Below are 576,716 nucleotides of genomic sequence, written 5' to 3' on the forward strand. Positions count from 1 at the left end.
TCGAATATATTTCACGAGAAGTACCGTGGCTGCGCTCTTTTCAAAGATACCTTAGGCTTCCTCGGAGGCATCGATAGATTACTATCGGGTCGATCAGAACACCTGTAAACGATGCAAGCTAGCGTTCAGGGCTGTACGACAATGTAACAAACCGGGATTTATCAGTGTAATTAAGTAGATAGCGTTAACAATATTGGAAAAGTAGTAGAAGATAGTTAAAAGACTTGAACGTGTCATTTTAAATTTACAGTCAGATGTTTAGGACATGGACGAATATAGTAGATGGTATTAAGATGTATACTTTGAAACAAAGTAATGATCTTTCTTGGTTTTAAAGACTCATGGTTTAAAAACGTTTTTGTCGACATATCAATTGCACACACTGTATGTGAGAACTGCCTAGCTTTTATTGCTTAGCAATGTGTAGCCTGCGAAGTATTCAGACTATAATATTCAACTCATTACCCAAAGAGAAGTTAAGAATTTCCCAGCCTGTTGTATTACTTGCGAGAATGTGGCTGGGTAAATTCGCCAACAGCTCCAGTATTTCGACACGTAGATCCCTATCATTTTCATGGCACAAACTGGAGAATCACGTAAAATTAAAAGGTCAGAGATATCGGTGGTTTTCGACGTTATTGGTCAGCATTCCATTCGATTATTCACAGAAGATGGTTAATTGTTAGCTTGTTCAATGGATCATAAATGTGTTGTCCACTCTAATGTGGAACGAGTTAGTTTAAACTAATAATGCCTGTTGACACCGAAAAATATGATAACATACTGAGAGTTTTACTATAGTGTTTGCACTGGTGTTTGCTAGCAGTAATTCCTTTTTATACATGGTTGTTTACACTGAACACCAGTGAAACATACCTGCATATACCCATTATGCACATTTAAAAAATTATATGGAATAGAAGCAGATGTCAAACAAATATAATGATATCGGTTTGAGTTCGATGTTTATTTGGTTATGTATTACATTTTTACTTATAATACTGTAAAAATCGCAATCAATGGCAATTATTGCAACTATTTTCAATGATATTGTCATTATACAATCGTTGTTTTGAGAAAAATTGATTTGACATCTTCACAAAGCTGTACCAGCTGTTCTCTCCTGCCGACGTAACACAGACAAATGTTATGGAGCAGTGGGCACAATCTCATGACTCAAAAAAGTAAGATTTCTCTCATGTAGGCGAATGAGCGAAATTGGATTTAAAATGTGATATTCCGTCATACACTCCTGGAAATGGAAAAAAGAACACATTGACACCGGTGTGTCAGACCCACCATACTTGCTCCGGACACTGCGAGAGGGCTGTACAAGCAATGATCACACGCACGGCACAGCGGACACACCAGGAACAGCGGTGTTGGCCGTCGAATGGCGCTAGCTGCGCAGCATTTGTGCACCGCCGCCGTCAGTGTCAGCCAGTTTGCCGTGGCATACGGAGCTCTATCGCAGTCTTTAACACTGGTAGCATGCCGCGACAGCGTGGACGTGAACCGTATGTGCAGTTGACGGACTTTGAGCGGGGGCGTATAGTGGGCATGCGGGAGGCCGGGTGGACGTATTGCCGAATTGCTCAACACGTGGGGCGTGAGGTCTCCACAGTACATCGATGTTGTCGCCAGTGGTCGGCGGAAGGTGCACGTGCCCGTCGACCTGGGACCGGACCGCAGCGACGCACGGATGCACGCCAAGACCATAGGATCCTACGCAGTGCCGTAGGGGACCGCACCGCCACTTCCCAGCAAATTAGGGACACTGTTGCTCCTGGGGTATCGGCGAGGACCATTCGCAACCGTCTCCATGAAGCTGGGCTACGGTCCCGCACACCGTTAGGCCGTCTTCCGCTCACGCCCCAACATCGTGCAGCCCGCCTCCAGTGGTGTCGCGACAGGCGTGAATGGAGGGACGAATGGAGACGTGTCGTCTTCAGCGATGAGAGTCGCTTCTGCCTTGATGCCAATGATGGTCGTATGCGTGTTTGGCGCCGTGCAGGTGAGCGCCACAATCAGGACTGCATACGACCGAGGCACACAGGGCCAACACCCGGCATCATGGTGTGGGGAGCGATCTCCTACACTGGCCGTACACCACTGGTGATCGTCGAGGGGACACTGAATAGTGCACGGTACATCCAAACCGTCATCGAACCCATCGTTCTACCATTCCTAGACCGGCAAGGGAACTTGCTGTTCCAACAGGACAATGCACGTCCGCATGTATCCCGTGCCACCCATCGTGCTCTAGAAGGTGCAGCAGATCTCCGGATCTGTCCCCCATTGAGCATGTTTGGGACTGGATGAAGCGTCGTCTCACGCGGTCTGCACGTCCAGCACGAACGCTGGTCCAACTGAGGCGCCAGGTGGAAATGGCATGGCAAGCCGTTCCACAGGACTACATCCAGCATCTCTACGATCGTCTCCATGGGAGAATAGCAGCCTGCATTGCTGCGAAAGGTGGATATACACTGTACTAGTGCCGACATTGTGCATACTCTGTTGCCTGTGTCTATGTGCCTGTGGTTCTGTCAGTGTGATCATGTGATGTATCTGACCCCAGGAATGTGTCAATAAAGTTTCCCCTTCCTGGGACAATGAATTCACGGTGTTCTTATTTCAATTTCCAGGAGTGTAGATTTTAAGGTATAATACGATATACTGAAGGCAAATGAACATGATTGTTGACCACAGCAACACAGTTTGGCAACACAGACTTCGTTTTCCCGCTCTCTGCCGCCACACATAAGCAAACCTAATCCTCTTCACGCCTGCATATCGATCCACCCCTATGCGCGGAAGCGCCGTCTTACGTGAAGCAGGTTATGGTAAGACACACTCTGCAATGATCAGTTTATCTTTGTGAAACATCCTTCAGTTGCTTCTTGTGCCATAGTGAGGTTGAGAGAGGGGTGGACTCTGCTCGCTTTTCAGTTTGAAGACGTATGAAGGAGACTAGTTAACGAGGTTTATTGGACCAATCGATAACACATAACTCAATTAGGGTATGGGTTAATCGCTCTGATTCTAACTAAAAGAATCACCATAAAAATTCTAAGTTTGCACAGTATTCCCCATCTTGTGAATGATACGAAGTGTGTATCATCTTGAAACAGCAATGCATCAAACCTACAGAGCTCAGCTTGTAACCTCCCCCTCACTTATAGACCTTAATGACAGTGAAAAATTAAACCGTGTGTACCTAATGGAAATTTGGGAAAAGCAATCGTCACCGAAGTTAATCTGTCGGTAAAGAGAGAGGAAAGGATTACATCTAAATGAAAGGAAAAATGCTAATGGAACAGGTGGAAATAAATTTTGAAAAGGGGTAAAGTTAATAAAGAAAGTAAATGTGCGGCCGTTACGTTAACAATTAACTAGCGGTAATTAGATATTTGAGATTTGGGGAAAATTACGGTCGCCAGTCCTAAGGACAATTACTATAGAAACTGAAAAAGAAAGGTTATTACACATATAATTAGCACTAGAAGCGTGGCAACTGAAGGTTGACACGTGCAGTGTGAAAACTGAAAGTTTGTCAGTAGTAATAAATTTCGCTACACTCTGACTTAATTTAGCAAAAGAATTAATAAAACAGGAAAATCGAAAGTTAATTTAGTGACTGAAGTTAATAGTGAGCTTTCTTTCTTAAGCACATCGAAATTCAGTAAAATACGGTTAGTCTTGGACTACCTCAACAATCATTTCAAAAGCTACTTGAATCTAGGCAATTTAGAAATAAGGGATTTAACTTTGAACTTGAATTAAATGATTCTGAACAATTAACAGTAGTAAAATTTAGTATGTACCAAGCTGAGCTGCAGTCACAGATAAGCTAAAATACGGTAACAAAACTCGCACTCTTAATTTGTGCTTGTGTTATCTGAATATTGTAGCCAGCTATGAATACCTTAACTGAACTTTGAAATTAAAGCAGTGAAATCGAATGATGCTGGCGTTTGAATTTCAACAACACCCGGGTTCATTCCGGAAAAGGAAGGGACCCTGCTTGGTAATGCAATTGGGACAATGAACAACAAACGTTCATGCTAAGTTGCTGTAATTTTGTGATGCAATAATTTTAAAAGTTTGAAAAGCTGAGGTCTGCCATACAGTTCTAAAACTTTACGTGCTTCCAGTCTTTCTTGTTGGTTGATTGAAGGTTTGAAGCCATCGATCAAGGAGGTGGCGACAGTCACTCACTGTCGGCCGTCACTGTTGCTGAAGCTGGATGTTGGCGCGCCTTCTTCTCGACACGGTCACCAGACGAAACGGGCTCTTGATGTGCGCCAGCTAATGCTTCCCGTCCGCGACACCGTGTCAGAAACTATCATCACAAGTAGAGCGCAATTACATTCTGCCAAACCCTGAAAGCCCGGCATCTCGCGCTAGCTTCACACAACACACCTGCTCCACTGCACCACCCCACCCAGACGCCCTCCGCTCAGCCCGCACTCCATGCGGCAGAGTTAACACTACCAAAGATCCTAAACTTTGATTCTTCACACGACCTATCGATGTAATCGTTCGATAGCAGTTTTCCCAATATGTAAAGACACATATGTAAAGACACATATACTCAGGTAACAAAAATAAGGAAAACAAATTTATAGTACAATAGATGGAAGTAGGAGGATATGCATTTCCAGCGTTACACGTGCCCCACATCGTCTGAGGATGTTCGTATAACCTATACAGACTCAGAAAATGTCCCAAAAAAGAAACAGTGGAAATTCATGTGCTCGAAACATCAACAAAATTTAGTATTCGTCTAATTAAGCATAAATCAATTTTTAGACCATAATAATTGAGTGGAGACACTCTTATTCCACTCTCTCATCTTGCACAAAATAAAACAGGTTGACACCATATTAAAATTCGAAGAAAACATAGAAAATTGTTTAGCTATTCCAAAATCGTCAAAATTCGTAACACTATCAAGAAATGGAATACTATATACAAAATTAATCAGAGTACATGGTCATAAAAACAGGTAGATCAAAATACGCAAATTAATTATTCATTACATATTATACACATTTTTATATAACCTTTTCATAATTAATATTCTCGTCATGAGAGTCCAATTAACGCTAAACAAGAAAATAATACACAGCAGATCGAAAAAAAAAAACATAAATATTGGCAGCAGAATTCTTTCAGCTGTCCGGGAAGAAAAACAATTCCTCCTCCCGTACTCGCAAGTGCAAAGAATGTCGACAGCGGCACATAAGCCGACAGCGACTCCGCCTCGCCGGTATTGTTGCGCCCGCCTGTGCAGCATGCTTGATCTCACTCGCCTGTGTAATGGCATTTTCAGAACGTCCGTTTCACTGAATTCTTTCGGAAAAACTTACTCCCGAGTAATCTCAAGGAGTCCAATAACACTATCACAGTGAATAACTCAACACTGTCCATCACCACACATGTACAAGCCTGAAACTTAAAACATCGTCTAAGTATATCGGCAATGACTAGTAAAACACATATTCATGAAATCTTACAGCTTGTTACAAAATCATATTTCCATTCCTTAATCTACTGTGACTCAGCTGAAAACTTAAACTAGCGGCTTGGATTTTTCAGTAGATTAATAATCAGTTTCTCTTAAATCATTTAGTAAAAATTAATTACTTATTAATTACAACTTCTTTAATGTCCTCTTGGTCAGGCAAAAGCATGGCAATCTAGCAAATCGTTTAAATCTTACACTCTATATTTACATACTGTACAAATTACCCATTGTGTGGTATTAATCGATCCTAGGTTGGTACAATTTCAAGTCTACAATATTCCGTATACCTAATCGTTTTCCAGAGCTTGGATACTCTAAGCAATAAGCATTTGTGTGAGGTATACCAATGACTTTATATGGTCCATTATAAACAAACTTAAATTTAGAGATTTCACTGTCTATCTCGCTCGATTTCTCATGAGCTTTTACAAGTACTAAGTCTCTGATTGCAAACTTAGCAAAACGCGCTTTAGCGTCATGACGACTTATGCGAGCATCGGCTTTTAGCTTCATTACTTCTTGCAAACGATCTTTTTTCACACCAATACTAATGTCAATCCGTGGAGGGAATTTGATTATCTCTTCCAATTCACTTTCAACACTTTTTTCAATGCCGAAATTCCTCACGTTACGGCAGTTCAAATTCATTCCTACATCAATGTCATCCGGCCAGTTAACAATGTGTACAGGCTGGTATTGCCTATGCACACCGTCTCCTGCCTCGTCAAACCCAACTACCATTGTTTTATCTAGTGACATACATGTCAAAGTTTTGCTTTTGCAGTTAATCACTGCACGGTACTTTAATAGCCAATCTAACCCGATAATTACTTCCGTAGTTAAGTCTGGCACGATGACAAACTCTTGTTCAAATCGTGCCCCACATATCTCGAAGTGGACAAAAATCTGTTTTGTGACCGGTTCACTGACCTTCCCAGTAGCACCGATAATTTTCACTCCTGTTACTGGCATAACTACGATGCCAGGTCTGTCTTTCAGTAACTGAAATATTTTTCCAGATACAGCACTCAATTCTGCACCGGTGTCAATCAACACATTTAGTTGTAGGCTATGCATATTAACAGACACTGCTATCTGTCTACACTTGTCCTCGACTGTTTCTTTATTTTCCCACAGTAAATCCTCGTCTACATCCAGGTCACTCCAGAAAAACCCATCTGGCTTTGATCCTAAATCCGGCTTATCTGGCGGCTTTTTCAGCCTCTGTTCACATACAGTTTTAATTTCAACACGTTTGTCCTGAGGCTTAGTCCATAGCTTCGCCTCCAATACCGAAACCTTTTCCTGTAACTCGTCAACTAGTGAGTGTTGCTTTGCTATCAATTCACTAATTGTCACCTTCGTTGATTCCCCTTTGGTCAGATTGATCTCATCTGCCAATCTACCTGGAGAAATGTGCCCAGTAGTATCTGCAATTACTTCCTCTAGATCCGCGCAACCCACACTGCTATCATCTGACCATATAATGTCAGCTCTAACCGCATACACGCTGTAATCTATGTGCTTTTCTACCAATCGTGTCCGGCTATCACTAAAATTTTCGTAATCTTTCTCCTTAATACTCTCGCAATGTTTAAACTGGAGGTTTGCGTCGGACGGGTTGGCTACTTCTACCACTACGGCTTTCAGTAAGGTCTGCCGGTTAGGGCCAGAACTTTCTATCATTTCACAAACACTATCTTCCTGCGGGACGAGACGCAGAAAATCCTGCACGCGCTCCCCATAAACACTTCTCCCATACAGGCCCCTATAATCTCTTAGTTCGTCGTATAAGCGACCGAACTGCCTTAACCAGACCTCATCCCTCTCTGCATCCCCTCGCTCAATGACGAACGTGTTATCCGACATCTGATCTTCTCTCAACAACTGCGAATCATTCTTAAACTCAATCTCCAGTTCCGCTGTGGGTATTACAGCTGTCACTTTAAAATCGATTTCCGGAACACTACTTAAATTGTTCTCACTGACAGTGAATGTACTTCCTACTGCCATGTATACAGCTGATCTACTACTTGTTGGCGCACTCCTTTCTCCTAACACTGTCACACTCTCCCGCCGTTGATTATTCCACACGGAATTTTCATAACGACGACACCTGGGTTTTCTCCTGTTATTGGGCCGCCAAAATTTCTCCACGCCCGGTCGGCCCCTCACCAGCACGGCTAATGGTTTCCCTGTCTCGTCCCAGCAGATACGCTCCCCGGATGCTGCTGAGGCGGCTGATCACACCCTCTGGCGTTATTACTATTCTGTGAAGCCCGTATCACGTTAGTATGATACTGGTTTCCGTCATTCATGTTATTATTTGCATTGTACCGATTGTTATTACGGTCCGAACCATTATTGTTATTGCTGCCATGGTTGCGGTATGCATTATTCCCATGGTTATGGATGTTGTGGTTGCTGTGGTACCCGTTGTTGTTACCACGGCCTCTACCACTGTCGCGATTATTGCGCCAATTGTCCTCGTCCTCAACTCTTTCCAGGAAATCATTGATTGTCCTGTAATTGCTTCCTACTTAGCGTTTTGTATCATCTGGAAGCTTTTTGTAGAGTTCCCAGACTATTTCGGATTCCGTGCGGCGATGACGCAAATATTCCAACTTGCGGATCCAGCCCTCACAAAACTCCTTCATCGAACCACGTGAATTCGCATCGAAAGGCCTCGATACGACAAATTCGCGCCAGACACTTGGTTGTTTTTGCTCTGACCAATATTCAGCCAGAAACAAATTTTTAAACTCGTCAAAAGTCAGGTTCGTAATGTTGAGGCTTAAGCCTCAACGCTTGGCATCACCAGCCAACACGTCAATAACCGCATTAATTTTTCTCTCAATAGTCCATGATCTGGGTAAAACTCTTTCACAATTTTTAATGAAATCCGTCGCGTGTATACCGCCTTTTTTCAAGGGGTCGAACCGCTCCTCTTTCGTCAACAATTCCGAACTATGTGCACATATTGGCAGATAGCTCTGTCAAGTTTCTTTTCTAATTCTGAAACTCTCGTAATTACTAGGCAAGTGGTTGTCGCAAGCGTTTCCACTTCTCTCTTTTTCTCTTCGCAGGTATTAGCCTGCTCCCTTACTTTGGTATCTACTTCGGATACTAAAGCCTTTAAAGTTTCCACCTTCTTTTGATCCTCTTTTCTCACTAATTGAATTTGTTCCGTCACCTATTCTCGATGATCGGAGCAACTGCTTCTCCTATACTTTTCTCGATTCTGCTAATTTCGGAATTAAAACGAGTATTTATGCTCGCAATTTCCACCTGAACGCTTACCATTTCCTGTTTAAGATTATCGATTTCGGTATTAATTACAACAATATCTTCTTTCATTTTATCTTTTGTGTTAACAACTCCAATATTGTTGTTGACAACATTAATAGCTTTGTTCTGATTGTCTAGCTTCCGTTCAATTTTTTCAGTCTGAGCTTCTTGCTTGGCATATTTACGAAAAAAACCAATTATACATCGACATAAATGCATAAATATATATATACAAATAGTAAAACAATTACAATATATAAAGGCACAGAAATGTCATATCTTCAGGTAACAAAATAAGGAAAAAAATTTGCAGTGCAATAGATGGAAATAGGAGTATATGCATTTCCGGCGTTACAAGCTGATAGATAGGAATATTGACATATTCTGTACTAAATATGGCATAATGAAATGTTATTTAATTTTTGTCTATTGGTCTAAATACCTGATATAATAAATGATTTGCTACAGTCAGTGTGTAAAACGAATGTACATAATGTAAGTTTTGTAAGTAGGCTGTTTATGTTTTCTTTACGTAAGTAGGCTGTTTATGTTTTCTTATTGGCAACGTTACATAGCGCTCTATATGAAAACCACTGGCTGTGCTGTGTGCAGTCTGTGGCTAGTTTGCATTGTTGTCTGCCATTGTAGTGTTGGGCAGCGGCAGCTGAATGTGAACAGCGCGTAGCGTTGCGCAGTTGGAGGTGAGCCGCCAGCAGTGGTGGATGTGGGGAGAGAAATGGTGGAGGTTTGATATTTGTAAAAATGGATGTCATGAACTGCTGTATACATTATGATTGTTAAGGTAAATACATTGTTTGTTCTCTATTAAAATCTTCATTTGCTAAGTATGCCTACTAGTAGTTAGTGCCTTCCGTAGTTTGAATCTATTATTTAGCTGGCAGTAGTGGCGCTCGCTGTATTGCAGTAGTTTGAGTAACGAAGATTTTTGTGAGGTAAGTGATTTGTGAAAGGTATAGGTTAATGTTAGTCAGGGCCATTCTTTAGTAGAGATTTTTGAAAGTCAGACTGTGTTGCGCTAAAAATATTGTGTGTCAGTTTAAGCACAGTCGTGTATAATTGTTCTAAGGGGACGTTTCAGTTTTTAACTCTCAATATAACTACACTCGTTAAAAAATAATACAGCCTGAAAGACATAAACTAATTGATAAATGGAACCTCTGTGTAAAAGAACAGAACTACTGCACATACTAATAAAAATGTCTTATCATATCTGAGAAAAAACACGTTAGGAACATTGTGTAGACATTCGTCTTTATGCAGTTAAGAAACCTAGGAAACTGAATGTAAATCAGTGTAATGACATTTTGATGTGGCTAAATTATATGTTATAAAACAGAAAAGAGTACCGGAATTTGGAATAATAATGTTCATGAGTCATTTCATTTGTATGTAAATATTTTTTATTCTTATACCGAAAATCCTTTATAGCAATAATGAAAGCACTGTTTGGAATGACATATAACAGCTCGCTGGTAGGCACAGTTTGCTGCAGATCTTGTTATACACTGCCCATACCAGTGAGTGCGATAAGTCTCCGATGGGAAGTATAAAGTCATATTTGTCTCTGAGATTTCGTTTATCTACATATAAGAACCAAATTATCATTTATTAAAAAATTAAAATGTAACAAATTTAACTCTTTTTAAACAAGCTCTGTCAAATCTTATCTATCTATCTATCTATATCATCAATTGAAATTTAAATCAAAATACTCAAAGACACATTTCAGTCACAAGGGTTTCAATTTTTTTAAAACCAAAATCTTCTACACAAAACCAAAATGTGTTCCAAAGCAGAACTATTTCAAAACTTAGAATATTATTGTAAAGAAAAACATGATGCAAATTATAATAATTTAGAAAAATATTCTAAAGAAAATTGTTATTGAAACATAAATAGACAAGATTTGTTGAAAATGATTATTTTAATAAGAAACAAACGAAGGTGAGAGAATTAACATATAAAACTATAAAAGAACTATGATCAATTTATAAATGAAAAAGTTTAAAAAATTATTAAACTTAATAAAAAAGATCAACTAACATTCTTTTAAATCCTATCGACCATATAAGAACAATGATATGGATAATGAACTGAATAGAAGATCTTTAAAATATCTTTATAAAATCTCTAAAGTGAAAAAATTTAAAAAATTCTAAACTTTATAAAAGATAATTAATCGCACTTATCAAAAGATCTGAAGATAAAATCAATAATAACAAGTAAAAAATTAATAATCAACAGCAAAAAATCTTTAAATAATAGTCATAAAAACTGTAAACTGAAAAATTTTAAAAATTTTCTAATCTTAATAAACAACAATTAATCCATCTTGTGATTGGATCTGCAAACAAAATTAACAATAGTGATAATGAGAATTATTTTCAAAAGCTATAGTAGATAAATATCAAAGAATAAAAAGAATTTGAGAAAAATTCACCAGGTTTCAGTTATCTAGATGATGAGTTATTTAAATTTTTTAGAAAAGCTTCTGCTTTTAAGTCAAGAAAACAACTTATGAATCAATGATAATAATATTGTTGTGAAACACAAGCATTTCCTAAACAAATTAAAGAAGAAATAATCACCAAATTAAATAATATTTTAATACAAAGGAGAGTGATTAAAGTTGTCATGAAATTTTATTGCAATTTAAAAGATAAGATTAAATACAATATTTGAATTTTAAAACAACTAATTAAGGTTTAGAAACAAAAATTGATTTAGAAGATTATTTTCAAAAATCAAGGAATAAATTATTAATTGAAACGGAAGACATACAAAGGAAAAATTCTGGTTGGTCTTTATTTTATGTAATGATCTAAAATATTTCCTTTATTCAATAAAATCACATTTATGTTCAGCAAATGATCATGTAAAAAGAGTTAATAATTATGAAAATATTGGAAAAGAATTAGATGTAATTTTCGAAAAAGAGAAAATTAAAATTTACGTTCAATTAGCACATATTTGAAAATTTGAAAAGAAATAAAATATTAACGCTTGAATTAACGTTTATGCATATGATAACAACTATGAAACTGATAGATTCATCGTATATCCTCTTTATGATACAAAAACAAGAAAAATGTTAATATTCTTTCAATTAAAGTTCAAAATTATCACATTATTGTTGGATAGATCTATCTAGATTAATTAGTTCACAATCAATTAAAAATAGTCATCAGATTTATTGTTGTCATCGATGTTTAAGGTATTTTTATTCACAAGATAAATTAGACAATCATGAGAACGATTGCAAAGTATGTCGATATGTAGCAGGATTTTGAAACATATACTGTGTTTGAACATTATGAATTACCTCGAAGGAAATGATCTACTGGAACACAGTCAAAGACACAATCTGAGTATCCATCTTATGTTGTTTGCAGATGACACTGTCGTTTATTGACTACTAAAGTCATCAAAAAATCAAAGCAAATTCCAAAACCATTTAGAAATATTATCTGTATAGTGCGAAAATTGGCAATTGACCCTAAACAACGGAAAGTGTGAGGTCATCCACATCAGTGCTGAAAGGAATCCGTTAAACTTCGACTACACGATAAATCAGTGTGCGATTTGCTGGGGTCGATGGGGGGGGGATTTCCCCCCTCTGCATCAGACCATCCCCTCCTCTGGTTTTAGTTTATGCATCCCAACCTGGGATGTTTATTTCCCACGCACTGGAGTAAAACTTTACATATAATTTAAAATTTGTGGAGCCGAACACTGAAAGTTGTTAATACAGTTTTACTATTAATACTATTAATATGTTTGCTTATTAATTTTGAAAAAGTGTTATGTCGTAGGTAAGCATTTCAAACCGATTAACGTATTTTCTGATGAAATAAAAAAAACTCGTAAAACGTTAGTAAAACTGCATTGAAGTCCAGGGAGGTTATGTACAAAAATAAGTACAGCTTTTCACAAATGTGCCTCATATACCTGAATGTAGATGATTTTGTAAATAAGCTTTACCTATAATGTACTTTGAAAGATATAACAAGGGATGGCTTTTCTGATAGCGCTTACGCGTGAATAGTGAGTTTCGGCACTAACATCTATTTATAAATAACTGTTTAACCATGGGTAACGCCATGGTCCAAGCTAGTAACATATATAATTATACTAACCCCTAAGACATCCCCCCCCCCCACAAATCGAACACTGCGATAAATCATTCAAATCTAAAGGCCATAAATTTAACTAAATACATAGGAATTACAATTATTAACAACTTCAACTGGAAGGAACACACAGAAAATGTTGTGGGGAAGCCTAACCAAAGATTGTGTTTCACTGGCAGGACACTTAGAAAATGTAACAAATTTACTAAGAAGATTGCCCACAATGTTCTTGTTCATACACTTTTAGAATACTGCTACGTGGTGTGGAATCTTTGTCAGTTAGGATTGATGGAGTACATCAAAAAAGTTTAAAGAAGAGCCTCACGTCTTGTACTATCGTGAAATAGGGAAAGAGAGTCACTAAAATGATACAGGATTTGGGGTGGACATCATTAAAACAAAGGCTTTTTCGTTGCAGCGGAACATTGTCACAAAAATCCAATCACCAACTTATTCCTCCAAATGTGAAAATATTTTGTTGACACTGACCTACATAGAAAGAAGCAATCACCATGATAAATAACCGAAATCAGAGCTTGCATGGAAATATATAGGTGTTCATTTATTCTGTGCATTATATGAGATTGGAATAATAGAGAATTCTGAAGGTGGTTCGATGAACCCTCTTCCAGACACTTAAATGTGATTTGCAGAGTATCCATGTAATTGTAGAAAGCAGTAAACACAGATATGCACTTTAAATGTGAAAAAAATGAATTTGAAAATTATAATAATTTATTAAGGGTACCTTTTGTAATTTATGCCGATTTTGAATGTCTTTTGAAAGATGTTAACTCTCATCAACCAAATCCTGAAAAAACGTATATTAATAAATATCAAAAATATTAATCGATTTCATTAAATAACTATGTTAAGTACTCTAATGGTAATTATAAATGACTTGTTATGTTTACTAGTAAAGATTCAGCAAAAAAGTCGTTAAAATGTAGAAACAAGAATCTAGAGAAATTACTAAAACATATAGACGAAATGTTCCAGTGATGAAGTCTAAAGAAGATAAATTGAATTTTAAAAATGCAAAAACTTCTTCTATGTGTGGAAAAAATTTAATAATGGAAGATATAATGTAAGAGATAATTATCATTTAACGGAAAATATCGAGGAGCTGCTCATGAAGATTATTATCAAAATTCTGCTTTTATTCCAGTTTATATTCATAATTTAACAAATTACAATGTTCGTTTGTTTATCAAAGAACTAGCAATAGATAATAAAGACTTCAATGCTATTCCAAATAATGAACAAAAATATATTTCTTTTAGTAAATACATTGGTGGATAAACATCAAAATTTTTAGATATGTTTAGATTTATGTCTTCAGGTGCTGATAAATTATCTTCTAATTTTAAGAAAGAACAATTTAGAGAAATAGCGAAATACACTCCTGGAAATGGAAAAAAGAACACATTGACACCGGTGTGTCAGACCCACCATACTTGCACCGGACACTGCGAGAGGGCTGTACAAGCAATGATCACACGCACGGCACAGCGGACACACCAGGAACGGCGGTGTTGGCCGTCGAATGGCGCTAGCTGCGCAGCATTTGTGTACCGCCGCCGTCAGTGTCAGCCAGTTTGCCGTGGCATACGGAGCTCTATCGCAGTCTTTAACACTGGTAGCGTGCCACGACAGCGTGGACGTGAACCGTATGTGCAGTTGACGGACTTTGAGCGAGGGCGTATAGTGGGCATGCGGGAGGCCGGGTGGTCGTACCGCCGAATTGCTCAACACGTGGGGCGTGAGGTCTCCACAGTACATCGATGTTGTCGCCAGTGGTCGGCGGAAGGTGCACGTGCCCGTCGACCTGGGACCGGACCGCAGCGACGCACGGATGCACGCCAAGACCGTAGGATCCTACGCAGTGCCGTAGGGGACCGCACCGCCACTTCCCAGCAAATTAGGGACACTGTTGCTCCTGGGGTATCGGCGAGACCATTCGCAACCGTCTCCATGAAGCTGGGCTACGGTCCCACACACCGTTAGGCCGTCTTCCGCTCACGCCCCAACATCGTGCAGCCCGCCTCCAGTGGTGTCGCGACAGGCGTGAATGGAGGGACGAATGGAGACGTGTCGTCTTCAGCGATGACAGTCGCTTCTGCCTTGGTGCCAATGATGGTCGTATGCGTGTTTGGCGCCGTGCAGGTGAGCGCCACAATCAGGACTGCATACGACCGAGGCACACAGGGCCAACACCCGGCATCATGGTGTGGGGAGCGATCTCCTACACTGGCCGTACACCACTGGTGATCGTCGAGGGGACACTGAATAGTGCACGGTACATCGAAACCGTCATCGAACCCATCGTTCTACCATTCCTAGACCGGCAAGGGAACTTGCTGTTCCAACAGGACAATGCACGTCCGCATGTATCCCGTGCCACCCAACGTGCTCTAGAAGGTGTAAGTCAACTACCCTGGCCAGCAAGATCTCCGGATCTGTCCCCCATTGAGCATGTTTGAGACTGGATGAAGCGTCGTCTCACGCGGTCTGCACGTCCAGCACGAACGCTGGTCCAACTGAGGCGCCAGGTGGAAATGGCATGGCAAGCCGTTCCACAGGACTACATCCAGCATCTCTACGATCGTCTCCATGGGAGAATAGCAGCCTGCATTGCTGCGAAAGGTGGATATACACTGTACTAGTGCCGACATTGTGCATGCTCTGTTGCCTGTGTCTATGTGCCTGTGGGTCTGTCAGTGTGATCATGTGATGTATCTGACCCCAGGAATGTGTCAATAAAGTTTCCCCTTCCTGGGACAATGAATTCACGGTGTTCTTATTTCAATTTCCAGGAGTGTATTTTAAAGGGGAACAATTAGATTTAATAATTATAACACGAGTTTGTCCTTACAAATGTATGGATTCTAAAGAAAAATTACAAGAAACAAAAATACTTAAACAGGAATGTTTTTATTCGAGACTTAATAAAGAAAATATTTTATATCGATATTATAATTACGCAAAAACAGTTTGCAAAAAGTTTAGTATTAAAAATTTAGACGAATATACAAGATTATATAATACATCTTACTTTTTATTATTAGCAGATATTTTCGAAAATTTTAGAAATGCCTGTATTAAATATAATAAACTCGATCCATTGTGGGAATTTACACCAAACATTAGTTTCAAAATATTTTTGTGCAGTCAGATGTAGAGCTGTTTATATAATGTAAACTGATTTTCAACTGAAGTGGATTGTAAATTTCTGCAACACCCAGACAACACTGGAATTATCAAATACCGTGAGCAAGTGTCATCTGGAGAATTCTGTAGTATCACTACCGTTTGGGATAGGAAAAGTCAGTTTTAGTGCAATATTTTGGAGCGCGCAAGTAACAGGCAGGCACACTCCTATTGACAGTAAGTTATGCTACCAGCAGTTGTGAAGTAGAATGGAGGCCACAGGGCCATAGACCCGCCAAAAAGAATAAACGCAGTGGTTTGCGTGGCACAAGTTACAGGGAGAAGATAAATTGAATTTTAAAAGCGCAAAAACTTCTTCTATATGTGGAAACAATTTAATTATGGAAGAAATAAAGTAAGAGATAATTATGGAAAATGAGGCCAACGATGGGTCCGTAGTCAGCCAGTGATTGGTCACTCCACGGCTCACTACCACAGGCAGCCGTCGTGGCTCCAAACACTCGCTAGAGTCATCCAGGGCGAGGGCTGCAGAAGGGGCCCACTGGCCTACCTAGGTATGTGACTCGGAGGGCTGCTTTAGCAAAACAGAGATACACAGCCACGTTTTATAACAAGGCATTCAAGTGTGGCAGCTCTCCAGGACGGCAGGGTGTGTCACACCACCAGATACACACAGCAGCAGATGGGGTGCCAGCATTCCAGTCCCCGGCGGGTCTCTGATTCAACCCACTGAGGTCGACGTGGGGTCCGTAGTCAGCCAGTGATTGGTCACTCCACGGCTCACTACCACGGGCAGTCGTCTTGGCTCCCAACACTCGCTGGAGTCATCCAGGGCGAGGGCTGCAGATTCGGACGCCGGATCGCGGGCGCTCGTTGTCGCTGCATTCTTTGCCACGCCAGTGAGGGAGAGCGCCACGGGTCACCTTGCATCGGGAGGCGCTGAGGCAGCAGAGGTGGGGCCGCTGAGTCGGCTGCCAGCGTATCCTTATGACACCGCAACTCCGCTGCTGTACAAGGCCGACACACAGCAGTGCATGCACAGATCGCTGAGGCAGCCATTCCATGCCTAGCTATTTTGCAGACAGCGAAGTGGTGTACTCAGCACTGCAGGACCCGGTGATGCAGACCGACAGGATGGGGGCACTGTAGTTGGAAACAAGTCACTTGGAAAACTTGAACGAGTCTTAATACAATGCCTTCTACCTCTTCCCACTACTATTCTATTGCCACTCTTATACAGTAAATACACTGTTCTTTTTTGCCTTAAAAATGATGGGGAGCTGTGACGGGCTCCATTGAGCCTTTCTTTATGTAAATTTGCCTTCAAAGGATTTGTTTGAAATAAGAAAGATCTATAATCACTTCTTTTTCATTATCACTAATATTTCACTCTGGTTGTGTTCTCAAAATGTTATTAGACACTGTTACCTTAGTGCACCATCTCTGTACAATATGTGTCACTCTTTCAAAATAAAATTGTTCACGTACTTTTGTAATCACTTGTGAATTCTCCTTTACACTCTCCTGATCCTGTCCTTCCACTGACAATTAATGTAGTTGTTCTTCAAAAATCTTATCACTCCTTACAACCGCTCCCCAGTCTTCGATCCACCTCTGTCTATCCCTGGCTGCCTTTCACTACCTGTCTTCCTCTGTTGCGACGTCCTCATGGATGTGTATTTTTCGGCTTGTACTACTCAGGTAGCGTCCCGACGTCATCTCTTATGTTTCTGACTTGTGGCAACATATCTGTCCATATGATCTAACGATGTATTCATTATTCTTTGCACAGAATTGTTTTTCCTGTGCGGTTCTTTATTCTAATAAATGTTAGGGGTTTGAGTTCACGTTTACCTCAAGTCATAGTTTTCGTGCATAGTTCGATTGTTCTTCAATGAATTCGGTGCAACGTTACATTTTGTAGTAGATTCAAGATGTGTGTTTATAAGTTAAGTTATTACGCACACACTTTTGCATCGCCTTGGTTCTGAGAGTTCCAGTACCTGTACAGAAAATTGGAATAGAGATCAACATCAACATCGTTTCCGCCCTTTTTATTGCTCGTGAAAACCACACATTGCATGCTGTACCACCATACAGCGAGACCTTCAGAGATGGTGGTCCAGATTCCTGTACACACAAGTACCTCTAATACCCAGTAGCACGTCCTCTTGCATTGATGCATGCCTGTATTCGTCATGACATACTATCCACAAGTTCATCAAGGCACTGTTGGTCCAGATTGTCCCACTCTTCAATGGCGATTCAGCGTAGATCCGTCAGAGTGGTTGGTGGGTCTCGCCATGCATAAACAGCCCTTTTCAATTTATCCCAGACATGTTCGATAGGGTTCACGTCTGGAGAACATGCTGGCCACTTTAGTCGAGAGATGTCGTTATCCTGAAGGAAGTCATTCACAAGATATGCACGATGGGGGTGCGAATTGTCTTTCATAAAGACGAATGTCTCGAAAGTATGCTGCCGATATGGTTGCACTATCGATCGGAGGATGGCATTCACGCATTGTACACTCATTATGGTGCCTTCCATGACCATCTGTTGCATACGTCGGCCCCACATAATGCCACCCCAAAACAGCAGCGAACCTCCACCTTTCTGCACTCGCTGGACATTGTGTCTAATTCGCTCAGCTTGACCGGATTGCCTCCAGACACAAACGCAAATATGGACCTCACGGTAGACGTCGCGAGTGAAGTAGCGCATGATGCAGCCTATTGTGCACCGTTTGATTCGTAACACGATGTCCTGTGGCTGAACGAAAAGCATTATTCAACATGGTGGCGTTGCTGTCAAGGTTCCTCCGAGCCATAATCCGTAGGTGGCGGTCATCCACTGCAGTAGTAGCCTCTGGGCGGGCTGAGCGAGGCATGTCATCGTCAGTTCCTGTCTCTCTGTATCTCCTCCGTGTCCGAATAATATCTCTTTGGTTCATTCAGAGATGCCTGGACACTTCCCTTCTTGAGAGCCTTTCTGGCACAAAGTAACATTGCGGACGTCATCGAATCGCGGTATTGGTTGAATTACAGACAACACAAGCCGTCTATGTCTTTCCTGCTGAAATGACTGGAACTAATCTACTGTCAGACTCTTCTGTCTAATAGACACTGCTCATGCATGGTTGTTTACATCTTTGGGCGGGTTTAGTGACATCTCTGAACAGTCAAAGGGACTTTGTCTTTGATACAGTATCCACAGCCAACGTCTATCTTCAGGAGTTCTGGGAACTGGGGTAATGCAAAACTTTTTTTGATGTGTGTAGTAAAAAACGACAAGCCTAAGGGCGTTTAATTGTGCATGTTAATGTAAATTTTTAAAAACTTACAATGCAGATGTATACATAGTTGGATCTGATCAGTCTTGGTGTACCCTAAATCATAAAAAATAAAAATATATCATCAGTGGTCACAATTCTGGTCATTAGGCCTTCTCCTTCTGCATTGTAACGAAAAAGGAATTCCTGAGATGCTATCATTTATTGAGTTTTAGTATTCAGAAAGAAGTTATGAAACCCAACAAAGGCACAGCTTGCGGTAGTACACTTATTGTTCAATTCCTACTCAAGCAAAACAGTCCAGCAAAATTGGTATATCGCCCTGCACTGGTTGTCACAAATTTCCTTGTAAATCGTCTCTACTAGTTCGCAGTTGCCTACAGATGAATGACTACTTCCATCACCACCATGAACATTTGTCCTTCCTCTTTCAGACAACCACTAATCATGGTGCACATATTCACTGGTAACATACATCTATATACGGCACAATCTCCACCATGAATGTCTACAGGTTTGACATTTTTCGCTGTAAACACGTTATTACAAAACGAATTAAACAGATTTTACTTTTGGAACGATTTTCGATTTGCGTGTTCATTTAGCATGGCTGCTATAGGTGAACAGGAAAGGGACTATCGTTATGTCCAGCGTTGTTGCCACCATTTATGATAAATGGGTTCATGTCGTCAGCAGAGGCATCTTCTTCCTGCTTTGGAGAGGGTGCAGGGTGCCAATCCATAGCGTCCACATAGAACCAACAGCCTGTGCAATCCTTGCTGCTCCTGCTGAAGAGGAGGCAGTGGTAGAGATTAAGCCACTGAAGGCCAGGGTCGCAGGTGGTATGATGTAAAAGATACTGACAGAAGTGGCCTAGCTGCAGCTGATCCTGATGGCGCCACAACTTGTGGCCATTTGCCTCCATGTCGTAAAGGTACCATACCTGAGTGTTGATGGTAGAGGTGAACATCTGGCTGCTTGCAAAACATTTGCACCCACACTGTGTATGCTGTGTAAAGCTCCTGGTGAGCTGTCATTCACTAATGCTGTGGGAATGGAGGAGTTGGAGGAGGGCCTAAGGTCGCCTGCCATGCAGGAGCTTTGCAGGACTCATCTCAGCAACTGTTGTAGCCCTGTAAATACTCAAGAAAACTGTTAATTCATCTTCTGCTTGTGTTGCCTCAACTACTGCCTTTAATTTTTCTTTCAAGGTGTGAACCATCCATTCTGACACCCCATTGGACTGAGAGTAAAAACGAACTGTACAGAGCAATGTTATTCAGTTTTAGTCACAAAAATTCGTAAAGGCAGATGAAGTAAATTTGGAGCCATTGTCTTTTACTACTGTCAGTTGAAGACCCTCAATGACGAAAATATATTAACCCCTTGACTGTGGTTTCTGCCTTTTTTGTACACGTTCGCCTTCCACAGGGGAACTTAACAAAAGCGTCTACGACTGTGAGCCAGATAGTGTTCAAACAAGGTCCTGAGCTGATAAGTCAGTGTGTACCTGGTTCTGAGGGCTGGATGGCTGAGGCCACAGGGAAAAACCGTAAGAGGAGTGGCCTGGTGCCAAGAACATTCTGAATATGTGTGGGCCAAGTGCTCTATTTTCTTAGCTACTGCTGGCCAACAGACATGACTGCAGGGCATTGTCTTTATACAGATGCTACCCAAAGTCTTGCATGAAGTAGCAAAAGCATTTTGCTACATAATGGAGGTGGAACAACTGGCCAATAGGACTTATTTGCCATTTCAAGAAGTAGCCTTCCATCCTCAGATATTAGATACTACCTAATGGAAAAATAAGTTCTCAATTTTAGGTTAGCTCAGCTGGTAAGTGGTCAGGCCAACCTAGTCTCATTGTTGTGATAATTGATGCGATAATAGGAAATCTTCTACACTGTGGCATTTCTCATCATCTGTCTTGAAAGAAATGGCCTCCCGTTCACTGAACTCTGGGTGTGGGCCAGCTGGGAACCTGGATAATGCGTTCAATTTAGCATGAAGACTAGACAGTTAGTATACAATGTAATAATTGTATGCTGTCAGGAACAGGGCCCCCTTACCGCAAGTGTTGGGCTGTTTTATTTGGTAGTGATGACCAAGAATCAAACAAAGCTAGCAAGGGTTTATCATTGGCCACCAGATGTATGGAATTTGTAAACAGCTTAGATAACAGCCAAAGCTCCTGTTCTATCTTAATGTAATTTAGCTGACCTGGGTTCAAAGTCTTTGAGACAAATGCAATGGGTTGTATGGACTCATGCTGGAAGAGGAGAAGATTTGAGTTTAACAACAGCTAGGTCATTATAGATGGAGGAGAAACTTAGAGTATGGAAGGTTGGGGAAGGAAATCGGCAATGCCCTTTTCAAAGGAAGCATCCCAACATTTACCTGGAGTCATTTAGGGAAATCACAGAAAACCTAAATCTTGATGGCTGGATGGGGATTTGAACAGTCATCCTCCAAAATACAAGTCCAGTGTGGGACCTGTCCTGTTCACACTGGGAAAAAACTGCTCCCCTACCACACTACAAAGCATCTGTATCTAGTATCAATGGTTTCCTGTGGAGTATGGGTGTAGACAAGATGTCTTATTGCGCTCTGAATGCCAGATAGATTTAGCTGCCTTCTTTAACAGTGAATCTGGAGTCTGCAAAATTTGTGCCATGTAAGCGATAAACCCGTCATAGTAATTGCTCTTCCCCATGAACATCGATTGTTCTGTTCGCCTGATTAGCTGAGTGATAATGTGCTCGCTTCCAATGCAAGCATTCCCCGGTTCGATTCCTGCCCGGGTTGGAGATTTTCTCCACTCAGGGACTGAGTGTCTTGTTGTCCTCATCATCATTTCATCCTCATCACTGGCACGCAAGTCGCCGAATGTGGCGTCGAACGTAATGAGACTTGCACTTGACGGCCGAACTTCCCTGAATAGGGGCCTCCTGGCCAACGATGCCATATGCTCATTTCATTTTATCGATAGTTCTTTGACACTGAGATGATGGTGTACGCTGTCAATGGCTTGTATGTGGTGATGAGTAGGCAGAATGCCTTCCTTAGTGATCATAAACCCTGTATATTGTACCAACTGCTGAAAGAATTGGCACTTCTTAGTATTGCATTTTAGGCCTCTCTCCATCACTCTCGTAAACAGCATTTTAAGGTTCTGTAAACGTTCATGTCTATTCGCTACTGTAATAATTCTGTCATCCAGATAAATGCAATGAGCTGAAATTTTGGGGATCAATTGTTCGAAATAGAATTGAAAAAAAAGCAAGAGCATGGGAAATCCCAAAAGATAGTCTCCGATGTTGGTACAAGCCAACTGGCATGTTCATAACTAGAAGCTGTTTCGACTATTGTGGAGGGATATTTACAGATAAAAATTAGACAAATCAGTCTTAGTGAAGCATTCACTTCCTTTTAATCTAGAGAATAGATCATCTTGTTGAGTGATAGGTAAAGTATCCATGATAACTTGGGCATTCATTTCTTTGAAGTCCGCAAAACATCTAAATGAGCCATTTCCCTTTCTGAAAACCACTGATGGAGACGCCCAGGGTCTAGACGAAATGGACATGACGACATTTAGTTCCTGTGTGTCCAGTTCTGCCTCGACTCCAGTGCAGAGAACGTGAGGTATTGGTCGGACTCAGATAAAATGGACAGCTGCAGTTTCCTTGATGTGGAGCTGAGCTTCTGCGTCCTTTGCACAGCCTAGTCCCGCAGAAAAAAGATTGTGAAACTTTATGTACAGTTCATCGATGTCTTGAAATGGAATTTCAGCAGAAACTAAGTGAATTTCTTCATTACTGGTGAAACCGAATTTGTTAAAAGCGTCTAAGCCCAAGTCACTGTCAGTGTTTAGCGAACTGATAATCAAGAAATATATTCATCTGATTACTCACTTTAAAAAATGGTTCAAATGGCTCTAAGCACTATGGGACTTAACATCTAAGGTAATCAGTCCCCTAGACTTAGAACTACCCAAACCTAACTAACCTAAGGACGTCATGCACATCCATGCCCGAGGCAGGATTTGATCCTGCCACCGAAGCAGCTGTGTGGTTCCAAACTGAAGTGCCTAGAACTGCTCGGTCACAGCGGATGGCACACACTTAAAAAAAATCAGCCTAAGTTAATTATATTTTTGCTCATGAGCATGATATGTCATCACTCTCTTATCAAATGATTGTAATGCGTGTGCTGCAAGTATTTTATATGAATTCCAGTGAATAAGAGATCCCAAAGCTCGTATGTTCAGTTGATAAACTGCTGATTTAGGTAATATACGGAAGTCATTTAACAGTTTATCGGTCTTGGAACTGACATACGACCAGGAGAACGATGTGCTGACCATGTGCCCCCCCCCTCCACATCCGCATTCAGTGACGCCTATGGGCTCAGGGTGACACAGCAGCCGCCAGTACCGTTGGGCCCTCATGACTTGTTTGCGAGGTTTTTATCTAACAATTTATGTGGCTTGCCCAATTCAGGATTAACTAAGTTTTAATTTTATGAACTGCCACATTGTTACAGGGCAGGTATGTCTTCTGAGAACTATGAGTTATAAACACTGCTAATGTGGCCTTTTTTCTACTACAGAAACAAACATCGTACTGTCTAGAACACTGATGGGATGGGTGTCAAATAAAAGACCTCAGAAAGACTAGGTAAAGAATCTCCGAGATTCTGTGGCACTAAAGTGAAATTACAGTTGCTTGACGAAGATTCTGGATCCAAACTAAGTTGTGAGGAAGTTACGTGTCTCTTTTGCACAATTGCCGTTGACATCTATGAATGTGCTTCATTGACTGCTATGCTGATTGTTTATCTCTATCAGCCATACAGCGACTTCCAGCTAAGATTGTCAATGTTTTCCAGTTTCTTGCATGAATGACAAATCTGACGAATTTAATGCTTTTTTGTGAACTAGCTTGTGTGTAGCATTATCGAACAATCCAGTCATTAGTTACAGAATCTGCATACTGTTGTTTACACTGTTCATTTGTGGACACAAAAATGCATGGACGACTCCAAGCCTTTACGATCAGTAATCCAGTCTTGGTATGATTCAGTTTGCACTTTTCGATGACGATATAAATCTGGCATAGCAACACTGTATTCTATTTTTATTTGTTATATTTTGAGAGCAGCTCACAGATCCAAGCAGATTGCAAACTATCAATAGCCTTCTGAGAAGACGCACTTCTTCCTGAGAGGACTGAATTAGAGATAAGAATTTCTGCAGATCAGGATTGTTTGTCTTCAAAACAGTGAAATGATGATGCAGTCACCATTATCGTTAACATGGCAAATCAGTTGCGTTTGGAAAGGTGGGAATGGCGGCACTATCGGTTCTGTCGCAACAGCTGCACTCAAAGATCCTCTCTGTTGTTGCTACATGGCCATCTGCTGTGATGGCATTCCTCGCAAGCTGCAGTCTATTATTGCTGGGATTCCAAAGAGTTCTAATATTCCAGCGTCCATATTGTAGCGATGTGGGTTCATGCAGTCTCGTTGACGCTGCAGAGTCGTGGAACCCCACCTGTTTATTAAGGAAAGCGCATATATTACATGGAACGCAAGTACAATACTTCATTTCAAGTCCAGGTGTATTCGGATCTGAGCATGGTGAGAATACGGACATCACAGTAAACATCATAATGCCCAAGCCAATTGCAGTGGTCATTATATACAGAAAATCTGTTTACCATAGTCTAACATAACAGTCGCGACACTCACTGCTGAAAAAGTTGTTACCGTTTGACAGATGGAGCGACACTAGCGCTCCAAGCGGCGAGTAAGGTGAACGTCAGACTCGTCGTAAGCATGTTTGTTTTGCATCCATTTCATACGTAATTTACGAAATACTTGAGTTATTTTCTTGCCTCCAAGGATTTGTGTAGTATCAGAAGGCATATATGTTTCTAAAAATTATTCTAAAATAAGCTCAAGTATGGACAAAATCCGTGACTCGAGTGGCAAGCTACAACACGTTCGTGAAGGAACACTTGTGACGTTGGATAGAACTGCATCTTACCACATTGATATCAAAAGGATATAAACACTCAGATTCACACGTAAGAAGTACAAACATATACCTGTACATGCAAAAGCAATCGATAGCTCATTTATCGTTTTGTAGGCCTACTGTGTTTGTCATTGTCTTCGCCTGTTGCCACAGGTACGACCTTCATCTTTTTATAGTTCTAAGTGGGACAAGCAACTGCCAGATAGTGGGAGAAACATGTTGAAAACATTATAATGAGCTGATTACATTACATTTCACACAAAACCAAATATTTGAATAATTTTCAAACACTCTCTCAGTGAACAAGGTGCTAACAAAACAATGTCATCACACGAGGGAAACAAGGAAAATTAAGTGACTAACAACAGAGGTGAATGAAATACATACCAAACATTACGCTTCTGTAAGACACAAATAACTGCACTTAATCTAACCAATTCATCGTTAAAGCAGGTCTGTGTTGACGATTCATACGAATCTGGCACTGATACATGGAGAGTAGAAGTGACTGCTTCTGTGTCATAGGACTGTTTTAAAGCTTTAGATGAATTGTCGAATATTTGTGGCAGTTTCCTCTTCATCGTCAGTTGAGGTGGCTTATTTGGGATGTCAAAAAGTGTGGGTACTGCATTCCACACGAGTTTTGTTATTGTCTGCGTTCATGAACTGGTTTTGTTCGAAATGTAGCGAACAAAACCTAATATTATAATACAATTAAACTGGGTCTTTTTTCATAATGTCTTCTCGTCTGCCATTAACCAACCTTTTTCTGCTCCTAAAACGAAACTAATCATTAATACACATGTAGTTTGCAAGTGAAATCTCACGAACCAGTTTAGTAACATACCTCTCAGAATCCTTAGCAAATCTAAAAAAGAAAGCTGTGGTGCCTTCTTCCTGTTGTTGCTGCAATTTATTGCGCTATAAACGCGCCCGCTTGTAAAAACCATTGTAGAAATCAAAATAAACAACCACTATTCACTTTCACGATCGCGCCGAACTCACAGTTTAAGTTACTGGCCGCTTGGGGCGCTGCTTGCGCGGTAGGCAACAAAATCGAGGCGAAGTGTCGCGATTGATATGTTAGACTGTGCTGTTTACAGTGGCGGAGCATCATTGGAGAACAACACACAAGTGGTTCTTCTCTAGGCGTTTTGTTCAAAATCAGTAGAAGATGTTTGGCTCTACTTGTGCCTACTTCCACAGATACTGAGGTTAAGTTAGTTCATTATCTGATCAGAATTGAAATAAAATGTAATGATTTGTCAATTAGATTTCATAACTTTAATAAACTTGTGAACAGTCTTGTGATATAAAGCTTCTCATTTCAAACAATGCATACTATTATTTTCATTAAGTAAATACTAAACTTAACCCTTTTTGAAGAATCCTGTTGCAAAACATTTTCTCATTGTAGCACATATTGTCTCCTATATATGTTTTTTACTATTTCTATTGCTGCTAACACATCAAAATTAAGCAACTGTAACTACAAGATCATAAAAAGCATGATTAAAAAATTAATTCTACATTTGCATCTACATCCATAATCTGCAAAACATCACAAAGTGCATGACAGAGGGTACATCCCATTGTACCAGTTAGTAGGGTCTCATCCATAGACTTACGGAGTGCAGGAAGAATGATGGTTTCAATGCCTCTGTGCATATTATAATTATTCGAATCTTGTCCTCATGATCCTTATGTTAGTGATACATGGGGGGTTGCAGTTTATTCCTAGTCATTATTTAAAGCTAGTTCTTGAAGTTTTTTTAGCAGACTTCATCAGGATAGTCTACATCTATCTTCAGCAGTCTGCAAGTTCATTTTTTTTCAGCATCGCTGTAACACTCTCCCATGGGCCAAACAAATCTGTAACTATTCATACTGCCCTTCTCTATATATGTTCAGTATCCCCTATTGGTCCTATTTAGAATGGATCCCACACACTTGAGCAATATTCTAGGATTGATTGTATGAGTGATAGTAGTCTACCAATAAGACAAAGTCTACTACCTGCTTTACCCCCATCACTGAGTGTATCTGATCATTTCATTTCATATCTGTACAACATGTTATACCCAGATACTTGTATGAGCTGAACGTTCCAGCTGTGACTCATTGATATTATAGTCATAGGATACTACGGTTTTTTCGTTTTGTGAAGTGCACAATCTTATATTCCTGAACACTTAGAGCAAGTTGCCAATCTCTGAAACATGTTAAAATCTTATGAAGAGCTAATTGAAGATTTACACAGCTTGTCTCAGATAGTACTTCATTAACTGCAGCACCTGCAAAAAGTCTGATTTTACTATTAATATTGTCTACAAGGTTATTAATATACAACAGCAAGGGCCCCAACACACTTCCTTATGACACACACGAAGTTATTCCTATATCTGACAATGACTGTCCATCAAAAATAACATGCTATGTTCTCCGTATCAAAAAGTCCTCATTACAGTCACCAATGTCACTTAATTCCTCATGTGATCATACTTTTTACAAGAAGCCTATGTGCAGTACTGAGTCAAATGCTTTTCGTAAATCAGGATACAGGGTGCCTACCTGGCAGCCTTGATCGACAGCTTTCAGTATGTCATGTAAGAAAAGTGCGAGTTGGGTTTCACATGATCGTTGTTTTCTAAAACCATGCTGGTTCACACTGAGGAGGTCTTTTAGTTCAAGATACCTCCCTATGTTTGATCTCAGAATATGTTCTAAGATTATACAACAAATCGATGACAGGGATATTATGCGGTAGTTTTGCGGACCTCTTCTACTACTCTTCTTGTAGACCGGTGTGACCTGTGCCTTTTTGCAAGGACTGGGCAGGTTTTTGTGTTCGGGAGATCTACAAAAGGTTATGGTTAAGGGAGTGGCTAACTCAGCTGCAAATTAAATATAGAATCTGACAGGGATTCCATTAGGTCCCAGAGCTCTGTTCAGTTTTAATGATTTCAGCTGTTTCTCAACACCACAACACAGTACTTATTTCATTCATTGTTTCTATGGTACAAGGATTAAATTGGGGCAATTTTCCTGGGTTTTCCTTAGTAAAGGAACATTTGAAAACGGAGAAGCATTACAGCTTTTGTTTTGCTGGCCTCAATTTCAGTTCCTGTCTTCTGACTGGTTATTAACTTTGATGTCATTAACAGCCTTTATGTATAACCAGAATTTCTTTGGGTTCCGCAAAAGATCACTTGACAATATTCTGCTACAGTAGTCACTGAAATCTTCTCCCATTGCTCTCTTGACAGCCAGATACAGTAATCATTGACGTATTCACCTATTGCTCTCTTGACAGCCAAATGCGTTTCATTCAGCATCTCTCTATCTATAGTACTACACTTTGTTTTACACCTATTGTGCACTGATCTCTGTTTATGTTGAAGTTTCTTTACATTGACTGTGTACCATGGCGGTTCCATCCCATTATCTGCTGTTCTACTGGGACATATCAATCCAGAGTGTGGTCAACTATTCTTTTAAACTTGACCCAGAGTTCCTGTACATGCTCCTAAACTGTACTGAAAGTTTCAGGTTCCTCATTGAGATATGACATTACTGACTTTTTGTCTAGTTTACTGAACATATATATCCTTCTGCTTGTTTTAGCTGCCCTTTGTACTTTGATAATCATCGCTGTCACAACTGTGTCACGGTCACAGATACCAGCTTCAGTTTGGACATTCTCAAAGAGATCAGGTCTATTTGTTGCCATTAAATCTAATATATTCCCATCAAGAGTTGGGTTCCTAACTATCTGTTCTAGGTAGTTTTCAGAGAAAGCATTTAGTAAAGTTTCACGGGGTGTCTTAGCACACCCACCACTGACAAAACTGTAATTTTCCCTATTAATTGTTGGATGATTAAAGTCTCCACATATGATTATAGTGTAATTGGGGACCTTACAAAGAAATGAATTGACGCTTTCTCTAAAGTTTCCAGTTACATCAAGAGACGAGTCTGGTGGGTGATAGAAGACTCCAATTATCGTCTTATGCCCACACCTGATACTGAGTCTTGCCTAAACAATCTCACATGCAGCTTCAATTTCGATCTTGGTGGATTTGTGTTTTTTGTCTACTGTGATTAATAAACTATACTGGCAGAACTAAAGCGGTGAGTACCGGGCGTGAGTCGTGCTTCGGTAGCTCCGATGGTAGAGCACTTGCCCGCGAAAGGCACAGGTCCCGAGTTCGAGTCTCGGTTGGGCACACAGTTTTAATCTGCCAGGAAGTTTCATATCAGCGCACACTCCGCTGCAGAGTGAAAATCTCATTCTGGACATTATCCCCATTTCCCACTTGCCTATCCATTCGATATACACTTAAATTTTCTCCAAGGATCTCACTGTGGTCAGTTTCAAGTTTCAACCAGCTTTCTGTACGTAGCATTATGTGAGCTTCACTGCTTTTCATGAGCGCTTTAAAGTCTGGCACTTTGTTACGAATCTTTCGGCAGTTTACGATTAGGATTTTAATACTCTCACCTGTGGGAGACGTTTCTTTCGATCTTACAATGACAGTTCCGAGTTTCCTACTGCTGTCCTTATCTGGATTGGATGGAGAGTCGCATAATCTAAGAAACACTTGTGTGCACCCTACACACAGTCAGCTACCTGGTTGGCAGCCTCTGATGTGTAGCGCACACCTGACCTATTTAGGGGGACCCCACATTTCTCGACCCCATGACGCAAGTCCAGGAAGTTGCAGCCTAGTTTGTCACAGAACTTTCGAAGTATCTGGTTCAGTCTTTCCCTCGAGTCATAACCAAAGGGCCACGATCAATTCTGGGGACAGTGCCGCAAATTTTCACGGTTACGTGACTGTGACGTTCCGACAAGTGTAAATTCACCTTGCTTCGACCATCCAATATCAATGGTCGAAGTTCGTAGATCATTTTGTGTATCCTTGGAGTGTAGCAAGGATGTTATTTTGGTGTGTAGTTTACTTTGCAAAGACAATCATGAGTGTTTTGTTTTCACACGTGTTTACCCGGGAAGGAGTAGAACTTGTGTGAATATAGGAATGTATGAATTTAAGTAAATAGGAAATATGCTGCTGTAAATCGGTGAAAACTCCGAATGTGTATGTTAGAATATTTTTTACCGAACGCATTTGACATTCTGTATTTGTGAATTATTTGTTTTCGAAGTTACCGGTAAACTTGTCCGGGCAACAACCCGGCGAGAACCGTTATTCCGTGTGAGTTACAGTTCCTCGCTCGAGTTTCATCGAGTAGTTTTGTTATGGAGCCTTCGGCAGATGTTGCGCAGCTTGTAGGTAGTAATGGTTTCGACAGTGCAGACACAAGTAGCGGTGCAATTGGAAATGAGTGCGTGAAAGTGTTAAGTGAAGCACAGGCAGCTGTTGAAACAGAAAATCAGTGCCAAATGAAACCTGTTCCTCTTGAAATTGCAACTGACAACGAAGGAAAAGTGGAAGTGAGTGATGATATACGTGGAAACGACGGCGAAATTACCAGGTCAGTCAGCTGCTTGCGAAACCATTAAATTTGACGTATTATTATTAGGAGTAAAATGTTTATTATTGCAAACTTTTTAGAAAAGCTCAAAAGCAAAGTTATATGTTGTATTTATGACTTGGGTTTAGCAGCCGGACGGAAGGATAGAGGAATCACCTGTAGCGGCTTTAAAAACATAGAGTTGACTGGTGTATTTGGAGTTTTATTTCGTATAATGGATGGATTTTTATTGGCAACGTTAGAGTTAATTTATTAACAACAAAACTTGTTTTTAAGAAAATGCGTTTTAGTCTCCATCATGTTTATTACATTTGAGGAAATATTGATACAAAAGTATGCTGACTGTAATCCTTATAGTGCATGAAAGTGTACACAATAGTGAGAAGGGGTGATAATATCAGATGATACATCTTAGTCATCAGCCTGGATTGATTGATTCATTAGGTGTGTAAGCCTGGATTATACATAACGTTCCTTTCAAAAAGGGAGATATTGGGATGTTATGGCCCTGCATAGTGATTTACTCAAGTAATTTTTGGGGCTGCAGATGTTCATACTAATAAAGATTCAAGAGCATGACATACTGTGGTGGTAAATGAAAATAAAGAAGTTAATGTAATGTAGTAATTATCTTAATAGGTTTCTTGCCATTATGTTTTGCTTGGATTACCACAAACAGGAGTACAGATGTATAGAAGTTAGTTAGTTTCTTGTTCCATGTTAATTTGGACCATAAATCATAATGATGTGAAGTGAGTCATGTTACATGATTCACATGACAAATTAATCTGTAAAAATGGCTACATGCCTTTTTTTATAAGTTTTGTTGGATTAAAAAGAAAGATGCAGATGTGAGTTGGTATTTCCTCCCACCACCTCTTACATATTACAATAATGGTAATCTTCTACAGCATAGAAGAAGTTGCCAAAGAGAAACTTTTTCAGTTTGTTTTCAAATTTTCGTTGCTGTCTGTCAGACATTGTTTGTCACTGCCAAGTTACCAGAAATTTCAGCTGCAGCATTGTGCACCCCTTTCTTGACTAAAGACAGCGTTAATTTGGAGTAATGATGTAATTTCTTTCTTCTGGCATAGTAATTATTTACGTCATTGTTCCTTGTGAAGTGCAGTGGATTGTTCACAGCAAACTTCATGAGGGTTGTTTGGCAGTAGAGACATCCCAACAACCACCACCACCAAACAGTGAGGTCATCAGTATAGGGAAGGATGGGGAAGGAAGTCTGCCATGCCCTTTCGCAGGAACCATCCCAGCATTTGCCTCGAGTTATTTAGGGAAATCACGGAAAACCTAAATCAGGATGGCCAGATGTGGGTTTGAACCATCGTCCTTCCGAATGCGAGTCCAGTGTGTTGAACACTGCGCCACCTCGCTCAGTCAAACTTCATGAGGGCATAAATATACTGTGAAGCAGTAGTCAAAGTGCCCATTTGCTTAAACCAGTGTCTACAAAATAATTGTGGATGAGCACCAAATATTATACTTACAACATTTTTTGAGCAATGAGGACGTTCTTCTTTAAGGTTAGAAAATGTATCGACTTACTTATTTGTCCCTCCACAAGATTTACAACAATGCTAAGTGCAAACATGGCAGAACTAATATTATGAGAGTTCCAAAATGTGCTTTTACCAGTTTAAATTCACAGCAATACGGACATCCTTTTTTCTTTTCCATCCTATTTGTCATTTCCTCAGCATGTGTTACACACACTATTGGTATCATAGGTCTGTCTCTAGATGTGCAGACTTCAATATGTCATTTCTTTTAAAAACTGACATTGAGACCAGTCACAGAAAACCCATCAGACACTTTGGAGAGCATTATTAAATACCATTTTTTCTGTTACTGTATGTATACTTTGATTCATTGCGATTCTATTGTCATCTACAAAATGAACTGATTGTGATGGTTCTATATTAGACAGGATAATTGTTTACATATGTGAGGAACAGTGGATGACCCAAGGTTGAGGCCTGGGGACACCATACATGATTTCTCTCCAGCAAGAAGAATCTCCCAATTACCTTCCTTACATTATGATGTACAACAGTCTGCATTCTGTTGGTGAGACATAGCAATCACCAGTCAGTACACGACGAGGGAAATCAGACCATGTTCAGAGTGAAATTTTCACTCTCAAAATTTTGTCAGTAAATTGTCGAAGTGTTGGTTCCTGAATTTACTGCCGTCAAGGAAGTTCTCATGCTCAGATTATTCTTGGGACCGAGAGCTGACTGAAATCCGAAATGGAAAGCCGTGAGATATTTAGTAAGTCATGGAATGTGTATTGGAAAGACAGAGTGGAGGCTGTAGGTTGGCTATATCATCAGTTCCATAATACCTCAGTTTATCTAGGAGAATATCATGATTCACAAGGTCAAATGCCTTAGCTAGGTCACAGAAAATACTAACCAGTACTGCTTTGTTGTTTTAATGCATTTAGGATTGGCTATTGAATATGTAAATGGCATTCTCAGTAGAGCAACTCTTGAAAACCAAACTTTAATTTATTGAGGTTATTATTTTTGCTCAGGTGAGATACTGTTCTACACACATTTGCCTTTTCCTTTCACAAGATACTTGAAGCTGGGCAGTAGTTTGAGGTATTCTGATGAACACTTACCAGTCAATACACAGCACGGGACATCAGACCATGTTCAGAGTAAAGACACTTTGACTGTCAGAATCTTATCAGTAAATTGTCAAAATATTCGTAACAAAGTTCCTGAATTTACTGCTCTTGAGGAAGTTCTCATGCTCAAATTATTCTTGGGATCAAAAGCTGGCTGAAATCCAAAGTGGAAAGCCCTGAGATCTTTAGCGAGTCATGGAATGTATATTGGAAAGACAGATTAGAGGCCGTATGAGGGGGACTGTTTGTTGCAGTTGACAAAACCCTTCTCTCTATTGAGGTCAAAGTTGAGTGTGACAGTGAAGTTATCTAGTTGCCTATAACTGGTCTAATTGAAATCAAGTTAATTGTTGGATGTTTTTACCAGACAGTGTATTCTGCTGTGACAGTTCTAGAGTCATTCAAAGAATGGCTGTGATCAGTAGCATGTAAATAACTGATCATGCACTACTAGTTTGAGGTGGCTTTAATCTATGGTGTACAAACAGATAGTCATGTAAAGTACTTTTCAACACATTTTCTGAGAACTGTCATGAGCAACTAAATGGAAATGTCATATACCTTCTAACTACAAATAGGCAACTATGGCTATGAAAGTTAGTAAATCAATTAAGAAGGCTAGGAGAGTGTTTCTTCTAGATAGAGCAGATAAACATTTGTTAGCATCTCATCTCAACAGTGAATTGACATCACTTAGTTCTAGTAAGATGGGCATAGAGGAATTATGGGCTAAGTTTAAGCAGATTATAAATCACGGTCTGCAGAATGATGTGCCTAGTAAGTGGAATAAGAATGGAAAAGACCCACTATGGTTTAATAACAAGATAGGGGGGAAAAGCTGAGGAAGCAAAGACTGTTGCACTGTCAGTTCAAAAGAGAACACCCAAATGACGACAAGCAAAGGTTAGTAAAGATTCATGTGTCTGTGAAAAGATCTATGCACAAAATGTACAAATAATACCACCATCCTAGCTTAGCAAAAGATCTGGCAGAGAACCCGAGAAAATTCTGGTCCTCTGTATAATTGTTAGGTAGGTGGTCCTGTGTATAATTGCTAGGTAGGTCTAAGGCTTCCATCCAATCTCCTGTTGACCAGCCTGGTATGGCAATTGAAGATAGCAAAACGAAAGCTGAATTTCACATACAAGAAATCGTTCACACAAGAGAATCGTACAAACATATTATCGTTTGGCTATCGAACACGCTGCCATGTGAACAACATAGTAATAAGCATCCCTTGTGTAGAGAAACAACTGAAGGAGTTGAAAACAAATAAGTCACCAGGTGCAGGTGGAATCCCAATTTGGTTTTTCAAAAAGTACTATTTGGCATTGGCACCTTACTTAAAGCTTAAATTTATCATGAATCTCCTGCCCAGCGCCAAGTCCCAGGTGACTGGAGAAAAGTGCAGGTGACTCCTTTGTATAAGAAGGGCAAAAGATCAGACCCCCAAAATTACAAATCAATATTCTTAACATCGGTTTGCTGCAGAATCCTTGAACATATAGTCAGTTCGAATATAATAAATTTTCTTGAGACTGAGATGCTGATGTCCGTGAATCAGCATGGTTTTAGAAACCATTGCTCATGCAAAACTCAGCTTACTCTTTTCCCATATGATATATTGTGAACTGTGTTTAGAGGGCAATGGGTAGCTTCTATATTTCTGTGTTTGTGGAAAGCGTTTGACACGGTGCCCAACTGCAGGCTGTTAAAGGAAGTAGGCGTATGAGCTTATGGAATAGGTTCACAGGTATGTGAGTGGCTCGAAGACTTCTTAAGTTATAGAACAGTATATTGTCACCGATGGTGAGTGTTCATCAGAGACAAGGGTATCGTCAGGAGTGCACCAGGGAAGTGTGATAAAGTGTGATAGGGCCGCTATTGTTCTCTATATACATAAATGATTTGGCAAGCAGGGTTGGCAGCAATCTGCAGTTGTTTGCTGATGATGCTTTGGTGTATGGCAAGTTGAATGATTGTAGGAGGATACAAGATGACTTAGACAAAATTTCTAGTTGGTGTGATGAATGGCAGCTGTCACCAAATGTAAAAAAAAAGTAAGTTAATGCAGATGAGTAGTAAAAAGAAACCCGTAATGTTTGGATACAGCACTAGTATTAGTAGCATTATGATTGTGGTAGTAAAGGTGAATGATTGACTCCAGTTTATTGAAAGAATCTTAAGAAAATGTGGTTCATCTGTAAAGGAGAAAGCATATAGGACACTAGTACAACCTGTTCTTGAGTGATGCTCAAGTGTTTGGGATCCATACCAAGTTGGATTAAAGGGAGATATTGAAGCAATTCAGAGATGGGCTGCTGGATTTGTTACTGGTAGGTTCAGACAACATGCAAGTGTTATGGAGATGCTTCGAAAAATCAAAAGGGAATCACTGGAGGGATGGCGATGTTTGTTTTGAGGAACACTATTGAGAAAATCTAAAGAACTCCGACATTTGAAGCTGATTGCAGAATTATTCTGTTGCCTCCAGCAGACATTGAATTTACGGGCCATGAAGATAAGATACGAGAAATTAGGGCTTATACAGAGTCATATAGACAGTTGTTTATTCCAACTTCCTTTTTGCGAGTGGAACAGGAAAGGAAATTACTAGTAGCGGTAGGTGGATCGTGGAGCATTGATGTAGATGAAGATGCCCTCTAGTGACCTACGATTCTTAGTGTGGCTATTTAATGCTCTTTCTCATTAGCTTATGTGGAAACGTGTTTTCAAATAGTGATAGGCATAGTCAATATCAATTCAGGCAGGCTAGGAAAAAATCTTACCTTCATAGTCTGTCTCAGATGTTATTGAATTTAGCATACGTTAAAACGAAGGACTAAGTAAGGAATACATATTTTTTGTTTATCCAAAAAAATTTCTGCTCCGAGATACAGCCCTCCCAAGATGACACTGCGAATACCATTTTGAAGATGCAAATATGGAAAAAAATTTAAAATGCTTTATCTCTGGAAAAGTTCCAGATTTTTTTAAAGATAATTGATTTATGATTACAAAGAAATCCTCCATTTGGACTTATCTGTCAATGTTCTTTTACTATAGTGTTCTGGACTTTTTCTATAATTTATGGATTTTATTTCTTTTCTTTTTTTTTCTTTTTTTAAGTGCCAATCCAGAATTATTTTTTTTTCCTTCTTCCTCCCCTGTTGATTAGTACCATATAGTTCTACATTCACTGAAAAGGAGAGATTCTGCTTTTAGGTTGAACAGGTTTTATAAACAATTGAAATTTTTTCCATTCATAAAACCTGTTTTATTGCCACATTATCACATAACACGTTCATAAAAATCAAAACCTAGCCTTATTTAACATAATTTTAGTTTTGAAAGATGAATAAGAGACTCATTTTTCAAGCATTTTAAATGGTTCCAAAATATATGTGAAAGGTCCAAAACTTATAGGTTTTAATTTATACAATTTATGTGCACTCTGTTTCATACTGGAATTAGCCAGGTCAATGAACTAAACATGTGTTCCACTGCTTCAGTACCTTCCTTTGATATAGAGTAATACCTTCCTGTTGAACCAATATGAACTGGAGCACTTACTATCTTCAAAACATTGTGAACAGGAAGTGAGCACTGATGGAGTTGTTGCTGTCCTTCAGCTGGTCCATGTGGTCGCATAAAGTTCACTACAGTTTTGCTTAACTCATAACCAGTGTCTGTAATCTCTGCAATCCACCAGTCACAGTCATACACGCACGCCACAAACATCCCCCTTCTCAGGTTGTGAATCTGAATATTATCCTGCTGTTTATGAGGTGTTGGCTGAACGAACGGAATTTCTTCTTTCTTGCTCTTTAAAGTTCTTGCAATATGAGTTCGCCCATCACTGTGAGTCCAGAAATGTGTCTTCTGAATTCCCTTCACAGGAGTACTTTGTTGGATCATTCTTCTTTTTTCTGCTCATGGAATTCTTCGATTTCCTCTTTGGACAAAAGTATGAGAGCTGTGGGTGTGTAAGATTTCATGACTCTTGTAAAATCCTCAGCATTCTGAATTGCAGCTGTATTTAGTTTGGAAAGATTATATTTTGTAGCATGGGGCTTCAGCAGGCCGCCTACACCATCACAAGGCCCCTTCCCATGACCAGTAGCGCACTGTATCCTCAGTCAGTTGGCACAAGTCACACAAAGAGCTGGTAACGATTTTTAAAATGACCAGGAGCACCATCAGAAATAATAATGATCTTCTCTGCATGTGTATGCAGTTGAAGAATTTTGCGCATTGCTATGTCTTCCAGGCCAAGTGTCTGTAAAGACAGCCCTCCCTTTCTAGAGCAGTTACCACATTCTTGAAACAAACAAATCTCTCGCTTTACATCACAGACTACTAATTATTTCACATGCCCAGCCAAGGTGTCATATGTCATGTGCTCCAGTAAGTTCTTCAAAATTACCACACAAAGTTCAAAATTCGCCCAGTACACATATAAACAGACATCTCTAGATGGGTGTGGAACTACCCACTTAGGTCGTAGTGCATAAAATTTTGATCTTCCAATATGTGGAGTTGTATAATTGCTCTTATGAATTGCAAAATTTTCTTTAATGCTTTGTTGGCACTCTGGCAAGAACAGTCCCATTTGTCTTCCAGATGAAATGACTGCACTATTTGAACTTGACCTGCTTTTACAGGATGACCATAATAGGGATCTGGTCTTCCAAAGACTCCTTTTACTGACCTCACGTTTCTTGATTTGTCCACCACATACTTTCATACTGATGGAATGTGGTTCAAAATTGTTTTCTTTGAAAATATAGGACGCACAATATTCAACAGCTGAATTGATATTTGTGAGAAATTCCTGGCAAGAGGTACAAGAGTGCTTTGGTTCATTTTCTTCTGAAGATGGAATCTCTGGTTTGAAGAGTGTGGTCAGTTTTGTTGTAGTGTATTCATCCATAGCTTATTAATTTTTCTGTGCTTTCTTGATGCATAGAGCTTATGACTTGACTCCATCGACCACAGTTCCTTAACAGGACTAAAACCTACCTCTGTAGTTGACTGATTCAGGGTATTTAATTCTTCGTCTATTGATGCAAGATCTGCATCATCTACACCATGGGAGGCTTCACCTTGTTCAGATACTATCATTGTTGTTGTTCTGTCAAAACATTTAGAAGACAAAAAGTCATCCCTGGAAACATCTTCACTTTGAAACAAAGTCTTCAAATGAGAACAGTTACTCCCAACCTGAACAAAGTCTATTTTTTGTCTGTCTTATATGTCTCTCTTTTGTGGATATACAAGTAGCACGCTTGACTCTACTGTGGCCCCAGTCAGAAGACATTTCAAACAGTCCTTTTCACAAAACACACTGGAGCTGTGTCAACTGGCAAATTCCTTACAAAAACACAGAACTCACAGGATGGTCTCAGATTTCTTAGAAGCCTCTTCAGTAAACAAATTAGCACTGAACAACTACAATACAGAAACCTGCAATGAACAACCATGACAAAGAAACTGGCAGAAAGTACAACAAAGTGTTAAGAGATATCTGGAACAATCAAAGTGAAAAGAAATAACTGCAATAAAGAAAGTGATAAGACATAACTGCAACAAAAACAATAGAAATAAACATTGTAACAAAGAAATTAGTAAGAAAAAACTTCAGTGAAGACATACATTACCCTTGAAAGTTAAAAATAAAGTTATTATTATTATTAATAAACCCTGTCCAACGTAAAAGTGAGAGCTCTCCTTTACACAGAATATAGTGCTACAAGGTAATAATCAACAGAAAAAAATCTAACTTTTCTGGATTGTCATTTTTTAAAAAAAATATTTTTTTCTGTAAATTATAAAAAAGTTCAAAAGGCAACAGAAGAACTTTGACAGATATGTCCAAACGGAGGATACCATTTGTAATGATAAGGCAATCATCTTTCAAATAAAAAAAATTCGAATAAAATATCTAGAACCGTTACAGAGTCAAAAAAATTTCTGACATTCGCTTCTTCAAAATGGTGTTTACAGTGTCATCTTTGGAGACCTGTAGCTTGGGGCATGAATTTTGTTCCGAGAAAACAAAAAAATATGTGTTTCTTACTTACTCCTGAATTTTAACATACGCTAAATTCGATAACATCTGAGACTGTGAAGGTAACCCCCCTGCCTGAAATGATATGTATTACCATTACGTATGTTACCATTTGGTTCATTATAAATTTCATCCCCAGTCATATCTTGTAAACTGTTCTTATAAACGTTTGTTCTGGAGCGAATTATTTTGACTGATTTCCAGTTAGAAATATGAATACTGTAAGACCCTATGGTAGTTATCCTAACTCTGTATTATTATGAGATGGATTATTTCTTACTGTGTATATACAGTTATTTTCTTGCTTTTGAGTTTCATCAAAGAAAACATTATCCATTAGGGTCCTATTGCCTTTATCCACTGGTGTTGGTAAGTTAATTACTGCAATTAAATTGTAGGATCTAAATAGGGTTTCCAAATTATTTTTCCTATCAGGATCCTTTAGAAAACTTCAACAGATAAATTGTAATTGGATAGATAAAAAAATCTATGCACCAAGTGGTGACAACACCCACCTAAAAGAAGGGTTTTAATTATGCAAGCTTATGGAACCACTGGCTGCTTCTTCTGGCAGAATGGTTCAAGGTTAAGGAGGAGGTTTGAAGGAAAAGGACTGGAGAGCTCTAGGAAAAGGGTCAGATTTCAGAAAAGTCACCCAAAACTGCGGGTCAGGGGAGACTTACCAGTCAGAATGAGAAGGAAAGACTTGAGCACCTTTTCATCTTCACTATTTTGAAACACAGCTCTTCTAATGAACAAGTGGTCGTAACTTTTAAGGTATGCATTTTAGAGTACATGTTTACTGGACATTTTTTCTTGTTTTGGTCCATACTACCACTTACCAAAATATGGAAAGCAAAGAGCTTGCAGTAAAAGGTTTCACAGTATCTAAGATCGAGGGTTGCTCATAGCTCTTAAGAGGTGAGTTTTAGAGCACATTTTTACTTGACGTTTTTGTTTCAAATGGTCATTCCTGTCATATCCCTGAATATTGACCATCACTTCTGAAACACCCTGTAGAAGTAGGAAAATCTCTAGTGAGAGGGTAAATATTGGTGATGGGTGTTACGAACCTCTTATCAATGGAAACAGCTAATTACAGCATATAAAAGCAAAGATGAAGAAATTATTGCAATTGTTTTATGGGAGAGAGGAGAAGAACTGGCATGTCCACGTGGAGCTGCCTCAGTTTTCAAGTTGGACTGCTCAATTATTGGTATGCTACACAGAATACTTCCTGTCTTCTACACATAAGACACCACAAACTCACCTTGGGGCTAACAACTCTTTAGTGAGTACATGTTTGGCGAACATCAGCCCCCAAGCCATTGCAGTGCTTTTTCCTGTCTTTTGCTGAAATTCTACTCTCTGACTACATTTTTTCTCAGGCTTATTCTCTAGTACATGTTTGCTGCTGACAACCTAGCTTGCTTGCTTGCTTACTTTTTCCACTTTTGATCCATTTATTTTACACTACGGTAACTTATTATTGGTTCTCGTATCTGCGTTTGAGGGCCACATTTTCAAAGTTTAATTTAGTATGTGTGGGCCATGTGGGGAAGGTAGCCCAAATGAGCATGATAGCCATTCCATGTGGAGTGGGAGTGACGTACCAATAGGATCGTAGCCTCCCTGACTGCACAAGGATTGCACTATTGATCAAGGTTGAGAAAAATGTAGGTATTTTTAAGAAACCCAAACCAGTTGGTTAAATTGGGTTTTGTTGTTTTTTTAATTTATTTTACAAAATTTTTTGTTGGCAGTTGAATAGTTCAATTTAAATTCTTGTGAATAATTTATTCAAAACACTAACTCGTTCTTACAGATAAATGAAAATATTGAGAAACTAAACAGCAAGGTTTGGTATACGAGGGCTATTCAGAAAGTAGGGAATGTTTTTGTCTGACGTTGCTAGGTGCACGTCGATCGCATATATTTTGGTATTTGTGTGCTCGGCAGCTCAGTCGACATCCATCAATGACAGTGGGAACGTCTCTGTGTGTCTGGTTTTTTCAACATTTGAATTTGAAATGTGTGCTGCAATCAAAAATCCCGCCAGTTGTGAGGTGCGATCTGTGATAATTTTTATTGGCAAAAAACCTAAAACCTATAGAAATTTATCGTGAACTGGGCGAAGTGTACGGAAACAATGTAATGAGTGAATGTTCCATCCGGACATGGTGCATTCGGTTTCAAAATGGCCAAACCAGCGTTCATGATGAAGAGAAGAGTGGACGCCCGAGCATTGTGACTCTCGAACGTGGAGCAACCATAAATTCTGCCCGGTGCTGTCAAACTCTGCACAGCCTTAGAAGAGCAGTTCAAAACAAATGCTGACGTCCAAACGTTTGTTTTTGCTCGACAATGCCCGACCTCACACGACCAAACACCCTAAAGAACTTAATTCATTCAAATGGGAAATTTTCCCTCATCGGCTCTGCAGCCCCGATCTTGCACCAAGCGACTTCCTCTTGTTTCCGAAGATGAAGAACTGGCTTGTAATGTAGCACTTTGACGATGACGTGGAACTCCAGGCGGGTGTGACTCACATGCAAAAGGCAGGATTTTACGACGAAGGTCTTCAAAGCGTGTCCACTGCTATGATAAGTGCCTCAGTGTGTTTGGTGACTATGTGGCAAAGTAGTATGTCATTTGCCCTTTCAGATGTATATAATAAAATGTATTTATTGTAATCAGTTTTTTTTAATGTAAAAACATTCCCTACTTTCTGAATAGCCCTTGTATTAAATTTTCTTACATCAGCAGTCAAAGCCTTGCACCATCAACCACATGGCTGGTTAAAGGAAAAGAATGGTTTTATGCCGCAACTCCCAATTTCTGCTATGACGAGATTCTCAGCATCATTGCCTACGCACTTTTATCGGTAATTGTTCTAAATATGTAGAAATTGTAGCAGAGCACTCTGAGGAAGTTCCTACTACAATTAGCAAGATCTTAAGTACCATTATAATATAGAAAGATGCCACTCATCTTCTCCAGCAATTATCAGAGGTTTGTATTAAATTTTCTTACATCAGCAGTCAAAGCCTTCTTCAACCAGGCAGCACAAATACTGCACAAGCTGTCAAACCAAAGACCTTTTAGAAAATCTTCATATGGAACACTATAAGAATGTATTTAAGAAATGAAAGGAACAAGTATTAGTCTTTCATTATCTTGCTTATTTATTAGACCCATGATACGGAGGGACAAAATTGACTCCTGAGTAAGAAGAAAGTACAGAAAGCTGGCTCATGGAGACACATGTAGAGTAGATTGCAAGAGCCATATCATCCAAGATTATTCATTCTGATTCTTTTCCTGCAACCACAGTAGGTTTCTGATGTACTGTAACTGTAATAGTTCCATCCAAACAAATCGTGGAAGCCATGGAGCTGACAATAGCAAAATATAATTTTCAATGCGATAGGGTCTGCAGCTGAAATGAATTTTTTGAATGATTTCTTGAAGCCTTCAACTGCCATTTTCTTTATTTCCTGTATGATTGTACAATGTTGGCTTTAGGCCATTTTCAAGTAGTTTATGGATGATTTGTTTGGTAACAGATTATGTCATGTACATCGTTGCTCCTAAAATAGCATAAACACCTCGAACTAATTTATGAGCATAAGATGATGTCATAGGAGCCGATGTATATGATATAATCTGTCCAAAAAAAACAAAAAAAACCATAACATACTTGAAAATGGCCTAAAGCCAAAATTGTACTCCTTGCTAGCCTCCCGCAAGGACTCTGTTCTTCTCTGCCGGCTACACATTGGTCACATCTGGCTGACGCACGGTCATCTCTTGCACCGAGGACCCACCTCTCTGTTGCTGTGAATCAGTGTTGACAGTGGTCCACATCTTGTTGGCCTGTCCGCTTTTAACTGTGCTCCGGCAGACGTGTGCGCTGCGTGATACGCTCCCTGCACTTTTAATGGATGACGCTGCAATGGCAGGCCTAGTTTTGCATTTTATTTGTGCAGGGGGGCTTTTACCGCTTGATCTAAGGCCCCCCCCCCCTTTCCGTCTGGCGTTTGGCCTGCGGCTTTAGATTGGGGTTTTTAGTGTGGCTCTCGGTGGTTGGCTTTTCCTTTTTTTGTTTCCATGGTCGGCCAACCACTGTCACACACTGTGTGCTTTTAATTCCTTTTGTCTGTGTCTTTCGTGTTCTGTGTCATCCCTTGTCATCCTCGTTGCTTGTCTTTTATCCCTTGTGGGTGCTTCATGGTCGTGGAAAAAGGGACTTGATGACCTTTGCAGTCTGATCCCGTCAACCCCCACAAACCAACCAACGAACCAAAATTGTACAATCATACAGGAAATAAAGAAAATAGCAGCTCAAGGCTTCAAGAAATCATTCAAAATAAAAAGAAAGGCAAAATAAGAAAAGCTTAGCAACATGATTTATTACTTTTGTGAAAAACCTCATTTCTTGTCATCCTAGCACTGCATCCACTGGCAAATCTTCTCTGTCTGTTGGCTTGTTTGATTAAGATTAAAAAATAATGTAGGAGAGAAGAGAGTCAAGAAATTAGTGAAGATCTATAGAAATTTCTACATGTTTCCAAAAAGAACTAAATAGAGCTTTACAGTTATTATGATTCTACAAGTTGTAGGTGTTTCTTTTGGAGTGTGAATGTTATTCAACTGTGTTTCTTAAACTATAAGAAAAACTAAAGCATAAGATTAATAAAATAAATTCTTGTGTCCATAAATAGTTGCTTTCATTAAATATTATGGCTCAACATTTATTATGTTAATTAAATTTTCGTACTTAAATGTAGTTGCACTTTATTGGGCCATTGAAAGGCTTTTAAAAGATTTCTTCTTTTTTTAAATAACACTCTTTTTTTGGGGAGGGGGGGGGGAAGGGGGATCTATTGATGCTCGAGCAGTTAGGTGGCCTTCACTCTTGGTCGATGGCACCCATAGGGAGGGCTCGTGTTTCAAGTAGGTGGTATTATGATGGATACTCAGCATCTTGAAAGTATGAGTTACCAGCAGGTGGCCATTAGGCTCCAGTAGGCTGTTACAACCTTAGGAACTTCACCTCCTTGACCACAGAATAGTAGGAAAACTAAACCAAGTGTTGCGCAGACACTTACTCCCCACAGTTTCTAATTTTTATCCAAACGTGTGGAAGGTCCTTCCTCTCTACTAAGCCATTGTTGTTTTTGGATAATATTGAAAAAATATTTGACAAACTCTCTTCTCATAGTAAATTATGAAGTGGTTCCATCTAAATTAAGATGGCGAATCCTACCCAGTCCTGGGCGTTACTGTCTTGTAAACAACTTGGTGATGTATCTCTTGCCATAATATCTCAGAAAAATCCAAATATATTACAGGGATTAATATTCACTGGCTTCTAAGGCTGTCGATAGATGAAGAACTATATGAGCACTTGAAGAGGTGCAGTATCCACTGCATATATTGTGTACAGTTAGCCCCAGCAGACAACAAGGTTGACACTGATGCATTCACCCTCACTTTTTAGCGGGATTCGCTTCTGTAGAAGAATTGTGGTTTACCATTACATTGTGAAATGACGTTTCTCACCCCTGAGATGGCACTTAAAATACTAACGCTTTGTGCATATGTCTTTCCAGTGTTTGCATGATCCGATTTGAGAATGTAGCTAGCCACTTTACAAAAATTCACCTGTGTGCTACCAGTTGTCTATGTCATTTGTGAAAGTGTAGTAATCTGATCAAAGAATACAAAATCCAGGAACTAAGGGTCACATATGGCTTCCTGTATTGTGAAGCTTGGAAAAAATACTACATATCTCCAATCCAAGACAACCCCCATTGTTAAATAAGGGATTACAGAAAAACATATACACACATATTATATTTATTTTGGAAAGCTACACATGGTTACATTATTGCAGATAAAGGAGACAATAAAAGTACCGGTACACAGAAAATAAAATCGGATAAAAACCTCCCTTAGCAGGTACAGATGCCACTGTATCTTCCTCATTGAAATAGTCCACAGAATCTGCCAAGCCACTGTCACTGACATGATTATCATGCATTTCTTCCCGTAGTAGATCATCTTCACTCCCATATTACGCATTTGTTACACAACACTCCCTAAAGCCTTTCACATCTGATGCAGTCGATATGTGTGTTCAAGCAGTCTCGATCCATTCTGCAATTAGAGATACTGAAGGCTTTATGAGCTCCCCACTAGGGGTTGGGCTTGACAACCTTGAAGTAACCAATTGCTGTACAGCTGCTTATTCACCACAACATCTAACACTTATAGTTGCAAAGTCATGCCCTTTGGATTGACAACAAGATCCATGTTTAGTTTCAGGGTTTCTGCCTTCACTGCTGGTGCCAGATGCTGCTTGAAAGCAGCAAGGACAACATCCCTCGATTCTTTAGAAGAGCACTTGGCCTCATGCTCCAGACTCTACAAAGCCAGTCTTTAACAGGCTCATTGGGCATCCATCCTTTTCCATTGCAAATGCGCATGACAAGGTGCAGCAGCTTTTCCTATGGGGTAGTTTAACGATGGAGGATGACATAGGGTAGCATCTTTGTTCCATTGGCATGCACACACATCATGATGATGATTCACCATTTGTTATTGCCCGTAGTATGGAGCAATACATTTTTGGTGCCTTTCTTTACAACTGTTGTACTGGATGGTATGTCGAAATGAGCAGGAGCCTTGTCAGTGTTTCTGATTTGCCATTAGAGATAAGCATGTTACTTTCCCAGTGTTATAATGTGTCACTGATACTTGACCAACTTCACCACATATTATGCTGGAAAACACTGAGCAAGGGATGTTCGGTGTCCAGCACAAGTCCATCATGTCGCATCATCTTTCTGCCCCATCCAGAGCTGGCTTTAAGTTGCACGCTGTCTTCCTGTGCCTATTCATGTGCTGTTTCATATGACATTGCAGAAAATTGCCATTTCTTCTTTGCGTTTCTCACTCAGAAATGCAACTACTTCCATTTCAGTATTTTTGAAACATCCACTTTGTGGGTCACTGAAATTTTTCCTACTCAGCTTTGCATTTTTCAGACACCCATTGTCCTTTTGCCACCTCTGAACATTGGCTTCTGTGACATCCCACTTGCTCGAAGCTACAAAATTGATTGTTGTTTGTGCATGCTGAATAACCATGATTTGGAAATTTGCATCATATTAATGCCTGGACCCTTTTGAAAAATTTGATGTTAAATCACATTGTCCCACACTACGATCCATAATATGATTTACTATGCAGTTTTGAAGTGGGATCTCCAAAGTTAAACAACAACTGATAGAAAATATTTGCTGCAACAAACACTTTCTCTATCCTACAATAATGCTGGAAGTGCGTGCATACATTCAAGGTTAAAGTGGTGGGCATGGTGGAGTGTAGAGTAACAACTTAAGGGAAGCTTGAGGTTCTATTTGGTAAAGAAAAGGAGAACTCCACACCATGTTCTGCTAATGCAACGTGACCCCCTACATCTGGGCACAAAATTTCAGGTAAATACCTCATCTTGGATTCGAAGATGAATGGTATGAGCATTTATTTTAAGTCTCAGTGATATTGAGTTTTGCCACTAGCATGGCGAGATTGTCATCTGCACCTGGAATATTTACTCCCTCGATGTCTATCTCTGGTAATTGTGTAAATAAACTTGACTGTGGGAGTGATAGACCCTCCCCTCTTGTGGTTCCTGGGACACCATCTTCGAGAACTGCTCCCAAATCTGACCAGAAGCAGCATCTTCCTCTGTCATCTTTTGGTGGGTTTCTCCCCCGGAAATCTACATGTTGGTGATATGACACCAACTTTGAGGTTGAACTACATGACACTTCAAACTACAGCAAAAGTGTTGTGTAATGTAGACCAGATAAAAATTCCCAAGGTGAAACTGAAATCTCTGAGTTGGCGCAAGAAGCATTGTTGATGTGCAGAATCCACGTAATCATGTTATGTTCAGCAGCACAAAACTTCCAGAGCATGGTGAACCAGGTTTCCTTCGCCTAAACATATGGCGCTGTGTCCCCAACCCAGTGCACTGTTTCAAATGCCAGAACTTTGGGCTCACCACTTTAAGATGCAAAGGAGAAGCCACTTGTTGCAAATGTGGTGAGGCCCTCCACAAAGGAGTTCATTGTTCATCTCCTCCAAAGTGTGTAAATTGCCCTGAGGATCACTTTGTCTGGAGTAGGAACTATAGTCTCTTCTTTGAGGAAGGGAATATACAGGAGATTAAACCAATAAAGCACATCCTGTAAGATGAGGCCAAAAAATCTATACAGCTGTGCTAAACCCCATATTCATTACCTCCTTTGCTGCAGTTCTTAAACAGCCATTTCAGAAAACTGATGATGCTACACAAACTGAGGTTGCTCTTGTCAGCACTAGTACCAGCATTCGGCAATCCATTTGTGCTGCTGCAGTTTCTTTGCAGCCAATACCTCCCCCCAGAATATCAGAAAATGGTGTGGTTGCCGATAATGTGGCGTTCTCTTCCCTACCAAAGGTTCAGTCTGGTGCACCTTCCAGCACTGCCACTGTCACTGTAGTGGTTGTGACTCCAAAGCCTCCCCAGGCCAAAAAATTAGAGGCAAAGCATCAGTGACTGATGGCAATGGGTAGTAAGCAGTCTGACGATATCTCTCACATTCATCTTCAGACACGATGGACCTTGGTGCTGGCCTGGGGCATCATCTTGCCCCACAACTGAGCTTTCACCTATTGTTGGCTACTCTCCCTGGCAGTGAGACAGGTTGACAGTGCTACCCCCATGGTAAATGGCTCCCGTACTAAGTGGAACATTAATGAGTTCAGGACACATGTGGAGAAACTGAAACTCCGAACACAGGAGCAACTCTTGTGCTTTAGTTTGCAGGAAACACATTGTAAAGTATATGATGCCCCAGTATTATAGGGCTATAGCGTCCATCGCAAGGACTGAGGAAAGGGCCAAGGGAGGAGTAGTTCTGTTTGTCATCACTCCTCTGCTTTCTTCTTTGCTACTAACCTTCAAGCTGTTGCAGTTGAAATTCACGTGTGTCAGGGAATCACTGTTTGCTTGCTGTGTTTACCTGCACAAGATGCGATAGACTCTGAGGCTCTCAAATACCTTACAGAGCAACTCCCCCAACAATTTCTCCTACTTGAAGACTTCAATACCCACTATGTATTGGGGGGCTTGATCTCTACTTGCCCTTGCTGTCAGATTTTGGAGAGCCTCATGACGTCTTATGAGCTGTGCATCCACAACACAGGCACTCCCTCTCATTTCTGAGCTGCTACTGAGTCATCCTCAGCCAGTGATCTCTCTTCCTGCTCTCCAGACCTTACAGACTCTGTTCATTGGGAAAGCACTGATGATCTTCATTCCAGTGACCATTTCCCACTCCGGTTTCATCTACTGGGTGGAGCTCTCTTTGAAAGGACACAGCCATGAGAGTTGATTAGCAAAACTGTGTTTGAACACTGTGACAGCATCCAGAAATTGGTGACTGCATCACACGAGTAATACACTATGCTGCTGTATTTTCCATTCCAAAGTCCTCAGGTCATCTTAAGAGACAACCTGTCCCTGGCTCGACTGATAAGTGCTGTTCAGTAATCTAAGTCAGGTGTGCAGCTCTGTGACAGTTTTAAGTGCCACACATTGGAAAATTTCACTTTTTGAATGGCAAGGACCAAGGCTTGGTACACCATTAAGGAGAGCAAGAAAAGCTCGTGGCAAGTGTTCCTGGACTCTATCAACCATTCCACCTGCTCTACAACTATATGGGAAACCAACTGGAGAATTTCCAATTAAGGCAGTTGGTTACCTATACTGGCATTGTTGAAATAATACAACAGTAACAAGTCGTCAGTTTCAACTTACAGTGAAGAGGTTGGGGAAGTGGGCTGCATTTTCTGCAGGTGTGTGTGTGTGTGTGTGTTTTAATTCATTTTAATCATTCCCGTTGTGTATGTGAGACGCCATTCTCCTTTTTAAAGACACTGTGAGATGTTTTAATCCAAAAACCATTGTATTAAGGATCTGAAGGCAAGGGCCCAGAAGGTACTGAATATCTTGAAGTGTCTTGAGGAGTGGAGAGGGCACATCTGCTCCAGCTTTATAGGGCCTATGATCGATTAAACTGGATTGTGAATGCACCCTCTATTGCTCAGCGAGGCCTTCTTACCTGAAGATCATTGAGACTATACACTATGATGGGGTCAGGGTGGCCATGGACACTTGCAGAACCAGCCTCATACCTAGCCTCTTTCCAGAGGCTGGTAAACCGCGACTTGGCGTTTGGTGGCATCTCCTCATAGTGTGTCAGACATGTACATTCCTTGCAACTCCCACTTCCCCAGCATACCATACCGTTGCTCGTTCAGCTATGGAACACCTGTTTACCAATCGTCCACTGGCAATGAGGCCATTTGGGATCAATGCAAAATGTGCATTGGAATCACTTGGTGTAGGACACATACAGGTTCAAATTTGGGGATTTCCCTGACTGCCACATTGGTTACTGCAGAGGCCCAAAGTAATTTTAGATTTAGTTCAGTACAGGAAAGACTGCACTTTTGTTTATGCTTTTAACATGATATTTTTGGACATATTAAATGAGCATCATGACTGTGTAGCCTTATTCATGGGTGGTCAAAATTTGGATTTCGTTGGCTGCTCTGCTAGTTTCTCTGATTGTGTACTCAAGATTTGGTTGCCTCCAGACTTCACTGTATCCGATGTCAAATTATCTGCGATCTTGAGTGTGCTGAAACAGGTGAGTTGTGTCTTGTCTGCTCAATTCCCCGTCTGTTATGATTCTCTGAGTCCCCTTCAGTCTGTGCAACACTTGTATCCTGTTGATAAAGTATTCCAGGACACTCTACAAAGACATATGTCTTGATCCTCAATTACTTCAGTGTGCCATCCCCCTGCATATTATATCTCTGTTGTTGAGGTTGAGAGTCGTGCACTGATGGAAGAAGAGTGGCTGGAAGTGACATACATTAAGCTGCACATAGTCAAGTTATCAGTGTCACTGTGGTGTACCTCCTTTCAGCCATGCATACGGGATGTGGTTCTCCTTACTTGTCTTCATAGACCACAGACTTTTGAACCATGGTTTCTTGCTCTGGTGAGAGGACCCTCCAGTGTGTAGTACTTGTGGTGTACAGATCACTGTGCGCCACACTTTACTAGACTGCATTTTTTTTTTCAGACCAGAGGGCAGTGGCAGATTTACTGACAGACCTGCACTATGTTTTAAGAGACATACAAGTGAATGTGGTTAGAGTTTGAAGATTTTGTGATACGCCTGACTTGTTTCCCAAAATTTTAGGGATATGTTCTTAATGTGTTTTGTAAGTGGTCAGCCAGTCACATTTCCCTTTGCTGTTATTTTAGCTATTTTCTCATATTTCTTGTTTTTATTTCACTTTTAACGCCTATAAGATTTTTCACAGATTGGCCCACCCTGGTTTTTGTAACTGGTCAACTAGTCACATTTCTCTGTGCTGTTATTTTAGCTTCTTTGCAGTGTCTTTGTGTTTAAATCCCATGTATAGCACCTTCCACCCATTCTCCATTGTCTTATGGTGTCTGAGATGAAGTGATTTTGTGGGTCAGTGTGAGTAAGGTGGGAGTGAGTGTTGGAGCATCATTTTGTATACTTATTCCCCATGCTGTCAAAACGTTGTTAGTCCTTTTATCAACATTCATTTCTTTTCGTATTTAGGAGGGTGCTGATAAACTCGCTGTTGAATTTTTGACAAAAAGCAGATTTCAGAGTACCTGACAGCTCAACACAAAAGTTTTGTCTCAAGTACAGATAGTGTTGAGGATAAGTGGACAAAATTCAAAACCGTCGTACATTATGCGTTAGATGAGTATGTGCCAAGCAAGATCGTAAGAGATGGAAAAGAGCCACCGTGGTACAACAACAGAGTTAGAAAACTGCTGCGGAAGCAAAGGGAACTTCACAGCAAACATAAACATAGCCAAAGCCTTGCAGACAAACAAAAATTACGCGAAGCGAAATGTAGTGTGAGGGGGGCTATGCGAGAGGCGTTCAATGAATTCGAAAGTAAAGTTCTATGTACTGACTTGGCAGAAAATCCTAAGAAATTTTGGTCTTATGTCAAAGCGGTAGGTGGATCAAAACAAAATGTCCAGACACTCTGTGACCAAAATGGTACTGAAACAGAGGATGACAGACTAAAGGCCGAAATACTGAATGTCTTTTTCCGGGGTTGTTTCACAGAGGAAGATTGCACTGTAGTTCCTTCTCTAGATTGTCGCACAGATGACAAAATGGTAGATATCGAAGTAGACGACAGAGGGATAGAGAAACAATTAAAATCGCTCAAAAGAGGAAAGGCCTCTGGACCTGATGGGATACCAGTTCAATTTTACACAGAGTACGCGAAGGAACTTGCCCCCCTTCTTGCAGCGGTGTACTGTAGGTCTCTAGACGAGCGTAGGGTTCCAAAGGATTGGGAAAGGGCACAGGTCATCCCCTTTTTCAAGAAGGGACGTCGAACAGATGTGCAGAACTATAGACCTATATCTCTAACGTCGATCAGTTGTAGAATTTTGGAACACTTATTGTGTTCGAGTATAATGACTTTTCTGGAGACTAGGAATCTACTCTGTAGGAATCAGCATGGGTTTCGAAAAAGACGTTCATGTGAAACCCAGCTCGCGCTATTCGTCCACGAGACTCAGAGGGCCATAGACACGGGTTCACAGGTAGATGCCGTGTTTCTTGACTTCCGCAAGGCGTTCGATAGTCTCTACAGTCGTTTAATGAACAAAGTAAGAGCATATGGACTATCAGACCAATTGTGTGATTGGATTGAGGAGTTCCTAGATAACAGGACGCAGCATGTTATTCTCAATGGAGAGAAGTCTTCCGAAGTAAGTGATTTCAGGTGTGCCGCAGGGGAGTGTCATAGGACCGTTGCTATTCACAATATACATAAATGACCTGGTGGATGACATCGGAAGTTCACTGAGGCTTTTTGCAGATGATGCTGTGGTGTATCGAGAGGTTGTAACAATGGAAAATTGTACTGAAATGCAGGAGGATCTGCAGCGAATTGAAGCATGGTGCAGGGAATGGCAATTGAATCTCAATGTAGACAAGTGTAATGTGCTGCGAATACACAGAAAGATAGATCCTTTATCATTTAGCTACAAAATAGCAGGTCAGCAACTGGAAGCAGTTAATACCATAAATTATCTGGGAGTACGCATTAGCAGTGATTTAAAATGGAATGATCATATAATGTTGATCGTCGGTAAAGCAGATGCCAGACTGAGATTCATTGGAAGAATCCTAAGGAAATGCAATCCGAAAACAAAGGAAGTAGGTTACAGTACGCTTGTTCCCCCACTGCTTGAATACTGCTCAGCAGTGTGGGATCCGTACCAGATAGGGTTGAAACAAGACAGAGAGAAGATCCAACGGAGAGCAGCGCGCTTCGTTACAGGATCATTTAGTAATCGCGAAAGCGTTACGGAGATGATAAACTCCAGTGGAAGACTCTGCAGGAGAGGCGCTCAGTAGCTCGGTACGGGCTTTTGTCAAAGTTTCGAGAACATACCTTCACCGAAGAGTCAAGCAGTATATTGCTCCCTCCTACGTATATTTCGCGAAGAGACCATGAGGATAAAATCAGAGAGATTAGAGCCCACACAGAGGCATACCGACAATCCTTCTTTCCATGAACAATACAAGACTGGAATAGAAGGGAGAACCGATAGAGGTACTGAAGGTACCCTCCGCCACACACAGTCAGGTGGCTTGCGGAGTATGGATGTAGATGTAGATGTAGAATACCACTAAACACTTAAGCACACACAAACATGATCTTGGGGTGTCACCTATTCTCCTGGTCCCTTCATGCCTAACCAGGACACCCTCAATATGATGATCCAATGGAACTGCAATGTATATTACTGTCACTTGCCAGAACTACAACAATTAATTTCCCATTGTTCTGTGATTTGTATTGCTGCCCAAGAACCCCATTTCATTGATGACCATTCCACAACTCTTTGAGGTTCTGCGCATTTGTTGGAACTATACTATTCCTGAGACAGCAGATGCAGGTGTCTCTGTATTGGTTCACATAGAGGTCATCAGCGAGTGTATTTCCCTCTTTGCTGTGTTGGGAGCAATAGGGTGCAAATGCAAACTGCCCCAGTTATCACCATTTGTAATGTTTATTTGCCTTCTGGTGGGGCAGTTACTTAGCTTGAGATGAGCACCTTAAACTGAAATTGACATCTGTATTGTGGTTTGCATTTTTCATACGCATTCTCATACTTATTTTATAATTTGTATTTATTATCATGAATAATAATTAGATTTTGTTATTTGAGTTGTAACTATGCATACCTACACACAACCTGTTGGTTCTTCTGGCAATTTTTGATTGGCACTGAGAATTAAAGACAGTTGTTCGTGTACTGATGGCTTCAAATGGTGACAAACATTTTATTATGTTTTACATTTTTAATTCTGGCGAGTTACAATTCGTGATGAGGATGTGAAGCTTTGTGCTAAGGTACACTTCTTAATAAACATGTTCTCTTATATTTTACTTTTCTTGTGTCCAGTTGTTTTTAAATTAATTTATGTTTATAAATTTTCAACAAAAGAATATGTTTTGTTTGTCTCCATAGGTTCAGAATTGCACTCTGTAACTTCATTGGTATAATGAACAGTGTATTAAAGCCTGGCTTATTAGTTAGAGTGGTGTGTTTTTGTTACTTCTATTTGACTACTATAATGTTGTAAAATTGTTTATTGTTCACATTGACCTGATAGCTTTTTTCCACCTATTTACGTAGCTCCGAGATACACTATCAGATGATGACACGCTAGCGTGCAGTATATACAGAGACTGATTCTTTATAATGAATGGTATGTTATCACCATTCCATTTACAGATTTGAAGATGGCTATTTACCAACTGAAACTTGTAATCAGTTGTAATGTAATGTATTTCTGCACCCAAGACAGTTGAAAGATTTAATAAAAAAAATTTAAAACATTTTAGAACCTTTCGTTGACTGGGAACTCCTTCAGGCTCTTGTCATACGAAACAGCCTGAGGCACTGATTCAACTCACAATAAAATGATCTAACATCTGTATCTTACTCAAAAACTTCATTTACCCAGAGTCTCAAACATATCAAACATATTTGGCTAGAAGGTGTTATTCCTTCTCAGTGCTGTGGTAGTATTAGTGTCCCAATCCATAAACAAGGGAAAATCCCTGCTGCCAACCGATTAGCCTCACCAATGTATTCTGCAAACTGATTGAAAGTATGTAGCCTAATGATTATACTGGCTTCTTGAATCACAGAGCCTTTTGTCCTCTGCTGTCACAATGTGGTGTACGGGTGGGACGATCCACAACTGACCATCCAGTTAGTTTTACACAGCAATCTGGCAGGCTTTTTCTAAGCAAGAACTCCTCATTGCAGTCAAACTCCTCATTGCAGTCAAACTGCTCATTGCAGTTCATTTTGTCGTATATAGTCATACAATATTGCTTGGCACCATCACACTTCATTGGGGCATTCAAGACTCCTTACGGATTTTTATTCCACCAGTTGTTTTTGATTAGTGTTGGTACGTCACTCAGCTCCTCACAGGGCTTTGTGCTCAGTGCTACACCCTTCTTCATCTAGCGACCTCTGTGGGGCCAATGGTCACCTTCGCAATTCATGTTGACGACTTTTCCATTTGGTATATCTTCCACTCTGTAGCCTTTGCTGAATGCCAACTCAAAAGTGCCATTCAAAGTGCCTCCACTTAGTTCCAAGATGCCATCCAAAGGGCACCTTTTGTCATGGCCTCCAATTCTCTCCTGCGAAAACATGAATTGTGCGTTTCTATCATACTGTGGATCATCCAGACCCAGAATTCTACACTTGAGTGCCCATTGTTTGGACATTGTTGCACAGTTCTGAATTTTGGGCTGCTTCTTTGATAAGATGCTGACATGAATGCCATGTATTTGTCAACTAAAAACTAGCTGTGTGGGAAATCTTAATACTTCCTGCATAGTTGCCCACTAGGTCAGAAGAGGAGTTGGAGCAAATGACCAAAGCACTAAAGGAGCCTGCCAGCATAAACATAAACGAAGCCAAGACACAGTACCTTTTTATGGCACATGGCCATTGTCAGACTGCTGGTCATCTACAATCAGTGCAGATTGGGGACCAGTCCTACAAGAGAGTGCATGAATTAAAATACTTAGGGGCACTTTTCACTGAGAACTTGTCATGTGAAGCAGAGATCAATGCCAGAATACTAGCAGGAAACTGATATTACCACAGCCTCGCACAACTGCTTGGGTTTAGATTCTCTCCAGACAGTTCAAGATTCGACTGTACAAAACCCTGATCCAGCCTGTTGATCTATATGGCTGTGAGACGTATCCAGAAACAGGACTTCCATAAGCTCCTCGTTTTTGAGAGAAACGTGCTTCGAAAGATCTTCGTTCCGGTTCTGGATGCAGATACAGGGGAATGAAGGATCAGATACAACCAAGAGCCTGAGGAACTATACCAGCAGCCCAACATAGCAGGAAGTGTGAAAGCCAAATGAATGCAGTGGGCCAGCCATGTGGCCCGGATGGAGGGTCACAGATGGCCTTGAAAGCTCCTGGATTTCACACCTACAGGAAAGAGACCCCCAGGGAGACCCAAGAAGCATTGGAGGGATGGCCTCCATGAAGATTTAAACCGAGTGTCAATAGATGTGGATGGATGGCAGGTAGCAGCGATCGACAGGAGGAGAAAACTTGTAGAAGCGTGTGGACCACAGGGCTTGATCACGTAGTAGTAGTAGTAGCAGTAGCAGCAGTAGTAGCAGTAGTAGTAGTAGTAGTATACTTGCCCACACCTTTTGGGTTGTGTATCATGGTACTTTCCTTCATATTTACTCGGCCTTGGTCTTGTCGTGATTGGCTCTTAGTTCCCACATTTGTGATCCAGCGGCATCTTCAGCTAAGAAATTGGAGGGCCCAGTCCATCATCATGGAGAAAGACTGGCCTCTGGTGCCCTCTGGACTAGTCCTGTTGACAGCTTCCTTGCCGAAATGGGGTCCTTCCCTCTTCAGTTCTGATATTACCAATTCTTGCTCACTTATACAATCATCATCCACCATCTTATCAAGTTATTTTTGCATACTAGGGATGTTGCCGTTCTGACATATGCCCACCAGTTAGAATATGCCTCGAGCCCCCTTGCTGGGAATGTGCTTCCAGTGTTTTTTTGCACGGTCTCCCTTGGTTAGTACCCAGAGCCTGAATGAGATCTGTCTTGTTTCAAGGACCTAAAGTTTCCATTACCCAGGACTTTTCACCATCTGTTCATCATAGTTCTTTAGGAATATTTAAAATGATGTGGCTCTGAAACAATGTATAGTACGGGTTATGCTTTTACATCTGCCATTGGTCAGGAAGAACATTTATTGCCAAGAAAATGTAGTGTTTTTATGTTAGAGCTGATAGTTATTAACGTATTAAACAGACCTCTCTCGACTGAATTTTATTTTGTAGTGACTCAATGAGCGGTCTCCAGGCTATTGGTTAATGTTATACATGTCACCCTGTGATGTTTGCTATTCATCACTTAAGTCATACTGCCTGCTCAGTTGCCTTTCTCTGGATCTTAAGTTAAATGGATATACCAGGGAATGAACTGGCTGACCTTTTGGTTAGAGGAGTGATTACTTGCCCTCCATTTGCTTTGACAGTCCCAGGTGCAGATTGGCTGATGGAAATACGATCTCTCTTCACTCACAGATAGAACAACATTTGGTGGGCTACTGCACTGTCTAATAGAATCTGCACTGTTGAGGAGACTACTACTGCCTGGTGCTTCTACTTCCATTCCTCCTGGAAGAAATCCATACACACATTGTGGTTGTGGTACTTTAGAGACAATAGCTCACATGCTGGTGGAATACCCCTCCTCTTTGCTAAGTATGGTCTTCTGGATTCTTTGCCTCTATATTGGTGGATGACTCACGTACAATCAAACTGTTTCTCCCTTTTCTCTGTGAAAGTTGTTTTCATTCTCAGGTCTAACATTTTAGACTATTTTTGGGACAAGGACATGGTGGTTATGATTGGGGACATCTCCTGCCACATACTGGGCTAGGTGGGACCCTACATCGTACCTCCTTTGTGAGCTGTCTTGCTCTTCCCTCTTTTACTTGATGACTCTAGTCCAGTTAAAATTACTTGATAGTTGACACTTGAGAGCATTGAAGCTGGTTTCCTCCAATCTGAGCTCCCAACGTCACACGTGAACCGTTCACCACTGTCAAACTGCCACAAAAATTGGTCAGTTCGCTTCCAGTTCCTTGTCTGGCGTTCTTTCTTGATGTGTTTGGATATCAAATCATGGGTCAGGCACTTATGCATTTCATGCACAGCACTAACCAAATACTACTGGATACTTCTGTACAAGATGTAATTCAGCGTCACATGTACAAGTATCAAAATCGTAGAGCTCGGCTTACATAGATAATCTTCGCACGCTATTGTGTGAAACCAAATTTTTGATTGCTGTGATTCATTGTTACAACTGGAGCACAACAGTCATACTTATAACCACATACACTACAGTTCTGGTATAGCACAGTGGTTACCATATTAACGTGAATGCAGAAGGTCATGTGTTCGAATCTCGTCAAATGTGACGAATTTTTTATTTATGGATCTAATCAGAAGAGTTTAATTATTATTTTTACACAGTTAAATGGTTTAAATGTATTTTTTTTATTTCTAATTCCTTAACACATCATTTTCATCACCATATTGACTTTTTTATTGACTATTTTTCTTCCCATCATTCTTTTTTCGATTGGAATCTGCCTGTGCCACCTATCTGCAACCAAGTGCCATTGAGCACTGCTCACCGGTCGGTAATGTAGCAGCATGTGTAGCTAGTGTGGGAAGAGTTTCAGGAAACCAATGACAACGAGAAATTCAATTTACTTTTAGCTATGAAATTGAATTTTTTCTGTCTTGAGTTTGCTCATAGATGTTAGCTTTAATCACCATGAACACAACAATTGTGATTTTAGTTCTGTCACAGATTGTTGATTGCCTTTTTTTTTTTTATACATTACACAGTTTGTGGTTAGCTTAGGACATGAGTGTAAATTCGGGACTACAGAACGTGCCATCTGCCACAATTCTGTCATTGGTCACTAAAAATCAGCTGTCGACTGAACATCTCGCATTCTTTGGTGGGGCCACTTCCAACATTACTCTGCATTACATGTTTAACAGCATTTGTCAAGTGACCCACCAGTTTGTGTCATATAACCAGATGGTAGCTGGCAGCTCATGTTGCAACACTTTAGTGGCAAGTGACAGACTATCTAGTAATTTTAATCAGACCGGTTGCTGTTGCCCTCTTTACGACTTTGACTGGATTGGAAGAAGGATGACCTGTGGGAGGGTCGGCACCCGTCAAATGCAGAGTTCTGGGATACATTTGACTGGCCCCAACCACCCATCTATTGACCTGATTATTTATCTCATCTTAGTGTATTGTTATTGATCCAGTTGATATCCATTACGTTTTTAGCCTTTTCATGTGTACTATTACAAATCTACAGGCTAGAAGGCATACCTTACACTGCAGCTAACTCTTAATCAAATTATCAGGTGGAAGATGGTGTGGCGGCAGTAGAAGATAGTAAAAGTAAAGCTGAAGTTTTAAATTTCACATTTAAGAAAGTGTTCATGCAGGAGAATCGTACAAATATACTGGCTCCCATATGGAGGACATAGTAATAAGAATTGCTGATGTAGAGAAACATTTTAAAGAGTTGAAAGCAAATAAGTCATCAAGACCTGATGGAATTCCAATTCAGTTTTACAAAGAAAACTCTACATTATTGGCCCCTTACTTTAGCTTTCATTTATCATGAATCTCTTGCCCAGTGCAAAATGCCAGGCAGCCCAAAAAAAGTGCAAGCGACTCCTGTGTATTGTAAGAAGAGTAATAGAATATATCTGCAAAATTACAGTCCAAAATCTTTAAAATCGGTTTTCTGCAGAATCCTTGAACATATTCTCAGTTGGAATAAAATTTTCTTGATAAGGAAAAGCTTCTGTCCACTAGTCAGAATGGTTATAGAAAGCATTTCTCAGCTCGCCCTTTTTGCACACGAGATCCGGCAAACCATGGATGAATGGCAACTGGCGGATTCCACATTCCTAATTTCTGTAAAGTAATTGACATGGTGCCACAATGCCGAGTGTTAATGAAGGTACAAGCATAAGGAATAGGATCCCAGGTTAGTGAGTGGCATGAAGTCTTATTAAATAACAGAACCCAGGATGTTGTCCTGATGATAAGTGTTTATCAGAGACAAGGATATCATCAGGAGTGCCCCAGCGAAGTGTGATAAGCAGTGCTGACTGCTGTGTATGAGCACAAGAGCATGAAGGCAGTGGCGGCTCCTGTGTAAAAGCACATGAGATGTGAACACCCATACTTTTGGCACCTTGTGGATTTATTGGTTATTTTATCTTGAATGCTGTGAAACATAACAAAGTTATGATGATCTGAAATATATGGCAGTAAATCTGCAGTGCTGCGCCACATTGCTACTTCTGTAGACTCCATGAAACTTGCATTATGGCTGCAAGCACAGCTTCAGTTGTGCACATTTGAAGATGGTTTTTTGCATGCACAACTGCAGTGACATAACTGCCTTATGGATCAAATACATGCGGATTTGATGAACAGTGCGTACGGTTCACAGCGTGCACAGTTAGCCCCTACCACTCACCCATAAGTTTACGTCAGTGCCAACAGATGGGAGCACATTGCAGCAGACATCCCTGTTTGCTTGGCACAAATTCCACTAGGCAGTAGCACGTTCCATAGATACACCAATTCACTCGCCATATACTAAAATTAGATCTGATGTCAGAATATGTTACAGTTATACTGATAGCAAATCCTATTTTGTGAGTTTCTGAATGTGTTATAATACCAGGTGGTTATAATAAACTTCCCTACTTAACAGGTTGTAACGCTAAAACGAATTAGTGTACGAGTACCCAACTTGGGAGAATTAATGTCAAGGACATGGGGAAGAGAAATAATACAGAATCAATTCAGTTGAAACACATTTAATGTGCAGCTGTGGTACATCATTCCATTATTTACTGGTACCGTGACTGCTACAAAAGGGGCTCAGTGTGGTGCCTATCAGTGTCCAGAAGAGTCTGAAAGCACAGAATTGCATTCTGCACAGCAGAACGAAGCACATCCTTGGGTATGCTGGCTACCTCTCTTTATATGCTGCACTTCAGATCAGCACATGTGTGAATGTTCCCCTCGTAAACCCTGTCCTTCAGGTAGCTCCACAACTAGAAATCAGAGGGAGTGAGATTGAGTGTTAGTGCTGGCCAACCATTTGGAAATGATTCGCTGATAATTCGATCGTTTCCAGATGTGTATCATAGAAGCAGATGAACTTCACGAGTGATGTGCAATGGGGCCACATCTTGTATGAAAACTGTTGAGTTCAATGCGTCTCTCTCCTTTAGGGCGGATATGACATTCTGGTGAAGCATATTGCAGTAAGGTTGACCAGTCACACTGCACGTCTTAGGTCCTTGAGCTCCAACCTGTTCAAAAAAGAATGGGCCAATGAATGTAGCTGTGAAGCCGCACCATATGGTGACACGTTCACCATACAAAGGAACTTCATCCACTGTGACTGGAGGTGAAGGTACCCACACACGCCTATTCTGTGTGTACACTTCACCCGTCAGAAAAAATGAGCTTTGCCTGTCCAGAGGATGGCCTAGGGCCAGCTCTCGTCAAATTCAATCCTTGTGAGAAATTGGAGAGTGAAGTCAACAAGTCGTTATGCGTCCTGTGGTGCAAGTTGCTGTACGATATGGATCTTGTATGGATACCATTTGAGAATGGTTCGAAGCACCTTGCGTACAGTGGACCACGGGATGTTCAACGTTGTGACACAGCACGTGCACTGCTTGATAATCGGGAATTGCGCGCAGTGTTGTCTGCCGTGGCAACAGTGATTTCATCAACCACCTGTGGTGCAACTGGTCATCGGTCTTTTCCTGGAACAACGCCCAGTTCTCCAGTTGATTCGAATTTCATCATCATGCTTCGCATAGCAGGTGGAGAAAGAGGACCCTTTCGTAATCGTTTTAACTGGCGATAATCTCGAAGTGCTGCTGCAGCATTACTGTTGTTTAGATAATAGAGCGTCACCAATAATGCCCTGTTCCTTTCGTCCAAGTTCATGTCGACATGTCAATAGCCTTGCAACTAATTAGGCGTGAGAAACTATGAATCACGGTGACTGACACATGGTGGCCACATTTGGAACTGGTCGGTGGCGTTGTGACGCATGGAAATCATGCACCGCATGCTCTAGACATTAATGCTACCGTGTTTGGTACTCGTACGATAATTAGTTCCATGTTATAATGTGTTAAACAGGGAAAGTTTAATTATAACCACCCAATGTATTAAGTTTTGGATTTTATCATAGAGTAATACATTTGAGGCACTGAGAACCAGAAGGGCCGAAAGCATCACTGTCGATTGTGAGTTATAGCATTTATTCATGCTTCTGACATCTGTTGAGTCAGATTTATTTGTGCTTAGTCCCACATTGTATATACATGCATGACCATTCACGAAAAGCTGTCTCAGTTTCTCTGGGATCGATGACGACGGTTAACTTTGGGTCCTTATAGTTCCCAGAGCCTCATTTGCATTCTAGTCAAGTGACGATGTAGGTAGGCATCACTATTTGAATGTAATCATTATCACAAACTGCAGTTTGTGTTTGGAGTTGGTTGTGTACTGTACAGGAATCTGCTTTCATCTTTAGATTCATCATGAACTCCGTTAAATCTTTTAAGGCTAGTAGAATAGTAAATTACCTAGTAAAGTTAGCTGCAAAGGAACTAAGGCTTCACAGACCAGATGCGTTGATAGAGAATGTGGCAAAACCAAATAAACTTGGCTACAAGCGAACATTTAATTAAGAAATGTACATTAAGCGTAATTGTTGTGTGGACGCAACTAAGAATGTCCGATTTTCAGCGTGAAAGTTAATTCATGGTCCAATACAGCTGTTACGGACATTGTACATTTGCCCGAAAAAATAAAAGTTCGAAAACTCCCACATACACAAAAACTCGAAACGGAGAGTAGCCAAAGGCTAAACATTACTTCTTCCTTGCTCAAAGCTGTACTTATTTATGTACAAAACATCAAAATTCCACAGAAACAATTCCTTCTTTGTCAGATAAGTAATACTTATTATTATTATTATTATTATTATTATTATTATTTTGGCAGTGACTGTAGATGCATAAATTTGTTATACAGGAGATGCTATTAATTTCACATTCTCAGATTTATCGGACTCAAAAAATTTGTGATCACCCAAAATAGTTACTCGCGAGCCGCCACTGGTGATAGGACCGCTGTTATTTTCGGTACACACAAATGATGTAGCGGACAGTAGGACCCGGCAACCGCGTGGCGTGTCTGCGTGCCCCGCACGTGCCTGCAGTGTGCAAGTGAGAGCGCGAGTGGACTTCACGAACATTGGCTGAAGTAGGCGAAGATTACTGGTGTTAACAACAGCCACGTGAACTCATGTACACCGCCCGCGGGCCTTGAGCAGCCGTGTGAGGGCTTGTCCTCAGTTACGCGGATTTCCGGCACGAGCGCCCACTTGTACGATTATGAATTTGCGGTGTGCGCAAGCCTGATGCGCTTCGCTTAGCACTAGACTTGGGCGAAATTTATGCGAATGACTTACAACGAATACAGATATAAATTACTGTTCGTCATTCGTGAATAGAAAATATTATTTGAAACTTTCTTCGCTCATATGAATGATCTGTGCATTAAAAGTGTTAAGAATAATAGATAAATTTGGAACTTGGCTGCATTTATTGCTCCAGTTCTTTGTCATTTATTAAACGAATGTACTTTTCGTTTCTTTTAAATCGGTTTTCAGAACAACTCTTTGTTTGAAATGTATCATCAGAAACTTTATTTGATTTAGGGAGATTACTGTTATCACACTAAAGAAAATAAGTCCTACACATGCCATGCACTCCTGAATTTGTGTTTAAACATGACTTCAATGTATGACTTTCAGCTCGCAATCTTCTTCATCAAAAATTGAGAAAACATCAATTCCGCCCTTGTTTTTAGCAAATAATTCATTGTGATTCCACCTTGACTTCACTTATCAAACCACATTCCAAATCAAATCTTCTTTTTTATGTCATAATGTCATTCGAAACTCGTGAGCCAATTTCTTTGACATTTCTTTGGCTCTTGTATGTCTGAAATTTGTTATAAGCCTTCCTTGCTCAAGGACAGAAATAGAGGTGAACTACTTGTTTTTAATCATAAATAAGTCTTTGCTGCAATAATTACAGTTGGTACAGTAAGGCGAGAAAGTCTTTCACTCATCTTTTGACACATTCACGATTCACAGGTGGCATGTGTGCTGCAATGTTACAAACTCTTTTATATACTCTAACCCAGTGTCTCTTGCAAAATTTATGAATCTCAAAGCTGTACTTAAGCTTGATTGCATAGGCAGATGTTAGATTGAAAAACTATTCCATATTCTAATTGCAAGCTTACTCAGAGTTAACCCTAAAACATTTTGGATAACCCAGGACGTCCAGCAGCATTCCATAAATGTATTAGGAGACTTAAGATTAAAAGTCTGGTAATGTTAGTCACTAGGAAGCACAGAGTCCTTGCTTGGCTGGTTCACTCATTTTGTAGCACTACAAACACAAATGAATTGTGTAATTGTATCAAGGAGACACGCAAATTTGATAGTGTTAGCAATCAAAGGAAGGTGTTGAAGACTGAGAGTTTTTGTCAGTTGTATACTCATTGTAGATCGCTTACTTAGTGTTCTTGTACCATTTTAGCTATGGGAGCAGGAGATGTAGTGGCAGTGGAGAAACAAGTTGAAGGGGGCCGAGACGGTAGTGTAAGGGCTATAAATCGCTACAGTCCAATTAAAATTACTTGATAGATGGCTTCTGTCAGTTGCCATCACAGTGTTGCCACATCCGCTGCCGGCTGTAGCTCAGCTACAGGTGACACAAACACTATGGGTCACTTCACGAATGTTGTTAATGTGTAATGTGGAGCAATGTTGGAAGTGACTTCCACAAGGTACAACGGTAATGGGAAATGCTCTGTTGACAGCTGATTTTAAGAGACCAATGACTGAACTGTGGCAGATGACAGGTTTTGTAGTCCTGAATTTGACCTCATGCCGTAACCTAACCATGACCTCATGATGAGCATTTTATCCAAGAAAATGATGATCAGCAACCTGTGACAGGACTAAAATCACAATCTCTTTTGTTTGCTTAGCCAAGATCCGCAGCAAAATTTCGGCAAACTGTAAATTCTCGCCTTCACTGGTTACCTGAAATCATTCTCTCTCTGCATACACTGATTGACACTTGACCAACTGATGAGTAGGCCTTTCTGGCTCTTTGTTGCAGATTGTACTTGACACAAGCAGTTTCCAGACAAAAAAATTATGAATGGCATAAAAATAAGAGCAAAAGAGCAAATAACAAAGTCAATACGACAATGAAAATGATGTGGCAAAATATTACACACAAAAATTACATTTAAACCAAGTAAAAGTGTGTGTGTGTGTGTGTGTGTTTTGTTTTTGGTGTGGTTCTCATGTGTGATGAAAAAAAAAAAAAAAATAAAAGGGCCAGACCAAGGATTCAGAATCCAAATAATTCAAGACAGAAACCCGGACAGGGAATTGGAAATGAAGTAATTGTTGTGGCAGTGATCAGCAAAGGGTTCGGAAGTGACGTTGAGTGCTCTTATTGGAGGAAACCAGGTGCAATGCATGAAGTGTTGACTACCAAGTAATTTTAATCGTTCTACATGCATACCATCTGCGGCAGCCAGTAAAAAAAATAATGTACATTGTAGCCCGTGCGCTGAGCTGATGTGATTTTGTGGCTCTGCACTGCCAGTTATAAGCAGGCTGTCTCAAGAAGAATGTACGTGGTTGCATTCGGTCTCCATGCATTTCTTGAAGCAGCCAGACCTTGCGTGCATCTTAAAATAAATTTCATGATGAGTTTTGGCAGCTTGTAGGACCCGGAGGAATTTCCATTTCTGGAAGGGATGTACAATATGTCTTCAGATTATAGCCTTCCCTTTCTGGCACATAACTTTGTAAAACACAGCACATTTATTATGGCAATTCTAAATTCTTCTCAAACATCCATTGGGTGATGTGAAAAATTCTCTGTTCTCCATTTATTTGCCAAAGTGCCGGAAGTGCATTCTATTAAACCACCCAGTTGAAGACAGTTGATTTTTAACAGTTCTTTTATTGTTTGTTAAACTCCTTCTTCAATAAGTGCCGGAAGTGCATTCTATTAAACCACCTAGTTCAAGACAGTTGATTTTTAACAGTTCTTTTATTGTTTGTTAAACTCCTTCTTCAATAAGGACACATTAAATTTTCAGATATACCAATTGCCTCATCGCTGACAATGATGCACATCAGTACTCCCTTGTTTGGTATGGGTCTTTTCTCTGATATTCATAGATTTCTGCTAACGAGTTTTTCATGCAAAACTGATTGCATAAAAATAGATGAGTCACTATATTTTCTGTATGCTCCAACAACTATGTAAGTTATCTTATAATCTGCAGTGCATAAAGCAAGTAAAATGAGGGGAAAATATATTTTTTTATAATTGTAGTAAAGCATGTTTGTTATGAGGAAAAGGCATAAAATATTCCACATCTACCTTGCTCAGCTGATCGGTCACAACTGACCATCAGCTGTCTGACTAAACTGGCTGCTCAATATTGCAGCTGCCTGGTGTGTTAGAAGAAACTGCTGAGGCCATTCGTCTCTAAGTGTTTTTATGTTTCGTTTTTTACATTGTAAGTCAGGTAAAGCTGTGCTGAGCACTGAAGTGCTTTACTAGGCATGGTTGTATGCCCTTGACTTCCTCCCACTTCTTAATGGACTTACACAGCCATTGTCATTGTTGTAGATGAAAGAAGGTATAAGAACAGAGAAAATAATAGGACTAACCAGGAATCGAACTAGAGCCACAGAGCCACATTTCTGGACAAACCATTAATAAGTTATTTATCAAACCCAAACTGCATGGAGCAAAGAGAACAAATACTAATTCTGTACAAGAAGTAAACAAAGAAAATATGGTGTCATTGTATGTTGTTCGCTATTTAAATTACAGATAATATGTTGGCAAAGAAATTTATTTGAATGATATACTTATTGGAATAATTATCCAGATTTTTCACCACTAACTGTACACTTCCTTTCTCATTCTGTTGATATTATCAATGTAATGAGTCCTATTAGTTCATTTGCTTGATTTACTCACGAAAGCCTGTGGCATAGTTGGATTGAAGTTTTTTTTGTTAATTATAAGCAATGTTGACAATTATAGTCTGCTGTCACACTCCTCAACATGAATCTTTTTAATTTGTTCTGTTTGAAATATGTCCAAATGTGTTAATTTAGCAGCCAAATGAAAGTGAGCATTAATTCATCAGCTGTTATTTCATGGAAATACACAGTTCCACAACAGAAAAATGACTTTCAGTAACATTCAGTATTGCTGGGCCCATTAGTGCCTCTATGTTGTGTCTAAGTTGTATGGGTAGTGTGTGGGTTTCCTTATCTACATGGCAAGGCCACACGACTGTTGCCTGTTACTCCATGAGTGAGCGCTGTGTGATACCAAGTGAGTGAACTGCCGGCCATGTGCTTGTGCACAATGAGTACTGTAGACAAACATTACTCATGTGGATTCGCCACATGGATGTAGTGCTGTAGTGGACAGGGTAAGCAGCAGTTTGTGGCTGTTTGGTGATGGTGTTGTGGCATATGGGAAGGTGTCGTCGTTGAGTGACTGTAGGAGGGCACAAGATGACATGGAGAAAATTTCCCATTGGCATGATGAATGGCAGATAGCTCTAAATGTAGAAAAATTAAGTTAATGCAGATGAGTAGGGGAAGAACCATAATGTTCAAATATAGTATTAGTAACATGCTGCTTGACACAGCCAAGTCGATTTAATATCTAGGCGTAACGTTGCATAGCAATATGAAATGGAAGGAGCACATAAGCAATGTAGTAGGGAAGGTGAATGGGTGACTTCGGTTTGTTGGGAGAATTTTATGAAAGAATGGTTCATCTGTAAAGGAGAATGCATACAGGACACAATGTCACCCATTATTTAGTACTGTTCGAGTGTTTGGGACCCACACCAGGTTGGATTAAAGGAAGATATCAAAGCAATTCAGAGATGGGCTGCTAGATTTGTTACCGGTTGATTTGAACAACAAGCAAGTATTACCGACATGCTTTGGGAATGCAAGTAGGGATCACTGGATAAAAGACGATGTTCTTTTTGAGGAACACTGTTGAGATAATTTAGAGAACTGACATTTGAGGCTGACTGCAGAATGATTCTAGCGTCACTAATGTATATATTTTGCAACAGGTCCATGAAGATAAGATTAGGGCTCATATGGAGGCAAGTAGATAGTTGTTTTTCCCTTGCTCTATTTGTGAGTGGAACAGAAAAGGAAATGACTAGAAGTGGTACAAGGTACCCTCGGCCATGCACCATATGGTTGCTTGTGGAGTATGTATGTAGATGTAGGTAATAATTGTTATGCTCATTGTAGACGTCGTTATCAGTACAAATATAACCAGTTAATTCATAAACAGCCGGGGGCACAGGTTTTGAATTTGCTACTTCTTATAATTTGTATTGGTAATTAAGTTCTTCACTAATTACACTAGCTAACAAAATTTTACTTTTTTTTGTAAGTAGCATGTAAACAGCTAATCTTTATGTTATTGGGTGTGCTGATAATGAAAATGTGAATGAAAACGAAAGATTAGCTCTTGTTTTGAAGTCATGATAGTTTACTTTAATTACCTATATAAGTTTATGCATGTGTTTACCTTGGTGTTATCCCTCGGATGAGGACCACTGAAGGCACAACTGCCTTGCTTGATGTTTGTAGTTTTTTCACTGGTGATTCCCTGATTAGTGTCCAGCAGTAATCGGGTAACATTGATGCACTCCACTTTGCCTGGAGTCTCATTTCCATGTTCGAAATTTGTTGGTGGAAGCATCCTCCATTCTTGGGAATCTAGAAAATGTAACTTTAAAGACATGTTCCACCCCAGCCTGCAGTAGCAGTGCAGAAGTTTTGTTTTGTATTATCATATGTTTCTTTCTTGTAAGGTGTGTACCCAATCAGAATCAGTGGTGGTACATTACCATTGTGCATTAGCACACACTTGAGAATTACTTTGGAGGGGTTGACAAACGATTTCTACTGATCACTTTTATAGTCAGTGCCCATAGCTGTCATTAGTCCCTGCATATAACTAAACAACATCAATTTCTTTCCACTTTCGAAAAATGGAAGGCATGAGATATGGCGGTTACGGAGTGCAGTCACATTTACCATATTATCAACACAATTCTACTGTTTTAATCTTGACACCAACAGTTCAGCTTTACCTTTCAGCAATTACAGATCTCTCACTAGGTCATTAAGTTCATACTGTCATTTTTGGAACATCTGTACACTTTTTGTTACACATAAAATCGGGATCTTTTGAAAAACTGGGTTTTGAAGGTCACTGTTCAGCACTAGTTTCAGTACCGCCCATTGTGATCACAACGAGGTGGGACAGGAACAGGTAATCCGTCTCTATGAGGCTTTGATCACATAGCCGATGGCATGTTAGGATATGTCAAGGAAGACTTTTTCTTCTTGGAAATACCATGTGTTAATGGAGTTGTCATAGAAAAGTAAAAGTCATTTATGCGGTTTGACAGTTCTCACCAGATCATGGGTATAGCAAAGCCTACGGAAGAATTTTTTGTGATTCAGCCATGAACGAAGACCCAAGACACAAGATATGCTATATACATGAGAAGCCCAGGGCTTATCCTGGTCCCTGAATTTTCAGCCGAAGTACGGTCTGTTTGCCTCCTCCTTTGCAATTTCAGTATAGCCTGTCCCCAAATGCAGCAAAAATTGTCAGCACTGTTTACGCATTTGCGAGCTGTATTGAATCACGGGAATTACAATTACCACACACACTAACTACACTTCAGTAACATGTTCTTCCAACACATGAACAGAGCACAGCTTGTAACAGGCTGAAACTACACTTAAATGAAACATGCTCTGCTCTTCCCTTCCTCTTCCCTTTCCCCTTGTCGCTACAAGCCTGGGCTAAAAATAGTGACAAAATATACACAGCTACTGCTGACTAAAGCTCCACCACCCTGTCATCAGTGGGATTTCGAAGCCTGTCTGGGAAGGGACTGACAATGAGTGCTAATAAAATATAATTAAATGAACCCTTTTTAACTTGGAAACAAGAGCTAAATCGAGGTTTTCATCACCATTTTCGTTGTCGACATGCTCAAAATAGTTAACAGTCATTTATTTCCTTCCAGTTACATATTCACTGTTGACAGGTGTTATTTATTCCAAGTCAAACATTAATTAATGAGCGTGGTTCTTAACCCAGTGAATGCCCACCACCTTAGCAGAATATAAACACAATGTGCTTCTTACCAGAAACTGTTAGAATATTGAGATGCTCAAGTAATGAAAGGGAGACCAATAAAATGAGTAGGAATCCACTCTCATAGATTGTAAATAGAGTGAAAGGACCTTCAATGTAGTTATGGCATACAAAGGCCGAAAGAGAACTGAAATCCAAGCTATGTTAATGACACCTGATGCAGTCTGAACTTATGCTGATTTAAATGTCGTAACAAGTTAACCCAAGAAAGCGAGCAGGGTATTTCTGAACCATTTTGGCAAATGGGAGATCATAGCAGGCAGCCGAAATGTATCTGTCACTTTGTGAAAAATGTTAGCAGAAAACAGACCCAAAATGCGACTGAATCAAAAAGAAAAATTTAAAAACTGTATTCTCTAAAAGTTGATTGGGATAACATTAAGGTGCATCATAAAATGTTTCTGAGTACCATCTCTGTTACAGACATATGGGTACAGACTGCTATGAAAGACCTGGAAACACGTGTAATTTTGTCACCTGATGTAAGAGGAAACCATTCCAAAAGAGGGAATACAATACAACAGAAATAAACGAGTCAGTCCGAGAGCATTCAGACAGCTTTCTTTGTGTGGATTCGTATTACACAAGGAAAGAAGCAAGCAGAGAATACCTTGATACTGAATTGAGCGTTGCAAAGATTTACAGAATGTAATAGGAATAGATCAAGGAAAGTATGTCTCCTTGAATCCTGTCACATTAAGGCAACCAAGAATATAAGTTGTCATTCTTTCAGCCTAAAAAGGGTAAGTGTGAACTATGTGAACGTTATACTAGTTCCTCTGAAGGGGAGAAACAGAGATGGCAGATAAATATGTCTAATAAGTCAGTTATCAGTGCATGTTTCAAACTGCAGAAATGGTTGGCTAGTCCTCTGTCTGATGTGAGCCTTTATTACTACAAACATAAATATTCCACTTTCATTTTCACAGTATATATGGGAAACAAGGAAGGACAGTGCTATGCTTAGCGTAAGGCAATTTCCTGTCGTGGTCCTAATGAAGCAGCCAGTTCTCTTCGCCATTTCTACAGATGCTGGGGGGGGGGGGGCGGGGGGGGTTGTTGTTGTTGTGGTCTTCAGTCCTGAGACTGGTTTGATGCAGCTCTTCATGCTACTCTATCCTGTGCAATCTCCTTCATCTCCCAGTACCTACTGCAGCCTACATCCTTCTGAATCTGTAAGGGTGCCAAAACATTCAAACTCTACTTTGATAGCTGTGTGGGGGGCGGGGGGCCAAATAGGAACAAATTCATATTTTTCTGTGTTTGTCGTTTTTTCCATTAATTTTAATGTAATTGAATAGTTAAAAAGCTATTCTGTGAGCAATGGCAGGAGAAAACACATATAAAGGCATTGAAATATGCAAGCTTTTGGAGCCAGTGACACCATCTTATGGCAGAAAGGTTGAAGGGGGAGAAAGGAAGGGGTCAAAGGAAAGAACTGGTGATGTTTAGGAAATGGGGAGAGTTTGGAAAAGTCGCACAGAACCCTGCATCAGGAGAGACTTACCAGACTGGGTGAGAAGGAAAGACTGGTTATTGTGAGGCACTGCACTGGATGTGATTAAAAAATCTGAGAGCTTAGTGGAAGATTGGCTAATAAGCAAGATAGAGATTGCTGACAAAACATTGTGTATGAGTTAATAAGAACTGGAAAGCTACGTGCATTGTATATGGTAGCGATTAGGAGTGGGTGAAAAATAGACAGGTCAGAAAGTAAATGACATAGAAAACTAGAAGGAAGTGAAAAAAGGAATATTTACTGAGAAAAAATGTTGTTACTGAAGATATTCATGTAAATTACAGCCAGGTGGGTGGCGACAACCAAGGACATGTTGTAATGCCAATTTCCAACTGTGGAGTTTTGAGAAACTGGTGTCTGGGGGAAGAAACCACATGGCATGTGTGCTGAAATGAACAACGAGGCTGCAATTGTCTTGTTGTAGAGGATACTCTGTAGTATGGTATTGTGTATTGGCAGTATACACCCTCTTTCTATGCCCGTAACTGATAACTTGGTGGTAGTCATGCCAAGGTGAAAGGCTGAAAAGTGTTTACATAACAGCTGGTACATGATGTGTTGTTTCACAGATGACACTTCCTTTGATGTTATATGTTTTGCCAGCTACAGGGCTGATGTAGGTGGTGGAGGAAAGTCTTACATCAGGGATGGTCACAGGAGTAGGAGCCATACAGTAGGAAACATGGGTGCAGAAAGAGCATAGGGTCTGACAATAATATTTCAGATTTTGGGAGGGCCGTGAAAAGCTATTCTAGTTGTGGACAAAATTTCGGAGAGAGTGGACCTCATTTCAGGGCATGATTGTAGGAAGTCATAACCTTGTCAAAGTAGCTGATTAATACTCATACATTCAAGACTAGGATATTACTGAGTGACAAGAGGTTGTACTCCTAAATTGTTTTGTGGAGGAATCAGCAGGAGCAGAACTGTCACTGGTGCAGGGAATGGCAATTGAATCTCAATGTAGACAAGTGTAATGTGCTGCGAATACACAGAAAGATAGATCCTTTATCATTTAGCTACAAAATAGCAGGTCAGCAACTGGAAGCAGTTAATACCATAAATTATCTGGGAGTACGCATTAGCAGTGATTTAAAATGGAATGATCATATAATGTTGATCGTCGGTAAAGCAGATGCCAGACTGAGATTCATTGGAAGAATCCTAAGGAAATGCAATCCGAAAACAAAGGAAGTAGGTTACAGTACGCTTGTTCCCCCACTGCTTGAATACTGCTCAGCAGTGTGGGATCCGTACCAGATAGGGTTGATAGAAGATATAGAGAAGATCCAACGGAGAGCAGCGCGCTTCGTTACAGGATCATTTAGTAATCGCGAAAGCGTTACGGAGATGATAGATAAACTCCAGTGGAAGACTCTGCAGGAAAGACGCTCAGTAGCTCGGTACGGGCTTTTGTCAAAGTTTCGAGAACATACCTTCACTGAAGAGTCAAGCGGTATATTGCTCCCTCCTACGTATATCTCGCGAAGAGACCATGAGCATAAAATCAGAGAGATTAGAGCCCACACAGAGGCATACCGACAATCCTTCTTTCCACGAACAATACGAGACTGGAATAGAAGGGAGAACCGATAGAGGTACTCAAGGTACCCTCCGCCACACACTGTCAGGTGGCTTGCGGAGTATGGATGTAGATATAGATGTACGCAATGACCTGGGAAATCTGCTTTTGAACTTTGCTGGTTGGGTAATTACGTCCAGTGAAGGCTGAGGTGAGAACAGCAGAATATTGCTGTAAAGAGTCTGTGTGTGAACAAATACATTTGCCTTGAATGCCAAGGCTGTATGGAGGGGAGCATCTGATATGGAAAGGGGAAACTGTCAAAATATAAGTTCTGTTTGTTAAGAAGGTTTAATGTCGTGTGCCGCTCAAAGGGGACATTGATGCCATCTCCCTCTGTACCATCATCTCCCATGTACATGGTTTGTCTGCTGCTGAACATTCCCTGAGTCAGGACCCACCTGATTCCAAACCTGTGACGTCCTTTCTGCTCACCATAAACAACTTAATATTTACCAGCAACCACTTTACCTTTGAGGGACAGATATGCAAAGAAATAAAGGTCACAGCCATGAAAACGAGCCTATGCTAACCTTTACATGAGTGTGTTGGAGAGGGCTTCCCTAGGATCCATATCCCTTCATCCCTGGGTTTGATTTGGGTACGTTGATGACATCTTTGCCATATGGACACATGGTGAGGCTGACCTGTTAAATTTCTTGGAGTCTCTAAATACATTCTCCCAATTAAATTTCACATGGCCCTATTCCCAATCCTATGCCACTTTATGTGAGGTTGACATTCTCACAGAGGGTCAGCTACATGCTTCCACTCACAATAAACCTACTAACAAACAATAGTACTTATGTTTAATCAAACAATGGAAAATCCAGTATAAACTGTAATAATATTATTAAAATGATAGTTGCTACTCATCATATAGTGGAGATGCTCAGTCGCAGATAGGAACAACAAAAAGACTCTCAAAAAATAAGCTTTTGGTCAACAAGGACTTTGTCAAAAATAGACGACAAACACACACGTACAAGCATGCGTGCGCACACACACACACACACACACACACACACACACACACACACACACACACATGGCTGCAGTCTCTGCCAGCTGAAGCTACATTGCGAGCAGCAGAAGTGCATAATGGGAGAGGCAACTGAGTGGGGGTAATGAGGAGGTTGGGGCGGTGAGGGGGAGGGATAGCGGGGTGGGGTTGGAGAATGTTGAAGTGCTGCTGGGAAGCAAGCAGGGACGAGGTGGAGAGAGGGTAGGCTAGCTAGGTGCAGTCGGAAGGTTAGACGGAGGGCAGGGGAGAGGTGGGGATAGCAGAAAAGGAGAGAAGTTAGAAGACTGGGTGCATTGGTGGATTAGAAGGCTGTGTAGTGCTGGGATGGGAACAGAGAAGGGGCTGGATGATTGAGGACAATGACTAATGAAGGTTGAGGCCAGGAGGGTTATGGGAACGTAGGATATATTGCAGGGAGAGTTCCCACCTGTGCAATTCAGAAAAGCTGGTGTTGGTGGGAAGGATTCACATGGCACAGGCTGCAAAGCAGTCATTGAAATGAAGAATGTAGTGTTGGGCAGCGTGTTCAGCAACAGGATGGTCCAGTTGTTTTGTGACCACAGTTTGTCAGTCGCCATTCATGTGGACAGACAGCTTGTTGGTTGTCATGCCCACATAGAATGCAGCACAATGGTTGTAGCGTAGCTTGTAGATCACATGTCTGGTTTCACAGGTAGCTCTGCCTTTGATGGGATAGGTGACATTTGTGATCGGACTGGAGTAGGTGGTGATAGGAGGATGTACGGGACAGGTCTTACATTTGGGTCTATTACAGGGGTGTGAGACATGAGGTAAGGGGTTAGGAGTAGGGATTGTGTAGGGATGGACAAGTATATTAGGTAGGTTCGGTGGACCGCGGAATACCGCTGTGGGAGGGTTAGGAAGGATAGTAGGCAGGACATTTCTTATTTCAGAGCCCTACAAGAGGTAGTCAAAAACTTGGCGGAAAATGTAATTCAGTTGCTCCAGTCCTGGGTGGTACTGAGTTACGAGGGGAATGCTCATATGTGGCTGGATGGTGGAAAGAGACTGATATGGAAGAGGATCAGTAATGGTATGTGCAGGGATTATGTTGACCACTCGAACACCTCTTCATGAAATTGCGCAGGTGAATCAGCAAGATTTAACAGCTGTCAGGTACCGTGAGGAGATCATGGGATCTCATGCTGTGGACCCAAATTTTGTACCTTTGTTTGCTAATGATCGACCTCATATAGCAAAGGTAGTTGATGCCTTTTTGGAAATGGAAAATATTACAAGCATGGTGTGGTCTGCTCACACTCTCGATTTGAATCTCATAGAACATGTCTGGAATCCACTAGGGAGACGGGTTGCATCACATTGGCATCCACCACTCTCTCTCCAATACTTGTGAGCAGCTTTGCAGGAAGAATGGGCGTTATTGCCTCAACGTGACATTATGACATCATCCACAGCATTCCCATCGTTCTCCCACCTTAATGGGTGCCAGAGGTGGCCACACCCCATACTGAGCACATTAACCAGTTGTCGTAATGTGTGTGCAAATCCATTAAGTTGGAAAAAAAGGAAGAACATTTTTGTCTACCATTGTGCATGTTGCAGTTGATTACATTCTGTATTCTTTACATTGTTTCTGCTTTACTATCACCTGTTTATACTATGTTGTGGTGAAATAAATACAACTACACAAAACATTTTTGTCTACCATTGTGCATGTTGCAGTTGATTACATTCTGTATTCTTTACATTGTTTCTGCTTTACTGTCACCTGTTTATACTATGTTGTGGTGAAATAAATACAACTTCACAAAAATTTACATCTACATCTACATCCATACTCCGCAAGCCACCTGACGGTGTGTGGCGGAGGGTACCCTGAGTACCTCTATCGGTTCTCCCTTCTATTCCAGTCTCGTATTGTTCGTGGAAAGAAGAATTGTCGGTATGCTTCTGTGTGGGCTCTAATCTCTCTGATTTTATCCTCATGGTCTCTTCGCGAGATATACATAGGAGGGAGCAATATACTGCTTGACTCTTCGGTGAAGGTATGTTCTCGAAACTTTAACAAAAGCTCGTACCGAGCTACTGAGCGTCTTTCCTGCAGAGTCTTCCACTGGAGTTTATCTATCATCTCCGTAACACTTTCGCGATTACTAAATGATCCTGTAACGAAGTGCGCTGCTCTCCGTTGGATCTTCTCTATCTCTTCTATCAACCATATCTGGTACGGATCCCACACTGTTGAGCAGTATTCAAGCAGTGGGCGAACAAGCATACTGTAACCTACTTCCTTTGTTTTCGGATTGCATTTCCTTAGGATTCTTCCAATGAATCTGTCTGGCATCTGCTTTACCGACGATCGACTTTATATGATCATTCCATTTTAAATCACTCCTAACGTGAACTCCCAGATAATTTATGGAATTAACTGCTTCCAGTTGCTGACCTGCTATATTGTAGCTAAATGATAAGGGAACTATCTTTCTATGTATTCGCAGCACATTGCACTTGTCTACATTGAGATTCAATTGCCATTGCCTGCACCATGCGTCTATTCGCTGCAGATCCTCCTGCATTTCAGTACAATTTTCCATTGTTACAATCTCTCGATACACCACAGCATCATCTGCAAAAAGCCTCAGTGAACTTCCGATGTCATCCGCAAGGTCATTTATGTATATTGTGAATAACAACGGTCCTATGACACTCCCCTGCGGCACACCTGAAATCACTCTTACTTCGGAAGACTTCTCTCCATTGAGAATGACATGCTGCGTTCTGTTATCTAGGAACTCTTCAATCCAATCACACAATTGGTCTGAAAGTCCATATGCTCTTACTTTGTTCATTAAACGACTGTGGGGAACTGTATCGAACGCCTTGCGGAAGTCAAGAAACACGGCATCTACCTGTGAACCACGTGTCTATGGCTCTCTGAGTCTCTTGGACGAATAGCGCGAGCTGGGTTTCACACGACCGTCTTTTTCGAAACCCATGCTGATTCCTACAGAGTAGATTTCTAGTTTCCAGAAAAGTCATTATACTCGAACATAATACGTGTTCCAAAGTTCTACAACTGATCGACGTTAGAGATATAGGTCTATAGTTCTGCACATTTGTTCGACGTCCTTTCTTGAAAACGGGGATGACCTGTGCCCTTTTCCAATCCTTTGGAATGCTACACTCTTCTAGAGACCTACTGTACACCGCTGCAAGAAGGGGGGCAAGTTCCTTCGCTTACTCTGTGTAAAATCGAACTGGTATCCCATCAGGTCCAGCGACCTTTCCTCTTTTCAGTGATTTTAGTTGTTTCTCTATCCCTGTGTCGTCTATTTTGATATCTACCATTTTGTCATCTGTGCGACAATCTAGAGAAGGAACTACAGTGCAGTTTTCCTCTGTGAAACAGCTTCGGAAAAAGACATTTAGTATTTCGGCCTTTAGTCTGTCATCCTCTGTTTCAGTACCATTTTGGTCACAGAGTGTCTGGACATTTTGTTTTGAGCCACCTACTGCTTTGACATAAGACCAAAATTTCTTAGGATTTTCTGCCAAGTCAGTACATAGAACTTTACTTTCGAATTCATTGAACGCCTCTTGCATAGCCCTCCTCACACTACATTTCGCTTCGCGTAATTTTTGTTTGTCTGCAAGGATTTGGCTATGTTTATGTTTGCTGTGAAGTTCCCTTTGCTTCTGCAGCAGTTTCCTAACTTGGTTGTTGTACCACGGTGGCTCTTTTCCATCTCTTACGATCTTGCTTGGCACATACTCATCTAATGCATATTGTATGATGGTTTTGAACTTTGTTCACTGATCCTCAACACTATCTGTACTTGAGACAAAACTTTTGTGTTGAGCCATCAGGTACTCTGTAATCTGCCTTTTGTCACTTTTGCTAAACAGAAAAATCTTCCTACCTTTTTTAATATTTCTATTTACGGCTGAAATCATCGATGCAGTAACCGCCTTATGATCGCTGATTCTCTGTTCTGCGTTAACTGTTTCAAATAGTTCGGGTCTGTTTGTCACCAGAAGGTCTAATATGTTATCGCCATGAGTCAGTTCTCTGTTTAACTGCTCAAGGTAGTTTTCAGATAAAGCACTTAAAAAAATTTCACTGGATTCTTTGTCCCTGCCACTCGTTATGAACATTTGAGTCTCCCTGTCTATATCTGGCATATTAAAATCTCCACCCAGAACTATAACATGGTGGGGAAATCTACTTGAAATATTATCCAAATTATCCTTCAGGTGCTCAGCCACAACAGCTGCTGAGCCAGGGGGCTTATAGAGACATCCAGTTACCATGTCTGGGCCTGCTTTAACCGTGATCTTCCCCCAAATTATTTCACATTTCCGATCTCCGTCAATTTCCTTCGATACTATTGCATTTCTTATCACTATAAACATGCCTCCCCCTTCACTGTCCAGCCTTTCTCTGCGGTATACATTCTAATCTGAGTTAGGATTTCATTACTGTTTACGTTTGGTTTCAGCCAACTTTCTGTCCCTAGTACTATATGGGCGTTGTGACCGTTTATTAATGAGAGCAGTTCTGGGACCTTTCTATAGACACTCCTGCAGTTTACTATTAGCACATTAATATTGTTATTCCCTGTTGCATTTCGCCTACTCCTACCTTGCCGCGTCTTAGGAGGCGTCTTGTCGGGCCTAGGGAGGGAATTCTCTAACCTAAAAAACCCACATGTGCACTCCACACGTACTCCGCTACCCTTGTAGCCGCTTCCGGCGTGTAGTATGCGCCTGACCTATTCAGGGGGACCCTACATTTCTCCACCCGATAGCAGAGGTCGAGAAATTTGCACCCCAGATCTCCGCAGAATCGTCTGAGCCTCTGGTTTAAGCCTTCCACTCGACTCCAAACCAGAGGACCGCGATCAGTTCTGGGAACGATACTACAAATAGTTAGCTCTGGTTCCACCCCGCGACCGAGGCTTTCCGCCTTCACCAATTCCGCCAACCGCCTGTATGAACTGAGGATGACCTCTGAACCCAGACGGCAGGAATCATTGGTGCCGACATGAGCAACAATTTGCAGTCAGGTGCACCCAGTGCTCTCTATCGCTGCCGGCAGGGCCTCCTCCACATCTCGAATGAGACCCCCAGGCAAGCAGAAAGAGTGAACATTGGCCTTCTTCCCCGACCTTTCCGCTATTTCCCTAAGGGGCTCCATCACCCACCTAATGTTGGAACTCCCAATAACTAATAAACCTCTCCCCCCGTGTGCCTGCTCGGACCTTGCTGAAGGAGCGGCCACATGTCCACTCACAGGCAGAGCGGGCAATGCCACACGGCCAGCCTCCACATTGACCCTCCGCCTCGTGTGCCGTGAACACCGCTGAACCCGCCACTCCCCTTGGGAAGAGGGTGGCCCAACCCCGCCCGGTACCTGCGAAGATGTCTCGACAGCAGGGAACACCTGGGGTGCACCATGCGATGCACCAGACTCCCCACTGCCGCTACACTCCGAGGCAGCAGCCTGAAGACTGCTGACCGCGGCCATCAACACGTTCAGCTGTTCGCGAACAGTGGCCAGCTCCTCCTGCATCCGTACACAGCAGTCACACATCCCATCCATCCTAAGAAATCAATTTACTGTTTCTGTTTGGCTTTAATTTTGTATGCCAGTGTATATGCGGGGAGCAGAACTAACTGGCCCCTCTTGTGTGTTTTTCCAGTGTGCCGTTCACATCAGTATATTGTATCTTGTTAAGTGGGGATTCATGGGAGTTTGTTTTCCATTGTAGTTGAGTGCTTCATGAATAAAACCATGTTTGAGTTACTTTGAGCCAAGTCTCGTGTACTATGTAGTTACAACACAATTGGCATTGAGTTTGGAACCGTTTCCGCATGTGCAATCTTTATGTGTGGTTTCATCAGGTTTATTCATTATAGATGCCATGCTACCAGTCTTAAGTGAATAGCTTACTTCGGCTGTAACCACCTTGACGGCTTCCATTAACAGACAGGGTACCATTCCACCAGACCCTCCATCCACATTCCCTCCATATGACGATTCAGCCGAGGATTGGGACACTTATGGAAAAAGAGTTGGAGTTAAGGAGTATCACTTACTGTGTCAGCTTGCTCCTTTACAGGAACCGACAGCTCTACTTTTGATCATTTGCAGTTTATTGTTCAAATACTATCGCAAAATGAATGCATGTCATAGCAGCATGAGTTCAATTCTACCGATGTTGCAAACTAAACCAGCCTGAGCACCCGAACTCAGCGGCCTTAGCCATAAGTGTCAATTCATTACTGATGCCCATCATGATTCCTATGCATATTCTGTGGTGCATGATGCAATTGTCTGCTTAGCTCCAGACAAGGAAGTGCACCCATAAGGCCTTCCTCTGTGAAAACTCCCCGTTGACTGAAGTTTTGCAAATAGCGCAATCTTTTGAGGTTTCTCGGGTAGCGAGTGACCAAATTGAAGAGTGAGGTGATGTGGCAGTAGTGTCACACGATGTACCCACTAGAACGACAGATAACTTGCATGAGGAAGTGGTAGTGGTGGCAGTAAACATGCGAGCCGAGCGTGGAGCTGACCAAGGACAGATAAAGTAACCACAACCGCCACGGCACCAGCATCAACATTCTCTGTTTCTGTCTTGCCCTTTGTTTTGTCCAGCACGAATGTTCTGTGTGCCCTAAATGCTGAGCTACTTTTAATGGTTGCTGGAAGAAAGGCCACATCACCTTTATGTGTCATTCACTGACGGTTGCCTAGGATATGGATGTGGATGTAAAGTGTGTGATTCCAATGGTTGTGACTTCTTCAAGTTGTTTATTGAGTTAAGTGTTTTTCACCAAGCGACCCAGCTACAGATCAACACAGATGGTGCAGTGACAATATTCAGTTCTCAAACCTACGTGAATTTAGGCTCTCTGCCGTTTACACAAGTGATGCGGAAGCTGGTCAGTTATAACAAACATAACATTGTGCTATTGGGATAATTTATTGCATCTGTCTCTTACAAATCAGCAAATTGCCCGCTTACATATTTGAAGATTGCTGATGCCGGTGTTGAGAACTTGTTTGGGATGGGCAATATTTCAGATATTTGGATTTTCTGTCACCATTGCAGTTCACGTTGCGCCCGATCAGGTACTGTATTCTCAGCAGGAAACACTGTGTAAAGAGTTTTCGGACTTGTTTTTGGAACGTATTGGGTGTGCTAAGAATTTTTCTGCTCATATGTCTTTGAAATCCACGACTCGGCATCATTTTTGTAATGCACATCGTATTCCTGTCACCTTGAAAAATTAAGAGAAAGCATAATTTGACAGACTCCGATCTCTAGGGATGGTGCAACCTGTTATGGCTAGTCAGTGGTTGTCTTCGCTCGTTGTAGTTCAGAAACCATAAGAAAAACCTCACCTTAGTGCCAACTCCAGTACCACTGTCAATGTGCACTCGATTGTGGATATGTATCTACCACACCAGGAGGGACTGTTGACGAAATTATCAGGTGGCCAGTACTTTTCTAAAATTGATTTGTCTGAAGCACATCTGCAGGTTCCTGTGGATGAAGAAAGAGTCAGCAAGTTCTGATTTTGAATACTCGTTTTAGTCTTTATTAATATTTGTGCCTTTCTTTTGGTGTGGCTAGTGCCCCTGCTGTTTTCCAAAGATTTTTAGAGCAATTGACTATGCCTGTACTTTGCATTAATTATCTTGGTGATATTGTTGTCACGGGCTCTTCTGCTGGCGGTAACATGCAAAATTTGCGCACTTGGTTTTCTGTCTTACAGTCCACAGGCTTATGATGTAACCTTGTGTAATATCAGTCTTTTTCCACATTCTATTATGTGTCTGGGGTTTGAAGTCTCACAGGATAGGGTTCACCTTCTGCTGGAGCCTGAATTGCGTATATGCTTTTAAAATGTTAAACCCAAACTATTCTTGGCCACCTGTCTAGCTACGTTCCCTCTGCACCAGCATATAGTTTTGGCGATTGACGAATCACAATACCGCCTTGGCGTGCTCCTCAAGCAATTGCATGCCAATGGCTCTGAATGGCTTGTTGCTTTCACCTTTAAATCTCTCACTCCAGCCCAGCAGCGTTACTTTTGGGTTGAAAAAATGCTCTTGTCACCATCAGTGCTCTCAAGAAATTTTACATTTCTTTTGTATGGCTCCAAGTTTCATCTTATTACTGACCATAAACCTTTGGTTTTCTTGTGTAACTTCTTTGCCTGACAAGGCAGCACATCGCCTACAATTCTGCACACTGTTCTTGTCTCGCTACAATTACGTAATCCATTTTCGACCCACGTCTAAACATGTTAATGCCAATGTCTTGGCCCATCTTCCTGTAGGTCCTGATCCCAACTTTGTTCGTGAAGAATTGCTTTGCTTCCATTTTGATACTGAAATGCAGGCGACGGTCAAGGTTTACCCAGTTACGAACTTGCTCATAGCAGCTGCTCTTGCCACTGACTCAGTTCTTCGCCAGGTGATTTGATTTGTTCAATGTGCCTGGCCAGATAAATTGCCGGGTCCCGCTTTGGACCCTCTGCGCAACTATGTTTCCTTATGGTATTGCCTCTTTCTTTTTGATGGTGTTTTGCTTTAGTCCACAGAAGACCTCTCTCGCAGAGTAGTCATTCCTGCCGTGTTAAGGTGCAAGGTTCTATGCCCGGACCATTGGGGCATTTCACACACTGAACTGATACCTAGGAGACATGTTCGTGGTCCCGGGATTGATGGTGACATTGTCCATATTGTGGCAGTTCGTGCGCAGTGTGCCTCACATCAAGCAGCTCCCAGCTATCTCTGTCACCCTGGCCTGCGTCACACCAACCATGGGAACGCATTCATGTAGACTTCGGGTCTCCCTTCATGGATTCCTATTTGCTCTTGGTTGTCAATGCGTTTTATCAGTTTCCTTATATTCTCCGGTGTGTGTTGACATGAGCCGAGGTCACAATTCTGAGGCAGAACAACTAGTGCGTACGTTCAAGTCCCAAATGAAAAACAATATTAGAGACGGAAGGTTACTACTCACCATACAGCGGAGATGCTGAGTCGCAATAGGCACAACAAAACGATTCACCACTCCCATCATGCACTGGTGCTGCTGCTCGCAGTGTGGTTTCAGTTATATGAGACTGCAGACGTGAGTGCAAGCTGTGTTTGCGTGCGTGCGTGCGTGCGTGCGTGCGTGTGTGCGTGTGTGTGTGTGTGTGAATCATTTGTTGTGCCTATTGCGACTCAGCATCTCCGTTGTATGGTGAGTGCAACTTTCCTTCTCTAATATTGTTACATTCCTTCCTGGATTTTCATTGTCCCAAATGAAAAAGTTTTTTATGCATTTCTTTCCGGATGATGCCCTTCTCCATTTTCTGAGCAACTATCACTTTACGCCTATGGGGTAGCAGAGCCTGGCTGAGTTGCTTTTGGCCAGCAGCCACACATGTGCGTCCATTTTCTGTGGCCTGCTCTATGGCTGCCATAGTCTGATTCATCTGGCCATTTCACGCCGTGGTCACTGGTTTGGACACAAGGGTTTGGTTGCTGGCCCAAGTGGATACTGGCAATTGTCCGTTACTGGGGATGCCATCTGTGTAGCGTCCATATGGCTGATGGACTGGTGGCGTGCCACCTTGATTAGTGGTGCTAACGCTTCCTTCAGGAAGCTATTGGTTCACTGATGCAACCACCATCGCTGCAACCTGCCCTGCCTCCCTCCGCCTCAAGCCCCTCGTTGCCTGCTGTTGAGCTGCCCCCACCCTATTGGCTGCCTCTTTCATGTGTGGGACCATCGGGTTCCAGCTTCCTGATGCTGAGTGCTGGTCTGTCTTAGGCCTCGGGTCCATTGCCGCAGCCTGTTGCTCTGGTTGGGCCACCCCTACCAACCCCATCTTCATCATCAAATCAGTCATCGTCACCAGTGGGTCCAGTCCTGCTGCCCCGGCACTGGGACCTGTCTGCTGATGACGATATTGGGATGGTGATGGCCCTTCGACTCTGTTGCTGTCGTTGGGTGCCACCCTTGGGCAAGCCCACATCCGTGCGTGTCCTGGCCCTATGCTCTGGTGCCCGTCAGACTCATCATCCCGCCCCCTCTGTTGGCACTGGCTGCCGCCGCTCTGGTTTGAGTTGGCCACCAACTGTATCAGCACAAACTGGCCACTGGAGGGTGCATGTAGGAGGTGTGAGCACGGAAACATCGCCACTGTACCATCTACAGGCGACTCAAGCATATGTATGTGGAAAGTAGCACTGACTGGCCCTTCGTGCGTATATTTCCAGTGTGCTGTTCACATCAGTGTACTATATTTTATTATGTGGGTATTCACAGGACTCTGTTTTTTGTTGTAGTTTAGTGATTCATGATTAAAGCTATATTTGAGTTACTATGTATGGGATGAACTACACAGTTCACTTCTTCAATTTGTAATTAGTTGTTGTGATTTATGAATTTTTGCTGCCTTAAAAGAGCCCCTAGTCCATTGAAATAATCAAAGAAAGCTCCTTTGGCTCGTCTCACCCACCCTGTATAATTTCAGCTTGTGTTTCACAAGGCAAGCAATTTAATCACAATCCATGCAAGTTCCATGTCATCAATTGCTGGCATGTTAACTATAAAGGCAGTATTGTAAATGCTGCTTCAGGTGTAAATATTGAGCAGTAATATTGTGCCATTCTTGACTTCTCACTTTTGCAATATTATATTGTTGTGTCAGTAACAATGTGTACTTTAGAGCTGCTTTAATGGTTGTGCTCATATGCAATCAACTGCATTAATTACTTTAGTGGAAAACCTCCTCCCCCCATGAAGATGATATTTTCCACACCCTTCATCAAAATTTAAATTTTGTAATGAATGTAGTTCCTTGATCAAATTCAAAGGGGTTTTCTTTGCCCTGACAATATGCCATATCAGTGAATGTATGAAGACCTATAAGGAGTTTTGTTTAACATCCTGGACAATGACAGATCAGTTTTGTAAGATGACTTCTTTATCTTTGCAGTACAAAGCCGTTCTTTTGATTGTCAAATATAAAACAGCTTGTTTGCGAACTAACTCTATAAACACTGTTAACTGCTGGATTGTGTAATTATGCACATGAGATATACTAGAAATGATGTAATAATTAAGGCTTTGCATGGAGCTAAAGGTTGGGCTGATCATCATGTCATTAGTTCTAGAATGAAGTTGCCATGTAAACTTCTGCACAGAGCAGAAAACAGTTTTTCACTGGGCTTGTCAGTAAACAAAACTGTCAACTGTAAAAGAACAACAGCTGTCAGCTTGATGATGAGTTTGGTGCTATGAAACGTCATCCATAATGTATGTTAACTAATCTGCTGAATGAAATTCATAATGCCAAAAATACTCAGGTAGAAACGCTCTAGTAAAAAGAAGTCCCCTATAAGAGTTTTGAGGACAGGGTGCCTACTCTGTTATGAGCTGGCCTCTTTGTAAAGTGAAAGAACAATCAAATTCGTGCCGTTTATTGCATAGCAGTAAATTGGTGCTTGTTGTGCACTAATGTCTGTGCACTTAAATTTAATCAATCACATTACATATACTGGCGAGAGCATTTCAAAGGTTAAGGGGACCATATTTTCTATTTTAGGTGATGATTGTATCAACAAAAATAATCAGTTTCCAGTTTTTGGTAATATAACTGGTTACATAAGAAATATACTCACAAAGCGGCAGCAGGAGAACACACAATTTAAGGAATATTGCAAGCTTTCAGAGCCAGTGGTTCCTTCTTCTGGCAGAAATGTTGAAGGACAAGAAAGAGGGATGAAGAAAAAGGACTGGTGTGGCTCAGGAACTGGGGAGAATTTGGAAAAGTCACCGCGAACCCTTGGTCAGGGGAGAGTTGCCAGATGGGATAAGAAAGAAAGACTGATGATTTGGGATTGCACTGGACGAGATTGGTACACCTGAGAGCTTAGAGGTGGAAGATGGGTACTGAACAAAAATAGATTACTGACAAAACATTGTGGAAGAGTTTGTAATAGTGGAAATTCCTAAGTTTTTGCCAACCACATGGCTTTAATTTACATTAATTTCTTCAGTCTCAACTTTTGTTCTCAATAACTATACCTGTACCCATTCCATTTTAGTTTCCTGTATCTTTTTATTTTCTGACATCTCTATCCTCACCGCTACCATATACAGTTTACTTAGCTTTCTGCTGTTATTAACACTTGCACAGTTTTGTCTGTGGATTTCAACTCTTCTTCTGAGCAGTCCCCAACAATCAGTCTTTCCTTTTCATCATGTCTATTAAGTGTTCCCTGATTCGGAGTTCTGGGCGACCTTTCCAAACACTCCCTGTCACCTAAACCTTGACAGGCCTTTTTCTTCATCCGCCTTCCTTCAATACCTTTATGTGTGTGTGTGTGTGTGTGTGTGTGTACTGGACTCGCATTCAGGGGGACGATGGTTCAGACCCATGTCTGGCCATCCTGATTTTGGTTTTCTGTGGTTTCTTGCCTCAGGAAAATGCTGAGATGATGGTTCCTTTGAAAGGGCACAGCTGACTTCCTTCACCATCATTCCCTAATCCGATGGGACCAGTGACCTCGCTGTTTGGTCCCCTCCCTCAAATCAACCAACCAACCAACCATTCCAGAAGTAACTGGATTTCAGTGTATTTTGTAGTATCTGTATTTTTCATTTGAGATGCTGTACATGGTACTCCTCCATATTTTAGGCACATGTTTTGCTTGAGTGCATATGTATGTTTAACATTTTACTTTACCAAAGTTTAAGTAGCACACTAATCTGTGACTATTTTTTGCAAAGATGCTGAGGATCAGATTGTTGCATAGACGGAAACAATAACTCAATCAACCATTTACTTTGAATATCTTTTGTTTAGTTTGTGGAATGTTGTAAAATGGATATAATCTTGTTCATGGTTACCTTAGAAATGATTTGGTTGTTGAAAAATTATCTACAGTTGTAACAATGTACTGCTATCTGTATTTTCAGTTTTCCCGCCAAAGATACAAATGAGGTGAAAGCACAGAATGCAGAAAAGTCTACTGTCGAAGTTCTTATGAAGGAAGATGAAGTGTCCACTGTTAGAGAAGAGGCGGGGAAAAATGAGATGATAAGTGCTGTACTGAAAAAAGAGGAGACATCCACTGTTGAAGATGTAGCAGAAAAAAACGAGACATCCTATGTTGAAGATGTAGTGGAAAAAAATGAAGCATCCACAACTGGAGTTGTAGTGGAAGAAAACAAAGCACCCACTGTTGATGATGGGCTCAGTACAAATGAGACAGTGACTGCTAAAGATGTTGGTGGAAAAGAGGAGGCAGCAAATATTGAAGGTGTGCTGGGAAAGGATGAAGGAGAAGGTAAGCAACTGGTCCTGTTAAGTCTCATCCATATATTGATTGCATTTTCTCAGTATGCTATCAAGCAACAGAAGTTTACCACCTGCTTTTTGTGTGATTGACTCATTTTGAACATTCCATTTAACATCCAACCAAATTGTTACACACAGGTTATTGTACAAGGTGACTGATTCTAGTTGTGGATCATTGATGTTGTCATAGGGTACTATGGTGTTTTTTGCTGAGAACAGCTTCATCGCCATCACTTGAAACATATCTATAACTTGCTGAATGATCTGGACTCAGCCACTATTACATCACAGCTCCTCATTATCACTGCACCCAGAATATCACATCCACTCACAACCTCATCTGAGGATGCCAATGCTTCCATCTCACAGGCTGACCCCATGCTCTCCACTTTGCTATGGCTCAACTTGAAGACCTCAGTACATCTTCAGAACTATCAACTCTCTTTCCGATGACATGACAACTACTTCAATTTATGGACATTCCAGCCGGCATGCTGTTATCGTATGAGCATTAAGGGCCCTGTAGTCTGCACTTAAATTACGGTACTGTCTTTTAGGGGCATTAGCTTACTGGGTGAAGCCCACAAGCTGTCCAAAGGTCTCTCAACTCGGGCTTTTGAAAGGTCATCGACTGCTGCTTGTCCGTTGATACTCTGTGCAGTCTGTGACAGACAATAGTGCACTGTGTAAGTGACTGAGCAGTGTAACACAGTTAATACCATCACTAGTAACGTTAAGTTTGGTGAAGATTATTGTGAAGCAGACTGTGGGTTGGTCCAGGTGAAATGGTGGAATTTTGAATGTGCACGACAGCAGGTGGAGGTGATGTTGAAGGGTAGTCGTGCTGATTGCCATGGCGACATCCATAGAGTCACAATCGACGAATGTTCCATATATGTTCAAAGCAGTGGGGAATGCAATAGGAATGTTCAAAGACAGTGCAGCTGGCTGCACGAGCACCAGGTCAAACGATTCCACACACACTGCGAAAGACACATTGGCCTGAGCGAAGGATTGCAAATCTGGCCGTTTGTGGTTCAGTACGTGCCAATGGCAATAAAGTCGCAAAGTAAATTGATTGTGCCACTGTTCGACATTGTTGTCTGCTGTTGGAACAGTAAGCTGATGAGTGTACCTTTCATGTTTCATGAATGTGAGTTTCTGAAAAGTTGATTGCGAAGCACTGTATGCTCTGACACTGAAATCATTGTCTTGTCTTATGAATTGGGCCACACAACTGTTAAACAGTAAGCAGTCATTGTGTGGTCACCACTGTAATGTCCTGCCCCAGGATAGGATCAGGGTGACAGATAATGTGTCCCAATATGAGATAGCATCTCTTTATTACATAAATAACCACAATACAATACAATATCCAAGCAAGGAACAGCCATAGAATAACTGAAGCACACTTACAATTCCAAAGATCGCCTGTGCAAGACAGTAGTCGATAGTCATCGTTATTAATATGTTGCAGTGTTCCTAGACACAACTTACTTGTCATTTGTAAAAACATAAAAGATGGTCCTAATATTGTACTACATCAGTGGTTCCTGCCTGATGAATTAAGACGCGCGAGGAGATCTTAGTAAATTAAGTGCTGGGTGCAAAGCTTTATTTAAATCACAAGCTATGCCTTTATTGATGTGTCTTTATGTTTCTTGAGATCCTTATTCCAGTAGACTTCTTAATTATGTTACCCCATAAACAAGGAGTTTACAACACAGTCTTGATCTTTTTTTTATGTCTTGGTCTATACAAGTTTATAAGGACAGCACATAATGAAGTCAGTCCACAGTTTACAGTGAAAGAACACTTTTATTGGTAACTCAGGAATGAACAGTCCCGAGTTTGATGTGAAATAGAAAATAAAAGCTACTTCTGGTAGAATGGTAGAGTTCTCACTGTAGCCCAAATTGGTGCCCAAGGTCAGTGTTTGGTCATTGTCCAGTTGATGTCCTAGACCATGATCAGGGTAGTGTCTGGGTAGGTGTCCGGATTGATCAGCTGCAGGCAGCTCCGTGTGTGTTGGTCAAAGTCCTGGGCCACCCTTGGTCGATGTCTAGTTGGAGATCGGGACAGCAATGAATATTGCTGTTGAAGATGACTACTGATGGCTGGATTGCAAGGAGCAGCTGGTGTTGAGTCTAGGGTGAGAGTGAGTGCTGAGGCTAGTGGTGGAGCAGCATCCTAGGTACTCTCTACTCTAACAGAAGGATTTCTGTGGTGGTCACCTTCTTCATCTTGGACAGTTTCCAGCCTCTGTGGTGGTCATCTGAGATGTGGATTTTTCACGTGGTGCATGGGTGCAAATGTAATGCCACGTTTACAGCGCTGCAATTGGTTGTGCACACTGTTGGTGGGCTATGCAGATGCCTCTTGCGGAGCCTACTGGAGTCTGGAATGCACATGTTGTCCTTGGTCGTGTTTACAGCATGACTGGCTGTTGTTGCCTGGTGATATGCACAACCAGAATGGTGATTGCTGTGTGTGTGTGTCTGGCTTCCATGGAGGATGCCGAGGGGTATGGCAACCTGCCAGCCGCAGATATGTTCCGTGGTGGTATTTGGCCAAGCAAGTGGCCGGATACTACACTTTCACTGACTCATTTCAAAAAATGGGAACTATCTCTTAATAAATCAAAATCTTGCTGTCTTTCTCATTCATTGGAGCCATAAAATTGCAGAGGGTTTGCACTTAATGAAATAACAACAATGGTGGGAGAAAAGTATGTTAATGGGATGTCAGATGTAACCATAAATAGGGGGCTCAATACCGACAGAGCAATTGGATCCCAGGAGTAGGTATGCACCACTCACAATGCCATAAGAAGGCTGCCATGTCAGTTGTTAAGATACTGTGTACAAAAATAGAATTGTAATTTCTGTGAAAAATGTGCATCAATGAAAATTTGTACCCATCTGATAACATTTTCTCGAAAGAAGTCACCTTCAAGATTTTTATGTCAGGCCATAGTTCTTAACTACCTAGTGAATATATCTCACTGAATGTGTTAAGTACATTCATTGTTCACATCCAACATGCTGTGATTTAGTGATGTTTCTGTTTCAGAATAACTGCACTGATATTGTCAGGCATTTGTCAGAATACACTGACCTTAAGCTGCTTGTTCATTCTACGCGTTATCTCTTTCAGCTGCTTTGGGAAGGACTTGGGACATACACAACAGTGCATTAGCTATTTCCGACCTGAATTGTAGTTGAGAAATTTTTGGCATGCCGGATTTGTTATAGCTACATCAAGCGCCCTTGTCAACAGTGTTCAATATCATTTCTTGCTATGAATTCCAATTTGGTAGCATTCCAGATTTTGGTCCATTTGGTGTGTTCCTCCCATGTACATGTTATACTTCCCAATTACTTGAGGCCTCAGGAGTGTCACGTTCCTCTTTGTTTTCTGAGAAAACCTCATAACTGTGCAGGTTGGCTGCCACATGAGGAGGAGATCATTTTGACTACTTTCTCTTATAGTTCCAGTGGCTGAATACCTGGAGACTTTTAAAATGAGAAAAGTGCAGAACCAGAAAATAGATTATCCATGAAAAATGTATAATGTGACCTGCTATTCTCTGCTGGAATTTTGTCATGTAATGCCAGTAAGGAGCTTGCTGTCTTGCCAAATACTTTCCCATCTCTGTGTTTGGTTTTGGACCTTTTCCTGATAGAGTTCAAAATTGACTAAATAGACATTCTTAGTGTTGAGGCTACATATTTTGTGCCCAAATCATACTGGTTTACCCCCAATAAATTGCTTGCAACCATGGTGGACAAAATGTTTAACCATGTATTCATCATTTGACAGATGCTCTTCAGATACAAAATTATCTATACACTGCTTCTTTAGCATTTCCATAAATGTATTGATTTTCCAAGCCTTATTATTGTAGTCAATTTTGATGTTATTGGCACAGTGCAAAAATCGATAGATTTGTAGAAATCCATGCCACCTGAGCATGGAGCTACACACAGCTCCATCCTTCATGTCATCATCATTTTCCCAGTAATGTCTTTTAGATGGCAGAATATTGTACCCACTAACAAACAGAATCCTGATGAAACATTTGATCTTATCAGCTGGTATATTTGGATTTGGGCAGTTAATAAATAGTGCTTAATGCTTGTTTCATCAACTAAATGCTCCATTATCTCGTTGTTAGTAAACTTTTCAGAAATCTCCAAAGCAGACATACTTTTATATTTAGAATAATCAGTCTTGAGGCTCCACGAAAATACCTGCAGTCATATCCTTATCTAGTAATATGTTTAAGGCTTCAGCAAGCGAAAGACTTCCCAAAGATATAAAAGGAATATGAAAAATAATATAGGTTAGTTCAATATGGCAACAGCAATGTTCAAACTAAGATATACTGGTCATTATTTATTTAGATTACTAAATACTGTAATATCATATTCAGCAGTGTATCTTTAACACCACTACATAGTACGTTTTACTTTGATAATAGCACAACAGATAGACAAAAACCAACAATGACCATATTGTTGAGTTCCACATTCCTCTCTGCATTGAAGTCATTAATGTGTTAATGTCTTTACTGGTTGAATGCATAAAATCCAATTCCTGCTCTGCCTTTATTACAACCTCCTCAATGTGAAAGTAAAACATGTACACTGAAATTTATTGCCCGAATAGCAGTGTTTTCATAACAGCAGTCAGTTCAGAAATAACTGGTGTCATTATATAGCTGCACTGCCATGAAACTGATGACTTAATTATAAATGCTTCAGTAACAAACCAGTACTAAAAAAGGAAGAGTGGGAGATAGGAACTCATCACACCTCTCCCAGAAGTGCCTCACAGATTTCTGTGCTCTATATTGATGTCACTCTTATCAGAATGCACTACACCTTATCATCAGTCACTCTTGAACGATCATGGGGGTTCTGGGTTCGATTCCCAGCCAGGTTGGGAATTTTCTCCACCCAGAGACTGGATGTTTGTGTTGCCATCATCATAATCATCATCATCATCATTCGTGACAGTGACTAGATAAGACTGTGAAAAAAAATGGTCTGTGTAAAAATTGGGACTTTGTATGGGCACTGATGACCGCACAGTTGAGCGTCCCACAAACCAATCATCATCATCATCATCATCATCATCATAATCATCAATATCATCTTGAACGATGTTTTGTAGAAACTGCCGAAACTGTGCATAGGAAATCTGAGGTTACAGCTGTATAGCTATTTATCTGAGGTTACAGCTGCATAGCTATTTACTATGAGCACTACATTATATAAGGCAATTATAGATGGTTTGCAACCCTGCTCGACTATCTCACGCATTGGGTTGGTGCGCAGTGAGTGCATGGAGAATGGAAAAGCCCATGTGAATAAGAAATACACTACTTTGTGCAGATCTGACAGAGCATGATCCTCGCCCCTGCTAGGCTTAGAGGAATGTTTCTCTCTCTCTCTTTGGAGGGTAGGCCTATCAATGTGGGTGATGGTGCTACTATTTGGGATGTGCTTGTGGCAGGCATCTGTGGCTGAGGGATGAGTCTACCAACATCGCCAAGAGGTGACAGAGGAATGTACAAAGTAGCATTCCTAATGGAACTTAACCTATGATAAATGCAAGTGCCTGTGTGTGTGTGTGTGTGTGTGTGTGTGTGTGTGTGTGTGTGTGTGTGTGGGCGCGTATGCGCATGTGCTTGTGCATGCACAAATAGCTGTCTGATTATTAGTTGACCACAGTAATATTGCACCTGGGAGTAAGGGTGCTTCATGAGTCAGCACATAATCGGGGTTGTGGAGTGAAGGAAGGACTGTACAACTACAGTTATGCAATGAAAACTGCACTTACCTTGATGATTAGAGCTATGAAGTAGATGACCATCACACAAGAGGTAGACACCAAGTTCTTCTTCTGCTGTATCCATTTCACTGGAATCTGTTCCAGTTTTATGACTGTCATGTGCTGCATATTCACCTATACTCTCCAGATCAACTTTCATAATAATACTAATAATAATAATAATCTCTATTGCTTCTTCCATTACCACATCTCCATGCTTATCTTAATTTTCAATTCCTTTTATATGTTCGCGGTCTTTTAATCAATCATGTTGGGTAATCTTCTTTAAAGACTGTTTGGTTAATTGTTTTAGGGTAGTTAAATTAATGGAAGAAATGTTCTTTTTCTGCAGTTTTTTTTGTTTCATTATATTCCAGATTAGCTCTATAGGTTTCAAATCACAGTAGTATGGTGGAAGCCTGAGAACAATGTATCCCTTACACTTTAAAACTGTGTACACTTTGGCTTATTATAATGCACAGTTCGTGAAAGCTCATTTCTTGTTAACCTCTGTTCAAAACTTGTTTTGTCCTGAACAAGTCGTTCAGTTATGTTCTTTTTATGAGTTGTAAAGTGGGGGCTTTATTTATCTGAGCAGTATGATACGGTGCATTATCGAGAACAACAGTACTACCAGTGCAGAAGTTAGGAATCAGTTTCTTTCCTGACCATTTGTGGTAATTATCCCCATTCATATCATCATGATAATCTTGGGATTTAGATTTACAATCCTAAATTAACTGTACTCTGTCTATGAAACCCATCGCTCCTTCAGTGTGGACAACAATAGCTCTTTGGCCTACACTGATATTGGTCATTACACCTGGAACTTTTTCATGCTGCCAGTAGTTCTTCAAGGGTGGTATGTTGCATATGCACCCATGTTTCATCTATGAATACTAGTTTATTTGGCCCCTTTTCATTGTTTCTGATTGCTCTTCAGTATTGTGCACACTTTGCAACAATGTCAGGATCTTCTGTTATGCTGATACCTATTTTTATGTTCCTTAAAACTGAATCCCATCTCTTTCAGAATTTTCTGCCTTTGAAAATTTATCTCCATTTTTGAAACTATAAGTAGCTTTGCCAATGTTGGGATTCTGTTTTTCTGCTCATAATATTCCAATTTTGTTTTTCTTCAAGTAACTGCTTTAGCAAAGTTATCCAGAGGAAATATTTTTCTGGAATGCCTTTGTTTTCCAGGGGATTTAAGTTCTTTCCCTGTTTTTTCCTCTGTCTGAAAGTCTTTTGAAATGTACTTTACTGTACTTTCTGAGTTCCCTCCCATTTTTGCTGTCTGCAAGATTGCTTTCTGTTGAGGTATTATTGCCTGATTCTCCTTTTTTCTTCATGACAAAACTGTAAATCTTCGAATATAAGCTGTTTTTCATCAGAATGTTTCAACTTTCGTACCATCTTCCTCTGTTTTCCACTCTCATGCGTATCATAATTGTGGATAACATGGCACTGCTTTACTGATGATATTTCATGAGGAAATGCTGAACCACTTGATATTGTATGCACATGTGACATGAAAACCATGACAGTGCGATGTGTTTTCCTTAGTCATCACTGTACCTGCTTACTGTAAAATCACCACTTTTCCGATAATGGCTATGGAAGGTCAAGTGCAGTAACGCCATTGTTGGATAGTAATTTAGTTTTGCCCAGTAGAGCATTTCGATCCATCAGTGGTTCTCAATCTTTACCACCTCATGTGCCCTCGCTGCCTTCAGAAAGTGCCCAGTACGCTCCCTCCACCCCCCCTCCCACCCCCAACCCCCTCCTACACTGCTGCCACAATAGGCAAAGCTTAGCTTATATACAAATCAAATAAAACTTTTTAAAATTCATACATTTCACAACAAAAATCATGTTTTTATAAAATTTGGTATTTTAACAGGTTAGCATCGATTATGAAAATTACTTGAATGAAATGATTAAATTGTATCTACAGCAATTATTTATCTGTAATGGGGAGGACTGACTTAAAAAAAAACAAATAATTCAAAAATTAATTGCTATTTGATATACATGTGGAGGCATGACTGAAGTTCATATAAGCTTGTTGTTTGTAAGTTTGTTTCCATCTTTGCATGCTGTCTGTTGAAGATTTGGAAAGTGATGTTCGTGTCATGTTATTGGTATGATGACACAGTTTCTCAATGAATGAAGCTATTACACCTTTAGCCTTAGGTGAGGGGATGAATCTGTGTTATAAGTATCGATTCAAGACTATGCCCATGACTGTAAAAGTTATTATGGACAAATAAACCAATGTTATGTAGGTACACATATTTTTCTCAGCTATTTGTAGAAAATATGCTTCGATAATAGTTCATCAGCCTCAATACTGATGCCTCTTTGCTTCTAAAAGGCTGGTCAGTGCTGAGTCAGTTTGTGGAATTCCCTTGCTGAAGCTTTACCTGCGTCTGAGCTCATACACTTTGAGCACTCATACCTACTCAAAGAAGAACAAATACTGATATTACAGTGGCTTGTGAAAGTTAAAGTATTAATCGCTCATCATCAGTTTTCTGCTATATTAGCAGGGCCTTTGCGTCTCCGTTTCATGTGTTCCACTGCTCGTTTTTTAATGTTGCTATATGTGCTGCTGGCCATCACATCATCCAGGATTGAAATCTCTTCCTCCCTTGCCTCCTCTCTTCCTCCATGTACCCTTATAATACTTTTTATTAATACCCGTTCAATCGAGTTCGTTTCCATGTATTAATATATGTTCAATCCATTTGGTTTCCTTTTTATTACATTGCAGGCTTTCCAATAACTACGCACCCCCTGACTCAGCGTTGTAATATTAAGAGTTTTGGCTGGTTTCGTTGTCCAGGGCCTGGGATATGCAGTTGCCGCATTACAGGCCAAATACTGCTGAGTCTACAGTATACAATAAGAATACACACAAGAATCGAATGGATGAAGGTTTCTATCACTTGACAATTGCGAATTATGAAAGTAACATTTAAATTTATAAATGAAAGATTACAATTAAATAAAATCTGCAGGTGCTATCTTAAGGACTTGAAATGATGAGTACGGCGTAGAAGTACTTTTGAGAATGCAGTATATTTCTGCAAAACATTTATTGGTGTCGATGGTCCAGCAATTACATAAAATATAAGTTGAATAATGGGGAAACAATAGATTCCTACAGCATGTAATTAGTTATGAACAACAATACAGCTCGCGAGATATTCACTTCTAAACGCTAGAAGCCACACAAATCTCACAAGTGCACAAGTCGGCACTCCAAAGTATTTCTATCTGCCGCGACCACACACAAACTGCTCCACACTCTCCGAGTCTCTCACGTGACCGTGTGTCCGCCACACCATCCGGCACTTTTCGTGTCCTGTCCCGAACTGTCCAGAACTACCTGATGTCCTCTCTGGAAACCATGCTCTCCTCCCACTTCCATCCAGTCTCCCCATTCATGAGCGCTGTGATTGGCTAGAACGCCCCCATCATATCTTCAAGCGAACACAAATTCACAAACATAATCAAACACTTTCTAAATACTGGATTTACATTTAAATAACTTGAAATTAAATAAATATTCCTATGGCTGGACCATAAACACACTCTAACACACATTATTAGATTCATAAACAAATTAAATAAACATATATAAAAGGAATAGAACAGAAGGTAGGCCAGTAGCCTAATGTCTCTGTGCTTTCTAAAACACAGTAAATATTTAACCAATTTCTTCATGAATAGTATATATTGGATATAAACAAAGGCATAGATGAATAAATATATTTATAAGCATGCTGCTACCGTTTTTTCGTGTAACAGTTGAGTACTTATGGCCTGACGCGATCGATAGTAATCGGCCACTTTGACCTCCAATAACACATGTACTATTCAAGTTACATGCCTGTAATTCATACCAATTTTGATTTACACTAATAGCTTTCTAAAGACGTGTAGATCGATGAAATCGGAAGAACCGTTTAGATTTTGGAAATTCGTTGTTGGGTGTTACTTGTATAATTTAGCGTCAGATACTGAACTTTAAACTAATAAAGATATTGGAAACCTGGTTACACCATCAGAATTGTCATGCAAGTAATGGTAATATACATTTTTCTTTTTGAGGTATCATGATTCATCTGGCTACTATTAATTTCTATACAAACTGTGAAATGTGTGCCATTAAGGTTTCACAAAGATCCGCCATCTTTGGCACTCCCCGGCATAGACATCTCCTTCATCGACACAAAGCACCGTACTCATCACAGCGGAATTCTCAGCCACGCGCTGGACCATGTGCTGGGGCTACCCCTCTCATCCGACTAACATTTAGTACCACGTGTTTGCTGCTGGGCCCTGGCTAACTGGCACCCCATGCGGCCGCACCAACTCCGAACTTATATTTTCAGGGCGCGACAACTCGCCCGTTACCTCACAACATCATGTAATTTGTCTCTGCTCACCCTATTTTCTTACTACCTCTACCATCCAACTTATTTTTTTCATCATCTGCCATGTCCATATTTCAAAACCTCTAGCCTTACTGTATCTTTCTTCCTGTGTCCATGCTTTAGCACCTGTTGCTAGTTCTGTTCAGTTGGCACTTCCTCCTCTCATTTCCACTGATGATGCTTTTTATTTTATCAGCCTTTTCCTTGAATCTTTGTCCATATTGCTGCAGAGAATTCCCCCCCCCCCCCCCTCCCCTCCCCCCGTGCTTCTCTTCTAGTTGGTTTCTGTCCAGCTACTGAGGTACTTAAAGCTTTGCATGTGTTCTAGTACTTATCCATTCAGCATTATCTTTACTTTTTTATTTCCTCCCAGTGCCATTATTTTTGTTTTCTTTGTATTTATTTTCATTCCATAAATCTTTCCTTTAGCTTCAGTAGTATCCACTGTATCTTGTAATTCTTTCTGGTCTGTTGCTAGGAGGACGTGATCAAACATATTTTGCAAGTATAGATTGTAAAGGGTAGGAGACAGACAGCAGCCTTGTCTTACACCTGTTGCTAGTTCTGTTCAGTTGGTACTTCCTCCCCTCATTTCCACTGATGATGCTTTTTGATTTAATTATCGGTATATTGACTTTATAAGTTGTCTGGTTTTCCAGTTTATATTCATTTTCCCTAATTATTTTTTGCAAGCCACATTATCGTAGGTCGTTACCAGGTCTATAAACACATATATAGATCTCTTACCTTATCAATAAACCTCTCTCCCAAAATTCACGAGTCCTGTTGCATCTCTTGTATCTGTATTCCAACTAAAACCAAATTTCTCTTCAGCCAGATTCCTCTCCATTACCTTTTCCAGTCTTTTATTAATGATTCTTAACATAATTTTGGCTGCATATGAAACGAGACTAATTGTCCTATTGTTTCTTCGTTTCGTCTTTCTTTGGTACTGGAATAATTACAGTTGTCAGAAAGTCCTCTGGCCATTGAGCACTGTCATATACACTCCTGGAAATGGAAAAAAGAACACATTGACACCGGTGTGTCAGACCCACCATACTTGCTCCGGACACTGCGAGAGGGCTGTACAAGCAATGATCACACGCACGGCACAGCGGACACACCAGGAACCGCGGTGTTGGCCGTCGAATGGCGCTAGCTGCACAGCATTTGTGCACCGCCGCCGTCAGTGTCAGCCAGTTTGCCGTGGCATACGGAGCTCCATCGCAGTCTTTAACACTGGTAGCATGCCGCGACAGCGTGGACGTGAACCGTATGTGCAGTTGACGGACTTTGAGCGAGGGCGTATAGTGGGCATGCGGGAGGCCGGGTGGACGTACCGCCGAATTGCTCAACACGTGGGGCGTGAGGTCTCCACAGTACATCGATGTTGTCGCCAGTGGTCGGCGGAAGGTGCACGTGCCCGTCGACCTGGGACCGGACCGCAGCGACGCACGGATGCACGCCAAGACCGTAGGATCCTACGCAGTGCCGTAGGGGACCGCACCGCCACTTCCCAGCAAATTAGGGACACTGTTGCTCCTGGGGTATCGGCGAGGACCATTCACAACCGTCTCCATGAAGCTGGGCTACGGTCCCACACACCGTTAGGCCGTCTTCCGCTCACGCCCCGACATCGTGCAGCCCGCCTCCAGTGGTGTCGCGACAGGCGTGAATGGAGGGACGAATGGAGACGTGTCGTCTTCAGCGATGAGAGTCGCTTCTGCCTTGGTGCCAATGATGGTCGTATGCGTGTTTGGCGCCGTGCAGGTGAGCGCCACAATCAGGACTGCATACGACCGAGGCACACAGGGCCAACACCCGGCATCATGGTGTGGGGAGCGATCTCCTACACTGGCCGTACACCACTGGTGATCGTCGAGGGGACACTGAATAGTGCATGGTACATCCAAACCGTCATCGAACCCATCGTTCTACCATTCCTAGACCGGCAAGGGAACTTGCTGTTCCAACAGGACAATGCACGTCCGCATGTATCCTGTGCCACCCAACGTGCTCTAGAAGGTGTAAGTCAACTACCCTGGCCAGCAAGATCTCCGGATCTGTCCCCCATTGAGCATGTTTGGGACTGGATGAAGCGTCGTCTCACGCGGTCTGCACGTCCAGCACGAACGCTGGTCCAACTGAGGCGCCAGGTGGAAATGGTATGGCAAGCCGTTCCACAGGACTACATCCAGCATCTCTACGATCGTCACCATGGGAGAATAGCAGCCTGCATTGCTGCGAAAGGTGGATATACACTGTACTAGTGCCGAAATTGTGCATGCTCTGTTGCCTGTGTCTATGTGCCTGTGGTTCTGTCAGTGTGATCATGTGATGTATCTGACCCCAGGAATGTGTCAATAAAGTTTCCCCTTCCTGGGACAATGAATTCACGGTGTTCTTATTTCAATTTCCAGGAGTGTATTTTCTTCTTACATAACCTCAATTTTTCTCTTACAATTCCTTGGTTCAAATGCTTTAGTATTTCTCCTTGTATTGTATCTGTTAACTTCGGCTTTCACATTTTTCATTGCAGCTGCTGCACTCTTTACTTCTTCCATTATGATTGTTGGCCCTTTCTCATTGTCATTTACACTAATAACGGGTTCAGATAGTCTTCCCATCTTTGTAGGATGTCTTCATGATCTTTGTACACTACATTTTTGTTTTTATGGAGAATTTCCATTGTAGCACTTCCTGGTTGTTTTGATTCACTATTGTAGTCTTTACTCTGTTGTACAGTAAATCATACCTTCCCTTCCTCTCCAGTTCTTCAATTGAGTCTCAATTGAGACTCATATTTCAGCCATTTTTTTCATAGCCTACTCCACTACTCTACACAGTTCGTTATTCAGCCTGCTGTACATCTTTCTTGCATCTTTATTGTTTTTATTTTTGAATTTTCTTCACTCCTCCATCTTCGAAATCATTTCCTCTGTAAGACAGCCTTTTTTGCCCTTCCCCATTTGTATAACATGTACTTTCTGCCCTGTTTCTCTGATTCCTTCTTTCAACATGTTCCAGTATGCTCTGACATTTCAGGGGGTTCTTTGTGTCATAATGTTTTAGTATGTTCAAGTGATAGGATTTCTGTAATTCTTTCTCTTCCAGATTTTATATCTTCCCTAGGTCTCACCTCTTCACCATGATCGTCTTCTTCAGTTTCATTTCTATATATGCCATAAGTAAATTATGGTTGCTTTTAATGTCTGCACACAGTAATATGTGCACCTCCTTGATTCCATTTCTGTATCTTACTTCCACCAGTAAATGAGTTAGTTTCTCTATTTATGTACTCGTGATTTCCAAATGTAGTGCCTCCTGTCCTGCTGTGATTCTTGATTCGTGTGTGTGCCACTAACAGCCGTGTTTCCCTGCAGAACTCGTAAAACCATTCAGTCTCCTGTGGTTCTCTACTTCTCTTCTCCCACAATGGCATTTCAGTCATCTTTTACTGTTTTCCAGCATCATTGTTTATCATCCATTATTTCCTTTATGATGATGAATTTTTCCTTTGTGAGTTGGTTATCATGTTTTGAAGTTGGCGTATACACCTGGATAATCAGTATGTCTTTCTGTACTCCTTTCAGCCTTATACCTGTAATCCTATCACTTGCATACATTTTCCATATACTTAGCCAGTTCCTTTGTCGTGATCAACCCAATTCCATTCCTTCCTTTCATTTGCCCTCCTGAGTAGTTTATTATGTATTCGTCTAAATGTCCATCCCATCTTTCCTCGGCAACTCCTGTCAGGTTCATATTATTATTTTCTGTTTCTCTTTTAAGGTTCTCTAGTTTTCCTGCTTGTGAGAGTGTTCTGACATTCCATATACCTATCCTTGTTTTGCTATTGTGCCTCCCCCCCCCCCTCTCCTTTTGGATCTGAGTGGGAGACTATGTATGGAGACTGCTTTATACATGAAAAATAATCTATTCCCCTCTGCATTTCTTGAGGCCACTCCTGAAATGAGATTATGTTTTTTGCAGCCACTTATTACAAATTGCACTCTGAATTGCCTATTGTCAATGGGAGGTATTTTACTGTATTTCCCTCCCAACACTCAGATCTGAGCAGCATTCTCATATCGACCAACTGGGGACATGCTCTAGATGGGTTACAGGCTCCTCCGAGGGTGTTAATTTTTGGGTCAATCCATTTAAAATCACCCAATATGAATAAAATTTGTTGCTCAACAGTTTTGATTTTCTTGATTTTTTTATCGTGAGTTCCCTATAGGCAGGCACTCATGAAACACTGTTTTAAAAAGTTTTATAAGTCATAGTTTTTTTTCTGGCAGCAATTTTTACAATGGCGGTTGGGCAAATTTTAGTGGAAATTTATTTGCTTGAAGTTATATTGAATGATATTTTATATATTTTTTCTTGCTTCTTCAAACGAACCATTTAATCCTATTTTTGTTGCTACTTTTAGAATTTGGTTATTAAAAATACTCACACCTTGTGAATTATCAGGCACAACATTGTCATTCAGTTTGATTGTGATAGTAGGCTTACCTTGTGCACTGACTGGCTGTCCTGTCTCCGTTCTGACCACATCCTTTGCAGTTTTAATCTTCCAGAATTACTAGCTTTTTCGCTTTGAATGATTGCTCCCATCATACCCCTGAATATTGACCTTTCCTCCTGGGGCACTCTGTATGGATTTCCTCTTTCATCTTTCACAATATTTTAATTCCTTTAGTTAATCATGAATTACCTTTTTTTCAAACGAACTTCCTGGAGAACTTTTTAGAAAATCTTTCAAATATTGACACACATTTACTATGGAATATATCAAATTTTATGTCAGCACCTCTCCCCATACATATGCCATCTCATACCACCTCTTTCATAGTCAATTAAATGGTAGTTATTTCTCAAAGATTACTTCCATGATCTTCTGGCAAAGATGGTGCACCAAAACTCATCAACGTACACAAAACGTACGTAATGTCTATTGGCACTCGTCAATAAATTTTTGGAAAGTCTGTGCAATGCTGGACAATCCATGCGACATTCAGTAAATTCAAACAGTCCAAACGGTACTGTAATAACTGCTTGGTTTATATCCACAGAGGTCACTACTTTGTATTTGTAATTGTAGACAATGATGAGGTCGAGGTTGAGAAAATGTGCAAGGGAGTGCTGAAAAGTAATGCGTCTGAATTTTATATGTGAGAAGTTTTACAGCTTTTCAAATAAAATATATGTTATTAACATTCAATATCTGGGCTCCGAATAATAACGTGTAACACAGCAGACTGTGGAGTGCAGCTATGTCAGTGCATGAAAAAAAGCCTGTTGTAATTGAGTTTCAAATTTTAAGAGTTTGTCCACACAGGGAGCACCCTCTCCTACAGCATTATAACGCCGGACCGCACATGATCTTTACAACACCTGCAATAATCTGACTCCTTGAGTTTGCTGTCATCTATCATCCTCCATACAATCAACACTTGGTCCCATCCGATTTTCATATGTTTTCAAAACTGAAAGAACACTTTCAAATACATTGCTTTGATAGTGAATGAAGCACTGCAAGCAGAGGTGATGATGTGACTCTGTCAACAAAGTCAAACTTCTCAGTGACAGTATCAACAAATTGGTCTCTCATTGTGAGAAACATGTTCATTGCCAGGGTATGAATATGCAGACCTGAAGAATAAAGATTTAGAATGTTATTGACATTTGTCTTATTTAAAAAGCTGTAAGAGTATGTACATATAAAATTTGGTGGCAGTACTTTTCAGCACGTCCTCGTACAACTGGAAAAATAACACAGGATATCTCCAATATGTTACACTAAGTAGCTTCATCCAAGCTGTGAATGCTTTACAACCATTACACAGCTGCCAACCAGGTACAATGGTGATGACCATGTGCTTTCCAACAAATGTGCTGCCAGTGCCATAGTTTCAAAGTCTGTTTCCCCAATACAAAGTTGTTCATGGGAAATAAACCACAGTGGAAACAATACAAAAGTAGTCCTTATATGGTGCACTGTTACATGATACTGAGGGTCTGAAGCACCATCAGTATGTGTAACTGACGGAAATTCTCTTAAAAGGTCCACTAGTTGTGGCAGCCCTGTGGTGCAGGGGTTCTCAGTCTGGGCATTATCACTTCTTGCATGGGTAGCAGAACGAACAAGGGCACTAGAGAGGTGTTGTAATGAAAAGGGGACACAGGGCAGGAGATCTACATTTAATTTCTTAAAAAGACAGAAACGTATGTGAATTCAATCTCTCTTTAAGTATTGGTTCCATACTATATGACAGCTGAAACCAAAACCACAGTTTAAAATGAATTTCTATTACAACTTAGCTTTAAATGAAAGTAAAGTAACTTAAAATGAAATATAAATACAAAATTGCTTTTAAGTTCAATTTCCTAAATGGGTCAGTCCATTTCAAATCACCCAGGCAATGTTGCTCAACATTTTGGATTTTCTTGATTTTTTTTATCATGAGTTCCCTTAAGGCAGGCATTCACAAAACGCTGTTTAAAAATTTTTTATAAGTCGTAGTTTTTTTTCTGGCAGCAATTTTTACAATGGCGGTTGGGCAAATGTTAGTGGAAATCGACGTTTTCGGAAAGTTTAATTGCCAAGTTATTTTAAAAGATATCAGAATAATTCAAAAACCATTGTGCTCAGCATGAAATGAACTTCAGGCATAATTTTTTAAAAGTTTTCTATCATGCAAGAGAGTCACTCAAACTCTTTCTGTAAAGACTCTGAAAAAGTTTATCAATCTTCACTTTTTAAGGCCTTCAATTTTCATGAAGGAAGAGAGACTCACTAATAATATGTTATCTCTGTGTTGTGTTCTTACATAACTACCTGCAGTAAAAGTTGCAGTCCTGAGAATGCTCTCCTGTTTTTTCTAGAGCATTTCAAAAATGGCCAAAACCCTTCTAACGTCAATTTTCGCAGGTTAGAATGAAAACAAGTGAAAATTTTACAGAATGTTCTTTATTCTCATGGGAATATCTCACAAAAAAATATGACTGAGACTCAACTACATTGAGAGTAATAGAGCAGCAAATTTCAGTAAAAACGCTACCCCTCTACATGCTCGTGCAGTGCCAAGTTAGCAAACAAGGGCTTGAAATTATTACAGTTGACATTGGTCAAATGATGTTTAAATCATTACATACAGTAAATGATCAAATATTTCTACTTTTAAATAACAATGGGCAGAGATAACAATTGGTAGGAGTTCTAATTCTTAAAATTAACGGTAAATTTGCTGTACCACACTTGCGTACAGTATACACATAATAATGTTTCTCCATGTCTACAGATTTAAAACTTCAGTTGTAACTACTTGCCAGCTGCAATTTTCATTAGGGAGTTAAACAAACACGATATTTCATTGCATAGTTTATCAGTTATGTTGTGTGTTCTACCAGACACTGTGTGAATTCCATAGGAGTTACTTTTCATATTACTTTCTTTGCAGGACCCAAGACAATAAACAAGTGAGTAAGAGTTTTGTAAGTGTAGATCTGAAGTCTCCTATCTTTAACTGTTTCCAAGAATAGTAGATTTTTCAAGTATTGAAATGAGTTGTTTTGTGGGTGAACTAATAAGTGAACAGTGCCATAAACAACACTACAAGAAGAAAGTGCATCAAGAATTAATAAGAGTGAGTGACTTGCCAGCTGAAGAACAATGTTTGTTGCCCAACCTGTGCATCAAGAATATTTGTAAATAAACCAGCTGAAAAAGTGGCAATTAGTGTTGAGAATGATCCTGAATTTCTTCTTGAGGATGATCCTTTGCATCAAGTAGAATCAATCTGTGAAACTTTGGAATTATCTCCTTTACTTAAAATAACAAAGCTCAACAAAGACCAGTGACTATCAGCTTTACAAAGAAAAACTGATAAAATTACAAGTGCTGTCAAGCGAAAATTGAAAGAATCTTTCCATAATGACTTAGCTGCTCAGAATGGAAATAGTACAGAAAATGTATAAAGTGAGTATGATATACTTATTACCAAAATGAAAGAAAATTTCAAAGTTTTCAGTAAAGATGACAAAATTAAGATAATTAGCCTCTTGCCAAGATCATGGTCAAAGAAAAAAATAATCAAGGAATTTGGTGCATCTGAATACATGGTGAAGTTAACTAGGCAGCTAGTTATGGATCAAGGTATCTTAACACATCTTTCGAAAAGACAAGGTGCCAACAAAATAAGTGAAGTTGTTATTAATAGTGTTAAAGAATTTTACGAGGATGATGACAATAGTCGCATGTGTCCTGGTGAAAAGGAATGTGTTTCAACTGTGATTGACAATGTGAAGGAGCGGAAGAAGAAGCAGAAAAGGTTAATTCTTCTCTCGCTGTATGAGCTCTACAGCCTCTATAAACAAAAATACCCAGATAACAAAATTGGCCGCTCTATGTTTTGTGTTTTACGACCAAAGTGGTGTGTTCTTCTGGGTTCATCAGGAACTCATACTGTATGCGTTTGCAAGCATCATCAAAACACAAAGCTTATGATGGAAGGAGCAAAGCTTAATGCAAATTATAAAGGCCTGATAGCTTTCATGGTATGTGATATTGATAATGAAAAATGTATGCTTGACATATGTGCAGGATGTCCTGGACCAGATACCCTACTTGATATCTTAAAAAATGAACTTGACATCTTGCCTGATGAAGTAGTTTTCAAACAATGGGTACAAACTGATAGAGTTGAGCTTATTACACAGGTAATGCCCAGTGAGGAATTTTTACAGTCTCTTGTCAATAAGCTGGTGCTTTTAAAATCCCATCACTTTATCTCAAAAGCTCAAGCTCAATATTGTAAGGAAACGAAAGAAAACCTGAAAGAAACACACTGTTTAGTGATTGGTGATTTTTCAGAAAACTATACATTTACAGTACAGGATGAAATTCAAAGTTTTCACTGGACTAATGCACAAGCGACACTGCATCCGTTTGTCATCTACTTTAAAAAAAAAGACAACGTGTGTTGCAAATCTATTTGTGTAGTTAGTGACCACCTAGAACATAATACCATGACTGTGTATGCATTTCATTAATATCTGCCAACACAAAAATGATTTTGGTTTACCAGCAGAGTGGAATTTCTTTGCCTCATTACATGGAAAGAATTCTTGCGATGGGATAGGCTGAACAACAAAAAGAGAAGTTACACGAACTTCCCTTCAAAGACCTTACACAGAACAGATCCTGACTCCCACGATTTGTTCAAATACTGTCAACAGAATACTACTGGAATTAGATATATATTTTTTTTCTTCAACTGAAATTGAACAAATCAAAACAAAGCTGACAGAGATTTGATTGATGTTAACCATTGAAAGGAACAAGAAGCCATTACAGTTATGTTCCCATAAGTGACAATCAAACAAGATGTTTTGTTACTTCAAAAGGCTCCAACTTTGATGATCAAAATCTTCAATACTTTTTACAAACGTATCATATTTTACAAATAACGATTTTGTTGTTTGTATGTATGATGAGAAGTGGTGGCTTGGAAAAATTGAAGAGAAAAGTGAAGATAACAATGATGTTTAAGTGCATTTCTTTCACCCTTCTGGTCCAAGAACTGCCTTTCAACTTTCCAAAAATGACACTGATTGGGTGCCTGCAAATAAAATAGTACGAAAGCTGACTCCACTGGAACTCACAACAGTGTCTGGTAGAAAACACAACATAACTGATAAACTATGCAATGAAATATCGTGTTTAACTCCCGAATGAAATTAAATGAAACAACAAGCTCACTGTTAATGAAAATTTCAGCTGGCAAGTAGTTACAACTGAAGTTTTAAATCTGTATACATGGAGAAACATTATTATGTGTATACTGTACGCAAGTGTGGTACAGCAAATGTACCGTTAATTTTAAGAATTAGAACTCTTACCAATTGTTATCTCTGCCCATTGTTATTTAAAAGTAGAAATATTTGATCATTTATTGTATGTAATGATTTAAACATCATTTGACCAATGTCAACTGTAATAATTTCAAGCCCTTGTTTGCTAACTTGGCACTGCACGAGCATGTAGAGGGGTAGCGTTTTTACTGAAATTTGCTACTCTATTACTCTCGATGTAGTTGAGTCTCAGTCATAATTTTTTTGTGAGATATTCCCATGAGAATAAAGAACATTCTGTAAAATTTTCACTTGTTTTCATTCTGACCTGCGAAAATTGACGTTAGAAGGGTTTTGGCCATTTTTGAAACGCTCTAGAAAAAACAGGAGTGCATTCTCAGGACTGCAACTTTTACTGCAGGTAGTTATGTAAGAACACAACACAGAGATAACATATTATTAGTGAGTCTCTCTTCCTTCATGAAAATTGAAGGCCTTAAAAAGTGAAGATTGATAAACTTTTTCAGAGTCTTTACAGAAAGAGTTTGAGTGACTCTCTTGCATGATAGAAAAATTTAAAAAATTATGCCTGAAGTTCATTTCATGCTGAGCACAATGGTTTTTGAATTATTCTGATATCTTTTAAAATAACTTGGCAATTAAACTTTCCGAAAACGTCGATTTCCACTAAAATTTGCCCAACCGCCATTGTAAAAATTGCTGCCAGAAAAAAAAACTATGACTTATAAAAATTTTTAAAACAGTGTTTTGTGAATGCCTGCCTATAGGGAACTCATGATAAAAAAATCAAGAAAATCCAAAATGTTGAGCAACATCGCCTGGGTGATTTGAAATGGACTGACCCTTTTAGAAAATTGAACTTAAAAGCAATTTTGTATTTATATTTCATTTTAAGTTACTTTACTTTCATTTAAAGCTAAGTTGTAATAGAAATTCATTTTAAACTGTGGTTTTGGTTTCAGCTGTCGTATAGTATGGAACCAATACTTAAAGAGAGATTGAATTCACATACGTTTTTGTCTTTTTAAGAAATTAAATGTAGATCTCCTGCCTTGTGTCCCCTTTTCATTACAACACCTCTCTAGTGCCCTTGTTCGTTCTGCTACCCATGCAAGAAGTGATAATGCCCAGATTGAGAACCCCTGCACCACAGGGCTGCCACAACTAGTGGACCTTTTAAGAGAATTTCCGTCAGTTACACATACTGATGGTGCTTCAGACCCTCAGTATCATGTAACAGTGCACCATATAAGGACTACTTTTGTATTGTTTCCACTGTGGTTTATTTCCCATGAACAACTTTGTATTGGGGAAACAGACTTTGAAACTATGGCACTGGCAGCACATTTGTTGGAAAGCACATGGTCATCACCATTGTACCTGGTTGGCAGCTGTGTAATGGTTGTAAAGCATTCACAGCCTGGATGAAGCTACTTAGTGTAACAGATTGGAGATATCCTGTGTTATTTTTCCAGTTGTACGAGGACGTGCTGAAAAATATTGCCTCCAAATTTTATATGTACATACTCTTACAGCTTTTTAAATAAGACAAATGTCAATAACATTCTAAATCTTTATTCTTCAGGTCTGCATATTCATACCCTGGCAATGAACATGTTTCTCACAATGAGAGACCAATTTGTTGATACTGTCACTGAGAAGTTTGACTTTGTTGACAGAGTCACATCATCACCTCTGCTTGCAGTGCTTCATTCACTATCAAAGCAATGTATTTGAAAGTGTTCTTTCAGTTTTGAAAACATATGAAAATCGGATGGGACCAAGTGTTGATTGTATGGAGGATGATTGATGACAGCAAACTCAAGGCGTCAGATTATTGCAGGTGTTGTAAAGATCATGTGCGGTCCGGCGTTGTAATGCTGTAGGAGAGGGTGCTCCCTGTGTGGACAAACTCTTAAAATTTGAAACTCAATTACAACAGGCTGTTTTTCATGCACTGACATAGCTGCACTCCACAGTCTGCTGTGTTACACGTTATTATTCGGAGCCCAGATATAGAATGTTAATAACATGTATTTTATTTGAAAAGCTGTAAAACTTCTCACATATAGAATTCAGAGGCAGGAGGAAGGGTCAATATTGAAAGCAAAAAAGCTAGTCATTCTGGAAGATTAAAACTGCAAAGGATGTGGTCAGAACGGAGACAGGACAGCCAGTCAGTGCACAAGGTAAGCCTACTATCACAATCAAACTGAATGACAATGTTGTGCCTGATAATTCACAAGGTGTGAGTATTTTTAATAACCAATTTCTAAAAGTAGCAACAAAAATAGGATTAAATGGCTTGTTTGAAGAAGCAAGGAAATATATTTAAAATGTCATTCAATATAACTTCCAGCAATTCAATTAATTGCATTATAAAAGTTCTCAAAAATAAAAGCTCCTATTGTGTTGATGCAACATCAAGCAGAATTCTGAAGAGTTGTTATATCTTAACAAGTAATGCTCCTAGTTATCTATGTAAATTCTTCACTACCACAGGGAATGTTTCTGGACAGATTAAAATATTCCATTGTTAAACACCTTTATAAAAAAGGCAACAAGGACTAAAATAATTATTTTCCATTTTCCATACCATTGTCTTTTTCCAAAATATTCGTTAAAGTGATATACTTAAGAGTAGTCTCACATTTAAGCAGAAACAATTTACTGAGCACATCACTGCTTGAATTCCAAAAGGGGTGGGTCTGAGAATATTATTTATATGCTCACTTACCACATATTATGATCCTTCAATAATAACATAATGACAGTTGATATTTTTTGTGATGTTGTAAAATCTTCGCAGGTTTCTTGCCGCATAATGTAACAGTGTGAGCGCAATGATTTGGAAAGCCTACTTTCCCTTTTCTTCTTCTGGAAAGAGAGGGTAGCCTTTCTGAAGCATTGCACTCACTCCGCCACACACCGTCAGGTGGCTTGCGGAGTATGGATGTAGATGTAGATGTAGATGTAGTGTCATATTATGCGACAAGAAATCCATGGTGATTTTATTACACTGACATGCTGGGAAAACATTTATAGAAACCTTTTTTGTTATCTTTCCAAGGCATTTGATTGTGTAGATCATGGTACTCTTAATATTTATGTTTTATCGAATTGCGGCCTTACAAACAGCTGAGTGAATCGTGCTTGACAACCAGAATGTAAAAATCACATTCAGCTTTATAACAAGGGCAGCCACAACCATTTAAATTCTTGGTAAACTGAAAATGAATAAAACTTCAGACTGATGTTAACTGCTGATTTATTCATATGAACAGTTCTGCTGCATTAAAGCATCATTTCAGCTGATACTACATGGAAAGGAAAGGATCCTTGTAATCTATATAATTAAAAGTAGAGGACAGCCAATAATATTACATAGAAAGAAAAGCATCCTTGTAATCTACATAATGAAAAATAGCCAATAGAAAGAAACCTAAATAAAAAGTACTGATAGTAGTGTCACATAGATTAGTACACTGAGACACCCCCACCCTTCTTAGTCACAGAATCCAACCTCATGAAGTGGGAAGTAGTCAGTATATAATAATGCAGAGCATTGAGGCGACTAGGTAAAGCTGAACACCTGCACCTCATGACAGCCAACTACATGGTTGCCATTATGAATGTGTCTTTTAGTACCAGATATTTTCAATCTTGCTTTGGACTAGTTTGAATTGTGCCTCTCCTCCAGCACTATTTGCCCCAATGTTGTGCTGGTTGTTATTTGTTGTCTTCTTCCTTTCTACATGGGGCTGAATTCTGTGACTGTGAACTATGGGGCTGTCTTCATGTGCTGAGTAATGTGACATTAATGGAAATACTTTCCATTTAGGTTTATTGTTACTGGCTGTCCTTTATTTTTTAGTTATATGTATTATAAGGATGCTTTCTTTTCTATATACAAGGTGTACAACGTTTCTTCTGCTGTTTTTTCCCCAACATTTGAGGCTTTAATGAAACAAATTGGTTACACATGTATCATTCAAAGTATTTTCCATCGCTGGCCACTACTTTCTTGGGCAGTGTACAAATCATGCGTCGAAAAAATTGTTCATCTTTTGAAGCGATCCACGAATCTATCCAATTTGTGACTTCTTCATGAGATCGGAAGTGTTGGTCTGCCAGGCCATGCGCCATTGATCTAAACAGGTGATAGTCATAGGGAGCAATCTCTGGAGAATACGGCGGGTGGGGTAGGACCATTTTAATGTTTCCGTACGTTTTGACTTCTTTTGCAACGTGGGGTCGAGCTTTGTCGTGCTGCAAAATCACTATATCGTGCCTCTCGCTGTATTGCGGCTGTTTGTCTTTTAATGCTCTGCTCAGACACATTAATTGCACTCGATAATGAGCACCCGTGGTTGTTTCACTTGGTTTTGACACCTCATAGTACACGACGCCGAGCTGGTCCTACCAAATGCAGAGCATGATCTTGGAGCCGTGAATATTCGGTTTGGCCCTCGATGTGGAAGCATCGTCGGGGTAGCCCCATGATTTTTTGCATTTAGGGTTATTGTAATGAACCCATTTTTCGTCACCGGTCAGAATGTGATGCAGAAATCCCTTCCATTTTTGCCTCTGAAGCAACTGTTCACAAACACCATTCGACGTCTCTTGGTTTCTGCTCATACAGGACCCAAGTTCCTTCTTTCTGAATTATGCCCACAGCCTTGAGACATTTTGAAATGGCTTGCTGTGTCACTCCCACTAATCATGCCAATTCTTCTTGAGTGTGACGCGAGTTTTCACTCATCAATGTCTCCAATTCTGCATCTTCGAAAACATTCTCTCTTCCACCACTATGCTGGTCTACGACGTTAAAATCACCGTTATTGAAGCATCGAAACCATTCACGACACGTTCTTTCACTAACAGCATCCTTACCGTATGTACTTGAGAGCATTCTATGGGACTCGGCCACTGTTTTCTTCATATTAAAGCAAAACAGTAACACCTCCCACAAATGATGAGAATTAGGCTCGTAAACTGACACTTTCAATCAAGAACAACTTTATGATGTACACACAAATCAATCTGTTTCTTTCGACCACTACTTACCGTTGTGGCCACCTATTGACAAACAGCGGTAGGAAAGTTGTACACCTAGTAGCATCACCTGAAGGTGCTGCTTTAGTGCAGCAAAAGTGGTTGTGTGAATAAATCAGCAGTTAACAATACTTTGCAATTTTATTCAAGTTCAATTTACCAGAATGCAGAAAGCAGTACTGAATAATACAAAGTTGGAAGTTAGAGAAAATTTTAGCGACTTTGGAAAAATCATGGAGGCACGCAAGATTCCATTTTTTGTCTAGTCTATTCTTTAAATATATGAGTGCTTTTCGACTTCACATTCATCAAGCAGAATTGGTACTTTTTTCAGATGATACTTGTAATGTAACAAATATCATTAGACAGAAAGCAACATAAGAAATTGTTAATTATGATCATCAAAGAATTGTTTGTGGTTCTCTGAAAATGGACTCTCCCTAAATTTTGGAGAAACACACTAGATTCAGTTCTGTATAAAAAATAGTCATACTAATAATTGATGTAGGAGTCTGTAATTTTTGGGTGAACATATTGATGAAAACTTGAATAGTTGCTCAGACAGTTAAGTTCAACTACTTTGGCACCTCATATAATTGCTAGTCTTGGAAACAAACATAAAACCTCCTGGGATGGATATTGTACTTCCCCTTCAGAATGTCTTACGGAATAATTTGCTGGGATAAATCGTCACTTATGAGGAAAGTATTGAGTGCACAAAATCGGGCAGTAAGAATAAAATGTGGCACTCATCCACAGTCATCTTGTAGAGACGTCTTCATGGAGTTAAGCATTTAACTGCACCATCCCAATAGACATATTTGCTAATGAAATTCGTCATAAATAATCCATCACAGTTTGAGGGCGATGGCGTTGTCCAAGAGGAAAAAGTTAACTTCATTATCCGTTATTAAAGCTGTTAGTGGCTCAGAAAGGAGTTTAATATGTAGCAACAACATTGTTTGATAACATGCCTAATAATATAAAATGCATGACAGGCAGCAAAGCAAATTTTAAATTTAATCTAAAAATCATTTCTGTGGGATAAATTCATTTGTTCTCTAGACGAATTTTTGTATGAAAACTGGTAACATATAAAACTAATTTTTGCCCAAGTAGGACTGAAAAATATGTACTTTCATTAATGTTAAGACAACCATGTATAAAGACAGTGTAAATTGTCTTGTTCCATATCAGTTTGATTAAAAAAATTATGTAAATGATCTGTTGAACATGCAACTAATTAGTTATGGAATTACGGCAACTGCAGTAGCATTTCTACAGAAGTGACCTGTATTGTATTCATGTTATTACCTCTGGTGCATGCATCATCGCCTGCCCCCCCCCCCCCCCCCTTCCCCACCACTATCCCCAACTCCCACACAAAATGAAGGGAGGAGGAGTACATGTTGCATCCCTGAAGGTGTTATCAGTCCAGTATCAGTGTGAAAACTGCACTAATAACACACAGGTATTATAAACTTTTGTAACCACTTTATAACTCAGGTCGCTCGAGTTTTGCTGCCAGTCTGCAGAGTCCTCACTGGCTCCATAGGGTGTGGCATCACATGGAGTAGAGAATTACTTTATGCATTTGGAGTGTGCCAGGCCATCCTTGCGCAAGTTGCTCTGTCCACACATACTGTCTCTGGCACACTATTGGTGATCTTTGGAGACACACTGGGCTACTCTAGAATCAGAGCCTACTCCCAACCACCAGACTTTGACGAACTGGCAGTGGCACATGGCAGTAGTGGAAGAATTGATGTGCTGCAGGGAACAATTTCTCTTCATGTCAGGCACTGAGATAGCATTGCACAATGACAAAACCACAGGCTAGCGGCAGCTATTTGCTCAGACTAATTCATTCATGCAATCAGGTTGGTGGTAACGCAGAGCTTTGTGTGGCACATTGTGCAGAAAGATTGCCTAATTGTCAAATGTATACTTTCACGACCAAATGATAGCCCAGAACATTTTATTAATTGTGAGAAAGACTGCCACAGTTGGACCCAGAAATGTGCCCTCTACCAGATGATTAAAGAATCTTCATCGCCCATGTACTTTTGGATCTCTTTGGCTCACTACTGCCTCTTGCAACTTTAGCTGTTGTCTTATACTGTACCCAAATGTTTTACCATTGGGAGATCAGACAATGGAAAATGTGGATTAAGCTTTCACTTTTGTTTGGATGGTATGTTTCAGCTGCCTGCAACTGGTGGCTTCTGACAAAGACAACCAATGGAAGGTAGAACTATTCTGTACCCTGAAGCGACTCCAAAGCATGCTTCTTACGAGAAAGACACCAAATCATGCAGCTTTTAATGAAATGATAGAGTACCTTGAACTACGCCAGCTTTGTGCCGCTATGAACAAAACACATTTGTTTTCACAAACCTGGCATGGTAAAACAGTTCTTTCCACATATAGGCGCATTATGTGTAGCTCTTGAGCCACTATACCAAGAACTCAGTCTTAGAATGGTATGACAGTACAGTGTCTTTCAGGATAAAAGAAGGAAACAAAGTTGTGTCCCTTGGTATGTGTGTAGCAGGATACTGGAGTGTATCCCCACTCCCACCAAACCAGGTAGTGCCCACCCCACATCCAGACATGGACACCATACCAAACATTAAGAGGAAAGGGCACAATTGGGACAGTGTGATGTAAATAGTGAGTGTGGTTCCACTTGGATTCACCTGTGATTCCATAAATTAATTTTGTTCACTCCTGCTTGCGGGATTAGTAGTGTGGCCTCAGAATCCCACAGTTCCAAGTATCAGAATAGCCAAAGCTGTTTCGATACTTGTATATACTACAATGTAAAAGAGCACAACTCATCTGTATGCACTTCTATAAATAAGTCAATGCACCATTTCAATGAAAACGCATTTGTTCACTGTAGTGGTAAACAAGTAGTGTTGATAAATTGTATTTGTATTAGTCTTTGATCACAAGGATTTTTTGTTTGATTACTATCTTCAATCAGTTATGATCATCTTCAGATCAGTTTGTCTCAAGCAACTGTTATAAAAATGTTTTAGCTGAGAAAGACTACATTAAAAATATGAAGCATTATAACTACAAAAGACAAACAGTGTTGTTGTTGTTGTGGTTTTCAGTCCTGAGAGTGGTTTGATGCAGCTCTCCATGCTACTCTATCCTGTGCAAGCTGCTTCATCTCCCAGTACGTACTGCAGCCTACATCCTTCTGAACCTGCTTAGTGTATTCATCTCTTGGTCTCCCTCTACGATTTTTACTCTCCACGCTGCCCTCCAATACTAAATTGGTGATCCCTTGATGCCTCAGAACATCTCCTACCAACCGCTCCCTTCTTCTAGTCAAGTTGTGCCACAAACTACTCTTCTCCCCAGTTCTATTCAGTACCTCCTCATTAGTTAGGTTATCTACTCATCTAATCTTCAGCATTCTTCTGTAGCACCACATTTCGAAAGCTTCTATTCTCTTCTTGTCTAAACTATTTATCGTCCATGTTTCACTTCCATACATGGCTACACTCCATACAAATACTGCCAGAAACGACTTCCTGACACTTAAATCTATACTCGACGTTAACAAATTCTTCTTCTTCAGAAACGCTTTCCTTGCCATTGCCAGTCTACATTTTATATCCTCTCTACTTTGACCATCATCAGTTATTTTGATCCTCAAATAGCAAAACTCCTTTACTACTTTAAGTGTCTCATTTCCTAATCTAATTCCCTCACCATCACCCGACTTAATTCGACTACTTTCCATTATCCTCGTTTTGCTTTTTTTGGTGTTCATCTTATATCCTCCTTTCAAGACACTGTCCATTCCGTTCAACTGCTCTTCCAAGTCCTTTGCTGTCTCTGACAGAATTACAATGTCATTGGCGAACCTCAAAGTTTTTATTTCTTCTCCATGGATTTTAATACCTACTCCGAATTTTTCTTTTGTTTTCTTTACTGCTTGCTCAATATACAGATTGAATAACATTGCGGAGAGGCTACAACCCTGTCTCACTCCCTTCCCAACCACTGCTTCTCTTTCACGTCCCTCGACTCTTATAACTGCCATCTGGTTTCTGTACAAATTGTAAATAGCCTTTCGCTCCCTGTATTTTACCCCTGTCACCTTCAGAATTTGAAAGAGAGTATTCCAGTCAACATTGTCAAAAGCTTTCTCTAAGTCTACAAATGCGAGAAATGTAGGTTTGCCTTTTCTTAATCTAGCTTCTAAGATAAGCCGTAGGGTCAGTATTGCCTCACGTGTTCCAATATTTCTATGGAATCCAAACTGTTCTTCCCCGAGGTCGGCTTCTACCAGTTTTTCCATTCGTTTGTAAAGAGTTTGCGTTAAAAATTTTGCATCCATGCTTTATTAAACTGATTGTTCGGTAATTTTCACATCTGTCAACACCTACTTTCTTTGGGATTGGAATTATTATATTGTTCTTGAAGTCTGAGGGTATTTCACCTGTCTCATACATCTTGCTCACCAGATGGTAAAGTTTTGTCAGGACTGGCCATCAGTAGTTCTTATGGAATGTTGTCTATTCCCGGGGCCTTGTTTTGACTCAGGTCTTTCAGTGCTCTATCAAATTTTTCACGTAGTATCGTATCTCCCATTTCATCTTCATCTACATCCTCTTCTGTTTCCATAATATTGTCCTCAATTTTATATCGTACATACTCGGGGGCCGACATTGGCAGCTGTTGGCTACACCATACAAGGTCAGGTACAATTGTTTGTAATTGAGATTTATGATGTTTTATATTTTTTATTCTGGCAGTTTTGGTTAAAAGTCAAAACACTGGGAAGTTCTAAGTAATGCTACAGTAATCATTGTGTACTGAATGTACAGGTGAAGTTTCTCCATGCTCCCAGGAGGATATGTTTGCTTCAGAACCACCAAGCCCTGGCATCATTCCCTGCAGCATAGGGAATACTGTACCTACAGAAGTTACCGAAGAATGTACTAAAGATGAAAAGTGAGTATTCAGCAGATGCTTAGGAGCAGAAATGTTTGTATTGCTTTATTACGTTTCTAGGAATGCAGTTTTTTGATCACAGTTATAATAAATCAATATATAGTTACCGAATAACAAATTAGAACCTGAAAGAAAAATTACATACACACATTTATTCCATAATTTTGCATGCTTTCTTTTTGTGCTTGTGCTTGTAACTGTTGAGGTGATACATTTACCCTGGTTCACATTTTAGAGCTAATATTTTGTTGGTTAACATGTTTGTACCATTTATTTTTTATTTTTAACAGAATGGAAGTGGATAACACGGCAGATTTGGTAGGAGAGGGACGTGCATCTAAGCGACAGCATGTGGAGTCAGATGATGACTGCACAAAAATGAAGAAAAGTTCAGGTGAGATAATTCATGTTCTAATAAGTATGCAGTATATATATTTGGTATTGTTTTAACCTATCTCCATTAAAACATTATAACAACAGAAGATCTGGGATAGAGTAACAACTATATAAAATGGATGGATTGCTTCTTGTTTGAGGGTGTGTTATTTTTTCCTCCTTTTTTTCCCCCCTACATCTGACAAAAGACTTAGTCCGATAGCTGACAATAGACTTAGTCTGATAACTGATATTATCTAGCATTCTTTTTTTCATTGTGCCTGCCTGCCAATCAGTGCCTCCTAAGAAGCAGAATATTTATTTCATGTTGTTAAAACATTATAAAGTACTTAACCTGCCAGAGTATTGTAGTTATGAAACAATAAATTGTAACAAATCTTGAGATTCATGAGGCATAAGTCTAAGATGGGCCAACGGCCTTGCTGCTGTGGTAACACTGGTTCCCGTCAGATTACTGAAGTTAACCGCTGCTGGGCTGGGCCAGCACTTGGATGGGTGACCATCTGGTCTGATGAGTGCTATTGGCACGTGGGGTGCACTCAGCCCTTGTGAGGCAAATTGAGGAGCTACTTGATTGAGAAGTAGTGGCTCCGATCTCATAAACTGACATACAGCTGGGATAGCGGTGTGCTAACTACATACCCCTCGATATCCACATCCGGTGACACCTGTGAGCTGAGGATGACATGGCAGCCGGTCAGTACCATTGGGCCGTAATGGCCTGTTTTGGAGGATTTTTAGAAGGAAACATTCCACGTGTGAAAAAATATATCTAAAAACAAAGATGATTTGACTTACCAAACGAAAGCGCTGGCACGTCGATAGACACACAAACAAACACAAACATACACACAAAATTCTAGCTTTCGCAACCAACAGTTGCCTCGTCAGGAAAGAGGGAAGGAGAGGGAAAGACGAAAGGATTTGGGTTTTAAGGGAGAGGCTAAGGCGTCATTCCAATCCCAGGAGCGGAAAGACTTACCTTAGGGGGGAAAAAAGGACGGGTATACACTCGCACACACACACATATCCATCCACACATATACAGACACAAGCAGACATATACAGAGGCAAATATATAAAAAGAAAGAGAGGCATATATATAAAAACAAAGGTGATGATGAGACTTACCAAACAAAAGCGCTGGCAGGTCGATAGACACACAAACAAACACAAACATACACACAAAATTCTAGCTTTCGCAACCAACAGCTGCTTCGTCAGGAAAGAGGGAAGGAGAGGGAAAGACGAAAGGATGTGGGTTTTAAGGGAGAGGGTAAGGAGTCATTCCAATCTCGGGAGCGGAAAGACTTACCTTAGGGGGAAAAAAGAATGGGTATACACTCGCACACACACACATATCCATCCACACATATACAGACACAAGCAGATTGCCTTTTAATATGCCTGCTTGTGTCTGTATATGTGTGGATGGATATGTGTGTGTGTGCGAGTGTATACCTGTCCTTTTTTCCCCCTAAGGTAAGTCTTTCCGCTCCCGGGATTGGAATGACTCCTTACCCTCTCCCTTAAAACCCACATCCTTTCGTCTTTCCCTCTCCTTCCCTCTTTCCTGACGAAGCAGCCGTTGGTTGCGAAAGCTAGAATTTTGTGTGTATGTTTGTGTTTATAAGGTGGACCAAAACTTGACGCTGAGAAAGACAGTGGAATTGACATCAGTAGTGGCCTATACCAGGTTGCATCCACTAATTTAGAAACACCTAGGAAAACATAAATCAGATGATTGGACAGACATTTCAGCTCTGCCTTCTCCTCCCAAGTATGAGTTAATGTTCTTTAATCACTGCACCACTTCACATTGTTTGTTAACAGGGAAAAAGCCTTTGAGTGATGTGAGAAGTAGATCAAGATGTAGAAACTAAATAGATGGTGAGAAGTTGACATACTTACTGTTTGTCTGCTGAGGCGCAGACCCCAGGCTTGCAATGATAAAGTGTGACAATGAAATGAACTTTCAGATGAAACATGGATGTTAGGGATGTGCTGTATACAAATGTGGATTACCATACCTGTGAGTAGGATGTAATAGAGAATAGCGTTGTTTATGAAAGGTGAAGATTTTGGGCCAAAGTTCCTGTTTGCAAACAGCATTTCTCTGTCAAGATGATTCTTTAACATTCACAACATAGTATTAGTTTAATCATGTTTAACTTTTCTTTATATGCAAGCAATTACATGTATGAACTAAGCTGACATTTGTTTTACCTGAAGCCTCGTGATGTTAGTGCTAATATAGCTCCTAAACATAGAACATTATCATTTTGAAAGATCTCATCGAAATCTATAACTGTTAAAATTATTTATTTATAAAATCCTCAATTGCATTGGCAGCCTTTAACAGTTTCTGTGCCAGGCCTATTTTATGTACCTGTCCCTAGAAACAAGGCAATTTTGCCAATATTTAAAAAATCACTGCATCAGATCTACTTTTTGGATTGAGGCAAATTTGGTACCATTTTGAAGTTGCACATTTCTACTTTAATTCTGTGTAAAAGAAACAACATGTGTTTTTAAGAATTTAGAAAAGTCGTATGGATAAGAGAATGCAATTGTTGTTTATTTTTAACTAATATTATGGCACTACATAACATCTTTCTGTCAGTCTACAATAATTGCATACAAATTTCACACAGAATCACATTGTCTTTTAAGCAGAGTAAAACACCACACTGTTCACATTCGTACCATGTCTCTTTGCAAGAAGCTTTGCCATTCTCTTTCTTACTCTTGGCACTGCACACATGACACACACGAGCAGCATATTTCTTTGTAGCTGGAGGTATGTGCTGCAAAAACTGTCTCTTTGTTAGCCGACCTACAGTTCCTTCATTCCTTTGTATGACTTCAAGTGTATCATATTCAACAAGCTGAACTGCAAGCATTGTTATGAAGTCTGTTATTGTGAGTTTCTTGTTGTGCACTGTACTGTATAGCCAAAAAGCATTTGATACTCCCATCAGCAGCAGGTGGAAATAAAATTTTGCCACCATTTCACAGTTCTGTGCTGGAATGGCGTGTACTACAGGCACTGGTCGGCAATATCCACTCCAATTTTATTCAGATTTTAATCCAGTATCTGAAGTGGTTTCATTACTACAGACCCATTTTTCGTAGTATGCATACCAAATGTGGCCTGATGCCTTGTAGACTATGTATACACATCCGTTTTATCCTTTCACTTCATTGCTAATACATTATCTTTATGCTGAAAAGACATTTCGCCCTTTCTCAGCTTAGTAGATACTAAATCTTTAGGTAACCCTTTCCTACATTTGTTCACAGTACCAACAGCTCCAGTACCTTTGTCAGCCAGTCATTGAAAAAGCTCTGGACTGGAATAAAATTGGTCTAAATACACAATATGACCTTTACTCAGCAGGACAACAATGGCAATACAACAGCGGACGAAGAATTGTCAACAATATGCTTCCCAGCATAAACTTCATAGTTTACAACATAGCAACTAATGGCTTCAGCAACAGCGTAAACCTTCAGTCCATACTTATGAGGCTTATTTTGCATGTAAACACGGAAGCTCACACCACCTCGAAATGGGCATATTCCTTCATCAATTGTCAGTTTGTCTGAGGGACGATATGCCTGGATACATCGCTCCTTCAAATTCTTTACTTTATAAAGTGGGTGAAATCCATCTTCACCTGGTTTTTTCTGTTTAGAATTGTCAACAAGATGCAAGCACGATAGTATCTGAGTAAAACACATATGACTCATAACTTGGGGACAGAAGTTACAACTAAGAACAGGATTAGTGCTCCAATGGTCCACAATTTTTGGCTTTCTTGAAATACACATTTGGAAAGGCATACCCAAGAAACGCCTCATCTCACTTTTAGTCACTGGCTTCCAGTAACTAAAAACTGAATTAGGCTTCGTGTTATTTCCTCTTCCTTTCTTCTGGATTGTCTGTGATGCATACAAATTTGTTTGTTTCTTGAGTTCTTTTACTCACTGTCAGTAAGGAACACTTTACTGCAATCCAGTACAGAACTTGAATCATCATTATTCACTAGAATCTGCCTGGGTGTAGTGTTGACAGGCAGAAGTCAGTAGGTGTCAAATTCAGTCCAGTCAGCATCTTTTGAATATGGCACAGCCGCTGGATTTGAAGTAACACCTTCAACGTCATTTTCATCTTCATCTGAAGACAAGCTGTTGTCGATCTCGCTCTCTAAAAGGAATATCCCATTATATGTAACTACATATATCTCTTGCAGAATACATGTTCAGCAGAAACGTGTCTACTTCACAATTACGAGCAGTGATGTGCCGTTGAAAATTTGGGAATACGTAACTTCAAACATGCCATTGTATTCAGAACCGTCAGAATCACTCTCTACATTATCCAGAGTGCTGCTATCATTAATCAAATCCACGATTTCTGCATCTGATAAAAACTCTGCCGAGACGTGATTACAAACATGAAACAACACGACGACGTAAGGAAGACTGAGAACGCAAAAAATAAGTTTTAACATGAATTACGGTCTTGTAAACAACCCTGCTGTGCTATCTATGGACGCATTGTGTTACTAAACATCTGTAAAACGTATAATGCTGGCCAAACCTGTAAAAATAACGTTGCAGTGTTTTGCATTAAATTAAATGTAGTGGCCCGTAAATTTTATGGGTCTGGTGATTTTTGCGCAATCCTAGGCCCATAAATTTTGCAGGTTTGGCACTTAAGAGTGTTAACCATTTTCAGTTGGAACACAGCAGAAATGCAAAAACAGTTGCTAATGAAAGCGAATCAGAGCTTCTTGGTGGTTTTCAGCGAAGCCAAACTGTTACTGATAAATAGCTATGCAGAGTTGAAAGAAGTGTAATGACAGCTACTCAAAAAGCAGACATTGAATTTGAAAGTGATGTACGAGGGTCACAATTTTTTTTTAATCCCTCTTTTATTCTACATGTTTGAAAGTTTTACAGTGTGTAGATACATCCTTTAGGAACAATATTTTCATTTCTCCACATAATTTCCATTCCTCTCAACTGCCTTACGCCATCTTGGAACCAGCGCCTGTATACCCGCACGGTAAAATTCTGGACCAACCTGTAGGAGCCACTTTTTGGCAGCATGCACAAGGGAGTCATCATCTACAAACCTTGTTCCACGAAGAGACTCTTTCAGTTTCCCAAAGAGAAGAGAGTCACATGGAGCCAGGTCAGGACTATAAGGCGGGTGTTTCAGTGTTGTCCATCCGAGTTTTGTGATCGCTTCCATGGTTTTTTGACTGACATGTGGCCGTGCAACAGCAAAACATCCTGCTTTTGCTGATGTGGTCGAACACGACTCAGTCGAGCTTGAAGTTTCTTCAGTGTCGTCACAATTGCATCAGAATTTATGGTGGTTCCACTTGGCATGATGTCCACAAGCAAGAGTCCTTCGGAATTGAAAAACACCGTAGCCATAACTTTTCCAGCAGGTCTGGCTATGAATTTTTTTTTCTTGGGTGAATTTGCATGATGCCGCTCCATTGATTGCCTCTTCGTCTCTGGTGAAAAATGATGGAGCCATGTTTCATCACCTGTCACAATTCTTCCAAGAAATTCATCTCCACCATTCTCGTACTGTTCCAAAAGTTCGCTGCATACCGTTTTTCTTGTTTCTTTTTGAGCCACTGTCAATATCCTGGGAACCCATCTGGCACAAACCTTTTTTAATGCCAACACTTTCAGTATTCTGGAAACACTTCCTTCCCTTATCCCAACGTAGCGTGACAATTCGTTCACTGTGATGTGTCTGTCAGCAGTCACCAGTTCGTCAACTCTCTGCACATTGTCTGGAGTGTGTGCAGTACGAGGCCTGCTGCTGTGAGGACAATCCTCAATATTGCTGTGCCCGCTTTCATCACGTATCCTGCTTGCCCATCGACTAACTGCACTGCGATCGACAGCAGCATCTCCATACACCTTTCTCAACCTCTTGTGGATGTTTCCCAATGTCTCATTTTCACAGCACAGGAATTCTATGAAAGCATGTTGCTCCTGACGAACGTCAAGTGTAGCAGCCATCTTGAAGACATGCTGTGACAGCGCCACTCACAGGAGCAGGTTGAACTAAGTTTGAAAACAAGCTGGAAGGATGTATCTACACACTGTAAAACTTTCACATGTGCAGAATGAAAACTGTATTTTTACAAAAATAGTGTGCATTTCTTTTGGAGTGACCCTCGTATTACATTCTACATTGTCCAGAAACATTAAGGACTTGCGGCTATATATAAATTCAGTCTACATATCAAAGTTTTCAGATCAGGTACACGTCAGGTATTATGGCCATGGAGAGGGGGAAGAATCCTGACATATTTATTTATTGTGTTCAGTCTTTCAAAATTACTTTACTGATAAACATCACTGCATTGGTCCTGCTTCTGATCGTTGTGCAGATGCAGTGGTGGTAGATATAGAAACAACTGATTGCGTAATCAAAAAACAACAGAAATCAGTCGATAGCAGGCTAGGCCACTCAACATGATAGGTCATTCCTTGCATTCCAGGTCATATTTGTGGAAGAATTTGCACTAATTTTAGTTTTTATTGTTGGAACAATGGAGTATTCCTTATAATTTGGAAAAGGCCCTTCTGGTCCCTCTGAACTAAAGATCTTTCTTACTGATGTCAATTTCTTGTAAAATTAAGGAAGATTTTATTGAGACTGAAGAACATGTACTAGCATTCAGTATGGATTTCTCAAGCAGTAATTTTTGAAAACTCAACTTTCTGTATTCATCCATGATTGTTTACTGAGAAAAGTGATTGGCAGTGGTGAATATTTGCTTAAAATATTTGTAAGCTACTGCAGAAATTGGGCTATACTTTGGCATAAAAGATAGTCAGCTGATCTTGGACAAATAGTTCCAATATAATTTGGTTTGAGAAGTTACATGTTTACTGGTGCCTTCATTAAATTGCAGCTAAAGCTTGGTGCTGACAGTTCATTAAAAAAAAAAAAAAAAAAAAAAAAGAGGTGGTTATTGCAGCCCAAAACAAGTGAAATGTATCTCTAGGAATAGTGTCAACATTTATATTTTTAAATGTCATCTAAACAACGTTACATTAAATATTTCCGTGTTAGAGACTCCTTATATCAAAATTACTGATGTTGTGTAATGAATTTTTCCAGTCTATTTTGCTTGCTGAGTTTTATTTCTCTGTTTTTAACATTTTAGTGACATGTTAAATGACCCTTCCAAAGATATTAAATGGCAGTTTTAAAATGAGCCTTTTCAATATGTTGTAAGTGTGACAGTGAGCCAACATGTTTTTGTGCACATTACAAGTAGCAAAGATATTGTGAGATTCTGAAATAACAGCACAAGCGACAGATAGCATGTGATGCAGACTGTGTCACGTGATTCATTCTTGCCTTAGGTACAACATTGTAATGTAATATAATTTCTTACTGGAGAGTACAGATTCAAGGAATTCTTCAGATTAGAGGTAACAATCCTCTCTCCATTCTACAAATGAAATGCATATTGTAATAAATCATGCATACTTTTATAGAATAGTAATTTTCAATTGTAGTATTAGAAAGGCAAACATATTTGTGTGAAGTTATTTTTATTTTCTGTTGGGGCCATTACATTTACATACTTTTGTTTTCTACCAGTGTTATTTCATAGTTTGAAATGAATGATGCTGAAAGGATGCTTTTTCAGATGCTGAAGGAAATCTCCCAAAGAGGGCACGACACAGTGTAGAGATTGTATTTGAGTGCCCAAAATCACAGGAGGCACAAGATCTACCAGTGTCATCCTCTATGAACCGTTCAGAAGAACTTGATCTTACTGGGGGAACAGAAGAATCAATTCATTTACATTACTCACCATCTCCTGTAAGTCATGAAAAAATAAAAGTCTTCAGTTGATGTAGTACACGTTGATATAGAAATTTGTATCCATTGGCATGCTAAAATAAAGAAATGCTTGATTTGTTTTCTGTGTATACATATAGGGTGATAAATACAAATTCAAATAAGGGTAATGCAGAAGTAGGTTTAATAATGAATAAAAATATAGGAATGCAGATAAGCTACTACAAACAGCATAGTGAACACATTATTGTAGCCAAGATAGACACAAAGCTCACACCTACCACAGTTGTACTAGCTCCGCAGATGATGAAGAGATTGAAGAAATGTATGATGAGGTAAAAGAAATTATTCGAATAGTTATGGGAGACGAAAATTTAATAGGCGTGCGGGACTGGAATGTGATAGTAGAAGAAGGAAGAGAAGGAAAAGTAGAAGGTGAATATGGATTGGGGGTAAGGAATGGAAGAGGAAGCTGCCTGGTAGAGTTTTGCGCAGAGCATAACTTATCACTAAAACTTGCTTTAAGAATCATGAAAAAAGGTTGTATGCGTGGAAGAGACCTGAAGATACCTGAAGGATTCAGATTGATTATATAATGGTAAGACAGAAATTTAGGAACAACATTTTAAATTGTAAGATATTTCAATGGCCAGGTGTGGACTATGACCACAATTTATTGATTTTGAACTGTGGATTAAAATGGAAGAAACTGCAGAAAGGTAGGAATTTAAGGAGATGCCAGAAGAAGAGCGGGTAGCTTTGAGAGATGAAATAGTGAAGGCAGCAGAGGAAAAAATGAGAGTGAAAGGAAATGCAAAATGGCTAAACAGGAATGGCTAGAGGACAAAACTAAGGATTTAGAAGCATATTTCAGTAGGGGAAAGCTAAATACTGCCTACAGGAAAATTAAAGAGGCCTTTTTGGAAAAGAGAAGCAGCATTATGCATATCAAGAACTCAGATGGGAAACCAGTCCTAAACAAATAAGGAAAAGCTGGAAGTTCGAAGCAGTATAGAGAGGCTCTAAACAAGGGAGATAAACTTGATGGCAGTATTATAGAAAGGGAAGTGGACGTAGATGAAGACAAGATGGGAGATAAGATACTGCCAGAAGCATTTGACAGAGCTCTGATAGATGAAAGTCGAAACAAGGCTACAGGAGTAGATGCTATTCCGTCAGAACTGCTGATGACCCTGGAAGAGCCATTCATGACAAAACTCTTCCATCTGGTGTGTAAGATGTATGAGATAGGTGAAATGCCTTCAGAGTTTAAGAAGAATGTAATAATTCCAATTACAAAGAAAGCAGTTGCTGGCAGGTGTGAAAATTACTGAACTATCAGTTTAATAAGTCATGGTTGCAAAATACTAATAAAATTTGTCACAGAGGAATGGAAAAATTGGTAGAAACTGACCATGGGGTAGATCAATGTGGATTCTGGAGAAAGGTAGGAACACCCTAGCCAATGCTAACCCTACAAAATATTGTAGAAGATAGGTTAAGGAAAGACAAACCTATGTTTATAGCATATGTGGACTTAGAGAAAGCTTTTGCCAGTGTTGACTTGAATACTCTCTTTGAAATTATGAGATAGCGGGGGTAAAATACAGGAGTGAAAGGCTGTTTACAACTTGTACAGAAACCAGACAACAGTAATAAAGGTCAAGGGGCGTGAATGGGAAGTAGTGGTTGAGAAGGGAGTGAGATATGGCTGTAGCCTATCCCCAATATTATTCAATTGAAGAAGCAGTAAAGGAAACAAAAGAAAAATTTGGGGTATAATTTAAAGTTCAGGAAAAGAAATGAAAACTTTGAGATTTGCTGATGACATTGTACTTCTGTCAGAGACAATGAAGGACTGGGAAGAGCAGTTGAACGGAATTGACAGGTTCTTGAAAGGATGATATAAGATAAACATCAATGAAAGCAAAACAAGGATAATGGAGTGTAGTCAAATTAAGCCAGGCAATGCTAAGGTAGTTAGATTAGGAAACAAGACACTTGAAGTAGTAGATGAGTTTTGCTATTTGGGCAGCAAAATAATTGATGATGGGTGAAGTAAAGAGGACATAAAATGTAGACTGGCAGGGGCAAGAAAAGCATTTCTGAAGAAGAGAAATTTGTTACCACTGAGCATAGATTTAAAGTCAGAAAGTATTTTGTGGAAGTTTTTGAGTGTAGCCATGTATGGAAGTGAAACATAGATGATAAACAGTTTAGACAAAAAGGGACTGTAATCTTTTGAAGTGCAGCACAACTTGACCAAAAGAAGGGGTCTTTTGTTAAGACATATTCTGAGACATCAAGGGATCACCAATTTAGTATTGGAAGGAAATGCAGGGGGGGGGGGGGGGGGAGGTAAAATTGTAGATGGAGACCAAGGGGTGGACGCAGTAAGCAGATTCAGAATGGTGTAGGTGGCAGTAGTTACCCGAAGATGAAGAGATCACACAGGGTAGAGTAGCATGGAGAGCTGCCTCAAACCATTCTTGGGACTGAAGACCACAACAACAGCAACAACATAAAAATATAAATGGACATGCAGTTGATATACGTCTTTTACACATGCAACCCTTCTCCAAAATCTAATGTTTTCCCAAGACATCTGGTCTGATACTGACTCCCTAGATAAGCACATCTACATCAACACTTCACAATGCACATTACATTGGGTGGTGAAGAGTACTTCGTGTACTATCATTACTTCCTCTTCCTGATACATTTGCAAATGGTGCACGAGAAGTATTAGTGTCGATAATTGCCTATATGACATTAAATTACTTTGGTTTTATGGTCAGGGCCATTTTACAAGATATGTGCTTCACTCTGTATGGAATGTATGTGTTCAGTAAATCACAGTAAATCTTTCGGTGAAGCATGTTGCCTTGTATGCAAATTCTGCCACTACATGATGTAACATTATCTGTATTATTCTGTCACTGTTTATGGGATGCCATGTTTAATGTTCCTAGTACTTAGCAAATTTAAACACTGCTACTCTTATTCCTTAATACCTGTCCCTTGATGACACTGATTTACGTGTATCTGTTGACACTTTCCACTGAAGCTGCATTGCACTGTTTCTTGTCACCTACCATACAGTGTCTATCTTGTGATTCCTTGATCTGTTGTAACTTTCAAACTGTGTACAAGGATGACTTTTTTTTTGCGTATGTTGGTATTCTACCAAACTTAATGGAGTTCATTTTTCTGTGTACACCACACTTTAATTTAGCCTTGGTTCTAGTGCTGAAAACAGTTCAAAATTATTAAACAATCACAAACTGCACATCATTGGTATCATCAAATCACTAGGACAACATATATGTTTCTACACACGAAGTTACTCATACATATATTACAGACTGAACTGTCCAAAATTGAATAATTTAATTAATACTTTCACTGCTTGTGGAGATCCCAATGTGACTATGTTGCATCTTTGTCTGATACCTCTGAATGCCACCTCTCCACTGCCTTAAGATTGATACCATTGTAACTTTGAACAGAACTTCGTGCATCTACATAAACTCGTATTGGATGACTGGTTTCAGAATATGATTCCCTATCATTATTACTAAATTGTATTTATTATTGATTTATGTATCACAGTGGTGTATTTTTATGATTTCTAGGACATTCCCCGTACCCTCATTTTCTAAATTGTTGGCATTTTTAATATAATTATATTCATATTGTTAAATGTTGGAGGCTGAGGCTATGAATACATTACAGTCAGCTTTTTCCAATTTACATTACCACATGGTCCCATCTGTCACGATAGCCACTGCTGCCTACATCTACACTACCAGTGGTAGCTCATTATGTGTGAACCTTTTAAATGAGTAGCTATCTTGTCGTGCTGAAAGTACTTTGACCCAGTGCAATAATATTCAATAAAAGTGTTTGAAAAGGAATATGTTATTTTTGATGGAAGTATCGTGAAATTGAAGAAGACTTCCAGTAAACCATCATTAAAAAAAAAAAAAAAAAAAAAAAAAAAAAAGAAAGCATACAGAGCATGTATTACTTGGTAATTATCTGAGTAGGTTAAAATCTCTTAAAATGTCCATGATTTTTTCCAAGTTTAGCATTTTCTGACCAAATTATAGTTTTGACGTAAGTTGGAAATTACTGTTTCAGTTTGCATACCGTATTTACTCGAATCTAAGCCGCACTTTTTTTCTGGTTTTTGTAATCCAAAAAACCGCCTGCGGCTTAGAATCGAGTGCAAAGCAAGCGGAAGTTCTGAAAAATGTTGGTAGGTGCCGCCACAACTAACTTCTGCCGTCGAAAATATGTAGCGCTACACAGGCATGCTTTGTAGGCACAAAGATAAATACTGGCGCCAAAACCTCTGTGTCAGTAAATAAATTAAAAAAAGAAGGTGGAAGATGAGCTTTTTTTTCTCCGCCCCGAGTTTCGACCACTGCATTTTCGTACATTATCCACCGAAGTAAATACAAATTCCGTATTGTTCATCTTCGAATGTAGCGGAATTTCAATGTGCTACGAAAATCCGACTGGCGAGGCTGTTTGGGATGTTTGTCAATATGGCCAACTCTACGTTCTGAATTTTTTCCTACCTGTGAGAAGAGATGGTTGCTAATAGGAACCTGATGAAATGTGAATCACATGCAGTATTCTCTTCACCATAAGAATAATATGAATATAAACATTTTCTCATGTATTCTTTTGTGTTTGCTGCTATCTCATTTAAATCCTGTCAGCCTAATAAACTACGAAACTAGAGTGAGACAACAGCAAACGCGGAAGAATATATGTATCGTGTCAGAAACGAAGCACGGCAACTGACTAGATTTTTAAATCTAAGATGACTAATTTCTGTGCAGAATTTGATGTACTAAAGAAGCGGCCGCAAAGATTTTCAAACAGAGAAAAATTTTTGCTTAACTCTTGTTCAGACCATGTTCTATCATACACAGTCTATTATTTGGTTCTTGTTGATCATTATCAAAGAATGCACCAGTGTAAGTAACAGCAAATAGTAGTCTCTTGTCATTGTTTCGCTAATGAGAAGATTCCTCTCTTTTTTTTTTTTTTTTTTAATTCTAAGCGGCGGTAGCGCGCACAAAAGCAAGCCATGCCGCGAGCGGCAACAGGCTGTAAACACTCACTATCAGAATGCGACAAACAATGCATGACACCGTACAGTACTGCATTTTCAGCTTAGAGTGACGTAAACACCTATAACAAAGAAGACGGCACTTATCAGTTCAAAGCAAAATAAGCAATCAATTCAAACCAGACGTTAAGCACGTGAAAGAGGAAGGGTACCCGTATAAATACGGATGGAGTGCCTGACGCATAGCAATGGCTGCCTGGTAAAGCTTAACTGCTAAGCTTACGACTCGAACCAAACTACTGTAGCTGTATCGTCATTCATTCGACCTAAATTGTGTCTCATATTACAATGGTCCACCTTTGTTTTGATTTGGAGGTGCGGCCTAAAACTTTTCTCTCCCCTTGAATTTCGAGTCTCAAATTTCAGGTGTGACTTAGATTCGGGAAATTTTTTTTTCCTTTATTTCGAGTCTCATTTTTCAGGTGTGGCTTAGATTCGAGTGCGGTTTGAGTAAATACGGTAGTCTCTTGTGCACAAAGTTATTTATTGTTCATTGTACTGTTCGTATGTAAAAATATACACTAGTGTCCAAAATTAAAGCAGCAAACAGAAATTTTGCAAGGTTGTTTTTATTTTGTCACAAAACAGTGTAAACAGGTGATAGTAAAGTAGAAACTATGTAAAGAATACAGAGCGTGAACAACTGCAATAAGCATCATTGAAGACAAAATTGTTCTTCATTTTTTCTGAGGTAACGGATATACACACATTCTGAAAACTGGTTAATGTTCTCAGTACGTGGTGTGTCCACCTCTGGCAGAATACAGGCCTGACAACGATGGGGTATACTGTGAATGATGTCATCAATCTCATGTTAAGGCGATCATGCCCACTTTTCCTGCAGAGCTGCTTGTAAGTCTTGGAGAGTGGTTGATGGATGCTGACATGATACAACCTGAAACTTTCTGGCAGATTAAAACTGTGTGCCGGACCAAGACTCGAACTCGGGACCTTTGCCTTTCGTGAGCAAGTGCTCTACCAACTGAGCTACCCAAGCACGACTCATGCCCCGTCCTCACAGGTTTACTTCTGCCAGTACCTCGTCTCCTACCTTCCAAACTTAACAGAAGCTCTCCTGCGAACCTCGCAGAACTAGCACTCCTGAAAGAAAGGATATTGCAGAGATATGGCTTAGCCACAGCCTGGGGGATGTTTCCAGAATGAGACTTTCGCTGTGCAGCGGAGTGTGTGCTGATATGAAACTTCCTGGCAGATTAAAACTGTGCTGGACCGAGACTCAAACTCGGGACCTTTGCCTTTCGTGGGCAAGTGCTCTACCAACTGAGCTCTACCAACAAGCACGACTCACGCCCTGTCCTCACAGCTCTACTTCTGCCATTACCTTGTCTCCTACCTTCCAAACTTAACAGAAGCTCTCCTGCAAATCCTTGCAGAACTAGCACTCCTGAAAGAAAGGATATTGCGGAGACACGGCTTAGCCACAACCTGGGGGAAGTTTCCAGAATGAGACTTTCGTTCTGCAGTGGAGAGCTTCTGTTAAGTTTGGAAGGTAGGAGACGAGGTAATGGCAGAAGTAAAGCTGTGAGGACGGGGCATGAGTCGTGCTTGGGTAGCGCAGTTGGTAGAGCACTTGCCCGCGAAAGGCAAAGGTCCCGAGTTCGAGTCTCGGTCCGGCACACAGTTTTAATCTGCCAGGAAGTTTCATATCAGCACACACTCCGCTGCAGAGTGAAAGTCTCATTCATGATGCAACCTCTCTGCTTAGTGCACCTCAGACATGCTCCATGGGATTCAGATCGGGAGAACGAGCAGGCCACGCCATGCATTCAGTGCCCTCCATTTCGAAGAAACATCAAGTGCTCTTGCTGTATGAGGTTGATCATTATTGTCCATCAATAGGAAGTCTGGGCTACACCACCTCGCAACAACTGCACGAGGTCCCAAGATCTTGTCACAGTACCTGACAGCAACTAAACCTTGCTGATTCACCTATACAATTTCATTGAAGAGTGGTACTTGTGGTCAACATAATCCCTGCCCACAGTATTAGGAATCCTCCTTGATATCGGTCTCTTTCCATAAGGTTTGTGTCCCAAAATAGTGTTCCATGTTCCTCCAGATGTGAATTTATCGAGAATCGATACTCGTCTGTGGAAAGAACATGGACCCACTGTTTGACCGCCCATGTGGCCTGTTGACAATTCCACTTTAGATATTCCCTGCTGTGAAGATGCATCAGAAGTCCACGTACAGCATGTCTCCGACGGTAAAGCTCACTCTGCCGATGCCTTCTGGACACTGTTTGTCGTGATACAACTCGTCCAGTGGTTGCTGTGATGTCAGATGCCAGGTACTGTGCAGTATTAAGGTGGTACTATTGTGCCCTTATCCAAATAACGGACCTCTCTGATATCGCATGTGGTCGGACCTGCCCTGGTCTTTGGGGTACTGTTAGTCTCTACAAATTGTTGCCACGTCCGAGAAACAACATAACGATTTACATTAAGCCAACGGGCCTCATCAGTTTGCGACTGTCCTCCTTTCGTTCTTCCTACGGCCCTCCACCACAGAGTGTGTGGTAGGCATCTTCTTTGTGCCATACTGCATTGTCAGCAATTGTGGATGTGTGACTACCCGGCAAACACTACCCCATTTGATAGCTGCCCTGATGTTATCGTTGACGTGCTTGGCAGTTGACCGGAATGCCATTTTTCATGCAGAACATGATTTTCCGGACATCTGTTGACAGTTCCTATGATTATAGGGTGAATTAGACACAAGATGGGGAAATAGTGGTTGGTTATTTTAATTTTGGACACCAGTGTATCAGTTAAATCACGTTCCAACGTTGAGTAACATGAGCAAGTTGTGCAGTCTCTATACTGTGGATGTGACTGGGGAAGCTTCCAAAATAGAAAAAACATCCTTCTCATAGAGTTTAGATATTATCTGTTGCATGTGCAATCAATAAACCATGAGCGAGCTATCAGGATGCACATTATAATACTGACAGCCTCTTTGCTGTAATTTTTCTTCCCATAATTCTTTCCATGCAATGTATGCCTTTGCTTAAATCTCTGGTCATATGCGTTGAAATTGGGGAGTAGTAAATATCCATTAGGTGTTGCTTCTATTGTGGGGAGGTCCATGTACTTGTTTTGTAGGAGACCTCGGCATGAACAGTTATCTCCATATTTGTATTTCAATGACCATACGAAGAAAAGAGAGGAAACTGTGGCAAGGTTGCCCTCAGTGAATCAATTTTGGAAAATGGAATTCAATATTTCAGTCTTCTCTTTATCACACACTATTTCAGAACTAACATCATCACTGAGTGAATGGATAGATTGAAAGTGATTCATTTACAGACTTTAATTAAGATGATAAGTTCTTGGATGATTTATCACATAAGCAAATATAATTTTACATTTTAATTAATGGAACACTTTTCTCTCAAATTTAAGTCTTTCTCACTGATCTGAACTTCATTCAGCTTTTGCTTGTCAACAAGACTTTGGCTTTATTTAAATCTGTGATGTTATCATGGCAAATTTTCATCGTGGCTGCTGAGTGAAGTGGTGCTGTGCTTAGAACTCTGGACTCATTGATTTAAGTTTTTCCATGATATCCTTAAATCAGTTATGGCAAATGATGGGACAGTTGTTCTGGTAAGAAAACTGCTGGTTCCGTTCCCTATTTTTGTCGTATCCAAGCTTTTGCTCCAACTCTGATAACATTGTAATCACCAAAATGTTAAAGTCTACTTTGCCATCCTTGCCGTCTCCCTTTCTCCCTTCTTACATCCTTCCTTCAAACTCGGCTGTTGAACTATGTCGAGTCTTTCCCATCCAACACAACCTTGCTTAGCTACCATATGCCTGAAGCATATTGTACAATATTAATGAGATTATTCATTGATATTCCACATTTGGAGCCCAAAATCAGTGTTTGGAATAGAAAACCAGTAATCTTTTATCTGATTTTATTGCAAATCCTAAACAACTTAATCTGTAATTTGTACAATCATTTGTTCTACAACATCCTTACAGGTATTGTTTCCTCTTCTGTATTAAGCCCTTACCAGCAACTTTCTCCCTAAACTAACCACATTTGTTGCTATCAGCATCACCACCTCCACACCACTGTGGAAATATTTTGTTTCTCTCACAAAGTATATCATTGTCTTAATGCTACTGCCCCTGAGATCATCTCTTAATCCCCCCCCCCCTACTTTCAATAAAACTTGTCTTGCCAATGCCTATGACAGCTCAGTCCATCTCACCTCTATAGAGAGGGTTCCTCTTGAAATAACAAAAGATGTTTGCCAGTTGACACAGAATTAGTGTTAGGTCACTATGTCAACATGGAGGGCTCTTAAGTGCCACCCAAGATAATTGGGTGCTGATGGAGATTCTATACCGGTAAATTTTAATGGTCTACTACTGAGTGAGGTGGCACAGTGGTTAGCACGCTGGACACACATTCAGGAGGACAGCAGTTAAAATTTGTGTCCACCCACTGTGAATTAGGTTTTCCCCAGTTTCTGTAAATTGATCCAAACAAATGCCCAGATGGTTTCTTTGAAAAGGGCATGGCTGACTTTCTTAACTATCCCTCTGAAATCTGAGCTTCTGCTCTGTCTCTAATGACCTTGCTGTTAACAGGATGTTAAACTCGAATCTTCCTCCCTTCCTTTAATGGCCTACTGCAGAGAACATTCTTGGTGGGTTTTCCATCATGTAAGAGACTTAACGTTCTGTGTGTCATCATCAGTTTGTAGTATGTGGAAACTTGTTTCAGAGTGTCGTCTAGCTTGATGCCATCCTTATGACCGTAATAATATCTGTTCTGTTGTTAAGTATTTCTTTCCCATTTCCTCACCTCAAAACTTATGGATACCCCATCTGTCTGCATCTGCCATCTGCCGTGGGGTGTACATCTCTCTCCAGTACTTGTCTTCTTCCTCCCCCAGGTAATTTATTCTCACTTCATTTTTTGTGTCACAGTATTTTTTAATTTCTAGTGACCACATTGCTTTCCTTTGGTTGTGTTATTTACTCTAATACCAGCTTTCTCCCCTTTTTCTTCTTCTCTTTACATTTTTGTCTCTCTGTACCCAGTTGATATTGAACCTAATTTGCCATGCACCCTATTCCTCTTCAGCTGTGTCTCCCTTGACCAAATGTCCTCAGTGGTGAGCACTTTGCGTTCCAACACTTTCTTCTCTTTTGCTGAATGTTTGGCTCTGATAAATAATGCTGTGATGTCTGCTTCCTCCTAGTAATTTTTTTTTAATTTATTTCTTTTTCTTCAACACTTTGATATTCCAGAATGAATTTCTCGCTCTGTAGTGTGTACTGATATGAAACTTCCTGGTGGTTGGAAACTCTGTGCCAGACCTGGACTCAAAATGTCTTTCTAGGGCAGTTGCTTTACCAACTGGGCTACTTGAGATGACTCGTGGCCCTTTCCTCACAACTTTACTTTCATCATGTCCTGGGTTTGAGTGCCAGTCTGGCACACAGTTTTAATTTTCCAGGGAGTTTCACTTTGAAATAGTTTGTCACTGCCTTAATACATCATTCCATACTTTGAAGCAACTCCTCTTTTTTCTTTATCTTCATGTACTTACTACACTTTCTAATCAATTCATATGGCGTGCTAAATATAATGACGATAGTGACTTTTCATTAATCCTTTTACCTTCTTGTTTGTAGGAATATGATATTCCGGAAACTCAGTTCGAGCCAGATCTAAATCCACGAGCACCGTCTTTAACAACTGTTGTTATAGGATCCGATGATGAGGATGCAGAAACTACTGACAAACCAGTTGCCACTGCACCCGTTACAGAAGTAAGTTAAAGAAAGAATCAATATTTTCAAAGAAATATTTATGCTTGTATTTTGTTAATACTAACTTACGCAGTATTCTGTTTTGAGATTGACGTGTAAGTCCTCTACATAAGAACTGTAAAATGTTGATGGATAACTTGCCCTCTTCAAAAGCTTATGGACAAGCAGTTGTTAGTCTTGCCTGCATAAAAATATGTCTCTTCTTGTCCCTAGAATTTATCCCATCCAATATGGTGTCTGCTTTTTCAGTATTTGGCAAATGTATGGAAGTCCAGGTGGTAGGAAATATTTTAAATCCATGATTTGTATAGAGTCATTGATACTTAATAGATGATACATTTTTAACAAGCATTTTATTCTTGACTCGCTCTTAGTAATTGTTCCATTTTGATTAATGTGTTGAATATAAAGACTGTTTCGTAGTCATCTCAGTTTCAAATTATGCAGGTCACTGAATAGTGATGACCTGGGTCTAGAGGCTTATAGTACAGAAGGATGTGTTGGATGGAGAGTTCCCATCTATACAGTTTAAGCTCACTGGGTTTCAGGGGAAGGATTCAGATCACCACGACTGTGAAACAACTACAGAAGTGAATCACATTGTTGTAAGTAGTACTTAGCTGTCCCACTATGGGATTTCCCCTTGACCTTAGTTACAGGGCTACTTATGGACAATCATAAAAATGTGTCTCTTGTTTTCATCAGCATGATCCTATCTAGTGCAGGGCCACCTTTTCAGGATTTGACAAATTTTATTTTGTTATTTAACTTTATGGCCAAAAGCCCTTCCTGATACCACAGTTGTCAAGGTAACCTAAGGGAAGGAAGCAGTGTGCCACCTGTCTGTGAATTTTGTAAACTTTATTCAGTGTGTGGTTGTATTTTAACTTGGATAAAATAATTTTGGGTATTGGGCTGCATCATTGTAAACTACTAAAACAACTAAATTGTCAGGATTTCGCCTGCGTTGGACAGTTTGAAGAGGTTATCATGGAGGGTGTGGCTGTATGGAACGCTGTTGCCTGTGCTACCACCATGGTGGCTGATTGGAAGGCAACTCTTAGTGGGTGACTGGTAGAACGTAACATATCAGCTGGCCGTTGTCTGTGCCATTCTGGTTAATGATTGGTTGGTAATCTCTCCTTGGTGATTGGAAGGCAGTAGCAAATCAACAACTTGTGTCCAGGAGGTAGTGTTTTCCTGCAATGAGGCAGTAGGTTGCATGACTGTTCTCCCATTGCCACTGTTTATACCGTTAAACCTTGGCCAAGAGCTGCTGCTGGCTGATGAACACATGTGGCCCCTGGGCTGGAATGCTGGCAGCCAGGCTGTAGGTCTCTTGCAGCCATCCTACCTGTTCATGTTGTTAGGGAGTTTCATTACTTCAGTGGCTCTCTTGTGGTGGCTGATGTATCCGTGGCAGCCTTTGAACAAAGTGCACAGATTCTGTGCCATTGCACCCACACTGCTGGCTGAGGTATGTGGAAGACACATTCATCATATGGCTGTTTGGGCAAGCAGGACTACACAGATTTCACGAGTACCTCAACAGCTTACATAAGAACATACAGTTCATGCTAGAATTGGAAAAAAATGAGCGATTCCGTTTGTGGATGTGGGGGTCTACAGAACATTTAGGGGCAAAGTAGGGCATAAAGTCTATGGGAAACTAACCTACACAAACAGATACCCACACACAGATTTGCACCACCATCCAGCACAAAAGAATGCTGTGCTATGTATGCTGACAGCCCAAGCTTGCTAGATTAGTGATCCCAACAACATACAATATTAACTGAACAAACTAAAAACAGTATTCTGTATGAAGGGATACATCAGCAGAGACATACAATGGACTATGAGATACAGCAAAAGCAAAACAGACAAATGTACAGAAGATACCCCTCCTGTTGCTTGCATAGCTTATGTGAGAGGCGTTAGCGACTGTGTAGGCAAGACACTGCATCACACAGTAATCGAAGCTGTATTTCAGAGTGGCTGCAAGATCCAAGACTTGTTGAGGTCTACTAAGGGTCCCGTGAATGCTCTCTACACTGTAGGTGTCTATGAACTTTGGTGTGAATGCAGCAAGTCTTTGTTGGTGAAACCTGGAGACCCATTAGCACTGACATTTCGGAGCATGAACATTACATATGACTGTGACAGAACAACAAGTCAGTTGTAGCAGACAACCACCAGGAACTTAGCTGTCCTATAAATTTTCAAGGACCTCACAAGCTTGGTTGGCAGCTGTGAGTGATGCAACAGAAAATAAGAGAGGTTCTTGAAATAATTAAATGCTCTAACAACATGAACAAGAAGGATGGGTACCTACGGCCTGGCTGTCAGCGATTTGGGCCCGGTGGACCAGTGTTCACCATCCAGCAGCACCACTTGACCCAAGGTTTAACAGTATGAACAGTGGCTGTGGGGGAATTGCCATGCAGCCTAAACATCTCACAGCAGGAAAACATTATCCCCCTGGATGCAAGCTGATGATATGCTACTGCCTTCCACTCACTGACAAGAGATTGCCTACTAGTCACTTAATAAGTTGGCACAGGAAACAGCCTATCAATATGCTACCTTCTACCAATTACCCACTAGAAGTGCTTTCCAATCAGCCATCAGGCTAGCGCAGGCATTAGTGTACTGTAAGGCCGCTCCCTCCATAACAGCCTCTTCAAATTGTCCAGTGATATCTCAGATATATGACATTGGTAGTCACCAGATAATGAAATGACAGTATGTAAAGGAATGGGAACTCCAGGTAGGAATATCAACAATGTAGGAAAAGATAGACTGCTACTTACTGTAGAGATAACACACTTTGTCAGAAAAAGAGAAATGTACACCATTCATTCACCCAAGCAAGAACACCTCACACACACACACACACACACACACACACACACACACACACACACACACACAACCACCAACTCTGGCTTTCTGGCCCAAGCTGCCAGAGTTGGCAGTCTTGCGTGTGCGAGGTGTGCTTGCTTGTGTGAATGAATGGTGCATGTTTCTCTTTTTCCGCTGAGGCTGTATCCAAAAGCTTGTGTGTGTTATCTTTACAGTAAGTAGCAATCTATCTTTTCCTGCATTGTTAGTGTATGAAGTAAGACATTTACCAGTATACAGCAGTAAACCACCCTGAGGAGGGCTGCAGCAAGTTGGTTGAAATGTCAGCAATTTAGGTGTTTTAGTAGTTTACGATGACGCTGCCCAATACCCGAAATTATTTTATCCAAAATGACACCAGCTGTGGAAGCCTAAGAACTCATATCATATTTTGACTGGTTGTTATCTTAGTCTCTGAGGTGGAATTTGGAGTCCAGCCTGCATTTGCTGTTACAAGTGTGGGAAACTGCATGAAAACCTGCCAATCCCTGGTCGCTAATCTAGTGTGTAGATGTGATCTGAGTCTGGTTCAGCTCCCTGTCTCACGAGCTAGCTTGCTGCATGTTAGTCTATATGAGCAGGTGCCTGTATAAATTGGTGTATTGGATGAATATGAAGTACAGGACCAAACTTATGGAGATGACAAGAAAAAAACAAAAATGTTCATATCAACATGTCTGGAAACGGAGAATTAATGCAATAAAAAAATAGTGCTCACACATTGCTTTAGACATTAAATAGTATTAATTTCTAACATTTCACAAAAGATGTTCAAAGTAGCCAACATGGGATGCTGTGCAGGCATTTACACGTCACATTGGGGATTGCTTCACTCTTTCAAATGTTTCAGCCTGTAGTCAAATAGTGTCATAGGTGCTATTTGAGGGTCTGCACATCAACAACTGGTTCAGCAGACATCCTCACCAGTTAAAATCAAAGGGGTTTCAATCTGGTGATCAAGATGATTGGGATGATGTGAGGTGTTGATAAATGATGTGGAAGTGGATTGGTGCTTCATTACGCATCAATTACATTACTTGTCATATTCATAAAAGCACATCCTCCAGCAAAAGGGGCAGAGTATTCAGCAGGGATTCTGCTTATATGTGTTCATTAAGGCTTTGTGAATAAACAGATGGTTCATGTAGGTGGTCACCAATAATCCTTTCCCAAACATTTCTACTACATGTACATCTACATTTATATTCTGCAAGCCACTGTTTCACTTACTAATTGAATCTCTGATGAAATACACCATTCTTCTTTTGATCTTCTCTATATCCTCCATCAATCCTATCTCGTCCCGTTGAGCAATATTTAAGTATCAGTCTAACAAGGTTTTTGTAAGATACTTCGGCTGTGACGTGACTAAACTTCTTGAGGTTTCTTCCAATGAATCTGTCTACCATATGCCGTACATGTGATTAGTTTTATGTGGCTGTTCCACTTTAAATCACTCCGTTAAGATTACTCCTACATATTTGATCAAGATAGCAACCTTTAGTGATCATTCTGCAGTTATGTACATCACATAACAGTGGGTCTTTGCATGTATTTATGAACAATCAGTTACATTTTTATAATGTTTAGGGCCAACTAACAATCCCTGCACCAAGGGTTGATCGTCTGCAGATCTTTCTGCATTTCATTACAGCTTTCTAAAGTTACAGCTTTTCTGTGTATGGTTATAATTAAACTTTCGCTACTTGAGCCTGTGGAGAGGGAAAACTGTTTACCATATGGTTACCCAACGTAATAGGAGTGATGTTCAGACTGTATGCTGCAAGATTTGCATTGTTAGCAGTGTTAGTGTCATCACTTACTATTAGGCACCAGTACTTGTATGTTAATGTAGGGTTGAAACACAAGTAGTGCATTATAGTGCAAAGGTTGGTCTGGACAAAGTGAGCAGGGCTTTACTGGTAAAGCTGTTTTATCAAAACAACAGCAATAGTGCTGCTGCTGACTGTAAGTTTTGATGCATTAAAGAAATGAGGAGAGGTTGTCTTTCCACATCAGGGCTGAAGAACATGATTCAGAAGTTTGAATTAACTAGTGATTTGGAATTGCTCCTGGGAGAGGCCAATGGCCAGATGTGTCCCAAATTGTTGAAGAAATTACTGTTGCCATGGCGGAGAGTGCTGGAAGCAATATGCGATCTTCAAGCAGCGCATGAACTGCATCATGACAGCTGAACATTCCACAGTACACTGTTGTTTTGGGCAGCAGTAGAGCATTCTCCTGTGCTGTACCATGTTGTCATGGATGCAGATGATCATCACATTGAGCAATATTTATAACCTGGAACATGAACATGGTATGCCTCTCGTGGACATTCCATGTTGTCATGGATGCAGATGATCATGCAATTAATAAATGTTAGCCTCTCATGTGGACATTAAAATGTGTTTCTTTCAATGGTTTGTCCATTATTTCTTTTCCACATGTTCTTAAAAATGTTTCCATGAAATTTCAGTGTCATACAATCGATTGTTTTTCCTGGGACTCCTCTCAAGTAGAAAAATTTAAATTATAACCACTCTATGTTATGAAAATTATTAATTTAATAACATTTACTTGATATACATCCAATGTTACATATACAACTGAAGGTTTCTTTCCATTAAGAATGATGCTCTGTGTCTTGTTTGTCAGGAATTCTTCAGTTCAGTGACAGAGCTAGTCTGAATTACATATGCATGTATTTTGTTCATCGAGTGACAGTGTGGAACTGTTCTGAACACCATCTGGAAATCAAAGAACACGATATCAACAGGGGTGCTAGTACTACTTCCTTCTGTATCTCTTTGACAGAAAGAACAAGCTGGGTTTCACACAGTCATTGTTTGCAGAACCCATGCTGATTCTTTCATAGAAGATTTTTGATCTCCAGAGACCTCATAATACATGAGCGTAAAACGTGCATCAGATTTCTACAGTAGACTGGCATCAACAATATAAGCTTATAATTTTGTGTTCGACGACCCTTCTTGAGAACAAAAAATTATATTCACACATTTCCAGCGACTAGGAATGCTTTGCTCATCCAGTGACTGTTGGTAGGCTGCTGCTGGAAAGTGGCCAGTTCTTTTGTGTACTCTACATAGAACCATACAGGTATTCCAGCTTGCCTTTCCTCTGTTGAGCAGTTTCAGTTGATTTTCTATCCTGCAGACAATTATTTTGTTATCTGTCATTGTAACATGCATGTGACATTTTGGAGGAGGAACCACAGTACGATCTGCCTCAATTAAAAAAGTTACAAAATATGAATCTAGTACTTTGGCATCTCTGTGTCATCCACCATTTTTATGCCATTAAGGTCACAGTTTGGCTGGACATGTGGCTTTTATTAATTTACTAATTTAGAATAAGACTAAAGCTCTATAGGATTTTCTGTCAGATCAGTAGATAGAATTTCATTGAATGTTTTATGCATGACTATCCTTGCACTAATCAGCTATGTTTGAATCTGTGGTGAAGCAGTCTTTGGTGTTGGAACAACTTTGTTATGTGGCTGTTGAACCACAGCAGGTCTTTAGCATCCATCACAACTTTGCTTATTACGTACCTTGTAACATATCGAACTGTTCCGTATGCCGCTTAAGTCATGTCTTTTTTTTTCTTTTGCCTTACTTCTTGATGTTTAGGATTTTGAATCATAATAAAATGTTTGTACACGACTCATGTGATAACTTTCACTTTTTTCATATTTATTGTTCATAAGCACTTTAGATGACTAGTTTGCTTGTAGTATATTATTCTTGTTTCTTGACACAGATCGGCAAGCCATGTGGGCTAGAAATGGCCTAAACAAAATTCACAGGTGGCAATAATCAACATAGTAACTATAATCCGGGTGATTTATAAAAAGGTATTAGTGTATTAAAGGTGAGTCATGAGTGGCTGCCACTGAAAATTACATGATGATTATCAAACTTCATTTGAATGGTGACATAGTAACTGTATTGATTGAAAGCTTGTCCACAACTGACAGTGTCCTTGCACATGACGACTATGTATAGACGCATGTATTACAGAAATTACAAAATATGGAACTATTTTTCATTTATTTGCAGCAAAATACAGAAAAAGTAAAAAATACATTATATAGAAACATAGTTTAGTTTAACTGTGGTATGGATATCCTTAAACTGGAATAAATAATGGTTCAGTTTTATGTGGCACAAGTTTTTATGTGCATGGTGATATCCAAATCCCACCAAGAATTTTCTGGAAAGTTAAAAAGTTATAATTTGAATAATTAACAGACTAACATTTTATTTTAGTGGAAGTATAGGCCTATACTTTTGTAAATAGAAAAAAAATAGGCTACAAAATTATAACAGTGGATTTTGGAGAGAATAACATCTTAAGATTGGAAGATTCTAGGACATGATAATTCTGAATTGACATAACTTTTAAAATATTAGGTTTTGCTTGAAAGAGAAAAAGATGCTTTCAAATAAGGTATTTAAATTTTGAAATAACTAATTTTTAGCAGGGTTGAATTTTGATGTTAGGATATTTCTTTGAATTTCAGCATGAACATTTTTCACTGTTGTTATCAGCAGTTGGTAAACTACATTGTGAATAAGAAAATTCAGCAAGATACAGTGGGAATGAGGTACTCATTGTTTTATATGATGATGGTATATATGTTATGAATGAAAAGATGTCATAAAAAGTAAAAAAAGTAATATTGGCTTCAGGAGCGGTATAAAAGCAAGTAGGTAATCCCATATGTTACAACCTATATTGGTACTAAGTCTTTGCTGATGCAATGATTCAGTCATGCCCTGGGGATTTTTTGTAGCCCACAGGTAATGATTCTGTAGATTTATATTGCCGTCTCTACCAAATTATCATTTCATCGATGATGTACTGCTGACTGAACTCCCATAATGATGATGGCCTTAGCAACATCCAGTAACAAAACCTTTCTCTTGCAGAAGAATGTGCTACCAATAATTGCTGCACATGTGTGATAAGAGTAGTATCGGTTTAGTAATGCAGGGTACACAGTACATTTCTTTGGCTTGCTTCATTCAGTGGGCCATGTGCTTGGAGCTGGGATTGATCTCAAAATCGTGTAGAATGTGTTGTTCAAGAAGTGGTGTGTGGACATCCCAAGACCACCCAGGTTGTTTATCTCTGTGAAAGGACCCATATATATATATATATATATATTTAAAAAGAAAGATGATGAGACTTACCAAACAAAAGCGCTGGCAGGTCGATAGACACACAGACAAACACAAACATACACACAAAATCTAGCTTTCGCAACCAATGGTTGCCTCGTCAGGAAAGAGGGAAGGAGAGGGAAAGACAAAAGGATTTGGGTTTTAAGGGAGAGGGTAAGGAGTCATTCCAATCCCGGGAGCGGAAAGACTTACCTTAGGGGGAAAAAAGGAGGGAAAGAAGGACAGGTATACACTCACACACACACACATATCCATCCTCATATACACAGACACAAGCAGTCTGCTTGTGTCTGTGTATATGAGGATGGATATGTGTGTGTGTGCGAGTGTATACCTGTCCTTCTTTCCCTCCTTTTTTCCCCCTAAGGTAAGTCTTTCCGCTCCCGGGATTGGAATGACTCCTTACCCTCTCCCTTAAAACCCAAATCCTTTTGTCTTTCCCTCTCCTTCCCTCTTTCCTGACGAGGCAACCATTGGTTGCGAAAGCTAGATTTTGTGTGTATGTTTGTGTTTGTCTGTGTGTCTATCGACCTGCCAGCGCTTTTGTTTGGTAAGTCTCATCATCTTTCTTTTTAAATATATTTTTCCCACGTGGAACGTTTCCCTCTATTATATATATATATATATATATATATATATATATATATATATATATATATATATATATATATATATATATATATATATATATATATATGATATGAATATAATAGAGGGAAACATTCCACGTGGGAAAAATATATCTAAAAAGAAATGTCTGCTTGTGTCTGCGTATATGCGGAAGGATATGTGTGTGTGTGCGCGAGTGTATACCTGTCCTTTCTCCCCCTAAGGTAAGTCTTTCCGCTCCCGGGATTGGAATGACTCCTTACCCTCTCCCTTAAAACCCAAATCCTTTTGTCTTTCCCTCACCTTCCTTCTTTCCTGACGAGGCAACCGTTGGTTGCGAAAGCAGAATTTTGTGTGTATGTTTGTGTTTGTTTGTGTGTCTATCGACCTGCCAGCGCTTTTGTTTGGTAAGTCCCATCATCTTTCTTTATATATACCTAAAAACAAAGCTGATGTGACTTACCAAATGAAAGTGCTGGCAGGTCGACAGACAGACAAACGAACACAAACATACACACAAAATTCAAGCTTTCGCAACAAACTGTTGCCTCATCAGGAAAGAGGGAAGGAGAGGGAAAGACGAAAGGATGTGGGTTTTAAGGGAGAGGGAAAGGAGTCATTCCAGTCCCGGGAGTGGAAAGACTTACCTTAGGGGGAAAAAGGGACGGGTATACACTCGCGCACACACACACATATCCATCCACACATATACAGACACAAGCAGACATATATATATATATATATATATATATATATATATATATATATATATTTAAAAACAAAGATGATGTGACTTACCAAATGAAAGTGCTGGCAGGTCGACAGACACACAAACAAACACAAACATACACACAAAATCCAAGCTTTCGCAACCAACGGTTGCCTCGTCAGGAAAGAGGGAAGGAGAAGGAAAGACAAAAGGATATGGGTTTTAAGGGAGAGGGTAAGGAGTCATTCCAATCCCGGGAGCGGAAAGACTTACCTTAGGGGGAAAAAAGGACAGGTATACACTCGCACACACACACATATCCATCCACACATACACAGACACAAGCAGACATTTGTAAAGGCAAAGAGTTTGGGCAGAGATGTCAGTCGGGACGGAAGTACAGAGGCAAAGATGATGTTGAAGGACAGGTGAGGTATGAGCAGCGGCAGATTGAAATTAGAAATTAGCGGAGATTGAGGCCTGGCGGATAGCGAGAAGAGAGGATATGCTGAAGGGCAAGTTCCCATCTCCGGAGTTCTGACAGGTTGGTGTTAGTGGGAAGTATCCAGATAACCCGGACGGTGTAACACTGTGCCAAGATGTGCTGGCCGTGCACCAAGGCATGTTTAGCCACAGGGTGATCCTCATTACCTACAAACACTGTCTGCCTGTGTCCATTCATGCGAATGGACAGTTTGTTGCTGGTCATTCCCACATAGAATGCATCACAGTGTAGGCAGGTCAGTTGGTAGATCACGTGGGTGCTTTCACACGTGGCTCTGCCTTTGATTGTGTACACCTTCCGGGTTACAGGACTGGAGTAGGTGGTGGTGGGAGGGTGCATGGGACAGGTTTTACACCGGGGGCGGTTACAAGGGTAGGAGCCAGAGGGTAGGGAAGGTGGTTTGGGGATTTCATAGGGATGAACCAAGAGGTTACGAAGGTTAGGTGGACGGCGGAAAGACACTCTTGGTGGAGTGGGGAGGATTTCATGAAGGATGGATCTCATTTCAGGGCAGGATTTGAGGAAGTTGTATCCCTGCTGGAGAGCCACATTCAGAATCTGATCCAGTCCCGGAAAGTATCCTGTCACAAGTGGGGCACTTTTGTGGTTCTTCTGTGGGAGGTTCTGGGTTTGAGAGGATGAGGAAGTGGCTCTGGTTATTTGCTTCTGTACCAGGTCGGAAGGGTAGTTGCGGGATGCGAAAGCTGTTGTCAGGTTGTTGGTGTAATGCCTCAGGGATTCCGGACTGGAGCAGATTCGTTTGCCACGAAGACCTAGGCTGTAGGGAAGGGACCGTTTGATGTGGAATGGGTGGCAGCTGTCGTAATGGAGGTACTGTTGCTTGTTGGTGGGTTTGATGTGGACGGACGTGTGAAGCTGCCCATTGGACAGGTGAAGGTCAACATCAAGGAAAGTGGCATGGGATTTGGAGTAGGACCAGGTGAATCTGATGGAACCAAAGGAGTTGAGGTTGGAGAGGAAATTCTGGAGTTCTTCTTCACTGTGAGTCCAGATCATGAAAATGTCATCAATAAATCTGTACCAAACTTTGGGTTGGCAGGCCTGGGTAACCAAGAAGGCTTCCTCTAAGCGACCCATGAATAGGTTGGCGTACGAGGGGGCCATCCTGGTACCCATGGCTGTTCCCTTTAATTGTTGGTATGTCTGGTTTTCAAAAGTGAAGAAGTTGTGGGTCAGGATGAAGCTGGCTAAGGTAATGAGGAAAGAGGTTTTAGGTAGGGTGGCAGGTGATCGGCGTGAAAGGAAGTGCTCCATCGCAGCGAGGCCCTGGACGTGCGGGATATTTGTGTATAAGGAAGTGGCATCAATGGTTACAAGGATGGTTTCTGGGGGTAACGGACTGGGTAAGGATTCCAGGCGTTCGAGAAAGTGGTTGGTGTCTTTGATGAAGGATGGGAGACTGCATGTAATGGGTTGAAGGTGTTGATCCACGTAGGCAGAGATACGTTCTGTGGGGGCTTGGTAACCAGCTACAATGGGGCGGCCGGGATGATTGGGTTTGTGAATTTTAGGGAGAAGGTAGAACGTAGGGGTGCGGGGTGTCGGTGGGGTCAGGAGGTTGATGGAGTCAGGTGAAAGGTTTTGTAGGGGGCCTAAGGTTCTGAGGATTCCTTGAAGCTCTGCCTGGACATCAGGAATGGGATTACCTTGGCAAACTTTGTATGTGGTGTTGTCTGAAAGCTGACGCAGTCCCTCAGCCACATACTCCCGACGATCAAGTACCACGGTCGTGGAACCCTTGTCCGCCGGAAGAATGACGATGGACCGGTCAGCCTTCAGATCACGGATAGCCTGGGCTTCAGCAGTGGTGATGTTGGGAGTAGGATTAAGGTTTTTTAAGAAGGATTGAGAGGCAAGGCTGGAAGTCAGAAATTCCTGGAAGGTTTGGAGAGGGTGATTTTGAGGAAGAGGAGGTGGGTCCCGCTGTGACGGAGGACGGAACTGTTTCAGGCAGGGTTCAATTTGGATAGTGTCTCGGGGAGTTGGATCATTAGGGGTAGGATTAGGATCATTTTTCCTCGTGGCAAAGTGATACTTCCAGCAGAGAGTACGAGTGTAGGACAGTAAATCTTTGACGAGGGCTGTTTGGTTGAATCTGGGAGTGGGGCTGAAGGTGAGGCCTTTGGATAGGACAGAGGTTTCGGATTGGGAGAGAGGTTTGGAGGAAAGGTTAACTACTGAATTAGGGTGTTGTGGTGCCAGATTGTGTTGATCGGAATTTTGAGGTTTTGGAGGGAGTGGAGCTGGAAGTGGGAGATTGAGTAGATGGGAGAGACTGGGTTTGTGTGCAATGAGAGGTGGTTGAGGTTTGCTGGAAAGGTTGTGAAGGGTGAGTGAGTTGCCTTTCCGGAGGTGGGAAACCAGGAGATTGGATAGTTTTTTGAGGTGAAGGGTGACACTGTCTGCCTGTGTCCATTCGTGCGAATGGACAGTTTGTTGCTGGTCTTTCCCACATAGAACGCTTCACAGTGTAGGCAGGTCAGTTGGTAAATCACGTGGGTGCTTTCACACGTGGCTCTGCCTTTGATCGTGTACACCTTCCGGGTTACAGGACTGGAATAGGTGGTGGTGGGAGGGTGCATGGGACAGGTTTTACACCGGGGGCGGTTACAGGGGTAGGAGCCAGAGGGTAGGGAAGGTGGTCTGGGGATTTCATAGGGATGAACTAAGAGGTTGCGAAGGTTAGGTGGACGGCGGAAAGACACTCTTGGTGGAGTGGGGAGGATTTCATGAAGGATGGATCTCATTTCAGGGCAGGATTTGAGGAAGTCGTATCCCTGCTGGAGAGCCACATTCAGAATCTGATCCAGTCCCGGAAAGTATCCTGTCACAAGTGGGGCACTTTTGGGGTTCTTCTGTGGAAGGTTCCGGGTTTGAGGAGATGAGGAAGTGGCTCTGGTTATTTGCTTCTGTACCAGGTCGGGAGGGTAGTTACGGGATGCAAAAGCTGTTTTCAGGTTGTTGGTGTAATGGTTCAAGGATTCCGGACTGGAGCAGATTCGTTTGTTAGCTTCATTTCCATAATCTGTCACCACCAAACCACCCTTTTAATACATCCTCACGTAGTTTTTTCGAAATTCTCCCGTATTTCTCCACCCTTTAACGTGTTTTGGCGGCAACAGAACCACCTAACCTTTATGCACATCATTATCTACCTACACAAGTTCACCACAGGATCAACAGCCCATCTCTAACCAACCCTTTTTCGCCTTTTTTCACACCAAATCTCCATTTGCTTTCTAGTTTTACCTTTATCTCTCCCCATATATTTTTATATTTATTTTCATTTTCATTTCAGCCTCGTGTTCCACTTTCCACCTTCTAGTGCCATGTCACCCTCACAACACCTCCACAACGACCCCATTAAGTTTTATTTACATTCCCTCCGCAAACATGCCTTCGCCCTAGCCAGATTACACTCCCATATTTTATTTTCTCAGGCTTGTCTGACATTTGGCATCACCTCCAAAGGCCTCACACTTAAAGTTCCCATCTCTGGCTGCAACCCTTCTTTCCATCAGTCCCTATACCAGTTCCAAACCGAACAATCCATTGCCCTCACCCACCTAATCCTTCACCTACACATCCACTCAGCCAATCAACACACCCATCAACTCCTGTCCCTAATAAAAGTCCTCAATCTTTCCTCTCCCACATCCACACCGGTTGTTCAGAGCATCCTCCTACAGGCCAACCGCAAATTAGAAAAGCATGCCACCCTCCACCTTAAAAAACTATCCAATCTCCTGGTTTCCCACCTCCGGAAAGGCAACTCACTCACCCTTCACAACCTTTCCAGCAAACCTCAACCTCCTCTCATTGCACACAAACCCAGTCTCTCCCATCTACTCAATCTCCCACTTCCAGCTCCACTCCCTCCAAAACCTCAAAATTCCAATCAACGCAATCTGGAACCACAACACCCCAATTCAGTAGTTAACCTTTCCTCCAAACCTCTCTCCCAATCCGAAACCTCTGTCCTATCCAAAGGCCTCACCTTCAGCCCCACTCCCAGATTTAACCAAACAGCCCTCGTCAAAGATTTACTGTCCTACACCCGTACTCTCTGCTGGAAATATCACTTTGCCACGAAGAAAAATGATCCTAATCCTACTCCTAATGATCCAACTCCCCAAGACACTATCCAAATTGAACCATGCCTGGAACAGTTCCGTCCTCCGTCACAGCGGGACCCACCTCCTCTTCCTCAAAATCACCCTCTCCTAACCTTCCAGGAATTTCTGACTTCCAGCCTTGCCTCTCAATCCTTCTTAAAAAACCTTAATCCTACTCCCAACATCACCACTGCTGAAGCCCAGGCTATCCGTGATCTGAAGGCTGACCGATCCATCGTCATTCTTCCGGCTGACAAGGGTGCCACAACTGTGGTACTTGATCGTCGGGAGTATGTGACTGAGGGACTGCGTCAGCTTTCAGACAACACTACTTACAAAGTTTGCCAAGGCAATCCCGTTCCTGATGTCCAGGCGGAGCTTCAAGGAATCCTCAGAACCTTAGGCCCCCTACAAAACCTTTCACCCGACTCCATCAACCTCCTGACCCCACCAACACCCCGCACCCCTACCTTCTACCTTCTTCCCAAAATTCACAAACCCAATCATCCCGGCCGTCCCATTGTAGCTGGTTACCAAGCCCCCACCGAACGCATCTCTGCCTACGTAGATCAACACCTTCAACCCATTACATGCAGTCTCCCATCCTTCATCAAAGACACCAACCACTTTCTCGAACGCCTGGAATCCCTACCCAGTCTGTTACCCCCGGAAACCATCCTTGTAACCATTGATGCCACTTCCTTATACACAAATATTCCGCATGTCCAGGGCCTCGCTGCGATGGAGCACTTCCTTTCACGCCGATCACCTGCCGCCCTACCTAAAACCTCTTTCCTCATTACCTTAGCCAGCTTCATCCTGACCCACAACTTCTTCACTTTTGAAGGCCAGACATACCAACAATTAAAGGGAACAGCCATGGGTACCAGGATGGCCCCCTCGTACGCCAACCTATTCATGGGTCGCTTAGAGGAAGCCTTCTTGGTTACCCAGGCCTGCCAACCCGAAGTTTGGTACAGATTTATTGATGACATTTTCATGATCTGGACTCACAGTGAAGAAGAACTCCAGAATTTCCTCTCCAACCTCAACTCCTTTGGTTCCATCAGATTCACCTGGTCCTACTCCAAATCCCATGCCACTTTCCTTGATGTTGACCTCCACCTGTCCAATGGCCAGCTTCACACGTCCGTCCACATCAAACCCACCAACAAGCAACAGTACCTCCATTATGACAGCTGCCACCCATTCCACATCAAACGGTCCCTTCCCTACAGCCTAGGTCTTCGTGGCAAACGAATCTGCTCCAGTCCGGAATCCTTGAACCATTACACCAACAACCTGAAAACAGCTTTTGCATCCCGTAACTACCCTCCCGACCTGGTACAGAAGCAAATAACCAGAGCCACTTCCTCATCTCCTCAAACCCGGAACCTTCCACAGAAGAACCCCAAAAGTGCCCCACTTGTGACAGGATACTTTCCGGGACTGGATCAGATTCTGAATGTGGCTCTCCAGCAGGGATACGACTTCCTCAAATCCTGCCCTGAAATGAGATCCATCCTTCATGAAATCCTCCCCACTCCACCAAGAGTGTCTTTCCGCCGTCCACCTAACCTTCGCAACCTCTTAGTTCATCCCTATGAAATCCCCAGACCACCTTCCCTACCCTCTGGCTCCTACCCCTGTAACCGCCCCCGGTGTAAAACCTGTCCCATGCACCCTCCCACCACCACCTATTCCAGTCCTGTAACCCGGAAGGTGTACACGATCAAAGGCAGAGCCACGTGTGAAAGCACCCACGTGATTTACCAACTGACCTGCCTACACTATGAAGCGTTCTATGTGGGAATGACCAGCAACAAACTGTCCATTCGCATGAATGGACACAGGCAGACAGTGTTTGTTGGTAATGAGGATCACCCTGTGGCTAAACATGCCTTGGTGCACGGCCAGCACATCTTGGCACAGTGTTACACCGTCCGGGTTATCTGGATACTTCCCACTAACACCAACCTGTCAGAACTCCGGAGATGGGAACTTGCCCTTCAGCATATCCTCTCTTCTCGCTATCCGCCAGGCCTCAATCTCCGCTAATTTCTAATTTCAATTTGCCGCCGCTCGTACCTCACCTGTCTTTCAACATCATCTTTGCCTTTGTACATCCGCCCCGACTGACATCTCTGCCCAAACTCTTTGCCTTTACAAATGTCTGCTTGTGTCTGTGTATATGAGGATGGATATGTGTGTGTGTGCGAGTGTATACCTGTCCTTTTTTCCCCCTAAGGTAAGTCTTTCCGCTCCCGGGATTGGAATGACTCCTTACCCTCTCCCTTAAAATCCATATCCTTTTGTCTTCCCTTCTCCTTCCCTCTTTCCTGACGAGGCAACTGTTGGTTGCGAAAGCTAGATTTTTGTGTGTATGTTTGTGTTTGTTTGTGTGTCTATCGACCTGCCAGCGCTTTTGTTTGGTAAGTCTCATCATATATATATATATATATATATATATATATATATATATATATATACTTAAAAACAAAGATGATGTGACTTACCAAATGAAAGTGCTGGCAGGTCGACAGACACACAAACGAACACAAACATACACACAAAATTCAAGCTTTCGCAACAAACTGTTGCCTCATCAGGAAAGAGGGAAGGAGAGGGAAAGACGAAAGGATGTGGGTTTTAAGGGAGAGGGTAAGGAGTCATTCCAGTCCCGGGAGCGGAAAGACTTACCTTAGGGGGAAAAAAGGACGGGTATACACTCGCGCACACACACATATCCATCCACACATATACAGACACAAGCAGACATATTTAAAGACAAAGAGTGCTGGCAGGTCGATAGACGCACAAACACACACAAACATACACACAAAATTCTAGCTTTCGCAACCAACGGTTGCCTCGTCAGGAAAGAGGGAAGGAGAGGGAAAGACAAAAGGATATGGGTTTTAAGGGAGAGGGTAAGGAGTCATTCCAATCCCGGGAGCGGAAAGACTTACCTTAGGGGGAAAAAAGGACAGGTATACACTCGCACACACACACATATCCATCCGCATATACACAGACACAAGCAATGTCTGTATAATTGAATGCGTTATTGTAGGATTACTGTCTCTTTTTAGATATATGTAATGTGAACTTTTTGTTCCCTTTTCTGTCAGAAGTCATCTGGAGAAGTTTGTTCCTTTACTTAATATTCATCCTGTAGGTTGATTATGACTAAACTGATGTATAACATGGCTGCTTTCACAGCCTCTGATGTGATATGATCTACCTGTGACAAAACTGGCATAGTATGTGCTGCTTTGTGGATGTAAGAGTCATATAGTTATTTTTTCACCCAAGTACGTCCTATGTTGAAGGAGTTGTGAGCAAGTAGGACATGAGAACAGACCAGTATATTTTGTAGGTCATGCACAATGTATAATACTACTTTGGCAGGTAAGGGAAGGATTTTGTGGAGGATATTTTTCATTTCAGGGCTAATGGAAGTCCTGGCAGAGGATGTGATTTAGCTGTCCTGTTCCACAGTAGTAGTCTGTGATGAAGAGTTACTCCTTTGATTATCAAATGTGATTGGTGTATGCTAAGGTATGAAATAGGAGATCTGCTTGTGGATCAGCTATTTGTGATATTACTCATGAAGGTATTGGTAAACTTGTCAGTATTGGGTAGGAGGTAGCTGATCCTCATCATAGCAGATGTGACAACACCTGTGACAAGAATACATGTCAGGGAACTTTTGGAGTGAGAGGCGCTACAGCTATCAACATGTATGATGTTATTGAAGGCTGTGACAAGCATACATGTCAGGGAATTCTTGGAGTGAGATGGGCTACAGCTATCAAATATATATGATGTTATTGTAAGCTGGTGAACTTACTATAATCAGAGGTTTTTATGGGGTTCTCAGAGAGGTGGAAGCTGAAATGTGCACTGACCTGAAGGCAATCAAGGTAGAAGTGTTGAAGTTGTGAAGGAACTTGGCAGGTACGGGAAGGATTTTGTGGAGGATATTTTTCATTTCAGGGCATAATTGAAGTCCTGACAGAGGATGTGATTTAGCAGTCCCATTCCACAGTAGTAGTCTGTGATGAGGAGTTGTTCCTTTGTTTACCAAATGTGATTGGTTTATGCTAAGGTATGACATAGGAGATCTGCTTGTGGATCAGCTATTTGTTTTTAAGTGTTTTAATTGTGAAACAGCATTTCACCCCTTTTTGACTTTTGACAAGAGTGCAGAACTGCTGTTGGAAATTGTGTTGTAGTGTGTTATTTGTGCCCTGAAATATTTTCTTCTTTTTGTCAGGAACTGACGTACTCTATTTCTTATCGTATAAGATGCATTCACTATTCGTATAATTCCATGTACAAAGAGTTCTTCGTTTATTACCTTAAGTATTAAAAAATTTCTATTGGCATTTGTGCCTCACAGAATGTTCAGCTTCTCCTCCTATCATGCTTCATGTGCCCTTGTCTACTTTATTTGCTCCAGTGTGTAATACTCGAGGTAATTTGTTAAAATCTGTGAATGATTAACAAATATATTGCAGTCCATTGTTTTATGAGTTTTTTAAGCTTTTTTCTCTGCTATTTCATTGTAAAAATACAGCTTTTCATACTGATATTTCAATGGGAATTAAGTTGTGAAGCTAAGGAAAAGAAGAAAATGAAAATGGAAAAACTTGAAGTCAATGTGATTTTCAAGTAACTGACTTAATTAATTGCCCACTATAGATGAAATAGATGTCTGTATTTACATTATGTTGTTATAGCTTCAAAGTGTTAGTACTCAGTTTGAGACTGTTAGGTTAACAAAACAGAGAAATAAAATCCATAACAAGCAGCACTATTCATCAAGACTTTATTTAGTTAGTATGTGAACATAATAGAAATGTTCAGCAAACTCCACTGAGAGAAATGACAGGAAAGACATTTATTACGTAAAGATTAATCACAAAATATGGACAGTATATTTTCCATGACAAGTCAGTAGACCTATTAATTTCCCCCATGTACCTACTGTGTTGTGAATGTGGTAGTGAAATCAAAGAATAAAGTTTTACATTCAGGCAAACCCACACCGTTTGGTCTATAACTATAAGACCAAAGTATAGGCAACACACCAGAGGATGCTGGAGTACATTATCTTGACATACTTATTGTGGTATATCACATTGATCACAGAGCTAGAGTACCTGCAGATGAAGCTGTAGACACTTCAAAATTAAAAGCTAATAAACAAACAATATTGATGAATGGAAACAAAATACTGCGAGAATATTCTTTCTTGTCCATAATAAAAAAAAGCACATGTTAGTCAATGTTGCATGATATGGTAATTTATTCCTTAAACAATTGTTCCTACTGATGAGAAGTCTCCTTTTAAATCAAAGTACACTTAGGAACCCAATCCCGTTACATTATCTATAGAAAGTTTATTCTTACAGACAGAGATGAAATTTTCTTTAGGTATTAACATTGGTGGCATTTGGAGATGTGATAGTGATTTGTTAATATTCTTTCATATACCACAGTGTGCAACATCATGTTTGGCTGTGAACACTGGAAATGAGGACACCCTGGATGTATCAGTTCCCAAATCCGAAGGACCTGATAATAATGACAACTCTCTTACTGAAACATGCGCAGTTGTTGACTCTAAAGCATCTCCAGACGTAGAGGTAGGTGAGCAAAAGTGCTTGAATCCAACTTCAATTAGGGCTGACATATATAACTGACTAACAGATACCACAGCACATGAGTTTCACTATTTCATTGGCACACAAACTAATTGGTTTAGGGAAACACAAACATACAGAACAAAACAAAATTTTGTGAAATGTTAGGGCTACAAAGAGTAAAACTCGAGGTACTATAAATATGCGAACACACAACAAAAAACAAAATTTCAAAGCTAGGAACAGTTGGAGGATTAAAAATCGGTTTTAAGAAGTGTTATCTTCAAAATCTGAAAGGGGGAATTGCAAACACTGGGGGACAGGACAGTCAGTTCCCACCACCACCACCACCATTACCATAATCATAATTATCATCACCATTACTGTCATTACCATTATGACTGCTTCCAGTCTTCCACCACTTGTTCTCCATTTCTCCTTATCTTCCGCAAGTCTCCTTAGTTCTGAGTATGTCATCAGTGCCAAGTCAAAGCTGTCTAATGTACTGAAGTCTTGGTCCTTTCATTCCTTGATGGTCCTCCACGACACTCTTTTCTTTTTTGTGTGTTTGAAGACTTCTCATTGGTCATTCCCTCTGTTCATGAAATCTGTAAGATTATTCTTGAACAATATGCTTCAAAAACATATAGTCATTTCTGATCTGGTTCCCCTATTGTTCATGTCTCTCAGCTATATTGGGCAATACTCCATTGAAAGGGTTTTACATATTTTTTCCTGGTGTTTGAACTAAAATATTTTCATGTTAGTACCTTCTTCCTCTTGTTGAATTTTGTATTAGCTTCTGCAGTTCTACATTTAATCTCTTGACATGGTCTACCATCCTCTGTTATTCTGTTAGCGAGGTACTTATAACTGGTGACTAGCTTCATATGCTCTCCATCCAGATGGTGATTGTTGGAGCTTTACTACATACAAGGATTTCAGCTTTCTTCTTAGTTATTATTGTATTATATACTTCACAAAACTTCATGTTTGTGTCTTTATGCCCTTAGAAATTGTGTGTGTGTGTGTGTGTGTGTGTGTGTGTGTGTGTGCTGCCTTTTTTTCCATTATTTAACTGCCCTGTGACTGATATTCATGGCCATTATTCAACAACAAAGGGATATATTTGCTATTGAGTTCAGTTACAGTTGTCAGTGGCATAAAGGTACCTAGGAGAAGGGAATGACTGTCTTGTCCTCCATTGTGGTATATATTTAGTAACTACATAGATAATAAATCTTTGGAAAACCATGTGTTGTCATATCATTTATTTTCATGTGACTTACACAACTTATAAACTGGACCCTGTAGTGTATTTTACTTTGTTTATATACCATTCTCATCTTGATGTATCATTTCATTTCCTCCTCTGTGTCTTAGTTTCTAGAGAAACCAACTCTGATTTTTGTTTCTCAAGGCTTTTTTATTTTAAGTCGAGGTTCTTACAACCTAGTATTCATTCAGTCTGACCAGTTAAACTTGACTTTTATTTGTTCCTGTTATTCACTGGGTTGCATATATCAGCACCTAGTATTTTTATCTATTTTCATGTTCAACAGCATGTGTGTTCTGAATTCTATTTTATTCATTTTTATCATAAAGTGAGTTAACCATCTTTCATGCTGTTGAACAGCCTAAGCCAAATGTTACCCAGTAACTTTGTTGTGCTTTCTTGTAAAAGTTTTTGAGATTTATATTTTTAATATTTTTAAAGTACATTCTTGTTGGCCTTCTGTCTTCCTTGCATAAAAATAATTTTTAGATAATCTTAAGTTCATTTTTAACAGTGTTGTAATTTTACCTCATTGTGTGTCAGGCACCTGTACACAGATGTCCATCTCCATCAAAGGAGACAACCCTGCTGGCAAAAGATGATGGAAATAATTCTTTGCCTCACCGTAGTTCATCACCAAGCCAGCAGAAGTCAACACAGTGCTTTCGAGCACCTACACAAGAAATGTCATCTGTAAGTATTTTGGAGTTTTGAGTCCTCAGTTGGAGTGTTATACACTCAAATTGAACCTTCATTTCTAGCCATGATAAAGTGAAAAGGACAACTTTTCTGATATGACAATTTCTTTCAAGGAAGGTAAGTCATAAAATGTAATGACTTGTATTAACATTACGTAGCTTTATTGGAGATAAAAGAAGAATATTTACTTGCCAGTCATTGTATTTATTTATGTATTTATGGAATGTACCAATCACAAAGAACAAAACGGGCTACAAAGAGTAAAACTCGAGGTACTATAAATATGCGAACACACAACAAAAAACAAAATTTCGAAGCAGGAATTTTTTCGTCACTGAGAATTCATCAAACAGCAATGTTGAGAACCATACAATGTAATGAAATTTCATCAGAATGGTACATAGTGTGCAGACTGCTGGCACATTTTCTTGTTTGGCATTTGTCCACAATGAATTTGGTGATTTGATGGCGGCTGGAGTCTCACTGATTTAATGTCACCTTTACTAGTCCAGGGTATTTTCAGAAGCTATTCGCTGAGTCGTCAGCTTCCATAGTACAAAGATGTATCATCCATTGAGCTTCTAACAATTTCATTCTCCCCCCCCCCCACCCCCCACCCCCTCCCAAGCATAGTTAGTTGGATTTGTCAGCAGATACTGCAGACTATTCTATTTGATTCATTCCTGCCTCCTAGAAAAATGTATTCATGTTGTGGACGAAGTGTTTTCCTGCATTATTGTCTTGAAAGACAAGCCCATTGCTGAAATGTTGACTTTAGGGCTGGACTGTAAATTGGAGAATACTGTATTGATATTTCACAGTCCTCAAATCACCCTCAATAGCAATGAGCAGCATATCCAAAAATCAATACATGGTACCAGCTCAGAACATGACTGATCCAACTCCCTCATAAACTCATGGGACTAAATGCTTGAGACGTGCATTGGTATCTGTAAGCTCCCAGTTTTCTACAATGATCATCAGGGTCAGACAAACCCTGCTTCACCATTGAAGAGGTTCTGATGTGGGTTCCATTCCACATGTTTCCCTGCCCACCTTCTTCACACTTCATAGTGCTAGGAGGTCTGTCTGTTGCTTGCAATGAATGCCTGGAGTCCAAATTAAACATTATATTCTTTCTGGATCAGCACTGTGCTCTCAGTTGTCTCCAAAACGGTAGTGCTCAGTCCCGTTGCATTCTATGTGCCGTAATTTGTAGGTAGTGATCTTCAGCTGGTGTTGTTGACACTGAGAGACTGCTGTGAGACATATGTTCATTGTTTTGTGTCTTGCAATGACAGTTGAATGTCCAAATGACATCGCTGTGGTGTACACTGATTCAGCAGGGTGCTGTACATCTACATATACGTACAGACCTCACATGCCACAATGCATTGCACGTTGGATAGTACCATGTACACTGCTAGTTATTTCCTTTCCTGTTTCCACTCACAGATAGAGCAAGGGAAAAATGACTGTCTATAATTCTCCATATGTACATCTTATCGTTGTGGTCCATGTGTGATTTATATGTTGATGGCAATAGAATCATTCTGCAGTTGTCCTCAAAAGCCAGTTCCCTAAATTTCCGCAATAGTGCCTCGCAAAAACAGCATCATTTTCTCTCTAGGGATTCCCATTTGAGTTCACAAAGCATCTCCACGATACTTTGTGCTGATCAAACCTCCTGGTAACAAATCTCGCTGCACGCCTCTGAATTGCTTCAGTGTGTTCCTTTAATTTAAGAGAATTGGTGAGAATCCCAAACACTTGGCAGCAGTTGAGAATGAGTCACACTAGCATTATGTATGCTATCTCCTTTGTAAATAATCTACACTTTTCCAAAATTCTTCCAATAAAATGAAGTTGACCAATCACCTTCCTTGCTACTATCCTGATATGCTCACTCCATTTCATATTGCTTTGCCAAGTTATGCCTAGATATTTAATTGATGTGAAAGTGCCGAGCAGCAGACTACTGCACTGCACAAAACAACAATTTAACAATGTATGTAGTTTGGATGTCGGATATGTAACTGAAGGAAAAAAGAACGTAGCATTACCAACAATGCTGGTGTCGACATGTGTTTATTGTTGTTTGTGATGCTGGAAGAGGTGTACTAAGTATCGTTTGTTGAAGAGTGGTTTCGGTAATTTATTCAGTATTAATGCTGTGACAGGACTCCAGATGTGCTGGATGCACAAAAGATGCATAGAAAATTTTGAAAGGCCACACAGCATTGTAGCTAGTGAGGACAGTTACTCATAGAAAATTCTGCTGTGAGGACAGTTACTCTAACAACTTAAGGTTTTGGCTTTAAAACTCCTCTAGAAATGAATCACTGCATAGGCAAACACATATGGATGACAATATTGTTTTGCACGTGAGAACTACATCTTTCCTGGAGTTTTTAGTGGGATAGTAGAAGCCTATGATGAAAGCGAAGTGTCACTTTCGGTTCAGTTCAGTAACCTGTGTTCTTTCATAGTTACTCCTCCTTAAGTCTGCTGCCTACATATGTCCACAACTGTAATAAATCAAGGAAAGGACAAATCCATGTGTTATTGCTCTAATACAGCAGCAGTTGTTGGGAATCACAGTAATAACTTTTCCCCTCCAGATTTGTTCATTCCGTTCAAGAATTGTCAGCAAAGTGGTGGAGTGGACGTGGGGGCCACTTATGAAATACTTATCATCTGATTTTAAGAAAACTGTTTTGCAAAGAAGGAAAAAAAAAAAAATGTTTCTTTCATGTCTTGCAGCACGAGATTTTCATTCAATAAGTGATTGAATTTCCTTTCATTATTCATCTTAGTTACTATGCTGCATCCAATGAAATAAAGCATTGCACAATATTTTTAAGGTTTTTGCAGAGGTAAAAACACACTGCATAGATTTTTTTTTGTATGGCTCATTTTATGGAACTTATTGGAATGTAGCTAACATATCAAAATTTTATTTAAAGCTCGAGAGCAGAGCAATATGTGTCACCGTTTCAAAATATTGGTTCTTATATCCACGGGAGGGTTGCTCAAATTATGCCCAGTGTTCTTTCCATGCAAAACCTGAATCATATGGTTGTAACATCTGTCATATTCCATTAACGGTTAAGATACAGAAATGAGATGTTTTGCAATGTTAGCATGCAAAGGGGTACCATATGATTAATATTTGAAACATTTTTATCTCTCAAGATATACACGTAACTATAATTTTATTCAATGGAAAGGTATACTTCCTTCAACAGTATTTAATATTTAATCAAAAGAGAATATTGTGATATATTAATTTTTGCCATGTTGTATGTGAGATACTCAGCTACAACTGAAACCAGTTCGTTGTTATGTCACGGGATGTAACCGCTAAGTAACTAAATGTTTTAATTATTTCAGTTTCCATCAAAATCTTTTGTGTACTTACAATCTTTAGAATGCTTTATAGCTAGACATAATGATATAAGCTTGCCAATTAGTCTCTCTATCATCACTGTTGCAGTAGCTTTTATACATAGGCTTCTGATTTTCTGCTTCAGTTGCTTTTACCCTGTTTGCTAAGTACTTGGCGTACTTGCCTGTCAGTGTCTTCATGATTTCTTTCTCTCTACATCCACAACGGCATGCCATTTTCTCAGTCAAAAACAAAGATGAAAGTAACATCACAAACAAGATCACAGCAGCAAATGCACAAGCCAAATGATGAAAAGCTGCCGAGCGCTCTGGGCAGAAATGCAGCTACTAGGCCACTTTACCCGGCCTCTAAATGCCTCGCATGTTAATGCATTCAGAACACACAGAGACCCAAGTGGCTGGCTATGATAACTTGTTGGGAGCACAAAGGTGCCAGCTATTGTGCTAAACACAGTGTCTGAAAATTATTTCGATCTGTTAGTTCATAGCCCATGTGAATATTAAATGGTTGTGAAAACACACTTTACCTCTTAGCAACAAATAATCCTGAGTTAATAATGAGCATCAATGGAAAAAGGGATTAGTGAATGCAGGGCTGTCGTAGTGAGATTGAATATTGCAACCCCCAAATCCTACAAAAATAAATGAAAAATATACGTATTCAAAAAAACAGATAAAAGTTCATTTGATGCCTTCCTGAAAGACAATTTCCACACCTTCCAAATGAATAATGTAAGTGTAGAGCAGATGTTGCTTGAATTCAGAGAAATAATATCAGTAGCAATTGACAGATTTATACCAAATAAATTAACAAATGACGGAGATGATCCTCCTTGGTACACAAAACTGGTCGGAGTACATTGCAAGGAGGAGAGGGAGAAGAAAAAAGAAAAAAAGCCAAATTTAAACAGATGCAAAATCCCCAAGACTGGTGATCTTTTACAGAAGTTTGAAATTTAGCATGGACTTCAATATGAGACACTTATAATAGTTTCCACAATGAAACTTTGTCTTGAAACCTGGCAGAAAATCCAAAGAGATTCTGGTCATATGTGAAGAATCCTAGTGGCAAGACACAAGCAGTGCCTTTTCTGCGCAATAGCAATGGTGACACTATCGAAGACAGGCTGCCAAAGCAGAGTTACTAAACACAACCTTCCGAAATGCCTTCAAAAAAGAAGAGGAAGTAAATATTCCAGAATTTGAATTGAGAGCAGCTGCCAACATCAACCACATAGAAGTGAATATCCTCAGAGTAGTGAACCAGCTTAAATCACTTAATAAAAGCAAATCTTCTGGTCCAGACAGTATATCAATTAGGTTCCTTTCAGAGTATGCTGATGCAATAGCTCCATACTTAACAATCGTATACAACATTAGCTCGACGAAAGATCCGTACCCAAAGACTGGAAAGTTGCAGAGGTCACACCAATATTCAAGAAAGGTGGTAGGAGTAATCCACTAAATTACAGGCCCATATCATTAATGTCGATATGCAGCATATGAAACATATATTGTGTTTGAACATTATGAATTACCTCGAAGAAAATAGTCTATTGACACACAGTTAACATAGATTTAGAAAACATCATTCTTGTGAAACACAACTAACTCTTTACTCACACGAAGTGTTGAGTATTATTGACAAGGGATATCAAATTGATTATGTATTTCTGGATTTTCGGAAGGCGTTTGACGCTGTATCACACAAGTGGCTTGTAGTGAAATTGCGTGTGTATAGAGTATCGTCTCAGTTATGTGATTGGATTTGTGATTTCCTGTCAGAGAGGTCACAGTTCGTAGTAATTCACGGAAAGTCACCGAGAAAAACAGAAGTGATTTCTGGTGTTCCCCAATGTACTGTTATACGCCCTTTGATGTTCCGTATGTATATAAATGATTTGGGGGACAATCTGGGCAGCCATCTTAGGTTGTTTGCAGATGATGCTGTCATTTATCAAGTAGTAAAATCATCAGAAGATCAAAACAAATTGCAAAACAATTTAGAAAAGACATCTGTTTGGTATGAAAAATTGACCCTAAATAACGAAAAGTGTGAGGTCATCCACATGAGTGCTAAAAGGAATCAGTTGAAGTTTGGTTACACAATAAATCAGTCAAATCTAAAGGCCATAAATTCAACTAAATACGTAGGAGTTACAGTTATGAACAACTTAAATTTGAAGGAAGACACAGAAAATGTTGTGAGAAAGGCATTTTAGTGGCAGGACACTTGGAAAATGTAACAGGTCTACAAAGGTGACTGCATACACTGTGCTTGTCCATCCTCTTTTTAGAATACTGCTGTGCAGTGTGGGATCCTTACCAAATAGGATTGACAGAGTACATCAAAAAAGTTCAAAGAAGGGCAGCATGTTTTGTATTATCACAGAATAGGGGAGAAAGTGTCACTGAAATGATACAGGATTTGGAGTGGACATCATTAAAACAAGGGCGTTTTTCATTGTGGAGGAAACTTCTCGTGAAATTCCAATCACCAACGTTCTCCTCCGAATGCAAAAATATTTTGTTGATGCCGACCTATATAGGGAGAAATAATCACCATGATAAAATACGGAAAATCAGAGCTCATACACGGAGATATAGGTGTTCATTCTTTCCGCATGCTATACGAAATTGGATAATAGAGAATTGTGGAGGTAGTTTGATGAACCCTCTGCCAGGCACTTAAATGTGATTTGCAGAGTATCGCTGTAGATGTAGATATAGATGTAGAAGGGTGTTTGTGCATACACGTCTAGAGCACCTAATAGAAGAATCAAAGCAGTAAGAATCAAAGTTGTACGTAAATGTGTCCAGAACACCCAGGGACAGTGCAGCGGCACACATTAACATGTCCAGGCAGTCAAAAGGTTAACTACGCTGTCTCAAAACTTTGGTGTTTGCACCACAAAACTGTTCTCATATTTCATCTCATGAACATTCTTGAGGCAAGTGCTCAGCAACAGCTGATTTGCTTATTTGTTTTAGTTGAATGTGTTTTGATGTTCCTTCCGGCTCTCCACTACACTACTCCACTACAAGCTTTTGTGACAGTCTAATTAAGGGGTCTTTTGAAATAAATATGTCAATTAACCCAATAAACTGGAATGAAAGTGTCAATTTAAGGAAGGCTTGTGGTCTGTCACTCGATTAATCAGTATCTCACCAACTATCTCATCTGTCAGAAATGAAAATGACTGAGAGAATGTGTGTTTCAAAGAATAACAGTGCAGGTTTCTAAAAGCAAACGAGCATTAAGGGGTCTTGCAGGTGCGAGGAGTCAGATTTAGCTACAAATAGCTGTGAGACATCAACAATACTTCACAGTGTGTTTGGAGTCCAGCCAGTGAGCATGTATAACAACACATCATGCTGCACCTGAAGAAGCTGACTGTGTTGGTTGTCAAAATATTGTACAGAAAAATGTAATCAACAACTGGCATAACACTCAAAAGCATGTCATTGGCCCAGCAACTGTCTCTTTTTCCATGTGACAACTGGACAGAATCTGTAACTTGTGATGCAACAAGTGGTCATAACAGAAATTATTTACAACATGTCATTGCATGTCTGAGGAGAAGCTGAAGAAATCCCCTCGCACTAGTCAGCCATTTTTGAGACACGAGACATCACTATATCTATAAGGGATTCAGTCTTAATACCTCCTGATACCAATGAAGGAGTGTATGTTACTGAGTGGTTATTGTAGCTCCTCAATTGTTTCCGATATTGGGTCAGGAGACAACATTTCGTTATTAGTAACCTGACTTTGGAAGATACAGAGCTATACAGCAGATCTCCCCAGCTAACAGCTAGTACATTCATTCTCTTCTTTTGAAGACATACGATACCAATTTGAAGTGTAATATCATTGTGTGCTTTACGTGTCAGACTTTGGAAATGTGTTTACATCTTTGTATAGTTATTTCTGTCCCATTGATATCTCAGATATTGAGTCTCAGCTAAAGTGCTCCTTATTCGCTGATGATTAAGTTACGTTAACTGAATCTTCCATCAGTTCCCAGTAGAATAACATTATAATAAATGAAAAGCGCTAATTTGCTTTTGTTCTACAATATTACTCTTATTGTTTTCGGCTTTCAAGGCCATCTTCATACAAAAGATTAAGCTAAGGATACCACATAGTGACTTCACATGTTTGGCAGTGGAAACAGTGTCCATTCACTTTGTGCATTTGTCTTCCACCTATGTTGAAAATGAGCGATATTGGGAGAAGTTTGAGTGAGATTTCTGAGCCTTGATTTTGACACTAAGTGTTCCTGGTTCCTGCACCTGAAGAATATGAAAGCAAAGTTTCTCAAAACTCTTAACATTTTAAAGTGCTTTAACCATGTCTTGAGGAGTCAATATAGTGGATACATACATACTCTGCAAGCCACTGTACAGTGCATGACTGAAAGTAGCCTATATCACTGCTAGTCATTTCCTTTCCTGTTCCATTCACAAATAGAACAAGGGAAAAATGACTATCTATATGCTTCTGTATGAGCTCTAATTTCTCATATCTTATCTTCATGGTCCTTATGCAGAATGTATGTTGGCCGCTGTAGAATTGTTCAGCAGTTGGCTTCAGATGCCAGTTCTCTAAATTTTCTCAGTAGTGTTCCTCAAAAATAACATTGCCTTCCCTGTGGTGATCCACATTTGAGTTCTTGAAGTATCTCCATAGTAATATTCCATAATAATATTTCTTCAAATATTACAGTCTGCAGATGGCCTCCAATCGGAATGTCTGTAATATATCTCCATAATACTTGCGTATTGTTCGGACCTACCGGTAACAAATCTGGCAACCTGTCTCTGAAATAGTTTGATGTTTTCCTTTAATCTGACCTGTTTTGGATCGCAAACACTCCAGCAGTACTCAAGAATAGCTCACACTACTGTCATAAATGCAATCTCTTTTACAGATGAACCATACTTTTTCCAAAATTCTCCCAGTAAGCAAAAGTTGCACAGTCATAGTTCCTCCCAAAATCCTCACATGCTTGTTCCGTTTCATGTCACTTTGAAACATACTCCCAGATATATGAACGACATGGCTCTGTCAAGCATATTAACTAAAATTTTTCTGCATTTAGAGCTAACTGCCATTCATCACATCACCGAGACACATTCTCTAAGCCATCTTGTATCCTCCTACAATCACTCAACTTTGACACCATCCTGTACACCACGGCATAATCAGCAGACAACCACAGATTCCTGCCCACCCTGTCTTCCAGATCATGAACATATATAGAAAAAATGGTGGTCCTATGACACTTCCCTGGCACACTGCTACTGTTTTTAGGATTCTTGTGTGGCCCAGCCCGGTTATAGGGTTCCGGACTAGTTCATCAACTGTGCCTAGAGATTATATCAACAGTATACACCATTAAGGGCTTTGTCTGCTTTGTGTGGGTGGGTAGAATAGGGAGAGTGGGGGGAGTGGTGCTGCAGCGATAAAGTATTAGATTTGCATTCAGGAGGATAATGGTTCAAGTCCCCCTCAGACCATTGTAGTGATTCGAGAAGATCCATGTAAATTCTAGAACCACTCAGCCTTCCACTGTCTCGAACAGACGATATTCTACTTACGAGTGTGGGATGGTAAAATCCTACCTACTGCACATCACATGTTTGTGTGTGCAGGTTTAAAATCAGTCACAGGAAGGAAGTAGACAAGGCGGTCGAACGGCACCGACAAGTACCTGTCGGGCAATCCATATATGTGTTAGTGAGTTTGTTTGGAAGAACCATGGAATCTATATGCAGCTTTGTGCTTATTGTGTCACTGACTGTTGTTATGTGAAACAAGAACAGTTCAAAAAGTACTCATATAGACTCTTGACTCAGCCTTCTTAGAGGCAAGACATTTTTTCAATCTCCTTTTCTGAAAGTCATGGTGTCTAAGCAGACTTTCTTTTGAATGTAAATCAATTTGTTTCTAACATACGGCTGTATGAGAGACTTACTGAAGTTACATATTATGTAAGTGAGAATTTTTATTGTGCTTGAAAGTCGAACACATTGTTGATTGACAAAACATAAAGTTTTTATGGCTACTTATTTCACTAGTAGAAAGGGACTTTGAAAGTTCCTGTACCTAACGTTATTCGACGGAGAAGAAGTCAAGTTTCCAGCAGCCCGCTATCCAGTAAAGAAGAGTGGCTGCAAACCCCAAATATTCATCTCGTAAAGAAATGGAATGTGGTGCGGGGAAATAAATCAGTATAATCCAGACCCATACTCACACTTTTAAGTCATCAAAAAATTAGAACGTGGTGACCTGCATGAAAGGACAAAAAACATGAATTTTCAGTCAAAGAAGCTGTTGTCTGTTGCCATAGCAACCAAACATTATACAACAAGGGATTTACTCTTAGACATTCGATTATGTTCATGAATGGAGCAAAATTTCAACATATTTGCCTATGAAGAAATACGCATAGAACGCTTCAACCAAGAAGATCCAATACGGAGAGTATACAGCTCTCACACATGTCGCCGGGACGCAGACACGGAAACCAACGTACATCTGATGCCGCCGGCACCAGCTGCTGTTCACCAATGCTGACCTGCCTCCACATCCGCTCACCTCCGCAACGAGAATTCTACGCCGGGTGATTGTGAAACAAAACTACATTACTTTAGTACGAAGTGGTACAAGAGTATGGAGAATATACAACAGGTTGGGGAAACTCAAGACCGAGCTATGGCCATGAAAATTAGCAAAGAAGTGCCTGACTGGCCTGAACTGGCAAATTTAATCAAAGCTCAAAGTGCGGCTCTAAGTAAAGAACTAGGCTTAGTAAATTCTCAGTTAAATACCCAGAGTGAAGTGATAAATGCTCAGAGGGAAACTAAATATTCAAAAAAAAATGTAGGTTTGTTAAGTTGACTCTCAAAGCGAAGAATTTAGTAATCTGTGCGAAGGCATGGGCATTTTGAAGACTTGAGTTCGATGCTATAAGTACTAAAGTAGAGAATTTAAAAGTAGATCTAAAGAATGAGTTGACAAACTCTTTGACTACTCACATAAATAATCTGTTTACTGACCATAGTCAGGAACAGAATGATACCTTTCAGGATTTGTCAAAAAGGTTAGAACTTAACACTGAGAACAAATGTAATGGTGTAGAATCGGAACTTACTGAAAAGTTAAGATCCTTTGAAAAAGTGTATAGTATTAAGCATAATGATGTAATGCATGGGTTGTATACCTTGCAAGAGAGTGTAGATAAGCAGAATGAGTTAATGCCAGTCATTCAATTGCAAATTACAGGTGTCAATACATGGTTAGGTAATGTAGAAAGAAATTTTAAAGAGAAAATAGCTAACTCTGATATTATAAATGTAATTAGTTAGTAGGAACAATTTGGGGAAATCATAGATCGTAAAGTTACCAAGAGAATAACATCCGGGAATGTATCACCTATTGCTTCTTCCGCACTTATTGATACCAGGATGGGTAGGGACGACCTGTGGAAAGAGATTAAGCTTATCCAAGATAAAATAGAAAAAAGGGTATCTTCACCTAAAGTTGTATTAATTAGTGAAGCTGTGACTGATTTACAATGGGGAACTAATTCAGGGTTATGTAGACAATTTCCTAAATTTAAGAGGGACGGAGTTGTACATCCGACCCATTTATTACTAAGGTTTACTCGAGTATTATCCAAAAATTGGGAAGATTCTAAGAAGATCGAATTTGCTGTGGGGTACCTTCTAGGGGAAGCCTCAGAATGGAGTACAGTAAATATTGGGAATTTTTCCTCTTAGGAGGACTTTCAAAAGAAATTTAAAGATAAATAATGGTCTTCCAGTGCTCAAGAAGAGTTGATGTCAGATCTATGGGACCCAAAACATTACAAAAATACTTGGAGTACTGTGAGGAAATATTTAGATTGGCATTTAACACAAGTAAAGTATTTAGATAAGCCAATGGAATAAGAGGGATTGGTACGTATTTTAATTAGACGATTGCCCATCTATGCGAGAACAGACATTTTATGTAGTGGTTGGAAAACGGTAGAAGAGTTGTCTTTTGGTGATGCACTTGATGCAATAAATAAGGACCACAACAAAACTCTACGCCAAAGTGAAAGTTCCAACAATAAAAAGAATAGTGGGAATAATTTTAAAAGGCATGAGGCAAACTTAGCAAAAGTACACCAGTGCAGTAAGAAAAGTTGTCACAGTAATTATCAAAAGAAGTATTCACATTCAAATTTAGATCCAGTAACTTCTCAAGAATTTGTACTGAGTAACCAAAAAACACAATATAGGAATGTGGTACCTCGTTACGGTAACCAACCCATAATTAGTTGTAATGAGAAAAAGTTGTTCAACCTGGACCCAGAGCTGGGGCCCAGATCGTGGAAATACATTAGGAGGCCGTATTCCATATAAGTGTGTTAACTTTACGCACAAAATACCCACAAAGGAATGGTTGTTGCTTCAACAACTAAGGTCAGCTACTAATAACCCACGACCTATAATAGCAGGTTGTTGTTGTTGTGGTCTTCAGTCCTGCGACTGGTTTGATGCAGCTCTCCATGCTACCCTATCCTGTGCAAGCTTCTTCATCTCCCAGTACTTACTGCAACCCACATCCTTCTGAATCTGCTTAGTGTATTCATCTCTTGGTCTCCCTCTACGATTTTTACCCTCCACACAGCCCTCCAATGCTAAATTTGTGATGCCTTGATGCCTCAGAACATGTCCTACTAACCGGTCCCTTCTTTTTGTCAAGTTGTGCCATATACTCCTCTTCTCCCCAATTCTGTTCAATACTTCATCATTGGTTATGTGGTCTAATCTTCAGCATTCTTCTGTAGCACCACATTTCTAAAGCTTCTATTCTCTTCCTGTCCAAACTATTTATCGTCCACATTTCACTTCCATACATGGCTACACTCCATACAAATACTTTCAGAAACGACTTCCTGACACTTAAATCTATACTCGATGTTAACAAATTTCTCTTCTTCAGAAACGCTTTCCTCGCCATTGCCAGTCTACATTTTATATCCTCTCTACTTTGACCATCATCAGTTATTTTGATCCTCAAATAGCAAAACTACTTTACTACTTTAAGTGTCTCATTTCCTAATCTAATTCCCTCAGCATCTCCCGACTTAATTCGACTACATTCCATTATCCTCGTTTTGCTTTTGTTAATGTTCATCTTATATCCTCCTTTCAAGACACTGTCCATTCCGTTCAACTGCTCTTCCAAGTCCTTTGCTGTCTCTGATAGAATTACAATGTCATCGGCGAACCTCAAAGTTTTTATTTCTTCTCCATGGATTTTAATACCTACTCCGAATTTTTCTTTTGTTTCCCTTACTGCTCGCTCAATATACAGATTGAATAACATCGGGGAGAGGCTACAACCCTGTCTCACTCCCTTCCCAACCACTGCTTCCCTGTCATGCCCCTCGACTCCTAACTGCCATCTACTTTCTGTACAAATTGTAAATAGCCTTTCGCTTCCTGTATTTTACCACTGCCACCTTCAGAATTTGAGAGAGAGTATTCCAGTCAACATTGTCAAAAGCTTCCTCTAAGTCTACAAATGCTAGAAACGTAGGTTTGCCTTTCCTTAATCTTTCTTCTAAGATAAGTCGTAGGGTCAGTATTGCCTCACGTGTTCCAACATCTCTACAGAATCCAAACTGATCTTCCCCGAGGTCGGCTTCTACCTGTTTTTCCATTCGTCTGTAAAGAATTCGCATTAGTATTTTGCAACTATGACTTATTAAACTGATAGTTTGGTAATTTTCACATCTGTCAACACCTGCTATCTTTGGGATTGGAATTATATTCTTCTTGAAGTCTGAGGGATTTTCGCCTGTCTCATACATCTTGCTCACCAGATGGTAGAGTTTTGTCAGGACTGGCTGTCCCAAGGCTGTCAGTAGTTATAATGGAATGTTGTCTACTCTCGGGGCCTTGTTTAGGCTTAGTCTTCCAGTGCTCTGTCAAACTCTTCGCGCAGTATCATATCTCCCATTTCATATTCATCTACCACCTCTTCCATTTCCATAATATTGTGTCGATCTCATTTTTGAGACGTTTGTATTCCTTTTTGCCTGCTTCACTTACTGCATTATTGTATTTTCTCCTTTCATCAATTAAATTCAGTATCTGTTCTGTTACCCAACGATTTCTACTAGCCTTCGTCTTTCTACCTACTTGATCCTCTGCTGCCTTCACTATTTCATTCCTCAAAGCTCCCCATTCTTCTTCTACTGTATTTCTTACTCCCTATTCCTGTCAATTGTTACCTTACGCTCTCCCTGAAACTCTGTACAGCCTCTGGTTCTTTCAGTTTTATCCAGGTCCCATCTCCTTAAATTCCCACCTTTTTGCAGTTTCTTCAGTTTTAATCTACAGTTCATAACCAATAGATTGTGGTCAGAGTCCACATCTGCCCCTGGAAATGTCTTACAGTTTAAAATCTGGTTCCTAAATCTCTGTCTTACCATTATATAATCTATCTGGTATCTTCTAGTATCTCCAGGGTTCTTCCATGTATACAACCTTCTTTCATGATTCTTGAACCAAGTGTTAGCTATGATTAAGTTATGCTCTGTGCAAAATTCTAGCAGGCGGCTTCCTCTTTCATTTCTTAGCCCCAATCCATATTCACCTACTACGTTTCTTTCTCTTCCTTTTCCTACTGTCGAATTCCAGTCAGCCATGACTATTAAATTTTCATCTCCCTTCACTACCTGAATAATTTCTTTTATCTCATCATACGTTTCATCAATTTCTTCATCATCTGCAGAGCTAGTTGGCATATAAACTTGTACTACTGTGGTAGGCGTGGGCTTCGTGTCTATCTGGGCCACAATAATGCGTTCACTATGCTGTTTGTAGTAGCTTACCCACACTCCTATTTTTTATTCATTATTAAACCTACTCCTGCATTACCCCTATTTGATTTTGTATTTATAACCCTGTATTCACCTGACCAAAAGTCTTGTTCCTCCTGCCACCGAACTTCACTAATTCCTACTATATCTAACTAACTGTTCTAATGTTTTGATGACTTAAAAGTGTGAGTATGGGTCTGGATTATACTGATTTATTTCCCTGCACCACATTCCATTTCTTTACGAGATGAATATTTGGGGTTTGCAGCCACTCTTCTTTACTGGATAGCTGGCTGCTGGAAACTTGACTTCTTCTCCGTCGAATAACGTTAGGTACAGGAACTTTCAAAGTCCCTTTCTACTAGTGAAATAAGTAGCCATAAAAACTTTATATTTTGTCAATCAACAATGTGTTCGACTTTCAAGCACAATAAAAATTCTCACTTACATAATATGTAACTTCAGTAAGTCTCTCGTACAGTCGTATGTTAGAAACAAATTGATTTACATTCAAAAGAAAGTCTGCTTAGACACCATGACTTTCAGAAAAGGAGACTGAAAAAATGTTTTGCCTCTAAGAAGACTGAGTCAAGAGTATATATGAGTACTTTTTGAACTGTCCTTGTTTCACATAACAACAGTCAGTGACACAATCAGCACAAAGTTGCATATAGATTCCATGGTTCTTCTAAACCCACTCACTAACACATCTATGGATTGCTCGACAGGTACTTGTCGGTGCCATTCGACCGCCCCGTCTACTTTCTTCCCGCGACTGATTTTAAAGCTGCACACACAAGCATGTGATGCGCAGTACGTAGGATTTTACCATCCCACACTCATATGTAGAATATCGTGTGTTCGAGATGGTAGTAGGCTGAGTGGTTCTAGAATTTACATAGAAATTCTCAAATCACTACACCATCTAGTTGTAGGTTACTCACGGTTTCCCCAAATCGCTTAATGTAAATGCAGGGATGTTTTTGTTGAAAAGAACATTGCCAGTTTTCTTCTTGATCATTTCCCATACCAAACTTGTCCTCTGTCTTTGATAACCTTGTCATTGATGGCATGCTACTCTCTAATCTTTCTCCCTTTTTTCCCTCGGATATATTTATTACCAATGCCGTAATGATAAGTCTAGTGCATCATAACTAATGATGTGGCATCAGCTCCTGGTGGCACATTAGATAAATTTTTTCATGCCTCTTGACAATCACCAGTATCTGATATCCCCCCCTCCCCCCGTTATGGAAATGATATATCCATACCTTTCATGAGAGACAGTGTCATTTGTAATGCATGCAAAAGTGTGCCTTGTACCACCTGATGCAGACCAAATGTGAATCTTGTCTAGAACCAGAGTCATCTTCTGCACTGATTGCTAATAAGGTTCAAAATTGTATTTGATTTAATAGAGTATAGGAGGAATATTATTTCAGAATATATTTTTAAAATTTTGTTTTACAACACTTTAAATTGGCACTGCAATTAGCTAACTGTGGTGCTCATGGTGCTGAGGTACACACAGTATTAAGGGCACTGGAGCATGTCACCTTATTCAACCTTCAAAATCCCTGCTTTTCTTGTGGATGTACACAACAGAAAAACTAATCCATTACATCTAGGGTATCCCCCTTTGTCCACATCAACAGAAATTTGTCTGTAGAAATTTTAGCAGTTGTTACTCTACTATGCCTTCTCACAAACAAGTATTGCGTCCTTTAAATATCGTAGTTGCATCTGAGAGATTTTGTGATTATGGTAGATGCAAAATAGATATCATAGTGTACTGCATGTGGTTTTTGTGTGATTGTTTTTGCAACTTATCCTTAAAATTGTTATCAAGCATTAGAACTTTGTCTTTGATTTTATGGTGCATTTCATATGTCTAAGTACAGTAAGAGAAAGGTACTCTGTGATGAGCCCAAAGAGCCCTGCAATGGCTATGGGCTGTTGCTTATTCCTCTGTCATATGACATCATTTGGGTGTGGTATGGAGGGGTATGCAGTCGGCACACTGCTCTCCCAGGCAGTATCAGCTTTCCACAGCTTGGAGTCACTGTCTCTCATTCAAGTATCTCCTCTTGGCTTCAAGAGGCTGAGTGCACCTCATACCAGTCCTTTAACCAAGAAACAATTGCTGGCAGTACTTGGAATTGAACCTGGTTCTTCTGCTTGGGAAGCAGAGAATTAGACTGCTCAGCTTACAAGATAGATGTGCTTCTCAATTTTCGTTATTCTCAATGAGTTTTCCAGGATAAATTGTGTATAATATTGGCAAGGTACCAGAATTTTTACATATTATTCATTTTCTCTCTCATTTCCACTGTGGAAGCAAAAACCACCCTTTTTGTAAGACTTCACTTTGTCAACATCTTGACACTTTGTTTCTTTTACATTTTGACATCTTTAAATAACAAATTATATCCCTTTTCGTGATATTTCTGTAAGAGTTTAGTAAGCAAAGTTTATTTGGGAGCACTTCCATTGACTTTTTTGCTGGAAAACAACAAAGAGCACTTGTTCTTTTGTAATTACTTTCGTTTTTGTTTACCAACAAATAAAATTCTTATGTTATTTGAGCATTTAAAGCTAAAAGCAATGTTGCACAAAAAGGAACAATAGAGGCATAGATTTGTGTGTGGAATCCTGAGAGGTGCAAATAAATTTCCCCTCCAACATAATTCTGTTATGTAAGTGCTGTAGTAATGGGCTACGTGTCTGAGATAAGGGTATTGATGTCATTCACTTTCAAGTGTTGGCAGCCCACAAATATTTTAGAAGTACTTCACAACAAAATGAAGCTGGCCTATGACAAGAATTCTGGTGTTCCTGTAGGGATGCTTCTGTGAAAGAAATTTTGAAAACTTTTGTTTCTTAAGTTGTTGGTGAAACTTAATTTGTACTACTGTACATAGTTTGATGTTGTAGATGTTTAGCATTTGACTGCAAAATGTTGAGTGAAAAGTGATAAATATAGGCTACTCTGATCAAATTTTTATGTAGGCATATACAAATTTGGCAGATAAGGTAACATTTTCCAATTGAGCTTATCACAATTAGCTGTGATTATTCTGTTAGATTACATAATGATCCATCCATTGTTGATAGCAAAGGATGGATAGAATAATAAAAACAAATATGATATAATTATTAAAGTTTTTTGGTGGTCTAGGAAGAGGGAGAAATTTAAGAATGCCATTTTAGATGTCTAATTTTTATAGTTATTTAAGTGGGCTTTCTGGGAAGAGTTTCATATTTTTCAACAAAAAGTAGGTATGGTTGATAGCAAGTCTCATCGTCTCCTGTGTCTTCATTTGTGTTCTTTTCCATAAAAATTTTCTTAACACAGATCTTTGCAATCGTTCAGAATGTGGTTAAATATGAGACAGCGGGGCTGCAAATACTTTCTTCTGTGACATTGTTCATGGCTGCTAAGCAAGATTCTTTTAATGCTTTGCTGTATTTTCAGCAGCACTAACAATCATTTTTTCTTCACAATTTTGGATTTGGATCATGCCTTTTTTATTCAGTTATTATCAACACACTGGAGACCAAGCCATGATGGAGCACTTGACTTGCTTTGAAGCTATTTTCTGGTCACTTGTAAGTCCCAAATTCCCAATTACATATTGTGCAGTTTCTTAAAAATCAGTCTGGACAGGGTCTGGAATGTATTTGTTTGGGACATGCATACTTCACTATTCTTGTTGAGTTACATCATTTATATCATTATGTATGCATTGAAATTGGATAATGGCTCCTAAAGCATTGACAGTTAATGCAGACTTTCATGGTAGCAGTCATTGTTGTTCCAGAGCTTGAGGCTGGCCTGCAGTGCTAGTTCTCCATTAATCCTTAAAGATTAGCACACAGTTTGTTTTTGTGTAGTATTTAATGATAGTGAAAGTTGGTTTTATATTCTGCCGTTTCATATGTTTCATTCTGTTCCCTTGCTTTCTTCTTTGTCTTTCTCTGTCTCTGTTTTTTTTCATCTCTCTTCCACCATCTCACACTTAATATTCATACAGGCTCGGGTACTAGTTACCTCTTCACCATACGCAGATATTATACCAGTGCCTCATTATGAAAGCTTGTGCAGCTCAGTGGAACGCCAAACTCCATCTCCAACTTCTTGCAGCCAGCACAATACATCATCATCCAAGTGCCCCACTTCCAAAACTGAGGTAATGCTGATGAGTAATTGCTCATTTTAGTTGAACCTAACTGTAACCATAGAACTACTGTTTGAAGGATGAGAAGATTTCCCATTTTTGTATTTATTTATGTATTTTGTAAATTTGTGTTCATTCGTACATTACATTTGACAGTGATACAAAAAATTTTGAAATTAGTAGCTAAAAGAAGTGGAATTTAGTAAATAGGAAAGTTGTTCTCAGTAAAAAGTAGAAAAATTGTCTAAAGTAGTGGGTAGAAAAAGATGTTCGCAGCAGTGGATAGAAAACGCGTTCAAATTACTAGACAGAAAAACTTGGTGACATATAGTAGTTGGGAGTATTCATTGTAGACTAGCTCTTGAAAAGTCATCCTGAATAGGACCAATAACTCATTTATGAACGTGACCATGGACCTCTGAGCATCTGTGATATAAATTTCCATTCTGTGCTTCAACTCCCTGCATGGTCTTAGTCAGAAATGGCTGGGTATGGGCCCAGGCCTAATGATACTGAGCTTCCAGAGCTTGAGGCTGGTTTACAGTGCCGGGCCTCCATTGACATAATACCTGAACATGCTTTAGTAACTGTCATTTGGTGCTAAGGTAGAATGTTATATGTCACAGTGAGGGAAGGATCTTGGCTTAACTGCCTTGATTTTGAGAAAGGTACAAAGCTGTGCAAGAAACTATCAACCTCAAGATATGCTGTGTGCTGATGGGCTTGGTGGCTTTTGAGGCAAAACAGCCATTAGTAAACAATGTCTGGGGAACGTATTGCACCTAGCTTGTAATGGACTTACACAGGCAAGCTAGACTCTGGTTGGGTACTATGTAGATCCCTAGACATTTATGATAACATTATGGTCCTTGATCTCTTAACTGTAAACATTGTCAGTGAAATGAATGTATAAGGGTTAAAAGCACCCAAACAACCATTGCCCATATGACAAACTTTTCTTAGATATTGTAACAGAATGTGTCCCATAATTCAGAATGTGTTTATAATAATAAAATATGAAGAATGATTATTTCATAAAATTTCATGATTCTTGATATACAAAGGTTTAGAGGGTTTGGCCGGTACGCTACAGCTCAGAAATTAACAAATTTAATGAAAAGTAAGAACTTGGAAGGTAGTCACCCAGAGGGAGGAAAGCTGCAGTACAGTACTGCACTGAAGTAAAAGTGTTGTTACGTGGCAAGTTGTAAGTCACAGCAGAACTGCAGAAAGAATGGGAACCAAAAGGCATCACAGATGTATCTAAGATAATGAAAAAGGTTTACAGCATGCAGAGAAAGCTGCTATGTAGGTACTAATGTATTATTTTGTAAGATGGTTGGAAGTGCTCAAATATGATGAAAATCAGTACATGTTTCTTATTGCAGAAGACAGACTAGTTAGGATATTAAGGTGTAGTCATAACTGTAAGCATGAAAATAAAAAACAATATTACAGATATTGAAGTAATTACTAAACAGATTGCAAGACTTCTTTAAGAAATAAACAAAAGGTACTCACTGGAAGTATGATAGAATTCCTATAAGATGGTAGAAGACTTCCTTGAAGAGTAGCAGAAAGTAATAATTGACAACAAATCCCACAACTAGATGATACTGGGTGATTTTATTTAATATAACAGTATGACAAAAACCAAAGAATGTTTCTTCATTGGAGACTTATGATGTGATCCCAGAAATAATAGATAACATATTGTAATCTGTTTACATAGCAGTACCCACATTCCCAAAAGTGCTCATCTGTAAGCAGTGACTTGTGTAATTAATAATCCCACTATGTTTCACCTCACTCTTGAATGTTAACTCCTGTGTGATAATACAAGTCAGGTCAATCTGTGTTCCTAAATTTAAGCAGTATTATCGTTATGTTAATGACCAGATTAGGGCACTCTGTTACACCATGCCTACTAACCATAAAAATTCTCATTTTGTAGTACATGCAAAGTAAATGTGAATTCTGATTCAAAATATAAAAACGCAAAATTGCTTAGTAGCTGCTGTTTCATAGTGAATTGTTTTCACATGAACCATTTTATCAGAGATAGTTTGAAATAGCTTTAGCTTAAAAGACAGTGATAATGTGGACACTTTTAATATGGTGAATGTTTTGAACTGTAGTTGCATCGAATACTGCTAGCGGTCAGGTCTGAACTATGTCATTAACAATACTCTGCTGAAATGCTAACCTCAACAAGCAGTTGCGCGGTAGGTGCCTCCCAATGCTTTGTGTTCTGTGTTGCTTGTTGTTTTCTTTTCTTGTCTTGAAATAAGCAGAGCGACTAATACTGGTACATCACAGATTTTGATTACAATATAAGAAGAGATTGGTAATCCCTGTGATAATATGTCAGTTTTGCTGTGTGCTGCTGCCTTGTGAAAGGGAGGTGGGGCAGTCTTTGCTGCACCGCTCCTCTCCACCCTGGCAGCCAAAATTCTAAATTGTTCATGCTCACCGCCACCTGTCACTATAGCATACAGTGCCTGCACTCTGCACCGAGTGAGGTGGCGCAGTGGTCAGACACTGGACTCGCATTCGGGAGGACGACGGTTCAATCTCGCGTCCGGCCATCCTGATTTAGGTTTTCCGTGGTTTCCCTAAATCACTCCAGGCAAATGCCGGGATGGTTCCTCTGAAAGGGCACGGCCGACTTCCGTCCCTAATCCGATGAGACCGATGACCACGCTGTCTGGTCTCCTTCCCCAAACCAACCAACCAACCAACCTACCTGCACTCTGCGCTATAGCAATTTGAAAACAAAATCTGTAATGTTTTTCGACCATGGCTAAGTACTTTCCCTACTTTAAAATTGTGTTACCGTACATTGGGTTCTACTTCTGCGCTAAGTGCCTTGTTAGTTCTATCCAGAACATTGTCAGTTATGAGTCACATGGATATGAATGGCCACGAAAGGTCGAAATTAATAGTCTGCAGATTTTGTAATCATTAAATTTTGGGAGAAAAGACAAATAATGCCCAGAAACACCTTAAATTGGAGATGCATTCAGCTCACCAGTGGGATAATGCTGCTTCTTTTCAGTGAGACAGTCGTTTTTAAAACCTTAAATGCATCCAGATGAACAAAACAAAGGCCATTTCAAAAGAAAAAAGTGTTAAAGTTTTTGCAGAAGCAAACATTCCAATCAAAAAGCTGCCAATCAGCACTTCTTTAACAGTAAGTCCACCTGCTTAGCTGAGTAGTAATGTGCTTGTCTCCCATGCAGCAGGCCCTGGTTCAATTCCCAGCCAAGTTGGAGATTTTCTCCGCTCGTGGACTGTGTGTTGTGTTGTCATCATCATCATTTCATCCTAATCACTGACACGCAAGTCGCCCAATGTGGCGCCAACTGAAAGAAGACTTGTACTCGGCGGCTGAACTTCTCCGGATGGGGCCTCTCGGTCAACAGTGTCACTCACTCACTAAACAATCAGTTTCAAAGAACTAAGGCTTTGTTTGTTATCACACATGTATCATGACAACCTTTTAAACTTATGTCTCAAGTCATTTACAAGCAAAAAAATATGTATATGAATTTTGCAAAAAATAGATGCAAATTTTGCCAAAAGTAGACGCTACATTTTCTGGTCCCTAAGTCCATGCCAGTGAAATTTACTTGTAACGCCAGAGGAAAGGATGTGTAATTTTGCTGGTCAGTTTTATAGCGTGTTAATTCATTATAAATTGTATGTACTGTACTGAAGAAATGTTTCACTACATTTAATAGCACAAGGCGCTAAGCAAGGCAGTTAAGAATAGTGTGGTACAATGAAGTAAGCTCCTAGAATGCGGTTGTGGAGGGGCAGTTAAGAATAGTGTGGTACAATGAAGTAAGCTCCTAGAATGCGGTTGTGGAGGGATACTTCTTCTAACACAAAGGCTCCACATATAATGTTTTTTAGGGAACACTTCTCTTAGAAGAATGGACTCGACAAAAAGAGGCAGTTGAGGAGTGACAAGAAAATATGCATGATTTTAAAATTGATTTTAAATCATTTTTCCATTTGAAGCACTCCTAGAAATATTATATTGTTTTTCCCATCAACATAAATGGAAAAGAAAGCAGCAAATCAAAAAGTAAACAAGGAAAATCTATGTCTCTGAAAAAAGAACAAGGCAATCCTGAAGTAGGAGTACTATCCCAGCCGTATAGTGTGTCAGTGTTACACTATTGCTGTGCAGCAGAACTGTGCCAACTGTAGCAAGCATCTTTTGGTTGCTGTGTGCACATTCTTGGCTACTGTACTGGCTCAACCATGCATTTAGGTAAGTCACAGATATGCTATATTTCCAATTAGCAACTTGTGTCAATGAAAAAAGTTACCGAGGGTCAACCTGCTGTGATGAGTGAACCCAGTGCTTGTAATTAATAACTTAGAAAATGTTCAAGCCGCACACCAGTTTAATACTGCATCTGTGTAAGTCCAATGTGGCAACAGTAATAATACAAGTTGTTTATATTGTACTGAGAGAAACTGAGGTCATTGATGTCAGATTCACTGACGTGACATGTTCTGTGCCTGCAGTGACATTGAGAGGAGTGAATCAGAATGAAGCTATTATTCTGATGATGTCGCAGCAACACGATGTGGCATGGACTCGACAAGTCGTCGGAAGTCCCTGCAGACGCATTGAACCATGCTGCCTCCATAGCCGTCCATAACTGTGAAAGTGTTCAGGGTTGCCACAAGTTCTGGAAATCAGGGAATTTCAAACATGTCAGGAAAACCAGGGAAATTAAAAATTCCTGGAAAAAATCTTGTTTTTGCCTCAGTAGATGAAATGGTTTGTTTACTGAAATGTCATATGCTATCGCTGGCTGGGCACAACTGAGTGCGTGCGCCACTTCCTACTCCCGCATTCTTATTGCTTCTCCACTTCCTATCACTTCCCTCAGCTTGCAGTCAGTGCTGCAACAACTTCCTGCCGCTAGCCTAGCAGCTATCGATGAAAGGCAGGGAGGCAGGAGGAGTGGTTTGTTTGGATCTGATTCTCAGAGTTGTTGATGGAGTGGCCAGAGATGGTGGTAGTATGCATGAGTTGTGTCTGAGTGACTGCGTGAATATGTGTATGCTCTTGTTTTCTGACAAATGCTGTGACCGAAAATTTATTTATGAGAAGGTGATTGTCTCTTCTACATGCCTGTCTGTGGCTCAGTGATCATCTTTACGGAGAGTTGCCTCATTAGTATTTATTCTCAGACTATTTGTGCAAGTTACCTGTCACATGGACTGCTCAACGTGGTCTCATTTCATCAACATGGCATCTGTGACACGTGAATAACTGGCCACAGGAGTGGACTTTCACGATGGGGTAAAACCGCAGGCCATTTCTGTGAGTACCTGTAATGGATTGGGCCTGCCAATCTAAAGCCAATCACTTCCCACTAATGTACAAGCCCTGCCCATTGGATCTAATCTGACCGATCCGCCTGCAGCCTGGGGCTGTTTGTGTGTGGCATAATGCAGATGGTTTTCATGGTTTATCCAAGGACCCAGGACTGCGGTGCCACTCGCCAGGCCAGAGGCCATGGGCGATGGATTTCAGGAATTGCCACTGTCTCATCAGAAGTACATTGTACAATGCAGCATTTTATAGGCATTTTATTTATTCTAGTACTTCAAAAATAGGTTATATATTATACACTTTTTTCAAGAGGCCTACTTTTTTCTGAGGTTATTTCTGAAATGGGTGAAGGTATTTTAAATCCATCTTGTGACTCCAAGGAAATAAAAACAGGGTCTTAATGAAACACATATACCATTTGATTTGCTTCCTCTATCTAAAAACAATTCATTACAAAAGATGTTGTTGTTGTTGTTGTCTTCAGTCTTGAGACTGGTTTGATGCAGCTCTCCATGCTACTCTATCCTGTGCAAGAGTCTTCATCTCCCAGTACTTACTGCAACCTACGTCCTTCTGAATCTGCTTAGTGTATTCATCTCTTTGTCTCCCTCTACGATTTTTACCCTCCACGCTGCCCTCCAATGCTAAATTTGTGATCCCTTGATGCCTCAGAACATGTCCTACCAACCGGTCCCTTCTTCTTGTCAAGTTGTGCCACAAACTCCTCTTCTCGCCACAAACTCCTCTTCTCCCCAATTCTATACAATACTTCCTCATTAGTTATGTGATCCACCCATCCAATCTTCAGCATTCTTCTGTAGAACCACATTTCGAAAGCTTCTATTCTCTTCTTGTCCAAACTATTTATCATCCACGTTTCACTACCATACATGGCTACACTCCATACAAATACTTTCAGAAACGACTTCCTGACACTTAAATCTATACTCGATGTTAACAAATTTCTCTTCTTCAGAAACGCTTTCCTTGCCGTTGCCAGTCTACATTTTATATCCTCTCTACTTCGACCATCATCAGTTATTTTGCTCCCCAAATAGCAAAACTCCTTTACTACTTTAAGTGTCTCATTTCCTAATCTAATTCCCTCAGCATCACCCGACTTAACTCTACTACATTCCATTATCCTTGTTTTGCTTTTGTTGATGTTCATCTTATATCCTCCTTTCAAGACACTATCCATTCCACTCAACTGCTCTTCCAAGTCCTTTGCTGTCTCTGACAGAATTACAATGTCATCGGCAAACCTCAACGTTTTTATTTCTTCTCCATGGATTTTAATACCTACTCCGAATTTTTCTTTTGTTTCCCTTACTGCTCGCTCAATATACAGATTGAATAACATCGGGGACAGGCTACAACCCTGTCTCACCCCCTTCCCATTCGCTGCTTCCCTTTCATGCCCCTCAACTCTCATAACTGCCATCTGGTTTCTGTACAAATTGTAAATAGCCTTTCGCTCCCTGTATTTTACCCCTGACAACTTTAGAATTTGAAAGAGAGTATTCCAGTCAACATTGTCAAAAGCTTTCTCTAAGTCCACAAATGCTAGAAATTTAGGTTTGCCTTTCCTTCATCTATTTTCTAAGATCAGTCGTAGGGTCAGTATTGCCTCACGTGTTCCAATATTTCTGCGGAATCCAAACTGATCTTCCCCGAGGTCGGCTTCTACCAGTTTTTCCATTTGTCTGTAAAGAATTCATGTTAGTATTTTGCAGCTGTGACTTATTAAACTGATAGTTTGGTAAACTTCTCTAATTCCCACTATATCTAACTTCAACCTATCCATTTCCATTTTTAAATTTTCTAACCCACCTGCCCGATTAAGGGATCTGACATTCCACGCTCCGATCCGTAGAACGCCAGTTTTCTTTCTCCTGATAACGACGTTCTCTTGAGTAGTCCCCGCCCGGAGATCCGAATGGGGGACTATTTTACCTCCGGAATATTTTACCCAAGAGGACGCCATCATCATTTAACCATACAGTAAAGCTTCATGCCCTCGGAAAAAATTACGGCTGTAGTTTCCCCTTGCTTTCAGCCGTTCGCAGTACCTGCACAGCAAGGCCGTTTTGGTTAGTGTTGCAAAGCCAGATCAGTCAATCATCCAGACTGTTGCCCCTGAAACTACTGAAAAGGCTGCTGCCCCTCTTCAGGACCCACACATTTGTCTGGCCTCTCAACAGATACCCCTCCGTTGTGGTTGCACCTACGGTACAGCCATCTGTATTGCTGAGGCACGCAAGCCTCCCCACCAATGGCAAGCTCCATGGTTCATGGGGGTAGGTGATGTTAGTACTTAAAATTTTTGCTCACATGGGGGAGAAATCTACTAGGGCCCCCAGCCGTTGCAGCATCTTTTCCCTTCTGTGCTGCATGTCTATCCTCTTGCTATTCTTTTTCCCCTCGTTTGTGGAACACGTGGTGTGGGGTGTTTTTGAGGATGTTCCTCACTGTCCTTAGATGACATAAGAACAGTCTCATCAGTGTTTTTCATTCCTTTTTTTCTTTCTTTGTTCTCCTCTTCCTACCCTTCCTCCATTTTGGCATTTGAATCTCCTCTTTTGTCTTCTTCCTTCCTGTGTGCTCCTGAAGTCCGGCCCATGCATCTGACACATAACAGGTGACTGGGTAGCTCCAGGTCGACAGGCAGAGTTCACACATACCCCCTGGTACAGGCCAGGCCCAGGGAGGGCCTGAGCTGCTATCTTCCCAAATTGCTGATTGGTCCCTCTGTCAGACATTCAGGAGGTGTGACCTGACGTGTGAACAATCACCTAAGGCAGGTGCACCCACTTGTGAAGGGGACCCCCAGTTGGAAGGAGCATGCCATCGGAGACATTGGCAATCGTGGGGGATTTTTTCGCAATGAACCAATCATCTTCGCAACCAACATCTACAAAATGTAAACGGAATGAGGCTGATGATTCAAAGTCCCTCCCAGCTGCACCACGATTCCTCGTGGTTTCATGTAGGCCTACTGAAGTTGGTCAGTCCTTCACAAAGGTAAATCCATTTGTTATTCAGAAAGGTGTTAATGCAACTGCTGGCCCTGTGAAATCCTCCTCTGATTTATAGAATGGCACTTTGCTTTTGGAGACTACTTGTGATTCTCAAGCACAACTGCTTGCCACTTCACTCCTTCACAGCTATCCTGTTCATGTTGAGGTCCATAGAACTCTGAATACTACCTGTCGTGTTATTTACACTAGGCTCTCTACGGTTTGACCGTGGCCGAAAGCCAAACATACCTCTCCAATCAGGGTGTCATTGCTATCCATCAGGTGATGAAAAAGGTAGATGCCTCCATAGTGCCCACATGCACTCTTTTTCTCACCGTTGATAAAGTTGCGCTTCTGTCCAAGATCAAAGTAGGCTATGAGGTTCTCACAGTCTGACCATACATTCCGAACCCGATGTGCTGCTACCAGTGTCATCGTTGCAACCACACTCAAATGTCCTGTCAACACCTAGCCAAATGTGTTCCCTGTGGTGAAGATGCACTCAAGGGCAATTGTCTGTCTCCTTCTCCCTGCTGTATCAACTGCAGTCTCGATGAGCAGGCTGTCTGGGAGATCCGGATAAAGGAAAAAGTTCCTTGCCTGGTCACTCGCAGGTTATTGGCTAGCCGCAAATGTTGCATTCTACCATCTGGCACTATAGTACTGTTCTTGCTGCATCTCGCACCATGAAGGACATAGCCACGCAGACATAGAACCTCAGATTCAGTTCTGAGGTTGTAAAATTGCCTATTGTCATGGTAGCATCACAGTCTCCTCATCCAGCTGTGCAACAAGCCATCAGACTCTTGCCTCGTGGGGCAAAGTCACCAACTACACAACTGGCAGGCTGGAAAGGACAGAAGAAATCCAACCAACACCTGAGTTTTCCTGTGCTAACCGGAAAGGCTTGAAGAAGTCCAATGAAGCCAAATAGTCTTCTCCTTCACCAACTCAAAGATCCTCTTCTCCCGGCCGGCTTCTGTGTCGCCAGTGCACGCCACTAACCATGTTTCTGCATTGGACTCTGCAGGCCGACAGCAGAAGAAAGCCAATACCTCTGTGGACCTCATGAGGCAGGATCCTCCTGCCTCTGTGCCCTGTAGCAGCGAGTCTTCCCAGGCCGGCACTTGGCAGCCGCCAACATGACAACCCTTCATTTTTTCTTTATCGTGGCTCTCCTCCAGTGGAACGTTCGCAGCCTTCAGTCCAATAAAGAGGATTTACAGCTGCTTTTAGAATCACAGCGTTTACTTTTCCTCTGCCTTCAGGAAACAAAGTTGTGTCCTCACAACCGATTTGAGCTGTTGGCATTCCATCTCGTGGGGGAGTCTTGCTGCTCGTACGGGATGACATTCATAATCAACTCATTTCCCTGACTCCCATCTTCAAGCTGTTGCAGTTTGCCGTTTCCGTCCTTGCTTGACCTTTTCCCTTTGTATCATTTACATCCCTCCATCATTCAGTGTCATCAGGGCCGACTTCCTCCAGCTTATTGGGCAGCTACCTCACCCATTTCTGCCGCTTGGTGACTTTAATGTGCTCCGTCCCATATGTGGTTTTTCCCGAACCTGTCCGAGAGGTGCCCTCGTGGCTTACTTCTTAATCAACGTAACCTTTTCTGCCTTAACACAGGAGCACCAACGTTCCTCTCAGACTCCTCACACACACATTCCCATTTGGACCTATCCTTCTGCACTGCCCATCGCTTCAAGTGGTCCATCCTTTCTGACACCTAATCGAGTGACCATTTCCTGTGTGCTATTCATTTGCTGACTCGTGCCTACCTCCCATGCACACCCAAATGGCAGCTTACTGGTGACCTTTGACAAACACGATTTCACCAGTCGTGATGAGCAGGTGGAATAGCTTACGAATGTTATCTTTACTGCCGCAGAACGTTCCATTCCTCACACTTCCTCCTTACCATGCCATGTCCAGGTCCCTTGGTACACTGAGGCCTGCTGTGACTCAATTTGCACATGGAGATGGGCGCTCTGCATTTTTAACCATCATCCCATGATGGCAAACTGCATTCGTTATAAACAGATGCATGCACAGTGTCATTGCATTCATCAGGATAACCAAAAAGCTAGCTGGCTTTCATTCGCTATTTCTTTTTAACAGTTCCACCCCCTCTTCCATTACTCCGACCAACCTCTGAAGGCTCTCTGGGACCAAGATCCATTCCTCAATTTTTGGCCTGACGGTAGCAGACGATGTCATCATGGACCCTATTGGTATCTCCAACATCTTGGGCCACCATTTTGGGGAAATTTTAAGCTCCTCCCACTATCACCCTACCTTCCTCCATTGGAAACGAATGGAGGAGGCTCGGGCAATGGGCAATACCTTTCTCTTCTCAGAATCATGAGTGTTACAATGCCACCTTTACTACGAGGGAGCTAGATTATGCTCTCACTTCATCCCAACCCTCCGTCCCAGGGCCAGATGCTGTTCACATTCCGATGTTGTTGCACCTTTCTTTTGCAGGAAGCTCTTTCTGCTTAATACGTACAACCGCATGTGGGCAGAGGGCACGTTTCCCAGACGCTGGTGTAAAGCCACTGTCATACCCATACCTAAGCCCAGTAAGGACAAACACCTCAGTTCTAGCTACTGCTCCAATTCTCTCAGCAGCTGTGTAAGGTGATGGAATGTATGATTAATGCCCGGCTGGTATGGTGACCCGAGTCTCGCAATTTACTAACCACTGCACAGTGTGGATTTTGAGCAAGCCATTCTGCAGTTGACCATCTTATCACTTTGTCCATCTGTGCCATGAATGGTTTTCTGCAGAAATCACAGACTGCAGCTGTGTTTTTCTATTTGGAGAAAGCCTATGACACCTGCTGGAGGACTGGTATCATCTGTACTCTCTACACATTGTAACACACTTGAGGATACAAATGGTGAGGGGTGGTCCTTTAAACTGGTTGTCACTCACTTGCTGCTTCTTGACCATGTGCCCTGTCCACACCACGCACCTGATACTCCTGCGACAGTTGTATTGTTCTGACCATACTGCTGCTGGCTTACCTGAAATTATGTATCTAAATACACAAGTGGGTTTAGGGGAGCCACTCAACATTAAGCACAACACTGTCCTACGTCTGGTGTGAACATCTATATTCTGAGATGGTAAGAAAATAGCGGGTTGCACTGTTCACATTCTAAGCCATAAGTGTTTATGCCAATTAACATATTGATGATTATCTGTCCACAGTATCACTTAGATGAGCGTACGCGTAACTGACACGACGCGGGTGATTGTTGAAGATGCAGAGGCTGAATGATCGAACGAAAGTTCTTAGGCTCATCACGCATACACAGATATCTGGCACCAGTCCTCCTTGTCACTAATAATAATATAACACTGTTCAAAAAGTTAAAATTTCTGTTCTCAATTCTCACTTGTATGAGCATGCGCATAACTGTCACAGCGCGTCTGATTGATGATGGCGCGATGACCGAACACACATTCTCACACTCGCTACAAGACACTGGCACTTGATTGCACTCCTTTGTGGTAACTATTTTTACTGATTCACATTAGTTTATTCCAGGAGGCCGAACACAGCATGCTTGGTTGATGTACGGTACGACACACAACGAGCAGATACACAAAATAAGTTATTGGCAGCACTGCTGATTTTTAATTACATCTTTATACACATTCCTCTGAATCCACTTCCATATTTCGTCACTTCACTGTAATAGCACTTGTAGCAACACTTGAACTTCCATAATAATAATAATAATAATAATAATAATGCATCTCACCTGCAGACCTACCCACAACACAACATAACAGCTCGGTGTCCTGTGCTCGACTCTGCAGACGTGATGCCCACAAAGATACTCCGCATCCAAGCCAGCGATAAGACAATACGCTTGCAACATGAGGCTTCCATGGTCGCCTGCCCCATTTCCTTGAGGAATTTTTAAAAGATGGAATTTTTAAGGTACGTCTGGGTTCAACCATGTTGGACACCTTTAACTAGGGAAATGGTGTGTGTCAGGGTTCCAGTTTGATCGTCGTCCTCTTTGCTATTGCCATTAACCCTATAATGGTGTGTCTCCTGCCGGGCATCTCCGGCTGCCTTTTTGTTGACGCTTTTGCCATCTATTGCAGTTCTTCACAGACCTGTCTCATTGAGCGGCATTTTCAGCGATGTCTAGAAGGTCTTTACTCATAGAGCATCAACAATGGCTTTCCTTTTTCCACTGACAGAACCGTTTGTATGAAGTTAGTTTCTTCCACCATCTTTAGATCTTGGGCCTGTTGCTCTTCCATTAATTGAAACTATGAAATTTCTGAAGCTCCTGCTCAATAGGAAACGCTCTTGGTCCTCCCACATGCCTTACCTAGCAGCCGCTGTACAGGGTCCCCAATGTCCTACGTGTAGTCAGTGGTACTTCCTGGGGTGCAGATTGACCCACCCACCTCCGTTTGTACCAGTTCCTTGTCTGTTCGAAACTAGAGTGCTTTGCTTATGCATCTGCACATCTGTTCCTCTTACGTTGTCTCAGTACTATGTACCATTGTGGCCTGCATTTGGCCACTGGCGCCTTTTACACTGACCCAGTTGAGTGTCTGTATGCAGAAGCTGCTGAACTACTATTGTCCTACTGCCGTGACTTTCTCCTCAGCAGATGCACGTGCCTTTTGTCAGCCGTGCGTGGCCACCCATCCTATACCTCCTCCTTCGATGACTCCTTTCATTGCCAGTATGGGGCGCCTCCTTCTTCTTTGTTACCTGGTAGAATTTGCTTTCAGCTTTTGCTCCAGCAGATCAACTTTACACTCCCTGCAGCTTTCCCGGTGGGTGTGAACCCTTCACCACTGTAGCTTTGTGTGACGGCCTGTGTTCACCTTCGCCTTCATTTGCTTCCTAAGGACACTTACAACAGCCTTGAGTTTCACGACCTTTGCATGGAATTTCGTGATAGTGCCTTTAATGTACACTGGTGGCTCTTGGACTGACCATGGTGTCGGGTGTGCCTTCGTCGTCGGTGCCAACAGTTTTTGGTATTGGCTTCCAGCACACTGCTCAGTGTTTGCAGCAGCGCTCTTCGCCCTGTATCATGCCACGGACTACATGCGGCGACACAGTCTTTCAGTTGTGACATCTGCTCAGACTCCCTCTGTGCCTTTCAAAGTCTCTGTGCAGTGTACACTAACCATCCCTTAGTGCAATGGTCCAGGAAAACTTTCAATGGTTCACTCTTTGTGGAGCCACTGTGATGTTTATGTGGGTTCCTGATAATGTTGGTGTGACAGAAAATGAGGCTGCTGACACTGCTGCCATGGCTGCAATCGTCATGCCCCAGCCCACTAGTTCTTACATTCCCTCTGATAATCTCTGTGTTGCTGTCTGTCAGGAGGTGGTGTCATTTTGGCATCGCGACTGGTCCTCCATTCATGGGAATAAGCTCCAATTATTAAGCCTCTCCCAGCGTCTTGGATGACCTCCTCTCGGCCCTCCCACTGTGAGGAGGTCATTTTAAGTAGGTTGCGTATTGGGCACTGCCTTTTTTTGTCATTGCCATATGTTAAGTGCCACTCTCCAACACTTTGTGCACATTGTGCCCAACTTTTAACTGTCTGCCATTTCATGACGGATGCCCTTTTTTTGACTGTTTAAGTTCCCTTTTGGGTTTGCCGTCTTTTGCTATTTTAGGGAACGACATGCCGGCTGTTGACCGCATTTTACTTTTAATCTGTCATAGCAATATGGCGAAGGCTATTTAATTTTTAGTCCTGGACCTCGATTTCTCTGTTGCGAATTTCAAAGACTATTCTCCATGTCCCAGCTATTAGCTGTCTTTTCTTCTGTCATTGGGGATTGACATGTAGTCATTTTAACTTCTTTTTTTGTCTTTGTGTTTCACAGTTTCTACATGGGCTCGTATGACCCTAGTTGTTTTTATGCCCTAAAACAAAACAAAAAAAAAAAAAAAACAGGGAGAGAGATGGAAGTCCTTATATTTTTTTGTCGACTTATGTCTTTACTTACTCTTGAGATCTCAAAATTTGTCAGGGAAAAATGCTAAAACTTATCTGGAAATCAGGGAAATATCAGGGAATTTCTCGTGGGGAAACTTATGGCAGCCCAGTTAGTGATTGGTTCAGTCAGACCAGAGGAACCAGTCCATTCCGTGTAAACACCACCCACACCATTATGGAGCCACCACCAACCAACTTGCATAGTGCCTTGTTGACAATTTGGTTCCATGGCTATATGGGGTCTGCACCACTCTCAAACCCTATCATCAGCTCTTACGAACTGAAATCGGGGCTCACCTGACAAGGCCACAGTTTTCCAGTCATCTAGGGTCCAACTAATATAGTCATGAGTCCAGGAGAGGCATTGCAGACGATGTGGTACTGTTAGCAAAGACATTCACATTGGTTGTCTGCTGCCATCGCCCATTAATGCCAAATCTTGCCACACAGTCCTGACGGATACATTCGTTGTATGTCGTACATTGATTTCTATGTGTATTTCACACAGTGTTGCTTGACTGTTAGCACTGACAGTTCTACTCAAACACCACTGCTCCTAGTTGTTAAGAGAAGGCCTTTGGCCACTGCATTGTCTGTGGTGAGAGATAATGCCTGAAATTTGGTATTCTTCCCATACTCTTGTCACTTCCAAAATGGAATCTAGCTCTAACTATTGTTCCGTGTTCAGAGTATGTTAGTCCCTGTTGTGTGGTGATAATCATGTCAGAAACCTTTCCACACGAATTACTTGAGTAAAAATGACAGCTGTGTCAATGCACTGCTCTTTTATTTTTATGCGTGGTGTACATGATACTACCGCCATCTGTATATGTGCATATTGCTATCCCATGACTTTTGTGACCTCAGTACATAAAAGAATTGTCAGTTCATTGGGAATAAGAAAAAATAAATAAATAAGCTATTGCTGTAATTCTGGGCATGAAACATTACCATACTTTTTTGCTTAATACAGTTCTTTTGAATGTATTCTGATAAAAGTACAGGGTTGGTTTGATACAAGTCTGGTGAAAAAAAAAGCAAGGAAAAAATGTTTGTTTTGTGCGCAACTCCTCTTGCTTCCTGACATAGTCTCCTTTGAGGGATATACAATTGGTCCAGCTGTCCTCCAGATTTTTCATCCTATCAGAAAAATAGGTTCTGTCAGACTCTGCAAAATACTAATTGACTGTAACTATCATTTCCTAATTTGATGAAATGTTTTCCCAGCAAGCCAAAGTTTTAAGTTAGAGAACAGATTCAGCTGGGGCTATATCTGGTGAACAGGGTCTGTGAGGATCAATTCATGAACTTTCATCATTGTTATCACTGATGTGTGGGATGGTGCATTATCCCAGTGAAAGAGCACTTTTTTGTGTACCAACCTTGGTCTTTTTTCAGCCAACACAAGTTTCAAACAATCCAACAGTGAAGCATAAGGAAGTCTAGGTATGGTTCTCCCTTTTCCCAAGTAATCTATGAGGAATATTCCTTGACAACTCCCAAAAACAATGGCCATCACCTTATGTGACAAAATGGTCTTTGCCTTCTTCGGTGCACTTTCACCAGCCTTTGTCCAGTGTTTTCACTATTGTTTTCACTTGGGTGTGTAATGATGGATCCAGGTTTCATTAACAGTCACAAATCTGCCCAAAAAGTCCTATGGATTGTAATTAAACATTGTCATAAATTGTGCTGAAATGTTGTGCCAGATGCACTGTTGGTTGATTGTGAACTATCACGGCACGCACCTTGCACACAGTTTATTCATAGCCAGTTCTCAGTGCAGAGCAGTATACACATACTCAGTTGAGATGCCTACAGTCTCAGCAACCTCATTAATTTTTATTTGTTTGGCAGTCTTGTTTTATCATATCATGTATTATGTCAATGCTTTCCTTTGTGATGACTTTAGTTTGACGGCAAGAGTGCGCTTAGACATCAGTGCTTGTCCGAATACATTTAAATTCTTTGATCCAAAAGTAAATGGTCTTCAGTGATAGTGCAGAGTCCCTGTGAAGTTAATCCAATTCTGTTTTGATTTTGCGGCAGTTCAACCCTTCAAATGAATTTGTTTAATAACAGCACAAAACCCTTGTTTTCTCCATTTTCAGTGATGCTTGACACAGTGACCATTTTAGAAGCTGTATGTAGCTGAAATTCTTTATGCAATCGCTGGAGTAAACCGTTTTACCAACCTTGGATGTACAACAGAAATGTTACATTCTTTCATGGAAACTTGCCAGACTTTGCAAACCTCTCTTATAAGCACTTATCAAAGGTAGTGGAAAAGGTAGGTGAAATGGATCAGCTGTCAGCTGATCTTCAGGGAAGCACTGTAGGTCAGGGTAAGTGCCCATGTATGTCTGTATTTGGTGTGCTCTTCCCTGCTGTTTAGGCATCAGGAGTGTTGAATGGGTTTCCTTTTATATGGTGCACATGTTGATAGAATTTGCCAAAAACAACACCATGTTTGTTCATAAAACAGTCTTCCAGAAGAAAGTACATAGAAAATGGATTTAGCATGGACCAAACAGAATTAAAAATGAAATTGCTTTTATTTTATCAAAAGGATAATTCATTCAAGAAAACTGTGAAATTAAGAGGAAACAGAATGACTTCCGAGTCATTACCTTCAGGAGATTTTTCAGTATTGCCAGTAGAATCATTTAGAGGTAAAGGCAAGCTATTCATAGCTTCCAGAACTGTTAATTCCTTCCTCAGGGGGGAAAGGAGGATAGGTTTTGGATGGTCACTCAGAGCCCAGTTTGGGAGCCACTTACACTATGTGATCAAAAGTATCCGAACAGCCCCAAAAACATACGGTTTTCATATTAGGTGCATTGTGCTGCCACCTGCTGCCAGGTACTACATATCAGCGACCTCAGTAGTCATTAGACATCCTGAGAGAGCAGAATGGCGTGCTCCGCAAAACTCATGGTCTTCAAATGTGGTCAGGTGATTGGGTGTCACGTGTGTCACACGTCTGTACGCAAGATCTCCACTCTCCTAAACACCCGTAAGTCCACTGTTTCCGACGTGATAGTGAAGTGGAAACGTCAAGGGACACATACAGCACAAAAGCTTTCAGGCCAACCTCATCTGTTGACCGACTGATACCGCCAACAGTTGAAGAGGCAGACATCTATCCAGACCATCACACAGGAATTCCAAACTGCATCAAGATCCACTGCAAGTACTATGACAGTTAGGCGGGAAGTGAGAAAACCTTGATTTCATGATGAAGCGGCTGCTTATAAGCCACACATCACGCCAGACGACACCTCACTTGTTGTAAGGAGCGTAAATGTTGGATGATTGAACAATGGAAAAATGTTGTGTGGAGTGGTGAATCATGGTACACATTGTGGCGATCCGATGACAGGGTGTGGGTATGGCGAATGCCCAGTGAACGTGATCTGCCAGAGTGTGTAGTGCCAACAGTAAGTAAAATTCAGAGGTGGTGGTACGGTGTGGTCATGTTTTTCATGTAGGGGCTTGCACCCCGTGTTGTTTTGCGTGGCATTATCACAGCACAGGCCTACATTGATTTTTTATGCATCTCTTACTTTCCACTGTTGAAGGGCAATTCAGGGATGGCAATTGCATCTTTCAGCACGATCGAGCACCATTCATAATTCACGTCCTGTGGTGGAATGGTTACATGACAATAACATCCCTGTAATGGAGTGACCTGCACAGAGTCCTGACCTGAATCCTATAGAACACCTTTGGGATGTTTCGGAACACAGACTTTGTGCCAGGCCTCACCGACTGACATTGATACCTCAACTTAGTGCAGCACTCCATGAAGAATGGCCTGCGATTCCCCAAGAAACCTTCCAGCACCTGATTTAACGTATGCCTGTGAGAGCGGAAGCTGTCATCAAGGCTAAGGGTGGACCAACACCGTAATGAATTCCAGCATTACCGATGGAGTGCACCACAAACTTGTAAGTCATTTTCAGCCAGGTGTCCGGATACTTTTGAACACATAGTGTACCTGTGTGAGAGCAAGGAGGAACTGTGTCGCAAACTGTGGGTCCCTCTCAACTAGCGGTCTGGATGATCTGCCCCTCCACCCTTCTACTTAAAAATGTGTTGGCTGTACTGAAATTCACCTCTTTAAAGCAAGTACTAGCCAGCTATTCTGCTTCCTTGTAATTTTACTACCTGCATTTTATTGAACAATAAAGAAATTATAGAAAATATGTTCGTCTTGAACCACTTTCCAAATAATTGTAGACTCTAAAGACACAGATTGAGTATAGAAAATCCAGAATGGAATAATGACAATATTATGAAAAGGATAGTTGCCACTCACCATATGACAGAGGTGGCAGAGATGCTGAGTCACAGATAGGCACAACAAAAAGACTATCAAAAAAAGCTTTCGGCCAAACAGGCCTTCATCAGAAAAAACGACACACGCACACACAAAACCACAACTCAACAACTCAGAAACACATGACTATAGTCTCTGGCTGCCAAGGCTGCTGACGAAGCTATGTTTCACAGTCTTTTTGTTGTGCATATCTGTGAACCAGCATCTCCGCTTTATTGAGAGTGACAACTATCCTTTTCATAATACTGGCTGAATATATTGTAGATATGTAGCTAGAAAGAAGCAATCTGGCTGGACTTCTGTGAAGAAGTGAATGTGAAATGTCTGATGATAATGATTATTTATTTATGCATGGGTAATTTTAATTTAATTTTCACTGCACACTGTTAAAAGAATGTCCACCTACGGTTTCTGTACACTCTGCTGTTCTACTTTTTCTTTGATGAACTTAAGAAGGCAAGGTGATAGCAGCCACATGAGAGGAAAGAAACATAGGTACCCTGCTACAAGCTACCTAATAGACTTTCTGTACCTCACAGACTGTTTGCCTTGATTGTAAAAAAAAGTCTCAAGCACGTTAATTTAATGTTAATGTTGTTAGTACTTTTGGTCAGTTGGCTATAACCGAACAACATTTATGGCAGTGGAAATGTGGGTTCCAGGGTAATACTGAATGGTATCAGTCACATGCTGAGCAGAAGTCTTGTTGCCTGATGATGATCTGCTGAATGAAAGCACTAACATCATCAACATTAAATAAATGATATTGAGACTGGGTTTACAGTCAGGACATAGTCACTGTAGTTCCATAGACATTATACCTAAAATCATAGCAAATGAAACAAAAAGTGTACTGTTACCAGTCACTGTTTATTTACATCCACGGCACCTTTGAAGATTTAAACCTCCATCATCGAGTGGTTTTACATGCGTTAGAATGACCTCTGTGTTGTGTTATGATTTTGAGGTAAGTTGTGGCACTATCTCCAATGGTCACAAGTTCCTTTCTCTGTCTTAACACATCACATACAAACTGTCGTATTTTGTAAACAAACACTATTTTGACCTGATGACAGAGGTTTAAGCCTTCAAATAGCTTTGTGGATATAAGTAAACAGTGACTGGTAATACTAAAATTATTGTTTCATTAAATATCAATAACAGTCAAGGTAAAGCCTAACCTAAAATGTTTACATTTAAAGCTAAATCATAGTCGTTGTCCTTAGCTCAAACTGCTCCAGCCACTGGTCTAGAATGTCAACATTTTCCAGCCACTCCATCAAACCAGCCATATACAATGAATATAAATGTGAAATTTTGGTATCATTGGGAATAAAAAGTATCATAGACTGTTATATTTCATGCACTTTGGGTAAAGTGAGCCTTCAGACTCCATAACGATTAGAAGAATGAAACCCCTCATCTGTAGAGTGCCAAGATACAGAAGATATCGATGGAAGACCTCTCTATTCCCAGTATTCCAGGTCTGATATTTTTCGTCTCAAGTTTTGTTCTATCAGACGTTTGGAGATATTAAAGATCAAGCATAGGGGAACGGCAATCGCTTGACATATCAAGAAATTCATCAATGGAGTGACGAAGGACTAACTGTTACCTAAATTCAAGAACTACAAAATAGTCATAAAGTTTGACTATGACCCACTGGTGTGTGCTACTCTTTGCATCTCTGTTTCACACTTGTGACACTGCAATTCTGAAGAATGTAGTGGAACAATTTATAAAGCATGGAGTGTTGAAGAATTCAGCATTACTAATGCTTTAAGACATTCAAAATGATGGCAGTTTATTCCCAAAAAATATAATATATTTGGAATTTGAACACTGATTTCTTCTCACACAGTATCCCTTCCTCTAGCCATCTTGTTTCTTGTAATGCAGTAATGTCCATTTTATACTCTTCTAATTCTGAGACAGGGAGTAAAAATGTCCCCTGGCCACGTTACAAGTGCTGCTCAGGGTTAACCCAGTAGTGGGATTGCCACTGTTCTGCCCTGAGCGGGCAGGATTTCTTTTCAGGGTTTATGCCCATAGGAAAGCTGGCTTCACCACGCCTCTAGAGCCTTCCCTGCCCTCTTCATTGGAGATAGAAAAGAAAAATGAAAGACACCCTAGGGCTTCAAAACCTAATACCGTTGGGGTCAAAAAAGTAAGAGTTGGCCAAGAGAGGCCAATAGGAACGAAAACAGAAGCAGCCTGAAACAAATCAGTGGAAGTAATGTCAGATTTAGCTAAGGGCCCATTTGGTTGCCACCCACATAGTCCCTAGGTGGGAGCCCCCTTGGGGGACTACTCTTTGTCTGGAGTCTCACCAACTGACCTGTTTGGCATGGCTGACCCAACCAGGAGCACAGCTCCCACCAGCATAGCTCAGTGTATAACTGCGACATGCAAACCTCCCCACCAACATTAAGGTGGTAGTCCTTGAGGAGCTAGGAGACTAGACACCACTTGGGCAAAAGCCGTGCTTTTGGGAAGACCTCATGGTACCTGTTCAATCGGAAGACCCAGGAAGTGATGGAAGGATGAGCTATAGAAAGACCTCTAGCAACTAGGAGTCCGTGACAACTGGATCCAAAGTGTACAAGATCGCTGTCTATGGAGGAGCACTGTGAGGTCGGCTCATGATCTGCAGGGTCCTCAATTGCCGATTTGATTCATTGATTGGAATTTGATAGACTTAAGGAACTAAAGAAAAGTAAAAACTTTATGTTAACAGAAGTGCTTTGCATCAGTGAGAGTGTAAAACATGTCTTCTAAATTTTGGCAAAATTTCTTTTGACACCTTTATTTATTTTTTATTTTTGTTTTTAAATCATCAGTCTTCTGACTGGTTTGATTTGGTCCACCATGTGTTACTCATTTGTGCCAACCTCAGAATATCACTGGCATTCAGTATCCTTCCGTATCACATCGTCTCAAATGCTTTGATTCTATTCTGTCCTGCTTTTACCACAATTCATGATTTATCATCATAAAATGCTGTGCCACAAACATATGTTCTCAGAAATTTTTCCTTAAATGTTTGATATTAATAGATTTCTCATGGTCAGGAATGCTATCTTTAATTGAGCTAGTCTGCTGTGATTGTCCTACTTCCTTTGTCCATCATATGTTATTTTGCTTCCGAGGTAGCATAACTCATCCACTTTGTCTACATTGTAATCAACAATTTTGGTGTATTGAACTTCTGCTCCTCCTCATTACTTTTTTTTTTTTTTTTTTAGTTGACCATCGATCCATAGTATGTGCTCATTAGACTGATCATTCCATTCAACAGGTCTACATCTACATCTACACTCCACAAGCCACCTGACGGTATGTGGCGGAGGGTACCCTGAGTACCTCTATCTGTTCTCCCGTCTGTTCCAGTCTCGTATTGTTCGTGGAAAGAAGGATTGTCGGTATGCTTCTGTGTGGGCTCTAATCTCTCTGATTTTATCCTCATAGTCTCTTAGCGAAATATACATAGAAGGGAGCAATATACTGCTTGACTCTTCGGTGAAGGTATGTTCTCGAAACTGCAGTTCTTCCTCACATTTGTCAAGAATAGCAATGTCATCAGGAAATGTTACCATAGTCAACATATGCTGTGAATATATCTTGATTTTTCTTGAGTCTAACTTTCATTACCAAGCAGGATGTCAGAACTGCCTCCCACATGCCTCTACACTTCCTAAAGTGAACCTAATTGTCATTTATGAAATCCTTAGTTTACTATTCCATTCTTCTGTATATTATCTTGTATGCAACCTGAATGCATGAGCTTTTTAGCTTATTGGATAATAATTCTCATATTTATCTGCCTTTTGTTGTTTTGGGATTGTGTGCAAGATATTTTTCTGACAGTTTGTCTCCAGTCTCATAGGTTCTACACATCAAATTGAATAGTCATTTGGTTGCCTCTCCACCCAAAGATTTTAAAAATTGCAGATGAATATTATCTTCCTCTTTTGCCTTATTTGATCAGAAATCTTTCATTTCTTCTTGTGTCACATCATCAGACGAGTCCTCCACATTGTAGAGGCTTTCATTGTATCCTGCTCTCCACTTCCTCCTTTCTATTTAACACTAGAGGTCTCATTGCACTGTTAATGTTGTTGCTCCTGATTTTAATTTCGTTGAAGTTTGTTTTGACATTTCTGTACGTTGAATCAGTTTTTTCCAATGACCATTACTTTTTTGCTTTCTTCATATTTTTCCTGGAGCCATTTTCCTTTTGTTTCCATGCACTTCCTATTTCTTTCATTTCTAAGTGACCTACATTGCTGTGTTCCTGTCATTCCCAGAACATATTTTTACTTCCTTCTTTCATTAATCAGTTGAAGTATTCTTTCTGTTACCGTGTGTTTGTCTGTCCAGCTTCTGCAATTGCCCTTTTTAGAGATGTCCTTTGGTCTTTGGTTCTGAAGAGAACAATTCTATCACTGAATTGTTCACATTAACTCACTCTCTGCCCTACTTTCCTATTCCTCCATTGACTTATCTGTTGATAAAACCTACAAGTAGTCTAGTTCCCAGTCCCATAATCCTGATTTAAGCCAGAACAGTAAGGAAAGTGCCTTTTAATGCACAAGGAAAAGGTTCAATTCTGTGAGTCTGTAGTTGAGGCTGTAATGCCAAGTTGAATTCCATCAATTTGTGAGATCCTTATGATGGAAACTCCAGGTAGGAATATCAACACTGTAATAAAGACAGATTGCTACTTAATATAAAGAAGACCTGGACAGTCATTTCAGAGCAAACATTTTCAAGCTTTATTTATACAATTAAATTGATCTTTTGCCTCTCCAAGAGCAGTGCAAATGTATGACAGGGTTTCTCTATGAGCATAGTATAAGCATGTCACCAAGTGTATGACTCTGCCGTTCAACAGGATTGGGGAGAAAACTTAGCTCAACAAAATCGTCTCTGTTTTGTGTTTGAAATGCGCGTTATTTATACATTCAAGATATGGTGTGTCATAATCCAAAACAGGGTTCTCTAACAAACAAGGCATGTAAGAAGAGGAGAGTACATCTACATCTACATCTATACTCCGCGAGCCACCTTACGGTGTGTGGCGGAGGGTACTTATTGTACCACTATCTGATCCCCCCTTCGCTGTTCCATTCACGAATTGTGCGTGGGAAGAACGACTGCTTGTAAGTCTCCGTATTTGCTCTAATTTCTCGGATCTTTTCGTTGTGATCATTACGCGAGATATATGTGGGCGGTAGTAATATGTTGCCCATCTCTTCCCGGAATGTGCTCTCTCGTAATTTCGATAATAAACCTCTCCGTATTGCGTAACGCCTTTCTTGAAGTGTCCGCCACTGGAGCTTGTTCAGCATCTCCGTAACGCTCTCGCGCTGACTAAATGTCCCCATGACGAATCGCGCTGCTTTTCGCTGGATCATGTCTATCTCTTCTATTAATCCAACCTGGTAAGGGTCCCATACTGATGAGCAATACTCAAGAATCGGACGAACAAGCGTTTTGTAAGCTACTTCTTTCGTCGATGAGTCACATTTTCTTAGAATTCTTCCTATGAATCTCAACCTGGCGCCTGCTTTTCCCACTATTTGTTTTATGTGATCATTCCACTTCAGATCGCTCCGGATAGTAACTCCTAAGTATTTTACGGTCGTTACCGCTTCCAATGATTTACCACCTATGGCATAATCGTACTGGAATGGATTTCTGCCCCTATGTATGCGCATTATATTACATTTATCTACGTTTAGGGAAAGCTGCCAGCTGTCGCACCATGCATTAATCCTCTGCAGGTCTTCCTGGAGTACGTACGAGTCTTCTGATGTTGCTACTTTCTTGTAGACAACCGTGTCATCTGCAAATAGCCTCACGGAGCTACCGATGTTGTCAATTAAGTCATTTATGTATATTGTAAACAATAAAGGCCCTATCACGCTTCCTTGCGGTACTCCCGAAATTACCTCTACATCTGCAGATTTTGAACCGTTAAGAATGACATGTTGTGTTCTTTCTTCTAGGAAATCCTGAATCCAATCACAAACCTGGTCCGATATTCCGTAAGCTCGTATTTTTTTCATTAAACGTAAGTGCGGAACCGTATCAAATGCCTTCCTGAAGTCCAGGAATACGGCATCAATCTGCTCGCCAGTGTCTACGGCACTGTGAATTTCTTGGGCAAATAGGGCGAGCTGAGTTTCACATGATCTCTGTTTGCGGAATCCATGTTGGTTATGATGAAGGAGATTTGTATTATCTAAGAACGTCATAATACGAGAACACAAAACATGTTCCATTATTCTACAACAGATTGACGTAAGCGAAATAGGCCTATAATTATTCGCATCTGATTTATGACCCTTCTTGAAAATGGGAACGACCTGCGCTTTCTTCCAGTCGCTAGGTACTTTACGTTCTTCCAGCGATCTACGATAAATTGCTGATAGAAAGGGGGCAAGTTCTTTAGCATAATCACTGTAGAATCTTAAGGGTATCTCATCTGGTCCGGATGCTTTTCCGCTACTAAGTGATAGCAGTTGTTTTTCAATTCCGATATCGTTTATTTCAATATTTTCCATTTTGGCGTCCGTGCGACGGCTGAAGTCAGGGACCGTGTTACGATTTTCCGCAGTGAAACAGTTTCGGAACATTGAATTCAGTATTTCTGCCTTTCTTCGGTCGTCCTCTGTTTCGGTGCCATCGTGGTCAACGAGTGACTGAATAGGGGATTTAGATCCGCTTTCCGATTTTACATATGACCAAAACTTTTTAGGGTTCTTGTTTAGATTGTTTGCCAATGTTTTATGTTCGAATTCGTTGAATGCTTCTCTCATTGCTCTCTTTACGCTCTTTTTCGCTTCGTTCAGCTTTTCCTTATCAGCTATGATTCGACTACTCTTAAACCTATGATGAAGCTTTCTTTGTTTCCGTAGTACCTTTCGTACATGATTGTTATACCACGGTGGATCTTTCCCCTCGCTTTGGACCTTAGTCGGTACGAACTTATCTAAGGCGTACTGGACGATGTTTCTGAATTTTTTCCATTTTTGTTCCACATCCTCTTCCTCAGAAATGAACGTTTGATGGTGGTCACTCAGATATTCTGCGATTTGTGCCCTATCACTCTTGTTAAGCAAATATATTTTCCTTCCTTTCTTGGCATTTCTTATTACACTTGTAGTCATTGATGCAACCACTGACTTATGATCACTGATACCCTCTTCTACATTCACGGAGTCGAAAAGTTCCGGTCTATTTGTTGCTATGAGGTCTAAAACGTTAGCTTCACGAGTTGGTTCTCTAACTATCTGCTCGAAGTAATTCTCGGACAAGGCAGTCAGGATAATGTCACAAGAGTCTCTGTCCCTGGCTCCAGTTCTGATTGTGTGACTATCCCATTCTATACCTGGTAGATTGAAGTCTCCCCCTATTACAATAGTATGATCATGAAACTTCTTCACGACGTTCTGCAGGTTCTCTCTGAGGCGCTCAACTACTACGGTTGCTGATGCAGGTGGTCTATAGAAGCATCCGACTATCATATCTGACCCACCTTTGATACTTAGCTTAACCCAGATTATTTCACATTCGCATTTGCTAATAACTTCACTGGATATTATTGAATTCTTTACTGCTATAAATACTCCTCCACCATTGGCGTTTATCCTATCCTTGCGGTATATATTCCATTCTGTGTCTAGGATTTCGTTACTGTTCACTTCCGGTTTTAACCAACTTTCTGTTCCTAAAACTATATGCACACTATTTCCTTCAATAAGAGATACTAATTCAGGAACCTTGCCCTGGATACTCCTGCAGTTTACCAATATTACGTTAACTTTTCCTGTTTTTGGTCTCTGAGGACGGACGTTCTTTATCAACGATGATAATGTCCTCTCTGGTAAGCCGTCAGGTATTTTATCGTTTCGCCCAAGGGGGGGTCCCTCTAACCTAAAAAACTATTTGATGCGAAGAGTTATAGATAAAATATATCAAAGCTTTAGAAAATATCAGAAAAGAAACAGAATTGAAAGACTGAAGACAGTAGAAAATTACTGTTTTGGGGATTAAGATTGTAAATTATCCCTCTGAGTAAACCTGATATGTTAAATAAGAATCATGTAAAATTGTTCTAAATGACTTATTTGAAAATACCTTGAGAAGCTAATCAGAGAACCAAGTTTTTAAAATAACATATTAGATCATCTTGTCACCAACAGACCCAAATTTTTTGACTCATGCAGTGTGGATCAGGGAATAAATGATAAAAGGCTTTTACAGAATAAATGATAAAAGGCTTTTACAGCTTCTCTGAGTATGGCTGTAAACAGGAATATAAAGAGAGACAGGAAGATTATTGTGGTTAGCAAGAGCGACAAGGAACAAATTTCAACTTACCTGAGCAGTCAGCATGAAAATTTCATCTCCAGCACTAATAGTGTTGAGCTTCAATGGACAAAATTCACAAGTATTGTACACTATGGCTTGAACAAGCATGTGCTGAGCAAAATTGTGTGGGGACAGGAAAGACCCATTGTGGTATGACAGCCATGTTAGAAAGCAGCTACGAAAGCAAAGAGGTTTTCATTGCAAATTTAGACATAACCAAACCTTCACAGATAAACAAAAACAAAACGAAGCCAAAATTAGTTCAAAGTGTTCAGCAAATTTGAAAGTAAAATTCTATCCATCAACTTGACAGAAAATCCTTAAAAATGGTCTTTGGTGCAATCAGTAAACAGATAAAAGCCATCTATACAATCACTCTGTCAACATAATTGCATTGAAGTGGAGGATGACAGAGAAAAGCCAAAACCTGAATGTCTTTTTTTTTTCCTCTCCAAACGTGTGTCACTCAGAAAAATTGTACTTTAGCTCCTCCTCTAAATTGTTATACATGTATCAGAATGACTGGTTTCTAAATACGTGACCATGGAATAGAAAAACAACTGAAATCACTCAACAGAGGAAACGCCATAGACCTGACACTTAGGAATACAGTTCTACACAGAGCAAGCAAAAGAAATGCTCATTTTCTAGAAGCTCTGTACTGTAGGTAAGCAATTCATTCCCTGTTTCTTTGAAGGGTCATTGAAACCCCTCCACCCCTGCACCCCCTCATACACACACACACACACACACACCTGACAATGGTCTGTTGCAGTATTTTAGAGCATGTTTTATGCTCGCGTGTTACGACATTGCTAGAAACTGAAAATCTCTTCTATAGGAATCAACATGAGTTCCGAAAACAACAAAGATTTCTGGAAGGTGTATGATAGAGTTCATCACTCTCTTCTAACCACCTGCAGAGTTCATCACTCTCTTCTAACCACCTGCATGATTGGACTGAAGAGTTTGTAGCAAACAGGATGCAGCATGTCATTCTCAATGTAGAGGTATCTTCAGATGTGTAAGTAATTTTAGGTGTATCCCAAGGATTTGTTATAGAACCATTACTTGTCACAGTATGTATAAATGAACCAGTGGGTAACGTTGGAAGTTACATGAGGCTTTTCAAGGATGATGGTGTTGTCACAGTGCCAGAAAATTGTAGCAAAACGTAGGAAGACCTGCAAAGGATCTATGCTCGGTGCAGGAATTGGTAGCTGACCCTCAACTTAAAGAAATCTATTGTGCATAAATGGGCAGAAAGACACGTTATTGTATGGTTACACAGCTGCAGAACAATCACTGTAAGCAACCGCATCCATAAAATATTCAGGAGTATGCATATGGTTTGATTTAAGGTGCAACAGTGACATAAATTAATCACACGTAAGGCACACAGTATTCTGAGATACATTGAAAGACTCATCAGGAACTGTAATCCATGCACAAAGGAGGTAGCTTGCAAAGCTCTTGTTTGATCTGTACTTGAATATTTCTCATTTGTCTGGAACCCGTACTAGATAGAATTTACAGAGTAAATAGAGAAGATACAAAGAAGAGAAGAAATATAAAAGATCCAAAGGAGGGCAGCATGTCTTGTTACAGGTCCATATAGTAAGTGTGAAAGTGTCATGGAGATGTTCACGCAACTCCAATGCCAGATGGCGCAACAGAGGCATTCTGCACCAATGTTTGGTTTACTGTTCAAATTATGAGAGTGTACATTTCTAGATGAGGCAGCCAATCTGTTGTTTCATCTTAGTTATAGCTCGCAAAAAGACCATGAAGGTAAAATTAGAGGGCTTTGAAATCATACGTTGGCTTACCAATAATTGTTCTTCCCCCAAACCATTTGCAAGTGGCATAGAAATGGGAGGAAAGTGACAGTGGCACATTAAGTACCCTCTGCCTCACACTGTAAATGGCTCTTGGAGTGTAGAAACTCCAGTAGGAATATCAACACGGTAGGAAAAGATAGATTGCTACTCACTGTAAAGATGACATGTTAATTTGCAGACAGGAACAATTAAAAGACACATTTACAAAGCTTTCGGCCGCAGCCTTCATCTGAAAAAAAGAAACACACCATTCATTCACACAAGCCAGCGCAGCTCACACACACGACTGCCACATCTGGCGCCGGAGTTGGTGGTCGTGTGTGCTTGACTGTGTAAATGAGTGGTGTGTGTTTCTCTTTTTCTTATGAGGGCTGTGGCTGAAAACTTTGTGTCTTTTAGTCGTATTTGTTTGCAACTTAGCACGGGAACTTTTAGTAGTGATCTGTCTTTTCTTACATTGTTGATATTCACTCCTGTAGTATAGATGTAGACATAGGTGTAGATGACTATAATGATAGTCCAAAAGCTTAACAGTGCAAAGGCATAAAATGCATTTTTCCAGGAAAGCGGATAAAAAGGAAGCCATTGCTTATGAAAGTATTGGTATTTCAATGCTGAATGGAATAGGTAACTTTTAATCATGTTATGTGTCTGACTAAATATGAACTAGCTGTGCAAACTATTAAACTTTTGAGTGACAGTGTGATCAGTTGGGCTATGATACATTTACAGTTATCTGTAATACTTTTTCACAATTTAGGTATGAATTAACTCAGTGCGATTTGTGTCTATTTATATTTTGTCGCTGTAGAAACTGTGTGTGTTATGGAAAGGTGATGCTGCCTCATAGTCTTGGTTGTAGAAAGTTTTAAAGAATTATAATGGTGTTGTCTCCTTGGTTTTAGTAATATTTAAAAATAGTATGAGCTCATAAAAGTAAAGGTTCTTATTTGAAATAATGGAAAATACAGGATGGACTAATGACAGTATTGTGAAAATGATGGAGTGCTACTTAATGTACATGGGAGATGTTGAGTTGCAGACAGGCATGACAAAAGACTTTCAGCCAGAAGGCTTTTAAAATAAACACTGCACACACACACACACGCACACACACACACACACACACACACACACACACACACACACGACCACTGTCTCTGGTTGCTGGGGCCAGACTGCAAGCAACTGTGCTTGATGAAGAAGCAATCTTGGTGGTGGAGATAGCTGGAGTGAGGATGGGGAGGAAGAGCAAGGTACGGGTTGGGGACTGTAAAGTGATGTTTGTGGGAGCATACAGAGACTAGATGGTGAGAGGGTAAGGCAGCTAGGTGCAGTTGGAAGGTTAGATGATGTGGGTGGAAAAGGAGGGAAGTGGGAAGACTGTGTGTGTGTGTGTGCTTGTGGAATAGAAGGAAGTGGAGTGGGAATAGGGACTTCTTATTCTCCTTCTCCTCCTCGTCCTCTAGCTCCTCATCCTCATCCTTCTCCGCCTTCCTTCTGTTTTAAGTTCAAAAGTTTCCAATTTTGTAATGTTTGCGACATCTCCATCTTATGAACTGAATAATATTGAGCTCCCCTGTGAGTACACATTGAAACAACACAGTTTGGGCTATGTAAAAGTAGACAGTTGGTAATAAGACAACTGCAGTTCAAAGTGTAGCCTTTATTTTATCACAGCAGTTCTTGTAGCTGATGCTTTAAAATTCGTCATAAATCTTGAATAAAATGAATTTGAGTATTAGACCATGTCATTCTAAAACACTAAAGCAATTAAATTGCTGACATTTTGACAGTCATTGCAGCGGCCCCCTTCAAGGCAATTAACTACTGGGTACTGGTGAGTGTCTTCCCCCTATATGTATGACAGGGATATATCTGAAGAGGAACACTGCAGAGTTGATCGATATGCCAGCAATTTAGTTGGTTAAGTGTTTTATAATGACGTGGTGTGATACCCAAAATTGTTTTTTCAAAATGACCATGGCTGTGGAAGCCTATGGTCTTATATTTTATAAATGTGCTTACTACAGGCAGGCACCTTTAATGTATCAGCTGAAGTCTGTCAGTTCTCGCTTCATTTGGAGAACTTTAGGCTGAAGCAGTTAGCAGTATTTCCTCTTCTCACCCCTCCCTTGCTATCCCTTTCGTCTTTCATTAAAAGCAACCCTGAATGATCTTTTCTTCTCTGTGAAAGGTTTTACTAGTGTAGCAGATCAAAAAACTGTTAATTAATATCCATAATCTTGTTGTCAAAAAGTCTGAATCAGTGTATGTTCTTTCATTTTATGCCTCTGTTTACATTTGATTTTTCTTGTTTCAAGAAGCATAATCTCGTTTTCTGTCTAACATAGTGTTAATTTCCGTTGTACAAATATTACTTTCTAAACTAAAATAAATAAATTTCCCTTTAGAGCATGCTGTTCGAGTTATTTACGTTTGGCTTAAAAACTCTTTCATGATATTGTCCCGAACATATCACAAAATTAACTCTTTTTTTTTTAAATTATTATTATTATTATTATTATTATTCAAACAAATGTAATATTTCTGAATTGATGTGAAATCGTTTGGAATGCAGCATTAATGCCCAATAAAATGTTTCAACCATTTTGCTGCTGCTGCAACACAAAACTTGGTGAATTTACTGTCTTATAGAACATCACATTCCATTCTTGTAGTTAATTTTGGAGACGTAAAGCAACGTTTGTGTGTAGCAAATTGTGCCTGATGGATATTAAAATATAAAGTTTTAGAAATGTTACTATCTCTGCAATGTTATGTAATGTTGGAATATCAAAGATATTAACTTTTAATAGTAGTATACTAAGTTGTATATTTAATCATGCAATGTCCTTTGTCTCTAACTGGACACACTGATTTCATTTCAGAATACTGACCGTGTGGTGGAGGTGACTAAAGATGTACTGCTTCATGCACAAGTAGTTCTGCATTACAGAGAAGCATCCAAAGAAGTCATTTTTTATGAACTCACACAGGTAATCTAAGGACACGATTGCTAATTCACCGAATTAAACAAATACCACCTAGACATTTCTTCTTGCTTCTTTCAGAGAGAGATAACAAGAAATGAACGGTGGAAGTTTCACCCTGCATGAGGAGAATTGTTAGGGCATGTTTACCTTCTTTGATTAGTGCTGCATGTAAGAGAAGTGAGTCTGAGTTTTGTTTTTCATGTTAAATATTCATTGGGGTTGAAACTGACATGTAGAGCCAACAAATGCATTCAGGTTTCATAAAATCATAACTGGAATTACATTTCATTGTGCCTATGACAGAGCAGGTCATTTTTCCACAAGACACAGCAGCACAGTGCTGCAGTGTTGTTTGATTGTAAAGACGTGCAGGAACTGAAGCAATAGGCTGTTCAGATTTCCACCAATTAGGAGTAGTGAGTTGAAAGGCAAATAAAAGATGTGGAAATGTACTTTTGCTATACATAAATGCTGAGAGAGTGTCATAATACAGTGATATATATTTAAATTGTATGTCTAAGTAATGTAATATTAATAACCAGACACTTCTTTGAATTCTGTTATACTGAGATTTTCATTGTGTGGACAATTTTAGTACCTCATAAACAGTTTCAGGTGTGTTTGTTGTATCATATTTATTAATCTTAATTAGCAATGGTATGATGAAAGACAACTGTTCACCTTACGGAAGATGCATTATACAGCAGATGGGTAAACAAACAAGTTGTTGAGGACTGTAAATTTGTTGTTAAATTTGTATCAAACCCAACCCCCCCCCCTCTCTCTCTCTCTCTCTCTCTCTCTCTCTCTCTCACACACACACACACACACACACACACACACACACACACACACACAAATACCAGGCACCCTCCTAAAGCTGCAGCCATAAATCGTTGACCTGACAACGTCAACCCTTGAATGTATAATATAGGGTTGCTGTGATAACTTAACAGTTTCTAGAGTCACACTGTGTGCCAATAGTAGTAGCAATGAGCATAACATGGATGTGAACTGCTCTGTTCAACTTCTGAATGTAAATTCATTTAATGCAGTACAGTATTCATTCATGTGTATTTCACTCCTGTTCCACTTGTAAGAATATTATTAATGAAATCAAAGACCCCAAACTTTGACTTCAAATACACTCAGATACAAAAATAAAGAAAAATACCCTATTAGACGTATTTTCTAGCATACATCATCTTGTTAGGTGAAAGAACTCCATAATATGTGAATAAATCACAGTAAGGCTGAATCTATTTTCAGCCACTGTCAGGCAACTTTTAGTTATGCCGTGTACATTTCAGGGTAACACAGCTGCTCAAAGCTAACAATATTTTGTTTTACTGAAATGCACAATGTTTAGATGCCATGTGCCCCACACTGTCTTCCTTGCACAAAGAAACCTTCACATTGTTGTATATCAGAGTCCTATGGTGCAATAAGGACTATAAAAAATCTCTGTATTCATTGTAAAAGCTTGTATTCATCACATAAAATAGTATTAATTGAATTTGGTTATGCATATGCTTGCAGTTGTTTGCATTTGCAGCAATGTTCTGGATACAAATTGCATTCTAAAAGAAACTTAAAATGAGATAAAATAAAACAAATAGGAATGGATCTGACTTTTCACTTTCTGTTATATTTGACCTTGGCATGTTAGATTTAAATGGAGCTAAGCCATTTGAGTGTCCCAGTTTTCATAAAATTTCTAGGGTATAATCCCGTAAATAAAACCAAAAATGAGTTTTGTGTAATAAAGCAACATAACCTATATCTTTAAATGATTATTGTGCCTGAACATCTGCCCTGATTATTTTCTACAGCTTTGTACTATTAATGGCAACTGAAACTGAACACCACTGAAAATGGTTTCTCTCTGCACCAACTGCTATTTTCTGACAAAATTGACAATTAATATTAAAATAGTTGTGAAAGATTAGGCAAGGGTACATGTTAAATAATGTTTGAATTAAGACAAGTATTCAATCTTAATCATTTATTGGCTGCCTTCAGAACAGATATGAAATGACACTATGTTTGCTTGCCTAAATCAATTAAAGCAAAGCTTTGTTCAGTGATCACATTTACATTTAAACATGTTATTGTTGTTGTGGTTTTCAGTCCTGAGACTGATTTGATGCAGCTCTCCATGCTACTCCATCCTGTGCAAGCTTCTTCATCTCCTAGTAACTACTGCAACCTACATCCTGTTTAGTGTATTCATCTCTTGGTCTCCCTCTACAATTGTTACTCTCCACGCTGCCCTCCAATACCAAATTGGTGATCGCTTGATGCCTCAGAACATGTCCTACCAACCCATCCCTTCTTCTAATCAGGTTGTGCCACAAACTTCTCTTCCCCCCAATCCTATTCAATACCTCCTCATTAGTTATATGATCTATCCATCTAATCTTCAGCATTCTTCTGTAGCGCCACATTTCGAAAGCTTCTATTATCATCTTGTCCAAAATAGTTATCGTCCATGTTTCACTTCCATACATGGCTGCACTCCATACAAAAACTTTCAGAAATGACTCCTTACACTTAAATCTGTACTCGATGTTAACAAATTTCTCTTCTTCAGAAACGCTTTCCTTCCCATTGCCAGTCTACGTTTTATATCCTCTCTACTTCAACCATCATCAGTTATTTTGCTCCCCAAATAGCAAAACTCCTTTACTACTTGAAGTGTTTCATTTCCTAATCTAATTCCCTCAGCATCGGCCGACTCAATTTGACTACATTCCATTATCCTCGTTTTGCTTTTGTTGATGTTTGTCTTATATCCTCCTTTCACGACACTATCCATTCCGTTCAACTGCTCTTCCAAGTCCTTTGCTGTCTCTGACAGAATTACAATGTCATCGGCGAACCTCAAAGTTTTTATTTCTTCTCCATGGATTTTAATACCTGCTCCGAATTTTTCTTTTGTTTCCTTCACTGCTTGCTCAATATACAGATTGAATAACATCGGGGAGAGGCTGCAACCCTGTCTCACTCCCTTCCCAACCACTGCTTCCCTTTCATATCCCTTGACTCTTATAACTGCCATCTGATTTCTGTACAGCCTTTCGCTCCCTGTATTTTACCCCAGCCTTTCGCTCCCTGTATTTTACCCCTGCCACCTTCAGAATTTGGAACAGAGTATTCCAGTCAACATTGTCAAAAGCTTTCTCTAGGTCTACAAATGCTAGAAACGTAGGTTTGCCTTTCCTTAATCTAGCTTCTAAGATAAGTCATAAGGTCAGCATTGCCCCACATGTTCCAGTATTTCTACGGAATCCAAACTGATTTTCCCCGAAGTTGGCTTCTACCAGTTTTTCCATTCGTCTGTAAAGAATTCGCATTAGTATTTTGCATCTGTGACTTATTAAACTGATAGTTCGGTAATTTTCACATCTGTCAGCACCTGCTTTCTTTGGGATTGGAATTATTATATTCTTCTTGAAGTCTGAGGGCATTTTGCCTGTCTCATACATCTTGCTCACCAGATGGTAGAGTTTTGTCAGGACTGGCTCTCCCAAGGCCATCAGTAGTTCTGATGGAATATTGTCTACTCCCGGGGCCTTGTTTCGACTCAGGTCTTTCAGTGCTCTATCAAACTCTTCATGCAGTATTGTATCTCCCATTTCATCTTCATCTACATCCCTTCTATTTCCATAATATTGTCCTCAAGAACATCGCCCTTGTATAGACCCTCTATATACTCCTTCCACCTTTCTGCTTTCCCTTCTTTGCTTAGAACTGGGTTTCCATCTGAGCTCTTGATATTCATACAAGTGGTTCTCTTTTCTCCAACTTCACTAATTCCTACTATATCTAACTTTAACCTATCCATTTCCCTTTTTAAATTTTCTAACCTACCTGCTCGATTAAGAATCTGACATTCCACACTCCGATCCGTAGAACGCCAGTTTTCTTTCTCCTGATAACGACGTCCTCCTGAGTAGTCCCCACCCGGAGATCCGTAGTCCCCACCCGGAGATCCAAATGGGGGACTATTTTACCTCCGATATATTTTACCCAAGAGGACGCCATCATCATTTAACCATACAGTAAAGCTGCTTGCCCTCAGGAAAAATTACGGCTGTAGTTTCCCCTTGCTTTCAGCCATTCGCAGTACCAGCATAGCAAGGCCATTTTTTTTTAGTGTTACAAGGCCAGATCAGTCAATCATCCAGACTGTTGCCCCTGCAACTACTGTAAAGGCTGCTGCCCCTCTTCAGGAACCACACATATGTCTGGCCACTCAACAGATACCCCTCCGTTGTGGTTGCACCTACGGTACAGCTATCTGTATTGCTGAGGCACGCAAGCCTCCCCACCAACGGCAAGGTCCATGGTTCTGGGGGAGGACATTTAAACATAATTACAATAAATCGCGCAAAACATGTATTCCAAAATTATCTTCCTAGTATGAAAATTACTAATATTACAATAATTGCTGGGTTCTGAGGTATTAAAGCCACTACATTTGCACATCATTCTTTTACAAAATGGCTACTAGCAGCACACGCTGTTCAGGACTACACTGGGAAGTGGACAAAATAGAGGGAGAAAAAACTAGGCTTCCCATAGCACACAAATTAATTCTTGCCTTATGTAACAATACATGACATCTACAGTAAATAAATTTTATGTCTTCTTTGATTACTTGGAGACAAAGATCACTTCGCTGAAAGATCTTCAGCACGAACTCATTCAGTGATAATTCTATCTCATAGTAGCTCTTGGAACCAAGTTTAGCCTTGTGGCTATTATATGTCTCTAATGCCACATACAAAATTGGCAGCACATAAAGGTTTTTTTCTTGAGATGAATATAGACCGCAGTACTGAGAAAAACGAAGAACAAAGTGTAAATATTTCTTCATATCAGCTAAAATACACATCCTAACATTATATTGTACTAGGAATAAATGAATAAAATCACTGTTAAGTATTCATTCAAATATATTCTTCAACGTTCAAAACATAAAAGAAATGACAATGTTATGAACCATGGTAAGTGGATTATTACACAGCAGTTTTTTGCAATTTTTTTGTTCTCCGGCCATAAGGAATTTGGAACACAATGTCTTCTTCCCATCTATGGCGGGGGGGGGGGGCTTGTAAATTGAAGGGGGATCACTGCAGTCAGGTGCAGTGGGACACTTTTGCAGAATCAGTGACAACAAACGGAAATGTGTGTCACACTGGGATTCAGATCTAGGATCTCCTGCTTACTAGGCAAGTGCGGTAACCACTGTGCCATCGTTGACATTGCATTATCGCAACTGCAAAGACTATCTCGGTATGCCTCACTTCTGCTCCACACTCCCATCGAGCACTGCCTATACCGAGTCCCTGTCAGACAGGTGGTGCTCGATGGGAGCGTGGATCGGCCATAAGGTGTACCGAGATAGTCTATGCAGTTGTGATAACACCGTGCCCTGGATGCTGCAGTGGTTACTGCATCTGCCGAGTAAGCAGGAGATCCTGGGTTCGAATTCCAGTCTGGTACACATTTTAGCCTGGTGGCGCTGATTCCACAAAAATGTCCCACTGCAGCTGACACCAGTGATCCCACTCAATGTACATATGGCTGCTGGATCTACGTGGTGTCTGTTCTTTCAGAGGAATAGGCACTGCGCATTCAAACAATAAAAAGAAAAATATTTCTCTTAAGTTTTCCCTCAGTATGACCTTTACTACTGTGCTTATTACTCTTTTATAAATCATTGATAAATTACGTAGAAGGAGAAATTGCTCCCAAAATTTAAATTCAAAAAAATACCTCAGTAGGTAATAGGCTGTCATACAGATCACAAACTGTGAAACAACATTGTTGAAAGTGGCTTAGCAAACACAGTATTGCCCCCCTGTGGAGCCGGGGATTAGAATAGGCCTGAGGTATTCCTGCCTGTCGTAAGAGGTGACTAAAAGGAGTCTCTCACGTTTTGGCCTTTATGTGATGGTCCCCTGTAGGGTTTGACCTCCATTTTTCAAAATTTACCTGAAGAGCGAGGCAATTGGGGAAGGGCGCCTTACATGGTGCATCATGTCCATCGTGCCTTGAGATCTTTTGCCCACTTTCTCATTGTCGCACTGCAGTCCAGCTCATTCTCCATCTCTTGGGCTAGGACACCTTCCTGGGTGCGTTTTCCACCACGCACTATGCAGTGTTGCTTCTTCATGATGACCATGGATTTCTTTGCACCTCATATCCAGCATGGTAGCCAGTTCATTGTAGTGGGGCCACCATGTACCCTGTTGGTTGTAGCCCCCTGACAACACAGGGACCGCTCTGCTGATGCCTGTGCCATTAAGGCCCGACATATGCCAAGCAGTAGATGCTCGTCACCCTAGGGCTTTGGGCTCTCGGCAAAGGCCTCCCTGCCAGGTGGCTTTTGCTGCGGCTGGGTGACGCCCGTGGGGACGGTCCCTGGTCGGAGTGGGTGGCATCAGGGCAGATGATGCGTAGTGAAGTGTACCATGCCATCACTTGCTAGTGATCAAACACCAGCTGTCTCAAAGTGTTCCAAGTCTCAGTACAATGCAAGAAATTACAACCCTAAATTATTCCCCTCCCTGGCCACACCATCTGAGGAATGCCAGGCTAAGGATGGCAGTGAACATTATTCATCCCAGTACCTCGTATGTACGAGAACTGATGGGGACTCCTTTGTTTCAATGAAGCCATAGTTTTTTGTAGAGCATTTAGAGAACAAGTTTGGGGAGGTGGAGGGCTTGTCCAAAATGCGATCTGGGTCATTCTTGGTAAAAACAGCATCCTCTGCCCCATCAGGGACTTTACTCATTTGTAACAAGTTGGAGGATGTTTCTGTTACCGTCACACCACATAAGAGCTTAAATATGGTCCAGGGTATTATATTCCACAGGGACCTTTTGCAGTGTGACGACGAGCTGCACGCCAATTTCGAGCAGTGAGGTGTTTCATCCAGCACATCCATCAGGGTCTGAAGGATAATCAGGTTGCCACCAGTGCCTTCATCTTGGCCTTTGAGGGTGACACCCGAGAAGGTCAAGGTGATGGTCTATTGCTGTGATGTCAAGCCATATATCCCTCCCCCAATGTGGTGCTTTAAATGCTGGAAGTTCGGCCATATGTCTTCCTGCTGTACTTCCAGCGTCACATGTTGAGATTGCGGACGTCCATCACATCCCAATACTCCATGTGCCCCGCCTCCCATCTGTGTCAACTGTAGAGAGCATCATTCACCTTGCTCGCCAGACTGCAGGATTTCGCAGAAAGAGGAACATCATGGAATTCAAGACACTAGACCATCTGACCTACACTGAGGCTAAGAGAAAATGTCTTGTGGCTATGACCTCCTCATAACGCTGCCGCTACGAGAACAGTTGTGGCCCCATCAGTTCCGCGAATTCCAGTCGGCTCTCAGAGCCAGATGGCTAAACCTGCCCACTTGATGGTGGGGAGCACTTCCCCCGCTGTTGCTCCCGCACCACCTATCACGGGTGCACTGCCCCTCCAACCATCGGGGACTCCAGTCGCCACTTCTGAGCTGGAGTAAGTCTTCTTTGGCTCCTCTCACCAGGAAGGGGTCCCTTCCCAGATTTCTGCTAATGGGAAAGATGACACCCGCCAGTGGCTGAAGTGCCCAAAAGCTGCTGGTTGTAGCGCTTCATATTCATCCTCAGTCCCGGAGACTGAATCAGTGAAGACTTCCCAGCCAGAGAAACCCAAGGAACAGCGAGAAAAGTGCAAAAAGAAGACCCCGAAGACCAAGGAAATTGCGGTGGCACCCATACCACCGCTACCTACAAGTTCTGCGTCTGGAGATAAGGCGGAGATCATGGCATCCGCTGAGGACCTAGATTTTGCCGGACCCTCAGACACAATGGATATAGACTGCTCAAGCAATAAGTCGGTAACAGCAGGTGACCTTGAGGCATAAACTGCCTCATTGAATGTTCCATGCCTTACCAGTCTCATGATGACATCGTCCTCCAGTGGAATCACAGCAGATTTTTCCATCTCCTGGCTGGAATACGGCAACTGTTAAGCTTTACACCTGCTTTCTGCATTGCCCTCCAGGAAACCTGGTTCCCAGCAATGGGGACGCCTGCCCTCCACAGCTATAAGGGATATTACAGGAACTGTAGCGACTATAATTGAGTGTCAGATGGAGTTTGCGTTTATGTCCTAAACTCAGTCTGTAGTGAAACTGTGCCCTTCTTGAAGCTGTGGCTCTCAGAATAAGGATGACACAGAAGATAACTGTCTGCAATGTCTATCTTCCTCCAGACGTTGCACTGTCCCTGAATGTATTAGCTGCACTGATTGATCAACTCCCTAAACCTTTCCTGCTTTGGGAGATTTTAACACCCATAACCCCTTGTGGGGTGGCACCGTGCTTACTGGCCGAGGCAGAGATGTTGAAACTTTACTGTCTCAGTTTGACCTCTGCCTCTTAAGTACTGGCGCCGCCACACATTTTAGTGTGGCTCGTAGTAGTTTCCCGGCCATTGATTTATCAATTTGCAGTCCGGGACTTCTCCCATCTATCCACTGGAGAGCACATGACGACCTTGACCACTTCCCCATCTTCCTGTCACTGCCCCGACATCAGGCCCACGGATGCCTGTCCAGATGGGCTTTGAACAAGACAGACTGGGAAATTTTCACCTCTGGAGTTACCGTTGACTCTCCCTCACATGGCAACATTGATGTGATGGTTGAGTAGGTGACTACAGCAATCGTTGCTGTGGCAGAAAATGCGATCCCTCGCTTTTTATGGTGCCCCCATTGAATGGTGGTCCCGTGATGGTCGCCAGGAGACGCTTAGGCAATTAACGAGTGTTGGCGAGCTCTACGGTGGCATAAGCGGCACCCTTCCCTGGCGCACCTAATAGCCTTCAAGAAGCTCCGTGCCTGCGTTCACCAGCTTATCAAAAGACGGAACCAGGAGTGTTGGGAGAGATAAGTATTGACCATTGGGTGCCATACTTCACCTTCACAAATCTGGACGAAGATCAGATCTGTTTGGGTACCAGATCCCAACAGGTGTCCCTTGTATTAACATCAAAGGCGTGTTATCTACCAATGTAAATGTGATTGCTGAGCACTTTTCTGAGCACTATGCTCGAGCCTCTGCATCATAGAACTACCTCCCATCCTTTCGCACCCTCAAATGGCGGACGGAAAGGAAAGTCCTCTCATTCGGGACACGCCACAGTGAATCCTATAATGTTCCATTTACAGAGTGGGAGCTCCTCAGTGCCCTTGCACATTGCCCCGACACAGCTCCTGGGCCAGATCAGATCCACAGTCAGATGATTAAACATCTCTCATCTGAGTACAAGCGACATCTCCTCATCCTCTTCAACTGGATCTGGTGCGATGACGTCTTTCCATCGCAATGGCAGGAGAGCACCATGATTCCAGTGCTTAAACCCGCTAAAAACTTGATTGATGTGGATAGCTATAGGCTCATCAGCCTCACCAATGTTCTTTGTAAGCTGCTGGAACGTATGGTATGTCGGTGGTTGGGTTGGGTCCTGGAGTCATGTAGCCTACTGGCTCCATGTCAGGATGGCTTCTGTCAGGGTCGCTCTACCACTGATAATCTTGTGTCCCTCGAGTCTGTCATCCGAACAGCCTTTTCCAGATGCCAACACCTGGTCACAGTCTTTTGTGATTAATGAAAAGCGTGTGACACGACCTGGCGACATCATATCCTTGCCACATTATACGAGTGGGGTCTCCAAGGTCCACTCCTGATTTTTAGCCAAATTGAGTGTATCTCTATTTTTAGTGGCCATTAATGGTCTAGCAGCAGCTGTAGGGCTGTCTGTCTCACCTTCTCTGTATGCAGACGACTTCTGCATTTCATACTGCTCCACCAGTACTGGTGTTGCTGGGCAGCGCCTACAGGGAGCTATCCACAAGGTGCAGTCATGGGCTCTAGCTCACGGTTTCCAGTTCTCTCCCAATATTAGCATAAATCACTTGGAAAATACTTCAGATATATTGTGGTGTAACAAGAAACGTAATGAACAGTTTGAATGCACGTGACACTGTAATTAAGACACAATATTTCAAGCCAAACTATGTTACACTGCAGTGTAACATCGTTTTAACACTATTGTGAAAAAGGAAAGTTGCTACTCACCATATAGCGGAGACGCTAAGTCGCAGATTGGCACAACTAAAAGACTGTCACGAATAATAGCTTTTGGCCAGTAAGACCTTCTTCAGAATTAGATGCCAAACACACATGTATGCAACCCTCACACACACACATGACTGCCGTCTCAGGCAATTGAGGCTACACTGCGAGCAGCAGACCAGTGTATGATGTTAGTGGCGAATGGCTGGTGGAGGCTGTTGGAAAGCCTGCTCTATTGCACAGTACTTATGACCTTGGTGCCTCATTTAGTGATAGGACAATCAACTGGCCAACTGATATTTTTTTTCATTCAGTTGGTTATTTTTTAGTCAAATGAAACTAGTCTCAGCGGTCATGTCAGCTGTATGATAGTTTTCGCTCACTCACCACGATTGACTGGTTTCACTTAAAATGACAGCTGACACAAGCTTATGACAGCTGTTGCTGTTATACAAGGGTTGGAACTTTAAATAGTGGCAACTATTTATTCACAACTGATACAAAAGAGTTACATATTTGCACCTGTTACTGTCCTTCAAAGTAGTCACCAGGGTTCTGTAGAACCTGTTGCCAGCGATGTGGAATGCGTGGTATACCGTTAGCAGAGCCTGTTCTGTTGATGGTGCAAATGGAGTGGTCTACTGCCTGTCAAATCTCTGGAACAGTTCTGAAGCGAATGGCACGAAGCCAAAACTGAAACACCAGTCCAACGAATGGCATCATTATAGGTCGCCACGAAAGTCGAAAGTGCATCAGAGCCCCAGTATGGTGAAAGTTATGGTGATTTTTACGTACGACTGTGATGGTGTTACCCTAACGCATTACTTTCCTCCATGGCAGACCGTGAATGCACAGTATTACTGTTCGTTTTTGGGGCATCACCTGCGACCAGCTTTGTGAAATAAGCGGTGACACTTTCTGCGCAACCCACCCATCATTTTGCACAACAATGCATGGTCGCATACCGTGCAAGCTGTGGCTGCTCTGTTCATTTGATGGGACTGGAAAGTACTGTATGATCCACCATACTCCCCGGACTTAAGTCCTTGTGACTTTGATTTGATTTCGAAGATGAAGGAACCACTTTGTGGAATTCGCTTCAGAACCGTTCCAGAGATTCGACAGGCAGTAGACCGTTCCATTCACACCATCAACAGAACAGGCTCTGCTAACAGTATACTACACCTTCCACATCACTGGCAATGAGTTCTACACAAAATGGCTGACTACTTTGAAGGACAGTAACAGGTGCAAACATGTAACTCTTTTGTGTTGGTTGTGAATAAATAGTTGCCACTATTTAAGTTCCAACCCTTGTATAACTGTTTTCACTCAGTCTTTGGGTTTGAGTGATTTCATTTAAATATCTTTTAGCCTTTTCGGTTATACATGATCCAAAACTATGGTTGCCAACATTTTAGTGACAAATAACATATTTTAGGAGAGGTGAATAATAAGTATATTTTCTAAAAAATGATATGTTTTCAAAATATTGCTATTTATTTCCTTAAATGTGCATTTTTTGCTCTAAAGGCATGAATATGATTTTTTTGGTTAGTTTTAAAAGATTAATACCTGGTTCTAAATAATAAATTTAAGTTTAAATAAACAATTACTTTTTATTTAAATTTATTGAAATCTCTTCCCACTGGATGGCACCCATCACCAACAATTCTATTTCATTAAAAGCTGAGGTGACATAAACATAAAGCATATAAGAAACAATTTTTTAAATCATTTGATGACCTAATCACTTGGTTTTTAATCATATACTGTCATTTATCGGAAGTGTTTTAGTGAGAAATTTTTATTATAATATATTAATTTTCTTTGAATTTCTGTAATTAATTTATTTTCATGGTATGAATCATTCTTGCAGATTCAGTATATAAAATTGAATTTATCTTGAGGATCGCTTTTTATCCACTAGTGTATTTTCTTCCATTCCCACACCACTGAGTGTTTCAGCTTTACATAAATTTCACTGTTAAGAAAACTAAACTAAAAGCTGCCTAATGGTACTCATTTAAAACAAAACATCAGAATGGCAATAACAGTCATGATGTGCTATAACACAGTGCAGTCAACAGTAATGCAGGGTGGTGATTCTTATGGAAAACCTGGAATTCCCAACGAATTACATTTTACTAGGAAAAATCAGGGAAGTTTCAGGTAATTTCATAAAATCGCAGGGAATTCTGTGTTTTAGCTTGGCACTGATATTTAATTTTATTGGCAGTGTAAGGAAAAGATTCTGGTCCGAACTCTTGGAGATGACGGTTATGTGTGAGTTAGGTGAGCTTGCTTGTGAATGAATGTGTGTGTGTTTATCTTTCTTTTTCTGATGAAGGCTGTGGTGAGAAGCTAACATGTAAGTGTCTTTTAATTGTGCCTGTTGGCAACTTAACGTGTAATCTTTATGGTAAGTAGCCGTCTACTGTAATTGTTGATATTCCAACCTAGTGTTTCAGTTGTTTAATTTTACTGAGTTTTATAAATAACAAATTTTAAAATGCTTAATATTTCAAAGTGTGTTAATTATATGAATATTATTCCTTTTTAATTATCAATGTTTAAAAACTACACTTAAACTACTACTTATGTCCAGCATGTCTCAGCTAGGAGGAAATGAAAATCGTTGTTGTGGTATCCTCCTCCTGCTCACTGTTAATTTACCAGGAGCTTCTTATGGCACCATCTTCCAGCCAGTACCTGGAATTGACAGGGATTTTTTCAAGTTTGAGTAGCCACCCTATAATGATTTAACTGTGACAAAACAATTGAATGTTTCTGCTCAGCACTGAATGCACCAGGTGCTGTTGACCGTTTTCATTTGGTTGCTCCCATAGACTAGTTTCACTCAAAAGAAATGATTGAATAATTCAACCAATACATAAAACTACAACCGAGTGAGTTGATTGTTTCTATTCAGTTGTTACTGTCGTCAGCCTGATTTACTGCATGACAGGATTAAACTTTTTATCCCAAGACAGTGCCTCAGATGACAACACAGTTCTTATTGCCATCCTGATATGATCATTCCTACCTTTGCCTGAGTTAGCATTATGAATAAAAAGAAGTGGACCAGTAAAAGACGACATGAGGAATATTGATGATTTATAGAGTGTACAAGTTTGGAATGAAGGATATGAAAGGCAAGCATACGAGACAGAAGCAAAAAGTAGAAAAATAGGAAACTGATAACTGACAACATTTTCCTCCATTATGACTATTATTCTTAGCGCTTCAGTTGTAAGATAGGTAATGGTCTGTTACTGCTGCTGTGTATTTACAGTAATAGATATTTTATCATCATCATAAAATGTTTATGAGTCAGTAGGAAATACATAATGTATGAGCATTAATTAGCAGGTAAAACAGTTACTTATCTCTAGGAGAAACAATGTTCATGGCCAAGGACATGAAGGATTGGTGCTTGTTTTGGGATGCGTGTACTGTTACTGATGCAACATCATTTTTTATTTAGAAGTGTGCTCTTGTTGTGTTTCAGTGTGATGTTGCTGAGGGAATGACTCATTCGACAACAACAGAAACCTCTTCTGGCACACCAATGCTTGATTCTAAAAATACTTCTCCAGGAAGTGTTACAAGGTATGCATGGTAAACGTGTTCTCCTAAATTTAATTTTTGGATTTTATAACTAGTTTCCTGCTGTGGATTAATCACTAGGAATTTTTAGTGCTTGCCCAAATCAAGTGCATTAAACAATTGTTGAATGTTGCTGAGTTCTTTTTATCAATAAAAGACAAAGTTGAAGTTGTACTCTTAAATGTTAAACATAACATTTTTATTAAAAAATGCATTTGCAGCCACTACAGTGTTTCTTTCCACAAATGCTCATAGATATACTGATAACTTGATTCCTTTGTGGTTTCATGCAGAATTCATTGTTGCGGTTTAGTGTTCAGTTTGAGGGTTGTCAGCAGAGTGTGACAGTGCCCTTCATAACTGAAAAAGTCACAGGGCTTTAGACTAATGAATTTAGTGTAAGAATGCAGTGTCACATAAAAGTAGAAGTAAGATTAATTGCTAAAAAAGACCCTACATATAATTTTTACCACCTGAAACAATCCTATCCTGATTTTCCTTGTTAAAAATTAGTGTATAATATCCTTTCAATATGAAATGTTGTTTCTCAGAAAATGTTTTTTATGCAGCAACTGAGTTAGCTTATTTCTTAGACACTGGTCTCAAATTTAAGAAAAGCTGGTTGATGTTATCAACAGCTGTCTCAATCTATGATCTTCATGTGCTTTTCCCCAAAATTGTGAGTTGTAGTCAGAAATTATTTTAGTCTTGGAATATTTACAGTTCAGTTAGTCTTCTCCATTGCATCACTACAAGTGTTATTGTTTTACTGATGCCAAAAATCTATTTGAAAAAGATTCACTAGAATGACTGGTTGATGAACCCAAACACATGATAATTGCTTAGTGCTAAGAAGGCAAGTATTCAGGATCTGGTAGTCTACATCGACATGACTATTCTTGCAATTCACACTTAAGTGCCTGGCAAAAGGTTAATTGAACCACTTTCACACTATTTTCTACAGTTCCATTCTCAAACAGTACATTGGAAAACCAAACTTTTAAATTTGTTCTATTTTATTACGATGATTTCTCCTATTTTATTTCGATGTTCCTTTTGTAAGTGGGCATCAACAAAATATTTACACATTTGAAGAAAAAAGTTGTAGATTGAAATTTTGTGAAAGATCTCACTGCAACAAAAAACAGCTTCGCTTTAATGGTTGCCACTCCAATTTGTATATCATTTCCATGATGCTCTCTCCCCTGTTTTGTGATAATGCAAAACAAGCCATCCTTTTTTGAACTTCTTCAGTGTTGTCCGTCAATCCAGTCTGGTCAGGATCCCCTACCACACAGTAATACGGTAGCAGTCCCTTTAGTGGATTTGTTGCATCTTGGAAGTGTTCTACAAATAAAATACAGTCTTTGGTTCCTCTTCTCCGCAATATTATCTACATGATCATTCCAATTTAAGTTGTTTGTTATTGTTATTACTAGATATTTCGTTGAATTGATAGCCTTTAGATTTGTATGATTTATCAGATATCTGAAATTTTTAGATCCCTTTTAGTATTCATGTGGATAACCTCTGTACGGAACGGCTAAGCTAGGGGTGCAGACGACAGGACGGGCTGTGTATTTGAGTCTAATAAGATGTAGGTATAAATGATGCAGAAGTGATTTATTGGAAAGAAGTGATGTAGAGGTCCTATATATGGGAAGGCATTGCAGAAAACTTAAGTCTCTCCAAGGTCAATTTGACTATTACCAAGGCCAGTAACGGAGAGAGCGAGTTGCCTCCCAGGCCAACTTGAGGTAAAACTCGCCCTGTCAGATTGGTGAAAGCTCATTGGTCATTTCAGAACCCTGCAACATCAGGACTGACACTACAGCATCAGCACTGGTGGTATGGTGCATGGGCCCTCGCCTCCCTTCCACAGCCTCAGAAGAAAGATCGAAAATACTGAGGCTGTTACAATACTTAATAATAATTATATGCTGTACATTCTTCCCTCTTCACAAAGATTCATGTGACATGATGATTTTGCTATGACTGGAAGTTTATAACTAAGGGAGGGATTATTAAAGAAGAAGAAACATTTAAAGAGATTACATTACGTTATGCAATTTTCAAAGGTCACAAACGTAACAATAGCAGTAACGTTTATGTGATCGACCTTCTGATAAGCGATGGCTGTGGCATGACGCGCGAAAGAGGCAGTAGACAGGACAGAGTAACCGCCAAGCTGGTTCTGGCTGGTAGGCACATGAAGCTGAGCTGAAGCTCGTGTGACTAGTGTGAGCACAGTAACTGGGAAGGTCTACATTCTCATCCCACAGGTGAGTGGGAGATATGGAACATTATAATTTAAAATGTTTAGTTGATACTGTGTAGTTATAAATTAAGATTAATTGCAGTGGTTTGCTCTGGTTTGCTTTGAGGATGGAGTGACAACATATTGTTGCTTTAAGAATAGCAATAACAAAATTAAAGTTATGTGGTTTATATATCTTCCTGGGCAGTGTGAGAAATTGGCATAAACTAAATTTACTTAATTCAAACTAAATTTACTTAATTCATTACATTGTCAAATGCTAAGGTGTCTAAATAGCTATATACTTACAGTACTTTATTAGGTACTAAATTAACTACTTCAAATTAGATTATGAAAACAAGTGAGCATTAGACTGATATCTTTTATGTCTAGGAAAGTGTAGCAAAATGATCAATCTTATCTTCAGAACTTAACCAATAAAAGGGGAGACATTTTGTACTGCCGATTTCATAATAGCGATGATAAACTACTCTAGTTGCTCATATTCACAAGCACCAATCCTGAATAAGAATTACATAGAACTGATCTCTTCAGCAATGGGAAATTGTAGGAAGCACATTTATGGAGAAATAAAAGTCGTCAGCTAGACTAAAGTTAATATAAATATGAAATTAGTAGAACATATCTAGGTACCTGTGTATAAGCATTATGTGCAGTCAAGGACACAGAAGGTAAACATAACATACAGAAAAAATGATAACTCCCATTACTGTGGGAGGATGGAGATAAGTAGATCAGATAATGCTAGCTTGGACTTCTTCATTACCGTGTATGTTGTTTTAAGCATACCTATTTCTCAAATTGGTACACAAGTGAAATGGCGCTTGTTCATGAAGGTAATGCAGCACAGTCTGGTCCTTAACAGAGATAAACATATGTTAGAAAGTAAGGTCCCAAAATAAACTATTCAATGAAAATATATTTTTCAAATACAACTGCTGACATACTTGGAAAAATTGAAATTTGGTGCCACATTTTACAAATATTTTACATTTGTTCCAGTAAAATATATAATATATAGAGTGAATCACTTAAATCTTGCATCGCAAATATTGCAGAAATGGAAATTGCCATTAATGTGCTGTTTTCACAGGGTGGATTGGTATTCAGGGGCTTGTATTGTTAGCCAATGAACAGATTGTAATAATACATAGAAAGTGTATTTTTATGCAAAAACAATTTTTAAATGGAACAATGCCTAGTGACATAAACAAACTGAAAGTATGACAAATTAAAATGTGAGTGGTGTTTGTGGAGGATTTGAATGTGAGTTGTTTAAAAAATATCATGTTTGTGCCACTCAAACTGCATAGTTGCTAGGTACAGTATTTTTACATTTGCTTACAGTGTTCTTGTGTGTTCCTTGAGTACACAGTGACTTGATAGTCAATTAATCTGCAACAATCCAAGCAATAGATCATGAGTGGACCATGGGATTTACCAATGCAGGAAAAGCTGACAAGCTCATGGTATATGGAGAGTGTAGGAAGATTGCAATTGTTCTTGTATTGTGTATGCGGGAAGGTATTCCAGTAGATGTCACCAATTGTGGCAGTTATTTATCAACCTTTTCAACTTGTTATGTAAAATTGGTAGAGTAACAACTAGACAACTTAACTGAAGGGAATAAGTGAAGACAGAAGAAGGGGAAATTAAAGTTGTTGCTGCTGTTGCAGTTGACCTGAACATTAGATCTCACACAGTCATATAAGGAAGTGGCATGAGTCAGGCAAGTGTCCTGTGCATTCTTCATTGACATTGTTGATATACCTATCATATCTCTCTCTATCAAGAACTGCATGGAACTGAGTAGGAGAATTGTGTTAGTTTCTGCACATGGGTATTAAGAAGGGATACTCCAGATGCATCATGTATCTTACTTAGTGATGAAGCCACATTTACGTATCATGGTCTGGTAAACTATTGACACATGCTCTATTCATCTGTTGACAATCCACATTGCTTCGTCGGGTGAAACGTAAGACTCCATGGAGTGCAAATGTGTGGTGTGGAATAGTGCTTCATCAGCTCATAGGCCCATTTTTCATAGATGAAACACTGAAGGTACATAAGTATTTCAGCTTCCTAATGCACCATCTTCCACAGATGCTAGATGATGTTCCTCTGCAGACTAGGATGAATCTATGGTGTCAACATGATGGATGATCAGCCCACAGTACATGAAGTACTACAGCATATCTTCATAAATTGTTTCCAAATCATTGGATTGGACATAGAGGATCTGTACTGTGGCGGGCCCATTCCTGTAGACTTTTTTCTGTGGGGAAAACTGAAAGATGCTATCTACAAAGACATACCAATTACCTATGATGATAATTTTTTCATAATGTGGAGCCACAGTCATAATATCTCTCTTTAAAGTCAGTACTGCCATTAGACTGTTTTTTATTTACAATGTTACATTTATTTTAAAAACTTATTTAATATTTATTTTAAATATGACAGTATGCCATCTTAGGCACTCTATAACATTACACTTGGTAATGGCACTAATGGCAGTTCTGACTTAAAAGAAATACCTCTGATGATGTGCAACAATGCATTACTGCAGGTTGCTTGGACATCTCCACTGAAATGCTAGCATGTGTGCAGCGGTCGTTCCATGCCAGACTGGAAGCATGTATTTCCACTGCCAGTGGTCATTTTGAACACAACTTGTGATGATCAGTTGTGGTTTTTGGTCAGAATCCACATAACTAGTGTATGCACTTGTGTTGTTCTTTAGTGTGTGCTACCACAGGTATTGTATAAGTGTTAGTGTGGGAACTTTTCGAAATACAGTATCTCATAAACGATTCCCACTAGAATCCTGCAACAAAAATCACTGACATTCTAATTTACCGTACTAGTCTGTAAATATCAATAGATATTGTTCCATTTAAAAAGTGTATGTTCACATAAAAAATACACTTTTTAAGTATTTTTACAGTATGTTAATTGGCTAACGGTACGAGCCCCTGACTACCAATCTATTCTGTGAAAACCACACATCAATAGCACTTTCCACTTACACAGTATTTGCAGTGCAAGTTTTAGGTGAGTCATCCTGTGTATAAGCAGTTTGCACATATGTAAGCACAACGAATATTGTGTTAATCATACACAGTTACACACCAGGGTCTGTGTACCCATGGGGGCTATAGTTTCCTTCAGTACAGAGATTAGGCAGGGCAACTCTGTGTTGTAGGGAATTGCTTCTTCCAGCGAGAGTTGCCCTTTGTATTATGACTGTTCTAAACAAGCGATTAAGTCACCGTTGGTAGAATTTGCTAGTTTTCGCAGCAGGTCAGGTTGCTCTCACAGATGTTAACTTCATAAATAGAAAACACGTGACATTAAATAAGAGTTGATGGTTGCTGGTGACAGCAGAAGAGTGCGTAAGAACAGCAGAAGAGCTTAGCTGGGACAAGATGCAGAAGTGCGGCAGTGATGAGTGACACTTGGGTGTGTCAGTGCGGGTATTCTCAGTCAGCTAATTTAAGGGGCATGTTGTGTGGGAACTGCTTGTCAAACCAACCATTCTTTGCAGGAGCAAGACGAGGTTTTCTGGGCCCCACAGGTGTGTTGTGAGAGTAGTATTGGTCTGCTTTATTGAACTGTATTGCAGGGGCTACATGTACTGATGAGCATGGCGGGAACAGGTTGAGATGTATAAAGGCAGGGATGGACAGAGCCGTTTGGAGGAGGGGGGGGGGGGATGGAGGTGTGAGGTTGAAATGGACAGACAGAGGGAGGAAGAGGTGCGGACGGGGGGGGGGGGGGGGTATTCAGTATGTGTGTTGAATGCGTATGTGGGCAAAGCCACGGGTAAAAGGTTGATTAATATCGGAGGTGTTCAGAAACAATCTGAAAAGCTTGTAAGAGTGTTGCGTGTTGCAGGGTTGGTTATGCTGAGAAATAATTGTTAAGAAAAAAATTGATATATTGTGCCATTTCTGAGTTAACTAGCATTGAAGGGGCATTCAAATTAAACCCAGTCACTAGTGTAAAGTAACACTAATGATTTTGTTAACTCAAAAATGTAGTTATACGCAGTACACATACTCAAAAATAGTGGCCAAAACTGTTGGCACATTTATCCCATTGCGGCACTAGCTGGTCGATCCCATCCTTGAAGAAGCTAGTAGGCTGCTGTCGGATCCAGGCCTGGACTCAGTCACACACTTCGTCGTGCGTTGCGAATCGATGTCCGCGAATAGCTTGTTTTAGAGGTCCAAGCTAAGAAAGTCACACGATAGATGTTCCAGCACTTTCCCACTGAAACTTCTGCAATGTTGTCTTCATGGCATTGGCCATGTGTGGGCGGACATTATCATGCAGGAGGATGACACTATTGGACAACTTGCCTTGGCGTTTCGACTTGGTGGTTCATCTAAGATTCTGTAAAGTGGCTTGATAACACTGGGCATTGATGGTGGTACCCTACTCCAGGAACTCAACAAGCAATGGGCCCTTGTGGTAAAAAAAAGGAGGACATCATGACCTTACCAGTACTGGTGTGCATGGCCTTTGATTTCTTTGGAGGCGGTGACGTCGCATATTTCCACTGCTTGCTCTGATGCTTGCTTTCCAGTGCAAGATGGCGACACCATGTTTCACCTGTGACAATACACAAGAGAAAGCTGTATTCCTCCTCATGATAATGTAGCAGATGACTCAAAGAAAGCACCATTCGAGTATTGCGCTGTTCGGCAGTCAGTTGGTGGGGAACCCACTGTGCACAGATTTTTCAAAAGTTCAAGTGTTCATGGATTATGGTGTGTGCCCATGCTAATACCCAGTAACCAATGGATCTCGTCTACAGTGATTCTGCCGTTATCCAAGACTAAAGCATTCACTTCCACAACTGATGAGCCTGACCAGGACGAGCATCATCTTCCAGTGACTCGCGTCCCTCAATGAATCGTTTGCGCCATTCCGCAACACTTGAATGACTGAGACTGTACTCATCATACACAGCCTTCACCCATTGATATATTTGACGGCTTAACTCCCTCCACTGCCAAAAATCAAATCACTCCTCGTTGTTCCTGCTTACTCGCCTGTATGTCCGGTAGTGGTTGATAACTTGTTTGGTCATCTCCTCTTTGGCGTGAAACCACACTGTTGCTATGCAACATCAAATGGTGCACACGCGTCAGTCTCTCTACCAATAGATGGCACCACCATACCCGCAGTTGCGTGGTGCCACCTTACGTGTAAGGCAAAGATAGACACACTGACCAGGTTTCGTTTGAATGAAGCTTGTACATGTATTGCTCAACCTTTGTCTTGCGTAAGAGCCTTACTACCGACCCATGTCCAGTTTTTGTATCACTCTCTTTTTCGGTTTTAGGAACCCAGACAGAGAACACATTTGACGACACAGTCTGAAATGGGCTGCTTGAATCTGAGCGTGCAGTGGGTGCAATGATGTGATTGGCTAACTTCAGTGTTAATTAACTTGAAAATGGTGCAGGGTATTGATTTTTTTTTAACAGTTACTTCTCAACACAACATTTCTCGCAACAACGTTACAAGCTTTTCAGACTGTTTTTGACCACTCTCTATAAAGCAGAAGTGATCAACAGAATCCAAATATAGGAACTATTGGTTGTGGCTTAGTGAGAAACATATTTTTAAAAAGAGAATAGGTATACTATAATCAAGTTGCTGCTAGGATGTGGAAGGTATCCAATGTGTATGTGAAATTGCACCAGAATAGGAAAATTGTGTCACTAAGCAGTCATGCGATTTCCCTTTTGAAACTTCTTGGCAGATTAAAAGTGTGTGCTGGACTGAGACTCAAACTTCTGTCAAGATCACACTGCAGCGGGAAGAAATTAGCTGGTTGTAATGGATGATGATGATGATGTTGAGTCAAGAGTTTGACTCCAAGTAGCTCATGAATCTAGATCATCATGAAGTCCCATGGAAATGTATGTACTTTCCTGAGGGAAAGGGAAGTAATGGATACCCAGAAGATATTGTATTACACAAGTCTTTGTCTCAGAAGATACGAAGAAATCACAAGAACACAAAAAGCTGCCGTATCATCGTCGTCCTCATGACAGGTTACTTCTGTTAACACATCATAACTTAACTTTATCATTGAGATGGCTGTCCACCCCATTTGTAATTTTTTATTCAGTGCACTTGAAAACTATGTTCAGAGTGAACAACATCATTTTAATCATGTATATATTAATCATTAATTTAAAAAAAGTATGTTAATCATTAATTAAATACAGTGAAACCTCACTTTTACACTTTTCAAGAAACTTCAGAAACATGGTGTAAAATACAGGAAAATGTAAAATGTGGGAAATAACGTTCTAATCTGTAAAAGTTACGAATAGGATATCCCTTTGCATTTTCGCACTTTACGTGTGATATAGGTACATAACAGACATCAATAGATTGTCAGGGACTTGTTTATTATCTAATAGAGGTTTATTATGTAATAAAAAACGCTGATGCAACTGGAACTGAAAACTGTCTGGGAAGTAGGAACATTTGACTCAATTTCATACGTCATAATCGATGTTTTTGAAAGCCTGCAGCTGTCATTCATTATTTAAATAATGAAATACTGTACTACCTACATATTTTTTCATGCTTAGCACGACGTGTTTCAAGAAATTTTTTCTCATTGTCAAGTTCATATATGTTCATATGTGTTTTGTGTGGTGTTTGAATATGTGTTATTCTGTGTCCCTTGCACTGTAGTCATCTTTTTCAGGTTATCGCGTACTGTTCCTTCTCACTTATGTGGAAAACCACACACACACACACACACACACACACACACACACACACACACACACACTATTGTTTATGTAACGTCACAAAAAATACATACGTAAATACACTCGACAATGAGAATAAATTCTCAAAACACTTTTAGCTCAGCAGGAAAAAAATACATAACGGGTGCTTTGTTTAAACGAAAAATATTTGACCAACGCAAGTCGCAGAGTGCATGATGGTGTCAACTAGCGCCACAAGTGGCCAAATGCTGAAACATGCTAAATATTCTTCAACAAATATGTCATGATGACCACAACAATCACGAAACTGCATTTGCGCATTAGAGAAAGTTTGGAAATGGTTGTGATTGGATATGAATCTTTATTCGAATGTACCTGGTTACTCCCACCAGCCAAGTAGTGCTTGGAGCAGCGGGAGATAAGCCACGAATTGTTCCACCTTTTACATGTTTACCGGATCAGATCAGTCGAGTAGTGTGCCCTGGTGTCAAGAAACTTAACCACGTAATATTTGTAAACACTACTGGACAGTCAGCATCCTGCAAGGGTCATTTTTACCTCCAGAAACATTTCTTCGTAATGCGTAAAACACAGGAAAATTATAAATATGTTGACGCAAAATTGGGTGCAAATTAACATTGTGGGAATTATAAAAAAATGTCGTAAACGGTGGGAAAACGTTAATTCTGGGTACATAAAAGCGGGGTTATACTGTAAATTAGATATGGTAGCACTTTTGGCAGCTATCGATAACTATCTTAATCTGTTTACTGAACACTTGGTAGCCATTTAGTCCTTACTATGAACCTGATTGGAAGGTGTCAACTGTGGGCTGTACTGATGCTTAACAGTACACTGCCTACTAGGAAGCTGGTTTGGTACGCGTGGCTGGTCCGACGGATCTGAAGCGCTGCGTTGGCCAATTTCTGTCCATGACTGCCGTGTCATCTCTGGTAAAGTTGCAGCCAGTCAGAGTGCACCAAGACTACTCAGTCTGGCAGCGGTAATCCCAGAGAGGTGTGAACTTTTTAGACCTTCCCCAGTTTGCTCAGGCTGATAAAATAATTGGGAACTGTCACATTCTTTTGACGTGGTACTTTGCCTAAAGACAACAATTGCATTGATTTTTCTCTACCTGTTTCCAAACAGCTCTCAACCATTGGAACAGCTGTTTTACCACTGCAGCATCAATATCTGGTGACAACTTGTCTAGTTTGAATGGTGAATGGATTTTTGCATCTGTATACCACCTCGAATTGAGTGCAGCTGATTGATTTATGCTCTTTCGCATTATACAAAGACAAGATGAACTGGAAAAATCTGTCTCAGTCTGTACAGCTTTGACCCACATAATACAACAGCAAATAGACTTATGGACATGCTCTACACAGCCATTACTTTTTGGCTGGAAGAGGGTAGTTTGCCATTTCTTGATTTTTAATAATTTGTAAACGTACGTGAAAAGAGATGATGATAAGTTACTGCTGTGATCTGTTATAATGGCTTTAGGGCTTCAGTGCAGTAAAATAAGATGTCATGAAAGCTTTGGCGACTGTCTACGCAGTCGTGTCTGCCAGAGGCACCATAATTAAGAAATGAGGATAAGTGATCAGTAAATGATAAAACATTTGATATTTTGAGGTGAAATCGGGAATGGTCTCATGACATCAAGGGCAATAATTTCAAATGCGTAGTGATGTCTAAGAGTCTGAAATATAATTTTTGGTTTTACATATCGTGTCCTTTGTGCACACTGGAAGCAAGACCTTACATAACTTTTGATGTCCGTTTTACAAGTAGGCCACCAGAACTGTGAGGCCAATTGTAAGTTATTGCCATCTTATGAATGTAGCGTGCTTTGTATACTGTCATGTGTCGTGTAACTTTCTCTAATGGATTTCAGAATAATCAGCCAACTGCCTTGGGGTGTTTTACGATTAAGGATTTTATCAACAACCTTGAAGTCTGAGGATGCTGCAGATTTCTTGCATTCTTCATCCTCGTGCTGTTCTTTCTCTGGTTCAGCAATCAGGACTTTGTCAGCAAGTATACACTGAATTTTTCGATTTAATGAAAGTGTCAGCATTTTGATGGAACTTTCCTGGCTGTCCCTTACTGATTAATAATTACTCACTCAACTAAGGGACTACTTATACAGTCTGCTACTAGAGCACTTCAGGTTCAACAGGCACATTAAGCTGGCATGATCAGTCACAACAGTAAATGTTATCTCATATAAGTAATATTTAAAGTAGTTCATGCCATGCACCGGAGCTAATAGAATCCTTCTCTGTTGTTCTGTGGTTGAGGTTGGCTTGATTTAATTGCCTGGACTCATACCCAGTGGTTCGTTCAAATTCTTCATGTACTTGACGGAGAAGACACCCAATTGCAAAATCGCTGGCATCACACGAGAGTATGATGGGCTTCTCAAAATCAGGGTAGGCCAAAATAGGTGTTTATGTTAGGATTCCTTTTAACATAACCATTGCTGTTTCACACTCAGTAGTCCATATAAATAGTACTCCTTTCTTTAACAGTTTGGTAAGAGTTTTGGCAATAGTGATGTGTTCTGCACAAAATAATAGAAATAGTTTGCCGGTCTTTTGTTGCATCAGTTAATCGTGGATCAGGTTGAACCCCATCACTCAAATTTATGTGGCCCAAATAATTAACCTGTGGCTCTGAATATTTGCAGCTCTCCCGTTTCAGGCGGAGCTAAGCATTTCGTGTATGTGAAAGTAGGTCTCTTAATCATTGTGCATGTTCCTCTAGGGAATTGGATAACCCAGTAATGTCATGTGGTTACACTAGGCACACTGAAGGTTTCAGTCTCCTCAGCAATAAATCCACAAACTGTTTGGAATGCCACAGGTGCATTTTGTAATCCAAAAAGCATCCTCAGGTATGGATAGTGCGCTGATGGTATGACAGATGCAGTTTTCTCAAAATCTGAAGGGCTGAGGGGTATTTGGTGATAGCCAGAATGCATGTCTAGCATTGTGAAATATTGACAATTGCCTAAATGGTCCAATATATCGTCTATTCTTGGGAAGTGATATGAGAATTGTTACTTTATTCAAAGCTTGCATGTAAGCTCATTTCAGTAAGCTTTTTCTCCATCTTGGTGTCCATTTTGGGATGATGACAACAGGCGAAGACCAGGAACTGCACAACTGTTTTATTATCCGTGCTTCCATCTGTTTTTAATGCTTTGTTCAACCACAGGTTGCTAATAATGTGGAATTCTATATTGTTTTTGACTGATTGGTCTAGCACGTCTGGTGGGACTCTCATGGTGTGTCAGACTGGTAGCAAACAGATCCCTCTGTTATTCAAAAACTGCCCTAAACTCCTCAAGTACCGAATACAACAAACTTCTATCCTTCTCAGGCAGATGCATCAACCTGTCCCACATTTCATTTCCAGTAACTCTTGTGTACTTGCTAAAATTGTTCCCTTGAGTATTATGACGTCTGTCCAGCCAAAATTGTCAGTACTAACCAAGAAAAATATTTCTTCTTTCAGTACAACTGGTTGATCTATACTTCTTTTCACATATACTTGAAACTCACCAATGACTGGTTTTTGGAGATCGGATGTACCAGAATAACTGAGTGCATGGGGAATTAAGATTCAAACTTTGCCGAGAGACTCCTTCCCATTCCACCACGTAATGTTTTGCATTCAGTTGACTTAAGCACTGAAGTGAACCAGTCTTCTAAGAATAATAGGACGGACCCTTTCCTATCTTCTCAGATGCATTTACAGTACTGTCACTGCCAAATAGGAATTCTTGGTCAACAGTACACAAACTAAAGCCAGCAGCATCACGAATACAGCACAGGAAGTCACTCCCTAGGTGCTCATCAGATTCTGGATTTTTCCAATGACTTCCACTTTAAGTGCAAATTTTCCTTATCAGTCAGCATTTAATCTCCCACAAGGCTACAGATAGTATTATTTCCCTTTGCATTCCACACGGACGTCAGCAAGGCCACCGCAAGGTATGCTTGTTGCTAAGCGGGGTGAATAATAAACCCACCTGCACTCTGGTATCAAAAAGTATCTTCGCTTTTTTATTATCAAATTTTCTGATCGATTTCACATTTCCCACCTTTTCTAATCCTTGGCTCCTCACCAGATTAACCAATCTCAATGAGAGCCTGGGGCGGAAAATACTCCGTCACCTGACTAGTTTCTCAAATTTTGGCCTATGTTATTTCCTCTGTGGCTATCTCTAATACTCACCAAGTTCCTATTTCACTGGTATTGTAGCTTAGAGCATGCCTGTTGATATGTCCTACTTCTCTGAAATGCACAAAATGCGGCACTTGGCATTTGTGTGGACAGTATCTTGATCATAGGCAATGATTACACTAGATGCTGGTTTTGAAAACATGGCATGCTTCAGTCCAATTTCTTGCAGTTGTTAAAAATTGGTTTGCTTCCTTCCGTAATAGAGCGAGCTGTAATGCTTCTTGTAAGGTAAAGGACTTGAACTGGGTTTCGTCCTCTATTCTGGTATCAATCTCTCTTCACAAAAGACATCAGTTGAGTAGGCCACTGCCTCACAAAGTAAGATATCATTAACATTCTTGGCATTCTGTTGACATATATGTCTGGCAAGAAACCACATGGAATCTGTCTGCAAGTGATTCAAAGTCTTCAGCAGGATTTTGTTCAATGTGGGTAACTCATCCTGATAAAAACTAACACTTTGTATGTCTGTGAAATGTTCTACTAATCCGCACACAAATGTTGCAAAAGAGAAAGCCTTTCAAAGTGAATCTACTGACTCAATCCTGGCATCACCAAACAATTTAAGTTGAATAATATTCAGTTGACAGTATTTTGAAAAGGATAGATTGCTGCTCACCATATAGTGGAGATGTTGAGTTTTTGCTGCTCTCCATGTAGTGGAGATATTGAGTTTTAGACAGGCATAATGAAATGAAAAGGCTGCTAGCAGTTGTTTTATTGTGTCTGTCTGTGACTCAACATCACCACTATATGGTTAGTAGCAGTATACCATTTTCATAATATTGTAATTATTCTGTCCTGGATTTTCCATTGTTTAATATTCAGTTGAAACACATGTGATACCTCTAATATTTTGAAGAAATGTGTGCACATTTTCATTTCATTTTCCTGAAAAAGATCATATAAAATCACTCAAGGAAACGCCTACTACTGGATTAACTGCCATTGCCACAGGTGATGGATTTGAATCAATTGCTACAGAGAGATGGGTTTACATTTTTCCATCCCCATGAGATACTGCTGCTCCTGCAACTGCCTGAATTAAACTTTCCTTTAGTTGTTGCTTTTCTAATATGAGCACAGCAATTTGCTAGTGCTGTTGATCTAACTGGTCCATATTTGCCTTATTCACAACAGAATTACTGTTAATAATTCTGTAGGCAACTGAAGTACTTCGGCTACATACATATTTACTGTGACTCTAGTCCTAACTGTCTTTAATACATCTCGCCCAACCTCCTACGCCCACCAGCCATCTGCAAAACTGCTCTGTCAGGCAGGTCCTTGACCGAGAAGGGGCCAGCCTGTTGGCGGTTACAATGAACTCTAAATAATCTCGGCCATTGTGGACATTGACTATCAGTGGTTGGTGTTTAACTCCAGAACAGTAATTGACCTACTTATTATTTGGGCTTACGTTGACACCTGACAGCCTAGTTTCTGTTCGTTTCAGTAGTTTTCAATACTAGCCTTCCACCAGAACTAATCAGTCGATGTAATAACTATTGTTGTTAATAGAATTGGCCTTCTGCAAAGAGTTATTTTGTTGTCTGGGCATTTGACCAGAAGACGCAAAAAATGGCAGGCATTGGCTGCAAACGGTCATTGATTGAAATCATTGGGGAAAGTTGAAAATTTGTGTTGGACCAGGAGTCGAACCCCGGGTCTCCTGCTAACTAGGCAGATGCTCTGACCAATGAGCCATCCAGACACAGTGGTCATTGCAACTGCACCGACTCCCCTAGCATGTCTCCTGTCGGATCCAAACTCTCAGCTTATCCACACACTACTAGCCCAGTGCCCTTTGCCCATTATCCACATTACTCGCTGCATTTCACCCACTCCCATAAGAGTTTGAGTGTGTTGTGCATCTGTTCTTTCGGACATGCAGATGCTCACCACAATCAAACTCTTAAAGGAATCAGCAAAATGCCAAAAGTAATGAGGATAATAGGCAAGGCCACTACATTAGTAGTGTGTAAGTAAGTTGAGAATGTGGGTCTGTCGAGAAATGTGCTATGTTGGTCCATGCAGTTGCAGTGACCACTGTGTCTGGATGGCTCACTTTTCAGAGTATGTGCCTAGAAAGCAGGAGATCTGGGTCTGACTCCCAGTTCGGCACAAATTTTCAACTTTCCCCAGTGATTTCAATCAGTGTCCGCGTGCAGCCAATGTCTATCACTCTGTGTGTCTTAATTCATAATAGTTGCTGTATCAAAAATTGTTTCTGTTCTTTTGGACATTTCTGAAAAAACACACACCACATACATATAAAGAGTGTTTCAAGAGGACTTTACATGTTTGACAATTCATATAAATTAATTCATAGTACCTACAGTGGTGATTGTAGTGTCAGTTTGTAGGGAAATACATCAAGTTTTGTCATGCGTAGTTCACTAGTGCTGAATCACACCATAAGGAACACTAGCGGCAGTTGTGTTAAAGATGGCTGCCTTCACTGGATCCGAGTGTGCTAGTTGTATGTTTTGGTTTGGAGAATTGAAGTCGGCGACAATTGTTCAGTGTAATTTCCGTACCAAGTATGCTAAAGATTTTTCTAGTATGCCTACAATTTATGAGTGGCATAAATATTTTGTAAAAACAGAGTGCTCATTAAGACATGGGAAATCATCAGGCTGTTCAAGCACATCTGATGACGGTATTGAGCGAGTGAGACCATACACAGTCAACAGCCCTCGAAATCAACCCATCATGTATCTCACGAACTGCAAATCCCACATATGACTGTTTGTGTGTGTTGAGAAACCTTTTGCATTTGAAACCATACAAATTGATGATCATAAAAGCAATAAAAGACATTTATAAAATTGCTCGCAAGAAGTTCTGTGAGGATATGTTAAATCGATTAAACGAGGATGAACAATTCTTGGACAAAATGATCTTTTCGGATGAGTTGACTTTTCACTTTAAATGGGAAGGTTACACAAATAACTATAGGTTTTGGGGCAGTCAAAATCCACATCAAACATTGCAATCTGTTCGTGATAGCCCTAAACTGAACGTTTTTTGTGCATTGAACAAGAACAAAGTGTACGGCTCCTTTTTTTTCTGCGAGAGAACCATCAACAGGATAATATACTGGATAGGTTACAGCAATTTTTGATACCACGGATGAGGATGACCAAGAACGAAATGTTTACTTCATGCAAGATGGTGCATCATCCTACTACCTGGCTGACAGCCGGGATTTTCTCATTGACCGCTTTCCAGGTCAATGGATTGGCTGTGATGTGCCAATTGCATGGCCCCCACATTCGCCAGACCTGACACCACTCAATATTTTTTTTAATGGAGATTCATCAAGGATATCATGTTTGTACCTCCTGTGCCTGCTTCTCTACCTGAACTTTGCTACAGCGAGTTTAGAAAGAAATTGGCTTCCAATGGGATATGTGCAGTATAACCAATGGAATTGCTTCCATTGGTAAAAAAACTTTCAATAAATTTATATGGATTTTTAATGTTGTAGAGTCCTTTTTGAAACACCCTGTATTTAAACAGAAAATATTTAATTCGACCTTCAGCACAGTTATTGTTTCTTAATTAGGCCTTCAGCCTGCAGGTCACCACTGCTGGAAAGGGTCTTGTGTTTACTTACAGGAAATAAACTTTGTTTCTTTTACATCTTGATAATCATTCTTGTCTGCTGGCTGCAGATATGGCAGTCTTAACTTTCATTCTGAAAATTTCCCCAACTTTTACACAAAGAATAAAGTAGTAAAATAAACCATAAAGTGCCACACTTCAGTTAACTAAATCAACAAATCAATAATGATAAACAATTATTGTTGGCCAAAGGTTGCTTCATTGAAAGTGGGTTGAGCCAGGCTGCATCTAGTGATGCTATTAAGCTCTAAATGAAGCTACATTTTGAACATATTCATGGGTATTCTTATTCCGTTTTCTGGCTCATCAATCATCGAGGAGGCACAGAATAATAACAGTTCAACATTCACAGTCAACATCTTCAGCCATCAGTGATGATGATGATGATGATGATGATGATGATGATGATGATGATGATGTCCTTACAGAACACAGCTAGCTAACAAAGCATGATCAAAATGTGGCGAGAGGAGGAGCCAACCCATGACCGTGTCCTACAACAAACGGGCAGGCACGCATCTATCCAGGTGGTCAGATACCCCATCTGCCAAGTGCATGGGCGTGGGCACCCCTGTATGCAGTGTTATAGCTGGCCAATTTGAATCGATAACAGTAGGTTACCATATCGAATGACACCCAGGTGCGCAAAAATGAGAACTGCTTACTCCTCGCATTGCATTCCCTGGTGTGTGTGACATAGTGAAATCAGAGGATGTTGAAAGCATAGAGCCACAGCACCATGTCTTTTAGTAGCTGTGAACAGGCTAAGAAGTTACTTGTTGGATCCCACGTCTGCACACCAGTATACAAAATGGGCAAGCTAGGAGTGTGAGCAACAGGATAGGCTGAGAATTTAGGGTAATAAAATGAAGGTATAAGTGATTTATTGAAAAGAAGTGATACAGAGGTCCTTCATAGGGGGATGGACTACAGAAAACTTCAGTCTCTCCAAGATTGATGTGACGTGCCAAGGCCAGTAACAGAGCAAGGAGCCACCCAAGTCCGCTGTAGATAAAACTCACCCAATCTGATTGGAAAAAGCTAATTAGTCATCTGGCAAACACCACATCATCAGTACAGATACCACATCAGCACTGGCGGTACAGCACATTAGCCCTCACCTCCATGCCCCTGCCTCGGAAGAAGAACTGAGGCTGTTACAATACTTAATAATAACTATACGTTGTACACCCCACACTTTTCATTATATAGGATGAGTTGCTACTTTTTGCACCATACAGATATCTTGTCCAAATCATTTTCCAATTGGTTTTGATCTTCTGATGACTTCACTAGTTTCTAAATGACAGCGTCATCTGTCAACAAACCAAGATGGCTGCTCAGATTGTCTCCTAAATCATTTTTATAGATTGGAGCAACTTAGGGCCTATGACACTTTCTTGGGGAATAACAGATATCACTGATGTTTTACCCAATGAGTTTATGTCAGTTACTACAAACTGTTACTTTTCTGGCAGAAAATTGTGAATGCAATTGCAAACTGAGATGATAGTTCATAGGAATATGGAGTGATTAGGAGCTGTTTGTGAGGAGCTGTGTCAAAAGCTGTCTGAAAATGTAGAAACATGGATCAATTTCAGATTCCTGTCGATAGCACTCATTACTTTATGAGAATTAAGAACTGGTTGTTTTGCACAAGAATTATATTTTCTGAGCCTGTGCTCAGCCTGAGCCTGCAAGGTAATTCATAATATTTGAACACGTTCCAAAATCCTACTACTAATCGATGTCTGTGATATGGACCTGTTATTCAGCAGATTACTTCTATTTCCTTTCTTGAGTATTGGTATGACCTGCACACCTTTTCCTGTCTTTAAGTATGGATTCTATCGAATGAGGGGTTGTGTATGATTGCCAAGTATGGAGCTGTTATATCAGCATGCTCTGAAAGGAGTATAACTGGTATATAGTCTATACTGGAAGACTTGCTTGTATTATGTGATTTAAGCTGTTTCGCAACACCACAAAACTTCTTTGTCACTCACATTGGCAGCTGTTTTTGACTCGAATTCTGGAAGTGTCCTTCTGTTGCATGCTATTGTGGCAGCTTTTTATGAACAGCTTAGTAATTTAAGAAAGATTCTCATTTCTCAAAGTAATTCTACGTATATGATGGAAATAACTGTATTCTACAGTCTTATGTTTTATTTTTGTAAGTGTACAGTAAGGAGCTAGTGCTCCCGTTTTGTTTAATGTTTCAGTATATATAATTATTCGCAATAATGACTTGTTCATTCTATTCCATTTTCTTCTGTTTGTATTTAAGATTACCATTGTGATTGCTGCCTTCGTTCTGATAAATGTTAAATGTCTATTTCTAATTGAAATACAGTAATAATGATTGAAAATATTCGTTCAATCTTTTTTATGTCATTTCCTATAATTTACTATATTGAAACATTAAAGTTGAATATGGCCACTGTAATTGTACTAGTGTAAGCTTTTGTGGGCGTGCTCAACGGCGTTAACTTTTTTTCATTCTTAACAGCCATTGCTTGTATCCGCTATTCTGCAAAATGCATGCATAGTTTATTTACTTCTCTCAAGAAAGAAAGTAATTAGATACAAATATGAGTAGAAGAGAAAATATTACATGCGGTCTTTGCTGATAATTCAATGCGGAACTCAGAGATATTGTCTAATTTAGATGACCATTCCTCTCAATTGCGATGAGTTTATTCCTCTTGATATATTTTTGCAACTTATAAAAGAAAGATTTCATGATCTTCTTGTTGTGAGATAAATTAAAATAATAATAGATGTCAGCCATCATCGTTTCTGCACATTCCTGAATTTATGCTAGAACTGTACCAATCCCAAAATCGTTAGTGCCGGTGTAAGTTCTGTCATGGTATTCTTGTCGTACAGTAATAGCAGTGGAGAAGATCTTCGTGTCTCCTTAAAAACAAAGATCTTTTTTGCATATCGTACCGGGAAAATTTGGCATTTCACTGCAGTAGTTCTTGGAAGGGATGTGCGTTAGTTACAGAATCGCTTTTTCATCGCCAGTAGTATGAGCACATTTTGAGAAAACATTGTACATCACAGATGTGCCAAGGAATCGGAAAATGTGTGACTGCTCTTATTTTCTCTGGATTGAGACAGACTCCACTGCCATTCACTAGAGGTCCCAAGATTTTTATTTCTTGAGCATTAGAGGCTTTTTCCCCCCAGTCAGGCAGAGGCCTGCAATCTGAATACACTTCAACTTGGCTGTCAGGTGGCTTTGATGCTCTTCAAATGTATTTTAAAATGACAGTGTCAAAACAGATTCTCCATCATACATTTGAAGGTGGCTGAAGCATTACATAGTCCAAATCTACATCTACATGATTACTCTGCAATTCACATTTAAGTGCTTGGCAGAGGGTTCATCGAACCACAATCATACTATCTCCCTGCAGTTCCACTCCCGAACAGCACGTGGGAATAACGAACACCTAAACCTTTCTGTTCGAGCTCTGATTTCTCTTATTTTATTTTGATGATCATTCCTACCTATGTAGGTTGGGCTCAACAAAATATTTTCGCATTCGGAAGAGAAAGTTGGTGACTGAAATTTCGTAAATAGATCTCGCCGCGACAAAAAATGTCTTTGAATTAATGACTTCCATCCCAACTCACGTATCATATCTGCCACACTCTCTCCTCTATTACGTGATAACAAAAAACAAGCTGCCCTTTTTTGCACCCTTTCGATGTCCTCCGTCAATCCCACCTGGTAAGGATTCCACACCGCGCAGCAATATTCTAACAGAGGACGAACGAGTGTAGTGGAGCTGTCTCTTTAGTGGACTTGTTGCATCTTCTAAGTGTCCTGCCAATGAAACGCAACCTTTGGCTCGTCTTCGCCACAGTATTATCTATGTGGTCTTTCCAACTGAAGTTGTTCGTAATTTTTACACCCAGGTACTTAGTTGAATTGACAACCTTGAGAATTGTACTATTTATCGAGTAATCGAATTCCAACGGATTTCTTTTGGAACTCATGTGGATCACCTCACACTTTTCGTTATTTAGCGTCAACTGCCACCTGCCACACCATACAGCAATCTTTTCTAAATCGCTTTGCAACTGATACTGGTCTTCGGATGACCTTACTAGACGGTAAATTACAGCATCATCTGCGAACAACGTAAGAGAACTGCTCAGATTGTCACCCAGGTCATTTATATAGACCAGGAACAGCAGAGGTCCCAGGATGCTTCTCTGGGGAACACCTGATATCACATCAGTTTTACTCGATGATTTGCCGTCTATTACTACGAACTGCGACCTTCCTGACAGGAAATCACGAATCCAGTCACACAATTGAGACGATACTCCATAGGCCTGCAGCTTGATTAGAAGTCGCTTGTGAGGAACGGTGTCAAAAGCTTTCCGGAAATCTACAATCACGGAATCAACTTGAGATCCCCTGTCGATAGCAGCCATTACTTTGTGCAAATAAAGAGCTAGCTGCGTTGCACAAGAACGATGTTTTCTGAAACCATGCTGATTATTTATCAATAGATCGTTCCCTTCGAGACGATTCGTAATGTTTGAATACAGTATATGCTCCAAAACCCTACTGCAAACCGACGTCAATGATATAGGTCTGTAGTTCGATGGATTACTCCTACTACCCTTCTTAAACACTGGTGCGACCTGCGCAATTTTCCAATCTGTAGGTACAGATCTGTCGATGAGCGAGCGGTTGTATATGATTGCTAAGTAGGGAGCTATTGTATCAGTGTAATCTGAAAGGAACCTAATCGGTATACAATCTGGACCTGAAGACTTGCCCGTATCAAGCGATTTGAGTTGCTTCGCAACCCCTAAGGTATCTACTTCTAAGAAACTCATGCTAGCAGCTGTTCGTGTTTCAAATTCTGGAATATTCCATTTGTCTTCCCTGGTGAAGGAATTTCGGAAAACTGCGTTCAATAACTCCGCTTTAGCGGCACAGTCGTCGGTAACAGTACCATCGGCACTGCGCAGCGAATGTATTGACTGCGTCTTGCCACTTGTGTACTTTACATACAACCAGAATTTCTTCGGATTTTCTACAAATTTCGTTGTGGAACCTATTAAAGGCATCTCGCATTGAAGTCCGTGCCAAATTTCACGCGTCTGTAAATTTTAGCCAATCTTCGGGATTTCGTGTTTTTCTGAACTTTGCATGCTTTTTCCGTTGCCTCTGCAACAGCGTTCGGACCTTTTTCCCTTACCATGGGGGATCAGTTCCATCTCTTACCAATTTATGAGGTATGAAACTCTCAATTGCTGTTACTACTATATCTTTGAATTTGAGCCACATCTCATCTACATTTGCATAGTCAGTTCGGAAGGAATGGAGATTGTCTCTTAGGAAGGCTTCTAGTGACGCTTTATCCGCTTTTTTAAATAAAATTATTTTGCGTTTGTTTCTGGTGGATTTGGAAGAAACGGTTTTGAGCCTAGCTACAACGACCTTGTGATCACTAATCCCTGTATCAGTCGTAACTTTGAACTCACAGAGGCTATTGGGAACAATGAACGCTGTCATTTCTGGGTCAGCCTCATCAATCTCGATTTGCCAGTGGCCAGTGTGCATGTCCATAGCGGAGAAGTACTTTGCTACTTTCAGGCAGTCTGTGGTGTAAACAGTGCACTGCAATGGGTAGACATCTTTCTGCATGATTTTGTTTAGTCAATGCAGAAATGCCATGTGCCATCCTTCTTCTTCACAAGGAACACTGAAGGAGACCAAGGACACTGAATGTTCAGTGATACCACCTTGCAGCATCCTCCCTTATCTGTCGTTCAGCCAATGATATCCTATATGAGTGCTGGCTAATTGGTGGATGATCCCCAGTGTTGATAACATGGTCTGTCTTTTCTTCTCTCCAGGATTTAAAGGATTCAAAAGTTGGCACTGAATGGCTAACTCACCAATGTCCCTTGGTCAGGCCAGATCCTGTTGGCAGTTTGATATTAGCTTCTGCAGTTCAATAGTAGCTTCCTCTCCCTCATTGTCTAAGTGGTAGTGGAGCAAAATTCTTTGTCGATGGCACTAAGCAGCCCTTCCTGGAGTGTTTCAGCTGTTCTTACACTCGCAGCATTAGAGAAGAGTTGTGGCTGCTCATAACAGATAGAGATCTAAAGCTCTCCTTGGCCACTTACAATGCTAATCATCATTATCACTGGCTTGTAGGTTTATCTTACGAGCTTGAGTAGCTTTTTGCAGTCAACAAAAGTTTCACAGTTTAATACAAGGCTTCCCAACCCGTGGTCCGCGGACCCCTTAGGGGTCCGCCGGCTCTTTCTAGGGTGTCCGCGGCCACCTTGCACCAAATCGTGTAAAATAATTAGTAAAATTATTGAATAAAAATGTGAAAATCAAATTCATCACTACTTTTTTTCCGTGTGAAAAACGTGTACTTTTACTTCAAGTCGTATCCCCAAGCAGCCTTTGCGGTTCCTAAGTGAGAACGTATACACAGTTTAGTGCCGGAGAATGTGGCTTCTCTGATCGACTGTTTAGCAACAATACGGGGGTCGTTTGTGCGCCGGCTCATGGCACTAGATGCGCTGAAACCTTTTACGCATGCGCGGAGTGAGCTTTGTCGACCAATCACAGTGCTCGCTGGCACGTATGCGGCCCCAGGCATCATTGACTGTTAAACTTGCCTTGTCAGTGCACTACCTGTTTCATAAGTCGATTTTTACCATTTTATTACTTCTAACATGGATCGGTGGCTGAAGTCAGGATCATTGAAAAAGGGTGCAGTTTCTCCATCACCTTCACAACAAGGGAAGTTTCCAGTTGAAATAATGAGGAGGGAGGACAATCAGAGGAAGACTTTACATACATTTGAACATTTTTCTTCGGATTTCAGGAAAAACGACACACACACACACACACACACACACACACACACACACACACACGACTGTTACGAAATATGCATGCTCCTTACACAACAGTAGCCAAATAAAGGAAGTGAACAGACCATGAGTGACAGCTTGTCAACAGTGAACAGTTTGGATGTGACGTTGATTGCTCTTGGAGGAAGAAACCTCCATTGTGTGAATTTTCAATTACCAAGTAATTTTAATAAGGCTATAGTGTGTTGAACAAAGGGAGTAAATCCACTAGCAAGTGTCTGGATACAGTGGGAATTCAAATTGGATCGTTAATTTCAAGTTGCTTTCATTCATCTCTAAACCAAAGACTATTTATACTTCGGGGGGAGGGGGGGGGGGGGGGCTGTCATTGGGAACATGCATTAAGAAGCTTTCAGTTCCCATGGGCTTCGCTCTGAAATTTAAAGTTACTGTGCTCTTGATTGACTAGGGGTCCACCATGGATTTTCGACTGAAGGAGGGGTCCGCCAGTTGAAAAGGTTGGGAAGCCCTGGTTTAATATATAATCTTGATTGTTGACTACAGCTTGCCTCACTGATGACAGTGGGATATCAACATCTTCAACTGCAACCAGCCACTAGAGCAGTGGGTGTTATATATACTCGTTGGAATAGCTCTGTCAATGTGGATCTTTGATCTTCCACAGTCTGTGACTGCTTGTGATGCCTGCAAGAAGTTCCATCAAAGAATAACATTATGACTACATTCTGTTAAAACAACAAATTCAGAGGGACATGTTCTGTCATTGATAGCCATTCTTAGAGTACATATTTCTGCCATATGGACACATTTCATATTTGCAACTTTCAGCACAATCACTTTCATATCAGAGAGCATAATCATTATTAGCTGTTGGTGATAATAATTCGAAATTATGGAAAAGGAAGCCCCTGAGTAAACTAGCACTTGGACAGATTGGACATTGGTGATGATGTCAGTGAGATTTCCTGACACCTTGGTGACTGTCATCCTTTCAGGAATTTCATCTATGGTGGCCTGGCCTCACTTTTATAGGAGGTCGCTTTACTTAGTTCTCCTGAATTCAATGGCTAGGCAAGCAGCTGCTACATCTTTACAGTAATGGGGAATGGCTACAGTGTGTTGGAAAGTGATGTTTTCTAGGGTACTGCCATGGGCTTTGTCCCACAGTTCAACTATAGTAGTCTGCAGTTGTGTGGCATGAATATAACTGTTGTGATGATTGATCTCTGTTGGTGTAGTAACAGTTAAAAACTCCTTTCCTTTCTCTGGAGGGGTGTACAATGTGTCTAGGGTGCTCCAGTGGAAACGTGCCAGTATTTTATCCCGTCCTCAAATGTTTGTTCTTCTTTGAGGCATTATACTTGGAAGAGGAGCTGGTTGTACCTGCATTGATCAGATTCTGGGTTGTTGTTTGACATTAACAGTTTAAGTCCAAGTTGCCTGAGTCCATTCATCCAGGTGTGTTTGGTTGGTGGCAGAGACTGGTGTTAAAGATTGATACACTTCTTCATCAAGATTCTGTATTACCTCCTGACATTTGGGGTCGACATTCATGGCTGCTGTATCTTGCCTACTCGGTCTGATAGTTGTGGCTGCCGTGAAACACTGTACCTGTTCTCATACTACCTGGCATATGAGAGAGGCAAGGTTGTGGTTCGTGTTCCCCAACTGCCATAGGGACCACTTTCGGAACTTAAATCATATTACTTTCATCAATATCTTTTCTGTCGAATTTCCTTGATGCATTGCCACCACGTAAAGATTTTGTCAGTTGTTACGTCCTTTATGAGAAGAGCTTGGTACATGTTATCTGGAACTGGTTTCAGCAAGTGTGAGATTTTGTTAACTTGTGTCGTATTCAGATTCACAGTGTGCCTTAGGGCCAAAACATTCCGCATGTTTTTGCATTTTCACCTGTCATTGAGCCCTGTTCTTCAGTTATAATGCTTCCACTAAGCTGCTGATTGCCACCAAATGTTTTCTTCTGTTCAACCTGGAATTTATCTCAGCTATTGCACTTCTCTTCATTGTTCTCAAACCATTCCTGGGCTTTGCTATCCAAGTAAAAGCACGCATTTGCCACTTCATTGAGTCTTGACCAGCATCTCTGGAAAACACTGAATGATGACTGTTGTGTAGCTGATTTGTTGCTGTTTTGGAATCCATTGGTAGGGTATGGACTTTGAGGACAATGTACTGCTTGTATTCCGATTCCTGTCCATGTAGGCAACGGTTTTTACCACTCTAGGTTGTCAAAGATTAGGTTTTCTTTCAAAAGATAGCAAAGTTTTCATTATATTTTTGTGTGGACCTGTCAACAACCTAATGCTTTTGCTATTCAGTGACTGGTCTCCTTTACTCTTAAATTATTTTCATTCTTCCAAACTTTCCTTACTATTTTTTCCTTTAGTATTTCATTTTGATATGCTCTCATCGGCATAATTATCATCAACAACAACAGCATTTAATTAATTTCTAGATTGCATTGTGTTTCTTTGTACTGGGTATTTTAAATATCATAATTTGATTTCTATCCGAAACATGAAAGATATATATTGGAAATTAACTGTATGTTGTCATAATTGCCTTTTCATGTTGTACAGTGCAAACATGTGTAACGGTATTGTGATCACCAAGTTACTTAGCTAAAAGAAAAGGGTAGGGAAGACTACATAATTTGATGTCAAATTTGGACCACCATGTGTGAAAAGTCTCAGCATCGACTGTTCAGCTATAGAAATTAATCCCACTTCTTTGCCTGTTTTGTAGTTATGCAGCTAAACTACAGATAGAGACTGTGTATTACATTTATAGAAAGATGCTTTGTGTTTTCTTGTAATAGGTCTCGAAAATTGTTTGGACTTTTTTTTGTGTTGTATTCAAGTACTAGCTCTCCGGGGTGTAATAATTGTGTAAACTGAAAAACTGATGTGTTGCGCATTGATCACTTCAGTAAAGAAATGAATTTCAACTGTGGTATTACTAAGATGATCATGTTTTGGGCAGCTAAAGTGTATTGTGTATCTGAGCCCTGAATCAGAAGGGACATTGGATGCAGGAGAGGAGCTGGAAGCAGTAATGGACCATAACAGTGCAGATTCAATCAGTATTTGGCTGGTCACATGTGAGGACAAATCTGTTACAAATTGAAGATCATGAGGAAAAGAAAAAGTATGACTAAAATACAGTTACATACAGGGAGGATTAAAAAGGGCGTAAAAGTAAGATAGACTTTCGCCCCTGCTGTTTCATCTATACATTGTAGAAGCAATGATGTAAATAAAAAATGTTTGAAGAGTGGAATCAAAATTCAAGGTGGAATGATATCTTTGATAAGATTTACAGAGGACATTGCTACTCTTAGTGAAAGTGAAAAAGAATTACAGAATCTGCTGAATGGAATGAACAGAGTATAGATTGAGAGAAAATTGAAGTAAGATTAATGTAATGAGTAGTAGTAGAAATGAGAACAGCGAGAAATTTAGCAACAGGATTGATGATCACAAATTAGATAAGTTTTTCTGCTGCCCAGGCAGCAAAATTACCCATGATGGATGGACCAAGGGGGTGTAAAAAGCAGACTAGCACTGGCGAGAAGGGCAGTCCTGGGCAAGAAAAGTCTACTAGTATCAAACATAGGCCTTAATTTCAGCAAGGAATTTCTGAGAATGTTTGTTTGGAGCATAGCATTGTAGCTAGTGAAACACAGGCTGTGGGAAAACTGGAACAGAAGAGAATCAAAGTATTTGAGATGTGGTGCTAGAGAAGAATGTTAAAAATTAGTGGGCTGATAAGGGGAGGAGTGAGGAGATCCTCCACAAAATCAGTGAAGAAAGGTATATATGCAAAACACTGATAAGAAAAAGGGACAGGGTGGTAGGAGATGTGTTACAACATCATGGAATAACTTCCGTGATATTAGAGGGAGCTATAGAGGGTAAAAACTATGGAGGAACACAGAGACTGGAATATGTCCAACAAGTAACTGAGAATGTAGGGTGCAAGTGCTACTTGAATGAGATGAAGAGGTTGGCACAGGAGAGATGACTAAAGGGGGGGGGGGGATGGGCAGAGTGTAAAGAATACTTAATAGTCTACGGAAGTATGCATTTGAGGCTAAGTGCCCATCTCTGCAGTGTGGAATCACTGGCAGTGGAAGAAAGACTTCAAACACATCTTTCCTTTTTGCTTTGGATTGTATGTAGTGATAGTACGTTGTTTCCAGGACTTAGACTGCAGCCTTTCACTGTCACCGAGAGCTTTTATAGTGGTTGTGTCAATATGGATGAATGTCAACAAACTTCCAGGATAGTGTACAAGAAAGCCATCATGCCCCTTATTGTGGTGTTTATGATCTTCTTATAAGTTTGTAAATAATTAAGGAGTAAAGGTAACAGTTCACTGAATATGCATTGTGTCTGTGTTGAATACACTGTTCCAAGTCCCTCCTTAGGCTCATAGGGTGATAATTGTATGAAATTGTGCACCACTTCTTTCATATAGTACAAAACAAAAATAATGAAATTTTTTGTACTTAAATGAGTCAGTGTAAGCATATTGAATTCTTCCAACATTTCTTATTTCTCATATTGTTAAATTTTCCTTCTAACATAAATATATTTAAAGGAATGTTCAATCAGATTCTGTAACATCAAATAATTTTGATTTTTTATGGTTGATTTTCTGTGTTTTTTTAGTGTCGGTCCTTTTCCACTGGCACTGCGTGCATCAACAACATCGAGCAGTTCATCCTCCTCATTGACCAGTGCTGCTCATTTGGCACTATCAAATGCAAGTAAGCAGCATTCCTAATGTTTGTTTCTTAGTTATAAATCCAACCAGACTGTAAATACAGTTCATCTACTTGTGTATGACATGTTGTACTGTTGTATAGTCTTTTGTTAATCTGGATATACACATGTGCTTGGGCATAATATGCATGATATACATAGAAATAGAATTGATGAATGGTTCTTATCTTTACTTAAATGCAGGTTATTATAGAGTACTTGTGAAAATGTTGACCTTTTGTTAGCTTATGGGAACTGTGGTTAAAAAAGTTCATCTTATTTTCTATTACTGGTACTTGTTTTAAAAGTTGTATTGTTTGTAATAGATTCATACTTTTTTAGTTTAAGTGTTTAGACACAGCATTAAGAAATAATAATTCTTGTACATTTTCACACATAGGCAAACGACTGCGCACTGGTGTGGAAGTATTGAACCTAGACTTAGTGGCTTCTGCTATTCGGAAAATTGGTCCTGAACAGTTACCAGTCCCATCGGCAATGTTTGCTGGTCATAGATTGCGAACAACTGCACCACCTTCCACTTCAAATAAAACAACTGACACTGCAGATGATCTCAAGAAAGAGGACGTAGATACCAAAGAGACTGTTGGCACTGATCGCACTGTCACCACACCTCTCACTTCAGGTTAGTATATTTATTGTATTACAACATGTATGTGCTTGTAGTTGAACTAGCTAACAATAAAAGTTGATGAACACTGACAAAGAGAAGAATTTACCTAACATTTATAGTGGGGGAGGGGAAGTGTGCCCTTCCTTGTAAGTGTTCCATTTTATTTGCCCTAATTATGATCAATCTGCCCATTACCTTCAAGTGTAATGCTTCATAAAATTATTGTTATAAGTATTTTTTTTTTTTTTCTTGTGGCAATGTATAATGGGCATTCAAAAAGAAATGAGCCGGAGGCATAGTTACCAAAACCAGTACCTGTATGTTTTCTTGTGGCAATGTATAAGGGATGTTCAAAAAGAAACGAGCCGGATGCTTAGTTACTGAAACCAGTACCTGTATGTTAGAAGTATTGACCCTGGCTGTTGAGACACTTGTCCCACTGTGACACAAGGTGGTGAATGGCTGTCTCATAAAATTCCCGGGGCTGCAATGTTAACCATTTCTGCACGTACATCTGGACGTTGTCGTCCGAGGTGAATCGTTTGTCCCTCAGAGCCTTTTTAAGGGGATGAAAAATTCATTCCTTCTGATTCACTTCCTGCAGCATGGGACAACAGTGAACACCCTTCGAAAGCGATCAAATCAAAATGACCAGGCAATCTCACCTGTAGGGTCATCCTGCTCAATATAAAGCTTCATACGGCCAAAACAGTCGTGCCACTCCTGCAGAATTTCAAGTGGTGGTTTCTCGGCTACCCTCCATACAGTCCGGACCTCTCTCCTTGTGATTACACCATTTTTGGTCCCCTTAAAAAGGCTCTGAGGGGCAAATGACTCACCTCAGACGATGACATCCAGCTATATGTGCGGAACTGGTTAACATTGCAACCCCAAGAATTTTATGAGACATCCATTCACCACCTTGTGTTACAGTGGGACAAGTGTCTCAATAGCGAGGGTCAATACTTCTGACATACAAGTACTGGTTTCTGTAATTATGCCTCCTGCTCATTTCTTTTCGAATGCCCTTTATAAATATTACCATTCATTATTTGTTACTAGCGTCAGATTGTTTTTTAACTTCTGCTGGCTGTTGCTGGATGCAGATATGTTGGTCTTAGATTAGGTTAGACTATATTCGATTCAGTTTTCATTCCATAGGCTCGAAAATGAGATGATTCTCGTGGGTGCGGAACAAGTCAGTAGGTGTAGTGTACCCATTAACTTATAACACATTGCACAGTTAGATGTTGCAGTTATCAGACAATTGTTTATTAGCTCTGTGCACTCACTGACTTCAGCATAAAGTTGGAGAAGTTTTATATTAATTTATGGTGATGTATACTGTGTTTCAGAGTAAGAGCAAGTAAATGGAAGTGTTGGAAGTATGTCCCCAATAAGGATTACTTCATTTATTTATTGTTTGTCTAGTATTGGGTATGTACTTGTTAGAGGTATTAAGCACATCAACAAAGACAGTTGCATAATGTCCAAAATTTGTATACTGATTAAAACTGTAATGTTCATTACTGTTACTGGCAAAATCTTTGGAATATGCTAAGACACCAGTATATAGGATGGCAATAAATGAATAAATAAATATATGTGTGTGTATGTGTAGCCTAGCTTGAGAAAGAATTACCCTGAAAACTAGCAAGTTTTCTTTGCCCCCTCTTTTTTTTGTGCCTGTTGATGACTCAGCCAGGGTGTATATGCCCCAGGAAATTTTGAAAAAACCCGAAACTTTTTCGTCCAGGAAAAACTTGGGAATTTTTTAGGAGGGAAAGGCAGAGAGAGAGAGAGGGGGGGGGGGGAGTGGGAGGGGGGAGTTCTTGAGCTGTTTCACATGTAACTGGCTTTTCTGTGGAAAAGTCAAAGTGCTTGACGGAACATGTATTCAGCCAGGTAACCCATGAAATGTTCACAGTGCAACAGTGAAATTTATAATTGTGCTTGTTAGCAATATTTAGTTCTGCAATTTAATTTGTGCTGCTAGGATCATGCTTAACCACACCCTCCAAGGGGGGCGGGACAGCAAAAACTTTTTAACAACCAGTATTATACATGAAAGCTTAGCTTTTCCTTTAGCTATACTGTATGTATATTAATTTAAACCATTAAATTTTCATATTTGCGGGTTCATACTGCATAGCAGTTATGTTGCTATTGCCTAGTGAGATCACGTTGACATGAACTATGATAGGCTGATAAAATGTGCATCATGCAATGCAATCTTGGTTTCAGTGTTTTGGAAGCTACTGTGCTGTATTTAATGGAATCCTTGTTTACACTGTCATAATATGAAAATACACAGTGTACATGTTGCCACGCATGAAAGATCTTTTCAAAACGAATTGTTTTTGCTTGGTTTCACTTCCCAGAGTGCCAGTAAGTTATACACCAGTGAATAAAACCTTTACAATTCAAAGGATTGAAAAGTTTTACATCTTTGATGAAAAGTATATTGTCACTTACCACAGAAAAAAAAGTTCTTTCACCCAGAGGGTAGTATGTCTTCCCCTGGGGAGAAAAGTATATTTTTAACCAGAAAAGAATCCGGTGGATAGCCCCCCTCCCCCTCTTCGCTCATCTACCCTGCTCAGCACTTTGCTTCCTAGTGAGAGGTCTTGTTTACATATAAAGTGACATTTCCAATATTTGCAAGCTGCATAGCACCATTTGTTCAAAAGAACCCACAGCATATTTCCAATTTGCTTTTGTGTTCTAAATCACTTCCATGTGGTGATGGTGGTATTGATACAAAGGGTGGCTGATGGGGTGATGGTGCTACAATACAAATCGAACAGTAGTCTGTAAAATAAAGAGATTGTAATGGCTGTAGTCAATGCAAAATCAATTAAAACCTCAATATATTGGCAAACCAATAAAAGCTGATGTGAGGGGTTTGAAGTTAAGTGTAGTGCTGAAAACTGTAAATGATGGTAATGAAATCAGTATCTGCTCACATCTTAGAGAGGTGAATAGACCATTATAAAACCATCCACAGCCACAACGTAACTGCTATCGGGAGGTGGACATGTACTCTGAACATGACAGCATCTTTCTGAGACTGAGTACGAATTCAGATTTGGAAAGTATCTGGGAGAAAATTGCTCATCTTCCTGTGAAGGAATCAGTCTGTCATTTGTCATGAACATTTTTGTGAAATCAAATATATATATTGTGAATTCTCCTGGAACAACTCCTGTAATTAACCTCTTGATAAAGATTACCCCTCCCCGACAGAGGAAAGCATTTTTTAAGGAATTGTTGGGTAATATAGTTTCCAGTAGCTTTTTGTCATTTTAGGTTTGCCAATGGAACAGTATAACTTCAGTCATTTTTGCATTATTACTTTGAATTGCCCAGTGTTTTGAACTTTATCAATTATGTCTTGTACAGTACACAGTGTGCAGAGGAACAGTCGGGACCATTCCTTACTTCATCGCAATTTCGTGCGAATAAAACTGGTAATTCTTGTGAAATGCCTGCATGCATGAACTTAAACATGCTAGTGTAAGAAAAATGTGTCCCCCCCCCCCCCCCCCCCCCCCCCCCCTATGACTTGATGCATAAATCACGTTTTTGTGACAGTCATAAGGAATTACATCGAGAGTAATTACATTGTGAATGATCATAAGAACTGTACTCCAAGAATTGTTATAAAATGACATACATTTGTATACAGAGTAAATTTATGATTGATGAAATTAAAGATGACTGTAATGTGATTTCCAAAACGTTTTGTGATTTTTTCTGTCTGCTGCTTACTTATATAAGAATTACATCTGCAACAGATTACCTGTCAATATGAATTGTATGAATTGGAATTTGTCCAAAAAATTACTGGTACATAAAATTTTTTGTTGTAACATAGGTGCTTAAAATTCCCTTGGTTACCAAATATATTGAGATTTTAATTGAATCTGCATCGACTGTAGCTGTTACTAGCTCTGTTCTACAGACTACGGTTTGTGTGCCAAGTTCAGAAACAAAATTGATGTATGGAAAAGAATTTTCATGATATCTCACCATTTGAGAGTAACAGTTCAAAACATGTGCCTGTGATTGTGGAATTGACACTAGTTTTTGCAGTGCAATTTAGACTGCCCAAAATTAGTATACTTTTATGCTTGAATCCTGACTGTAAATGTGTATCTAGATACACTACATCAATCGATTTTTACTCAAGTGCAAGATTAAATTAAGAACTTTATTTGGTAATGAAATGGTACAATTTGTTGCTCCCTTAGTTCTGTTTAAGATTAGTTTATTGGGGGTTTCCCCAGCCACTGATTTAGTATCAAGTAATTATATGACATAGCTGGTTTCCCTTGACCGCCTCATTTCTTTGGTTTTTATATGGGATCAGCATGTGCCTGCTTGAAGGGGAAGAACATGCGGTCAGCACTTCCTTGATAAACATAGGTAAAAGTAGAAAAAAATCTGTCGTGACTTTCAGAGCTATTATGTTCTGGAACTTACGATAATTATTTCTTCTTTTATATGTGTCTTTTAGCAGTTAAAAAAATTCTTTCGTAATTTTTGGAGACTAACAGTTCGAAAGGTTATGGTTGGTTTTTCTACTCATGTGTGTGTATTGGCTGGACTTTGTGGTCTGCCTACTAAGGAAAAATACTGGCCAGCCATTTTGTCTCCTTGCAGTTTTTCTCAAGTGAATTTTCTTCTCAGTACAGCATTCAGACCTGGATATATTTTTTGAAATGATGGGTCATTGTGTATTCAATTAAATTATGAGATAATTGAAATCCTTTTTGTAATTCTGTACCTATTGTAAATCCTTAAATGAGAAAGCACTCTTTTCTTGTTGCTGAAACAGAAAAAAATCAACGAAATACAACACGAAAACGAGGCAGAGCTCGTGGAGGAAGCAGCCGGGGCCGTTCGAGTGCTCGGGGTCAGGCTCGCACTCAGCCGTCTCCTCTACCGTCAGAACCTTTAACATGGGGTACAGAGGATGCCTCTCGCTTTAAGGGCATGCTTCATCCAGGTAACAGATGGATAATGTTCTCTTTCTGTGTGGCAAGCAGACATTTGTTCTAAACACACATACTTGGTACCATACATCATATAAATAACTTTTATTATAACATCTTCCATTGTAGTGTAATGTACCTGGTTTCCAAACTTTGTATCTCACAAAAGATGGTTTTTTTCCCACCACTTGAAATTACTTTTGTGCAAAGAGCTGTCATTGTTAAACTGGCTTTGGGGATTACTTACAAGTTATAAACACTCACTCACAACCTTAAGTTGAGAGATCTAGAAAACACACGAAACAGTTTGAGACATCGCAATATGTGTACACAAAGAGGTGCGCTACCAACAGACAACAGGGTGATACAGATACAAGATACCCCAAGAAACTTACTAGGGTGCGTAATGTCTCTATGATTGGCATACAGAAAGGGAATATGTGGTATGACACCTTTGCATAACAGTACAAAAGCCACATTGGCTCCCCGCATTGTGAATAAAGTCACTGTGCTGTGTCTAGCTCCACAGCTGATAAAAACCTTCTAACTCAGCTGTAGCATGTGGCTGATATTGCCCATACTGCAGCGTCCTTTCACCCGCAATATTCTTCACAAATTTATTGCTGACCTGTAATCTGTCAGTGACATGGCACACGCAATTTATTCCTTTCAAGTCCCATGTTCCTACAATGTGAATACTGTGTGTCACACACATGCAAAATGTGCAGCCTGAACCACGCTGCCACCTTCGGAAGTCACACTAAGTGGAGTACTAGCTGTATCACATGTTTCTGTAGCATCCCACACTGTTTTAGTATGCACAACATTGGATGACACAATGTTATTTTACAGGTCTCAAAGATCAGTTGACTTATGGATATTAGTGTACTACAAATCTAAAGATTAGGTTATATGCCTTGTTGGTCATGGGATTTTTTCCAAGCACTTTGTATGATTTTCACCATTAGCAGTATTTTGTGTACATGAAAAATCTGTAAATTCATTGTGGTTTTATTCCATATTAATTTTCAGATCCACTTGAGTCACCTGTTGTTAGTTCAGAGGAAGGCAAGGACGTATTGTAGCAGATTTCCCATTTATTTATTTTTAATTGAATATTGAACTGACACTGTTGAAAGTAAGCTGACACTGTTGAAAGTAGCCTGTCCAGATGTTTTAAACAGTAATTGGTTGGTTGTTATTGCAGGTGTTAAAGCTCTGACATAGGAAATCTTAAGAAAAAAGAAAGAAAATCAAATTACAGGTTGTGCAGAATAAATAGCCCATTTTGGGTGGGAAATGCCATTAATTGAATGAGAAAATTCATGATAATCAGGTAAATTTATGAGAAGTTGTGGATGAGGCTCTGTCTATCAAAGTGCAGTTCCAAGTGTGATACAGAAGACACATTCTACATCTACATTCTACATTTATACTCCGCAAGCCACCCAAGGGTGTGTGGCGGAGGGCACTTTACGTGCCACTGTCATTACCTCCCTTTCCTGTTCCAGTCGCGTATGGTTTGCGGGAAGAACGACTGTCTGAAAGCCTCTGTGCGCGCTCTAATCTCTCTAATTTTACATTCGTGATCTCCTCGGGAGGTATAAGTAGGGGGAAGCAATATATTCGATACCTCATCCAGAAACGCACCCTCTCGAAACCTGGCGAGCAAGCTACACCGCGATGCAGAGCGCCTCTCTTGCAGAGTCTGCCACTGGAGTTTGTTAAACATCTCCGTAACGCTATCACGGTTACCAAATAACCCTGTGACGAAACGTGCCGCTCTTCTTTGGATCTTCTCTATCTCTTCCGTCAACCCGATCTGGTACGGATCCCACACTGATGAGCAATACTCAAGTATAGGTCGGACGAGTGTTTTGTAAGCCACCTCCTTTGTTGATGGACTACATTTTCTAAGGACTCTCCCAATGAATCTCAACCTGGTACCCGACTTACCAAAAATTAGTTTTATATGATCATTCCACTTCAAATCGTTCCGCACGCATACTCCCAGATATTTTACAGAAGTAACTGCTACCAGTGTTTGTTCCGCTATCATATAATCATACAATAAGGGATCCTTCTTTCTATGTATTCTCAATACATTACATTTGTCTATGTTAAGGGTCAGTTGCCACTCCCTGCACCAAGTGCCTATCCGCTGCAGATCTTCCTGCATTTCGCTACAATTTTCTAATGGTGCAACTTCTCTGTATACTACAGCATCATCTGCGAAAAGCCGCATGGAACTTCCGACACTATCTACTAGGTCATTTATATATATTGTGAAAAGCAATGGTCCCATAACACTCCCCTGTGGCACGCCAGAGGTTACTTTAACGTCTGTAGACGTCTCTCCGTTGAGAACAACATGCTGTGTTCTGTTTGCTAAAAACTCTTCAATCCAGCCACACAGCTGGTCTGATATTCCGTAGGCTCTTACTTTGTTTATCAGGCGACAGTGCGGAACTGTATCGAACGCCTTCCGGAAGTCAAGAAAAATAGCATCTACCTGGGAGCCTGTATCTAATATTTTCTGGGTCTCATGAACAAATAGAGCGAGTTGGGTCTCACACGATCGCTGTTTCCGGAATCCATGTTGATTTCTACATAGTAGATTCTGAGTTTCCAAAAACGACATGATACTCGAGCAAAAAACATGTTCTAAAATTCTACAACAGATCGACGTCAGAGATATTGGTCTATAGTTTTGCGCATCTGCTCGACGACCCTTCTTGAAGACTGGGACTACCTGTGCTCTTTTCCAATCATTTGGAACCTTCCGTTCCTCTAGAGACTTGCGGTACACGGCTGTTAGAAGGGGGGCAAGTTCTTTCGCGTACTCTGTGTAGAATCGAATTGGTATCCCATCAGGTCCAGTGGACTTTCCTCTGTTGAGTGATTTCAGTTGCTTTTCTATTCCTTGGACACTTATTTCGATGTCAGCCATTTTTTCGATTGTGCGAGGATTTAGAGAAGGAAATGCAGTGCGGTCTTCCTCTGTGAAACAGCTTTGGAAAAAGGTGTTTAGTATTTCAGCTTTACGCTTGTCATCCTCTGTTTCAATGCCATCATCATCCCGGAGTGTCTGGACATGCTGTTTCGAGCCACTTACTGATTTAACGTAAGACCAGAACTTCCTAGGATTTTCTGTCAAGTCGGTACCTAGTATTTTACTTTCGAATTCACTAAACGCTTCACGCATAGCCCTCCTTACGCTAACTTTGACATCGTTTAGCTTCTGTTTGTCTGAGAGGTTTTGGCTGCGTTTAAATTTGGAGTGAAGCTCTCTTTGCTTTCGCAGTAATTTCCTAACTTTGTTGTTGTACCACGGTGGGTTTTTCCCATCCCTCACAGTTCTACTCGGCACGTACCTGTCTAAAACGCATTTTACGATTGCCTTGAACTTTTTTCATAAACACTCAACATTGTCAGTGTCGGAACAGAAATTTTCGTTTTGATCTGTTAGGTAGCCTGAAATCTGCCTTCTATTACTCTTGCTAAACAGATAAACCTTCCTCCCTTTTTTTATATTCCTATTAACTTCCATATTCAGGGATGCTGCAACGGCCTTATGATCACTGATTCCCTGTTCTGCACTTACAGAGTCGAAAAGTTCGGGTCTGTTTGTTATCAGTAGGTCCAAGATGTTATCTCCACGAGTCGGTTCTCTGTTTAATTGCTCGAGGTAATTTTCGGATAGTGCACTCAGTATAATGTCACTCGATGCTCTGTCCCTACCACCCGTCCTAAACATCTGAGTGTCCCAGTCTATATCTGGTAAATTGAAATCTCCACCTAAGACTATAACATGCTGAGAAAATTTATGTGAAATGTATTCCAAATTTTCTCTCAGCTGTTCTGCCACTAAAGCTGCTGACTCGGGGGGTCGGTAAAAGGAGCCAATTATTAACCTAGCTCGGTTGTTGAGTGTAACCTCCACCCATAATAATTCACAGGAACTATCCACTTCTACTTCACTACAGGATAAACTACTACTAACAGCAACGAACACTCCACCACCGGTTGCATGCAATCTATCCTTTCTAAACACCGTCTGTACGTTTGTAAAAATTTCGGCAGAATTTATCTCTGGCTTCAGCCAGCTTTCTGTACCTATAACGATTTCAGCTTCGGTGCTTTCTATCAGCGCTTGAAGTTCCGGTACTTTACCAACGCAGCTTCGACAGCTGCTTGGTCCCCGCATGTCCTGACTTTGCCCCGCACCCGTTGAGGCTGTTGCCCTTTCTGTACTTGCCCGAGGCCATCTAACCTAAAAAACCGCCCAGCCCACGCCACACAACCCCTGCTACCCGTGTAGCCGCTTGTTGCGTGTAGTGGACTCCTGACCTATCCAGCGGAACCCGAAACCCCACCACCCTATGGCGCAAGTCGAGGAATCTGCAGCCCACACGGTCGCAGAACCGTCTCAGCCTCTGATTCAGACCCTCCACTCGGCTCTGTACCAAAGGTCCGCAGTCAGTCCTGTCGACGATGCTGCAGATGGTGAGCTCTGCTTTCATCCCGCTAGCGAGACTGGCAGTCTTCACCAAATCAGATAGCCGCTGGAAGCCAGAGAGGATTTCCTCCGATCCATAGCGACACACATCATTGGTGCCGACATGAGCGACCACCTGCAGATGGGTGCACCCTGTACCCTTCATGGCATCCGGAAGGACCCTTTCCACATCTGGAATGACTCCCCCCGGTATGTACACGGAGTGCACTTTGGTTTTCTTCCCCTCCCTTGCTGCCATATCCCTAAGGGGCCCCATTACGCGCCTTCAATGTAACTCACATTAAAAGTGTTCTATTGAATTTTTAGCATACAGCATTGCCACACAGAATCAATACATACGCTTATGACTCCTAACGACATTAGCATTGGAAAGCAGTTGCCCTTGACAGTTATTACATTTTAGAATAAATTTGTTAATAGAAGTCGTTGGTGGAATGTAAATAATGAAAGAAGTAAAAGTGACAGCTTACTGTTTAGTTTAGGTGTTGATTGGCCGACAAGCACAAAAATGAGACTGAAAACTTGAGAGCCAACTAATACAGGATACACTTACATATTCACACATACACATGCACTGTTACATTATTCAAGCCTTATACATTGTACTGTCAGTGCAGCTCAGCTGAGGTAGGGAGTTGTTGGGTTAGTGAGGGGAGAGGGGAAAGCAGGAAGGAAGAAGGTTAGGTGACCAACAGCTGGGAGGGAGTCACAGCAAGTGCAGTGGATAGGAATGCGGCTCTGGTGAGCTTACTTAATGCAGGCAGTTAGAGTTGTTTGTTGTGCACAGGGGTGTGAAGAAATTGACTTGGAGGGGGAGATTGAATGAAGGAAGAGGAAGACTGTGAATATAATATGAGCGAAAAGGGGGGGGAGGTGGGGAGAGCAGAGTTGCAGATGAGTATTGGGGCCGAGGCTTGTGGAGATTGATCCTACAATCCTCCAAGGCTCAATCTGGTCCTTGTGCCGCAACTATGTCCACTTCCCCCTTCCTCACCTCCGCATAGTGTAGACTCACATCCTCCCCTCTGCAGTCTTCCTCGTCCTCCTCTCTCCCCATATTAAAAAAAAAAAAAAACAATAATGAACATGTTTCCTTTTAAAACCAACAACAAGAAAGAAAACACTAAGCTGTAAAAATATGAGGTTCCATTTTCTTTATCTCAGCCTGGTTTACCTATGATAGCAGAGCACTTAAAGCATCGGACAAGTTGTTTCTCCCATATATATTCTTCTCCTTATATATAATTTTAAACAAAAATTGTATAAACAAACATGAGCTTTTTTTTACCCTCTCAATTGGTTTTAACATAAAACTGGAAGTTGTATTTACAACTTATCCACTTATGATTAGAATACTGCTATGGAATCTGAAGAGTCCGAAACTTTGAAATGTTGTAGGTTCGCAAATTAAAACTATGCAAAATGCTGTCATTTAAGCTACTGTCTGCACAGACCCAGCACTAGGAGAGGTCTCTCACCCCATATACCAATGATCCTAATCGAGTTATTGTAAGAGACTTCAGTGCTAGCACTAGGAGAGGTCTCTCACCCCATATACCAATGATCCTACATTACTCCACATTACTATGTACCACACACACACATTTCTCCCTGCCTGCACCAGAGGAAGTTGACTGGTGTCACAGTCCTTCCTGTGTGCTTGTTTCCTTTCTCTCCCACAGTTGTCATTCACCCTCATTGCCAATTTAAATCACTGTCCAGCCACTGATATATAGGTTTCCAGTGGTATCTTTAAATCACTTACATTGAATTCAGGGATTGTTCCTTTGAAAAGGACGTGGCTGATTTCGTTCCCCATTATTCCCCAACCTGAGTTGGTACCTTATCTCTTACTAACACTCACAATGCTTCAGAATTGCTAAATAAGTATAGGAACTGGATATGTGTACTAACTCCTTCTCTGTGCTCCGCCCCCTTCTCTCTCCTACACTACCTCTGGCGATCTTCTCCTCTCCTCTCTCATTGTCCATTTTCTCCTCTCCCAACACCACCCCTCCTGTCCATCTCCTACTTTTTCTTCACTGTGTCTATTTCCTCCTTATTATTATTATTATTATTATTATTATTATTATTATTGATTGAATGCTGAAGTCACTTACAATAACTGGATTAGGATCATTGGTATATGGGGTGAGAGACCTCTCCTAGTGCTAGCACTGAAGTCTCTTACAATAACTCGATTAGGATCATTGGTATATGGGGTGAGAGACCTCTCCTAGTGCTGGGTCTGTGCAGACAGTAGCTTAAATGACAGCATTTTGCATAGTTTTAATTTGCGAACCTACAACATTTCAAAGTTTCGGACTCTTCAGATTCCATAGCAGTATTCTAATCATAAGTGGATAAGTTGTAAATACAACTTCCAGTTTTATGTTAAAACCAATTGAGAGGGTAAAAAAAAGCTCATGTTTGTTTATACAATTTTTGTTTAAAATTATATATAAGGAGAAGAATATATATGGGAGAAACAACTTGTCCGATGCTTTAAGTGCTCTGCTATCATAGGTAAACCAGGCTGAGATAAAGAAAATGGAACCTCATATTTTTACAGCTTAGTGTTTTCTTTCTTGTTGTTGGTTTTAAAAGGAAACATGTTCATTATTGTTTTTTTAAAAAAAAAATATAGCCTATGTCTGTCCAAATGTTTATTAGAATATTGTGTAAAAATTTGAAGGAAATTGGCCAAGTACTCTTTGAGATTTATGGTAAGAACAATACACGATGACTTGTCTTTGTATAATAATATACACTCACATTCAGAAAAAGACACCTTGGATGACTGGAGACAGGATATTCAAAGGACATGTACATTAGTATTTTCTGCAGAAATGTTTAGCATTTGAACCATGTTGGCCCATGGATTCAAGGTCAACATCGCTAACATGATTCAACACCACCTATCGATAAAGTGTAGCTGCAGCTCTCATTGTCACTCTACACCAAAGGCAATGGATCAGTGTGACTTGAGCAGACATGCAGGATGCCTCGCAGATATATGCGCAAACCGTACCATCAGATCAGAAGTTGAAAAGAGGAGGATCTGATACAGCAGTGTGGGAAATTGCTGTTCATGTGGGACGAAGTGTTTCGACAGTGCAGCAGGTGTGTGCATAATGGTTTACAGAACGCCATAGAATACGATGAGATGTGTCAGATTGCACCACCCAGACCACCCCTCAAGAAGACTGACATCTCATCCAAATGGCATTGCAGGACAGATCTGCATCCTCCTTGGCTCTGGCACAATAGTGTAACAGATCATACACTATCAGGGGTGTCAGTCTGTTGCCTTTTAATATGACATGGGTTATGTGTGCACCATCCATTTCTCTATCTACCTTTGATGAATGTGCAGAAACATGCTAGATGGCAGTGGTATATGGAATGACGTCACTGGGGACAACAAGAAAGGCATGAAATAGTGTTTTCTGATGAATCCAGATTCTATTTGCTTGACAATGATAGCTGCATTTTAGTTTGCCACAGACTGGGAACAGCATTGCAGTGATTGCATTCTCACAAAACATATAGCACCAACTAGAGGCCTTATGGTGTGGGGTGCTGTTGGGTACAACCACAAATCGTAATTGGTGCATGTCCAGGGCATAGTGTGACTTACACGAATGACACAGCCCGGATGCCATTTTTCAGTAAGAAATGCATTTTTCAGTAAGAAAATGCATGACCACATGTTGCTGCACAAGCACATGCCTTCTTGAAGTCAGAGAATGTCGGCCTTTTGCCCTGGCCCACCAGATCACCAGACTTGTCGCCAATTGAAAATGTGTGGGATGTGGTGAAACGGCAGTTGCAGTGCTATGACCCAATGCAAACCACCGCACATGAACTTTGGAATCAGGTGAAAGCACCATGGATGGCTATACCATAGGACGCTATTTGTGCCTTACACGCATTTAGGCCATCACGCATGGAACAAGTTATCAAGGCCCATGGCAGACCCTGTGCCTGCTGTCACCAGGACATGTGCTGCAGTAAGGTGACTGAAACGCTAATCATTTCTGCAGAACACACTAATGCACATGTCCTGTGAATATGAACGTCGTACCTCTAGTGTTCATGGTGTTCTCTGTGTGTGTGTGTGTGTGTGTGTGTGTGTGTGTTTTTTCCTCTTTTTTTCCAATATGAATGTAGATGCCCAATTCTCATATTTCTTCTTCTCCATGTTAGGTGATAGGATAGACTGGAGAAACCATCGAAGTTCAGTTGTGTGGTCATCAAATAAAATCTGTAGAGAGTTAGTAGTATGATTTTCGGTATCATCTTGAAAAGTTAGCATGCTTCTTAGGAATCATTATCCCTGCCGTATTATAGATTTGGGCAATTTAAATATTCACATAAGTATTGGCTGTGTGTTCTTAAAGGATGACAACAGGACTAGTGGAAATCCATGAAACTGCAGCTACACAACTTTGGAGCAGTTATCATGTTTTGGAGTACATAATAGACCATGCAACAACTTCCAGCCGTCGCTTGACTTATGTTACCTTTGTAATTGACTGAGAAAATTGCATCATATGACCTTTCAAAAATACAGTAAATGTTCTTGGTTTTTGTTACACTCAATAATCTGGAATTTACCCACCAGATGTTCACTTGTGTTGCATCCTATACTTGTATGTCTTGCCAGTAGCATGCATGAATATGTACTATGCCATGTAACACTTAGCAGACTAACTGCTTTTACTGCCGAAGTAAATGATGGTTGTTGTGTGCGACAGATAATAGTATCAAAACACAAATTTGCATTGCTCCAGATTGCAGTATTTTAACATTCCACTTCGTCAAAAAAAGCCATTAGACTGAGGAAAGTGGTGCAGTGATTAGCCTCTATACATACTTTGAGAAAAGTGGAGTTGGAATTCCCGACCAGCAATGTAATTTTTTTTGTTTATGCCTGGTTTACGTAATTTTTTCAAGAGAATGCTTCGATGATTCTACCACTTTATGTAATTAGATTCCACATGTATTCTCTCAAAAACATTTCAGAGAGACTCTGCAGAGCATGCATTACATGAATTACACTCAGAAACAAATTTCCATTGTTACCACAATTTGCATATTTGACCAGTACTTTGGCATTCTTATGCTAGAAAAGTGCTTTTGGATATACATCTTCTTCTTCTCACCAGCATGTTGTCAAATTATGTTACTTCTTTAATAATGCCTATGTTGCTCACTCATCCTCTTTTTTCCTTGCACCACCAGCCCTCATCACTTTCTCAGACTTATTATTTACATTCTGCCATTCATGAATCTCTTCTGTGAACTCTTAGATTTGTACCCTTTGACTTTGTAGTACATATCTTTGTACCTGTTTCTTGTTTAGTACCTTCCATGTTTTGGTTGCACCTCTCACATCTTTATTTACCTCTGTCTTCATTCTCCTCTTTCTTCCCACGTGAAATAATCCTGTCACTAAAACTGTCTGTGTTTTGAGATTGTCGTTATGTGTTTGGATACATGTTTTGTTTCTCTGGTCCACATTTGTCATTGTGTTTTCAAATATCACAGGCATTTTGTAATCTTTATTGTTATCGTTTTCCGGTGACTGATGAAAACCCGGCGATTCATTGCCATCTTTCATCCAAAGCTCCTTGCTTCTAACATTTGATGAGTCTCTATTATGATGAGATTTGGAATGATCTATCTTTTACCTTTGAGTCATCTTTATTTCCCCATTGGATCCATTCTCTGACTTCAAACAACCACTGCGCCAAGGAAAATTGTATTTTACTGACTGAATGTGTCTTATCAGCTTCCATCCCATAGTGACTAGTTAGTATGAATGAAAGACTGACTAGTACAAACAAATGCACCTGAAATCTGTCTAACTGCCATAGAACCATGCACTCTTATAGATATTGCATAGTATATTCAGTTGGTACTGTTGCTATTATTATTATTATTATTATTATTGTTGTTGTTGTTGTTGTGGTTGTTGTTGTGATCTTAAATTCGATGACTGGTTTGATGCAGCTGTCTACACTAGTCAATCCTGTGCAAGCCATTTCATCAGTGCATAAGTGTTGCAACCTACATCCACTTAAACCTGCTTACTGGAGCCAAGCCTTGATCTACTTCTACAACTTTTACTCCCCCATACCCACTCAGATCGCTCCATAACAAAGTGGACTATTCTTTGATGCTTCAGGATGTAGTCTATGAACCAATCCCATCTTTTAGTCAAATTCTGACATAAAGCTCCTTTCTCTTCCATTTGATTCCGTGCTTCTTCATTAATTATCCGATCTAAACATCTAATCTAAAGCATTCTTCTGTAGCACCACTATTCAAGAGCTTCTGTCCTTTTGTCTGTACTGTTTATTGTCCATGTTTGGCTTCCGTAAAAGGCTACACTCCAGACAAATGTTTTGAGAAAAGAATTCCTAACCTTTAATTTATATTCAGTGTTAGTACATATCACTTTTTAAGAAAGCCTTTCTCATTATTGCTAGTCTGTATTTTACATCCTATTTACCTTTGCTATCACCAGTTATTTTCAGTCAGCAGGTATCAGAACTCATTTATTACTTTCAATGTCTCATTTCCTAATCTAATTTCTTCTGTTTTTCCTGATTTAACTCAAGTACGTTCCATTACCCTGGTTTTACTTTTGTTATTGTTTGTCTCATAACTTCATTTCAAGCGACTATTCATGCAGTTCCACTCATTTTCCAAGTCCTTGGTCATCTCTGGCAGTATTACAGGTCAACTTAAAAGTTTTTGTTTCTTTTCTCTGAACTTTAATTCTCTAGCTAAATTTCTCTTTGACTTCTCTTACTGTTTGTTCATTGTACACATAGGTATCTACTACAACTCCATCTCACACTTCTTAACTACTGATTGCCTGTCACATCGTATGACTCCTGTAACTGCATTTTGGTCTCTGTACAAGTTATAAAAATCTTTTACTCTCTGTATTTCGGTCCTGCCACCTTCAGAATTTCAAAGAGCGTTTATCAGTCAGTATTATCAAAAGCTTTTTCAAAATGTACAAAATAAGGCTATAAACATAGGCTTGCCTTTCTTTAACCTATCTTTTCTGTAAATACTTTTTGTCAGTAATGTGCAACCATGACTCATAAAACTGATGACTCATAAAACTGATTGTTCAGTAGTGTTCACACATGTCAACTCTTTCAGTCTTTGAAATTTTAGTTATTACATCCTTCTTGAAGTCTGCAGTATTTCACCTGTCTCATATATCTCACATATCAGTTAGAATAATTTGTCATGATTGGCTTTCCCAATTAACTCCAAAACTTAGGTTGAGAGTTTGCTTTGTGTATTCCATCTATATATTCCTTCCATCTCTTACCCTTTTTTCTTTGCTTAATACTGGCTTGCTACCTGAGTTCTTGATATCTGTTCAGCTGCTTCTCTTTTCTCCAAAGGCTTCTTTAATTTCCTGTACATTGCATTTGTCATTCCTGTAGTCATGCATGGTTCTACAGCTTTGCATTTCTGCTTTAGCCATTCCTGATAGCTGTTTTGCACCTTGTGTCAGTTTCATTTCATAGATGTCTTTATTCCCTTCTGCAATTTTTTTTTTCAGTTTTAACCTGCAGTTCATAACCAATGAATTGTGGGCAGAGTCCACATCTGCTACTAGAAATGTTTTGCAACTTAAAATCTAATTTAAAAATCTGCGTCCCATTATGTGATCTGTCCTAAATATTTCATTGTCTCCAGGTATCTTCCACTGATACAACCTTCTTTAATTATTCTTAAATCAAAGATTTGAAAATTTTCCGATTTGCATAATACAGCCAACCGGATGCAGTAAAACTGTACTTCAGCCTGGTTTCAACACCGGCTGTGCGTGTCTTTGTCAGAAAATCCAAACAGTTACCTAAAAAGATTACAAAACTGGTAACATAGGAAAAAAACAGGAATAAATGGTTATTATGCTGAGAACGAATTTATGAATAAAATGCTCTTGTTGAATGAAGTGTTTCATAAGAGGATAATATTTAAACCATAAAAAATTGCGGACATCGGACATAAAATAATTTATTGTTACTTATCTTCATTTTTGTGCTTTTGAATTCCAGCCCCACCCCCCACATCTCCCACCAAGAAATATTTCAATTTTTTGCTGTTCCTTAACAAACTGAATAATTTATTTAATTTTTTCTCACTCTCCTTGATATTGGATTTATTTTAATTGCTACCAAATTCAATCTGTACCCTTGTACTGCTGTGATGGGTCTTGCTTTTGTCCCTTCTTGACTACAACAACTCATTCACAAAGCAAGTCATAGCAGTTCACTTGGATTTTTATTTTACCCCTGTTTGATTTTGTGTTGATAACAGTGTACTTCAGTCTAACCATTTCTTCTTTCCAGCTTTCTAATCTATATATATGCTTAAAGGACCTGAATATTAGGACAAATTACAACCCACCACATAGAGGAAGTTTGGAATAGCAGATGGCACATTTAGTAGTAAACTGTTAGCTTTTAGCTTCTGCACAAAGTCCTTCATCAGATGCAGAAAAACACACGTTCATAAACGCACAAATCACATACATGTGGCCATTGTTGTATCAGGGCACTGTGACCCCACTGAGGTAAGTAATGATCTCGGTTGGGTTGGATAGTGAGGGGATAGAAGAGACGTGGGATGGGAAGGGCCAGTATTGTAGGGTAGTGGTGGGTGAAGATGGAAACAGGTAGAGATCTGGTGGGAACGGGGTGATGGGCTGCTTGGTGCAGCATCAGGAGGAATGTGCTGGTGAGAAAGGAAGATGAAAGAACCAAATAAAGGGAAAGGATTATGCAGATGAGATGGGCGGAAGGGGGAGGGGGGCAAAAGATGTGTGTGAAGCTGAAGTGGGAGCAGGGAAGGGTATAGAAGCAGGCGGAGGACGGGGACTAGTGAAAGTTTGGGCCATAGGGTTTACAGATATAAATGATGTGTTGCAGGGAGAGTTCTGACCTACACAATCCAGAAAAGCTGCTGCCGGTGGGAGGGATCAAGGTGGCATAGGTTGTGTGAAGCAGCCTTTGAAGTCAAGCACATTGTGTTGTGTTGCATGCTCAGCAACTGGTGGGCTAGCTCGGTTTTGGGTTTTTCCATTGTTTGATTAAGGGATCTACTATTCAACACACTAAGGAATAGATCAGTCAATCGTCCAACACCTGAAAGTATTGAAAAGACTGCTGTCCCTCTTCAGGAAGTATATGTAGTTTCTTTGCAGACCACCTCCAATATTGTTGCACCTATGGTATAAGAATATACATTGTTGAGCCACATGAGCTGTTTCCAGTGTGACAATGTCCATGTTTCATCATTGGTATATGACTTGATTTTCTTCTTATTATAAAATTACAAAGAGACAAATGGCTTGCCAATATATACCTTCAGAAGGTGAAATCTCAATGCTGGCAATAGACAGAATATTGCAGGCAAAATGCTTCATGCTCTTGTTGGCAGCTTGCTGTCTGTTGTCTGAATCTCAGCTGAGGTGAAGATGACAACTGTTGTGGCAATGCTGTTGCACCACGTGACAAACATCAAATAACAAGTAGTTTTAATCTGAGTCCCCCCCCCCCCCCCCAACCTGTCCCCGACATACCCATCTGTGTTGCTCATGAAAAAAGCAGAAAGAATAATTGACAAGTAAAAGATAAAGGAAGATAAAACTGAAAATAGAATACAAGAGCTACATCTTTCCAATTTTTATTTATATTTCAGTTTATTGTCTTGTATTTTTCACCTACAATAATGAAGTTGTACTGTCTGCTATGATTCTGAACAAGATATCAGATGGCAAGTTGGACCTAAGCAAAGAAAAGGACACAGAAAGACGGGAGGAATTTATAGGAGGGAAAGAAGTGATTATCTTGAGAAAAGGGAACTTGAAGTGGTGAAGATGATACTCCAAGAAGAGTTTGACAGAGTGCTAAGAAACAATCAAAACTGGGTTCTGAGATTAGATTAAGTCCGTCAAAACTATTAAGATCCTTAGGAGAACCAACCATGAAAAAACTGTTCCAACTGATATGATGAATAACATGTCATGATTGCAGAATACTAACACTCATTATCTATAGAAGAATGAAGTGACTGTTGGGATCTAGTGTGGGAGAATGTTAGTTTGGGTTCAGGAGAAACATTGGCTCATATGAGACAATGTTGTCTTTATGACTCATGTTAGAAGATAAAATTGAAGAAAGATAAATCTGCATTTGCAGATTTAGAAAAATCTTTTGATAATGTTGACTGATGTGCACACTGTGAAATTAGCAGGAATAACAATCAGGGAATTGAAGGTTATCTACATTTATAACAGAAACCCAACTGCAGCTAAAAGATTGGAAGGGTGCGAAGAGGAGATAGTAACTGAAAGGGGAGTGAGACAAGGTAGTAGTCTATGCCCTGTGTTATTCAGATCATGTTGTTGTTGTTGTTGTGGTCTTCAGTCCTGAGACTGGTTTGATGCAGCTCTCCATGCTACTCTATCCTGTGCAAGTTTCTTCATCTCCCAGTACTTACTACAACATACATCCTTCTAAATCTGCTTAGTGTATTCATCTCTTGGTCTCCCTCTAGGATTTTTACCCCCCCCCCCCCCCCCCCACTGCCGTCCAATGCTAAATTTGTGATGCCTTGATGCCTCAGAACATGTCCTACCAACTGGTCCCTTCTTTTTGTCAAGTTGTGCCACATACTCTTCTTCTCCCCAATTCTATTCAATACTTCATCATTGGTTATGTGGTCTACCCATCTGATCTTCAGGATTCTTCTGTAGCACCACATTTCGAAAGCTTCTATTCTCTTCCTGTCCAAACTATTTATCGTCCACGTTTCACTTCCATACATGGCTACACTCCATACAAATACTTTCAGAAACGACTTCCTGACACTTAAATCTATACTCGATGTTAACAAATTTCTCTTCTTCAGAAACACTTTCCTTGCCATTGCCACTCTACATTTTATATCCTCTCTACTTCGACCATCATCAGTTATTTTGCTCGCCAAATAGCAAAACTCCTTTACTAGTTTAAGTATCTCATTTCCTAATCTAATTCCCTCAGCATCACCTGACTTAATTCAACTACATTCCATTATCCTTGTTTTGCTGTTGTTGATGTTCATCTTATATCCTCCTTTCAAGGCACTGTCCATTCCGTTCAACTGCTCTTCCAAGTCCTTTGCTGTCTCTGACAAAATTACAATGTCATCGGTGAGCCTGAATGTTTTTATTTCTTCTCCATGGACTTTAATACCTACTCCGAACTTTTCTTTTGTTTCCTTTACTGCTTGCTCAATATACAGATTGAATAACATCGGGGACTGGCTACAACCCTGTCTCACCCCCTTCCCAACCGCTGCTTCCCTTTCATGCCCCTCGACTCTTATAACTGCCATCTGGTTTCTGTACAAATTGTAAATAGCCTTTCGCTCCCTGTATTTTACCCCTGCCATCTTTAGAATTTGAAAGAGAGTATTCCAGTCAACATTGTCAAAAGCTTTCTCTAAGTCTACAAATGCTAGAAATGTAGGTTTGCCTTTCCTTAATCTTTCTTCTAAGATAAGTCGTAAGGTCAGTATTGCCTCAAGTGTGCCAACATTTCTACGAAATCCAAACAGATCTTCTCCGAGGTCGACTTCGCTCAGTTTTTCCATTCGTCTGTAAAGAATTCACGTTAGTATTTTGCAGCTGCGACTTATTAAACTGATAGTTTGGTAATTTTCACATCTGTCAACACCTGCTTTCTTTGGGATTGGAATTATTATATTCTTCTTGAAGTCTGAGGGTATTTCGATTGTCTCATACATCTTGCTCGCCAGATGGTAGAGTTTTGTCAGGATTGGCTCTCCCAAGGCTGTTAGTAGTTCTAATGGAATGTTGTCTACTCCCAGGGCCTTGTTTCGTCTCAGGTCTTTCAGTGTTTAATTTTTTTTTTTTTTTTTTTTTTTTTTTGTGGGATCAAAAATTTAAAAAACCTCTCTCACACCGGCCTGATTTAGCTTCACTGATCAGGATAGTAAAAACATGCATATATTAAGGGAATTTTCATTCACAAAGCAGGCTTATCACATTCACACAGTTCAATACCGTTCTATCCTGATTAAATTGAGCTTAACTTAAATTCCATAAGGCAGTGAAGCAATTTCGAAGTCTCGGTGCGACGCAAATTGTCTGTCGATCTCCTAAAAACATTTGTAGTAATTATTAACTTTCGGTAATCACATGGGGAAGACCGGAGATCTGCTGGTAAGACCGTGTTAGCCTATTTATTTGAAGTAATAAACTGGATATCTTGAGCATACAAAACGGCAGGTTCATCCAGTGTAAATCAGACGTTCCCCACTGATCCCGTGCAACACAGCGTAGTAAGCAGACACTGTCAATAATAATGAGTTTAATAATACGCGAACACACTTACTTTAGTTTAGCTCATGTATTAAATTCCTTCTCATTCAGAATCTCGTCAAGATAGCGACTAGCTCAACAATACATACATATACATCTTCGTTCTTTCACGATTAATCGGCAAGCACTCCTTCATTCTTTTCATAAGAGAAAACAGATAGCAGAGAAGCTATTCCATGGAGTAAATGGACGCTCCAAGGAATAATAGGGCTTGAAGCTACTTTGCATTGATATTCATCGTATATTAAAGTTTAGGAATCGGTAAGATAAGAAGAGATATTTCGAGATATGTACTGAGTTATATAATTTATAAAATTTCTGAAAATATCGCGGAGAGACCGCTGCAAGAGACATTACAAGTGCTCTGTCAAACTCTTCACACAGTATCGTATCTCCTATTTCATCTTCATCTACATCCTCTTCTATTTCCATAATATTGTCCTCAAGTACATCACCCTTATATAGACCCTCTATACACTCCTTCCACCTTTCTGCTTTCCCTTCTTTGCTTAGAACTGGGTTTCCATCTGAGCTCTTGATATTCATACAAGTGGCTCTCTTTTCTCCAAAGATCTCTTTAATTTTCCTGTTGGCAGTATCTATCTTACCCCTAGTGAGATAAGCCTCTACATCCTTACATTTGTCCTCTAGCCATCCCTGCTTAGCAATTTTGCACTTCCTGTCGATCTCATTTTTGATACGTTTGTATTCCTTTTTGCCTGCTTCATTTACTGCATTTTTATATTTTCTCCTTTCATCAATTAAATTCAATATTTCTTCTGGTACCCACGGGTTTCTACTAGCTCTTGTCTTTTTACCTACTTGTTCCTCTGCTGCCTTCACTACTTCATCCCTCAGAGTTACGCATTCTTCTTCTGCTGTATTTCTTTCCCCCATTCCTGTCAGTTGTTCCCTTATGCTCTCCCTGAAACTCTGTACAACTTCTGGTTTAGTCAGTTTATCCAGATCCCATGCAGATCATACATAGAGTAAAAAGTAAGGGAAGCTAAGGAGAAGCTTAGTAAAGGAATTAAAATTCAGAGAGGGGAAAAAAACCCCAAAGATTTGATGGTATCATAGTAATTCTGTCAGAGATAGAAAAGGACTTGGGATATGTGTTGAATGTAATGGATAATGCTGCGAAAAAGGGAGATTAAGTAAAACAAGGATAGTGCAGTGTAGTCAGATTAAATCAGTTAACATTGAAAGAAATTAAGTTAGGAAATGAGGTGCCAAAATTAGAACAAGAGTTTTGGTTGAGCAGCAAAATAATTGACAGTAGCATAAGAAAAGAAGATATAAAATGTTGGCTGGTAATACAAGGAAAACTTCTCTGAAAAAGTATAATAGGTTAAATGTTAGGAAGTCTTTTCTGGAAGATTTGTCTGGAATGTGTCCTTAATTGAAACTAGAACGTGGACAACAAATGTTAAAAGACTAGAAGAAAATTGGAGCTTTTGGCTCTTGACTATTCAAATTTTATTGGAAGGAGGGGGTTATGATTTCTTGACCCCCAGACGATTGTGCACAGATTACAGGAGACAAGCAAAGTTAAATTTTTGTATCATTTTCATTCCAGTTCACTTGTGTTCAGTTAGTGATCATGATGTCATCATAGCAATGGTGGTTACTAAAGTTAATAAATCAATCAAGAAGGCTGGAGAGTATTTACAATAGAAAAAACAGAGCAATTGTTGTTAGTTTCCTACTTAGACAATAAGTGGACATCATTTAGTTCCAATATGATGGACATAGAGGAATTATGGGCAAAGTTTAAACTGACTGTAAGTTGTACTTTGAATACATATGTGTCAAGTAAGGGTATTAAGGATGGAAAAGATCCTCTGTGGTTTAATAATCAGATCTGAAAAAAGCTGAGGAAACAGAGATTGTTGCACACTCGATTCAAAAAAGAACATGTAAATGTTGACAGACAAATGTTAGTAGAAGTTCGTGCCTCCAGAAGGAGATCAATGCATGAAGCATACAACTACTTCCCCTGTCATATCTTAGTGAAAGATCTTGCCGAGAACCAGAGAAAATTCTGGTCATACATGAAATCGCTGAGTGGTTTGAAGGCTTCTATCCAGTCCCTCATCGACCAGTCAGGTGTGGCAGTAGAAGACAGCAAAAGGAAAGCTGAAGTTTTAAATTTCAACTTTAAGAAATAATTCATGCAGGAGGACAGTACAAACAAACTGTTGTTTGATTGTTGTACGGGCTCCCACATGAAGGACTTAGAAATAGGTATCCGTGAGAAAGAGAAGCATCAGAAATAGTTGAAACAAATAAATCGCCAGGTCCAGAAGTAATCCAGATTCAGTTTTACAGACAGTAATCTGCTGCATTGTCCCCTTACTTAGTTGCGTTTATTGCATATCTGTCACCCAAAGTCCCAGGTGACTGGAAAAAAGCACAAGTGACTCATTTATATAGGGAAGGTAAAAGAATGAATTACAGACTAATATCCTTAACATAGGTTTGCTGCAGAAATCATGAACATATTCTGAGTTCAAATATAATAAATCTCCTTGGGACAGAAATACTTTTGCCTACAAATCGGCACAGATATAGAAAGTATCGCTCGCGCAAAACTCAGCTTGCCCTTTTCTCACATGATGTCCTACAAACCATGGATGGAGGACAACAGGATTTCGTATTCCCAGATTTCCAGAAAGCATTTGATACAGTGCCCTGTTGCAGACTGTAGCTGGAGGTCCAAACATGCAGATTAGATTCCCAGACATGCGTGTGTTACAAAGGCTTTTTAAGTAATAGAACCCAATACAATGTCCCAAATGGCAATTATTCATTAGAGGAAAGGGTATCATCAGGAGTGCTCCAGGCAAGTATGATATGACTCCTCTTATTGTCTGGCGGATAGGGTGAACAGAAATTTACGGCTGTTTGCTGATGCTGCTGTGGTGTATGGGAAGGTGTTGTCCTGAGTGGGGCAGGGTGATACAAGGTGCCTTGGATAGAATTTGTAGTTGGTGTGATGAATGGCAGCTTGCTCTAAACATAGAAAAATGTAAGTTAATATGGATGATTAGGAAAAACAGTTCTGTAACAATCCAATATAACATCAGTAATTTGATGCTTGACACAGTCACGCCAGTTAAATATTTAGGTGTAACGTTGCAAAGAGATGTGAAATGGAAGAACACATCAAGCTGGTAGTCGGAAAAGGGAGTACTCGACTTCATTTTATTGAAAGAATCTTGGGAAAGTGTAGTGCATCTTTAAAGGATATGGCATATAGAACAGTAATGCATCCCATTCTTGAGTACTGTTTGAGTGTTTCCCCACCAAGTCAGATTAAAGAAAGACATCGAAGCAATTCAGAGATGAGCCAGTGGGTTAGATGAGCATGCAAGTATTACAAAAATGCTTTGTGAACTCAAATGGGAATTCCTGGAAGGAAGATGCTCTCTTCATATGGCATTATTGTGGAAATTTAGAGGAACGGCATTTGAGGCCTACCATAGATCGGTTCTACTGCTGCCAACACACATTTCGCATAAGGACCAAGAAGGTAGAATGGGAGAGATTAGGGTTCTTATGGAGGCTTACAGACCACCGTGTTTCCCTCGCTGTGTTTGCGACTGAAACAGGAAAGGAAATGACTAGCACCCTTTGCCTTGCTCCATACGGTGGCTTGTGGAATATGTATGTAGATGTAGATGTACATACTTGAAACCAGAAAAAATACTCAGTTGTGCTGTCACATTAGTTCTACTAGCTGTCCTCTTTCCACAATATGTATTTAAAAAGCACCAGCATCATTGTTGTTGCATGTTCCAGTGTATCTGATTACCAGTGTTCAAGCTATAGCTTACCAAATAAAAACGAGTTTTGGCTATACTTGAAAACAAAATAGAAGAAATGAAACACAGTGATAACAGTGAGAAACTTGTACAGTTTATAGGAGAAACTTGTACAGTTTTTGGTAGATACAGTGTATCTCCTGCAACTGTTGATAACTGGAGAAGCAGCAGAAAAAAGAATTGATAAATTTGTGAATAATCTAAACCATTTATTGGTGATAAAGTTATAAAGCAGTTAACTTTATCAAGAAAAGCTGAAGCCATTCATACCCAGTTCCAACAACAGTGTAGTAGAGATATCTGCATTCTGGTTTTCATAAATGCCTTCGGAGAAAAGCCCTTCTTCAGAAATAGAACACACACACACACACACACACACACACACACACACACACACACACAAGAATGACACTCACACACAAGACTTCTGGCCTGTCTGAGACTGCAACTGTGTGTGACTTGAGCAGCAATCAGTGGTATGTGGTGGGGGTAAGGAGGAGGCATGGCGTGGAGAGGTTCGGGGATAGCAGGAAACAGTTGGGGGAAGATGTGCTGCCTGTGAGAGAGTGCAGGGACAGGGTTTTGTATCTCGCCTGGATAGGTGATGCGTGGGTCTGCTCCTGTGAACTGCTTCTGTAATATAGGCCAAGAGTGAAGGAAGTGAGTAGGAGCACGAGAGGTGAAGCACTACAGTAATGCATGTAACTTAAACACTTTTAATAGAGTCAAAAACACAAGTACATATCAAATGCTTACATAACTTTGGCTAGGATGAACATGTATGTGTGGAGCCATAGTCCATGTTTAATCCTGTGAAGTTAGGACGACTGTTCTGTGTAATCACAACTCTAACAGAAGCGATATTTCCAGGCAGTCTGCTGTTGATGAAATGGGGCGAAATCAAGACGGCAATCCCTGAGCTCCACAGCGTCGGCCAGAGGGCGCTGTGGTCAGCGTAGTTGGTTTTCTCTCGTAGTGCCAACTTATGAGAACATGCACCTACATTGTGACATCGTAACTATCAATGCCGCACATGGTGGGCACAGTATAGGGCTTCTGTGTAGGGAGACGGGAGGCTGTGCTTGGGGGAGGGGACTGAGGAAGGGGATTGAGGCAGAAGAGAGGAAGTGTAAAAGATAGAGAAGGGAAGTAGAAAAGGGGAAAAGGCTAGTAGGTGCATTGAAGGAGTAGACATTGTGTGTAGTGTTGTAGTGGGAGTAGGGAAATTGATAGGTAGGTGGAGGACAGGGACTAGCAAAGCCTGAGGCCAATGGGCTTATAGGAACAAAGGATATGTTGTAGGGAAAATTCCCACCTGGTTCAGGAAAACTCTTGTTGGTGGGTAGGATCCACATGGCACAGTCTGTCAAGTGGTCATTGAAGTGAAGCACATCATTTTGGGCAGAATGTTCAGCAACTCGGAGATCCAGCTGCCTCTCAGCCATTGTTTGTCAGTGTGGCCATTCATGCGGACAGATAGCTTGTTGGTTGTCATGCCCACATAGAATGCAGCACAGTGGTCACAGCTCAGCTTGTAGATCACATGACCTGTGATGGCATAGGTGATGTTCGTGACCAGACTGGAGTAGGTGGTGGTGGGAGGATGTATGGGACAGGTTTTGCATCTAGGTCTATTACAGGAGAATGAGCCATAAGGCAAGTAGTTGGGAGTAGAGGTGGAGTAAGGATGGACAAGGATATTACTTAGGTTCCGCGGGCGGTGGAATCTACTGTGGGAGAAGTGGGAAGGATAGTGGGTAGGATGTTCCTCCAAATCAGTCTTTGTGATGTGGACCAAGGTTGAGGACACACTAAGGACACACTATCAGCATTCCTTCAGAACCTCAGCTTCACCTCTATTCGCTTCACGAGGTTGTCCTCCACCCAACAAACCACTTTTCTTGATGTTTACCTCAATTTCAATGATGGCTACATCAAAACTTCTGCCCACGTCAAATGTACCAACAACCAACAATACCTCCACTTCAGCAGTTAACATCCATTCCATACCAAGCAGTTCCTTTCAATCAGCTTTGCAACTAGTGTTCATCACATCTGTAGTGACAAGCAGACCCTCTCCAAATATGCCAAGAGTCTCAGTGAACCTGCACAATATCCTTGTTATTCTCTACTCCATGCCTGCTCCCAACCCATTGCCTCGTGGCTCACATCACTGCAATAGGCTAGATGCAAGACTTCTCCCATACATCGTCCCACCATCACCTACTCCAGTTCTGCACAGGCATCTTTTATCCCACCAAAAGCTGGCAGTCTGTGAAAGCTGCCATATGATCTACAAACTAACCTGCAGCGACTGTGCTGCTTTCTGCATGGACGTGGCATTGAACAAGCTGCATGTCCGTATGTATGTCAACCGACAAATTGGGGCCAAGAGGCAGCTGGACCACCCAGTTGCTGAACACGCTGCCCAACATGATGTGCTTCATTTCACTGACTGCTACACAACCTGCACCATTTGAATCCTTCCTACCATCAACTGCTTTTCTGAACTGCACAGGTGGGGACTCTTCCTACAACATATCCTTCATTCCCCTGCCTCAACCTTCGCTAGTTCCTGTCCTCCACCTACCTATTCCCTTTCCTGTTCCCACTCCAGCAACACACCTTCTGTTCTGCTAATGTGACTTCTAGTTTTTTCCCCCCTACCTTTTGCATCTCCCCCCCCCCCCCCCCCCCCAAACACAGTCTCCTGTCTCTGGGCCTATTAGCTTTATCTCCTTATTCCACCTTCCACCCCCACCACGTACGTGCACTTTCTCTCAGGCAGCACATCATCTTCCTCCCACTCCTAACCTGCTATCCCTTCTCCTTCCCACCCTGTGACTCCTCCTTACCCCTTCCACCCACAACAGATTGTATCTCATGACAGAGACAGTTGCCTTTCAGTCGTGGTCCATATCAGTCGAAGACAGTGGCCGTGTGTGTGTATGTGTGCGTCTGCACATGCGTGCATGTTGTGCTTGTGTGAATCTGTGCACATCTTCTATTTCCGATGAAGAACTTTTTGTCCAAAGCTTATATATTTAGCAGTCCTTTCATTGTGCCTGTCCGTGATTCAATGCCCACTCTATGTGTGGAGTCGCAACCTATCCTCCTCATAATGTTGCTGTATTCCATCCTGGACTTTCCACTGGGGGATAACATAGCATTTCAGTGACATTCAGCCCCCTCTTACACATAACCACCACTTATTTTATGCTACAATAATTTTATTTTTTAACTCCTCAAGCTTTTTCTATAATTTAATGGTTGTTTGGTATTATTATTACTTATAGAAATGCGTACAATTCTTTTACACAATTAAGGGTTATTTGATTTAAGTACATATGTAGTACATTGCACGTCTTTTTTTCCCCAAAAGAATTTATAGAGTGCCCAACATCCATACATTCTATTATAGTTTTCCCTGCAGTTGGCTGGAAATATTTTTTCTTATTATTTAGGAAAATATTTGTCCGCTTTTGTGCTGTTCTCATTGTAACAATCAAAAGTAGATATTTGTGCATCATGAACTATTCACTAAGTCCTCTTACTATTTAAGAAAACAGTGATTTATGCTTCATGGAATGTTGTATTAGGTTTATTTTATGATCTTTATGCAATTTCAGGTGCTAGTGCCTTCGCTCGATGGACTGATAAAAGGTACTACTCTGCAAAGTTGTCAGAGAAACAACGAGATGGCCGGTGGCTAGTAGCGTTTGATGATGGTTCAGTCAAAACAGTTAAAGAGGATTTTGTGATTCCTGTAGAAACACTAACCAAGGGAACACTTGTTTATGCTACACTACCTGATGGGTCATGTGCAGATGGGATTGTTTCAGCCTTGTTTGTGTAAGTCGTCATTATCTTCATATTATTATTATTATTATTATTATTATTATTATTATTATTATTGTTGTTGTTGTTGTTGTTGTTGTTGTTGTTAGCATCACTTGGAAATATTTTTTCAAATTATTTACTGTGAGAAGAATTTGATAAAGCACTACAAAATCTAAGTCATAACAAATGCCCTGGAGTAGATAATATTCACTCATATTTACTGAGATCCTCAGAAGAGTCAGCCATGACAAAGCTAGTATACAAGTCTCTCATAGGTGAGACAGGTTAAATACCCCCAGACTTCAAGAAGAATGAAATAATTCCAATTCCAAAGATGGTATGTGCTTACAGGAGTGAATATTACTGAGTTGTTAGTTTAATAACTCGTGTTTGCAAAATACTGACGCAAATTATTTGTGGAAGGATGGGGGGAAAATGGTAAAATCTGACATTGGGGAAGGTCAGTTGAGGTTCTGGAGAAGTTTAGGAACATTTTAGGCTATACTAATCCTATGGCTTATGTTAGTAGATCAGGTAAAGAAAGGCAAACCTAAGTTTATAGCATTTTCAGCTTTGGTGATAGCTTTTGACAATGTTGACTGGAATACACTCTGGAATTCTGAAGGTAGCAAGGATAAAATGTAGGGAGCAAAGAGTTATCTCTAAAAACCAGACTGCAGTTACAAGTGCCAAGGATATGAAGGGAGACAGTAGTTGAGGAGGGGATGAGACCAGGTTGTAATCTATCCCTAATATCATGGATATGTGTGTGTGCGCGAGTGTATACCTGTCCTTTTTTCCCCCTAAGTTAAGTCTTTCCGCTCCCGGGACTGGAATGACTCCTTACCCTCTCCCTTAAAACCCACATCCTTTCGTCTTTCCCTCTCCTTCCCTCTTTCCTGATGAGGCAACAGTTTGTTGGGAAAGCTTGAATTTTGTGTGTATGTTTGTGTTCGTTTGTGTGTCTGTCGACCTGCCAGCACTTTCATTTGGTAAGTCACATCATCTTTGTTTTTAGGTATATGAAGATAAATTTGGTTTTATAAACTAAGAATTTTTTTAGTCTGGCTTTGCAGTGCAATAATAAAAATGGGAAAAATGTAATTTTTTAAAAAAGTTGAGTTGTATCCTATTGTCTGTAAAATGCAGTACTCTTTGTTGTGTGTGTGTGTGTGTGTGTGTGTGTGTGTGTGTGTGTGTGTGTTTGTTTGTGTGTGTGTGTGTTTGTTTGTTTTTAGTGAGTTAGGCATGTTATAACAATTAGTTCACTTTATTAATTATTATGTGCAACATATTATTTCTACAAAAGTTGCCGTTTAAGGACTCAGTTATGGTACATAATTTGTCAAGTAAAAATCACATTAATTTGTATGTAAATACGTTTCATTTATTTGGGGAAATTGTTTGGGAGTTTTATGGTTGTGCACTTCATTCTTCCCTGAGCTAAAGTATTTTACAGTATGTGTCATGTAACTATATGTTAATCAGATGTTCTGTCAGAGAGGCAGTAAAATTAATAAGTGAATTCCTGTTTCAGTCAGGATAACGAAGAACAGTATGGCGTCGAGTTAGATGATAGGGAAGTAATTGTGCCACGACGTGACATTTTTCTTACTGAGGATCAAGCACGATTGTTGCTTGAAGGAGCCACTGTGACACTGCCTGCACCGAGCACACCGGGTCGTTTGGCTGATGTTGATTTGAGTGAGTAATAAAAAAATATCTCTCTGTGTTATATTCAAGTTAAATTCAGGAAATGACAAGTTGTCTTGCTCCAGGAGAGATTTATAGTAAGAGTTATTTCCTGCTGACAGGAGGACAGCAGTGACAGATTTTCCTGCTAGATGTTTGGACTACATGCTATTCTGAATCAACTGACCAATTGTAATTTTTAAGAAAGTGTTAGTTAAGACCACTGTGTTTAGTTTTGCAGATGTTGCTTTTGTGTGTGTGTGTGTGTGTGTGTGTGTGTGTGTGTGTGTGTGTGTGCTTTTTTTTTTTTAAGTTATTTGTGTCATAAAAAGGATTTTGGATCCCTTTTCATTTTAGGAAACAGAGGGATAATCTGGTGAGTAGGAAGCATGTGAAACTGTGGTCATTTTTGTTTTGTCTATAAACGGCTTCATTTCAGTGCTGTGAGACTGGGAGGGTTGTGGTGGAGATGAACCCATCATGTGTATTTCATAATATGAACTGTTTTTACTGCCTTGTTTCACACAGTTGTTTTAGTTCTAAATTCTGGTTATCTGTGATACCTTGTGGTACAAATTCAAGGTGGGCAAATGCACTCTGTATGACGGAAAAAGGTTATCATGCGTTTGATTTTTTTCACTGTATTTTGAATTTGTTTGTATCATTTCACAGATACTTTGCACTTTCTTGAAGGAAACAGTTTTTATAAAATCAGGACTCACAAGGAGGCTTATAAGCAGTCATTTTCCCTTGCTCTTTTTGCAAGTGGAACAGGAAAGGAAATGACTAGTAGTGGTACAGGCTACCCTCTGACAAACACTATACGCTGACTTGCGGAGTATGTATGTAGATGTAGAAGTTAGCATATTGTGGTTTCATATCTTCTACTGCAAAATTTCTAGCTATTTAAAAATATTGGATATGTTACCAATTAGGTTAAGATGCATCTTCAATGGGATAAGCGCAATTACAGGAAGAGGCAGTGTTTTCTATTGAAATGCCACAGAAGTGTTTTTAACTGATCTTTTGGTTTCAAGAGGGGATGTATGTGAAAGAAGTCTTCCCGCAGGTAGATGTTGTTAAACTAATTGGCAGAGGTCTGGTTGGTATATTAGATTAAAAATAAAGCGATTTCTGAAAATTAAGACACAAAGGGATTACAGACATTGGCTGTGAGTGGCCATTGATTTAAATCAATGGGGAAAGTTGAAAATATGTGCTAGACCAGGATTCACACTTGGGTCTCCTGCATATTAGACTGATGCTGTGACCACTAAGCCATCCGGGTACAGTGATCATTGTAGTTGCCTGAACTACCCTAGCATGACTCCCATCAAATCCAAATTCTCAGCTTATACACACATTACTAATGTAGTGCTCCTTGCCCACATAACTGTTGTAGGAGTTGGAAAAGAATTAGTAGTAGGGGAAAAAAGGATGAACCAAATCTCTGTGAGAGAATGAATTAAATATATTAAATAAAAGTCTGTTAAAACAAATTGTAGTCAGATTGGACATTTTCCACGATTGAACCAGCATCACGAGTACGAACACTAGTGTGAGCGATTTTGTGACAGACCCATATATGAGTCTGTTACACAGTGTAAAAGTTTGACTTCAGCAGCAGTAGTTTAGTACGCAACTGTAAGATAACACTGTATTTTGCGAATGACGGATTTGAGGAAAAACTTGGTCTTATAATCAGGTAAATACCATATATCTCATCTAGGATTGTATCACTGGTTCTGATATCCAAGTAACTACAGTTATCAAAGGTAAAGCAATTCTAAGGGAAGAACATATTTCCTTGGTATAGGAATTTGATCATTACTTCAAGGGTCTTTGATGGGCATCATGTCTAAATATGAGTAAAGAGTGGAGTGTGAATAGACATCAGGGTAATATTGTATCCAAAATGATGGCACATGGATGCTGGAGCACTGCAGGAGCTACATTTGTGTGCAGGATGAATAGAGGATGGTGTGAGACGCTATATGTGACAGAGATTGCAGAAAGAGAATTTCATTAGTGTCATTATGGACAATGTCAATGGGTTTGTCTAGCTATTAATCACAAGTGAATTAGTTCAGAAAGCTTGTTTACAACTCAACTTTGTTGTCACTGTTCATATCTCACAATTCGACCTCCATGTTACCATATAAACAGATTTCTTGAGCTTTTCCAGGTGATATAACTTTGTTGCCAAAAGAACATTCTTCTTATATTCCAGTACAACTTTACATTCAAATCTGTAATTGTCTAAAGTTAAATGTCACTCATGGTTTACAGATTAGTTTTCGTAATGCAACAAATCTTTTATGTCTGTTTCTGTGTTTTGGATATATCTCCTTGTGCCACAGCAGCAGCACACAACAGATGGTAGGTAACTGACTGTGCAGACACACTTGGCAATTGCCATCCAGCTATGCTTAATCAACTGCAGTTTCTTTCCTATCTCTTCCTATGCTGCATATCTCTTCTCTTATCCTGACATCTCATCTCATCTTTCATTCTGTCTCACGTTGGCTTTTGTAAATGTATACAAGGTTTGGGAAAGGGTGAAGGCAATTGTTACATATGCTTCGTGACGACAGGGTGCAGGAGGTCGAGCAGTCAGGATTAGAGAGGGGGCATCCAGGGCTGCCGTTAAATGACAAAACAGCAAATTAGGCACAATAAAGAGGATGTATTTCAATGTACGGTGTACAAGGGGCGCGCCTAGGGTTGGAAGTTACCAGGTTTAGGCCAGTGTAGGAGGTCGAACAATTAATTGAAATGGGCAGTGGAAGGGGAAGCGGTTCATGTTAAATTACGTTGGTGGCCGGGTGTGAAAAGCAGAGCCAGAGGCTCTGCCTTCCTAAAAAACGTTTCTTCTGCTCGAAGTCTGGATTACAAGAGAGAGAAGCAACTGTGTTCTGCACTGCAGACCACTCCAGTGTCCACACACGTGGTCAGTATCTCACACACGCTATTGCCTAAAACCAGTGGCGTGAATTCACTAGCAGTTTCAGCAGAGGACTCAAGGCGTCTCTTGTCAGCAGCTGTAACTGGACAGAACTGCCTCGGATTTGAAAGACAAGTGACTTGTGTCACGTAGGTACGGCGTGTAAGTTACTTGGGGAGAACACTTGTAAAGATTTAATTGGGCCTTTTAAATAAATTTTTTAAACCAATTCCCTAAAATATTCCTTGACTGGCTGCCACCATGTACACTTAGTACCAAACTCATTCTTTCTGCAGTTTCTCAATAGCTGATAGTTATTTGATGTTGAAATTGGATCTTGAACTTTCTTTCTCAAAGCTGCGATGTGCCTATAACCTTAAATAACAATTCATTTCCCTTGTTAAGAATTTTCGCCGTAGATGTTGTATCAGATGGAAATACACTACTTCCAACAAAACTCTATTCCAATATCAGTTTTATTATTTGCTGTTACTACGTTTTCTGACTCTTCTGCACAACAAATTGTACCAAGAATGATGCATTGTGGAGCGATCTTTAGTGTGATGCACTAATTAAATTGGACATTTCCATAGCAAATAGGTATAAATATGAGAACATGTACATATAGCACTTGATAATTGCAAAAATGTAAATTAACATGGTACCTGCTGCTATTAGTTAATCATAGCATGGGATACATGACATCATACAAACATCACTGTTGTCACATATGATAGACAGAAAAATTTAAATCTACATCTATACTTGCAAACATCTGTGATGTGTGTGGCTGAGGGTATATTCCACAATTCCTCACATTGCATATTGTTTTTACCCAAGTATAAGATGACCCCTTTTTTGAAGAGGCTTCTGACAAAAATTTATTTGTAACATATTCTGAGTAACCAAAATTACAAACTGTTTTACTGACATAAAGTATCTGCCTAAAAAGTTAACGTTGTACCTATTCTAAATTTATGCCGTTTATTGATTGTCTGCATTTTGATAATATAAGGAGAACGAAAATAAACAAAAATAAATCTACATTTTTCACTTACAAACCCTGTCATCTGTGATACCACTATTTGTAATCATCAATATCATCGTCATCGTCATAGCACAGTTGTGAAATTTCTATCTTTGTTGTTGCAAGTATTTGGCTGTTTCTTCTGAATATGACATGATTTCTGAGGTTGTGGTTGCTGTGGGACACGAGAACACAACTGTTTTTGGGTTAGATAGAGCAGCAATCAGTCGTAGAAATAGGTTGCTTTAATATGACGTTTATAGTCAAATATATGTCAGATTTTGCTTCTGTGCTGATGTGAGAATGTTCCAATATTTTTTTTCTTCCAAACATATTGTCTGCCCACTGCTTTTTCATTGGCTGCATAGGACCAGCAATTGACACACCGACTTTCATTCCTGTCATACATCATGGTGAGCATTGACAACATTGCATCACAAACACATAAGTACACCACTGTTGAGTTGAGCATTTGTCCAATTTTAAAGTCAGTTCAATTTGGGCTACAAATGGATTAAGGCAAACTGCGATTTAAATGTGGTAGATGTTCCTAAAAAACCAAAGTTGTTGTTGTTGTCTTCAGTCCTGAGACTGGTTTGATGCAGCTCTCCATGCTACTCTAAACTGTGCAAGCTTCTTCATCTCCCAGTAATTACTGCAACCTACATCCTTCTGAATCTGCTTAGTGTATTCATCTCTTGGTCTCCCTCTACGATTTTTACCCTCCATGCTTCCCTCCAATGCTAAATTTGTGATCCCTTGATGCCTCAGAACATGTCCTACCAACCGGTCCCTTCTTCTTGTCAAGTTGTGCCACAAACCCTATTCAATATCTCCTCATTAGTTATGTGATCTACCCATCTAATCTTCAGCATTCTTCTGTAGCACCACATTTCAAAAGCTTCTATTCTCTTCTTGTCCAAACTATTTATCGTCCATGTTTCACTTCCATACATGGCTACACTCCTTTACAAATACTTTCAGAAACGACTTCCAGACACTTACATCTATACTCGATGTTAACAAATTTCTCTTCTTCAGAAACGCTTTCCTTGCCACTGCCAGTCTACATTTTATATACTCTCTACTTCGACCATCATCAGTTATTTTGCTCCCCAAATAGCAAAACTCCTTTACTACTTTAAGTGTCTCATTTCCTAATCTAATTCCCTCACCATCACCCGACTTAATTTGACTACATTCCATTATCCTCGTTTTGCTTTTGTTGATGTTCATCTTATATCCTCCTTTCAAAACACTGTCCATTCCATTCAACTGCTCTTCTCTGACAGAATTACAATGTCATCGGCAAACCTCAACGCTTTTATTTCTTCTCCATTTTAATACCTGCTCCGAATTTTTCTTTTGTTTCCTTTACTGCTTGCTCAATATACAGATTGAATAACATCAGAGACAGGCTACAACCCTGTCTCACTCCCTTCCTAACCGCTGCTTCCCTTTCATGCACCTCGACTCTTATAACTGCCATCTGGTTTCTGTACAAATTGTAAATAGCTTTTCGCTCCCTGTGTTTTACCCTTGCCACCTTTAGAATTTGAAAGAGAGTATTCCAGTCAACATTGTCAAAAGCTTTCTCTAAGTCTCCAAATGCTAGAAATTTAGGTTTGTCTTTCCTTAATCTAGCTTCTAAGATAAGTTGTAGGGTCAGTATTGCCTCTCGTGTTCCAACATTTCAGCAGAATCCAAACTGTTCTTCGCCGAGGTCGGCTTCTACCAGTTTTTCCATTCGTCTGTAAAGAATTCGCGTTAGAATTTTGAAGCTGTGACTTATTAAACTGATAGTTCGGTAATTTTCACATCTGTCAAAACCTGCTTTATTTGGGATTGGAGTTATTATATTCTTCTAGAAGTCTGAGGGTATTTCGCCTGTCTCGTACACTTTGCTCACCAGATTGTAGAGTTTTGTCAGGACTGGCTCTCCTAAGGCCGTCAGTAGTTCCAATGGAATGTTGTCTACGCCCGGGGCCTTGTTTCGACTCAGGTCTTTCAGTGCTCTGTCAAACTCTTCAAGCAGTATCATATCTCCCATTTCATCTTCATCTACATCCTCTTCTATTTCCATAATATTGTCCTCAAGTACATCACTCTTGTATAGACCCTCTATATACTCCTTCCACCTTTCTGCTTTCCCTTCTTTGCTTAGAACTGGGTTTCCATCTGAGCTCTTGATATTCATACAAGTGGCGCTCTTTTCTCCAAAGGTCTCTTCAATTTTCCTGTAGGCAGTATCTATCTTACCCCTAGTGAGATAAGCCTCTACATCCTTACATTTGCCCTCTAGCCATCCCTGCTTAGCCATTTTGCACTTCCTGTTGATCTCGTTTTTGAGACTTTGTATTCCTTTTTGCCTGCTTCATTTACTGCATTTTTATATTTTCTCCTTTCTTCAATTAAATTCAATATTTATTCTGTTACCCAAGGATTTCTACCAGCCCTCGTCTTTTTACCTACTTGATCCTCTGCTGCCTTCACTACTTCATCCCTCAGAGCTACCCATTCTTCTTCTACTGTATTTCTTTCCCCCATTCCTGTCAGTTGTTCCCTTATGCTCTCCCTGAAACTCTGTACAACCTCTGGTTTAGTCAGTTTATCCAGGTCCCATCTCCTTAAATTCCCATCTTTTTGCAGTTCCTTCAGTTTTAATCTACAGTTCATAACCAATAGATTGTGGTCAGAGTCCACATCTGCCCCTGGAAAAGTCTTACAGTTTAAAACCTGGTTCCTAAATCTCTGTCTTACCATTATATAATCTATCTGATACCTTCTAGTATCTCCAGGATTCATCCATGTATACAACCTTCTTTTATGATTCTTGAACCAAGTGTTAGCTATGATTAAGTTATGCTCTGTGCAAAATTCTACCAGACGGCTTCCTCTTTCATTTCTCTCCTCCAATCCATATTCACCCACTATGTTTCCTTCTCTTCCTTTTCCTACTCCCGAATTCCAGTCACCCATGCCTTTTAAATTTTCGTCTCCCTTCACTACCTGAATAATTTATTTTATCTCATCATACATTTCATCAATTTCTTCATCACCTGCAGAGCTAGTTGGCATATAAACTTGTACTACTGTAGTAGGCATGGGCTTCGTGTCTATCTTGGCCACAATAATGCGTTTACTATGCTGTTTGTAGTAGCTTACTCGCACTCCTACTTTTTAATTCATTATTAAACCTACTCCTGCATTACCCCTATTTGATTTTGTATTTATAACCCTGTATTCACCTGACCAAAAGTCTCGTTCCTCCTGCCATCGAACTTCTACATCTATACTCCGCAAGCCACTCAACGGTGTGTGGCGGAGGGCACTTTATGTGCCACTGTCATTACCTCCCTTTCCTGTTCCAGTCGCGTATGGTTCGCGGGAAGAACGACTGTCTGAAAGCCTCTGTGCGCGCCCTAATCTCTCTAATTTTACATTTGTGATCTACTCGGTAGGTATAAGTAGGGGGAAGCAATATATTCGATACCTCATCCAGAAACGCACCCTCTCGAAACCTGGCGAGCAAGCTACACCGCGATGCAGAGCGCCTCTCTTGCAGAGTCTGCCACTTGAGTTTGTTAAACATCTCCGTAACGCTATCACGGTTACCAAATAACCCTGTGACGAAACGTGCCGCTCTTCTTTGGAACTTCTCTGTGTCCTCCGTCAACCCGATCTGGTACGGATCCCACACTGATGAGCAATACTCAAGTATAGGTCGGACGAGTGTTTTGTAAGCCACCTCCTTTGTTGATGGACTACATTTTCTAAGGACTCTCCCAATGAATCTCAACCTGGTACCCGACTTACCAAAAATTAATTTTATATGATCATTCCACTTCAAATCGTTCCGCACGCATACTCCCAGATATTTTACAGAAGTAACTGCTACCAGTGTTTGTTCCGCTATCATATAATCATACAATAAAGGATCCTTCTTTCTATGTATTCGCAATACATTACATTTGTCTATGTTAAGGGTCAGTTGCCACTCCCTGCACCAAGTACCTATCCGTTGCAGATCTTCCTGCATTTCGCTACAATTTTCTAATGCTGCAACTTCTCTGTATATTACAGCATCATCCGCGAAAAGCCGCATGGAACTTCCGACACTATCTACTAGGTCATTTATATATATTGTGAAAAGCAATGGTCCCATAACACTCCCCTGTGGCACGCCAGAGGTTACTTTAACGTCTGTAGACGTCTCTCTGTTGATAACAACATGCTGTGTTCTGTTTGCTAAAAACTCTTCAATTCAGCCACACAGCTGGTCTGATATTCCTTAGGCTCTTACTTTGTTTATCAGGCGACAGTGCGGAACTGTATCGAACACCTTCCGGAAGTCAAGAAAAATAGCATCTACCTGGGAGCCTGTATCTAATATTTTCTGGGTCTCATGAACAAATAAAGCGAGTTGGGTCTCACACGATCGCTGCTTCCGGAATCCATGTTGATTCCTACATAGTAGATTCTGTGTTTCCAAAAATGACATGATACTCGAGCAAAAAACACGTTCTAAAATTCTACAACAGATCGACGTCAGAGATATAGGTCTATAGTTTTGCGCATCTGCTCGACGACCCTTCTTGAAGACTGGGACTACCTGTGCTCTTTCCCAATCATTTGGAACCTTCCGTTCCTCTAGAGAGTTGCGGTACACGGCTGTTAGAAGAGGGGCAAGTTCTTTCGCGTATTCTGTGTAGAATCGAATTGGTATCCCGTCAGGTCCAGTGGACTTTCCTCTGTTGAGTGATTCCAGTTGCTTTTCTTTTCCTTGGACACTTATTTCGATGTCAGCCATTTTTTCGTTTGTGTGAGGATTTAGAGAAGGAACTGCAGTGCGGTCTTCCTCTGTGAAACAGCTTTGGAAAAAGGTGTCTAGTATTTCAGCTTTACGCTTGTCATCCTCTGTTTCAATGCCATCATCATCCCGGAGTGTCTGGACATACTGTTTCAAGCCACTTACTGATTTAACGTAAGACCAGAACTTCCTAGGATTTTCTGTCAAGTCGGTACCTAGTATTTTACTTTCGAATTCACTGAACGCTTCACGCATAGGCCTCCTTACGCTAACTTTGACATCGTTTAGCTTCTGTTTGTCTGAGAGGTTTTGGCTGCGTTTAAACTTGGAGTGAAGCTCTCTTTGCTTTCGCAGTAGTTTGCTAACTTTGTTGTACCACGGTGGGTTTTTCCCGTCCCTCACAGTTTTACTCGGCACGTACCTGTCTAAAACGCATTTTACGATTGCCTTGAACTTTTTTCATAAACACTCAACATTGTCAGTGTCGGAACAGAAATTTTCGTTTTGATCTGTTAGGTAGTCTGAAATCTGCCTTCTATTACTCTTGCTAAACAGATAAACCTTCCTCCCTTTTTTTATATTCCTATTAACTTCCATATTCAGGGATGCTGCAACGGCCTTATGATCACTGATTCCCTGTTCCGCACTTACAGAGTCGAAAAGTTCGGGTCTGTTTGTTATCAGTAGGTCCAAGATGTTATCTCCACGAGTTGGTTCTCTGTTTAATTGCTCGAGGTAATTTTCGGATAGTGCACTCAGTATAATGTCACTCTATGCTCTGTCCCTACCACCTGTCCTAAACATCTGAGTGTCCCAGTCCATATCTGGTAAATTGAAATCTCCACCTAAGACTATAACATGCTGAGAAAATTTATGTGAAATGTATTCCAAATTTTCTCTCAGTTGTTCTGCCACTAATGCTGATGAGTCGGGGGGTTGGTAAAAGGAGCCAATTATTAACTTAGCTCGGTTGTTGAGTGTAACCTCTACCCATTCACAGGAACTATCCACTTCTACTTCACTACAGGATAAACTACTACTAACAGCGACGAACACTCCACCACCGGTTGCATGCAATCTATCCTTTCTAAACACCGTCTGTACCTTTGTAAAAATTTTGGCAGAATTTATCTCTGGCTTCAGCCAGCTTTCTGTACCTATAACGATTTCAGCTTCGGTGCTTTCTATCAGTGCTTGAAGTTCTGGTACTTTACCAACGCAGCTTCGACAGTTTACAATTACAACACCGATTGCTGCTTGGTGCCCGCATGTCCTGACTTTGCCCCGCATCTGTTGAGGCTGTTGCCCTCTCTGTACTTGCCCGAGGCAATCTAACCTAAAAAACCGCCCAGCCCACGCCACACAACCCCTGCTACCCGTGTAGCCGCTTGTTGCGTGTAGTGGACTCCTGACCTATCCAGCGGAACCCGAAACCCCACCACCCTATGGCGCAAGTCGAGGAATCTGCAGCCCACACGGTCGCAGAACCGTCTCAGCCTCTGATTCAGACCCTCCACTCGGCTCTGTACCAAAGGTCCGCAGTCAGTCCTGTCGACGATGCTGCAGATGGTGAGCTCTGCTTTCATCCCGCTAGCGAGACTGGCAGTCTTCACCAAATCAGATAGCCGCTGGAAGCCAGAGAGGATTTCCTCCGATCCATAGCGACACACATCATTGGTGCCGACATGAGCGACCACCTGCAGATGGGTGCACCCTGTACCCTTCATGGCATCCGGAAGGACCCTTTCCACATCTGGAATGACTCCCCCCGGTATGCACACAGAGTGCACTTCGGTTTTCTTCCCCTCCCTTGCTGCTATATCCCTAAGGGGCCCCATTACGCGCCTGATGTTGGAGCTCCCAACTACCAGTAAGCCCACCCTCTGCGACCGCCCTGATCTTGCAGAGTGAGGGGCAACCTCTGGAACAGGACAAGCAGCCATGTCAGGCCGAAGATCAGTATCAGCCTGAGACAGAGCCTGAAACCGGTTCGTCAGACAAACTGGAGAGGCCTTCCATTCAGCCCTCCGGAATGTCTTTCGCCCCCTGCCACACCTTGAGACGACCTCCCACTCTACCACAGGTGAGGGTTCAGCCTCAATGCGGGCAGTATCCCGAGCAACCACAGTCGTAGTCCGATCGGGGGATGCGTGGGACGAGCTGACCATCCCCGACAAACCCCCATCCAGACCCCCACAGTGATGCACATTGGCAACAGCCTCAAGCTGTGTGACCGAAGCCAACACTGCCTGAAGCTGGGGGCAAAGGGATGCCAACTCAGCCTGCATCCGAACACAGCAGTTGCAGTCCCTATCCATGCTAAAAACTGTTGTGCAAAGAACGTCTGAACTAATCTACATAGAGCGCAAACAAATCGACACAAAATTTAAACGGTTATTAAAATACAAGATTGCCTAGTAAATGCGGTAATGCTGCCACTTCTGCACTGCTGACACACTGCTCGGCGGCGGAAGGAGACTACGCGATTTTACACTATTCAGGTACTAAAAGGCGATGCTACAACTCTCAAATACTATAATACGCCCGAAATTTATGAATTAAACAATGCAAGTACCAAAAACACCCAAAGAAACTAAGAATTAAACTATGTAACAAATGAGTGAGCTAGGAGTATACGACTTGCTGCTGGAGCTGCTTATCCAACGGCGGCAGGGAGCACACTGACTGTGACCAACCGACACTGGCCGTTCAAAACAAAAACAGAAGACAGACGACTACGCGAATTTACACTATTCAGGTACTAAAACGCGATGCTACAACTCTCAAATACTATAATACGCCCGAAATTTATGAATTAAACAATGCAAGTACCAAAAACACGCAAAGAAATTAAGAATTAAACTATGTAACAAATGAGTGAGCTAGGAGTATACGACTTGCTGCTGGAGCTGCTTATCCAACGGCGGCAGGGAGCACACTGACTGTGACCAACCGACACTGGCCGTTCAAAACAAAAACAGAAGACAGACGACTACGCGAATTTACACTATTCAGGTACTAAAACGCGATGCTACAACTCTCAAATACTATAATACGCCCGAAATTTATGAATTAAACAATGCAAGTACCAAAAACACGCAAAGAAATTAAGAATTAAACTATGTAACAAATGAGTGAGCTAGGAGTATACGACTTGCTGCTGCAGCTGCTTATCCAACGGCGGCAGGGAGCACACTTCATATCTAACTTCAACCTATCCATTTTCCTTTTTAAATTTTCTAACCTACCTGCCCAATTAAGGGATCTGACATTCCACGCTCCGATCCGTAGAACGCCAGTTTTCTTTCTCCTGATAACGACGTCCTCTTGAGTAGTCCCCGCCCAGAGATCCAAATGGGGGACTATTTTACCTCCGGAATATTTTACCCAAGAGGACGCCATCATCATTTAACCATACAGTAAAGCTGCATGCCCTCGGGAAAATTACATCTGTAGTTTCCCCTTGCTTTCAGCCGTTCGCAGTACCAGCACAGCAAGGCCGTTTTGGTTAGTTTTGCAAGGCCAGATCAGTCAATCAACCAGACTGTGGCCCCTGCAACTACTGAAAAGGCTGCTGCCCCTCTTCAGGAACCACACGTTTGTCTGGCCTCTCAAAAGATACCCACCCCCCCAACCCTCCATTGTAGTCGCACCTACGGTACGGCCATCTGTATCGCTGAGGCACACAAGCCTCCCCACCAACGGCAAGGTCCATGGTTCATGGGGGTAGGAAAAAAAAGTACGTGGTATAAATTCCCATGGTTGATGACATGGCATAATTTGCTGCCTGCTCACTACTTCACTTCTGCATTCATCTAGTTCTCAGACAAGCTGGTGTCACTGTTCGCCCTCCAACCCTTTCATAGTGCTGTGTGCTATGCTTGAACAACTGTGAAACACAGACTGCAATATTTTCTTGCTGCAAGTCATATGTAACAACAGCAGCTGAATATTTATAAAAGATCGTAGTCATGATTCAGTCCAATTCTCAAACTTGCGCTTGTGCTGCCATCTACAGGTGTGTGTTGGTACTATCTCCACAATGGGTGTTGCTGCTGTAATTTATTTTCGCGATAACCATTACAGTCAGTTTAATATGATTTATTTCATTTGTTAGACAATTCATTCATGATAAATTTTCCTTCTTGTTTCATCCGAATGTCAGCATCATGCTCTAAATCTGATTAAAAGCTGGTAACATTTTTACATGGTAATCTATTATGTCAACAGCAACCAGACTTCTCATTTGCAATCCACACAGTAAATCATTACAGTCTCTTCTAATCAAAGTATTGATCTACATCCAGAATCAAGTAATGTTTTTTTGAATACATTTACTTAAAAAGCAGCAAAATGTTTGTACACGATATCCGTGCATGTAGGAGAACTTATAGTGCAAACTTGTTTAAATACAACAAGAGTTTGTAATATGACAGCATTTGGTCCTGTTTCCTCCCATGTTTCATAAGATTGTCAAATTTTAAGCAGAACAATAGATTGTTATGGTGCCTAGTTCATTGTTTATCGCTTACTCCTTGCACTAGTGCTGCACGAGTCAAATGTCACATGACTGTTCAAGCAATGTAAAAAAACTGTTCCGAGCATGTTGGCATGTCACGAAATCTTGAGCCTATTCGAAGGTGACTATCACTTGCCCAGCCTGCCTTTCTGAATTCTTCAAAATAAATCTGCACGAGACCTCAGTAGCCAACGTTTCATGTCTAAATGTAAGGCGACTCCTGCATACTCAATGAAACAATGTAAAAATGTTAATCTCAGCAGCAGCAGTTTAATCTGTGACTATAAGATGACCACCCTGTGTGTTCCGAATGATAGATTGGGAAAAAAACCTCGCCTTATAACTGGGTAAGTATGTTACTTTCACTGATACATTCCCATGTGGAGTGCAGGAAGGATGTAGCATATTACTAAATTCCTCACTGAATGCTCATCACTGAAACTTTGTAAGAAACGTTCAAAGGATAGTTGGTGTCGATCTTCCAAAATTTGTCAGTGACACACCTCTCTGCATCAGACAAGTTCAAGACCATGTGTGCTGACCTTCTGTATATTCCACATGGATGAACAGTAGTCCAGAATTGTTTGCTCAAGTGTTTTGTAAGCAATTTGTAGACTGATTCAATTTTTCCCTGTATCCCACCAGTAAACCAAAGCCTGCTGCTTGCTTTACCTACAATTCAGCAAATGTTATCATTCCATTTCATCTCCCTACAAATTCAGGCTGCCAGGGTTTTTTATGAGTTGGCTGATTCCACTTGTGACCCATTGATAATGCAATCATAGGGCAGCATGTTTTTTGCATTTTGTGAAATGCATAATTTTACATTTCTGAAAGTTTAAAGCCAGTTGTCAGTCTTTGCATCCGTTTGAAATCTTAGCAAGGTGTGATTGAATGTGTGTGCAGCTTTTTCAGACAGTGCATCATTATAGATAACTGCAAAGTCTGAGCTTACTATTTATATTGTCTGCAAGATCATTAATATGCAGCAGGAACAGCAAGGGTCACAGCACACTTCCCTGCGGCATGTCTGAAGTTAATTCTATAGGTTATGTGGGTCTTCGACCAAGATAGCATGCTGTGCTGTCCCTGCCAAAAAATCCTCAATCTAGTCACAAATTTCTTTTGATAAGTTTACAGAAGCCATACTGGTTGGCATGCAGGACCTCATTCTGTTTGTTCTACCTCATTATGCGTGAGCTCAGAATATATTCCAAGATTTGACATCAAATAAATGTCAAAGATGGTGGCTGATAATTTTGTGAATCACTTCCGCTACCCTTCTTACAGATGGGTGTGAGCTGTGTTTTCATCAAAGTACTTGAAGCAGTTTTTTTGTTCAGGGTATCTATAGTATCTTATGGATCAAAGAGCAGCTAATTAAACCACAAATTCTGCATAGAATCTGATAGGAATTTTTATTTGGCCCTGGAGCTTTGTCTAAATTCAGTGATTTCAGCTGTTTCTCAATATCACTGACAGTAAATGTTATGTCACTCGGCTTTGCAGTGGTGTGAGAATTAAGCGTCCGCAGCTCGTGGTCGTGCGGTAGCGTTCTCGCTTCCCACGCCTGGGTTCCCGGGTTAGATTCCCGGCAGGGTCAGGGATTTTCTCTGCCTCGTGATGACTGGGTGTTGTGTGCTGTCCTTAGGTTAGTTAGGTTTAAGTAGTTCTAAGTTCTAGGGGACTGATGACCATAGCTGTTAAGTCCCATAGTGCTCAGAGCCATTTGACCCATTTGAGAATTAAGCTTTAACAATACTCCTGTATCTACCTTTGTAAAGGAATTTGAAAACAGGGTTCATCACTTTTGCTGTTTCAGTTCTTGTGTCATCCAAGGGCACCTGGGTGTTAACTTAGGTGCTGCTGACAACATTTATACATTACCAGAATGTTTTGCATTTTGTGAGACATTTTCAATCAGATTCTGATGCAGAAGTCTTTAAAAGCTTCACCCGTTCTCTTTTGATAGTGTTTAACGTTTCATTTATCATCTATTGATACTATTACACTTTCTTTTAATCTGTTGTGCACTACTTGCTGCTCCTTTAGGTACTTATTTACAGAAACTGTGTATCATGGAGGATGCCACCCATCACCAACTGTTCTATTTGGTACATATATTTACAGTGCTTGGTCAACTATTGTTCTAAACTTCAGCTACAGTTGTCTGCATTTTCCCGCCTTGAGTTTAAACATTCCTAGAACGTTACTGCTATATGACACAGTACTGACTCTTTTGGAAATTGTGTTCATTAGCTTTGTCAACACTCAATCAAATTATTGCCTTTCAGTCTAACCAAGACCTCAAGCTATTCTGGAGATCAGGCTATCACTACATTCACAAAAGTAGAAATCATATTGAATAAAATATGACAACAGTGATGTTTGCGTGATATCATGTATTGTGTGCTGTTATTGCCGATAGAAGCAGACATGGGAGATGACATGTTGATTTACATGTTTGTGAAACTAAAGTTTCATATTTCATAGTTGCATTTATAGTCCCATTCTAAGAAAGTAGGCCAATTAATTACTGCATAGCATTATGGATATTTCCAAAACATTGGTATGGTTTGTTGGGCAAAAGTATCAAGGACTACGACATCAGTGAATAAAAATATTACCTTGAGTTCAAGTTAAGAATTTGAAGATGTCAGTATCAGTGTGGCAGAATGAGTTTTCGTTGATGAAACCAGCAAGGTTTTGAGGGGGGGAATAGTAGAAAAGCAACTTTCCATCCCAGCAGTAAACACAGACATTATCAACTGTCTGCAGTTATGCTGAAGACAACTTGACTCCAGATTGCTGTTTTCACACTATAATGAAATATTGATGGGTTAGTGACACATCTCAGAAGATAACTTTATTTTGTTTTATAAAACTCTTAAATGTATGATTACAAAGCTATTTTTCTGTAACTGAGTAAATTTAATGGGATTAACATAGTTCAAACGATATGCCAGACTAGGACTAAAGCCTGGGATCTTTACTTTTCAAGGGCAAGTGCTCGATGGACAGTGCTTGATAGACTGAGCTATCCAAGCACGACTCACGACCTACCCTTACAGCATTACATCCTTCAGTAGCAATACTTCACAGTAGTTTGGAAGGTAGGAGATGAGATACTGACAGAAGTAAAGCTGTGTGGGGGAGGGGAGTCAGGTGTGAGTACTTGTTGATTTTCAGTAGAGAAATATTTTTCTGTTTAAAGAACTTGCTGTCTCAGGCTATAGGGAGAACTCTGCAGACCAGATTTTACTGTTTGTTTATTCTTCTCTATGTATTTTGCGTACATTCCAACCTCAGTAACATCATAGGCAGGTAATTTTCTCGTTTGCAGGGATCTGTTAGTACTTTCTAAGTTACCCTTGATCACTTGGCTTGTAATTTTTGAGACCTTATTCAGGTTCTTTACACAGTATGAATGGCTAGAGACTGTGCTTGCTGTAAGCAGACACAAGGAAAATTGACTGCTGTGGGCCGCAGTTGACAGTCTTCAAGCTACTGCTCAAAGCTGCAGCTGCATTGGGACACCAGTGTCAAGACCTGTGACACCTGTGGTGTCGTTGGAATACCTGGGTGACATGGTTGTCACTGCATCTTCCGATACATAATGTCTGACCAGTCTGTCCTCGTTCGAGAGTAAGTGGTAGCCAGTAATGGGTTCTTGTGTCACAACGCAAAAGAGGGAAAGGGCTGCCCAACTGGCTTCTACTGCCTCCCCAACAGGTCTGAGGTGCTACCCAGTACTGGTAATACTTCCGAGCCAGCATGGGATGCCTCTTCTGTTGGGCCAGCAGCCTCTTTTCCTGCCTAGTCTTGAGCACATCGGGTGCACCTGTCTGCAAATAGTGGCACCTGTCAGCATGAGTGATGCTGCCACTTGGGTTCTGACATCATCCCTGGTTTCTCTTGGTGGATGCCTGATTTGGTGGAGGTAACTAGCATCACAGTGTGTGGGTTAACTTAACTATTTGTAGCATCGTACCTAGGGTTGATCACAGTCCTCTGGTTTGGAGCAGACAATATCTTCTATCAAATGTAAAATTGTAGTCTTCCCCTTAATATGTGCACTACACACAGAACACGGCTATTAGGGTAGCAGAGTACATGTGGCATGCACATGTGGGTTTTGAAGACAGAACATCCTCCCTCTCCTTGGGATCAGAGATGAGTTGCCTGCAAAAATCAAAGTCCCATCAGCCACAGTGTTCCCAGGGAATGCTCATCCTTGCAGATCAGATATAGATTAGACTAACATGATATTACTAATGTGCAGGAACATCCAAGGAAAGGTTAAAGAATTATTATGGCTTATTGAAAATAATAATTCCCAAATAGTAGTAGAAACAGAAAGTTGTTTGAAACTGGAAGTTAATAGCAACGAAATCCTAAGTTCAGATTGGAATATTTATCATGAGGATAGGTCAGTGACCAATGCTGATGGTGTATTTATTGCAGCAAGGAATTAGATAATATCTAACCAAATTTTCCGGATTCCTAGTGTGAATTAATCTGGGTGAAGATAAGCATCAAAGGCTGGTCGAAAATGGTACTCGGATGCTTTTATAGACCTCCTGATTCAGGAGCTGTAGTGGTAGAGCGCTTCAGAGTGAACTTGCAGAATATTGTTAATAATTTTCCTGATGATGCTGTTGTGATAGGGGATGACTTTAACTTGCCAGGCATGGATTGCGAGAGTCATGATATTCAAATTGGTACCAGAGACAAAGATTTGTGTGACATTATTCTGAATATCTTCTCTGAAAATTACTTCAAGCAGATAATCAGAGAACCACCTCTTGAAAAAATGTCTTAGACATCCTAGCAATAAACAGACTCAATCTTAATGAATGAGTTAACACAGAAGAAGGTATCAGTGATAATAAGGCTGTGATAGCAATTATTACTACAGGTTTTAGAAGGAATGTTAAGAAATTTGGAAATGCGACAGGAGTGTCAGTGTACATATTGCAGAGTATCTAAGTAGTCAGCATCTAATATTCACTACTGAGGATGAAAATGTAGAGCCCAAATGGAAAAAAGTAAAAAGCATTGTTCAATGCACCTTAGACAAGTGTGTTCTGCACAAGATGTTAAGAAATGGGAAAGACCCACCATGGTTTAATAGCCATGTTAGAAAATTGCTGTGTAAACAAACAGAGTTTCATCACAGGCTAAAGAGGAGTCAAAAACTAGTTGACAAAACGAAAGCTAAACAAGTGAAAATGAGCATAAGGAGAACAGTGAGAGAAGCATTCAGTGACTGAAAGTAAAATTTTGTTGACCAATCTTAGTAAAAATCATCATATTTTGGTCTTGCATAAAATCAGTAAGCGGTTCAAATTCATCTGTTCATTCATTCAGTGACCGTACTGACACCAAAATGGAGGATAACAGAGAGAAGGCCGAAATATTGAAATCATTTATCCAAAATTGTTTCACAGCAGAAGATTATAACACAGTCCCTCCTTTCAATCATTGTATGACTGTCAAAAGGGGAGATAATGGAAAAACAACTATTATCACTTAATAGTGGAATGGCATCAGGACCAGATGAGATGCCTGTAAGATTTTACAAAAGGTTATGAGAAAGAACTTGCTCCCCTTCCAGCACCAGTTTATTGTAGATGGCTGGAGCAACAAATGGTACCTAGTGACTGGAAAAAGCACCAGTCATTCCCGTTTTGAAGAAGTGTTGTGCGAAAGATGCACATATGGAATTATAGGCCTATATCATTGATATCACTCTGTTGTAGAATTATGGAACATATTTTTTGCCCTAGAATTGTGAAGTTTTTGGAGAATGAAAATTTCCATTATAAAAATCAACATGTGTTTCACAAGCAAAGATCTTGCAAAACTCAGTTTGCTCTGTTCCTCCATAAGATCCATAGCAATGTAGACAATAGCACTCATGCTGATGCCATGTTCCTTGACTTCAGGAAGACGTTTGACACTGTCCTGCACTTTTCAGTGAAAATTATATGAGTGTAATGAGTTTCAGGCCGGATTTGCTGCAGCATTTGATACAGATAGAACTCGACAAGTCGCTTGTAATGGAACAAAATCAACAGATGTAAAAATAATATCCCAAGGAAGTGATAGGTCCATTGCTGTTAACAATGTACATAAATGTTCGATTAGAAAGCGTCAGGAGTACTTTAAGGCTTTTTGCAGATGATGCCGTTATTTATAAGAAAGTAGCAATGCTAGAAGACAATTTCAATATGCAGAATGATCTGCAGAGGATCAATGAATAGTGCAGGCTCCGACAGTTGATCCTGAATGTAAATAAATGTAACATATTCCACATGCAGAGGAAAAGAAGTCCACTAGTGCACAATAACAACTGATGACAACTTACTGGAAACAATATCCACCATAAAATATTTAGAAGTAACTATCAAGAGCATCCTGAAGTGGAATGAGCACATAAAACAAATAGTAGGAAAAACATATGCGTGGCTGAGGTTCACCAGAAGAATCTTAAGGGAATGTAACTCATTCAAGAAGGAAGTGACTTACAAGGTGCTTTTTCAACCACTTTGTAGGAACTCTTCATCAGTATTGGTCACATAACAGGTAGGACTGATGGAGGAGATTGAGAAGATCTGACGAAGAGTGTCATGTTTCATCACAGGTCTGTTTAGTCAGCATGAGAACATAACAGAGATGCTCGACAAACTCCAGTGGCAGACATTACAAGAGAGACGTTATGCATCACTGACTGAGCACTTCCTGGGAACAGATGGACAGCATATTATTTCCTCCCACATACATCTGACGAAATGACCATGAAGAGAAAATTCAGGAAATTAGATCTAATACAGAGGCTTACCAACAATCATTTGTTTATGGTGTGAATGAGTTTTGCCTGGGATTGAGCGACAGGGGTTTGTGCTTCAAGGAATTCAGTCAGCCGACAGAGTCAAAAGGGAGGCTTGACAATCTGATGTAAATTGCATTGTGTGGATGTAGGAGATGGAGCATAATGAGGAGATTAAGCACTCAAAAAGAATAATTAACCTTGAAGTCTATTCTGAATCTTCCTAGCTGAGTTGCCTCCTTGCTGAAGCCAAGTTCTTTCACAGAAGAGACAGTAACTATCTATCTCTGTTCCCCCCCCAGGGGGTCCACAACTCTTTTGTGGATACGTGCGTAGTGAGCACGGGACCCCGAGCTAATGTGGCCTTCCTTCCTTTCCGGGCTGCATACCTTCCCATTCCGCATCCTTCCCCATCCCTATCTTCGCCCCTCCTCCCCTCACCTCTGGCTCTTTCCTTCCCTTTCTCCCCATCTGGGAGTATGGTTTGTGCCTACGTCCGGAGACGGACGCTCGTAAATGTACTGCATTCTTTGCCTTCCTTGCTTTTATGTCTTCTTCCTTCCTTTGTCCTTCTCTGTCTTCTTCCTTCCTTTGTCCTTCTCTTTTCCTTACCTCTTCTCTTTCCCTTTTCTCCGCTGCGGCGTTTGAGACCTCTCTTCCTTCCTTTCCCTTTCTCTTTCTTCCTCCCTGTGCGTGTCTGAAGGCCGACCCACGCCCTTCGTGCGTAGCCGGTGACGGGGTAACGCGTAATTCCCCGCCCCGGGTAGACAGGTAGGACATGTACGTACCCCCTGGTAACGGCCAGGCCCAGGGAGGGGTGATTACCCGAGCTGATACCTTCCGAAAATGCCGATTGGTCCCTCCGTCCGTTTGTCGGGAGGTGTGACCTGAGGTGTGAACAATCACCTAAGGCGGGAGTGCCCTCAGAGAGGGCCCCCACAAGGGAGGAGCGCGCCATCGGAGACGCTGGTAATCATGGGGGATTCTTCCGCAATGGTTTCCTCACCTTCCACTAAGTCTGCTCACAAACGTAAGTATACTGAGTCTCAGCCACAGACGATTCTTCCATCGTTGCCACAGTTCCTTGTTGTTTCTCGGTCTGATGAAGGTCACGACTTCTCCACGGTCAACCCTTTCATTATTCAGAAAGGTGTCGACGCAATAGCAGGTCCTGTAAAGTCTTGTTCCAGATTACGGAATGGCACCCTGTTGTTAGAAACACACAGTGCCCTCCAGGCACAAAAATTGCTGCGTACTTCTCTGCTCCACACCTTCCCTGTCCGGGTGGAACCGCACCGTACCTTAAATTCCTCGCGTGGAGTCGTTTATACACGCTCCCTCGATGGATTGTCTGACGAAGAAATTCAGCACTATCTGTCTGACCAGGGCGTAATGGCAGTTCATAGAGTAATGAAACGGGTTGACACGAACATCATTCCAACCCGCACTGTCTTCTTGACATTTGACACAGTTCAACTCCCATCGAAAATCAAGGCAGGCTATGAGATAATTTCCGTTCGCCCTTACGTCCCAAACCCTACGCGTTGCTATCGATGTCAGCGGTTCAATCACACCAGCCAGTCCTGTTCCAATCCAGCCAAATGTGTAACGTGTGGCAAGGATGCCCATGAGGGTGCTTGTCCACCTCCATCCCCTCGCTGCATCAACTGTATGGGTGACCACGCTGCTTCCTCTCGAGATTGCCCCGTTTTTAAGGACGAGAAGCTCATCCAGGAAATAAGGGTGAAGGAAAAGGTGTCGACCTTTGCTGCTCGAAAATTATTCGCCAGTCGCAAGCCCACCGTGCCTCAGACAGGAAAATACAGCGCTGTCCTTGCTTCTCCTCGGCCAACACAGGAGGCGGCCACGCAGACTTGCGACCTCACCTTTAGTACCACGGTCGTCAGATCGGCCAGCGCAAAGATCGCTCAATCAACCTCACCACTTTCGCCTGCCCACTCTATGGCTCACCCTTCGTCGGGTTCTGCTACATCTCGAGCCCAAAAGTCGGACGCCAAGTCTTCGAAAAAAGAGCATACTCGTGAAGAGTTTTTACGTACCGCAACTTCACAACCATCGGTTCCTTCTTCATCTAAACCACATTCTTCCAAGAAGGCTACAAAGAAACCCAGTTCCTCTCCTTCTCCGCCAAGGCGTGCCCCCTCTACAGCACCACCTGGCGGAAATCGCCCTCGGCCATCTTCTGTGTCGCCGAGGCGCACTGCTGGTGGCTGGTCAACCGGCCGATCGCTGGTGGCAGGAGCTGCTCCTGACCAACCTATGGATCAGGATCTTCTGCCTTCGGCTGACTGCCATTCCATGCTGTCGGTCGCTAGCTCCGAGCAGTCTTTGACTTGACAGCAACTTTGGTCACAGTCCTCCATTTTCTGTTCACCCCATGTCCATTATCCACTGGAATATCCGCGGCATTCGAGCCAATAGGGATGAATTGTCGATCCTCTTAAGATCCTACTCGCCGGTCATCTTCTGTCTTCAGGAAACGAAGCTGCGTCCCCATGACCGCTTTGTTCTCCCTCATTTTCAGTCCGTCCGATATGATCTCCCCTGTGTTGAAGGCTCTCCAGCCCATGGAGGCCTCATGATTCTTCTCCATGATACTCTCCATTATCACCTAATCCCCTTAAACACTTCCTTCCAAGCTGTCGCCGTCCGTCTTTCCCTTTCCGGATACACGCTCTCTCTTTGTACTGTATACATTCCATCGTCCACACCAATGGCACGAGCTGATCTCCTTCATCTTCTTGGTCAGCTTCCACCCCCCTATTTGCTGGTTGGGGACTTCAATGCCCACCACCCGCTTTGGGGATCTCCACATCCTTGTCCACGTGGCTCCATATTGCTAGACGTCTTCCACCAAGCAGATCTAGTTTGCCTCAACACTGGGGTCCCCACATTTTTGTCTGCCTCCACGACAACCTTATCTCATTTGGACCTTGCGGTCGGTACTGTTCCGCTAGCTCGGCGCTTCGAATGGTTCGCCCTTGATGATACACACTCGAGTGACCACTTTCCATGTGTCCTCAGACTGCAGCCTCAACTGCCATATATGCGCCCGCGACGCTGGAAGTTTGCCCAAGTCGATTGGACACTTTTTTCGTCTCTCGCGACATTCGATGACCGTCGCTTTCCCAGCGTCGACGATGAGGTCACACATATTACCGACGTTATCCTTACAGCTGCGGAACGTTCAATACCACGCACCTCCGAATTGCCCCGGCGCCCCCCAGTTCCTTGGTGGAACGAGGCATGCCGTGATGCAATACGTGAGCGGCGACGTGCTCTTCGCATTTTCCGTCACCATCCTACTTTGGCCAACTGTATCCGCTATAAGCAGCTCCGTGCGCGATGCCGTCGCGTCATCCGCGATAGCAAGAAGGCAAGCTGGAAATTCTTTATTAGCTCATTTAACACCTTCACTCCCTCCTCGGAAGTTTGGAGTCGGCTTCGACGGTTCTCAGGCGCGCCTAGTTTCTCCCCGGTCTCTGGGCTCACTGTCGCGCATGATACCTTAGTGGACCCCGTCGCAATTTCTAACTCGTTGGGTCAGCACTTTGCTGAGATTTCGAGCTCTTCAAATTACCCGCCAGCGTTTCTCCCGAAGAAACGTGCAGCGGAAGTGCGACCTCTTGCTTTCTCCTCTCAAAATCACGAAAGCTACAATACTGTTTTCTCCATGCGGGAACTCCAACATGCCCTCTCATCTTCTCGCTCCTCCGCCCCGGGACCGGATGGTATCCATGTCCAAATGTTGCTGCATTTATCAACCCCTAGTCTGCGTTACCTCCTTCGCCTTTATAATCGAATTTGGACCGACAGTACCTTTCCCAAACGGTGGCGGGAAGCTATTGTCGTTCCTGTTCCGAAACCTGGAAAGGACAAACATCTCCCCTCTAGCTATCGCCCCATTTCTCTCACGAGTAGTGTCTGTAAGGTTTTGGAGCGTATGGTGAATTACCGTTTAGCTTGGTGGCTGGAATCCCGCAGTCTTTTAACACCAGCCCAATGCGGATTCCGGAAGCATCGTTCTGCAGTTGACCATCTTGTTGCTCTCTCCACTTATATCATGAACAATTTTCTCCGGAAACGCCAAACGGTAGCAATATTTTTCGATCTGGAGAGAGCATACGATACCTGTTGGAGGACAGGCATCCTCCGCACACTGTTCTCTTGGGGCTTTCGAGGCCGGCTGCCCCTTTTTCTTCGCGAATTTATGGCAGAGCGCACTTTTAGGGTGCGGGTGAACACTACTCTCTCCCGTACTTTCTCCCAAGAAAACGGGGTACCCCAGGGATCCGTGCTGAGTGTTGTACTGTTTGCCATCGCCATAAATCCAATTATGGATTGTCTCCTTCCTGATGTCTCGGGCTCCCTCTTTGTGGACGATTTTGCGATCTACTACAGCTCTCAGCGGACCAGCCTTCTTGAACGACGTCTTCAAGGATGTCTCGATCGCCTCCACTCGTGGAGCATCGAAACCGGCTTCCGTTTCTCACCCAGTAAGACCGTTTGTGTCAATTTTTGGCGACGTAAGGAGTTTCTTCCGCCCTCCTTACATCTAGGTCCTGTCAACCTTCCGTTTTCAGACGTCGCTAAATTCTTGGGTCTTATGTTTGACAGAAAACTGTGCTGGTCCTCCCACGTCTCCTATCTTTCGGCTCGCTGTCTGCGATCGCTTAACACCCTCCGTGTCGTGAATGGTACCTCCTGGGGAGCGGACCGAGTGGTCCTTCTCTGCCTCTATCGCGCCTTAGTGCGCTCAAAATTGGATTACGGAAGCATAGTCTACTCCTCTGCTCGGCCGTCTATTCTTCGGCGTCTCGACTCTATCCACCACCGTGGATTACGTTTAGTGTCTGGAGCTTTTTACACTAGCCCTGTGGAAAGCCTTTATGCTGAGACTGCTGAACCTCCGCTGTCCAATCGGCGAGCAGTCCTCCTGAGTCGTTATGCTAGCCATCTGCCTTCCATGCCTGCTAATCCAGCCCATGACCTTTTTTTCGACGCCACCTTTGATGTAGGGTATGCAGGCCGCTCCTCCTCCCTACTACCCCCGGGAGTCCGCTTCCGTCAATTGCTCGATTCTCTTTCCTGCCGCTTTCCGAAAACCTTTTTGAGAACTTGGGGTACAGCACCGCCTTGGCTCCGTCCCCGGATCTGCCTGCTCCGTCAATTTCCCAAGGATGGTACCCCTACACTTGTTTATCGTCGGGCATTTGCTGCTCTATGTGCACAAATGACGGACGCCACGTTTATTTACACCGACGGCTCGAAAACATCATTAGGTGTAGGGAGTGCCTATATTGTTGGCGACACCCCAAATCGCTTTCGACTTCCCGACCAGTGTTCGGTTTATACTGCGGAGCTTTACGCTGTTCTCCAGGCTGTCCACTACATCCGCCGCCATCAGCGGATACAGTACGTTATCTGCTCAGATTCTCTCAGCTCTCTCCTCAGTCTCCAAGCTCTTTACCCTGTGCACCCTCTGGTCCACCGGATTCAGGACTGTCTGCGCTTGCTCCACCTGGGGGGCGTCTCGGTGGCGTTCCTCTGGCTCCCGGGACACGCTGGTATCTGTGGGAATGAGGCGGCCGATATGGCGGCCAAGGCTGCAGTCTCTCTTCCTCGGCCAGCTATTCAGTCGCTTCCTTTCACCGATCTACGGAGCGGTTTATGTCGCCAAGTTGCTCATTTATGGCATGCGCATTGGTCAACACTTCCCCGTAATAAATTGCGGGAAGTGAAAGCCCTTCCTTGCGCTTGGACTTCTTCCTCCCGAACGCGTCGTCGGGAGGAGGTAATTTTAGCTCGACTCCGGATAGGGCACTGTCTTTTTAGCCATAGACATCTTTTAAGCGGTGATCCTCCTCCACTCTGTCCCCACTGCTCTCAGCCGTGGACGGTCAGACACCTTTTAATTGAATGCCCCTATTTTAATCCGTTACGCTCCCGTCTACAGCTATCGCCTGATCTATCGTCGATTTTAGCAGATGACACGCGCTCAGCCGACCGCGTTCTCCGGTTTATTAGTGACAGTGAAATGACGTCAGTCATTTGAAGTTTTTTTTTTTGGGGACAACCAAATCTGTACTGGATTTTTAAGCATTCTTTCTACTTTTAGTTCCTCCAATTTTATGAGTTTGTTTCCATTGCTGCTGGTTTTCAATTTCGGTTTTTTACTGTCTTAAGTCACGGGCTGGGCGCTAATGACCATAGCAGTTTTGCGCCCTAAAACCACAACCAAAAAAATAAAAAAATATCTCTGTTCCATCTGCCCAGTCCTGCCATTTGGTTCCCCTTTGTCCTTAGATTCCGTGAGTCCCTGAAATGTCATAGCATCTAAGGCATCACATTGCCTATTGGCTGTATTAATTTGTTATTTTAAGTGATCTTTCAGAGGCTGTCTGGAGCGGTTAAGAAGTCTTTCCATATAAGGCCACTGAATTTGCCCTAAGGCTTCCATTGGCTTCTCGTGACGTATTTTAGCCTCCACAGCAAGGCCCTTTCTCCTCTCGGTCTTGTAATTAATGCCTAAGCACCTTGCTTCATTAATTCTGTCACATATTTTATCTTAACTGTCTAAGGTCTACACATAATTAATTCTGTCGAGTAAGCTATCCATTATCTCTGTAGGCCACCCGAATCGCTCTCCTGATCTCCTGTAGTCCAAGTGCATGACTTTTCCGTAATAGGCCACCCAAGTCAGCGGCAGTAGCCTAGCACGTGTAGCCCTTGTGGCTTCTTCTGCCACACCCAAAGTTCCGTCTTTACTCTAACTAATTCTCGGTATTGTTCACAAGACCTGTCTTTTTAGCTAAGGATGTAACGGTTCTTCTCATGCATGATTCACAAGTGGAATGGGGAAGGGGGCATCAGTTATTGGTATCAGAAGTACCCTCTGCCACATACCATTATATGGCTTGCGAAGTGTAGATGTAGATGTAGACGTAGATGTAGAGTCATACCTGGATAACTCAGTCATTACAGCATTTGTTCGCAAAGGCAAAGGTCCCAGGTCTGAGGCCCCGGCCCACACATTTTTTTAAGTTGCCAGCACACACTCTGCTGCAGACTGAAAATTCATTTTTCAGATTTAACATAAATGTTTATTTTTTTCTCCCAATAATGTAAATAAATGTGGTGTGTGATGTCAGCAGAACGATATATGTATTTTAGTTTTGGCATAACACGGGGGGAGGGGGGGGGGGAATCTTTTTCATCTCCACAGTTACGTTGTATAATTATACAGTGAAGGCTTTCACAGCTTGTGTTTACCTGAGTTAAAATTTATAGGCTGGAAGGACATGAGTGATGTACAGAGCTATGAACTGACATTTTGTCCAAAAATGCAGGAGATCTCATCAGAAGTCAATCACTAGCTAGTAAAAGGGGGCCCAGAATTTACAGTCATGTTTTTGAGCTGTGAGTGGGGGGCACAACCATTCATCATGTAATGCCTTTTCCAAATATAGAAACACTTTTACCAGGCAAATAACATTATAGGTTGGGCAACTGCAGCCAAAGAACTTGTATATAAAAGTGAAGGACAACCAATTAGAGATGGTAAAATAGTCTACATTAAACTGAGTGACAGTCCAGATCTGCAACAGCTGTTTGTTGCATTTTAACTGTATGATGACTAGTTTCATACCTTGGAGGTATATCTTCAGGTCATATAAAATTGATACTTCATGTGCCATGACTTGGCAGGTGCAAGTGCGCATAAAAACGTCACTCCTTGGCAAAACCATGTATGAAATGGTAGATGGGCATCTGATCCGAACCATGTATGATCAGTAAAATACCCCCAAAACTCTGTCAAAAGTCAAGCCCAGACAGCACATGACAGTCCACCTACGATAGCATGAAACCATCGTCAAAATCCATGGGGAACAAAGAATTAAGAGACACACACTTCTTGGGAGTCATCAACATTCTTAAATATATTGACAAGCATCAAATAGAATGACAAGTTAGAGCACTGTGTGGCTAGCGTTATAATGTGCAGTTCTGTTTTATGACTGCCAATATATTTTAGTATGCTGAGAACTCCCAAGGATTGTGTGTCTTTTAATTCTTTGTTTCCCCCACGGATTTTGACGATGGTTTCTTATCATACATGGATTGTTGTGTACTGTCCAGGCTCGTCTTTCGACAGACTTTTGGAGGTGTTGTACTGATCATGCATGATTCTGATCAGTTGCCCTTCTACCATTTCATCCTTCACCCAAGGTTTTACCAAAGAGTGGCATGTTTTTATGTACACTTGCACACTGGAAGTCGTGGCAGATTAAGTATTAGTTTTATGTGACCTGAAGATATACTTCCAAGGTATGAAACCAGTCATCATACAGTGAAAATACAATAAACAGCTGTTGCGGATTTGGACTGTCACTCAGTTTAACATAGACTATTCAACCATCTCTGATTTTAAGTTGTTTGATTGTCCTTCACATTTGTACTATTACGAGGTCTTTTACTTTCTCACAATATTTTTTCATTATTAGTCTGAGTATAAGGTTCTGATAATCCTAAATCCATGCTGGAGGTTCCGTAATACCTCTCAACTTTTTCCAGTATCTTTAGGCTGTGTGACAGTAAAGCAATCCTTCAATAGTTGATACAAAATTCCTTTTTTCCAGCCACTGGGTACCCCATTCTCTCCATATTACTCTCAGAATTCCATGCAGTTCTCATATTCCGTTGATCCTGACCGCTTTTTAACATCTGCAATTAACTGATCCTCTGCGGGTGGCTTCCCTTCTTTCATTTACTTTAGAGCATTTTCTGTTTCTGTCCACGTAATCGGCGTTTGTCCTTTCATAAGTAAACCAATGATTCTTCCTCAATTAAAGTCCATCCCATTTTCTTATTCTTTTAATGTCTCTGATAGTGATAGGTTTAAAGTAGTCTTTGGTATCCTCTAACATCAGTTTCAAGTGTCCGAATGAAAGTATGCCAACTTTTTAACTTTTTCTTTGCTCATGCTCTTTTTACGTGCAGTTTCTTGTTCTGTATTTTTGGTCAAGTCAGGCTTTTTTTGTAATTTATTCTGTGACACTAGACCACACAAGACCATTCACTTGCTTTTGTTTTTCTATGTCTTTGTTTTACTTGATCATTGTTTGGTCCTTAATAGTATTTCATAATCTTTATTTACTGGATGCTTTAAAATACTGCGACATGCTCTCCCCAGGGGTCATAAATATGGAGGACTAGCTCAGACTTCAGGCTAAACATCACAGTGACATACACAGTGGAGATGGAGACTATTGGTATGGCACAGGTGGCAGGTGAGATACTCTTATATTTCTAGTAGCTAATGCAAAAAGCATTGTGACAAAGGCATGTCTTCAAAGGCTGAGGAAGTCATCCTTAATAGAGAAACATCAGGTGTTTTAGGCTTAGCAATCCAGCTGAGGAGTTTCTATTAATATTGCTTTCAGCCAGAGACTGTACCTCATGGAATCCTTGTTATATGATACGCCAAAGTGTTTCACTTGCTGTGGGGATTGTACAGTGTTTCTGGGGACTGGACAGTGTTTCCACAACATGGTAATTATTTCTGATTTATTTTCTCGAGGTAGTCTACAGATATGCATCATGTCATATTTTCTACAGTTAGCATAATTAGTGACATGTCAGTTTCATTTAAATGATAATACACTAAATTTGAGAGTAGCAGTTTTAATGATGCAACACAAAAGTAGAAATTTTTAACAAAATTACTGCAAAATTAGGCATTTGTCTTTTTCTTGAATGAAAATATCGGGAAACTCTGGACAACAATTGACTAATATTGGCCTACCCTTTGTGATTTTGCCATTCACGTCTTCTCATGATATGTAATAAAATTTATTAAATTTACTTGTATTTTTTTTATGGACTTCCTTACACAAGACACTTGTCATTGCTGCAGCTTTGATAGGGCATTAGTAAAGTTTTGTCTTGGCCTTGATGATAAGAACACTGCAAATATCCGGCTGTTCCATACCAGTTCTAATCCCCATGTGATACTAATCTTTTACAAATTAGATGAATACTCTGTGTATTGTATGTAAATAAAATTCACCTTATGAGGTGATGCAATAGTTTGCAGGATACACCAAATGCTAAGTATGTTATACTTCTTTAACTCTGTGAAGTTCATATTCAGAGTGGTATCTTCTATTATTAGGAAAGTTCAGGTTAATGCATCACTAACTGACCATTTTCTTTCATCTCAGTAAGTGAACTAATGCAGTTGTTGAGACATTTAGGTAATTTTGAAATTTTATGAGCCATTTTATTTGGATTGTCTTCTAATTTCCTAAATCTCTTCAGGAGAAAGCAGTGAAAACTGTTTTGATAGGATGATTGCCCATTTCTTCTTTTGTATGAAGTTTATTCAGGTGGTAAAAAGTGTCTAAAGTAGGAATCTTAAAACTCTGCATATGATTATCCTAATTTAAGTTTTCTCAGGTTTCCCAAAATTAGTCAAGACAAATGTTGAGATAATTCCTTCAGTGAGGTTGCATTTGATATTCTTCCCTATTTTATCCAGCTGAGGTAGTAAAGCAGTGACCAGAACATTAAACTTGGAACTTACTACTTTTATATTACGCACAATTGTTAAACTGAGTTACACTGTCATTTCTAACGATCTTTCCATTTACACTCTATAGATTGTGACACTTACCACTCTGTGGATTCATTCTTGTGATAGTATAGTATTTGCAACAAAATATTTTGTGTGTTCTACAAGACAGACAGATGAGATTTGTCAAGCAGTAAGTTGTTGGCAGTGGAGCATGGGGACACTAATAGTAAATTATTGTCAGTAATTGAGAGGCAGCTGACAATTCAGGCAATTTTTCAAATAGCGACTTAATGTGATCTTCAAGATCTATTTTAGTAAAAGTATGTTGAGCTATGTGTGCATGGAGAAACTGTGGAGAGTGTGAACAAAAAGAAAATGTGAGTATCATTTTCTACAATTCAGTCAGAGCAACAGATGTAAAATTGTGAAATACCTGAAAACACAATACGATTGTGGTATACTTGAAAACATATTCCTAGTTGCTAAAGACTATATAATGGCACTAATTCCAGCAAGTGATCTTTGCTCCAAGCAAGTTCATAAGTGAAAATGATTTACCCAATACTTTGACTGATGTATGACTAAAACAAAGTCACAGGTTTTTCTGTATGTGGTTACTTAACAAATGGTAGATTCACTTTAAGATAATGACATTTTGTTATTCAGTGCAACTAGAAGTTACACAACTGATATCACATGTACTATTATAGTTCCACTTGTTATCGCTATGTAACACTCATCAGGTAACAGCTCGCACACCAATTCTCATGCCTTGACAGATGGAGGTATACTGACTGCTGGAGAGGGCAATCTTCCCTACGTAGGTTATTCGCAATGTTGTCAACAGATAGCTGTGAATTGGCCTGTAGGCTGAAGTCGCCTCACCACACCCCTACAAGGAAAAGAAAAAAAATACTGACTTGAAGTATGAATGTCAGCTGGATCGAAACGGAACTGCACTTTTCTTCTGCAATGCATTTCTGTTGGATGATGCTGGATCGGCTTGTGTTTCAAGGTGACTGCTGCATCAGGATGGGTGGTAGCTTGCCAGCATCCAGGCAGACAGCATTTTTCAGGAGATGTTGCAGTGTTGGTGTCTGCAGTGTGGTGACATTCTGCGTCCAGTGGTGGCCTGCATTTTGGTGGTGTCCACTGCACTTTGATAGGCTGACTCGCGCTGTTCAATGGACAGTACTGTGTCCACTCCTTTAATCTGGAGAGTGAGAGCTGTATCATTTCAATCCTTGATAGGACCCTTCCAGTGCCCTGCACAGTGGGCCACGTTGGTGGAAAACATATCTGTTGTTACCAGGTGTTTGACAGTGAAGGTAGCCTGTTTTCAGTGCCATGTTGTTCCATTTGGTCACATGGCCTCTATTTGCTTCTGGAGTTCTATGAGGAAATCTTGAATAGAATGCAGGGGGCCAGGTGGTTGTTTGGACAACTCTCTTGGTAGACTCAGAAGTTCACCATACACTACCTCCACTGGGGAGGCATGCACGTCTTCTTTAAGTGCACTGCACAATCCCAGCAGCTCTACCGGTAGAGCATCAGTCCATGAATCCGTCTGTGGCTCATTATAGCTGGCTTCCAGGAACAGCATAGGTACTCCACAATGCCGTTTGCAGCTGTGTGGTATAGTGAAGTCCTTTTCAGGTGTGTCCTTTAAGATTGGGCCATTGCGCAACAGACATCTGCCTCCCACTGCCTATCCTGGTTAGAAATCTCTTGCTGGGGGACAGCCAAAACCTGAATCAAACCGCCAGTGAAGGCGTGCACCACATTCTCAGGGGTTTGTGTGTCGAGTGGGAATACCTCCGGCCACCTGATGTACTTGTCAATCGCTGCGAGACAGAATAGATAATTACATGTAACTGGTAATGGTCCTACCAAGTCCAGGTAAACGTGTGAGAATCATGCAACTGGGATGTCAAAACTTCTGAGTGGAGCTCTTAGAGCCATGTTACTTTGAACTTTCGATAGGCATTACAGGTCTGAGTTCATGTACAGCAGGCCTTCTGTATACTGGGACACACAAAGCGCTACATTACTAGTGCCTTCATAGCGCGAATTTTCGTATGGCTGGGTCCCTGTAGAGAATTGAAAGACATGTGTCATAGGAGAGCAGGTACATATGGCCACTCTCGGGCTGCTGATTCATCGGATTATCTCGGTTCCTCAGCACCTGGGAGATGTTAGTGCAGAACCATCTTTCCTTTCAGCAGGTCCTTTAACTCTTCACCATCATTTTGTGCTGCTGCCAGTTAGGCCAGGTTCACAGGTGAAGAAATGCTTTCCACTCTAGACAAAGTGTCTGCACCCATGTTTTTCGGACCACTAACATACCAAATGACAATTATAAATTGTGAAATAAAACTAAGGTAGTTGATGTACTTTCAGGTTAGTTATTTCCTGGCTATGAAAATGCGAAAGTTGTTGGTTGATGGTCTGTGCATATAATGAGGGCATGCTGTTCCACCATGAATTTGAAGTACTAAATTGCTTCATAGGCTCCTAACACTTATGTGGAAAATGGTGGCCAAGAGTACTGCTTCTCTGTGAACTTCTTAGAGAAGAAACCAAAAGGCTGCCAGTGCCCATTTATGTTCTGTTGTAGCACGGCACCTACAGCATGGGATGAGACATCTGAGAAAATTGCTAACAGGGCATTGGGGCTTGGATGCAGAAAGGAGGGTCGCTTGCTTGAGGCTCATCTGGCAGGCTTCAAGTGCTGCCTGCAGTTCATCAGTCCAAGTGACAGGTGGGAAATCACTCACATTGGGGCCAGTGAGGATGGTATGTGGGTCGTCTGGCCTTCAGCAGCTCGACATAAAAAACGAACATAAAAGTTGTATCGTTCCCGGATAGTGACTCACTTTGCACACTGTTTTTGGGGTCAGGTAACTTGTAACTGTGTTGATGTGCTCAGGTGGTAGATACGTGCTGGTAGCAGAAACCCGAAATCCAAGGTATGTCACTTCATTAGCATCAGTGGTATATTTAGCTGGATTTATAAGTATTCTGTAGTCATCAAATCACTGGAAAACTATGTGTAACTATCTTCTATTTTCTTCTGGGTATGATGATAGTAATAGAAGCCGACCTCAGGGAAGATCAGTTTGGATTCCGTAGAAATATTGGAACACGTGAGGCAATACTGACCCTACGACTTATCTTAGAAGCTAGATTAAGGAAAGACAAACCTAAATTTCTAGCATTTGGAGACTTAGAGAAAGCTTTTGACAATGTTGACTGGAATACTCTCTTTCAAACTCTGAAGGTGGCAGGGGTAAAATACAGGGAGCGAAAGGCTATTTACAATTTGTACAGAAACCAAACGGCAGTTGTAAGAGTCGAGGGGCATGAGAGGGAAGCAGTGGTTGGGAAGGGAGTGAGACAGGGTTGTAGCCTCTCCCCGATGTTGTTCAATCTGTATATTGAGCAAGCAGTGAAGGAAACAAAAGAAAAATTCGGAGTAGGTGTTAAAATCCATGGAGATGAAATAAAAACTTTGAGGTTTGCTGATGACATTGTAATTCTGTCAGAGACAGCAAAGGACTTGGAAGAGCAGTTGAACGGAATGGATAGTGTTTTGAAAGGAGGATATAAGATGAACATCAACAAAAGCAAAACGAGGATAATGGAATGTAGTCGAATTAAGTCGGTTGATGGTGAGGGAATTAGATTAGGAAATGAGACACTTAAAGTAGTAAAGGAGTTTTGCTATTTGGGGAGCAAAATAACTGATGATGGTCGAAGTAGAGAGTATATAAAATGTAGACTGGCAATGGCAAGGAAAGCGTTTCTGAAGAAGAGAGATTTGTTAACATCGAGCATAGATTTACGTGTGAGGAAGTCGTTTGTGAAAGTATTTGTATGGAGTGTAGCCATGTATGGAAGTGAAACATGGACGATAAATAGTGTGGACAAGAAGAGAATAGAAGCTTTTGAAATGTGGTGCTACAGAAGAATGCTGAAGATTAGATGGGTAGATCACATAAGTAATGAGGAGGTATTGAATAGAATTGGGAAGAAGAGGAGTTTGTGGCACAACTTGACAAGAAGAAGGGACCGGTTGGTAGGACATGTTCTGAGGCATCAAGGGATCACAAATTTAGCATTGGAGGGCAGCGTGGAGGGTAAAAATCGTAGAGGGAGACCAAGAGATGAATACACTAAGCAGATTCAGAAGGATGTAGGTTGCAGTAGTTACTGGGAGATGAAGAAGCTTGCACAGGATAGAGTAGCATGGAGAGCTGCATCAGGACTGAAGACCACAACAACAACAACAACATGATGATGCCAACAACATGTCAGTGATGTGTACAAAACAAAAATCCAATCCCCCCAAATCTTCATCAGTAAAGCCATGAAAATTCTGTGCTGCATTCTGCAAGCCATATGATATTTATGGGAATCTAAACAATCCAAAGAGCACGATTATTGCAGTTTTATGGATGTTCTTTGTTGCAACGTGAGTCTGGTTGTAGGCACTCAGTAGATCGAAAATCGAGAAAGCAGTATACCCTGCCAGTTGGCGAGCAAAATTTCCGATGTGACACACAAAGTACCATTTGGCAGTTGTCTGGAAGTTGAGTTCTCTATAATTACCACACTCCAGCTGCCTGGTTTCTTTGGTACCAGGCGAAAGGGGGAGGCTCAGTTGCTTTCTGATGGTGTGCTATGTCTGCTTGGATCATTGTGTGGAATTCTGATTTTGCAATACTCATTTTATAGGGGGGCAGCCGTTTGGGCTTTGAGAAAACAGGAGGACTGGGTGTGGTCCCAATGTGATGCACTGTTGAGGGGGGGAGGCGAGGATGGCACTCCAGTAGGTTATATGATCAAGGGGATCTAATTTAGCAGGTGCGCCAGTGGCAGTGGAGCGATGAGGAAGTGTACCAACAGGTTGCTGAAATTTGTAGACTGGCATGCAACTTTCAGTGATGTAACCTGATCCGAAATGGAATCATTCTTTACATCTACTATAAGATCATAGAAGGACAAGAAGTGCAGTCCGATTATAGTGTGGGTTGCGTATGAGACTATAAAACGCCACTTGAATGACCGTCGTATACTGATGTTCAAATTGAAAGTCACAAGTCCACATGTAGCTCTTCATGAACCCTTTGCAGCTGCTAAGTTGTGAAATCATATGCGGTTGCAGTTGCCACAAAAGGCACTTTGGAAGCAGACATATATCTGAGCTGGTATCCACAAGAAACTGCACCTTAGTGGTCGTTTTTGTTATGACTAAACATTGCAAAAGCTGTTCAGGCTGTTGCTGTTGGCAGACTTGCCTGCCTGATGTGAGAGGCTGCTGTTTGCATTTCCCACACAAGAACACAGCAGTCTGCACTTACATGACCCGTTGTCCAAATGTCAGTGATAAGACTCTGGTTCCAGTCTGATGAGGATGAGGAACGCACGCTACACCATCCACGTGAGGACATGTAGTCTCTTCGTTTATATACGCAGAGGGCTGTGGCGTGCCTCATCAAGACGCAAGGCAATGTTGTCCAATCTGTCTCTGGTGGGCATTCTGTGTAGAGCGGAGGCCTCGGTTACTGTGTCTGTGATGCTCAAATTTGCCTCTTGTGTTAGTGAGAGCAGGTTGCAATATATCTCTGACAAGTGAGATATCTGTATGGATTGTAAGAGTGAGTCCAGGGTGTCCAATTCAGCTAACGTACAGAGGTATTGCAGGAACTTGGTAACTTCCTTCGCCAATTTTCTCCCTGTGCAACAATTGTCTTAAATGTTGATTGTTAGAGATGGGAAGCCACCAAATGAGGTCATCTTTTTGTAACTCCTACTAACTGGAGACAGTTGAGTTTGTGATTATGTCGCTGTCTAGCAGCTGTCTTTGTTGCCATCACATGTGGATATTTGGTGGAGACTTGCATTATCCTGGCGTTGACAGAATGGGTTTCAGTGTGTTTAAACCAAAGTGATGGACCATCTGTCCAGAGAGTTGGTGCTTTGAATGCCACGGGGTTCACTTGTACTGCTGGGACAGTCCCAAGGGGTGGGGCAGGTGATACGACCGTCGGCCTTGCGGTTGCAAGCAGGTGCAGGCTGGGCCAAACTCAGGACATAGATAGAACTGGTGTTAGTCGCTGGAAGGGAGGTGGCAGGTGGTGCCAAGGTGATACTGTTTGTTGGGTCGCACCACATTTTTTTGAAGAATTGTGTAATAAACTGATCAATACTACATTCTACAGTAATAGAAATTCTTCCGTTTGTTAAAGTGACTATCTCCAACTCCCACCTCCATTTGCACTACATGCTTTACTATGGCACCAGTTGCCATACCAAATGTTATTAAGATCTGTTTGTCTATGTTCACATGTGACCAGACAACGTAGTGGCAGGAAAGCGCCTTCGTACACCAACTCATGCTGCTTCAGGACCTGCGACACCGCGTACCCCAGGGCCAAGTGGGAATGCATGTCCCAATAAGGTATCTCGGTGAGTAGTTTTCTATTTATGGCATGTGGGAGGCAAAGTGTACTAAGTGGCAAAAGAATTTACTTAAACACCTATTCAGCTACTGTATAGGTTTCCATCCTGAAAGAGAAAATGGTATTAACTTTATACCATAATATCTCTATTATCATTACTACTATTACTACTACCACCACTACCACTACCACCACCACCACCACCACCACCACCACCACTACTAATATTACTATTATCAGAACATTTTTGTTCACCCATTTATGCATGATATTGATATAATAACGATAGTTAAAACAACAAATTGTTCCCAAGTTAACTATGTTTTCAAGAACCCAACAAACCATTCTGCAATTGCCAACAGGGTGAAGGATGCAGTTTTAGGTCCTGTAGGCTCTTCACAGTCTGTTGTGAGCTAACACTGGTGTCACAGTATTACCAAAACAATAATGCGCGCAGACTTCTATTTCCAGATGGCTTTTACCTCATTCATCAGATCCCTGCATTTGGCCAGCTTCTTCTTGCAGATGATTTGCAAATTGTGGGTGTTCAGTACTTTGAAGTCTATGAGGAAGGTGACTTGTTCAGATTTATAAATCATTGTTATATCAAATTGATTAGCATGAATAGTTTTTTGGCTGCTATGCTGCAGTTCTAGAAACCAACTTGGATAGCTGACCACGTTAAAGCACTCACTTCTGGGGACAAGGGGAGGCATGCTATCTCTAGATTGTATTCGCATGGCAGATTGAAAATGGGGCCTGGGTGTGGTTTTTAGGCAGTTTTCCATATCCATCTTTGTGACTTCTGGGCTGGTACCTAAGTCGTGACCCAGTTACATGATTTGAAGACTTTTGGAAAATTTACACAGTGTTTTCACAATTGCACATGAGATAACACTAAATCCGGACAGACAGGGTACACAAATTCCATTCTGGGGGAAGTATTTGCGTCAGTAAAGTCTTCTAGCCAGCCAGTACTGGTACAATGCGAAATGTAAAAATAGCAAGTTGATATATTTTTCAGTTTCTACAACACTAAAGAGGATCATATCTGTAGTCATCATATCATCATCATCAGCAGCAGCAGCAGCAGCACCACCACCACCACCACCACCACCACCACCACCATCTTCATTTTCTTCACTTCAAGCATTAGGACTCTTCTTTGTTTTGCCTGTTACGGTACCCATCTCCTAACTTCTTCTCCCAACTGGCTTAAATCCTATTATCTGGAGACGTAATCTTTCTTCACTTATTCTTTTGGGGTGTTCGTTCCAGTTTCTCTGATTTTCTTGTATTTTATCTGCAATATAGAGGAAAAACTCTCATTAATTGATACTGCTGTTCTAACTTCCTGATGGATTATTTTGGTGACTTCATGAAGCATTTTTCAGATGAGCTGTGGGTGCCAGAGTTTTACACCCAGATGTAGTGTGTGATATGGTCTTCTGCAAATACAAACCTATGTTTGAACCAGTTACTCCCATCAGCCACCAAGCTGAGTTGAGCTTGGCAGCAGTGGGAGATGCGGCACGAATTGTTCCAACTTTACACATTTATTGATTCAAATCTGCTGAGTAGACTGCAGAAAACCATGGTGTCAAGGAACTTAACCAGTAATATTGTGCAAATACTACTTGACGGCCAACATCATGTCGCCTCATTTTATGTCAGTTTTTTCTCCACAAATGTATTTTCGTAAAGCGTAAATCATGGGAAAATTATAAATATGTTGACACAAAATCGGGTGCAAATTAACATTGTGGATGTAGGAAATTTGATGGGAGTGGTAAAAAAATGTCGTAAATGGTGGGAAAACGGTAATTCTGGGAATGTAAAAGTGGAGATATACTGTATAATCTTATGCTAAAATTTAACACAGTATCAAAGTTAGAAACTGTCTTTGTGGCTTGAGGCAGCATAAGATTCGGTGCACAAATTCCCAGACTATTTTCATCCAGTATGTGAGAAAGAGAGCATTTAATGTATTCCAACAAAGTTTATACATGATTTCAAACCTTTGTAAACTTTTTCTCGCATACTTGCGTAATGTCAGATATTTAACCATTCATTCACTTGAAAAGTAATCAGACTCTTGAAGCTGTAGTACATGTGGGAGGTTGATTCTTTAAAAAGTCAGGAGGGTGGAATTTTACTGGCATTTGTAGAAAACACCTATTGCTTTTGTGAGGGGGTATCATCTGTGTTTTGGTTTGGGCATGTAGCATGCCATCCATATATGTCAGTTGATTGAACATGTGTGCATGAAAGTGGATAAATGCAAAACAGAACCATAAGGGGCTTTTAGTTGTTACCTTTGAAATATACCTCTCTCAATCCTTATTTGCTCTGTTGTTATTTTGTTGCTGCCTTTCAGGTGTAGATGTAACTTCCTGTGCTTATCATGAATGAGTGTGTGTTGATGATTAAACTTTTTATCTTGTAAATCTGCAGAATTTTAATAAGCACCATTCATAGAAAAGGATCAAACATATTTTTGTGACCAATGTAGGCCTTAAATGTGTTCAATTTCTTCTGTTCTTTGTTCTAGTGTGATCAATCTGCAATGGGTTGTTCTTAACAGAATTTGTCTGTACACTGGCTTTCTGTTCTTTCACTCGTACTTCAATTTGCATCAAGTGTCTGTATATAATTTGGCTAATACATGATGTGGACACGTCATGTACTGTGCAAATGCATGTGACAGTCTTCTTCTTCTTTTCTTTATGCCTTTGTCCCACATCAGTGCAGCGTCGGTGTGATTATTAATATATTTGGCACGGTTAGTTTAGTGGGTGGCGGGATGTCCTTCCTGTTACCATCTCTTTACTCGCCAGGGATGGAAAATGTGTACCCCAACTGTCTGCCTGTAGTTACACATATGGATATGAATGAAAGTTTTTGTAGTGTTTGTGAGTCACGTAACTGAGACAGGACTTGGGTACCAGCTCAGTATTCACTTAGTGGGTTGTGGGAAACTGCCTAAAAACCACATCTAGGCTGGCCGGAAAACTGCCCCTCAACATTAATCTCCCAGGCAGATTCAATCTGGGCTCGGCATACCTCCCCGTCCTGGAAGCAGTGCTTTAACACACAGAGCTATCTAGGCAGATGTGCAAAAGATGTGATGATGACTATTATTGTTATTGTTAGCATCAAGAAATTAATTCACAGGTGTACAGTTACATCTCATTGGTGACCGAGCGAGGTGGCGCAGTGGTTAGCACACTGGACTCGCATTCGGGAGGACGACGGTTTAATCCCGTCTCCGGCCATCCTGATTTAGGTTTTCCGTGATTTCCCTAAATCGCTTCAGGCAAATGCCGGGATGGTTCCTTTGAAAGGGCACAGCCGATTTCCTTCCCCATCCTTCCCTCACCCGAGCTTGCGCTCCGTCTCTAATGACCTCGTTGTCGACGGGACGTTAAACACTAATCTCCTCCTCCTCCTCCTCCTCCTCCTCCATCTCAATGGTGAGCAGGTAAAATATTTCATTGTGACCATCACTTGCAGTGATGAAGTGGCTGCCATAGGGCAAGATTGGAACTTGCATTTACATGCTTATACCCAATGGGTCATTTGCCTGTGGTCAACAGTGATGTAGTAACTGTCCTATAGGCCCAATTACCACTTGCTAGAAGCAGTGCAGTTATAACCATTTCCTATCCTGGAAATGGTGGTGTCACATATATACCAGCCATACTTCAATTACTGTCATGTGGGAATAACAACTAACCACATGTCTCTATTCACATGAGTGGCTACTGCCAAACTGTAGCTAAATGCAAAATCATTCACTTAGTTGCAGAACATGCTCTGTATCATAATACCAGTTACCTCAACAGCTGATGCTCTGCCATTTGGATCCTCCCCCTCCTCCTTCCCCCACCCTCCAACCTTTCAGCATCCATATCCTGTAAACTACTTGTGTGGGAACCATCCATCCACCATATCCTCCAATACACTGAGACAAAACACTTTTCAGATCACCATATTTATTTTTTGTTTCCCAGTTTTGATTTGAATAGCAAATCTTCATCAGAAACTGGAAAAATTAGTGATAATACAAAAAGTGCAAGGAGTGTACATTAAAAATGTACAGCCAGTGATACTAAGACTAAACAAAACATGGTATCGAGGTCATAAATAATGCTCCAAAGTGCGGTTTATCCAAAAGTGTGTCAAATAGTATGATGTATCATTCAGCTACATAAAATTTACAAATGATACTGTGAGGAAACTTTTGTGGCAAGGTATGTGACAGCACACCCACATTTAATTGCTCTTGTGTAATTGAGTTCATGTTGTTTTACTTGACATCATTGGCTGTATGCTTTTTGATGTTACACTCCTATAACTTTTGTATAGTCACATTCTCTTCTTACTCATTTTGAGATCTGAAGATGATTTGTTCATCAGATCAAAAACAGTAATCAAAAATTACTTTAATTATTTAGATCATGTCTATTTGATTATAACAACAATATAATCCCCCTCCCCCCCAAACTCAACATGTCTTCAGTTGTGATATTCTCCAAAACTTTTCCTACATTTCTTCTCTCTCATCCCATCCCCACAGTTCTGTGATTGCTTTGGCCCTAAGTTTGCTACATTTTCTCCCCTCTCCCACCCATGTCAGACTGCGCTATCATTCATAAACAGCTAGTATTGTTGTGGCCACAGGCTCATGTGCGCATGTTTGTTTAAGTGTGTGTGTGTGTGTGTGTGTGTGTGTGTGTGTGTGTGTGTGTGTGTGGTGGGGGGGTTATGGAAACATGTCATGCGCATGCACACAAGTCAGTGGAGCATATTAGTCTTCCAGGACGTTAATTGCCCATGGCACAAGTTCAGAATCTGCTAAAATGGGTTGAGGGTCATGATAATGAACTCACATTTTATTTTGACCACTAAAAATCTCCTGATCTCAACCTGATGAAACTAATCTGAGATGCTGCCATGCACCAGCACCACACCCACAAACTACCCATATGTAATTTAGTTTTCTGGACCTGTCTATAGACACCTAGAGCCACATACCTCTGGAAACTTACCAAGAACTTGTTGAATCTATTCCATGCTTTATCACTGCAGTATTCCTTTCCAAAAGTTAGCCAATATACTATTAAGCAAGTGGTCATAATTTTTTAGCTCATCAGTGCAAATATCCATGGGCCATACATCAATCAGTTATAGGTTAATGGTGGCATTTCCCTAGTTTTGTAGATAGTTACAGTCCTGTTCTATTTGTAATTAACTGTCCTTGAAGTTTTTTTCTAGTCTCCTGTATGCAACTGTGATGATTCTCTGTAATTGTTTCAGATCATCATCACCTAGTGACCGTGGATCGGTTTCAGGTGCAACAACAGATGATGCAGTTTCAGTTGTTGGTGTGGAACCTGAAAGTGAAGGATGCAAGCTTGTGCCTGTAGCCACAAGTAGCTCCCGTGGGAAGGGGAAAGTTTCTGCCAAAGGCAAAGGAAAGGCGTTATTTGCTACCACTAACATTTTAAAAGGTATGTGCTTTGATGGAAAGAAAGTATTCATATGATTAAATGTTACGTGAAAAATATTAGAACAATGGATATACTGATTTACTTAAATGATTTCTAACATGTGCAAGGATGAGGGCCTACACAAGGTCAAATGTGAGAAGACTTGTAGGTAATCAAGTGCTTCATGTAGATATTGATAGCTAAATAAGCACACTGTAAAATAATAGTGCAACCACAGCATTCGTTTATAATACAGTAGCCATCTTGTCTCGTCAAACATTTGTGAATGACATATGAAGAGATACGAGGGCGTCTTTGAAAGTTGTAGAAAATTGAGCCAAATTTCTGGTCTTCCCAGAAAATTAACTCAAAATCCTCTGAGATTATTACTCCCCAAGTTGTTTGCATCTGAACATCCTCTAATGCTGTCTGCTGAGCACTTCCATAGCTAGAAACAGCTGTGTTTGCAAATCAAAATGATAGTCATAATAGAAAACAGTTACTGTCTTGTGTTCACCTTGATTTTTCCCAAGAGGCTTAAGCCACTCTCATACAGGGCATGAAAGCTAACATGGACATTGATTTGGACATGGTTTTCAGTGTGGTTGGTAAGCATTCAGAATAATCACTTGAAAAAATGCCCACTAATGTGACATGTGATCAAATCATTCTCTAGCAGCAGTTGTTGGCTGCTTCTTGTGTGGCGACAACACTGACTTCGCTTCTGAAAAAGTCTGATAATTAATTTCATTACATATTCTCAGAAATGCACAAAGGCACTCCCAAAGAACATAATGTCAGTGTTTGTGTGCTTAACACAAAGAAGGGATTTATAAAAATATTCCATTTCTTCTAGACAAAATGTCATTGATTATTGATAATACACTTGATAAAGCAAAAAAAGTTTAGAGCATGTGTGAAGAGTTAGAATTTTAGATTCTTACAAGACTGGAACATAGATCCCTTGTTGAGAGAGTCTGCCTTAATAGTTCCCAAGTTCTAATGTAAAAAACCACAACATTTTGTCCTTAAGCTTTGTAATTTGTATTCGTAAAAGCCATCTGCTTAGTTCAGCCTATGATATAGAAAATAGTTGCATTAGTTTATACTTTATGTAAAAGGACATCATATTCGCTGTTGACTGCAGAAATTGTTTATTTCATAGTTGCAATTTCGGTCTTTGGACAATTTTCAATTAGTACTGCAAAAGCTAAAAAAACACACAAATGAAACACAGAGTGTATATACAGAACTGCATAAACATGTTATGTAGACAGAAATATCAAATTGTGAAATGATGTAAATTACATGAAATGTTACCAATGTTAACATCCTTCACATAAATCGCTACCGTGTTCTAACACACTATTTACATGTGAACTAAGGGCGCTGGCACAAAAATACATTCGCAAGTCAGACTCTCTGTGCATTAATCATAGATAGTACATTCCAGCAATAACAATTGCAATCATTTTCAGGCAGAAGTGTTGAAGATGAAAGAAGAAGGGTGAAGGGAAAGGACTGGAGAGGTCTAGGAAAAGGAGTAGATTTCAGGAAAGTCACCCAGAACCGCAGGTCAGGGGAGACTTACTGTACGGGTCAAGAGGAAAAGACTGATTTTGGGGACTGCCTCAGACGAGATTTGAAAACATGAGAGCTTAAAGTTGGAAAACAGGGTAATATGCATACAAAGATTACTGCTTAAACATCATGCATGAGTTAATAAGAGTGAAAAGCTAAGTGCATCATACGTAACAGACGTGAGCAGTAAAAAATAGACGGGAAAGACAATGAAAGAAGTGAAAAACTAAAATGTAATTAGACAAAGAGTAGTTACAGTGAAGAAATGCTAAGGTGGAAGAAATTAATGTAAATTAAGACCAGGTGGGTGGCGAAAACCAAGGACATGTTGCAGTGCTAGTTCCCACCTGCGGAGTTCCTAGAAATTGGTGTCTGGGGGAGAATCCAGATAGTGTGTGTGGTGAAACGGGCGCCGAGGTCACGAATGTCATGTTACAGAGCATGCTCTGCAACATTATAGTGCTAGTTGCCAGTGTACACCCTCTGCCTATGTCCATTCAACCTAATTGATAATTTGGTGGTAGTCACGCTGATGGTGGTAGTCATGCTGACGTAGAAGGCCGAACAGTGTTTACATAATAGCTGGTATATGACGTGTTGTTTTGCAGATGGCTCTCCCTTTGATAGTATATGTTTTACCAGTCACAGGGTTATTATAGGTGGTGGTAGGAGGATGCGTAGGGCAAGTCTTGCCAGCGAGGACAGTCGCAGGGGTTGGAGCCATAGGATAGGGAGGTGGGTGCAGAAGGAGCATAGGGTCTGACAAGAATATTGCGGAGATTAGGAGGATGATGGAAAGCTATTCTAGGCGTGTTGGGCAAAATTTCAGACAGAATGGATCACATTTCAGGGCATGATTTTAGGAAGTCATGATCCTGTCAAAGTAGCTGATTAACACATTCCAGACCAGGATCAGTAGTACTAAGATTGGATTTGATGACCTGGGAAATCTACTTTTTAACTAGGCTGGTGGAGTAATTACGTGCAGTGAAGGCTGAGGTGAGAACAGTGGTGCATTGCTGTAAAGAGTCTGCATTTGAACAAACACATTTGCCTCGGATGCCAAGGTTGTGTGGGAGGGAATGTTTGACATGGAAAGGATGGAAACTGTCAAAATCTAAGTACTGTTGTTTATTGGTAGGTTTAATGTGTGGACAGAAGTGTGTAGTTGGCCTTCAGTGAGGACGAGATCAATGTCAAGGAAAGTGGCACAGGGCTAGGAATAAGATCATGTAATGTTTAATTGGGAGAATGTATTCAGAGATTCCAGGAATTTTAACAAATCAACCTCACCATGAGTCCACATGGCAAAGATGTCATCAGTGTATCTAAACCAAACCAGGGGCTGAAGACTTATGGAGCCCAGGTAAGTCCCCTCCAAGTGACCCATGAAAAGGTTGGCATAGGAAGGAGCCATCCTAGTTCCCATGGCCATACCCCTGATCTGTTTGTATGCCTGCCCCTCAAAGTTGAAGTAGTTGTTGGTAAGTATAAAGTTGATTTAAGGTGATTAGGAAGGATTTCATAGGTTTGGAATCAGGTGGGCTCTGACTGAGGAAATGTTCAGCAGCAGATACATACATGGTGTCCTTTCCTTCACCCTTCTTCCTCCCCCCTCAACACTTCTGCCTGAAGAAGGAGCCACAGGCTCCAAAAGCTTGCCAATTACAACAATCTTTTTATGTGTGCTTTCTGCCACCACTTGGTGAGTAGGTTTTTTTTATCTATCCAATTAAATAATTTTATATAATAATATGACACACTGCTAAAATAAATCAGATATGAAAAGACACACTCTAAAGATAAAACAAAGTGAACAGGATAAAATTAATTTATGAAAATAAACTGTGTGGAACTGCACCTGATCGGGAGCACTGATAAAACTTGTTACATAGAATTTGTGGAGCTGGTAAAATACATCATATAAGATAAGAGTTTTAAGATAAGAGTTTCTAAAAATAAAGATGAAAATTTTCATCTGTTACTCACCTCTGTTGTTCTTAAAACCTTCCAGTTGCATAATATTCTTGGTTTGTGTGTTCCTCATCTTCTCTCTTCCTTTTCTTGCTCCTCTGTACTATTCTGGCCTCTTTAGTTGCCTCAAGAACCCATTGAAAAAGACTTCCCTTAAATCTATGGAAAGCTCTAAGCTGGAAGGATTTTACAGTAGATAGATATGTGCAATTTATCAGATTATTTGCTGCAAGAGGAACTTGACAGAACACTGAGAGACAAAGCTATGACCTACAGTACACAACATCCCTACAGAATTATTTACATCTTAGGGAGAACATACCATGACAAAACTATTCCACTAGGTATGTAAGATATACGAGACAGGGGAAATACCATCAGACTTCAAAAAGAATGTAATAATTCCAATTCCAAAAAGGCACTTCCAGACTCATTGGAATATTACAGAGCCATCAGTGCAATAAATCATTTCAAAACACTGACATAAATTATTTACATAAGAATGGAGAGACTAGTAGATGCAGACCTCGTGTAAGATCGGTTTGGGTTCTGGGGCTATGTAGGAATATGTGAGGCAATACTAGTCCCTCACTTACGTTAGAATGTAGATTGAAGAAAGGCGAACATACATTTGTAGCAGTTGTAGAATTAGAGAAAGCTATTGACAGTTTGTCTGGAATACCAGAGGACATATTGATGAAGGGAATATTGTGTGCAATGTTTCTTATCTGCAGTTCATAATATTCCCCTCTCAGGTCAGCCCAGATATATCACATAGGGGGACCGATGATCTAGCTGTTCAGTCCCTTTCCCCAAATCAACCAACCAACACTTAGGGCACAGTATGAATGACCTTTTACAAGGAAAAGTGAACAAAGCAATCTTTGGAAAAAAGTGTGTGACCTCGTCAACAATAGTATCTTTGAGTACCATATCCCTGCCAAATAAGCCTTTGTGAAGCCTAATTTCAATTGGCAGAGTCTGATACCACAGTACCTCTCCTTATTCATTGCATTCCTTTATGTTGTAATGTATGTGATATTCACATTTGTGATTGTTTCATGAGTTAGTTGTATCTCCAGTATTGCATAAATTCCCGCTGTTTTCTAGTGTGTAAACCCACATATCTCATTGTATCATTTTGGTATAATTTATCAATTATAGATTCCATAAAATTATATTGAAAAGAGAGAATGGACTACTTTGTATAATCATGGATATTTGGTTTATTAGTTTCTTGTCTGCTTCCAGGAACAGTACCAAATATATTGAAGGAAAAGATGTTCTGATTTCAAATTACATCTTTTCCTAGTCTATAATAACAATATGTATGTTTGTTTCTCAAAAACATATGCACTGTCTTTCATTTGTATTTTATCCATCTGGGAAAACTAATCTGACTTCTTTTTCAGAGTCTACTGAGCTTGATGAAACCCTGGGTCCAATTCCACCCAAAGATAGCAAAATTTTTGAAGGAATGATTTTTTTGCTGACATCAGTAGATTTTGAGCCCAACAAAAGCTACGAAAAGGTGCATGAAATCTGTTCGGATTCAGAAGGTACTACTTTACTAATACTACCAATACCATTATTATTATGTTCATTATTATTATTATTATTATAGTATTGATTCACTGAAATAACTTTGAAGATATTCTTTGTAATTTACAGAAAAATCTCATGAGACATATTTAGTACACAGTGAATAAAGACCAGCTGACATCTGACTGTGTATACCCAGTTCATGTTTCAGCTCCTTATTATTAGACTCAACTGTGAAAAATTGATTTATTAGGATGTAGGGCTGTTGATATCATTATCTGTACTGCAAAAAAGGTATAAAGTGCCAATAACAAATAATAATAAAAGTTTTAATAAAATAAAGAGGTACTGAGAGAGGGGGGAGGGGGGGAGGAGGGAGAAGGGCGGTGGGGGATGAAAAGGTTCCACCTCGAGCAGTAATATGTCAAGAAAGGTTATGAATCGATGATGAGGTGAAGTACTTCATTAGCATGCAGCTACCAGACCACCTTCAGCACACCAGTTGTATTGCATGTAGCCCAATATGCAGGAATCTTGATATTGTGTTGATATTTTCCTACTGTCTGTGACTTTATAACACAACACTACCAATTCAGAAACAAATCGATGAAATGTGTACTCAAGTACTGTAAATCAGTGAATAATCCGGAAAAGAGTCACACTTACCAAATTTAGTTCACCTGTATTGTAAAATATAACTGTGATGTCCTAACGCAAAATTTAAAATATTACAGAATAGTAGGCACATTTTTATCTCATCTGAATGGCGGAAAACAATGTGTATCAGTTCCATGTCAGTCATTTAAATGATAGACACTCAGAATTTAAAGCAGTTGGACTCTGTGTACCACAGGGTTTAATTTTGTTTCTGACATGCATAAATGATCTTCCATTTGCAGTTTCATAAGACACAGTTTTTTATTTGTATTTTTTGGAGATGATACAAGTATATGAACAAAAATAGTACCAGTCTCCTTATTGAAAATAGAGCTAATTAAATATTTGAGAACATCAGTAGATGCTTCAAGACTCAAGGATTAGCCTTGAATCTTGGCAAGACTCAGCGCCTACAGTTCAGTACTTGTCACAGAACTGTGTTCAAATTTTTTAGTAAGGAAATAGCTGGTAACTGTATTTACGAGTATAAAACTGTATGTCCGGGATTTACAAATTACAAAGGCAAATACATGGATCCATAAAAATAAACAGTAAAATTTACTTGCAAATAAAGTCACTAAGGACATGCATAATCCCCTGTAGAATAAGACTGTGGCAAGTTCATAAAGTTTTTAATATTTAGACTACCATGGCTGTGTGTGTGGGGGGGGGGGGGGGGGGGGGGTAAATAAATAAGAAAATATATATATATATTCCATGACTTACCAAACGGGAAAGCGCTGGTAGATAGACACAATAAAAAAAAACACAAACACGCACACAAAATTTCAAGCTTTCGCAACCAACGGTTAATACGTCAGTAAAGCCTTTGCTCGTTATTATTTGCACATTCTAAATCAAAAAATAGTGCCGCCATTATGTAAATTACTTATGGCTGCTACATTCGAAGATGAACAATACGGAATTTGTAATCACTTTGTTGGATACTGTATGAGAATGCAGTGGTCGAAACTCGGGGCGGAGAAAAAAGCTCGTCTTCCACCTTTTTTCGATAAGGAGACTGGTACTATTTTTGTTCATATACTTGTATCATCTCCAAAAAAATACAAATAAAAATTAATGCCACCAATGCCAGGACCCTGCCAACATTTTCTGTAAACAGTGTTGTTGTCCACCCAAGTTTCATCAGTACAATGATCAGTATAAAGAAGTTTCTGTCTTGCTCCCTTAATTTCCTTGCTGGTCAATTATATCACTTCTCTTTATCAGAATCTTTTATTTACTTACAGATCTTTTCAGGTAAATCCCATTTCACGCAGTGTCTTGAGTGTCTTGTGTAAAGCGTCATTCTGCCAAGGAAAATGATATATATATATATTTTTCCCACGTGGAATGTTTCCCTCTATTATATTCATATATATATATATACGTAGGCAGAGATACGTTCTGTGGGGGCTTGGTAACCAGCTACAAAGGGGGGGGGGGGGGGGGATGATTGGGTTTGTGAATTTTAGGAAGAAGGTAGAAGGTAGGGGTGCAGGGTGTCGGTGGGGTCAGGAGGTTGATGGAGTCAGGTGAAAGGTTTTGTAGGGAACCTAAGGTTCTGAGGATTCCTTGAAGCTCCGCCTGGACATCAGGAATGGGATTACCTTGGCAAACTTTTTATGTGCTGTTGTCTGAAAGCTGACGTAGTCCCTCAGCCACATACTCCCGACGATCAAGTACCACTGTCGTGGAACCCTTGTCCGCCGGAAGAATGACGATGGAACGGTCAGCCTTCAGATCACGGATAGCTTGGGCTTCAGCAGTGGTGATGTTGGGAGTAGGATTAAGGTTTTTTATGAAGGATTGAAAGGCAAGGCTGGAAGTCAGAAATTCCTGGAAGGTTTGGAGGGGGTGATTTTGAGGAAGAGTAGGTGGATCCCACTGTGACGGAGGACGGAACTCTTCCAGGCAGGGTTCAATTTGGATAGTGTCTTGGGGAGTTGGATCATTAGGAGTAGGATTAGGATCATTTTTCTTCATGGCAAAGTGATATTTCCAGCAGAGAGTACGAGTGTAGGACAATAAATCTTTGACCAGGGCTGTTTGGTTAAATCTGGGAGTGGGGCTGAAGGTGAGGCCTTTGGATAGGACAGAGGTTTCGGATTGGGAGAGAGGTTTGGAGGAAAGGTTAACTACTGAATTAGGGTGTTGTGGTTCCAGATTGTGTTGATTGGAATTTTGAGGTTTTGGAGGGAGTGCAGCTGGAAGTGGGAGATTGAGTAGATGGGAGAGACTGGGTTTGTGTGCAATGAGAGGAGCTTGAGGTTTGCTGGAAAGGTTGTGAAGGGTGAGTGAGTTGCCTGTCCGGAGGTGGGAAACCAGGAGATTGGATAGTTTTTTAAGGTGGAGGGTGGCATGCTGTTTTAATTTGCGGTTGGCCTGTAGGAGGATGCTCTGAACAGCCGGTGTGGATGTGGGAGAGGAAAGATTGAGGACTTTTATTAAGGATAGGAGTTGACGGGTGTGTTCATTGGCTGAGTTGATGTCTAGGTGAAGGATTAGGTGGGTGAGGGCAATGGATTGTTCAGTTTGGAATTGGTATAGAGACTGATGGAAAGAAGGGTTGCAGCCAGAGATAGGAACTTTAAGTGTGAGGCCTTTGGGGGTAATGCCAAATGTCAGACAAGCCTGACGAGATATATATATATCCATTTTCCTTGGCAGAATGACGCTTTACACAAGACACTGCGTGAAATGGAATTTACCTGAAAAGATCTGTAAGTAAATGAAAGATTCTGGTAAAGAGAAGTGATATAATTGATCAGCAAGGAAATTAAGGGAGCAAGACAGAAACTTCTTTATATTGATGAACCTTGGGTGGACAACAACACTGTTTACAGAAAATGTTGGCAGGGTCCTGGCATTGGAGGCACTAATTTTTATTTGTATTTTTTTGGAGATGATACAAGTATATGAACAAAAATAGTACCAGTCTCCTTATCGAAAAAAAGGTTGAAGACGAGCTTTTTTCTCCGCCCCGAGTTTCGATCACTGCATTCTCATACAGTATCCAACAAAGTGATTACAAATTCTGTATTGTTCATCTTCGAATGTAGCAGCCATAAGTAATTTACAAAATGGCGGCACTATTTTTTGATTTAGAATGTGCAAATAATAACGAGCAAAGGTTAGTAGAGATTCATGCATCTGTGAAAACATGTATGCATGAAGCATACAACAATTACCATCATCATACCTTAGTAAAGTATCTCCAAAGAACCAGAGAGAATTCTGATCCCATGTAAAATCATGAAGTGGGTCTAATGCTTCCATCCAGCCACCCATTGTTCAGTCTGGTGTGGCAGACAAAAATAGAAAAAGGAAAGCCGAAGTTTTAAATTTTGCATTTAAGAAATCGATTAAACATACCATCATTTGACAATTGAGCACACTCCCTTATGGATGACGCAGTCCTTGGCACAGAGAAACAAGAGTTGGAGACAAATGAGTCACCAAGTCTGGATAGAAACCGAGTTCAGGTTTACGAAGAGCATTCTACATCATTGGCTCATCACTTAGCTTGAATTTATCACTCTCTCTCGCAAAGTGCAAAGTCCCAAACAACTGGAAGAGACTGCAGGCTATAAGGAGGGTGAAAGTATGGATGCGGAGAACTGCATGCCAATATCCCTAAAATCTGTTTGCTGCAGGATTCTTGTAAATATTATCAGTTCGAACATAATAAATTTCTGTGAGACCAAGAAGCTTATGGCCACAAACCAACACATTTTGCATCACTCTAACAAAACTCAGCTTGCCCTTTTCTCACGATACACTGCGAACCGTGGATGAAGGGCAACAGGCAGATTCCATATTTCTAGATTTCCTAAAAGTGTTAGCACGTTGCTCTATTGTGGACTGTTAACAAAGGTAAGAGCATATGGAATAGGTTTCCAGATATGTGAGTGGCTTGACCTTGATGGTGAGTGTCCATCAGAGACAGTGGTATAATCAGGAGTGCCCCCATGAAGTGTGATAGGGCCACTATTGTTTTCTATATACATAAATGATGTGGCAGACAGGATGGGCAGCTGTGAACAGTTGTCTGTTGATGATGCTGTGTTTGTATGGGAAGTTGAATGACTTTAGAAGGATTCAAAATGATTTAAACAAAATTGTTAGTTGGTGTAAAGAATTTCAGCTAGCTCTAAATGTAGAAGAAGGAAAGTTATGTGGATGAGTAGGGTAAACAAACTCATAATATTCACATATAGCATTACTAGTGCCTTGTGTGGTATAGTCATGTCCTTTAAATATCTGGGCATAGTTTTGCGAAGTGGTAAGAAATGGAATGAGCATTTGAGGATTTTGGTAGGGAAGGGGAATGATTAACTTCAGTGTATTGGGAGAATTGAGGGCAAGTGCAGGTTGTCTGTAAAGGAGACTTCATATAGCACTCTAATGCGACGTATTCTTGATTACTGCTTGTGTGTTTGGGACCCATATCAGGCCTGTTTAAAGGAAGACATTAAAGCAGTTCAGAGGTGGGCTACTAGATTTGTTACCGGTAGCTTCAGACAACATGCAGGCGTTACAGTGATGCTTCAGGAAGTCAGATGGGAATCCATGGAGTGTAGGTGAAGTTCTTTCGCGAGGAGCACTGTTGAGTAAATTTAGGGAACCGGCATTTCAAGCTCACTTAGAACAATTCTAGTGCCACCAACATACATTTTGTGTAAGGACCATGATGATAAGATATTACAAACTAGGTCTGTATAGAAGCATATACACTCCTGGAAATGGAAAAAAGAACACATTGACACCGGTGTGTCAGACCCACCATACTTGCTCCGGACACTGCGAGAGGGCTGTACAAGCAATGATCACACGCACGGCACAGCGGACACACCAGGAACCGCGGTGTTGGCCGTCGAATGGCGCTAGCTGCGCAGCATTTGTGCACCGCCGCCGTCAGTGTCAGCCAGTTTGCCGTGGCATACGGAGCTCCATCGCAGTCTTTAACACTGGTAGCATGCCGCGACAGCGTGGACTTGAACAGTATGTGCAGTTGACGGACTTTGAGCGAGGGCGTATAGTGGGCATGCGGGAGGCTGGGTGGACGTACCGCCGAATTGCTCAACACGTGGGGCGTGAGGTCTCCACAGTACATCGATGTTGTCGCCAGTGGTCGGAGGAAGGTGCACGTGCCCGTCGACCTGGGACCGGACCGCAGCGACGCACGGATGTACGCCAAGACCGTAGGATCCTACCCAGTGCCGTAGGGGACCGCACCGCCACTTCCCAGCAAATTAGGGCCACTGTTGCTCCTGGGGTATCGGCGAGGACCATTCGCAACCGTCTCCATGAAGCTGGGCTACGGTCCCGCACACCGTTAGGCCGTCTTCCGCTCACGCCCCAACATCGTGCAGCCCGCCTCCAGTGGTGTCACGACAGGCGTGAATGGAGGGACGAATGGAGACGTGTCGTCTTCAGCGATGAGAGTCGCTTCTGCCTTGGTGCCAATGATGATCGTATGCGTGTTTGGCGCCGTGCAGGTGAGCGCCACAATCAGGACTGCATACGACCGAGGCACACAGGGCCAACACCTGGCATCATGGTGTGGGGAGCGATCTCCTACACTGGCCGTACACCACTGGTGATCGTCGAGGGGACACTGAATAGTGCACGGTACATCCAAACCGTCATCGAACCCATCGTTCTACCATTCCTAGACTGGCAAGGGAACTTGCTGTTCCAACAGGACAATGCACGTCCGCATGTATCCCGTGTCACCCAACGTGCTCTAGAAGGTGTAAGTCAACTACCCAGGCCAGCAAGATCTCCGGATCTGTCCTCCATTGAGCATGTTTGGGACTGGATGAAGCGTCGTCTCACGCGGTCTGCACGTCCAGCACGAACGCTGGTCCAACTGAGGCGCCAGGTGGAAATGGCATGGCAAGCCGTTCCACAGGACTACATCCAGCATCTCTACGATCGTCTCCATGGGAGAATAGCAGCCTGCATTGCTGCGAAAGGTGGATATACACTGTACTAGTGCCGACATTGTGCATGCTCTGTTGCCTGTGTCTATGTGCCTGTGGTTCTGTCAGTGTGATCATGTGATGTATCTGACCCCAGGAATGTGTCAGTAAAGTTTCCTTTTCCTGGGACAATGAATTCACGGTGTTCTTATTTCAATTTCCAGGAGTGTAGATAGTCATTTTTTCCTCATCGTATCTGTGAGTTGAACAGCAAAGGCAATGACCAGTAGTGATACAGGATATCCTCTGCCACGCACCGAATGCTGGTTTGTAGACTACGTATGTAGATCTAAATGTAGAGCTGAGTATTTTCCAGAGACTTACGGATTTTAAATTCTTTTTCCCGTGCCATAATGGCTTTATTGAGGGGGAGATTGAAGAGGAAAGGTGACAGTCTATCTCTTTGGTGAATAGCAAATAGTTCTGATATATGGTATCTCACATTAGCTTTAATTCGGACTCTGTTAATGTTTGCTTGATGAGGCTTAATGTCTTTGGTCTAGGCCCTGCTCGCCTTCTTAAGTAGATGAAAGTGTAAATGATGGGGCTGTTTTGGATTGTTACTAGATTGAAGAGTTGTTGTGCACATGAGCATCCTGATAGAAACCCCACTTTGTATTTGCTGTTCTTATGTTCAAGCTGTGTTTGTGTTCCTTGAAGTAAGTGTGATGAGAATATCTTGTATGTGACTTGAAGGAGAGAGACCCCTCTGTAGTTATTTACATCTCTCCTGACACCCTTCTCTTAGAGCAGGTGGACAAATGAGCACTTATAAAATTCTGGCTGTTCTTCTGTTTGTCAATTATCTATGATGATTTATGTACATTCTTAAGAGTGTGTGTGTGCCTGTGAGCTTCAATGCTATTCCCCCATACAAGTGGCCTCTTGTTCTTAAGCCTAAGTTTGAAGTTATCACCTTTGGTGGGTTAATGAGAGCTGGTATTGTATTTGTGTATAGTAGTCTCCCTGGGAAATGTTGGAGGTTGTTATATACAGTTGAGAAGCTCAGAGAAGTACCGCACTAGCTCTCTCAGTTGTCATGATTAGTCAGAGCAAATCTACTATTCTTTTTACTGAAGCATATGTTCTGTAAAGTGTATCCACAGGTCTTTCCAGTGAATGTCTTGTAAAAGTCATATGTGTTGTGTTCTCTGTAGTTCTTTTCAATTGAGTCCAGTTTTTTCTTTCACGTGTATCGTCTTTTGTCTGATTAAATTTGCCACCTGCTTTCTGATCTTGACAAAGTGTTATTTAGTCTCAGGTTATTGATTACTGTTACATTTTCTAGAAGGCCTTCTTTCATTCTTAGGGAGCTTCCTCACATTCTGAATCCCAGCAAGGATGTTTTATGTTCTTTTTCCCATGAGGTTACCTTTGTGGCTTGCTGTTTATCCTTGGTTTGGAGCTGTTCCCAAGTTATTGCGGTTTCTTTCTCTCATTTGTCTTTTATATTAGTTTCTTGGATTCTTTTTGTGTCAAATTATCAAAGGTTTGATATCTTGCGGTGTGTTCTTTTGGGGATAAACATTATTCTGACATGCACAAGGTAGTGATCCAAGTTGATGTTTGCACCTCTGTGGACTTGCATGTTGTGAGCTTCTTTTTGTGAATGATATGTAAGGGCTACATGATCAATCTGATATTCTTATTCGCACACTGCACGCCCATTGTGTTGTTTGATTGAGCTGACTATATTATTATTTATGACAAGAGCCATACCCAAGAGAACTGTGACATTTCTTCTGACTTGCTTGTCTGTTTTGCTCTTGAAGATATGGTAGTCACCTTAATCTTTAGTGTTCTCATCTGTGAAGCATGTTTCTAAAGAGCTACTATCTGTGTCCTTTGTTGATACAATTCTGATATGAGGTTGTGTATTTTGCCTGACTGATGTAGGGTGTTGATATTGAAGGATCCAGTGTACATAGCTTTCTTTGCTGGTAGATTGCTAGACAGCTGTGATTTTCTCTGTGATTGTGATAAGCCAGAATACGAATGTCTGTCTGCTGTTCATTGTCAGGTGGTTCCCTTACCACCTGGATTGAAGTTGTTTCTGTTCTTACAGATCATGATTGCTTATAATCAAGATTTTGTTTAGTATTTCTGATGGGGGTTTAGGATCAGGGACTGTAAGTGTGTTTTGTTGACAGTTTTTCCTCTTCCAATAATTCTGCTGTACAGAGATCCGTCTCTTTGTCTTCATTACTGTCAAGGTCTTCAGTGTTACCCTTACAGGATGCTATCACATGGGCCTGTGCAAGATAGTTACTCATCCTCCTCCCTCCTTCGCTACTAATTGCTTGATGAGACCTCAGGATAGTGACTTGTATATCAGTGTTTTTAAGCTGTATTTATTTACATTTGAAGTTTAAATTTGTACATATACTATCTCAAAGTATGCCCTGCCACTTCCTTGTTTAGTTTTACCTTTGTGACGCTGCACAATTAGTCTGTAGGTTTAACCAATCCATACATAGTAGAGTCATAACCAGCGACCATTCATTTTTATCTTTTGCATGAGAATGCTTATATTGTTACAGGTTTTATTGATTCGCTTCCTGCTTGCCCAGTTATTCACATCATATGCATTCATATATTTAGAAAATGTGATATTACAAACATAAAATTTCAGCATGCTGTGCTCAAAAAGCAAATCAGATTGCTTGTAATTACGGCAAGCTACTAGTTATCTCTTACTTGTTACAGTTAAATACTTACTAGTTTGTAACTTGGCCTTACCATATTTGTATGTATTTCAAATACCTTATGGCTACATACTGGTAGCTGGTACATACTGGAACTCTTCCCATTAGACATTGAAAGTAGTGCCACTATACAGAGATTTTGGTAATACTCTTTCCCTTGTTATCAGATGTAGCAAAATAGCAGACATATAATGACTCCCTAGTCAGAGACAGGGTCAATTTATTATGATACTGATCTGATATAATTGTGTGTGGGGGGGGGGGGGGGGGTGAATTCCTGCTTGATTGAATTAAATCCTCTTGAGTTCCAGAGTGTCCTGAATCCCAACTTGGTCTTGCCTATAAAATATTAATGCCACAACCACTTAATATCTGGTTAATAAAAATAAAATAATTCTCAACTCGTCAGGTGCCGGCTTCTAGCTAAATTACTTTTCCAGTTATAGGTTATAAGAATTTTGTCGAAAATCAATCCAGCTTAAGAAACATGTGACTAATAACTCCGTATTTTGTATTTTAATGGTTCCTTAGACAATATACAAAGATGGAGACTTCAACTCTGTAATAATTATGATTGGGGGATAAAACTGCCCATCAGCAACACAAACTCTTCCATTGCTCAAAAGTAGTCCCTGCTATAGTATTAGATGTGCATGAGCATCCAAGAAAACTGATCAGAATACTTCCCACGTTAACTAGCAGATACCAATCTGAATACATGAGGCTCTGCATATGCAAACTACTTTGTATCAGTAATAAATCAAGATATTTCTGAACAAAATATTTCTTCTATACATCACTATTATTCATATTTGAGTTGCTCCTGATGAAACGAGCAGTTTGTGGTCACTAAAGGTGTCCGCAGCCTAAACTTCCTTCCTTCTAGAGGATCCCTAAATTTCCAAAGTAGTTGAATTTTGTTCATTTACCACATCATAAATTAACTGAATATACCAATCACTTGAACAGCTTTAAATTTATAATCACATGTTCTTCCATGACCTGATGTGATGTCTTCCCTATTATGACTTTAAGTAACACTACAAAATTGATTCACCCACCCGATACTCAAATATCCAATATGCTTGGGACCAAAATCTGGACATATGTGCCACAAGCCCATACTAAACACTTAGGAACCATTAAATGTCGACAAATGAACTGTGTTATTAGTACTTTCTAACAGTGGTTAAATTGTAGCCAATGGCTGTTGGAGAATCGTTTAACTGCCTACTTCATTGCTGCATTTGTCCCTTTACCACTGTAGAGCTTCTGCACTGCTGACTACAATTAGCATCGGCATCTTACAACTTCTCCCCCCTTTTCTTATATCTACAACACATTTTATACAAAAGATTTGCATAAAAAAACAGAAACGTGTAAATAAATGATAATATTTATATGTCATTAGCCACTTACTGTTGATTTATAACCAAGGTTTTGTGACTATTTCCTTGTAACAGCAACCACTCAACTTTGGCATGTCATGTACAACAGTTACAGTCTTGAATTCTTTGCTGGATGACTTTGGCTCCGACTCTAAAGCTGGTGGTGGTTTTCAAACCAGATGTAGTTCTTTCCAATAGGTTGCAGTCTCTCGTGTGGTTTACTGTTCAATACATGTGAGACTGTCTTTTTCTTTTAATATATAACTATATAGAACATGCAGTTTCCTTATGCTACTTGCATAAGCTATCACTTTGTAAATGGAAGTTCAGAATTATGAAAGTGTACCAATCTGTTTTCTTCTGTCTGATTGAATTATTTACATTGTCAAACAGGTGAGCGAGAGTTCAGCAGTTATCGTTTCGTCAAAGACCGCTTGAGAATGCAGTTGGAAGCTGGAGGTGGCACTGTGCTGGAGTCCTTGGATGATGTTCCTGAGGACCGCTTACGTGATACTATTCTTATTGCTAATCGACCTTGCCTAACTGCAAAGTATATATGTTGCCTAGCCAAAGCAGTGAAGATTATTAATCATGAATTTGTCATCCAAAGAACAAAGGTAATGACAGGAAGCATATCGAAATGTTGCCTCTTTTATGTAGTAAATGTGTGTACTTTCATTACAGATACTCATAAGAATGTAGAAGCTTTTGTGTGAATACTTTTTCTGTGTGTGGTAGCCTATTAGTCATATCTTCTGGTTCACTAAGATTTATGAAAATTGCACTGAGAAACAATAACCCTAACTACACTGAAATTAGACAAAGTGTTGACCACTATATTAGCAATAAGTGATGCTCCACCAATGCTGTTTATCCTGTGGAAAGAATAGGTATCACAAAAATTTTTGCAACTGATTTTTTTACAAGCACTTTGCTGTTAATTGTTTCCATAACACTATATATTTTGTTTTGTGATCCATAGTGTGTAGTACTAGAAATTTTAAGTTAACTTAATATTCATGAAACTTACAAGTAAATGATGCAGTATTAGCACTTCTTTTTATGTCACCTATGTCCATTTGTTTGTAGCCAATGTGAGTATTAATACAGTTATGCGAACAACTATTTCTTTTATTTTTCTTGTAGAGCACTGAAGATGTATAAAAACTTATTTGGTTGAAAACAAAAATAAATTTTAGTTCTCAAAGATGAATTTATTCTTATCTAAAAGATTATCAGCATTGAAATAACGACTGAGCTGGGATACCAATATTTCATCACTTGATATTTTGGCAGAAAACCTTTCAGCCATTGTGCTGGTCACTGATTTCTGAGTGTAATTTAATACCTGTTGAAATCTTTTGACGCAATGGCTCCCCTCTCCACCCATTCTGTAACAGTGTGAGAGGTAGACCATGACCCAGAACCATATGTAAAAGTAGGAATTGGTGCCATCTCAACACGATGGTAATGATTGTGATGATAGTAATCTTCAGTGAAATGTTGCCCTTTGCAATGAGCTCACTTGAATGAATACCTGAGAATTTATATTAGTTCAACTCATCAGGAAAGACAATGGGGTCAGATAAGTAACTGTGTCCTAGCCAAATGTCCAGAAATGTATGGAATGTTCACTTATTTGGAAAAACTTCAAGAATAACAATAAGCAATTAAGATTTCTGAGTGATGGTGTACGCATAGGCCAAGAAGAGGCATGTCATGAAAGTGTGTATCATCATGTGAGTTCAAGTGAGAAATTGTGCAACAACAGTGATGCATGACTGTTGAACAGTGGGTACTGGGTGAAGGATGCAACTACAGCAAAAAGTGTCACTCATCTTGTCTGCTGTACATTCTAGACCATGCAGCAGCAGTCATTGTTGGTTTGGTGACGGACCACTGGAGCAAGTGTAAGCCTTTGTGTCTCAGTGGTTCATTGTCTGCTGCACACTGTACTGGCTGCACTGCCTGCTGTTGTGTTGGGTTCCAGTGCCTTGAAATCAGGAATAAGCAAATAAACACTGATGCCAGGGTGAGGGACAATAGGTAGCATTTTCTGATTAATCAAACTGATTCAGAGAACAGAGATGGACACTTGTTAAATGCTGCCAGAGTGGGACAAAATTGAGTACAACATGTGATCTCATCTCCAAATTATTTATGGTAATCTGTAAGTAACGCAATCACTGCAGGTCTTAAAAAGTTAGGATGAAGACAAATTCATTAGATAGAATTAAAGGAGAAAACTGAACAGTAAGATGCAAATATACAATATTTTTGCACTGTCATCAATAAGGAAGTCATCTATTGCAATGAGGTGCACAGAAAAATTGAAATATTATGTAGTATGCAAACAAAGGACTCACAGAAAACAAAATTGGTAGGCACTGAATTGAACAAAGAAGTTGTGAAATTAATAAGAGAAATATAATAGATAAGAAACAACAATGAAATAACAGTAATACAGTCATATATGTACGTTGCTATTTCCTGTGTACTATTCTGCCCTTTATTCTTCAACTTACTTTCAAATTTCTCACATTCATTGTTTTTCTATTATCATACAGCAAGTAACATTATACAAGTCTTAAATTTTGGATTGAATTTGAGAAATGCTAGACTCAAATCTAAATTCCTGCCCTGACACATAAATCTGTAAATGTGGGTTCTGGAGCTATTCCAGAATTACTGCATCTCATTCAGTGTTCATTCCTCTGTCTCTGGTGAGCTTACAGACACGTTGACGTAACGCATGTGTGGCCTCACTTTTGTCTCGTTATTGTCAACCTTCCTTGTACTATTGTTTCATTATGATTAATTTCACATTAGAGTAGTACTTGCAATTACAAGTCACTAAAACACTGCCACAAATTCTAAGTTGGTTTGGAGACTGATATTTAGATAGCTTTTTGCACAATATCCTTAAAATGTTAAAAAAAACGAATAAACTGTGTTTTTTATAATGTAAGTTTTTTCATTTCGTAAGACTTTAGTTTCTATCACCCAGTTGCAGAAAACTGAGTTGTTTGCAATTTCCCTGTAAAATGTATTTAAAGCATAGTAAGATATTCTTGTGTTTCAGGGTGATATGTGTTCACCAAATGCTTATGGCCTACCACTGGGCTGGTCACTTTTAGATGAACGCTATGTAGGAAATGGTATTGATCTTGGTGCAGTTCAGAGGACACGTAAAGGTGGTTCCCGACAGTTATTGAGCCGGAAAAAGCTAGTCTTAGTTCATGAAACTCCACAATTTCTTGCCTTTTGGCAAAAAGTTCTTAATGATCTAGGGGCCAAGACAACCACTTACTCACCTAATGATGGTAAGTAGATCTTAATAAATTTAATGTCATTATGTGAACCAAGATTTTTGTAAGTAGAAATCTGCTTTTAATTTTTGGGATACTGCACTAATTACACTGTTCAACAAGGGTTCTATTTCTGATATTAAAGTGTGTGCTTCTAAACCATTTTACCATGGGAAATTCAAATATGTAAACAAAATATCATTTTCAGGGATATATATCGTGGAATGTTTCCATATATATATATATATATATATATATATATATATATATATATATATATATATATATATATATGTTGTTGTTGTTGTCTTCAGTCCTGAGACTGGTTTGATGCAGCTCTCCATGCTACTCTATCCTGTGCAAGCTTCTTCATCTCCCAGTACCTACTGCAACCTACATCCTTCTGAATCTGCTTAGTGTATTCATCTCTTGGTCTCCCCCTACGATTTTTTCCCACCACACTGCCTTCCAATACTAAATTGGTGATCCCTTGATGCCTCAGAACATGTCCTACCAACCGATCCCTTCTTCTGGTCAAGTTATGCCACAAACTTCTCTTCTCCCCAATTCTATTCAATACTTCCTCATTAGTTATGTGATCTACCCATCTAATCTTCAGCATTCTTCTGTAGCACCACATTTCAAAAGCTTCTATTCTCTTCTTGTCCAAACTATTTACCGTCCATGTTTCACTTCCATACATGGCTACACTCCATACAAATACTTTCAGAAATGACTTCCTGACACTTAAATCTATACTCGATGTTAACAAATTTCTCTTCTTCTGAAACGCTTTCCTTGCCATTGCTAGTCTACATTTTATATCCTCTCTACTTCGACCATCATCAGTTATTTTGCTCCCCAAATAGCAAAACTCCATTACTACTTTAAGTGTCTCATTTCCTAATCTAATACCCTCAGCATCAACCGACTTAATTCGACTACATTCCATTATCCTCGTTTTGTAGAATTTCCTCTCCAACCTGAACTGCTTTGGTTCCATCAGATTCACCTGGTCCTACTCCAAATCCCATGCCACTTTCCTTGACGTTGACCTCCACCTGTCCAATGGTCAGCTTCACACGTCCGTCCACATCAAACCCACCAACAAGCAACAGTACCTCCATTATGACAGCTGCCACCCATTCCACATCAAACGGTCCCTTCCCTACAGCCTAGGTCTTCGTGGCAAACGAATCTGCTCCAGTCCGTAATCCCTGAACCATTACACCAACAACCTGACAACAGCTTTCGCATCCCGCAACTACCCTCCCGACCTGGTACAGAAGCAAATAACCAGAGCAACTTCCTCATCCCCTCAAACCCAGAATCCCCCACAGAAGAACCACAAAAGTGCCCCACTTGTGACAGGATACTTTCCGGGACTGGATCAGACTCTGAATGTGGCTCTTCAGCAGGGATACGACTTCCTCAAATCCTGCCCCGAAATGAGATCCATCCTTCATGAAATCCTCCCCACTCCACCAAGAGTGTCTTTCCGCCGTCCACATAACCTTCGTAACCTCTTAGTTCATCCCTATGAAATCCCCAAACCACCTTCCCTACCCTCTGGCTCCTATCCTTGTAACCGCCCCCGGTGTAAAACCTGTCCCATGCACCCTCCCACCACCACCTACTCCAGTCCTGTAACCCGGAAGGTGTACACGATCAAAGGCAGAGCCACATGTGAAAGCACTCACGTGATTTACCAACTGACCTGCCTACACTGTGATGCATTCTATGTGGGAATGACCAGCAACAAACTGTCCATTCACATGAATGGACACAGGCAGACAGTGTTTGTTGGTAATGAGGATCACCCTGTGGCTAAACATGCCTTGGTGCACGACCAGCAAATCTTGGCACAGTGTTACACCGTCCGGGTTATCTGGATACTTCCCACCAACACCAACCTATCCGAACTCCGGAGATGGGAACTTGCTCTTCAATATATCCTCTCTTCCCGTTACCCACCAGGCCTCATTCTCCGCTAATTTCAAGTTGCCGCCACTCATACCTCACCTGTCATTCAACATCATCTTTGCCTCTGCACTTCCGCCTCGACTGACATCTCTGCCCAAACTCTTTGTCTTTAAATATGTCTGCTTGTGTCTGCATATGTGTGGATGGATATGTGTGTATGTGTGAGTGTATACCCGTCCTTTTTTCCCCCTAAGGTAAGTCTTTCCGCTCCCGGGATTGGAATGACTCCTTACCCTCTCCCTTAAAACCCACCTCCTTTCGTCTTTCCCTCTCCTTCCCTCTTTCCTGATGAGGCAACAGTCTGTTGCGAAAGCTTGAATTTTGTGTGTATGTATGTGTCTGTTTGTGTTTCTATCGACCTGCCAGCGCTTTCGTATGGTAAGTCACATCATCTTTGTATATATATATATATGTGTGTGTGTGTGTGTGTGTGTGTGTGTGTGTCCATAATTTTCATGGCAAACACAGGGACGTTATAGAGAAATACAGGTGTGTTGCCGCATCCTGTAGTGATGGAACAGGACAATTTCTTGTTCAACAGTTTGAAGAATTGGACGTCATTGGGTTATGCCTCACCACACCTATGTCATTAAGACCACCTGCAATAGCTCATTAACTCGATCGGTGACAGCTGGTCCCTGCCTCAGCAGTAAACTTTCACACTTCCCAGTGGCAGGTACATCGAGTTTACAACAGTGGTGTTAGCCGTAATTTGTGTCAGTCTTAACAAGTGGTTGTTTTGGCTGACATGTAACCGTCTCTGTCATATTTCTGAGCACAGTTGAACAAATGAGTTCGTGTGTTTAAACTGATTTAGCCTGGTGCTGAAAGTAAATTGACTGCTTGTTTTTACATATCAGCATTTTCTAGTAGATTAAAACTGTGTGCCCGACCGAGACTCGAACTCGGGACCTTTGCCTTTCGCGGGCAAGTGCTCTACCAACTGAGCTACCGAAGCACGACTCACGCCCGGTACTCACAGCTTTACTTCTGCCAGTACCTCGTCTCCTACCTTCCAAACTTTACAGAAGCTCTCCTGCGAACCTGTGAGTACCGGGCGTGAGTCGTGCTTCGGTAGCTCAGTTGGTAGAGCACTTGCCCGCGAAAGGCAAAGGTCCCGAGTTCGAGTCTCGGTCGGGCACACAGTTTTAATCTACCAGGAAGTTTCATATCAGCGCACACTCCGCTGCAGAGTGAAAATCTCATTCTGGAAACATCCCCCAGGCTGTGGCTAAGTCATGTCTCCGCAATATCCTTTCTTTCAGGAGTGCTAGTTCTGCAAGGTTCGCAGGAGAGCTTCTGTAAAGTTTGGAAGGTAGGAGACGAGGTACTGGCAGAAGTAAAGCTGTGAGTACCGGGCGTGAGTCGTGCTTCGGTAGCTCAGTTGGTAGAGCACTTGCCCGCGAAAGGCAAAGGTCCCGAGTTCGAGTCTCGGTCGGGCACACAGTTTTAATCTACCAGGAAGTTTCATATCAGCGCACACTCCGCTGCAGAGTGAAAATCTCATTCTGGAAGCATTTTCTAGTTCTCTAGTATTAATGTAGTACAGTTGTATTATCATCATCAGCATCATCATCATTTAAGACTGATTATGCCTTTCAGCGTTCAGTCTGGAGCATAGCCCCCCTTACACAGTTACTCCATGATCCCCTATTCAGTGCTAACATTGGTGCCTCTTCTGATGTTAAACCTATTACTTCAAAATCATTCTTAACCGAATCCAGGTACCTTCTCCTCGGTCTGCCCTGACTCCTCCTACCCTCTACTGCTGAATCCATGAGTCTCTTGGGTAACCTTGCTTCTCCCATGTGTGTAACATGACCCCACCATCTAAGCCTGTTCGCCCTGACTGCTACATCTATAGAGTTCATTCCCAGTTTTTCTTTGATTTCCTCATTGTGGACACCCTCCTGCCATTGTTCCCATCTACTAAGTACCTGCAATCATCCTAGCTACTTTCATATCCGTAACCTCAACCTTGTTGATAAGGTAACCTGAATCCACCCAGCTTTCGCTCCCATACAACAAAGTTGGTCGAAAGATTGAACGGTGCACAGATAACTTAGTCTTGGTACTGACTTCCTTCTTGCAGAAGAGAGTAGATCGTAGCTGAGCGACCGTGACGTCATCGCATATAGAACTTATCATGTTACTGAGAATGCTAACAAAGACTTTGGCAAATCAACCTATATGTCACCCTCTCCCTTTACTTTATATACTCGTAATAGACGTAAGCTATCAACTAATGAAACTGTATTTATTTGGATTAAAGGCAAAGGTACTTGTGAATATGTAAAATTTGTTGGTGACTGTACATTGTATTTTCATAAATAAAGTGATCTGTAGCGCAGCTTAAAAATGGACAAGGGTACATCTAGAATCTGTCGGCATAGAGCGAGAACAGCATGTTACGTCAGCTCTCCGAGCGCTTGACCTTTGACCCCGGCCGATAAGGCCGTTGACGTCATGGTGGCAGCGCGCCAGCGGCTAAGGCTGACAAACAGCGTACGCGAGCTTGGTACTGACTTCCTTCTTGCAGAAGAGAGTAGATCGTAGCTGAGTGTCCACTGCATTAGTTTTGCTACACCTCGCTTCCAGTTCTTTCACTATGTTGCCATCCTGTGAGAATATGCATTCTAAGTACTTGAAACCGTCCACCTGTTCTAACTTTGTTCCTCCTATTTGGCACTCAATCCGTTTACATTTCTTTCCCACTGACATTACTTTCGTTTTGAAGATGCTAATCTTCATACCATAGTCCTTACATTTCTGATCTAGCTCTGAAATATTACTTTGCAAACTTTCAATCGAATCTGCCATCACAACTAAGTCATCCGCATATGCAAGACTGCTTATTTTGTGTTCACATATCTTAATCTCACCCAGCCAGTCTATTGTTTTCAACATATGATCCATAAATAATATGAACAACAGTGGAGATAGGTTGCAGCCTTGTCTTACCCCTGAAACTACTCTGAACCATGAACTCAATTTACCGTCAACTCTAACTGCTGCCTGACTATCCATGTAAAGACCTTTAATTGCTTGCAAAAGTTTGCCTCCTATTCCATAATCTTGTAGAACAGACAATAACTTCCTCCTAGGAACCCGGTCATATGCCTTTTCTAGATCTATAAAGCATAGATACAATTCCCTGTTCCACTCATAACACTTCTCCATTATTTGCCGTAAGCTAAAGATCTGGTCCTGACAACCTCTAAGAGGCCTAAACCCACACTGATTTTCATCCAATTGGTCCTCAACTAATACTCGCACTTTCCTTTCAACAATACCTGAGAAGATTTTACCCACAACGCTGATTAAAGAGATACCTATGTAGTTGCTACAATATTTTCTGTTTCCATGTTTACAGATTGGTGTGATTACTGCTTTTGTCCAGTCTGATGGAACCTGTCCCGACTCCCAGGCCATTTCAATTATCCTGTGTAGCCATTTAAGACCTGAAATTCCACTGTATTTGATGAGTTCCAACTTAATTTCATCCACCCCAGCCGCTTTATTGCACTGCAATCTATTGACCATTTTTTCCACTTCCTCAAATGTGATCCTATTTCCATCATCATTTCTATCCCATTCTACCTCGAAATCTGAAACATTACTGATCGCATTTTCACCTACATCGAGCAACTCTTCAAAATATTCCCTCCATCTGCCCAAGGCATCCACAGGATTCACCAGCAGTTTTCCTGACCTGTCCAAAATACTTGTCATTTCCTTCTTACCTCCCTTTTGAAGACTGCTAATTACACTCCAGAATGGTTTTCCAGCAGCTTGACCCATAGTCTCCAACCTGTTTCCAAAGTCTTCCCACGATTTCTTCTTGGATGCTGCAATTATCTGTTTGGCTTTGTTTCTTTCTTCAACATAACTTTCTCTGTCTACGTGGGTTCTGGTATGTAGCCATTTTTGATACGCCTTCTTTTTCCTTTTACAGGTTGCCTTGACTGTATCATACCACCAAGCTACTTTTACACACTACTGTTCCAAGACATTCTTTAGTCACTTCTAGTACTGTGTCCCTGTACCTTGTCCATTCCTTTTCCAATGACTGTAATTGACTACATTCAACTAACTGGTACCTTTCTGAGATCGCTGTTATGTACTTGTGCCTGATTTCCTTATCCTGTAGTTTCTCCACTCTTATCCTCCTGCATATGGACCTGACCTCCTGCACTTTCGGCCTCACAGTCCCAATTTCACTGCAGATTAAATAATGATCAGTGTCATCAAAAAATCCCCTGAATACACATGTGTCCCTCACAGCCTTCCTGAATTCCTGATCTGTTATTATATAGTCAGTGACAGATCTGGTTCGCCTGCCTTCCCAAGTATACCGGTGAATGTTCTTATGTTTAAAAAAGGAGTTTGTGATTACTAAGCCCATACTGGCACAGAAATCCAAGAGTTGTTTCCCGTTCCTCTATATCCTCTCCAAATTTACCCATAACCTTTTCATATCCTTCTGTTCGATTTCCAATCCTGGCGTTAAAATCACCCTTGAGCAGAACACTGTCCTTGTCCTTTACTCTATCAACTACATCACTGAGTGCCTCATAAAAACTATCCATCTTATCTTGATCTGTCCCTTCACAATGCGAATATACTGACACAATCCTAATTTTATTGCTAGACACTGTCAAATCTATCCACATCAGTCGTTCGTTTACATACCTTATTGCAACTACGCTGGGTTCCATTTCTTTCCTGATGTAAAGCCCTACACCCCATTGTGCTATTCCTGCTTTGACTCCTGACAGGTAGACCTTGTATTCTCCCACTTCCTCTTCTTTCTCACCCCTTATCCGAATGTCACTAACAGCTAAAACGTCCAGCCCTATCTTACTTGCAGCCTCTGCCAGCTCTACCTTCTTCCCAGAGTAGCCCCCATTGATATTAATAGCTCCCCATCTCATTACCATTTGTTTGCCAAGTCGTATCTTAGGAGTCCCTGGTTTGTCAGTTAGAGGTGGGACTCCGTCACCTCCAAAGGTCCGAGGCATTTTGCTCTGATTGTTGCCAGCATCATATTTAAAGTACCAGGGAAGCAGGTTGCTAGCCTTACTTGCCCCGAGTCCCATTGGGTTTTACCCCTAACGGCTGAGGGACTAACCGGTGGATTTGGTAGTCTTTGCCGTATGAGCACAAGGTGACCACGACTCAGAATATGTCCGAGATGCCCAGCCTTATTCCAAAGTAACAGGTATCCCGACTGTCGGGACCACTTATTTGGCCACTCATACGTTGCCCGTGGTTCATGAACTAGGACATGACTACAGGAACCCACACCATGAACCACCCCACACCATGAACCAGTTGTATTAGTGAAGAGGTATTTTTAAATTTTCAGAAATGCCACGTCTGGATGTCGATATAAGCCAGACAACTTCTCCTATATCTGTGGGAAGTTCACCTTTTTCAGAAATAGGAAGAAAATTTCAACAGTCATAAAGAAAGAATATAAGCATTACTTTGGAGTAGAGGTAGGAGACCAAGGTAAAGAATGGGCACCACATATCTGTTGTTCTACGTGTTACTGCAAACTAATTCAGTGGTGGAAAGGTAAAGAGAATGTGACATTGTTTGCTGTGCATATGGTGTGGAGATAGCTCAAGGACCACATCACTGATTATTATTTCCGTCTAACAAAAATTCAGTGTTATACAAACAATAAATCAAAGAGGCACACTGTTTACCCAGATCTGCCTTCAACAAGAATGCCAGTACAGCATTCTGACAGCCTTCCAGTACCTTCAAGAGCTCCAGATCAAATTCGGAGTGACAGTGAAGTAAGTAATACTGAAGAAATCACAGATGATGATCTTTTATATCACTGCACAAGTGAGTCATTGCCACATTTCTTAACACAAGCAGATTTAAATGATTTAGTACGTGATATAGGACTAAGTAAACAAAAAATGCAGTTGCTTGGTTCAAGATTATAATCTATAAGAGTATAATCTACTCCACAAAAATCCTAAAATCAATGTTTTCAGGCACAGAACATGCCTTTATTTCCTATTTTGGAACTGACATAGCATTGAAGTTTTGCAATGACATTGCTGGCCTAATGAAAGTGCTGAACCTTCACCTTTATTTCACAGGAATGGAGACTTTTCATAGATTCGTCGAAAACAAGTCTCAAGGGTGTTTTGCTCAATAACGGAAATAAAATACCCTCTGTTACAGTAGCTTATGCCAGCTTGACCAAAGAGAATTACGAATTCGTACAAAGAATTCATTATAAAACAATGAATACATTACAACACAATACAATGAATACAAATGGAAAATATGTGCAGATTTCAAATTAATTGCAATGGTACTGGGAATGCAACAAGACTACACAAAGTATGCCTGTTTTCTTTGCGAGTAGGACAGTCTAGACGGGAATTCTCACTGCATAAAAAAGAAATGGCCTAAGCAGAGATGGAAAGTGGCCGAAAAGAATGTACAACGTGAAAGTCTGATAGCTCCTGAAGATATACTACTCCCACCGCTTCACATCATACTTGGCCTAATGAAACAGTTCGTAAAGGCCATGGACCCAACAGGCAGTGGGTTTGCACGCCTAACTACCAGATTCCCTTGTCTTTCAGCTACAAAAATAAAGGAAGGTGTATGTGTGGGCCCACAAGTCAAAGAGCTGCTGAAACATGCCAATTTTGAAGCACGTTTAACTGACAAAGAAAAGACAGCATGGGACTGTTTCAAGATGGTGTCAGAAAACTTGCTCAGAAGAAGGAAGAGCTACTAACTACAAAGCCATGGTGAATGACATGATCAAAGCATATCAAGATCTGGGGCGCAATATGTCTTTGAAGGTACATATGATGGACTCTCATGTGGACTACTTCACAGAGATTTGTAATGATGTATCGGATGAACATGGCAAAAGATTCCATAAAGACATTTCTACCATAGAAGGGCATTATGAAGGGAAGTGGGTACCTTCTATGTCATCAGATTATTGCTGGAATATCATTCGAGAGAAGAAAGATTCACAATACAAGAGAAAAAAAGTGATCTGCATTACAATACAGTGGCTCATTTTTTTGTCAATTTTCTGTAACGGGTTGTATACGACCCGGGAGATCCGGGAAAAACCCGGGAATTTTTTCATCCGGGAGAAAACCGGGAAAAACCTGGGAATTTTTTAGAATTCCAGGAATTTTTCTTTGTTTTAGTTTTCAGTTAAATTTTTGTAATTTTGACTGGTAAGAACTGATACTCTAACAAAGAATATTACTGTATCCAGCCGGCCTTGGTGGCAGAGCAGTTCTAGGCGCTACAGTCTGGAACCGCACAACCACTATGGTCGCAGGTTCGAATCCTGCCTCGGGCATGGATGTGTGTGATGTTCTTCGGTTAGTTAGGTTTAAGTAGTTCTAAGTTCTAGGGGGCTGATGACCTCAGAAGTTAAGTCCGATAGTGCTCAGAGCCATTTGAACCAGATTACTGTATCCCGCTATTGCAGAATAATACTGCAGCTTTAAAACATGAACGAGAGAAAAAAACGAAAATAAAACTTAAATTGCAAAGGAAATGCGCCATATAAAGTAACATAGTGCTCGTACAAGCGTCTGCCAACAGCAAAATGTGTCAAAGGCTTTAGGAAGACTATGCAATGCTTCAAAACAACAAGTTGCCTCCGATGAACGTAACGTCACAACTGTTTACATTAGACTCATTTAATCAGTTACGAGCGGGCTCATGCATACGCGCAGGAGTCGCGTATGAATAGTGCCTTCTCCTCCTTCTGGCTACAGAAATTGTGACTGTTGGCTGTGTAAGCGGCAGTAGCAGCAACCAGCCACATGGTACCCGGAAAAATTTTACTGGCGCGCCCAAGCTGACAGATTCACGCGTGCGCAGCGGGCCCCGATCTAGTGGGGGGTGAGGGCAAACCGGGGTAGCTGAACCGGGCGGCAATTTCGGTGGCAGGGGGCAAATTCATATTTTTGAGAGAAAAAAAAAAGTTGTTTCACTAAGCACCAAGCATCCAGTGCATGTCGGTCTATCGATTATTCATTTAATTTTAAACGCACCACTGCTGATTTTTGGACACATTCTAAGTTGATTTCTGATTGAATTATAAGTTGATTTTTGAATGCGTGCATAGTGCACGTGATGTCTCTGCCAGGGGAATCCCCATCACATCTAGAAATAAACTTTCCTGCAGACAACACGGGACGGGGCTATGCGAGCTGATCGGAATAAAGCCGAACCGGTGAATGCCAAGTGCTGCTTGTTTATGTGGTTGAATCGGTTTGCGAATGTTCAGCGTTGTTATAGTTACTAGCGAAATACATAGATTCAGACTACCAGAGTGGAAATAAATGACTAGCAGGAATAACAGGTAAGAAAGATTACGTATTATCTTCTCGGTGTATCCAAGAAAGTGAAATTTTGACAGAAAATATTTGGCCACATCGCTACAGCAGACAGGGCCAGTTGTAGTCCCAGGCTAGCAGCCGCTTAAGTTCCATTCTGAGAGTTGCGCGGAAAACGCATTGTACGAACACAAAGTTAACCGGAGAATGAGTTTTGACAATGGTAGAAATAGTTACAGAATTAGTGATGACAAAGACTTTGTTAGAACGAGGAAGAAGACGAAATGGGGACATCACACAAATTATGGAAGCATATGATGATTCCAAATTTATACAAAAATTCCGTCCTACTACTTTTCGGTCTCGTTCATGAGAAACTGGAGCATATGAATGAAATGTGAAACTGTTTCGTAACATAAAGCGTTTTGCTTCTAGTAGGCCAAACAGGTATTTCGTACTGGTACTAAGTGAATTATATTCTGTCGTATTATAAAAATTATCATTATAGCCAAACAGTCCCACTTATTTGGTGTGTGTTGCAATTGGTGCAATATTAGAAAGGCCTATTTTGTTTTATCCAGCACACAGTGACAAAATAGGCGTAATCAGATCGAGAAACCACACCAGTCTTGGGTACTATTCGTATTAACAGCTTTTTCAGTATTAGACATCGACATTTCTATTTTTCATGTAGCAAAACATTTGACGGTCTTTGATAAGGTAATAGTTCTTTCGCTGAAAGGAAAGCACGCCATGTAAAGCTGTAGCAAGATTAGAGAGAAAAATCGCTAGGACCTAAGGATTGAAGAAATGTGTACTGTCTTGCCTGTCTCTTGTCTTTACTGGTTTTAGGTATCCTATATTTAATTTTGTGCCACACAAAAGAGCAACTTATTAGCTAATAGGCAATAAAGAGTCCAGTTTTTCTGAAGAGTTCTTGTTCTTCTGGTTACAAATAATCCTACCCAGCATTAATTGCGAGGGGTAAATTTTTTTTTTTTTTTTTTTCTAAAATAAAATAAAAAAAAGAGGGCAGGATGTCAAACCGGCCGACTGGGGGCAGGAGAGGCACGACAGGAAATTACAGGAAATTTTAATCTCCACTGTCCTGAAATAGTTTGATGACATCCGTGCACTGCAACTGCTGAAATGAATATATTTCTAACAGGTCACGGGAAAATATTGCAAATTGTTCTTCGAAAAGCGTTATTTTCAAAATAAATTTGCCTTTTACGCGAAAATGTATGATGAATTTCTTAAATCACAGAGCGTTTGCTCTCTTTTAAAAATCAACTCTTTGATGACGAGCCATTTAGAAGAATTTCGAGCCAGAAGATCAGAGATTTCTGTCGGTATTAAAAATTTTACTGTCGTATTTGTGTGATGTATCTTAAAGTGTAACATGCACTAAACAGATCAACATTATATGTGAAAGCTTAGCTTCTCTTGTAGCTTATTAATCTTCAAGACAAATATTATATGTGAAAGCTTTGCTTTTCTTATAGCAACAGTATGCATATTAATTTAAACCATAAACGTTTCCTGTTGTGGAATTCGAATTTATACTTTCGTAATATGAAAATATGCAGCTTACATGTTGCTGCACATCTTTCCAAAACGTGGTTTTTCCCCCCTGAGTTTCATTTTCTAAAGTGCCGGGAAATTCTATGCTGCTGTATAAAACCATATCCATTGAAAGGATAAGTTTTACAGTTCTGAGAGAAAGTATACTGTCAATTAACACAGAAAAGTGTATTTTCACCCAGGAGAAAATGTATTTTTAACCGGGAGATCCGGGAAAAATTCGGGAATTTTTTTTCCTTGTCCACGTATACACCCTGTGTAATTTCTCGTGTCAAATAAGTGCTACAAAGTGTATACATAAAGATTACTGTGATGTGTGTTAGATCTTACCCTCTATTAATGTGATGAACTTATAAGATCATAAAAACGTGAACTTGTTTATCGAATTTCACCTCATGTTTGCTGAACTATATCAGAAATAGAAAAGCGAAATAAAATTGTGATTACTCATAAACTGTCCCTGACAGAAAAAAACTAAAAACAGTTTTGAATTGAGCACTCGAAGTACAACTAGGATCACAAAGTATTTTTTCAGAAATAGAAAATTTTTTTTTTTTAAAAAAGGAACAGTGTTTGTCATATCATAATTAAATTATTTGAAGAAGAGTTAGTTGTAAGATGCTTCAGTGCTGCACTGGTAATAGCATTGACACGTTTCATGTACCATTGAGGTCCTCACTTCTCCCCAGTGATAAAGTCATTGTTTCTAAAATTCTTAAGTAATCCTCTCCTCACATCCTCGTGAAAGAAAAAGAAAATAAAAGTGACCGAGGACATTTCTTCGCTTTTAGAAACATGAGATTAGATTAGACATCCTTTTGTTCCCACTTACGCATAGTGAGGTGAGGATGTAGGAAAAACAAGAATCGATACGTATCATAAAAATAAAACAATGGGAAATCCAGGATGGAATGTAACTATGTTATGAAAAGAATAGTTGCTACTCACCATATAGCTGAGATGCTGAGTGACAGATAGCCACAACAAAAAGGCTGTCACAAAATAAGCTTTCGGCCATCAAGGCCTTTATCGATAATAGGTGACAAACACACACACACACACACACACACACACACACAGACGCGCGCGCGCACGCACGCAAATGCAACTCACACACACATGACTATAGTCTCTGACAGCTAAAGCCACACTTTGAGCAGCAGCAGTAGTGCATGATGGGAGAGGCAACTTGGTGGGGGTAGGAGGAGGCTGGAGTGGGGAGGGGGGGGGTGTAGCATGGTAGGGGTGGGAGATGGTGAGCTGCTGCTGGCAAACATGCAGGGACGAGATGGAGAGGGGGTCGGGCAGCTAGGTGCAGTCGGGATGTTAGACGGAGGGCAGGGGAGAGGTGCGAGGGGGGATTGTAGAAAAGGAGAAAAGTAAAAAGATTGGGTGCATTGGTGAAATAGAGGACTGTGTAGTGTGGGAAAGGAAACAGGAAAGGGGCTGGATGGGTGAGGACAATGGCTAACGGAAGTTGAGGTCGGGTTACGGGATCACAGTATATATTGCAAGGAGAGTTCCCACTTGTGCAAATTAGAAACACTGATGTTGGTGGGGAGGATCCACATGGCACAGGCTGTGAAGCAGTCATTGAAATGAAGAATGTCGTGTTGGGCAGTGTGCTCAGTTGTTTCTTGGCCACAGTTTGTCGGTGGCCATTCATGCAGACAGACAGCTTGGTGGTTGTCATGCCCACACAGAATGTAGCACAGTGGTTGCAGCTTATCTTGTAGACCACATGACTGGTTTCACAGGTTTTATTTTATCGTATGGCAAGCCCCCCCTCCCCATCGGGCAGACTGTTCACCAAGTGCCAGTCTTTCAATTTGATGCCACTTCGGCGACCTGCAGTCGATGAGGATGAAAGGATGATGATGAGGACAGCACCCAGTCCCTGGGCAGAGAAAATTCCCCGACACAGCCAAGAATCAAACCCAGGCCCAGAGGATTGACAATCCGTCACGCTGACCATTCAGCTACCGGGGGCGGACGTTTCACAGGCAGCCCTGCCTTTGATGGTATAGGTGATGATTGTGACCGGAATGGAGTTGTGGTGGTGGGAGGATGTATGAGACAGTTCTTGCTTCTAGCACAGTTACAAGAATATGAGCCATGAAGTAAGGGGTTTGGAGCAGGGGTTGTGTAGAGATGGACAAGTATACTGTGTAGGTTCAGTGGACAGCGTAATACCACGTGAGAGGGGTGGGAAGGATAGCGGTCAGGACATTTCTCATTTCAGGTAGTCAAAAGCCTGACAGAGAATGTAATTCAGTTGCTCAGTCCTGGGTGGTACTGAGTTACAAGAGGAATGCTCCTCTCTGACCAGATGTTGAGACTTTGGGAGGTGGTGGGAGACTGGAAAGATAAGGCACGGGAGGTTTGTTTTTGTACACGTTTGGGAGGACAATTACAGTCTGTGAAGGCCTCACTGAGACCCACAATATATTTCGAGAGAGACCGCTCATCACTGCAGATGCGATGACAGTGGGTGGCTAGGCTGTATGGTTGGGACTCCTTGGTAAGGACCGGTTGGCAGCTGTTGAAGTGGAGATATTGCTGGTGGTTAATAGGTTGCTGCACTTCGACAGCTACCAGCCCTTCCCTTTTCCACTGTTCTCCTGTCTCTGCTACATATCCTACAAAACCACTGAAGATTCTCAGTGACTTCCCCAGTTCCCATGCCACTGCAGTAAATCACAGCACTCATCACATCAAAGCCCAGACCTAACGATTCTACGTCTTGTCAGGAACTTTTCACTCATGATAAATATAATACTTTAGAAAGACTAAGTTGATTAAATTATCGATAAACAAGAAAACACATTTACAAATGGTTATCATGAAAATCTCATACTGCATGTACACAGAAGAGCCAAAGAAACTGGTACAGCTGCCTTATATCATGTAGGGCCTCTGTGAGCATGCAGACGTGCTTCAACACGACATGACATGGATTCGACAACAGCATGTTGCAAGACATCCCAGATATGCTCAACAATGTTCATGTCTGGGGAGTTTGGTGGCCAGAAAAGTGTTTAAACTCAGAAGAGTGTGTCTGAAGCCACTCTGTAGCCATTCTGGATGTATGGGGTGTCAAATTGTCTTGCTGGAAAGAAAGGCAGATTGGTCTGATGGAGAATGTATGAAAAGAATTGAGGAGCTTAACATAGCACATGTAATTATTTCAGAGAAGAACTAGAGCAAATCTGAATGAATGTAATGAGAAGTGCAATGTAGCTAAGAGGGTTTGCAGAAAGAAGAAAAGAGCACTAGAAAAGAAGTAATAAAATACTTGACAGATGGGCAGCATTTTCCCAAGAGTTACTGAACCCTGAAGTAGAAGGATTAGAACAAGACGAACTCGTGGAAATAACTTATGATGGGCCAGAGGTCTTAACACCAGAACCCACACTGGAGGAAGTGATACAAGCCATTAAGACCTTAAAAATTAATAGGGCACCTGGAGAAGATCAGATCCAGGTGGGACTTCTCTAATATGGTGGGAATGCATTGTGGAAAGCAAGACATAAAGCAATACTGAGCATCTGGCAGGGGAAGAGCATGCCAGTGGAGTGGAAAACGGCTATTATGTGCTCCATACATAAAAAGAAGATGAATTAAACTGCCAGAATTACTGAGATATATGCTTGCCAAATACTACATGTAAAGTGTTCTCCAAGGTCCTAACTAGGAGGCTTAGGAGTCTTACTCCCTATGTGAAAGAGAGAATTGGAGACTATCAGAGTGGCTTTAGAAGAAATAGGTCAACAGCTGACCAAATATTCACATTACGCATACTACTAGAAAAATGTTATGAACATCAAATAAACATACATCAGTTTTACATTGATTTCAAACAAGCCTATGGTAGCATCTCAAGAGTGACATTGTGGAATGTGAGGGAAGAGACTGGAATATATAAGAAGCTCATTTAACTTACTATGATGACCCTCGGTGAAACGAATCATAAAGTAAAAATACAGGGCAAAATTACCAGAGAGATGGAAGTGAAGAAGGGACTGAGACAGGGTGACTGCTGTTCAACCTTTGCCTAAAAAAAAAGTCATGTCAGATAGAGGTAAATAGAGAAAGAACCATTTTGAATTGTTCACTTCAGTACCTAGTCTACACTCGCACTCACACGAAACACTACTGTGCTGGCTGATGCCCATCTACAACTGCAGAGAGGTGCAAGTGAACTTGGCCTGGTAGTCAGTGTCAATCAGGATTGCCGATAAGGAGTTGGAAAGTGTGAGAGACTTCAAGTACCTTTGATCAACTATCACAGAGACAAATGACATCAGCAGTGAGGTGAAAGCTAGAATGGCAACAAGCAACAAATGCTACTTTGCCACAGTACCCATGCTTAGGAGCTCACACCTACCACAAAAATCTAAAATCCTCATTTACAAAACAATTATAAGACCAGTTGTTATGTATGTATGGTGCTGAGACGTGGACATGACTGCAAATGAGAAAAGGATCCTTAGCATTTGTGAGAGAAAGGTTCTGCATAAACTATACGGCCCAATATACAATCAAGAAGGTTGGTGCACCTGTACAAATGCAGAATTAGAACAGCTTTTTGAAGAACTTAACACTGTCACTACCATTATAATAAGAAAACTGCGATGGGCAGGACATGTGGTCAGAATGGAGGAAGACAGACACATCAGAAGATTTTTGATGGCAAGGCTGGAGGCAGATGGCGGAAGGGACATCCCAGAAAGAGCTGGGTGGACAGAATTGAAGAAGACATGAAAAAGCTAGGTGTCAGAGGGTGGAGACAGAAAGCTATGGACTGGAGAGAATGGCAGGATATTGTGATGCAGGCCAAGGCACTTCAAGGGCTGTAGAGCCGAGGAGTAGTAGTAAATATAATATTTTAGAAAGAATAAGTCGATTAAATTATCGATAAACGAGGAAGCATGTTTAAAAATGGCCATCATGAAAATCCCACACTGCATGTACACTGAAGTGCCAAAGAAACTGGTACAGCAGCCTTATATCGTGTAAGGCCCCTGCAGGCATGCAGAATTACCTCAACATGATGTAACATGGATTCGACTAATGTCTGAAGTAGTGCTGGAGGGAATTGACACAGGAATCCTGCAGGGCTGTCCATAAATCTGTAAGAGTACAAGGGGCTGGAGATGTCTGCTGAACAGCATGTTGCAAGGCATTCCAGATATGCTCAATAATGTTCGTGTTTGGGAATTTCGGTAGCCGTCGGAAGTGTTTAAACTCAGAAGAGTGTTTCTGGAGCAACTCTGTTGCAGTTCTGGACATGTGGGGTGTTGAATTGCCTTGCTGGAATTGCCCAAGGCCGTCGGAATGCACAATGGACATGAATGGAAGCAAATGATCAAACAGGATGCTTGTGTATGTGTCACCTGTTGGAATTGTATCTAGAGGTATCAGGGGTCCATATCACTCCAGCTGCACATGTCCTACACCATTACAGAACCTCCACCAGCTTGAACAGTCCCCTGCTGACATGCAGGTCCATGGATTCATGAGGTTGTCTGCATACCCGTACATGTCCATCTGCTCGATACAATTTGAAATGATACTCGTCCAACCAGGCAACATGTTTCCAGTCATCAACACTCCAATGTGTGTGTTGATGGGCCCATGTGAGGCATAAAGCTTTGTGTTGTGCAGTCATCGAGGGTAGACAAGTGAGCCTTCAGCTCCAAAAGCCAATATCAGTGATGTTTCATTGAATGATTCGCACACTGACACTTGTTGATGGCCCAGCATTGAAATCTGCAGCAGTTTGTGGGAGGGTTGCACTTCTGTCATGTTGAATGATCCATTCTTGCAGAATCTTTTGCCAGCCACAGCAGTGTCGAAGATTTGATGTTTTACAGAACTTTCCTGATATTCTCAGTACACTTGTGAAATAGTCGTATGGGAAAATCCCCACTTCATCACGACCTTGGAGATGCTGTGTCCCATTGCTCATGTGCCGACTACACCACCATGTTCAAACGTACTTAAATCTTGATAACCTGCCATTGTAGCAGCAATAACCAATCTAACAACTGTGCCAGACACTTGTTGTCTTATATAGGTCGTCGCCAATCGCAGTGGAGTATTCTACCTGTTTACTTATCTCTGTATTTGAAAATGCATGCCTATGCCAGTTTCTTTGGCACTTCAATGTATATTCAAATGACACAGGCATAATAAACAATGTAGTAAAAGACTGATTGCTGCTTACCGTAAAGAAGACATGTTAAGTTACAGAGAGGCACAATTAAAAGACACTTGTGTGCAACTTAATGTGTGCTTTCGGTAAGTAGCAATCTGTCTTTTCCGACATAGTTGATATTCTTGCCTGGCGTTTTCGTTATTTGACAGACAAATATAATTTTTTTTTGTCATGATTAAAGCAGAGGAGTTTTAATTACACAGTTTGCGTTTGTACTACATGTAATGAATTAATCACTGTTATGTGATTTTAACGATCTGAAGATGATTGCTTGGATGGTCATACCCAGTTATCATTTTATAAGCGTACACTCAACACAAATTTTATATTGAAAATTAAGATCTTGTACTAGACAAAATTCACCATGTCGAGTCTTATAAAAAGACACTGATGTATTATATTACTGGTATGCTATGTATGCTATGATGTAGAGAACAGCAGCGTGGTCACATTGACAACATATGAGTTATCATTTTCATTCCTTTCTGGAGTGTGATATCTATGACGTGTGAGAGAAACTATACACTGGTGGAGTTGTTGCTAGTCTTGATAGAAGTTTCAACTAGTAGAGCATGTAACATGTCAGTCACATTCTTTTGAATGTTCTCCAGAGTCCCAAAATGATGTCCTTTTAAGGCATCTTTCAGTTTCAGTAAAAGAAAAGAAAAAAAGGACTTAGTTCAGGTGAATGGGGGCGGCGGGGGGCAAGGGGCTGTGGAACAACCAGGAATGCCTTTTGAGGTCAAAATTTCCATGATGGAGGTGGCCGTGTGGGATGAGGCATTGTCACGATGTAGCATCCACTTCTCTACAATTCTGGTATCACTTGATTTACCCTTTTCCTATGCCTTTCAGGGACATCTTCGTGGTTGACAGTTTGTCCTGGAGGAACAAATTCTTTATGCACGATACCCCTACTGTCAAAAAAGCAGATCAGCAGTGTTTTAATCTTTGATTTGCTCATTTGAGCTTTTTTTGGTTGAGTGTGCTACTTTTCACTTTGCCACTTTGTCCTGTGATCGTACTCAAAAATCCAGGATTCATCACCTGTTACCACACTTGACTTAACCACTCACGGTCATTGGTAATACTCTGAACGGAATCAGTGCACACGTTTTTTCAATAGTCCCACTCGATTGTGGGGTTTTTCGGCATGATTTTTGCACAAACCTCTGGTAGGCACAAAACTTCAGTCAAAATGTGATGTATGGTAAAAGTGTTTTAAGTTTAACAGTCACCCATCGTCCTTATTGTTAAACGTTGGACTGATCTCACAGGAGCACTCACATGTTTGACATTTTTGTCGGTTTTTTAAGTTAAAGGGCTCCCTGCGCAAGGTTCACCTTCAACGTGTTTTCAACCTTCCACAAATGATTTGTGCCAGCGAAAAACTTATGCTATTGATAAAGAATGTTTCCCATAGTCGTGTTTAAATTTTTTGAAGGTCACACTTGTGGAGTCCCCAAATTTAACACAAAACTTGAGGATGTAACGTTGCTCTGAATCCAGCTGTTCCATTTTCGTAACACACAACAGAAACACAACTTCCCCAGTGGCGCTCTCAAAAATCAAGTGATGTATGTATGTATGGAGCTGAACTTTGACTGAGCATCTGGAAGAGATGAGCACATCGCTTTGTACAAGTGGAATAACACAGCACTGCCAAGTCAGTCACAGTGTTGTCAGTCTCATTACTTTTCTCACACACTTCGTGCACTGTCATACTACATCATCCCTGATCCAGTGATTGAAAACTTTTTTAGTCATCAGTCTTCTGACAAATTCCTCTCCTGTGCATACTTTTTCATTCTCACTTTAGCAGATGCAATCTGTGTCCTCAGTTATTTGTTGGATACATTCCGGTCTGTTTTTTCCTCTACAGTTTTTACCCTCTACATAGCACTATCAAAATAATTCATGTGTTTCATTGTTCACATAATGCAAAAACCAAATTTCTTTTCTCACTCTTTACACAGCATACACAAATTGAGGTAAACACCTTGTCATTCTCTCTCTCTCTCTCTCTCTCTCTCTCTCTCTCTCTCTCTCTCTCCTCTCTTCTAAATTCTATACCCAATGAGTTTACATAATAATATTAAATCCATACAAATATTTTTCAAGCTGCCTCTAATGATTCATTGATTAATGAATTAAATAATTCATTCATTCACAAAGCTTGTTCTATGAAGCCGACTATGAACTATCTAAACACTATCATATTGAAATACACTGGTAAAAAAAGTCAGTAATCCCTTTGAGAATTTGTTGTAGAAACAATGGAGTACATGAAATGATTATATATCAGTAGCTCAAATGGTTGAGAGGTACCAGATGTGGTCCGATACTAAAACACCCATATTTACGCAGTGTAGCACTGCATCCACTGTGGTATGTGTTTAATCATACATGTGGTGAATACTGTGTTCAGGCACATTAATCTATCACACTTGATCTGTTTGTTTAGCACTGTAAGAATTGGGATTGAATGAGTCGTGTGAGTTGCTTGTCCTATCGTCTCCCACATATGCATGCTGGCCAGAGAAGTTATGCACATCATGCAGACCACATTGAGTTTTTGGGGCAGAAGTGGATATGCATGAGCTGTTGGAACAGCATATCAACCTCTTGTTACAATAACAACAGAACTCAAATACAATCAGTTGACTGTAGGGAGATCACGCGCATCTCTGTGGCAAGGTGTATGCTTGTTCAACATGTTTGCAAAACACTGATCCTTATGGCCACAAGCATTTCTTCTTCAAGAATAGACACAGCACTTTGCTAGCTATACAGCCACGCCATGTACTGGCAGGCTATACTGAAACCATTAACTGTGCATCTAATCTCCCCCAGGGTTCATATACTGTCATTGGTTCAAAGTTGACACTGTCTTTCTGGATGTTTAGGTATGTTTTTTAGCAGTGTAGTTAAAAATATAAATAATATTAAAAACAATAATTTATAGCATGATAGGATTATGTTATAAGTTACTATAAACAATGAAATACCTTTGTGGATGTTCTTTTATGTCAAACACATATTAAATTAAATGGTGTTACTAATATAAGCTACATTTTTAACTGTGAATTGAAAACAAACATGTCAGACATTTCAAGAATAATGTGTAAAAAAGAAAGAAATAAACTGTGCAGAAGCACAGTTTCAGCAATAAGGAGCTTGGAAACATTATTTTGAGCTTTCAGAAAATATGGCCGATATTAAATGTTTCAAATTTTTACAGTGAATCTTTTGTAGCTTTAATAAAACTTACACTTAAATAGAAACATACAAGTTTACTACAGGTTCGCCCTTTCTGGAACAGATAATGAAAAGAATTTGTACATGTATGCAATTGACTGTAGCCTTATGTGATTGCCCCATATTTCTCAGGCTCATTGGGGTGCCAAAAAGCTAAATGTGAGTTTTTCTCTTTTCTGTTTCTGTATTAAAGTGTACTAGATATTTATTATATGGCAGAAAAATTGCTGTAATAAATGCTTTCCTTAAAAATGAATTGAAAAAATAAAAGAAGGATAAATGTTTATGTGGGAAGTTGATCATACTAATCACTGTACACACATGCATTATTACACTCATTGCCCTGAAATATTGCAACAGTGCAGGGGCAAGACATTAGAGTAAATACTTTGACACAAAAACGGAAACTCGTAATAAATTATAGACCAGGTGTGCCCACATATTAGATTAACTGTACACTGTAGATCCCACAGACATACGTTTCCATGTGTAAAAAGAAATTTAAGGTGTAACTTTTATTTAAGCACAATACAATAGAATCGTATAACACTACAATATGTTAGAAAAATGCTCTTTGCCAATGACCAAACAATTATACGAAAGGCAGAAAATGACCTCCAATCTGCAATACATCACCTAAATCAAATATGTAAGAATTGTCGTATCTTCTAAAAATTGTAGTTAACACAACTAAAGTAATGGCCTTCAGAAGAAAGTTTACAGTACACCCCAAATAGTAGAATAATCAATGGTACAATCGTTCTGTTGATAAGCGGCACATTTGCAGTCATTAGGCTGCGGTACTATGTATGATTATGAAAAATATGTTACAAATAAATTAAATAATCTTCAAAATATGTTGTTGTCAGTCTTCAGTCTAAAGACTGGTGTGATGCAGCTCTCCATGCTACTCTATCCTCTGCAAGCCTCTTCATCTCAAGTAGATTCTGCAGCCTACATCCTTCTTAATCTACTTTGGTGTATTCATCTCTTGGTCTCCCTCTACGGTTTTTACCCTCCACGCTTCCCCTAAATTAGTGATCCCTCGATGCCTCAGAATGTGCCCTACCAACCAGTCCCTTCTTCTAGTCAAATTGTGCCACAATTTCCTCTTTCCCCCAATTCTATTCAGTACCTCCTCATTACTTACATGATCTACCCATCTAGTCTTCAGCATTCTTCTGTATCACCATATTTCGAAAGCTTCTTTTCTTTTCTTGTCTAAATTATTCATTCTCCATGTTTCACTGCCATACATTGCAAGACTCCGTACAAATATTTTCAGAAAAGACTTCCTGACACTTTATTCTAATATTCAATGTTAACAAATTTCTCTTCCTCAGAAACGCTTTCCTTGCCATAGCAAGTCTACATTTTATATCCACTCTACTTCGACCATCATCAATTATTTTTCTTCCCAAAGAGCAAAACTCATCTGCTACTTTAATTGTCTCATTTTCTAATCTAATTCCCTCACCTTCACCTGATTTAATTCGACTACATTCCAGTAGCGTCATTTTGCTTTTGTTGATGTTCATCTTATATCCTACTTTCAAGACACTGTCCATTCTGTTCAATCGAACTTCCAAATCCTGTAATATCTCTGGCAGAATTACAGAGTCAATAACAAACCTCAAAAGTTTTTATTTCTTCTCCATGGATTTTAATTCCTACTCCAAATTTTTCATTTGTTTCCTTTACAGCTTGCTCAATATACAGATTGAATAACATCAGGGACAGGCTACAACCCTGCTTCACTCCCTTCCCAACCACTGCTTCCCTTTCATGTCCCTTGACTCTTATAACTGCCATCTGGTCTCTATACAAATTGTAAATAGCCTTTCGCTCCTTGAGTTTACCCCTTCCACCTTCAGAATTTGAAAGAGAATATGTCAGTCAACATTGACAAAAGCTTTCTCTAAGTCTACATACACTAGAAATGTAGGTTTGCCTTTCCTCAATTTATCTTCCAAGATAAGTCGTAGTGTTAGTATAGCATCGCGTGTTCCAACATTCCTATAGAATCCAAACTGACCTTCCCTGAGAACAGCTTCTACCAGTTTTTCCATTCATATATAAGGAATTTGTGTTAGTATTTTGCAACTGTAACTTATTAAACTGATAGTTAAGTAATTTTCACAATTGTCGACACCTGCTTCATTTGGGATTGCAATTATTATATTCTTCTTGAAGACTGAAGGTATTCGCCTGTCTCGTATGCCTTGCTCACTAGATGCAAGAGTTTTGTCATGGCTGGCTCTCTCAAAGGTATCAGTAGTTCCAATGGAATGTTGTCTGCTCCCGGGACTTGTTTCAACTTAGGTCTTTCAGTGCTCTGTCAAATTCTTCACGCAATATCATATCTCCTATTTCATCTTCGTCTATGTCCTCTTCCATTTCCATAATATTGCCCTCAAGTACATTGCTCTTGTAGAGACCCTCTATATACTCCTTCCACCTTCCTGCTTTCCCTTCTTTGCTTGGGACTGGTGTTCCATCAGAGCTTTTCTTATTCATACTGGTGGTTCTCTTTTCTGCAAAGATCTCTTTAATTTTCCTGTAGGCAGTATCTGTCTTATCCCTGTTCTCCAGCCATCACTGCTTAGCCATTTTGCACTTCCTGTTGATCTCATGTTTGAGACATTTATATTCCTTTTTCCCTCTTCATTCACTGAACTTTTATATTTTCTCCTTTCATCAATTAAATTCAATATCTCTTCTGTTACCCAAGGATTTCTACTAGCCCTCATCATTTTACCTCCTGGATCCTCTGCTGCCTTCACTATTTCATCTCACAGAGCTACCTATTCGTCTTCAACTGTATTTCTTTCCCCTGTTCTTGTTAATCCTTCCTTAATGCTGTCTCTGAAACTCTCTACAACCTCTGCTTCTTTCAATTTATCCAGGTCCCATCTCCTTAAATTCCTCCCTTTTTGCAGTTTCTTCCCTTTTAACTACAGTTCATAACCAATAAATTACGGTCAGAGTACACATCTGCCCCTGGAAATGTATTACAATTTAAAACCTGGTTCCAAAATTTCTGTCTTACCATTATATAATCTATCTGAAACCTTCCAGTGTCTCCAGGCCTCTTTCACTTATACAGCCTTCTTTCATGATTCTTAAACCAGGTGTTAGCTATGATTAAGTTATGCTCTGTGCAAAATTGTACCAGACGGCTTCCTATTTCATTCCTTACACCCAATCCATGTTCACTTACTGCTCTGCCTTCTCTTTCTTTTCCTACCATTGAATTCCAGTCCCCCATGGGACATATATGTGGCACAATATATTTAACGCAGGATAACAGTATAAAGAAGTATACAGATCTAAAATTTCGCAATGTAATGACTACTTCAGTTCTAAAATATGGGAGCATATCTTGGGCATTAATTAAGAAAGTCAGAAAAAGAATATAGTCAGCCAAAATGAAATTTTTAAGGGAAGTGTAAGAGGCTAAATATAAAACAATATTACAACAGAAAGACCTTTTTACTGAATAAATGCAAAAATAGAGTAAGGATATATAAAATGGGAACAACAGAATTAGGGAAACAGATCAGTTAAAGAAGTAATCAATTGGGAAAGAGAGATGTAGGACAACTGAGAAACTGATGGCTACAGTGAGGACGACAGGCTGTGAAACGGAGAAGAAGAAGATAAATTACAGTAAGAAGTTATAATAAAAGTGTATCTTATTTGACCTAATTTTTAAGAAACTCTTTACATATTCTCTTTATTGGAGGAGAAAAAGTTGCTCAAATGGAAATTCTCTAACTAATTCTTAATTCAATTTCCCATAAGTCTTCAATATACTCTAGCAAGTTGTTGAAAATGTGTATTCAGAAATATATGACTTTGTTCAGAACAAGTGTTATACACTTGAAATAATATTCAGAATGTTTTTACTCATGGTATTGTGTGGCTCTTTGTAGTATTTATTCAGTGATGAGGAAAGTGAATTACTTATAATCACACATAACGTTATTGAGTAGGGTAAGGTGGGGTAAATCCGACCGGTTGGGTAAACCCGACTGCCCTCTATTTGTGAGAAACAGCAAAGCGGAGCGATTTCACATTAGTGTTACCATGTAGAGCGTTCAAAATAACGAAAATGTCACCTTGACAGCTTAGCCGCATTTGACATTTAGACACTGAAAGGATAAGTGTGTTTTCGATTGTTTCAATTTAATTTTTGTGCGAATTGCATCACTTGATTTACCTTATTAAATAAAATGATTGCAAAACAAACGGTAAGTGGTTTTGTAGTGCATTTAGTGACCTATTCAGTGTATGTATCATTTTGTTGGAAATTTCATGTATATTCTTTTCTGTGTGTGTTAAATGAGAAATGGCATGACGGGGTAAATCCGACCACATACTTTTTATCGTTTATGTGTATGGAATTATTTATTTATGGAAACAAAGTGAATTTTTGTTTATTTTTAGGAAAATGGTATTAAATTACAAACAAAACATGACAAAACCCAATCAAAACGATATTCGCTGAGCAGTTGCTGCAATGCAAATGGGAATGTCTTTATGAGCTGACGCTCGTGATTTTAACATTCAGAGACCAACATTGCTGTTGCACTGCAGTGAAATCATCTTTTTTCAATTAAAATTTACATTCATTTAACTTTCAGTACATTTAGTACTCAAAACATTGTTATTTTTTCACACATTTTGTTTATTTATGTAAAAAAACATGGTTTCTTATAATTATTTCCCAAAAAACCATTCATTTAGAACTATTTCTTCGCAAAAGCAGCCAAACAAATAGGGGGGTTGGATTTACCCCACCATTTTTGCAAATGGCAAAAACGGACGTTTCTTAAAATACGGATATCTCAAAAACTATTCATGGAATAACCAAAATATTTTGCAAACAGTTGCTCCTTTATATTACCTATAATTTAACATATCTAATGTTAAGATTCGACCTCAGATAAGCGTTTTATAGCCACAAGAAATTACTAGGTCAGATTTACCACATCTTACGCTATATGGGTTGCGGAACAATAGTCTGAAACTGATGGCTTTGTATCCCATTTCTCAAAAATCCGTAACTCATTAGGTATTGTAAATAACCATCTGTTTTGATTTATTTTAAACTTTTGTGGCTGTAACCATGTGCACCAAAAACGGTAAAGTAAGCCACTTCATTAACTATAGGATGTGAGTTTTGAAAGTGGGTTATCAATCTGCCTGAAATCCCAAAAAAATTATCATCATCTACTCTGTGGATTTAAATGAATTATCATTATGGCGATATCCTGTAAAAAGTATTGAATTTATTCTATCAAACATAATCAGAATGTAATGTCAATTAATTTGTTGATATTTTTGAATATTTCAGTAGGTTATATTTCAGTAAGAGAACAACTACCCTCTTTTCCTCTTATTTCAGTAAGAGAACAACTACCTTCTTTTTCTCAATATGTACCAACTCTGTGATGGAATTTGTGTTTTTACTCGAAACGTGGGAATCAGGATAGAAGCCACTGCTACCTCAAGCTTGATTTCCTCAAATTGGTAATCCTAAACATCGTCAAAATAAAAGTCTCATCTTGTCAGAGATACTCTTTACATTTAGTGTGTATCATACCTCCAATTCCTGTAAGGGACAATTCATGCAATTTGATCCCTCATATCTGCAGGACGTCCAGAATGCCTATACTCACCAAGGGACAGTAGCAACATGCATATAGTCATTTGCTCAAATGACATGACTTCTTGTCTGCACACTGAGCAAGGAAGAGACATTTTGAGTTTGTTCTGTGGTTTACAAATCTCTTAAAAGCAGACAAGCAGGTTACATTAGGCTGCGAACGTCAAAAAAATTCCAGATGTAGTAATAAAAGTTAAGACTATTTCCATATTTTGTGGGTCACAAATTGATATTCTTGGAATTTTTAAAGGTGTTTCAGAGTTACTCCCATCTTGGAAAAACACCTCATAATACTGTTTCAGATGCATTTGGGACTCCCCCCCCCCCCCCCCCCCCTACATTGCCCTGCCTGAAAAATATTTCTACATCTACATCTTTATGGATACTCTACAAATCATACCTAAGTGCCTGGCAGAGGGTTCATTAAACCACCTTCACAATAATTCTCTATTATTCTACTCTCGGACAGTGCATGGAAAAAGAAACATCTATATCTTTCCAAGTGAGCTCTGATTTCCCTTATTTTTTATGATGATCCTTCCTCCGTATGTAGGTCAGCATCGACAAAATATTTTTGCATTCGAAGGAGAAAGTTAGTGATTGAAATTTTGTGAGAAGATCCTGCCGCAATGAGAAATGCCTTTGATTTAATGATGTCGACCACAAATCCTGTATCATATCCATAACACTCTCTCCTCTATTTCTTGATTATACAAAATGTGCTGCTCTTCTTTGAACTGTCTCAATGTATTCCACTAATACCATCTGGTAGGCATCCCGCACCACACAGCAGTATTCCAAAAGAGGACGGTCAAGTGTAGCATAGACAGTCTCTTTAACAGATTTGTTGTATCTTGTAAATGTTTTGCCCATAAAACACAGTCTTTGGTTCGCCTTCCCCACAACATTTTCTGTGTGTTCTCCCCCAAATAAGTTTTTTGTAATGTAATTCCTAGGTATTTAGTTGAATTTAAGTTTAACAGATTCCTTTTAGCACTCATGTGGATGACCTCACATTTTTCATTATTTAGGGTTCATTGCCAATTTTTGCACCATACAGGTAACTTTTCTAAATCATTTTTCAATTTCTTTTGATGACTTCACTAGATGATAAACAACAGCATCATCTGCGAACAACCTAAAACAGCTGCTACTAAATCATCTATATAGATGAGGAACAGCAGAGGGCCTTATAACACTACCTTGGGGAACACTAGAAATCACTTCTGTTCTACTCAATGACTATTTGTCAATTACTAAAATCAATGTTCCCTCTGATAGGAACTCACAAATCCAGTCTCATAACTGAGGCAATACTCCATAAGCATATAATTTGATTACAACCAGCTTGTGAGGTACAGTGTCAAAAGCCTTCTGGAAGTCTAGAAATAAGGAGTCAATCTGAAATCCTTTGTTGATAGCACTCAACACTTTGTGCGAGTAAAGAGCTAGTTGTGTTTCACAAGTGCAAAGTTTTCTAAATCCGTGTTGATTGTTTGTGAATAGACTGCTTCTAGCTATTTAATAATGTTCGAACACAATAACATATTATGTTCCAAAATCCTGCCACATATCGATTCTAATGATATGGACCTGTAATGTAGTGGATTATTCCTATTGACTTTCTTGAATATTGGTGTGACCTGTGCAACTTTCCAGTCTTTGGGTACAGATCTTTCATTGAGTCTTGTATATGATTGCCAAGTAAGGAGCTAATGCATCAGCATACTCCAAAATGAAACTATTTGGTGTACAGTTTGGACTGGAAGACTTGCTTTTGTTAAGAGATTTAAGTTGCTTCACTACTCAGAGGATATCTACTCCTAAGTTTTCATGTTGGCAGCTTTTCTTGATTTGAATTCTGGAATATTTACTTTATCTTCTTTGGTGAAGAAATTTCAGAAGGCTGTGTTTAGTAACCCTGCTTTAGCAGCATTGTCATTGCTATCACATAGAAAAGGCATTGGTTGTGTCTTGCCACTAACATATTTCACATATGACCAGAATCTCTCTGGACTTTTTCCAGATTTCGAGACAATGTTTTGTTGTGGGCACTATTATAAGCATCTTGCACTGAAGTCTGTGTTAAATTTCAAGCTTCTGTAAAAGATCACCAATCTTGGGGCTTTTGCGTTCGATTAAATTTGGCTTGCTTTTCTCGTTGTTTCTGCGACAGTGTTTGGACGTGTTTGGTTTACCAAGGGGGATCGTTTGTTAATTTATTCCATCATTTGTTAATTTATTTGGTATAAATCTCTCAATTGCTGTTGATACTATTTCTTTGAATTCAAGCCACGTCTGTTCTACACTCTCGTTGTTAATTTGGTAGGAATGAAGAATCTCTCTCAGGAAGGCGTCAAGTGAATTTTTACCTGTCTCCCCCCCTTTTTTTTATTTTTATCTTTTTTTAAATAGGTACATTGTTCACTTAACTATCAGAAGTTATGATTTGGTGTAAAGAGATTTGTCCAGTAATTAATGTTATAGTAATGACACCCCGGTTCCACATCAGACAGAGGCTCTTAATCTAACTAATGAAGATTTTTAGAACTCTAACATTAATTGTTCTGCAAGTTCAAGCACCTCAATAAATGCAAACATGCTACATCAGAAGAAAGAACATTTCAGGATCAACCTCTCCATCGTACTTCAACTGCAATAGCCTTGTAAGATGTCGATTTGTGTTTGTGCAAAGTTATGTGAACAGATGCTACTGACACACACAGTCCTAAATGGTGCAGTGACTTTTTCTAACTTATTCCAGGGGCATTCCGAACTCAACTAGTTTATTCTCAGCTCAAACCAATATATCAACTGCCACATTCTTATCAATGGGCAGAATATTCATAGAGCAGTTGCATTATATATGAAACATTTTTTATTCCCAATGCCTACAACAGCTCTGACAATTTGGTGACATTCACCATAAACAAAAATAATATCCACCTTTTTGACTGTTGTATACATTGTATAAGTCCGAATAGCTTATCGAGCAAGTTGTCTGATCACTAAAACAGCATAGTACAGACTCAAGGTCTCCTAGACTCCAGGTGAAATTATAAAACATACCTGACTGAATTGTTTGGATACACTTTTAGAGTAGTGGAGACATCTGCAGGATCTCTTCTGCTTCATGAAGTTCCATGTTAATGGAGGACAGAACCAGGAACATGGATATGAAATATTTTTATTTTTTCCAATATCCATCATAGTCGCAATAATAATCTTTTTGTGGTGACTAGTTTCAGACCATCACATCCATTTCCAAACCATAGCCCACAAAACATTTTATAGCACTAACAATGGTAAAATTACAATGTACTTACACAGTTGCACATATAATTTGAATGTTACATAAATCATTACAAAACATTTCATCTATGCAATATGTTTTATATATGTTAAAACATAATGTCGCTAGGCAATGAAAACCTCGTAACTCCATCTGACAATGAAATCCACGTAACTCCATTACCAAATGTAGACAATTATGCCACATATCCTGTCGAAACCTTCGTTCTTCGAGTTGTACGGTGTCGCCCTCTAGCGGGAATAATGAAAAACTCACATCTCCAGCGATATGTAGTTTGTGCTGTAAACCTCGCATCTCCGGTAACCGCCATTGTTAGTGTCCAGGGCGAACACATGCTCTGAGATTAAAGTGTTTTTTGATGTGATAGTAACCTTTTTGACTGTCAGAACCAACACTGCTTTATTGCTACATGCACTTGTTAGTATTTCTAGGTACTTACGTATTGTATTTTAATATACAGAGTTAATAATGACCTCTCTAAATACAATGTTGATTTACAAGTTTTTCATCGCACTTAAAGCAGACTGCACTCGGTACATACGAGGTTTTAATTTTAGAACTTTACAGAATCCTATACATTCTACAGTAACTACTTTGTTTTCAGCTATGGGTAAAAAGAGTAAATTCACTTTTCACCTTGTGAAACAAGCCGACAACGGATCATATCGTATAAAATCACCGGAAGAAGATTTTAGTCAGGTTCCTCCTTGTCATGCACCAAGAGAAAGAGTAGGCCTACAAAATGAAGCTAAAAAGTGGTTTATATTGTTCTAACTTCAAGTAAGATCCTTGTTTTAAAGTTGAGGTGATTAAATTATTTAAATATTATTGATGACATTATTGTTTACACTACAGATAATGCAGAAAAAGAAGCCAATACAGAGGCAGATTCCACTTCTGGGTTTGAAAGTCTTTTCGAACACAGCAGCGAGGATGATATCTCCAGTGACAGTAGTGATGTGTATGATCCAGATAAAAACAAAAATGACCATAGCAGTAACAACAGCACGGAAGACGACGATGACGAAGTTGATGTGGGAGTAAAAAGTACTAAGCAGCGCCGTAAAAGGAAAAACAATCACTTCAAAGTTTGCTGAAAGAAAAACGTATGAGGGGACAGGATTACTTAGGAATGCAAAAAGATGAGTTTGGCGAAATGAGACCAACAATGAGCAGAAGTAGGAGAAAAATGAAACCACGATGTACTTGTAAACATTATTCCTTAAATCGGAACAGGAATTGCAAGGACATTACAGAAAAGCAGAGACAGCTAATATTTAATCATTTCTGGTACGATATGTCTTGGGGTGAAAGAAAAATTTTTGTGAGAAGCCATGTCTACTACGTTCCAGTTAAAAGACGCAGAAATAATTCAGAATCTAATAAATCTCACTGTTCTAACACACTATATTACAGTTTTGTAATAGGACAGAGAAAAACTGTCTGCAAGACTATGTTTCTGAATACTTTGTGCTCAGGCGAATGGAGTGTCAGAACATGAGCATCTAGTGCATCAGGAAGAACGCTTGCAGAAGGACTTCAAATGCAGGAGAGACCAACGAAAGTTTCAGGTGGACGACAATCAGCATCAGATTTTTTTGCAGAGTTGCTTAAACTGGAATCGCATTACTGCCGTCATCCTTCCACAAAACTCTACTTGGAACCTAACTGGCAGAGTAAATCAGAACTACATAGGGAATATATTGAATTTTGCAAGAAAAGAGGACAAATCCCAGCTGCTTACAAACAGTTCTGTGAGGTATTCGATGAAAATAATCATAACTTATTTTCGCCTAAAAAGGACCAGTGCGATCTTTGTTGTTCTTACCAGACAGGCAATCTCTCAGACAATGAATACTCTTTGCATATGGCCCGAAAAACTGAGGCAAGGGAAGCGAAAAATAGTGGTAATTTAGGACTAGCTAGAGTGTTTACTATGGACCTTCAAGCACTTCCACTTTCTCCCAGACTAAAAGCATCTGCACTCTACTGTCCACTACTTTAACATCTATGATTTAAAAAGTAACGATGGTTATTGTTACCTTTGGCACGAGAGTGAAGGTGGACTAACAGCTTCGGAATTTGCCAGTATACTCGTGCATTTTATAGAAACATACGTCCAAAATGATTCAGAAGCTATTTTCTATAGCGATGGATGCGACGTTATGTTTTAACATATATAAAACGTATTGCATAGATGAAATGTTTTGTAATGATTTATGTAACATTCAAATTATATGTGCAATTGGAATCGAAATTCAGTCATGAGTAATACACTGGCTCATCTCGCCAATTAAAAAGGCATTACAATAGTGCAAAAATTTCTGGAGAAAGGTCACACTCAAATGGAGTGTGATTCTATGCACTCCACCATAGAAAGGAAGTTAAAAAACAGACACATTTATACTTCTGCTGGCTATGTAGAAGTTTGTACTACCGCAAGACAAAGTCCTAGTCCTTATGTTGTCAGTTATTCGGACCACACGTTTTTCAAGTCCTATGATAAACTCTCATTGTATTCGTCTATCCGGCCATGAACCAAAATTGGGGATCCAACAGTGACTGATATCTGGTGTCCCAAGTATGATCCCTCCGGAAAAATGGAATATAAATTGAAATTCAGCTATACATGGGAACCACTTCCAAGAAGGATGTCAAACATACCCAGCTCATTTACAGTGCCCCCTCTTTACAGTTCACCACTAAAGATCAGTGCAGAAAAAGTTTATGCATTTGCAACAACTAAAGCTGGTCCTTCCTAAAGATGTGAATTCACTTTATGGCACACTGTCTAACATTTGTAAAGAGAGAACATGTCCGTGCCTAAAAAAATGTAGCCGAAAATAAACTTGTTTACAGCCACCTATGACTGTGATTGTGATAGTAGCAGTAATAGTAACAACGATAAATGTTAATAAACCGCACAAATGTTTACAGTAATAAAAGTTTAATTAAAGCTAACAACATTGTTTCTATGTTTTTCAAACACTGTAATTTATTAACATCCAGATTCCAATATTTTGATCAATGTGAAATTAATTTCACTTTATATCTGTAACGATGAATCCTTACAGATGTTTCATAATACACAAATAATGCAAAGTTTAAGTATTTTTTAAAACCAATTAAACATTCATTCATTTCAATTCTTAACCGTGCACTCGTTACATGCCTCTTATCTCCATCACTACCAAAAAAATTACTGTGAAAACCTCATAACTCCAAAAACCGGCAGACAATTTGAAGTGCATAATAAAGTCTTATGTACCAACGACCCGATCTATATTGTGTAGCAGAAACCACTACATTTGACTAATCAGGTCCCCATGTGATTTCTATAATTAGTTTTTTGTTTCTCCTGTAAATTTCGACCAGTTTGAGTTACGAGGTTTTCATTGCCTAGCGACGATAAGTGTAATTGTATAGTCCACCATTGTATGGATGAGTAACAAATGTTCATATTCATCATTAGAAACCATTACTTGAATACCAAATGTTAGGCTGCATATGAATATGTAATATAATTTCCTTCCAATCGAACGCAGCGAACTGAAATGCTTTGCTACCCTAGTCACCATGTAACCTCTGAAGAGGTCACTAGTAGTGATATGCAACAGCCTCATATGTAATTGAAACATTAGTTACATTTTTAGTCAGTGGTATCAAGTCACTTTTAACAGAACAAACCTTCATCACAACTAACAGTATTATAAATATGAGGAAGTTGCCTATTCCGGTGAACATGTTATAAAAGTTGTGATGTCATACGGTGTGACCAAAACAAAGCAGATGACAAGGTCTGAATGTTTCAAAATTTTAAAATTTATGATGGGAGCTGGCCATAGCACGATATGATGCAGGGATAAAAAATGGTGCTATTGAATGTAATAAAATAAATAAAAAATAAAAAATATAAAAAGGAGAAAAAAAACTGATTGGGTTTCGGCACATCATATTGTGGTATTGCTTTGGTTTTATTATAATGTGTGATGCACTGTAATTATGATTGTAAAAATTGGTAAATGATTGATATTAATTGTAACAGTTGTCACAAACGTTTGTGCTGTTAAAATGATCTGATACTACTGACTGAAATGTAATTAAAATTTCAATCACATATGAGGCTGCTGCATATCAGTACTAGTGACCTCTACAGTGGTTATGAGGCGACTGGGGTGGCGCAGCATTTCAGCTCACTTCATTTGACTGGAAAGAAACAATGTTATATACTCATGTGAAGTCTAACATATGTATTCATATAGTGGTTTCCTATGATGAATGTGAACATTTGTGACTGACATGCACATTGATGAGTTCTATGATTGCACTTACATTTGAAGTGCATAAAACATGTATTGCACAGTTGAAATATTTTGTAACACTTTATGTAACCTTCAACTTATATGTACAATTGTGGAAGTACATTGTAATTTTACCTTTGTTAACACCATAAAATCTTTTATAGACTATGGTCCGAAACTAGTTACCACAAAGAGATGACTATTATCACAGCTGTGAAGGGTACTGGAAAAAATAAAAATATCTTCTCCTGATGTTGGGAAAGTGGTCTGCAGCACTATTTACCTCATTGTCATCTGGTAAAATTCCACAATTTGGGTGTCACTGAAGTCCTCTTCAAATGTAGCAAAAATCACAGCTCAATACATTTATGTCTCTCAATATATTTTGGGTGGCCTGTCTTAGCTGACCCTCGCCCTATATAGATTATCCTATATTTTTGCATCCATAGCAAATTGTAATGCAGTTTCAAATTTCCTATCAAGAGAAGTTATTTAATGTGAAAAGCCAGAAATGATAAGTTTTATATTCCTGCTTAGAATGAAGATACAATATAGTTGCAGAACAGTCCACACTTTATTACAGGAAATTTTTGTCAAATTGCATAGAACACAGGAATTTCTCCATTCACTCTTGAGACAATTAATTTTACGTTTGATATTTTTTGTTTTCATCATTTATAATGAATGAGAAAAATGTGTATGTGGTTTAGACAATCCTCCATTTCTATTTGGTATATGGCACGTCTTATCTGTCTTTTGAATTTAAAATATTGATAGTAGCATTAATTATGTTATCTTAAGTTCATACGTATGCTGAGTTATGTATTCCATTTCATTTTTGTCTTTGCCATTGTAAGTTCCTGGTTTTGTGAAAGGAGAGAATTGAAGGTCATTATTTTTGTTCATTACATAGCAAATACCTACATTTAGGAGGAACATTAATGTTCACTGAAGTCAGAGAATACTGTAAACATGAAGCAACATTGTGTTCTTTCTATTTGTTGGACTCAGCAATAAAATAAGTATGTTCGTAGGCCAGATTCAATTTGCTTCAAATTTCTGTCAAATTTGCAACACGTTATTGATAAAAGTCTTGAAACTTTAATAAAAAAATAGATTTGATTATTATTTTATGATTTATTTAGTGCTGAATATTGTGTTCTAATTCATCTCTGATTTATCTATAGCTACAAAAGCAGATGCAGAACTGAAAAGTTCAGATGCTATTATCTCAGATGCGTCATGTCCACCACAGATCCAGGAAAGAGCACGTGAATGGCATAAACCTCTTATTTCTACAACTTGGATCACACAGTGCCTCATCAATAGGGAAGTTTTAGCATTTGATGCCCTTCCTAACTTCAAATATGATTTTTCTGATTGAGTTGTATCATTAATTTGAATTGATTCATTTTTACACGAACATTAGTGCAGTTTTATTTTGTTTTCAGTGTACCTGTATTTGTATACATGACAGCTAGTTACTATGAAAGCAAGAGGCCCATTTTTTGTACATTTGTTGTATATGTGTTTCTTTTGATATGTGTAATCCAAGACTGATTTGAGATCTGAACTTATTGCAGACCATAAATTCATTTCAGGACTTGTTTTTGTCTTTTTAGTTTATAGAATCATAGTATTATTCGTTCAGTGTGAGTATGTAAATGAATGTATATTCATTATGTTACTGTTGTGGGCTTTTGCTGTAAAGTCTTATCAGTGTTCTTTTATACTAATTTTATGCTTATATTGCATGGAAGATGAGCAATGAAAATAATGTTCATATTCGTATGAACTTTTATATATTGACTGTTATATTTTGTAAGTGTATGTCATGAAAAAGATGGGGATTCAGATCACAGTATTAGTTATTTTAAGTTACCAGTGTTTGCTGTGAATAGTCATGAAAAAATATACTTCTTTTGAAAGTGAGCAATTGTACTGTATGTTTTATTGTTATTGTGTCCTATAAATAGGTGTGCCACAGTGAGTATGTTTAATGCAAGATTAAACAATAGAAAGTCCTGGATGGAAGGACAACAATATGGAAAGCATAGATTGCTACTCACCATGTACAGGAGCTATTGGTTTGCAAACAGGCACAATGAAAAAGCAGACTTTTTTTCCATTGTGCCTGTTTCAACTCAAATTCTCCTCCGTGTGGTGAGTAGCAATCTGTCCTTTCGAAATTGTTGTTGAACACAAGATTAATATCTTGCACATTATTTTCGCAATACAGTCTCTTGGCAGAAAATTGTATTTGAAAATTACGTGTATATCGGGAATGATATGAACTGCACATACTGCAAAAAAGTAATAATTTTTTAATGGTATTGTTACTCTACTTGTGTATAGATATAAATGAGCACTTCTAGTTGCTTGTCTGGAATAACTGTGAAGAAGATGAATGTGGACCAACACAATTCTTAAAACTAAAATAGTACAAATTTTCAGGGATGTTGATGTTTTTTGTGAAAAGTCTATGATTGTCGGTTTAAAAGCATGAAAGAAAAATGATGCTGCTCTATCTGCATTGATATATAAGGACACATGAAAATTCTCGATTTAAATGTGTCTTGCATTTCTGTTTTTGTTTTAATAATATTGTTATAATAAAGTAGTAATAAATACATTTATCAGTATTTTATTTGTAGAAATTGCAACCTCTCTGATGGAAATTTGGTATTAAGAATTTGGTCTCATTAACAATGATTATGCCCTATCCTAATAAATATTTTTAGAAACTGAAATACACAGTACTGATGTTCCACAATAATAATTATTTTATTGTTGTGAAAATAAATATTATTGCGGAAACCAGTACTGCTTAATTCAGTTTCTGTGTAAATGTCATGTGGTGTACATATAAAATTTTACAAAGTTACCATGATCCCAATCACTTACACAGTACTGATGTTCCACAATAATAATTATTTTATTCTTGTGAAAATAAATATTATTGCGGAAACCAGTACTGCTTAATTCAGTTTCTGTGTAAATGTCATGTGGTGTACATATAAAATTTTACAAAGTTACGATGATCCCAATCACTTAATCAGCCACTTGTTTACATTACATATTCCATAACAGAATAAGCTAAAATTCTGATTATTAAATAACTTTCAAATTTTAAAAGAAATTCTTTCCTTTCAGTTATAGATGCAATATTTTCAAGATGAAAAACTTTTACTTCTTGAAATGATTAATTTTATGTTGAATTTTTTTCAACATAAATAATGTGAAGTTCTGTAACTGTTTGATTTAAGCCACTCACCATATAGATGAGTTATTGCATACTCAGGGATTCCATAGACGAGGCTAAAAAGTTGCTAATGTTTTTTGAAGATGTCCTCCTTTAGAATTAGCTAAAGCACAGAAAGTGCTTCTGCATGTGCCCCCCCCCCCCCCCCCCCCCCACACACACACACAGAGAGAGAGAGAGAGAGAGAGAGAGACCTGAAATGAGAGAAAAACTGAGAAAGGAGTAGGCACAAACAAAATAAATTTGCATAGTTTGAGGCCAGGAGCCGATCGTGACAAAGATTTTGATATCAATTTTGAGGCCTTGTTAGGCACTTGTAAGTATATACAGTGAAGTGACAAAAGTCAGGGGATAGCGATGTGCACATGTACAGATGGCAGTACTATCCCTTACACAAGTTATAAAAGAACAGTGCATCGGTGCAGCTGCCATTTGTACTCAGGTGATTCAAGTGGAAAGGTTTCTGACTAGATAATGGCTGCATGACAGGAAGTAACACATTTCTAAAGCAGAATGGTAGTTGGAACGAGATTGCAAGGGACATTCCATTTTGAAAGTTGTTATGGAATTCAGTATTCCAAAAGCTACAGTGTCAAGAGTGTGCCGAGAATGCCAAATTTCAGACAATTCCTCTCACCATGGACAATGCAGTGACCAACGAACGGCCTTCACGTAATAACCAAGAGCAGCAGCATTTCAATGCATCTGTGCTAACAGACAAGCAATATTGCATGAAATAACTACAGAAATCGACATGGGGTGTACAGCAAACATATCCATTGGGACTGTGAAACGAAATCTGGTATTAATGGGCTATGGCATCAGATGACCAATGCAAGTACCTAGCTAACAGCATGACATAGTCTGCAGTGCCCCTCCTGGACTCATGACCATATTGGTTGGACCCTAGATGAAATGGAAAATCATTTCCTGATGAGATGAGTTGCAATTACAGCTGTTATGAGCTGATGGTAGGGTTCGAGTGTGAGTGCAGACCCCACGAAGCCATGGACCCAAGTTGCCAACAAGGCATGGTGTAAGCTGCTGGTGGCTCCATAATGGTATGGGCTATGTTTGCATGGAATGGTGCAAGCGAACTGATCGTTGACTGGAAATGGTTATGTTCGGCTACTTGGAGACCATTTGCAGCCATTCATGGACTTCATGTTTCCAAACATTGGTGGAATTTTTATGGATGACAATGCACAAAGTCACCAGGCCACAATTGTCCACAATTAGCTTGTAGAACATTCAGGACAATACAAACGAATAATTTGGCTACCCAGATTGTCCATCATGAATCCCACTGAACGTTTATGAGACATAATCGAGACATCAGTCCGTGAACAAAACCCTGCACCAGCATCACGTTCACAATTATGGGCAGCTATAGAGGTAGCATGGCTCAGTATATCTGGAAGGGACTTCCAACGACTTGTTGAGTACATGCCACATTGCCTTGCTGCACTACATTGGGCGAAAGGAGATCTGACACAGTATTGGGAGGTATCACATGACTTTTGTCACCCCAGTGTAAATTAGAACTTTATTGACAGTATTGCTATGGGTTCACCTTTGTCGCCATTACCTGCTAATATTTGAACAACAAGTGTTGAGTAATATGCCACTACAGCTTTCTTGTTTGCTTTGCTGTGTGGATGAAGCATTTTTTATGTACCACAAAGTAAGGGACAGATTCATAGTTTCCATGATTTCTTAAGTGAGACTCGTCCCAAAATCAATTTCACTTTGGAGGCAGAGAGTGAGATTGGTCTGACGTTACTAGATGTGTTTATCTATAGAAGGTCTGACAAAACTCAAGGACACTGTGTGTACAGAAACCCTACAAAGCAAAAATAGGCATTTCGATGCCACTTCGCACCACCACGCAGACTAGAAGCAAGCAGTGCTCAACTCTCTGTCTCCACATGCCTCCTGTATCAGTGACAATAACAACTTAGACTCTGAGTTGGATGTCTTAAAGAAGACAGTGAAGACCAACAGTTTCAGTTTGTCCATAAAAAAGGCCTTCAAGCAAAATATTATGCTAATCAGAAAGATCAGGTACTGCCTTACTATTAGCTTACCTTTAACAGAAAAGTGGTGTACACATCTTATTTTCCAGGTAGAACAACACAAAAGACTTTTCTGATGCAAAACACACACACACACACACACACACACACACACACATGATTACCTCCACATTGCAGGAGCCTATGAAGTGACATGTGGCTGTAGTGAAATATATGTAAGTGAGATGGGAAGGCCAGTAAGGGAAGGTATTAAAAATCATGAACACCCTACATGATTAACAAAAGTGTGAAATCTGAGGAAGAGGAATATCAGGAGAACTGCAGCCAACACATTGATTTCTACAATATTTATGCGTTGGCCAAAGAAACCAACAGGAAGAAAGTCTGAAAAGTAGTTGAGATTTCAATAGAGAAGATGGCTATAGGCTTCCAGCTTCTTAGCTTCATGCCACCAAGTAAGTAAACATATAGTCATGCTGTATGGATGAGAAGTGCAAACAACAACCAAAACTTCACCTCTGCAGCATGGCAGTAATAGTTTGATAAACTTTCTTATGCACTTGCTCTACCTATTTCATTTCCTATCCAGTGATGATGGCTCACAAGTCATAGCCGGGAGGATTTTACTCAATAATGCCACTTCTTCAGAATAAGCATAAAATTTCCTTTTATGAATCAAGGTGACATGCATCTTTGGCTGTTTTCAACTAACTATGACTTCAGTGTAGGGGTCAAAATGTTAGTCGTATAGGAGAAAATGAAGATGTGGCGTAACAACCGAGAAGATTTTATCCTTAACAGGGTGTATACGACAACCGGGAGATCCTTGAAAATCAGGGAATTTTTTCATCCGGAAAAAACCTGGGAATTGTTTAGAATTCCGGGAATTTTTCATTGTTTTAGTTTTCAGTTAAATTTTTGTGATTTTGACTGGTAAGAACCAATACTCTAACAAAGGATATTACTGTATCCCGCTACTGCAGCAACAAACAAGAACGACAGAAAAAAAAACCGAAAATAAAACTTAAGTTGCATAGGAAATGCGCCATATACAACAACAAAACAGTGCTCATACAAGCGTCTGCCAACAGCAAAGTGTGTCAGGGGCTTTAGGAAGACTGCAATGTTTCATAACAAAAAATTGCCTTTGATGAGCGTGATGTGACAACTGTTTAAATTAGTTTAGATTCGTTTGAGCAGTTGCGGGCGGGCTCTTGCGCATGCGCAGTTGAGTCGCGTATAGGGGGGGGGGGCCAAACCGCCTGCGCAGATCGGCGAATATTTCGTCGTTCTGCGCATGACGTCAGCATAGGAGCACGTTGTATCGAGGCGCCAAAAGTGCTTTAGTTTGTGGTGGTGTTGCGGTGCTTTGTAAAAGTTTTGCGTTAAAATGCCTGGGTGTGCTGTAACAGGGTGTCTGTCGTACAGCCGAAAGGCACGGATATTATTTATTATTCGTAACCAAAAGATGTTAAAGTGCAGAAGGCATGGATAAAGAACCGATTCAATGTTGCGACGTCAACTGTTTGTTCGTTGCATTTCACATCCGATGATTAGGCCGGTATTACACTATCAAATTTCTTTGTCAAAGATGTGATCCAATATTCCGTCCAATATATTTGACAAAGATCTTTGACGTAGCGCTAGAGGGGGTATTACACTGTCATCAAATTTTTCGTCAAAGTTCAAGATGGCTGACTAGAGATGGGTCGAACTCGTTCATTCCCGTGAACTACTTCATTCGTTTCACTCTTTGCCGTGAAGCGTTCAAATGAAGTAGTTCATTCATGAAGTACGGAAGCCTGGCGAAATTGCCGCTGCTACGCTCGCTCGTACAATAAAGCTTCGTAATACTTCATAATTTTACCAACAGATGGCCGAACTAAGCAGTAACGTGTACGCGACGTTTTACGCTCTTACAGCGTCTGAGTTAAATAGACATGGTCGAAGGGGACAAAGGAAAGATAAACAGAGAAGCCTGTCACATACGAAGAAGGTATTACATTTAATCTTGCTCGACATTTTCTCATGAAGCGCCCAAAAAAAGTCTTTATCTGCCAAATGAAACATTATTTGTATTAATGGACTGGAAACTAGGGCTACCAACGAAATGCAGTCCAATTTTAAGTACCTTTTAAAATTTAATCCAAAATAGAATGAGTTTATTTACCACTGCCACAAAGTCTATATACCTACGTTAAGTAATTATTCAGAAGTTTTACTATAGATTTTATTTTTGTTTAGAATAATAACCCTCCAGCTTCAAAACGTAAACTGTCACCTGTGGTCACGTGTACGATTTCAGATAAAGTAGATTTTATTTTTGTTGAGAATAATAACCCTCCAGCTTCATAACGTAAACTGTCACCTGTAGTCATAGGTACGATTTCAGGTGAAATCCCTCTTTCAGTGTTATTAACAAACCTTTTATTTTCATGTTGGCTGTGCGTGCTCACACAGCCAGCCTCTTCGTTTATATCTTTAATATTCATTTGTCTGCAAGCGCTGCCATCAGTAGGCTACCCGTAGACGCGAAGTTTAACTGCACAGATAGTCACGGGTAATGATGTCAGCACTGCAGGAAGCAACTGACACTGCTTCGGCCGGTATTACACTATCAAATTTCTTTGTCCAATATCTTTGTCAAAGATATTTGATAGTGTAATAGGGACTTTGTCAAATGTCGTCCAATATTTGATCAAATCTAGGGCCTCGCTGTATATTTGATCAAAGAAACCGCTTGTCTTCTGTTCACTGTAATGTGACATGTTACCATATGGAGCGCTAGCATCGCTGCAGCGTTCTGTCGTCTGTAGTGTTTTTATAACCATTGCCGGTAAATACAATTGGTGTGTTCCGACAACTACAAAATTAATAAAGATGTCTGAAGCTGATGAGGCGCTTTATAACGTGAGGCACCCTGAATACAAAAATAGATTAAGAAGATTGGAGACCTGACCAGAACTGACCTGTCCTGACCTAACCTAACCTAACATAACATAACCCTCTCCTGTAGCAAGGAATCAGAATGTTACAGCGAGCATGTCTTCTGAAGATGTAGCAGTTCTTAAGTGAATATTGTGCCTTGTGATATGAGGATACACTTCATTGAGCACATACAGAAATGTATGCTAATCCATTCTTAAGTAATTGATGTACGACTTGACGTCTTCCACTGTAAGCTCACGTAACAAGTTTTGTTGAATGCTTTTATCGTGTCGTCGTAAAACCCACGGCTTCACCCAGATTAGATTAGTTTTTCGTTCCATGGATCCGTGCTGAGGAGATCCTCGTGGATGTGGAACATGTCGATTTTTTTAAAGCTGAAATAACAATACTAATAGTATGAATAAATACAATACACCATTTGTTTCTATTAAAATTTCGCCAATGGAGTAGAAGGAGTTGGCTAGTAGTAAGTTTTTCAGGCTCCTTTTAAACTGATCTTTATTTCTAACTAAATTTTTTATGTTTCCTGGCAAATCATTGAAGACGAGTGTTCCTGAGTAGTGGACCCCTTTTTGAACTAAAGTAAGTGCTTTTAAGTCCTTGTGCAGATCATGTTTGAACTGAGTTGTTTGTTGGAAAAAGAGATATATTATTTACGACAAATTTCATTAAGAAGTAAATATACTGAGAGGCAGTAGTTAGTATATCCAGTTCTTTGAAGAGGTTTCTGTAGGACGTCCGTGAATTTACTCCACAAATAATACGTGTTACACGCTTTTGGACTCTGAAAACTTTTGTTTGACTTCAAGATTTACCCCAAAATAATATCCCATATGACATTATGGAATCAAAGTATGCAAGCTTTTTCATTTTTATGTTGCCTATGTCTGCTAACACTCGAATTGCAAATACAGATTTGTTAAGGCCTTTCTGCAGTTCTGAATTTATTATCAAGTTGTAATCCCAGGACTTTAAGACTGTCAACCTCGTATGTATGGTTCCATTTTTCCCCCACTTCTTTTCCGCATGTGCACACAATGCAATTGGGGTACGTACAACTGCTGCGGTTAATAACAAGTTGTTGTCAGCCATCTTGAACTTTGACGAAAAATTTGATGACAGTGTAATACCCCTTCTAGCGCTACGTCAAAGATCTTTGTCAAATATATTGGACGGAATATTGGATCATCTTTGATCAAATCTTTGACAAAGAAATTTGATAGTGTAATACCGGCCTTTCCCATCGCCCATCACTTCCACAACCCCTCGTAAACCTATTGTTCGCGACAAACACCGCGCGATTCGTCGACAGGCAGTAGAGGGAGGACTGAAGAGAAGGGAGGATGAGTGACGTAGCGCCGATGTAGTGGGTGAGGGAGAGGGGAAGAGAGTGAGTGAACTAGAAAAAAGTGTGGCGTGTGCTATCTGTGAAGAGTTTGAAGTACCAGTTCATTGAAATTGAGTGGTTAGTTCACACTTCAGTGGAGTGAAGCGTTCATTTGAACGACTCATTCACGAGCTCCCCATCACTATGGCTGACAACAACTTGTTATTAACCGCAGTAGTTCTACGTACTCCAATTGCATTGTGTGCACATGCGGAAAAGAAGTGGGGGGAAAAATGGAACCATACATACGAGGTTGACAGTCTTAAAAGTCCTGGGATTACAACTTGATAATAAATTCAGTTGGGAGGAGCACACCACAGAACTGCAGAAAGGCCTTAACAAATCTGTATTTGCAATTCGAGTGTTAGCAGACATAGGCAACATAAAAATGAAAAAGCTTGCATACTTTCATTCCATAATGTAATATGGGATAATATTTTGGGGTAAATCTTGAAGGCAAACAAGTTTTCAAGGTCCAAAAGCGTGTAATACGTATTATTTGTGGAGTAAATTCACGGACCTCCTGTAGAAACCTCTTCAAAGAACTGGGTATACTAACTACTGCCTTTACTTCTTAATGAAATTTGTCGTAAATAATATATCTCTTTTTCCAACAAACAACTCAGTTCATACATACAATACCAGGAACAAAAATGATCTGCACAAGGACTTAAAAGCACTTACTTTAGTTCAAAAAGGGGTCCACTACTCAGGAACACTCATCTTCAATAATTTGCCAGGAAACATAAAAAATTTAGTTACAAATAAAGATCAGTTTAAAAGGAGCCTGAAAGACTTACTACTGGTTAACTCCTTCTACTCCATTGGCGAAATTTTTAATAGAAACAAATGATGTATTGTATTTATTCATACTATTAGTATTGTTATTTCAGCTTTAAAAAAAATCGACATGTTCCACATCCACGAGGCTCTCCTCAGCACGGATCTATGGAACGAAAAAGTAATCTAATCTGGGTGAAGCCGTGGGTTTTACGACGACACGATAAAAGCATTCAACAAAACTTGTTACGTGAGCTTACAGTGGAAGACGTCAAGTCGTACATCAATTACTTAAGGATGGATGAGCATACATTTCTGTATGTGCTCAATGAAGTGTATCCTCATATCACAAATCACAATATTCACTTAAGAACTGTTACATCTTCAGACGACAGGCTCACTATAACACTCCGATTCCTTGCTACAGGAGAGGGTTATGTTAGGTTAGGTTAGGTTAAGTCAGGTTAGGTCTCCAATCTTCTTAATCTATTTTTGTATTCAGGGTGCCTCACATTGTAAAGCGCCTCATCAGCTTCAGACATCTCTATTAATTTTGTAGTTGGCACACACCAATTGTATTTACCGGCAATGATTATAAAAACACTACAGACGACAGTACGCTGCAGCGATGCTAGCGCTCCATGTGGTAACATGTCGTATTGCAGTGAACAGAAGACAAGCGGTTTCTTTGATCAAATATACAGCGAGGCCCTAGATTTGATCAAATATTGGACGACATTTGACAAAGTCCCTATTACACTATCAAATATCTTTGACAAAGATATTGGACAAAGAAATTTGATAGTGTAATACCGGCCTTATCTACGTGACTTGCGAGCAGAACTTCTCAATCTACCGCTGAAGAAAACACTTAAACCAGACGCAGTGCTGAGTGTAAATATACCAGGAAGTGTACCCAGTGTTGGTGGAAATTCCGGCCCTGATGACAGTTTCTCCGAATAGGGCAGACAGGTTGCAGGCAAGAAAGACAATGAAAAATGCAATTGAGCACCTGGCTTGTGCGACTCCGAAAAAAAGAAAAATAGACCAGTCAACAGCGACAGATGACTGTGACACTGATAGTAAACAGATCAGCGAACTCTGTAAACGTATAGAAGAATTAGAATACAGGTACCGCAGACTGACAAGCTATGTGTGCAAACCACAGGTGTAGTGAGAAGTGTTTGAGACTCAAAGTGAAAGCTTGTGGTGAGAAAATAAAATATCAACAAAAGTGTCAAAAGAAGCAAGTACAGGAGAAAGTGACTCAAATATTAGGCAAATTGTTTTCAAAAACACAGATAAACTGCTTGTTGACTGGAAAGAAACGAGCAAAAGGGCAAAGGCAAGATATTTGTAAATCGGTTACACTTCGTGCTGTGTCTAGGAAGTGTTGTTTGTTTTTAAGAAATCAGGTCGGTTTCCCACTTCCAGGACTGTCAACACTTAAGAGATGGACGTTACGCTCTTTCAGATGCTTTCTTGGTGTGCTGACAGATGTTTTGCAACTAATGAAAGCCCACTCATCTGTAGCCTATTGACAAAAACTGAACGTGTGTGTGTGCCGCTATCATTCGACGAAATGAATGCAGATAGCAATATTTTATGACCCTGTTGAAGATCGTGTTGTAGGGCCACACAGTAACGTGCTATTTGTTATTGTACGTGGTTTGTTTTCTGGATGGAAGCAACCCATTTACAATGATTTTGACACACAAATAACAACTGATCAGTTTAACAGTATTATCTGCTCTGTACAAGATGTTGCTTACGATGTTGTTGCGACAGTATGTGACCTTGGAACAAAAAATCGATCTGTGTGGAAAGATTTTAATGTGACAGAAACATCCTGCTTTTCCAATCCGCAGTATGAAAAGAAACGAATCTAGGTGTTTTCAGACGTTCCGCATTTGATTAAATTAATGAGGAACCACTTTCTGGATGACGGACTAAAGCTTCCAAGTGGGAAAAATTGTTAATAAATCTATTGTAGAAAGAAATTAGATAGGAGTGAAATGAAGTTTTGTCCTAAACTGTCACAGCTTCATCTCAGTGTCAAGGGGAGAGAGCGTCAATGCAACTTTTTTCGAGTACCACAGCTAAAGCCATAAAGTACCTAATGTCTGAAGAAGAGGAAGCAGCAATTTTTTTTTCAGTTAGCAAACAACGCATTTGACATTCTGAATGCTCGGAGATACAATAAGAATGCGTTATCGTGTGGTTATGGGATACATAAGGATGTTCAAGAAAGAATATTGAGAGAACTGTATACGTGTGCCGAAAAAATGTGTGTAGGCAATTCAAATCACTTGCTCCCATTCCAGAAAGGCCTTATGACAACTGTTCGGTCATTATTTGGACTGTTTTGAGACCTTCAGCTACTACAAATGACTTATATTTTAACTGCAAGATTGAACCAGGGTACACTGGAAAATTTTTTCTCACAGATCAGAGGAATTGGTCATTTCCATTTGAAACAGAAGTAAAATATCGATTACAGCTGTTACTGCTGGGACACAATGCTCATGACACTCCACTGTCAAGTGACACATCAGTAGAGGCAGATGAATGTGACGGATTTTTAACGTCACATCTGTTCACAGGAATTTTGTCCGACATGAGTGAAGCATTGCAAATGATAGATGGTAAAAAAGAGCTACGAGATATTAACTTTCCTCTTCAACCTGCACCAGAAGAATCTGCTGTCAACGAGGGATGTGACTGCTCTGCAGAAGGATTCCGTTACCTGGCTGACTACATTGCATATCGTGCAAAGAACTGTGACAAGACACTGGAAATGCCATCTGCTGATATTTTAAGTCCTACAACAAATGAAAATTATGGTTGGATTGAATTTCTATCTCGCGGTGGGATTACAGTTCTAACAGATGAGTGGCTACATAAGGTGTCTCAGTTTGAACTAATTTTTAATGAATTTAATGGATTGGATAGTATTTCCAAGGAAAAAAATATAGTGAAAACAATATGCACTGCTGTCCAAACTAAATATCCGGAATTTTCGTCACACTTTATAAAACTGTATGTCAGGACATGACTTTTCATTCGTATGCGGTTCCTCAATACGAAGCATAAAATACAGAAAGCAGCAGCAGCACAGAAGTGGAAATCAAGACAGTGGCACTCTTCTTCCATTGCAAACATCTAAACAGGTAAATCAACTGTTTAAATAATTTCCTGAGAACTTATTGCTGCTATAAGTAGTTGCTTGTCCTTACAAGGGAACCTCCCAATCGCACCCCTCTCAGATTTTAGTTATAAGTTGGCACAGTGAGTAGGTCTTGAAAAACTGAACACAGATCAATCGAGAAAACAGGAAAAAGTTGTGTGGAACTATGAAAAAAATAAGCAAAATATACAAACTGAGTATCCATGCGCAAGATTGGAAACATCTAGGACGGTGTGAGCTCAGGAGCGCCGTGGTTAGCGTGAGCAGCTGCAGAATGAGAGGTCCTTGGTTCAAATGTTCCCTCGAGTGAAAAGTTTAATTTTTTATTTTCACACAATTATTATCTGTCCGTCCGTCCGATGCGAGGTAACTGCGCCGTAGTATGGGGACGCTGCACCTAAACAAACATCCAAACACACGACGTCAGTTGACTACAGCGCATGGAAGAGAGTATTCCTGCTAACGAGGCTCCCTTGCTGCCATTTGACTGTTCGCTACTTTAGAATGAGAGTGCATTAAATACGTGAGATGTATTCCATGGGCAATATGAATCTAGCAAATTAGCTCGTGACTTCAATAAGTAGGTCAATGAATATTTTCCGAACTGTAAGGAATCAGAAAGTTCGTTAAGGGATCGAATGTATAGAATATATCAGACATGTTTTCCTGTGGAGGAATCGGTTGACCTATGACCTTGCGATCAAATGTTTTCAGTTCCCATTGGAGAGGCACGTCCTTTCGTCTACTAATCGCATGGTTTTGTGGTGCGGTCGCAAAACACAGACACTAAACTTATTACAGTGAACAGAGACATCAATGAACGAACGGACAGATCATAACTTTGTGAAAATAAAGAAAGTAAACTTTTCACCTGAGGGAAGACTTGAACCAAGGACCTCTCATTCCGCAGGTGCTCACACTAACGATGGGACCACGACGCTCCTGAGCTCACACTATCCTTGATGTTGCCTATCTTGTGCATAGACTACTCAGTCTGTATATTTTGCTTATTTTTTTCATAGTTCCACACAACTTCTTCTTGTTTTCTCGATTGATCTATGTTCAGTTTTTCAAGGCCTATCCACTGTGTCAGCTTATAACTAAATCTGATGGGGTTGCGATGGGGAGGTTCCCTTGTTAGTGAGAGTCGCTTGCTGCGCTAGCCGCTGCCTCGCTTTGCTCCTACAGTGACGTCACTGCGCCAGCTAATCACAGCCGATTTAGCTTCGGGTCCAATCTCCCTTTTAAATAACCTTGAGTTGTACCTTCTCCCACTTCTCGTTACAGAAGTGTGGCTGGACGCCACTACTTAATATTGCCCCGGTTGGGAAATAATAGTAAATCTGGGGCTGATACACAGAGGAGCCTGAGTTATGGTGGGGAGGTGTGTCATCTCCACGTGACCTGTGTTTACATTCTGTGATTTTGTTGTCTCCTCTTTGTTTGTTGCTCTCACATTAAATGATAACAAAACAGATTGTTGTGGCCGGGCACTATCAAATGAATTAAAATACGTTCACATAATTACGGAAGGCCAAAATATGTTATTAGTTTCAGATATTATTTGCACCTTTCTGACAGTCAAGCTTAATCGCCTTGCAGAACAATGAAGTTGTTTTTGCCGGTTTGCTAAAGAGATTTGGCTATCATTAATCTTTTCTGCTGAGGCAGTCAATTTATTTGAAACGAAGTATTTAATTTCACACTTTTGGCTAGTTTCAACTGTTCGCTGCATTTCAAATGCACGTATGGCATTATGCAATAATAAAGAACCAAACATGAGATAATACAGTACTGGTACTCCAAGAAAATTTAGATACGAGTCTGCATTTTAAGCCGAATTAGGCCTATGTATTTTAGTATGGTTCACGAAATTCCGACGCTCTTGAAGTATCCTATGATGTCTTGTTTCTTTTATGACATAATGTAAGATGTTTTAATGTTTTACACATACGAACATATATATGGGCTTTCTGCATCATGTAGCTGCACAAGCATGGTGACGTCTGTTATCTGGCACTCTCTTGAAACTGCTGAAACGAACCCATCTCTAACAGGTCGCGGGAAAATATTGCGAATGGTGGTTTCAAAAGCGTTACATTCAAAGCAAATTTCCTTTTATGCAATGTGAACTGTGTGCGAGAATGTACGATGAATTTCTTAAATCACAAAGTGTTTGAACTGATTTAAAAATCAACTCTTTGAGGACGACCATTTAGAAGAATTTCGAGCCCAGAAGATCAGACATTTACGTCGTAATTAAAAATTCTACTCGCACGTTTGTGTGATGTATCTTAAAGTGTATCACGCGCAAAAAAGATCAACATTATATGTGTAAGGTTAACTTCTCTTCCAGCTTATTAATCTTCGATATCAATATTATATGTGAATGCTATGTATATTAATTTAAAACATTAACTTTTCTTATTTGTGTGTTCGCGCTACTTAAGAGTAATCTTGCTATTGGCTGACTATATCACGTGTCCTATGCTGTCATCAGCTGGCGAGATCACGTGACTTTAGCTATGACTGGTCTACAAAAGCGCATCATAATCTCGATTTCAATGCTTCGGAAAGTGACATGCGTTGTTTAGCGGAATTCAAATTTATACCCCCGTAATACGAAAATATGTAGCGTACATGTTGCTGCACATGAAAGCTCTTAAAAAACGTGCCCTCTCCCCCTGAGTTTCATTTTCTAAAGTGCCGGGAAATTCTACGTCGGTATATAAAACCATAAACATTCAAAGGATTGATGAGTTTTACAGTGCTGAGGAATAACTTAACATGGAAAAAGTGTATTTTCACCTGGGAGAAAGTGTATCTTTAACCGGGAAATCTGCAGACACTTGTATTTTCAAAGAAGTTGCAATAAATATATGTTGTACAGAAGACACCAATAATAACCACAGTGAATATTTGGTGTGGGGTCCAGTAGAAAGGAGAGATCATCTACTAAAGTCCAATAGAAGACTTCCAAAACAATATGGTCACTAATAGTTAATTAGCAGACCCCAACACTACTTCACCATAAATAATACCATAATTTAATGTCTGTGGAACTGTAACATAATTATTTGGACAATGAACACTCTCTGTTTTCCAGAAACCAATTACATATTACAGTACATTAACACATATCTGCAGCTTACAGAGCTCTTTATGTAAAATATAATACCCATTTCAACACATTACTCTGTTATGTCCTGTTTTCTTGAAAGAGAGGTGTTTTAAGGCTCTTCTTTTGAATAGACCAATTAATCTGGTTGCTCATTATTCATAACACTACTCTTTATATGGCAGCTTCACAATCTTAACACAACAGAACTAAGCCCAACTGAAGTAGCTAATAAGTAAATAGGGGAGTCTCATTTGTGCCACAGAGATATTTGTTTATTAACTCATTATTAATTTACATATGCATACTTTACATTAGCTATGATGCATTTATTTACTATCTACCTGTCTTGTATTTTGCTGTGCACTCTCTTTTTTTCTGTCTCTGTGAACAAAGAGGAACACTTACCTTAGGTAAATTACAAGATGGAAAGAAAGTTACCCTTCTATTTCGTTAATCTTAATTGTGTGGGTTTGTTCATATTTGAAGCAGATTCATGTGACTATAAGAAAAGCCACACAATTCTCTGATATGCTGTAACAAAACATAAATAAAGAGCAAAATATGGTTTAACATCTAACTTTTTTTGTTGCTTTTGTGTTCCACTCATAGCTCACTTTATATAAAAAGTGAAAAGTTTTATGATTACAGTACATTTTTAACTTTAAATTGGTTGTACGTAATAAACACAATTGTTGCTAGATGTAGGTTCCATTGGAAAAATGATTATATACTGTCTGATAAAAAATGTGAAGCGCCAAGAAGATGTGGTCAGATGTCAGTGAAATTTCGTATGTGTACACACCCTTGTCGGGTTTGTAAAATGATCTGCAATTCTCTATGGCAGGTACAGTGACCACCAGAGTTCATTAGTGTTGTTGCCAGGCCTAGTAGGATATACGAGAGGTGTGAACAGCATCAGATGTTGAATGATCACTGTGGAAGACATGGATATGCTGCATAATCATGAGAGACTGTATTCTCAAAACCTGTGTGTGATAAGAGTTCGAAAGGGGCCTCATTATGTGTCCATTTGACAGGCTGTTCGAACTGTGCAATATCAAGATTTGCAAGGCATTCAGTTGGACAGAAACCCAATGTTGGGCTGCATGCGAACATGAGAGCAGGTGTATTTGTTGTCAAGTTTCCGGTTGATCGGGTCTAATTACCACAATGGAAGATTGCTGTATTGTGCACCAGGCTTATAATATCCTCTTCATACCTGCACCGACCATGTGACAACAAGTAATGGACTCCCTGCAACAGTCTATGTCATCTCGCACCATTGGTTTGAGACTAGCACAGACAGACTAGGGAATTACTGTTCCATGAATAGGCTTCTGTTACCACCACAACACAAATGGCTGCATGTGGATTGATGTTGTGACAGGGAGGTGTGGATTACTGATGAATGACAGTACATTGTGCCCAATAAAGCATATGGGTCCAGCTTGGAAGTCAACTCCATTCCAGTGCCAGTATCCCTGGTACCAAGGACCAGTTACAACAGCTATGGGCCAGGTTGCCTCAGTAAATCTCCTTGCTTTTGGTTGGTTTGGTATTTTCAAAAATAAATAATGAATTTTCTCACTTTGATTCTCATTAAATACAAAATTTATTTCAACCGCCATGATATATTTCTTCCAGCCAGTTCACTTCAGTTGAGACAATTTCAGAACTGTGTCTTCCATCAGACTCCTAAGGTATCTAGTTCACAACTGTAACAGTATAATTATAGATACTATAAACAATTGGATATTTGTCTTTAACACAATCAGTTTGTCATTACAGTTTGAAATGTAATGTAATTATTCAAAAATGTCACATAAAAAACAGAACATAAATTCTTCTTTTATTTACTGAATAAAATTTTAAAATATAAAAGCTTGGATGTGACAGAAACACATATAAATATAAATTATCCAAAATCTCCCCTGTCTGATAGGCAAACAACTTGAAAATCACAAAATGGTCAGACTATGGCTGTGTTGTGAAAATAAGTCAACAGACCATACCAGCAAAATGAAACCCGACACTCCTTAAAACTACAGCTACAGTCCAGCCTGTCATCGCATTGTACGACTGAAAAAGTGTTATGGATCACATCTTAGTTACTTCATATGGATGTCATAATCATCAACATATTCCAACATAGAGAAGATTGTATTGACAGAAGAAGATAATTGTGATGGATGGATTGCAAAATTGAAGAATTTGTGCAGCTCAACAGAATGAAAAATGGAAAGCAGGACTATGTAGATTGGGGCTCTTCCCTCACTAAGCACAGCATTCATAAAAAGTGCGTCCTGACAACAATACAGAAAAATTTATACAAACACCATGAACTAGTCTCTGAAAAATGTAAATAGTCATATGCTAGCTTGGAGAATTAAATGTATTGAAACTTTTCCTTCAGTAAAGTAGAAATAATTATTTGAGCAAAGACAAAATTAAAACATACTGACCAAATTCAAGCAGTAACTAATTATAGTTTATGAATATAAGTTGTCAACTGTACGATGTTCTTAGTCCTCCAACCATGAACCTTGTCATCTGTGGGACGACTTGCATGCTCAGCAATGCAGATAGCTGGGTGGGGTATCTGTTGAGTGGCCAGTGTGCTGATATTCTTGAATGAATATCACACATTTCTTGCCGATCAGCACTGCCTTCCTTCAAGAATGCTGTTTGATGTATGATCTTGTGGTAAGAATACTATAATATATGAAATAGCATTTAGTTGATGAGTTTCATGGTCATTGCTGATAAATGTAATCAGTTAAAATTATGTAAAAGATATACTCTGTGTGCCGGCCGCAGTGGTCTAGCAGTTCTAGGCGCTCAGTCCGGAGCCGCGCGACTGCTACGGTCGCAGGTTCGAATCCTGCCTCGGGCATGGATGTGTGTGATGTCCTTAGGTTAGTTAGGTTTAAGCAGTTCTAAGTTCTAGGGGGCTGATGACCTAAGATGTTAAGTCCCATAGTGCTCAGAGCCATTTGAACCATATACTCTGTGTAGTGTTTTTTGTGTTCTTATGTTCCATGGGTTCATGGAAGCTGAAACGACGGCGGCAGCATTGTAACGGCAGCTTCGGAAGTTGGTCACTGTAAGCACGAGCCGACAGCCATGCCAAACCTGAGGATGACATAGTTGGGCCAGCAGATTTGACACAGAATAAATTATAACATTGTTAATACGAAAAAGAACTTGTTACAATTGAAATTTTGTCCAGTTCATATCTGTATTTCATTGAAGTCAGTCGTTGGACAGAAATGTATACAATACTATGTGATTTGTGAAGAATTATCAATAAACCAATGTTGTGAAGAATTATCACTAAACCAGTAGAGAAGATAATTACTGTGAAAAGAAAAAAAAACTGCTGTTGAAGATTTTTATTTTGGAAGTGTGCATGCTTGAAGTTGGTCATCAAAATTGAATCAAGATCCTAATTGGCTAAAGAGGAGAGATAAAAGGTTAAATAATACCCAGCCAAGAAACTTTGAAAAATTATATGACTGCTCAGTCTTTTTGCTTAAAGACATAATTAATTTATTCTCATGATTATGAGTGAGTTGAAAAAAAATGCTTAAAAGATTTTAAAGTTTACTAAATGTTTAATAGTGAAAAGTGAAATATTTTGACAGTTATATTGCACGAATCATAGCTATGCTTAACTCTATTGTGTACTTCACTTGTAACATGTGAACATCTCTCTGTCTTGGCAACAGAAATTCGTAGCATTAAATTTATATTTCCAACATGAATCTTTACAAGAATTAAAGCTATTAGTGCTCGTTTGTCCTTTTTCAAAATGTGAACCTGCAAAATATAGAGAATAATTCCTCAGAAGAGACGAGGCTAGATATTGACCCATTCAATATAATTGATAGCATGATCGGGGTGATCTGTGGATACATTTCTGTGGCCAGTACGTGTCCAGATGTCTGGATGTCGTACCAGAAAAACGTGATTCCTGAGGCAGCAGCCTTGTCAGTAGTTGCAGGAGCAACAGTCTGGATGACTGTCTGATCTGGATTTGTAACATTAACCAAATCAGCCTTGCTCTCCTGGCACTGAACAGTTTTGGAAGCAAGGGGAAACTGCAGCCATAATTTTTCCCCAGGGTGTGCTGCTCTACTGTATTAATGGCCTCCTCTTGGAGGAGAATCAAAATGCATATTCTACAGATCGGAGCATGGAATTTTAGATCTGTTAATTGGGCAGGTAGACTAGAAAATTTAAAAAGGGAAATAGATATACACTGAAGCTAGATATGGTGAGAATTAATGAAGTTCAGTGGTGGGAGGAGCAGAACTTCTGGTCAGGTGATTAGAGGGTTATAAATACAAAATCCAATAGAGGTAATGCAGAAGTAGGTCTAATAATGAATAAGGATGTAGGAATGCGGGAAAGCAACTATGAACACAATATCACAGTCAAGATAAACACAGTGCCCTCACCTACAACAGCAGTAAAAGTTTATATGCCAACTAGCACCACAGATGATGAAGAGATTGAAGAACTGTATGATGGGATAAAAGATATTATTCATATAGTTAACAGAGATGAAAATTTAACTGTTATGGGGGACTGGAACTCAGTAGTAGGAAAAAGAAGAGGAGAACAATTAGTAAAGGAATATGAACTGGGGATAGGAATGAAAACCCACCTGGTAGAATTTTGCACAGAACATAATTTAAGAATCATGAAAGAATGTTGTATACATAGAAGAGAGCTGGAGAAACCAGAAGATTTCAGTTGGGTTATACAATGGTAAAACAGAGATTTCAGAACCAGTTTTTAAACTGTAAGATATTCCCAGAGGTAGATGTGGAATCTGACCACAATTTATTGGTTATGAAATAGGTAGGAAATTAAGGAGATTGGACCTAAATAAATTGAAAGAACCAGATGAATACCTAGCAGAAATCTTTGGGCTACACAGGAGATGTTGACTTTAATTGATGTAAGGAAAAACTATAAAAATGCAGCAACTGAAGCAGGTGAAATGGAATTCAAATGTCTAAATTGATAGGAAGTGCCAAGTGTTTAAACAGGAGTGGCTAGCGGACAAATGTAAGGATTCAGAAGCATATCTCAATAAGATGAAGATAGATACTGCCTACATGAAAATTAAAGAGCCTTTGCGGGAAAAACAGCTGTACGAATATCAAATACTCAAATGGAAAACCAATCTTGAGCAAAGAAGGGAAAGCTGAAAGTTAGAAGAGGTGTATAGTGGGTCTGTACAAGGGAGATGAACTTGAAGGCAATATTATAGAAATGTAAGAGGACTAGATGTAGATGATATGGGAGATATGATCCTGTAAGAATAGTTTGACAGAGCTCCGAGAGCCCTAGTTCAAAACAAGTCCTGGGAGTAGATGACATTCTGTCTGAACTACTGATAGCCTTGGGAGAGCCAGTCATGACAAAATTCTTCCATCTGGTGTGCAACACATGTGTGACAGGCAAAATGTAATAATTCCAATTGCAAAGAAAGCACTTGCTGACAGGTGTGAAAATTACTGAACTATCAGTTTAATAAGTCACAGTTGCAAAATACTAACACGAATACTTTAGAGAAGAATGGAATAACTGGTAGAAGCCGACCTCAGGGAAGATCAGTTTGGCTTTTGGAGAAATGTAGGAACATGTGAGGCAATACTGACTATAAGAATATCTTGGAAGATAGGTTAAGGAAAGGCAAAACTATGTTTATAGCATTTGTAGACTTAGAGAAAGCTTTTGACAATGTTGACTGGAATATTCTCTTTGAAATCTGAAAGTGCTAGGGGTAAAATACAAGGGAAAAAGGGTACTTAAAATGTACAGATATCAGACAGCAATTTTATGAATCGAGGGACAGGAAAGGGAAGCAGTAATTTGAGAAGCGATTGAGACAGGATTGTAGCCTATCCCAATAATATTCTAGTCCATACATTGAGCAAGTAGTAAAGGAAACCAAAGATAAATTTAGAACAGGAATTAAACTTCAGGGAAAAGAAATAAAAACTTTGAGGTTTCCCGATGACATTGTAATTATGTCAGAGACAGCAAAGAACTTGGAAGAGCAGTTGAACAGTATGAACATTGTCTTGAAAGGAGGATTTGGGATGAACACCAACAAAAGCAAGACCAGGATAAGGGAATGTAGTTGAATGAAATCAGGTGATGATGTAAGAATCAGATTATGAAACAAGTAATAGATGAGTTTTGCAGTTTGGGCACAAAAATAACTGACGATGGGTGAAGTAGAGAGAATATGAAATGTTGACTGCAGATGGCAAGAAGATCATTTCCGAAGAAGAGAAATTTGGTAACAGTTTGTTTCTGAAAGTATTTGTATGAAGTTTAACCACATATGGAAATGAAACATGGTCGATAAACAGTTTAGACAAGAAGAGAATGGAAGCTTTTGAAATGTGATGCTACAGAAGAATGTTGAAGATTAGATGGGTAAATCACGTAACTAATGATGAGGTACTGAATAGAACTGACGAGACATGAAATTTGTGGCACAGACTGACTAAAAGAAGGGATCAGTTGATAGGATGCGTTCTGAGACATTAACAGATCACCAATTTAGAATTGGAGGGAAGTGGTAAAAATCGTAAAGGGAGACCAAGACATGAATACAGTAAGCAGATTCAGAAGGACTTAAGTTGGAGTAGTCTTTCGGCAATAAAGAAGCTTGCACAGGATAGAGTAGCATGGAGAGCTGCATCAAAGCAGTCTTCTGACTTAAGACACAACAGCAGCATTCCAAATAAGTGTTGAGGTGAGATAAATTAACCTATAAATATTTGGATGTGGATTTTTAAGGATTTCAAATGGCTGTATGTTAAGGTCAAAGAATTTCCTCGACTTAACAGTCATTAGTTTAGATTTTTTCCCCTGTGTTTTGATGAAAACTAAAGGTTGCTTGTCAATTATCTTACTTGACACTATGTCATGCCTCTTTCACTGATGATCACATTTGTGTAAATAAATAGGTTTACATTCTGGAAATTCAATGAGTTCTGTGATCAGGTTGATGGTTTCGTATCAAATATAACTTCAATATGGTGAAAATCCATGGAAGTATATTGTTAACTGTGCATGACAACTTCAAACCTCAAACTAAGTAGGATATTTACGACTACAAGCATGATACAGCTTACTAGTTCTTTCATTTTTATCGGGAAGGTGACTGTGGTTGGTATGCTGAAATCAAAATGCATTTTATGGTTATTGTCTCAACAAATGATTTGCACATTGAGACAATTTGTGAAATGTTATCTGACATGATTACATTAGCTGTTTCTACTTGTATAAAGTAGTTACCCTCTATCTTGGATATAATTGTTTTACTTGTGGCTTTCTTAATGGGGTAACAAATTTTAAAAGAATCTACTCTTATTAATCTAAATGTGTATCATCCTTATGACTATGATTTTGGATCATAGATTTGTCTGTAATAATATCCAACACGAAGTCCTGACAAGTTGTATTAATTACCTTCACCATTCATTTTTCCAAAGATCAGATGAGTTCCCTCACTCTATTTGTCAAATTTTACAAATAAACATTTTCTTGTAATTTGTGCAAATCTTTTTGTGTAGCAACATAACCATAATTTTCATGAGTGTAGATAATCATAACTTTCGTGAGCATAGGTAATAAGTTTGTCAAACTGTTCACACCAAGACAGCTTCCAATTGTCTGAGTCTACATTTGCTCTTATAAATAAAATTCCTTTGTTAATTTCATGGAATCTGTCTACTTTCTCAAGTCACTTTTTTCCCTAAATAACTTTGCACAAATGTGTAATTTGTGTCAGACTTGTTCATAAGTTCATTCATGGTCACAAAGTACATTTGTGTGCTAAGTGAATAGGATGTTCATGCGTTGTAACCATAGCTAAGCAAACACTTAACATTTAAGTCTCAAAAAAATTTTAGACCTAGTCATAATAGTGACACACATCTTAAATGCGATAGACAATTACTCCAAAATTTCAGGTATTTCATTCGATCTAGCAAATGTTTTTGATGTTATAGATCATTCAATTCTCTTTAAAAATCTGAATTGTTATGGTGTGTGAGGCGTGCCAAATAAGTGGTGGAAATCCTACTAATGTAATCAATCTCAGGTTACCTAAGTCCAGCCCAGACACCCTAATGCTACACTAAACTACCTTTCAGTTCCGTCCTAACTGATACATTGTGTGCCCCAGGCTCTATCATTGGACCATTTCTTTTTGTAGTATACATTAATAATCTGCCATCGCATGTTAATGACCCCCCTCATGTGTAAATACAGCAGACGCAGTAGTAATATTTTCAGATATTACCACTGCTGCAGGTGTCATCGTAGATGAAGTTTCACAATGGCTTTATAGGAACAGGTTTATCTTAAAGCCACAAAAAACAATTACTCTACACTTTCAGTCACAGCAAAACAAATATACTGAAACGCCAATAATTCGCATGAACAGCTATGAAATTCAGAATGTCACTGTGACAAAGTTTCTAGGCCTTTGCCTGCAAGAAAATCTAAAATGGAACTTTCACATAATATCCTTAAACTCCCACTGTCTACACTAACATATGTGATCAGAGTACTATCCAGGAATGCAACTCCTGAAACTGTAAAACTGCGTATTTTCTTGGACACACTTGACAGTACCACATGATGTTGTATTTTGAGGAATCTCCCGTCCTGCAATAACAACATTCAGGAAACAAAATAATAAAAAAAAACAATAGAAGTTCGTGTAAACCTTTTTTCAGAGATTTAAGTATTCTACCTCTTCCCTGCATTTATATCCTAGAAATTGTGCTCTTTGAAAAAAAAGTATGATGAAGAAAGAGAATCTCTTTATCCAAAACACTGGTTTGTGTAAGCATCATACTAGATTAAGGGAAAATATCCAAGTATATTATTCCTTCATATATCTATCTCAAAAGGATGCTTATCACTCTGGTGTAGCGATGTACAATATGCTGCCAGAAATTATTAAGAAAATCAAACATATAAATGTATTCAAAAAAGCTGCTAAATCCCTTTTATGAAAGAATTGTTTTTACAGTCCATCCAATTATATGATTAACAAAACTAGATTAGTTGCCTAATACTGTTATACTGTAAAATATGTCCAGCATCTGTAATATGTTGTATGCATGTAAGATTTATTGAACCAGTAAATAAACATCAGAAAGCTTAGGAGATGAAGAATCAAGAGTGCATATCATTTCTTGCTGAACTTGCTAGATTGAGCAGTTATCAAAATATAAAACATTTAAATTTTGTTGTAACTCAGAATTTCAAAGCACACATGGTTTGTAATGTTGTTAACACCAGAATTCTGGTTGGTTTTATTCACTGTTAATTTAATACACCACACTTATAAACAAATGTTCTGAGGAGGAAAACTAAATTTAAAGTGTAGTTCCAAAAAAACTATCTGTTCAGATTATCTGTACTGTTAAATGCAGAAACTATGGCTAACATCTGGTTTGTTTCTATCACAAATATTGCTTACTATGTATCATCTGCATAAATACAGTAATGTGGAAGCACGAGTAAGTCAGCCATGTTGGATGCAAAAGTAGTGAAACGTTTTGTTTCTACCAACTGGTGTTAATCGCCCAAAAAATAAATGGAAATGATTAACTGAATAATACAGCCACCATTTTTATTTGAAATTTTACAAGAATGTATTATAGAATGTCTCCTTGAAACAGAACTGGATCCTGGAGCAATAAACAATGCATTTGCCTCACCTATGAGATCAATGTGACAAAAGCTAAATATGTTCTTCATTGCAGTTTCTATATTTTCCTCGCAAATTTGTAGTTTGTCATGCTAACATTACATAAGGTGTGATTCATCGCTGTGTGCCAAGGTTTATCACTTGTAGTGGTTGGAGAGTGGTGGTATGTCAGTCTCTCTGCAGCCCATGATAAGATGTTTACAACAAGTGAGATATCTGGAGAATGTTCTGGCGAGGGCTGATATAACATAAATATGAAGTTCTTTGTAACACACACAAACAATCTTCTCCAATGGGAGTTAGTCTGGAATTCAGTTATTAAAAGCAAGTCACTTCTTGACTATTGGAAGAACAATAATATTGGAAAGCTGAAAGTCTGAACATGTCACAGTAAACTGAAAGTTCCAGAATCTAATGTTCTTAATTATGCTTGCCACAAAGAGTGGAAGAATGCGAAAGTTAAACTCCTGAGAGGACAAGCAAAAGTTAAATTTCCAAAGGGACATAAAAAATTTGAAGTCCAGCCTAATGCCAAAGAAAACAAAAAGTGAAATTTACAAAGTCCAGTTGCTGGTCAAGGCACCAAAGGCCACGCCTCTTCTTCGATGCGCAGGCAATGAATGACGTAGGTCTGTAGTTAGCAGCACCTGGAGGCGAAGGTCGACACGGACGACATTGTCATCATAGCAGTGACTCCAGAGTAGTGATATGGGCCAGGCAAATTGCCTGTGGGCAGGGCATTTATAACTGTGCAATTGCCCGGGAATTTGCCCAAAGCAGTTTTAAATGCCTAAAATCTGTGCATTTGTAAAAAAAAATGTACTTTTTAAAGTTTTTACTTCTAGAATGTATAGTTCACCAATTAAAATAATCGACGGGACAATACTCCTAATATTAAAAATTAGTAAGTTTTTACAAATAGGTCCCAAACCTACATGTCATTCATCGCCTTTATTTTTATTTTATTTATTTTGCACTAGCATTCCAACTTGCTGTACCAAGGAAGGACATGTTGCTGACAGATGCTTAGCATTTATAATACCCTTTTTCGTTTTACCATTTCTACTTTTCTCGCCCTCACAAGCATGTGCGTGCAGTCACACAAACGGCATTGAACAGCTGCGTGGTCATGAGCCAGTATAAAATAACTTTATCCTTAAGTCATAGCTTTGTATTGTAAACCACTTTATAATCTGTACCAACTCTCTGAATATAAGTGAAGAATGATTATTGACAACAAACTTATTGCTGAATGTATTAAACAGTTGGCATGTGTTTCTTGATGATAAATGTAATCTTAAGTGTTAAAATGTTTCCAGTGAAAAACAAAATGTTTTGTTGTCAGAGGTCGCTACATCTGTGACACACTAAAGTTTCCTGTTCTGCCCCGTTCTTAATCTACTTTCTCATGACTGCACTGCTTTGAAGGTAGATTGAGAACACTAAAAAAAAAAAAAATAATTCAATAACAAAGAATCGATGCACAAGACTCTGGAATCGTTCGATTCCGATACTAGTCGATTCCTAGAGAATCGGCAATTTTGGAATTGGACTTAGCATCACACATCCATAGTTAAAATCATTATGGATAAACTTTTTTTAACTCTTAATTCCAGTTATTCTAAGTAAATATTAGTGCTATTGTTACTATTGAAAATAGTAATGAAATTTCATGTGATTGGTTGGTAATTTCACATAATTCATGCAATTCTGTGAGTTCTTTAGTTAACTGGGATTGGCAACAGTGATCTGACTGTCTGATTGGCGTTCAAGTCTTTGTGGTTGAGTGAGAAGCAATGTAACCTCATCTTTGCGTTGTAGACAGTAGACTATTGAACAATTGCAGTATGGTTAAGAAAAAAAGGCCCTTTTTCAAACTTTTTCGATTTAAAGGGGAAAGGAGTATCTTATAAGTACACTCTTGGAAATGGAAAAAAGAACACATTGACACTGGTGTGTCAGACCCACCATACTTGCTCCGGACACTGCGAGAGGGCTGTACAAGCAATGATCACACGCACGGCACCAGGAACCGCGGTGTTGGCCGTCGAATGGCGCTAGCTGCGCAGCATTTGTGCACCGCCGCCGTCAGTGTCAGCCAGTTTGCCGTGGCATACGGAGCTCCATCACAGTCTTTAACACTGGTAGCATGCCGCGACAGCGTGGACGTACCGCCGAATTGATCAACACGTGGGGCGTGAGGTCTCCACAGTACATCGATTTTGTCGCCAGTGGTCGGCGGAAGGTGCACGTGCCCGTCGACCTGGGACCGGACCGCAGCGACGCACGGATGCACGCCAAGACCGTAGGATCCTACGCAGTGCCGTAGGGGACCACACCGCCACTTCCCAGCAAATTAGGGACACTGTTGCTCCTGGGGTATCGGCGAGGACCATTCGCAACTGTCTCCATGAAGGTGGGCTACGGTCCCGCACACCGTTAGGCCGTCTTCCGCTCACGCCCCAACATCGTGCAGCCCGCCTCCAGTGGTGTCGCGACAGGCGTGAATGGAGGGACGAATGGAGACGTGTCGTCTTCAGCGACGAGAGTCGCTTCTGCCTTGGTGCCAATGATGGTCATATGCGTGTTTGGCGCCGTGCAGGTGAGCGCCACAATCAGGACTGCATACGACCGAGGCACACAGGGCCAACACCCGGCATCATGGTGTGGGGAGCGATCTCCTACACTGGCCGTACACCACTGGTGATCGTCGAGGGGACACTGAATAGTGCACGGTACATCCAAACCGTCATCGAACCCATCGTTCTACCATTCCTAGACCGGCAAGGGAACTTGCTGTTCCAACAGGACAATGCACGTCTGCATGTATCCCGTGCCACCCAACGTGCTCTAGAAGGTGTAAGTCAACTACCCTGGCCAGCAAGATCTCCGGATCTGTCCCGCATTGAGCATGTTTGGGACTGGATGAAGCGTCGTCTCACGCGGTCTGCACGTCCAGCACGAATGCTGGTCCAACTGAGGCGCCAGGTGGAAATGGCATGGCAAGCAGTTCCACAGGACTACATCCAGCATCTCTACGATCGTCTCCATGGGAGAATAGCAGCCTGCATTGCTGCGAAAGGTGGATATACACTGTACTAGTGCCGACATTGTGCATGCTCTGTTGCCTGTGTCTATGTGCCTGTGGTTCTGTCAGTGTGATCATGTGATGTATCTGACCCCAGGAATATGTCAATAAAGTTTCCCCTTCCTGGGACAATGAATTCACGGTGTTCTTATTTCAATTTCCAGGAGTGTGTTATTATTGTTTCAAGGGAGACAAACAGTCACTTTCAAACAAAATGGGAAAGCATATGAAAAAAGAGTTTCAGGTGTCCTCAGAATTTGAAAAAAGTGCGTGCATCACAGTGCTTGAGAAACCTACTCAGAGGAAAATTCCTTATAAGCCTTAGTTGGCTGAAGTGGAAGATTTCAACAAGCCAGGGTCAGGAGCGAGTTCAGTAGGATCATTTAAATCAAGTTCATCTAGTGATCTTTTCACAACCTGTTTCATCCTCAATAACAAAGAGAATCTCGTCCTATGTTGACCCAGGGTGACTATGTTGAGAAATAAATATACAGACTTGAAGGATCCGGCGGGGTCAGGGATTTTCTCTGCCTCGTGATGACTGGGTGTTGTGTGATGTCCTTAGGTTATTTAGGTTTAAGTAGTTCTAAGTTCTAGGGGACTGATGACCATAGATGTTAAGTCCCATAGTGCTCAGAGCCATTTGAACTTGAAGGATAAAGGTGTAGAATATTCTGTTTAAAAACCTTTAAGAGTTTTCACATAAAAAATTCGAAGGCATTACTTTTCAGCACGCCCTCATGGTATCGCCAGTTTCTGTGGCCACCCAGCCATGTGTCCCAGAGCAAAGGGATTATAGTCGCCCCTTTTCTGTACTATTTTCATGGGAAGAACTGATGAAAGGCATTGAAAAGTCTGCAAATTCCTCATCCGGAAAGCGCTTACGTAACACTCCGAAATCTTCTACAAACATTTAACGAAATATGAATGAACTACTAATTAACTAAATAGAAGACTGAGCGACTCAAATAGTGATACCTGTATTAAATTCACATAATAATGAAGAGTAACCACATCTTTCAGACCTATTTCTCCTTCTTCATGCACTAGAAAAAGAGTCTTGTCAGAAATCGTTTGGAGTCAAATAAGATCCTGTCAGGTGCCATTTAGAGTTTTAAAAAGGCAAGAGAAGAACTGATAATATAAATATCCTAAACTCTAACATCCATGACGCAGCAGCAATAAAAAACGTTACAGCTACGTTTCTTGTCATTGTTGAAGCCTGTACAGCGATGTCCTCTTACCTAAGTTGAGAAAGAGGTTGGAAAACCGTTGGAATTCAGACACAACTGATTTGCAGTGTTTTCAAACGAGGCATATGGTTTCGCTTCCGGAATAAATTAATTAGACTGTGTAGTCTTACAACAGGTCTTCCACAAGGAGCAATGCTTAGCCCAACGATCTTCCAGTCTACTCTTACTACTTGCGAGAATTATTTCTTTGCCTGTGAAGATTCTCCAGTATGTGGAAGATTTTTTATTTATGTGTGAACTAACAGTCTACACAAAGCAATGTGTAAGCTACCAAAGGCAGTAATAACATTCGCTGATAAAATTGTTATCCTCTGAGAAACTGAAGAAGAATAACAGGATCTGTTGCGCTCTGTAAGGTATCAAAGGCGACAGACGTATCAGATAAGTCATTATACAGTTACAGGTTCAAGATTTCTCCAGAAAATCGGCAACCGCGCCTTTCATAAAACGATCCAGGCTCTTGGAATGGTGTAAGATTCTCCATACATAACATATCAATAAAACCACATTCTAAATTACCGAAGTTATATTTGATTCAAGAATGAGTCGTGCCCTCGTATAATGAATGTCGTTAGTACGTGCGAAAAAGCATTGGAACTTATCAGTGACAAGAATATGGTTGGAAGCTTACCTAAGTGCGGAACAGTCCCGCTTTCAGGCTGCGTGTCCTGTTTCGCCTGCCCTGGCAAAGTTGTCTCGCTTTCGCATACAGACCAAACGATAATTAATTAGACCTACCCCCTACCTGTCTGTATTCATTACATTCTAATCGCACGGGTGACGGAGGCAGCACGGGCGGCTTGGAGAAGAGAGAACGAGTGACCTGTGCGAACGAGACAGATGTTGCCGCTTAACTCATCCAACTTTCTCGCATGAGTGCGAACTTGATGCACAGTAACAAATGTTCAGTTTTAGTTTGTAGGGGCGCACTTGCACAACCAAACAACTCATTCAACGTTTTGGTGTTTGGCAACATTAGAAAAATGCCTAAACGCAAGTGTGCCTTTAATATTACTTTGAAAAATAAGTATCCATTTATAAAACAAAGGACTTGTGCATCAGATGTTACGTGTGAAAAGTGTCGTACTGATTTTAGTGTTGGTCATTGTGGTGCCAGCGATATTGAGATACATTTGAAATCGGAAAAATACGGGCTTTCCAGTCAAGCTGGTGCTTCCAGCTCGTGAATGTTTGCTTTTTTCAAAAGAACCGATTTGATGATTTCGAAGGATTTGGATGTAGCTGCAGCAGAAGGTGCATAGACAGTTCAAGAAAACCACAGCTTCCGCTCAAATGACTGTGCCTCTAATTTAATTCAAAGATGTTTTGAGAAAACATTTAGACGTGCTCGTACAAAATTCTAGGTTATTGTTGTAAATGTCCTGGCACCTATGGGGATGGATGAATTAAAAGAGCATTCTTGTGATGCCCACTGCATATCTTTATTAACGGATGCTTCAGATCATGGCTCAGTAATATTATTCCCTACTTTTATTTGATATTTTTACCTTATGAAGGTGTAAAAGTCAAGATTTTAAAGTTTCGAGAACAGTCTGTAGAAACATGAGATATTGTTGTCGTTTATTTGAAGGCGGTATTATCGTACAATGATTTGGACAAGAAAATTGTGGCATTTTCTGAAGATAATGATAACTGCAATTTTGGAGGAAATTATAGAAAAGGGAGTAAATGATGTTTACGCCAAACTGAACCTATCACTCAGAAGGCAACTGATTGGGTTTCGATGTGGAGCCCATATAGTTCACTAAGCGATCCAGACAACGTCTGATTGTCTCCCTGTGAACTTCAAATGTATCATTGTGAAAATTTGCAGCGTTTGAGTGGAAGCTCTCTCAGAGTTCTGTGATTCCAATGACAGAGAGTATCAAAAACTGTTGGGCTACAGCAAAACCTGGTGGTTCTCGTCAGTGCCGGCCCTTGAAAGAATTTTAAAAATAATTCAGCCCTTAAAAAGCTGTTTCCTGAGCATCGATAAATGCCCCAATATTTTAAAAACGTTTTACGAAAATTCCACCTCTGAATTACGGCTATACTTTTTAATCGCACAGTCAGCGACTGTCCATCAAACGGCGCTAAAAATTGAAGCACAGTGCGCGTCAGCTGTAGAATCTACAAAGGAAATCAAGCGTTTCCGAGATAACTTGGCATGTAACGAGAATTCGCTTTTACTTTCTCACTCCGTCTGTAATCTAATAACAAAATTATAAGAAACTGACGCTGTCATTTGGTGTGTAGAAACTGCGGCGGCTGAATTTTGAAAGACAAGCAAAGAATACTTGGATCAGCGGTGTCAGTTGTATGCAAACTTAGAAATATTTGAATGGGCAACTATGACAAAAATACCTACGTGGGAAGAAAAATAGAATGTGACGTATTTTCTGATTACACAAGGATTTCTTAGCAATGACCAAGATACGTACTTCTTCAATGAGTTTTCGCTTATTTCCAACTTTGTCACAAATGAAAAAATATCAAGCTGGAACGCTAAAATGTTACTACTGAAGACTAAGACATTTTTAATTTTTAAATTTTTACTGATTTAGTTACGTTTTTTATTGAGATACCTACAGTTTAGTTGGGGATTTTTGCTTCCATTAAAAATATAATTTTGTTAAACTAATTACATTTATAAAGTGAAAAACGCGTATATAGCAATGTCTACTGGATATCGGTATTTCCCCGGTCGCCGGGGCAATTTCGACACCACTTTGGGGTAATGCTGACATTAGTGAGAAAAAATAACATGAATGTATATCAATAAAATGTATATTGTTACAAAGTTATATATGATACTTATAATAGTATGTCATGACTATATATAAAGAAATATGACAAATAAGTCTGAAAAAAAAAAACAAATCATTTTAAGAAATAGAGCAAAAGTCACAAATGTAGTTTACAGGAGAATCATAGCCACTACAGTCTGCATGTACCCAATTCCCACAAAATACCACGGTTCAGTTTTAATGCCATATTCCCCACAGCCTAAACACATTTCACTCTCCTTGGAAAATAAATCTGTTCTGTCATTTATTTCATCGTTGTCGCATAACGTTGACTTATCTATTTCTGCTTCAGAAGATGTTTCTGCAAAAGAAATCTGTCTGCTGCACCTTTTCTTCTTTTTTTTTTTTGCATTTGGATGTGGCCTTGCATTTCATAGTGCTTGATTTTATTTTGGGTTTACCCTCGACTTAACACGACTTCTTCAAAAGCTTAAGTTTAAGTTTTGGAACAATCTTTGGGTCATCAATTACCCTTTCTATCTATACTTAACATCCATATCTTCAATGACTCTTTCCTTTTGTGCTTCCTCCAATACAGTTTTCATGGGTGTGGATGTCATAATAATGGAACGTTGCTTCCTGTCAACTTTTTGTTTGATACCATCGTGAGGTTGTTGCTGCTGCTGTTGCATAGGTGATAAAGCTTCCAAGGCTTCTCTGAAGTGAGTTGTATCCTGAGAGGTTTCTGGAGAAGATGATGTTCCAGGATCCGATCTTGAGAAGCAAGCTACTGGATTAGCATAAGGTCAAGTCAAATTCAAGTTGGTGGTTTTCCAGGCACGCTGTGGATTTTCAGCCCTTGCCTGATTTGTGTTTGCAGGCTCCTCAGTGACTGCATTATTCCCATCGTCAACACCATCACCATTCGCTGGTTCGTCAACATTTTCTGGGTCAATGATGATCGGAGTTTGTATTCTGTTCTCAGAGATAAAATCCAAATCACTGAACTTTTCTGGTTTGTACGAGAAGATCCCTGCTGCACCAAATCCTGATATGCCCTTCTCCATGGTTGCAACGTTCATGTGAGCTTCATTGAAGATCAAAGCAATATCATAAACTGTTATCTTCTTAAAGTGATTAGCCCTTAAGAACCTGTCACACTGAATGTTGAATGCCTTCTTGAGAGGACCATAAAAAGGCAAATCTAAACGCTGCAATCTGTGTGATGTATGTGGCGGTATAGAAACCTTGTGGATATAATTAGCTCTACAAAACTCATAGCTATCTAGAGAGATGTGACTTCTGGGGTTGTCCATAATTAATAACATGGGGTCTTCCTTGGTTGGTTTGGCGTCCTCTTTGAAGTGCTTAAGCCAATCATTGAAAAGATTTTCGTTTTACCATCCGTTATGTGGACATCAAATATGGCCCCAGCTGGCCCTCATTTTTCCAACTGAGGAGACATCGGTTTCTGGGGATAGATGAACATCCATGGGATGTAAATCCCAGAAGCACTTACAGCGCAGACCACCATAATATTCCTCCCTTGTTCCCAACTCGTCACAGAGCCTACCTGATGTTGACCTTTAGGGGCTAAAACCTTTCCTGGCTTTTGAACTGTTGATATCCCCAGTTTCATCCATATTGAATACTCTTGTTGCCTTAAATTGATGTTTTTGATATACTTTATCCAAGTCTGAAAAGAACAAATCAACTTAGATTTACTAAAAGCCAGAATTCGGTTAAGGCTTGTTGCAGAAGGCTGCTTTAGGCTTAAGGTTGGGTTCTTTTTGCGAAAACCGGCCGCCCAGTCCTCACCTGTCATTTTTGTTCCTTTGTTAAAGCTATGCTTAATATCTAAGTTTTCTGCAAGGTCGCATGCAAGTCGGCGTAAGTCTGTTAATGTGATACCATAGAACTGGTTTGACAGTTGCTTTATATGGTCAGCTAGAAGAGCTTCCTGTTCGGGTGTAAAATAGGCTTTTCTCCCAAACGCTGGTTTGGCTACTGATTTTGCTTTTAAGCGATCATGTAACGTAATTCTGGGAATTCCTAATTCCACAGCGACGCTCTTTACTGATCTACCACTTTCAACTACCTCAAATGCCCTTTTAAGAGTTTGTTCACCCCATTTACCCCTCTCAGTCGTCCGTTTTCTCGATCTCACCATCTGGAATACAATAAAAACAAACTTTTAGGCATTACCAATCCCCTATAAAATATTAGGACAGATGGGGAAATACCGACGCCTAGTCGATATTGCCCCTTGTGGGATGTTGGCATTACCTCAGAGGGACAAGGTGGCGGATACCTAACCCTACAGACTACTACACACTTTGAAGTGTTACAACTACTATACCAAAATGTTCGTTAAAATATGTAATATATAGCTGTATATGTTGTATTTTAGTGACACAAATGATTGGAGTATTGCCTTAACTTGTTCAGAAGTCCTTCTTTACACCGAAAACTATAAAATTTTAAGATAAAATACCACAAAACTACTGGCATGCGTAGAAGACAGAAACTCACTGCGCGCTAGTTGTGGTGTCGTCCGCAAGGGCGCAGCACTACGCAGCAGTGCTCCACTATCAAAATACATATCGTGTCGGTATTGCCCCAGGTGTCGGCATTGCCCCGGTCTACCCTATGTTGTATATTTGCCTGGAAGTAACGCACCTGCCGAAAGAGTTTTTCCTCTAATGAATAAGATATGTACAAGTGACAAAACACAGCTAAGTGTGGCAGCTTTGAAATCCAAGTTGATTAGCAAGATTAACATCAACGAATCAAGTTATAAGCTCCATTCCTACTTGAAAACTAGACCCGACATTTTGAAACTGATTTCCTTCGCTGACAGATATAAAACAAATACGTCTGCAACTGCAATCTAATGTTGATTAATTCAAATTATATGTAATTAATACATTGTTGTCATGTCTTTGTTTTCGAATAAATTATAAATAGTAAAATAAGTTTTTTTCCTATATTCTGCAAGTGTCTCTCTATGACCCAAAAAAAAAAAAGGTCACATTAAGCTTACTCTAACGTTCTTCTTACTTCTGTTTACACCATGCACTGAGAGGTACACAAATACATTAAAGAGGCGTGGTTTACCACAAGGTTGATAAAGGTATGAAGTATTGCTGGGCAGATTGCAGTACAAATCTACACATTTTGTTCGGAGCTATGCTTTCTTCCTTCACAAACACCCTTCTCCTGGAGCAACAGAAATGCTCTTACATATTTGCAGAAAACTGCTATGTGATCGCTTAATTCCTCCAAGAATGACAGATACCGGTACTAACAAGTCATCCTCTGATAAGAAACAAAGTGTGAAATGTTCTTGTAACTCAGGAATTTTAGAAACATTAGGAACAAAGTTACACAAGGTATGATCACTGGAAATATCTGCAAAGTAAATACCCTGAAGTGAGTTAGTTTCAGCGTTCCTATATGACTACCACAGCACCTATCAAAATATTTCTGTAATATACTTAGATTGCTCCAGCAGAAGCAAAGGATATGCGCAGTTCCAATCCACATTGTTCATGGAACTAAAGTGTGCAAATTATACTGTACTAAAATACTGTATATACAGACGGATCAAAAATGGATTCAGCAAATCAAACCGGAGGCGCTTTCTTGTGCCCACAAATTACAGATGAAAGAATGTTGTAACTCCCATGTAATGCGTGCATATTTTCAAATAAAACAATCGCGCTTAGGGAGCCAGTAAGATACATCAGCAAAAGCAGTAATACTCGCCAACTCATAAAGCGTTCTGAGTTTAGTCTCCTACAGAATAAAGTACCACGTAAATTCATTCTGAATCTATTATATCACTATCTTCAAGCAAAGAAGAATTGTCACGTTATAGTATTGGTGTGGAGCAAATTTCATATGGGAATTACATATGAAGACACAGTTGTTCAACAAGCGAAAGACGCAATTAGGAACGGAAGACCCATGAACATAAAACTACCTCCTGAAAAATCAAACATCAAGCGATTATCTTGTGGTAAGAGGAATGGAATGCAAGTCCAAAAACAAAGAGTTTAGATCTATGCAAGTTTAGATCGGTTCATACTACAACAGCTATGGTTTGCAAAGTCCAGAAAATCAAGGAAAATAATAGCATGCATTGTGAGATGCGTCTCAATCTTTCCTAGCCCATTTGCATAAAATCGCCACAATGAACACACGTAGCTGCCAATGTGATGACGTAACAATAGGTCACATAAATCATATCCTCTTACCATATGTGTTATGAGAAAAGCAGTGTACGAACAAGTGCAAATGATGGCGCATATAGCACAAGAAGACATAAAAATCTAAATGACAGGATGGCCGTTGACTTTAATGAATTTATAGCTAACAGTGTAATTGTATTTAGTAATATTGCAACCTGGGGGCAAACTTAAGAATGTGTGCTCTGAAAAGTTTGCATCAAGCTGGTCCAGTTTTACTCTTCTATATTTGTAAATGCTTCAAACTTGTGATGGCTAAAATTCATGCGTGCTAGAAATTAATAAGAAATAAGCGTCATATCTTTGGTTCTATCTTGAACCGCAACTACGATGTTCAGCTACAGATTTAATAAAATAAACATTTGTCTGAAATAAATGTGTCGAGTGTCGTAAATAAAGCTCTACAAATGAAGTGGAGACTAGAGGTATGAAAAAAGAAACAGACTTATTTACCCTCAAGTAATCTATTATGGCAAAATAAACTTTATGCAATTCAGCTGGAGACTGCGTTGCGCAGTTATGAAATGTCGATGTATAAATCAGGAACAAATGGATGCATTTATCGACAAAATAGTTCTGAGTATTTCTCTGCAGAAAACGGATCGATTAAGTATCGTAAAAATAATCTTGTATAGAGGTATCGATACATAGTGTGAACTACAAAAAATTAAACGTAATTATTGAAAAGAAATTGTATATAGTATCGCAAAATTAACTTATGTCACATGGCTCAAATGGAGACTGCAATAAACCGTTACGAACGTTTGTACGAACGGGGAATAAATCGAGGAGGTTATCGCTAAAATGGCCAGTGCTTGATTTGAGACAGTACCTCTGACGAAAAAAAATCAGAACCGCAGGTTTTGAGACGTGTTACGATGGAACTAAATTTTTCACGAGTACAAATGTATTCGTCCTTTTAAAATGCGCAGAAAAGCGTTAAGACAACGTTTTAAGATGTCTACATTTCTAACCCGCCACCGGTAGGTTACAGTACCGTAACCTCTTTTCTTTTTACAAGTCAAGCATTGAAAATAACTATTCAAAGAATAGAAAAGACGAATCGACTATCGTAAAAGAATTCTACAGCTGTAGTGGAGGCAACTGTACACAATACTAGCACTGCCAACTTTTAAATGGGCTATGGTACAACAACAACAATGGTACTAGCAAACATACCATAGGGCTATAACTGCGAACAACGCTATAGCGAAATATTGTTCAAAATGAGCACCAAAACTTGACGTTAGCACGTCACAACAGTCGTTACCATCACCCCGCTTGTCGAAGGCGACGGGAAATATCTCATATTCCTCTTGATCTTTTGGTCCTTTCTTCCGCGTTTTCCGAACTTCAGATGTACAAAACTGGACTTGGAGATGAATAAGCATGTAGGGTGAGCAGTGATCTTTGTCAGAGAAATAATAATCACGTCTTTGAGTTATGCTGATTTCTGTATCGCTGAAACAGTTGAGTGATTTGATTTCCCTGGCAAACATTTTCAGGCGTTCCTAGAGACACATGTAATAAATAACTGAATGGGCTGTGCCAGGTCACTGGAGCACAGCAATTTTGGAAAAACAAGGTATGCCGCAAACTATATTGCTTTTATTATGCAGTAGACATTCCTGTGAAATCACAGCCCAACCATAGGTTTGGTGCCGTGCGAGAGAAGACGTTTATTTGGAAATTCGCACTGCTAAATGTCACGCATACGTCTAATGTTGCGCATCTGCCAGCAGGTCACTTTTAAAGCGTATGAATATCGCTTTCGTTTGGATGCATGTTGAGCAGAAAAATGAATGCTAATTTCAACGCCATTGCTTGAATTTTTCTTGTGTGAATATACTTTTTCAAGAGTCTTAGCTCAGTCAACTAGTCTTTTGATTCCAAAACCGCGAAATGTCTATATTTATTTTTCTGTACGTGGACCAGTATTTATTGGTAACAATAATAACAGTAAATCTTTTGTGACGCGCATGTAGAAGATTTGATTAGAGCTGTAGCATAATTTGTTTTGGGGTTCGATTACGTATAGAACTTGGATTCTCATTAATTTTTCAAAGAAGAAACTGAGAGAATTCTACGAATTGAAGTTGATAATGAAATTATGAATTCCATGGTGCGAGATCTACATTTAATGAGAATACTTCAGAATATCCAGGATGAAGATTGCAATTTTACTCTTAATAGATAGTTTTGTAAGTAATATTAGTATCTTAAACAGTTTAAAAATTTTCGATGTTTTTGTTCGTTTCCACGTACTTGTAAATTACTTTCGACATATCGAAGAAAACACCCTTCAACATAAACCGTGACGGCCAAACGCGACGGGTAAACGTCAGCGTGCCGTACGCTACCATTGGCGGGGCCAATGAACCCCCCGTTTTAAGTTCCGTCGTATCTTAAGGTTCGCCAAATTCCTTCCCCACTTTCCTAAAGCTGTCTCGCTATGTTACAAGATTAGTGCTTCCGGCAAATTCTAGTTCGTTATCAAATAACTTTCCAACGTAATCTAGACCTCAAGCTACGCTACAAATCGGTCTGCCACTACAGCCAAATTGTAGGGAACGTGGCGTGGCAAATGGGAGAGGCACTATCACATTGGAACCGCCTGTAAAACGTTGGTGTTTTCTAGTTAGCACTTAAGCTACACACAGTGCACTGCCTGTGAAAGGCAGAAATCCAGCTTCTAATTGTGGCCCTACCACAGTTTTAACTTGTCAGATACGATCGGTATTATTTGTGTGGACTGTTGACTGAGTCTAGAAGATACCACCTTTTTTTTTTTTTTCTACGGAAAGCGTTAATCGCTCTCTGTCAAGTGGTACAATAGCATTAGTATGTAAACACTGGTGTATAAATAGCTAAAGTTCCTCTTAAAATAGAAGGATAGGATGTACGTACACACCATATAGTGAGTTACTTCCGTAATGCAGTATTATCAAACAAGACCAAATATTTATTTGCTCAAAGTTTGCTGATGGGTATCATTACTCTATAACCAACGTGCGATGGTAAAATAAGAGGCTTGGAACATTACTAAACGTTACAACGTTTTGCAACTATGAATGCACCTGGCGTGTATAGGTATCGCAGTTCATATCACCACAATGTGACACACATCAATACCGCCTCACAACCCACACACACCCTTTTCCATCGTACACTATCATAAATGCAGTTTTGGATACTAACTGTAATACACACTATACGAGTATACAAATGTTGCATTTGGACGCCGATGGCACCCCTCTCAGTTTATCGCTCCAAGCAGCCACTATAACTTGTTTCTAGAATGCAATATTTAAAAATGATCATGTCAATAAATTTCTGCAATGAGAAGACCTTATAACTGATAATGACACTCGATATATTCAAGGCCCTATCAGCTTTATTAAAGTTTCTAGAGGCTCCTGTAACTGCGAAGCTAATTATGAGGCTAAAGTCTTAGCAGAAAATAATGTTATATCAATGGAATTCTCAGAAAAAAGGGCTACAGGAAAGGAAAAAAAAAACTGTAGATGAGCTTTCTGAGGATGAAGTAAGGGAACATTCACAGGAAGTTTTGTTCAGAATGTCCCTGTTACAAATAACAGTCAGAGTGGCAATGGGGCTAAGTACCTGGTTTAAGGCACTGGAGAAAATTAGGGCAAAGTTTAGTTTTCTGTTTGGTGCCCAAATTCAAGAAATGGAAGTGGAAGACTTAAAGGCCAAAGCAGTGGAACTGACAGATTCATATGTAGAAGACCTTAACAAGGAAGAATTTATTTTTAAACTGAAGGTGCAAACACGTTGTGCTGGCAGTAGAGAAATTCTTGCAAGATGCCTCTGCACCATCCAAATTAGCTTTAATTTATAAAAATAAATTAGTAATGGGGTATATCAACGTCACTACAGTCTTAAAAATATTCCACATCATCCCAGTCACTGTTTCATCTGTAGAAAGGAGTTTCAGCAAGCTGAAACTGTTTAAATATTATTTGAGGAGCACGACTGTTCAACAAAGGATAACAAATCTGAGTATGATCTCCACAGAGCGCAAACGAACTGCTTCCATAAATAGTGATGAGATGATAACCATTTTTCCGCAAAAAAGCTTGAAAAAGCGAAATTTTAAATATATTATTTGTACAACGAGTATTAATGTTTAATTTTTTATACTTTTTTAAATTATCGTTTCATCTATTTCACTTTGAACCTAATTCAGTCAAAATATTAAGTTAGTGTTATAAGATAGTGATATTGATTTCGAAATATATTACCTAATAACAATTATAAAACTGTTGATAACCACGGGAGGCTAAAAGAAGAGGCGGAAAATTTGAGCCTGCTCCCCTTGGCTTAATCCCAGTTCCTGACCCACTACGTACACACAGTTGCTAACTATATACTTGCCTTACTCTGCTAAATTTTTAACGTAAGATTATACCTATTAATAAGTAAATTATGAGGGCATTTTAAATAATTGAATTCGGTCAATAATTACGCGAAACATTGAAAATAAAATTTTTGTTGCCCTTGGAAACCGCTATGTGTGCGTAGGCAGTGCCGGATTAAGCAAACGGAGGGTTCGCAGCAAATGTTCAGAAGTTTATTTTTTGCTTTAGGCATCAAAGTTTATGGTATAAAATAAAGCAGCACTTTATTTGGTCGCAGAACGATATGTATATTTTCTTGCGTGGTTATCGTCATACAAACATTTAAAACTTAACTTCTTTCGCGCCATGGGAAAATATAAACACTGCCTTACTGCGATTATATTATTTATACAAATTCGCTTCAAGAAATTAGTGAAATTAATACAGTAAATGATATGAGGCATTCAGGAATCAGAAATTAAATTTAATAAAAGAATTATCATTAAACAAAATTAAACGAATAAAAATAAAGACCACAATCTTTTTGATAACGATTTTAAAAGTAATAGCCTTCTGTAAGTACTGAACAGGCGACCATTAGCTTACGAGCGGAGATGCTTCTCATTATGCCACAGACCTACTAAGTAAACTAATATAATTTTTAATGGTTTACTGTCTCACGAGAAAAGATTTTCGTTACATTTTTACTAACGAGGTTCCGCAAGGGTGAATTGTTTGCATGGTGCGAAACCAGGCATCCAATCCTAAACTAATGTACGGGTGGTTTCGTAAGGTCAATCTACAACCTGGTATCTCAGTGGCAATATATTTACTATATTCGACAGCAAATGAATTACAGCGATAACATTTTCTTATCAGTTCTAACACCGATAATTGATACCTACTTTATTATATTCCATGCACATAAAAACTATTTTTTTTAACTGGTAGCGTATATAAGCAAAATAACTAGGCTCACATTAGTCTTCACAGATTCCCGTTTTCCTGTCGGCAAATTTCGCCATCACTAGATAGTATTGTATTTCACTTTCTTGGTGAATGTCTTCTACTGTTGTTTAATAGTAATATTGAATGCTGTTAGCCCACAGTGTCCGGCAAAAAAAACAAAGAGACAAAAGAAACGGAGCAACCTCGACACAACACGTTCCACATCTACATGTACATCTACATAGACACTTCGCAAGCCACCGTACGGTGCGGTGCGGTGCGGAGGGTACCCTGAACCACTATTAGTTATTTCTTCCCTGTTTCACTCGCAAGTAGAGCGAGGGAGAAGCGACAATCTACGTGCCTACTTCGAGCCGTGATTTTTCGTTTATTATCTTCGTAGTCCTTACGCGCAATGTATGATGGCAGCAGTAGAATCGTTTGGCAGTCAGATTCATATGCTGGTTCTCTAAATTTCCTCAATAATGCTTCTCGAAAAGAACGTCGCCTTCCCTCCAGGGATTCCCATTCGTGTTCCTCAAGCATTTCCGTAACATGTGTTGTTGGAAAATACTGGTAACAAATCTAGCAGCCCGTCTCTGAACGTCGATGTCTTCCTTTAATCCGACCTGGCACGGATCCCTAACACTCGAGCAGTATTCCCGAATAGGTCGCACCAGCGTCCTATATATATGCGGTCTCCTTTACAGCTGAACCACTCTTTCCTAAAATTCTCCCAATAAACTGAAGTCGACCATTCGCCTTCCCTAGCACATTTCCCACATGCTCGTTCCATTTCATATCTCTTTGCAATGTTACGCCCAGATATTTAAACGACTTGACTGTGTCATGCAGCACTCTAGTAACACTGTATCCGAACTTTACAGGTTTGTTTTTCCTACTGAGCCGCGTTAACTTACGTTTTTCCACATTTAAAGCTAGCTGCCATTCATCACAACAACCAGAAATTTTGTATAAGTAGTCTTGTATCTTTCTATAGTCACTCAACTCCGACACCTTACTGAATACCACAGTATCATCAGAAACTAATAAGAGATTACTGCCCACCCTGTCTGCCAAATCATTTATGAATATAGAGAACAACAGCTGTCCTATCACACGTCCCTGGAGCTTTCCCAACGATCCTCTTGTCTCTGATGAACACTCGCCGTCACCTCGCCTGGTTCCATCATCTCTGCTCTATCCAATCCAAAGCCCACAACTGCCTGTGTCTCCTTAAACTATTCTCAGGCCAGACAAGGCCGATGAACCCCTCTACCATCTTCGACACCTACAAATCCTTGATCCGTCCCATCCTCTGTTACTCCAGTTCCACCTGGCTATCCTCCCAGCCCCCCCTCCCCCCCCCCCCCCAAATTCTATAAGTTCCTCCAGGTCCTCGAGTGCCACGCACTCTGCCTCTCTGCCTTGACTTCCCTATATGCCTCCCGTCCCCCACGTGGATCCTCTATGACCTGATTCCATTTCCCCATCTGCTCCTTTTCCTCGAACATATCCGAGTCCTCTATACCTCCCACAGACTTGATCCCCCCCGTGCCTTAGTTGCTCCACTCTTCTACCACCCCACCCACTGCTGTGGCTTCACCATTGTGTCCCCCTTTCCCTCCACCTCTACACCCTTCATCTACTTTCCCAAGGTGGCTTCCATCAACTCCCCCTCCCAGATGATGACCTTTCTCCCTCCATTTATCCCTCCTATTAACTCTGATCCTCACCTCCCCCTCCCTACCTCATTCCTTTTCCCAGGCTCCCTCTCCCCCCCTTTTCTCCTGTTTTTCCACGCCTACCCTCTCTTTGACTCCACTCTCTCTCCCCCTTTGCTTTCCCCTCCTCTGCCTTCCCCACTCCTTCTCACATCCGCTCTGCCCCCCTTTTTACGTGTTTCTCCCTCCATCGGCTCCCCCATTTTTGCTTTTCCTCTTCCTCCCTTATTTTTCCCTCATCTGTCTGGGTCCTCCCCTCCCCCCATCTGCCTTAGGTATGGTGTGTTATCTTTGTGTCTAATCTACAGCGTGTCCCACTCAAACTTTCCTCATTTCAAGGACCCAGGAGAGAAAAACCACAGTAGATACGACAATGAAAAATGCACCACATTGTAGAGCATCTCAAATAATTTATATTCCCGCACCAGAAGTGCCAAGTATCGTCGCCAGAGTGCAGCATGGTCACGTGAAGTGAAAATGGCGACTCCACAGCAGTTCGTGCAAGCAGTAGTGTGGTTTGCAGAAACAAAATCGCCGATTACTGTGCAAAGAAATTATCGTCGTATGAATGTGATCGACCTGATGTGAAAACAATTGAGGAATGGTAAGGGAAGTTTCTGGCAACAGGAAGTGTTCTGAAACATTCTGGCAGTGCACGTTACAGAGTTTCAGAAGAGACAGTGGAAGACATCACACAAACTTTTCTCAAAAGCCCAAGTAAGTTCAAAATGGTTCAAATGGCTCTGAGCACTATAGGACTCAACTGCTGAGGTCATTATTAGTCCCCTAGAACTTAAGAACTAGTTAAACCTAACTAACCTAAGGACATCACAAACATCCATGCCCGAGGCAGGATTCGAACCTGCGACCGTAGCGGTCTTGCGGTTCCAGACTGCAGCGCCTTTAACCACACGGCCACTTCGGCCGGCCCCAAGTAAGTCAATTCGTCAAGCATTTAGGCAACTTGATGTACCTTGATCAACATTGTATCATGTAGTTCACCAGCGTCTTTGTATGTGTGCTTACAAAGTGCAAATTCTGCAACACCTGATGCCAAACAACAAACCACGCCGACAAAAATTTGCAGCGGATATGCTGCAGCGTATTGATGTAGATGCCAGGATGTTTATTCTCAGATGAGGCAACTTTTCATCTATCAGGAATTGGGGTTCACAAAATCCGCATGCTGTCATTGAACATGTTTGTAATAGCCCTAAACTAAATGTCTGTTGCAGGCTAATGCATGACAGGATTGTTGGACCATTCTTCTTCGTGGAATAAACAGTGTATGGATCAGTGTATCTGGACATGTTGGGGCAGTTTGTGTACCCTCAGATACAAGATTTGCAACCCAACATCATTTTTCAACAAGATGGAGCTCTGTTGCATTGGTCAATGGCTGTTCGCAAGTTCCTGGATAGGAAATTTCCCAGTCGTTGGATCGAACACAGAGGACCCATTGCCTGGCCACCATGTTCACCTGACGTTATGCCGCTTGATTTCTTTATGTGAGGATTCATGAAGGACCACATGTATGTGACGAAAGTGGACGATATTCCGACGTTGCGACATCATATCACTAATATGATTACAACAATAACAGAGGAAATGTTACAAAGAACTTGGCAAGAAATTGAATACAGACTTGATATTCTTCGTGCTACAAATGGTTCACATGTAGAGGTGTATTGATGATAAATAAAGTCTTTGAGATGCTCTACAATGTGGTGCACTTTTCATTGTTGTATCTACTGTGTCTTTTTTTGCTGGGTCTTTGAAATCAGGGAGGTTTGAGTGGGTCACACTGTCTAGTGCAGTGTTTAAGTGAGAGTTCAGTGTTTTGCGTCCCCTTTTTTAAATGTTGTGAACAAAAGCCATACTATCACTAAGTGTGTTTTTTATCTCTTGCGAAGAGAAATGAGACTGTCATCGTGTATTTTATTTTGTGCCTGTCTCTTTACTGTGTGTCTCAATTAGCATCGTCAGCCCCATGTTTTTCTATTTTAACTTCCACAATTTTCCAGTTTTTAAAAAAGTCACTATTTTATCGCTTGTTTCTTCTTGTTTATTATCTTACCATTATGATTTTTAACTCTTCTGTAGGCTGTAGCGCACATATTAAGCTTCTGCCAGCCTGCCCCCCTCTCTTTGGGGGGAGGGAGGGGATCAAGATTCAATAAAGAAAAAAAAATACGGGCTCAGTTGGACAGTGGGTCGCTGTTGTAATGTGATTATTACCCATCCTTATTCTCTTCCCAGCAGTAACGGTTCACTTGGAGACCAGTAGGAGGCTACTCCCCTATACTTCAGTGATAGCTTGGTGTCCTGTTATTATTATTACTATTATTATTATTATTATTACCACCCATCCTTCCCATATAGGGCTATTGGCTAGAATGGCTGAAGCAACTCTCGAGTGCTAGACTAATAGGGAAAATATCCACTCCAAATCTAGTAGTTATTGGAGAAACTGGATGGAGCTACTGAACTCCTTCTTGAGCAACACAGACGTCTCGTCCATTGAACACACAGAACAGAGTAAATACTTATGTCAGTCCTGTCTGATGTCTCAGCACAGACTAAAACTCCATCACATGAGGATGCCGGAGAGGGGGGAGGGGGGGGGGGGGGGAATGTGGTGGTGGTGGTGGTGCGTGTGGCAGATGCTGGATGGTAAAGTGCCCTGTGATGGTGTGTTGTATACTAGGTCAGTTGGTATCCGGACCTCAAGGTGAACAAACAAAATTTGATATCCCTGCAAATAAATATGAATTTCCAACCATTTTTTAATTTCCCGCTAAAATGTTAATTTCCCACCAAAATGTTAATTTCCTGCCAGTTTTGAGGGTGTGTGGGGGGATCATTTAGTCCTCTCAGTCCACAGCTGATCGAATTTCCCGCCATTTTTTCCCAGGCTGCCATCTTGGATTACATCACGGAAGGTAGGTGCACGCAGGGGAGGGGCAGGATCAGGGGAGGGCAGGATGAGGGGAGGGGCATGGGGAGGGGAGGGAAGGGGGCAAGGAGTTCCCTGAGGCGACTCATGTGCCAGCTGTGGAAAGCCTGTAATGTGGGTGGGTGATAATTAATTGATAAAATTAATTTGCATAATTAATTCGATATCAATTTGATATCAAAAGTGGGCTAGAACTGTCTTTTTTGAACTACTGTTGGGCCCCAACTTATCTGTCAGAGTGTTTTAAACATGAAATTTTCACTTTTTGTGTGCGAATAGGAGCATTTTCATACTGGTTTCCTTCTTTTCCCTGCGACAGCAGCGAATGTAGATTATGTAAAACGAAGCCTGTACATCAGTTTTGCAGTTTATTTACGCACTTCAACACATAACAAACTTGACTCATATAAACAACATATAAGTACGCATAATATAAGGCTAAAACAAAATGGTATACTTTATGCTTTTTCTCAGTATCTTGCAAAGTGATCGTAATTCATCGAAACCGTGCAGCTTATGATTTGTGTCATACAAGAGTAAAAATGTTATTACTGGTACAAATATTTTACTGAATTTGAAGTCTTTCCAGTTTTACATAATTTTTGCTAGTCATTTTAGAGTTCTTTTCAGGCATGTTATGACCCTTTAGCCCATTTCTTCTGCAGAATCACTTTGGGCATATTTGTATAGGCGCTAAGTGTCTATTATACAGAGACAATGTGCCAAAAAATATTACTGGTGAAAAAATATTAACTAAAAACATAGTTTGGCGACCTTAGAGCCCTTGTAATGACCATAGAACCCTTGGCGCATGTTCACAACGTCAGTTAAAACTACATTTACGCCTCAGGCTCGATCTGAGAAAGACAGTTTACTAGTAGCGCCTAGTTCATTGTAATTGGACTAACAAACTCTGTGTGCCAACGGTAGACGTCACAATAATCGTGGAGACTGCGCATGCACTGTCCCTCCCTCCACATCCGTCAATACCAACAACGTCGTTGAATCTCTGCGGAGGTTCGAGTCCTCCTTCGGACATGGGTGTGTGTATTTGTCCTTAGGATAATTTAGGTTAAGTAGTGTGTAAGCTTAGCGGACTGATGACCTTAGCAGTTAAGTCCCATAAGATTTCACACACATTTGTACATTTTTGAATCTCTGCCTCTCTCTCTTGTAAGCTATAGGCTATGGTGTACACAGTTGTGTTAGTCAGAAAATTTCTGAGTTGATCATAATGAAATAAGTGTAGGACAATGTTGGCCTGGAGGCCCCATCTGGGGAAGTACGGCTGCCAAGTGCATGTCTTATTTCAGTCGACGCCACATTGGCCGACTTGCGTGCCGGTGATGAGGATGATATGATGTGTGAGGATCACACAACACCCAGTCCACGAGCGGAGAAAACCTCCAACTCGGCCGGGAATCGAACCCAGGCCAGCTTGCAAGGGAGGCAAGCACGGTACCACACAGCTAAGCAGGCGGACAGTGGATCACAATGATTTAATATTATATAGAAAATATCGTACCTACACCACTCTTGTTATTGGTGCGAAAGAAAGACCGTATAGTTGATACAACTTGGCCTTTTTGCGGTGCATACTGGAAGCTTATACGCGACATTTCGGCCACGTTAAATTGGTGCTGAGACGTAAGAAGTGTATGGTAAACAAACCCTACCTCCTTCTCGCATGGCTGTGGAATCAACAGTGCCTGCTACAATGCCATGGCATGTTGTACTTTTAGTGCTAAGGTTGAGGACAGGCGGAATTATTCCATACCGGCCCGAAGTTGTCTTGACTTAATTGTTGGTAAGGCGGGTACCAGGTTGAGATTTATTGGGAGAGTCCTTAGAAAATGTAGTCCATTAACAAAGGAGGTGGCTTACAAAACACTCGTCCGACCTATACTTGAGTATTGCTCATCAGTGTGGGGTCCGTACTAGATCGGGTTGACGGAGGAGATAGAGAAGATCCAACGAAGAGCGGCGCGTTTCGTCACAGGGTTATTTGGTAAGCTTGATAGCGTTTCGGAGATGTTTAGCAAACACAAGTGGCAGACTCTGCAAGAGAGGCGCTCTGCATCGCGGTGTAGCTTGCTGTCCAGGTTTCGAGAGGGTTAGTTTCTGGGTGAGGATCGAATATATTGCTTCCCCCTACTTATACCTCCCGAGGAGATCACGAATGTAAAATTAGAGAGATTCGAGCGCGCACTGAGTCTTTCCGGGAGTCGTTCTTCCCGCGAACCATACGCGACTGGAACAGAAAAGGGAGGTAATGACAGTGACACGTAAAGTGCCCTCCGCCACACACCGTTGGGTGGCTTGCGGAGTATAAATGTAGATGTAGGTGTGGATGTAGACTTTCACCGACTTCTTCGCTTCCAGAAAAGGGAAAAGTTACATAGTATGTATAGTAGGTATAAATTACTGAAAAATTAGGCTATGGAAAACTGTTTGATCAACCTACTAAATCGATACATTCAAGCCACTTCTCTCTTGTCACATCATCTGGTGAACTACAATGGTAATCTAATGCATGGATAACTTAATGTATGCACACGAATGAGTAACATTCGAGTCCATCACTCAACAACTTCGCTAGAAACACACTTCCACATAATCAATATTCCGTATTTCTTAACTGAATAGCCTGATGTAGCATTCTCCTAATTCTTGGACGATCTTAGTGTGGTATCAATATGTTTTCTCCCTTATATATTTTATCTAAAAAAAGATCGCATTCCATTCACCTTAGCTACTTGCCGTTGTGATTGAAGAGTGGTATTGGGGTACTTATAAGCCTACTCTTGGTTTTATAGCTATCTTAGTTCTTCTGCGCTTAAATCTAGGCGTGTGTATGTGTGTGTGTGTGTGTGTGTGTGTGTGTGTGTGTGTGTGTCAGAGACAGACATAGAGAGAGAGAGAGAGAGAGAGAGATTTTCGGTTGTATTGTATGTTTTTCATCTTTGTGATGTGTATGTTTGTGGCAATGTGATTTTAGTCGTTCTGTCTTTCATCTAGATTTTTTTAAGGGGGTGGGGGTATAGGCACTTGTCTTCTTAGACGTTATTTTATGGGGGCGAGGTCAGGATATTCTTCGCTGGTATTATGGGCTGCTGTACGCACTGAATTGAGGTTGCCTAGTTAGTCGTGGTCCTGTTGTCAGGATTTCTTCCACCGTCTGATCAGTTAAGGAGAGTGTGTCTTCTGTACTACTCTCTTAGTTTAGTGAGTTGGGTCTGGGGGTGGTTCACTCCAGTGATGATGTTGTGTACTTCTTTACTGGGTGTAAGTCTCAGGAGTGTGGTGATGCTGCTCCGTAGAAGTTGTCTTTCAGTCGAGTACAGTGGTTTTGCAACTTATTTTTGTATTCCTTGTAAGGGGACTGCAGCATATTATGTTACAGGTCTTACGTACATCTTGTATGCGTGTATGGCTGTTTGGTCGTCACATCCATATAGTCGCCCTTGAACCTGTGTTGTTAAGAGTTGTCTTTTCTTGTCCTTGTCGAGCAAGTATGATAAGTACGTTTTACAGTTCAGGTTTTTGTGCAGAATCATTCCAAGGTACTAATGGCGTGTCCCGTAGTGTCAGCTGTATGTCGTCGTTGTTCTATTGTCGTTTTCTCGTCAGATGTCTGTGTCTGAACAGGATTATTTGGGTCTTGGATGGCGTTGACTGAATTCTCCACCTAGCCATCCAGTCTCCAAGTCGTTGTAGGTAAATCGCTGGAATTGTGTAGTAGTTGTTTTAAGTTTGTGCACCAGTATGCCGTACCATCAGCGTAAAGTACTACTGTCTCTGAGGAAGTTGTTACAGTTGGTATGTCGGCAAAATACAGGGCTTACAGTAGCGGGGACAGAATGCCTTCTTGCGGTACTCCTGCCTGTAGTATGAATTGTTGAGATGTTCACGCCACAGGCAGGAGTACCAGAAGGGGGCATCTTGTCTCCGCTACTGTACGCCCAGTATACTGCCGACACACCCACTGTAAAGCTACCACTTCGAAGATTGCGTTTTGCAGCGATCGGGCACTTCAGCTTGATGTCACTGTCAACTAGCGTCAGCAGAGCGAGACATACGTTCGCGAATGGTGCTATTCCGCTTAAAGTAACATTAATATTTACGCAAACTGAAAGGCAATATGGTGAGTTATGGGTTCGACAGAAGCTTACCTGTACAGGGACTCAGTGTTACTACTTACTACTACCATTTCGAAACTCTTATAGTCTCTTTCTGGTAAAGGCAAAAGAAGAACTGTAGATTTGTGGCTCCCTCGAATATATATTGTATTATTCAGTATTACCTATTAGGTAACTCACAAGCTGGCATCCTTCAGTCCGTTTTTATATATCTTAACAATGTACAACAGTACTGGAAACGCGACAGTCACAAGAGGTTTCAGTTTACTAAACACATTTTGTGCGTCCCAGTTGGCAATAGTGTGAAACATCTTTTTCATGTAGATATTAAATAGCAGGGAAACGCTGTTATGTCCAGTTTCTTGATACATTACTACTCTTGATGTTACAGAAGCTAGGGGGTTAATCGCCTCACCTTAAACAATTTTACGAAGAATTTAAATACCTTAATCCGATTTGGAGTGAACTGAAGAAGCTCTTCATCTGCGTACTGCGTTCTGCTACTACTGTTTAACCTTCTGTAACTTTGCTTGTTCTAGCGAACATTGTGATGACCTCTTGAGAAATAGCTGGAAACATCCCGACCAAAATTTTCAGCAGGTTTGTAATCACACTGGCGTCTTTACACAGGTTGCTGCCATGAAAATGTAAGAATAGGACCTCTAACTGCTTAACAATTTCAAACCACTCATTTGAACGGACAATTAAGCCGCCACGAGATAGTTTCTCAATCCACCCAGAACTTGTGGGATCTTTTGGTACTTCTATTATCTTGCCACTAGGATGGCCAAGTGATTTGTCCACGGAGCCGCTCCTGGAAGCAATATATCCAGTGATGTAGCGGAGACCTTGTAGAGAACACTCCGAAGTCTCTATCGAAGGTGAAACAAATCACCTAACTTAATGTTTCTCATTTGTTGCTCATATTCTATCACTGATAACGCCGGCACAAGCTCTGGCGTGAAATTACTTAAAGGAATGTCAGTAATACCTTTGTTCATAACTAAGATAGCAAACGGCTTCTGAATCCCACTGTTGAGGGATTGATCATAGACCTTGCCAACTGCTCCTATCTAGAGAAGTAAGTTTTCAAGGCAGTCTTGGTTGAACCTTACGTACATCAAATCGTAGTCATGTTCCAAATCAAAGAAACAACCCAGTAGTGACTATACCGAGATAAGTAATCTCTTTTGGAACGAAAGTAAAGTTTTATGATTTCTTACTCATTTTTCACTGATGGAGTAAAATCTGCGAAGAACTTTTCTTGTTTCTCCATACACAATCCAAAAACACTTGAAATTGGTCGTTTGTCACCAAATACCGTCGAATTCATAATATCTGAAGTATCGATTACCAATTTGAAGAATTGTGCAGTGCATTTTTCTTCAGTCCTACAAAAGAAATTGCCTCTTATACAGTGTTAGAAAAGAGTTCGCAAACAAGATGAACGTGCTGACTATCCCTTCTGCAAACTTTCAAATAATTAGGATTAAGTTTAGGACACAGTTTTAGTTCTCCGTTGTCTTGTGGCAATAGCTGCTCGATTAGGCGATTCGTTATTTCTTCTCCGTCGCTTAATAAGAACCATCCCAAAAATGTGGTTTCTCAAAGGTTTTATCGTATATGGTGCATCAGCAAATATCCAAATACGTTTCGTTTCATCACGGTTCATCGTATTATCAAAATTATAATACCCAGGCTGTTTCCATGTCCCACATAAACCACGTGTGTCGGTTTCTTGGTCGTAGCATGTTTGACTCTCCACATTTACTTCCTGAAAACTTCACACACACAGCCTCTCTGCTTCAAATGAGCTTGTTGCTTGCTGTCTCTAGCACAACACATTAGTAAAAATGACAGGAACCGGACGAAAGAATTAGATATCCATTTTTTAAAGTAGGAAATCCGAATAATGGTATACTCATTATGTTTCTCCAATAAATATAAGTTTTTCTGGACAGAGAACGTAGAAGTGAGGTTTTGCTTATATGTTCCTGACTCTAATGGGTGCTTTTCTTGGATTTTAAGAGACATTAATTTTTGTATCCGTAAATACTTTTTCTAAAACTTGGTGTTCTTTAGTGTTCACTTTAGCACTTTGTCGATACTGAAGACATTGGCATTGCTTCCTCAGTCTGCTCAATACTCGAGCCAGTAATATGCTTTTCGTTCTCAGCGTATTGTTTTCAGCTACTAAACGCTGATTTTTTTCTCTCAGTAGCGATAATTCTGTATCAATTTTCTTCATTTCATCAACGATACGACCTTTTTTCGTTTCTGTCCTTTGAGCCATTTTTTTTCTTCGATGAGAATGAAGCTTGTGTGTTAAGTGCACGTTTTCATGTTTCACGATCTTTTCTGCTGTCATATATTTGTTGCATTTAAAATGAAACAGCAGCAGCAAATGTGACTTTAATTGGGGTCGCCATAGCTGACTGGATCCTCGTCGGAACACTCTGAGATAGGGGTGTAGCAATGAAGTAAAAAAAATATTTAATATAATTACTTTTTATTTAGAACACAATTACATGGAACTTGTTGCGGCAGAAGTAGTTGGAACACCGTATTTTTCGTACGATTTCACCTTTTTCACCAAGTCTTTTTTCACTTTTACGTATTTATAAAGCTTCATGTAAGTTAGCTTGCGGCTAAACTGGCACTGTAAGATTTATTCCACAGCATTTGACAGCAGTCGATTTTTTCCATCAGTCCACTAGGCCGACATAAGCGAAAATACTCTTTCCACAGTGGCATTGTATGCGGGAATAGAAAAAAAATACTCGCATATTTGCAACAGTTGCATTTGCTCGGAATTTTCGGTTTCCTTAAGCAAGTAACTCCACCTTTCTTTCACGGAGACTTTAGACTTCCATTCTTCCGAGTCACGCCTAGTTTCTAAAAAGCTCTTCAGCTGTATATATTCCTGAAAACAATTGTCACCTGAAATCTTCGCGCCATTTGCAGTCAGGTATATAATAGCGTTTTCAGTCGTCACCCAGTCTGGGATTTCAGATAGCATCCTCCCATCAAATACTTCATGTAATAAGAGAAGTGACACATTTCTCCAAGTAATCAAATGCCATGGTGTGGAAAGCCATTGTCTCTTCCTCAAATTTCGAAATCAAATTAGTTATTTCTTGGTGAGTGTACCGATTCTTTAATTCGTTCAAGTACGTCTTGGTTCGCATGCCAATAAAATTGGCAGTCTTCCTTTCATTCAGACATCTTTTGGTGTCAATTAATATATTTCATGAAACGTACTGGCAGATTAAAACTGTGTGCCGGACCGAGACTCGAACTAGTAACCTTTGCCTTTCGTGGGCAAGTGCTCTACCAACTTTTTTTTTAAATCTCATTTTGTTCGTTTTCGTTCGTTGTATTCGCTCTAGGCGGACGTCGAAAGACACTCGTTTTAGTTCGTTGTTGATCAATTAATTCAGTATTTTTATTACAGAGGGCAGCTGGCCCTCTGACCGAACACGCTGAGCTACCGTACCGGCTCCGTCCCCACAGCTTTATTTCCGCCAGTAAATCGTCTCCTACCTTCCAAACGTTACAGAAGCTCTCCTGCGAACCTTGCAGAACTAGTACTCCTGAATCAAAGGATACTGCAGAGACATGGCTTAGCCACAACCTGGGAGATGTTTCTAGAATGAGAGAATGAGATTTTCACTCTGCAGCGGAGTGTGCGATCAGTTGGTAGAGCACTTGCAAAGGTCCCTAGTTCGAGGCTTGGTCCGGCACACAGTTTTAATCTGCCAGTAAGTTTCATACCAACGCACACTCCGCTGCAGAGTGAAAATCTCATTCTGGAAATATATTTCTTATTTCAGTTATCGAGACTTCATTCTTCTCTATGCATTTTACATTTTTTTTTTTTTCAAGTAGAGCCAAGTTTGACTGCACAAACATGAAGTAAATTTCACTGATAGGACTACTGAAAACATCTGAAATTATTTTAGGTGGTCTGTCTCCAGCAATACAAAATTGTTTTAATGGAATCCAAAGCTTAAGAATTATCTTAACTGCGACATTAACGACAGCCATCTTGTGTTTGAATGAGAAAGAAGAGTCTGATGATTGACATCAACATATAAACAGAGCTCTTTCAGCTTCTCTGATTTTACCGTGTATATTGAAAAATAATTGAATATTTTCATGGCGATTATTTCAATGTCGACAGTTAAGACCCCAGTAGCGCTTGATATGGTGTTGTGGAGAATATGGGTAGAGCATCCAATTCCATCTACATTTTTTCCTAGTTCTTCAGTTTGCTATTGCTCCACAAAGAGCGATTAATTTATACAATTGAACTTGTAGTTGTCTTAAAGTGGCTAGACAAAACTTTGTAGTTGTCTCCGGTGTTTCGTTATTCAGCGAATCAAACTTCCCAATCTTCTGCTGGATTCCGTCAGTTTCAGTAAAACATTGAACAACTAGAGGAAACATCTTTTCAGCCTTGTGGCTCGATGCGTCGATACCTACAGCGTAAAGCGAAACTTCTTGCAACTGTTTTGTGTATTCGGACACGGAGTGTGGTACAAGAACATTTTTAACAAACGCTATAGCTTTGGTTCTGGTTGTAGACTGCTTTGCGGCGACTTTGGCATTAGGATACATTGCGGCATTCAGTTTTACGGTACAGTCAAGAGAACTGAAGTATTGATGTTGCTTGACAACTTTATAAGCTGTTGTTAGTTGCGCAGCAGCAACGAGAAATTCTCCCTGGGTATCTTCTTTAATTATGAATGTAGAAGTAGTCTGGAAGTAGTCGTCGCACACAGGTCCCTGGGACGACGCTCTTTCATTGTAGTTAGATTGGGCTGACTCCACGGTTATTTCCTAATTTAGGTTTAATTTTTTGAAGTCGGGGCTGCGTTCACACAGACCCGGTCTCTTTATAATTTAAACAAAGTTCTTGATATGATAGTTAAATTTCATTCTTAATAAGTTTGATAATGATATACAGGGTGATTCAAAAAGAATACCACAACTTTAGGAATTTAAAACTCGGCAACGACAAAAGGCAGAGCTAAGCACTATCTGTCGGCGAATTAAGGGAGCTATAAAGTTTCATTTAGTTGTACATTTGTTCGCTTGAGGCGCTGTTGACTAGGCGTCAGCGTCAGTTGATGCTAAGATGGCGACCGCTCAACAGAAAGCTTTTTGTATTATTGAGTACGGCAGAAATGAATCGACGACAGTTGTTCAGCGTGCATTTCGAACGAAGTATGGTGTTAAACCTCCTGATAGGTGGTGTATTAAACGTTGGTTGGTTGGTTGGTTGGTTTGGGGAATGAGACCAGACAGCGTGGTCATCGGTCTTATCGTATTAGGGAAGGATTGGGAAGGAAGTCGGCCGTGCCCTTTCAGAGGAACCATCCCGGGATTTGCCTGGAGTGATTTAGGGAAATCACCTAAATCAGGATGGCCGGACGCGGGATTGAACCGTCGTCCTCCCGAATGCGAGTCCAGTGTCTAACCACTGCGCCACCCCGCTAGGTTAAAACGTTGGTATAAACAGTTTACAGAGAATGGGTGTTTGTGCAAAGGGAAAAGTTCTGGACGGCATAGAACGAGTGATGAAAATGTAGCACGCATCCAGCAAGCATTTGTTCGCAGCCCAGGAAAATCGACTCGCAGAGCTAGCAGAGAGCTGCAAATTCCACAATCAACTGTATGGAGAGTCCTACGAAAAAGGTTAGTTATGAAACCTGAACGTCAACTACCCGAGGCGATGGATCGGCCGCCAGGCAGCCCGTGACAGAGCACTTCATCACTGGCCTCCAAGAAGCTCTGATCTTACCCCCTGCGATTTTTTCTTATGGGGGTATGTTAAGGATATGGTGTTACGGCCACCTCTCCCAGCCACCATTGATGATTTGAAACGAGAAATAACAGCAGCTATCCAAACTGTTACGCCTGATATGCTACAGAGAGTGTGGAACGAGTTGGAGTATCGGGTTGATATTGCTCGAGTGTCTGGAGGGGGCCATATTGAACATCTCTGAACTTGTTTTTGAGTGAAAAAAAAACCTTTTTAAATACTCTTTGTAATGATGTATAACAGAAGGTTATATTATGTTTCTTTCATTAAATACACATTTTTAAAGTCGTGGTATTCTTTTTGAATCACCCTGTATAAATGTGTACAACAATGCTGTCTGTTCCCGTGTAATCATTCGCCATAGTTGTTTCAGGGGAGACACATGCATACTCCATTCCGTTTTGGGTGTTGGCGTGCATCAGATATCTTGCTGAGTGTGTGTATGCGAGGGGAGGAGCTCTAACGCATGACAGGTCGAAAACTGCGTTAAACACACCTAACATACGTCATTTTCCCAGCTCCAGTACTCGTATTGCTCTCTCCGGAATGGAAATTGTTCTCATCCTTCATGTCTCTTCATTGCATAAGATGGGGATCAATATCAGTGAAGGCATATTTTCACCAAAAACATTTACTCAATGTACTCTGTCACCAGTTGTACACTTGATCAAGATTTCAATTGTGTCATTGAAATAGATTACGCCGAATGTTTCAAAATTTCACTTACAGAGGTGATTGCTTCCTTGTTCGATAAAAACTATTCCTACTAAATAAATTTTTCAACTTATGAATTAAAATTATTTTAGACCAAAGCTGGAGAAGAAGGTGGGCAAGAAAAGTTCGAATCCAAATGGAAGCTATATTGCAGTTCTGACTTCTTACTTGGTTGAAGCTTCGTCTAGGTCAAAAAGAACTAACATATCAGCCGTTGTTGTTCTTTGCTCATCTTCCTTTTGGATCTATCTTACAGTGGAGCACAGTAGGGTCTACTCACGCGTTAGATTTTTCCGAGGAATCTTATCAAAATTACGCTTTAGGAACCCCCAGTAAACCAGCCATCATGTTTCCACCTGACGAAACTTGTACTGCCCCTCTCTATGAAATAACCTCGAAAGAATACATTAAAGCAGAAGGCTACAGAGAACAATCAGTCCAAAAGAACTGTAACACACATGACGTTATGTCCACGTCAAGCGCTGTATTAAAGACGGAAAGAGCTTTCTGATGCCGCATACTGTATCGTAGACATAAAAACGTGTCTATCGACTTTCGTGACTATTCGGTTCACAGCAAGTGTAGTGAATATGACGTTCAAAACAAAAACAATGGCCTCGTTTGAAGAAAATTGGAGGTTAAACCCTTTCTTTACTGCAGGGTGCGGTAACCTCGAAGTTATATTGTTTATAAATGTGTAAAGTTCTTGTTGTAGACTGGGTTGTGGATGTTTGCAAGAGTTAATTCCGAAACTTACTGAAAAAACTGTGCTAACTACACTGAAGAGCTAAAGAAACTGGTACATCTGTCTAATACCGTGTAGCCCCCCCCCCCCCCCCCCCAAGCGTGCAGAAATGCTGCAACACGACGTAGCATGGACTGGACTAATGTCTGAAGTAGTGCTGGGGTGAACTGACATCATGAATCCTGAAGGGCTGTCCACAAATCTGTAAGAGTACGAGGTGATGGAGATCTCTTCTGAACAGCATGTTGCAAGGCATCCCAGATATGCTCAATAATGTTCATGTCTGGGGAGTTTGGTGGCCAGCGGAAGTGTTTAAGCGTAGAAGAGTGTTCCCGGATCCGCTCTGTAGCAATTCTGAACGTGTGGGGTGTTGCATTGTCCTGCTGGAATTGCCAAAGTCTGTCGGGATGCACAAAGGACACGAATGGATGCAGGTGAACAGACAGGATGATTACATACATGTCACTTGTCAGAGTCTCATCTGGACATATCAGGGGTCCAAATCATTCCAACTGCACACGCCCCATAACATTACAGAGCCTCCACCAGCCTGAACAGTCCGCTGCTGAGATGCAGGGTCCATGGAGTCATGAGGTTGTCTCCATACCTGTACACGTTGACCCACTCGATACAATTTGCAACGATACTCGTCTGGCCAGGCAACATGTTTCCAGTCATCAACAGTCCAATGTCGGTGTTGACGGCCCCAGGCGAGGTGTAAAGCTTTGTGTCATGCAGTTATCAAGGATACACGAGTGGGCCTTCTGCTCCGAAAGCCCATATTGATGACGTTTCGTTGAATGGTTCGCGTGCTGACATTTGTTGATGGCCCAGCATTGAAATCTGCAGAAATTTGCTGAAGGGTTGCACTTCTGGCACGCTGAACGATGCCCTTCAGTCGTCGTTGGTCCCGTTCTTGCAGGATCCTTTTCGGCCGCACCGATGTCGGAGATTTGGTGTTTTATCGGATCCCTGATATTCTCAGTACACTCGTGAAATGGTCGTACGGGAAAATCCCCACTTCATCGCTACCTCGGTGATACTGTGTCCCATCGCCCGTGCGCCGACTATAACAGTACGTTCAAGCTCACTTAAATCTTGATAACCTGCCATTGTAGCAGCAGTAACCTATCTAACAACTGCGCCAGACAATTGTTGTCTTATATTGGCTCTGCCGACCGCAGTGCCGTATTCTGCCTGTTTATTTATCTATCTTTGTATTTTAATACGCATGTCTATACTAGTTTCATTGCCGTTTCAGTGTATTTTAACTAATACGCCTAAATCAACCAGAAACTAGATGAATTGCTGATTTACAAGCAAAAAACCAGCTGAAGCCAGTCAGCATTGAATAGAAAAAAATGATTTATATTCAACAGAGTTCATTAAAGTCCCTCAGCAACACAAATTTATTATGTAAATTGAAGTTGGTGTGTGTGTGTGGGGGGGGGGGGGGGGGGGGTGCGACAGGTGTTATTATATAATTCAATAACACATTGGCCCACCTCTCAGCCTTACTCAAGTAGTTATTCGGCTTGGCATTGATTGGCAGCATTGCTGGCTGTCCTCCTGAGGCATAACATTCCTCCAGTGCGGACGGTATTTGCTTCGTGATACATTATCTGTGTTAAAATGGACCGTTTACCAGTTGCGGAAAAGGTCGATATTGGCGGAATGTTATGTGATGTACTTATACGTTTGTGACTATTACAGCGCCATCTATCATAAAGAGGAAAAAGTTGTCCAACTAAAACATTCATATTTCTCTACGTTGTAAGAGGTCCATGACTAAGGAATTTGTTGCTAGCGCACTTGAGCAGATGTAATTTCGATGGATTGCTCACGCGCTGCCTGCGATATGTAAGCTATATGAGAATCTCAGACCAGAGAGCAGTGTTGACTGCAGTAGGAACTGTGTGGTGGTAGGAGTAAGTAGTAGCTTGCAGTCATGTGTATGGAGTTGGCTGGGCCGGTCGTGGGGAGCGATGGCGGTGCCTGAGCGATGTAGTATAAGGTAAAAGCAGCCTCGCGCATATGTACTATTGTTATATCAAGTCCCATGTAAATGTTTTTAAAAAATCTCTTAATAATAATCTTTCTTATAAAAATTAACTTTTGACAATCATTTACCTCAGTTTAAAGAATTTTCTAATTTCTCTAATCCGTGGTCATCCCGATTATTGTAAAGAAAAATCAGTTGTTTCCTTTTATACGCGACAAATCTGTCGGCCAGCATTTTTAATATATATATTCACATTCAGCATAACCTACCAACAGATAAATTCCGTAACCTACCAATAATAAAAAATGTGACTAATCTCTCAATAAAATTGTGGCTCACTTGTAACCTTTCAATAATTGACTGTGAATTTAAACTGGTAAATTTTGGACGTCAGCAGTGCTGCGTCATGACCCTGAAAGATCATACTGAATAAATTTAAAATTCCTACCTCAATAAGGTCGCCGGATAACGCATATATATTTGCTCCTATAATAAATTTTTCTGGCACAACCCAGTGCAATGCTGGCCGACAGGATTTGTCATGTATTAAAAAGAAACAACTGATTTTTCTTTACAATACTCAGGATGACCATGGATTGGAGAAATCAGAAAATTCTTTAAATTGAGATGAATGGTTGTCAAAAGTTAATTTTTATAAGAAAGATTATTATTAAGAGATTTTTTAAAAACATTTACATGGGACTTGATATAACAATAGTACATATGCGCGAGGCTGCTTTTACCTTATACTACATTGCTCAGGCACCGCCATCGCTCCCCACGACCGGCCCAGCCAACTCCATACACATGACTGCAAGCTACTACTTACTCCTACCACCACACAGTTCCTACTGCATACAACACTGCTCTCTGGTCTAAGATTCTCTTATATCTTACATATCGCAGGCAGCGCGTGAACAATCCATCGAAATTACACCTGCTCGAGTGCGCTAGCAACAAATTCCTTAGTCATGGACCCCTTACAACGTACTACACGAATATGTAATAAAAACTGGGGGGTTCCTATTTTAAAAAAAACGCAGTTGATATCCGTTTGACCTATGGCAGCGCCATCTAGCGGGCCAACCATAGCGCCATCTGGTTTCCCCCTTCAAGCTAGACGAGTTTCATTCTTTGTAGTTTTTTGGTTTGATGCTTATTTCGTGAGATATTTGGCCCGGTCACTATCAATGGACCACCCTGTATATCGAACTATCACAGGTTAGCCACAATACTTACTTAGTAACACATATTTTCTCTCACATCACTAAAAGGTACATGATGAGCGTGTAGATTCATGAGTGCAACATTTGACAGCAGTTTAAAAGCGTTTTATCAACTGAATCAATTACATTTCAATTGAGAGATTGTAGATTTTTAAAATACAAAAGAGTAAAAATTGAACATTTTATGATTTTGAATCTTTCCAGAGCCCCTTAAGAATAAGTTGGTGCTTACTTTTGAGTATATTTTACTGATATGGTCCTCTTGATGTCAATTACTATGTTGTCACCTACTGGTGATATATCATTTACGTTCAGAATGAAAACAAGGGGACTCAAAACTGATACATCAGGTATACCATATTTAATTGCCTGAAAATTAAAATGTATATTTACAATAGCGCCACTCGTTTTATGTTTTACTTCTACACACTGATCTCTGTTTCCCACAAGTGATTTTATGATGTCAGCTGCCTTACTCCGATACCATAATAGTTCAGCTTGTGAATTAGTTTGCAGTGACACCCACAATCAAATGCATTTGAGAAGTCGAGGAAAATCCCACAGCCTTTTTTTCTCCATCTAATTCTCCACTAACATTGGCTACAAAGTTATCTGTGGCCGTAGTGGTAGATCTACATTTTTTAAGCTATGCTGTGCCTCATTTAGTATGTTAGTCTTCTCTAATGTTTAATGTTCTATCTTACATGTTTAATGTCAATCTTACAGGACTGTTTCCACAATTTTAGGTAAGAGGGCGTAATAGTAATTGGCCTATAGGTTCCAGGATTTTTCTTATCACCACCCTTATAAATGGGCACAACCTTACTCTTTTTCAGGCATTTAGGAAAGATTCCATTTCTCGTTCTTGAGTTTATTAAATCAGTCGGAGGTGTCACTAGCAAATGAGAACAGTATTTTACTACACAGGTAGGTATCCCATCAAGGCCTTCCATCTGTATGGGCTTTAGAGTGTGTATTATTTTTCCTATCTCTTATTCATTTGTTGAAATCAGAAAAATATTGGATACATTATAAATAACACTTGGCTTATAGGACCTATTGTTATCATTCATAAGTTTTTCCACTACTTTGAGAAACTGTAGATTATAATATTGCTGACATCATTTGGAACACTACATTCCTTACCATCTGTCTCTAAAATTATATTACTGCTATCGTCTCTAACAGGTCCTTTACTACACCCATTTACATGTTACCACACCGTCTTGCAAATGTTCTTGGAGACTGAAATTTCACTCTGGTGAAATTTGGATTTAGTTTCTCTCATAATTCTACTGTAGGTTCTCTTATTGTTCTTATGTGTCAATGATATCCATTTATCCACCAATTTTCATTTGCCATTTTTTGATCCTCCGTTGATTTCAAAAGATGTACACTCTAAGACAAGAAAACGGCACACCACGAAAGAATTTTCTGAGTGGGGCGGAAATCGGCAGATGTGATGTACATGCATAGATAAACAAACGATTACACTTTCAGAAAAATTGGATGATATATTCTAGAGAAAGAGCTTAACAAATTCAGCAATTCAATAACAATTAATTGAAACCCCCAGCTGCCAACAGGTGTTGTTATACACTCCTGGAAATGGAAAAAAGAACACATTGACACCGGTGTGTCAGACCCACCATACTTGCTCCGGACACTGCGAGAGGGCTGTACAAGCAATGATCACACGCACGGCACAGCGGACACACCAGGAACCGCGGTGTTGGCCGTCGAATGGCGCTAGCTGCGCAGCATGTGTGCACCGCCGCCGTCAGTGTCAGCCAGTTTGCCGTGGCATACGGAGCTCCATCGCAGTCTTTAACACTGGTAGCATGCCGCGACAGCGTGGACGTGAACGTGTGCAGTTGACGGACTTTGAGCGAGGGCGTATAGAGGGCATGCGGGAGGCCGGGTGGATGTACCGCCGAATTGCTCAACACGTGGGGCGTGAGGTCTCCACAGTACATCGATGTTGTCGCCAGTGGTCGGCGGAAGGTGCACGTGCCCGTCGACCTGGGACCGGACCGCAGCGACGCACGGATGCACGCCAAGACCGTAGGATCCTACGCAGTGCCGTAGGGGACCGCACCGCCACTTCCCAGCAAATTAGGGACACTGTTGCTCCTGGGGTGTCGGCGAGGACCATTCGCAACCGACTCCATGAAGCTGGGCTACGGTCCCGCACACCGTTAGGCCGTCTTCCGCTCACGCCCCAACATCGTGCAGCCCGCCTCCAGTGGTGTCGCGACAGGCGTGAATGGAGGGACGAATGGAGACGTGTCGTCTTCAGCGATGAGAGTCGCTTCTGCCTTGGTGCCAATGATGGTCGTATGCGTGTTTGGCGCCGTGCAGGTGAGCGCCACAATCAGGACTGCATACGACCGAGGCACACAGGGCCAACACCCGGCATCATGGTGTGGGGAGCGATCTCCTACACTGGCCGTACACCACTGGTGATCGTCGAGGGGACACTGAATAGTGCACGGTACATCCAAACCGTCATCGAACCCATCGTTCTACCATTCCTAGACCGGCAAGGGAACTTGCTGTTCCAACAGGACAATGCACGTCCGCATGTATCCCGTGCCACCCAACGTGCTCTAGAAGGTGTAAGTCAGCTACCCTGGCCAGCAAGATCTCCGGATCTGACCCCCATTGAGCATGTTTGGGACTGGATGAAGCGTCGTCTCACGCGGTCTGCACGTCCAGCACGAACGCTGGTCCAACTGAGGCGCCAGGTGGAAATGGCATGGCAAGCCGTTCCACAGGACTACATCCAGCATCTCTACGATCGTCTCCATGGGAGAATAGCAGCCTGCATTGCTGCGAAAGGTGGATATACACTGTACTAGTGCCGACATTGTGCATGCTCTGTTGCCTGTGTCTATGTGCCTGTGGTTCTGTCAGTGTGATCATGTGATGTATCTGACCCCAGGAATGTGTCAATAAAGTTTCCCCTTCCTGGGACAATGAATTCACGGTGTTCTTATTTCAATTTCCAGGAGTGTATAATTCAATAACACATTGGTCCACCTCTCACCCTTACTCAAGTAGTTATTCGGCTTGGCATTGATTGGCAGCATTGCTGGCTGTCCTGAGGCGTAACGTGCCTAATTGTGTCCAATCGGCACGTTAGATCGTCAAAATCCCGAGATGGTTGGAGAGCTCTGCCCATAATGCTCCAAATGTTCTCACCTGGGGAGAGATCCTGCGACCTTGCTGGCCAGGATAGGGTTTGGTAACCACGAAGACAAGCAGCAGAAACTCTCGCCGTGTGCAGGCGGGCATTATCTTGTTGAAATGTAAGTCTAGGATGGCTTGCCATGAAGAGCATCAAAACAGGGAGTAGTATATTGTCGATGTACTAATGCGCTGTAAGGAACCCAAAGATGACAACCAAAGTGGTCCACCTATGAAAAGAAATGGGACCCCAGACTATCACTCGTCGTTGCCGAGCAGTATGGCAGGCGACAGTCTGGTTGGCATCCCATCACTGTCTGGAGCGTCTCCAGACACGTCTTCGACCTGGAGTCTCACTGACCAGAGCAGAATTGTCTTCAGTGATGAGTCCCGCTTCGAACTGAGACACGCGAGAGGGACTCCTGAGAGATAGAGCATTATTGTACGTATATACAATCGAAATTACAGCACATACTTCTATTAAATTAATAACGAAGTCCCAAAAGCTTTTAGAAACACGAAGATTAAAAAAAAAAACTGGAAATGTCAGGTCATGAACCAAGCATGTCTACGCTTCCTAACTCTATGCTCACAAGGAGACCATCGTATCTCTTAATCGCGCTTTCTGTGAGTCTCGAGGATGTTGTAGAGGGGGACTTATCCTGAGCACCTGGATAACGGCTTTAATGCGACAGCCCCTAGCTCCGAGAAAGTAGATGTTGAAGTTTTATGCCTACTTTCTGTACTCGTAAGGTTAATCATATTTTGACCAAGTGTCTCCTGCCATTAAAACGCCTGACTGTAATGATGTTTCGGACCGCAGCCGGGATCACGTGACTTGCTGATGTACACACCTGGATGCGACAGAGGCAACCTACAGTTCACAAGAGTTGGCGCATATGTGAGGACATTTTGACGTCATATGACGGTTATCGAAGATCGCAGTAACTGCTATTGACTTTTGTTAGCGTTCGTTATAGGCTGCATCAGAGACATCGTATAGGCTTCCGAAATTGATATTTTTGAAGAGCCAAAAAAAAAAAAAAAAAAAAAAAAACTGGTACACCTGCCTAATATCGTGTAGGGCCCCCGCGATCACGCAGAAGTGCCGCAGCACGACGTGGTATGGATTCCACTAATGTCTGAAGTAGTGCTTCAGCACCATTTATCCTGTAAGGCTGGCCATAAATCCGTAAGTGTAAGATGGGCTGGAAATCCGTAAAGAGTACGAAGGGGTGGAGATCTCTTCTGAAAAGCACATTGCAAGGGACTCCAGATATGCTCAATAATGTTCATGTCTGGGGAATATGGTAGCTATCGGAAGTCTTTAAACTCAGAAGGGCGTTTTTGGAGCAACTCTGTAGCAGTTATGGATGTGTGGGGCGTCGCATTGTCCTGCTGGAATTGCCCAAGTCCGTCGGGATGCACAATGGACGTGAATGGATGCAGGTGATCATACAGGATGATTACATACATGTCACCAGTCAGAGTCGCATCGGGACGTATCAGGGGTCCAAGTAATTCCAACCGCACACGCCCCACACCATTACAGAGCCTCCACCAGCTTGAAAAGTCCGCTACTGAGATGTAGGGTCCATGGATTTGTGAGGTTGTCTCCATACCCGTACACGTTCACCCACTCGATACAATTTGAAGCGAGATTCGTCCGGCCAGGCAACATGTTTCCAGTCATCAACAGTCCAATGTCGGTGTTGACAGGCCAAGGCGAGGTGTAAAGCTTTGTGTCATGCAGTCATCGAGGATACACGAGTGGGTCTTCGGCTCCGAAAGCCCATATTGATGACGTTTCGTTGAATGGTTCACGTATTGACATTTGGTGAATGCCAGCATTGAAATCTGCAGCAATCTGCGGAAGGGTTGCACTTCTGGAATTGCCCAGGTCCGTCGGAATGCACAATGGACGTGAGTGGATGCAGGTGATCAGACAGGATGATTAAATGCGTGTCACCTGTGAGAGTGGTATCTAGACGTATCAGGGGTCCCGTATCACACCAACGGCACACACCCCACACAATTACAGAGTCTTCACCAGCTTGAACAGTCCGCTGCTGACATGCAGGCTCCATGGATTCATGAGGTTGTCTCCATACCCTTACGTGTCCATCCTCTGAATACAATTTGAATGAAAATCGTCCGACCAAGCAACATGTTTCCAGTCATCAATAGTCCAGTTTCAATGTGAGTAGCCAAAGCGAGGTTCAAATGGTTCAAATGGCTCTACGCACTATGGGTCTTAACATCTGAGGTCATCAGTCCCCTAGACGTAGAACTACTTAAACCTAACTAACCTAAGGAAACCACACACATCCATGCCCGAGGCAAGATTCGAACCTGCCACCGCAGCAGCAGCGCGGTTCCGGACTGAAGCGCCTAGAACCGTTCGGGCACAGCGGCCGGCCAAGGCGAAGTGTAAAGCTTGGTGTAGTGTAGTCATCAAGGGCACATGAATGAGCCTTCGGCTCCGAAAGCCCATATTGATGACGTTTCCTTGAATGGTTCGCATGCTGACTCTTGCGGATGGCCCAGCATCGAAATCTGCAGCAATTTGCGTAAGGATTGCACTTCTGTCGCGTTGAACGATTCTCTTCAGTCGTTGTTGGTCCCGTTCTTGCAGGATCTATTTCCGTCCGCAGCGATGTTGGTGATTTGATGTTTTACTGGATTCCTGATATGCACGGTACACTCGTGAAATGGTCGTACGGGAAAATCCCCACTTCATCGCTACCTCGGTGATACTATGTCCCATCGCTATGTAACTATATAACTATAATACCGCTTTCTCTCTTGATAACCTGTCATTGTAGCAACAGTAACCAATCTGACTGCGCCAGACACTTGTTGTCTTATATACGCGTTGCCAATAGCAGCTCCGTATTCTGCCTGTTCAGAGATCTCTGTATTTGAATAAACATGCCTATATCAATCTCTTTGGCGCTTCAGTGTAGTACTTAGCTATACTTCAATAGGAAAAAAAGGAATAAATGAACTTAAAGGCAATAAGAAGCATAGGATTAATTTCCATTAAGGGCAGTACATCTTCTACAAAGAGAATCAAACTAAGAAACGTGTACGCATTTTTCTTTGCAATTTATGAAAGGTATAGATATGATAGTTTATTTGACATAGGTACGCAATACGTGATAAGGAAGGGAGTAATGATATGCGATCGAGCACAGAATCGTTGATAAAAACTAAACTGCTGTACCCATTTGAAATCTAGTTTGCACATATGATGAAATTCACTACTTTCTTGACAGAACTGTTATTTATTCTAGTTTTTCTGCAGTTGATTGTCTTTAGTAATTGTCAGATACATGTATATTTAATGGATAATGGTCACAGACATCATGTATGCTTTCACTGATGTTTTTGCTGTCTATAATTTTTCATTATTATTACAAGCCATGGAATATTAGCGTAGACAGGTTCTTTGTAAGCTATTGCATTATTTATGAAAATGAAGCTCATAACTAAGACAGGAGGCAGTGGAAGTGTAGCAGTTGCCTCTATTATTACAAACTGGATTCTGACAAATAATGTGAATAAAGTGCTCTCATCTCATTTGTCACTTCTGATAAAAATTTTAAATTCCGTTGTTTTACAGTCTGATCTTGCAAATTGCGCCATGTTGCAGTGCAAGTGATAGATAAATTCACAAATAATATATCGGTAATAAAACAGAATACTTTATAACACAGAGCAAATATAGCAATTCTTGTTGTAAATTAGTTCGTTATAGCGCTGCTGACTTAAAAATCATAATGAACAATAACTGTTTTCAGATCTGGTCTAAATCGTAATATGTTCCGTGAGCAACACGTTGTGCTCACCTTTGCCACCCTTGCTATCTCGGGGACAGCTGCATTAATATGGTAAGTGCAATATACACACACTTACTTAGAGGTATGGCCACATTATCTAAGAATAACTTGCAAGCGTAATTCCGAAAATTTCATTTCCTCTCTTCTGTAATTAAAGAAGGTTGTTAAGAAAGATATCATAAATAAGTGTCTTAATTTGTTCAAAGAAAATTCTCATGTTGCATGGTAACAGTGTAGTTTAGTGAGGCATTTATAAGATGATTACAGCAGTACTATTTATTTAAGGGATCTGTGACTAATATCAACAGAAAGAACAACGAGTAGAAAATGTTGTTACTTACAGCAGTCATCTAGCTGCTGGAGGCTTCTAATGTTTTAGAACTATTATAGTATGCTGTTCTTCATAATATATTAGAGATTTGTGTTGATATGTGGTGTATGACTGTACTAAATACACATCTAGTTTATTTACATACAGTGAACAATAATTTAGAAACTAGGAAATTAGTTACTTTGTCATGCCTAGAAGTGTACCTTGCTGCTGCTTGTAAGACTGCATTCACAAGTGTAATTTGACAGTGAGGGAATGACGTGAAATGTTATTTTGAAATGCAATTCCATATTCTAACACTTCTTCATATTCATGAGTCATGTATACTGTATGGAGTTTGAACCAGTGGCCTTTATATTGGACATAACAGCCTTTGAACCATCTAATTGAAGATTGGTTACTATCAATACAAATTTGTAATACCAGTTCTTCCTGCTGCAGGGATGATGTTAAAATTAAGTGCAAGCCTGATGATAAAGTTTATGTTCTCCAGTAATTTCTTTATTTTTGATTCAGCATCTGCACAAATGCCATTTCATAAAATTCTCACACTGATGAAAGTGTAATATCAGTCTGCCCATACAAATGTTCCCAAAGTTACAAACTACAGGGTATTTTATCTATGCTTTTAATTTAATCAAATGTTCTTCATAGCAAAGCTTAAGTATCACATTTATAATTTTCACTTTCTTATACTTGCCAGATTTCACTGCGACAATTTTAGTCATACCCATGTAGTTCATGTCTGCATCTTAGTAAAACAATTTTTCTTCCAACACTGGAAATCGGTTAATAAATCAGCTGCTATATCTTATTTCCAATTATGATTACAGTATGATTAATTTATTTGACGAATTCTTCTGATAAACTCTCTTTGAGTGAGAGTAAACAAATATTACAGTGAAACTTTTACATAAATCCATTTTCATAGACTCAAAATTATATGCATAAGTGTTTTGGAAATACTGTGTAGAAGTACTGTGTTTATTACCTACACAAAATACCCTATAAGTACACACAGTAGGTTCAGTAAGTTTGCAGACTATAACAGAATAAAATACAAAACGATGTTAAAAATTATTAGAATTAAGTAATTAATTCTACTATGTAATTACAGTTGGCGATGCGAAATTTTTATGAACAAATGAACAACTACAAGTTTAATGACTGTTACTGAAGTTGTCCAGTCTCCGACCAAGGCCTCATTAGGGCTGCTAATTGTTGATGCTGCTGCAGAGTTGTTCAATTCGAAATGGTTGGAGGTTGTTATGATGGTCACCAAAGGTCAATGCAGATAGAGGCGTTGCATTCTTTGTGAAATTAAATGTGTATTGCGAAGGTTGTATGTTGTAACCCCTACACTAATAAACAACAATAAAGATTAGACTATTTTTTGATAATATTGCTATTTCTGAGCAAGAGCACATATAATAATAAAGACAGAGACACGTTATTTTAGCATGCTTATGAACAGGTCCAATTCGAGTGTCAGGGCATACTGAACTGTGCCAGTCGCTCTGGTATACACATTTTTACGAGGGCAATCATAAATTTTTCATTAAAACTGCAAAAAAAGAATCTAGCTGCGGCTGTGAAACTTGATGTTGATGATAGTCCTTCTGTACATATTCATTCTTTGAAATAATCTATCCTATTACCACCTAGTACCATCAGCGTTCTCGTGATAGTGACCCGCGCTGCCGAAGCAACATAAAACAAACAGAAAACATCAACATTTCAGTACACAAGTCATAGAAATAAAATTATATATTTAAAGCGTATATTGTTGTGCCTTACCTAATGTCGCTCAAGTGGAAAAATGGACAGTGCTGCTTACCAGCATCGAACACTATACCTTCAGCGCGACACATTTTTCTCAACAATGAATGACTTGGTGGAAACTTTGGTTGTAGACCTGCATTTTGGCTGTTCAGGAACGTTCACCAAAAATATCACTGCGTCGTCATTCTGGAAATTCCTGCCACGAAATTGTTTTTTTATCCGAGGAAAGAAGTCACTGACAGCCATGTCAGGAGAATGCAGGGGGTGAGGTAAAATTCGATAGCCCAAAGGAGCAGCATGTCTGACTGCCCTGTGCAGAATGACCTGGGCATTATCGTGGGGTAAGAACATTTCTGTACACAGCTTCCTGCTACGCTTCGTCTTGACGGCCACCCGCAACATCGTCAGGAAATTTTGCCAGTAGGCTTCTGTGATGGTTTGCCCCTTACGAGGGTATTCTGTTAACACTGCACCATTTCAGTCCCAAAACTCACTCAGTATCACTTTGTCCGATTGTGGTTGGGTCTTCGCCTTTTTCGGCGGTGAGTAAACCAAATGTTTCCACTGCTTGCTTAGCTTAGTTGTGTCTCAGAGTGCGAGGTCGCAAGTTCCATCCTTAGTAAAGCTCATTTGAAAATGTTGTGCTAACAGTTGTGACAGGAAAATATTAGCTGCTAATGACTTACTATGTGCTTCAGGAGGGGTACAGAAAATGGGTGTCCGGGAGGTACGGAGATCAACCTTCTATAGGATATATGTGTTACACTTCGCAAAATGGACGTCAACGACGTTTAAGAAACGATCACAACAAACCATTAACTTGCGCCATGAACGCGGAATGAAAAATGGCGCGCCACAGTGATCACAAAGGTACGCACCATCAATATCGAAGGTGAATTGCTTGCGAGTTAACGAACCGAGCAGGACCTTCAGCTAGGTATCCAGTCTTAAAGAAAACATATAGAATCATATTAGTGTAACAGCATGATGAGAGCTGATGCAATATGATGGCATGCAACCGAATGCGAAACAGACTGTCGTGGAGTTTTATCATGAAACTCGCTATACGTTAAGGCACAGCTGCAGATAGTACGATAATATGTTTTATAGACACGAAAAAAAAAACATCCAGAGGATGAATTTGCCCAGTATTTCCAGGTGGTACGAACTGCAATGTCACACACTTTTCGGTTCTAGGCGCTACAGTCTGGAACCGCGCGACCGCTATGGTCGCAGGTTCGAATTCTGCCTCGGGCATGGATGTGTGCGATGTCCTTAGGTTAGTTAGGTTTAAGTAGTTCTAAGTTCTAGGGGACTGATGGCCTCAGAAGTTAAGTCCCATAGTACTCAGAGCCATTTGAACCATCACACACTTTTCATGAGGAATAATTTGCTATCAACGCGTACGATTTTTACACGCAGATCAGGAATCAAGCAAAAGCAACTTATTTTGACGAGCTATTGGCCAAAAACAGTGCTCATACCATAGTTTTAGTTCTCTTACATCCATTTTCCCACTCTTGCTTGCTGTGACGTAAGTATTCCCTACTGCCCTTGCATCATCACGCACACGGAAAAGAATCGTAGGGGGCAGAGCACCTCCAACTTCTCGCAACACAGTAAATGATTGACCACCTAATTTACCACCCAGGTTAACTGTCGGCGTAATAGTGTATGGGTGTCTTAAGACACTGGCCTTAGTTGATCTTCATACAACTCACTTGGTACCTCTAATTTCCAGGGTTGCTTTGATGTGCATTTCCTCTTCAAATACTGATTGCTCGCAGTTGAAAACAAATACGTTACTGAACGATGGGGTGTTTGTTTATCTCATTTACAAATTTTCGGGATGATTGCGCAGTTTGTTGAGTATCGTCAAGTTGACACTTGGTTTGAAATTTCATTGTCTTACGCCTTCCAATTCTGTAGCGCTGCTTGAACTTATGCTTCCCCTGAAATCACTGTAATCTATGTTACGCGCAGTTTGATGTGCATAACGTAGTACACCACTGTCGTGTACATCCTGTAAATTATATCGATCATTCTTGAAACGCACAAGCACCTATTTGTATAATATGTGCACTTGTGCTTCCTTGAGTATCCGTAGTTTTTCTTGTGCTCTACATGGTCGTATTGCGGCCGGCTTATCCGAAATGTATTCATAATTGGTTTTTCACTATGCTGCAGATGATCTTCCATGTTTAGTACCCTCTGCTTGGACAACAATCGTCCTTTACTATGTTTCACTGGAGAAGGGATTTGTGGATCCCTGTCCGACAAGGATGATGAACTATATTCCTCGACACCTGTTTCTGTATCACTTTCACCTGTTAAGCATTTATCGTCATCATTGTACTTCTTATTTACATTGTCCGCACAGTCGAGCGTGCATGCTACCACACATTCCACTGACTCATCTTGCAGAAACGCTAATATTTCATCTTCTTTCTCACTCTGTTAAGTTCCTTGGGTTCCTTTCTGACAAAATGTTAGCTTCGGCAACTTTTGATGGAGATGCACTGATGGGCCCAAACATTATGACCATCTGCTTACAGCTTGTTTGTCCGTCTTTGGAACGAAATACATAACCGATTCTGCGTATCAGGGATCCGGCCGTTTGTTGGTAGGTTTGTGGAGGTATGTGGCATTAGGCGTCTACTTAGAGGCCATGTAATTGTAAATAATGGGCCGCTGATTTCCGTACGCGGTAATGGCGCCCGATAGCGACCCATATGGGTTCCATAGGATTTACATCAGGCGAATTTGGTCGCAGCGACATCAATGAGTTCACTATTAAGCTCCTCAAACGACTGTAGCACGAATCTGGCCGCGAGACACGGACAGTTAATACTGCTGAAAGATGATATTGTCGTCTGAGAAGACATCAAACACGAAGGAATACATGTGGTTCGTAGCTGTCAGTGTGTCTTCGATTACTACCACAGGTGCCATGCAAGAGCAGCAGAATGTCTCCCATAGCATAATACTGTTCCCACCAGCCTGCATCCGTGGCGTGCTGCATGTTTCGAGCCGCCGTTGATCTCGATGACGGCGTTTGCGGAGACGCCACATTGAAAAATGTGATTCACCCGAAGAGCGACACATTTCCATTGATCGACGGTCGAATGCCAATGTCCCGTGCCCACTGCAATCGTAACTGACGATGTCATTGTTTCTACATGTGAAAATGTAAGGGTGGTCTGCTGCGGAGCTCCATATTCAACAATGTAGATGAATGATGTGCTCCGACACACTTGTGCATGCACCAGCAGTTTGCTCTTTCGGCAGAAATCATCACAGATCACCATCTATCCTACTTTGCAGAGCAGACAAGCCTCACGTTCTGTGAAGTGTCATGGACGTCCAGCAATGTAGCGAATAGGGGTAGTTTCACTGTTCTTCTACGTCTTTCCGTAGATGCGCACGACAGTAGCGCAGGAACATTCGATCAGCTTCGCCGTTTTCGAGAAATCGTCCTTTTCGAGATACTCGTTCACAAGCTTTGCGTAATAATAATCTGCTCTTTGTCAAAGTCGGTTATGTCAATGAATTTCGCCGGCCGGAGCGGCCGAGCGGTTCTAGGCGCTACAGTCTGGAACCGCGCGACCGTTACGGTCGCAGGTTCGAATCTTGCCCCGGGCATGGATGTGTGTGATGTCCTTAGGTTAGTTAGGTTTAAGTAGTTCTACGTTCTAGGGGACTGATGACCTCAGAAGTTAAGTCCCATAGTGCTCAGAGACATTTGAACTATTTGAACCATCAATGGATTTCCCCATTTGCAGCCCATATCGTCTCTAGGGCGATCTCCCTCCGCGCCTGCTTCGCTTACATACTAATGTTACAGCGTCACGTGCCCGCAACGCCATCGGGCAGCATCCAACGTGGCGGTGGAGTGCAGTCATAAATTTTTGGCTTTATCAGTGTGTAATGCAATGTTTGCTTTGCTTATAGTTGCCATTGTTCTGCTTTGTGTCAACACCATTAGCACTGTAGCACTGATGTGTTACTTGTCGACTAGGCAGTTCAACTACGCTCCGTATAGCCTTTGCTGTGCTCACCATTGGGTACCCCCAGTCCTGCCCCCTACTACCATTAGCAGCAAATATTGCGGGTGCGTGGTAGACAACATGTGGAGCGCCGAATGCCTTAAACGTCATTGGTGTTTTGCGACCTCGCACTCAGGGAGTTCCTTGTGAATCCTTGTGATACACTCGGCACTCGATGCTATTTAGGAGGAAATATTTCCGCTGCCTTCTAGGTTCGGTGGGCTTTCTCAATGGATGTGAGCAGTAAAGGTTCCCAGCAGGTGACGATTGTTGTCCTATTGAAATTTTCGTGCTAGATCCATGACTGACTTTCGCATTTACTACTATCGCACCGAGCGAGGTGGCGCAGTGGCCAGCACAATGGACTCGCATTCGGGAGGACGACGGTTCATTCCCGCGTCCGGCCACCCTGATATAGGTTTTCCGTGATTTCCCTAAATCGCGCCAGGCAAATGCCGGGATGGTTCCTTTGAAAGACCACGGTCGACTTCCTTCCTCGTCCTTCCCTAATCCGATAATACCGATGACCGCGCTGTTTGGTCTCCTCCCCCAAACAACCCAACCCCAACCCAACTACTATCGCCACGATTGTGATACGGCTGTTTTCGAGTATCAGACCCCCCACGTTTCTTGTGATTCCCGATTTCCCCGAGAGATGGTCTGCCACTTCGTTCATCATCATTGAGACTTGCATGACCACACTGGAAGCGTCTGCACCTCCTAATCCCTGTGTCATATGATGACGAATTGTTGCCGTAAAATACAGAAAGCGAATTACCGCACGACACTCCACATTATCAAGGTTTGGGCCGTTTTGTTTTAGCTCGTGGATTTAAAAGGCACCTTGACGGCAGTCATGTAACTACATCTAATAAAATATTCCAGGTTGTTATGTCGTGCTCGAACGGATTTTGCGTTAAAACCCAACGTTTCATCCCATTTGCGGAAGACATTATCTTGGGGGATCGTAGCTTCTTTGAGTGTCCGAGTCACTCTCTGACTTGCTATTGACTGCAGCAAAATTTCCATATACTCGTGCTCTTGCACAGTGGCATGACGTCACATGCTTTGATTCCTATAAATATCTGCTTTCTCCAACAGTTCGAGAGCATACTTGGCCAATTTTAGGTTCAAAATGGTTCAAATGGCTCTGAGCACTATGGGACTTAACAGCTATGGTCATGAGTCCCCTAGAACTTAGAACTACTTAAACCTAACTAACCTAAGGACAGTACACAACACCCAGTCATCACGAGGTAGAGAAAAGCCAATTTTAGGTGGTTCTGTATCTTCTGCTATGCGAGCATCTATATCCAGTTTTAGGTGATCCTGTATCTTCCGCGTTGTTTTGTAGATTACCACTATGTTCAGTTTTTCAAAATTTTCCTATGCTTTCAGTAACGTCCTTAATGTTAAACAGGAAAATTTTCGATTCCAAGGAAGCCCGTGCATCGGTACGACTTTTGCGCGGCAGTCTTAACGCTCTTTTTTACCGCAGCGGAGAGAATAACCATTCTTGAGCAGTGCACTGATAAGGTGCTTTTAATTCCGCGTCAAGTAGCTCTGGTTCGCAAATGTTCGTTGCTCTATTCGCCAACGTTTTTTTTATGTTTCGCTTTTGTTGTTGGTGGTGATTCGAATCTCGGTGTATGTAATGGACTATGTGCGTGGGTTTTCAGTAAACTTCTGGCCTAAGCTAACACTTCTTTCTTGAGAACTAGCATATCGAGAAAATTTAATCTTCCGCCTGCCTCCTCCTCTATGGTAAACTGGATCTTCGAATTAATCCCGTCGAGATGCATTTCAAAACGACGTAGTTTCTCTTTGCTACGCCTCCACGAAAGAAACGTATCATCTACTTAGCAGAACCAAATAGTTCATTTTTGTGGCGGCTTCCAACGTTTTCTCCTCGAATTTTTCCATAAAGAAGCTGCTATAACTGGGCTTAAGGAGCTTCCCATAGCTAGGCCCTCCGTCTGTTCATACGACTCGTCATTCCATTTGAAATACGTGGTCATGAGACAATGTTTGAACAGGTCAACAGCTCCGGCAGGAAATATCCAATTCAGCTGCTGCATGACCTTATTGAGTGGAAATAACGAATTCAGCTGTTGCAATACCTTACTGAGTGGAACCGTAGTAAATAACGATACGACATCGGCAATTGGATGACTGGGTGAATTAAAAAAAACTTTATGACTACCTATCGTATGAAGAACTGTCCTAACACGAATGAGTCTCTGAATGGCAAAACGATAATTATTTATCGTGATTCAGCTTTAAACACAGTTTTATTGCCATTACAATATTTGTAAATACTTCTCAATTTCCATATGTATTACAGATATTTGTATTAGATGGCAATCATATGGAATGCTGAATATTTTCCGTTTCAGGTGGTGGCGCTTCCAACTAAAAAAACGCAGGTAAGAAGTTATAGCGGTTATATAATAGAACATAATAAAACTTACAAAACATACTGTTGTGTATTCTTGCTTAGGCTTAGGTGTATATGGCAACATACGAGGGCTATCCAGAAAGTAACAGACGTTTTGGCCTGTCGCGGCGGTGGGCGAGATTACAGCTGGCTTCTTGGAGACATAAAGTTCTTATGCTCAGCACGTATCCAGCGGTAGTAGCTTATGTCTCTGTCTATGTCTCTGCTACTTTGCTTCCTGCGACGTTTTAAAATGTGCGCTACATTAGAAAATCCCGCCACTTGTGAGGTGCATTCTGTGATTAGATTTTTGTTGGGAAAAAACTGCAGACTATTTGAAATTTATCGCGATCTTTGTGATGTGTACAGAAGATGGATAATGAGTGAAATCCGAGTGAATCAATGGTGTATTGATTTTTAAAATGCCCGTACCAGTGTTCACAATGAGTGTCACATTGGTAGGCCTAGCCTTGTGACTGATGAACTGGTGATGAAAATCAACGACAAAATTCGTGAAAATCATCCTTTCACGATTACGAAATTTTCGAAACATTTTCCCCAAATTTTACAGACTTTGATGCATGAAACTGTGGTGGAGAAGCCTGGTTACCACAAATTTTGTGCTAGGTGAGTTCCAAAAATCTTAAATGAAGATCACAAAAAATAGAGACCTGCTGTAGCACTGACCTTCCCGAAATTTACGAGAGAGTTAGTAACAAAGTTATCGATCGTATCGTAACTGGGAACGAGAGTTGGGTGAATCATGTAAATTGTGAAACAAAAAGGGAGTCGATGGAATGGGGACACAAAAATTTCTTTAAGAAACCAAGGAAGAGTTTGCAAACAGTGTCAGCAGGAAAGATCATGGCTACGGTGTTTTGGGATCCTAAGGGAGTGATTCTCGTCGATGTTCTTGAACGTGACACAACAGTTAACTCGGAGAGGTATTCTCAGACACTGACAAAAGTGAAGATGGGCGATACAAAACAAGCGCCGGGAAAACTTAGTGTAAAAGATTTGTCTTATCACGACAATTACCGACATCGACACCTGTGGGCTGTACTCGTATGTATATCACAATATTATTGAAGGATCACTCCACAGAAACATTGAAGGTAGCCAGCCTCAAGACGTCAGAAATGTAATGGTTTCTGTCCAAATTAGTAGCTGTGCAAATCAGAGGCGATGGTCTTGAGAACCCTAAGGTACCCTGTACTACTGGACCCCTACGACGATGACAAAAGCAGTTTGTCAACTTTCGTTCTCCCTGGAGCGTCCACAGAAAAATATGTCCGTCTTGACACGGCACAGCAACGTCTGTAAGGACAGGGTGGTTTCACTCCTGTGTCTACTGTTATCATTGGGCACACCACTGGTCGCACACTTCTCTCTGCTGCCGTGCCAAAGGAAGCCACAACAATGGTCGAATTCTGACAGTTCGTGGAACTCCAAACGCAGCACTTTGCGAGTGCTCGTCTTGTTGCAAAAAAACCCATTACCTGTCTTGAGGTAAGTGACATGGTTTTGCAATCCTGGACGAGCACACGAACAATTCACTCAGTTGACAAAACCCATTGGCTAGCGATATGGAAATATACAGATGGAGGTAGTATCTCGTACACAAGGTATAAAAGAGCAGTGCATTGACGGAGCTGTCATTTGTACATAGTTGATCCATGTGAAAAGGTTTCCGACGCGAAAATGAGAGCAAGACGGGAGTTAACATACGTTGAATGTAGAATGGTAGTTGGAGCTGACGTGTGGGGCACTCCACTTCGGAAATCGTTGGGGAATTCAGTATTCAACGTGCCACAGTGTCAAGAGTGTGCTGAAAATACCGAATTTCAGGTATTACCTCTCATCACAGACAACACTGTGGCCGACGGCCTTACCGGCAGCAGCGCCATTTGCAAAGAGATGTCAGTGCTAACAGGCACGCAACAGTGCGTGAAATAACTGCAGAAATCAATGTAGGATATACGACGAACGTATCTGTTAGGACAATGAGGTGAAATTTGGGATTAATGGGCTATGGCAGCAGATGACTGACTGAGTGCCTTTGCTAAGGGCACAAGATCGCCTGCAACACCTCTCTGGGACTACTGAGCAAATCAATTGGATCTTGGACGACAGGTCACATGAGTCCAGATTTCAGTTGGTAAGAGCTGATGGAAGGGTTTGAATGTGGTACAGACCCCACAAAGCCATGGACTCAAATTGTCAGGAAGGCACTGTGCAAGCTGGTAGTGGCTCCGTAATGGTGTGGGCTGTGTTTACATGGAATGGACTGGGTGCTCTCGTCCAACTGAACCGATCATCTACTGGAAATAGTTATATTCGGCTACTTGGAGGCCGTTTGCAGCCATTCGTGGACGTCATGTTCCCAAACAATGATGAAATTTTAGTGGATGACAATGCGCCATATCACCGGGCTACCGTTGTTCGTGAATGGTTTGAAGAATATTTTGGACAGTTCGAGTGAATGGTTTGGCCACACAGATCACCCGACATGAATCCCATCGAAAATTTGTGGGACGTAATCGAGAGGTCAGTTCATGCACAAAATCCTGCACTGGCAACTCTTTCGCACTTATGCATGCCTATAGAGGCAGCATGACTCAACATTTCTGCAGGGGACTTCCAAATGCCACGTCGAGTTGATGCACTACACCAGGCAAAGGAGGTGCCATACGAAATTAGAGGGTATGCCGTGATTTATGTCACCTCAGTGTATGTCTGACCTTTTGGCCGCTAGTCACGTTGTGTTGAGTATGACCCTCCTGAAACTATTGATACCATAATTGTATGATAGTCGTGAGATCCTGCCAGTGCCTTCGAGCAGGTCACAATCCTACTGCTGTCGAATTCCGACGTGGGCTGGTACTCTCGTTCTTCCCTCTTACATGTGGGATAACGTGATTTTCCCACATACAATCAACAATAAATAGCCATTTCTGATTGACAAACACACTGCACAATATTTCGTTAAGTTCAGAAAATAGATGGAATGAAAGCTCGTATGACCTTATAGCCTGGTAGACCCCATCTGGGGCTTTTCGGCCATCCGGTGCAAGCCTTTCTATTTGACGTCACTTTGGCGACTTCACGTCGATGAAAACGATATGAAATAATTAGAACAACGCAAATATTCAGTCCCAGAGCGAAGATAATCTCAGACCTGTCCAAGAACTGAACTCGAGACCCCACATCCTAGAGGCAGTGATGCTTACCACTATTTTTTTTAACTATCAGATTGACTTCGTACTTTCATGAACATGCAGACGACCATAGTCAAAAGCATCATATCGTATGAGCTGCAAATGGAGAAAACAAATAAGTATCAGTAACAAAACAAGAGAAAAAGAATTTAAGTAACCAGGAAACTGACAACCGATTGTCTATTTTTAATTGCAATTAATTTTTTATTTTTTTAATTTGTGTATAACGATGAAAAGTGAACAAACCAAAGTTTCACGTGACTTGCCACCAGAAACAATGAGGAACAAAGACCACAGGGGAAATAACCAACACCATGTCTCTTAAAAACAAGAAAAAGCATATTTGCAAAAAACCTTCCAATGTGCCGTCTCCAGATACTGGTAAAAGACACGGGGATCAGGGTCGTTCCCTCCTTCAACAACACAGTGAACGTAGTGACGCAGGAGCCAGACGATCGTATTCGTTTTCGTCTGAGGAAAAAAGTGTACATCTGCACGATTACGAATTTCATCTGGAAAAGCCGAGTCAGGCCCTCGAAAAAGGAAAGCCAACTGTCGACGAATCCAGAGCCAAGCAAGGTATCAATGTGGTGACATTCGTAACATTGATCAGTTGGGCGAATAAGACTGTCTCCAAACGAGGAATGACCCTATACCGCAATGAAGCGATCTCCGTCAGTAATGTAGCAAGACTGACAAGGAGAGGTCCCCAGTAGTGGGATCGACGTTTTGAAAGCATCTGTATAGTGATGTAGGTTAAGTTCCCAGGTATTAGACCTGCAACCATTCACCCTGGTGGGCCATTGTTTTGCGAGTAATTGACGCACAAAAAAAATTCGAAATTTTCGTGATGCTCAACAGCTTGAAAATAGGAGAGATTTATACAAACTTAGTGCGTAGCGTGATGGTTATAGTACTAGTCTCGTACCCTGCATGTGAAAGGTTCTGTGTTCGAATCTTCATAGTTGCATTAAAATTTTATATTTTTAAATATTTATCGAAATGACTTTGATCATTATTTTTATTCAGTTAATTGGTTTAAATGTATTTTCTATTTCTATTCCATTGTCACGTCGTTTTAATCACCGTATTAACTTTTTCAATTGTTTTCTTAATTCCCATCATTCGTTTTGCAGTGGGAATATCTGCCTTTGCGCGAGTGATTTTAATGACTGCCATGTATTAACAGCGATTTAATTTCTTCCGTTTCATCATCCTATATTTTCTTTCACATTATAGCATTTATTATTTACACTAGAGAACCAAAATAACTGTTACACCTGCATAATATCGTGTATGGCCCCCCGAGCATGCAGTAGTGCTGGAGGGAATTGACGCCATGAATCCTTCAGGACTGTCCATAAATCCGTAAGAGTACGAGGGGGTGGAGATGTCTTCCGAACACCACGTTGCAATGCACCCCAGATATGTTCAATAACGCTCAAGTCTGGGATGTTTGATGGACAGCGGAAGTGTTCACACTCAGAAGAGTGTTCCTGGAGCCGCTCTGTAGCAATTCTGGACATGTGGAGTGTCGCATTGTCCTGCTGGAATTGCCCAAGTCCGTCGGAATGCACAGTGGGCATGAATGGATGCAGGTGATCAAACAAGATGCTTACTTGCATGTCACCTGTCAGAGTCATATCTGGACATATCAGGGGTCGCATATCACTCCAACTGCACACGCCCCGAGCCATTACAGAGCCTCCATCAGCTTGAACAGTCCCCTGCTGAGATGCAGGGTCCTTGGACTCATGAGGTTGTCTCCATACCTGTAAACGTCCATCCACTCGATACAATTTGAAACGAGACTCGTCCGAACAGGCAACATGTTTCCAGTCATCTTCAGTCCAGTGTTGGTGTTGACGGACCCAGGCGAGGTGTAAAGCTTTGTGTCATACAGTCATCAAGGGTACATGAGTGGGCCTTCTGCTCCGAAAGCCCACATCGATGATATTTCGTTGAATGGTGCGCACGCTGACACTTGATGATGGCCCAGCATTGAAATCTGCAGCAATCTGCGGAAGAGTTGCACTTTTGTCACTCTGAACGATTCTCGTTGGTCCCGTCCTTGCAGGATCTTTTTCCGCCCGCAGCGATGTCAGAGTTTTGATGTTTTACGGGACTCCTGATAATCTCGGTACAGTTGTGAAATGGTCGTACGGGAAAATCCCCACTTCATCGCAACCTCGGAGATGCTTTGTCCGATCGCTCGTGTGCCGACTATAACACCGCGTTCAAACTCACTTGAATCTTGATAACCTGTCATTGAAGCAACAGTAACCGATCTAACTGCGCCAAACACTTGTCTGATACAGGCGTTGCCGACCGAAGCGTCGTATTCTGCCTGATTACATATCTCTGTATGTGAATACGCATGGCTATACCAGTTTCTTTGGCGCTTCAGTGTATATTTCTTGTTTTGCTCGAATTTCGCTGTACTTATAATCCTTTGTTTCATTTAAATCTTCGTCTGCGTAATTTTTTCCATTGTACAATAAACATTCATGTTAAAATATTTGTATGAATATTACCATCAAAGAAAATGTATATCTTGTAATGAAAATTATATTTTCGCTCCTCTGCACATATAAATAGATTATTTCGTCTTTTGTTTTTTAACTGATTGATTGGCATTTTCAACTGTTTAAATATTGTGATCGATAAATAAAACTGTTTAAATAATTTACTTCACATGCACAAAGATCCCAACTGGAAAACGAATGATGGGAATTAAAAATGAGAGCAACTGAAAAAGTTAATACCGTGATTAAAGTTATGTGAGAATGGAATAGAAATAAAAAAAATACATTTAAGGCAATTAACAGAATGAAAGTAAATATAAAAATCTTTTCGATAAAGATTTAAAAATAAATGATTTCAATGCACATAACAAGATTCGATCCCATAACCTTCTGCGTATGAGGTTAGTACTATATCCACGCTACGGAACCAGGAACGCTCCTATTTTAAAGCAGTAGTGCATCACACAAGATTCCGAATTTTTTTCGCCAGTTCCTTGCAAACGGTGGCCAGCAGGGCGAATGGTTGCAGGGTATAAGACCTTGGACCTTAACCTACATCACCATATAGATGGTTTCAAAAAGTCGATCGCACTACTGGGGCCCTCTCCTTGAGAGAGGAGACCAGACAGTTCTCCATGATGTTGACGTTAAACCCAGTCTTTCTCGTTCAACAATAATCTCCGTTACTGTTCGGGTAATCTGCGAAGAATTTCGAACTGGCCTTAATATAGAGCAGTTTATCTAATTTGTAGATATTTGTCATGAAGGGACAGAAGAAAAGACAAGAGGTCTTCTTGGAAAACGCTGAGATGCACCTCACAACGGAAGTTTAAGCAGAAGAAGTGTAACACAGGCAAACGATATGTATCTCATTCTGGACAAACTGTAGATAAAAAGGATATAGGACCTAAATGCCAGTGTCCTCTTAAATGTTTTGAGAAAGTAGGTGAAAGCAAGGTGATGAAAACGTTCGAAACATTTTGGGAAATTGGTGACTTCGATCTTCAGAACCATCTGGCTATCATCCTAGGGTTAGGTTAGGTTAGGTTAGGAATAAATGCAGGTGGAAGGTATTTTCTGAATACCCCTCACCTTCATTCGTCATCGAGCCATTATCTCATAAAATCTGCCACAATGTAAGTTTTAGGAAACGTGGGAGGCTAAACCCAGTTTAGAATACAACGGACCCAGACTCACTGAAAAAGATAAAGTTGCTGACGTTTGTCACTAAAATGAAAGCAATGGATACATCTGTGATGAGAATGATGAGTGATGAAGTACTTTCAAGCAACGAGATATACAGTGAAGTCTTCTAGCAATTCTTTGTAAATGTTCTTGTATTATGACATGTCATTATGTTTTGTTGTTAGCGTATGTGATTTGGGTAACACACAGATATCTCCATTACAGTAATGTATTTATTTTTATATAATTCATGTAGTATTGTCTGTTCCTTACACTTTTTACTCCTCTATGGAAGAATATGGATGTCAGAAGCCATCTAGAACAAAACAGAATCTTGAATCAAATTATTCGGATTTGTGGATCAATTGCAAACTTTTATCCTCTGCATCTCCAAACTCTCGTTTTGGCACTTGCCATATCTTTCCTCCGAGCAGCTCAGTTATGGGCAGGAGGTTCATCGTATTGCGACCACTTCATCTGAACTGTTCTCAAGGGCACATTTTTTAATAACAGGGTAAAGTATGTACCAAAAACGTGTGTATTTTGCCCCGTTCAACATACCATCAACGATATAAAGGATCGCACACGTGCAGTCCGAGTATACCACGCGGGACATTCAGACACCACTGTTGTTGTCTGAACACCTGATGAAGCCAACCTGAGTTTTCTGTCGATTAGTAGCACATGTTTCTCTAATTTACATTCCCGTGATTTGTGACCGCGACCTCATCAGTAAACAATGCTTTCTCCACAAAATTATTGCATTGCTGGACAACCCACTGACAGTGTTCAAAACGATGTCAAAAATAACTGCCATGCAGGTATTTATGTAGAGGAATATAGATCGGGTGATACGTCTATGAAGAATTGTTAGGGCACTTCTCCTACTGATGCCTAACTCTCGTTGTACTCAGGAGAACTGGCAAGAGTATTTATTGCATCAATTGTAAGAACCGCTGCTTCTGCAGCTTGGTTGGTAGCAGTCTTCCTCCCTACATGTTACCTTGTGTCAAAACGTACAGTCTCGCGAAGTCTTTTGATGGTATTAACAAATATAGGACGAATTGGACGACATCTACATGGGAAACGTTCTGCATCCATTTCTGGTGCTTTTGATGCATTTTGATGGCGTCTGTCATAAATTACGAGCATGTTGACCGATTCCTCATTAGAAAATGGCATTGTACTCCTGGAAACGGTTTAAGAATTGCTAAGGATTCCACTAGGTGGCTTGTAAAGCACTGTAAATGACTTTCAGTGTTCCATTACAAACCTAATCTACGTAGACAGTGGTGCTTCTGCAGTTCAGTTAATTACTCTGAAGGGCAACACGCTACTGAGGAGGTACACTGAAGTAATAAAATTCGTGGAATACCTCCTAACATCGTGTCGGACCTCGTTTTGCCCGGCGTAGCGCGGCAGATATACGTGGCATGGACTCAACAAGTCGCAGGAAGCTCCTGGAAAAATATTGAGCCATGTTGCCTCCATAGCCGTACATAATCACGAAACTGTTGCCCGTGCAAGATTTTGAGCACCAACTGACCTCTCGATTACGTCCCACAAATGTTCGATGGAATTTACGTCGGGCCAGCCATTCTCAGGAATTGTCCAGTACGTTCTGACATGGCGCATTGCCATCCATAAAAACTGCATCGTTGTTTGGGTACGCGAAGTCCATGAGTGGTTGCAAATATTCTCCAAATAGCCGAACATAACCTATGACGATGGCGTTCTCTTGGATAAAATATTGCGGACGTAAAATAGTCCCCCATTCTGATCTCCGGGCGGGGACTACTCAAGAGGACTTCGTTATCAGGAGAAAGAAAACTGGCGTTCTACGGATCGGAGCGTGGAATGTCAGATCCCTTAATCGGGCAGGTAGGTTAGAAAATTTAAAAATGGAAATGGATAAGTTAAAGTTAGATATAGTGGGAATTAGCGAAGTTCGGTGGCAGCAGGAACAAGACTTTTGGTCAGGTGAATACAGGGTTATAAATACAAAATCAAATAGCGGTAATGCAGGAGTAGGTTTAATAATGAATACAAAATATAGGAGTGCGGGTAAGCTACTACAAACAGCATAGTGAACGCATTATTGTGGCCAAGATAGACACGAAGCCCACGCCTACTACAGTAGTACAAGTTTATATGCCAACTGGCTCTGCAGATGACGAAGAAATTGAAGTAATGTATGATGAGATAAAAGAAATTATTCAGATAGTGAAGGGAGACGAAAATTTAATAGTCATGGGTGACTGGAATTCGATAGTAGGAAAAGGAAGGGAAGGAAACGTAGCAGGTGAATATAGATTGGGGGCAAGAAATGAAAGAGGAAGCTGGCTGGTAGAATTTTGCACAGAGCATAACTTAATCATAGCTAACACTTGGTTCAAGAATCATAAAAGATGGTTGTATGCATGGAAGAAGCCTGGAGATACTGACAGGTTTCAGATAGATTATATAATGGTAAGACAGAGATTTAGGAACCAGGTTTTAAATTGTAAGACATTTCCAGGAGCAGATGTGGACTCTGACCACAATCTATTGGTAATGAACTGTAGATTAAAAATGAAGAAACTGCAAAAAGGTGGGAGTTTAAGGAGATGGGACCTGGATAAACTGAAAATACCAGAGGTTGTACAGAGTTTTAGGGAGAGCATAAGGGAACAATTCACAAGAATGGGTGAAAGAAATATAGTAGAAGAAGAATGGGTATCTTTGAGGGATGAAGTAGTGAAGGCAGCAGAGGATCAAGTAGGTCAAAAGACGAGGGCTAGTAGAAATCCTTGGGTGACAGAAGAAATACTGAATTTAATTGATGAAAGGAGAAAATCAGCAGAGGATCAAGTAGGTCAAAAGACGAGGGCTAGTAGAAATCCTTGGATGACAGAAGAAATACTGAATTTAATTGATGAAAGGAGAAAATACAAAAATGCAGTAAATGAAGCAGACAAAAAGGAATACAAACGTCTCAAAAATGAGATCGACAGGAAGTGCAAAATGGCTAAGCAGGGATGGCTAGAGGACGTAAGGATGTAGAGGCTTATCTCACTAGGGGTAAGATAGATACTGCCTACAGGAAGATTAAAGAGACCTTTGGAGAAAAGAGAACCACTTGTATGAATATCAAGAGCTCAAATGGAAACCCAGTTCTAAGCAAAGAAGGAAAAGCAGAAAGGTGGAAGGAGTATATAGAGGGACTATACAAGGATGATGTACTTGAGGGCAATGTTATAGAAAGGGAAGAGGATGTAGATGAAGATGAAATGGGAGATATGATACTGCGTGAAGAATTTGACAGAGCACTGAAAGACCTAAGTCGAAACAAGGCCCCAGGAGTAGACAACATTCCGTTAGAACTACTGACGGCCTTGGGAGAGCCAGTCCTGACAAAACTCAACCATCTGGTGAGAAAATGTATGAGACAAGCGTAATACCCTCAGACTTCAAGAAGAATATAATAATTCCAATCCCAAAGAAAGCGGGTGTTGACAGATGTGAAACTTACCGAACTATCAGTGTAATAAATCACGGCTGCAAAATACTAACGCGATTTCTTTACAGACGAATGGAAAAACTGGTAGAAGCCGACCTCGGGGAAAATCAGTTTGGATTCCGTAGAAATGTTGGAACACATGAGGCAATACTGACCCTGCGACTTGTCTTAGAAACTTGATTAAGAAAAGGCAAACCTACGTTTCTCGCATTTGTATACTTAGAAAAAGCTTTTGACAATGTTGACTGGAATAATCTCTTTCAAATTCTGAAGGTGGCAGGGGTAAAATACAGGGAGCGAAAGGCTATTTACAATTTGTACAGAAAGTAGATGGTAGTTATAAGAGTCGAGGAAGATGAAAGGGAAGCAGTGGTTGGGAAGGGAGAGAGACAGGGCTGTAGCCTCTCCCCGATGTTATTCAATCTGTATATTCAGCAAGCAATGAAGGAAACAAAAGAGAAGTTCGGAGTGGGTATTAAAATCCATGGAGAAGAAATAAAAGCTTTGAGGTTCGCCGATGACAGTGTAATTCTGTCAGAAACAGCAAAGGACTTGGAAGAGCAGTTGAACGGGATGGACAGTGTCTTGAAAGGAGGATATAAGATGAACATCAACAAAAGCAAAACGAGGATAATGGAATGTAGTCGAATTAAGTCGGGTGATGGTGAGGGAATTAGATTAGGAAATGAGACACTTAAAGTAGTAAAGGAGCAAAATAACTGATGATGGTCGAAGTAGAGAGGATATAAAATGTAGACTGGCAATGGCGAGGAAAGCGTTTCTGAGAAAGAGAAATTTGTTAACATCGAGTATAGATTTAAGTGTCAGGAGGTCGTTTCTGAGAGTATTTGTATGGAGTGTAGCCATGTATGGAAGTGAAACATGGACGATAATTAGTTCGGACAATAAGAGAATAGAAGCTTCCGAAATGTGGTGATACAGAAGAATGCTGAAGATTAGATGGGTAGATCACATAACTAATGAGGAGGTATTGAATAGAATTGGTGAGAAGAGGAGCTTGTGGCACAAATTGACTAGAAGAAGGGATTAGTTGGTAGGACATGTTCTGAGGCATCAAGGGATCACCAATTTAGTATTGGAGGGCAGCGTGGAGGCTAAAAATTGTAGAGGGAGACCAAGAGATGAGTACACTAAGCAGATTCAGAAGGATGTAGGTTGCAGTACGTACTGGGAGATGAAGCAGTTTGCACAGGGTAGAGTAGCATGGAGATTTGCATCAAACCAGTCTCAGGACTGAAGACCACAACAACAACAACAACAACCATTTCCAACCTATAGTCGGTTCATATGGACCAGAGGACCCAGTCCATTCCATGTAAACACAGCCCACACGATTATGAAGCCACCACCAGCTTGCACAGTGCCTTTTTGACAACCAGGGCCCATGGCTTCTTGGGGTCCGAGCCACACACGATCCCTACCATCATTTCTTATTAACTGAAAATGGGACTCTTCTGAACAGGCCACTGTTTTACAGTTGTCTAGGGTCCAACGAATATGATCACGAGCCCAAACAGGCGCTGCAGGCGACGTAGTGCTCTTAGCAAAGATACTCGCGTCGGTCGCTGCTGCCATATCCTATTAACGCCAAATTTCACCGCACTGTCCTAACGGACACTTTCCTCGTACGTCCCACGTTCGTTTCTGCGGTTATTTCACTCACTGTTGCTTGTCTGTTATCACTGACAACTCTATGCGAACGCCGCTGCTCTCGGTCGTCAAGTGAAGGCCGCCGGCCACTGCTTTGTCCGTGAAACGTGGAATTCCCGGCACACTCTTGACACTGTGGAACTCGTAATGTTGAATTCCCCAACGATTTCCGAAATAGAATGACCCATGCGCCTAACTCCAACTAACATTCTGCTGTCGTGGTATGTTAATTCCTGTCACGCGTCCATAATCACGTCGGAAACCTTTTCACAAAAATCAACTGAGTACAGATGACAGCTCCGCCAATGCACGGCCCCTTTATACAATGTGTATGCGATACTACCGCCATCTGTATGTGTGCATATCGCTATCCCATGATATTTGTGACCTCAGTATACAGGGTGGTCCATTGAACTTGACCGGGCCAAATATCTCACGAAATATGCGTCAAACGAAAAAACTACAAAGAACGAAACTTGTCTAGCTTGAAGAGGGAAACCAGATGGCGCTATGGTTGGCCCGCTAGATGGCGCTGCCATAGGTGAAACGGATATCAACTGCGTTTTTTTTTAGATAGGAACCCCCATTTTTTATTACATGTTCGTGTAGCACGTAAAGAAATATGAATGTTTTTGTTGGACCACTTTTTTCGCTTTGTGATTGATGACGCTAATAGTCACAAACATATGGCTCACAATTTTAGACGAACAGTTGGTAACAGGTAGGTTTTTTAAATTAAAATACAGAACTTAGGTACGTTTGAACATTTTATTTCGGTTGTTCCAATGTGATACATGCACCTTTGTGAACTTACCATTTCTGAGAACGCATGCTGTTACAGCGTGATTACCTGTAAATACCACATTAATACAATAAATGCTCAAAATGATGTCCGTCAACCTCAATGCATTTGGCAATACGTGTAACGACATTCCTCTCAACAGCGAGTAGTTCGCCTTCCGTAATGTTCGCACATGCATTGACAATGCGCTGACGCATGTCGTCAGGCGTTGTCGGTGGACCACGATAGCAAATATCCTTCAACTTTCCCCACAGAAAAAAATCCGGGGACGTCAGATCTGGTGAACGGGCGGGCCATGGTATGGTGCTTCGATGACCAATCCACCTGTCATGAAATATGCTATTCAATACCTCTTCAACCGCACGCGAGCTATGTGCCGGACATCCATCATGTTGGAAGTACAACGCCATTCTGTCATACAGTGAAACATCTTGTAGTAACTTTGGTAGAACATTACGTAGGAAATCAGCATACATTGCACCATTTAGATTGCCATCGATAAAATGGGGTCCAATTAACCTTCCTTCCATAATGCTGCACCATACATTAAACCGCCAACGTCGCTGATGTTCCACTTGTCGCAGCCATCGTGGATTTTCCGTTGCCCAGTAGTGCATATTATGCCGCTTTAGGTTACCGCTGTTGGTGAATTACGCTTTGTCGCTAAATAGAAAGCGTACAAACAAGCTGTCATCGTCCCGTAATTTCTCTTGTGCCCAGTGGTAGAACTGTACACTACGTTCAAAGTCGTCGCCATGCAATTACTGGTGCATAGAAATACGGTACGGGTGCAATCGATGTTGATGTAGCATTCTCAACACCGACGTTTTTGAGATTCCCGATTCTCGCGCAATTTGTCTGCTACTGATGTGCGGATTAGCCGCGTCATTAGTTAAAACACCTGCGTGGGCATCATCATTTGTTGCAGGTCGTGGTTGACGTTTCACATGTGGCTCAACACTTCCTGTTTCCTTAAATAATGTAACTATCCGGCAAACGGTCCGGACACTTGGATGATGTCGTCCAGGATACCGAGCAGCATACATAGCACACGCCCGTTGGGCACTTTGATCACAATAGCCATACATCAACACGATATCAACCTTTTCCGCAATTGGTAAAAGGACCATTTTAACACGGGTAATGTATCACGAAGCAAATACCGTCCGCACTGGCAGAATGTTACGTGATACCACATTCTTATACGTTTGTGACTATTACAGCGCCATCTATCACAAAGCGAAAAAAGTGGTCCAACTAAAACATTCATATTTATTTACGTACTACACGAATATGTAATAAAAAGTGGGGGTTCCTATTTAAAAAAACGCAGTTGATATCCGTTTGACCAATGGCAGCGCCATCTAGTGGACCAACCATAGCGCCATATGGTTTTCCTCTTCAAGCTAGACGAGTTTCGTTCTTTGTAGTTTTTTTCGTTTGATGCTTATTTCGTGAGATATTTGGCCCGGCGACTTTAAATGGACCACCCTGTATATCTTGTCTCGATGACATTGATTTTATTCGAGAGTAGCGTGTACATCACATACGTATTACCTCGGCGGCGCAAGTTTTCTTAGAGAGTGGAGTAAACTGCCGGGTGTCGTGTCACTGAACGGATGCAATAAAGGAACAAAAATCCCTATATTCAGTGTATTTTTTCTCAGTGAGTTTTTGTTAGATTTGCAAAAGAGTTGTATCAATGAATTTGTCTCGTCGAGAGCTTCTGTTCTGACGGCAAAAAGTAGTATATTTCGATTTAATAACAACTAGACGTCTGTATCTCGTTTATTAGTGAAGTTGCGAGAGCGCATTGCTATTTGTTACATGAACTATTGGTTATCAGGTTACATGTGTCTTAAACGAATGAAAAGTAATGTGCGGTGGTAAAAACTCGGTGCGTCGACCTATCTCTCGGGTTTTTTTTACCTCAAAAACAGTTTTTGAGCTCATTAAAAAGGATGTAATCTCTTTTCACTTCGACAAATAGTGACTAGAGGCACATTAATCACTACTTTACGTGCATCAGGTTTTTTTAAAAAAAAAAGATGGAACTGCGTCAGAAAGCAGATCTGTGTGAGACAAATTCATGATATTCCTCTTTTGCAGTCGTGACTAGAAGTTAAAGAGTGAAAATAAATTGAATAGGGCGATATTTTTCTGTTGCGGCCGCTTCCACAGACACTTTTGTCGCCGTCTCGTATCGCTTGCCTCCTCAGTCAACGGTTGCAATCTAGTGTATTACTCCATGAACGGGCCTGGCTTCTCTTCTGCCTGTGTCGGCTTACAGAAAAGCTGCAACTGGCTAGGTTCTATCAATATTTTCAAACTACCTCTAATGTGTTCCAAACACTGTGACTTGGTTATGGGTAAAGTATATGTACGACGTTGCCATAGAAGCTGGCAATCTGAGATGACATGAGAACCTTATGCATGCCTAACACCTGGCGGTAGCACTTTTGACGTCACTGCCAGATTACTTAGATACTCAGTTCGCAACGTTATTTCATAAAAGGTTGCTGCTACGCCCACTCCACTGCTTTTAACAGCGCAGTGGTCAGGAAATAGTGCCTCTGAGTCCGACGTCACGACACGGAGGTACATCCACCCTGCCCAGGATGATCACCAAGAACTAGCCATCCCACTTGTCGCCAGTGCTGAACGGTTCCAGCCGAGATCCGACTCCAGGACGAGAAATCTAATGTCCCAGCCAACACCGAAGCCACCTCCAAATTCTCTGGAAAGCACCGTTTCAGCAGCTCAGCGTACACGATGTGAACCATTTGACTTGATGTACCATATAATATGGGGTGTAATTCTACCCATCTCTGTCTTATATTTCCCTTCACTGTACTGGTATTGGGACTTTGGCTCCAATATGAAAATATATCATATACCATAATTTATTTTGGAGTCTGCTTTAGTTCTGGAACACTTTATTAGGTGTATTCAGACCCTCCTCCAACACCGGAACTTTATTCACGCCAACTTTCGGCTCTCTATCTCTCTCCCCCTCTCTTACTCTTTCTCTCTGTATGTATGTGTGTGTGTGTGTGTGTGTGTGTGTGTGTGTTTTGCCTGTCATTTGCAACTCTGGTCAGTACGGCCTCTGTCAGATGGGGCACTACGACTATCTGCGAATTTAATGAAAGACGTAGGCTTTATGGTGACAACTGAATGTATCTTCATTCATAACAGCACAGGATAAGATACAGCACACAAACACTGACTTTAGTCAGCCATGTGGCGCAGAATTATTTAACTGCTTGCGTGTTTTGGTATTTAAGAAGTTTAGTCTCCCTTTTTTGTTAGCTGTAAGTGTAAATTCAGGCAGTATGTAGTTCATTTGTCATTTCTTCTGAACAGCCAGCTACATAGTTCATTGCAGCATCAGCGTCCCTTGGTTACATGTCAGGAGGGTAAGAATTTGCTGTCTAGGTTTCTACATCTACATCCACAGCTATTCTCTGTAAATAACCTTGAGGTGCATGGCAGAGGGCACTCCCATTGTACCAGTTATTAAGGGTCCTTCCTCTTCCATTCACGTATGGAGCGCGGAAAGAATGATTGTTTGAAGCCTCTGTGCGTAAATCATTTAAGGCTGGTTCTTGAAACTTTGTTAACAGACTTTCTCCGGATTGTTTACATCTGTCTCCAAGAATCTGCCATTTCAGTTCCTCCTGTATTTCTATGACACTCTCCCCTGGATTAAACAAATCTGTGACCTTTCGTGCTGCCCTTCTCTGTGTATGTCCAATATCCCCTGTTAGAAAACTGGAAATTTGTGGTAAGTTCCCATGATACTAAACTGCTGAGGTCATCAGTCCCTAGACTTACACACTACTTAATCAAACTTAAACAAACTTATGCTAAGGACAACATACACGCCCATCCCCGAGGGAGGACTCGAACCTCCGACGGGGTTCCACACACTTGAGAAATATTCTAGGATGGGTCGCACGAGTGATTTGTAAGCAATCTCTTTAGTAGACTGGTGACACGTCCCCAGTATTCTACCAATAAACCGAAGTCTGCCACCTGCTTTACTCACGACTGAACCTATGTGATCATTCCATTTCATATCACAACAGAGTGTTACATCCAGGATTTGCATGAGTTGGCCGATTCGAACAGTGACTCACTGATATTATAGTCATAGGATACTATGTTTTTTCGTTTTGTGAAATGCAAAATTTTACATTTCTGAACATTTAGAGCAAGTTGCCAAATTCTGCACCATGTTGAAAACTTATCAATATCTGATAGAATATTTATGTAGCTCCTCTCAGATAGTATTTCATTATAGAGAACTGCATCATCTGCAAAAAACCTGATTTTGCTATTAATATTGTCTGCAAGGTCATTAATATACAACATGAACAGCAAGGGTCCCAACACGCTTCCCTGGGACACACCCGATGTTACTTCTACATCTGACGATGACTCTCCATCCAAGATAACATGCTGTGTCCTCCCTACCAAGAAGTCCTCAATCCAGTCACAAATTTCACTTGATACCCCATATGATCATACTTTTGACAATAGGCGTAGGTGATGTACTAAGTCAAATGCTTTTCGGAAATCAAGAAACACTGCATCTATCTGGATGACTTGATCCAAAGCTTTCAGTATGTCTTGTGAGAAAAGTGCGAATTGGGTTTCACTTGATCGAGGTTTTCGAATACCATGCTGTTAGCAATGAGGAGGTTATTCTGTTCAAGATACCTCATTGAGTTTGAGCTCAGAATATGTTCTAAGACTCTACAACAGATCGATGTCAAGCATATTGGACGGTAGTTTTGTGGATCACTTCTGTTACCCTTCTTGTAGACGGGTGTGACCTGTGCTTTTTCCAAGAACTGGGCACGGTCTTTTGTTCGAGGGATCTATGATAGATTATAGTGAGAAGAGAGGCTTACTCAGCCGCAAATCCAGTACAGAATCTGACAGGGATTCCATCCGGCTTTGGAGCTTTATTCTATTTTAACGATTTCAGCCGTTTTTCAACATCACTGACACTAACACTTATTTCATTCACCTTTTCAGTGATTAGATGATTAAACTGCGGCATTTCTCCTAGGTTTTCGTTTGTGAAGGAACATTTGAAAACTGAGTTAAGCATTTCATCAAAACTGTTCAAATGTGTGTAAAATGTAATGGGACGTAACCGCTGAGATCATCAGCTTACACACTACTTAACCTAAACTATCCTAAGGACAAACACACACACCCATGCTCGAGGGAGGACTCGAACCTCCGCCGGGACCCGCCGCACAGTCCATGACTGCAGCATTTCAGCTTTTGCTTTGCTACCCTCAATTTCAGTTCCTGTCTCATTTACTAGGGATCGGACACTAATTTTGGTGCCACTAACAGCCCTTACATACGACCAGAATTTCTTTGGAATTTGTGAAAGATCATCTGACAACATTCTGCTGCGGTAGTCATTGAAGGCATCACGCATTGCTCTCTTGACAGCCAACCGTATTTCATTTAGCATCACTCTATCTGTCGCCCTATGCTTTGTTTTACATCTATTACCCAGTAATCCCTGTTTCTTTAGAAGATTCTTTACAGTGACTGTATATCATGGAGGTTCCCTGCCATTATGAACTGTTCTACTGAGTACGTATCTATCCATTTCGTGGTCAACTATTCTTTTAAACCTGAGCCAGAGTTCCTCTACATGCTTCTGACCTGTGTTGAAAGTTTCAAGTTCCTCATTGAGGTAAGACATTACTCATTTTTTATTTAGTTTGTTAGGGTGTTACAAAAAGGTACTGCCAAGCTTTCAGGAAACATTCCTCACACACAAAGAAAGACAATATGTTATGTGGACATGTGTCCGGAAACGCTTACTTTCCATGTTAGAGCTCATTTTATTACTTCTCTTCAGATCACATTAATCATAGAATGGAAACACACAGCAACAGAACATACCAGCGTGACTTCAAACACTTTGTTACAGGAAATGTTCAAAATGTCCTCCGTTAGCGAGGATACATGCATCCACCCTCCGTCGCATGGAATCCCTGATGCGCTGATGCAGCCCTGGAGAATGGCGTATTGTATCACAGCCGTCCACAATACGAGCACGAAGAGTCTCTACATTTGGTACCGGGCTTGCGTAGACAAAAGCTTTCAAATGCCCCCATAAATGAAAGTCAAGACGGTTGAGGTCAGGAGAGCGTGGAGGCCATGGAATTGGTCCGCCTCTACCAATCCATCGGTCACCGAATCTGTTGTTGAGAAGCGTACGAACACTTCGACTGAAATGTGCAGGAGCTCCATCGTGCATGAACCACATGTTGTGTCGTACTTGTAAAGGCACATGTTCTAGTAGCACAGGTAGAGTATCCCGTATGAAATCATGATAACGTGCTCCATTGAGAGTAGGTGGAAGAACATGGGGCCCAATCAAGACATCACCAACAATGCCTGCCCAAACGTTCACAGAAAATCTGTGTTGGTTGGTTGGTTGGTTGGTTGGTTGGTTTGGGGAAGGAGACCAGACAGCGTGGTCATCGGTCTCATCGGATTAGGGAAGGATGGGGAAGAAAGTCGGCCGTGCCCTTTCAGAGGAACCATCCCGGCATTTGCCTGGAGTGATTTAGGGAAATCACGGAAAACCTAAATCAGGATGGCCGGACGCGGGATTGAACCGTCGTCCTTCCGAATGCGAGTCCAGTGTCTAACCACTGCGCCACCTCGCTCGGTAATCTGTGTTGATGACGTGATTGCACAATTGCGTGCGGATTCTCGTCATCCCACACATGTTGATTGTGAAAATTTACAATTTGATCACGTTGGAATGAAGCCTCATCCGTAAAGAGAACATTTGCACTGAAATGAGGATTGACACATTGTTGGATGAACCATTCGCAGAAGTGTACCCGTGGAGACCAATCAGCTGCTGATAGTGCCTGCACACGCTGTACATGGTACGGAAACAGCTGGTTCTCCCGTAGCACTCTCCAGTGACGTGGTCGACGTTACGTTGTACAGCAGCAACTTCTCTGACGCTGACATTAGGGTTATCGTCAACTGCACGAAGAATTGCCTCATCCATTGCAGGTGTCCTCATCGTTCTGGGTCTTCCCCAGTTGCGAGTCATAGGCTGGAATGTTCCGTGCTCCCTAAGACGCCGATCAATTGCTTCGAACGTCTTCCTGTCGGGACACCTTCGTTCTGGAAATGTGTCTCGATACAAACGTACCACGCCACGGCTATTGCCCCGTGCTAATCCATACATCAAATGGGCATCTGCCAACTCCGCATTTGTAAACAGTGCACTGACTGCAAAACCACGTTCGTGATGAACACTAACCTGTTGATGCTACGTACTGATGTGCTTGATGCTAGTACTGTAGAGCAATGAGTCGCATGTCAACACAAGCACCGAAGTCAACATTACCTTCCTTCAGTTGGGCCAACTGGCGGTGAATCGAGGAAGTACAGTACATACTCACGAAACTAAAATGAGCTCTAACATGGAAATTAAGCGTTTCCGGACAAATGTCCACGTAACATCTTTTCTTTATTTGTGTGTGAGGAATGTTTCCTGAAAGTTTGGCCGTACCTTTTTGTAACACCCTGTATATCTTTCTGCTTCTTTTAGTTGTCCTTAGGTAATCATTGTTGACACAGCTGCGCCGTGGCCTGCGTTTACTGCTTACTCTTCAATTAGTCTTGATAGGATGGGGAGGATGTGTGTCTACCGTGTGCGGACGCAGGAGGAGCTGGCCGCAGTTTGCGAACAGTTGAATTTGGTTCTGGCTGCGATCAGTCGCCGGCCAGGGTGGCCGTGCGGTTCTAGGCGCTACAGTTTGGAACCGCGAGACCGCTACGGTCGCAGGTTCGAATCCTGTGTGATGTCCTTAGGTTAGTTAGGTTTAAGTAGTTCTAAGTTCTAGGGGACTGATGACCTTAGAAGTTAAGTCCCATAGTGCTCAGAGCCATTTTTTTATGCGATTTTGAAGCGTCGCATCGGACACCTCAGTTGTCGCTTGTTTCTTCCAAGGGCTCTACCGCCCAAACGCCTTCAAGTGTACACAACGCGGTGGACCCGCAGGGTGAGAGACGAGTGGTAACGTGTTCGCGTCGCTCGAGATGGAGGGCCAATATGGAGGCTGGCCGTGTGGCCTCGCCTGTTCGCCCTGTAAGAGAACAGGTGGCCGTTCCTTCAGCAGTGTCCGAGCAGGAATACGTGGGCAGGGGTTTGCTGCTTATAGCGAGCTCCGACGTTAGGAGCGTTATGAAGCCCTTTAGGAACAGCTGGAAAGAAAGCCAGTGTGCAATCGGTATGTCTGCCGGGGGTGGGCTCATCCGAGATGTGGAGGCGGCCTGACTTTCGAACGTATAAGGGTGCAATCGTCTGCAAGCTGTGACTCACGTTGGCACCAACAATGCCTGTCTCATGGGTTTTCGGGCCATCCTCAGTTCGTAATGGCGGCTGCCAGAGGTGGTGAAGACTGCTGGCTTCGCACACGGGCTGCCAGCAGTGCTCGTAATTTGCACCATCGTTCCCAGAGTTGATCGGGGTCCTTTGGTTTGGAGCTGACTGATGGGTCTCAACCAAAGGCTTCGTCATCTCTGTGACAGTATTGGCTGCACATTACTGGATCTGCACTGTCGGGTGCGGGTTTGTATGACCCCCCTTGATAGGTTAGGGGTGCACTACACAAAGGAAGCAGCTACTCGGATAGCAGAGTACTTGTGGAGTGCACATGTTTTTTTTTAGGCTAGGCGGTACTCTCATGAACACTCGCCAGGTGATACGCGTATGGGGAAATCAGACTGCATTCCAAGTAAACACAGTTCGACTGCAAAAATTCTGACAATAAATTTTCAAACTATTCGTAATAAGGTTTCCGAACTTGCTCCCCTCCAGGGAAGTTTCAACCTCAAATTATTCTTGAGACTGAGAGCTGGCTAAAACCCAAAGCAAAAAGCTCTGAGATATTGAGCGAATCTTGGAATGTTTATTGGAAAAACAGATTACACGCCTTAGGAGGGGGGAGTGTTCATTGCAGTGTACAAAAATATTGTCTCTACAGAGTTTCGAATTGAGTGTAATAGTGAAGTTATCTGGCGCTTGGATGTTTTTACCGACCACCCAACTTCGTTGTGGCAGTTATAGAGTCATTCAAAGAAAGTCTATGGTCAGTTGTGCATAAAAACCCGCATGATGTAACACTAGTTGGTGGTGACTTTCATCTGTCGAGTACAGACTGGGACGTGTACGGATTCATTGGAGGAGTTTCAACAGACAGTCTTCTGAAGTGCTTTTGAACACGTTTTCCTAAAACTGTCTTGAGCAGCCAGTTAAAAAAAAATGGTTCAAATGGCTCTGAGCACTATGTGACTTAACATCTGAGGTCATCAGTCTCCTAGAACTTAGAACTACTTAAACCTAATTTATCTAAGGACATCACCCACATCCATGCCCGAGGCAGGATTCGAACCTGCGACCGTAGCAGTCACGCGGTTCCGGACTGAAGCGCCTAGAACCGCACGGCCACCGCGGCCGGCTGCAGCTAGTTCGGCAGCCCACAAGCAATGGAAGTATCTTGGACCTTGTAGCTACGAACAGGCTGCAGACCTTATCGATGGTGTCAGTATAGAGACAGTGATCAGTGATCATTATGCCATCATAGTGACTATAGTTACGAAAGTAAATAAATCAGCAAAGAGGGCTAGGAGAGAGATTCTGCTAGAAAGCGCAGATAAACACTTACACAGAGAACTGCAATTATTTAGTTCCAGAATGGCGGACACAGAGGAATTATGAGTAAAGTTTAAACAGATTGTAAATCGTGCTCTGTACAAGCATATGGCTAGTAAGTGCAATAAGGGCAGGTCAGACCCATTGATTAAACAACAAGATTCGGTAAATGCTGAGGAAGCAAAGCCTGTTGCACTCTCGGTTGAAAAGAGGACGCGGGAATGGCGACAGGCAAAGAATAATAGAGATTTGCGCGGCTGTGAAAAGATCTGTAAGCGAAGCATACAATAGTTACGACCGCCATAGCTTGGCTGATGACTTGGAGAGGAACCCGAAAGAATTCTGATCTTATATAAAATCGCTAAGCGGGTTTAAGGCTAGCATCCAGTCACTAGTTGACTAGTTGTTTTGGCAGTAGAAGATAGCAATAGGATAGCCGAAGTTTTAAATTCCACGTTTAAGAAATCATTCACGCAGGAGAATCATACAAACGTACGCTCGTTTGACCATCGCACTGAGTCCCATATGGATTGCAAAGTAATAAGCACCCCTGGCGTAGAAAAACAATTGAAAGAGTTGAAAACAAATAAGTCATCAGATCCAAATGGAATCCCAATTCGGTTTCACAAAGAGTACTCTACGTCATTGGCCTCTTATTCAGTTTTCATTTATCGCGAATCTCTCGACCAGCACAAAGTGTCAAGGGACTGGAAAAAAGCACAGGTGACTCCTATATTTGAGAAGGCTAAAAGACAGGACCCGCAAAACTACAGACCAGTATCCTTAATATCGGTTTGCTGCAGACTTCTAGAGCATGTTCTGAATTCGAATACAATAAATTTCCTAGATACCGAAAAGCTCATGTCCTCGAATCAGCACAGCTTTAGAAAGCATCGATCGTGTGAAACCCAGCTTTCTCTTTTCTCACATGATATACCGCAAATTATGGATGAAGGGTTACAGGCAGATTCCATATCTGACACGGTACCCCACTGCAGATCGTTAACGAAGGTACGTGCATACAGAATAGGCTCTCAGATATGTGAGTGGCTCTAAGACTTCTTAACTAATAAACCCAGTATGTTGTCCTCGATGGCGAGTGTTCATCAGAGACAGGAGTAACATCAGTAGTGCTTCAGGGAAGTGTGATAGTACCGTTGCTATTTTCTATATACATAAATGATCTGGCGCAGGATGGACAGCAGTCTGAGGTTGTTCGTTGATGATGCTGTGGTGTACAGGGAGGTGTCGAAGATAAGTGACTGTAGGTTAATACGAGGGTGAGCCAAATGAAAACCTTAAATATTTTTTTAAAATATTATTTATTGTGCAGAAGTGGTACAAAGCTGTATCACTTTTCAACATAATCTCCCCCACAGTCAATGCAAGTCCTCCATCGCCTACAAAGTGCATAAATTCCTTTAGATAAAAATTCTTTTGGTAGTCTGTGCAACCACTCATGCACCGCTTGGCGTACCTCTTCATCAGAACGGAACTTCTTTCCTCCCATTGCGTCTTTGAGTGGTCCAAACAATTGGAAACCACTTGGGGCAAGGTCTGGGTTGCTCGCCCTCTTCGTTTCCGATTGGTGGAAGTGAACCCAGGTTTCGTCCCCAGTAACGATTCTTGCAAGGAAGCCATCACCTTCTCGCTCAAAGCGCCGAAGAAGTTCTTCACAAGCATCAACACGTCGTTCTCTCATTTCAGGAGTCAGCTGCCGTTGCACCCATCTTGCAGACACTTTGTGAAACTGGAGCACATCATGCACAATGTGGTGTGCTGACCCATGACTAATCTGTAAACATGCTGCAATGTCATTCAGTGTCACTCGGCGGTTTTCCTTCACAATGGCTTCAACTGCTGCAATGTTCTGTGGAGTCAAAACTCGTTGTGCCTGACTTGGACGAGGAGCATCATCCACTGAAGTCACACCATTTGCGAACTTCCTACTCCATTCGTAAACTTGCTGCTGTGACAAGCATGCATCACCGTACTGAACCTTCATTCGTCGATGAATTTCAATGGGTTTCACACCTTCACTGTGCAGAAACCGAATAACAGAACGCAGTTCTTCTCTGGTGCAAGTCGCAAGTGTGTCGGCCATCTTTATACTGATACTGCGACGGCATGTGTGTATCTGCACTATGCTGCCATCTACAGGCCATTCTGCACGCTGTTTGTAGCACGCTTACCACTTACAGGATAACGTCGCGAAATTTCAATTTGTTATTACAAATTTAAGGTTTTCATTAGACTCACTCTCATACAAGATGACCTAGACAAAATTTCCAGTTGGTGTGATGAATGGCAGCGGGCTCTTAATGAAGAAAACTATAAGTTAATGAGGATGATTAGGAAAACAAGCCGGTAATGTTTGGATACAGCATTAGTAGTGCCCTGCTCGAATCAGTCACGTCGTTTTTCTGGGCGTAACGGTGCGAAGCGATATGACATGGAACGAGCATGTGAGGATAGTTTGCCAGCCGGTGTGGCCGTGCTGTTAAAGGCGTTTCAGTCTGGAACCGCGTGACCGCTACGGTCGCAGGTTCGAATCCTGCCTCGGGCATGGATGTGTGTGATGTCCTTAGGTTAGTTAGGTTTAATTAGTTCTAAGTTCTAGGCGGCTGATGACCTCAGAAGTTAAGTCGCATAGTGCTCAGAGCCATTTGAACCATTTGAGGATAGTTGTAGGGAAGGCGAATGGTCGACTTCGGTTTATTGAGAGAATTTTAGGAAAGTGCCGTTCATCTGTAAAGGAGTTGGCATATAGGACGCTAGTGCGATCTATTCTTGAGTGGAGCTCGAGTGTTTGGGATCCGCACTCTGTCGGACTAAAAGAAGACATCGAAACAATTCAGAGGGAAGATGCTGGATAAGTTACTGGTAGGTTCGATCAGCATGCAAGTGTTACAGATCTGCTTCTGGAACTAAAGTGGGAATTCCTGGAGGGAGGTAGATATTCATTTCGAAGAATACTACTGAGTATCTTTAGAGAATCGGCATCTGAAGCTGACTACAGAATGATCTTACTGCCGCCAACATTCATTTCGTGTAAGGACCGCTAGGGATCATACGTGGAGGCATCTAGATAGTAGTTTTTGCCTTGCTCTATCTGGGTGTGGAACTGGAAAGGTAACCGAGCGGGGTGGGGCAGTGGTTAGCATACTGGACTCACATTCGGCAGGACGACGGTTCAATCCCGCGTCCGGCCATCCTGGTTTAGGTTTTCCGTGATTTCCCTAAATCGCTCCAGGCAAATGCCGGGATGGTTCCTTTGAAAGGGCACGGCCGACTTCCTTCCCCATCCTTCCCTAATCCAATGAGACCGATGACCTCGCTGTCTGGTCTACTTCCCCAAAACAACCAACTAACCAACTGGAAAGGTAACGACTATTTGTGGTACAGGTTACCCTCCGCCACGCAACGTACGGTGGTTTGCGGAGTATGTATGTAGATGTACATGTATGTACATGTCGATGTAAATACGCAAAAGTGTTGATTCCACATGCAATCATACATCAATGCTAGCAAAAGGAAGCCAATACAGAATGTTATAATAACAGAATATCATAACACCGTGAAGCTATCTGGGGAAATAAGTGATAGAGATAATATTATCAAGCATGAAATTAAAAGACGCTAATCAAGTCGAGGAAGCAGTGACTTGAATGCACTTGTAACCCCCTCCCCCTGTCTAGTCGGCTTTTCAAATGACAGTGTTCACTCGAGCGTAATAGATCAGAAAATTAAGGAAATATTTACCTAAGTGTTCAACAAATATATGAGAAAAGGTACCACCACAGCTGTATCTTGAGATTGTCTTTATTGTCTCACACAACTCGTTTCGATGCTACATAACCACAATCCTCAGGCCCCACCACGACCAAAGAGTATTAGATTTCCTTGGTGCATTTATTGTGGACTCCTTTTTACTACCATATACGGGCTAGCTGTCATTAGGAGTCTCTACTCGACGCCGTGTTGTCTCTAACGCATTTGCCATTACGATGACACTCTGATTAACATTGCGGAGGACCTCGGAGCATGTTTTTGGTGTTATTTGGAGCTTCATTTATTTGTTGACCTTATTATTCTCACCGTATCTTGCAAAATATGGCGAACTCACATTTGCCATCTTCTCGTCTGGTATGAGCGACACATCGACTCTACATCGTGGCTGGTATCGAGCACTTGTACTCTGATGCAGCATGGCAATGTCCAGAAATGTTGGTACCACCATAGTTTATTCTCTACCAAATATAAAAACACCAAACTTCGTCTAACTATTCGCTGCAGACATAATCCAACTCCACAATAATTTACATAAAATTACAAACATCGTTTTACAGAATGCATAACAAATACAAAAAAAATTTTTTTACTCGTTGATGAAATTTTGAAGTGATAGAAAAACAAATATTTTTGCTTGTACATATGCAGTCAATACTTAAGAAAAATGTCGGAAAAAACACGTTGTTGTTATAGCGTTACAGACGTATTAATTGAGCCTTTCATTCATCAACACAGTGATGCAGTTTTCTTACGATGGTTGCTCTTACTTCTATAGCATTGAAATGCAATGACGAAATCATTACGACAAGAGATCAATGTTATGATACAAGTTTGACTGTATCCAACTTTCACCTTTACTGGTATTAACCCATTTTCCATGGCCCAGATTGTATGAACCTTTTCTCCTCATGCATGTAGTACTCGTTTCTACATCGACATGGCCTTCCTAATAGTTCAGATTTGTAGAGGGGAGGGATAGTGTGAATTTAATCTACTTGCAAATCTGTAAACAGTTTGTATGTTGGGTTTCTGGAGTTAAAATGAGGAGACACCGAAGTTTATATGCCACCAAATGTGTAAAACTGCCGAAGAGCACAGCGAGCCTGGCTCGCATTCGGGAGGACGACGGTTCAATCTCGCGTCCGGCTATCCTGATTTAGGTTTTCCGTAACTCCCCTAAAATCCCTCCAGGAAAATCCCGGGATGGTTCCCCTGAACGGGTACGGCCGACTTCCTTCCCCATCCTTCGCTAATCCGATGAGAACGATGACCTCGCTGTCTGGTCTCCTCCACCAAAAAAACCAACCAAACCCTCTAGCATGTACATTCAATTTGTTTTGGGTTCCCCTCTTAGCTGCGTTAGTTATTAATAATTATGTTTATTGAACAAAAAGGACAGTTAATAAACATGTACTTCAAAAATTCGTAACTGGGAACCCTAAAAACCACTCAGATCAATACAGACCATATTCATAATAATTAGGCTCCCCTAAATATTTAGCCATTTACTTAAAATAAGGTGGATAGTAATTTTTGTACTACGAATTTTTCATGTGGATCATGTTTAAAATAATATTAGATACTTCGTAAACCACTTCATTTACAATTTTCTTCTGCAGATGAATCCATAATTTTAATGAAAGAAGCAATGGAATTGGAAAATGTAGATGTAATGGGAAAGTAAAGTAAAAGGGAATATTATAAATCAAGAATGTAATTGATGACTGTGTAGATTCCTGTTACCTTAGGAACAAAAGTATTTACTTAGTATTTCAAACAACAGTTCATAATAAATACGAAATATACATATACTTAAGTCAACAATCACCCAACACTCAGTAATAATGGCGTGCATGTTGATTTTTGGTGTAGAAGCTAGGCCTATGCTGGAAACGAGTAGAAAGGTTTAGACAGTTGTATTATTTTCTATTAATGATGGGTTTTTATTGCAAATTGACCACTATTTATTATGTGTCAGCTTCTAGAGGCTTTGCACTGTAGCCATATACCTACCTGAGCAGGAGCAGACTGGTATTCGTTGAAAATAACTCATTCACGTCACTACATGTCTTTTCTAGTTTTACGTCTCTTACTGAGTGATTAAAAAGCAAAATGTTCTTCGTTTACTGCATTATAAATTGCACTACATGTGACACAAAATATTATTATTAGATTTTTTGTTTTACTTTAATTTGCTTTTGTACTTAACTGTATTTTTCAGAGCCAAGAAAGAAGCTTTGATGGCTTTAGCTGTCCATGAAGAGAACCAGAGTAAAAAATCTCAATCAAAAGAGAAGGACAAGGAGGTAAATACTGACTAGTGCACCTTAGTCTTAGAAGCATTTGGTTAATGACATTTAATAATTCACAAAATAGGTAATGAATACATAAAGTGTATGTATTACAGATTATGAATAATTAAAGGTATGCTGGTAGGAGAAAACAGTACCACATATTGCTGCCAACAAATTGAGCCAAATATGACAAACAATCTCATGAAAAAGCTATAAGTCTTTTGCAAACTGATTAATATATTTTGTGCAGTTGGATACTAAGTTCAAGACTTTGATTTTCCAAATAAATGTTATGGTTTCTCAATTATCATCAGCTTTCTTATAGCCTTTGTAACAGGAAAGATATCATTGTCTGAAAAGAAATAGAATGTAGGGCATGGCATAATCATAATAATAAACAACTGATAGGATGCAGGAATAGATATGTAATGTGATTTATGTACCTCATGGTGTATAATTTTCAATTAATTTGATTTGTTGTAGGTACAACAATTGTAAAAACTAAAGTTAATATTAAAGAAACAAAAAATAAAATATTTTGCAGTTTTTTACATGCCTCACTGAAATACAGCTTTATAGTTTAAAAAACACAGGTAATTATATTGCTCAAAAATATTTCCTCTGTGAGTTATTTGATGAAGTAGTAGATCTCACTCAAATATTATGGATTAATATTTTCAGAAAAGGTATCTTCATGTTCAGTGTACTGCTGAAATTTAGTTTATTACAAATTTCAGCCTCATACACTGTAGTATGTGTAATGCAGTTTTAAAGAACTTTTTCTTGATGCTAAGTGTTACATTTGTGCTTAAAAAAGAAGTTTGGAGTTTATGGTTATTTTGTACAAGAAAATCAATATTTCAAAAAGAACAAAGACGAAATTATCACCATTTAGAACTAGTAGACAACGTGAATCTCAGGGTTGTACTGCATATATGTTTCTAATGATATTTACTACAATGTTAGTAGCGTTGAGATGTATTCTGATAACAATAATCACCATGTTAAATGTACATTGGAAAAGCAAGGTTGCTCAATTTATTTGCTAATTAGCTTACGCCTTTCTCCATTTTTGTAGGGATTTATGCCTAACAACATCGCATGGCTTGCTTCAGTCATCTCCTGATAGTATAAACAACCAAAGAAAATTACATAAAAATGTGATATATAAAGGCATTGCTTTCATGTTGTTGCCATACCTGTCTCTTCTTTTGTAACATCATCAGATGAGATATCGTCACATGAGTCCTGCACCTAATACTGATGCATTTCTAATTTTAGATACAGGGAGACTTTCTTTTAAGTGTCTCACATTCTTAAACTAGTTAGTATTGGTAGAAAATGAAAAAAAGAACTATAACCATGTCTGTGCAGACAACAAAATGTTGAGATATGTGCCATTCTGTTTTATGACAGCCATGTGTTTGATTCTAATGTGTGTGATTCATTGTGACATTCTTATACCCAGCTTGTCTTATAAAATAATGTCAAACTATTGTGAACAAACCTGGTTTCCCTCACATTTGGCCAGATATGTGAGATGTGTTCCTGTGACAATTGCATCTTGTCGATGTGAATGCCATCTAGAAATATGTTTACATATCCACATAATCAGAAACCTGAAGGACTTTATTTTGAGATCATGTTGCAAAGGCTATTGACCTACCTATTGTTCATTTTATTTTGGGGCTACGTACTATGTGAAGAAAACAACGTACAAGGTGAAGAAAATAAGATGGAGCCCCTTTATTAACAATCTGCATCGATTATCTTCCTGCAAAAGTAAAGTGCTTCAGTAGCGTGGATAAACTGTCGCTCATAAGTTGTCGGTAGGCAACACCTGTTAATGTTTCCTGTAAAATGTATGGCCCTAAGAGTCCATTATTCACAATTTCCGAAAACACGTTTATGCTGAATCTAATAAGATGTCTTGTAATAATGATCGATCGAGGATCTGAGTCTGCTCACACATGGCTGTTGTAGATTTTTGCTATTTCACTTTGACACATCGCCGTCAATAAACTGTGGATCTTCAGCATTCTCCCTTGGTAGCGTTTGGCAAAAATTTGATGTGAGGTGGTGGTCTTATGGCCGTAGAGCTTGTGCATGCTGTGAATGATGTGTAGATTGACCAAGCAAGAGCATGGATGAAGTCTCAGGCAACTGCAATTCTTTGTTCGCTTGTTTCAAAATCATCTTTTAGTTTCTGCAAAATTTACCACTCCATATTGCAGGAGAATCTGTTGTTCTTTTTGAGAAAGATCTCGTCTTGTAGTCGTCGAAATAGCGAACTGAACATTTTTTTTCAGATGAAACGCAGAGCTGAAGGTGTCAAATGGCGTACATATCTATTAATCTAATTCTTAAAATACACTGATGGGCTAAAACATTATGACCACCAGCTTAATATCGTGTTGATCCACCTTTGGAACGTAATATTGCAGCGATTCTGCATGGGGTGAATTCAACAAGTCCTTGTTATGTTTCCAGAGGTATATGAGACCAGATGCCTATGCACAGTTATTCAATTTCAATAATTACGGGCCGATAGTAATTGAGGGCTGAGCAGGCAGCCGATAGCGCCCAAATGTGTTCCTTCGGGTTCAGATTAGCTGAATTTGATGCCAAGACAAAACGTGAGTTCACTGTCATGTTCCTCAAACCACTGTAGCACCAATCTGGCTTTGTGACATCGACGTTTATCCTGCTGGAAGATGCAATCACCGTTAGGGAAGACATCAACATGAAGGGGTGCAGGTGGTCCACAACAATACAAACGTAACCCACAGTTGCGAGGCGCCTTCGTTTACTATTGCAGGTCCCATCGACACCAACATGAGTATCCCTCATAGGACAATAGTGCCCCCACCGACTTCTGTCCTTGGTGCAGTGCATGTTTTGTGCTTTCGTTCACCTGGATGACGATGTTTCTAGCCACGAGCATCAACTTGATGTGATATGAAATGTGATTCATCTGATCAGGTGACACGGTCCAGGCTTGATGACTGAATGCCACTGCAAACGTAACAGTCGATGTTGTTGGGCCATCATAGGAATAAGTGAAGTTCATCCGCTCTGCAGCCCCATCTTAGGGTACGTTCACTGAACACTGTACTCCAAATCACTTGCGCCTGCACCATGGTTGTAGTGTGCCATCATATCTGCCACAGATTGGCGCCTATCCTGCTTTACAGAGCGGACAAGCCTCCATGTTCTATGATGAGATAAGGACGTCCAGCACCTTGTTGCCTACTGGTGGTTTCACCATTCTTCAACCCCTTTCCATAGATGCTCACGTGAGCAAACAACCAGCTTTGCCGTTTCGGTGATGCTCGTTCCTAGGCACAGGGCCCTAATGTTTGACCTTTGTCAAATCGCTTATGTCACTGAATTTCCCCATTTGCAGCCCGTATCGTCGGTGGAATGATTCCCCACTCTTCTCATCTCCACTTATATAATTCCTTATCGTGTCACATGTCCGCATCACGTGGCATTCAGTCTCGCCATGGGCGGTAGTCATAATGTTTTGGTTCATCAACGTATATATAGATATTACACTACTGGCCATTAAAATTGATACACCAAGAAGAAATGCAGATGATAAACGGGTATTCATTGGAAAAATATATTATACTAGAACTGACATGTGATTACATTTTCACGCAATTTGTGTGGATAGATCCTGAGAAGTCAGTACCCAGAACAACCACCTCTGGCCGTAATAACGGTCTTGATATGCCTGGGCATTGAGTCAAACAGAGCTTGGATGGCGTGTACAGTTACAGCTGCCCATGCAGCTTCAACACGATACCACAATTCATAAAGAGTAGTGACTGGCGTATAGTGACGAGCCAGTTGCTCGGCCACCATTGACCAGACGTTTTCAATTGGTGAGATATCTGGAAAATGTGCTGGCCAGGGCAGCAGTCGAACATTTTCTGTATCCAGAAAGGCCCGTACAGGACCTGCAACATGCGGTCGTGCATTATCCTGCTGAAATGTAGGTTTTCGCAGGGATCGAATGAAGAGTAGAGCCACGGGTCGTAACACATCTGAAATGTAACGTCCACTGTTCAAAGTGTCGTCAATGCGAACAAGAGGTGAGCGAGACGTATGGCACCCCATACCATCATGCCGGGTGATACACCAGTATGGCGATGACGAATACACGCTTCCAATGTGCGTTCACCGCGTTGTCGCCAAACACGAATGCGACCATCATGATGCTGTAAGCAGAACCTGGATTCATCCGAAAAAATGACGTTTTGCCATTCGTGCACCCAGGATCGTCGTTGAGTACACCATCGCAGACTCTACTGTCTGTGATGCAGCGACAGGGGTAATCGCAGCCATGGTCTCCGAGCTGATAGTCCTCACTGAAGCAAACGTCGTCGAACTGTTCGTGAAGATGGTTGTTGTCCTGCAAACGTCCCCATGTGTTGACTCAGGGATCGAGACGTGGCTGCACGACCCGTTACAGCCATGCGGATAAGATGTCGGTCATCTCGACTGCTAGTGATACGAGGCCGTTGGGATCCAGCACAACGTTCCGTATTACCCTCCTGAACCCACCGATTCCATATTCTGCTAACAGTCATTGGATCTCGACCAACGCGAGTAGCAATGTCTTGATACGATAAACGGCAATCGTGACAGGCTACAATCCGACCTTTATCAAAGTCGGAAACGTGATGGTACGCATTTCTCCTCCTTACACGAGGCATCACAACAACGTTTCACCAGGCAACGCCGATCAACAGCTGTTTGTGTATGAGAAATCGCTTGGAAACATTCCTCATATGAGCACGTTGTAGGTGTCGCCACCGGCGCCAACCTTGTATAAATGCTCCGAAAAGCTAATCGTTTGTATATCACAGCATCTTCTTCCTGTCGGTTAAATTTCGCGTCTGTTGGCATAAAATTAAAAAAAAAAAAGACGTTCCATCTACTCAGTCGCATTGCACGGTATCATGTTTTGTTTTGATGCCAGCACAACCTCAACACGACTCATACAAATAGGCTGTCTGACGTCAACATACCACTCAGTTAACATATAGCAGAGGTATATAAATCGTCTATCTGACATCAACATACCACTCAGTTAACAAATAGCAGAGGTATTAGAGGCCCAGAATCCTAAAGATTGAAATGGCTTGCACATTTAAAGAGGATTGATCAAACAGGAAATGGAACTTGTATGTTAGCGACCCAGAGGCAGGTCCAGAAATTGGAGGGACATTCATATGAAACAGGACCTAGAGGGAAGAGAAGTGGATGATACCCAGTTGGGAGGGAGGAAGTGTGTTTGGGCGGGCGAAAGTAGTTAGCGGTCTTATGTCGCATCCATGCAACTGGAGGCGGCTAATGGATGATAATGAATAAGAAATGAGCAGCCAGTCTTGCGTAGACAGACATTCTATACCACGGAGGAATGAACGTTTTTGGCACAAGTAAAATGGCCATATTTCAGTAGGTACTTGTTCCCAGACATATATAGGGTGGTTATAATAATATTTTCGCTACTTGAGAGGGCCTCCATGAAAATCGATTGATCGTTGGACAACTAAACTTTGTGGAAACATTTGCACGGACATGCGGAAGAGAAATACTACGATAACACATTTCAGTTTCCACATGAAGGGGTAACATTTTTAACTGCTTACCATATTTACGTTCCAGGTTACAAATGCTCTCAATGTGACAACCATATGCGTTCTCTACAGCCTGGAATTGCGCTAGAGATACCACGTCACAACTGTTGCCAGCTCATTTAGAACGGTGGACCACGGAATGTTCAGCTGTCATGTCACTGCTCTTGCTCTGTTTGAAGATCGCTCATTGTGGCCAGCATTCTCAGTCATGACAACAGTAACTTCTTCAACAATTTGTGGCACACTTCGCCAGCGGCCTCTCCCAGGAGCAATTCCCAAATCGCCAGTTAATTCGAACTTTCGAGTCATGTTCCTCCACCCCAGTGCGGAAAGAGGATCTCTCCATATTCCATTAATGTGTCGATACTTGTGAAGAGCAGCAGCACTATTGCCGCTGTTTTGATTTTAAAAAAGCTATACAAGAAAAGCCCTGCTCAACTTGTCCAGACTCATGTAGACTGTCTACAGCCCTAAAGCACATTGACGCTTGTGTTAACAACACTTCGTCGCCATTACCAGTACCCGCGCCTAATGACAAGTCATGACACATTACCAACAATGCAAATCTTGCACCGCACAGTCTGAACATCATTGCTGTAACGTTGGGTACCCATACGCTGGCTCAAGTGCTGAAAGTTTGAGGCGCTGAAAACTAAAAGGGCCTAAAGCACATCGTCATCGATTTTGATACTATAGCATGTATGCATTCTCTTGATGTCTGTTGATCGTATGGTGAATCAACTTTATCTGTATCTGTGGCCTCACATTGTACGAGGGGCGTTTGAAAAGTCCGAGCAAAGTCCGAGAGACGACACCACCGGCGCGTATCGAGGTCATATTTAGTTAGTAGCATCTTTGGAAAGAACGCACACCAAGATTCAGCCATATTGGTCTATTTCTTTGTGTTTGGCATTCGTGTGAATCAAGGAAGTCGAGTAATTGTCAAAAAATGGACGAAGAAGAATTTCGTGTGGTGATTAAACATTACATTATGAAAGGCAAAACGCCTCAGGAGACTAAAGAGAAGCTTGATAAACATTACGGTGACTCTGCACCTTCGATTAGAACAGTTTATAAGTGGTTTCAAAAATTTTTGGAGTGGCCATATGGGCACAAGTGATACTGAACGTTCTGGACGCCCTTTGGAGGTTACGGTTCTAGGAATCATTGATAAAATCCATGATATGGTGTTAGATGAAAGAAGAGTTAAGGTGCGTGAGATTGCTAGTGCTGTGGGCAACTCGAATGAACGGGTACATAACATTTTGCATAAACATTTGGACATGAGGAAGCTATCTGCAAGACGGGTTCCGCGATTGCTCACGCTTGACCAAAAACGGAATCGTGTGAAGTGTTGCAAGGACGGTTTGCAGCTGTTCAGGAAGAATCCGCAGGACTTTAAGCGTTGTTTCGTTACTGTGGATGAAACATGGATACATTTCTGTAGTCCTGAGACCAAACAACAATCTAAACAATGGGTTACCAACGGAGAATCTGCACCAAAAAAGGCGAAGACCAGTCCTTCGGCTGGAAAGTTTATGGTGACTGTCTTTTGGGATTCGCAAGGGATAATCCTCATCGACTATCTGGAAAAGGGTAACACTATTACAGGTGCATATTATTCATCGTTATTGGACCGTTTGACAACCGAGCTGCAAGAAAAACGCCGGCGATTGGACCGCAGAAAAATCCTTTTCCATCACGACACTGCACCAGCACACACCTCAGCAGTTGTTGTCGCAAAATTAATGGAAATAGGATTCGTTTCACATCCCCCATATTCTCCAGACTTAGATCCATCAGATTACTATTTATTCCCCAATTTGAAGAAATGGCTGGCAGGACAAAGATTTTATTCAAACGAGGAGGTGATTGCAGCAACTAATAGCTATTTTGCAGACTTGGAAAATTCCTATTATTCGGAAGGGATCAAAAAATTAGAACACCGTTGGACGAAGTGTATACGTCTAAAAGGAATGTATGTCGAAAAAAAAGGTTTATCCCAAACACGTAAGTAGTTTTTATTTTTGCATGGACTTTTCATTCAAACGCCCCTCGTACATATACTCGTCTTCAGAAAAAAGACCTTGAAAGACTAGAGGTAGGACGTTCATATACACAGGACATGTATGTTAGCATGTTCTGTAGAAATGATTAGCATTTGAAACACGTCTGCCAGCGCGTTCACGTTCAACATTGATATCGCGGCGCGGCTAAATGTGCCTGTGACTTTCGTTGTCACTGTAAATCGAAGGTAATGAATTAGCGTTACTTGAGCAGACATGCATAATGCCTCGCAGTCGGGTATTCGCGAACTGTACCGTCAAATCAGTGAGTTTGAAAGAGGGCACATTATTGTCATGAGAGGATATGATGGATCTGTCAGGGAAATTGCTGCTTATGTGGGACGAAGCGTCTCCGCAGTGCAACGTGTGTGTGGGGAACACTTCTAGAAGGCCGTAGAACACGACGAGATGGGCCAGCTCGCACCACCGAGGCCCCCCTCCTCCCCACCCCTCACCAAGAAGGTCGACACCTCATCCGAACGCCATTGCAGAACAGCTCTGCGTCCTCTTCGACTCTAACGTTAACAGTGGAACAGTGTAACACATCCTACGTTTATTACGGCGTGGGTTACGTGCTCGTCGTCCACTTCCCCTCCGCCTACCTTTGACGAATGTGCAGAAACATGCTAGATGGCAATGGTGTATGGGCTACGTGAAACGGTGGGTGCAGCACTGTGACTCTATGTCAACCACCACTGATGAACATACTAGTGTACATGTCCTGTGAATATGAATGCCCTATTTCTAGTCGTTGAAGGTGCTCTGTTTTTTTTTTTTTTTCTAAAAATGGATGTATTAACATTCCCGAAAAGCTATCTCACAGATTTCTCGCATATCATTTCCATAAGAGCCTAAAGCACAAAACACAATTTTGTTGCTCTGCGCTGGTCTATTGTTGTTTAGGGTTCAGAGCTTAATTTAGTGTATAAATAATGTACGTAGTAGTAATACTTCGTAACGAAGGTATATTGACAGTTTTATCTGAATCACAAGCCACAGAATGTGCTTAATGAAAATGATGATAATGAGGATTATGAAGTGTTGGAATACGTCATAATTGTGTCTGTGGTGCATTTAACATCGGAGCTTTATTAGTATTATTTGAGACTATTTCTCATGGAGAATGTTCTGATTCTAATTTCACATTATTTATAAACTTTGCAGCAGTCAAAAGACGCTATTGCCACTAGCCTATAAATGGAAATTTTGTGAATTAACGTTAATAATAAATATAGTATTTAATAGTAATTAATATTTCATAACAAAGTGGGTACATTATTTTTACGTAGGAACTATATGACTTGGTTAAAAAACGATTTGGATCTATGTTACTGGTGGTTTCTCTATAAATTTAATTTTCACAAACATACATTTTCCTCAAATCTTTGTTTCTGTGGTTTGGGCCCTTGTCCTTCTCAGTGCCTCAATTACAACTACCCTATATTTGTAGGAGCCTTTTTCCTAGTTTTCACCGACACTGCCTCCTCTAAGACTATGGAACGTTTTTAAAACATGTTGTGCAGTATATGGTAAACGAGACATTTATCGCTGACAGCCATCATTTGTTTGTTCCTTCATGTCTTAAGCTTCTTCACCAACTACATAAAATTTATATGATAGATACAAAACAATTGACATTTTGTAGTTGAGTATCACTACATTTATTACAACAAGCTATACTGAACAGTGTCATCCCTTCCTTGCTGTTTGCTATTTTGAGTCTACATAGCATTACGTCGAGCCTCTTGTACAGATTTATGTCAGTAACATCTGAATCAGAGATACTATGCAGATACGGTGACAGGAACTTTTTTCCTGCACTAACAGACAGTTCCCAATGACAGCACCAGGGACGGGATGGCGTCACAAGACATCTACAGCAAGACGAGCAAGGGCGGCTACCGATCGGTCCACTTCAGAACTGTCAAATCAGTTTCTGAAGTTCAAGAAGTCATCGCACATTCCTGGTAATAGATTTTAGTTTTTCATATTGTTTCAAAAAGTAAATGCAGTGCTTATCTACAAAATTATCCTTTTTTTAATGAAAAGATTCATATTATTCCTGAAAAATATTTGTACTTGTTAGTTATTTGACAATGACTACTACAAAAAAATCTCTTTCTCCAGCTCTATTGTCACTGTTATAGAGTGTAGATAAATCAAAAATACCTCTAACAACCAGAAATGATGTTGATGGTAGCAAGGCCTTTTCCAACCATATAAGATTGGGACGTATGTGCTTCCCGCGTAAAAGGTCTAAAATTTCTACTAATAGGCGTATCAGATCACAAGCATATTACATCATTACCCTTCAGTGCTATTGCTCAATCTCTTTCTCTGTTTGCTTAAACCAGGAATTCATTCTATTTTCAAGATATGCAAAAACGGAGACGAGTAACATAAATATAGACGACTAAAAATTTTATAGCAGGTAAATTTCGATAACAGATCCCAGGTCTGCTAATAAATTACCCAACGACGCTGAAGCACATTAAATCTTCACCCTAAAATCACAGACTAAAGCTCAGCACCGGAATTAAAGATTCATGATGTGTTGTACAGGTACCCTCTTGTCACTGTGGCAAAATGGAATAGTTGAGATATGTGTTGTTTACGCTGCCACCTGCATGGCAGATGACTGCATTAAGACAAGACTGGTCACATCTGTGCGTTTGATCGAAGGTTGGGTTACGTATGGAGCGCTTCAATTTTGAGATCGTGTAGGCGCTGGGCTCTTCACCTAGAACTGAACAATGGATCCGGTTACCCAGCGAGTTTCAGAGTGGTGTACTTCTACTATTATCTCCAGTACTAAAGTAAGTCAGAGGTAGGCTGGAGTAAACTAAACAGGCAGTCATCTGATCGGAACAGAGTCAGTCAGCCAATGTGTAGTCACAGATTAGACTGTTCCAAACAGATGTCAATAAATTGAAGTTAAAAAAAAAAGCGAATAGTCTTCGGTATTCTGTATTGTGGCAAGACTTATATGTAGCATTTCCTCTGAGAATAATATTTCCTGCTGTGATCCCCATTTGGTAGGGACCTTTTTTATCTTTTTTTATGTCACTTACCGCTTCTGGCAATATTTGTTAGCGTGAAAACTGCCGTGTTGCTCTGTGGAATGACAGTAACATGTGAGATGACGACTTTTTATATGGGCTATGTGGTTCTTCATTGACATATAATTTCTAAATTTGTTTAAAGCCCAGTGTATAGTTAACAGTTTTTTGACAGTTACAGTGAGAGTTCTGCTATGTTTTCGGCATCACACCATTAGCAAATGTAAACGAATGATCCCAGAATGAGATTTTCACTCTGCAGCGGAGTGTGCGCTGATCTCGGTCCAGCACACAGTTTTAATAAACGAATGATGTTTATTTTTCCCATCCACAGTTTTTATTTGAAATATATATGCATCAAGTCCATAATCACTGGATCCACAAGATAAATAAAATGGTAATAATAAATTTGGTTTATGCAAAATATTGTAATTATGTAGTGCATTCTTTATAGAATTAAAGGCTTCCTGACAGTTTTTATCTCATAATCAAACCGAATTCTTTTTCGGCAGATTGCACAAACAGGGTGCATTAATACTGTGGCTAATGATACACTTTCTATGTAACCCACACACACTAAAAAGGATTCTAGTTGTTTACTATTTTTAGGTACTGAAAATTAAGGCAATTTCTTTCATTTTGTCAAAGTCTGCCAATATACCCTTCTCTGTAATGAAGTGTCCCAAAATTTTAATTCATTAACCCCAAATCTACGTTTCTCCAATTTCAAAGTCATTCCTCGTGACCTCAACTTATTAGACGCTTCTTATATCAATAAATAATGATTACCCAAACTCTGACCGCAAAGCAAAATATCATCATGATAAATATTTAATTTAGAAGACAATTTCTGGCTTAGGACATGATCCAGAGCTCTAATAAAGTCTGCCATAGAAATATTTAAGCTAAAGAATCCAGCACAATACTGATAGCATTTACTATTATATGAAAATGCAGTTGTATTTCTGAGATTCTGGAAAAGTATAAACGTGATTAAATACAGCAGTTAAATCCAAGCTTGTCATCAGTATGACACTCAAATTTATCTAACAATTCGTTTATGTTCTCAGGATGGTAATTGCATAATTTGATTCAGGTGGTTAGAATCCAAGACAAGTTTCACATCTCCACCATGTTTTGCCACAACTATAAATGGATTATTATGATCCCTACCATTTCTCTCTACTACACAATACCATTCCATTTTCTGCAACTCCTTTTCAGTGGGTGGCATTCTTGCAGTTGGCACATCAAAAATGTTATGGGAAATGGCTGATTAAGTTTTAGTTGTAATGCGCATTCAAAAATTTAAATGCTTGCTGCAATATCACTGAATACATCAACCCCATAAGAAACTATTTAGCTCATTTCACTGTTCATAATTCAACTCCCACAGTTTTTGATATTTTTGCTCAATAGCTTGCATAAACTCTTGCTCCTCAAATTCTAAATCTCAATTATCTTTAGAACATGATTTACCAGTTTTATAAATAACAACTTATTTATTTTTTCATTACTATTATCCTATGCCTCTCTTACAAATTTAGCTTTAGTTTTGCTTCTGTTTTGCCTGTCATTCATAATATTTTTCCTTTTCCAGTCTAAAATTGCACTAATTTTTTGTAATCTAAAGTCCTGATTTACTTCTGAAATTACTAAATAGCTATGTTGATAATCTGTGCCATCAATTTCAAATGTCAGTAATGTTTGCTTCTTGACCAGCCTACTCTTAGCACCTTTAATCCTAATTTCTACTACTGGCTTTTCAATGTAGTTCTTATTTTGTTTAATTTCATTACTTGAACATTCTGCCATTCAGCTGCCTTTATAAAGCAATGATTTTTATTAACCAGCTCCCTATTTTCACATAAACAATTGAGTCATACGTTTTGCCTGTTTTTACACCAATGTCTTTTTTTTAGAGTTACTGTTTGACGTCACTAAATACCATATCTTTATTGCTGTGATGCCTTTGTATTTGCCATGAACTAAGTCAATTACTTTATTCTTCTAGTTAAAATTGGAACCTAAAACGTCACTACCTCTTATACAATTTTGATCATTGCACAAGTTGCCAAGGAACAGAGCCAATTCTCCGTCACCCTCACTTTTTTTTCATGATTCATAAATTTCATTATAAGTTTACTTCCACCAGCCATATTAAGGTTCTTTGCATAGAATGGCTGTTTTTTAAATAGTCATTAAATCGCCATTTCCCAATATTTCTCCAAACTTTGGATTGAAATCCCTTGTTGTGGACCCCAGGATCCAGAATTAAAGACTGTTCAGACAAATTACTAACGTATTTATTCAGAATGCTTTCATTGATGAGCTATGATCACTATGTGACATTGTGCATATCATAGATTCAGAAATTTCATTCATAACTTTATCCTCAGTTTCACTTACATGTGATAATTAAAACCACAGAATCAGCCTCTTTCTCCTCCAACAAGGCATATTTACTCAACAGAATAATCAATCCCATTTGATTCATTACTCTTAATTCCTCTCTAATCAAGAATATCACTTACATTGCAGGTACTAACTTGTTTTCCATCTACCACATTTTTATCACTCTACTCATGCTTTATAAATTCTTCACTTTCAGAAAAATCTAATAAACAACCTCCAGTTTCTTTAAAAAATTTCTAATAACTGCATTGTAAATATTTTCTGCTCCTTCTTGCTGTTTATAATTAGGACTTTTAATTTATACTTTTTCTGTACAACCTATTTTGCCATAAATTACTCCAGTACACCTACTCTAATTTTATTACCATGACACTTTTTGTGTTCTTACCTTTCTGCTAGTGTAGTTACTATTATAATCTGAAAATTTGTGTTGTCCATTCATTAAAACCCTTACTCGCTCTCAAATTGTGAACCTCCAATTGAGTAGCATTTACTTTACCTGTCTGAAATGCTGAGATGGATTTTAACTATGATTCCAAGTGCTATTTCCTCTATTAGGTTCCATGGTGCATAGACTTCTCCAGTTGTCATTAAATTCTATTGGTGAACCCTTTTCTGATATGTCATTATTCCTCTTATTTCTCCCATAATGATTATTGTTACCACTATTTCCATTCAAAATCCAATGTTTAAAATGACTTTCTCTAAATCTCTGTGTGTTATTTCTCTCCAACGCACGCACTATCTAACATGTCCACATGTTCAAGAAATCGTCCAATTGAGTCATCTGGTCCATATACTAACCCCCACTGCATATTTTCAGTCAATCTTCTATTTAGTGCTTTAGTTTCAATCAGTCCATCAAAAGGTTGGTTTAAATGAATGGATCGTTTTAATTGGTTCTTACAAAACTTTTTCATACACAGTTTGTCACTGCAACATGGACAGACTTTTTATTTCATTCTCTTCTGATTCTGACCAAAGTGTATTCATGAAACACTTTCTGAAATTTTGATATGTTTAATTCTATGAACTAGTCTGTACTGACCATGATAGTGCTTCCTGAACCAAACATCTTTTTCACAAACTTAATTGTTAAATTGTCACATCAGGGATAAAATTATCTTTATCGATTGTGTGCAAACTACCAACTTCAGGAAAACTTTATAATGCTTCTTTGACAAAACATTACAACGACTATTAAGAAAGTGTTTTCTGGAATATTTCATGCAAATCACGTAATTGGTTCTGAACATTAAGTAAATTACTCTCCAATGTTGATACACTATTCTTACATTCAGTATCTTCTTCACAAATCCAGCAGGCATTTCATTTAAATGACAAAACTTTACCTGACAACTTTGTTCCATATTCAAAGTTTCACCTTCTAATCTGGCTTCCAAATCAGTTACTATTTGGAGAATAATTGGAAACCTGAGCTGTGTGTTGATAACTCTGTCGTCTAACTCGTCAATTTTGAAATTCACATTTGCACCATGATGCCTTTAACTGCATTAATTTGACTATTCAGTTCTTCCTTGTTTATCAAAATTTGATTCCCTAACTCAGTTTTTATATTATCACTGTTTTTAACAATTTGACTGTTTGATTTGAAAATCTGCTTGCATATAGCATTACTGTTTTGGCAATTTGATTCTCCAAATCATTTTTGCATCATAATTGTTTCATGGTAATTTGATTTCATAATTCAGTTCTTATACTATTACAGTTTTTGGAAATTTAATTTTTTGTTTCAGAAATTTGACTTTCTGTAGCACCCTTGCTTTGGCCTATCCCACTTTTTGCTTCAACAATCAGTTTTATCACTCCCTCATAAACTGATCTAACAGTCTTTATTCACTGCATTTGTTTAACTGTCAACAGTTTGAGTTAATCACTCCCAGACAAGTCTAAAACTTAACTGATTTAATCTTTCATAATCGATATCTTTCATAATCAACATTTTAAAAGATTTGTTAATCATGAAATTCTAGATAAAAAATGTTTCACTCACAAAAGGACACAAAACTGTTAAAACATTTAGCACTAAATATTCTAAAATTATTAATTAAAATTAGTACTTATCTCCTGTGTAAGTAATGGTTGTAATTTTGTTTGCATCCACTTCATTGTTCAGTAAAGTTTCTCACAGATTAAAAATGATTTCCAGTCCAATTTCCTGTTGCTAAAATTTACCCACATTGTAATTTTTTTCTTAATCTGTAAAATTTACAGCAATAATTAGTAATATTTCCATACAAAAATCTGATCCCAGACAATGCACACAGATGTAATACTCTTACTATGATGTAAGAAATAATCAAAGTTCGAATTTCAATTACGTATCTTCAGTCCGCGCTCAGTAGCTGAGTGGTCAGCGCAACAGGTTCGATTCCTGGCTGGGTCAGAGATTTTCTCCGCTCAGGGACTGGGTGTTGTGTTGTCCTAATTATCATCTGTTCATCCCCATCGACGCGCAAGTCGCCGGAATGGCATCAAATCGAAAGACTTGCACCCGGCGAACAGTCTACCTGACAGGAGGCCCTGTATCTATATTTATGTCCTTTCAGTACAGATCATAAAGAGAAAGTCTTTGTGTTCGTAATTTCCTAATGTAATACTTCTCCACCCACCACCCCTAACTTTCCCCATGAACTATGGAACTTGCCATGGTGACATGGCTTGTATGTCTCAATGATACAGACAGCCACACAGCAGGTACAAGCATAATAGAGACCAGGTGAATGTGAGGGACAGTTGCAGAGGCTTCAGTCTGAATGATTCTGGTCTTGCAACATCATACTTGCTGTGCAGGTACTGTGAATGGCTAAAGGCAAGGGAAAACTACAGCATTTGTTTTCCATGAGGGCATGGAGCTCTACTGTGTGGTTAAAGGACGGTAGCATTCCCTTGGGTAAAATATTACAGGGGTAAAATAGGTCCCCATTTCGATCTTTGGGTGCTGACTATACAGGAGCATGTCGTCATCAGTAGAAGCAGAACTGGTATTCAGTGGGTCAAAAGGTCAAATATTACATCCCTTAATTGAGCAGGTAGGTCAGAAAATATAAAAAGGAGAATGGATAGGTTGAAGCTAGATATAATGTGAATTAGTGCAGTTGCCACCTCCAGCTCTACAAAGCTCTCCTGTAGGTTTGGAACAACATTCAGAAGAGTCTTCAGCTACCCATTCATCGAGATATTGCACAAATAGAACACAACACCTGGAATCAAGGAAAATGTCATAGTGCTCAGCAAACAACATTTTTGGATCCTCTTTCAGTGTGGATCACTGGAAAATCCAGTGGAAGCAGTCATCTGTATCAAACAAACATCTAGTCAAGAACCTTCTATGTGGATATAAGGATTCTGTCTCCCCAGCCAACAGTGAAGGACCGTGACCTAGATTCTAACTGAACAACGGAGATAAGTTATGTAATTCACAAGTGGGGATGGGATAGCTCTACAAACTGTGACTGCAGTACCTCTTTACAGTCAACCCATTATTTTGTTGCAGACCGTTTTCTTTGAGCATGTAAAGACATGATAATACACATTCACCATGCATCAGAAGAAGTGATCGAAAAGGTCAGGAAACTAGGTTGATTGTGCATATTTGCCCACAAATGTTGTACATATGTACTTGTTTTCATAATAACATAAACAAATAGTGACGTTCAGTGGCAGGAGCAACAGGTCTTCTGGTCAGGGCTATAAATCAAATATGGATAACACAGGGGTAGGTCTAATACATAATAAGGAAATAGGAACCCAGTTAAGCTACTATGGACAACATAGTGAATGCATGATCGAAGCCAAGACAGACACAAGGCCATCACCCACCACAGTAGTAAAAGTTTAAGTGCCATCTAGCTCCACAGATGATAAGGAAATTGAAAAATGTATGAGATGAAAGAAATTGTTCATATAATTAAGGGAGAGGAAAGTTTAATAGTGATGGGGGCTGGAGTTCGATAGTAGGAAAACGAAGAGTAGGAGAAGTAGTAAGTGAATTTGGAATGGGGGAAACGAATGAAAGTGGAAGCAACCTCTTAGAATTTTGTACGCAGTATAATTGAATCATCGCTAACCCTTGGTTGAAGAATCATGAAAGAAGGTTGTGTATGTGGAAGACATCTAGAGGTACTGGAAGTTTTCAGATTGATTATATAATGGTAACACAGAGATTCGGAATCAGATTTTAAACTGGAAGATATTTCCCAGGGCAGATGTGGACTCTGACCACAATTTACTGGTTATGGACTGTTATTTAAAACTGACGAATTTGCAAAAAGGTATGAAATTAAGGAAATGAGACCCTAATAAGTTGAAAGTGCATCTGAGTCAGCACAGGACGTTTCGCCTTTTGGAACTGTAGCTGATCTTCCTGAGAGGTCTGGACAAGTGTAGGTAGGACTGCTTGTCATTGAGAGGCCCACTGTTATGTGAGTTTGGAGCACCTGAGAAAAATAGGGGGCAGTTGGAGAAATAAGGCCAGCGTCCACCTTGCCTACCAGGGGGTTTAGTTCAAGATATGGAGGAGGCCCTACTGGCAACGATTGAGCGCACTGGGTGCAACCGGGTGCATATTGTGGCTCGTATAGGCGCGAATGTGACCTGCCGCCTGGGCTCAGGAGCCATCCTCAATTCCTGTTGGTAACTGCCTGATTTAGTTAAGACAGCTAGCCGCGCGCGGAGGGTGAAAGCAGAAATGTCGTTCCCAGAACTGATTGTGGTCCTGTGGTTTGGAGCCGAGTAGAATATCTAAGTCAGAGGCTCGGGACGATTCTGCGACGGTATCGGATGCAAATTTCTCGACCTCCACTATCAGGTGGAAGATTGTAGGTTTCTCTTAGTACACTACTGGCCATTAAAATTGCTACACCAAGAAGAAATGCAGATGATAAACGGGTATTCATTGGAAAAATATATTATACTAGAACTGACATGTGATTACATTTTCATGCAATTTGGGTGCATAGATCCTGAGAAATCAGTACCCAGAACAACCACCTCTGGCCGTAATAACGGTCTTGATACGCCTGGGCATTGAGTCAAACAGAGCTTGGATGGCGTGTACAGGTACAGCTGCCCATGCAGCTTCAACACGATACCACAGTTCATCATGAGTAGTGACTGGCGTATTGTGACGAGCCAGTTGCTCGGCCACCATTGACCAGACGTTTTCAATTGGTGAGATATCTGGAGAATGTGCTGGCCAGGGCAACAGTCGAACATTCTCTGTATCCAGAAAGGCCCGTACAGGACCTGCAACATGCGGTCGTGCATTATCCTGCTGAAATGTAGGGTTTCGCAGGGATCGAATGAAGGGTAGAGCCATGGGTCGTAACACATCTGAAATGTAACGTCCACTGTTCAAAGTGCCGTCAATGCGAACAAGAGGTGAACGAGACCTGTAACCAATGGCACCCCATACCATCACGCCGGGAGATACGCTAGTATGGCGATGACGAATACACGCTTCCAATGTGCGTTCACCGCGATGTCGCCAAACACGGACGTGACCACCATGATGCTGTAAACGGAACTTGGATTCATCCGAAAAAAATGACATTTCGCCATTCGTCGAGTACACCATCGCAGGCGCTCCTGTCTGTGATGCAGCGTCAAGGGTAACCGCACTCATGGTCTCCAAGCTGATAGTCCGTGCTGCTGCAAACGTCGTCGAACTGTTCGTGCAGATGGTTGTTGTCTTGCAAAGGTCCCCATCTGTTGACTCAGGGATCGAGACGTGGCTGCACGATCCGTTACAGCCATGCGGATAAGATGTCGGTCATCTCGACTGCTAGTGATACGAGGCCGTTGGGATCCAGCACGGCGTTCCGTATTATCCTCCTGAACCCACCGATTCCATATTCTGCTAACGGTAATTGGATCTCGACCAATGAGAGCAGCAATGTCGCGATACGATAAACGGCAATCGGGATAGGCTACAATCCGACCTTTATCAAAGTCGGAAATGTGATGGTACGCATTAAACCTCCTTACACGAGGCATCACAACAACGTTTCACCAGGCAACGCCGGTCAACTGCTGGTTGTGTATGAGAAATCGGTTGGAAACTTTCCTCATGTCAGCACGTTGTAGGTGTCGCCACCGGCGCCAACCTTGTGTGAATGCTCTGAAAAGCTAATCATTTGCATATCACAGCATCTTCTTCCTGTCTGTTAAATTTCGCGCCTGTAGCATGTCATCTTCGTGGTGTAGCAATTTTAATGGCCAGTAGTGTAGATCAGGTGTGCATTACAAACAGGAATCGGCTACCAGGGCAGCGGAGTACGTGTGGCGTGCACATGTGGGTTTTTTGCGACATAAAATCCCTCGACAAGCGCGATAAGGTGCCTTCCGAGTCCAGACTGAGCGGCATTAGTCATAGCACATCGGAGAAAGGAAATGTTAATGTAGTATTAGATAACTGCATGAGCGTATGTGTGGAAAATTACCGGAGCTAATCTTACTCATAAGCGCTAACAGTGCCCACAGGATACTAGGCAGAGAAACTTGGCTGAAACCAGTTGTCAATACCAAAGAAATTCTGGACACCGATTCGGATGTATACCACAAAGATAGCTACAGCGCTGATGGTGGAGATGTACTTATAGCCATAAAAAATTCGACAATATCTAGTGAAATAATTACAGATCCCGAATGCGAAATAATTTGGACGAGGACAAGCATTGAGGGTGGGTCACACATGGTCATCGGATGCTTTTGTAGACCAGCTGCCGCATTAGCTGTAGTGGCTGAAAAGTTGAAGGGAACTTGGATAATGTTTCGCGTAAATTCCCTGGCCTCGTTTTTATCTGTAGATTTTAATTTACTAGCTAGTGATTAGGACGGGTAGTAGGGACAATCAATTATGTGAAATTGTTTCAAGTGCTTTATTTGAAAATTACCTTGAGCAGTTGATCAGAGAACTGACTTGTGAAGATAACATCTTAGACCTGCTGGTGACAAACACCCCCGAACTTTTCGATTCAGCTAGCGTAGAACAGGGAATCAGCGATCTTAAGGCCTTTACAGTATCACGGAATGCGGCAGTAAATAGGAATACAAAGAAAGGCAGGAATGTCTTTCTGTTTACTAGAGAGACAAGAAACAGATTTCAGATTACCTGAGCGGCCAGCACGAAAATTTCATATCCAGCACTAACAACTCTGACTATCAATGGACAAAGTTCAAGGGCGTTTTACAATACGCTTTAGACGGGTATGTGCCGAGCGAAGTTGTGAGTGAAGCAAAAGACCCGCCATTGTCAGACAGCCACCTTAGAAAACAACTACGAAAGGAAATGGACATTCACTGCAAATTTAAACGTATTCAAGGCCTCGCAGACAAACAACAAATAAACTAAACAAAAATTAGTGTAAGGAGACCAGTGTGTAAAGCGTTCAACAAGTATGAAAGTGAAATTCTGTCTAGCGACTTGATAGAAAACCCTAAGATGTTTTGGTGTTATGTTAATCAGTAAACGGTTCAAAGTCACTTGTCCATTTACTCTGTGATCATAATGGCATCGAGACAGAGTGCGACGCAGAAAAGGCCGAAGTACTATATATCTTTTTCCAAAACTGTTTGACAAGAAAGTGCCTCCAGTAAAGCGTCATGAACAACAAAAAGGCTCATATCGAAATAAGTGACCTTGGGATAGTAAAGTTACTGAAATCATTCAACATAGGAAAGGCCTCTGGACCTGCCGGGATACCAATACGTTTCTACACAGAGTATGCGAGACACTCCGCCTCTCTTCTAGCAACAGTGTACCATAGGCTTTTGAGAGAGCGAAATGTTCCTAATGACTGGAAAAAAGCACAGGTCATTTCCATTTTCAACAAGATTCATCGAACAGACACACAAAACTACACTCCTGGAAATTGAAATAAGAACACCGTGAATTCATTGTCCCAGGAAGGGGAAACTTATTGACACATTCCTGGGGTCAGATACATCACATGATCACACTGACAGAACCACAGGCACATAGACACAGGCAACAGAGCATGCACAATGTCGGCACTAGTACAGTGTATATCCACCTTTCGCAGCAATGCAGGCTGCTATTCTCCCATGGAGACGATCGTAGAGATGCTGGATGTAGTCCTGTGGAACGGCTTGCCATGCCATTTCCACCTGGCGCCTCAGTTGGACCAGCGTTCGTGCTGGACGTGCAGACCGCGTGAGACGACGCTTCATCCAGTCCCAAACATGCTCAATGGGGGACAGATCCGGAGATCTTGCTGGCCAGGGTAGTTGACTTACACCTTCTAGAGCACGTTGGGTGGCACAGGATACATGCAGACGTGCATTGTCCTGTTGGAACAGCAAGTTCCCTTGCCGGTCTAGGAATGGTAGAACGATGGGTTCGATGACGGTTTGGATGTACCGTGCACTATTCAGTGTCCCCTCGACGATCACCAGTGGTGTACGGCCAGTGTAGGAGATCGTTCCCACACCATGATGCCGGGTGTTGGCCCTGTGTGCCTCGGTCGTATGCAGTCCTGATTGTGGCGCTCACCTGCACGGCGCCAAACACGCATACGACCATCATTGGCACCAAGGCAGAAGCGACTCTCATCGCTGAAGACGACACGTCTCCATTCGTCCCTCCATTCACGCCTGTCGCGACACCACTGGAGGCGGGCTGCACGATGTTGGGGCGTGAGCGGAAGACGGCCTAACGGTGTGCGGGACCGTAGCCCAGCTTCATGGAGACGGTTGCGAATGGTCCTCGCCGATACCCCAGGAGCAACAGTGTCCCTAATTTGCTGGGAAGTGGCGGTGCGGTCCCCTACGGCACTGCGTAGGATCCTACGGTCTTGGCGTGCATCCGTGCGTCGCTGCGATCCAGTCCCAGGTCGACGGGCACGTGCACCTTCCGCCGACCACTGGCGACAACATCGATGTACTGTGGAGACCTCACGCCCCACGTGTTGAGCAATTCGGCAGTACGTCCACCCGGCCTCCCGCTTGCCCACTATACGCCCTCGCTCAAAGTCCGTCAACTGCACATACGGTTCACGTCCACGCTGTCGCGGCATGCTACCAGTGTTAAAGACTGCGATGGAGCTCCGTATGCCACGGCAAACTGGCTGACACTGACGGCGGCGGTGCACAAATGCTGCGCAGCTAGCGCCATTCGACGGCCAACACCGCGGTTCCTGGTGTATCCGCTGTGCCGTGCGTGTGATCATTGCTTGTACAGCCCTCTCGCAGTGTCCGGAGCAAGTATGGTGGGTCTGACACACCGGTGTCAATGTGTTCTTTTTTCCATTTCCAGGAGTGTATATGTTCGCATATTATGATATTCCTGGTGGCCGAAAATCTCCTTTGTAAGAACCAACATGGGTTCCAAAAACAACAATCCTGTGAAACTGAGATCGTTGTGTTCCTCCATGAGACCCAGAAAGCAGTAGATACAGGCACTGAGGTAATTGCCGTTTTCCTTTCGGAAGGCTTGCGATATAGTTCTGCACTGTCACCCACTGAACAAAATACGAGCATACGGAATATCAGATCAACGGTGTGATTGGATTGAAGAGTTTCTGGCAAACACAACACAGCAGGTCAATCTGAACAGGGAAAGATCTTCAGACGTATAGGTAATTTCAGTTGTGCCCCAGGGGAGTGTTATAGGACCATTACTTTCAAAATATGTGTAAATGACTTGGTACATAATGACGGAAATTCCATGCGGTTTTCGAGGATAATATTGTTGCATTCGAGACCGTGACACCAGAAAATTGCAGCGGAATGCAGGACGACCTGCAGTGGATTGACGCTTGCTGCAGGAGGTGGCAACTGACCCTCGACATAAACAAACGTAACATCTTGTGAATACATGGAAAGACCTGTAGTTGTATGACTATACAATTGCAGAACGATCACTGGGAGCAGTTACTTCCATAAACTATCTAGGTGTTTGCGTATGGGGTGATTTGAAATAACGACCGCATAAAATTAATCGCGGGTAAGGCAGATGCCAGAATGAAATTCATTAGAAGAATCCTCAGGAAATGTATTCCATCAACAAAGGAAGTAGCTTATAAAACACTCGTTCGACCAATACTTGAATACTGCTCGTCAGTGTGGGATCCGTACTAGGTAGGACTAACAGAGGCAATAGAGGAGATCGAAAGAACACCACGTTTCGTTACAGGTTCATTTAGTAAGCACGAAAGCGTCACAAAAACAATCAACCAACTCTAATGGCAGACGATGCAAGAGAGACATCCAGCATCACTGTGTGATTCATTGTTAAAGTTCCGAGAGCGTACGTTTCTACAAGAGTCAGTAAATATATTTCTTCCTCTTACGTATATCTCGCGAAAAGCCTATGAAGGTAAAATTACAGAGATTCGAGCCGACACGGAGGCTTAGCAATAATCGTTCTTCCCGCGACTGGGACAAGAAAGGGGTAAGTATCCTCTGCCACACTCCGAAAGGTGGCTTGCGGAGTATAGATGTAGATGTAGGTGTAGAAAGAACCAGAGGTTCTTGAGGGTTTCAGAGGGAGCGTTAGGCGATGTTGATTGAAACAGGGCAAAGGAATACAGTAGAAGATGAATGGATAGCTTTGAGAGATGAGATAGGGAAGAGAACAAAAGTTCACAGAGGTAAAAAGGCAAGGCGTAGTAGAAATCATTGGATTTCACAGGATACATTGAGTTTAATTGACGAAAGGAGAAAATAAAAAATGCTGGAAATGAAGTAGACAAAAGGGAATATAAATGTCTAGAAAATGAGATTGACAAAATTTAAAAAATGAGATTGACAACGTGTAAAATTACTAAGCAGGAAGGACTAGAGACCAAATGCAAGGTTATAGAAGCATTTATAAGGAAAGTTACATACTGCCTACACGAAAATTTAAAGAGGCCCTGTATGAGGCAGATGTATCAACATCAAGAGCTTAGGTGAGAAACCAATTCCAAGTAAAGCAGGGAAAACTGTAGGATGGAAGGAGGATACACAGGGGCTATACAATAAAAATGAATTGTAAGACAATATCACAGAAAGAGAGAAATGAAGATTAAACTGGAGATATGATGCTGTGAGATGAATCGGGCAGAAAATTGAAAGACCTAAGTCTAAAGAAGGCCCTGGTGTAGACGACATTCCATCAGATTTGCTGATATCATTGCGACAGCTAGCCATGACAAAACTATTCCATCTAGTGTACAAGATATATGAGATGGGAAAAATACCCTCAGACTTCAAGAAGAGTGTAATAATTCCAATTCCAAATAAAGCAGGTGTTGATAGGTGAGAATTTTAACGAACTATTAGTTTAATAAGTCATACTAGCAAAATACTGACATGAATCGAATTATTTATAGAAAAATGAAAAGAAAATAGTAGAATCCACTCCAGGGAAAAATAAGTATGGATTATGGAGAATTGTAGGAACACACGAGGCAGTACTGACACATCGACTCCTCTCAGAAAACAGGTTAAGGAAAGGCAAACCTACATTTGTAAGATATATAGATTTGGAGAAAGCTTTCGACGATGTTGATTGGAATACACTCTTTCAAATTCTAAATATAGCAGGCGTAAAATACAGGGAGCGAAAGGCTATTTACAACTTTTACAGAAACCAGACAGCAGTTATAAGAGTCGAGGGTCATCAAAGGCAAGCAGTGGTTGAGAAGGAAGTGAGATAGGGTTGCAGTCTAACGCCAATGTTATTCATTCTGTACATTGAGCAATCAGTAAAGGAAGTCAAAGAAAAAACTGCAGAAAGAATTAAAGTCCAGGGAGATGAAAACGAAAAAAAAAAATTGAAACTTCTTGGCAGATCAAATTTCCATGCCAGACTGAGTCTCTAACATGGGACCTTTGCCTTTCTTGGGCAAATGCTTTACCAACTGCCAGAAAGTTTCATGTCAGCGCACACTCCGCTGTACAATGAAAATTCCGTTCTGGAAGCAATCCCCCAGGCTGTTGTTCAACCATATCTCCACATAACCTTTTTTCTAGAAGAGCTAACCCTGCAGATTTCATATAAGTGAAGTTTGGAAGCTAGGAGATGAGGTACTGCCGGAAGTAAAGCTGTGATGGGAGGTTGTGTGTTGTGCTTGTGTAGCTCAGTGTGCCAAAGTTAGGTTTCAGCCGTGACATAGTGCCAACAGGCTCGGCATGCTGAGTTGTGCTTCACAGGCATGCTTGCTGACCCACTAGCTCATGATGTTGCATCGTTAAAATAACTTATCGCAATGACACACCATGGCGTTACCATATCAAAAGGCTACAATCATATTAAAGTTCAGAGCATCATACACTAGACATTCTTTCTTTGAGATGTGATGCACATAGAGCTGTCAGAACTGAGAGGCATCTATTCGTATAGATTATCCATCACAGTATACCTCAAGCTCATTGACGAAGTGGATTGTTACAGACTCCTTCAACAATCTACCACCAGTTCCGCTTTTGCAATGCTGACAGTAATGCAAGCATGGTAGCAGTCAACCATGCTGGTCTGGGGGTGCATACTGTATGTATCTTTGAACTCCTTTTCGAAGTCCCTGACAGTCCCACAGTTGATGTGCTGTGGTTATGTGTCACAGTTTTGAGCCAAACCGAAGAGAAATGGAATACCTTTGAAAGGTATGTCGTATCTAATGAGGCAAACTAAGTATGCATAGAACTTACAAAGCACATACCATCATATGAGTTCATTGGCAGCTACCATGCGCTTATTATATACTCATGTGATGGATAGCTGAGGACGTGCTCAGGCTGTGGCCAGGAGGGCCATGTCTGATGAGTGTCAGCAGTGAGGCCTCATGCAGGTGTCCTGGGTGGAACTTCACGATCATCCCCCTCCCACTAATGTATGTGGATGTGGCATGTTTTGATATGATGGATGATCAAAACCTCATACCACCTCAAGGCAGTACAAGTTCTGTTGGAGATCCAACGTCGATGGTGATGCCAACATCCCCACTGCTGCACAGTCCAGAGGTTCTGGCAGCCTTTGCATCCAGTTGCCATCATGGTCAAGATCAGAAGCAGGGATTCCTGATGATTGTGCCGAACCCTACCCTCTGTTGGATGTTAAGTTGTGGACCCCCAAGGAAGAGTCACCCAAGTAGCACAAGAAGAGATGACTATTAACTGAAGAAGATCAATGGGATGTGGTTGTGATGTTGGAGGAAGTTGCTAACACTGTCGCAGCTGCAACGGCTTCTGGCAGCCTCTTTGAACAGCAGGCCCCAGACGGTTTGGAACACTTGCCACCTCCTGGAGGTCCTGAAAACAAGACTGGCTGACCCCCAAAACATGAGGTCCCATGAAAGCGGAGAGCCACAACTGATCTCCCAATCCTCTCTTGTCAATTTTACAGATGACATGGAAGTGGATGGTGCACAGCGCACACCAGCAGCTCCTCTGATGCTCATGGCTGGCATTGAGTCCAGAGGGCCGTCCTCATCAGGAGACTGTACAGCACAGTAATGCAAGTCATACAGCCTGGTGGATGCAAGGTGTCTGGCCCCACATGAGATGTCTCTATCCTACCGCATGGGAACAGTCAGTGAATGGTATTCACTCCATTGTCCAGACCACTATGTTACATGACAAGTTTTGGACATCGCCATTCTCCAGGAGGCTCATCCAGAGATTCGATTAGACCTTTATGGCTACACTGCCCAAAGCCTGTTTCCAGCTATCCTTCGCCATTTTTTCACACGTTGGTGACAGGCACATCTTCTTTTGGAGGAAGTGACACAACTTTTGCAGGGAAACACAGACCATTGCATAGTGGGCGAAGATTTTAATAGTGGCCTGCAGCCCAAGGACCAGATACCACATCACGTCCATGCCCAGCACTGCACACACTGGTACATGATATTTTGCTCCATGGCACATGGCTTTACATTGTGGGAAACAGCGTGGATACATGCGATTTACCTGTCATTCTGCCAGTCAACTGGATCAGATGTATGTCTCATGTGGCCTCCGCACAGCGATCAGTGAAGCAAAAATCTGGCTGACAACCTTCACAGATCATCTCCCATATAACTGTTCGTGCAGATGGTTGTTGTCTTGCAAACGTCCCCATCTGTTGACTCAGGGATCGAGACGTGGCTGCACGATCCGTTACAGCCATGTGGATAAGATGTCGGTCATCTCGACTGTTAGTGATACGAGGCCATTGGGATCCAGCACGGCGTTCCGTATTACCCTCCTGAACCCACCGATTCCATATTCTGCTAACAGTCATTGGATCTCGACCAACGCGAGCCGCAATGTCGCGATACAATAAACCGCAATCGCGATAGGCTACAATCCGACCTTTATCAAAGTCGGAAACGTGATGGTAAGCATTAAACCTCCTTACACGAGGCATCACAACAAAGTTTCACCAGGCAACGCCGGGCAACTGCTGTTTGTGTATGAGAAATCGGTTGGAAACTTTCCTCATGTCAGCACGTTGTAGGTGTCGCCACCGGCGCGCACCTTGTGTGAATGCTCTGAAAAGCTAATCACTTGTATATCACAGAATCTTCTTCTTGTCTGTTAAATTTCGCGTCTGTAGCACGTCATCTTCGTGGTGTAGCAATTTTAATGGCCAGTAGTGTATAATGACTTACTTCCAAGGATTCCAATTTAAACACTCTGGGTATTTTCGTCACATTTCCGTCTGGATTCTACCGACCCGTTGTGATACTGGCAGCGCATCTCTGAAGCGTTCAAAGTTTGTTATCACGCAATTCTAGAATTGGCCACAGTAGCGTCTTGCATGCGATTTCCTTTACAGATACACAGCATTTTCTCAGATTCCGTACAAGAAATCCTATTCGTCCATTCGTATTTCCCATTGCCACCCAATGTGATGATGATTTACATCCGGAGACCCCTTTAAAGGTCCCGCTGTCGAGTTCGGCCAGGTAGCAATATTACAAGTGAGGTTCCGCTATATATGACTATGTCTGTTACTTCAATTTTCCAATGGCGTCGTGTGTTATGTTTGCACAATGGTTTGAATCAACATCCTCTCGACTGACAAAATTTTGGGGACTATTCAGGGATACATTCTGAGTAATCCTTTTTCATACTCAATATGCCTCACATTACAAAGTAAGTTGCGTTTATACTTCAGTACTATTCAAATATTATCATTACATATAGTGCCAATAATCAAAGTTTGAAACTTTCAAACACAGACACAACAGTAAGAGTGCGACTTTCTATGTGCCAACATATGTACACTCTATCAGAGGTTTAGAAATCAGTCACTCAAGGAATATGCTTGACTCTTCTTCCACTTACGCTTCACTTTTGGATACAATCATACAACCAAAGAAACTGGTACACCTGCCCAATATTGTGTAGGGCCTCCACGAACACGCAGAAGTGCCGCAACACGATGTGGCATGGACTCAACTAATGTCTGGAGTAGTGCTGGAAGGAATTGACACCGTGAATCCTGCTGGTCTGTCCATAAATCCGTAAGAGTACGAGAGGGTGGAGATCTTTTCTGAACAGCACGTTGCAAGGCATTCCAGATGTGCTCAATAATGTTCATGTCTGGGGAGTTTGGTAGCCAGCTTAAGTGTTTCTGGAGCCACTCTGTAGCTATCCTGGACGTGTGGGGTGTCGCATTGTCCTGCCGGAATCGCCCAAGTACGCCGAAGGGCACAATGGACATGAATGGATGCAGGTGATCAGACAGGATGCTTACGTACGTGTCCCCTGTCAGAGTCGTATCTAGGCGTATCAGGGTTTCCATAACATTCCAACTGCACGCGACCCACACCATTACAGAGCCTCCACCAGCCTGAACAGCCCCCTGCTGGCATGCAGGGTCAATGGATTCATGAGATTGTCTCCATACTCGTACATGCCCATCCGCTCGATACAATTTGAAACGAGACTCGTCCGAATAGGAAACATGTTTCCAGTCATCAACAGTCGAATACCCAGACGAGGCGTACAGCTTTGTGTGGTGCAGTCATCAAGGGTACACAACCGGACCTTCGGCTTCGAAAGCCCATATCGATGATGTTTCGTCGAGTGGTTCGCACGCTGACACTTGTTGATGGCCCAGCACTGAAACCTGCAGCAATTTGCGGAAGGGTTGCACTTCTATCACGTTGAATGTTTTTCAGTCGTCGTTGGTCCCGTTCTTGCAGGATCTTTCTCTGCCGCAGCGATGTCGGAGATTTGGTGTTTTACGGGACTCCAGATACTCACGGTACACTCGTGAAATGGTCGTACGGGAAAATCCCCACTTCATCGCTACCTCGGAGATGTTGTGCGCCATCGCTCGTGCGCCGACTATAACACCACGTTCAAACTCACTTAAATCTTGATAACCTGTCATTGTAGCACCAGTAACCTGGCTAAAAACTGTGTCAGACATTTGTATAGTATACATGCGTTGCCAACCGCAGCAGCGTCTTCTGCCTGTTTACATATCTCTGTATTTGAATACGCATGCCTATACCAGTTTCTTTGTAATACATGAGTGTTTATATGAATTTGGCGACTGCCTGTAAATGTTACAGATTCTGGAAGAAAAAGCTTATCCTCCCTGGTGTCTGTGTTGCAGGAACGACTTGGGCACGCCACAGCGGACGGTAGTGTCGTGGATGAAGGAGGAGACAACAAGCTGGTCACGCATATATGGCCGATGAGCATCCATGTGAACCCTTCGCCATTTTCTTTTCGCCAGCGTAGAAAACCAAAGTGCTATTTTTGCCGTCACAAATCCTCTCGCTGCTGTAACTGCTGACACCGCCATCGGTTGATACGGCGTTAGATCTTCGTGTAAGATAATATGACAAAAATATATAATTGTTTGTGTAATTGCGTGATACATATTGTATCGTCTTCGTGAAGTACTGTTTCTATTAATCTGTGTAACTGGTGTAAATTTGGTCTTATATGTTTGTAAATTAAAATATAACTTTTTTATTATTTGTTGGAATCTATAGGGGAGGAGACACGGGGGGGGGGGGGGGGGGGGGATGCGGGATGGACTAAGAGGGCCATTTGCCCGCTTCCGGAACATGGGGTACACATTTCTAGATCAGATTTTCTGTGATTGTACTAAAACATGTATCCAACATTGCCCATTGCGTTGAGTAGCATTGCTGCTTTAGCAGTACGACATGGTAGTCAGGGCATATGTGAAGTTTTAGAGAAAATTGTCAAAATGGAGTGCCCAGTCTTTCTCTTTCAGGTGCCGCCGTTGCCGAACTGCCGAATGGGACGATTTCAACATGCTAGAGGCGAGCAATTCAGTCCCTTTTGCCAGCACAAAATAAACGTGGCTGCAATATATCTCCCCAATTATTATAGGGACACTTCCTCCTCCTGTTGCACAATTTTATTGCAACAGTATTTTACCACTTACAAGCAGACACATTATAGTAGACTCTGAAGAACACTGCATTTCTATACCTTATGTTGGTTCTGTACTTATCTAAAGACCCAAATGGACCAAGTCAAAAGAGTAAATACTGGGAAAGAATCTGAAATTTCAGGATCAATAAGATCTCAATTCTCAAACTCCATGGGGTGCAACACAGATTGACATGCAGTCGTAGAATTACGAACTAAGCAGTCCGGTTGGCATAGCTGAATGTCGTTTCAAACTGGGCAGACAATAACCATCTTGATCCAGTCCTAAGCTATTATGAGAAGTTTGTTTTCAGAGGTTTCCCACATTTATTTCATCAGATGTTGGTCAGAGCTACACATTATCCAAACAACCATAAGTGTAGCTTTCAAAGCACATTCTATCAAGGTTTAATTATGCGAGTCAAATTTAAGAAGAAGAAGGCATGAGAATAGTGTAATGAATCCATTAACATCATCAGATGTGAAGTTTTGTGAGTAAACAAAGTGTTGTTGAAGGCATATAAGATGAATAGGCGTTTTTGTTAATAACCAACAGGACTTTCTCAGGTTCTTTGATTTTCCTTCTACCAGTATTACTTATAATTATGGGCATCGTATAATTATGGGTATATGAAGAACAATCTATTTTGTGAATATTTTCTACCCTTATTCCCTGATTCGTTGGATAAGATAGATTGAGTCATATGGGAATGCAATATCAGGCTGCTGAATCGAAGAGGTGGCATCCATCATGGTAACATAAAATTTCGGAAATCATTAGGGAATTCAGTATTCTGAGATCCACAGCGTCAAGATTGTGCCGAGAATACCAGATTTCAGGCATTGCCTCTCACCACACACAACGCAGTGGACAACGGCTTTCGATTAACGACCGAGAGCAATAATGTTTGCATACAGTTGCCAATGCTAACAGACAAGCAACACCGCGTGAAATAAACGCAGAAATTTGAAGTGGAACGTATGACGAGCATATCCGTTAGGACAGTGCAGCGAAGTTTGGTGTTAATGAGCTACGGCAGTAGACAACTGACGCGAGTGCCTTTGATAACTGCATGACAACGCCTGCAGCGTCTCTTCTGAACTCGTGACGACATCGGTCGGACCCTCGACAATAGGAAAACCGTGACCTGGTCAGATGAGTCCTGATTTCAGTTGGTATGAGCTGATAGTAGCCTTCGACTACTTGGAGACCATTTATAACCATTCCTGGGCTTCATATTCCCAAAGAAGATGGAATTTTTATGCATGGCAATGAGTCATGTCACGGGGCCACAGTTGTTCGCGATTGGTTTGAAGAACATTCTCGACATTCCGAGCGAATGATACGGCCACCCAGATCGCTCGATGTGAATCTCTTCCAACATTTTTGGGGCATAATCAAGAGTTTAGTTCGTGCACAAAATCCTACACCCGAAACACTTTCGCAATTATGGACGACTGTAGAAGCAGCATGGCTCATTATTTCTGTAGGGAACTTCTAACGACTTGGGGAGTCCATGACACGTCGAGTTGCTGTACTACGCTGGGCAAAAGGAGGTTCGACACGATATTAGGAGGTATTCCATGATTTTTGTCACCTCAGTGTAAAGCAGGATTAAAGGTTTGCGTCACAGAAAATCATTCTAAAAAAGAACATTACAGGCGAAGGGAAGGTTGCGAACTGCTGCACAAATTGACTGACATTTAACATAAGCCTTGCCTTCTTGGAAGCCTGATGACTGATCATCCTCCTCATTACATCTTACCGCTGTCATTTCAGGTGTTTGTTTCTCCAAAATACGTATGTCTCTGGGAGCCTGAAATATCATAATACTTTCTCAGAATGCAGTATATGTTAAATAAGCTGTGATCGAGAGGTAAAGTCTGAAACTGCGACCTTTTGGAATATAACAGAGTTGTGTAGTTCGTAGGGAGATTAGCAGAATATAAAATATTGTAGGAGTTCGAAAATTTCTATAGTACTGCTTAAATACATGCTACAATTAGGGACCATCACTGATGCGAAGTCAAAAACAGTCAATTGTCTTGTTTAAGGAATTCAGGAGATTTATTTTTAAATAAAATAAAACTTAACCTCAGAGTCATTTCCACTAAATTTCTCCAGACTATGTTAACTTCTTTGAAAAGAGAAATAGCTGTAGAGACACAGGGAACAATACTTGTTTACTGTTCTTTCTTGGTCACCACTGTGAAAGACGTGGGCTTTCCAAGCTGTAAGCTACTGAGAAACGTAGAAATATTGCACCTACTCCAGCATCCCTATAATACATACAATAGTTTCGTATTGTCAGTTTAAGCAAACAAAATGAAATATTACTTGAATTTTGCAGTGACAGGCAGATTCCCTTGTGAATCAGATGAAATGAACTTTTAAATGAAATAAAAGAGGATTTGGAATCAAGACTATATCAGCCCAACTATGTTGCTATAAGAGAACATTTCCCTACAACATGCATCACATTACAATATGCATCGTGTTCTTTAGGTAAACAATCATAAACTCTCCAGAAGATAATTGTATTCCAACCCATTCAAGAAACCCTTTGTAAATTACTTTTCAAATATACGTCGTATCAGTTTTGCAGAATAGATGTATGCATAATGCAATGAAATGTTATGTACAGGGCTTTTAACAAAAGCAAGAGTCTGCCCACATAAACGTCAGCACAGAACACGACAATCACATATGAACAAAAATATGTCATATGTCGAAAGAATGATTTCTTGCCTGGCGACTAAATTCCCCGTCCCGCGGGGAGGTTCGAGTCCTCCCTTGGGCATGGGTGTGTGTGTTCTTCGTAGCATAAGTTAGTTTAAGTAGTGTGTAAGTCTAAGGACCAGTGACCTAAGCACTTTGGTCCGTTAAGAATTCACACGCACGTTTGACTAAATTCCTTTCCTGGATTAGCTCAAAACGTAATCATTTAAGTAAAAACATACAGTGCTCCCACATCTGTGCCATCACCAAGGAATACAAGTCTACTAACACCAAATTCTGTCAAATACGTAAGATAATGAAACATTACGATCATTTAAGAAATATCTACTGCAACTAGTATGACGGAATTGGGAACATGCAAGGCTATACATTGTCTCCTATCGAAACGCATGGGAACGACGTTCGATTTATATCAACGTATGATCAGAACACACTTGATGCGTGAGAAAAGTAATGACACTGACACCGCTGCCGGTGATCTGCCAACGCTGTGTTGTTCTATACTTATGTAAACCGGTGTGTCCATGCCTTCCAGATGCTCACACCGAGTTTCAGCTCCGTGTAGCCATTACGTGATTTTTTAGAGCGCCATCAGTAAAGTTGTGTCTTTGCTGTGTATTACGAAAATGGGACAGCGGAATTTAGAGCAACGTTATTCCAACAAGTTTTGTGTTAAACTTGGTGAATCTGCGAGGGTTACCTTTGAAAAGTTCAAACAGGCCTTATCAAGAGCAGAAGATTTTCGATGGCACATATTTCTGGAAGGCTGAGAACACGTTGAAGATGAACCTCACTTAGGTAAACCTTCAGCTTCAAAAACCGACGATAACGTCGAACGTGTGTGTGCTCTTGTCAGATCGGAATGATGTTTAATAATAAGGATGACGTGTGACCTGTTGAACTTAAAGTTTTGCACATGCAAAATGTTTGTGCTTAAATGGTGCCCGAAAAACCTCACAGCTGAGCAGGACAAACGAAGAAACGTGTGCGTAGTAGTTCTTGAAGGGACTGGCAATGACCACAAATGGTTCGGTCATGTGATAAGAGCTGGCGAATCCTGGACTTTTTAGCATGAACCCGAGTCAAAGCGACAAAGTGAGGAGTGGCACACTGAGATACCTCCTAGACTGAAAAAAGCTCGAATGAGCAAATCTAAGATCAATACAATATTGATTTGCATTTTTGAAATTATAGGTATCATGCAAAAAGAATATGTTCCTCCAGGACAAACAGTCAACCAAGTAAGAACTTTTCACTCTGCAGCGGACTGTGTGAAACTTCCTGGCAGATTAAAACTTTGTGCCAGACTGAGACTCTAACTCGGAACCTTCGCCCTTCGTAGGCAAATGCCCTTCTGACTGAGCTACCCAAGCACGACTGAGAAACCATTTACTTCCGCCAGTACTTCGACGTTTACCGTCCAAATTTCACACAAGCTCTCTTGCGAAACCTGCAAGACTAGCACTCCTAGAATAAAGGATATTGCGGTGACATGGCTTGACCACAGCCTGGGGGATGTCTCCAGAATGAAATTTTCACTCTGCAGCGGAGTGTGCGCTGATGTGAAACTTCCTGTCAGATTAGAACTGTGTACTGGATCGAGACTCTAAGTCAGGACCTTTGCCTTTTGCGGGTAAGTTCTCTATCCACTGAGCACTTGCCCACGAAAGGCAAGGATCCCGAATTAAAGTCTCAGTCTAGCACACAGTTTGTCTGCCAGGATGAGTCGACCATGTGTTTTACAAAAATGTCCTTGAAAGACTCAGGGAAAGGGCGAATCAAGTGAGACCAGACATTACAGACAATTGGATGCTGCAATATGACAATATCCCACGTCACGCGGCCAGTTCCAGCACGGAATTTTTTACCTCAAAAGGAAATCCTGTTGTTACACTGCACCCCTATTCACATAATGTGAGCCCTTGGAACTTTTTTCTTTTCCCGAAATTGAAAAAGTCTTAAAAGGACGTTATTTTTGGACTCTGGAGAACATTCAAAGGAATGTGACCGATATGTTAAAGGCCCTATCTGTTTAAGACTTTCTGTGCTGTGACCAAGACTGGGAACAACGACTATGCCGATGTATAGCTGCCAAAGGGAACCACTTTGAAGTGGTCAACATTGTTGTTTGAAAAAAATAAAAACTGCGATAGATACAAAACTTTACTACAGTTTGTTGGTTCCTAGTCTTTGCATCACAATGCATTGCTTCACAATCCTCTCACTGCGCTGTCTTTTGCAAATCTATTTATTGAAAAAATTAAAATTATAAGTAATTGAGTGAAAACTAACATTGAAACTAAGGTGGCGGTATAATTTTCCCCCTTAACATACTATTTTAAATATAGAAACGTAATCTACTCATCAAGCTGAAGATTTTGATACCATACATGCCCTACTTCAAGTAAAGTGATACTAATTTGTATAGTATGGATAGTAATAGTTCATACGTTGCCAACATGACCAATTAAATAGGGCAGAGGTGTACACGTCGCTAAGCCAGAGCGAGTGGACATTGCCAATAGTTTAGCTAGGGAAAAAAACAATTTTTCGCCTCACGAAAACTCAGGGCAGTTTCCGACTGCTGATACAGTCAAGGCCAGAATAATATTAAGGTTTACAGGTCCACACAGCGTCGACGCCGCCGTTATCATACGTCATTGCCGACCATAGCAGCCGCCGACTAAGCATAGTAAACATCGCGTTTGCTCAGGCGCTCAGTAATGGAGACACTAACTTGCGTGTGTACTTCAGATCTATTGGAGATTGGAGTTTTGTTACGTATTTTCTTCTCATTCCCTCGTGTTCATGCTAGCCGCGTATCGCGTGAATGTTTATAGGGTCTAAAAGTCGAGAAAGGTATCGGTAAATATACGTTATTGTCCAGCTAAAATAGCACAGACAGTAGCCCATACTGAAGTGTTGTGAGGGTAATATTTTGGAGGGTAAATAGTTTTGTGATCATTGTATTGTAAGTTGAGCTAGGGGTTGGTTCTCATGGAGGAACGCTTTTGAAAGGTTGTTATGTGTTCATGTTTATCTTGATTAATTTCACTTAGTTTGTGAATTCATTGTAAGGATCTTTGTAATTATAGAGGATTTTCCAACGTCACCAAGTATGCACTTCAACACAATGTGTGTGGTGATTCTGTAATAAATAGATTTAGTACAGGTAACAGTTGTTTGTGTGTTCTAGAGTACAGGCTATCCCTTCCTCACTGAAACATTTTAGGCCATCTATGATGACTGTTATTCTGATGTCTAATCGTGACTTCATCCGGGATCTCGTTACCTTGCAGGGCCTGGATCCACAGGAACTTTATTTCTGTCAGATATCTCCATGTGTGGCAAGTGGTAAGGAAGGGTCATAACGACCAGGGGACTACGTTAGATAATGGCGACCCTGCCTGGATGCGTTTTTGTTGCAAAAATCAGACTGTTCAGATATTTTTATGCACAGGAAAAAATTATCAGAATACATTTGTGATTGAAGGAAGACTATCAGCGACTTTTTGGTTAAAAAATCAGACTGTTCTGGATACTTTTGAGCACAGTGGAAAATTCTCAGAATACGTTTTCGGGTGAAATTTCAGACTGTCAATATACTTTTGAGCAGAGTGAAATTGTTAGAAACAAAGGACACGAGACTTTTAGAGGTCAGTTTGAGGACTGAAAGTGATATACTTAATGATTTGTGCATAGGTAGTGTTCTCTTGTTGAAGTTTAGACTTGTAAAAGAATGTTTGTTAGCACATTTCATCTTTACCAGTGGTAAGTTTACGTTGATAAATGTCAGAGAGTGAGTACAGTAGCAGCACGTAGTAGATGTGGCATTATCTTGTTGGAAGTTAGAGGTTCAGTAACATCAAACTTCGTAAGATCTGGAAGTGCAATTTAGCATTAAATGTGTAACTTCTTTTGTAATTAGCTTAAATTAGAAGAAAAGTTTTGGATTCAATTAAAGGCAGTACTTAATAATTTTATGTATGTGTTAGGCTGGCGCAAAGATTTTGTCACATCGTTATTGGTGTGCTGGATTCTGTTCCAAACATCGTTGAAAAAATTCTTGTATTAAACTGAGAGAATGTGTGCACTGTAAACTAGAATTCGTACAGGACCATGTATGTTGTTTTGGAGGCGTGTTATGTCGTACAATCGCATGTTACGCGCAGTCAGGCGCGGTAACAACGCAAAGTTCAGAGAGCGTTAGAAAGATCGGAAATTACGGAAGAACATAGGACAGATCAAAGGCAGGTAGGGATGAAACAGTTGCATGAACAGCACGATATAACAGCCGCAATGTCACATCATGAACGTCACGAAAGTGAGACAAGTTCAAGACAGTGACATCAAGGAATTGATGATGAAAATGGTGCAAAGGCAGATCAAGACAGACGTAATTTCAGATGATGCTAGGCTGGACTATCTCAAACCGAGTCTAACCGTAAGTAACCAGGTGTCACTAATAGGACAGACAGAATGAGTGTCAGTGCACCTGCACTCCATTCACAGATTAAACAATCGGTACAGGAGAGACAGGAAAGGGAAAAGTCGATCAAATGGCGACCGGTAAAGATCCAGATGTATCTAATAGTATGTTCGAAATGTTGCAATATTTGATTCAACAAGGTAAGGCCCTAAGTGCAGAAACGCGTTCGGATATGCAGAACCTAAGTGCAGAAACACGTTTGAACATACAGAACCTAGGGGAACAGACAAACAAACGCACATAAAGGCTAGAACAAGGACAAGATCAGATTCAAAAGGAGGCACAAGAATCACGAGAGGGGATAGAAGATCTCAAGGTAGGTCACAGACATGCTTACAGATATTGACGAGGTACAGAAAGATATGACGAAGTTACGTGACTAAACTCACCAGAGTGTCAAAGAGGTCAAGCAACAGGTCGATCTTTTTACGTCAAATATATCTCGGAAAGCACAGCAGGTCATTGAAGAGACGACAGTTCAAAGAAAGGTTACCAAAGCAGCGTTAATGAGATTCGATGATCGTATTTTGAAGATAGAATCGAAAACCAAGGAGGAGTTCCAAAGATGAGAGCCGAATTATTTCAAAGAATCGAACGTCGTGGTGACAACGACAGCGTTTGTTCAGAGTCAATTACGACGTCTGAGTCCACGGTAAATAGGAATAGGAACACAATGAAGATCGCAGGAAGATCATTCGAAGCAGTCAACGAGACGCAAAAAGATCGCAACAACGTATAAAGATGCTCGTGTAGCGGCATATCTGAATGACAAATGATCAGTATAACAAAAAGGGCGAAAAAACAAACGTTTCGATGCACGCAGTGGGTAGAAATACAGGGCTATTACAAATGATTGAAGCGATTTCATAAATTCACTGTAGCTCCATTCATTCACATATGGTCACGACACACTACAGATACGTAGAAAAAACTCATAAAGTTTTCTTCGGCTGAAGCCGCACTTCAGGTTTCTGTCGCCAGAGCGCTCGAGAGCACAGTAGAGGTGGGCCAAACGGTTATTCTGGAGTAACCGTTATCACAGTTCCAGTTATTCTTTGATAACCGTTATCGTTAACCGTTATTAATAACTGCCAAGTTATTTTTCGCTAGCGAATACCGATAACTCCGACAGTTAAATAACGACATAGTTGGAATCCATCAATTTAGTTATCAGTATAACTGCGAGTAGTGTGAAATAGCAGGAATGTCGTATGAATCGTGTCATAACCTTAGCTTATTAACTCTAGGTACATTTTAGTTGATGTTAGAACGATTACTAGTGTTTCATATTATATGTTTGTAGGTTATCGGTCGCTATTAGAAATATTATCTTCACAGCTGCGACAGAAAGTACGCGGAACTTCGCCAAAGCACTGTTTAAGTAAAATGTTAACAATGTGCGTTTTTAAGTATGAAGTAATATGTAAACTGAGTACTGTAGGTTAAATTCGAAGCTTAATTTCTTATGCTGCTCACATAATAGAATAAAGTGTACAGCCTTATAATACAACAAAAAATATACGTAATGTGACAGATTCGTTTACTCCTGTGCTGTAAAAGCTAGTCCTATTGGGGAAAGTGTGAGTACGCTAATCCAAGTTTTATGTCAGATTTGCAAACTGCTCGATTTCTCCAGCGACAGCATGTTTATAACATATGAAGACATGCAGATCGAAAAGGTTGACAGTGTTACATTTCTGGGACTACAACTCGATAATAAATTCAGTTGGGAAGGGCATACCACATTTTTTCATTCTGTTATTTCATAAGGGAGCATATTCTGTGGGAACTTATCAAACGTAGCAAAAGTTTTTCGCATGTAAAAGCGTGTAATAAAAATCGTTCGTGGTATCAATTCAAGAACATCATGTAGGAACCTGTTAAGGAACTTTGTATTCTAACCACTGCTTACTAGTATATTTATTCCTTTATGAAATTTGTTACAAGTATTTCCAACCAATAGCTTAATACATAATATCAGTACTAGAAATGGGAACAGCAATCTACATAAAGACCTAAAATTACTTACCTTGGTCCAAAAGGGGTCCAATATTCAGGAACATGCATTTTCAATAAACTGCCAGCAAGTCAGCAGCCATTAAAAACTTGGTTTCAGATAAGTCACGGTTTACAGTGTGTTTGAAAGACTATTTGATACAGAAGTGTCTGATTCCACCCGTCATCAATATGCCGGAAATGGCTATTTTAAGTGTGTCTATGACGTCACTACATACACATGGCAACAAACACGAAGATACATATAAATAATACAATAACATCTCCCACCAAAAATACAATCAAACCAATGGGACAACTGCAGGAAGTTGGGGGTTTTAGGGTGAGGACAAGCTAGTAAAAAAAACACACCATGATCCCAAAACACAAAATGAAGAACAAAAAGAAAAAAAAATTACAGCATTCTGCTACACCAACAAAAATCTGCAGGAATCGGACACTTCCCTTGAACAATATAGGTCAACTATAGGTGACCATACCAAAACACCAATACCCACAACTAAAAGTACGAAAATTGGAATCAGACATTTCCCTTGACCCATATAGGTCAACCTCAGATGACGATACTAAAACATCAACACACACAACTATGACAAAGGGAATCGGTCATTTCCGGTGACCTATATAGGTCCACCACAGCTACTGATGCCAAAAAACCAACACCTACAACTGCGAAAAATAAAACCACAATCCCAAAAGTCCACAAATCAATCATCCCTACATAAATTAAATCACATTCAATACATCATAAATACACAAAACATCACAGCTAGAAAAAAAAATTAATTACCACCAGCAAATTCCGGCACTGCAACCTAGATCGACAGCCCCCCCCCCCCCCCCCACACACAAACCAACTCATAAACACCGTGCCGTAATGACATTCACACACCACAACACCTTTACGTCGAAGCAGACGGGTGGAATCAGACGCTTCCATTGACCCCTCCTTCTACTCTGTAGATGAATATCGTAACAGAGACTGATAGACCAGCTTAGGTAAAAATTCTGCTATATTTCAGTTTTGACAGCACTTGGTTGCAACAGTCAAGATCGGGTATTCTGTGTACGATAAATTTATTAAAAGTACGTAACTGTGTTTTATTCTGTCAGTGTACCAATTCTGTAAATATTAGCAGTTACTGTGATATATTCACATATTTTGACAATCTCCTGACAAATGATGAGGATAATAATTATTATATTCCACTGTATTATGTTATACTTTCTGACATGTTATTTGTCATTCGCGATGGCCAGCGGCTATTTCCGTAGCAGTACGAAAATATTTGTTCGCTCCAGTTACTATCCTCTCTGGAAATATCACCTGGAACTACGACCTTTAACTGGAATCACCGAGTCAGGAACGTCTAGACACACAGTTATTCCGTTACCAGCTTCCAGGTTATCTGTGGTGGTAGCCCGATAACTACCAGAGAACTAGAACTACGAGCCAATAACGATAACTGCCAGAGGAGAATACCGGTCTCTGACAGTTATTTCCATAGTCGCTCGAATTCCTAAGTAACTTTCCTTCTACTACCCGTCCAAGCTAAATTAACACGTAAGGCGGTGGCTTAAGGGAACGACCGTACTTGTTAATGCCTGTACTGCAGCTCCTATCAGCCACGGCTCGGACATTAACTTTATTTAATTGTTTATGCTAAAAGTAACGAAGGCCCACGAAATAGTACACAGTTCTTATCAACAGATGGCGCGCAGTCTCACAGTCATTCCCATGGTCTATAGAACGCCTTCCAAATGCGCAATACGATCTTCGGTCAACAGATGGCGCGAGGCACTGTTGACACTAAACAGTTATTGAAATAACTGCCAGAATCAGAGGAACGGTTATCGCAGTAACCATTACTTCTCAGTAACCGGTTATTTCTATCAGTTACGTTATTTTTTGCCACCTCTAGAGCACAGTGAGACAACATGGCGACAGGAGCCGAGAAAGCGTATGTCGTGCCTGAAATGCACTCACATCAGTCAGTCATAACAGTGCAACGACACTTCAGGATGAAGTTCAACAACGATCCACCAACTGCTAACTCCATTCAGCGATGGTATGCGCAGTTTAAAGCTTCTGGATGCCTCTGTAAGGGGAAATCAACGGGTCGGCCTGCAGTGAGCGAAGAAATGGTTGAACGCGTGCGGGCAAGTTTCACTCGTAGCCTGCGGAAGTCGATGAATAAAGCAAGCAGGGAGCTAAACGTACCACAGCCGACGGTCAACAGGATGGTGCTCCACCGCACTTCCATCATGATGTTCGGAATTTCTTAAACAGGAGATTGGAAAACCGATGGATCGGTCGTGGTGGAGATCATGATCAGCAATTCATGTCATGGCCTCCACGCTCTCCCGACTTAACCCCATGTGATTTCTTTCTGTGGGGTTATGTGAAAGATTCAGTGTTTAAACCTCCTCAACCAAGAAACGTGCCAGAACTGCGATCTCGCATCAACGATGCTTTCGAACTCATTGATGGGGACATGCTGCGCCGAGTGTGGGAGGAACTTGATTATCGGCTTGATGTCTGCCGAATCACTAAAGGGGCACATATCGAACATTTGTGAATGCCTAAAAAAACTTTTTGAGTTTTTGTATGTGTGTGCAAAGCATTGTGAAAATATCTCAAATAATAAAGTTATTGTAGAGCTGTGAAATCGCTTCAATCATTTGTAATAATCCTGTAGGTTCCAAATGCACGTACCAAATGAACAGAGACAGAGCATACCTAATGTAGAGACAGAATTCGAGCAGCACATCAAAATCCAATACGTCAGGTGCAGTGTGTGACGTACGCTGATCAACATTTAACAGAACAGTATGCTGTACTGCAACATGTCACTCAGGTACCAGCAACATCTTATGCAGAACAGTACAGGCCATACCAAAATCCGACGCCACTGGCAAGAATGGACACAGATCCTGTAATCGAAAGTATGTGCCAAAGTAGAATACCAGTTACAATGACGGAGAATGTAGGTAATAGCGGTCAAATTGAGACAAATAACTGCGTACCATTACGAAGATTTGATACTCATTTACATGATAGTGGAAACGTGTAATACCCAATGGCGGCATAGTGCACAAACGAATTTGACAGAGGAATGACTGGAGGGAGGAGAGGCATAGAACCAACACCATATGGTGCATATATAAAATTTGACAAGGACCGCTTCCTGACAGTAAGGAAATTTCCACACTACAAAGAAGATAGAAATTCCTTACATCCAAGAATGTTTATTAATTTCAGATTGGTTTACCTGAACATTGGCCACTATCTTACAAACTAGACTTTATTTGTGCACTTACGGACAGAGCTATTGTAGAGACCATGCGAAGAATAGCTCAGACGTGTTGGTCGTATGAGGAGTTCAAGTTATCATTTCTGTCGCGATATTAGTCGCCTGAAGCGCTAAACAGAATTAAATACGAGGGTTTGAACTTAAATAATGGCAATTATTTATTTACGACCGATACAAAAGAGTTACATGTTTGAACCTGTTACTGTCCTTCAAAGTAGTCACCAGCGTTGTGTAGAGCCCGTTGCCAGCGATGTTGAAGGCGTAGTATATCGTTAGCAGAGCCTGTTCTGTTGATGGTGCTAATGGAATGGTCTAATGCCTATCGAATCTCTGGAATAGTCTTGAAGCGAATGCCACGAATTGGTTCCTTCATCTTCGGAATAAAATCAAAGTCACAAGGGCTTAAGTCCGGGGACTATTAAGGATGGCACAGTACTTCCCAGTCCCATCGACCGAACAGAGCAGCCACAGCTTGAGCTGTATGCGCCCGCGAATCCTCGTGCAAAATAATGGGTGGGTTGCGCAGAAAGGGTCGCCGCTTCTTTCGCAAAGCTGGACGCAGGTGATGCTCCAAATACGGTAAGCAACATTGTGCACTGACTGTCTGCCGTGGAGGAACATAGTACGTTAGGATAACACCATCACAGTCGTACACGAAAATAACCGTAATTTTCACCATACTGGGGCTCTGACCCACTTTCGACTTTCGCAGCGATCCATAATGACGTCATTCGTTGGATTGGCGTTTCAGTTTTGGCTCATACGATGTGTCCCATGTCTCATCTAGTGTTACGATGCGGCTTAAGAAAGCCTCTCCTTCGCGCTCATAGCGCTCCAAGTGCGTCTTAGCAGCGTCGTAACGCATCCATTTCCGTCAAGTCATGCGGAACCCATCGTGATGCAATTTTTCGCATGCCCAGGATGCGAAGCACAGTCGTATGCGCTAATCCGGTTTCGTGGGCGAGCTCACGAATCGTAGTGCGTCGAACACTGTCCACTAACGCGGCAACAGCATGCACTTCTCCTTCAGAGACGCTATGACTACCTGCCCGATGCACGTCTGCCACAGTTTGCCGACCTTCGTTGAAGGCTCTTACCCAACGTGCCACTGTTCTGTACGGCAATGCCGATTCCCCGCATTTCTCTGCCTCGTGATGACTGGGTGTTGTGTGGTGTCCTTAGGTTAGTTAGGTTTAAGTAGTTCTAAGTTCTAGGGGACTGATGACCATAGATGTTAAGTCCCATAGTGCTCAGAGCCATTTGAACCATTTGATTCCCCGCACGCCTCTTGAAGACCTTGATGGCATGTCGTGCTGTTCGACCTCTGGCACATTTAATCTTGATCCAACTCCGTTGTACCTGTTTCGAAAACATAGTGACACCTTTACGTTAGACCGCTCGCTCACAAGTGACTGTGGTTCCCTCGATTGTGCGCGCTCTGGTGACGTGGGACGGGCGAGTCTATTTGCTCGGATGGAAGGTAGGTATGTCAACAACGTGTGCTATCAGCGACAATATTTGATTCCATGGCATAGTGTCTCCACAGCAGTGTTGCCACTATTTAAGTTCCAACCTATGTATGAGTTGCATCAAAAGACAATGTGCGAAAATTCGAAGGAGTTGAGTTTGGTTAAGTTCTTTGAGAACATGGTCGAGAAGAACCAATGCTTAGACAATCCATACAGTGACGGAGAACTAATACGATTGTGCACGATGAAACTCCCATTAAGGTATCAACAGTCATTAGGGGTAGAGGAGGAGATAATGTGCAAGCCTAGAAAGGAATTCTTCGTGAATTAAGACTTTATATTCAGCGAAGATGCCGAACGAAAACGTCAAAATCAGCAGGACAACAACAGTGATAGGCAGAGGCTAAGAAACGAAACAATGGCAGTCGTGATGAGTATAGACAGAACTCAGGATGTAATAATGGACGTAATCAAATATATGGGACTTCAGGTCGGAATAATAATGGCAACAACAGTTGCATTTTCCGAATAACAGTAATTTCAGGAATGGGAATTCGAGAAATGGTGAAAATAGACCAAATTGGTTTCACCAACAAAATCAGAATTGCCGAAATTTGAACAACGCTCAAGAACCAGTTAAGGATATGTAGAATCCGAGCACATCTGATTGTCAAACGAGAAACGAACAACCTGAGACTGAGGTTGACATTAGGCCACCTAACCCAGGGAACCTACACCATGAACCATGGACCTTGCCGTTGGTCGGGAGGCTTGCATGCCTCAACGATACGGATAGACGTTCCGTAGGTGCAACCACAACGGAGGGGTATCTGTTGAGAGGCCAGACAAACTTGTGGTTGCTGAAGAGGGGCAGAAGCCTTTTCAGTAGTTGCAGGGGCAACAGTCTGGATGATTGACTGATCTGGCCTTGTAACACTAACCTAAACGGCCTTGCTGTGCTGGTACTGCGAACGGCTGAAAGCAAGGGGAAAATACAGCCGTAATTTTTTCCGAGGACATGCAGCTTTACTGTATGGCTTAATGATGATGGCTTCCTCTTGGGTAAAATATTCCGGAGGTAAAATAGTCTCCCATCCGGATCTCCGGGCGGGGACTATTCAGGAGGACGTTGTTATCAGGAGAAAGAAAACTGGCCTTCCACGGATCGGCACGTGGAATGTCAGATCCTTTAATCGGGCAGGTAGGTTAGAAAATTTAAAAAGGGAAATTGATAGGTTAAAGTTAGACATAGTGGGAATTAGTGAAGTTCGGTGGCAGGGGGAACAAGACTTCTTGTCAGGTGAATACAGGGTTATAAATGCAAAATCAAATAGGGGTAATGCAGGAGTAGGTTTAATAATGAATAAAAAAATAGGAATTGCTTGTAAGATACTACAAACAGTATGATGATGAAGTCCCATACTCCATGACGGAGCGTAGGGGAACGATGTGGGAGACCCGCACCGCCGTACTAGGCAAGGTCCTAGCGGAGGTGGTTTGCCGTTGCCTTCCTCCGACCATAATGGGGATGAATGATGATGATGAGGACGACACAACAACACCCGGTCATCTCGAAGCAGAAAAAAATCCTTGCCCCCGCCGGGAATCGAACCCGGGACCCCGTGCTCGGGAAGCGAGAACGCTACCGCGAGAGTATAGTGAACGCATTAGTTTAGGAAAGATAGATACGAAGCCCCCGCCTACTACAGTAGTACAAGTTTATATGCCGACTAGCTCTGCAGATGACAAAGAGATTGATTAAATGTACGATGAGATCAAAGAAAATTATTCAGATAGTGAAGGGGGACGAAAATTTAATAGTCATGGGTGGCTGTAATTCGATAGTAGAAAAAGGAAGAGAAGGAAACATAGTAGGTGAATATGGAATGGGGGTAATGAATGAAAGAGGAAGCCGCCTGGTAGAATTTTGCATAGAGCATAACTTAATCATAGCTAACACTTGGTTCAAGAATCATAAAAGAAGGTTGCATACATGGAAGAAGCCTGGAGATACTGGAAGGTGTCAGATAGATTATATATTGGTAAGACAGATATTTAGGAACCAGGTTTTAAATTGTAAGACATTTCCAGGGGCAGATGTGGACTCTGAGCACAATCTATTGGTTATGAACTGTAGACTAAAACTAAAGAAACTGCAAAAAGGTGGGAATTTAAGGAGATGGGACCTGGATAAACTGACAGAACCAGAGGTTGTACAGAGTTTCAGAGAGAGCATTAAGGGAACGATTGACAGGAATGGGGGAAAGAAATACAGTAGAAGAAGAATGGGTAGCTGCGAGAGATGAAATAGTGAAGGCAGCAGAGGATCAAGTAGGTAAAAAGACAAGGGCTAATAGAAATCCTTGGGTAACAGAAGAGATACTGAATTTAATAGATCAAAGGAGAAAACATAAAAATGCAGTAAGTGAAGCAGGCAAAAAGGAATACAAACGTCTCAAAAATAAGATCGACAGGAAGTGCAAAATGGCTAAGCAGGGATGGCTAGAGGACAAATATAAGGGGTAAGATAGATACTGCCTACAGGAAAATTAAAGAGACCTTTGGAGAAAAGAGAGTCACTTGTATGAATATCAAGAGCTCAGATGGAAACCCAGTTCTAAGCAAAGAAGGGAAAGCAGAAAGGTGGAAGGAGTATATAGAGGGTCTATACAAGAGCGATGTACTTGAGGACAGTATTATGGAAATAGAAGAGTATGTAGATGAAGATGAAATGGGAGATATGATACTGCGTGAGGAGTTTGACAGAACACTGAAAGACCTGAGTGGAAACAAGGCCCCGGGAGTAGACAGCATTCCATTGGAACTACTGACGGCCTTAGGAGAGCCAGTCCTGACAAAACTCTACCAACTGGTGAGTAAGATGTATGAGACAGGCGAAATACCCTCAGACTTCAAGAAGAATATAATAATTCCAATCCAAAAGAAAGCAGGTTTTGACAGATGTGAAAATTACCGAACTATCAGTTTAATAAGTCACAGCTGCAAAATACTAACGCGAATTCTTTACAGACGAATGGAAAAACTAGTAGAAGCCGACCTCGGCGAAGATCAGTTTGGATTCCGCAGAAATGTTGGAACACGAGAGGCAATAATGACCCTACGACTTACCTTAGAAGCTAGATTAAGGAAAGGCAAACCAACATTTCTAGCATTTGTAGACTTAGAGAAAGCTTTTGACAATATTGACTGGAATACTCTCTTTCAAATTCTGAAGGTGGCAGGGGTAAAATACAGGGAGCGAAACGCTATTTACAATTTGTACAGAAACCAGATGGCAGTTATAAGAGTCGAGGGGCATGAAAGGGAAGCAGTGGTTGGGAAGGGAGTGAGACGGGGTTGTAGCCTCTCCCTGATGTTATTCAATTTGTATATTGAGCAAGCAGTAAGAGAAACAAAAGAAAAATTCGGAGTAGGAATTAAAATCCATGGAGAAGAAATAAAAACTTTGAGGTTCGCCGATGACATTGTAATTCTGTCAGAGACAGCAAAGGTCCTGGAAGAGCAGCTGAACGGAATGGACAAAGGCAAAACAAGGATAATGAAATGTAGTCGAGTTAACTCAGGTGATGCTGAGGGCATTAGATTACAAAATGAGACGCTTAAAGTAGTAAATGAGTTTTGCTATTTGCGGAGCAAAATAACTGATGATGGTCGAAGTAGAGAGGATATAAACTGTAGCCTGGCAATGGCAAGGAAATCGTTTATGAAGAAGATACATTTGTTAACATCGAGTATAGATTTAAGTGTCAGGAAGTCGTTTCTGAAAGTATTTGTATGGAGTGTAGCCATGTATGGAAGTGAAACGTGGACGATAAGTAGTTTAGACAAGAAGAGAATAGAAGCTTTCGAAATGTGGTGCTACAGAAGAATTCTGAAAATTAGATGGGTAGATCACATAACTAATGAGAAGGTATTGAATAGAATTGGGGTGAAGAGAAATTTGTGGCACAACTTGACTAGAAGAAGGGATTGATTGGTAGGGCATATTCTGAAGCATAAAGGGATCACCAATTTAATATTGGAGGGCAGCGTGGAGGGTAAAAATCATAGAGATGAATACACTAAATAGATTTAGAAGGATATAGGTTGCAGTAGGCACTGGGAGATGAAGAAGCTTGCACAGGATAGAGTAGCATGGAGAGCTGCATCAAACCAGACTCTGGACTGAAGACAACAACAACAACAACAACAATCCAGGGAAACGTAAGAATTGACTATTTGTAGAAGTGGGGCACCAGGAGGATAACACTCGACCCACAGACGATTGTATAATTAACAATAAACAATTTAATAGACTTTTATGTGATTCAGGGGGAGAGAAATCAGTAATAGAGACCAAACAAATAGAACTGGAAATACAAGATACAGGTCGCTACATGATTGACTGAGACTCAACTGATGATGAGGCAACGCCCCACCAATCGAAGTAATACTTACAGAGGACGATGAAGCATTACATTGCTTATATCAAATGTTTGAAACAGAGAGTAGAATGAAGACAGTTCAGGAGGATAACATACCATCCAGCGAAGCCCCGTTGGGCTATCGCTGGATAGCAACGCCGTTAATGTTTATAATTCAGATAACTATGACGCGATAGTGCAAGCATATAGAGAAGAGTTTGGCGAAATTAGACCAGCAAAGACTGGGAAAGCCATCCATAATATAGCAGAAGATGTGATTGATGTACCTCCACCAGAATGTTTGGTGTCTGAGAGTGACAGATCAATAGTCTCGAATATCATTCGACTGAGGATGCGCTCATGAAAGGGTATGGTCGAAGTGTGCCACTCGAGATACACTCAATTATTAAGACTCAATTGGGAGATACAATGATCAATAATGAAGTCATTGACAATGGAAGTGAAATGACAGCCATTTCAGAACAGCTGTTTAATCAATGTAACAGTGAAAATGAACTGCCAGTATTCAGAACACGAAAAGTGAGAGTCAAAGGACCAATCATGGGTCATTCCACTGACATCAAAAAGCAGTCTAGGATAGCATTTACGTGTCAAGGACGCACTGTAGAGACTAATTTTGTAATCGTGCAAAAATTATCAGTAGAGATGATTCTTTGGGCAGATTTCTTGAACCAACAAGAAGCAATTTTGGACATGGCAAAAGGGAGCGTGACTTTAGGCGATGTTGCTCTTTTCTTTGAAGAGAAGCTTGGACAGAACAAGATTTCTGGCGAATACATACAATTAGGTACGCAAATTGAGGGAGAGGTGTCAGAAGATAAACATCCACAGTACATGTGGACAGATAAAACGAAGATTATAGATCCAGTGTTACAATATGACATTCATCAGGAAACAGAAATTCGTAGAATTATACATACAAATACTGTCGAATTAGTCAACCCGAAAACAGGAAAGTCCTTAGGGACGCACCACATAAGCCATCTAAAGGCATATGAGGGTTAGAATTATATGAATCTAAGTTCATATATTTGACCAGTTTGACTGAGGTCAGGTATCATGATAATTTGCTATTTGATATGAGACTAACATAGTTTTTATCGACAGGTCAACAGAAAGAGTAAATTATAGTTGTATTGATCGATGAAGGGCATTGAATTAATATGACAGGATTTGAGATAATGATGTAGACATTAGAAGAGTTTTGATTCAGAGAGTTGATGATGGAGAGCAAAGGAGGATAGGATGAAGTATACAGGAGAGCCAATAAATGCAGATTTTAAATGTACAGCAATGCGCAGGTATTGGAATAAGTTGATAGATATGATTGAAATAGTTGAGATTTACATATATGTAAGTTAATCAGACGAGAAATCTGTGATGTCGAGAATTTATGTTGCAGGAGTCGATACTCAAATGACAAACAGGGGAGAGAACACAGGACAAGGACATTTTTCATTTTCTTGGCATGACACTAACAAGGTTGAGCGTTAAAAACATACTAACTGAATGTACATACTACTGATGCGCAAAGTACATCACCATTTCCTTCTACTCTAACTATTTCTCTCAAAAGATGAGGAAACTTACGATATATCCGAATTTAAATTTGTAAAGCAAAAAGGATTTACACAGAAATAATTGTGAGATAGGTTAGAAGCCTATTGTAAGTTTTGAGGTCAGCTATGAAAACTGTTAGGAGTTTATCGCAGGTTAAAAACAAAAATAAACAAAAGAAAAGAAATTTGTAACACGAATGGACATTGAGGACCAGAGCATGAAATCACGAGTCGACGACAATCCAGGGGGTCAACCTGAATGTCAAGATCGCGATGAGGTGGCAGTATAGCGGCCAGAGGGGAAGGCAGTCAGAGTGAGAGGAGAGGTGCAAGGCAATACAGCTCCCACTGATCGGCAGCAAAGAGCAGTAAAGAACACTCCAGAACAACAATAAAGATGGAATGAGGCGACAGGCAGATGCTGGTATGGCAAATGCAAAGGAGAAGAGCCTATCAGCACAATACCTGTTCAACGAGGCAGTCTAAAGCTACAGAGGTTACTAAGAAATTCATCGCCATGATAAGAGGCATAGTTTGTGATGGGAGTGCTACTGCGAAATTACCATCTCCAGAAACACCAGGATAGTTCAAGTCTATAACACGTATCTGACGCATAAGTACAAAGGACTGCTGGAAGCTACATTGCGAGGCAAACATAGTAATCACATAATACATTATTTAATGATTCACATCAAATATTCCTGGGAAACAATAGTCAAGATTCCTAAAATTCCTATTTACCATATCCCAGCCCAAATAAAAAACAAGACGCAAGCAAGAAGAGCAGAAGAATCAGCAAATACAAAAGAGTCAATGTAGAAGACAGATAAGTAAGAAGATGGCCTAGAAGAAGGAAGGATATACCTTCCCACATCCCATCCTTAGATAATCATTAAAATCAAACCAGGTAATATACCACCTATAAATGATTAGCTGGAGGTCAAATATACTTTATTTGCCTACAATCCCATCTAAGGAAGATGAGTACAGCAGATGGCAGTGGCTTTGCTTTTGTGCCATTAGGGCATCTCCCCTTCTTGGGTACAACACAGCGGTCCACCCCACCATGGTTGCAGAGCAGGCGCCTCTGCTGCAGCTGTGGAAGCTCACTTTAGACATGACACTGTTTGGCTAGTCCGTCAGATTCCAGCTGAGCACAACCGTTTCTTTCATGAATGAAGGCATGTACAGGTGGTTCAGCTTGCCCCAGCCCCCATATGCTGGGTCCGATGCCAGGCCCTGTCTTTCTGTTGTAGGGCCATTTCTCTCCTTGGAGAACTGTCTCTGGTGGTTAAATACAAAAATGTCGAACAAGTACTAACCTTCTTAGTCGTGTGCTCCTGTACTACCACTAACGTTATCGGTTTATTGTTAGATACCTTTACCAGTTTTGGATTCAAAGTAGAGGACCAAATCAATTTAGTATCAGAAAGAGTGCCATTTTTCAATAATGACGTCCTGTGCAATCCGTACAAGGAGAGTCTTAGACCAGCGCTCGGACGTGCATGTAAGTAGCTCAGCTTTTTGTTACTACTAAACAAATGTAGGAAGGCTACATTTTACATCCACTCACTTTCGCTCAACACACAAAAATTTCTGTATCTCATAGCCTTAGATTCTGGTTGATGCTTTACCTTTTTATGCGTTAGCAATTTATTCTAAGTTACATCAGTAATTAACACGACTGACTGCAAGAAAAATGTCAACATACAGCCATCAGCACCAATTTCCCATCCTTATAGACTAGATCTAAACACGAAGATAGTTCTAACACACCAAATTACCCTAGGACACTTTATTCCAGCAATGTATTTCACTGTTTTTACTGCTAGGCTTTCACACTATAAATACTCCAACCTCTATTTCACATGCTAGTGTTACATCTGTGATCAGGACCTGTTAGGCGTGAAATCGATTCTCTTCCTCAAGATCCAACAAGAGTAATAGGACAGGGGAAGGCGCTGCTGTGCGCCACAACCCTGCAATGACATCGCCTCCTTCCTCATTACCGCCGTGTCTTTTCTAATTCCTGCTCGGTATCTCTCTTGCTCAACTTCTAGGCTCACTGTCCTCAGAATTTTAGCTTGACAGTGGTGCCTGAAAGCCACCAATTGCCTTGCCATTTTACAAAGTTTGTTTATGACCTAGACCCAGTTTTCGTTTTCCAGTTGCTTTTAAAGGGTAGTTCGTATGACAGGCAAAAACTTATCTCCATCGTTTCTGGCACTCATGGCTGTTTAGTCTCTGTTTCACGCCAACCACATCACAACCATCCGCCTCTGAAAACTTGACGCTATTGTGACGCTCGATGCTTATCAGTCCAGAATTTAACAAACGCATGAAATCTGACCACCTCTTCACATTAATATTACTCTGGCGCACTATGTTCCTCAGTCGCTGTTTCCTGAGTTATTTGCAGATTATTCAGTTGTCTGTTAAATAAAACACGCGTCTGCTTAAAAAAAAAACCTCTCCTAGTACATTATCTGCAGCACATGTCTTCGTCTCAGTACCAAGCTTCATTTCATACGTACTTAGGTGTCATTCAACCAATTCAACTTAAAGCACCCCAATATTATTCAAACATCAGTATTCCCGATTGTCACTTCCAATATCATGGGTAAGCAGTAGTTGCTTCTTCATCTCAGCTCCATACATTACCATGTGGTACGTCACATCTTTATTCTAACTTAGGTAACTGGCGTACTCTACTTTTCTCACGCTACCTTTCCATCATTTTATATCCACATTTCATTTACTTGTCATAACCTCTTGACATTTCACTAACGTCCCTAGCAAATATTCCATGAAAATTTCTCAGGTTACTATATCCCCACTACACTGAAAGAAAATAGATCGAAGGAGAGAGGAAGAGAATAGAACAAAGAAAGGAAGAACTGTTCTAAAAAACTAAGGTGCGCGCAGTTGCCCAATTATGGAGCTTCCCAAGCAGAAGAAAAAGACGACTTCCGGCGTTTCCAATGAGCATCAGGAAAAATCGCCTCGGAAACTTAGGACGAAATCTTGAGATATAATTTTAAAGTGTTTTTCTTTTTGATTGTATCAAAATCCGTGCTTGTGTCGTGCTGACTATATCAAAAGTCGTTCCTGAATCGTAATATATTGTGTAGTACTATTGGTATATCGTAGATTTTAAACGTGTCCATTTTTTAAACGCTCGGCTATATATTACGTATTCGCGTGAAAAAAAGTGTATTTTTGGATGCTTGCAAACTTACATTTTCGACAACTTTCGTTAAGTTGGTAGAGTTGTTCATTGTGCATAGTCGGAGTTTGTGATTTACAGTTACTGCAAATAACCAACGTGTCGGATCACATTAGCTTTCCCTTTCAACAGTAGTGTGTTTTCACTGTATTTATCATAAATTAACGCTTTCGTCAACTATATTAGTGGGCATAGGCTGAGAAAAAATAAATTTTGTATCAAGATTTTCTGTTATTGTAACACATATCTGATTTCGGCTGTTAGTCGCTTCAGTTCTAAAAGGCTACTGACAATACTTGTAGCATATCAGAACTATAAATTGAATTGAAAGAGAATTATCAAGCTTAGCTTAAAGTCAACAGTATCTGTTACTACTCGTCCACTTGACTTTGAGTGGTGTGTCTGTGGTAGGTCTAGACGTCCTGTGTAGCGGAGACAGGAACCAAGGAGAACTCCAGGCTTTCCGCCCATCCTCCTAACCAACAAGTTTGAGTCTTTGTCTTCCAGTGAAACTGAAACTGAGTCAGTGAGACTCATTTCAGCTGTTGGAAAATGTGCTGGTCCCTGTGTCAAGTGGAAGCAAACACAAAAGGGTAGGGGTCTATTAATATTCGGCAATTTAACATTCGGTGAATAATGTTACCTTCTAGAGAAATGGCAGCAGGGGATGGGAAGGAACGGTATGTACACTCAATGCGTATGCCTAGAGCCTCATTCAGCACGTTGCAGTGGCTATTCCAGCATCCACTGAGATAACAGAGTGCAACCAACTGCAGATCGTGGCGTATGTCTGGGCAAATGATGCCTGTCGTCTGGGCTTCAAGGTGATTCTTGGATCATTCTACCGAGCGAGGTGGCGCAGTGTCAGCACACTGGACTCGCATTCGGGAGGACGACGGTTCAATCCCGTCTCCAGCCATCCTGATTTAGGTTTTCCGTGATTTCCCTAAATCGTTTCAGGCGAATGCCGGGATGGTTCCTTTCAAAGGGCACGGCCGATTTCCTTCCCCATCCTTCCCTAACCCGAGCTAGCGCTCCGTCTCTAATGACCTCGTTGTCGACGGGACGTTAAACAACACTAACCTAACCTAACCTAACCTTGGATCATTCCAGAGACAAACAGAGAACGTAGAGAAGACTGGCCTTGCTCACAGCGTTTCACTATCTGCAGCATTGTCCTCAGAACAAACCGTGACCCTCTGTTTCTTAGTCGAGTGGAAGCCTGAAGCAGAGACTTCGAAGGGTCTGTGACAAGCTAGGCTGTGATTTCCTAGACTTGCGCCATTAGATTAAGAACTCTAGGGCTACCCTAAAAGCGTCAGTTACAGTTTTGTCAGCGGTGAATATGGCAAGACTTCATGTGAAACTTTACTAAATGGCTCCTCTGAATACTACCTAGAACGGATAGCTCAGAAAGCCAATCATGATGGAAATATATTACATCTAATGGAAACAAATAGACCAGATCTCTTTGATGATGTCCACATCAAAACTGATTGTACACAGCAGCAAAACGCTAATTAATTCTGTGCTGTCTCGCTCTTTCCACAGTCCACAAATAAAAGTACATGGTTGGTAAAAGTGGACTGTATATTTAACACTACATCATGACACACGTCGGAGCGGCTTTACGGTCATGGCCAATCTCCCTATTTCCGCTCTCATCTGTCCACTCCATTTCATCGAAGGCCAGATAGAAATTCTTATCTGCAACGACAGTGACCAGTCATACCTAGTACAAGTTAGTCCACACAAACAAGGAAATAAATTATTGAAGAAATTGTGTCTATTGTGCACAAAAGAAACGTAAGTTCAGGTAGTAAATGAATAGTTATGAGCACTAGAGTCAATGTTTCCTGTGGAACAACACAGACTTTCGACAGAGGTCGTTTATAGGGTCCTGTTGCTGTGCGCACTGGAACAACTTGTACCAAACTATCAGGATCAGGGTGCGTACAAACAGTGATCCGAGACCGCCACACAAGAGGTGGCAAGTTTATTTCGTGCAGGAGAACCAATATACCTGGCTGTAGATTATCTTCTTTTTTTATTTAGCTCTCTGCTACAGCTGTGACAGGTAGTCCTTTGGCTACTGTTTCCATACATGTTGCTTACACTGTTGGATGAGCTGCCTTTCCGACAATCTGGATGATGCCTCTGAAAACATGCCTAGCTCTGAGACTGTTGTCAAGGCTTTTTTTTTTTTTTTTTGGTCATCAGTCTACTGACTGGTTTGATGCGGCCCGCCACGAATTCCTTTCCTGTGCTAACCTCTTCATCTCAGAGTAGCACTTGCAACCTACGTCCTCAATTACTTGCTTGTCAAGGCTAATGACCCAGAAGAAGGCCGCTGCAACCGTGGCCGAAACGTTGGTTTTTCTCCAGCAGCAGTAGTTTTTTTTTATTTTTTTTTATTTTATTTTATTTTTTTTTTTTTTTACATTATGACGTGGTACCATACCCAGAAAACTTTTATGTCGCACTTGTGATTATTCGTCTGATTACAGATCTTCTGTTGGGTATTTAGTACCGCTGTCTGAGACTTTCTGACAGGAGTTGAGGTTCTGCGTGCAACGAACGAAGTGTTCGCCCATAACTATCAATTTAGTTACATAATGCTTAGGAGGAAGAATCATGGGGTGCTTCTGACTGTAAGAAGCCTTTGACTGTTCCAGTCTGCTTCCCATACTTGACAATTGTTCCTCGTCCAGAAACGGATGAAGTGAGTTCAATATGCTTTTCTTGGGGATTGTTCGGCTATGCTGTAGTTATGCAATTTCTGTATAAGTGTATAATAGTGTTGCTATTGTACCATAAAAATGACTGTCTTCAATGCTGTGTCAAGTTCTCTGGAGTTAAAGTTTCCACTGTGGCTGTTGGTGGGTTTCCCCCGAGATTGTTTATAGACCTCAAAACATACATCATAATTCTTGGCAATTTTGACCATGACGAATAATATTGGCCTGTTTCATTCAGTTGCAAGTAGTAGCGAATAAGTAAACATGTTGATTCTTCCTCTACTGTATTTTAGCTGATTAATCTGCGTGATTCATGCAGCTAACAGGCCATGCTGATGATGGCTGATGTAGCAATCAAGGATCTGTCCACCATATCTTACTGTCTCCAAGATGTTGCAGAGTGACTCCTCGTGAAATGATGTCAGCAGGGTTATTACAAGACGATACGTGATTCCAGTCTTCTACCACGGAGAGTTGGTGGATTTCACCGACACGATTTCCAACAAATGTTTTTCACGACATTGGCTCTTTCGCCAGCTATGTTGAGACAACAGAAAAATATGTCCAGTAAAAAGTTTTGGTGATATTTAAGCGTAGCCCAATTTTAATCTTCTCCATTAACCTAGCTAGTAGTAGGGCTGCATACAGTTCAAGTCTTGGTAGTGATATTTGATTTATGGTGCGTATCTGGATTTTGAACTTAAAAGTTTGACTGAGAAGTTGCTTTCTTCGCAGACACTGCTAAGATGAATGCAGGCTCCATAGGAGGCACCTGAAAATCGGTGTAGTTCCAACCACTTTCCTTCTCTACTGATCACTCTTCGTTGATCTGAATGCTATTCAGTGATGGTAGATCACTATTCACCTGCTTCCACTGCGTGTTCAGGTCACCTGGTAACGGCTTATCGCATTCTTTCCGTCTATGCCAAAGGCGTTGCAGAAAAACTGTTGCACTGTTCCTACCACTGTTCCGAAAAGTCCCAAAGGACTCAATATTGAGGTAATTCGAGAAATCACATGTCTTTAAGTCCAGCTTGCGTTACTTTTCTCCGCATCAGTCACCAAGAATTGGAAGGTATCATTATGAGGGTATCACAACAGACACAAAGTCTTGGCTGTTTCTTACTGCCTGTTGTCCAGATTTCATGGTATCTGTGCCTCATGGTGTTCCAGATTCCATGGTATCTGCGCCTCATAGTGTTCAAGTAGGATGTTTTTCAGCAATCTTGAATCGTTGGAACACCATTTAAAAAGGAGAAATCCTACACTCTGAAGTAATCCAATCAGTTCTTCCTGCAGACTCGGCACCCCCTCTATGGTGTATGCTCCGCTCAAAACATAGTCTACATAAAAAATCCTTTCTGTATGTTTGCAGCCCTCGAATATGTTGCTTTTTCATCTTCTGTTAGTTGTGACAGGCATCTTGTTGCTGAAAAGAGCGCAGCTGCTGTACCATAGGTGACTGTTGTCAAATAATAAGCCTTGATTGGTTCGTTGGAAGGCTCACGCCATAGGATTCTTTGTAAGTCTTGATCTGCCTGCGGGAGCTCAATCTGGCTATACATTTTTCTAATGTCAGCAGTGAAGGCGTACCTGTGTGTATGGAAGTACAGCACAATAGAATATAAATCAACTTTCAATTATGTCTTCGCTGAGGCGTTAAACACTACTCGACGTTTAGTACACTACTGGCCATTAAAATTGCTACACCAACAAGAAATGCAGATGATAAACGGATATTCATTGGACAAATATATTATACTAGAACTGACATGTGATTACATTTTCACGCAATTTGGATGCATAGATCCTGAGAAATCAGTACCCAGAACAACCACCTCTGGCCGTAATAACGGCCTTGTTACGCCTGGGCATTGAGTCAAACAGAGCTTAGATGGCGTGTACAGGTACAGCTGCCCATGCAGCTTCAACACGATACCACAGTTCATCAAGAGTAGTGACTGGCGTGTTGTGACAAGCCAGTTGCTCGGCCACCATTGACCAGATGTTTTCAATTGGTGAGAGATCTGGAGAATGTGCTGGCCAGGACAGCAGTCGAACATTTTCTGTATCTAGAAAGACCCGTACAGGACCTGCAACATACGGTCGTCGATTATCCTGCTGAAATGTAGGGTTTCGCAGGGATCGAATGAAGGGTACAGCCACGGATCGTAACACATCTGAAATGTAACGTCCACTGTTCAAAGTGCCGTCAATGCGAACAAGAGGTGACCGAGTCGTGTAACCAATGGCATCCCATACCATCACGCCGGGTGATACGCCAGTATGGCGATAACGAATACACGCTCCCAATGTGCGTTCACCGCGATGTCGCCAAACACGGATGCGACCATCATGATGCTGTAAACAGAACCTGGATTCATCAGAAAAAATTACGTTTTGCCATTCGTACATCTAGGTTCGTCGTTGAGTGCACCATCGTAAGCGCTCCTGTCTGTGATGCAGCGTCAAGGATAACCGCAGCCATGGTCTCCGATCTGATAGTACATGCTGCTGCAAACGTCGTCGAACTGTTCGTGCAGATGGTTGTTGTATTGCAAACGTCCCCAGCTGTTGACTCAGGGATCGAGACGTGGCTGCACGATCCGTTACAGACATGTGGATAAGATGGCTGTCATCTCGACTGCTAGTGATACGAAGCCGTCGGAACCAGCACGGCGTTCCGTATTACCCTCCTGAACCCAACGATTCCATATTCTGCTAACAGTCATTGGATCTCGACCAACGCGAGCAGCAATGTCGCGATACGAAAACCGCAATCGCGGTAGGCTACAATCCGACCTTCATCAAAGTCGGAAACGTGATGGTACGAATTTCTTCTCCTTACACGAGGCATCACAACAACGTTTCACCAGGCAACGCCGGTCAACTGCTGTTTGTGTATAAGAAATCGGTTGGAAACTTTCCTCATGTCAGCACGTTGTAGGTGTCGCCATCGGCGCCAACCTTGTGTGAATGCTCTGAAAAGCTAATCATTTGCATATCACAGCACCTTCTTCCTGTCGGTTAAATTTCGCGTCTGTAGCACATCATCTTCGTGCTGTAGCAATTTTAATGGCCAGTAGTGTAGTACTGCTTGATTATTTATGCGCTGCGTGATGCAGCATGCAGTATGTACAGTTCTCCTTAACAGTAGTTACCAATTCCATTTGACCCAAATCTTCATATTCTCTCATAAAACTAACAAACTGTGCCTTTATTTCTGGTTCTCGTTACTGCCTTCACTCTAAGCGTTGTGAGCAGCTTGTAGCATTATTTATAGATTCCACCAGTCCTGCATGATTAATTTTCACTGACAGTTTCACCATGAAAATGCCATTTGCTTCCCTCTGAATGCTTTTTAAAAAACGCTCCTCACATAATCTCTCTTCTTCCGTATGCACAGAAACAGACTTCATTACTTCTTTCTGCTAGAACCGTTCGGACTGAATGATAAGTTTGTTGTTGCATGCAAGGCATGACAGTGCTTTTGGCGCATTAGACTTGATTGAGTGAGGAGGTATCCTTCCTGACTCAATCCAACCGAATGATGTGTCTTGTAAGGTTGGGTGGTTGTCTACGCTTCAATACACCAAAAAATACTGATACCGCAAGCAGAATCTCATTCTCACCGGTTTTACTGAATGATGGATCTGCTAACCTTACACGCTTAGGAAATTACCAGGTGGAGATTTCAAGGGATGCCACTGGGAGCGGCCATGTTATGTGTGGTAGTAATACCGAGACAGCAGGTGTGCGACTGTCAGCAACTCTTGAGGAAATATGTCACAAGTCTATGATTTGATCATCGCTGATGCCTATCATTCCTTCTGCCTATGATTTGTATCCATGAAATTGAAGATAGATGCGAACTATGCCGTGAAAACATGCTTAGAAAGTAAAATCTAGATCTACTTCACAAAAAATATATGAAGTGTGATTATTTTGTTTTATGGCGTCCCTCACAGAAACTGAAAGATACATTCGATAAAAGTTTACAGTGGCCTTTTGTATGGCCTTTTGTAAACACAATGTTAACGTTTATGTATTACAGTTATGTCCATGAAACAGGAGAAATCGTAAAACATAGCTTTTGTCTGTTCACAAAGTCTGTCCTAATTGCAATATCGCTCTCGTTGAGCTTCGGACACCAACTTAGCTTGCGCATTGAATTATCGGGATTCAAAGTTGGGAGCAGTGGAGAGAAAAGGTCATCGAGATTTGTACTGTTCCGCATTAGTATGTTTTGCGCCAGCTGTTGGGAATGTTGCAGTATTTTGTCTGAGTGAAGTATGACAAATGGTTTCTAGAAAAGTCACCAAATCTTTCAGACGGGGAAAGGTGGTGTCCACTGTTTTAGGTTCACAGTGTTTCCTCAAACTCACACTAATGTGATCCCGCAAAATGTGTGACACTAATACCTCATGGCCTGGGAGATTACCTGACGGAGTCGCTGCTACAACCTTGCGACTATAAAAATGGGAGTGTGATGAGAATACAAGAACTCAACAAGAGAGCTCTCTTAGCCTCTCTCACCTCAATTCTCCACAATCCTACCTACACGTGGTGCCCCCGTTAAGCTGAGCAACCAAGTGGAAGGTTGGGTAACCAACCCCAGTGGGAAACTGGGTCAGCGAGCCGACAGGATGTGAAGGACATTGGAAGGCAATGGGAAACCATCACTGGAATTACTTCCCTAGACGTTCATGGGATCGACCTCTTTGTACGATATTCCAGAGGTAAAGCTTCCACTCAGTCGAATCTCCGGGAGGGGAATACAATGAGGACTCCAAAGATTAGGGCAAACGGAAAAGGAAGGAAGGAGAAGAAGAAGGAAGACTTATTGAGGATTGGGACTTGGAATGTTTTAACCTTTCTCCAGGAAGGGAAATTAGAAAACGCCAAACATGAAATGACAAGAAACAAATTGGATTTACTCGGAATGTGTGAGGTGAAAGTGACGACTTCCGATTATACTGTTCAGGTGAAGATAACAATGGAATGTATGGGGTTGGAATTTTTATAGGTAAAAGACTGAAAGACAAGGTTATCAAGGTTGAATATGTTAGTGGAAGAATAATGATGATGAGACTGAAAGGGAAAAAGAAAGACTTAGTTATCATCCAGGTCTATATGCCAACAAGTAATCATTCAGATGAAGAGGTAGAAGAATGTTATGAGACGATAGAAAACTTAGCAGAGAGAGAGAAAAGAAATGCATGTATTGTTATAATGTGTGATTGGAATGTGATAGTTTGTGAAGGACCAGAAGCAAAAGTTCTGGGAAAATTTGCACTAGGAGAAAGAAATGAGGGAGGGCAAAAATTGTTGGAATACTGCAATGAAAATTTCATGGTAGTTGGAAATACTCTATTTGATAACCACAAAAGACGCCAGTATAATTGGGTATCTCGATTTGACAACAAAAGATATCAAACTGATTACATAATGATACAACAAAGATACCGAAATTGCCTAAAGAGTGTCAAAAGCTATCCAGGGGAAGATATTTATTCAAGTCATATATTAGTAATAGCTGAGGTTCTAGTTAAATTGAAAAGAACCTGCTAAAGACAGAAGAGAGAGCACATTAACTTTGAGAAACTGAAAGACAAAGGCAATTGTGAAAAATAAGAGAATGCATATTGTGAAATCATGATGAAAGGACAGGAAATGGAATGCACAGGAGGAAGATGGGATCTTTTTAAAAATGGGGTCAAAAAGGCATCTAAGGAAACGCTTGGAATCAAGGAGAGGAAAAAAGTAAAGAAAGAATAGGTAACACCAGATATGATAACCAAGATGGATGATCACAGGAAATGGAAAACTGTAAACACAGAAGAAGGGAAGCGCAAATACAGGAGTTTCAATAACGAATTAAGAGAGGAGACAGAAAAAGCAAAGGAGAAATGGCTGACAGAAAAGTGTGACAAGATACAGAAATTAGAGAAAGAAGGAAAATATGATTTGATGTACAAAGAAGCAATGGATTTGACATTCAGGGAAAAGAGAAACAACAATGGACTAAAGGAAGTAGGGGGATGGTAAAATGGTGAGTGAATCCCAAGAAATAATGAGAAGATGGGAAGAATATATAGAATGGCTATACACTGCAGACAACTGACCAAGTGAAGAAGACCTTGGGATAGAAGAAGAAGATAAAGTTGCAGATGATGACAAAGGAAATGCAATACTAACTAGTGAGACTGAAGAATCTTTGAAGGAAATGAAAAATGGAAAAGCAATGGGAATTGATGAGTTCCTGCAGAACTGTTAAAGTCATTGGACAAAGAAGGGAAAAGGGAGTTGACTGAATTGTGTAATCAAATATACATGACAGGAAAATGGCCAAAGGACTTTACAGAAAGTATCTTAATACCTATAGAAAAGAAAAAGAACAGCTAAAAGTGCGAGGAACAGTGGGCCTGATATCACATGTAGCCAAAGTCTTGCTGAGGACATTCAACAGAAGGCTATATGGAAAGCTGAATTGTGTAATAGGAGATGAACAATTTGGTTTCAGGCGAGGAGTGGGAATTACAGATGCCATTGTACTACTGAGAGTAATAAGGGAGAGGTACATGGAGAAGAAAAGGAAGGTATATGTTGTGTTCATTGATCTTGAGAAGGCTTTTGACTGTGTCAGATGGTACAAACTGATGGAAACATAAGGAAACATAGAGTTGACTGGAGGGATAGACGACTAATTAGAAATTTATATTTGAATCAGGAGGCAAGAGAAGAGTAGGAGGTGTGATAAGTGGCGAAATTTAACTGGGAAGAGGTGTAAGACAAGGTTGTTGTTTATCACCAACACTGTTCAATAAATATCTGGAGGAAATTATTAGTGGAAGTTTTGATGGAAGAAGAGGAGTTTGTATAGGGGGTCAGATAGTGGAGTGTATAAGATTTTCAGACGACATGGTTGTGATGGCAGAGACTGCAAGAGAGATGGAACAAATGTTCTAAATGGTCTAAACACAAAATTAGAAGAATATGGAATGAAGATTAACAAGAAGAAAACGAAAAGCATGGTAATTGGAGGAAAGGGGAGAAAATGCTATATGAAAACAGGGGAAGAAGAAATAGAGCAAGTGAATAACTTCAATTATTCGGGAAGTGTAATAATGGATGGTATGTATTGCTCAACAGAAATTAGGAAGAGAATTTCAATGGCAAAAGAAGGATTCAAGAAAAAAAGAAATTTTGTGGACCACTGAACAAAGATCTGAGGAAAAGACTTGCCAAATGTTACAGCTGGAGCGTTCCACTATCTGGTGCAGAGACCTGGACACTGAGGAAAGAAGATGAAAGAAGATTGGAGGCACTAGAGATGTGGATATGGAGAAGAATGGAAAAAGTGAGATGGGAAGTCCGAGTAAGGAATGAAGAAGTATTAAGAAGAGTTGGAGAAGAAAGAAACATGCTGAAAGTCATCAGAAAGAGAAAACGGAACTGGATTGGACATTGTTTGAGGAGGGACTGTTAATTGAAGGAAGAAATAGAAGGAATGGTGGAGGGAAAAGGGGGAAGAGGAAATAGAAGATATCAAATGCTGGACAATATCAAAGGAGACAAATATTCAGAAATGAAAAGACTGGATATGGACAGACAAAAGTGGAAGAGGTTGAACCCATGACAAGACCTGCCATAAGGCAGAATACCATACTACTATTATTACCTCATGCAATGGAATGCTAACTTGGATGACCTCAATTATCTTCAGATATCTCATTAGCTGGTCGATCCTTAGCAGATTCGATTTTGATGTAGGGCAGATTCAGGAGTTCTTTTGTATGCAAATCAACAGTTAATTTAGAATTGTTGTACTTTTGAACAATCAAATCCCATGCAATATTGAAGTTACTTTCTGTAACCGGTAAGTTTTCAGTCAGGTTACAAATTTCGCCATACACACATGCTAACAAATAATGTTACTGCTGGACCTCATTTAAAGCTGCATTGCCAATAACCAGTGTCTTAAGGGTATCGAAAAAATGCATGGTTTCTGCAATGTTACCATTGAGTTTTGGCAATGATATTGCTGGGAGCTTTATTTCTTGCCAATGAAACGAACTAGCAGAAAGAGGTGGTACCACAACACTTGACTGGAATAATGTCGTTATCTTTCATTCCATGTCTAAGCATAACTCTTCAAAAGACTCCCTGTCTACATCATGAGAGTCTTCCAGATTGTTTAACTCTTAACTGAGTTTAGGTGTCATTATACTCCACGTTACTTGTATTTAACAATGACTGCCTTACCTTAATGTCGTACCTCACTGTTAATGCGGGGGCGAAACTTGCAATGCATGCTAATCTCAGAGAATTACACACAATGCCACAGTAACTGGATACTCGTAATTCGACGTACATACTCAAAGCACATAATGTTTGTTATGGAACATTTTCTAATAATTTCATATGCCCCAAGAGGACCAAAATGTAGACAGCCGCAAATCGCGCGTTAATTCTGTGCTGCCTCGCTCTTTCCACAATTTTTACGGATACAGATGTTCGTTGCAAAGGAAAGGCGGTTTAAAATAAAAATACATGGTTGGTAAAACCGGGCTGTATATTTAACACTACTGAGACGTGGTGCGCCTTTTCTGGACACCAGCTCTTTGGCACGACACTGTCGATTACCCGGCTGTACTAGGATCTTTGCCCCTGTTGTGATCTCGCAGGTGTTTCACGCTGGCGGCAGCTGGTGTTGAACTCTCTATGGGGTGCAAGGACGTGCTTGGGTGGACGAAAGAGGAAAACACGCGCACTCGGCTAACAGCCGCACGTCGGGCCAACCTCGTAAGACGGTCGCGAATTTGTGATGGACCTACCTGATGTCAACTCTGGGCGCTATTCATCGCATTGCCTTGGTGCCTGTTTTCTCGGAGAGACCATCTAGAACAACGCTCTCCATCGGAGGTGTAAGTAATTTTGGTGCCTTCGTTTTGTTGAACCATTTGCGTTCCAGTGTCCAGCGAGTGTACTTGTTGCTTGGTTGCCCTAATATATGTGTTGTTGAAGTAAGAGCAGCCAGCAAAGGGTGTGACCACGTGGAGACCAGTAGGTACTACTTTCTTTTAAAAATCCGCTGGTTGGATTACTATTAGGAAGCTGAGTAACATGAAGGTGTGTCTTATATTTTTTTACTTTTTCGGACAGTATCCAGAAGTTTATGTATTGTCTGTATGAGATTTTCAGTGTATTTTGATTGCCATCAAGTCCACGTCCCTTGTATATTGCTGTAAAATTTGAGTCACTTATATATGTGCATTTATTTGAAAGCACTCACTCAGTAGTAGAGCAATTGCTTCTTCATTTGTATTGTTATTTATTGATCTCTTAACTTATATTAATTGATGTTTGGTTGGTGTTTGCCACGTCTTTTGCAGTCTGTTTGTGTTCCAGTTTTCTGTGAGTTGGCGTGTGTTGGAGCAGCGCTACGTTTTGCTTTGGCTCACAGAAGCTGTGACGTGATGTCTAATAGGAACTGACTCCCGATTGGGTCTCGGCGTTTAGGTGTTGTTTTGGATGGCTGGTCTGCTGCTTCAGGCACTTTAAGTTAAGTTACCTTTTGGCCAGGGCAGCCTGGCATCACTGCCCATTTGGTAAACTTTAACGTGTTTCATGTATATTTAAAAAAGAAAGTTTTTTTTTTAATTACTATGAATGAATTGTATTAATTGGCAACTTTTAAATCATCTCCAGATTGTAATTTATTGTTCCTTTAACTACTGAAATCTTTGTGGCTCATCTCTTTAAGTTAGTCTTAGTAATTATAATTCGCTGCCTTGCTTAATTAGCAAGCTATGTGACATTTTGGTATTGCCTTAAAGATGGACATGTGTTGATTGTCTCATAGCTGTTTTATAAATATTGTCTTGAATGAATTGTTAATTTATTGATTTGGTAGTTGTTGTGTTTAAGTAGTGACATTTTAGGGGCCTTGACCTTCCATGCTAAGTGTACCCATCATCCTGACTTCCTGAGTCACAACTACATCATGAGGCACAGTTACAGGCACATCTGAGCGGTTTGGCAGTCACTGCCAGTGTGCCCTACTTCTGCTCTAATCGTGCTGTTCCATTGTGTCGACGGCCAGATAGAAATTCTTACCTGTGGCTACAGTGACCAATCGCTGCTGCACCTTCATGAGGGAACCTCACACCAAGACAAAACACTGATATCTGTGAGCACAGGGTATTTGTAGCAACAATGATTATCAAAGTAAAAAAGAGTAACTATAACAAGTAGAAATATCTGTATGTTCGGTGAACTGTGTAAAGAAGCAGTAGTGTCATATTTAATGAGGAATTTGAAGTTTTTAACTCAGGACAGAAGCATATAGGGGAACTATGGCTCGAGTTTAAAGGAATATTTGACCATGTTCTTGATAGGTATGTACCTAATAGAACAGTTAATGATGGGAGTGTTCCTTTGTAGTATACTGTCACTGTAAAGAAACTTCTAAAGAAACGTAGACTACTACATAATAGCTGTAAAACAAAGATAGCGAGATAGATAGCGAGGTGCTAAACGAAATGCCTCAAGAAATGTGAAGCCTTCAACAAGAACCACAAAAGAAAACTGTTGAAAGACCTTTCTCAAAACTCCCAAAATTTCTGGTTGTATGTAAAGGCTGTTACTGGCACTGAAGTTAATGTTTAGTAATCAGACGCCCATAGACGAGACAGGAACTGAAATTGAGGGTAACAAAGCAAAAGCAGAAATGCTTATGATTTCATTTTCAAATAATCATTATCAGAGGGAAACGAAGGAGTATTGCACCAATTTAATTCTTATACCGTCAAAAAGATGAGTGAAATAAATATTAGTGACAGTGACATTGAGAAACAATTGAAATCGTTAAAACTGGACAAAGCTCCAGGACACAAAGGAATCGTCCGCAGCTCGTGGCCGTGCGGTAGCATTCTCGCTTCCCGCGCCCGGGTTCGATTCCCAGCAGGGTCAGGGATTTTCTCTGCCTTGTGATGACTGGGTGTTGTGTGATGTCCTTAGGTTAGTTAGGTTTAAGTAGTTGTAAGTTCTAGGGAACTGATGACCATAGATGTTAAATACCATAGTGCTCAGAGCCATTTGAACCCAAAGGAATCGGTATGGGATTCTAAACTGAATTGTGACTGAGTTAGCCCCTCTTATAACTAGATTTTACCTTAGATTTGGGCGTCCATACCAATTTCAGTAAAAACTGGACATTTTAAAAAGTTTAGAACAAACCTGGGACAATCAAGGAAGAAAACGATACAAGAAGTATACTGACAAAGTTTAGTGGCCGTCTTTTGTGTCCTCATTACCACTTTAGAGTCTTGCACCATAGGAATCAAGGAAGAGGATGTTGTTTGGTGACTGTAACCTCTTTCTATAACAACCGCACAAATGTATTAATAGAGTTCTTTATTACATGAACAGGAAGCTACTTATCTCTAAGAGAATCCATGTGTTGGAGTATAAACTCTTCCGTAATAGTCCATGTTAGCCTCACTGCTGGTGAAGTACAAGTTTCACTAAGTGACGAATGACAGACACCAAACTAGGATGCGAGTTAGTGCGCCAGTGACTGAGCTAGCGACCGTGTTTGAGACTGAGACTGGGGCTGAGACTGCTTGAGACTGAGCCCTCTCGTCCACAGTGGGGATCTAAATATGTGAGGTCAAGAGGGCATTGGCGGCACATACTTGCGAGCCTGTCTTTGGCCTCTCTCCTGGTAGGAGAGATCCAACGCCTGCTATCGATATACTTGCTACATCTTGCTGACCAGTGTGCTGGCAACAGCTTATGCCACCACACATACCAAATAGAACTAACGGGACGGCTGGTCCCGGCGAAAGTTCGAGTCCTCCCTCAGGCATGGGTGTGTGTGTGTGTGTGTGTTTGTCCTTAGGATAATGTAGGTTAAGTAGTGTGTAAGCTTAGGGACTGATGACCTTAGCAGTTAAGTCCCATAAGATTTCACACACATTTTTAGAACTATCAGGAAATATTGAACGAATTCAAAGAAAGACAACAATAATCGTCACATATCTGTTTCACAGTAGTACAGAGTGGCCCTCTCCACAGCACTCCGAGCCTGTGAGCTTCTATATCCGACCCGCCGCATTCGATGCGACCTCCTACCGGCGCATGGTCCTGGGTTGCCTCAGCCCACGTAGCCCAGGACGTTACAGTGCAGGCAATGCTAGACGGACATAATGCACTGCAGAGGGGGTACCCACGACTCGAGACATGCCAAATGTTACTAGGTGGCATGTGCTTCCACTCTAATGCCACCTACCCTCATCAAAAGATTTTGTTTGTATACATATGTCTTGCTCGCAATGTTAGATGTATTTTAAACGATCGGAGTGAGTGTTTGATGACGACTTTGTGTTACATTCGTAACAAGATACTGTATTTTTAGTTCTGATGATGACTCATCACAATTGAAACTTTCAAATGTATTACTCATTTTCTGGAAAAAAGTTAAATGGTACTCTATGTGATCTGTTGCCATTGTCTAATGTTTACGAATTATATCTGTAGGAAATTATAACATACTTTTAATGCATATCTTAAACTAAGCAAATAGGCTGCTGGAAAAAAATTAGTAGACCTTTACAGAGGTTTCAAATTCACTCAAGATGTGTTGTTGCAACAGTGCATAAGGAGAACATGAAATTATTACATGTACAGTTCAATAGTACAAGCGGTTCTGAAGTACCAGCTATCGATCCATGGTGAAACACCCATAATAGTATATAGTGTAGCCTCCACAGGCGGCAATGCAGGCGATGTCTGTGGCATCCAGTCAATCATACAGATACCGAATACTGTCCTGGGATACGTTATGCCATGCCTGCTCTACCTGTTCACTTAGCTCTGTAAGAGTTGTTGCTTGACGAGTCACATGAGTCACTTCTCCTACCATCACATCCCACACTTGTTCGATTGGAGACAATTTAAGAAATCGTGCTGAGCTGGAAAGTTGCTGCACATCTTGCAGAGCATATTGAATTTGATGGGCAACGTTTGGGTGAGCATTATCCAGTTGGAACAACACATTGCATGGGGGCTTAATTAAATATGATTGAAAATATTTTTTAGTAGCTGTATGTCCGATTACGCAAGTCTCGTAAACGGTTGGCCCTGACTAGTATTTGTACGCAATCTGACTGCACAGAACGACAACAAAGAATGAAATGAAAATTTTCGTTAACACAATTAATTAATTAAGTCCCCAGCAACTATAAAACCTACGAAACCAACAAAGCACAAGTGTAGCTGTTCTGTATGTGGTAGTATGACTCAACGCACATCTGGCACGGTTCTTCTTCAACAAGACAAGAATTTTTAAATACCAATTATACGGACGTGAAAAAAGAAAATTAGAAATACTATAATTGTGCAAGAAAACCAAAATTACACTCTAATACAAGAACACAAGCCAGATGCTTTGTTGACTGAACCTGTAATGACACATTATTCAGGACACTGAAAGAATAAAAGAACATAGTGTTGTATTACCTTCATATATATTGACGAAAAGCACTCAGATCATTACAATATCTCCATTGGAATAACATCTGCTATCTCTCCCATCAAATAACTGCATAAACATGGAACAACACTCTCCACTACCACAACTCACTCCAACTTCACGACAAGCAGTGTCCACCACAACTTCTCGGCAAGAACTGCTTGCCGCTACGTCTCAATAATCACTGCCAGTGGAGGCGGCGGAACAATACTCTCTGGCGCGATCTCTGGCGCTGTGGCTCAGTGTAGCCACCTTTCATATGCCCCTCCTCCATGGGCTAGAATTTGATGGTATTTTTGCCAGCATTGGTGGTGAAAATACCACCAAATTCCTCAGAAAAAAAATGCAGACAAAAATAAAAGGTAATATTAATACGTAAATATCATATAACTAGATAAAATTTTGGCTTTGCACTGACCTTACAATAGCCTAATATATAAAATACAGTAAGGAATACAAATTTTTTCATACATATGACTTTACACAATAGTTTATACAAATATCATGTGGTTAAACAGTTCAATCAATAGCGTCAGCAATGACGAATATGTACAGGTAAGAGTCTCACAACTTTTCACAAACAGTAATACACAAAAAATCAGTTTATACAAATATTCACATAAATCCTTTCCATAGTTCAAGAAACAAGTAGTTGACAGTTCCAGCAGTAGCACCCAGCAATGTTGAATAGGTGCTACAGCAACAAGTGACATCATCTCAGTAGAAGCAGTCCATCAGTGGCACCCAGCAATGTCGAGTAGGTGCAGACACCATCAGGTGACATCATTTCAGTAGAAGCAGTCCATCAGTGGCACCCAGCATTGTGGAACAGGTGCAGACAGCATCAGGTGACATCATTTCACCAGAAGCAGTTCCATCAGTGGCACCCAGCAATGTTGAGTAGGTGCAGACACCATCAGGTGACATCATTTCAGTAGAAGCAGTCCATCAGTGGCACCCAGCATTGTGGAACAGGTGCAGACAGCATCAGGTGACATCATTTCAGTAGAAGCAGTCCATCAGTGGCACCCAGCATTGTGGAACAGGTGCAGACAGCATCAGGTGACATCATTTCAGCAGAAGCAGTTCATCAGTGGCACCCAGCAATGTTCAGAAGGTGCAGACAGCGACAAATGACATCATTTCCATAGAAGTAGCTCCATCTGTGCACCCAGTATTGTTGAGTAGGTGCAGAGAGCAACAAGTGACATCATTTCAATAAAAGCAGTTCAATCAGTTGCACCCAGCAATGATGAGCAGGTGCAGAGAGCAGTCCATCATATTCACTATCACTGATCACACTGTTCATCACAGTTTATAAGAAGAAATTAAACATATCCTATTGGCACCAATCATGTAGAAAAAGTACAAGTAACAGTCCATAATATTCACTATCACTGATCACACTGTTCATCAGCAGAAATTAAACATGTCCTAGTGGCACCAATCATGTAGAAAAAGTACAAGTAACAGTCCATAATATTTACTATCACTGATCACACAGTTCATCAGCAGAAATTAAACATTTCTAAGTGTCACACATCATGTTGAAAAGTGCAGGTAACAGTTCATAATATTCACCATCACTACTCAGACAGTTCAAGCATGAACAATAGTTTGAATACACATACAAATGCTTTTACACTAAACATACAAATCATAACAAATACACAAATGATGTCAGATAATTGTCATATTAACTATTACAAATACACAAACATCAGTAAACCTATAATATTTATGGGTGTCAGTGCAAGCCACTACAAACAAATAAAATAATATTTAGAAAATAGGTGGGTAGAATTAGGAAAGGAAAACACACAAAACACACTCACTCATCTTTCATCCACATTAAGTACTACTGTGTAATTGAATAGTGTTACTGTGTAATTGCAATTCTGTCAAAATTTGATGTTCATCATGTGTATCAAGTGGTAGTGGCAGCAATGTATAACAGTCAATAATAGTTAAGTCAACGTCATAGTCATCATGTCAAGACCAATGTTTGCCAAGCCAGATCAAAATGTACGGTTGCTGAACAACTGTCAGTGAGCCAAGATATGCAAACACAAACACTTCCTCTCTCCAAAAAAACAAAAAAAAAAACAAAAACAAAAAAAAAATGTACTGCTTAGTGATTTAACAAAGTGTGTGTAGACAATCTTCCTTCCACTTTAGTGTTCTAGTCTGCTATCTTCATCCTCCTTGTTCCATATAGACCAACAACAAAAATATGCACCTCACTTACTTTACCTCTTATCCACCAAAACTCCAATAATCATTAGCATCACATCAATAATGCCTCTTACGTCGATACATATAAATCTTATCATCAATATCATAATCTCAATAATACCTCAATAGTACCTCTTCAATACGTCGATACATATAAACCTTAATGCCAATATCATTTCACTTCCATAACAACTCTTTCCTCTAGTCAGTCTCCTCGAACAAGTACAGATAAAATTCTAATGCAAACCTCATCATCCCATACAATCCGAAGACACACTGTCAACACACAACCTCTGTGTAATCCATCTGACCAAAATCTTCTACTCATTACGAATTATAAACAAAAGAAATGCATACATGACCTCTAACAGACTTAGTTCGAGTAACTCTCAGTAATTAAGTACGATTACGGAGTGTGAATGATCATAATATTTCACAGTGTGTACACCACTTCAAGAATTATGGCAAACAGAAGCAAACATGTGGAGTATTTCTTGTGTCAAGTGTCACTTCCTATTTCAGTTGCTCACAAAAAATGCAGTGTAATAACTGTCAATGGTCTAAACCTAGTTTTGGTATGTCATGTCGTTAGCTTCCTTCCTATTAGCATAAATTTATACAGCTTCCATAAAACCTCCAGCTCATGTGACTTCTATGACGTTTCTTGTACTAAAGTCGCTCGTCGAATTACTGCAGTTCTTTTCTTATGTTAAAATATAAAGCACTGAGCGTAAGCAAAACAAGCAATAGCGAGTAAATATACCAGTAGTGAACAGAATGTCAACAAGTGGATGCAGCACAATTCTTACAACGAGGCTCTGCCAAGTGAACAATCTGTAATTAATACAATAGTGTGACCTAAACTCTATGTTTATACACAGTATATCAGCATTTCTATATACTAAATTAAAGAGTAGTTGTGACGACAAACAGAAGTGTATAAATATGCAATCCATACGCATAGCAGTAAACATATATCTTACGTAATAAACAGGTCATTAGCATCATATCAGCATAAGCAAATAAATGTTCATATGTAATCTTAATAAGTAAACATGAAGGCGCAAGCAGATAAATCACAAAGTATAACTTACATACATAACCACAGTCAGCACAATTAATCAGGTGACAATTATAATTTAAATAAATAAGCACAGCAGGCACATAATTAAAAAAATATGACATCAGTGAAAAAGCATAGCAGCCAAGCGATGCATAATATACACAAGTTACAACTCAGTTCATTAATAATCATTGTCAAAATCAGTTAACGTACGCAAGCACGTCGCTTCACAAGTAAATTCATAGAACATGAAATTTAGCACAAAGTATGAATCACGTAATCGCGAGCAGCAAATTACGTCTAAAGTACGTACCTAAGTGGAAATATGTTACCTGAAAATGAACTCAATTAACAGTTACCTTTTTTTTTTTAGTTTATTAGTTTCTTCTTGGAAATTACATTCTTCCTGAAAATTTCTCGATAGCAAGTCGTCTTAACGTCGGACATGCACAGAATTTACCTGAAGTTCTTAAATATTTTATAGAACCGTATCCTGAAAAATACTGAATGTTAATAACAGAATTCATCAAGTCACTGTAGCTTTATACTGAATTTAGTCGGAGAAATTAGACTGTGTATTTGTTTATGGCTGTCAGTGCATTCGAACCGAGCGCTCGATCAGCTGTAGGCGCGTGACGTAGGAAGCAATTGTTTGCGGTCAACGACTGCCCTGTGCGGCGCGCAGACTTGACTGTTGCTTTGAGTATATGCCGCCGCCAAAACAGCGCGGTACCCTTGTATTCTCTGCATGTTTAAATGTAGCTGTTAGTTCTCTAAAGTATGTCATTCCACAAAAATTTTAACGTTAGATATATGATGTATTCCCTTAGAGCGCCTAGATTTAAGAGTTTCTACTTCTACAGCGTTATCATGAATAATTTTGCGAATTCTATATGGACCATTATAAAGCAGAAAAAATTTGCGACACAAGCCTTTTCCTTTGTGAGACAGACGGTGAGACTTAATTAACACCTTCTGACCAACTGACAAGATTTTTAAACGACCAGGACACTTTGCTGATTTCACTCTTCTAGCAGCCGCAGATGCAATATTTTGCAGAGCCAGGTTGACAACTTCAGAATGCCGCAGTTTCCGTGAAGGCGGAAAAGGAACGATTTCAGATATGCGATTTGTCGGTGCTTTGTTTTTTAATATCAGTATAGGTGGTAAAGAAGTTGAATCATTAGGGAGTTCATTCAGAATGTTTTGAAAAATATGAAGATACTGATCCCACATTCTGTGATTCTGATGACAATAAAGACGACACAATTTATTGATTTCCTTCATCCATCTCTCTGAAGCGTTAGATTGGGGGTGAAAAAGTGAAATGAAAATTGGTTTAATTTTACGACGCTGTAGAGTACGAAGCCAAATTTTAGAACGAAACTGTGATCCATTATCTGATATAACCTTATCAACATGACCCACTTCTTTAAGAAAATGTTTGATGAAAGCATTAGATACTGAACGAGCTGTTGCTTTGCATAACGGTGTAAAACACACGTATTTTGATGTCAACTCCACTGCTACGAAAATGTACGCAAAACCATTAGTAGAACGAACCACTGGACCGAACAAATCAACTGCAGCCATGTCCTTTAATTTCGCTGGAATGATAGGAAACAACGGTGCTCTATGAGAAATTGTTGGCGGCTTAGTCTTTTGACATAATTTGCATTTGGCCAGAACAGATCGAATACGTTTTTCCATATTACTGAAGTAGCAACTTTCCTGTAATTTATGAAAGCATTTTCTGGGACCAAAGTGTGCATAACTGAAATGCGTATACCAAATCAGCTTATTAACCCACTCATCAGAAATACAAACTAAGCAAACAGAGTTGTCGACCGATTTTCGTTTAAAAAGAATGTCATTGCGAACTAAATAATGCTGTCTAATCGCTACGCTTTCCTTTCTCCTCCACTTCTCCTTAATGTCCTTCCAGATTGGATCCTTATTTTGCTCCTTAGCGATGTCCTGGAGCGAAGACGAAATAAAGTTCTCAAACGCAACACCTTGAATATACATCAAACAATAACTGTTTTCCTTGCAGTCCTCTTCAGAACTTTGTTTCAAACCCATAGGTGCACGTGATAGAGCATCAGCAACAATATTTGAAGAACCCTGTATGTAAACAATACTAAAGTCAAATTCCTGTAGGTACAACGCCCATCGTGACAATCTGCCATGAGTTAATTTTGTCGACATAAGAAATTCCAGAGCTCGATGATTGGTGTAAACCTTAGTATGTCTGCCAAACAAAAATGTGCGAAATTTTGTGAAAGCCCAAACAACCGCCAAAGCTTCAAGTTCCGTAATCGAATAATTCTTTTCTGATTTAGAGAGAACACGACTTCCAAATGCAATAGTTTTCTGGACTACAACGCCGTCTTCTTCTATCTCTTGAAATAAATGTGCACCTAGGCCTTTGTATGATGAGTCCGTCGCCAAACAAAAATCTTTAGATAAATCCGGATGTGAAAGAAGTGGAGCAGCAACTAAAGCATCACGGAGTTGTTCAAATTCTGACTGAGCTTCCTCATCCCAACACCAATTAGATTTCTTTCCAGATAGTTCACATAAACGAGGTGTGGCCAAATCGTCCAATCTAACAAAGCGTCTGAGAAAATTACAGACACCAAGGAAACTACGAACATCACGTTTTGTGGTAGGAACAGCATAATTACGAATAGCGTCTAATTTCTCTGGATCAGGAAGAATACCTTCTGTAGAAATAATGTGACCGAGAAATTTCACCTGAGAACGACCAAATTCAGATTTTTCTAAGTTCACTGTAATGCCAACTCTTGCAAAAATACGTAATAATGAATCCAAAATTTTGTTGTGCTCACTCCAAGAACGTTTAGCAATAAGAATATCGTCAACATATGAAGTAATATTGTCACGAAGATGAACAGGTAAAATTTCGTTTAAACTACAAATGAATGCTGCAGAAAATATAGTAAGTCCAAACGGTAAATTCCGAAATCACTTTTGGGTAAAATAGTCATATCCGGTTATTCTTTACACGCTCTCTAGATAGATTGATAGTTGAAGTGTTGTTTCGATAGATGCAAAGAATAGTGAAAGAGTAGGTAGCAGTGCAGAAAACTAAAAGAGAAATAGCACCACTACAGCTCGGGGCCCTATGCTCGCTACGGCACATATTCACTTAGAGTAGTGAATCCCCTGAGGGCATTAATGGCTGCACATAAATTTCAGTTTGTGGCAAATTTAGCGGAGTGCGTACATGAATTGATCTAACCATGAACATGGACATATGTCATTCTTAGAATTACGAAAGATCTTAAATTTCCGGACAGTCAAAAAGTGTTTATAGTCAAAGTTTTCGCCTCATGGCGACAAAGACCTACCACGTCTGTCCCAGTCCGAATGTCGATTATTGTAAAGTTCGCGCGCCTGGCGCTCTCTTGTTGCATCCCGTAAATGAAACAAATTACTTTCTTCAAACCCCTCTGCTATCTGTGATTCTAAATTTCTTTTTCCGTCTTTTCCTACGATTTCGCCTTCAATTTGTTTGACTTGCTTTCGTAATGCCTCAACTTCCCTTTTAACGCGTTCATTAAATTTTCCCTGATTTTCAACATGCTTATTTATGTTCTGGTACTCTTCGGTTTCTGCAAACGGTAATGGAGCTGTATCATCAGAATCTCTGTCCCCATTTAAACTAAGATTTGTCAATTTGTCTGAAATTTCCTCAACTCTTTCCGATAAATCACCTATTTGTTCTTTCTGTTTATTTACGTCTTCCGTAAGTGTCGCGACTCGGGTTTCAGTATTAACACATTTAGTAGTTAACTGTTCATACTGTTGTGTTAGGTTATCTATTCTGTCATTTGGTACGGATTCCTCGACTCTCTCAAATATTTCTTTCTTATCGTGTGCACGTTGTAAATTTAACTCTGAAAATTTCTGTACTATCACGCGATCTCTTTCTTCCTGTTCTCTATCCTGTTCCCTTTGTCTAATCTCTACTGCAATTAATCTATTATTGTGAGAATTCAAAATCGGTTGTACTTCTTCTCTGATTTCTTTCTTTAATTCATCTTTCATATTTTTGAAACATGTCCCTATGCGTGAGTCTAACCGTGTTTCCATTGTTCCCATCTGTGTTTTTAATTCAGATCGAAACTTCTCCATTGTTCCCCTATCTGTTTTTAATTCAGATCGTAACTGCTCCATTGTTCCCATTTGTGAGTCTAACCGAGATCCCAAATTTAATATTGCACTCATCAACTTCTCCGTGTTAACTTGTTCAAAATTCTTTTCGCCCCTAACATTTCCCGCAAAACCAGTTTCCCTCGTCATAGCTGTAAAGCTATCTGTGTTCGATACTGTTCCAGAATCTTCTGTCGTTAATTTCGGATTCTGTGAATTTTCTGATTGTGAAAAATTTTGAAATGGTTCCGGACTATTTTCCCGACTTATTACATTGTTTTCCACTTCATTATCCATCACACTGTTGTCCTGTGTTGGCGAGTTCTCCATGTCAACAATTTCGTTATTCTCACTATTCATCATTTTTGCCTTTTTCATTGATCGCGTAATCATTTACAAAATATACAAAACTCGTCACTGTACGAAAATTACACACAATGACTCTTTATCTCCAACAATACCATTTACATGAAATGTTTCCCTCAAACACGATTAATCGAACAATTGAAATAATTGCACTAGATTGTCAAACGCATATACAAGACAACAAAATTAAATTATGAAATACCATTAGAAGAATGACAATTACCAAATCTACACATGCAATCTAGACTACAATTACTAAACTACAAATTACTACAACAATACTACTGTCTACTATTTTTACAATCAGAAGAATTCCAAGGGACGATCCGAAGCACGTGCATGGGGGCTTAATTAAATATGATTGAAAACATTTTTTAGTAGCTGTATGTCCGATTACGCAAGTCTCGTAAACGGTTGGCCCTGACTAGTATTTGTACGCAATCTGACTGCATAGAACGACAACAAAGAATGAAATGAAAATTTTCGTTAACACAATTAATTAATTAAGTCCCCAGCAACTATAAAACCTACAAAACCAACAAAGCACAAGTGTAGCTGTTCTGTATGTGGTAGTATGACTCAACGCACATCTGGCACGGTTCTTCTTCAACAAGACAAGAATTTTTAAATACCAATTATACTGACGTGAAAAAAGAAAATTAGAACTACTATAATTGTGCAAGAAAACCAAAATTACACTCTAATACAAGAACACAAGCCAGATGCTTTGTTGACTGAACCTGTAATGACACATTATTCAGGACACTGAAAGAATAAAAGAACATAGTGTTGTATTACCTTCATATATATTGACGAAAAGCACTCAGATCATTACAATATCTCCATTGGAATAACATCTGCTATCTCTCCCATCAAATAACTGCATAAACATGGAACAACACTCTCCACTACCACATCTCACTCCAACTTCACGACAAGCAGTGTCCACCACAACTTCTCGGCAAGAACTGCTTGCCGCTACGTCTCAATAATCGCTGCCAGTGGAGGCGGCGGAACAATACTCTCTGGCGCGATCTCTGGCGCTGTGGCTCAGTGTAGCCACCTTTCAACATCATGGCTCTAACAACATTCTACATGTACCGAGTGCTGCTCATCATCTACTCAAGAAAAACCAAAGGTGAACAAGAGCTGTAGGCTACCACAACCCAGACCATAAAGCTCATGGGGGGGGGGCAGAGTGTCTTGGGTGAATGCACGCTGCGAGAAAGTTCTCTCCAGGTCTACATTCTACGTGTATGCGACCATCATTTGTGTGCAGCCAAAATCTGCTTTCATCGCCAATCCAAGTGATCCACTGGCGACATCAGTCGAGCCGTGCTCTTTGATGCTGTGGTGTGAGTGGAAAATGGGTTATTAGAGGTATCTATGTCTGTAGTCCCACTGCTAATAACCGGTTTACAACAGTGTTGACATGTCTGGGCTCACAAGCCTTCTTACCTGTACTGTGATAGGTGTACGATCTGTCACTGCTGCCCTTACAATACGGCGATCCAAGCGGGCATCTGTGCTGCGTGGGCGTCCAGAACCTCGTCTACAGGTATGAGAGTGTTCACGTGACTACTAGTACCAGCATCGCTGCACCACTGACGCCGCACATTCAACTTGTGTAGCATTTCTCTGAAAGGACCATCCCACAGGCCACAATTTGACACCTTTGAAATACGCTAAGTTGGCTGTAGGAAGCGCGAGCGCGTCTCTGTGGCATGACTGCCTGCTTGCTTCACACGTTTGCACCACACTGGGCCTTCTAGCTGTGAGTATTCCTTACTGAAGGGTAGGCACAAATGGCACATACGTCACTATGCTGTCTGTTGGGGGTTGGGGGGGGGGGACGTTGAAACCATAATACGGAACGCCATGCTGGATCCCAACGCCTTGTATCCCTAGCAGTCGAGATGTCAGGCATCTTATCCACATGGGTGTAACGGATCGTGCAGTCACGTCTCGATCCCTGAGTCAACAGATGGGGACGTTTGCAAGACAACAACCATCTGCACGAACAGTTCGACGACGTTTGCAGCAGCATGGACTATCAAATTGCAGACCATGGCTGCGGTTACCCTTGACGCTGCATCACTGACAGGAGCGCCTGCGATGGTGTACTCAACGACGAACCTGGGTGCACGAATGGCGAAATGTCATTTTTGCGGATGAATCCACGTTCTGTTTACAGCATCATGATGGTCGCATCCGTGTTTGGCGACATCGCGGTGAACACACATTGGAAGTGTGTATTCGTCATCGCCATACTGGCGTATCACCCGGCATGATGGTACAGGGTGTCATTGGCTACAGTCTCGATCACCTCTTGTTCGCATTGACGGCACTTTGAACAGTGGACGTTACATTTCAGATGTGTTACGACCCGTGGCTCTACCCATCATTCGATCCCTGCGAAACCCTACATTTCAGCAGAATAATGCACGACCGCATGTTGCACGTCCTGCATGGGCCTTTCTGGATACAGAAAATGTTCGACTGCTGCCCTGGCCAGCACATTCTCCAGATCTCTCACCAATTGAAAACGTCTGGTCAATGGTGGCCAAGCAACTGGCTTGTCACAATACGCCAGTCACTACTCTTGATGAACTGTGATATCGTGTTGAAGCTGCATGGGCAGCTGTACCTGGACATGCCATCCAAGCTCTGTTTGACTCAATGCCCAGGCATATCAAGGCCGTTATTACGGCCAAAGGTGGTTGTCCTGAGTACTGGTTTCTCAGGATCTATGCACCCAAAATGCGTAAAAATTTAATCACGTCAGTTCTAGTATAATATATTTGTCCAATGAATACCTGTTTATCATCTGCATATATATATATATATATATATATATATATATATATATATATATATATATATATATATTGTAACGGCTCCATGTAAGCCGCTACATGGCTCGACCCCACAACTAAAGACACCTGAGTGCCCTTCCGACACTCAGGGAAGAGCCTGATGATAATTAGTAAGATAGGGTTATTTAAATATAGACGATCATTTTAATATTAGATATGGTAATTGTCTGCAAAGTGTGAATGCGAACGTTTGATGAGGTATGTGTGAGATGTTGGCTGTGGGTGTGCTATAGGCATAGTGGAAGTGTAGCCAACCTCGAATCTAGTAGAGCGCGACTGCACTGGACCAGAGAGGCATAAACTCCACGCGCGTCATTAGCGCTCGTTAGGTTGGCAAATAACCGTGTGCGGTATCCCTGAGTCCTTGCGGCCACGAGGTGTGGACCCGGACGAGGGAGACCGTATCGGGGTTGTTGCTGGGAAGACCTGGGTGAGTAAGCACGCTCTGCTCTATCGCTCCGATAGTTAGCGAAGATTTAGAATTCCATGTTCACTTTGAACTTGGAAGCAGCTTCCCTGCTGAGGAAAGCCACTATGGTATTTCCTAGAATCATCTCGGTTAGGAGAGATAGGGAGATGATTTCTTTTGCCAAGTAATTTCAGGGGAATTTGTGTTCACTGCGCTTGGGAATGAACAGGTGCTCATTGCCAAGTAATACTCAGAACTGCTCAATTTGCATTTCAGTGTGAGTGTGAAGTATACATGCAAAGTGTATTTTATTTAAATGTGTTTATTGACTACTGATTGTGAAGAGATTGGTAACACGTGGTCCGCAGACCTCGTGCATTTCTTGGTGAGAAGATTCAGCTCGACGTAATCACATTTCGTGATCGAGCTGGATCTTCTACGTAAATTCACGCGTTTGATTTAATTGTTCCTTCATAATATCCAGTAAAACTCGCGGAGTTAGTTAAACGTGAAGACGGGACTTGCCCGAATTAAAGTTACAATTGGAACCATGTGCTCTCTCCCAATGTTGTCCCACTTGGTGTATGGGAACCTTCCTCTTTTATCTGTTAGATAAAATGAATAGAGTGAATGTTAGTGTGTGTGTGTGGCTAAATGATAATAGAAATGTGCAGGCGGTAGTCATTGTCGATTCACGGCACATGTTAGCCGGATGTTTAACTAAGTTTACTTAGATATGGTACTATTTGTATCACGCCAGCATTCCGTGATAAGTGAGAGGGAATATTTGAGATGGTAATGTTTATTGAGTAAATGTGATTGTGTTATTATATAAATATGTTACAGTGACTTCTCCCAGCCACACCATATTCCCTTATCATTTCACAGAATATTTGGTACGCGTATTTCAGTTAATCACCTGTCTATGTCCCACTCATGAGCATATTTCATTTAACAAACTCTGTAAGGTGGTATTAAAACTTCATTATAATAATATTCTAATTCTAACTTGATCAAAACCACCGAATAAAACCTTAGTTTGAGTATTGATGCTTGTTGCTGCAAATGGCCGCCGGCGTCTTCTACAGTACAGGTCCCATTTATAAAATTGAGGATGCCTGCCGAGGGAGCAAAAAGCAAGTATCATGCAATATCTATATATCTATATATAATTTTATTCAGAAAATTGCAAAATTTCTTAAATATAATCTACACCAGTTGAAAATGTTAAAATTTTTATGTGCATTACTTTAAGATCTAATAAAATCCGTAATTTTTTTATATAGAAGGTTGTGGATTCCTGTGTTATAAAGGTCATGTCCAGAAGAGGATGGGCACCAGGTTGAGGAAGTTGAAACGAAGTTTGAGAGACAAGAAACTTTCTGATGGTAAAACCATATGAGGCTGGCTGACAGACAAAATGATTGACGAACTACAGCAGGATTATGGGATGGCCATTAGAAATAATACCAACGATTTGTTGGAAATGAAGCAGGCTGTATGGACTACCTTCTTCAACAGACTGTCAGCTGATGAAAAACCAGTACACCACCTTTGCCCTCCTGGACCTGATTCATGGTGCAATTACTGCAATGCACAGTCCTCAAACAGTTCATACAGCCATAAACATTCCATCCCAGCAGCAGTCATAAATATCATAAAACCTATTTACAGAGACTTGGCAAATCCTGAATTACTGAACAAGTGTCAAAAATCCCAATGAGTCTTTCACTAATCTTATATGGACTCACTTACCAAAAGATGTTTTTGTTGGAATGAAGACACCAAAGTTGGGGATCAGTGATGCTGTTATTGCTTTTAATGATGGCAACATAGGTAGGGTGAAAATGCTACAGCATATGGGAATTAATCCTGGAGCAAACTGCATCAGAGAATTTGAACGGATGGATGAGGTTCTCATTGATAAAGTAGAGTATGCAGCACAGTTGGCCACTAAGGAGTCCAGAAAGAAAAAAAGAAGAAAAAACTTGGAAAAAGATCAAAAGGATGATATACAATATGGTGCAGGGTGCTTCTGAGTGACTAAAAATAAAAAAAAAATTAAGCATATATTAAGTGAGTCGCAGTCTTGAAACTTTAGAAGCCGTTCCTGAAAATTTACATTTTCTGTCGCATTTTTCCCTAAACCTCAGAAACCATTCGAGTAGAATTTTGAAATTTTCAGGGAGTAATAACATACATATTCTGATTCCACTGAGTTAAAAGAAGAACATAATGTTATGTATAATTAAAATTATTTAGGATAACATACAAAAAAGTAAACAAAATTTTAACTGTGAAATTCAAAAATTGTATTTCTGAAAGAAGTGGCTGAAATGCAATTATTTTGATTCAGCAGACTCAGAACATACAGTTTAATGTCCTGTAAAAGTTTCATGTCAATGGCTACAGTGGTTCCTGAAATACAGGGAAGCCGTCATTAAATTTAACATTGTTGGGATAGGGCGTTCCCACTCCTCTTAATACATTGTCTTACAGATCCAAGCCAATGTGAGCCCTGCTCTGAATGTAAAGTTTATCGACAATAAAACCAAATGTTCTTTCGTTGAAGGTATTTGAACTACACTGGTGCTCAAAATTAAAGCAACAAATAGAAATTTTGCAAGGTTGCTTTTATTTTGCACAAAACATAAACAGGTGGTAGTAAAGTAGAAACAATGCAAAGAATTCACACCTGCAACATGTATAAAACATGCATAATGGTAGACAAATATGTTATTCATTTTTTTCAACTTAACGGATTTGCAAGCACATCCCAACATCTGGTTAATGGGGTGTGAGCCCCTCTGGCAGCAATACAGGCCTGTCAACGATGGGCCAAGCTGTCTATTAAGTCATCAGTCTCATTTTGAGGCAATAACACACATTCTTCCTGAAGAGCTGCTCGCAGTCTTGGAGAATGGTTGGTGGATACTGACGTGATGCAAGCCATCTCCCTGGTGCTTGCGACATACTCTATGGATATCAAATTGGGAGAGCGTACGGACTACACGAAGAGTGCAATATCTTCCGATTCCAAGGAAACATTAACCACAAGTCGTCTATAAGGTCGAGCATCATTGTCTATCAATACGAAGTCAGGGCCCACATCACCTCGCAACAACCGCAAATGATGTCCCAAGGTCTCGTCACGATACCTGACACCAGTTTTGCCGATTCATCCGTACAGTTTTGTGAATAAGAGTTCGAGTGATAACATAACCCCTGCCCACACCATTGGGGATCCTCCTCGAAAATGGTCTCTTTCCACAATGTTTGGGTCCCGAAATCGTGTTCCACGTTCCCTGCAGATGCGAATCCATCGAGAATCACTCTCACGACCAAATCGGGATTCATCTGTGAAAACAACATTGGCCCACTGTTCGACTGCCCAAGTGTCATGTTGATGACTCCACTCTAGACCTTTCATTCTGTGAAGAATCGTCAGAGGTAGACATACAGCACGTTTCCGACAATAAAAGCGACTCTGCCGAAGCCTTCTGCACACCGTTTTCCTCGCTACAACACGCCCAGTAGATGCTGCGAGTTCATATGCGAATTGCTGTGCAGTATTAAGGCGATACTGTCGTGCCCTTACAGCCAAATGACCGTCCTCTCTTCTGAAGTCACACGTGGTCGTCCCTGCCCCGGTCTTTGGGATACAGTTTCGCTCTCTATAAACTGTCGCCACGTCCGAGAAACAGCAGAACGAATCACACTAAGCCATCGGGTCATATCAGTTTGCGATTGTACTACTTCCATTCTTTCTATGGCCCTCCATCGCAGATTGTCTAGCAGGCATCTTCTCTGTGGCATACTGCACTGTCTGTGACTGTGTACCCAGGATTGTGGATGTGGGCTACCCAGCAAACACTATGTCGTGTTGTATGTGCCCTGATGTCATCGTTAGCATGGTTCTCCGTTGACCGGAATGCCATCTTCCGTGCAGAACAGGATCGTACGGTCATCAGTTTGTATGATCATCTCGTGAATTAGTCACAGGACGTGGGAATATTGGTTTGTTGCTTTAATTTTGGACACCAGTGCATTTCATTCAATTTCAGAGCTCCGCCAAGGTTGCTGACAAATTCGATCGGACGATCTGATTAATCTCATGTATTCTACTATCTTTGGGTGAGGGAACATCGGCTCTGAACGTATGAGGCCTATATTCGATTCTTTGACCGATCTTGGTTTCGACTGAGCGTCGTCAGTTCCTTTTGGAACTGGCCATTGGGAAACTATTAACATAGTCTTACCTCTGCAATGACTTAACTCCTCTTATCTTCAGATATCATTTTTAAATGTCTAAATGATGGCCAGGAAAAAGAGTTGATACCTCATGGCACCTCTGGACAATTAACTTTTCGCCTAAATACATTTTGAGGCTTTACGTGAAAGTACAATTTCAGAGGCTTCTCTGTCCTGGGCGCCTGACTCAAATTATGTAATAGTGTCATCTTCCGTGGCAACAAAAGATGCAGTTTAGGTGATTTTTCCAGTTCTATTTCCTTGGACGCCTCCTTGAAGGGTTTCAAAAACCCTCGTGTTTTAACAACTATATAAAAACGATAACGTATAAGAGTTACAGTAATAGACATACCGTGAGAAGAGAAATTAGTTGTTCATGAGCTAGATAATAATTCCTTCAATTCAAGCTGTTTCTCCCTTGTCAGAGAGATTTTCGCACAAAGCTGAATACTGGCTTTCTATCGATTCTAATAACGTCAACCGCGTATTCCAGCGAATATCGTTGGACTGTTTCAGTGCTCTATCAAGAGAGTTAAGAAAACCACAATCAAAAGTCCATGAACTTGTGGACAATTGAAGCATATGTACTCCACATCAAAACCATTTCGCAACATTGTTTTTAGCATATGGAGGGAATAATTCAATCGTGAATAATCGCGCAGTTCAGCGAAAAGATTGGAACCTTGATCAGTCGTAGAATGCATGTGTTTCAAAGCAGGTTCGGGGATACCAAGAGGTACAAAATGTCTCACAATTTTCACCTATTGTTGTATGAGCAATTACCTCAGGCATAATTATATCCCTTAGGCTTTTGGCACTTCCTGCCATGCTCCACGATCTGGGTGTGGGATGAGCTGTAATAGCCTCTGCAGATACTTTTCTGTAAGTCGCTCCAATGTCGACTAACGTCTGAACAAGGCCCAAAAAACCTTCATCATCTATAATTACGTATAATCTTAGATCTCGATCACACATGGCCATGCATTTCTTGACATTTATCTCCTGTGCAGGTTTAGGAAGGTGTTTCTCGTCCACACAAGACCCTTGTTTATAACACGCTCATGGATGGCGAGAGATGTGAGAAGTGCCACTTGATCTCTTAGCAAGAGCGTAAATTTCACTGCAAGTTGGACAGCAAACAAAATTAACTTTTTTGCCACTACAGGCTAAAATACCGTCCAAATTCTGTGGTTCTATACTCACCACCTTGGGCGTACCCAGCGACGGGCTGGGGGGGGGGGGGGCAGCTGCCCCCACCCCCCTAGAATATATTCGCAGTTTTTCACTAGTTTATTGCTTTATTTAATAAGAAATGCTGCATGTTTTCTCGGATTGTACAAGTGCATTCTTGTATTTCAAATGTTTATTAAAAGCAGTTTCTCACTGGTTTATTGTTTTATTTAATAAAAAGTGCTCTATGTTGTCTCGAGTCCTTGTTTCCTGAGACTAGTATGACCTGCCCCCCCCCCCCCCCCCCCCTGTCTCCCAGTTCAGATCCTGGGTACGCCTTTGCTCACCACTGATTAGTTTTTCTTTTCCTTCCCTTTTTCTTGACATCCTCTCATTCCTCTACAAACCCCGTTTAATTTCCGCGCTCATTTTCTATGTTAAGAAAAAAAAAATACAAAGTCGCACCACTCCGCTAAGCAACGCTGTACTCACCGCTCGCTGAGCCAGTAGCGCACCGGTGCTTGCGTCCAACACTGCTCGATAGTGTTACGGAACATCTGTAAACTATCGATTAAACGATGGTATCTGCACTATCATTACTACCGATTGTGTGGCTTAACTATCGATAGTCATATCGTTAATAATGAAATTCTTCTTTAGTTGGCGCGTGAAAAGTTGTCGGATCCTGTTAGCTCCATGGCATGTTGACTGCAGAGGGAAAGTAGATTGTATGGAAGTATTTAATCAACAACAAACGTGGTGACGCCTTAGCCAGTCAATGCTGTTTACAAAAGTACATTATTAATAGATTGCCACTGTGAGGGAGGGGACGAGCCGGCCGCGGTGGCCGTGCGGTTCTAGGCGCTGCAGTCCGGAACCGTGGGACTGCTACGGTCGCAGGTTCGAATCCTGCCTCGGGCATGGATGTGTGTGATGTCCTTAGGTTTGTTAGGTTTACGTAGTTCTAAGTTCTAGGGGACTGATGACCTAAGATGTTAAGTCACATAGTGCTCAGAGCCATTTGAACCATTTTTTTGAGGGGACGAGTGAGAGGACATTTTCTTGTTTTTTTTTTTTCTGTGACGACAGACAGCTGAGTCGCGCCTTCTCGTACCGATCAGATGCTTATGGTAAAAACTGCACACGTAAATAACATGGCTTCATGAATGCGCATTAACAGACTATCATTTTTAAATATGTGAGTGTACTTACTTACAACAAGGAATACAGATGTAAATAAGGCTGTTGTAATACAACGCAGATGTTAGAGGAAAATGACATTTTGAAGATTTGTTGAGCAAAAAAATGAAATGATTCTATGGCAATGCTAGCCAGGAAGGACCCATCCGGGAAAGTTCGACTGCTAAGTGAGGGTCTTCAGTCGACGCCACATTGGGTGACTCCCGTTCGGTGATGAGGATGAAATGATAATGAGGACAACACAACACCTAGTCCACGAGCGGAGAAATTCTCCAACCCAGATAGGAATGGAACCCGGGCCCGCTGCATGGGAGGCAAGCACGTTACCAGTCAGTTAAGCAGGCGGACTTTGTTCAGAAATTGTGATTGAACTGTATAAAGTATTGTTAAATACAATGCAGTTAGTAGATGAAAAACTACATTTTTAAGATTTGTTAAGCGTTTGTGACTGTACTGTATAACGCATTTCAAAATAAATACCATTATTATGGTTCCTATTTTCCTTTTCTGTTTCTGAGTCCTCGTACTTACAACTCTCTCAAATTGTATATGTTAATGTACAAGGTTATTCGAAAATACAAAACATCAACACAATTCTAATACTTCTGTTTCACTTCTGCTTTTCTAGAAGTGCAGGTATCGTTCATATGTTGGCTGCCTGCATTGAATTTGATTAACGGAACTTGTTCCTTCAAGGATGCACCAGTTCCCACAAAAATGATTACAGTAAAATCACAACCTGTTGAGTGTCAAGTTTTGTATTTGTATGGTGGCTGGATATAATCATTTAAATATACAGCTGTATTAAATGCTATCGGCTTTCGCCGTATTGCAGTGCATATTTGTAAGTAATTCGGGTGAAGTGTCAAAGTTTCAGTGGATGTGAGACAAAGTTAATCTCTTGTTACCAAGAGCTGAGGGTGAATGCCCTGTAATATTTTTACAAAAGCTCCTAATCCTCTAGGTATTTCGTAAGCTCTTTCCCAGTAATGTTGAAACCTCTTGTTTCAAACTTGTGAAACGGATGATATAGTGCACCAGTATTTTTATTTTTTCGAGTTTACAGCGTTCTGCGACCTGATTAATAATTTTTAAAGTGCCACGAGGAAGAATTGCTGTCCCTAAAGCTTCTATCTTTTCAGGGTATCGTATGAGGTTACCTCAATGTGCCAACAATGGCTTCTTCGTCACTCATCTCGTTGCTTAAACGCCACACAACAAAAGCATTATTTTTTCAAGCAATTATAGTGCCACAACTGTTCAACCGATGTTGTCACCTGTGAGACAGAGCACAGTCGTGACGAACTGTTCCGAATGATGAGGACATGAAGCGATGAGTACTTTTCGCTCGCCATCGATAGTCTGTGTTGGCCGAGGAAACCCCGGCTCTCGAAGACTGGTCATGTGAGAAATGCATAAATAGAATTCTTTGTTATTGTTTCAAAGATAAATCATAAAAATCAATCATTTATGTGGATTTTTTTCAAGAAAGTGGACGATAATTTGCGACGTATCGCGCTCTTTTGCACATCGACGGCGGTTCTGCAACATAAATTGTCCACCTACCTCGATACTGCTGCAGATTTGTACACGTAACTCCTGAGTGCAGCTACTTAAGAATCTCAGAAAAGCAGTGATGAAGAAACTGAGATTTCATAACTACACGTCGGAGGCCGCTATAAGTACAAAAAGCTGAAAATAGTCTTATGAACTCTAAAGAATAAATCGGAAATGGGTTGCTGTTCGAATTTCTAAGTTCAAAGGTCCTTTTCAACTTGCATCAGGATATTTTTTAATACTATTAAGCAAGAGCATTAGC

At 40.6% G+C, this 576,716-nt stretch overlaps 1 protein-coding gene across 1 annotated transcript; it reads left to right on the forward strand.

The window, feature by feature from the left end:
• Positions 1 to 30,454: 30,454 nt before the first annotated feature.
• Positions 30,455 to 382,887, forward strand: LOC126187801 (TP53-binding protein 1-like). The gene is made up of 21 exons (XM_049929085.1): positions 30,455 to 30,968; positions 87,524 to 87,894; positions 117,979 to 118,105; positions 118,396 to 118,499; positions 126,205 to 126,380; positions 137,184 to 137,321; positions 156,899 to 157,045; positions 158,862 to 159,011; positions 209,335 to 209,442; positions 223,092 to 223,192; positions 251,716 to 251,813; positions 252,209 to 252,454; positions 257,283 to 257,453; positions 281,845 to 282,067; positions 283,593 to 283,759; positions 320,836 to 320,947; positions 326,260 to 326,453; positions 331,400 to 331,546; positions 342,660 to 342,883; positions 345,349 to 345,589; positions 381,443 to 382,887. The coding sequence occupies exons 1-21, from the start codon at positions 30,733 to 30,735 to the stop codon at positions 381,637 to 381,639; spliced, it is 3,678 nt and encodes a 1,225-aa protein (XP_049785042.1). The 5' UTR covers positions 30,455 to 30,732; the 3' UTR covers positions 381,640 to 382,887.
• The last annotated feature ends 193,829 nt before the right edge of the window (positions 382,888 to 576,716 follow it).

Source organism: Schistocerca cancellata, chromosome 5, assembly GCF_023864275.1.
Source record: "Schistocerca cancellata isolate TAMUIC-IGC-003103 chromosome 5, iqSchCanc2.1, whole genome shotgun sequence".
In the NCBI taxonomy this organism is placed as follows: Eukaryota; Metazoa; Arthropoda; class Insecta; order Orthoptera; family Acrididae; genus Schistocerca; species Schistocerca cancellata.

Bases quoted from the DNA above. Each gene is read 5' to 3' on its own strand.
- LOC126187801 (XM_049929085.1), top strand. From the start codon at position 30,733: ATGGAGCCTTCGGCAGATGTTGCGCAGCTTGTAGGTAGTAATGGTTTC. The intron at 320,948-326,259 runs GTGAGTAGTTTT...TAATTGTTTCAG, and splicing joins TGTCCCAATAAGGTATCTCG to ATCATCATCACCTAGTGACC. The intron at 326,454-331,399 runs GTATGTGCTTTG...CTTCTTTTTCAG, and splicing joins TACCACTAACATTTTAAAAG to AGTCTACTGAGCTTGATGAA.